The sequence below is a fragment of the Rhipicephalus microplus genome, chromosome 6, assembly GCF_043290135.1.
Source record: "Rhipicephalus microplus isolate Deutch F79 chromosome 6, USDA_Rmic, whole genome shotgun sequence".
Classification (NCBI taxonomy): Eukaryota; Metazoa; Arthropoda; class Arachnida; order Ixodida; family Ixodidae; genus Rhipicephalus; species Rhipicephalus microplus.
This window is the reverse complement of record NC_134705.1, coordinates 198,005,069-198,514,486: the sequence shown is the minus strand read 5'-3', so window position 1 is coordinate 198,514,486 and position 509,418 is coordinate 198,005,069. Positions and strand designations below refer to the sequence as shown.

The window sequence follows — 509,418 nt, the reverse complement described above, 5'->3', positions numbered from 1 at the left end:
GACTCTATAAAGAATAGCTCTACCTGCTGGAGTTTGCGCCAATCAAGCCCTCTGCGCTACGAATTGGGCGTCAGCCAGCTCCTCAAAAGTGTTGTGGAGGCCGAGGGATAAAAGCTTCTCATCAAGAGTGTTGCACGGCAACCTCAATGCTGTATTATATGACATCCTTATAATTTGCTCAGCCTTGTCTTGTTCCTCCCTATTCAGGGCATGGTAATGAAGTGAGTACATCACTCTGCTGATTACCAGGCTTTTCACGAGCCTGAAGGTGTCGTTCCCCCCCCCCCCCCCATCCCTCTCTGGGCCACGCGGGCTATCATCCGATTAATTTGTTGCATTTTCTTATTGCATTTAAAGTGTGGAGACACCTGTTGTTCGATTGTAGCCACATTCCCAGCACTCTGAGTGTTGACTGCTCCGGAATAACCGTACCCTAAAGCCGGATCTCGAGTATGAGTCTCGGATCTGCTCTTAGTTTCTTGTCTTTTGTGAGGCAAATCAGTTCCGACTTCTCCGGCGAGCACTGTAATCCTTTCTTTTGTATATGCTTCTATTATATTGGCTGCCGATTGGAGATTTTCCTCCTTTTCACCCAAGTTGCCTTCTGTTATCCATATTGTTATATCATCCGCATATTGCCGCGACAGGTTGGCCACGTTCAAGTAGCCCGCCGCAATCATTGTGGCACAAGCACCAGCAAGACCCGGCTGGCATGCGCCACGCGTTCGTGCGCTTGGGCTACGAGGAAGAGGAAGATAGTTGGATCTGTGCCACTCGGCTACTCGGACTCGACGACCATAGTCATTAGACTCGTGGGCACAAGGTAGCCCTAATAAAGACGCTTGTTTTTTAGCCTGTCTGCCTCAGCATCGCTACATTTCTGGTGGAGGTGCTGGGTATCGATCCCAGTACCTCCGCGATCCCAGTATGCCGCGACAATATAGAGAATGTCGAATGTCGGGAATTTCTTGGAGTTTTTTTTTTTTTTTAGCCAGTCCAATCATAGCTATGTTGAAGAGTGTAGGTGAAATGACTGCTCCTTGTGGTGTGCCTCTGTTAGGAGGATGGATGGCGTTGAATTCAACATCTCCTACTTTGATGACAGCTGTTCTTTCGTTCAGGAAGCTTTGAATGTAGTGATACGTCCTAATACTACAGCTGGTCTCGGCTATAGCCGTCCAGTATCCTTTTGGGGCTTACGTTTTCAAAGACTTCTTTTATGTCAATGGTCATGACATTGTGTTCTGCCTTTGGGACGTTGGTTAAGACTTCCTCTTTTAAAAGCAGGAGAATATCCTGTGTTGAAAGATGTGGCCTGAAGCCAAACATGGTGTCAGGCATGAGGTTGTTTTCTTCAAGATGACATTGTAGGTGAGTGTTTACTAATCTTTCGAACACCTTTCCTAGACATGATGTAAGAGATATAGAGCGAAAAATTTTCAAAGACAATTTCTTCCCTGGTTTCAGGATCATGATATTAACAGCGTGTTTCTATTGATGTGATATCGTTCTTTTAACCCAATGGTCATTTATGAAGATCATAGGGGCCGTGATAAATTCATCGTTCATGTTTCTGATCATGGCATTTGATATTTGATCTGCCCCTGCCGCTGTGTTCCGCTTTGCACTGGAGATTGCTTCTCGCACTTCTGCTTCCGTGAAGAGCTCATCCATTCCTGGGTGTGGGTGGCCTTTGTAGTCAACTTGGTACAGAGGTATCGAGACTTTGTCACCGAAGCATTTGGTATGGACTGCCTGGAGGAGTTGGCCTTTATTCCCTGGTTACGAGTGCAACAGCCTCTACAAGTTCTTCTGGTTGTTGCGTCTTGTTTTGAGTGGGTAAATAATTGATCTAAGGATGCTCCACGTTTCCGCTGTTCCTAGTGTTTCCTGTAATCAACCACAGAAGCATTCCCAGTTGGCTATTGCAAATTGATTAGTGTATTCTTCAGTCTCTTGTGTTACGTTTTTGATTTTCATTTAAGCTTGCGGTTGCGTTTTTGCCGCTTCCATCGCTTGGTCAAGCTTCTTCGTGCATCCCACAAATGTAGTAGGTGAGGGTCGACTTCAGGTGTTTTCTCCGTCCTGGTGATACTTTTGGTCTGTTTATGTTTGAGGTCTCGGATGACTTAGCACCACTTATCTAAGTCGGTTATGTCAGTAGTTTCTTTTTTAAGCAATTCTCTATACGCTCGCCAGTATATTATTTTGGCTGTACCAATCTGTTTGCGAACTATGCCTGCGCAGATTGCGGTACTTATAATGTAATGGTCACTTTCTAGAATTTCAAGGGTGTCGCACCACTCCGCTGTTGGGCAGTTTTTGGTTATGGTCAGATCGGGGGCTTGTGTCTGGTGAGATACTACTTCTTGTTCTTGTTGGAATCACAGGGTCTGTTAATAGTGTCATGCCCAGTGCTTCTATTTGTCCTGCAATATTCTTGCCGTTAGTGCCTTGGGTTGGGTATCTCTAGTTCGAGCGCCTCGCGTTAAAATCTCCAACAATCACTAGAGGGCTCCCTTTCGCAACTTTTGATGTCTCTTGAAACACTTTGTTAAATGATGCAGTCTTCTGACTAGGTGAACTGTAAATATTAATTATAAGGACGCTCTTTTTCCTGGTGCCTTTACATATGATTTCAGTTGTTATGTGCAAAATGTCCGTTCCCTCTATAGTTATGCAACTTACCGTTGCAACTGACTTGTCCACCAATGTTGCGACCTGCCATTTTTTATTTTCGGTACTGAAGGTCTCATACCCTTGTAATTTTGGGTTAGTTCCAGCTTCTTGTAGTACTGTGATGGCTGGCGACTTTTGTTGTGCCATCACCAGTTGTGAAATTTGCCCCAATTTATGCCGGAACCTGCGGCAGTTCCACTGCCATATTTCGCAGTCTTCTTTTTGTTTATGACATACCCTTTTGTTTATTGTGCATTGTAAATTTTAAGTCTCCTGGGTCAAGGCCGACAGTCGTAGCCTATTGTAAACTTTCTCAGCTTTTTCTCTTATGCTGCTGCCTGTGGCATGTTTTCGCAGAGCTTTCGTGAATTCTATTTGCTGTGCCTGGATTTTATTCTCCAAAACTTCAACTTTTTGATGTACCTCTGTCATCACCCGCTCTATTATATTGGGTATAACTTCCTGTATGCTAGCTTTCAATAGTGAAAGTGTAATTAAGCTGTCCTCTTCTATAGTCCGCCGCTTTTGTCTTTTCTGTCCCGTCTGAGCTGGTGTGAGTTCTTGCATTCGCGGCGTTGGTTACTTTCTCTATTCCCTATTTTCTCTTTTAAGGTCCCCTATTCGAACTCGCATTAGCTCTAGCTCGTGTTCTAGGTGCTTGAGTTGTGTTGTGTGATTGGAGAAGAAGGAGGCTTTTGCTGCCCAGCTCACCTTGTTTTTGGCCTTCTTGTTCTCTGACGTTTTGGCGGGATGCTGCTGCCATTTCGTTGCCTGGTCCTGCTCTTGGTCACTATTCCCAGTTGTGGAGCAGTCTCAGGAGCGAGACCTGGATTGGAACCTCGAAGGAGTTCCGTCTCGTGATGTACCGTCCTCGCGGTCCGTGCTGAACCAGCGTTTCTTTAATATGCCGTTAGTTCGCGGTCTGCTTCGCCATTGCAACGGGAGTGGCCTGCCCCTTTGCGGGACCCGTTTGAGTTTTCTTGTGCACTGCGATGCCACTGTGGGATGAGCCCCTCTGCAAAGGGCACACACTGGTTCACATGTGTGGTCTTCTGGAGGGTCCCTTGGACGGCAGTTGCTGCATGCTTTTGCTGTCGGTGTTGGGCAAACGTCTGTTTGATGTCCCTGGGATTTGCACAGTTTGCAATATTGTCGGGTGGGTTGATAAAGAACACACCGCATCTCGCCGCCGTAATAGTACACGTAGCGTGACACTATCGGGTCCGTTGAACGTTATCACTGCGGTTTCAGACTTGCCGAGAATCCTTGCTTGGACGATTGTCACACTTTTCGTGCGCACTCGAAGATGGCTTAAGAGTTCAGCTTCTGAAGTTTTGCGCTCGAGCACATGTATCACACCTTAAAGGTATCCTTCAGGGGTTGACATGTAGGTGTTCATTTGGTGTTAGGTACCATTAAGCTCTAGTGTTTTAATCTTCAAGATCTTTTCCGCCACTTCATCGTAGGGCGTACTTGCAATGATTATGCTTGACCCGTTGCGAAGGCGGAGCACAAATTTATCGCTCTTGCACGTCTCTAGGTCACCGCTTGCACGTTCTATTGCTCGCGCAACAGCGTAGGTTAGAAGTTCTTTCACAACTAGCCCTGGCTTGGACCGCATGATGATCATGTTGTTTCTGGGGAGCAGGGCCGCTCGCGTTTTCCGCCGACCTCGTTCAGATGGTACCCAACGTATGGCTTGCTCTCCTGCAGGCGTTGTGGCGTTGCTGCTGTGGCCTTCGCCAATGCCAGTGTTTCAAGCTCCGCTGTCATCGAAAGCTGCTCGTTTTTGTTTTCTTAAGCGTTTTTGCTCTCGCAGTGATAATGCAAGTTGCCACTGACCGTTGGTAGCGTCTTCCCTTGCTGAGTCCTTCTCGTCGTCGACATCGCTGGTTGGCGCCCCATGTGTCTTCTCGTCAGGTGAGAGGATGTTGTCTTTGTCATAGGCCGTAGATGTTCCTTGAGTTTCAATGTCTTGGTCAGCCGTGTCGATGGCATCCTGGGCCTGTGGTGGGTCGTTGTCCGTTGGCATGTTGGTAATCGAGGTGCCGCGCTTGGGCAGGGAGCTGGCTGCCGAGGTTCCGCGCTCCGCTCCGCCAGTAGGCTTAGCGTGGCAGGCCAGCATGCTCCGGCGTTCCCCTTATGCTTGTCCAGAAGAATGGTGTCAGCGTGGTCCTGGAGTCCACCCCGAAATCCGGCAAAAGTGATGTGATCATGGTGTGCCAACTAAACAAAAACGCAGTCGACAGATCGCGCGGAGTGTGGCTGCTTAGACCTCACTGTTTAATGTTGGGCAATCATTATTTTCTTGGCATACAAAGACCATGCTATAGCACGCTACATAGGTCTTCGAGAATCATTCAAAATATTTGAAACGCATTGCATGAATGCCTCTTCTCGCATTTATCAGCACTGCTTTTGCCATATTTGCTACAATTATTTCCCCATTCGTGGACACCTCGTTTTACCCCTTGAAAATGAAAATTTTGTCCCCCCGTTTTTTTTTTCTTTTCTTTGCGCTCGTGGACCCCGCGTGAAATTATTTTTCCCAAAACGCATCACTTTTTCTTACCATCTTTGTTTGGTAGTGAAGAATATAAGGGACACTACACCGAAACAATAAGATTGATAAAATATGCTCTTAGAACTCTAGTTGATAATTTCACCATCAGGTGTTTATGAGTAGAAAACACAGATAAATGTTTTATTTTCAAATTTCACGGCAATATTCAGCATGTGGCATCACACATTTGAAAGTGTATTTTTGTAATTTGGCGACACTGGCACATTGAACTTTCCTGAAACTTGGTACGTTATCCCTATGGCCCCCCTCTGAGGACGATGTACTTATGCAGATTAGAAACTCCGTACATAGACCTTAATAGACGCTATCAAAATATGTGACGTCACGACGTTTGGTGCGGAAATCTGGTGGTGGCGTCACCCCCCTCATTTGTCTTTTTTCTTCTTTCGGCCGTTTTTTCGCTGGTAAAGCGCCTTCTCAAGGCAAGCTCGGTGAAACTGGATTTGGGAGAGCAACTTCCCGAAGGAACAAGAATTAACGAATCATATTAACGTGAAAGTTCTGGCTACTCGGTTCTCCATTGAGCAAGCAAGAGAAAAAAATCTAATGAAAAAAAGTAATGAATGAAGGAAGATAATTTTTGAGGGCTCATTTCTTTGTTTGACACAACCTTGTTAATGAAAACCAGCATATAATGAAGCCATGACAGATATAGGGAACATTGTGTTCTAATTGTGATGGATACAGATACGTGTCCATAACGAACATGCGATATGCTCGAGTTCGCAAGTTCGGTCGCCGCCAGCGGAAAGTTGTCTTTTCGTCCACTTATCTTTCTTAAAATCTATGTCACAAAGATAAACGTGCACATGGGGAGGAGGGGACGCTGCGATGAACTTTCATCCTCCACGAAGGGGAACCCTGAGCATGCTAATGACCACAATTACAACACACTTAAAACAGTACAATTAATATTACATGGCATCATTATGTCCTTGTGTACGAGTCTGAGTGCATTTTTTTTTTAGAACGAGTTTGCTCAGTGGCGTCAATACATATTACACTAAATTGTGTAGCTCATCCACGATGTCCAGGAATGACAGACATACGAATCTTCGCAGAAAACGACAATCGCGACACAGTAGAGACGGCCATTATCACGGATAAAATACAGATGAAGAAAATAGTCAAGTTCCATAGGAGCGAGGTTAACGGGAGGCAAGCTTATCTGTCCTCGTTACGGATATATCAAAGATCATGACACTCTTTTGTATTGTTATAGCTGCAACAGCGTAGCTGCTTGGCCTAAAAACCCTGTTTTGTGCACGAAACGTTTCATCACAACTTTTTTCCTGAAACATGTACGTGCTTCCAAAATGAATATTAGTATAAAATCAGAACTTGTGTGTGTTCTACTCACATTTTATTTCGTGTATTTCATGACCATACGCTTATTATTAGACGATAAAATCAATATCAAAAGTTTTACTTTTAAATTTCCCACCAAACTTCCCAATGATGACGTCACGGATTTCAGAGTTTTCGTATTTTGGCCCTATTTCCTCAAAGAAATCTCCTGAAGCTTAATATGTTAGGTATGTGGCTCTTCCAGAAGACAATGCACTTAATGTTTTTGCCAACTAGGAACAACCCAGGCCCGAGTAGACACCATCAAAATCTACAATGTCACGTCGATTGGGGCGGGAGCATCTAAGTGGTGTCGCCATCCCATTTTCTCCTTGAGCGTTTTCTCGCTTCAAGCGTATTTACCAAGGTAGCGTTGTGTTTCAAGGTCTTGCAAAAGAGTCCCTCAGTACGACGAAAAAAAAATCTATTTTCTCTTTAGTGCCCATTTATCATCTTGAGTAAGAAAGTACCGCTCGCTGAACATTCCACAACCACGAAAAATTCGGCGGATCCCACGTACCCTGAAAATCAATGTTATGCAAAGCATGCGCATGGAAGGTGACTATTGTAATTTTTTTTTGAGTGAGCGAAATGTCACAAAGTGGCGATAAAGATACGTACAAGTTCACGATCAAAAATATGTTAAACAGCGGCATATGTATTTGCCGATGCGTAACGATGCCACCAGCAAGATGAATATTAGCAACATCAGAAGCGCTAAGCTTAGGATATGAAGCACTGGTGATTGCGAGGATGGTAGCCCTGGACACTGCTACATAAATTATCTTTAGCGCATGGCACCCAATTACAATTGACTTTAATCAGACGTGACGACTGTTTCATAGGAGTACATATGTAATGTCTATAAATTTGGATAGCCATGTCACTAACATTAGGGTCTATTTAAAAAGTAGTTCCGAGACATGGCATGCAGTTCGATTCCTTCTGGGACCTTGACATTTACTCTTTGCATTCATCAGGTCAACGCTGTCGACGTGAGCTTTTTGTACACTATCCATGTCATGACCAGCGAGTCATATTCGTCAAACCATTTTACCCTCTCATACTAATTTTGGTTCACCTCAAGTTGAGAGGGTGATCACGAGAGCACCCAAATGTAGGCGGCTAGACAGACGGACAGACAGACAGACAGACAGATAGATAGATAGATAGATAGAGATGTTCAAAGTGCCTGCAGTACGAAAAGAAATGCTTCGTATTTAATAAGGTGGAGGCTCCGTGAAACTGTGTAAAGATGCTAGTCACGATAAGCACATACTAAAACGAAAATCGGGAAAATATGAGGAATATATGAACAGGCCTTTCCAGAGCACGCCCTGCTGCGATAGCATATCGAATGCAAAAACATGCACGAGTTGGTCCATTAGCTCAGGATTGGAATTTGCTTTTGTGAAAATTTTGCGTTAGGTATAATTTGTGATTTCCTGACAAGAAAAAAGGCCCAAACTTTACATGTGCATAGAATAACCATCTCACAGCGCACAATGTTGTCTGTTCAGTACCTCTTGGCAAGATCAGATTGATCAGCATTTGTTTCAATTGCCATAAACAGCATAAGTCAACACTGCAAAAAATCAATACTAGGTCAATTAAAACTAGAAATGGCTTTAAATCTTCACTTTCAGTTATAACTTCTCCCTTCTCAATCTCGCACTATCGACACTTCTATCTGTGTAACTTGATCTTTACTAGCGCTTTCTAAGAAAAATCTCTCGATTTGATTGATTGATATGTGGGGTTTAACGTCCCAAAACCACCATATGATTATGAGAGACGCCGTAGTAGAGTGCTCCGAAAATTTCGACCACCTGGGGTTCTTTAACGTGCACCCAAATCTGAGCACACGGGCCTACAACCTTTCCGCCTCCACCGGAAATGCAGCCGCCGCAGCCGGGATTTGATCCCGCGACCTGCGGGTCAGCAGCCGAGTACCTTAACCACTAGACCACCGTGGCGGGGAAAGTAAAAGCTCTTGAAACATGGGCAGGTGAAATCTCAATTCTGAGGCACCACTCTTTTTTTTTTTTTCTTCAAGCACCCAGGACATAATAGAGAGCTGTGTACATTGTCCAATTCCACGATCATGGTGGTGGTCATGGTGCCAGACTTCTTCTCATTATGACCATTTTGCTCCTGATGAAGCATTATTTACGCAAATTCCTCTTTTACATTTAAAAAGGGAAAAAAAAGGTATTCTGATGCTGCCAGCATTTGACATAACAAAGCGCTTCATTTGGTTACATTGTTGTAAGATGAGCAGCCTGAATCTTCTTTCGGGGAGGGTTCAGTCACCCTTTACGTATGTTCGTGGGAGCAGTTTTATGTAAGCGTATTTGTGAGCAACACTTTTTCAAGTAGCCATGGAATAAATTTACTAAGGAGCTTATAACCTCACAAATTCGTCGCCGCAAAAATTTTAGAATCCGCTTAGTACGATCGGAGTCACAAAGATTTGTCACACGCTTTTTTTGTCCCGATGAAAGCACTGGAAGCTAAGCAGGGAGGGATAGCACGGAGGGGGGGCGGGGAACGTCACACGGGCCTCGTGACCTTGAGCACTTTCTCTCTCTCTTATTTTTCTAATATACGACTTTTTAGTGCAATCGAACGCGCACGCGTGGACAAGTCGCGGCCTCCCGCGGCCGCTCCTTTAGGATTTGTGGGGTTTAACGTCCCAAAACCACCATATGATTATGAGAGACGCCGTAGTGGAGGGCTCCGAAAATTTTGACCACCTGGGGTTCTTTAACGTGCACCCAAATCTGAGTACACGGGCCTACAACATTTCCGCCTCCATCGGAAATGCAGCCGCCGCAGCCGGGATTTGAACCCGCGACCTGCGGGTCAGCAGCCGAGTACCTTAGCCACTAGACCACCGCGGTGGGGCCTTAACAACTGAGCACGCCATTCTCAAATCGGCCAATGGCTGATCTGACAAGTGATTTTTGAGCTTGTTTCGTCATCTGTCGAGAAAAGAGAGAGCAATTTTCAGTTGACTTTGAGAATTTACTGTGAATTACAGGCCACGTGCTTGGCTATAATAGGCTCGCATGTTCTCGGGAGCCTCGACTAACGATCGGCAGCATTTTTTGACCATGCTCAAAAAGTGTTGCAGGGTCGCTTGAAATTTTATCACATGTCAGGGGCCGACACAGTAGCCTTCAATCACATTACGTATTTCTCACACACCCCTGGGGGGGGGGGCTTTCGGGCTTTTTTTAACAGTCGATGCGGTGACGCGAACTGGCCGCCGGTTCCAGTCGGAAAGGTCAGGTACTTTTCGGATGCAGCTTTTCAGGACGACATGCTTTCACCAAACATTCTCGCATTAATGAACCTAAGGGAGTCTGTAGCTGGTTTGGATGCAGAAATATCTTTATTCCATACCACTGCACGTGCCGCCCAAGAGACACACACGCGAGCTTGCGGTAGCAATGCACTTGCTTCGATCATCCTCACAAAGCAGACATGCATGTGGGGTATGAGTTGCACTATACATGAACACCGCCAATTGTCCCGGGAACTGCAGCATCTCACAAATGCATGACACATGCACACACACACACACACACACACACACACACACACACACACACGCACGCACCCACACAGTTTGCATAAGTGCTAAGTGGCATTTGAACATGCCCCCTCTATGTATATAGAATGAAGATTCAACTACGAATTGCGGGGAGTACCGGGAGTTGCTACCAAGTTTTTTTTGTCGGTGCCAAAAAAACACATACAGCACACATCACTTGGTCGTCACAGCAGGCCACTACTGCCGGTACATTAGCTACAGGTGAGTGTCCAACATCGGGAGAACCGGAAAGAAAAGCAATGACAAACAGCTCAAGTGCCACAGAAAGCACCCCTCATAATCGATAAACAATAGAAAATGAGGGAGGTGACACATTACTTTGCAGAAAGAACTACAGAGTCACTTAAACTGGGCATTCAAGCAAACACTCCATTTAAACAAGTCCACAGATAACGGTTGTGTCAAGCCAGGGGTTGTGCACCTCCAAGAACTGCACATGGCAGTATGTGCACTTCGCACCAACACATTACACATGAAAACAGCAAATCCAAGCTCGAAAGATTCCTACAGTCAAGCAGGTTTTAATGTCACTTTCCACTGCTTGCGAAAATGTTCTTGTGACAAGGAATCTGTGCCGTGGCACTGCCATGGATTCAAGGGGAACAAAAGCGCTGAATGCTAATCAGGTGTTTCCTTTCACACTGCTCCTGACGTAGCCCATCAAGAAACCAGGGCTATTGAAGTTTATACAGCAGGTATTCTAATACCCTCACCAGGCTTCAATAGTGACCATGATGTGCGAAGCTGTTACAATGAACAGTGTCGTACCCCCAAAACATGCTATGAATGTGTTTCATGATGGCCGTCAGACGAGTTCGATACGAACCACAAGCTAAAGTATTTCAAGAATTGTATTCCTGTTACAAGCAACATGTTCCAATCATTCGATGAAGTTGCCCATGTTTTCTTTCTTCATTGTCACATCCTCATCAACCCCTCTACACTTAAACATAACCCAGGGTTCAATGAAACATCTACAACAGCACTGCTGCGCTGCATCCTTATAAACAATCTGCATTGTCTTTGATGCCAGAAAGTACAGGCACATAGATGACAGCAAGAAATTTAAAAATTGCAGAGAAAGATATGTGGTCTTTAAAAAATACCTAAACACTTCATTGCATGCTACCATATCAATAGAGTAAATGATGCATAGCAAAAATGACAATGGAAGCATGCTGGACCACAATCAAGAGGAATTAGTTTGCAGTGATAGCCACTAACATTGCATTAGCATGCAAGAAGCAAGACAGGTATGCATATTTTGAATTCGTTATTCACAAAGTGCAATGCACGCACCACATTTTTTAACTGCAAACCAATCCATAAAAAAAAGTCAGGGAGTCGCCAGGAAGAAAAATAAAGGCATTATACTAACGTCACATCACATTTTTATTGTCAAGCGTCTTTTGTTAACACGTGAAGTAATCCACGTCTGGCAAAACACTAGTTAGAGACTACCTAGAAGGTTGCAAGTCAGTGGTCTCTGTTAATGAGTACATGTTCGATTTCATAGCTCTGTGACAACACAGGAGCTGAAAATGTAGCATACTTACAGCCCACACCAGTAGGCTGATTTTGAATACGCTACACGCTTGGCAAGTAGCAGTATTGAAATCTTTTAGCACTGATTAATGTTACGTGCCTATGTGTAGTCATCCTGCAAGACTTTGTCGACTGCATAGACTTTGTCTTCTTTGTTTGTGTGCCAACAGGCGTACATAAATACACTCTTTTCAGTTATTGTAGTCGCATTCAATATTCCAAGACACTCTTTGTATTGAATTGAAATCTACCACCTCTGACAGAATTGCACAGGGACAGCAGTCCATATTTGCTCGTTACTTCACATAGTACATATATATATATGTACACACACACGAGAGAAAAAAAAAATGAAGTACGTGGTCCGTAAAACATTCCTTCATTATAAATTTCATAAACACGAAACATGCTACAAAGAGATAAAGAGTGCCATAGTCCCTAAGATTTCCAAGAGTAATTACTAGAGGCAACTTTGGCACTGACCATTCAGCTACCATGGGAACGATGGGTAATACACCGATTTGTCTAGCCTTTGTGCGCATGGCTTCAAATGTCCTGGTGGTTTTATTTATTATCACTGTTTTCCAGCATCAGCTGAAAGATAAAGCATTGCCCTACATCTCTTGACATGGTTTGCAATGCTAATGCATTATGGCATTTGACTGTCTCGAGTATAGTTTTTGGCATTACTTGCAATGTTGTTCGGCCTAACAATGCATTTTCATTCATGTTTCTCAACACTGAAGAGTAAGCACATGCTGCCTTTTCTTCTTACAGGAGAGGCGGGAAAAACTGAGAGGCCACTTTCACGACTAATATTCGTTCCATGTAATAAGGTTATTGGCGCTAAAAACTAAAGCTATTGCTGCGTTTCTCTTGTGTTATCTGACCGATTCGACACCAAGACGGAAGAATCAGTGTGGATAAAAAGCCAATGCAGCCGCACTATGTTTTAAAAACTGACTTCAGACGCAGTTCCCACCGAAGTGCAAGACAGCTTTAGTGTGCATTTTAACGTCCTATTATAAAATGGGACTACTACCAAATGCCAAGAGACACTTCCTTTCTTCTATTACTGCAGTACATCAAGCCATAGCTTCATAAAAATACTGTGGCACACTTGTCCTGAGCTAATGGAAGAGAGTGATTGCAATTAAATGTTTAGAAGGCATATCTACTCTTTTACGCACTTGAAAACACTAAAACATCCCATGCTAGTAAAAAAAAAAAAAAAGCTTCATACCGAAACACAACATCTGGCACTTACATCATTATAGATGCTACTAAATCTAGGCACCAGTAATGGAGGCAACAATGGCGATCAGATTTTTCTAACCGTACCAAGACGATATGCACCTGTGCACACACATATTCATTGCCAATTGTTGCATTGACAATGCAATACTTCATTGTTAATTGGAGGTTTTCAAAGTAAAAGTGTCGTACAAAGCAAGGAGAATAAATCTGAAGGGGTCGTAGCATCAAAAAACACGAACAAGAAGGAGAAACAACACAAGTGCTAACATTCAACTCAGTCACCACTCTTGCAGGAGTAATTAAGTGCAGAGTCCTTAAAATGTTTCAAACCAACTGGCCAGAAAAACCACACTGAAAGTACTAAATATAGTTAAATCTGTGTGCTGCCCATCGTTCACATTCTGGTCTGAAGCACATTATTCAAAGATCCTGCTCACATTAGCACTAGATGTCTCTAGTAGTTACTGTAGGAAACACTGTGCTTCCCAACTAGATAGATGAGAATGACACAGAGGTGGTACGCCAGTGCAAACTGTCAGGTCGTTCGAGCTCCCCGCAAGTAAACGAGGCGGCATGAAAAAGGGGTAAATCTGATGACCAATGTCGGCTCCTAGCAATGCATTCACTCTAAACCAAGAGCAGGTACTTTCAATTTGAAGACAAACAGAACGTTGGGGAAATATTACAGATTTGCAATGACATGATCAATGCTGATATGACTTTTTAAAGCCTTGGACAATCTGCCTTTTACCCCGAAGGGTCACATGTTATGGATTACGTTGTCCAAAGCTGTGCTGGGTAATAACAACAATCGGCCCCAATTAACCGATAATTTGTTTCTCCATTTTCAGAATGCCCCCACTTTTTTATGTACACGAGACATTTACAGACACTTCAAGATAGCAGTGGTAAAAGGGTAGTGCAGTCGAGGTCTTGGCAGTTGCTCAAAATTTTTCTCATAGTTACACACACTCATTTCTTTTAAAAACATTTCCACATCACCTCCTCACCCCTACAAAAAAAAAAATCTATATCATGGGGAAAGAAACTGCAGGTCAGCCCAAGGAGCAAAAAGAATGAGCCTCCGAAACTTTAAAAGAATAAATAAAAATATTTCAATATGCCTTCTTCATGAACAAGCTTATGCATTACCACATGACTTATTTACATCACTCGCACTGACGAAGAGTGTTAAAAGGTTATTCCTTCCACGGTGTGGACAGCGTGACCTTTTCGGGAGTTGCACTACTGTGTAGAATGCTCACTTCTGGCACTAATACATGCTTCAGTACAAGGTACCTAAGTACAAGTCTGTCACTACAACGTGCGCATTAGACTGTATTTTTTTTTTTTTTTTGTCACCAAGTTGGTGCTTGAATGAGTGCAACATGACAGACAGCTGTGACAGTCAGTCAAGAATGAAACCCAAATGAATCGACACGTCAGACAGGGCAGTTCTACAAAATTCCAATACTTGTCAAATTCGATAGCCTATGAAGATCCATTGATTATGAAATTACACTGTGAACGCATAACCTGGACATGCAGCAAGGCTTACCAGAGGGTCTTTAAGACAGAATGGTGCACATACGAAAGCTGTCGCTTTAAAATGTGAACGTTAGGCGCAGCGGGAGCGACAGTCTGCGAAAAACAGTTTGTCAAACCATGGTGTCACGCTGGCACCATAGTGACGCTGTGTGCAAACCACATCCACTCACTGTCACAGGATGCAAACCAGCGTCAACCACTGTTGCACCATAGTGACAGTAGGTGGAAACCTCGCTGTCACATCATAGATTTGCAATGTCACACCACAGCAACAGTGTGCAAAAAACAATGTCACATTGCTGCACTGTACTGACAGTGTGCAGACCAGTATTACGGTGCACCATAATGACAGTGGGTACAAACGTCACTGCCACATCATAGTATCACAATGTCACACCGCAGTTACAATGTGCGAAAACCACTGTCACACAATGTCACACTGCTGCACCATGCTGACAGTGTGCAGACCAGTACTAAGTGGGGCACCTGTCTTGCAAGACTGCTTGGCAGGGTTTTAAAGATATGACACTTAGTAGGCAGAATTCATCTTCACGATAATGTATAAGCCACCAGAAATTATTACACGGCTACGGGGTGTACTCGGCACCCACACAGTTTTCCTGAGCATGGTGCTACATAATGCCATCACCCACACTGCTGTTTGCGACTTCGTCCTGGCACAGACACAAAATTATGACATGTAATCGGCATATTGGCCGATGAGCTTTGCCTAGAGCAACATTTAGACATGTCGTGCAACGCACACCATCCTTGGTTGTGAAAGTTTATGGTCCATTCCTCAACTGTGAAGTTTTATTTAAAAAGACCAATTAGGCCTCCTTGTCGAGTTATTTTTGACTGCATGCATGGAGATGTTTGTATTCCACTGGCTTAATATAAAACTAAGGCTTGCTCAGAGAAGAGCACGCCAGTGTTACCGTCATTATCTACAACCACCCTGGCAGACAGCGACACAGTGGTTCCATTCTTAGCTGACTATGAGCAATCCTTGAACAGTCGTGACAGCTTTCTCAATTTTATTAAGCTTTTATTTATTTGCACTTATAAATGCATTATAGTGAAAGCATTATAGTGAAAAAAAAAACTAGTCACATATTAACTTAAAGCATTTAAAAAAGAAAAGGATAAGAAATGGTGAGCTATGATACAGGCAAGAACGTGAAAATGATAAATGAAAACAAAAAAATTACCGCTTGAAATGCTTGCATCATTTCTTCTTTCCTTTCGAAGCATGTGTTCATCAACCACTTTGGCGTCACTTCCTTGGTCCGAACATTACGAAGAATGTACTTCGATGAGTTCCAGTGCACCAGACCAGGTAGGCAGGCAGGTAGATGGGCGGGCAGGCAGACATTGGGAGCACGTAATGCCACCACTGAAGAAGCACGACTATCGCAGGACTCGAAGTGGGCCGTTAAAAAAGAAAAAGCCACTGCAAGAGAACACCGTGTAGCAACACACAAGGGCACACCACACACACAACAGCGTATCTGCGATGCCCTCAGTCCTCGTCATCAGACATGGCATTGGCCTTGCGCTCGGCAGCACGTTTCCGCTTGGCAGGCGTTGCCTTCTTTTGTTCGCTGCTGCTGTCTTCTTCGTTGCTTTTTTTGGCCTTGTCGTCGTCCTCTTCATCGTCCTTCCATTCGTACTCGTCCCCTGACCTTGCCTCCGCTTCGTCTTCGGAGGAGCCCTTGGCTTTCCCTCGGGCCTTAGCTGCTAAAGGCAAAGCGTTCGCGCTCTGGCATTAAACGGTGCGGCTCAAGAATCACGCTGGCAACGCCAACAGCTCTGTTCTCTCAGCAAATAAAGCGTGTTCAGGGCAGCTTCGCTTTCGGACATCAATGTTTAGGTCAGCACGCCACGCCTTCATGTCGCTCCTCGCGGTTAGAAATTCTACTTTTTGAAAAATAATTAAGTTATCACCAGTCTCTTGTCACTCCTCACTGAAAAAAGACTAACTGTAATCTAGTGACCAGTGTTGAAGATTGGACAAGCTCATATTGGAATTTCGAACTTGATATAATGAAGGCATACGAGGAAAAAACCGCCGAGGAATTAAAAAAGGAGACGGAAAGAGCGTTGACTTGTTTTCTTGGCCCCTTAATTGTTTCTCCCTATTCTAAGCCATGCTGCATCTAACTTGCAAATTACCACACAGAAGCCGTGAAACCATGAATGTCACGGCACACTGGCACAGGAGCTACATCTTCTTCGGCTTAAGTGGTTTTTTATTGTAATAAAGTAATTTAGTGATAGGCTCAGATTGTTTTTTTTTCTTTAACGGCTTTACAAGGCTCAAAAAGAAGGTAGTACTGTACTATCAATAGCAAAAGTAGGTGGGATCTGCAGCGCGTAGCACAGGAGCGCAAAACTGCATGGCTGCGCCGCTTACCGTGACGCGGCATGGTGTTGAGGCTACCATCAGCGGCCTCTGCAATCAGCAACTGCGCGTTCAGACAATGAGCTGTTGCTGGACCTATTCTCTGAAACCGTGGCTGATAACCTTAACACGATGCCACGTCACGGTAGGCTACGTGGCAATGCAGTTTTCTACCGCTCCACCACGCGCTGCTGCAGATCCCGCAAATGTTTGTGAGGCCATGATGTACATGATTATGGACAATCTCAGCACCCAGGTTTCAGAACACTCACCTTTCTTGCTGGTCCGTTTTGCAGGTTCTTTCTTTTTACTGGCTGCTGGGGGGTGCTTGAAGTTCTTCAAGTGCTGGGCATTTTTCCTGTGAATCGAGGGCAACACGATAAGTAGCCACCTCCCCACAGTCCCCAATTCTATACATTACGCAGGACATAGTGCCATAAAATAGGCCTGGCCATATGACTAAGGCACACGATCGACATGTTAGGTCAGACAAGACGGCATAGTTATGCAGTAAAGCTTGTTATGCTTGCGGCAGTGCACCTTACGTGAACGGAATTCAACATTCACATTAAAGCACTTAGCTGCTTGTTTCAACTGATGAGCGAAGTAGCGATGTGAAAATTGGTATGAATCTTCGTTTTGGTGCAAAATGATATATAATCCATCATACAGCAGCTGAAATTGCCATTACATGTTTCAGAATCTCTTATTTTTGCTTTTCTTTTCTATCCAGCGACACAAAACTGTGCAGTACAAATTACCCAAGCAATCACACTCTGGTACCTACAAGTGAAAAAATTCACGTGTTGCTGTCAGCAGATCTGAGCACTATACACCAAGGTAATTCGACACAGCAATTCGCACCCCTTATGGTGCACCTTTTAAATGGGAAGCTAGACCTATGCAAAGCAGCTTTGTTGAAGAGGGCACTAGGATAGCATTGAAGAAATGAGGCAATGTGCACAGGTGGTCGTCAACAAAGGCCGATGGGATCAACCCCTGCCTCAGAGCCGACGTTCTTTGACTATGTCAATCTATTTTGAAAGTACAAAATTCCTAAAGCCTACTATATTACTCCCGAGCTACTCAAGACATTCTATTGCCTGTGAAGATCTGCAGACTCCACTAAGTCTATCATGCGATTTGAGAGTCAACAAAGCTTATCATTTACACAAGTCTTGGGTTTCAAGGATTATCGATAAAGTGCTCATGCACTAGGTTGTAACAGTCACGTTTACAATACCTATGCTAGTAATTCAACTGGGTCTGCTGTAATGTTTCTTGCGACAGCTGATCTAACCTGAAGCACTCTTTTCCGTATCGGCACATGGGTCTGTCATCCTCGTCCCCGCTCCCGTCCTCCTCTTCATGCTCACTCTCTTCAACTCGAGGCTTGGCACGTTTTTTGCTTGCGGCAGAGGCCAACGGTCGCTTGGTTTGTTTCTTGCCACGGTCGCTACTGCTCTCGGCGTCACTTCCGTCGGCGTTGTCCTTGGTCTCTTCCTCCTCCTCATCTTCGTCTCCTGAGGAACCTTCGTAGTCGGAATCCTTAGGGTGACTGAACTGCTTCATGTGCTGGGAACTTTTTCTGCAACGAAAAATGAACAGGTAGAGGCTTCTGTGAGAAAATGTTAGTGACTAACATGCTTCAGAGGAACAAAAAAAAATTAATTTATCGATCACTCCTTGCATCAATGTGCGATAACGAAACAGATGCCAGTTATGTCAACTTATGAAGAAGATAACAGAAAAACCGGAATGATGAAGTGAGGCATGTAAAAAACCTCACCTTTCACTTCCAAGCTAACAGGTACCTTATACTTTTTTTTTCTATGCTTGTACACTCAAACCTCAATTTAATAAAGTAACAAAATACCTCGTTATATCCAAAAATTCATTATAAACATACATTCTTAACACACTATGACAAAGCTACTTTTGCTCACTTCGCTATAACCGATAATTCGTTATATCCAGGTTCGAGTGTACCATGTTTTGAATTCATGCTACAGAAACCGTGCCACAAAGTGAGCGAATGCACACTAAAAAAGGGAACACAAAACACAGGTGCCGGCTCTCAACTGAACTTTTATTCACATGCGCAGAGCATATATATATATATATATACCCACGCGTGGTTTCACACAGATCACAAACCCGTGCATAAACATATGGCAACTGGTGTGAGCAATTAATAAAAATACATAAAAACAACAATATTTCTACCCATTCATGAGTAAGATTTTTGTGTTGTGCAAGGCTGCAGACGAGAAGCTGATGCATGAATCTTTTTCTTTTTATATTTATGTAAAATAATGTAAAGCACATGGGAATAAGAGTTCAGTTGAGAGTCTTTGGTGTGCATTTGTCTTACCTTGTGCGCCGTTTAAGTAGTGTGAATTCATACTTACTTGCCCAGTTGTCAGTCCTTCCATGTTTCAAAGCTGAAGAAAATACGATTCTAATCTAACATAAAAGGCAATTCAGAAGTCCTGTTGTTCAAAGTGATGATGACAGAGCCTCGAAAAATGTGCCCACCTGAAGCACTTTTTGCCGTACTTGCAGCTGGGCCGCTTAGTGGGCTGTCGCCTCTGGCCTCTCCTGACGGGAGCCTTTTCACTCGCCTCAGAGCTGCCGCTCTCCGACGATGATCTCTTCCGCCTGTTTCGCGTTCTCGTGGCAGGCTGGGAAAGAAAGCGGGGACAACACATTGTTATGCAGCTGTGACGGTGAATGAAGAAAACGCGGCTGCTAAAGATCAGACAATTTGCTGGCTGAACTTGTGCCCACTAGAAGACGAACCTTAAATACAAGCAATACTCAAGGCTCGTTACTCAAAGCGGGGAAAACCTCCTCTCCAGGCGGCGAAATGGAGGAAAACGAGGCGGCAAGGTCGATCACTATCGGGGAAATTTTTCACCACCTGCTGAGGCTCACCGCTTTGCCGCGCCCAATCGGAACGCCACGCAGCAGAGGTGCGCTGGTGGCCCGTGTGTACCTCTGGGAGATGCATTGCCACGTCATGGCGACACGTGCACCAAAGCGCGAGATGCCCGCCCTTTCTGCCACGCGGCAATCCAAAGGAGGCATGTGGTCTGAACAGGTGCATGAATTCATCGCTTCTAAAAACCCACTTGCCCACTTTGCCGCGCTGCCTTCAGTGTGAATGAGCCTTCACTCTACGATGACGACGGCAAGTCTGGATGTTGATCGTCAATAATATCACATTTGATAGAACAAAACTTTAGTCACGAGTGATAGAAAATTTCAACATTACTGCTGGTGCTCGCATTTGCTATAGAATAAACATGACTACTCGTCATGCTTTCTGAAACATTCTCTGCGGACTAAGAAAGTATATTTCTTTCAAAAATGACTACTCGTGTCATGGGCACAATATAATCAGAACAGTATAAAACAATCGATAAGCTTCCCGAACGCTGTGGTACGGCCTGCGTCAAACGATTGTGGCAGTATTTTTTTTTTTTGTTGGTGAAATAAGATCACACTAAATAAAAAGCTAAAGACATGTGGCAATATGCAATATGACTTTTATTCTATGCTGTAATAGCAAAGCTGTTCCAAGCAGGGACACAGAAGCTATTGTACAGACACAGAAGAATACAACAAAATTCTTCAGGCAGAACCACTTTAGATTGATTTGATTGATATGTAGGGTTTAACGTCCTAAAACCACCATATGATTATGAGAGACGCCGTAGTGGAGGACTCTGGAAATTTCGACCACCTGGGGTTCTTTAATGTGCGCCCTTAATCTGAGCAGGTGGGCCTACAGCATTTTCGTCTCCATCGAAAATGCAGCCGGGATTCGATCCCGCAACCTGCGGGTCAGTAGCAAAGTACCTTAGCCACTAGGCCATCGCAGCGTGGCGAACCAGTTTAGATTGTTCTCTACATTAAGAAGGAGGAGCATCAAGAGGTTGGGGCTGAATGAAAACACTGTCAATGCTATAGCAACTTTCTCCACTTCTACGCTACAGTATTCCCCTACCTTAGCCGACATTAGCTGTTTTTAGTCAACACTAACTGCCATTCACCCAACATATGAAAACTGTAGTTAACAGTTTCATTTGGTAAGCTGATATTAGTCATTATTTGGCAACCACTAGCCTGCAATAAACAATGTTAGAGCATATCAAGTGAGCGCTCGCCACCTAGCGGCCACACCTATAAACGGCGCTAACAGGGTCAACCTTTAAAGAAGATATGTTACAATGTTGCGTGCGTTGAGAAGCGGCGGCACAGTTTCTTTGTTTTCTCCATGCCGCACGCATGAGCCCCCCCCCAAAGACGAAAGTGATGTCCAAAGACCATTGCAGTGTGCCGCAATGCCTGGCATCGCAGTGTAAAAATGAAAACTAACGTATTGTTTGATCACTTCCTGAAGGATGCAGACGATGCGCGACGGAGAACGGCGCGAATCAGAAACTTACGTATTAGAAAGAAAGTGACGGACACTATGGTAGTTTGTTGCGATCAATTTGCTTGCGACAACTTAATTCTCTTCGGTGAGTACACCATTATTTAGCATGTGTGCATTGTTATCAAAATTTGGGCATCTTTAAGCACGGAGTATAGTTTCGTTTATATAAGCAAGCGCTTTAGGAAATTTGACATGTTATGAGTGTGACTTTTTCGCATATGCTTGTTTTCTGCACTGGTTGTAGTGCTACCCATTCTCGTATCAAGCAGCTCTGATCCCTGCTCCCAAACATTTTCGATTTCAAATGTGTGTAATACACACACACATGCATGCGCGAAGGTCCCCCTTGCGTAGCTTGCGTGTATGTATGTTCATGCGTATATATCATGTCCGTGCATTAGTAGCGTGTGCAGTGTATGTGCATATATCTGCTTTGAATACCATCTACTGTCAACACGAAAAAGTGAGTGTTCGGAAGCACCCGACTTTATTTATTAGAAACCTAATAACATGGATCGGTGAACGGAAAGAAAGCAGCACTCCTATTACAATCGAAACTACGATTTGCCTTATCCCAAAATACACTGGACCAAGCATATCTCCGTTCTGTAATGAAGTGAACGGCATGCGTATTCAGCTTTTTACGAGACAGACAACAGAACTCAATGGGATGCACGCAATCGTCAGCACAAGTCGCAGCGTAGTTACCATGAAAACTACTAAGGACTTGCTTGCAGCAGTGTAGTAATGCAAGGAAAAAGTGCCAGGACCTTTCAGAGAGGCCCGCTACTCATGAGCAGTTGCCTTCTTCAACCTTGGGCTCGCTAGACAGATTCTTGAACTTTAAAACCATGTGTGTTACTAAGCACTACATTGTCCCGTTTCAATCCACAAGTACCGTATATTTAAACTGTCTAGTTGCGGGCATACCTTCTTCCGGCGGCTTGCACGCTCCCAATCACTGGCGGAGTCACTGTCTGAGGCCGCGTAGCGCGTCACCTTCTTGGTCCGGCGGTTCTCTTCCTCCCAGTCGCTGCCAGAATCGTCCACCTGTTTTCGTCGCTTCTTTGGCTTCCACTCATCCGAGCTGTTGTCCCACTCGTCGTCGTCACTCGCGATGAAATCGTCTGCAAGCCAAGAGCGCCAATGACGGCAAGTCCAGAGATGACGCAATTTTCAAAAGTCGAAGAACTCACTCACTTTCATTTTACAATCATGAGTGTGCATATGAGTGAAGTAATAGGATTTGCCAGCCCATCTTTAGTTCCGCACACACTTGACATTAATTACGTCAGTATCTGTTGCCCTCATTCAAATTATTAGGACACGATGATCCCAGCCAAGAAATGCGCTTATATTTAATTCCCCTTGATACTGCTGCACTTCTCGCATCTACTGTGTAACGTGCGTCTTCCCTAACTTCTGTTGTCTCAGTTGCTATAGTGCAATATTTCAATCGTGTATAAACAACATGCCCAATACCTCACTTTGCTAATTTTATTTCCCTGCCCCATGTTGGGTGGGGGGGGGGGGCAGAGAAACGTTTTGTATCCTTATTTGAAAACAGAGGAGCAGCCCTCTCAAACAGATTTCCTGAATTAGCAGCAGGCCAAACTAATGCATTTACTCTCACATTACAACAGAGCCCATCTTTATAGCATTGTTACCTTTACTTTACATCCTTAAAATAAGCTTCTTAAAACTTACCTGGTTTCACGAGCTATGAAAACAATCGTGTACCAAGCGGCGTACCATTGCAAGGGAGTCGAAAATATTTTGACTATTTGAAGATTTTTAACCCGAATCAAACATGAATACACATGCTTTCTTTTTTTTCGGAATTTTGCTCTCGTCAAAACCACGGCCAGCAACTGAGCCAGCAACCTGGTGCTATGTCATGTCTGCTAAGCCACCACGGCACATGTTTGAATGTGCTGCTTTGTGTTGTGGGATCTGGAAACGGAGAGCGCGCCACACTCTTGGAGTGAACGGACACATTCGACACGGTCGGAACAAACCAAACAACACACATTTATTTAACTACTTTTATAACAACGATATCGTCAGCCAAATTATTATAACATCAATTGGTATCAACACGCTAAAACACCCTTACACAAAATTACACCCACTCAGCAATATAAACACAATAACACACATAAGGCAGCTTCACCAACGCTTGACTCGCCACGTGGGCTCGTCGAAGACGGCCCGCAGTGCCGTCCACGACAGACCCATCACTAAAGACAACCGTTCGCGGCAACCGCCACCCAGGCTTGCCGCCAGGTGTCACCGCCGGCGCTGTCAATCTAGCAACCATGATGATGATGATAGTGGTGGTGATAACAAACGCTCGCGAGCAAAACGCCACCTACTGTTCGGTTGTTGTTGACCCAAAATATATTTTATGTGCGAAACACATGCGCCACGAGGCGCAAACAGCTTTACAGGGGTGTCAGCACCCCAGACAGTGTGAAAAATGTGCATAATTTTGTTAACTTTAATTGCCAGAATACTAGTGGAAACAGATAAACTTTGGCTCATCTATAACAATATTCCAGTATCGTGCCGATGCACTTCACTGGAGGGGCATACGAGAGGCTGGTGCAAAAATTTTTGAAAAAAATAAAAATAATAATAAGGCTGTATGCATATGCAGATCCTCCACAAACATTTTACTCTACTTTTGTATATGCAAACCTGAACTCATCCTGACCCTGTAGCAGGTATCAATGTTCACTCACCAAGCGAGATTTTCTGCAGGAGTCCACGGTTTTGCCTCGAAGAGCGTCCGCCCTTCCTGTTGCTGCAGGAACCCGCGACGGGGCGTCGCTCCGCCTGCTCCGGCTTCTTCCTCTTGGGCTTGTACTCTTCTTCAGACACTTCTTCCTCCTCTTCGTCCTCATCATCAGACTTCTGGTCGAGTTCATCCTCACTCTCGGATTCCTTCGCTTGCCTTCCACGAGCTTTCATGGCCGGCTCCTTCTCCGTTGCCCGCCCAGCCTTTCTCGGAGTTGCCGACTCTGCATATGATAAGTGGGAGAGACAAACACCGCAATAAACGCGTTGCCTCTGACAGAAACGCACCCGAACACAACCACCTCTGCTGACTTCCTAAGTCAAATCATAGCCATATACAACAGTTTATGGAAGCTGTATATTCATTAATTTCACGCGGGAGACAAGTCAGGAATTTAAATTCATCTTTATGCAAAGTAATCAATGAATTCAAATGCCTGATTAGTCTTAAATAAACCCCAACGTGTGCCGGATTAATAGGTGGCGCTCCATAGCTTTCCGTACCTTTCTGTCACAGTGCACCTTTCCAGTTGATAGTTGGCATTTGTGTTGTCCTGATCTTTTCTTGTATGTCCTTGTTTGCATGTCTACTTTTTTTTGTCGAAAATTCGCACCAACTAGCTTGACTCTCCATCACTCTAAGCAGGTGCATTCCTGTGCTAAAATAGAAGGCACCGATTGCAGGAGTTATGGTACGCCAAGTGCCGCCGCCTTGCCCTAAGCTCACGTAACTCGGTAATCCGCATGCTTAGCTTACAGAGAGATTAAGGGGAGACGCTCCTCGAAAGCACTTTTTTTTTGTTATTCAACTTAGAGCTTCAGAAATTGGACCACTGATGCAGTTTTTCCTCCTGATTCCAAATCTGTAATCAGTTTTTACATAAGTGCAATAGTTTGGGAGTTGTGTTTCAAGTAATGGTGAAACTTGATAAGTTTTCCGGGAACTTTCGCGCATACTAAATGTTCATGCAGAGAGTTGTTCAATGGCTCCTTTTGCTCCCTATTAGCCATAGAGTGCCGATATCTAGCTAGAAATTGTGCTCCAACTTTGAAACTATGAAAAAAACATCTGTGTAGCAAACTACCCTTTTTTTTCCACTCGACCACCATTAAATTTATTAATAGATATTTACAGCTGATAGGTTGTGCTGATTCAAGTAGATATCGGCACCCTACGCACTCTCCTCAATGTGTGTGCCAAATTTCGTCGTCGTATGACCATTCTAAGTGCCCGAAACACTTCCCGCAAAAAATGCAAATTGGCCAAAATTGCGAAATGAGAAAAACGCGTTTGAAAGTTTGAAAGTCTGTATTTACAAAAATGAAAAACGCAGTAGCACGAAACTTGTGCTGAACACATACACACATGTCCAGAGGGAATATCAGTTGTCTAAAACTCTCCAGCACCGTAGGTTTTCCCTTCCCGGCTGGTGCGGCAGGACTCTTCCACCCGGGCCCTCTTGGCTGCACTGCGACGGTGTGCCCTCGCCTCAGCGGTCTGACGCACATTCATCTTGTGCATGCGCATGCTGTCTCGGCGGTCGCTGAGGGTAACCAGGGCCTCCGAAGGAAGCACCCCAAGCTCTTCCAGCACCTTTTCAAAGCTCGCGTGGCCCCGGTTGAACCACAGGACTGCAATGGCTGTGGCTGTTTCCACAGCAGTCCGGGAAGCAAACCGGGTCTTTGGACACAGCAGCCATATTTTGCTGTTCAGGGACTCGGCCGCGTTCTGTGTCTTGCCGTGGAGGCACCGGGCAAGCAGCTTCGCATCTGTGAGACGCTTGTAGATTGGGAGGACTGCCAAACCCTGGGCCTTGGTCAGGAGGGGGGTGTGGCACGGTGCAGGCTGGCCCTGCGCCTCAGCACGTCGGTGCTTGCACCACGAGTCTGGGCCTGCAGGACAGAACTTGTGACTTCCAGCACCGTCTGTTGAGCACGAGTGCAAACATGAGGCCCATATGGCAGTGTACATCTTGTGGACATTTCCCCGATTGTTCACAATGGCCACCTGAAAGTAAGTTTGAAGCTTCTGGATGGTGGTCTCCTTCAGCTTCTCCCCTCGTGGAAGTGGCGTTGGCAGCTTCCGCAGGCCGGTGCCCAGACGTTTCGCCACGTGGTTGGTGCACTCCTCTTTTTCAATTGGAGTGTCAGGGTACACGTTGGCATCACAGACCCCGTTGTAGGCCTTGCTGTCTCCATCGCTTAGGAAGATGGTGAACCGCAGGGGTGTCTCATAGTCCACAGTCCTCTGCCAAATGCGCACTGCAGCTTCGGCCTCCATGGCATGCGAAGAACAGTCGCAATTCTTCTCACAAACGGGATGATGAAACGCCTGCCATGTTTCTTCATCGCCTCCCATGTCGTTATGCAAACTGCACGCCAGGCAGAAGTTGGAAAGCACTTCATAGTCCAGGCACAAACCAGTGTCCAAGGACACTACAGTTCCCACACCATTGTGGCTTTTGTGGCCTCTTTTTTGCCATGTGCCGTCAAACATGACTGGCACGTCACTGTTACCAGCCACCTCTTTGGTGACGCTGCGTGCCCTTTGCATGTTTTCACAGACAGCCTTCACTGCCGCACTGTGAATCTTTTTGCCGATAGCATGGAAGGTCTTATGGTGCATAGGGTTTGGCAATCCAACTACTGCACAAAATCGTGAAAGTTGCTCATGCCCGATACCGACGGCACGCGCTGCAAGCACCACTTTCAGGTTCACGGCAAAGGCGTCACGCGAACTCCCGCTGTCGTAGCTTCTGCTTGCACCGCGGCCGCCATCTGACGCGACCCGCTTCGACGAGTACGCGGACGAAAGGATGCTCTCCGAGCACTCCGCATTCTCGCAGTGTAGCTCCAGAAACGCCGAAAGGCCTTTCCGCTTTTTATTCGGTGCCCGAACTGCGAGTTTACTCTCGTGACAAACGGGGCATGCCGCGCCTGCGACGACGGCCGTCAATGCACCCAACTCGCACAGCACTACGCTTTCGGCACGATCGGCATTCGGCCTGACGTCGTTTTCGAATAACGCGATCTTTTTCTGCGATGCACTCACAAAATTCACTGCAGCGTTGATCTCGTCGTCGCAGTTGCCATGGTCGACGTTGCCGTGGTCGATGTTAGGCCTACCGGCCGCTGGCCCGTCGCGGACATTTTCGTTGGCGGTGGCTTTCTTGTACGTCCTCCGCCGCTTCCCTCTGAACTTGTTCTTACTTCTGTATTTCCGATGGTCGGCAACGGCCTTTTTCGGGCTTGCCATCGCACGAAAACAGCGAAAAATAACTCCGGAAAACAGTGAAGCGAACTACGGCAAGAAAACACGGGTGCTGTCAGCCAATGGCGGCCCTGCGTTAGTGGCGCGCGGTTTGAAACGGCGGGAAAAGACTGTTTTTGTTGCTTTTTTTTTAGATTTTTCGTGAACGTACGAGACTTCAAGAACCGGGATCGTGGAGAGTAAGGACAACTCTACACGAGCCAGCGGCCGCAATATGGCGGACAGCTCTCTTCGCGGCCCCGCGAGCACGCGAACAGCAGCCCGTTTTGTGTAAATTTCGTGATGCCGCGCGTCACTGCCGCTCACTCAGACGCGTTTTTCACTGACTTCTGATGCTTATTTCGCTGTGATATTTTCAGATGTCAAAATATAATGTATAAAGATGATAAAGCAACAAAAAACAGAAAAGGTGAAATTTGGAAAAAAAAACGCGACTTTTCGACCCGCGTCTCCCCTTAAATCTCTGTTCACTAGCAGACCTGCCCAGACACTGTTAGTATCTATTATATCAGGGCAATGCTGTATGGAAACTTCAGTGTAACTGATTGCAAAATGCATAAATCGAAAAATAAGACACCACACAATAAGAGACGCATAAGAATGCACACTTAATCAGTGTGTTTGCACTGGTATGATGTATCATTCATTAACGCGAACCAACAAGCACATCAAGACAAAAGTGGATTTACTTTGTGCCATTCGATTCAAGCATCTTTCTTGGTTTGTAATTAAGAGTGGCTTCTCTTGTGTTTTAGATTGTAAACAAGGCTTCCGTGTGGGAGTAGAAATGTCTCTTCTTTTTAAAAGAATATATCTTCATATTGGCCGGCGCTGTGCTTTTTTGATCAAAATTATAATCTACTGGTGCAGCTGAACATTTTCGTTTCTTTTGAAGTGTACCTTCGACAGCTACAGCCCTAAATGGGAAAAGATGACGCTACAAAAAAAAAAAAAACTGTTACCAATCACCGCAGACTCACCAGCCGTGGTCTTCTTGTCCTTCTGTGCACTAGAGGCCTTGGCTTTCGCATTCTCCGCGGTTGTAGCCGATTTCGCCGCACTGTCTAGCAGCCAACGTGGTAGTGTCCGCGTGCCGCCCGTCGACGACTTGCTCTCACTGACATCACCACCCTTGTTTGCAGGTGCACCAGCAGCCTTCCTCGCTGCCGGGGTCACCTTGGAGACCGCCTCAGGACTGGCCTCTTTCGAGCTTCCCCGCTCCCCGTTTTCCGCCTTTGCGACGACCGTCGTCGCCTCTGAGCAGTGAATCTCTTCGGCGCTGCCATTTTTCCGTGCTTCCTCAGAAGGGATGACTGCTGTGGCAGGCTTCTCGGCTGCAAGATGTCAATGAACTCACAGGCTTGCACTCGCACATAACGCGAAGACCTGCGCACGAAACGGACTAATACTACAATGCCCAAGCTGTGCAGGTAATCAACCTGCCAGCACAGTGATGAAAGCAGCCTCACTGATTTCCCACAAAATTTAGCTCAAGAAAACTTGGAGGGCATACCAAGGACAATGCCATTCCAATCTGTTAAGTGACATTCAGGGCTAACTAGGGATTTAATTAAATCCGCTGAATGCAGCTCCTGTTGTTTATCAACTTTTCACTTTATTCTCAGCTCCCTCAGTTGTGTTTATGACAGTGCGAACCTTTCACCATATCTTACACAGACCTTTGGCCTGCTTACGACTAGAGTGAAGGGGGGAGTGGGTCCACATGGCGCTCCGTGCTGCGGCATTTATTTCTGAAAATCCAGGTGGCGCCCCCGTCACCTGAAGGTTAACATGGTTACCGGTAATGTTACCATGGTTGAGGCCACGCACGGTGGCTTTTGGCGGCAGCCTTGTCGTTGCCAGCTGTCACACATTAGTCGCGACTGAAACGTACCGTTGCAGCAGCGTTCGTACAAAGCCGTGGATGGCGTCGCACCACGTCTCGAGAATAATTCAACTAATGGGAGGCACCTCGTTAATTTAGTTAAACACCCGGCTCGTGCCTAATAGCAGCAGGGCTAGCTTGACTGCATTTGATTCTTTTTTTTTTCTCACGCTAACAAGGTTGAACGTAGCTAGCGAACAAATTCCAAAAACAACAGGCGAGCGGCCGTGCACCAAGCAGACAACACCACGCCGAGCCAACGTCACCTGAAGAAAGAATGTCTCTTCAGGTGGCGTTAGCGGAGTAGACAACTGCTCGGCGCTCTCTCAGTAACCACAGGCGCTGCCAACCACTGCTCCACCGACTTGACAGCCCAGAGCTTCAGGTGAAGGCGACTGCAGCGTCACCGCAAGTTTTCAGCGCTTTTTGCATCACATGCGCCGCCCGCTCCAGTGGACCCCACTCTGCCATTCTAAACTGACAATACCGAATCTTGGAAAATAAAAGTTGCAAAGCTAAACTGGCAAAGTATTTTATAGTAATAGGGAGTCATCGGTAAAAAAGCGGAAAAAAAAAGTGATGTAGTGGGATGTATTGCAATCACGACTTCAGGGAACATACATATGCCAATTTATTCAGCGAAGATCATGCTTTGCTATTACGGTGAAAGGATAAGCAGTTTTCATTGAAGAAGACAGCTGAGCTTATTGTAAGTGATAGAATTGATAGTTACTATACCAACTGCAATAGTGTGGCAACTCATTGCAGATTGCCGCCCTCATAGCTTAACTTTTTTTGTGTCCCAGAGCACCGGGGTATTGTCCAATACTAAATGTACAGCCTCATCTTTCTGAATTTTATCTTTCAACCAATTATAATAAACCTCCAATAGCCGCTTCTGCAAAAAAAAAAAAATGTATTAGCTTTAGCGGATGGAGAACCGCTTTGTCCCAATAAATAACGCAGATCTCAACAGTACGTGCATAAGCCAGGTATGTGGCCATTTCAAGCACCAAAATGGGCCAATTTAAAAGCTCCACTGTCTCTCTGAGAATATACGTGTAGATGCCAACAAATCCTTCTGCCTCACCAATGCTGTCCTTGTTGTCGCCATCGTCTGCAGGCCTGGATTCTTTTAGGTCTGCCGATCTGCAAACGTAGATCCACGTGTGAGAAAGGTGACCGACCTCAAGCAAGTAATCACACAACAATAAACTGAGGTATTGCAATTCCATGCCACTAATCTTGGTGACCACTGAAAACAAAGAAGATACTTGAAGAAAGGTCTCAATGTACATAAGCTGTGAAAATGGAATGATTGTAATGAAAGGGTATACTTATGCCAAATAGTCTAATTTATTAATTAATGCAGTTTTAACATGACAAGCTTAAGCATAAACTAGCAATTTTTGGTCACCACAAATGTCAGTTAGGAGCCATAAATCGTGAAACCAAATTGGAACTGAAAGCTGGAAGACATGAAATAATAACATGCATGAGTAAACTCTTTTCATCTGTGAAGAATCATTCAGGTACCATACCAAATGCTAACCACTTCCATTTCACACAACCAAATTCTACAACTGCTGAAGTAACCGTGCATTTCATTTAAGCAATGGCCAACAACTGTAGTGAGCTTAGAAACATGCCTAAAGAAAAGCACCCCTACATACATTGACGAGGTTGATGATGAGCTGATGATTTCCACGATGTATTTATAGCTGTTTGGCAGAAGCGCTATGGAATCGCCAGACTGCAGCAACTGCTGCTTGTCTTTCTTCATCACTTTCGACGGCCCCTTGCCTTGCGCTTGGTAGAAACAGGGGTTGACATGGGTCTGAAAGCAAAGCACCGTCAAGTTTCCCATCAGAGAAACAAAAAAGCCCTTGAGATGAAAGAAAAGAGGTATTCACTCGAAACGTGTTTGAAACCAATTTCTGTACCACAAACGCCAAAAGAAATGCAAGAAAAAATAGCATCCTTCCATACTGAAATGTGCTGTCAACCCAGTCATCAAAAAAACTTTCTAATAAATGCTTTTGAACTGGGCTACACACTAGTGTAGCCCATAACCAACAAAGGATGCTGCATACACATGTTGACGTTTATAGCTCCTAAAACAGGTGGCCACGCATTATATACGAAACCTCCTCAATATGTGCACGAGAACTTACAGGCGTGAGAAAGACTTCGCCATCTTCGGTGACTTCCAGGACTGCATGGTTCCTGGACACCTTCTTGTCACTGCACTATATGGGCAAAAAACAAGCATACAATACAGGCCATTACGCTTCAGAAAGCTTCATAATCTACATCAGCGCTCCGTTCCGTTACTCAGTACAATAGCCCAGAGTGATTTCGGAATGTTCGGCTCAATGAAATACGGCAGCTGCTGTGCGCGCGATAAATATAGTACTTTCAATGTCGCATCGCAACACCTGCTAGCCACACGAGTCCACCTTGCCCTACACGCGTTCTTCTCTCTTCCGTTCGCTCGGGCGCTACAAAACGCTCCTTCGACCGCCCAGTTTTTAACCGAGTGTGCACCGTAGCAGTTGGCGCTCGTTTCCCCCATTTTCGCGCAGTTTGTGTACAGGCTACCTGCATCGGTGTGTACGTTCTACATGCTCCGGAAGTTTGAGTCGTACCACTTTTTCCGAAACTTGAAGGGAATCGAAATATCCTAAGCTAAACGAGAACAAACGCGCGCGCCAAATTCGCGGAGCCCGTTTCAGAACGCCGGTATTTTGCCGGTAAGCGGCTAACAGGCGACGGAGCACCTTGGGAATTCCACGCGCGTTTCGCCGGATCTTATCCGAACGTTCGAAGCCCTCGGCGATAGCGTCTTCAGTTGACGGGCGGGCCAACGAAAAGTTCAGTTAACGGCACCGTACCGCGTCGTGAAATGCACCGCACGAATCGCTTAATCTCGAAGATGCATTATTTCAGCCCCTGTCTGTCCGGTCAATCACCCGCCGCACTGTTGCCGTGAAGGAAAGAACGTAGAAAAAAATAAATAAGTGCAAATTCGGGGACGCCGCCGTAATGGATTTCGGCTGCTTCGTAGGCGACGCTAAACGAAACACTCCGGTGCGCTGCGTCGCATGCAGCAGTGGCAGATTAGCTCGCTGCAAATCGAGACGATCGAACAACGGCACAAGCATGCACATCGAGGTGCACTGCAATACACAAACAAGCGCAGCGGGGCGAACTTACTTCTAGAAGAGGGCCCCGGCCGATGATGGTTTTGCCGATTTTAAGCTCCACCGACTTTTGCCCGCCTTCGACGGGCTTCAGGAGGATCTTCCTCATGTTTGCGTCAGGGCGAGCGCATCGCGTCACGACAGAAGGCGTCCGGCGGTACGAGAAAAACACCGCATTACGAGCAACGCCGTCGCCAACGCGGTGATCAGCGCACACCAGCGGCGGCCATTTTGTGTTGCTCCGCGCGGCAGCGGCTCGCAAATAGTTTCGCCATAAATCATTTCTGCTGCACTTTAGTGAGAAAAAAACGCGGCGACGCGCTTTTGTGTCGTTCGGCCTGCGAGTTGCGCCAGCACTTATGTGGCGAACGCGCAACGCCTCGCAAGAGGTGCGACGTTCATCAAATTAATCGCCGCGAACGCCGTAAACACACCGACGCGCGTACGTCGACGGACGCAATGTTCGCTCTCATTCGCGACAGGTAGCGGTACGTGCTGGACTTCGTTTGTCAGCGGGAACTATGAAGTTGTGATTTGCGTAACCAAATAGCTAACGATGTTGCAAGCAAAGCCCAAATTACAAGCGAACAGTATGCCATACAAACATAACCTCATCAATTCAATAATCGTCCTGAAAGAGAGTGGGAGCGTAAACAAGGTGACTGTGTTGCGTTCTCTTCTCTGTATGCGTGTTTGCATAAGCGTGCGCGAGGTTCCCCTTCTGGAGGGTGAAGATTCACTGTAGCGCCTCCCTCTCGTATTATATCAATACATGGGGCAGACTTTCGCCCCTAGTTTAAATTAACTAGGTTGAGAGCCCCCGCCTTGTGCACGCATACATTTTAGTTGATGGGGGAACACTCACCAGTGAGCTACGCTTTCCATCCTCCTTCACCTATTACATCCGAAGCCAGCTCATGTAAATGCATAGAAATGGATATCATCTCAAAGTTGCTCGTCTGTCTAGGCACATTGGATCGAACAGAACAAAATCGACGCGGTAACGATAATCATGGCTCCAATGTTTGTGTAACCCCTGTTTTTTTTTTTTTTTTTTTTGCTGGAGGGGTGTGTAAATCACCCTTTATGCGTGTCCCTGAGTGTTTTTACGTGTGCGTATTTTTACAAATGCAAAATTTAAATGTTCCCTGGCGGGGCAGGGCTTTAAACCCCTTCAACGCCCGTAAATCGACCACACAAGACGACCCCCAACGCCCACCATGACTCCAACATAGCAATAAACACCATCTCTCTTGCAACGCATATCATTTCTCTATAACCATGCACTCGCTACTTTGCTGTGCCACGTCATGCTGATTTCCGCATGTCGTTCGCCACCGGAGAGTACCGGGCGCGTGGCCGTGACAGCGAGGAATGCAAGCGAGATAGATGATTACCGTTGTGTGACTGAAAAAACGTCCCAAACACATTTGCAAGGTGTTTCAGCGCGCGAACAAAGAAAAAAAGGACAGGGTAGAAAGTCCCCTGTCTACCCTGTCCTTTTTTCCTTTGTTCGCGCGCTGAAACACCTTGCAAGTATGACTACGCACCAACTAGCCCAAGCTTCCACTCTTGTGAGTCCCAAACACACCTTTTTCAGCACTTTTTTCTTGTCAGACGCCATACAGAGGGCGTATTTTGGTCATTTTTCTGATACTCTACGGTAACCATTTATCTCTCGCGCTTTTCTTGTGACATCGCCATGCGCCCGGTACTCGCCGGGGGCAAACGGCATGCGGAAATCGTGTAAGCTAGTGCTCCTAAATGAGTTAAATACCTATCGGCCTACGAGTGGCCATGAATGAGCATGAATCTATGTATGTGCGTTGTGAATGCGTCAAAATGTGCGAAAAGAAGAATGAAAAAGCAAACGGCGAAATTTAATAATGTACAGTCCATGTCAAAAGTTCTTAGGAGGCCACACTTCCATGGAAATACATTCGATAGTGGCCTAAAAACTTCTGGAACAACCCCCCCCCCCCCCTGTATTTTTGAAACAACTGTAAAAGAGTAATCATGCCGCGAACTTCCGGTGACTGAAATGCAAGATCCTGTTTTATTGGGGTAACGCTTATATGACGGGCCGTAGTTCCCTCTTCTGAACGATTCATCATCATAATCACCATGCATGGCGCGCGATCAGCGTGACACAATTAACATATTTTGATAGAGAATTTTAGACGGTGATAATGAAATCTTTGTGACACAAGACTCGCCAGAAAGTATAACTGTTTTATGCTCTAAAGCCGATGTAGGTGGCCCGCAGGTTCGTATTACGCGGTCCCTGGCAAGACGTCAGAAACCACCCAGCACTAGCCAATGCGATGAACAAAGCGATAAACACAGGCCCGTTGCCAAAAGGGGTGCGTGAAGGCCTCTACCCCCCCCCCCCCCCCCATAAATCCGGATAGTGGTGTTGTTTTGACGAGAATAAATAACGAAGATATGTTTTTTCAAAACCAACAAGTGCTCGCACCCGAAAAAAATTCCTGTGTATACGGGTTTGGATGAACACCACTACGACATTCTGAGTGTTTCGGGGAGTTATCGCCGTGCACAGGGTTCCCCTTCAGAAGGGGGGGGGGAGTGGACGAAGAATTGTCGCAGCGCCTCTCCCTATTATATAATGTGACTTACTATTTAATGTATGATGCGCTGCTCTCTTCCTTCCCTCTTTCCAACGGCTGCGCGTTACTCTCTCCACTTCTACTACATGCTTGGTGGTAGTGGTTAGAAGATGAGAAAGGGCACCTAATTTCTGCAACCCGGTCGAGAGCACGGCGCAGTGCCTGCGGGAAAGGGAAAAGGGAGAAAAGTGGAAAGAAGAGGAAAGATTAATTGAGCAGTGGAACGGTTGTCATCAGCAGAAGCAGCAGTCCAGAAGCAAGGGTAGGGGTGGCAAGGGCTTCATCCTCAGCGGTAGGCCACGATTCCCGTCTCGTCCAGGAACTCCACCAGGCTCCGGAGCGCTAGTAGATGGGGACGGGATGAGAACAGTAGGTGCTCTAGGGTGGTGGCAGGAAGGCCACGTCACCGGTAGGCTGCGGTGGCCCTCGAGCGTTCCTGGGCCAAGGCAGGGCAGGCACAGAGGAGGTGCTCGAGGGTCTCGGGGTCGCCGCAGCGGCTGCAGGATGGGGAGGCGCAGCATCCCTTGAGGTAGCGGCGGGCCGCGGTCCACACGCATCCGGCCCGCAGCCGCAGCAGGTTGGCTCGTTTTCTCCTGGTGATGCCTGCCTCAGGAAGACGCCTGGGTCCCCGCCCATTGGCCACCCTCTGGTCCGGGTGGACTGAGGCGAGGAGCTTCTTGATACGGGCCTGCGAGTAATCTCTCACCGCCACGGCTTGGGTGATGGGGGTTCCCAGCTGGTGTGTTGCCTTGGCCAGCGTGTCCGCCTCCTCGTTCCCAGCTATGCCCACGTGAGAGGGCAGCCAGTGGAAGGAGACGGACGTCCTGGCTACTGCTAGGGCCCGGTACTTGGTTGCCAGGAGACTCCCCGTGAGCCCGGCACGGTGATGGTTGGGCAGTGTTTGCAGGGCTGCCTTGCTGTCACACAGGACTGCGACAGGTTGAGCCGGAACGTCCTTGGCCAGCAGGTCCGCCACCAGGTGTAGCCTGTGGTGTACACGTATCCCGAAGGAGTACGGCCACCAGCGTGGGTCCGGTCTTAGCGAGCCGCAGGGCACGCGTTAACCGTCGCCGTGGCGGGAAACACGATACTGCTCAAGTCGCAACACTTTATTGTGGCAACACCAAACGCAGTACGGCCCGTTGCAAAAAGGCGCGGCGGGAAAGCAAATAGGCTTATCCACGCCACGGGCACAAAGTACTACACAGGGTGCCACGAGCACGTCTACGCGGTAAAGGTGATCCACGGAGACACCGGGACAAAGGGCCCGGTTGCTCGAGCGAGGGCAAAGGCGCTCGCGTTGGCTTCGGAGGGAGACGGGTCAGCGTAGCTAGGCCACGCACTAGGACACCGTACTGCCCTTCGGCCGTGAGTACGCAGCGGGGCAACAAAAGGTGAGCGTTCGCCTCGGGCGCGAGGCGCCGTCGGCGAAGTCCGACGAGCCCCGAGCGACGGGACTCGACGGACGGAAAAGAATGCGTGGCTCACCGTTTGAAGTCCCGGAGAATACTCCCCGCTCACGACGCAGCGCGCGAAAACCTCTTGCGAGTCCCCGCGCGCGGCGCCACAGTCAACATCCGCTACCGGGTGAGGGAGTTAAACGTCACTCCGCCCTTCCCAGCGCGGCAGACAGCAAAGGAGGGCAGCCATGTCGGGACATGAGAATGGCAGAAAAGGCGGGAAAGCCCGCGCAAAGGCAGCGGGCCAGCCTCAATTCCCACATCCCCCTCTCCTAAACTTGTCCTTTACCGGTCTGCAAAAGGCAGCCGGACGTCACCCATGCAGTTAAAATGACACTGCTATGAGCGGTAGCTAACCTCAGTCCAGCCCTGCTACTGCTGCTTAAAAAAAAATATGATTACAAAGGAGAAACAAAAACATAAATAACAAAATAAACACACGACACTATAAAGATAACTGCGGAAGGGAGCACAGAAAAGTGGGACTAGTGTTCGTGTTGGTGCTGAAGTGGGATAGCGTCCACTGCGCGGAGGGGCGGAAAAAGGGCGTGAGTGTCCGCTGGGTGCGATGCCCGAGTGCGAGGTCAGAGGTACGGGAGGGGGCTCACTGATGGCTCGTTGCTGCTCTTGATCAGCCGCGAGTCCGACGAAAGCCGCTTCGGTTGTTCGGAGGCCCCGCATTTCTGGCTCGATGACGGAGCTGGACGTTGCGGGAAGCCGGGCCTCTCCGGTGGTCAGGGAGGCAGAACCAAAAATGGCTGCGAGGCGCCCTGGCGTTGGCCGGCAGCATATAGCTGCTTTCAGCTGGCCTCGTGCAGGAGCCATGGTGGGAAAGGCAGCGTGGCTTCTTCGGCGACGGCCGAGAGCAGAGCACAGCCAGACGGTCTGACGTCAGTGTGTCAATGACCCCCCAGCACCTCCAGCGTCCGCATCGATGGGGGGGAAGCCATGACGCACTCTTCGCGGGCTCGCACTGAAGCGTCACGCACTTACACACGCACAGAAGCACGCACGCACACACACCGCCGACAGCTGCGCGAGCGTAGGCGCAAAGCCTCCTTCGTCTCTCTCTCCCGGCAAGCACCGACACTCAAGGTCACACACAGCTCCCTTCGCGGTAGACGAAACGAACACGGAAAAAAAGTAAAAACAGAGCAAAACGACACTCAACATCTGGCGAAAACATAAAACACAAATAACACTTAATATTAGACAAAAGAAACATAAAATACACATGAACACTTCAAAAAAAAAGAAACACTGGCAGCAGACAGGGCGGGGTCAACTTCTTTACGAGAAAAGGCCGTAAAGAAGCTAACCTATACTGAGGCTAGACAGTAAACTGAGGGCCTTCGGTTGCGGAGAAGTCCGCCGTCCGGCGCGAAATCACAAAGGTGACCGCTTCCTCAGATTATACCGGTGCGGGGTCCGAATGCGGTCCGCCGCTCCGGGTGTGCCCGTTGCTTGCGCGAAGTGCCGTAGGGCACTGGCGCGAGCTCGTCAGACCGTGACAAAGGGCTTCAGGTCTGCGATGTGGGCACGGCTGAGTTTTCCCAAAGGGGATCTTTCAGCTAGTACGCGCCACGGACGCTCACTGACAATCGGTTCATAAAACCGGGCGGCTTTCCAACCCTTGGCTCAACCGTTTGTCAGACGTGGCAGGCACGGAATAGCGATAAAAGCCACGCTTCGTGCCGGGCCAGGTCACAACATTGCTCAGTTTGCAAAAACTTTCGAGCTACTCAGGTGACCGGCCATGGATTCGTCGTGAGAGGATCGCAACAGTGCGGCTCTCAGACTTTTGGGCATAACCACCTTAAACGGGTCGCTGGACTCGTCGTCAGTGGCTATATAGTTCAGCAGGAGCCCGTCATGGTCCAGCAAATTGAATCCGCCGGGGACTCAGCGACACACGCTGTTTCAGCCCCCTAATAGCGCCCGCCGCAGAACAAGCAGCGTAACGGCGCGCCTCTCAAGACGGTTTAACGGCGCCCGCCGCAAAGCAAGCAGCGTATACGGCGCTCCGTCCCTCCGAGACTCGAAACGGATCACTCTGCTGAGCCTTCAGTAGCTCTTCGCTGCCGAAAGCAATTCCCATTCTCCCAAATGGGGGAGTCTGGTATCGCGCCCACTCAGGGCCGCAGCAACCGCCGCGTGAGTCGGCGTTACGGGTTCGCTCTCGGCCTCGTGGCCTTCGGAAAGCTCCCCCGCTCGGCCGCTTCGCGGTGCGCCGCTTACCTGGTTAGCAGCCAAGGTTTGTCCGCATGGGGACTCACCCTTCTCGCCGAATGGCGGCGAAGCTGCTGTTTCGCCCCCGACGCTTGCATGTGCTAAGGCACCGCGAGCGGCCGTCGCACCGAAATCCAGGTTCTCGGCAGACAACAGGGGGCACGAGATAGCGCGTCAGCTACCACGTAGGAGTGTATTCACCACAAAAAGGGGTGACGACACAGGCGAGCGCCGAAGGGCGCCCGTCGATAGAGGCGGTGGCCTCTTGGTGCAACGCGGCATGCCACGAAGCAGACATGTTGCGACGAGCCCGAATCGCGCAGGCGAACTGACTCGCTAAGAGCAGTCAAAAGCTAGAGCCTTTGACACCGCGTTGGGCGCCAGTGTGGTGTACACGTATCCCGAAGGAGTACGGCCACCAGCGTGGGTCCGGTCTTAGCGAGCCGCAGGGCACGCGTTAACCGTCGCCGTGGCGGGAAACACGATACTGCTCAAGTCGCAACACTTTATTGTGGCAACACCAAACGCAGTACGGCCCGTTGCAAAAAGGCGCGGCGGGAAAGCAAATAGGCTTATCCACGCCACGGGCACAAAGTACTACACAGGGTGCCACGAGCACGTCTACGCGGTAAAGGTGATCCACGGAGACACCGGGACAAAGGGCCCGGTTGCTCGAGCGAGGGCAAAGGCGCTCGCGTTGGCTTCGGAGGGAGACGGGTCAGCGTAGCTAGGCCACGCACTAGGACACCGTACTGCCCTTCGGCCGTGAGTACGCAGCGGGGCAACAAAAGGTGAGCGTTCGCCTCGGGCGCGAGGCGCCGTCGGCGAAGTCCGACGAGCCCCGAGCGACGGGACTCGACGGACGGAAAAGAATGCGTGGCTCACCGTTTGAAGTCCCGGAGAATACTCCCCGCTCACGACGCAGCGCGCGAAAACCTCTTGCGAGTCCCCGCGCGCGGCGCCACAGTCAACATCCGCTACCGGGTGAGGGAGTTAAACGTCACTCCGCCCTTCCCAGCGCGGCAGACAGCAAAGGAGGGCAGCCATGTCGGGACATGAGAATGGCAGAAAAGGCGGGAAAGCCCGCGCAAAGGCAGCGGGCCAGCCTCAATTCCCACAAGCCCTGCCAGCTCCGCAGCCGTCGAGCTCGCCGGGAAGGGTAGTCGGCACTGCCTGCTGATGGCCCGGGATGGGATGACGCAGGCGACCGCCGCTGAACCGTCTGGCATGACGGATCCGTCAGTGAAGACCTGGAGCCGCCCTGCCAGTTGCTGCTGGAGCTTGGAGACGGCGGCCTGTTGCAGTGCTGCAGCAGGTGTTCGGCGCTTGGTTACCCCGTCCAGGTACAGGTGGACCTCAGGCGGCTGGTGGTGGGGTGGTGGAGGGGCCACCGGGACTGGCGGGTCAGGGACCATCTGGTGGTAGAGTACACAGAGACCACCCATCCGTGACCTCGGCTGGCTGCTAAGTCGCTCCAGGAGGGTTCTGCCGTCGGCAGCACGGTGTAGGCGATCTACGTGCCCCAGAGCACGCTGGAGCATGTGCAGTGACAGGGGCCACTCTCCAGACATGCTTGCGCTCGCTCCCCTTTGCGCATGAGCATCCCCCTCTCTCCTCTCCTATGCTTTCTCTCTCCTACCTCGCAATGCCGGGAGGCATCCCCCCCCCCCCCCCACGGCGTCTCGCAAAGCCACCGCAGGCAGCGTCTGCTGGCGAGTTTCTTGGTTGAAAAAACCGACTGCTCGCGCTGCACAACCGCGATGCTCCGCATCCCTATTTGTTTGTTGTTATTCTATTCTATGTTGATAAATAGGAATCTTGTGGTATGCGTGCTGAAAATAAACGTGATTTCTATTCGAGTTTTCTATACTATCATTGTCTATTCACCGAATATTTCTCCTTGCCTTTACATCCCCCCCCCACCCTATTGACTGTTAGGCCCCCAGAGTGTAGGCTTCACGCAACTCGGCCCACTGCCTCAAAAGTTTGTCGACCACACTCTGAAAAAATACCGAGTAAAAAGGGTGTTTTTTTGTCCCTCAACAATAATCGTCACCAGACTTGCGGGCGCTTCCTTTCTTGAAAACTCGGCGCTGGCCACTTTCCTATCGAGAATGCAATGTAACCCTGATAATGGGCATGTCGATCGTGACCGGAATGTACCGGGCGCGGGGCGATAGCGCAAGGATGGAACGCAATATTGATGACGATTATTGTTGTGGGACAAAAAGACACCCTTTTTACTCGCTCTTTTTTAGAGTGCAGTGCTGCAAGACAAACGAGAGTATTTGGGGTGTGTTTTTGCCACACATCAATAATCGTAGCCTGTCTTTCTTGCGTTTCCTTTCTCGAAAATTGTGCCCTTGCAACTGCGCTATCGAGAGTACTACGTCACGCCGATGGCCGCATACCGTTCTTTACCGGCAGGAACATCAAGCACGTGGCAGTAACGCAAGGAAAGCGCGCAATCGAAATAGGTGATACCGGTGTGTGGCAGGAGCCCGAAAAACACCTTTTTCATAACACGCGACAGAAAAGGCGTAATAAGGTGCTGACAAAAATAGGTGCTGTTCGGGGCGTTTTTCTGCCACATTATACACTCTGAAAATGAAGTATTTGCGGAGTAGTTCTGCCACGCAACAAAAATCGCCATTTGACTTGCTCGCGTTTCTTTTCTTGAAAACCCGGTGCTCGCCACTTTCCTATCAAGAATGCTATGTCACACTGATATCGCGCGCGCCGTCCGTGACTGCGATCTACTGGACCCGTGGTGATAACGCGTGGAAAGCACCCCAAGTAGATGAAGATTATTGTTGCGTGGCAGAAATACACCCCAAATACTCTTTTTTTTCTTAGAGTGTAAGGAAAAAAGGAGTACGTGTGACTCCTTTTCGCTAGTACGGAGTTGCCAAGTGCGTGACTATCTCTAAAGAGGCACGCTAACATTCTTTGGGACAACGGAGGGACAACGTTACACAGACTACTCAAACAGCTGCTTCGAATATAAAAAAAAAAAAATCGGGAATGAAGGGGGAGGGGGGGTCGGTGTTTCAACCCCTGGCTACGCCAATGATTTACATATACAAACGCACACAATAGCATATATGTATGGTAGAACCTCCCCCTCCTCCCGAAAGAAAACGTTTGGCTAAGCCCCTGACAGAAGGCGATTATAAAACTGTTGTGCAGCAAAACCAGTGCACCAATCGTTTTCCTTCACAACAGTTATTCAGTGATTTCTTCAGCCACTAATGCAGTGCTCGCGCACATTGACAGCACGTTTGGACATCTGCTGCGAGATGTGAATAACCACACCTGGCTGGACATCGCTAAACTCCAACTTTTTTCCAAGGTATGAAGTTTGTTAATTTGTTTTGTTACTTCTAATCTAAAATAACATTTTATCGCAGGCTGTGCATTCCAAAGGGGCGCCGTTGCATAACTGTTGGGGCTTCATCGGCGGGACAGGGCGAGCCATTTGCCGTCCATCGAAAGACCAGAAGCGGTTCTTTTCAGGGCATAAGCGCTTTCACGCCCTTAAATGTCAGTCCATCATGTCTCCTAATGGAATCATTTGCCAACTGAACGGTCCATACGTCGGCATGACGCAGGCAAGTTATTTTTGTTATACTGAGCCCCGTCCAATTTGTCCAACTTAAAAAAAAAAAAAGCATCATCGCGCCTATCTGAGGGAGTTCTCTGTGCTACTTCAGCAAACAAGCTATCACTTCGTACTAATGTTGTGAAGTACACTCGGTCTGCAGACAACTAATTGTGGTTACAGCAGAAAGCAGCATATTATTCAAATTTAATGGTGTTGCAAAGAGAACCTGAAAAAATTGTGAACTGTTTATTTCGAGAATAAGGTGCAAGCTAAAATGATAAATGCATGCCCCAGTTACCATTACAATGCTGTGGCCAAGTTTTCTTTGTTACTCTGCAACAAGTCTTCAGTCATAACTCATCACAGGTAATGCCATGCAGGTTCTATTTATACATGCAGTATAAATGTGTTTTACTGCATAGCACTGTGAAGAAACCTTCCTACTTGGATAGGCATCAAAGCTTTTTCTTTTTTTTTATTTGGAGAGAGTGCATCTAAAAAGTGCACACTACAAAGTCCACTTAGCATTTGTGTAAATTTATTGGGAAGTGGCAAGAATTTTATGAAGCATTCAGTGTCGCATATCATGTGACAATATGTTTTCATGTGCTCTTGTATTTCCAGGTATCCTTCGAAAGAGCAACACCTATCGCAAGCTAGAGAAGCTTGCCAAAGGCCACAGCTTTTGTTTGCATGGTGACCCTGCCTATCCACTGCGACCTCTGCTGCTGAAACCTTATGGCGGGAACGTGACTGTGCAGCAGCGGGCTTTCAATAAGAGAATGAGTTCCGTTAGACAAGCAGTCGAATGGGGTTTCGGAAAGATTGCAGGCTTGTTTGCTTTTCTGGATTTTCGTAATAATCAGAGACTCAAACGGCAGAACGTGTCACGCATGTACAAAGTTGGCTCAATACTTGCTAATTGCCACACTTGTATGTATAGCTCACAGGTATCTCAATACTTTCAAGTTGAACCTCCTCAGCTGGAAGAATATTTGAGACCAAAGAACTGAGCGGATTCCGTCGACACAGTTTCTTTATTTGTGTAGGCTAGTAATTTTTTTTTTCAAGCTTGTTGCTCATTTCCTGGAGAATTTCAGTAGAATTCTGGCGCTGAGCCTCCATTTTCAAGCGCTCCTCCTCCAATGTTAGTTTTCTTTCTGCTAGTGTCATACGACGTTCCTCGAGGTCCAGCCGTCGGTGTTCTAGCTCCATTTCCTTCTGCCAGAGAAGGAACTCATTCTCTTCCCTTTTCAGAAGCAGCTGCAGTCCAAGGGCTTGGAGGCCTCAGATTCCTATAAAATGAAGTAGAACACAAATGACGTACTCCTAAAGTGTTACAGCTCATAACTAATTTACTCTGGGATCAGCGCCATCTTATCACATTCGGGTATGATGAATGCCAAGCCTCGAATTGGCATTGAAAAAACAAGCAACGAATCACATGTAGCGCATGAATGTTGTTGCAATGCAATGAGAGCTATGCATCATCTGGTGCAACTTGAAAAATCATAAGTTTGATTTGCAATACCTGTCGGAACAGCAGACTGTCTGTAACGCCGCCGTTCCGGCGCAAGAAGGGGCCCTTGAGCATCATGGGCAGCGTTGCCCCCTTGAGAGTCCTGGTCAGCGTCGCTGTCTTCTATTGTCTCTGTTTCCAAGGTATCCTGTGCTACAAGGGCATGAATGATCATCAGAAGTTAGGCACTGAGCATATTAGCTAAGGCATTGTGTATATCACTTTTTAATTTATGTTTGGTAGTATTTTGCACAATGATTACATGGTGCAACTTGCGTTGCAGCATCGTGCATAAACACTTTCATGTCCGAATTTCCGCTAGTAGTAGTATTAAAGAATATACATTTGCATAGTAGTAAGGGTGCACTTGCTTCTCATGTGTTTTTTGCCTACGAACATTTGTTTAATGTGCCTTGTTGTACACGTTGTGAATAAGTAAATAAAAATATATTTAGCTTCTAATGTACTTTGCACATACCTGGTGCAGCAGCCGGCACGCCTGGTGCAGCAGCCGGCACCTCTCCAGCTGGGCTGGTTGTGGTTCTGTCGCCTGCTGTCCCGTCACCTCTATGTGGTGGATGACTGAGCTCATCCTCATAGATTTCCAACAGCATATTTGTTGCTGTTGCCTCATCTGCACATAGAAAACGAGGCACATGAATGAGAATGTCATTAGTAATACTATAGGACCCCTGAAGAAATAATTCACACAGAATAAAAACTACCTTTCTTCCCTATATCTGTCAAAATAGATATTTGTTTTCCCAGTTAATGAGCTTAATTCACAAATATGTTCACTGAAGTTATGAGAAACATTCAGCAAGCTGAAACAAAGCATTAGATTATTTTTAAATTCAGTCATTTCTCACTGAGTGCCGATTAAGTACATCACACATCCACAACGTGGGACTGTAGTATATTGACTGCCTGAGGATCAATTCCATATAATGAACAGGCACAGTGGCCAGCATATTACTGAATAATGTAATATTTATAGTGAAAACTTTCCAGCTAAGTAATCTGTCTGACTACTGTGTCACAACAATTCATTCTGTGAACACTGCCATTGAAATACATGCCGTCACTCCCGATACAGACATCGCCAAGATGAACACTTCACAGTTTTCATAGTACAAGTTTAGGGGTGGGTTGCTGTTACCCTTCACTCCAAATTACTTGCCATTTTTCTGTCCGTCGTCTGAGGCCCGGACAGTGGGTAAAGATGCCATTGCAGCATCCCTAATTAGCAGAGCCTGGGCTCTGCGCGCCTTGGCCGATGCTAATTGTTGAGCGGGCTGTCGTGGCCCCACGCCGTTTGCCTTCCGCGGCACGGTTCTGGGGGCATAATCGACCTCCCTGATGAGGTCCGATACGTCCTGAAGCAGCTGCTCCCGCTCTCCATATTGTTTTTCGGTGCCGGACCTACGGATCAATCAAGCACGTTACGATGCGACTGTTTCATCTACAGCACTTGAACAGCGTTTACTAATAAAGTAAGGAAGCACTCACTTCCTCAGGTTCACTGTGTCCTGCTGTCGAAAATATCCGATGAGGAGGTCCACTCGTTCTTTGATGCCGCGAATTGTCAGCTCGCGATTTATCGCTCTCATGACGTTTCGAAGCACGTCCTCCCACGCGGCGGGATTGCTGAAGGGTCAGTACACACCACTTCTTTCAAGAGGCACAAATCTTCATCGATGCGAAAGCGTTTTCGCGGCTTGCGTTGGGCAGGTGACAGCCAAGCTGCAGCACTCGCGGAAAGCGTGCCGTCTCCGGAGCAAGCCATCTTGAAATGAGCAAAGTTGCTGCACGCACGAGAGAGGGCGCGCGCGTTGTCCCCCTTCCGCTTGCAAAAACGGCAGTGACGCACCGCGCTCCGCTTAGGCTGCTCGTAAGCGGACCGTGTTCCCCGCTCCGGTAACCCGCTTAAGGCCTTAGCGGAGGGCGCATGCGCACTCGCGCTCCCGCTCCGCTTAGCTGCAAAGCGGAGCGTAAAAACGTCGAACTAAAAACCTCTATTCTCTATTTTTCTAATGAAGATATGTTAATTGCGTCCGGCTGATAGTGCGCCGCACGCTATTTGATTGATGCTGAAGATGATGACGTCATCCCTCTAATGCAACTCACCCACAAAGGGGGATAGGCGAAGAACCGGATGGCAGCTATCTCGTTGTTCAAGGTAAATATTTGCTAAAGGTGACTGGAAATTTAAGAAAAAAAAATAGAACACCGAATGAATGAAAATGCTGAATGCGTAGGCGGTCAGACTTTATCACATGGATTCTGTAAGACAAACGATTTTTCATGAATTAGAAAGGTACACTTTCACATGGGCATGCCCAGGATTCCCCATAGGGAAGTGGGGGGGGGGGGGGGGCGAAGATTTGTCGCAGCGCCCCTTCCTGCCATATTCATATTCTGCGACACGGGAGAGAGGGTGTCGTCTGGCAACCCCCCTCTTTCACAATACCAATGGCAGCACGTTTGCTGCGAGAAGAGGCTGGGTGAGTGAGAAAACTCGCAATATCAAAATGCAGGTGGCGACCTCCCATTGAATTGCTGTCATCAATTATCGTGACGTCACAGATTTTGACGGCGTCTACTAGAACGACTGCTAGTTGGGCATGCTGACATTGCGCTTGTTTCATGATGACTCCACTAGGAGCTCCTAATCGGTAAGGATCGGGTCTATTGTCCTCTGATGGGGGCCATAGACTTAAGATATCAAGCTTAATTTAGTTTTATTGCGCCTATGTTGCCAAAATACGAGAAATTCGATTTGAAATTCGTGACGTCACGCACAGAGAATTTAGGCGAGAAATTTAAGATTGAAACGTTTACTGTGGGTTCCTTAATTCTCTATCAATATGCGCATGAGAATGACATTAACTAACTTGGCATTTTCAGAGTACGACTTCTCAATCTAAACCAATCCACTCTTTACTAGTGCCTCTTGAACGCCCCGCGCGCGGTACTTTTAGCCTTCAGGTCATGAACGGCGCGCTATCAGCGCGTCACATGCGTAGCCAGAATTTTTTTTTCTCGGAAAGGCAGAGGGAGGGGGGGCGTAGCTACGGGGAGGACTCCTGTTTCGGGCCTGGCGTGGCATATATCCTTCCTGTTCAGAAAGTACCGAAAGCTGCGAGATCGAAGTTTAGCAATTACAAATGGCGGAAACACGGTGATGTAATTGGCAGTGAAAGACTCACAAAATATATGTTGCAAATCGTGATTGGAAGTTCCCCGCGTGGGCACTAGTGGGTACTGCTCATTGCCGCCGTGGTTTCAGAAGAAAAAGAGCGCTCGCACCGTCCTACACGACGTTCCTCCCGGAATTCGCCAGAATGGCCGTGCGACGGGTTTCCATAGGGGGCTACGTCGCAGACGACACCGACACACAGGGGCAACGTTCTACAGGTGGGCACTTCTTCATTCAGATATTACAATGCGCTCTCAATAAACGGTGCCAGAGACATTGTTCTATCTCAAGCGTGCTGCAGACTGTAATAGAAGTATTCGTAATTATACAGAGTAATTAAATGTTTTTGCAAAATATCAACAACCTAGCATTTTTTAATGTTGCATCATCTTTATTGATAACCCAGACACGTACAAAATATTCCTTAGATGCAGAAATAAGAAAAAAAAAAGACAAGTACTACTTTAACCTCACTGATGGAACTCCCCGAAGGCGTCATTCCCTAGACCTGATTTCGCAATGTTTCCCTTATTCGTGCACCTTAGACCAAGCGACGATGTCATGTGATAACATCATCGATCAGGTTACGTATGAATGGCGACAAACTTTTTTTGCGGTCACGTGGTTGACGTCTTGTTGGTGTCGCGTGGTGACAACACCATGTGGCGATTTCTCGCATCACTCGCGTTGACATCCACGGTGCAACACTTCTTGAGCATGGTCAGAAAACGCGGCCACTCGGGAGTCGATCGAGGCTCCCGAGAACACGCGTGCCAAATATTATAGCGCAGCACGCGGCCTGGAGTTTACAATAAATTCTCAAAGCCAACTAAACATCGCTCTCTCTCCTCTAAACAAAAGACGCTGTAGGCGCAAAAATCACTCGTCACAGCCATTGGCTGAATTGAGCATGACGCGCTCGGTAGTTACTGGGGCCGCCGCGGGAGGCACTTGTCCATGCGCTAGTGTGTAACCGCACTGATAATTCGCGCATTCAAAAAGATAAAAAAAGTGTTCAAGGTCACGAGGCACGCGTGACGTACTTTTTTCCTCGTGCCATATCCCTCTCTGCTTAGCTTCTATAGCGCTTTCCTAAGGACGAGATAAGAGAAAATGCGATTACAGCTTGCGAGAAATTTCTGTAGCTCCGCTCGTACTGCACGCATTCTGATTTTTTGTTTGTTTGCGGTGGTGAATTTGTGTTACAAGCTCATTCAGTGAATTCATTGCATGGCTACTTGGAGAAGTATTGCAGGGTCGCTTTAATGAAGTCAATTGGAGAAAAATTGGGCAAGAAATCATCCGCAGTTCAGCGTGTAGTGACACGCATCCCGAAGGAGTGCGGCCACTAGCGTGGGTCCGGTCTTAGTGAGCCACAGGGCACGCGTTAACCGTCGCCGTGGCGAGAACACGGTACTGCTCAAGGTCGCAGCACTTTATTGTTTGTGGCAACACCAAAATGCAGTACAGCCCGTTGCAAAGGCGCGACGGGAAAGCAAATGGGCTTATCCACGCCACGGGCGCAAAGTACCACACAGGGTGCCACGAGCACGTCTCCGTGGTAACCGTGGTAAAAGTGATTCACGGAGACACTGGGACCAAGGCTCAGTTGCTCGAGCGAGGGCAAAGGCGCTCGCGTTGGCTTCGGAGGGATACGGGTCGGCGTAGCCTGGCCACAGAACGCCCACTTACCAAAACACCTACTAGTGCGTGGCCTGGCCACGCCAATCTGGTAGGTGTTCTGTGGCCACTTACTAGGAACTTGCCCCCGCACATGGAGGAAGGAAAAACTATATTTTTTCCTTCCTCCATGCCCCCACACCCACTCTTCAGCCTAGCGTTCGGAAGGGGGGGGGGGGGGCGACATAAGGTAAGCGTTCGCCGCGGGCGCAAGGCGCTGTTGGCGAAGTCCGAACGAGCCCCACAGGGAGCTGAAGGACGGAAAGGAAAAGCGTGCTTACCCACATGTCATCCCCGGAGAGGTCTCTTTCTACTCCCGACGCGCGCGCGAAAAACCTCTCGGGAGACTATGCGCGCGGCGCCACAGTCGACATCCGCTACCGGGTGAGAGGGGTTAAACGTCACTTCGCTCTCCCAGCGCGGCAGACAGCGGAGGAGGGGAGTCATGTCGGGACATGAGAGCGGAGAAAGAGGCGGTAAAGCCCGCGCAAAGGCAGCGGGCTAGCCTCAATTCCCACAAGCGTCTATGCTTTCATTCTTGCAGCAACTTCAGAACAGAATTGACAATAATAATTTGCATCACCAAATGCAGACTGCAAATAAGCCATAACGCTGGCACACCTTTCCGGACATCAGAACAGACATCAAACAACAGACCGCACCCATTGTTTCTTCTGTATGTCCCTGCACTTATAGCGCTGTCTTTCCAAAGGTTCGACCATGAACCAACTTGTAGAGTTTTCCGCAATATGAAACTCTATGAACCAACTCGAGCAAACCTTTAGACAATAAGCATTGCTGCCCTCCTTTGCAGGCATAAAAAGAAGAACAATGCAAGTATAATTAATCCATTATGCTTGCTGCAGCAACTACAACTTGAGTTTTTCAACTGGTGCCGCTTTTTTCTTGCAGAACGTTTGATGAAATAAGACACACAGCCCTATCAACAGCACCAGAGCCTTTTACGTCACCCCTTTCAAGTGCTTGGCTCGTCGTGGTGCTCATCAGCCTACTCGCCATAGTGACCGTCATTCTGAGTCTCTGCTATATTTTCAAGAAAAGTACGTGAAGGTGCGCAATGTAGTACTGTGATGGTGTTATGCAGACACTCTAGGCGTCTTAGGGTAGCTAAAGTGCCTGTACAATGACAGGCACTGTAGGTGAAGTAAGGTGTGGTGGGGATTTTTACAGGGTATTGGAGGAAGGGGGGCTCCTTTTCACTGTACATTTTATTGCCATGGTACTGATGTCATTCCTTGCATTTCATTTTCTTTTTTTCTTATATGCACTCGGTATTGTGCTGTTTAGGTTGCCATTAATTTTCTACCATAAGTATGGTACTGATGAAGTACATCTGCATGGCAAGATATTTGACACTATGCAATGCTGATGGCAGTGCTCCCTAGCGAACGAAATAGTATTCACGTTAAACGTCCATTCCTGTATTTTGGCAACACTGTCTGGTACCCCTTCAAAGCGAGACAGACATTGCCTTAAGAAACCTTTTCTTTGCGCACCGCTTCCCTGGAGCCTGTCTCCGACACCTGATTAGTAAGGGTCGAGAGAGAGAGAGAGAGAAAAAAACCCTTCCATTGCACGCAAGCCCTTACCTTAGATAGGCGCCGTTTAAAATAAAGGGACTGCCACCCAACTACACTGCACTTAATACTTCTAATACACACTGACAACGCTACTCACACAGCACAGTAAACCCTGGAACGTTCTCGAATTTTTTTCCTCCCACTTTTTCATTTCTTGTTTTTTTCTGTCTTAGCTGTTGTTACCATTCTTGTAACACTTCCGTTGTTACCATATACACGGAGGATCTACTTGACACACACATGTACGCACACACACATATGTTACACACACATACACTCCATGCTTATCCTATTCTAATTAAGAAGATGTCTCGTTCTTTTATATATATTCCATGTCTATATTTATCTTTTGTGCTTTTTTTTTCTCTTCATATATTGCTTGTCTTGTATTTGAATGTCTATGATGAACACTATTGCCAATTACATTTGCATATGGCCCTAATACTACTGTTTGGCTAAGGGGCCATACGGCGTTTGCAATCCATTTGTATTTATTAGGGGCGAAGCTCCTTAACACCTCACGATGTCCGCCGTTTCCCGTCTGTCCGTAACACCATGTAACCTTCAACTTTAAGCAACAGAGGGTGTTGGTGGTAACTGTTTTGCATGTAACCTTCAACTTATAAGCAACAGAGGGCACTGTGATTAAATGTAGATGTGATGGCGCTGCTGTCAATGCTATATATATATATATATATAACCACGTTCCATACCACACATTTTCTTCTCTCATATGGACGAAGACGAACGCAGGAAAGCGCGACGTGCTGAGTATCAGCGTGGCCGTCGACAGGAAGCTACCGCGGAGACAAAAGAGAAGGAAGCGGATGCAAAGCGGCGACGGCGACAACAAAGTTCTACACCACAGACTAGGGCTAAGGAAGCAAAGGCTTAGCGGGAAAAACGCCAAGCTGACGCGCAGTTGAGACAACTTGAAGCAGATGCAAGGCGGCAATACCGACAAGAAAATTCTACACCAGAGACGAGCTACACCAGAGCTAATGAAGCTGTGATTATGAAGTCAAAATGTAACCCGGAACTCGGAACCTCATATCAGCTATAAAGAAGAATCACCGCTATATCACAATCGGTCTCAGCACTATCTCTTTGAATAAAAAAAATATACAAGTATCACAACCACAATCAGTCTCAGTACTATCTCAACTTTAATCACAATAATCACCTAAAAGCTTCGCCCCATAATTATCTTCGAGCAGCTTGAAATGCAATGATTTTTTCATGCCAATAAACTTCAAACAATAACTGCAAAATGTGGGCTCAGTTTTGATGAGATCAAGTCAACAATGCTGCATTGACATGAAATAATCACACGCACTTTCACATTTCCTTGTCCCTAGGTCCACCGTCCCTGCCATCAAGCCCTCCTGTCATACGTAAGTGATCTTGAACAAGCTCCTTACTAGTCTTTTGGTCACTCGCTGTTATTGCTTTCAGTGATCCCCGATCAAATCTGAGCAAATACATCCTCTCTTTTAGTGGTCACACCTAAGAAATGTGCAAACGGCACAGGTATGTCGTCCGTATAGTTCTCCACACCCGCTGCGGTGTGCAGACGTGCGGGTCGACGGTACATCCAACAACCAAGTGCGGTTGTTGGTTTAAGCAGGCTTATGTTGTCTCTCGTTTCAGATGTGACGGTGCCTAGCCAGGGAGACAGTAGCCACTCTAACGCGGTGGTAAGCACCGTCTACATGTAAACCATTAAGAATGAACATTGTTCGTGCAATCAAGCAGTTGCACCTCCACATTTATCTCTGTCTCAAGCTCAGAATGTAAATGATGATGCATTTTTAAAACAATTGTCTTTGGAAAACTCTGGCATCAGTAAAAAGCCACATGTCCACATTTAGCTCAGTCTTTGACTAATTGTCTCAGAGATCACACTGCACACACATCTTGGAGGCCCTAGTTTCTCAAGTGTGTGGAACATGGTGGCAACCATGCAGCAAGAATATGGAAGCGAGAGCTGCTTTCTTCGCCACACCTTCGTTGCTGGCCCTGCTCTGGTAGTAGTTGTAGTGAATCATGCAAGATGCTTTTGCTTCTTTTACCCTAAAATACACCTCAAAGAATACATGACAGCCCCCCAAACTTTACTTGATGGGCTCTTCAAGTTCTCGCACTATAAAAATGACAAATGCACATGTAATGTCATAGAGTATAGTAGTATGAATACTGGGCCATATCACAATGTGATCCAGCACTTTCTTCAGCTGTCACAAACTTAAGAAAAATGGTTTGTATGTACAGGATGCTTAATGAAAGATGTATCTCCCACGTTACTTTAGTCGTAAAATATTTTTGCATCAAATATCAAAAGCTCCATTTCACGTCAAACTGTACCTTTGACACTCTAATCTTGCACAATTGGACAGTTTCACTCATTGACAGACTGATGAGTGATTAATCTTTACAAAAAAGAAAAGAGATATGATAGAACTTTATCTATACAGCTGCTGCCATGATGATAGTGCATTATCAATCATTTTTTCAATTTCAACAATTAACACTACATTTATTTCTTTCTTCTAGGCTAATGTCAGTGCAACGAGCCACGACCAAGATGATGGAAAGTCATCACTTACAACATAATTATACCCAGTTAATAAACTTATTTTACAATGTTTCCACAATTACTTGCTTCACAAGGCACACAACGGGAGAATCGATGGTAGAAAACAGTCAATTTATTGCACCACATATGAAAAAAATACTTATGTACATCCCTGTAGTTCAACAGCAGGGCTTGGAATGATTGTATTAAATTATGAAAAAAATGTTCCAGGCACGCAATATTATAACTTCGGTTGACTAGGTACAACTTGTGCGGTTGTGAAGTCCAGAAAATATACGCTTATGCATAGGCGCCCTTAAATGCGTTATTATCTAATAAAACTGAATAGAATGCTATCAACGGTAGGCGTCGAGAGGAACTGGGCTCATGTTCCTTGTACTGTTCAACAATAACAAAACCTAGTAGGCGTACAATTGCAAACACACTGTACACACTGCCTTCTTTCCTTTCTACTAGAGGCCTGTCCCGTTAAATGAGATTATACCTTTTCTTAATTGTAAAGGCGTTGGGTTCTGGCTATGTGTGCAGAAAGTTGTGAAAGCCTTTGCCCAATGATGCCCTCTGAACTTGGTGGAAGAGAGCTAGAAACAGAGGCCTCATAGCTGGCTGCACGAGACGCAGCTGGTAGGCAACACTGGGTGCACTTTGCAGAGTGTTGCAGTCGCCACAGTCTTGTGCCGATGGTGGCAGGGGGTACGATGACGCGTGTGTCACATACTCTGCAACTCGCACTCTGGCCCGGCTTGCCATCTGCGATGGAACGAGGATGAGTCGTAAGGTTGCTCTTTTCAATCACTTCCTGTTGGAATTTCTACAACCTACAGTAGACTCACAGTAAATGAAAATCTGTTAAACGGAACTACTGCTAAAACAGAACTATTGCCTCTGCAATGCTTGGTTTCTGGCTTGTATTCCACACATATGTTCACCTCTCAGCAAACGAAACTCCTGTTAAAAGGAACATATTTTCCTGGTCCCTTCAGGTTTTCATTTACTGAGAGTCTACTGTATCCCAAAAGAAATTTTTTTGGGGCGAATCGGTTCACGGATTGCTTGCATATGCTTGACTGTGGTAAAAAGAACATTTCTTGAGCAGGGGGAAGCAACACATTAACTATAACATTGTATTATTCAGAAATGTTCGTTCTTGATAACACGTCTGACCCGCAGGGCGCAGGTTCAAATCCCGGCTGCGGCGGCTGCATTTCTGATGGAGGCGGAAATGTTGTAGGCCCGTGTGCTCAGATTTGGGTGCACGTTAAAGAACCCCAGGTGGTCTAAATTTCCGGAGCCCTCCACTACGGCGTCTCTCATAATCATATAGTGGTTTTGGGACGTTAAACCCAACATATCAATCAATAACACGTCGACTATGTCTTCATACCTTGGCTCTTTATATGCGGGGGGATGGCGTTCTTTTTGATCCTGCAAGTTTCTAGCAGTGTCATAAAATAGCTGGTTTGGCTATTCACTTTCTACTACAGATGAAACTTTTTATAACGAAATCGAAGGCACCGCAATAAGTGGTCATTATATCAATGTTTGTTGCATATAGACTCGCGCATGAAAATGTGCACTTAGGGACCAAACAGTTTTTTTTTTCTGTGTACATTTATTGAAAAGTGCCAACAACCACTCCGCTGACAATTTGGGCCTCTTTGCGTGTGTTTACTGTGTGCTCACGAGTGAATTAAACTATGTTCGCAATAAACTAACGCCATTCCACTGGAGCGTGTTACTGCCACGTCGAACTAATCATCCCTGGCTAGTTGTGTGCAGAACGTCGCCTACTTGGCTCACGCTGTCGCATGCCGGATTGTTTGTACTCCAGTGCATGCGTGCGTTTGTGTGTTCTTCATGCATGCCTCACTCGGGATTGTGCTCAGGTGCAGTGAGTAGCCTGTTTGTCTAACACAACGAATATGAATTTTGTAAGAAACGCATGCAAGCAGCCCCCCACGATGTGGCAGTGGCGAACGGCGGCATGACGCGCCTGTACCGCTGTCACTCCACTGAGCAGATATCTGCAGATGACTGTGATAAGGTTGCTGGCGATGAATCAAAATGGCCCGCTCATCACCACTGACCACCTCACTATCGCTCTTTCCTGATGCTTATACGTTAAAGGCATTGCCGCCACCACGCGAAAGCCCTTATCACTAATCGACCAGTCTCGCATGTTACCGAAAGGCAGAAAACATTTTGCGGCACATTGTGGTGTTGGCAACCTGAGCGTCACAGTGCACTTTTATGTGATAAAAAGTTATCTTCTCAAACTAATGGCTTCCTGCGTTCGAAGGCGTTGTTGGTTAATCGTCGGCACTCGTAGATGCAGAGGACGGTGTCACAAAAGTTGGCTGTGTGAAAGCTGACTGCAAGTCTTCATGCTGCTTCCCATTTTTTTTTTATTTCTTCATCACTTCCATTCTGCCAATAAAGAAACGCCTAGAAAGTGAGCGGCTTAGCTCGCAGTATCCGAAATCTGCATGCGGTGCTTGTCCCAGTCTACAATAACTTCCTCGCAAGTAAACTGCAGCAGGGCACGTGCGAGCGCGCGCCTATCACATGCTTTAGAGCATCGGATTTAACATTTTTTTTCGCTTTCTATGCACCATACTTTTACCGCGACCATGTCAGAAATGTTCATTGTAAAAGTACGTGGTTTTGGAAAATGTTCGCTGTATGTGGACTCAGTTTCAAAGCGTAGCATAGGAAAATCGTAACTGCACCAAAATATGGTCGTTATAAGAGATAGATTGTTATACCTGGGATTGTTATAAGTGTATTTGACTGTATTTTACCGTGTTTATTCGAATCTAGACCGAACCCGATTTTCAGCCGACCCCCTAACGTCCAAAGCCCGCAAAAAAAAAAAGACTTGTCTCTAATGTAGGCCAAACGAAACAGCATTTACTAAGAGAAAACATTTATTAAACATAAGGATGAAATAAAGCAGTTGGTTCCTGGTGCAAATAACTCGAGAAACATACAGCCTCTAGTCCTAATTGACTGATATGTAAGGTATGATGTCCCACCACCATATGATTATGAGAGACGCCGTAGTGGAGGACTCCAGAAGTTTCGACCACCTGGGGTTCTTTAACGTGCACCCAAATCTGAGTGCACGGGCCTACAACATTTTCGCCTCCATCAAAAATGCAGCAGCCGCAGCCGGGATTTGATCCCATGACCTGCGGTTCAGCAGCCGAGCACCTTAGCCACTAGAACGCCGCGGCGGGGCTACAGCCTCTAGTCCTGTTGTGTGTGTTTCTTTGATGTAATTTTTTTCTGGCTGCTTCTAGTCCGATGCCGCGCTCATTCCGAGTCGTCTTTGCTGCTTCTCTCGTCGCTCACTTTTTGTCGCTGTCTTCAAACAGTGTGCAATTCTCGGTGCCACCAGGTGCATTGGATATGCCACACTTCTTAAAAGAGCGCACAATCAAAATTTGCACCCCTCCAGTGGTGCACATTTTTTTCATCCTCCCCACAGTCTCACCCAGCTCAAATGTTGGACGACAGCTCCACGGCTAGAAAACTTTTTATTTTGTCTTGAATAACATTATCTTGAATCTTTTATTTTGTCTTGAAACATTATCTTGAATCTTTTATTTTGTCTTGAAACATTATCTTGAATCCAGTCATTACACAGCAGCCAACATTAGAGAAATTTATGAAACTAATTGAAGGTACTGATCTATTCTAACCTAGTTAGCATGTACAGTGATTACCTGTTTTTCTTCACGCAGTCTTTTCTGCTTCCAATCGTCATACCAAAGCACTTGTCTGCATATATTTATTGTTTAATACGGTTCCTTGATAATAATACCCAATCTGTGTTTTCTTCTTTCTATGCTTCATTTCTTCTCGACTCCTGTTTCTTTGTCGGTGTACCATTGGTGTACTTTGTACTTGGTAATAGTTCAAATAACTATTTATGATTGTTCTACACCGTAATGCTGTGTTCAGTGATTAGATGTTCTTTATTATTCTGATTTTTCTTGTTTGAAACGTCAAAAGTTGACAGTGATGCTCACCCCTGTAATAATCTCCATGGGGGATTGACAGTATTTTGTAAATAAATAAATAAATAAAATAAATAAGTTGCACCACCTGTGTGGCCCTACTGAGCTGCGCCACACACAGACCACTCGAAGTGAGACTCGAAATGACAAACGGCTTGCCTCAACTACAGTGTTCTAGGTTTTGTAGTGGCAAGAGTGAAGAGGGTGCCCGTGGAGCCAGCGGTGATCAAAAAAGCTGACGGCTGCGGGTGGCACTACAGTGGCTAGCCCGAGGAGAAAACAGGTTGCAACACGTGCAAAGGAGTGAGTGCTTGGAGCAGCTCAATCGGCGAGTAACCACTGAGCTTGCTTTGTATTGATCCACTTTTTGTGTGTGTCGTGTGATATCTTTTGTGCGATGAAGCTTCCTATACTCTGATGGATAAGAAGAGAAAGACAGACATGCATTGCTTTTCTCGGGGATGCCGGACAGGCTACCCCGGCCATCGAGCTTGAAAACGAATGAAAGATTTTGTTGTTTTAGGTGCCAGACAAGGAAGGCCGCCAGAAGGTTTGGGAGCGGAACCTCAAACAGGAGGACAAACCTCTGGCTGAGACATCTGCGATGTGGGAAAAACGTTTTGCTGACCATCTTGTTATTCGCGACTACATACACGTTATCGGAAATAACAAAGTGCGAATCCCCCAGGAAGGCCAGATCTCACTGCAGGTGCGGTGCCAACGCGGTTACCGAACCTACCTGCGTACATTTCTAAAGAATACTTGTAAAGCCAACACCACAGAGAAAGCACTGCGGTATTCCTTCGTCCGAATCAGCGAAAAAAGTACGATTGTCTCACCATGATGAGCAAGAAGCGAGCTTGGTCGAAAGCCGAAATTCTAACCGAACGCGAGGCCCGTCGGAAATTATGAAGCAAATTCTTTTGTATCAGGCGACCTGCAGGGCCTAGCCGACTGCTTTAGCGTTTGTTTCTTCCATGTCTTTATATAAATTCTGAATTTGCATATTTCCACCTGTTGTCATGACATTGTGCGAGAATTCAGTGGTTATGTAAAATTTATCTTAAAATATATGTGTTTTACATTGTCTTTCAAATGTTCATGGATTCTAAAATTCACTCTGTGGGAAGTAAACAGCATTTCAATGTACTGTGCTATTAATAATCACTTGACTTTCCTAGAAAGCCATCTCTACTTCACATACTCTTTGGTTTGTTCACATCCATACGAGAAAAAAACTCTGATATTTAGTTCGGCAAACTCAATGAAATTATTGAAGTGTCGTTAAAAATAAAGTGGGGTACCCTTGAGCTTAACCTTTAAGAGCTCAATGCGGTAGCGGCACGCACGCGCACACACACACACACACACACACACACACACACACACACACACACACACACACACACACACACACACACACACACACTATCATCTTGCCTATCACTAGCTAGCCTTCGCTTCTCAGTGGTTATCTAAGTTGTGCCACAAGGAAAAAGCCTAAGTACAAATGCCCTTCGGCTCTTTAGTTTCATCTATCTCAAACTTCCACTGACGCCGGAATTTCTGCAAAATGAGCTATTCAACGCTGTAATTATTTTATTTGTCATATCATCACACACTTTTCGAGCGTTTGCAATAGCATGTTCTTTCGTATATTTTTCATTAAAATAATGTACACGATTTGTACAAGCATATTTATGCGCAAGTTATGGCAAAAAAATACATGTGAAAGCTTAGCCTTCTAGTTTAAAGTGAACTGCAGCAGTCCAGTGAATTACTCATGTGGTTCACTTTGCTGAAACTAACAAAATAAAGAGCCTTCAGCAGTTATGAAACCATCACCGGACAGCTATAGGGTTTTCATGCACGGCACATCAGTAGAAAAAAATAAAAGAAACATTTGCAGCATTGTACCCTGCTGTACCAGTTTCCCCGCACCAGCACCTTGGGGTAGCTACTGCAGCGCCACTGGCGACGTCAGCTTTTTTAGCCTCACGAGAAGGGCCCCACTCTTGCGACTACAATACCTTTTAGAACACTGTACCTCAACACTTGCCACAAAAGTCAAAATGGCAGCCAGGTTTTGACTTAGCTACTAATGGCTATAATACTGTCTAGGTGGCAATAGTTGTGCACCACTTTTCTCCATGAAAAATGGCGCATTTTTCGAAATCCTCGAATCTAAGCCGACCCTGAAGTTTGATACAAAGAAATTTGAAAAGAACTATCGACCTAGATTTGAATAAATGCGGTATATCCCCTTTTCACAAAATGTATCTTTTGCCACAGTCAAGCATACCTAAGCATTCAAGCTGCCTAGCGCCAGCTTTGCTCATTTCATGCTAACATGGCAGGACTAAGAATAAGTCCAGAAGCTCAAGTCTCAAGATTAACTTGAGTATGCAACATCTGACATGTAAACACCCTTGTTACATACAATATTCATAATACTAATACATGGTATGTTGATTACACATTTAGCTTAGGCTTGCCTGTCCTGATATTCCGTACAGCAGTTGCAGCAAAGCACTATAAGATGCTCTTCAGTACAGATTCCTGTGAGCTGTTTCCTTCCTGCCACGGCTAATAAGTGCAGCGGTCAAGCCTGGACATACCCACATGTATTATGCTTACATACACAAATGCGCGTGCAGGTATGTAAACTGTTTGGCACATGCACACATGGGCTCATGTGCATGCACTAAAGTTTCCACTGTGGTTTTTCACTGTTCAGAAATGCGAAAAGGTGAAAGGGAACATACCGTCAGAGATTTTAAGCAGACTGGGAATACAGCCAACACCTGACACAGACGAGGTACCTTTCGTGCTAGTGCACAGGCAGCTACAATTCGTCTGGACATGTTACACGAGAGAACAAAGACACTAGCCTTTGAAGCATGTCAACAAGTCATGGTAGGCAAAAAAGCACCACTCCATCTCTTACCTCTTCCAGTAGCATCCCGGACTGCGGTGGTCCGAGATCAACGACCACGCATGCGGGATCGTTGGGCGGACCGGTGCACAAGAGCTCGGCCAGGGAGAAGCACCGTTCGAGTGTGCCGTCTGTCTTGCTCAATAAGCACAGACACTGCAGGAAAAAACAGAAGCACATTCACATGTAGAAAACAGAATATACAAGAGTCTTTCTAGTCACCCTAACTTTCTGCTTTTATGTAGATCAAATTCTGAAGAGCAATACTGCTCTGACAGTGATACACTCAAACCTACTCAATATAATTAACGCAGATATAACAAAATATCGGTTATAAGGAAGTAAATACAAAATAGTGTCACAACAGATATAGTGTGAGGAATTAAGCCTTTATAACGAATTTTCGGATGTAACGAACTTGTTTTGATGTAAGATGGAACCTTGTTATAATGATATTGGCATGAAACCTGGAAAAGATTCCTTACCTTTTTAGGATCATTCAATCAATGAATGCAAATATAGAGCAACCGTGGCTCTTTGACCCACCTGCCGAGTAAGCACAAGAATCAAGGGTTGGTTGGTGCTCTCCTCAGACGTCAGATGGACGTGCAACACAAGCAGCAGCTCTTGACCGGGAAGAATGCTTCGAACCCTCGCTTCCGAACAGGGCGCACTGTCAAAGGACACCGTTCGAGGTTCGTGCCTGCGCTGCGTGAAATCTCCCCACCCTGCACCCTGAAGAATCCCTGCAAAGACAAGTGTGAGTCTCTGGTGCATTAACGAAGTCGCAATCTGATTCCATATTTTCACAATTGCAATGCCCTTCTAAATCCAACATGCAGCCATTTTTTAGTGGTTAAAAAAAGGTGATATTCTCTCTAACTTAACACATAAATGTTGTTCCCCGAAATTCCTGGGATACCAAAGGCACAAGGCCTCTGAATTCCATCTTATGAGCCATAAATTTGTGGTTTTCTTTCTTGCGGTTAAGCAAATGCAGAGAAGCAACAAAAGTGAAGCAATGAAGAGTATATATATAGTTGAGAAGAAAGCGCACCTTTGCCCGTCTGAGCCACAAGTTCAGCAGCACCACTGATTGGCTTTGCTACGGCACCCATGAGGCCCCGACCAACGCCCTTGACGAACCCTGTAGGCCCCCTGCTTTCCTCGTGAATGAGGGCTTGCATTGGGTGGTCCACGATGCCTGCCACAGCTCCTGCGTTTTGTCACAAAAACCATTCCTCTGTCAGCTAAAGTTTGCAGTTGAAAACATTTGTAACGACTGTCAAAACACAGCATTGACTGCTGTTTATTTTCATACGCCGGAATTCTGTTCGATGAAATTTAGCATCAACTGCCTGAAGAACAAGGTAAGGAAAATAGCATTTAACATCCACGAAGAGAGTGGCGTTATAATGTTTGGCTCACGCACTGACAAAAGAGTAATTGAGTTAGAATCAGTTTTCATTAGACCAGCTCTGGGATTGGCCCAAGCTACTTGGCGACGAAGCCAATCATAGAGCAATCATGCCAAGTTGAAAAGTTAACGGCAAAGAAGGCGTAGTTTAAGAAGTTATGTGAGATGTGTGCTATGAACTGCAGCAAGAATATTTAGGCACCTCTTATTGTATCCTTAGGAAATTCCCCAGATAATGCAGCCAGTCAATGGCACGTGTGCAAGGATGGTACAGATTTCTACCGAAAATGATTTGTTACATGCATGCCACATTCCATATCTTAGCATTCGTGGTAGTGGGCTAACCACCTACCCACTGATCACTACTAATAAGTAAATGATTAAATGTTAAGATTATATCTATCACACAAACAATTTTTAATCCCTTGTGGTATTACTACCGTAATGGAAGCTATAAAGGCTTCAAAGCTTTAGGGTTACCAAAAATCGGCATCGTTCGAAGATATGTCTGACACCGCAGATTCAGTATAGGAGCTAGAGAAGGCTAGCTAATGGCGATAACTTGGTGAAAATGAACATAAACAAGAAATCAAGTAACAAAGTGGGGGCCATACCTAGCAGGCTGATCCCAAGTGTTGACAGTCCCTGGCCAATGCCCGCCGAAGGGCCAGTGCGAAGTGACTCCTTCCAAGCAAGATGTTCTGGATCCAACGAGAGCCTGTCCAGATTCCTGGATACACTGGTGGCAAGCTGCGTCACTGAACTCAGAGCACCTGCATTGAAAAGTAGTTTGATCAGCATAGACAGGGCTTGAAAGCTACGTTACATACACTTCTTTTGGCCTGCAGCGTACAGACATGCCCTGCTTAGAACTTAAAAAAATGTTATGGTCATAGCCTAAAGTAGTAAAATTTCATTAAAAACACTAAATATTCACAGCTAGATTAAACTGCACCACAAGGGGACTATAAGGTATATTCATGCACTATTCGTGAAATAGCAGCTGGAAATTTCGTTTCCTTTGTAAACTGGTTCTACATGTTGGCAGTGCTGCACCAGAAGCATCTTCACATGATGAATAGGCCTGGAAACTTTTTACCATAAGTATTCATTTAGTGATCTAGTACTCAGAAAAGCAACTGACACTCAAGCCTCAATTACAGCGCTGAGTACGGTTGCCGATAGCTCAATCTGAACTTGTGAGTGAGGTGTCTCAGATATGCATCGCAAAGCGTTCTTGAGTGATTGCTCAGTGAATGTATACAAAACATGAGCAACTACTCTGGCAACTTCTGTGCTTCACACATGAAAATAGCAACACATCAGAGTTTCACAAAAAGGTTTTACCACAAATCACTGACAAAACTAAGAAAATACTGAATAAGGTAAGCACGTCATGCTCACAATGATAAAAAACTGCATAACAGTGATCATGTGGACAAATATATTCCCCAAGCGGAATTCACCAGCTATCATTGCTGTGCAGCACTAACATGCTGCACAGCAGTGATAGCTTTTTATTGCATAGATCTGACTAACCTCGTTCTTTTACATTGTCCTTTTACGTAGCTACCGGGCCATGAGCAGCTGAGGAGGGCATAAACTGACACAATGGCAAAATTGCAGCTTTAATGACACATGCTAATACAGCTCAACCTTAACATAAAAACATAGATACAATACATTATTGGGCATAATCAATAAAATATGAAACAATTCTAGCCAATATCAAGATGCGATCAGCACATGAATACTGCAAATGTTAGGACATGACAAAGTTATTTTGGTATTGGAACAGGCTTTTTTTAACAAGGCCTGATTTTTAAACGGCACAAAAGTGGAAATGAGGAGAAACCCTTCTGGTCAGACCTAGCTTGTCCAATTTCAATTGGCTGATTGACTTCGACTCAAGGTGTGGCAGTGGGCTAGTTGGTATTCCATGTCTTAAACAGATGAAGCGCAAAAAAGGGTAACAACAGACTAAAAGAACAACAAGGACACGCGCTTGTCCTCGTTGTTCTCTGTCTGTTGTTACCCTTTTTTGCGCTTCAGCTGTTTGTGACTTCGACTCACCAGAGGATATGTGACGCAACATGGCCGACGCCCCGTGTGAGATGCCCAGGAAGAAAGCCCAGGGTCGACCCTGTGCTAAGCCCCTGTAGGGAAGCACTACCATCGCAGACACCCCCGAACCTAAGGCACGCACCAGACCCGTTGGGTTGCCGAGAAGGTCGAGAGAGCCAACAACCCAACCTGGAATGAGACAAGAAAAAATGGTTAGCCACCACGGTTACTCAGTAGCCATGGTTAAAAACAGTAATCTGGGTTAGTTGGTGGGTTGGCAACATTGAAATAAAAGTGCAGAGCAAATAACGCTCGAACATTGGTTTGTGTGTGAATTCTTGCGAGTGCCATAAAGTGCTTATCTGTGAGTACAGTACCTAAATCTGAACTAACGTGTACTGTTTGCTTAATGCTGTTATATCAAATAGGCTATGGTGTTTTGCTACTTAAGAAAACAATGTCATGAGTTCGATTTCTGGCTGTTGCGGCTGAATTGAGATTGAAGTGTAAGAATACTTCGTTATGTATATAATTTAGGTGCATGTCAGCTGTACACACACACAAAAAAAGATTGGAGTTATATGCGAATGCACAGGTCAATTTTCTCAGATTGTTGTTAAAGGGACTGTCTACCGCTCGAGAAAAATTTTTCTGATTGTGGCGCCAATAAAAAGATCGTTCATCACATTGGCGGTAACAAGCATGCTTTCGTGCCAGAAAAAAGGAATCATAATTTTAACTTGATGTTGAAAGTCTTGAGTTGAAAGTGACCACTAGCGTCACCCAACAGCGAATGTGGTCAATCTTGACAATCTATTGGTAGGACAAGAAATCGTCGCAGGTAGAATTGTTTTGCTTAAAAACAAACACGTTTAACTTGAATTTGTATTTTATGCACTTGAAGCAGTCTTGTATTGCGCCAGAGGCCTTTTTTTTTTCTCACACGTTGAAATAGGTGCCCGGTGGTGGTGCCGGCGGTGTGTTCGCTTGCCTGCATGCCTGCAAGCGGCGCAGAAACGCAATCACGGCGTCCGCTGCCGCTCATGAGAAGAACAAAGATTTGTGTGCGCGCCTAAAATGGCCACTGAGGTAATTGTTTTATCAGTAACCACACTTGATGAAGCCGGCAAAAACCGCACACTGTTTCAGTTTTCGATTTTTTCCGATGGAAGGAGACATAACGCGGAGAGAAAAATAATGTTCAGAAAATTTCTACGCACTTTCCAGAGAAACCGCTGCAAGGTTAGACACTTCACATGTTACGTTTTTTATTGCGACACAAAACAGAAGATCAATGAAGGACGGTAGACAGTCCCTTTAATGCCTTAAAAGTCCACACTTAGTGGCAGAATGTCTGCAGCCGGTAACACGGCAGTGTACACCAATATATAAATAATCTAAGAATATTGAACAACATAACAGAAAATGAGTAATGCGTACTTTTTCTTGAATATAATTACCCGTGTGAACCACTATAAGTTTACACAAAGGTAGAACTACGATGTTTTTTTTTTCTTAAAACATTTCATTTTATTCACAGTCACAGAAAAGCCTGCTATTGCAGTAAACAAAGTCAACAAAAAAATCGCCTAAAGGATGCATACTATTGATTTTAACCAATTATTTTCTCCGAAAGTTCAAGTAAAGTAACTACCTAATTGAACAGCACAAACATCTCTCATTTTTGAGAAGCATTCTCTAACTATTCTTGTACTCAAAGACATACTAGCAGTTGGTGTTCGGTTGCTCACCAAGCTTTGTTATATGATATTGCTGTGTAATAGGCGTAAAGACATTGTCTTGATCACTTATGTTACTTCGCGTTTTTTCTGATATATTTTCCTTTGCACGAATGACAATTGTTCACTAGTGACAATTGCCACCAGCCCCACCCCCTCCTTATATGGTATTGCACTACAACCCTCAAGAGTAAATATATGATGATATCAATATAATTTGGAGCTATGAAGATAGGGGCAATGTTCGAGAAACTATTCATTACCGTAGCAGTCACTCTGTTCACTCAGAAAGATGAGAATGATGAACAAGCCTCTTGACCCTTTGAGGCATTTGGTACACAATTGTGTACACAACTTGTTTTCGCTAATTTTGTCAACTAAAGGCTAAATAAAAGAAAGATAGATTGAGGTTTGGATAAACCGAACCTCCCAAATACTAGACGTGCTGCCATTTTAACTTCACTTTGCAGTGTACTCTCGCACGCAATCACATTGCTAAAGGCACTAGCATGTTCGAAGGGTCATTTGACATGTGGCTTTTCGAGAACCACGTCACAAGTATGATTTTTCTTTCTGCGAAGTTAACCCAAACCAGCGAAATTTTACTATAGTTTTAGTCTGAGGTTCGGCTCTATTTATGCAGACACTGCACATAAATTACGTCAAAACAACGGATGTGCAATTACAGTTTTATACAGAGCATATAAGTCAACACATTATGAGATGGTTCTTGTTGCAATAGAATATTGAGCGCTTTGAAATAATAGTGTGTGAATTTGACGTATTTGCAGGCAGTTCTTCATAGGTCGTGCATGAAAGCGCCAAGCTCTATCAGCCATCTCACCTGCCCTGAGCAGTGCTCCAGTGACATAGTGCCGCGTCAACAGGTGACCGAGCTGGTAGCAGCCCGTCACAAGGTTCCTCCGGCTGAACCGGGCAAAGCTGAGTGGCGTCCCGTTCAGGGACAAGTACAGTTTCAGCGAGGCGTGCACGCTGAGCTGCACTGCCAGGGGCTCCAGCACGATCTCCCGCACCGGCACTGTTCGTAGCAGAGCCTGTGACGCCTCTGCCACCTCCTGGGGAAGGCGGGACTCGCCACCGACTGGGAGAGGAGCGCAGTGCCAGGCCGGGCGCACGAAGCTGGACATGCGGGCCAATCTGCAAAGCATGTCCACGTCGACAGCAGTAAGCACCACTATTCTCACAACATCAAACATAAAAAATTTAAGAATCGACTATTATGCTGTTTTATTATTGCTCTTTTCTAGATTTTCTAATGCTTACTAGCACTACAACATCGGCACATCTTATACCCCTGTCACATATGGCAATTCAAGTGCCCTTTGAGCGAGTACACTTCGCCGCAAGTGTCATTTGCGTGCTGTCACATGAGAAAGTGCAGCGTCACTGGCTGCAAAGTACACTTGCCGGCAAATGTGTTTCCTAACTTCACGATAAAAATGGCAATGCTTTAGCACAGCTCAGTTTGAGCGTGAATAAAGAATGCTATACGATCTAGGAGGAGAAAAAAATTGACGACAGTGTGACCTCACTTACACTTCGCTTTCTCGTGTAGCAATGAACTGCCAAAATGACACTTTGTGAGCGTAAGTACACTCGCTCTTAAAGTGCACCCAAGTCGCCACATGTGACAAGGGTATTATTCCAAGAAGGGCAGTTGCTGATCTAGTCCAGTAATGCTTAGAAATCGTACAGAGCATTTCAGAGGTAACATCTTCCTTAGTATTATCTACCAACATTCTGTAACATGGTGTGATGTCTCAAAGAAGGAAGAAACAGTGCAAACGCAGGATGAAGAAAAGAAAACATGAGGATGAGGGCGCTCCTTTTCTTACTTTTTTTTTGCCCCGTGTTTACGCTGTTCATTTTTGAGATATGCACCAACTAGCCAGCCTTTTGCCACTTGTTCAAAAGTGTGACGATTTCTGATGAAAAATGTAGGTGTCTTGAAGGCAGTGCAGTTTTGTCTGACTGTCTCCCACTAGTTGTATAACTTTAAATATAGTATTTTTTATATACCACTAGTGCTCGAAAGCAATGAATAACATTTGCTAAATAATTCATAATGTTTGCTACTAGTAGATGCTATAACATCAAGACTGTATAGTGAACTGTAACCCCTGCAAACTATGACAAAAAGATCATTTGCCCACCCAACTCACTATGCTGGTTACATGATTCCATGTAATCATTTGTGTGTGGCATGACTTAGTATACACCCCGTTCATAGTACTTAGAATCATGTAATACTAAAGAACTAATCTGCTAGGCAGGAAGAGCACTGTGTTACCACAGTGAGTCACAGTCTATAGAATTTGGGAAAATGTAAGCAATCACTAACCTGTAAAGCAGTGTGTCTTCCAGAAACAGAGAAAGTGGAGAGAACTTGATTGTCAATGAGTCTGCAGTCAGGCGGCCGTCACGGAGAATTTCGATAGAAAGTGTTAGCGATGCAACAGCATTTTGGCACGAAGACGCGCCTTCCGTTGACGGTGTATCGTCTCGGGGCACCAAGACGACGGGGAAGTCGTAGACTTCGTTGGACAATTCGTCTTGCGAGAGCTGGTTGTCAACCTGTGGAAGATGAAGCAAAGGAGAAAATTGAATATCTGTGCTGAACAACAAATGCAAACAGATCAGGGCACTTTTGAATGCCAGGAAATTTACAGAAAATGCGTCATTATGGTAAAGCTATTGTAGTCAGAGAGCAACTCACAATTTAAATGCCCAATACATAAAATGGCTCACAGAGGTGGTGCCATCAAATTTCGAGGCGATAACAAGCTCCTTGTGGGTTTCCTCTGTATGCAAGGACACTGCACACGAATGGTCGGATGCAGAAAACGCTTTCTATAGGAAGGGCAGCAAAAGTTGTAGTGACGCCAAACCAGATCTGTAGCGAGGTGAGTGACCTCCAAACCTCCACCACATATACACCGGCAAAGCATTACGGCTATTACAGCTAGGGGCACATTTGTTTTGCAAATGCTTGTGTGGCACGTGTGCAGGAAAGCAGACGATACTCGGCACACAACACGCGTCAAAGCTTTGTGTGGTCACGTGACTCACGTCAAGCATTGTAATATATATATACATACAGGTGTTCTGCCACTCACGCAGCTACGTCACTGCCCAACTTGGCGCCCAGAAAACGAAACCGAAAATTGTCCACATAAGCTGGACGTTATTGAATTATTTGGCTAGAACAAATCAATTTTGGTGCATATATCGCGCTTCTTGAAGTTATACAAAATGCCTGTAGCAAAGAATGCGCAAGCCACAAATATGGTGGCACCACCTTTTAAACAAGTGACATGACTTTTATACAATGAAATTTCTGACTTTTCAGTCATCAATACACAATATTGAGTGCCATCTACATTGAAATTAACTAAAAACCTTCTTATGGAAAAATAAACTGGTACAATATATGTGTTTAAAATTGTGAGCTAAACACACGCTTCGCCAGCTCGTTCAGGGTTCTTGGTGGTGATCTCACCTTAAAAGTGAGAAGACAACTGAGGTACTACGGAATTCCAATCATGTGATATCTCCGGGAACCACTGTATGTTCAATATTGCACATTGTACATTTCATTACAGCAGGCTTGAGTGAATACGACTTTTTAAGTTTGAAGCAATGTCAAAGCAAGTTTGAATAGTAGTAAGATATTAATTGTAATAGGTGGCCAGTTATAAGCAGTAAAGTATTTTTTTTAAAAGTTTGCCATGAGCTCATAACACACCTATAAACTTAAAAATTTGCAGTTCAGGTAAAATGTACACCCCACTAGTGTAGCAGAAGAGATGGGGGGTAGAAAGCTTTCAGTTCTGCACGTGCATATATACATGTACACTTACAAATGCACACACGAAGATACAAAACGGGTGTCGGAACCTTTCCCCTGTAATATATATATACATACAGTAGACTCTCATTAAACGGAACCTGAAGGGACCGGGAAAATATGTTCCGTTTACTCAGTGATGAACAAGGGCGCAGCATACAAGAACAATACCAATCTTACCAGAAGCACCTGTTCTGTTTAAGCAGCAATTCCATGTAAAGGGCCCCCAAACCCGCTCGGATATTTTCCTAAACATTCCAAGTAAACAAGCGAATCGCATGCAGGATGCCGTCGCGGTCAACGATGCCACACGCCGCAGCGCTACATAGCGGGCGCGCCACAATTTTGAAAAAAGAATAGTTTCTCCTTTCCGGTCCCCGCTATTTCCGCCACTGACATGTGTGACATCACCAGTGAAACTCGATGACGTTACCACTTTCGATGCTTGCGATTAGCCGAACGACAACCGACGACTTCCGGTCACTCTGAAAACAGCTGTTCACGCGCACCTTGCTGTTCTTGGTCGTGTTGCCGCTTGCGAATCGACATCTGCGGCCCGTAACGCAGCACAGGGTCCATACTGGCACGGTTCGAAGGGGCACGGGCTGGCATGACAGCAACAGCGGTAGTCAACGATCAGTGCACCCAGATGACACACACAACACAGTTGACGGCAAGCTGCGTCGTCGGAGTGGTGGATCGCGGCAACCGGAAGCAGACGCTGTCTTGAACATCGCATCAGTGGTGATGTATGCCACGCGAGATGAGGAGGGGCACTCAGCTGACTCAGCGAGGAGGAGCCGAGCGGTTTTGGAAGAGGGTAGCATAGGAAAGAGGGAAAGAAGCGATCATCGCATTTCGATCGTCAAATGCGTTAATTCCGCTATTACGGCACCGTTTCGAAAAATTCTCACAGCTACGTGCTCGTTGTAAACTCGAGCACAACATCCTCACCTCAACTAAATTTCAACCACTGGGTGGTTTAGGGGCCCTTTAACAGATTTCCATTTACACAGAGTAGATATAGGAGGACTATGTCCTTTCTGTACCCGACATCGTATGGGTGCTTTTGCAGCAGTGCAAATATCACCTCCTGAGTAGGTGGTTCCACCTCATAGTGGCCCTACACCGCAATTAAGCAGTCTTTCCAAGCGGATTACACGTCATTATTTCGTTTGTTTTGAGTACTTCGAAATTTCAGAAGCATTAGGTTTGAGTCAACACCAATTAGAATACTGCAACATTTGTTCGATTATTCCAATTGTCCGAGTATTCCCGCATGTCCGTGCTCACCTGTAGGCCACCAATGAATGTAAAGATGTCGTAGACAATGGCAGGCGAGGCGTCCGGTTGGTTGTTACCCATCGACATCGCAGGAGGAGCGGCCCTAGGTCGGCAGGCGCATGACACGGAGTCCAAGCTGAGGCGAACCACTTCCTGCAGACACTTCTTGTGGTCAGCCACATCGCTGTTGTCAGTGAGCACGAAGCAGAGCTCGTCTATGTTGACTGATACAAAGCGCAGAGAGCGGTACAGGGGGGAGAGTGGTGGGCAGTCTTCGCAAGGTACGACTGGAACGTGGCTTTCGTCCGACTGAAAAAAATATGACAAGAAAACATAGTGATAAGCGGGTGAGAGATTTCAAACAGAAGCGCAGTATGCTGTTAGGACTCCCTTTATAGTATTGGTCTGCTCTATCGCCGTAAGGCATTTAGATGCTGTCATGTAATGACATTTTAGAGTGTACTCAACAGGCAGACATATCTGTGAATGCACAAGCTACAATTACAACCGGGACCCTTTCCGAAACCCGAATTCTTTATTTAGTTGAAAGTTCCTCTGCGTGCATTCTTCCCGAAACACTCTGACCCTTTATTTTTGAACCGCCCCACCATGTTTTCCTGAAGCAAGGCATATTTTAGTGCTTTTAGTCTCATTTCTCGCTAGCCATGCAAACCATATAACTATATAGGCAAACTGTAAGTATCATATAGAGCTATAATCGACACAAAATGTGAAACAATAATTAAATATGAAAGAAGTGTATGCAGTTTTTGTGAAGCCCTGCAGATTCATTTTCATGATACTAACTACGCCCTGCCACGGTGGTTGCTAAGGTACTCGGCTACTGATCCGCAGGCCGCGGGATCAAATCCCAGCTGCATTTCCGATGGAGGGGAAAATGCTGTAGGCTCGTGTGCTCAGATTTGGGTGCACGTTAAATATCACAGGTGGTAGAAATTTCCGGAGCCCTCCACTGCGGTGTCTCTCAAAATCATGTGGCCACTTTGGGATGTTGAACCCCACATATCAATTATCAATCATCACGATACTACCGTATTTACTTGCATAATCGGTGCACTTGCATAATAAATGCACCCCTAGTTTGGTCACGGAAAATTCGATTTTTTAAATTTCGTGCATAATAGGTGTATCCCGAACTTGGCCGTGATCAGAAACGATTCTGCCTTCCGGCGGTACAGTAGGAACGCGATCCCCATACCCTGAAGAAAAAAAGAAGGCAAATCGACGACCAAATTAAAAAAATTCCAAGTGCAACAACCTAACCAACCTGTTTGTCGAAATAAAACTTAAAAAAAAAGGGTCCATGAGCGGGAAAAAAAAGGCTGTTCCATCAATTACTGATAACTGCCAAATCGCCGCGCTCCTTTGAGGTCACGTGTACAATGCTGGGGGCTTGATCGCTATCACCACCATCAAAGAAAGAGAAAGAAACAACATTTTGCAAGTGGTGTGCGTATGTTGTGGTCGTGTATTCAACTTTAGTTCCACCATGGGGAAGTACGCAAGTTACATGGCTGGGTTTAAACTGAAGGCAGTGCAGTACGCGCTGGAGCACGGCAACCGGGCTGCAAGCAGGCATTTCGATGTTAGAGAAACCAGTATTCGGTACTGGACGGATCAAGAAGAAAAACTTAAGGCGATGAAGAAGACACGACGGGCTTTCCACGGTGCCAAGACCGGCTGGTATCCGAACGTCGAAGAGCAACTGGTCCGGCATATATGGGAGCTACAAAAAGACGACTGTGCTGTGTCGTTGGATATTGTGCAGACTGAGGCGTGCAGAATAGCCCGAGCGCAGCGCATCGAAGCAAAAGAGTTCAAAGCCAGCTCCGGATCGACAACTCATTTCATGCGGTGCCATGGCCTTGCACTGCGAAGGCGGACCACCTTGTGCCAGTGCTTACCCGCAGCATATAGGGACAAAGTGGTTATAAAGCTCCGACAGCAGAAAGACTTCATTTTGTCTCAGATCGGCAACGCGGATCAGACCCTCCTTTGCTTTGATATGCCGCGGAACACGACAGTGGAGGATAAAGGTGCACGGAGCGTCATCGTCAGAATGTCTGGCGCTGATAAACGACAATGCACCGTAACGCTGGCGGTGACAGTGAATGGGCGCAAGCTACTGCCTTACATTATTTTTAAACATAACACGCTCCCAAAGGCAAATTTCCCTCAAGGCATCTGCGTCAAAGTCCATAAAAAAGGCTGGATGATCGCGGAACTCATGGTAGATTGGGTGAAAACAATATGGGGTCGATAGCCGGGTGGTCTGTTGTTCACGTCCATGCTTGTCCTGGACAGTTTTCGTGGGCACCTAGTAGACCGCGTACAAAATGAGCCAAAGGAGCTGCGCACATATCTGGCAGTGATTTCGGGCGGCCTCACATCGATACTGCAGCCTTTGGATGTGTCCTCGAATAAGCCTTTTAAGGACAATGTTCGAAGGCTGTACACCACCTGGATGGCTGGAGGACAACATCAGCTGACTCCAGGTGGTAAGATTAAGAGGCCGCCTGTGGAAATGCTGCGCGCTTGGATCGTGGAAGCGTGGCAGGCGATCTCCGACAAAGTCGTCAGGAAAAGCTTCAAAAAGACGGGTATCTCGAACGCACTGGATCTGAGTGAGGATGACATATTGTGGGGTGCGGACGATTCGGACACCGAAAACGAATCCCCGCTCGGCGAGGATGAATGTGTGCTCTCTGACTCAGACTCCGAGTAGGGAAAAGGAGGAACACCTACGACTTTTGTGTAAATAAATTTTACGCGCGTGTGTGCAGTTGGCGGCTCTCGCTTGTTCATTAAAAGGTATGTAGGTACGCTTGTTTTATGTTGAATTATTTTATGCTGAACTAAGTCGAAAAAATTTTTGAAAATTTTACCCCACACAACTGGTGCCCCCCTAACTTCGAGCCGGATTTCCTGGAAAAAAGTGCGCCTATTATGAGAGTAAATAGAGTAACTAGCTAATATTTGCTAGTGTGAGCTATCCACAATAGACCCTTTTCATAACTGTAAAGCTAGCTTTTCTGCTATGCGGTTTGCCCTACTAATGGCAGCTAGTCACTTTCTGCAAACAGAGTGTTCAAGCTCAGTTTACTTGCACTAGGACATGGAAAATGTAGGCTTAGCTATCTCGACATTAATGTGCGTAAAAGATGAGCCCCAGCGTGTTTAATAACTAGGACCTGGTCTCCATTTGAAGCAGGACAGGTGCCGCCATTAGTAGGGCAAACATGCAGTGCCGTGAAGCGCACTTGCGAATTATGAGAAGGGTCAATTATATGGGTGTTACAAAGATTGCTTCACCAACGTCTAAAGTAGTAATTCTAGCAAAAAATCTTAACAGAAAAGCTTTAATGCTTGTTAAGCAACTCAGATGATTTGATTAATGATCACGTAACTGCCCTGTTTAATTTTTTCTAGCTTTTCTTAAGAGCGCAAAAAAAAATACTTGACACAGGTATAACAATGTACAACAATAAGACAATACATCTAAGCCAATATACTTCCATTTTACTCTATTCACAGTTTTGCCCGTTGGAATTTTTTCGTGTAAAAATTTGCTTAAGTTACAATTTTTTCGTGGTCATTACAGCTCACCATGGCCAAGATACTGTCGGCAGACATTCCATCAGGCGTTCCGCGGACCTCAACGTCAGTGGCAGGCTGAACTTCTCCGATGCGACTGCGGATCTCTTTTGCCGACACCTCTGCCCTACTCACAACTTGGACGAGCAAGTGGGTAGTGTGGCCAGCCTGTAGAAAAATAATTCAAAAGAAAGAAAGATCAGTACATTTAGTATAAAATGAGATTGCTAAACGAAAAAAGGAACAAAAATAAAGAAAAAAAATGCTGTATGCAAATCTATCGAGTGACGTGAGCTTTCAGAAAATACCAGGAGTGTATAAGTACCTAAAAAAATGTTTGAATTATAAATTTACAACTAGACGCATCTCCAACAAAGGTTCCTACAAAGAAACCGGTTGTGTCACGTCGCACTCCTGATGTCCCAGCTGCATTGTTGGTATCATAGAAGTAAACACTCATCAATCTGTGCATTGAAGTGTTTTGCAGGCCTTGAGTGCATTCCTAAAGGTGTTATTAAATATAATATTAGAATGTAACTTGGCTGAAGCCTGTGCAAAGCTTGATCCAGATTAATCTGTACCATGCAGCAGCGATCATAGTTGATCATGATCAAGAAATCAGATCTAGACCAGCTTTGATCGCAGTCAAAAGTACTATATAACTTTGTGCACTACATTGAAGTAAAATGAAGACATACTGAGTACACGGGCAATACAATTTACCTGTGTGTTGAAGTATTTTCGCCACCCCTGCACACAATTAGGCAAGACTTGTTCATTCACTACACGTCTACTCTGCTCCTGACGGTGTTGGCTGAAGGGCACTTACCCTTTGAGCTGACACTCGCACATCGCCAAGTCCCGGAATGTGAACGAACTGGTTGGCCACATCCAAGCACGCCACTGGACTGCTCCAATAAACCGGGTGTGGCTCAACTTCCCTCGCACAGCCAAGAAGCAAGAAAGGGTTTCCTGGTTCGGCTGCACCGGCGACGCCATTACAATAGGCGAGAAGGCTCGGAGGCGTGAAGTGCACGGAGCAACCAGGCCCCACCGAGGGCAGAAGCCACTGGTCTGAAAAACGCCGAAGTGATCATAACACATGGTGTGTTATAGTTCCAGGGTCAGTCATGGCCAAAGAGTGCAAAAGGCAGGCCAGGTATCACAGCTGGTTCAACAAACAGCTGGGTTGCATGGATAAGAGCACCAGCACTGGTGTAGCCAAAGGGGAAAGAAAAAGGCTTCAAACACGAAATTTTTCGATACTGCATGTGTGTACAAACAAATACATGCACAACCATACATTAGGTTGGTTAACTCACTCCCCCCCCCCCCCCCATCCCACAAAAAAACTTTTCTGGATATGCATTTGAGCATTATGTACTACATTAATCACTCCATCTAAACTGCTCAATATCACTCAAACCTCAATATAACGAACATGAATATAACAAAATATTCGTTATAATGAAGTAAATGAAAAATAGTCTTGCAATAGATAGAGAGTTAGAAATAATCTTTATAACAAATTTTTAGATATAACGAACTTATTTTCTTGAAAGATGCAAACTTGTTATAGTGAGGTTAGAGTTAATTAGTTTGGATTCCGACTAAACCACTCATACCTGCTTACACTGCAATACAAGAAGGTGCCAGAACACATGCTTTTGCATTTTGTTTCAGCATTCATATGGCAGCATATTAGATCGATGAGGGTTAATCGTCCCGGTTTGTCCTGACACAATGAATGCAAAGTCGAGCCAGTGCACTTCTGGTGTGGACGTTCTAATATTTGAGCTGATCAGGCCACTAGAAGAACGTAGGATGAAGCTGCATTGATCAGTAAAGTGAAATGCGCTGTCACACACTGAAAGCAGCAAAAAAGTTCTGTAGAAGCCTACAAAGTGAAAGAAGTTTTATGAAGGATAAAAACTGCCGTTAATTTGGACTGTAGCCTGCAAACACACACATAGAAAATCTTAACTAGACAGAAGTTCAGAGGATGGATGAACGTTAAAGAGATGAAATATTCTTGAACACGGGGTGTCCCTGAAGCCAAACTTCCAACAAGCACACCTGTCTCCTTCATGGCCGAAGCTGCCCAAAGTAAGCAATCAAGGTGCACAATAAGGTATGCTGTTGCAACCTTGAAGAAAAGTCTGCTTGCCAAGACGTTGGCTCCAGCAACACTTCGTGTCCACAAATTTTTCACCTCCACACGTGGAAAGCCCTACAAAAACATCATAGCATGAGAAAGCAGCGCACCTTTTGTCGGGCTGTTCTCGGCAAGCACAAGCGTGGCACGTGTGGCATTAGAGATGCGCAGCAGAGGGTTGGCGTCTCGAGCAATGACGAGATACATGCTTCCGCCCCTCGAATGACAGGTCACCACGAGGGGCAGTGTCACGTAGGATGACCCGACGGCCTTGAAAACCGATGTCGAGCACCGTATATTCTTGTTCTCAACCTCCAGGTTCAAGGGGAAGCTCCACAGCCTCCTTTCGCCCTCGGCGGACACACGGTTTAGAGCTAGGCTGACCAGCAGACGGCCGTACACAGCTTCGTCCAGTTCAGTGTCATCAACGCCATTACTTCCATTCCAGAACAGCAGAGGAACGGTGCCTAGGCTTTGATGGCGGTCAGGTGGTAGGCAGCACTCGGCTGTCACTTCCATGACACCAGTCCAGGCTTGTGTCTGTTGGAAAAGAGGATCAATCACTTCATCAATGTTTTCAGTGGACAGAAAATACAACTTGAACGGACTCTCAAGTGAAACAGGGAATAGGTTTACATTCATAATTTTTCTTTGAAAACTCTAATGTCATTAATTTAACTATCATAGCTTTAATACTAGAGAAAATACTGGAATACGCCTGTCCTGTGTGGGATCCATTTCACAAAGTACACATTCATGCACTAGAGTGCATTACGTTGATAGCAGCAAGATTTGTTCTGGGAAAATATGACCGAACTGAAAGCTCCCAATGTATGAAAGGAGAAATTAATTGGCAATACTTACAAGATCGAAGACGTAATCTAAGACTGAAACTATTTTATTCAATTTATAACAAGAAAACAGGCATTAACCCTACAGAATATTTAAAACTAGCGCATTATCACTCCTCTCGTCATGACCACAAATTTAAAGTACGGCCATACAAACCCGGAACGGATCTGTTTAAGCATACTTTTTTTCTGCAAGCCATTGTCGAATGGAATATGTTACCAGCTGATTTAGTTGGCCGCAAGACTGGAGATTCATTCTATGAGGCACTGTGCCCGCCGCAATAATGTCTAAAATGGTGCTACGGGTAATGTTCCAAATAAAAAAAATATGAAGGTCAAAGTCTTATTTTGAAATGTCGTGTACAAATCTCCGTGTGTGACGTCATGGATGTCAAAGTGAATTTTTTGTATGTTGGCGGCGTTTACTGAACAAAACTTCCTGAAACTTAGCATACGTCAAGCCTCTGGCCTTCTCAGAGGACTATGTATACTTTACTTCTACTGATGGGAAACATGGGCATCAGCAGGGGGGTGAAAGAGGGGTACTTGCCCCCCTCAAGCCTCACTAGCACTTGTCCTCACCCAATTCTACATCAGCACTTTTCCCCTCCTCCAGCCGCCATGCAACACTGGTTTGAACCCCCAAGAAAAAATCTTGCTGACAACCACGACACGGAGCTACATAGGCCTCAGTCATAAAGTTTCACACAATAAAAGCTAGGGAGAAATCTCGATGGGAATTACAGGATTCGGATTAAATTGCGTTAGCTAGCAAGCTGTCCACGAATTTTTTTCTGCAGCCTCAGTTCGTTCTTCGCACAAAGTGGATAGTGGGGTGCGGTGCAAAGTACTGAAGCAACTCCTTTCTTGTTCAAAGAGGCTGAAGACAGCTAGGTCTCTTGATTTGCTGTAACATGGGAGCTTTACAGGTTATACTTGACAGTTTAAAAAGCGAAGCGTCGTTCAGTCACCGCTGTGCATAGATGTAGCGTCCCATGGCAGTGCAGAATAATGCATTGAATTACTGTTTTTTCATCATCGCTTCTTGCCAAAATTAGACTGCAAAATGACAGTGAAGCGGAGAAGACGTACCGTCACATTCCTCTGACTCGACTTCACAACGAAACGAGAGGTGCGCGTTGGGGGCAGATGATTTGACGCACATTGGCATCACAGCAGACGAAACGATCAGTGTTTCTCACTAAATACTGTACTGTTATTTACATAAATAGATATTGCGTACTTTTGAGAGCAAAACAAAAATGTTTGTTTTCAAGTGTTTTAAAAAATAATTCATGATATTTTGGTGCCAAATCTCGAATGCAAAGGCATATCAATGCACACCCTGGTGGTTGAATTTGATCAAGTTTTACTTCTACGTCGTGGTCACGGAAATGTTTTGCAAAAAGGTTTACGTACACAAAAATGAAGCAAGTTTAAATTATATATAACATCATATCTCTTTGTTTTACACTTGGCAAACAAGCGTCGCGAATCTCAGAAAAGTAATCTATCTGAAGCAGATCCAAAGCCTGTACTTCTCATGGAGGTACAAGCATCGCAGAAGGAGCCCACACAGACACTAGCGCCAGATTCCCCTCTAGGTATTATTGCAGGACAGTCTATGGCCTTAGTAGATGACACTCAAATCTATGATGTCATAGTGATGGCTACGAGAACTTCAAGGTGACATTGACACCCATATTTCCCTTTCGCGTCTTTTTTTGCTAATGAACCGTCGTCTCTAGATAAGCGTAGTGACCTTGGTTTTGTGAAGGAGGGATTTACTAATAAAAGAGAGCTTGCTTCACGATTTAGCATCCCTAAAGCCCGAGAGGCCATGCCCAGATGACCTAAGCACGGCAGCCAATTGTCCCTGCAACTAAAGAAATGGTCTTGCTTATGAACTCAGTGATGTTCTCCTATGGCGAGCCAACTAACCGTCCAACTCAGGATACACGTTCATTGATGCAGGCTTGTATGCATTCACATTTGAAAAGAAAATGCCACTGAATTCTCAAAATGTACCTGCCCACAGTTGGTGTTGAATTATGTGATGTGTAGCCAAAATTAGGCATGCAAGATGGAGGAGATGAAGATGTGATGCTTCTAGAAAGTTGGTCGCTTTTCGAGTGCATGACATACCGGGTTGTCCAGAGCCTTCCTGGTTGTGAAGCCGGCAGCAGCCAGTGGCAAATCCGTCTGATTGCTGAGATAGACGGCTGACCTCAGCGTCACCACGAGGCATCCCTCGAAGTCGTGTGCCAGAGCAATCAGCCGACAGACCTGTACAGAACAATGCTGAATCGTGCCAGAAAGCATGTACAAAGTTAAGCAAAGAAAAAGAACAATGGGATAGAACAATGCACAGTAAGTGGAAATCAGGGGCAACTGTAATCTGTCGTAACTGTTGTGGATGCCTGTGGCAAGACCAGCCTGAAGGAAAAAGACCAGCACACGTAGCCAAAAGGGGAGATTAGTTTGAAACCAACTGTAAATTTTGAGTTCAAATACACATAAGATGAACAGAGTGTCACAACAAGTGCAGTATAAGTATAGCATAAATAAGCCTACTGCAAAAATAGACCAGTCACACTCGAAACCAATTGAGAGCAGACCCTGAGTTTCTTAATGTCTTTCGCGTTCACATGGCACAGTGCCTTGCCTAGCAATCTTCAGCGCACATTCTCATTTGAAACTACTTACATATGCTTCAGGATTCTGGACCCATCATCGTTGACACTATCACAATGTCATGACAAAATAAATTTGCTGATGTCATGTAACAACAAGGCTAGCCACAAGGACATCACTTATATTAAAAAATAAAGAAGACAGGTTCAAGCGTTTTTACTAGCTGCACACATTTAAGCAGAAATGGTGATCACTGAAACAGAGTGAAGACACATCTACTTTTTAGGTACCAAAACTCGTCAACGGAAACAACTGGTACAGGAATTTGTCACAGGAGCTTTGATGCTTGTCAGTATAATTTTGGATAGCCTATAGGATTTGCAAATTCATATATACTACACACTTAGAAATACAGGTACACATCAAAACTCCTTAGAAGATTACTCCCAACTTTTGGAACGGGTCACTCACGGTGAACGATGCAGAGTTGGGGTTGCCATAGTAGATGGACACAGGCGTGGGCACCGACAGATGCAGCAGGTCAGCTTCCAGGTCGTCGGGTGGGGCGCTTCCTTTCCTCTTCTGAAGAAGGTAGGAAGGGTCCACTAGCAGGGGCCGCAGGGAGCAGTGAAGCGCGCCGTTCTCCTCAACAGCCAGAAAAAAGGGGTCCTGCACGCCCAACAAGACATCAGTGCACTGCCCTAAAGGCACAATCATTACCTCTAGAAGCCATAAAGCACGACAGCAACGGACAGTGAAGCAATGAAACTTCATTTACTCCAGAGCACAAGTAGATGTTCAGTTCTCAATACTACAATGTAGTAAGTCAATGTATTCCATGCTACGCAAGCTGCTGAAATGTGCTGTCGTTGATAACATGGCAGTGAAATGAATGCTCAATGTAAACTGCCTAGAATTATGATTCAGTATGCAAGTGCATGCGCATGTTGGTACATCTGGTGTGTTTTATCTAAAACCATACTATTTTTATCATCATCATCATCAGCCTGACTACTGCAGGACGTCCACTGCAGGACAAAGGCCTCTCCCATGCTCCGCCAGTTAACTCGGTCTTGTGCTTTCTGCTGCCAATTTATACCCGCAAACTTCTCAATCTGCCCACCTAACCTTCTGTCTCCCCCTAACCCACTTGCCTTCTCTGGGAATCCAGTTAGTTACCACAATTATGACAGGTAGATTACGACTATCCCTCAAGAGGAAGGTGTATAACACCTGTATTTTGCTGGTACTTAGCTACGGAGCAGAAACCTGGAGACTTACAAAGAGGGCTCAGCTGAAATTGAGGACGACACAGTGAGCAATAGAAAGAAAAACGGTAGGTGTAACCTTAAGAGACAAGAAGAGAGCAGAGTAGATTAGGGAACAAATGGGGGTTAAGGATATCATAGTTGAAATCAAGAAGAGGAAATGAACATGGGCCGGGCGTGCTATTTTACGAGAACCCAAACTGCGCTTGCGACGAGATACCACTAGGGAAATGGGCAGAACACCATGCTTTGCTTGAGCACAACTGTTCCTTTATTTGCCACAATCCCATCTGAGCTCTGCTGTATGCGAGTATCGCCAGTCATGTACATGGAACATTTTAAGTAACATGAATACTGAGTTCAATGAGAAATAGAGTACATTTTATTTTTTTGCATCACTGTACCAGAACTTGCCAACAGAGTAATAATAGCCTCGTTGATGCAACCGACAATGAGCTTCTTGGTGTACCAGTGCTACATAATGTCACTTCGAGGAATGTGCACATTATGACTAAGCTGTATTCTGAAAAGCTTTAACGGCAGAGCTATTCCTGATGCTAGATAGGTGCCTACGTCACATGCCAAGCTTCGGCTCCCAGATATACCCATAGGTGGCATAACTACCCATGTGGCATGGGCTGCCACATGTCATTTTCGGTGCATCTCTACTCCCCCAATAATTCAATCACTCACACCCACAGAAAATCACAGAACATCACACAAACTCACACCATCACAAAAGGTCATCACACAACTCGCATCACAAAAGAAACAGAGAACTGCAGCTCCGCTGTTTTTTTTTTTTTCAGATTTCATACTGGGTACAACTGGGATAGGCTCTTTAAGGGGGGACGTGGCGATTAAAATAATAAATTTGGTCAAAATGTTCAGTTTTCCAATTAATTTTTTTCTGCAATCCTGAGGCCATGTGAAATGGTGAAATTTTAGATCAAAATAAGATGTACAAGTTGAGAAAAAAAGCATTTTACTGGTGGGCTGTCATCAAAAGCTGTGTGAAAATCGGGCTTTAGAAAAGGTAAATCTGCTGCTTTCTTTTGGCACAGTATCCCCATGCTAGCATCATTGTAAAGAGGACAGAACGGAGCTCAAGATTGCCACAAAGCTGCACTTTTCCAATGAAAAATAAAGTCAGCTCCCTTCAGAGTTTCGTTTTCTTGGCTTCTAGCTCCACTCTCTTGAGGCTCTATTTTCTCAGCTTTCTTTTTTTCAGCAGGTGCTGTCAGTCATCCCTGTGCCATTTCGCAACAAATGAAGATAAGCCATTCCACTTTCTGCACTTAGGCCCTGAGACATTACTGAATGTTGTAAAGCTGGTCATATCTGTGTGCACATTACACACATTTTTATAATTGGATTTTTGTAAAAGTTGTTAGTGAGCCCAGGTAATTTCAAAAATTATTTTTGTGTATTTACTTACTTGTTGAAAAGTAAACAAATAGCATTACGGCATAGAATGAACTCTTGTGGATAATTGTGTGCAAAAATTTTGACGAATTTATGTCTAATTAATCGAATAATTATGGGATGACCATGAGAGTCTGTCTAGAACTGCAGCTCAAGAACTACATTAAATAGCTCAAAACTGATACCTGTTATCATATCAGCACAACAAACAACATCTGCATGCCAAATTGTATCACTTTATTTTCAGTAATAAAGATAGTTTTTATTGCCACATCCCCCCTTAAACATTTTTCATTTTTTTTTTTGGGGGGGGGGGGGGGTGGTGGCTAGTGGCAACTTCCTATTTTGCACTGAAATTCCGATATTTGATACCCCTGAAGACTCACATAAAGTGGTGGTGGTGCCATTGTCTGATCCTGGGCTAGAGTCCAAATGCTGTGGTCACCCGTGAGCAGCCTGAGCTCCAGCCCCGTGCAATTGACGATAAATGCCCACGGCTTGATGTCCACCAGGACGGTGCCCGGATATGGAAGGTTGGGGTCGTAATACTGTTTCACGTGCAGCTCCGTCTCGGGCATCTCGGGAAGGCACTTGGGGCTGCAGGGTGTGAAAAATGTGGGAAAAAAATAAAGCACACTGAGGAATCGTTATGTTCATGAGATAAATCCATATGGCTGCGAACATTCCATGAACAGAAGTCGGCAGCATTTTTTCTCAGGCTAGATGCCTAATACACGAACAAATCCAAAGTGTCTTGGTGCCTCATGCACCTGCCCTAAGGCAACTCAAGAGCACAAGCCATCTCTTTCTTTCTTCTTAGTATATCGTATAGAGACCTTCTCCCGAAGGCTTTCTGGACCCAATGTAGTTTTACACTGCCTCCGAGATCAAAGGCATTGAAACCTTTCTGCGCCTTATTGGGCTTTGCTGTGCCTCTGATATTTCGTCCACCTTTTACAAAGTCACAGTGACATGTGGTGATGCCATCATGTGACATCAGGTTTTGTGACTCCATTATGATGTCATAGGGTGACGTCATCCTGTGATGATTGCTTGCGTCACTCAGGTCGACGTCGACGCCAATGCTCACATTTCACGCCTGATGAAGCATCTAAGGCTTACAGCTGAATAACAACTGTGTTATTATGGCGGCATGACAGGTGACAGGACAGGTAGCATTTGTCTCGATGCCTTTCTTACAACTGGATATCATAGTTCAGAACATTGGATCGTTGCCACTTCACAGAAATGCGGGATCGAATCCCGGCCACGGCGACCACATTTTTGATGGAGGCGAAAATGCTTGAGGGCCGTGTGCTTAGATTTTGGGGCGCGTTAAAGAACCTCCGGTGGTCGAAATTTCCAGAGCCCTCTACTACAGCGTCTCTCATAACCAAATGGTGGTTTTGGGACGTTAAAGCCCAACAATTATTATACACTTCACCGAAATATGTTCAGTGAATGAGTGGGATGAATCAATGAATGAATCAATTAATAAGTCAGCAGAAAGTGAAGAAACACACTGACCTTGCATTGGTAGAGGGGAAGAGCTGAGTGAGAACTCCCCTCTCCCACATGTGGTCCACTTTGGCTATGCGCTCAACATCGTCGTATGGCCACTTGGCTGCATGAGGGGAGCCAAAGTTCCACTCCGGACTGCGGAGCCTCCACAGGTCTTCCAGAGGTGTGGTGGAGATTTCGTGGTCCAAGGACGGAGGCCTCAGTTCAAGCGCAGGAGAGGAAACACGCTTGCCTGCGGGTGCGAGTGGCATAATGAGACACAGAAGTCATTAGCTCAATTGCAGAATTCAATGTACTGAACAGTTGGTCAGAAGAGACTCAGCAGTGGGGAGCTCTCGGTTTACTTCGGCCGTTAGTGGTTTCACACCCAAACTGTGGCACACAGAGGCATTTTTGCATTCTGCCTGAGTCAGAATTTCATCATTATACCAAAGCTATCGAGCCACCCCACTAGATGAAAGCCACTGGTGAACCTCACAAAAATTTTAATAGTAATCGCAACTCCAAAAAATGCCCCGTGTGCTGGCAACACTGGTCGAAAAAACAAAGATGGCTGCGCTTAATAGGGTCAACGTGGCACTTTCGCTTCAAGCTGTGCTGAAGTTTTTTTATTGTAGCGTCGGATCGCGTCGCTTCGTCAAAGGCGAAGACCGAACCGCCTCACTCTCATCGGCATAAAGAATTTTCGCTGCGAAACAGCGGACATAGATGAGCTGGGCGCACAAACATCGAGTATCTTCGATGAACCGCATCATATTTACATAAAGTTGAAGAACCTGTCTAGCTAGATCGAGGCTCAAGAAGGGAACTGCTCATGCGTAGCGACCCTTTCTAAAAGGTGCTAGCACTTTCACACTGCGTTGCTACACTGCGTTGCTACACTGCTACTGAGAAGGCCTCATCAGTTTTTTAGGTAACTATGCTGCGACTCGTGCTGCCAATTGCATGTATCCCATTGAGTTTTGTTGCACCGTCAAAAGCTGAATACGCATGCCGTTTGCTTGATTACAAAACAGTAGGCTTGTGCGAATATTCAAAAGCTTCGAATAATCGAACAAATAGTAGGGTATTTGAATTCGTGTAAGCTGATTTCCGTTTCGTGCCAAAATTCTGCATTTGTCAAACAGAGGAAAACAACCACACTTCTTAGAGTGCACCGCTAAAAAACCCCCTGCCACACGTGAAATCATAGAAGCTGGGGAGATAGAGAGGATGGGTGACAAGTGTATTAGCATGCCCTCTATAGCGCTGACAAGAAAAAGAATTTGCTTTTCTTGGTGTCCGTCTTGATGCCTAGTAATAATCCTGTTCTACCGTGCAACAGATGTGCGCATATTTATTGTCTTCTTGGCCCTAAAGTAGCCTTGGTATCGCAAAATAAGAACTGTTGAAATTTGCGCTATGTGTGTGTGTGTGTGTGTGCGTCTTTGTGTCCTTGTTTTTAATGCGCTATTACCATTAGGCATTAGGCAGACTACATTAGGCAGACTACACAACTTTACCACACCGATGATAATGTTACACTAACGTACAGTAGAGTATTGGTAAACAGAAATCACCTAGATGAAATTGCTGCCTAAAATGGTAATGCTTTTAATTAGATAGATCATATTTTTGACTGTTGCAACCTCATACATAATTTCCAGCGAATGAAATGCCCATTAGGTAAAACATATATTCCTGGTTCTTTTAAGCTCAACTTAAAGGCATTATACTGCAGTACTAACCGCCATTAAAGCATGGGCCTCTGCAGGATTTTTTTGTTAGGGGTGAAAATCAACGGTGCAACAGAACTGGGAAGAGGGGAGCACTCATGTTGCTTGGGTGGGGGGGTTATTCCTTAGAAAAAGATACAGAAGGACAGATAATGGGGTGTGGAGTGCACAACAATTGTCTCTCATGTGAGGACACCTCAACCGATACACTCGCGAAGGAACGTGGAATGAACGGACAGTGAAAGTGAAGAAAAGAAAGTAAGCTAAAAGAGAAAATATGTCTACGCGTTACAGAGTATACAATGACAGCAGCCACAACACACCTCTAGTCACTCGTCACACGAAGCCTATTAAATGCTTGATTCCTCCTTTGCCGTGGCCACACAAAGCAAAACTGTTTCACAAGCAAGTTAAGGAAGGATTCCAGGCAACAAATTCTTACTCAGTTGCTTGGAAACATCTGTCAACAGCAATATAAAATACCATGTAATTTAAATGCACGTGTGAGACGCCGAAAGCAGCTGCAACACTTCGGCTACTTTGGCTGCTCTATTTCAAGCACTGACCTGGCCCGAGTTGAAAGGTGAGACTGGACGGCGGTGGATCCACAAGCAGAGGCCAGTCTTGGCCTCGGCCTGGAACCAAGAGCGAGTGGTAGTGGTCACCCGCTGCTTCGAAGCCGGTCCTTCCGTGAAGGTGGACCAGGAGGCTGCAGGGCAAGTGGCTGCGCAGCACGTGAAGGGGTGCGAATGCCAGCACCTGCCAGGGGCCACGAGAGAACAGGAAAATGTGAAAAAATTTATTATTAGCCATGCTCTGGATTAACGTAAACTACCTAGCGTTCTTTAAAAAGCCAGAAAACAACCCCGAGGCGAAAAAGTTTTTACAAAGAGAAATATCAGTACTTTTGATTTGTGAGCATGCTGCCACAAGAATTTCCCAGATACGTGCTATTGGAAGTTACAGAGAATAGAACATCGGTATATCAGCTGGTTTTAACTTTTCGCACGGCCTCGCTACTCTTCTCCCTCACAAGAAGAGGAAACAGTAGCCCGTCATTGTGACTGATTTACGACGAGCTGCATGCTATGTCAGGTCGCCAATCGGCGACTTTGCCTCACTGCCCGTGAAAGGAGGATCGGTCAGACGTAGGAAAGGAGCACGGGAACTGTTTTTTCGAAAGGGAGGCTCCACACGGCACTGTAATATTCTGAAAGCGTGATGGCCGCGGTCTACTCTACGATTTGACGAGCCTCTTTGGAGGGGGGGGGGGTGTAAAAAAAAAAGTCGGAACCTGTTGACTGGCCCTCCAGGGTGCACATAAATCTAGAAAAGTCAATGTTCTTTGGGTTTCGCCCCCACTGAAATGTGGCCGCCGTGGGTGGAAACGGAAGATGCGCCCTTGAGCTTAACGGCGCGACAACTTACGTGCTAATCTATCACAACTGGCTACATCACACCCTCATATGATAAAGATGATTTTGTGCAGTGACTTTATACAAGACCATTTTAAAAGAGCAGACTGTCTGAACTAATTGTGGGAAATATGATTTCTCTACACGGTGCAACTTTAAACAAAAGCCCCATCTTGAGTTTTCAATGACCCTAAGCTGATGCACTGTATTGATGCAAAACACTGCTTATAAATGTGAACCTATCAGGGATGACACCAGATCAGCAAGATCACATGGTTTAGTTACAAAAGAGCAGGTGCTAAAGAATTTTCGGTCTGTCATTCATTCCTGTACTTTCATTTGTATGCTTTATCGGTGCCATCTTCATAGTGAGTTTTACAGTGCACGGCTATCAGAAAGATAAAAGCAGCAGCTTTTAGATGAGCGCTACCAACCAGGAGATTTTCAGATGATCCAAAACAGCCAGCGAAACAATAGCACCACAGCTGGAGCTTTGCAGCTTCATCAGCGTCTTGTGGTACCTGCAAATAAAGCACTGCCAACTCAGCTCTCGGCAGTAGCACTTGTTTTTTCATATACCATATTTCCGAGCATAAAATCTGGGCAATGTGTGCAGACTGAAAGTCAGGTTGCAAAATGTACGCGAATTTTCATACACGAGGCGGCTTCATGACAATACGTGAGAATTTTCACCAAAAAATGTTTTCCTACTAGGTAGTTGGGCGTGAAGGTTATATGCAGAAACTGTTTATATATACTAGAAAATGCGTAGCTAGTCCGTACTTCCCCAATATACCTAGCCAACAAATAGAACATCCAACCCTAATTGCAATTATCATAAGAATATTGCACATGTATTCCACACAAACAAGAAACAATATTATTTAATGCAGCTCGCACTTATAATGGCACAAAGTAAAACTAACAATAACCTCATTTGTAAACAGATTACGGTCACATTCGCTGCAGTGTTCTTTGAAAGCATCGTGCAGATTCGTAACAAGGAACCATTTTCCTTTTAGTTTATCTTCCTATCAATACACGACAAGTCGCAGTGAAGCTGCATCTAGACCAAACTTTGCGGGGACTCGCTCGCTGAATTTCGTGCCGACCGGTCGCGCCCCCGCGATCTCCGATGACAGCGCAGCTCTGGCCAACTGTCTCGTCGTACGCCATCTCCTGCCGCCGACAAGAGCTCTCGCTGAGTGGTGCCCCGTCCTCGGACTACTGCAACTGTGTCCATCTTTCCTATCTTCTCCTTACTTCCGTATGTGGCTGTCCCTGCCCCTCTCTCTATCTCTGTACCTTTAATTCCTCTCTATCCTTTTAATCCCTCCTTACCCCCATCCCTCGTGAGCTACTATTGAGGTGTCGCACTCTGATGCAGACAGTTATGGGGCTCACTTTTATCTTCTTTTCATTAAAGAATCACTCCCTCCCCCCCCCCCAAACTTTGCATACAAATCATTTGTGCTAATCTTCTGGTGCGCATTGCATGGGCAACAAAGCAAGTTCAATATAGCCTTGATACAGATAAACCTGGATATAACGAAACTGATAAATTTTAAGAAAAATTCGTTATAAAAAGAATTTTATTATAATAGATCATTTTATTTTATTATATTAAATAAATACACAAATTAAACAAAAGGGGGACTAAAAGCAGAGCTAACCAAAAACACTTATTTAGCAATAAAAAACTGCATTATTACATATAGACACTCTCGGCGGGTTTTCGCTGTTGCCCCCATTTTCCGTAACTAGTCTAAATTGATAACATGTCCCCGTGGATCGTAGCTTTCACAAGCGGCTAAAAGCGCGCGAGCGCTGCTGAAGCACAGATTGAATGAGTTGAGCTACCTAGAGCTATCACCTGGAAGGCACACAAGATCACATCCTCCGCATGTGAGAGCTGCCGTCGAATGCTCAAACAGAAATGAAACCATCCGTCTGCAAGGCTGAATTTCATCAGAGGCCACACTATGTCTGCACAGTGAAACCATGCACAGGAGCACGATGTCGAAAGCAAAGAGCGGATGACACGGATACAGCAGAAAACTATTTGGTAAAGTGCCCTCCATATATATGCAGTGCGGCTCCACATATGTGACACGCGGCCCCACATATGGGGCACATCTGTACATGCACCCGCGGCGGCAAGAACGGTGGTAATGCTAGCTCGTGCGGTGCAGGCCCGCCTCGCGCACATTAACGAGCGCTCCCCGTCGCCTAGCTGTCGCTGAGGTCACGAGTGCGCTGTATGTGCTGCCCCCGCTTCATGTTTTGTCAGCAGTGGGGCACCTGCAGAAGATGCATGCTTGTACCGAGATGACAAAAATTCGAGGCCAAATTCCTAGGTCGTCTGTGGGGAAAATTCGTTATATCAAGGTTGTCTTCTGCAGTTACATTGTTATGTAGAGGTTGCAAATACATGTGCTTATATGGAGCAACGGCGGAAAATAGCAACACTTCAATATATCGAGAAATTCGTTACACGGAGGTTCATTATAATGTGGCTTAACTGTATAACAAATAGGGATATACAATGAAATATTGGCTATAACAAAGCAAATAAAAAATAAATGTGCATCAACCCAATGTTTCAGATGAACATTTGTGATGAATTCTCAGATACATCGAAGTATGTTAGATGCCACCTTGTTAAAACAAGGTTTTGCTGTAATAACATATAAAAAATGTTACAGACCTCAACAACCTTGGCCCAATCCTTCGAGCTCATCGCGTTGAAATTTACTTCGCTGGACCAAGGCACAGCATTCACCCTTGCCTGTCCGCCCGGTGTGGAAGCCTGTCTCCTGAGTGAAAAAGAGTGTAGCCTGCGAGGGTTGATGATGAGGCTCCTACAGGCCTTGTCACCAATGTCAACCACCAGGGTGCGAGTCTTTGATGGCTGTGCAGATGGTGACTTGTTGTGTTCCTTTGCACTGTCGACCAGCATCCTGAGCTGGATCTGAAGGTCGGTCACTAAGTGACTCCGGAGGGTGACTTGGCCAGAGATGATCACCTGTGGTGAAGTTGTGACAAAGTGAGTTATGGTTCCTATTATTTGTTCTTTGCAATACTTTTTGAAGCAAACTGCTAATTGGCCTAGTTGGAACGAATTGATGGAAGTACTTTTGTGAAACACACGAGAATTAAGAAAGGAGACACGTGCTTGGCCATGTGTTTACTTTCTACGTCACTGTGTGTTGCGCGCAAAGTACTTCCATGAACTTTTGAAATGTACTGTGGAGCTTCAGATTACCTTAACCTTTTGAGTATCAAAGAGAACTCAAAACATAACGGTATTTTGAGAACACTCAAAACATAACAACAAACACAAGGTAACACAAAGGCGTCGCCGCCGATGTTCTACTCACCACTAGGAACCCACAAAAGACAGCCCGCGGTCGCTGCGTCTCGCGGGACCCCGTCAACAAGCAACAATGCACGCCAGCCACCCCGCGCCCAAGAGACTCCCCAATCATTACTGTACGACCACCGAGCCTCGCCGCCAGGCGCACTGCTGGTGCTACCACGCTAACCACAATGATGATGATGGCGAAAATCTCGTGCGAGCAATGCACCATCTACCGCTCAGCCGCTGTTAACCTTAAGTACAGATTATCTGCGAGACACATGTGCTTCACGAGGTGCAAGCGACTTTACAGGAGGTGATAGCCCGCCTACAAGGTACATTGAGGTGTAATTGAACTGAACATCCTGCACAATTATTTAGCTTTTATTTAGCTTGATTTTGAAGTGTACCGTTTCATATGGTCATCTCACTGAAGGCACTACCATGTTCACTGAGTCATTCGATGTACTCCCTATGAGTCGCTGTCCTGGTCTAATAAGTGCGCTTCCCAATTCTTGTGATTTTGCGACTTTATAGGACGTGAAAAGCAGGGATTATATAACATGCATTTATTTTTTTTTTCTGCTGGGCACTTGCCTGCATCTCAACTCCTTGCCCTCCTTGCATTCTGACCAGGACTGTAGACACTGCCGAAGAACCAATGGGTATTTCCACAGCAATTTCCTTGTCGAGGACCAGCGCGAAAGGACTGCTCCACTTCCACTGCTGGTTTTCTATTCCGAGGTGCAGCATCTACGAAGAGGAAATAATAAAACAGTTCTACTAATGTATGACACTACTCTATCACCAATAAATAATTACCACTGATTTGAATTGTGATCGAATCCAGGGCTTAGAATCCTGCAACAACTGTTCCATGTTGCGATCAAAATTGTGCAACTGAACCTCATTGTAACGAAGTTGCAACCAACATGAAAATTTTTCCTTTATATTCAATTTTCGATATCAACATTTAGTATTCATTTGCCAACTGGTACTGGTGACATTCTGGCAGAAAGAACATCACTGTACTGACACTAATGAAGACTAGTGTCACATATTTCTGTCTTCTTGTAATACAGTAAAACCCCTTTATATAAGGCATGCTCTGGGCAGCAATTATTGTTTCTTACATGAGATGTCTCTTATAAGAGGTTGTATGCACTTTCTTATCTATCCGTATTTTACTGTGGACACACCGGTGTCTCTTATACCCATTTGTCTCTTATATCAGTGTCTCCTATAAAGGGGTTCAACTGTATTGGCCTGTATAATACTTATAGTGAACCCACAGTATGACCGATAGAATATAGAACATCTAGCAAGCAATACAGAGAAAGACAAACATGTAGGGGACAAATATCCATATTGCTAAAAAAAAGCAGAAATACTAAATAACAGTGCGAACATACATTTGTATTAGCAGAAAGAGCTTACCAATGGTGCCTTTGTGCTCTTCCACGTGTAGGCATGCATGTGCCCTGGTTGGAGTGATATCTTCTCCACGGTTCCAGCCTGTGATTACAACCATATGAATAAGTACCAACAGGTACTACGTCAGTGATAGCCTTTTGCCTTTCAGTTGAAAGTGGTATCTTCCCGTGCTATGGCAAAAAAGATTGTCTTGCCAAGTTTGCTTTAAAATATTAGTGTGCATGAGCACAAGTGCATTCCCACACAGACACACATGCGCTTCATTAAAAAAATTATATGAGCAGTGCATAACGGAATAGAACAAAGCAAGACACGCAGAGGGTCATCACTTAAGTCCTCTTTGTTTCTTATCGTGTCTCATTCTATTACAGTGTAGACCACTTATAACGTAACCGCTTATATTGCAGAGTTGATTATAATGCGGTCTTTTTTGACTCCCGTTCCCCCGCCTATAGAACCCCATGTATACACATACCACTTATTGTGCAGTTCTCCAATAGAAAAGACCGGTTATAATACGGTTGCCGGAAAATCTTTGTGACAATTGTGGTAGCAAATGCGCGACTAAAAGGAGGCGCGCTTGGTACGCCGCTGGGGAGCGAGTGACGAGGTAGTTATGGAGGAAGGGGGTACGTGGAGTGAGTGGACGAAGGGCCGAGAGAAGAAAAAAAAGAAAGAAAAAAGACCGCAGCACTCTGGGCGGGCTCGCCGAGGGCGGTAGCCTAGGTGCGGATTAGAGTCACTATCGTGACTCTCGCTTGCCGCAGCTCAACATGGCACGTGCGATTCCTTCCGTATCAACTGCACTTAACAGTTTCCTGCTGGGAAAAGCATCGTCGATATTGTGCTTGCTACAGATATTGCGTTTGCCACCTCATCCGTAAATTTGAAACATTTTATGGCTTCATGATGTGTGCTTTCATTTTTGCCGCCGGTGCGTTGTCTTATGTAAGCTCACACTGTTCTTGGTTCACTCACACTGTTCTTGGTTCAGTGCTTGAGTGCGGTCTTTTCAACATCAGATTTTCCCGCCTTGGAAAAACTTCCCACGACAACGTACCAAATAGCAGGCTAGGCCTAATCAGCGTTAGTAGAGTTTCGGTAGCGGTCGCGTGCTAAGTTGCGGTTTGGCACAAAATCAACGAAGCTCTTTGCGGTGCCTGCTCTTGAAGGGAAGGGATATGTGTGTTAATGAAAACGAGAGTGACACGTGTAGCGCTCGAATGGTGGTTCACGATTCAATTGCGACGTCTTGAAATCATGATTGAAGGTTAAAAATCTTGGAGGCACTGCGCCGACCAAAGTAAAAGTTTAATAAAAAGAAAAAGCAAAAAAGAAAGACGTTTCGGCTCCCACACGGAAGCCTTGTTCACAGTGAAAAAGAGTGACCACCCATGAAACCGAATCATTGGCGTTTTCTTCAAAAGATTGTAAGCACCATGTACTGCATGCTCCGATGCTCGGACACATCATCATCAGCATCATCATCATCATCATCATCAGCCTGACTACGTCCACTGCAGAACAAAGGCCTCTCCCATGTTCCGCCAGTTAACCCAGTCCTGTGCTTGCTGCTGCCAATTTATACCCGCAAACTTCTTAATCTCATCTGCCCACCTAACCTTCTGTCTCCCCCTAAGCCACTTCCCTTCTCTGGGAATCCAATTAGTTACCCTTAATGACCAGCGGTTATCCTGTCTACGCGCTACATGCCCGGCCCATGTCCATTTCCTCTTCTTTTTTTTTCAACTATGATATCCTTAACCCCCGTTTGTCCCCTAATCCACTCTGCTCTCTTCTTGTCTCTTAAGGTTACACCTACCATTTTTCTTTCCATTGCTCGCTGCGTCGTCCTCAATTTAAGCTGACCCCTCTTTGTAAGTCTCCAGGTTTCTGCTCCGTAGCTAAGTACCGGCAAGATACAGCTGTTATATACCTTTCTCTTGAGGGATAGTGGCAATCTACCTGTCATAATTTGAGAGTGCTTGCCGAATGTGCTCCTCCCCATTCTTATTCTTCTAGTTACTTCAATCTCGTGGTTAGGCTCTGCGGTTATTACCTGCCCTAAGTAGACATAGTCTTTTACAACTTCAAGTGCACTATTACCTATCTCGAAGCGCTGCTCCTTTCCGAGGTTGTTGTACATTACTTTCGTTTTCTGCAGATTAATTTTAAGACCCACCTTTCTGCTCTCCTTGTCTAACTCCGTAATGATGAGTTGCAATTCATCCCCTGAGTTACTCAGCAATGCAATGTCATCGCCGAAGCGCAGGTTACTAAGGTATTCTCCATTAACTCTTATCCCTAACTGTTCCCATTCTAGGCTTTTGAAAACCTCCTGTAAGCACGCGGTAAATAGCATTGGGGAGATTGTGCCCCCTGCCTTACACCCTAATGGATTGGTATTCTGTTGCTTTCTTTATGAAGCACTATGGTAGCAGTTGATCCCCTGTAGATTTCTTCCAGGATGTTTATATATACTTCATCGACGCCCTGATTCCGCAGTGTCTGCATGACGGCTCATATTTATACTGAATCAAACGCCTTCTCGTAATCTATGAAGGCTAGGTATAGTGGTTGGTTGTACTCTGAGCATTTCTCTATTACCTGATTGATAGTATGAATGTGGTCAATTGTTGAGTAGCCTGTTCGAAATCCTGCTTGTTCCTTTGGTTGATTGAATTCTAATGTTTTCTTTACTCTGTTAGCAATTACCTTTGTAAATAGCTTGTATACTACAGAGAGCAAGCTGATCGGCCTGTAATTCTTCAAGTCCTTGTTATCTCCTTTCTTATGTATTAAGATGATGTTAGCGTTCTTCCAAGACTCTGGTACCCTTCCCGTCAGGAGACACCTCGTAAACAGGGTGGCTAGTTTTTCTAACACAATCTCTCCTCCATCTTTCAGCAGATCTGATGTTACCTGATCCTCACCAGCAGTTTTGCCTCTTTGCATGCTCTCCAAAGCTTTTCTGACTTCTTCTATCATTACTGGTGGGATGTCATCTGGGTTACTGCTAGTTCTTATAGTATTAAGGTCGTGGTTGTCTCGGCTACTGTACAGATCTCTGTAAAACTCCTCCGCTATTTTAACTATCGTATCCATATTGGTAGTTATTTTGCCTTCTTTGTCCCTTAGTGCATACATCCGACTTTTGCCTATCCCAAGTTTCCTCTTCAGTGCTTTGACGCTTCCTCCATTTTGCAGAGCGTTATGCAGGACACACATGGCTGCTCGCAATCGCGGCCCTTGAAAAAGGTTGTTTTGTTTACAGTGCAGTACCACTTATAGCGTGGACATTCGTGACTCCCGCAACTTACGTCATAAGCGGTCTATACTGTAGTATTCACACCACGAACCACGTTCCATAATGCGAAAAAACCAACCAATATGTCTTAGTATTTTGATTACACGAGCTGGTACAGCCCCAAGAAAGGAAACTGTGATACACTGCTAATGGTGTATTAGTTTTCTCTTTATTTCATCACTCATTAGACCGAATTTCACAAAGAAAAACAGTGGAGCTAGATATTTATTTCATGTTAATAATTTCTGGTGTACAAGAGTGCTATAGCAAGGATTATGGGAAAGAATATACACATAAAAATAGCAATAAATTTTTTTGTTATCTGGATTTCTTCCACCCTTTTTTTTTTTTTGCAGTAAGGTACAGGTTAGGAATATGTAAATATGATTTCCTCAAATGAAGTGTCACTCTGCTTTGTCATATGGGGCACACCTTCAAAAGTGCTTGCATAGAGAGGCAACACTGCCAAGTACAAAGTCAATTTAGAGCGAAAAGTTGAGGGAAACACACCTGACCAAAGCACACAGTGTCCGTTGTGTTGTTGCAAATGGCCACGTAGCTGGGGAGAACACCAGTGTGTGCATCCTGCAACAAGCAGACAGACAAGCAACATCACCTTATTGCAAAATTGGGCTTCACAGACACAAAAACTCCTCGCATGGTACACGTAAGTAATGAGTAGAGCAGAGCATAACTGGAAAGTTACACAACTGTCAAGCAAGTTTTTAGTAAGTACGCACAGTCATAAAAACAGCTGGAAAATGAAGATAAAAGCTTGGGATGAAAAATATGTAAACTGTAAATCTGTGAGGCGACGTTACAACAAGTGGACTTGTATTCTTCGTGGTTGGAAAGACACATACACGTTCTCTCATATAACACTTGTTCTCTTTCATTGGCTATGTTGTCTGTGAGGTTTAATTAATGTTGTCCTGTCATGCAACTTATAAGTTAACATGGGTTGTGTAAGGCCATCTCATAAAAGGGTCCCAGCTTAACTAGATCAATCATTTTGCATCACTTTCCTTTGAGTACCTTAGAGCACAATATTTTAGTGCATACAAATAAATCGGTCTGATTTTCTCGTAACTCAATTCATATATAACATGCAGTTCACTGCATATCCCATAAAAAAAAATAACTAAAGAATAAAAAAAAACCTGTTCCTTTAGCATATAACAGCTGCATAAGTAAGAAATCGCTTGGTTTTTCTTGGTTCTCTACCATTTGCTGCCGTGCTACGATGCAACACCAACACATAACAAACCCTAATAATTAGCCACTCTCATATGTGAGAACAGCAGTCATGCCCCTCCAAATAATATTAAAAGTATTGTACAGTAAAAGCTCGTTAATTCGGGAAATTGAACAATTTAGATGTATTATTTGGTATTGCATGTTCAGTCCTATTTGGCCACAACTTGGTTAGTTTGGACCTCAAGCACAATCATGTTGTTGGCAACCAAGGCTTGTATGATGGCAACCAAGCCATTGTGGGTACTGTGTATGATAACACTGATAGTGACTGGGATGAAGCTGTGAGAAGCGGCGGTTTCGTTTTCACCGCTTGCCTTCAGAACTGTCTAGTCACATTCCTTGATTGTGCATTGCAAGCCATGTTTCTTTAGCAGCAGTTGCAGTACTCAGCAGTTTTGTTTAGACTCGAAGCGTAAGTCGCGTGCATGCCTTCAGAAATGCGTAGATGCTATGATCAAGCTACTTGTGACCACATTTTTGTCTATAGTGGATGGAGTGCTCAGTAAATTTGAACTTCAGGCTATCTTCAGGCTATCACAAAACTCAAAGATATTGGCAAGCGAATTTTGTGGTGGTATACAATAAGAGACAGGTTGAGAATATGTTTTGGCTTAAGACACGGGGTGTCGAGCCACAGGCTTAGATTGGGAACAAAGTCCCACATGGCAAGAATTGCGGCATTTACACAGAATTTTTGCATTCAACAAAAATCGAAAAAGAATTGATGTGACACCAACTTCATTATGTTTTCTTTGTACCCACAATAATTTACTATTTGGTTATTCAGCCAATTTTTCCAGTTTCATGAAATCTTGAATTACCGAGCTTTTACTGTACTCAACAGAAACTCAGTTTGAACTAGCAAAGCACCTCACAAACTACACCGACTAAAGAAAGAGCGATGCAGACTTCAAATATTGTATTGTTTTTTGCTAACTCAATATGAAGCATTATTAACTTGTCCAAGTTGAAGTTTCACTAAAATTCGAGACAGCACATCCGCACTCTGTACAAAAGGAGCATTGTGGTGGCTAACCGGGCTCCAGTAGGAAGCTGCCGTGGAGAGCGTGTGAACAACAGGCTGACAGATCCTGATAAAGCACGGGTCCAAGGATGCCTCGATTTCAACGCCAGGCTCCTAATATTTGAAAAAACAAAGATACATCAGTTTGCTATTTAGGCTTTTTTGTTAATCACAGGTACACAAATGTGGCAGGTGACACAATTTGAAGTGACAGAATCCACAGCAGAAGTTGGTTATGCTTAATCGTAGTCTAGACTATAAGGTGACAGAAAATGCCCCCGGTTCAAAAGATAACTTGTCACAGGTGGGAAACCATCCCAAAATCACTGCACTGTTAATGTTGTGGTTTAAAAGGCTAAAAGGGCATCAGCTCTCTGCCTACTTGAATATATCTGTGTGAAAGAGTACCGTAATTACTCGAATCTAACGCGCACCTTTTTTTCGGTTAAGCGAGTTCATAAATCGCATGCGCGTTAGAATCGAGTACGAACAAAAAAATTACGGTCAATCTATTGCCATCGGCAAATCCAAAATGGCCGCCCCCTACGTGCGTCGGCACTTTTCCTTGCTCCGTGTGCGTCGGCATGGCGCGTTGGCCATTTCTGCCTATGTGTTTCCCATGTGCGGCACTTCGTACGTGTGCTGAGGAGTTCTTCATCTAGTAGTGCATTAGCATCGACGGCATGGAAGGGCCTACTCCAAAAACTCGAGTGCACCACGATGCTGCTTTTAAAAGAAAAGTCATCGCCTGTGCAGAAACGGACGGAAATCGGGCCGCATCGCGGTCGTTCGGAGTTCCCGAAACGTGCGTGCGGGACCGGCGGAAACAAAAGCAGAAGATTGTCGACAGCAAAGCTTCACGCAAAGGCTTCAGTGGACCACAGCAGGGTCGGTTTCCGCAAATTAAAAAGCTGCTCGGCGAGTATGTGCTTGAGCAGCGAGTGGCACAGCGGCCCGTGACGACAGAACTGCTCCAAGTGCGGGCTATGCAATTAGTCTTAGAAAAAGGTCTAATGCAAAGTCAGTTTAAAGCGAGCAGGTGCTGGCTAACTAACTTTATGAAGAGGAAAGGCTTTTCTCTCCGAAGAGGAACATGCATATGCGAAAAGTTTTGCGGAAGAGTACGATGAAAAGCTTCACAGTTTTCAGAGGTTCGTCCTAAACTTGCGGCGCAACAACGGCTACCTGCTTGGGCAAATTGGGAATGCCGATCAGACGCCTCTTTACTTCGACATGCCTGGCACCACAACCGTCGAGAAGAAGGGGGCGAAGCAAGTTCGCGTGCTGGCATCGGTGCACGGTAAAACTACAGTGACGGCAATGCTCCGTTGCACGTCAGATGGGCACAAGGTTCGCCCGTACCTCATATTTAAATGGAAGACGCTCCCGAAAGGAGTCGTTTTTTCGAGTGGTGTGATCGTGCGGGCCAGTGAGAAAAATGGGTGCGCGTTGCAATCGATGCCTTACGTTTTTTTTTTTTTTTCACGGTGGAAATCGGGTGCGCGTTAGAATCGAGTAAATACGGTAGCTTTGGGAATGTTAGTCAGCGCTTTTCGGTAGCAAGGCAGCGTAAGAAGAAAAAGTCCCTTTGCACTGCCGATCTCATGTGGCATGTTATATTAGGAGCAAGTGTCTGATAGTGATAATCATGTTAATACGAATCTCAATGAATAGTACATTCAAACCTCATTATAACAAAGTTGCATCTTACACAACAATAAGTTTGTTATATCCAAAAATTTATTATAAAGGTACATGCATAACAATATATCGATTGCTAGACTTCTTTGTTTACTTTGTTATAACCAATATTTCGCTATACATATCTGGGTTAGTTGTGGCAGTGCTGACATTAGGGTCACCTCGTGACTCATAGGAAGTTTCTATACCAAGATCTTACAGTCAGACATGTGAAATCACCTTGTTGAATGGCTGGCAGATGACGGCCGATGCTTTGATACCTACAGAGTCGAGGATGCCAAGGCGGGTGAGGTGAAGCAGCTCTGTGACGTCGCATGATATGTACCCATTCACCTAGCAAAGTAAAGACGCATAACAAGATAAATTATAAAGGCATATTCCTAACACAATATCTGTTGTGAGATTATATTTTATTTACTTCATTACAACCAATATTTTGTTATATTTTGTTTCGTTATATCGAGGTTAGGGTGTATTTTCAGTTTAGTTTCAGTTTCAGTTTTATTGAGCATTTTCTTCACAGAGTTGCGAAAAAGAAAACGCAAGGATAGGAGCAAAAAGCTGCTATATTAGCAGCTTGACGAGGCTCCTACCCCTTTTCACTTGGCATTACAAAATCAGCAGAGCACAAAACATGAAAAAACAATTTGACGTCGATTTTCAAAAACTTCAATAAATAAAAAGAAAATGCATCAAAATTACATCAGTTTCAGGTTTACATAAAATAAGCAAACCACATAGAGAGAAAAACAACAAAAAACAAAAGAAAACAGCGTGCGGCCAATCATGAAACAATGCACACGTTGCTAAACGGCTACCAAAGTATTACAAAATGATTATACAACGTTTACAACACTGGGTATGCGAAAAGCACGAGTTTTAATGCACATGGGAAACACTGACGAGTGAAATGTTGTATGTTTTACTCGTAAAAAAAAAGCAACGAAAAAAAATGTCAAAGAAAGCAAACATTATACGATGCCATGTTACATAAGCACTATTATAGGGTGTTTCTTTTACATATAGTACTGTAGCCGGACAACTAGAAGATGCTAAACTACACGGCGCCATTTTGGATAAGAAGGTTCTTAAGTTGTTTTTTATGTATATTAAAGATGTCGATGTTTTTATTTTCAAACAAGTTAAAACAAGCTGGAATACAGTGTTCAAGTCTTCTCAAACCGTGATTAGTTCGCGAATAAGGAACAAACCAGGAAGGCCTTTTCCGAATGTCATAATAGGATTGTGTATTTTTCCTGAGGTTACACAGTTTAAGAAAACAAGCATTGTTTGATAGCAAGCTTTGTTTGTATTTCATAATAAGGTTGAAACTGTGTATGTGATCGATCGGTAAAATCTTATATTCTCTGAATAAATGACTTGTATGTGCGTCGTATGGTACGTTTGCAATATGACGAATCGCTTTTTTCTGCAGTAAAAATATTTTGTTCCGATTTGCTTTAGATGTATCTGCCCACACTAGACTACAATAGTTTATGTGAGATGAAAACAACGTATTATAGAGTAAAAGTTTAATGTTTGCTGGAAGTATCTGTCGAAGTTTAGAGAGAGCACCACACGTCCTAGCTATATTTCTAGTTACTTTATTAACGTGTTCATCCCAATTAAGATTTTCATTAAAAATTACTCCTAAGGATGAAACTTCTTTGACAACCTCAATTTTTTCGGGCCCGAGATATATATCCAAACCACGACAGACAGCCTTCTGAACCGGTGCGAATACCACAGCTTTGGATTTTTTTGTGTTTATCGTTAAATAATTTGCAGTACTCCAAATGAAGATGTCGTTAAGAATGTTGTTGGCTGAGTCTGCAAGCTTACCTAAATCATTACCATGAAAAAATATACTAGTGTCATCTGCATAAATTATAAAGTCCACATATTTGCTGACACTTGTTATGTCATTTATATAAATATTAAACAGTAGGGGCCCTAATATGCTGCCCTGAGGTACACCTGACGTTATGGTTAGTAGGGAGGTTAGTAGGGATTTCTAAAGGAGTATTGATTCAATGCAGTATACAAAATGCATAAATTATCCCTTCCCTTCACACAGGCAAGGGCGGGGATGGGCTTAAAAGAAAAAAAAATGCAGAGCATTCTTGTCTACCCATTGTGAGAGTGAATGTAAAGATGGTGTGGGCAGTACCTGTACAGGAACACGGCTCAGATCGTCTATATTTAAAATAGTTTTCTTCTATTCAAGCACCACATTATTTGAACAAATTTGTTGTCTTTGTGGAACTCGGCACTGATGAGGTTCCAAACTAGTAGTTTACAATTTAGGCACCCAACAAACTGAAGAAACTAGAACCATCTTGTGGCAAATGCCTCTCACATTTTATATTATGAACCGGACAAGGAAGCCTTAATGTACTAATAGTATACTATACACTCACTTTCATTGGTGAAATAAATAACTCATGCAGTCAAAAATTTTCATTTGACTATATTATGATACACGATGTTTTGTGACATGATTGCCCACACGGGGCCAGTAAATAAGAAACACGCGGCACTGTAAGAACTTCCGAGCATCAGTTTAAGTATGCACAAGGTTCAGACAACTGCTACTTTGTAGTTAGTACAAAAATCACATGGAATTCAGGCCAGTCTTGTTTACCCCAAGATTAATGCGATGCTCCCAGCCGGTGTAGGAAAGGCACAAGTGGTCCATGGATATCACGGCAAAGTCGAGGTTGGTGGGGCTTGCCACTGAGTGATCCAACTTGAATGGCCACAGCGCTGCTGAAGGAACTGTAACCGGCACACAAATATGATTAAGGAAGGTGACCTTGATTAAAGACAAGATATGCACCAACATCACGATAATTCCAAGCACTAGTACAGATTAGAGTGGACTAGAGCTGAACACCAACTGATACAACATATGCACTTATTAGGAACAGATGGAAAAGCAATCTTTCTGTCGATGATATGCTTTTTCGTTCGTTTCAATTCCTTCAAATTCAGGTCATAATTACTATGCTACTGTTAAAATCATGTTCCATATGCTTTCCTTTGACTAATTGTCTCTCTGATCCATTGGTTGTGTCTCATAAATGCACAAGCATCTAAAAAAATTCTTTTATAATACACTATTTAGAAAAAGTTCCGAGAATCTATACAAAAAGCTACGAAAGGAGACCTTCATGCTGCATCAACAGTGAAAACCGTTTCTCCATTTTAGTTGCAACAGAGCAAGCAACAAGCAAAAAGGTATCACTGTAAAATCCACATGAGGGAACCACTACCTTAAATAACGGTGTCACTAAGGTAAACCTTTATAGACTCACCCCCATGATTTCCAAAAGAATTTAGTTAGTCATGATGCTTTCCAGTATGCCGTGAATACGGTGCGTGAAGGCTCACCTTTCTGGTCAGTGGGTACATTCAAGGTGACGAGACAGGAATCGACGGCCACACTCGCTCTCAGGTGGGGCACCAGTGCTGGATCAAAGTGGGAGTCGACACGCATGCAGGCGGCTAATGCCAATGGAGACATGGCCGTTCCCGAAGTGGGCTCCTCGCTGTCCCTGCTGACATTTCAACATAAGAGGGAAGAAAAATAAGCTACCTCAATCTACCCTCTGCAAAATCTGCAGAAACAATGGAGCTGCAGTTTTCCCGTGTTTTTCTCGTAATTTTCTGCGATATTGTTAGTATGTCTGCGATAGGTTACTTTCAGAGTGTAGAGATGCATGGGAAAGGACGTGCGACAGTGCCTGCCACACCCCGCCCTGCTGCATTGACTTTACGCCTCACAATTTCAGCTCGAGCTGCCTTTCCCCATTTTACTCGGTGGCTACCGCTTCGTCCACGGTCGAAGCAGTTACGCCAGTAAGGGGGTATCTGGGAACCAGAGCGTGACATGCGACACGGACAATTATCCGTCATCGGGACCAATACTAGAACGGCTACACCGCTAAAAAATTTAACAGAAAAGAAAAGTTTTACAGCTTTAGGGTAATAATGTTTCAGCGAATTTCTTGTTACAGTGAAGTGCAGGGAAGCTACATGCAGTAAACTTCCTTTTACACAAAATAAGAACGGCCTCAGCAGTTCCTTTTTTTAATTGTAAAAAATTCTAGGTGGCCCAAGACAAAGCTTATTGCGTCAATGAAAACTAAATAAAGGTATGTGAACAGTTGTACATTTATGACTCAATTGAGTGTAACAGAGCTTGTTTTACAAAGAAAATCATTAGGCCCCATTAGAAACTAGGTTACACAGCAAAACATGCAATAACCCTATCACACTGAAAGTGTTTATGCCATTAGCTTCAAATGTTATTCGGAGCAACAAATCCCATTCAATCAATGGTGGTGCTACACAGGCAAAAGCAACGTCATTCGATCATGATATCAAGGCAATAATTCAGAAAAAAGTTGCCAGAGAAGTTGAGCGAGGTACACGTAGAGTGATAGAAAAGTGAAGTTGTTCATTTTAAAACACATGTGGGAAGTCACTTTGCTACATAAATACACATAGAAAATGTATATCCCAGAATATAAGGCTACTGTAAGCTAAGACGATCCACTTAGGCAGTAGCCACAGCCAATAGAACGGACACAAGCTAAAAAAAACGTATGTGTCTATGCAGGTTTTCTAGAACGCGAAACAACAAATGCATACATGGTATTGTTTGCGGTGCGGCCACACACTTAAAATCCAGAGCATTCCGAATTTGTTTGCTTTGAAATGTGGTTTCGCATGCGTCTATGCGTCCAAAGAGCTTGCAACGAAATTGACGTAGCCGTATGAGAGCAAACATCATCACGGCTGACAGCACCGGTGCCCAGATGCCATTGAGATGGAGAGTACAGACATTTTACGACAGCCTTTCGTAGTCCTGTTTCCATGAAAGTGATAGATTTCTTAGAAAAAAACAGAATTAATGGCATGTTTCCATGAATGCAGGTCAAATTGAGAATGCCTAATGCCACTCTTTAAGTAGTCTCTGTAGTAGAGAGTATGCGTATGGTTCGACTGAAATGACGAATGTGTTTCTCGAACTCATTCAATTTTAAGTCATTCGATTCTAATGACATTATACATCGCTACGTGGCAGCCACAAGTGTCATTATATGCGAATGCCATGCCATTCGAATGACATTAAAATGTCCAGTGTGACAAGGAAATAAAATACTACATAGGAAGTCCTTCGGAATGGGTAAATTTTCAATTGGTTCTTTGTTAAAGGACATAGGGGAAATTAAAGTGCCATGTTACCACACAGCCATGTTACCAGGCTAGCCAGCCATTCTTCTCCCTTTGCCTCAATTAGCATCCACACACAACATTCCTTCTCTGCCTTCTCGGCCACGACATTAACCAGTTTCATTTTCATGGAGTAGCAAAATTGAAATATTGTTTTATGCACTTTGCGTAGGATGATATACCAAAGTCCCGCATCGCAATTGGTAATACTGCAGCCAGTGCGCCATACACAGTGGTATTTATGAGTGTGACTTAAATCTATTCAGTAAGAAGTTTGGCTTAAAAAAAAAGGGGGGGGGGGGGAGGTGAGCTGTTGTCCACGTTTCAGTTATTTGGTTCGACATTCAGCTAACATAGTTGCATGTTCGCACCATGCCCAAATCAGGTGATGCTCTTTTTTGCAAGGCCCAAGTTGGGCAAGTGGTCTCCAAGGTTATTGCGGCCTAATGTGATACAATTGATTTGTTTCCATCCTGCTTAAGCTCAGAACCTTGCCATGTTGTTGTTGAAAAGAGACTGAAACAGAATAAGGAGATGAGGTGTGTTCCCTGCTGTGGACATTGTTACCGTACTGCTCAGGTCTTGCAGAGCTCACCCATTTCACATTGGAATAGAAGCCATGTAAGCAATGAACTTCTAGGCTTTCCTCCTAAAGACTGCTTAAGCTCAGCTCCGTTGATTTGACAAGTGAGCGCAACAACATGCAACACTAGACCTTGCAGCTGGTTGCTCAGGAGGAAGTATGATGACCCTCCAAGTGTCCGCAACTGCCACAGGCGGGGGCTGATCCCCAAAGAATGCCAGTGCTGGCAGCTCCAGGAAACACGGCTCGCTCTCCGACAACTCAAACTGCTGGCATGTCACAAACACCTCTTGGCAGGGATCCCAGTACTGGAGGTTGCATTGCAATGCCTGCACGAAGGTCCCGTAAAAGCGGTCAAAACAACAAGTGCCATAAGGCAACGTAATAATCGGACATGCATTTTATTTTTCATACAGTCGGAAAGCTGCATACCTGGTGAACTGTGAACATAAAATTCATGGAAAATTCACAGACTGCATTAAGAAGATAGCGTGCAGAGATAGCGTTTTTTTAGTAGTTTGAAACAAAATAGCAGAAATAAAGGAAGTTGCAGAGGATTCCCTAAGCATATTCTTATGAGATAGCAGCATAATAGTGTTTCTTTTGGCAAGGCTGATGAAGCACTGGTGGGATGGTGTTTCATGGTTGTCTTATCAAGAATGAGGCAGTGCAGAAGCCAAATTGTACCTATGTACGTGATTTGGTGCAACCAAAGTGATGCCGACAACTCTTTACACATGAAAGGCAACGTTGCCATTTCCTCAGCCTCTCCTTATCTTTCAACTTCTGTGGAAGCTCAACTGATGTGACCAACAAGGGAACAATGCCTTCAAGTCCGGAGTTCGAAATCTGCCTCTAGACGTTAATTCATGAGAACACCTGAAATTTTGGGTGCTAAAAATCTCTGGCATCCGTTTTTTCGAACCTCTCACCCAAATTTCAGGTCCAAAACAGCATTAATTGAACCTCCATCACTGCCAAATCTATCATCTCTATGTTGGAATCAGCGTTTTCACGAGTCAATACAAACAGCTTTGCCACGACACGAAAATGTAATAGGGTGAAGCATATTAAAACCCTGAAGGGGCCACTGTTAATTTGACATTGACTGTATTTGTCTTGTGGGGCCTTGACGCGGAGAGAGAGCACCATGCTCTTGAAGCGAACGGACACAGCAGACATGGTCAGAACAAACCAAACAACACCCATTCATTTGATTACGTTTTGATCGACGATATCGTCAGCTGGATTATTATAACACCAATTGTGATCAGCACACCAAGACAACTTTACACAATATTACACAACACTCAACAACATGACAAACACAAGAACAAACGCAAGGGGACTTCGCCAACGCCTGACTCACTACAAGGGTCCCCTTCCCGGCAGACGGCCCGCGGTGCTGTGCACCGGGGTCCCACTGCGAGAGACAGTCGCTCGCGTCAACTGCCACGCGCCAAACAGGACCGCTCATATCTCGGGCGCTGCCACCCAAGCCTGTCGCCAGGCGTTACTTCCAGCGCTATGACCTAACCATGACGATGATAGTGGAGACAAACGCTCGCGAGCACAACGCCACTTACCGCTCAATGATTGTCACCCCTGAATGCGGCTTAGCACGAGACATGTGCGTCATGAGGCGCAAACAACTTTACAGAGCGTGTCAGCAACTTCCCAGTTTTTAAGAAGTTCGAATAGTTCAAATAGTGAAACTCTGGTGTAAATCAAATCAAATAGCAAACACCAATAGAAAAATACTTGAAATTTCGAACATTCGACCACTCGTAGTTAGTGCAGATGCCCAGTATCTTTATAGTATAAAGTCATCAGTTGTCCTCCTAACAGGCTTTTTATGGGCAGCAGTTTCTGTTGTACTCACAGGAGGAGGGGAAGTGCCCATTGTCACTGTTGATGAGAAAGGCACGGGATACACGTCAACCCGAGTCAAAACACGTGGCTCGGGGTAGCGCCAAGTCATCACGCCAGCATCCCCATTCTTCAATGGTCTCCGAAAGACAATCTCGTTCGGATTGGGTGTGCCTAGAATGCAACAGCCAGTAAGCAAATAGAACGTGAAGCATTGCTAGATTTAAGCAAGGCCCTGGACTGAGCTGGATAGAATTTTATAGTAAGCAGAGTTAAAGCTCCAAAAGACAAAAAAGAAAACTTATAAAGATAGTGTAAACAAATTCAAGCATTCAATTTAAAGAAAAACAGCACTGTTATATACACAGTGATCCAAAGTGTAATCCTTGTTGAGAAAGTTTTACTGTTTTACTCAATGAAATTCAGTTGGTAATACTAGTCAGTGTTTCTTGATATCTGTTTCTCTCTCTTTTTTTTAAGTTCTTACAGGCCTCGTAAAAGACATTGGGTAATGGGGGCATTACAATAACAAATAATCACATGCAGTCAATGAGTAAATGAAAACCAGCAAATAATAAGGCCATGGAAAGTACATGGGATGCTAAGTGTACCGCTCTAAGTGTGTTGTAGTGACTGTGATATAGATGTGAAGGAAGTTGAGTGGGTGAAAAGACCTCTTGCCAACAGCATGGACGGCAACTGCAACCTTCACATTACACACCAGATGCTCTTACCAATTGAGCTAGGGCAGCGGTCGTCCCCTCGTCCACTTTGTGGGGGTATCTATAGGAATGTCGACTATCATACAGTAGAATATAATGTAAACAGAATTCTGTTAATTGGAACTGCTGCTTAAATGGAACAAGTGCTTCTGGCAAGATTGGGTTCGTCCTTGTATTCCGCTTCCTTTTTCATCCCTTAGTAAACGCAACTACTGATGAAACATATTTTCCTGGTACATTCAGGTTCCTTTTAATGAGAGTCTGTTGTACACTTATACTTCGATATAATAAACCCTGATCTAACAAAAAATTGGTCATAATAAAGTCAGTAAACAATAAACAGTCTTGCAATAGATATAGTGTTAGGAATATGCCTTTATAACAACATTTGAGATATAATGATCTTGTTTTCAAGAAAGATGCAACTTCGTTATAACGAGGTTTGAGTGTAGTGGGAGTGCTAGCGCCACTCAAAGCCATGATGATGAGTGTGGAGCATTCTTTCTTTTTGCTAGCTGGCATCACGTAGTGCATGAAATGTTTTTAAAAAAAGACTCTTAAAAAAGAAATATCACAAAACACACATCCAGCAAAAAAAATGTGACCCCCCCACCCCCCCATTTTCCTACCATGGTTCGAACCCACCCATTGTTAAAATTAAGACTTGCCATCATCTTGGATGTACTGGAAGCTGCCATTGCGGAGGTCGTCGCACCACGATTTTCCTTGGGGACCTTTGGCAGTGGTTGCAGCTGCTTTGCGAGAAGTTTTCACTTTGCCGTGGGGCGTTATTTTCTCAAGGCGTTCTGTGACAGACTGAGAACAAGATAAATATATTATGCAATGTTACAGCTCTTACACAAAGCACAAAGATTGATTGAATTAAACCTATTGATGTGAAGCAACGCTGACCTTGTTGCAGCATAAGTATAGGCTAGATGAGTGCAAGACAGTGTACTCATTTCAAATGCTGGCAAATACTTCTGGACAGTTTTCTATCTGTTTTACAACTATTTTTCACCTGAAGCTAAATGTGCCCAGGGTTAGCCAGCCTTATAAAACAGCAATATCAAGATTTATTTCCTAGCAATATAGTTACAACTATGTGTGCAAAAACGTCTCGTGATATCCCAATACAGCACAACAATGTTCTGCAATATTACTTAAACCATTCAGAAAGTTTCAACTGCACTGAAATGTAACTGTACAGCATACAATTGCAACCACAGACACAAGAATACCATAAAACCAAAATAATATAGGTCGAATTAAAAAAAAAATGCAATGAAAAGTCCCACCTTCGTCTTACATACTGGTCATCGGCAGAAAAAAAATGTTAAAGCCTCTCAAAAATAGGCAGCTGAAGTCGAAAGCCTCCATTGCCATCGTGAGCATCATCGGGGGTGCTGTGGGGCAAGGTTAGGCAAGGCCCACAGTGTTCTATCAATGCCATTTTGCCTCGGTTATTTGTGATCAGCCGGCTGGCTTTTTTTTTTATTTCCTTCAGAAATGAGTGGTAGTGGGCAGCAGTTTACGATAGGCTTTAAGAAAAAAGTTACCGAGTATGCTAAAGTGCACGGCAACCTGGCGGCACAACGGGAATTCGGTGCATTGAAGAAAAGCAACCAATACTGGAGGAGCCAAAAGCAGCGCACCACACCCAGCAGCAATATCAACAACAACAACAACGAAAAAACATTGTTTCGTGGATGAACTGCAGTGCACCCCGAACTGGTAACGCTACTCGCCTAATTCATCTGGGAGCTGCGTGCCGGATCGCTACTTGTAAACAGCAGAGTGCATCCGCATGAAAGCTCTCGAGATAGCGCGCAACTCTGGGCTCACAAAGGTGCAATTCAAGAGATCGCCATCGTGGGAGCGCCGATTTGTGAAGCGGAAGAGCTTTGCGCTGAGGCGGCGTACTTCCATCTTTCCGCAAATGCTCCATCAATAACGCACTTAATGAAACGAAGAATGTTGCACTCTGAGACATTACTAGTGAAAAACAGATGTCGTCGGACTCAAGTTCGGACGTGTTTGAGTGACAGCACTTTGTAACCTTCTGGCGTTAAACTACATAGGAATAGTGTCTAAATAAAGACAAATGTCACGACAGTGCAGCTGGTTGTGTCGCGTATTTACCTAGATAAGGGTGTGCCGTGATACTTTGTGATTTAAAAAATTTTGTTTCCTTTTGTTTCCCGATCCTTGGAAGAGCATGACAAGCTCAAATCATTTTTAAAAAATTAAATTATTATTTTTTATCAATGCGTCTTCGGGGTAAGCCTCACACCAACGTTGAACTGACTAGAATTGGAAATACTACATCTTTGTACACAATATGAGATGTATTTTCTTTATTCTTTAACCTGTTCTTATGTGCTAAAACTTTAGCCACATTATTGAAAGGAGAGAAAGGAAGCAAAATAATTGGGGCCTAAAACCTGCACAAGATCGCATACAACTGCAGACAGTTCACACCCCCACTTAGTTCTTGGAATAATTAATAGCTTAGCACAAGTAGAAGTTGCATGTACTCATGGAAATGTGCAAACACACACATACAAACAAAACAATTTCAGAAGCCCTTGCCCTACCGTATAAACGGGGGCAACTTGGTTTGTGCCTGCCTGACATATTATTTCTTTCTTGCGGTCACATAGCCCAGTGCTCCCTTAACTGTTTCTTTCCTCCATGCCAGGAATTGGACTGTCATGCACGTGCTTGCAGTGTAACAGTTCAGTTGGTAGATGCAACAATGACAGTAATGTGATCATAATCAAGCAAAAACGCGGCAACATGAAATGACAAGTCGCTTTAAGGAAAGATTAGATTTCTGAATCAAAGCGGCTGGTCACCTACAAGCTCACGATTGAGAGATCATCAAACATTGATAAACGGTGCCTACAAATAAGCCTCTGACTCATGAGCTTTCGAGAGCCTTATTTGAGGACCTCTGCACATCTGTACTTTAATGGCTATCGTGTTTTTTTTTTTTTTAAGTCACACCTACTGTGCCGATTTGTGAGGCATAAAAACTTAATTTCAAAACATACGAAATGTTTTGTGCTGCATCAAAAGACTTACAGCAACTAGGTGCGTCATGTGCTGAGCTGCCGTCACACAATGCAGCAACTGCGCGGGCCCGACATTCAGTGGGAGCGTGTCGCAATGGACCCTTAGGACACTGTGTGCCGTTGGGAGACCGGACAGCTGCTCCCAGAAGCTGTCGGTCCACACAAAAAAGGTTGATGGTCCTGCCAAAGCCATGCACTGCTGACCCACGAGGGTGTACAGCTGGAGTGATGATAGAGTAGTTCTGCTTTCAATGGTCGATGGAACACCTGCAAGATGGCAAAGCCACGTGCGACATTCGGAGTTAGTAAACAAAACATAGCCAACCACACAATCCTGCAATACTTAGGGCAAACAAATTATTGCCCATTATGGTGCTCCTCAACATAGAATTTCGGAGCGAGTTTCATGCAAGTGTTTTCATTTCACTGGTCTGTTAGCGTTATAAGCTTTGGCCTTGACAGCACAAAGCCTTGGTGCAGAGATTGCAAATACATTCAAACCTTGATATAACAAATTAAGATATAACAAATTATCGCTCATAACAAAGCAAGTGACCAATCGCTTTGTCATAGGTACTGTGTTACAAATGTTTGCTTATACACTCAAATCTCATTATAACGAAGTTGAAGGGGAGCCACAATTATTTCGTTATATTAATTATTTTGTTATATTGATTATAACAGTTTGTGGCAATGTATGCTCAGATGGGCGCACACCTATAAACATGCAAAGAAGGAAACCGCCTCGCGGCCCGATGTACCACGACGCGACCACGCATGCTACGGAAAATAAACTCAGTAGGATCTCATTAATTCGAACTTACGAGTATTTCTAACTAGTGCTGAGGTCCCATCAAACATATGTGTATACCAATGAGCGAAAATGCCCTGTAATTTGAACGCGCAAGCACTTGCGACGGTTAATTCGAACATACCGCGCTCCGAAAATGCTCTCAGCACTATGCCCGATCCCCCAGCGGCACCTCTCAACGCTGCGAGTGAAGAAGTAAAAAAAGAAAAGGAAAGAAAAGACTGTGGCGGATTGTTTGCTCTCTCTAAAATGCCAATCTGCGACGCGCCTGTGCCATGCTTTTCCATTTTCCGTCTCTGCTAGGCTTGTGTGAATATTAAAATGCTGCAAATATTCGAACGAATAGTACAGTATTCAAATTCGGTTCGATTCGAACTTAAAATATTGAAAATTTCGAAGTATCTGCTATGAACGAATAAGTGCGTACTATACCACATGTAACTGCCTGTAAAGATGGGTTCACTGCAGTGTACGGGTACTAACCAGTGAAAACATTTACCCAAGAAAAATCCGTTTTGCCGTGAAGCCCCATTACAAATATAAAGGGGCCTTGCTACACTTCTTGAGCCTGGTCAGAAAATGCTGCCAATCAGTAGTCGAGGCTACCGTGAGCCAAATGTTATAGCGTGAGCAAAATATTATAGCGCAGCACACGGCCTGGAATCGACAGTATATTCTCAGTCAGCTAAAAATTGCCTTCTTTTTTCTTAACAAATGACGGATGAAGCTAAAAAATTACTTGTCACAACCATTGTATCAGCCATTGGCTGACTTGACGCTCGGTTGCACGCTTGGTTGTTACTGGGACCGGTGTGGAAGGCCATGAATTGTCCACGCATACGTGCGCGATCACACTAAAAATCCGCGTATTCGAAGAGAAAAGTAAGAGAGAGAGAAAAAAAAGTGCTCAAGGTCATGACTCATGAGACACGCGTGACTTACTTTCTTTCGCCATGCCATTCCTCCCTGCTTACCTTCCAGTGCTCCCGTTGGGATAAGACAAGAAAAAAATGCAATTGAAGCGTGCCCCAATCTTTGCAACTCTGCTCGTACTGGACGTATTCTAAATATTTTTGCGGCGGTAGATTCATGGGGCAATGAGCTTTTTTGGTGAATCAATTCCGTGGCAACTTTAAAAAGTGTTGCAGGGCCCGGTGAAGGATCATATAACCCTCAAATCGATTCATCATTTTTTAAAGTCTAAAAGCTTGCTATGCCAGCTTATATTCTAAATATAATTAATTTTAAAATGTTACGTGTTTTACAGGTTACAACTTGAATCCTACCAAAAGTCAAATCCTCCTACTACTCAAAGTTGTTACGACTTCCTTTGAACAAAAAAAAAAGGGCATTTGCATAGACTCCTTATTTTAATTTGTAAGAAATATTCTGCAGGTTAGTTAGGTCATTATAAATATGCCCACTTTCTTTTATATGTTATACATAGTATTCGAATTCGATTTGAAATTATTCGATGAAGATCACTATTCGCTTCAAATTCGCTTTGAACCTAAATTTAACTATTCGCACAAGCCTAGTCTCTGCCCATAGAAACCCTTATCCTTTCAAGGCCGCAAGCGGATAGAGAGAGAGAAAAAAGAAAGCTGTCGCGGAGAGTTGGCTCTCTCTCTAATGCCGATCTGCTTCTCTCCGCGTGGAGACGCTCCTCGTTTTTCGGTGCAGAGGGTAGCAGCGGAGACGCAGTCATTGCCGTCGTCTTTAGAAAGCGTTTGCAAAACTGATTGACTCGCTGCAAGGCAAATGTGTGCAGACGCGCACCACCGATTACTTCGATTAATGACGAATATCCTCTAAATTGTGAATAAATGTAAGTCTTCTGAAGCTTCCCTATCGTTGTTCTTAAGTGAGAGGGAAATTGCTCTGCACCGTGGCGCCATTTTTCAGTCATGTGACCTGCTGAGCGCTTCCTCAAACTTCTCCGCTGGCTGTGTGAGGAGGACGGCTCTCTCGGCCGCGCGTGGCATGGCTGTAATGCAAAGTTCAATAAAAAAAAATGCTGCAGTCTGTTACCTGTTTTTTAACCTTACTTATGCGTGCAAGCTTTTCATATGCAGAATGTGTTTTTAGGTGCATCAACTTGTTTTCATTCGTCTTCATAACTTACAAGAGTAACTGGGATATCAAAAAAAATTATTTTGCATGCATTTGTAACCAAGATTATAGCGAACTAGAATATGATCTAGTGGCGCGACCGGCAGGCAGCAGCTGCTGTCTCGGCGGTCAAAAATGACACGGACTGGCGCTAGAATTTTTCGCACCGTCGCTGCGCCTTTTCATGTCATGTGCGCGAGGCGAACGCGCGCTGGCGCAGTCTTTTCTAGATAGCGCGGGAATCAATCAGTGCGTGAGTATGTGTGTGAGTTTGGCACGTTGAGCCACCGCCACCTGAACAAACGTCGTCAAGGCCTGCAAGCTCTACTGCATACGTCAACAGGCTGATGACGCTGGTTGCGTTGTGCACTATGGTGGCACACGTCGGCATTCGTCAGTGCGTTTGCATCGGCGTTGCAGTCCCTGCAGCACTACTGTGCTTTGAGGAGAAACTTCTTTCTTTTGTGGTTAAATAGTAACGGCTTACACTAAAAAAAGAAGACCTTTGCCACAACTCTTACAAGGGTTCAATCGTCCAGCCTGTATAAGCATAATCTGTCATCATAAACAATAAAAATGATTGGTCGATTGATGCACTAAATGCAACTCTGACATTTCAGAAGTGCCAATCAACAATGGCACATTCTCAGTGATAGACATTCCTAGTGAGCGAAGAGAAGGTCACACCTTTGGACGAGCACAGAATTTCCAAGTTGGAGCTGTGGCCTTCCAAGGCTAGAACCATCTTAAAATTGTGATGGCGTTGTGCAGGGACATCCAGGGACAAGACAAGCTGATCCATCTCCAGTTTTGTTGACAGCCTGCGCAATATATTCTTCACAATTACTCTGAGCCGAGAAAACGAAAAGCAATACATGTTTGCACTCTTTAAAAGAGCGAATGACAAATTTAAGCATGGAAAGCTTTGGTCAAATGAATTGCAGGGTTTGGTGAACAAACCAGCTATGAAAGACAGTGTAGTAGTTGGAAAGATTTGGAATATTTCAACTATGCCAGCATCAAACTGTGTTTAAATATAAAATGCAGAAGCGTTTTTGCATTCAGCCTTTCATTAGAATGCTGCTGCAGTGTCAACAGGAGTCAAACCTGCGACCTCACACTGATCAACAGAAACTACCAGGTGACATGACAGGTAGAAGCAAAGTGGAAAAACAACCCATTTTATAGATCACGGAACAAAATTCAGCAAGCTATGCATGTTTCTCCCACACAGGTTTAGGATATGTGATCAATTTAAACTGTTATTTTTTAGAACTTCACAGAGAGCAATTTCAATGCACTAGCATCAAACAGCTCATTTCGTAGAAATTCCGATGTCAACATCATTGAGAGTGAGTGAAAAATAAAGAATGATGCAAATAAAATAAGCAGTAAAAAGCTCTGGTTCAAGTAAGAATCGAACCCAGGAGCAGGTGTTTCACCACAGAGCCATGCTATTGCCAGAAACTCCTTTGGAAGAAAAAAGAACACTATGTGAATGCCATGTCGATCCGCAATGTCTCCTTAAGGAGTCTTCTTAACGCATGTAAAATTGCATGGCAGAAGCGTGCAGGCGCCAGGCATCAAGACGAATGAATTGAGCAACGAGTGGGTGTTCCAAAGAACCATTCATTACAAGGCGCTCAGACATATTTAATCATCATCAGCTGCAAAAGCATCAACAAAGTGGGCAGCTGTACAGGTCTGTATGTTGCCTCACCACGAGCTGACCGTCAAGAGAGACGTGGACACTCCACTTTGTATTTCTTGGTAAATAAAAGAGTCATACCCCTAGACTCCTGATAGGCCCTTCATGAATTTGCAAAAGAAATAATTAAGGTGTGGTGGGCGCTAACTGTTTAGGCAGTATACATTCTAAAACAGTTTGAAATGGCTAATGTTATGAGCACAGTTGTTCATTTTCTTACAGCAAGGTTGAGGCATGCATTGAGAACCTTAACAGGCTAGCCATTGAGAAGGCTAGCCTTTTGTTCACGGGGCTTGATTAATTATGCTATCCCATTCTATTCTTGAAAGTGACGCTCGAGTGTCCTCCTAGTTTAATTTATTCTTATTTGATTTTACTATACTGCAGGATGTCTTCAGGCAGTGCAGGAGTGGACAAATCACAGAATACAGATCAGAGAAAAAAAAAGGAAAAAGTATATGCCAAATACACATACAGTAAAAAATCCTGCTTAATTCGAAATATTGCTGTAGCACCGTATTTTGCAATGCAAGTCTGAGCAGATAATTTGAAGCAATGGTCAGCACCAGTCTGGCTAATTTGAAAACTTTGGGTGCCTTGTGCCAATTCCCGATCTATATTTTGCCACAAATATGCAGAAAACGATGGCCCTTAAGAGCCACAAGGCAATTAAACATAGCAATACTGATTAGTGGCAGCTGAAGCACACCCCATCCTCATTACTTTTAGCAAAAAAAGAGGAGGGGGGGTCATTAACCAAAATACGCGCTTGCGGAAAACAAGACACGTTCCGCTGCAACACAGCTGTGATGCGCGGGAAGCATATTGCATGTTTCTCGCAACGTCAGCGCGTTGTGATTTCCCATTCTCCCTGGAATTGTAAGGACATTAATAAAGCATAGTTTGATGAAATTCACGATGTATGCGAACTTCGGACTGCCGGTTACTCCAGCAATTTGTGCACTTGCAGTGCTGGCGGAGTTCTTTCCTGCAATGCTTACTTCGAAAACTCAGTTCGAAAGCTTTCATTGTCATGTTTTCTAGCCTGAACATATCCGCGAATTTCGTCGCACTGACCGTTACTAAATTCTCAATTTTACCAAGAAGAATGAGTGAATGGTCGCATCATGACGTGCTGATGCAGCGAGGTGCAGTCGACATGCTGCTGCCCCCGTGTCACTACTGTGTCGCAGTGAAGATGTCTTGTTTTCCGCAGGTGCACATTTCGATTAAGACAGTGTTTTTCTTTTTTTTAAATTTTTGCTGACTGCAGCGGTGCTCGCCGTTTTCCTATGTTCGCGGTAAAATTGGGCTCTGGTATTGCAAAAAAAACACCGGCACAGCAAACAACTGATCCTGATTACTTAAAATAATTCTCAGTTCCCTACATCCTGCTTTTAGTATGTTCTTTAGTTCGAAAACCCACTTAATCAGAAGATTTGTCATGACCCCAGCGACATCGAATTGACTAGGTTTTACTGTACATACTTGTATAAATAAATACGTACATGAATTAAACATAATATGCTTTTAAATTACATGCAGCTTCAAATGACACAATTAAATAATATACAATACAATACCATTGGCAGTCTTTTATACCACTGAAATTCCATTGTGAATACCATTATTGAATGCACTGACAGAACAACGGCTTGAAATGCTGGCAGATAACATACTCCTACAAGAAATGTTTCATCAGACAATACATCAATGAAACGATAATGGTGAACCTTTCGTCCATCTACACAAAAAAGAGCTTGAATTTTTAGGAAAGATAGAGGGCTTTGAATATAGTGTGTGATACTGTTGTGAGTTCTTGTGCACATGTGTGTTGTCAGACACTAAAGTTTGATGTTTTTAATAAACTCAGTTGTTCTTCTGTACCCATCCTGTCAATCACTTTTACTTGTGTTTCATCACCGACGCAGTATTATTTCAGTTTCAAAGACACTCAAACCTCATAACATCAAAGTTGCATCTTTCATCAAAATAAGTTTGTTACATCTGAAATTTCATTACAATGATGTAATACTAACACCATATTTACTGTAAGACTATTTTTACATTACTTTGTTATAACCGATATTTCATTATATGTGGGTACGTTATATCGAGGTTTGAGTGTACACCGCTTCATAGGCTGGTCCATGGCTCTACAGGCGGCTTCTGTTTGAACAGCATGAAGTATAACATCAGCGCTACTAACCTCCATTCATTGGAGGACACAGCAGGCGCTTCCGCCACATCAGTCCGTGTGCATTTGGTGTCCGTGGTCTCGTACTTGTCCTGATGGAGCGCGCCGGAGCAGCCCTGAATGTGAGACCACTGATGCGAGGCAAGCTCTGCGAACTGCAGGGCTTGGTCCAGCTTGGAGGCACTCAGGTTCACCCTCACAGGTCGGCCAACCTTGACACATAATGTCACTGCCGGAAGCAGGAGAGAAGTGTCTTACAACACATGCTAATCTATACTTGCAGGTCACAGTAATTCAATGGCTCTCAGTGTCTGTCTCAAATGATGATGGCAGCATGCTGTACACATGATTGAAACTTAACTGCGCTGCAACAAGAGGGCAAAAAGATGACAAGAAACAGATCAGTGCTGGTGCCTGCATACAATTTCTTTACACTAGGCATTGGTTTTATGGTGAGTACACAAGCTGGAAATATGAGCCACAGCACTACTCATGTATGAGTTGGTGCATTGCAAACTAGTTAGGAAGAGAATAGCTAGGTTACGCCCGTCAAACACATTATGCAAGTACCCTTTCGAACGACGGTGTAAAAAAAATATGATTTAGGTGTTGACACTGCCTTACAGCATGCCCAGATCATGCTACAATACTACAAGTGCTAAGGAGACTCCTTCCAATACATGACATTCATATTGTGTTTTTTTTCTCCAAGTTTCAAGCAATGACGTAGCTCTGCAGAATAACACCTGGTTGCAATAATAGCGAAAGTTGGGCTAGTTGGTGGTTCATGCTTGGGATGTAGAAACAGCACAAAAAATCTTCCTCTGTCCTTGTCTATATTTTTTGCGCTGTTTTTACATCCCAAGCATAACACCTGGTTGCCACACAGACAGCCTGGGTTTGCTTCTCACTTCAAACCGCTAATTCAAACTGTAAAAACAAAACACAAGTTTTTGAAGCAGGGCCTCCTCTTACCCTGGGGCATCAGGAAACCATGCAGCGAGAGTGTAAAGAGGGATGGTGGAATCCCAGTCTTGGGGTGGGGCTCTCCAGGTCTTGTCTCGAGCCAGGGCTCCACAAACGTGCCTGGACTGGCCAGCTCTGACAGGCAGCGACCTGCATTTACAATAACGTGGTTTCACATGCCGAAGTGATTCCGTCGTAGTGAGTGACGTCATGATGAAAGGTCCGTGATTCCCTTACTTCTCTAGAGTTCTTCCAACAAGTGCCTAAACCTAAACTTCATAAGCAGGCACTGCCCCAAATAATGATAATAATAATAATAATAATAATAATAATAATAATAATAATAATAATAATAATAATAATAATAATAATAATAATTCATGCACAAACGAGTGCTCATTCTAGCTGTAGCCGGGGCTTTGAGCGCGCCATGCACGATGTTACCACTTCGTGCTCGTTCATCGGTGGGGCAAGGCGCCTTGCCCAAGCCCATCTCGGAGGACTATGTATGGATAGCTTGCACATGACTTCATGGTTGCAGCTTTGTAACATACTGATTTACCAACATGGCAGCCTTGATGACATAAAGGCAGCATAACTACATCTTGTTTGGCCTGCTTCAATATTGACGCAAAGTGAACGCAGTATTCAAACTACGCGCGCTAGTTCATGCGCCCCCCCAAGAGATCAGCGGCTTTATGATCAAACAAGAAAAGGCCGTGACGGCGCGCGCTTCCTCAGCACGGGATTTTGATGAAGAAGAAGGGGACCACCACTCGAGCGTTTTTCTCTCTCGGAGATTGATCCCTTTTTGCTGATCGCCTGTTACAGACGCCGCTACTTTTCGGGCACAAGTTCGCCCCAATAAACAGTTATTCGTACACCATTTGGATTGTACGTAACAATTCTGGTGGAGGTGCGGGGTAATGATCCCAAACCCAGTTGGACTTCGAGGAAGCAGCCTGGAACCACGAGCAGTCCAACCAACTGAGCTCACGCCAGTTCACCAGCGCTCCAGCCGTCGTCTACGTGGTGAGCCGCCGGAATTTCCCCTGCCACTAGAACCCAGAGTGTCTCCAGCTGCCTCCGGTGAGAGTACCGAAATGTCGTCTCCAACCGCTGCCGCACACGCCGTTTCGTCTCCAGTCGCTGCCACGCACGTCGTTGTCGATGAGCCACGGACGCCGGACCCTTTTCATGGCGATCCTCATGAAGACGCCGAGGATTGGCTGGAGGGTTTTGAGCGCGTCGCCAACTGCAACGGATGGCCCGAAGAACGGAAGCTCCGCCGAGTTTATTTCGCATTGCAGGACAGCGCACGAACGTGGTTTGAAAACCATGAAGGTACCATTCGATCGTGGGATGATTTCCGACGGGAGCTACTAGCCACATACCCGAGTACAGACCACAAGGAAAGAGCTGAAACTGCCTTGCAGGCAAGAAACCAGCGCAACAATGAAAGCGTCGCAATGTATGTGGAAGACATGTGCCGGTTATTCCGCCGGTCTGATCAAAATATGAGCGAGGACAAGAAACTTCGGCACCTGATGCGTGGGGTGAAGCAGGAGATTTTTGCCGGTTTGCTCCGATGTCCCCCACGGAACGTCGCTGAATTTCGCACCGAGGCGACAGCAGTTGAAAAGACTCTGCAACAGCGAGCGAGGCACTACAATCGTGATGTTAACGTCGCATCCGTAGACGCAGTGTCGGCAGTCTTCGGGAATGGCATCGACGTATTACGAGAGCTCATTCGATCGGTGGTTCGAGAAGAGCTCCAGAAGCTAAACGGCAACCCCTCAATGGTCTCGTCTTTAGGGGAAGTTGTTCGGGAGGAGGTGAGACAGGCAGTCCGTGAGCAGCAGCCACAAGCCCAGCCTGTTCAAGCGTCAGTTCCGATGCAGCCCGCAGTCTCGTACGCCGAGGTACTGAGAAACAGCCCTGTACCTCATTTCGTCGCCCCTGGACCTCCTTTCGCCGCCCCTGGACCTTATTTCGCCGCAGCAAGCACGCATCTGCCGAAACCTCGATTTACGCCGTCCCCAGCCGAGACTAGGATCCGAAAAGCTGATATATGGCGCACTCCTGATCGAATTCCGCTTTGTTATCACTGCGGCGAAGCTGGCCATCTTTACTGGATGTGTGCATATCGCCGAGCTGGAGTTCGGGGTTTTCCCGTAAACGCTGCCTGTCCACGGAATGGGGAGCGACCTTTTGAAATCGAGGAGTACTTGTCAACGCGTCAAGGGGCTCACTCCTCGCAGCAGCATCAGTCTCGGTCGACAGCGCCACTGAGGTATCGGTCACCAAGTCCGCGCCCATCTTCAAACTCTCCGAGGCGACTTCCCCAAAGCCCGCTTCGGGAAAACTAGAATCGGCGACCTGGGGAGGTAAGGCCGCTGCCGACGCAAGAAAACAACCTCCAGTGCCGATTTCAAAATGTGATGACGGACACGAGACTACGTGCGGAAATGGTAACGTCGCTTCTGATTTGTCGGTAATTATAGACGGCTACGAAACGAATGCTTTAGTAGACACAGGCGCAGACTATTCCGTCATGAGCAGGGGACTTGCCAGAACGCTGAAAAAAGTGCTGACCCCTTGGATAGGACCACAAGTGCGAACCGCCGGGGGACACCTTATCGATCCGGCAGGCATGTGTACCTCTAGAGTTGGGATACGCGGCTTCACCTACGTCGCCAGCTTCATTGTCCTGTCGGAGTGTTCAAGAGATGTAATTATCGGAATGGACTTTTTGCAGGCCAATGGCGCAGTGATAAACTTGCAGGAAACGTGCGTCTCGTTCTCGACGAAACACGCCATCGCGACTTTCGAGAGTGAAAAACGATTCGATGCGCTCCAGATTGCAGGTGATGATGTAACAGTACCTGCAAGATACATCATCGTTGTCACCGTAAAAAGCAATGTGTACAACGACTATGAAGGAATGGCAGAAAGCAATACTGGGCTATTACTCGAGAAAGGAATCTGTGCAGCAAGAGGTATTGTACGACTGCGTGATGGGTGTACGAGTGTCTTCCTGACAAATTTCCGAAATGAGGTGCAGCACCTTGCGAAGGGAACTGTGGTTGGTCACTTGCATGATTACGTTCCGATTACGGATTTGAATTCTTCCGAGACTGCACCACTGCACCCTGACGGTATAGATTCCATACTCGCATCTATCCACATCGAAGCAGCCCTATCACCGAACCAGAAACAAAAAATCGAGAGCCTTATACGGGAGTACGCCTCATGTTTTTCCACGTCATCGAAAGTGCAAAGAACATCCATCATCAAACACCGCATCATAGTCGATCAATCTGTTAGACCTATTTGCCAGCACCCGTACCGAGTGTCACCAAAAGAGAGAGAAGTCATCAGAGGCCAAGTTGAAGAAATGCTCAGGGACGACGTAATTCAACCGTCGGCCAGCCCATGGGCCTCACCTGTAGTACTGGTAAAGAAAAAGGACCAGACCTTGCGCTTCTGCGTTGACTACCGAAAATTGAACGTCGTCACAAAGCGGGATGTCTATCCCCTTCCAAGGATCGATGACACGCTTGACAGACTACGAGACGCAAAATTCTTTTCCTCTCTAGACCTCAAGAGCGGATACTGGCAGATAGAGGTGGACGAACGAGATCGCGAGAAAACTGCTTTCGTGACCCCAGATGGGTTATACGAGTTCAAGGTACTCCCATTTGGCCTGTGTTCCGCACCCGCCACATTTCAGCGGATGATGGATACTGTGCTGTCCGGGTTAAAATGGCAGTCCTGCCTTGTTTATCTCGATGACGTCGTGATCTTTTCGGCCACCTTCGATCAGCATGTGGAACGACTACGTACTGTGCTCGAAGCGATTAGTTCAGCAGGGCTGACGATAAAACCCCAAAAGTGCCATTTTGGTTTTCATGAACTGCTTTTCCTCGGTCATGTGGTTAGCTCTGAAGGCATTCGACCTGACCCCGAAAAGACAGCAGCTGTAGAAAAGTTTCCTAGACCGACAGATAAAAGGGCTGTGAGACGATTCTTAGGACTTTGTGCCTATTACAGAAGATTCGTTAAAGATTTTTCGAAGATTGCGGAGCCACTAACCCGACTGACGAAAGAAGACATGCCTTTCACCTGGACAAGCGAGCAAGAAGAGGCGTTCAATGAGCTACGACAGCGACTCCTACACCACCCTGTCCTGGCACATTTCCACGAAGAAGCCGAAACAGAGATTCACACGGACGCAAGCAATTTGGGACTAGGCGCCGTCCTTGTGCAGCTGCAAAACGGAGAGGAAAGAGTGGTCGCATATGCTAGTCGCACTCTTTCGAGAGCTGAAATAAATTATTCGGCGACGGAAAAAGAATGTCTGGCGGTAATATGGGCCATACAGAAATTCCGACCGTACTTATATCGTAGACCATTTCGAGCAGTGAGCGACCATCACTCGTTGTGCTGGCTCGCAGGCCTAAAGGACCCTTCTGGGCGACTTGCTAGATGGAGCCTCAGGTTGCAAGAATACGACATAACAGTCGTATACAAGTCGGGTCGCAAGCACAGCGATGCTGATTGCCTATCACGCGCACCAATGGAATCTGCACCTGGGGAAGATGGAGACGACTTTCCGTTTCTTGGGGCCGTGAGCACCGCAGACATGACTGAATATCAGCGATCTGACGCGGAGTTGCTTAAACTGATCAAGCATCTGGAAGGGCAACCCGTGCGTGTTCCTCGAGTTTTCGTCCGGGGATTGTCCTCGTACCTCATGAGAAACAACGTTTTATACAAAAGAAACTTCGAGCACAGCAAGGAGAAATTCCTACTCGTCGTTCCTTCGGCCTTGCGACCCGAAATCCTGGAAGCCTGCCACGATGACCCAGCAGCAGGACACCTCGGAGTGAGTAGAACATTGGCTCGCATCCGCACAAAATACTACTGGCCAAAGTTACTGGATGCTGTACAGCATTATGTAAGGACATGTAGAGATTGCCAGAGACGCAAAACGCCTCCATTGAAACCTGCAGGATTTCTCCAGCCAATTGAACCACCTGAGTCTCCGTTCGAACAAGTAGGAATGGATCTACTTGGTCCATTTCCCACGTCATCAATGGGCAACCGATGGATAGTAGTGGCGACAGACTACTTAACCCGGTATGCCGAGACAGCCTCTCTCACCAGGGGCACGGCTATAGAAGTAGCTGAATTTTTCGTCACTAACATTGTACTACGGCATGGTGCCCCAAAGGTGGTTATCACGGATCGAGGAACTGCATTCACAGCCAATCTTACGCAGTCCATTATGAAACTTACCCACACAAGTCATAGGAAAACAACGGCTTACCACCCCCAAACTAATGGGCTAACCGAGCGACTCAACAGAACTCTAACCGATATGTTGTCCATTTACGTTGACTTGGAGCACCGTGCATGGGACAAGATACTGCCGTACGCCACTTTCGCTTACAATACTGCTGTGCAGGAGACTACTAAAGTGACGCCATTCCAGCTAGTCTATGGTCGAGTAGTTACCACACCATTAGATGCAATGCTGCCTGTAGGCGACAATACAGAGCACAAGCCTGACACCAGCGAATTCATTGAGCGAGCCGAAGAAGCACGGCAGTTGGCGCGACATCGCATAAGACAACAACAACGCGTGGATGCAAACCGTTACAACCTTCGTCGGAGAGGAGTCGACTACGCACCAGGCGACCTAGTTTGGATTTGGACTCCTGTGCGGACGCCTGGCCTTTCCGAAAAGCTCATGCGCCGCTATTTCGGCCCTTACCGAGTCCTTCGTCGCGTCAGCTCCTTGAACTACGAGGTGTCACCGGAAGGACAAGTGAGCTCATCAAGATGCCGAAGGAGCACAGAAATCGTGCATGTAGTCAGAATGAAGCCATACTATGACAGGCAATGAACATCGAATTATACACACCCGATTATGAGGAATACCTATTTCTCCATTGGAAATCACGCATTCAGACCATCTCAGCAACACTGCTTTTACGCATCGGGACGATGCGTTTTCGGAGGAGGGATAATGACGCAAAGTGAACGCAGTATTCAAACTACGCGCGCTAGTTCACGCGCCCCCCCAAGAGATCAGCGGCTTTATGATCAAACAAGAAAAGGCCGTGACGGCGCGCGCTTCCTCAGCACGGGATTTTGATGAAGAAGAAGGGGACCACCACTCGAGCGTTTTTCTCTCTCGGAGATTGATCCCTTTTTGCTGATCGCCTGTTACAGACGCCGCTACTTTTCGGGCACAAGTTCGCCCCAATAAACAGTTATTCGTACACCATTTGGATTGTACGTAACAATATGATAACAATGTGGCCAGAACTTTATTGGCCTGGGTCCGTCAATAACGAAAGAACTTGCAAGTGATATAACAACAACATTAGCACATGACGCAACAAACGTTGCATCCTGTAACGCGGTGCCCTAACATTGCCGTTTCAGTGACATCAGTGAAAGCCACCTACACGATGACGGAGCAGCGTTGTATTGATGTCCTACGAACGTTCACTATTGCCATCCCTTCACGAACAAGCAATAAAGCAAAATAAAACAGTTTTCTACTGCTAAATAACTGTTTTGGGCAAGCTCTGCTTTCATTTCCTCTACTGTTTAATTTGTGCATTTTTCTGAATTTTCCAGCTAGAACTGCATACTATGATAAAAACCTCTTTGTAATAAAATCCAAGCCCATCTCGGAGGACTATGTATGGATAGCTTGCACATGACTTCATGGTTGCAGCTTTGTAACATACTGATTTACCAACATGGCAGCCTTGATGACATAAAGGCAGCATAACTACATCTTGTTTGGCCTGCTTCAATATGATAACAATGTGGCCAGAACTTTATTGGCCTGGGTCCGTCAATAACGAAAGAACTTGCAAGTGATATAACAACAACATTAGCACATGACGCAACAAACGTTGCATCCTGTAACGCGGTGCCCTAACATTGCCGTTTCAGTGACATCAGTGAAAGCCACCTACACGATGACGGAGCAGCGTTGTATTGATGTCCTACGAACGTTCACTATTGCCATCCCTTCACGAACAAGCAATAAAGCAAAATAAAACAGTTTTCTACTGCTAAATAACTGTTTTGGGCAAGCTCTGCTTTCATTTCCTCTACTGTTTAATTTGTGCATTTTTCTGAATTTTCCAGCTAGAACTGCATACTATGATAAAAACCTCTTTGTAATAAAATTTCTTGGTGATTTGTCAATTTTGTTATATTCAGGTCTAACTGTGCTCCCATTCTGCTTTGAAATTTCAGTTAGAATCAAAGTGAACTCGAATACTGTAATATTCACTCAATTATTCGAAATCCTTGAGTATTCGCACAAGCCTACAAACAATACACGATTTCATGCAACATCAGCTCTACCAGCTGTACTTCAAAAAAGTTAATCAAAGTGGTTCAATACAAGATGTTAACTCAAAGCCAGTTAGTTCACTACGAAATACACTTGACCGACACAGTCCTGAGCTGTACAATTCGAGCAGTTTTATCAGACCTACCAGGCACAAGTGTTTTCCAAATTTTTAGTAGGTTTGATAAATTCATACTACAATTTTTAAACGAGAAAGACCAGTGCACTTTTGTTTATCAAAAAGCAACTCCTGTGATTTTCTATATTGACCGATTTCAATGAAACTTTTAACATGTGTTCTCGTCGGTATGAGCCAAAATATACAACCATATGTCATTTAGTTTTTTAGAAAATTAATTTTAAAAATTGGCAGTCCATTACAAAATCACACTTGTAAATGTGGGCCACCCTGTGTATGTGACTTAAGTGCCTACTCTTTCTCAGAACCCGGCTTTGCCCAGCAGACGGATTCAGCGTGCATTTTTTTTCTACAAGGTGATGCGAGCACAGTTGAGTTTTGTCAGCTGCATACAGAGCATTAGTCGTCGTTGACTTCGAGTCTTACACACACAATATTGAGAAACGAAAAGACTGATTTGGGGCACGATTCGAATATGAATTTCGTGATGTCATCCGATAACCGCTTTGGAGGATGAAACAGCTCCTGTTTCAATTCAATTTTGACTCAATGTTCGTTGCTTATTTAAAATTACTGATGAGTGTCTGAGCAAAATGAACCACCCAAGCTGTTGTAAGGCTATCAATACTATTTGAAAATGGCATTATCTCAGTATGGTCGAAAATGCACCGGAGTTCCCCTTCAAACACATATCTATGCTGCAGGACAAACTGCACTTAGAAAAAAATTTTTTTTAAAAAGCAAGATGTAGAAGCTTCTGCAGTGAGATTTATGAAACTACCTGCTGCCCGAAATCCAGTTGGCACACCGCCGACCTGAATGTCAAAGCACGACATTTCAGCTTTTTGTTCCGCAGAAGAGCACGTCAGAAAAGCATGGGGCTGCAGCACGACCAGGCGGGCCAGTGGGACCACCTTGCCATTGCCTCGGCTGGTCTGGTGGGAACTCGTACCGACCTCGTCACCAGTACGACTGTCCGAGTCCTCGGAAGCATCATATCTGCATTAAAACGTGCAAGTGTTCTGGCACAGAGGTTGTGAGAATTGAGGCTAGCCCACCACCATCGTGTGGGCTTTTTTGCCTATTTCTGCCGTTCTCATGCGGACCCAGACCTCCTCAGTGAAGCGTGGGAGGCTGCGATCTCCCAGCCGGACCTGGTCGACCAGTGTCAACTCTTCACTCAAGGTCAGAGGGTTCCTGAAATAAGTGACCCTCCCACCTTCACTCAAGCTTTACTCAATAAATGTTTTCTCTTTCTCTCTGTCATGTCTTAACATGACTCTCCCCTTCTCCGCGGTCTGTCGGCACTGGAGAAGCAAAAGTGATGTTGACCCCTCTCACCTAGTACCAATGTACCAAATCATACTGGATCTGTCGACGGTGGCACCGTGTTAACATCTGCCAGTTGTCAACGGCGCATCTATCAACTGTGCCACCATTGACAGATCCACTACAATCCGGTACCGGGTGAGAGGGGCCAACATCACTCCTGCTCCCTCAGCGCCGACGGACCGCGGAGGACGGGAGGTTCATGTTAGGACATGAGAACGGCAGAAATGAGTCGAAAAGCTTGCGCAATGGCAGCGGGCTAGCCTCAATTCTCACAAGGTTAAGTATCTCCATAACGCACTCGTGCGGGTTGGTTAGACTCAGAAGCATATAAATCCTACAATTTCAGCAAGGATTTGTTTTTACTAACAACATATGTCTCTTTGCAGATGATTGTGTGCTGTATGCCAAAATTACTTGTAACCAAGACCAACTTACGTTGCAGTCCGATTTAACTACTACTGAAAACTGGTGTAAACGTTGGCAAATGTCATTAAATGTTTCCAAGAGCAAATTAATGTCTTTTTCACGATGCGCGAGTCCGCTATCCTTTAATTACACTCTATCAGGGTCGTCTTCACAATCCGCTAAGTCTTATAAGTACTTAGATGTTCATATCGCAAATGATCTCTCCTGGATCGTCCACACATAAACAAATTAATTGCCTGCGCTACTAGATCTCTTGAGTATCTTCAGCACACGATGAAATTTGCTCCTTTTCACTTAAAACTACTGGCCTATAAAACCCCAATCCGGCCAAAATTAGGGTATGCAGCCGCCATATGGGATCCGCATCAGAAGTACCTAATTGATAGCATTGAAGCAATTTAAAACCACTCGGTTAGATTCACATTTGCAGACTACTTATCATTTACTAGTGTCATAAACCTGAAATCATGCCTAGCACTTCCTCCCCTCAGCCACCGCCGGAAGCTTTCAAGACTGGCATTATTCCACCGGTTTTATCATTCTTTATCACCCAACACTTACATCATGCTGAAACCACATGTATCGAGCCGCAGCAAAAATGAATTACAAGTAACATACCCTCGCCCCCGTACTAACACATTTGCGCAGTAATTTTTTATACGCACTATAAAGGAATGGAACCATCTTTCAGATCACGTGGTCCAATTAAGAAACCTTGACCAGTTCAAGTCGTCGCTTACTGCGCCAGGGATTGTGTGATATGTTGGTGCCGTTTCTTTGTTTGATGCCCCTCGCATTTATGACTTCTATTTTCTAGTTCATACATTGCGTATTGATACTATTTCCCTGTGTCCATTGAATTTTACATTTATGTACAAGTTCTTGACCCGACGTTTGTGCATTTCTTTTGTATCATGGAGATCATGTCACTTTTGTATGCTCATACCAAAAGTTTCTTTTGTACCACTCCTCATGTAATGCCTCCACTACGGGGAGGCCCTCGAGGTATTAAAAAAAAAATTAATATTGTGTCTAACAAAGAAAATGAGCCCTTATAATTTACATTTTCTTCAGAACAGAGAAAAGGCTATGAGAGATGAGATGGAGTAAGGAGTGCGCGTATGTTGGGCGCAGTTCTCAGAAGCCATGTATGGTTGACGGTGGAGGAACAAGATCGTGCAAGTGTCAAGTGAACAAAAGGGGGCACGTGTGTGCGTGCAGGAATACGGCAGGAGAGAGATGGCGGTATGCAGAGAGAAGTCGGACATGTTGAATATGTGGTGCGGAGAATAAAGGATGTGCAGAGCGTGTAGTGAATGTGTGGGTCGTGTTCACTACAACTTCACGAACGTCAGCTTCACAGAATGTGCACACGAAATAGATGACACTACCTGCGGCCACATAGAGAAAGAAAGACTAAAAAAGTGACAGCTTCGCCGCAAAAGCGGAGCATTGAACGCGATAGCAATGAATTGGAAGGTCCCACGCAGAATGGCCAGCAGATCAAAACGTGCCCCGCGTTTTCCATGCACAAATGACGCATGAAACGTACTCACAGGTACAGATGAATGCGAATAAGCGTCTCAGTTGTTACTTCGCCCTGTCTGAAAAGCGTGCCCTTTTCGCAAACGGAGGATGTGCAATGATTGCAGTGACCTTTGTGCGCCCGGTAACTACAACAGAAATTGTATGAGACGTACGAACCTCCCCACTGCAAGATAAGGGCCCACAATCGAGCATACACCCCCTTATTCTCTACGTGGGCGAAAGTATGCATGAGAGATGAGAGCTGCTGTGTGCTTACTGGACCATCTTATTGATAATGCTGAAAACACCATAGTTCCCCCCGAGATGCCTCCCAACAGCGGTAAGTGGTAAATATAAATAGCTTGCCATTTGAACATCCAAGGAGCTACCCCATGGTGGCTCAATCCCACGTTCGATTCTGCATGCCGAAGTCCTTTTTCTGGATTTTTTTTCTTTCTTGCATTGTCATATATCTATATATAGATACGTATACATATATGGTGCATGACAGCGATGCCAACGCCGACGTTGACGCCGGCGGCGTAATCCAGCCGAGAGTGTCCATATAATTGCTATCGTAATAAAAACCACTAAATATACTCAAAACAACAATAATGAATCAAATACATGGCTCACCCAATGTCTTCATCGTCACTGCAACTCGGAGGGGAGTGTGACTGCTTTCTCCTGTCCGCTTCCACTTGTCCAAGTGTCAGAGAGATCGTCGATGCAGTCAGCAAGAGGTCAAAGGGAACAAAGCTCAGTCCAGTGGCTGGCGCTTCGGAGGTCTGTACCGACTCGAGGGCCTCGGACAGCTCGCTTCCGAGGCCACTGTCGCGACACTCCGACGCGTGGCGCAGGGCGGGGAAGATGTGTTTCCCTGTGGGCGTCGTGGCCGTGGCCAGTTTGCCAACTATGCCCATGTACTGGGAGAAGATCCTGTGTACCAGGGCCACTTGGTCCAGGCTCAAGTGGCAATGCAGGTCGCGTGGTATGCTTGCTTCTACGGAGTGCCCGCAGACTAGGACCTCCTGTGCAGTTTAGCAAGAACATGAAATGCTGTTCACCCTGGATTTTAGAATGGTGCTCATTTTGGCTCTGGCGTGATTACATGCAAGGTCAGAGATAAAAGGAAGACGCCAACCAAAAAGAACTTTAAAATAACGGACATTTGAGCTCTTGTTCAGTCATCAAACTCTTGATTACATGCACTTCACACAACACACTGAATCTTCAGAGTATCTGAGTTCACACATGGGCTGTGCCCCATGTGTGAACTTTTAGGTCATGTACTATGCAACTGCTTCAAACTCCTGTGAGCCCGGTTGATACTTCTCATCTTGACAGCCAACTACTGTCGCAGAACACTATGTTGAACCTAGCTGGGAGGAAAGGGTGCTAATGTGTCTGGCACATCCTAAATATCATAAAAAGGACAACTAATTTGGTTGTACATCTTCAGTGGACAGCATAAATAACTTTTCCCGCTGCTTCTATTTCAAACTTCGAGCACACTTTGTATTAAAAAATCCACTTCATGCGAACAAACAGCTCATGAACAGCAACACAAAGCAGCTAAATGAAACCATTAGCTACTCCACATGCAGAACTTTCAAGTGTAAACATGCACTCGGAAAATGAGTATTTCGGGAGTATTCCTGCGACACAAGCTATAATTGTCATCTGGCTTGAGCGCGCTTCTTTTCTTGAAAACCCGGCACTCGCCACTCTCCTACCAAGAATGTTACGTCCCAATGATAATATGCATGCCGTTCGTGACCGCTTAGTGTCAGGACTGCTGTGACAACACAACGAAAGTACATAAGGTAAATGACGCTTACAGTTATCTGGCAGAAATATTCCCCAAATACTAGATTTTTTTCTTAGAGTACAACAATTATCTTCACTAAAATGACTGCAACGCACAGCCCAATTTCTTGTTACACAGATCGGGGCCATAAAAATGGGGCGATTCTCTCACAATTATGGCTGGAACTAGTTTACTCATTTTTGGGTATCCTATAAACAGATGAAGCATGAAGGAAGAAGACGGGACAAGCACTAGTATAACAAATGAAATCTTTCAGCTGTCAGGCTAGGACATGTCCCGTGTTCTTCCTTCGCGTTTTGTTCGTTCATGTGCTACCAAAAAATGGATAGGTTCCGACCCATTTGCCTTGAAACTATACAACAAACTTGTTTAATCTACATAAATCACACATGACAGCCACTCAGTGAAATGGCTTTTGACAATGTGGGCAGATTAAATCTAGTATCACGCGCACAATATTTGCATGCTACTGTCCTGAATCCAAAGCCACATAACGATTATCGACCAGTTTCAAGCAAATATCATGTATACCACCCACATGCTGAAACCCATCTCTACATAAAACCCCAACACTCAAAAACTATTTGTGGAAAAATTTTAAATGATTCCCGTGTATTGCCATAATGCCACCTTTTTTGCATAGCCGAATAGCACTGCCATGAAACCACTTTACACACCCAAATTCGCATCAACTCTGACGCCAACTTTAGCTCCATATGTTTCATATTTCTTGTACCAGTCATGAGCTAGAAAATACGGTAATTTGGTTCCTCCACAGCCGCTGCCATACTGCTTGACGTAATAAATGTCAAAAACTTCACCTGAGAAGTTCTGTCGGCCATGTTCTCCAAAAAGATCATGGCGGGAGCCAGGGTGACGTGTAGGTCACAGCAAGAAGTGACAAAGTGCAAGGGAACAGGCGCCTTGGACGCCCTGCCAAGCACGTGGGCCCCCGGGGGCTGGCGGTTCCACTCAAAGGCCGGGTTCTCACCCATCAGTGTGGTCACTGGCTGGCTACCACCAGGTCCAAGGGCAGTGCCCTCGCCTCTGCCATCCTGGCTGGCCAGGTCACTCCAGTTCACTGATTGTGAAAGAAAAAGCGAATAACTGAAAAGAGTATTTCCTTATTTCCTTTCATGTGTTGCTAGTGCAATCATACACGTTAAGGTTCAAGACTCAGAATCGTGAATACAGTTACTACAGGTATACTACAGGTATTTGGATATGTTAAGCAAGTCTAAAATGTTTATAATGCACAATACACTATGATGCCTGCAGCCTGATAATTTATAGAAAAAAAATAAAAATAAAAGCACCACTGTGTCATGCTGCATTATGTTATAAAGGTTCTACTGTGACAAAATTGTCATATTTAATGGGTCATAATGGGTCATGTAATGGTTCATAGACACCCTGGATTTATGTGCCCAAAGTGTGTTATCACAGCAGCACAGGCGCCAGCAAATTATCATGGGCAGGTTTTCGAGTTATGTTGTTTCTGACAATAACAATTTGGAGAAAAAAAATTTCAAACAGATTCTTTTTTAAGTGTACTGAACAAGGAGTAGCACATTTTGCTTCTGCACTATACTTCACAGCTTTGATATGAAGTTCATGCATGTTCATGAAATGAAACTCACGAAATATATATTCAGAATTTTTATTCTGTACTTCAGCTCTATGTTGTGGATTGATATTAAAGGAAATATATATGCAAAAACATGACTCTTTATATGAAGGATGAATTGGTGCTGAAAATGATTGTTTATTACAAGGCAAAGCTTTGGAAACCTCACTCAAGGCTCAAACAAAAATCAAGGTTAATTAAAATGCTAATAGAAAGACCTATGACAAGGAATGATAAACACACAGCTGTAGTCGTCCTGCATTTTTCTAATTGCACCATAAGTTTTATAGTAATCTGCAATAACATGCCGCCCACCTAGCCATCCACACACTTGTTCATGCACCATCAAACTGTTAAATGTTGATATTGTACCTAGCTAGGGTGACGGGTCAAGACACAATAGTCTTGAACCATTTGTCCGCACCAGAAAGAATGTCGCGTAATAAAGACCCGAGCCCCAGACCAAGCACTCCATCTTTTATCCGACTGCCCGTGTCTCACTTTCTCTTACTTTTCTTCTATGTTCTTACATGTTGCAGCTCGTACTCAATCATCGACAACAACATTAACATTCACTTGCACATATAAGCATTTGTGTTCTCAAATATTAACAAGACAATCAGTAATTAGTACTTATTTCACCACATGCAAACAGGGAGACACTTCCCTAGTGCACATGACGAAACACGTTCAATGACTGCCTTCAAGAGGTATTGTGCTCACATGTGCATAGGAAAAAGGACGACAGACGCATGTGGTACTGGCGGTCTTCCAAGTCCGAGCCAACGGCGTTCAGCATGCCCTGTTCCTGCGCCCAACAGTACAGGTCCTCTCGCAAGGGTCGGCGGCATAGGGGGTTGTCCACTTGGGGGCTCAGAGACGCTGCTCCAATCTGCATGAGGCAGACGTCCCCGCTACTCGATGGCCTGCGCAGAAGGAGGCAACAACATGCACACATCAATTGCGACAACATTTCCGCTCCACGTAAACTTGACCGAAACAGCGTGCCGCCGAACTTCCACATTGATGTAGGAACGTTCCAGAGATGAACTTACTAGCTGCTGAGTGATTGATTTTATTTGAGCTCTTTAACGTGCACCAGTAGCTTACCAGTGCGATTGAGTGTAGTGACATTTCACTCACATTGGCCACTGAGGCCAGGAATCAAACCCACATTCTCATTCTATGCATCACAATAACACATCCATGAATATTTATGTAGCCAGTAGTCATTTTTTAAGTTAGGATAGCCAGTCACGACAAAGATAGGACAGCAGATAACACGGTGACCCTATTATGCCTGGGAGATAATTAAAAACTGTTAAAAATACATCCTTAAAGGGCCACTCACCAGGTTTGACAATTTTGAGCTGACAAGCGCAATGCGTAGACGAGGCGTTCATGATCACGTCTGCCGAAATTCGCGACGCTACGCGCCGCAGAAATGGGTCAAATTTCAAGATGAACGCTGGTCCCCCTCCCTTCTGCCAGCACGTGCTCTAAGAATGAGGGCATGACGTGCACGTACGAATGGCCCTACGTACACGGCAATGCAGTGACGTTGGTCCTCTATGTAGATGACTCTGACATTGCAAACAGTGACACACGACATGGCGAAAATTATGTAACACGGCATGCGTAGTTTATCAATTTGTTGCTTGAAGAGATTAATAAAGCTCTAGACAAATAATGACACGCAATAAGGGAATGTGAGCGTCTTTTTTTTAATTTTCTCCCGTGAATTGCAATGAGATGCGAGGCTGATGTGTCGGCGTTTCGCATGCGTTCGTGTACCTGCGGTCAGCGCATCGAGCAGACGACCGCCGCGGAACGCTCCTACGCGTTCGCACACTCATTGTGCTCATCTATTCTACCGCGTCTAAGCCAGCGTTTCCAAACCATCCCACAGAAACAGGCAGAAGACCACATTATCGCTGGTCAACAAAGCAACGCCGCTCGTGTGCTCGGGGGTCGGACTTGTTTGGGCACGTCATGCGCACGTGACCTCTTGCTCAGATGCCTTAGAGGGTGGGGAAGAGATTTGGCTTGCGAAGGCTACGCGGAGGAGTGGCAAGGGTTTCGAGCTCGCCTCCTCTCATCCTCGTTTCGCGCCGCTTCAAAAAACCTGTTTTCTCCGCTCGTGATGAACTGATTCAAAAAATTTTTGTGGCGAAATGTTCCTCTTTGGACACCCAACAACTTCCACTGTCTAACTAAAATTTGGTATGAGGCCTGGTGAGTGGCCCTTTAAGCACCAGAAAATTTTTTACGCCGTTGTAACCCCAAACTTCTCAATCTCATCTGCCAGACTAATTTTCACTCTTTCCCCCTTGTGCATTTGCTTTCTCCTTGTACAGCCAGCCACAAGAATTTATTGGACGTGCGATTAGTGAAAGGTTTAACTTCTACAAAGCTATGTATGAAAGCAAGTTTCAATGAGCAGGGAAGTTTATAAAAACTGTGTTTTTGTATCTTTCTGCCGCAAATTGCACAGGATTGTGCATTTGATTTCTTTTCTTTTTTGTTTGTGTCTTCTCGACTAATACTTCGCAGCAATACGTCATGACCAACACGTCACAGCTACAGCCGCATACGTGTGCTCTTGCCCATCTCATGCCATCCCCATTATTGCGGTGAATGTGGCATGCTTGCAGTGGTTGTACAAGACGCCACATGTAGTGCACCAGGGGCACCTCAGGGCAACTGACTTTCATTGCAGCTGTCCTCTTGACTTGCAGTGTTGAAAATATATGGTTGGAAACTAATTTTTAATAAACTTCTTTTCAAAATAAAAGGTTATTCGTATACATGTAACACCCTTTTTTAATTTGTCCTGTAACTGATATCTGACGGGACGAGACAGGAACGAACACACACACAAGCACTAACTTTCAACAATATTTCACAACTCTTTCACGTAAGTTGTAAAATGGTTAGAAGTTTGCACTTGTATGTGTGTTCCCTCCTGCTAAACAATGAATATGTCACACCATGACCAGAAATCTACCCTGAGGGCAACATTCTGAATTAAAGAACTGTCAGGCCTGCACGAAACACGCAGTACAGTCACAGCGAAAGCTGAAAGAATGACCTTTCAGATTCTTTTTTTATAATTTTTGGGTAACTGCTACAAGCAAATTTGCTGGATACCCACTACATCATAAGTCATCATAATTTTTGTGTAGTAGGGAGGCATTCACAATGCCATCCTTAGTCCTTCTTTGGAGAAGCACATTACTTGCTACACACTTGCAAAGAATTTTGTGTAATTTTTTGATGCTGTGGGTGAGGACGAAGAATTATGCATAGTGCTATTGTAATAGGTTGTACCATTCGACAGCCCACTCATTACACAATTCACATTATGAGACGCCTTGCTGTTCCTTTGCTGTTCTAAAGTCCTTTATTACGCATATTAATGCGATTTCTTTCTCGACATAAAGCCTGCCTAGGATCAGTTCGCAAAAAAAGTTCCAAGCACTGGTGTAACTCATCGGCAGAAAACGTTGCTGGCACGCTGGAGACCCGAGTTCGAATCTCATTGTGTCCTTGGTGTTTTTTTATTTACCTAGTTTCTTTCTTATTTCGTGTGATAGTGGTTACGGACGGCGGCGGCGGACAACTACGGCACACGCGATCCTTGTTGCGATCTCATAACAGCTTTCACTGTAAAACTCAAGAAGGACTCACTTCTGCGATCCACCATAGTCGTCCACAGGGAGGAAAATGCGGATGGTGCCCGAAGAGACGTAGACCAGCGGCAATGCTCTACTGTTCAGGTCCCAACCTGCAGGCTTGGAGGACTGGCCCTTTGGAGGAACACTGACGGCCGGTGTCCACAGCTCCAGAAGGCTCTGGACTGGCACAGCCATGTCAGCCACCACGCCAGCAACACACGTGTGCAGCACCACGTCCAGGGGAGCCAGTTTAAGATCAACCTCGCTGAGAAAATGAGGCTTCAGGGCCTGCTTCTCGGCTTCCGTCAGGGGAGTGAACTCTTTCCCTGGGAAGAGAACATGGCAAACAAAAATACAGACACACGTGAGCGAATGGTCATGCTTTTTGCTCAAGTGTTTCTCACTGGGACGAGCAGGATGTACACTCAGGCCTCAATATAACGAACATGAATATAGCAGAATATTGTTTATAACGATGTAAATGAAAAATAGTCTTGTAATAGATGCAGTGTTAGGAATACACCTTTATAACTAATTTTAGGATGCAACGAACTCATTTTCGTGTAAGATGCAGCTTTGTTATAAAGAGGCTTGAGTGCAATTACTTTTGGCAACAGCACATAAAAGGCCAGAAACCGTCTGTTTATTTAAGAAATGACCATCTTGGGTCAGTTACTCGCTGTGTTTAAAATTGAGCTTGGCGTGGACTGAAAATACATAAAAAAAGATAGTGGAACAGAGTATTGACTAGTTTAGACTATTCTACGGCAAGCCATGTTAGGACAGTATCACGCTGTGCACCAAAAAAGCTGCACAGAGATTTTTCGCATTGTCATAACCGGCAATACAAGGAACCGGCATGCAAGGGACGCTCATCGGCGTACCTGCCATACGCTGTCCGCGTTCCTGTGGAACGCGGGAAATCTCTTGGCGCGTTGCAAGGAACGCGCATCGGCAGGCCTGCTGTACGCAGTCGGCGTCTAGCGCGTGCACGGACGGCTATAAAAGGAGCGTGTCGGGAGTGCGCTGGGCTCTCTCTCTCTGGACTTCGCTGGCCCACTCGTCTCGAGTGCGCTCTGGGCACTTGTGATGGAAAGGCGCGTCTGTACGCTCTCGTTGCAATGTACTTCTCTTGCAAATATGTAAATTAAACGCATCTTCTACTTGTTCGTGAGACGCGTCGCAAGAGTCGTCCTTCGCCGGATCCTGGGTGGCAGCCTCAACCCCTCCCCGGGCATATCAGCATGCTGCTCAATTTCTCAGCATCACAAAGTTGTTAGAATCACAATGCGGGTCAGTGTGGCAACAGGCAAATCATGCTTGTGAACAAAGACATCAGTTGCCATTACCAACAACAGTTTGTATGTGTATGTATACGAACTGCTGGGCAAAGTAAAGCTGATGATATACCCCCACACACATGCAAACATGCCCATACGTATAGCAGAGGGAGCCGAAACCGTGCCCTAGAAATGAAATTCTGCCCGATTCATGATCTGTGACATTATTACTAAACACCTACTAATCCAACTTTCTTCCTTAATTGCTATGCATCATTTGTTGACTGCCACTGCTCGTTGTAGTAACTCGTACGACCGTTAATAATGAGTAGTATGAATGGGTCTTAATTAAGTTGTGTTCATAGTGAGCAGTTTTAAGCATTGTAGCAGTCCTTCCTTGTCGTAACACAGCCATTCAGCATGAATGCATGTCTCTGGAAAACTCGCCCAGTTTGACTCACTCGACTTGTGGATGTTTCTGCGAACGTGTGCGCACAGAGCGGACGTCCAAGTCAGGTTCAAGAAGTCAGCCTGCTTATGCTGGCTCAAGGGAGACGAGGCAGCCATCATTTTGCTCGTGCCGGTCTGACGGTTGAGCTTCTCAGTGCAGCTGAAGACAACGCCTTCGTATGGCCCAGCCTCCCAGGTTGATGTGGGTGAAGTTGAGCTGAAGACAAACCCACAAGTGAGAACATGCTTAGACTTCAGTGAGAAGCTCTGTGAAAAATATTCAACATTTTCAGGATAGTAATAGATCAAGTATAGTCAAGCAGAGACAGACATTTAGAAGTCAAAAGAGAGAAAAAAAAAATTATGGACCATCTTTCCGAAGGGAACCCTGACAGAATGCGAAGCAGCATCGGCGTGCATAGTGTTGACCCGGTTGAAACGGGTGTAGGAAGAACAATTTGAGGCGGAACAAGGTGTAGCGTTTACTCGAGCGAACATTAATTTTGAAACACAAAGACATGAAAGGCAGGTTGAATTTCTTGTAAGTTTCATCGCAGAAAAACTGTTCGCTCAACATGCGCTCAAGAATTGCGAGTGGTGGAGAGGGTGAAGCGAGCGAGATGACAAGCGGCGAGCAGCGACAGGCTAGGAAGAGAGTGACGTCAAAGCGCACGCATTGCGAAAAACGGCATGACCTACTTGACACCGCCCCACCACCTGCAGCCAGGGGAGTGCAGTGCAGATGGAGGGACAGTGTTACACAGGCTAGTGAAAGAGCTGCTTCGCATCTAGAAATACATCACGATCATTACATGACCTACATAATAAGATTCTACATTAATGCATGCAGAAAGTACAGCTAAAGTGAAAAATTGAATTGCTGCACAAACTTGAAGGAAAACAAGGGAGACAGGAAAGAGCGCAGACTACCAGCTGTTTATTATCGTTTCTTGAAGCCAATATATATGCATGCTATGCTGCGCTTCCACGATGCGCACAAAACCAAAGATGCCGCAAACAAAGCCGACCCAAAACAAATCAAATAAAAATTGACTGCCACCACAATGACAAAAGTGATAAAATGGCAAAATACAAAAGTGATGCCCACCACAATCTAAACTGCGCATTCCAAAGGTGTGCACTCATCTTTTTTAAAATTTATCTTTTATTATTTATTGCACCAAGCATCAACAAAGGCATGAAAAAATGAAAACGTACTCTAGAAACTTTTGTTTAAAAAACACTAAAAATAGCGCTTAGCACTGAATAAAACAATAAAATAACAATTTTATATTCACTCCAAACAGCCCCAATTGAGCAACCCGAAGAAGCAGTGCGCCGAGAGAGTCAAAAACTATAATAACATAAAACTTTACAAAACATTACGTAGCGTCACATGGGAAATAAAACAAGAACACTAATGAACAAAACAAAAGAAGAGAAATGGAAGAGAACACAATGCAAGGTGTTAGCCACAACATTACACATGACCATGTAGGAAGACCATTTCCCTGTCCGAAAGTGAAATTGAAGGCATGCTTATGCACTTGTCATTATATTGCCTGATAAAGTACGCTTCGATAATCTCCCTTTCGGTCTTTTCACGTGCCTTAGCCATGACTGACGCATTCTCAAACCGGGGGGTGTAACCGCATGTCCTACAATGGAAATCTAAATGACCACCATTTTTTCCTTTTACGGCCAGACTGTGCTCACGCAAGCGTTCGTTGAGGCAACGCCCCGTCTGCCCTATGTACACCCTCCAACACGACAAAGGGATCAGATATACAACAGCAAATACACACCTAATGAACACGTTCGCAGGCTTTTGTGTGTATTTTGCCTTCTTCTGTTTACTCATTAATGAACAGATCTGACCTAACTTTGTAGGCGCTGAAAACAGTACATCAACACCGTACCTATTAGCCACCTTTTTTACATTGTGGGAAACACTATGTAAGTAAGGCATAACATATACCCACCACAATCTAAACTGCGCTTGGGAATTCGCAGTTTAGATTGTGGTGGGTATCACTTTTGTATTTTGCCATTTTATCACTTTTGTAATTGTGGTGGCAGTCAATTTTAATTTGATTTGTTTTGGGTCGGTTTTGTTTGCGGCATCTTTGGTTTTGTGCGCAACGTGGAAGCGCAGTGTAGCATGCGTATATATTGGCTTCAAGAAACGACAATAAACAGTTGGTAGTCTGCGCTCTTTCCTGTCTCCCTTGTTTTCCTTCAAGTTTGTGCAGCAATTCAATTTTTCAAGTATGAACCAGTCTGCAAAAAAGTATTGCTTCAGCTAAAGTGCTAGATAAACGTAAAGGAAGCAATAAAAACAATGTGTAAAGAGGCACGAAACATGACTGCACAGAACTGAAAACACAGGATAACACTATTCTGCATAGCCAGTTTTTTGTACCTTTTGACATCAAGAGGCAGACCAAACTCGCCTAACTCTGCATCGTGCTGCAAGCAAATATTTTTACACAATGTTTGTCAGCTATAGAACTTGTATGCTATTTCTGATCTCAGTATAGCTCTTCCTTACCAAGTGTAATGATGCAACATCAGGATATCCCCTTCCGCAGCGGCTTGTGCAATTGTACACATTAACTACGGAGGTGCATCACGCACCCCAGGTGTCTTTAAATAGCTCGAAAATGCAGTGTGCACATTCGGGCAGGCTTTCTGAGTAGGCAACTAAATGTCATTAAATTTCATTGCACTGCACATTACTGCTGAAGATCACTTTAATGGGGACACTATTACATTTAACGTGCCAAGTTACAGGACCCACACCAGGATTTTTTTTTCTTAGCTCAAAATGAATGCAACCAAAAAGCAAGCTGTGCATGTATTTCTGACCTAATATCTGATTTTGTTTATGCAAAGACTGAAGCCAAATAATTGCAATATAATCACATATTTAATTATATGTTAATTATTATTAATTACCAAATCTTACACAACACAAAACATTCATTCATTTTCTTTTTTTAATGTAGTACTGTGTGCCCTAGAATCACGCCATGCAAATTTGACGCAATTGCAGACAGTGTATCATAATGCATGCCTGAACGGAGTATGTTGTATATGTATTTATGTCCCATGAAATCAATTTGCATGCTTTTGCATTACTATAGAATTTTATTTCTACAACAGCTCAGAAGCTCCAGCTCTTGACAGTAGAGCCACAGCTACAAAAAATACACAAACAGCTAAAGCATAATTTAATGAAACGATGACCATACCAGAATTATTTCGTTAATTTGGGAAGTCTGTAAAACTGTGAGAGGAATTTTTCAGTCCTTAGAGATCTATAACTGTAACAAAGTGACAAGCAAAAGCTACCGCAGAATTGTGCTTGCTTCTCCAGACTGGAAATCACTAAAGGAGAGAACAGTATCACACGATTTTTACATAATACTGTGAGGGTGCTGACACTCTCTGTAAAGTTGTTTGCACCGCGTGGCGCACGTGTCTCGCCCAAAATCCGCATTTCGGGTTACAACTACCGAGTGATAGGTGGCGTTGTGTTCGCTAGCGGTGATCACCACCATCATCATCATGGTTGTTAGAGTGGTAGTGCCGGCGATGACCCCTGGCGAAAGGCAAGCCTTGGTGGTGGGCGAGAGTTTATTTATTTATTTATTAGAATACCCTCAGGGCCCGTAGGGCATTACAGAGGGAGTTGAGCGAGTTTCTTCTGCACGTGGCGGTTGCTGCGAGCGGTTGTCTCTAGCGTGGGTTCCCGGTACGTGGTACCGCGGGCTGCGTTATTGTGTTTGTCATGTTATTGTGTTTTGTCATGGAGAATACGGTAATATTGTGCAAGGATGTCCTAGCGTGTTGACGATTGATGTATAGATTCGGCGAACGATATCGTCGTTCTAAATTAGTTAAATAAATGTGTGCTGTTCTTTGGTTTATACCAACTGCGTCTGCTCTGTCCGTTCTCTCCAAGAGCGTGGTGGCAATTACAACCCCAGACCCGACACTCCATGATGATGGTGGTGATCACCGCTAGCGAACACAACACCACCTATCGCTCGATAATTGTAACACAAAATGCGGCTTTTGGGCGAGACACGTGCATCACGCGGTGCAAACAACTTCACAAAGGGTATCAGCACACCCCCAGTACAAATCCATTCTTTTGTTGGTTAAGTTACTGTTAGTCTTTGGTTACTTTACCGACCTAGAGAAAGAAAAGTTTGAGAGGAAAATTGATTGAAAAATCCCCATAGAAAACGTACAGTGTAAGGAGGCACACAAAAGAATCTGGGTACCTACCTTTTTTTGAAGCAACTGATGTTGAAGGAAGACATCTTCAGCTTTACTTTCGAGTATACTTCCTGGACGTCCAGAGACGCGGTAACGTCCTCGGCTTCGAATTGAAGCCAGACATCTAGAAGAGGCATCACGAAAAATATGTCACTTAGAAACTGGAGGTAAATGTCAGCATTCACTGCGAATGTAAAATAACAGAACCTGTGACATGAAAATATCTTTGTAGCAAGAAACAACTCCCTCAAAATGCTTTTGCTCACAGGCGCGTGTGAATGACGTATACTATTTTAAATAGCATGCACAATGAAGAATTCCCAGGGTAATGAAACGGCTACATCGATGGTATAATCGTGCACGTCATACTAATAGTGTACAGGCCAGTTTACAGAGAGCTACACTAACACACGCAGACACCCTTTAATTTATAATTACTCTTCCTTTCCACCCTTTCTTTTACTTTGAAGGGGTACCGTAGAGAAACATTCATCTTTATTTCAGCTTTACATCTACGGAAACTGTTCATATTTTATTGTGAAACTTCGCGTGCTAAATAAGAATGCTTGTGGCTTTCACTTTGTGCAACTTCGACCTGGTAGGTTTTGTTACTTATTTGTATTTGAGTACTAAATTTTATGTTGGGGGTGTAAAATTAAATGTAACTTTTCTCAGAAACAAAAAACAGTATGACAGTAGTGGCATTAACACATAGCTCTAAAAACGAGTTCCTACGTTTATCTTGGAACACACATTCCTCGGATTCATACTGTATTCCTCGGATTCATGTCATTCTGTCTAACAAAAGAACTCTCCCACCTATTATTGTTATGTTCCCCTTCTTTTGTTCAATATAGTACACTCATGCTTCCATTATGACAACTAGGCAGTGCAAAGAAACAGGACAAAGTAAGAAAGCACGCAAAGTTGTCACAATGAATCTATCCAACTAGCCAGCTCATAAACTCTCCTGCAACTCACATTTTGCCAATGGCCCCTCTCCGCTCTTGCCAAAGAGGTTGACCCCAACCTTGGGAAGTGTCCACTGGAACCAGAACGTCAGGGCAGGCACCTCGAGGGCGGTCTTGGTCGCCGGACTGGCGGCAGCCACTACGGGGGTCACAACATTCTTCTCTCCCGACTCGCTTAGGCTCAGGCTCCTGCCGAAGCCCTTCGGTGAAGAGGTCTGCCGGTGAATGGGCCTAAGGCCCATTGGCTCGGGGATGCCAACACACGACTGGTGGAACCAAGCCATTGTGTTTAAAGCGTTTGTGTGTATTGCCGCCAGGAACAGCAAAACTTGCCTGATTTCGTTAAGCTGAAAAACAAGAATGACGACCATTAATTAGAAGGGTAAAAAAGGTCAAGGTTATAAGATGAGGACTAAGGGTTATCATTAATGGCAGATTGGATGGGGAGTAAGGTTGTGTGAATGTATCGCTTCCTGAACGCTTGTTTGCCTTCACATGGCTTACCGATGAAAAGTGCTTCGCCGGGCAAGTAATGACAGAGCACAAAACACACGGAAAATTGTCCTTTACTTCTACCACAACCGCAACTATGAGACGCCTTGTTGGAATTGCAGCCAGTGAAAGCCTGACTAAGCCAAATGTTCAGCTGCTCTGGTAGCAATGAAAGAAGCCGCATCACAGAAATTCTGTTGAATATTTTCCATGATTCCACTTCAAAGGCAAGTGCGCTTTTAGATGCTTCAAGATGAAATGCGATGCTCTGAACGAGTGAGGCAAATTTGTCTCAAGCACCTCATTTCGACAACTGAAATGCAAACATGCCATTGTTGAAAGCAGTCTACTGCACTGCACGCATCGTCTTGGCAGCGAGCAGTTTTCCTACTAATGAAGGCAAGTTTGCAGTGTTTTCTTCTATAAAATTTAGGCTAAGTATCTGAGCAAATGTTACATTAAATGATAAAGACCACAAAACGTGATATTTCTGTGAAATTCGAGCAAGAGCAAAGCAGAAAAAAGTGCAAAGCTTTTTGGTGAATATATGCACATGCATGTGCAGTACAGCACCATTTAACCCTTTCACTACGAACCCATAGGCCATCGGACACGGAGTTCCGATGATTTCAAATCTCCCGCAAAAATTGAAAACTCGCGTTTCACGGACATGTAGCGCCATCTAGCCTGAGCCTGGGCAACTCACTTTTCATTTTCACCTTTCTTGGTTTACATTTCGCCCGCTGAGCCGTGCCCTCGTGTGCAGTTTGAATAGAATCCAGTTCCGTTTTACGTGAGAATGGCCGCCACTCCCTGTCGCCCGCTGCGACAGCCGATTGCTGTTGCAAGCACTTGAGCCGCTCCTACCGACGATTTTTTCGATCCGAGTAGTGCAGACGACTCGAGTGACGATTTTGAAGTTTCAGAGTCGAGTTCCGACGATGACACTCCAGACCAGACGCCTCAGACTTCCACAAGTACTACCAAGTAAGTATAGTTTTTTGACTTCGCACTGCTTATGAAGGAAAAACGCACTTGATATTTGACTATAATGGTATTCTTTCCTTGCTTAGGGTCTCAACAACGTACGGCAATGATGTTTTGCCAAATCCAGCACGCCGTGTGAAGTTTTCACCCGTAAGACAGCCTGGTGCCCATCTTCCAGCAGCGCTACGGAGTGACGTGCGTCGCTTCTCAAGGGCGCTTGATTTTTTCCTTTTGTTTTTCACAACGGAAGTGCTCCAGATGTTATGTGACAACACTAACAAGTACGCCTGGATGCGTATTTTGGACCGGCAAACCTACGCTCGCCGGGACGGCTCCTGGGAAGAGGTAATGCCACTGGAGATGCTGAGGTTTATCGGACTTATCATCTACATGGGGGTTGTTGATGTACCACGGCTCCACATGTACTGGCGGACGACGGGGATATTTTCAAGACTTCTCCCACCAAATATTATGAGACGGGACCGATTCTTGCACATTTAGCTTTCCTGAGTGTAGGGGACCCGGAAGATCTTGCCGCTGCAGCATCTGATGGGAAAACTTGGAGGGTGTCATGGCTCCTGCGACACATAAATCTGCAGTCACAAAATTTGTTTCAACCACAGCGCAACCTTGCCGTGGATGAACGCATGGTAAAATCAAAAGCGAGGTCAGGAATCAGGCAGTACATTCGGGACAAAGTGACGAAATTTGTATATAAGCTGTGGGTGCTGGCGGATTCGAATACCGGCTATACAATAAATTTTTTGTGTACACTGGAAAACGCGAGGTACCTGGACCCCATGGATTAGCGTTTGACGTTGTGACTCGGCTTTGCACAGAGTATCTTCATCAGGGATATAAAATTTTTATGGATAACTTTTATACGTCGGCAAAATTATTCGAACACCTCCTTGAGCACAAGACGCTTGCCTGTGGGACCACTCGCAAAGATCGTCGGGGCTTCCCAAAAGAATTGAAGGATGCTACGTGGGAAAGAAGGGCGCAGCGTGGGGACGTTCGCTGGTTTCGGGAAGGCAACATCCTTTTCATAGAATGGAAGGATCGACGTTCTGTGTGTCTGATGAGCACGATGCACACAGCAAATAAACATGTTGCTGCTAAAAGGAGAGAGAAAAGGGGGGGGCCAGTGGGTTGTGAATACCATAAAGAAGCCCCTCCTTGTTCATAAGTATAACACCGGAATGCTCGGCGTGGACAAGTCTGACCAAATAATTGCCGCGTACAACGTACTCAGAAAGTGTGTACGTTGGTGGAAAACATTGTTTTTTCATGCTGTGGACATTGCGTGCGTAAATAGTTTTATTTTATTTCAGGAGCACCAAAAAGAGAATCCAAATGTCGAAGAACTATTCAGAAACAGGAACTTTGACCAATTGGCGTTCAGAGAAGAAATAATTCAACAGATATTTCAATACGATGAAGTTTCTCAAGGACACGCCCCTTTCTCACCCCCCTTCTCCCCTCTAGATCCTGTACGGCACCAGTCGAAAAGAATGGAAAAGAGGAGAAACTGCAAGCTTTGCTACGAAAAAACGAAAACACAAAACAGAACAAACGTATTCTGCTCGACCTGTAATATTTACCTTTGCTTCCTGCCTTCACAAGACTGTTTTGCCGAGTGGCACAGTCGTCGGGGCCAGTAGATTGATGGGCCGAAAAAAATTGTTGATATGCTGCACTGAATTTGTGTTTATCTAGAATGATAGCTAAGAGAACTAGTAATAATTTGTATATTTCAGATTTTTCAAAATAATTTTTTTGCTCTCTACATTCACTAACTTGTGAAGTGCTTGTATAACTTTTTGTATGTTTTTTGTTATTTAACAATTGATTTTCCAATTCTATAAGTTTCATACCAAAGTGTTTTATATGTATAAAAGGCCGAATCAATAAGCTACCATCTCATATATTACAATGCTACATGTTCCTTTTTTGTCAAGAGTAATAAATTTTTTTGTGAAAGCACAAAATAAGTGCCGTTTTTCTGCCGTAGCGAAAGAGTTAAGAGGAACTAATGGTTGGTAATAAAGGCAATGTCATATGAAGACTTTAAAAAATGAATAACAGATCACATTAGTCTTGTTAATTAGGCTAGTTTGTATGATAATAAATATGAATGACTCTTGATCGTGTACTGCATTGTATGCACCTTCCGATGAAAACTAATGAAATATATATAATTAAAACAAGACATCCTGTTCTGATGCCACTTCTGCACAAATGTACTGCACCTGCTTCTTGGAAATGCTGAGATGGAAAGGCTCGACGTCAACATGAATGCAGAGACCCAGCTGAGGCAGCCTTGGCTGCGGTTCGGGGTTGTGGCTGGAGGAGGTCAGTGCCACCGTGCACGACAGGGAGGACGGCTTAAGCATGTGGCGCACGTGCTGGCTGCAAGCTTCAAAGGCCGCCCACGAACTCAGTTTCACACACCACGGAAACCTCTCCCCTAAAGATAGAAACAAAAAGCAGGAAAGCTTGAGTATGCAAACAATAGCACCATCATGAAATCCTGCTAAGTTTCATAGGATTCTTGGCGAATGCCCAGAAAACGTTATACAGCAGCGTCTTGTAAAGTATACTGTATACACTCGCCTAAAGGCTGCTCCCCCAACTTGGCAGTCCAAGTTTAGAAAAAAATAAACATAAAAAATCTTGCAAGAAAACAGCAGTGTCGTTGCGACTAAGCAGGGCTGGTCTGCTCTTGAATCTTAAATGCGTAGCATGCGGTGTGCATGGACATTATTGTAAAGAGTTTTAAGATCACTGGGATTTCGAATGCCATGGAAAGCACTGAGGACGATTAGATACATAAGCGTGTGGATGATCCAAGCAACGGTGATGAGCCGAGCTTGAGCAGCAATATTTAGCAAGGATATCCACAGCTAGACGCCAGATATCCCATTGTACATATAATACATATGGCACAATCAAATAGGTATTTCTATACATGGATCAAAAACTGAACAAAATTTCACTTCCATGAATGGGCCAAGCCGCATCAAAAATGCGAAAAAAAAAGTGCAGCTCTTACACGAGTGTATATGAAGATAAATTTCACAAGATAAACCCTGTAATTCTTGCAAACATGATTCAGACCATAAAGTTTCCTACAGACATTGCTAAAAGATCCATTGGTGCAAGTGACTTACGAAATGACGTCTTCAACAAATAGCTCATGAAAGGAAAATTTTGTTATTTATTCAAATATAGCATGAAGCTACAAAGTCAACACAATTTTTCACAAAAAAGCGTCCCTGTAAACAAACGATTTGAAAATTTTCTATTTTAACCCCAAACACTGCACCGAATTCCATCCCAAAACACAATGTCGAATCCCAGACAAGGCTTTTGCCAAAATAATTCGGCATTAAAAACAGTTAGGGACTGGAAATAGTTTCTTCTGTGAGTTTCTTCAGTGAAGTTTTTTTTTTATTATACAGTTGTTTTGATGTTATGTTTTGGTGTAGTAGACATTGACGAAGTGGCCCAGAAAGCGAACTCCTCTATTTTTTCTAACAGAACTGTTTGTTACTAAACATCTGAAGAATTAGGAGAAATGTAAGTCTTAAAATTTTTATTATTTGGGAGTGGACACGGCAGCACCGCCGTGACGATGTCGCCTTACGTGCCTCTACTTGTGCAGGTTTTGGCGAGGTTCTTCGCGGACGCAGCAGCGGCCCATGTTATCGCTGGACAACACTACCAATGGACCCCGATGAAGAATGCGCACCAGCCCTCGAAGGAACTCAACCACTGCGCAACCAGATCATCGCCAGTGGCGTCAGCGATGCTGTGCCACGTGGACTGTGTCGACTGCGCACACCCGTGGAGCACAATGACGTCCTCCGCCTCCCCGATAGCAAGCTGCCCGGAGCATATAAAAGCAAGGGCCATGGTCTCGACCTTCTGTGGACACGGCAGCCCCGCCGTGACGATGTCGCCTTACGTGCCTCTACTTGTGCAGGTTGGTGATCGAAAGTATGGTTTTCGTAGTAACTGTACCTGTCTGATTGTGCTGCCGTGTCCACACACTGTTCTTGGTTGCTTAAATGACTGTGTTTCAGTTGTAAGCCTGTTACTGAAGTTGTCCGGTGACGTAGAGGAAAATCCTGGGCCCGAGGTTGAAAAAATGCTGGAGGAAATATTAAGTAACCAGAGTAAACTACTAGCAAAAGTTAATAAAATTCAGGCCAAGCAGACATCTACAGATGCCAGCATTTCCGACATGCATGTTAGGCTCCAGACTATTGAAAAACAACTTGAAGGGTTGGGTGAAACACAGAACCGGCTTACAATGATAGAATCAAGTGTTGGTCGCCATGACAGTGAATTGACGGCTCTTGCCAGGCAGCTCGATGGCTTAGATAATCGTTCTAGACGCAACAACCTTGTTGTACGCGGAGTGGAAGAAGAAGAATCTGAGGATGAGGCAGTACTCTTAAGTAAGGTGAATGACGATATCTTTGACAAATTACTTGGCTCAAAGTGTAGCTCCATTGAGAGAATTCACCGTCTAGGAAAGAAAATACCTGAAAGAAGCCGTCCGGTCATCTTGAAAGTAGGAGACTTCAGGGACAAAACCAAAATACTGAAAAACTGCCGCAACCTCAAGGGGACCCAATTCAGTATCAGCGAAGATTACTCTAAACGAGTAGTTGAAATCAGAAAACAACTATGGATTTCATCAGCGGATGAAAGAGCAAAGGGAGCAAAGGTTAAACTAATCATCGATAAACTGAAAGTAAACAACGTTCTCTATGGCTGGAATGAGGCTACCAACGAGCGATTCAGGTATGCTAGCCCAGGTCTCACCAGCTCTGACTGACGCAAATCGAGACCAACAGCATCTGTTAAGGTTATTAATGTAAACGCCAGAAGTTTGCTGAATAAAGCTGATGCAGTTGAAGCCGCAATCCTGGAGCATGAACCAGATATAATGGTCGTAACAGAGACTTGGTTACATAAGGATGTAGCAGATTTCGAAGTAACACCTACAGGTTACATAATTGTTAGAAAAGACCGGCAAGGAAGAGGTGGTGGTGTTGCGTTTCTTATTAAAGACAACATTAGGTTTTCAGTGTTGGATGATAACTGTGACATAGAAATGTCGTGGATTAGGTGTGGGTTCAGCGAGCGAACTGTGTATATTGGAGGGATTTATAGAGTGCCGAATTCCTCTCTGGATATAATCGCAAAGCTAAGAAATTTTATGGATTCTAATTTTAGCCTCCAAGATAACGTATTATTATTAGGGGACTTCAATCTTCCGGATATTAATTGGCTATCCCAGTCTCCTGGATCGGAACAGGTTGCAAGTGCTGAGCAACTACTGGAGCTGGCATTCTGCTACGGGCTAACGCAAAGTGTCACTGAATTTACTCGGATAGGGACTACAAGGTCATTTATCCTTGATTTGGTTTTTGTGTCCCCAAAGCTATTGCCGTTACTCAGCCGTTGTGAAGTTGTAGAAGGCCTGTCCGACCACAGAATGGTAGTTACGCACCTAGCATTGTCCCCAGACACCTTGGGTAAACCCACACTTAGCACTGTATTGAATTTTATGGCGGCTGATGATGTGTCTATTTTGGACTATCTTGAAAAGTCCTTTGATGAATTTCAGGTCCTTTACAGCACTAACTGCAGCACTGATAGGCTATGGCATTTCTTTTCAATTGTTGTAGGGAAGTGCATAGACAGCTATGTACCCAGGATTAGAAAACGCATTGGTAAAACCAATCCCTGGATTACCAGAGAAATCATTCACACAAAAAGAAAACTAAAATGGAAACAAAAATCTTGTGCAAAAAATTGTACCCCTGAAGGAACAGCTTGCATTTCTTCAATGAGACAAGAACTGAAACGTCTGATCAAGCAATGCAGGGATCGGTTTTTCAATGTGACATTGACGAAATACTTGAAGGAAGCCCCCTCAAGGTTTTGGCGCTTTATAACTACCCCAGCAAGCTCCCCGAGGCCACCTGAAATTACTCAACAACGTGTTGATGATTTCAATTCTTTTTTTGCTTCTGTGTTTACTCATGATAATGGCATTTTGCCCGAGTTTTCTACGTCATCATTGCAGCGGCCGATCGATGATGTGGTAATTAGCGAAGAGGGTGTCCTAAATCTTTTACTTAATATAAATACAAGAAAAATCCCCGGCCCTGATGGTATACCAAACGAATTTCTGTACATATACGCTGAATGGGCGGCTCGCTTCCTTACAAAAATATTTCAGTCGTCCCTGCGCAGTGGCTCTTTCCCACTAGCGTGGAAGCGGGCTAAAATTACCCCTGTTCACAAAAGTGGCTCCTCACGGGACGAGCGCAACTACCGTCCTATTTCGCTTATTAGTACATGTTCAAAGATACTCGAGCACATTATTAACAAACACCTGATGTCCTATCTTGATACGCACAATCTATTGTTTTCGAAGCAGCATGGCTTCCGCCGAGGCATATCTACAACTACACAGTTAATCGAATTTGTTCATGATCTTTCAAAAACAATCAATTTGCGTGGTCAAACTGATGTGGTATATTTGAATTTCGCAAAGGCATTTGATAAAGTGTCGCACTCAAAGCTCCTGTTTAAAATTGACAAAACGTTTCAAAATAATCACTTGACAAAATGGTTTTCATCCTATCTCAGCTGCCGTCAGCAGTTTGTTCAAATAAAAAATAAACAGTCTAGAGCAGTTGCAGTTAATTCCGGAGTTCCCCAGGGGAGCGTGCTGGGTACCCTTTTATTCTTGTTATATATAAATGACCTACCAAACCGGGTTACGGTCCCGATAAGGTTGTTTGCCGACGACTGTGTTGTTTATAGCAGAATCGAGACTGAACATGACCAAGTTAATCTAAACAACAATCTTCAAAGAATAAAGGATTGGTGCGAAGAATGGCAAATGAGTTTGAACACAGAAAAAACAGTCTTTATGACTATAACTAGAAAGAAAGCACCTCTAGATTACAACTACCAGATTGGCAATGCTTTCCTCAAGCGTGTACAAAACTATAAATATCTTGGGTTATGGTTCACGCCCGACCTCCGGTGGAACACTCATATTGATAATGTATGCTCTAGGCTACCAAGGCACTGTATAGCCTTAGACGTAACCTTTATACCGCCCCATCTGATATAAAGTGTCTTGCTTACAAAACCCTTGTCAGACCTATTATCGAATATTCTAAAATTGTCTGGGACCCTTACACAAAGACAAACTGCAATAAAATAGCAAAAATACAGCGACTTGGTGCGAGATTTATTTTTAATAAATATCGCCGACATCATTCACCTACTGAACTTTGTAAAAAAGCTGGACTGGATAGTCTTGAACTTAGGACGAGGATTGAGCGTCTGAAATACCTCTTCCAGTTAATTCATAATCATTTTAAACTAAACTATTCAGATTGCTTTCAGGTCAACACACAAGAACACTCCAGACATCGCCATAATATGTACATACCACCCCTAGTCCCACGTAACGATTGCTTTGAGTTCAGTTACTTTCCACGTGCTATTGAAGATTGGAATATGCTGCCAGAGTCTATAATTGGTTGTTCCTCGCTTACATCATTTGAACAGAATCTAAAACGTTTATTTCCCGAATAACAGTGACGTGCGTGTGTACTTTTTGTTGGTTGCATGAGACTGCAGTAGTTGTCTTTCAAATCTTCAGCGCGGTGCAAAAGTGCCACCTCAAATGTGTCATGTGCTGTTCTGCGCGTATGTTTTGCATCGCATGTGTGTTCCATTTCTTGTTATGTATAACTTCGAGTTGCTGCTCACAATAAAACCGAGAAATTATCTCGAGACCTGTACGGTACTTTTTTTGCGCAAATAATTGTTTGTACTTCCACCCTGTAATGGCCCACTTCTGGGCTAACAGTATAAATAAATGAAATGAAATGAATGCTGAATGAAACTTGATACATATTTCATCAGTTTTTTCTGCATTTCAGATCTTCCAAGTAGATTTTTAATAACTGCATTAAACAAAAAATATGCAGTTTCTAAAATATGTGTTTAGCCTATTTTTTCTGGGTTCTTAAGGGAGCTTCAATTTTTCAAACAAAAAAGCAAATTTTGTGGCAAGATTGCCAGAAAAATGGCCTAGCCAGTGATGATAATTTGATTGTTGACAACGAACTCTAAATGCAAAACATGCAGATGCAAATATGAGTAAAAGAAGTTTTGCTGCAGTAACCATAATTATTTGAAAACTATAGTTGATGAATATAAAAAATAAAAAGTATCCCCGCCTAGATTAGCTTTCTAGCAATCTTTCCACATTCTTTGTTTTTGTGTTCAACAAAGCTAAGTTGCTGAAAAGCCCCGTAAGGCATATGCTAAATTGTTTATAAATCACACATCTTTTGTTCTAATGCAGTTACCACAAATCTACTTAGGCATTTGGAATCTGCAGAAAAAATTGAATCAGTGATTAGAGTCAAACCTTATTAAAACAGTTGCACCTAACAAGAAAATAAGTTTGTTATATCTGAAAATTAGTTATAAAGGTTATTCTTAACACTGTATCTATTGCAAGACTATTTTTCATTCCACTTCATTATAACTGATATTTCATTATATCCATGTTAATTATATTGAGATTTGAGTGTATTACAATATTTAATTTAGTTCAGCCAACTACTGAAAAAAAAACACATTTCAAGAACCCCGTATGGGGTTGAGCAAACTCACCAGATGGACCGTCGTGTTGCTCAGCTGCCGGGCCAGCGGCCGACTGCTTGGGCCGGGAGTCGGCGGAGACCACGTTCACGGCCGGCAACAGAGTGCAAACTACAGTGCCTTCAGAGCCTCCTTTCAGCACTCGGCGCCACTGCAACAGCACGCTGGGTACGGGCTCCACCGAGCCCGGCTGTCGATGCTGTCTTGGAAAGGCAAGCAGCATGGGCACCCGAGGAAACAGCACGCAGATGTTGGCAATGTCTGCCTAAAATGAGCGCAGAGACGAGACAGGAAGGTCGACCTTTGAGAGATTAAACCCAAGCGCCGTCCAACTGCAGCACGCACCACAAGATGGCAACGAGGAGCTAGGGACAGAGGAGTGCCGTGATGAATGGAGACTTCAAAGCCCTCCTCTTTCAGTGTGTTCACTGTGCGTTCATTTACATCACTGTTAAGTAACTTGCTCTAATCAGCAATGTTGTTTTCTTGCATTTCCATGGCACAGAGCCTTTGCGATGGTATATATGCGGGCATGTCAATGGTGATATCTGGATGACGTCCACTATACCATCGCGAAGGCTTGCCACTGTTCGGGTTTAATTTGACGCTCATAGTGCATTTGAAACACGTATGCTAAACGAACCTTGCTCTTCTGCATTTCAGGAAACGCAAAGGTGTTGCAAGGGGCAATGTATTAGTGATTCAGTATCTGTTCTGGTAAGCCAAAAGAGAAAGCACTACGCAGGGGTGCAACAGCCGAAATAAAACTCGGAGTGATTTTTGGAGCAGTGAAATGCTACTTTGGACCACTAAAATCTAAATTTGGAACAGGTTACGGGAAAAAAACATTCATTTTTTATCACGAAAGACAAAACCTGAAGAAGTATGATAAAGAAAGCTTGCATTTAAAAAAATATGTACAAACCATTAAATATTCCCTAAACCATGTATAGTGAATGTGAGCACTACTATTACAACAAGAATAGTATTTTGAACCGTCCCCCTCAGCAAACAATGATAAAGTCTAGATTAGCATTGGCCACACCTGTCAAATCCCTTGACGACCTCTGTTGACTCAAATGTGGATCTGCCAAGCTAGAAATCTTGAGATTCTGGAGAATCATAAGACTGAGAAGTAGGAGTGGCAAAAAAAAGAAAGTAAAAAAACCAGTGCTCAGTTTTGTGTGATTTTTGGGGGGGGGGGGGCGGGGGGGGCTGCAGATATGCCATACTGTGCTCTAAATATTTGCCAGTAATTTATTTACACGTCAGTGATCATATTAGTACTTACAATTAGGCAGCATGCACACGCATGGGTAACTGAAAGAACTGTGCCGTGTTCTGTGAATAATGCTAACAGCCTCTTTCGATTATTATGACACTTTTCCGCAGACCGTTACTGTACTGCAGCGAAGGTGGCTTAAGCAGTGTTCTGTAGTGGTTCAGGAGAAGAAATTTTCGAACAGCTACACCCCCTCCCCCCCCCCCCTTTTTTTTCACGGTCGGTTAAGCATTAGGCACGACTTCTCGGCTCACTTGCAAGACGAGTTTGACTAAAGTAACAACGGTACGCGCCCATTAGCCCGACGACGGCAAAGGATTTCTATCGCATGTTCCATTGCTATGGCAACTAGCGTGGTCGCCGGCAATGCCGTCGTTCACAGCACGTCGAGTTTGTTCGCACCCAGCAGTAGCGCCATATGCTTCAACCTTTAGCGCATTTGCCGGCTAGCAAATTCATATTTCCTGCGAATTGCTGCTGGCTACGACAACGCATAGAGATTTGCTACGGTCAGCGGACTAACGGGCACATGGCATAGCTACTCAATCTGGTCAATCACATTTCGCCGGTATGGTTTACGCACCTAGATTCCTGGATTGATTCACGACTCAAACTACACGTGGCCAACGTGGCCTACATTTCTTACTGAAACTTGTGCAACTGAGAAAATTTTGAGGCTGGTCGGGCATTGTGGTGCAGCGTGGTGCCATTTTGGCGAATTTCATGGTTTTTGTGCAGCTTGGCGCACAAATGGGAAATCGTATCAAATTGGGGCAATCGGCGCAGCTGTCGCACCCCCGACTATGCCGAACCAGCTGGCCAATAACACACATGCAAGACTGTGACACACATCCATTCACTGCAGCACATACACTCAGACCTCGATATAACGAACCCGGATATAACAAATACAAGCTTTAATAAACTAAATGAAGAATAGTATTACGATAGATATAGTGTTAGAAATATACCTTTATAACAAATTTTCTAATATAACGAACATATTTCTGAGTAAAATGTAACTTTGTTACAATGAGGTTTGAGTGCAGTCCGTGATTGCGGATAGTGCACCAGTGTGCTAGCGGCTGTTTACGCTACCTGAACAGAGAAGTTCTTCAGGTGCAGGTAGGTGCTGTACAGCCAGCTGTGAAACCCCTTGGGCTGCTCCAGTGTCTTGCCAGAGTTTAGCACCTCGCTCTTTGTCCGAAGCAGCCTTCGTGGGCCGGCCAGATCCGGAGGGGACACCAGACTGGTGGTGGTACTCTTCTGACTGCCACTGGCTGATCCTCTGCCCTCTGCGCCATGAAAAAGCAATCCCTTTCTTTCATTCATTCATTCATTCATTCATTCATTCATTCATTCATTCATTCATTCATTCAATTACACCAAGGTCCCACAAGCGGGCATTACGTTACGGAGGAATAATCACAGAGAATGTGTTAAAGGAGCACTGACATGAAATTCGGAAGGCAAGACAACTTGTGAAGCCGATTCGCGGGGACACACTCGAGCAATCTACAAGATATGAACGGCTGATGTAGCCTAGAACAGCTCTTGTCAAACAGAACACCCTGCGAGATCAACGTCAACGTGACTTGAATGTAAACAACCACTTACATATAGAGTTTGAGTCATTTGCCATTGTATTTCAATGCTCTCGCTCGCACGATTCTTACTCACTGATGCGCGTGTGCATAAGTGAACCAAAGCTGCCAATGGGAACAGTAAAAACATCTACAAATACCGTATTTACACGATTGTAAGACGACTCGAATGTAAGACGACCCCCCCCAAAATCGCATCTCTAAAAAAAAAAAAGAACGCGCGCATTTTACACAAGGGAAATTTATTCACGTGGTTGCGGAGGATTATTCATCGTCGCTGGAGTCGTCCTCGCTGGTGCTGCTGCCGTCATTGCTGCTGCAGTCCCACAGCACGTCGTCGTCAAGTGTGAGTCCACACTTCGCGAACGACCGCACCACGGCATCGCGTGGGACGGCCGCCCATGCGGAGAGGACCCACCCGCACACAGTAGCCAGGGAGGCTCTCCTCACACGCCCGCTTGGCGTAAGTTCGCAGCTTCCTGACGAAATCCACTCGTTGTATTCGCGGCGCAGGAGGTCTTTAAAAGGCTTGTTGACCCCCACGTCGAGAGGCTGAAGCTGCCCCGACAAAGAGGAGCTCTTCCGTCAACTACCAATACCCCCCTACGGCGGCTCTTCCATCGATTACCGGTGCTCCCTCAAGAGTTGTGCGCTCGTCATAAAGGCACTCGTTATGCGCGCAGTAGATGCTAAAAAAAGAAAAGCTTTTGTATAAGCACGCGGAAAACTATGCGCTTTGGGTTGAGCGGGAAACTATTCGAGATGACAATACATGGTTCGATTTCGATGCTAAGGTACATGGTTCGATTTCGATTCTCAGACGACCCCCCAACATTGGATTGTCAAATTTGAAAAAAAGGGTCGTCTTACAATCGTGTAAATACGGTAATTACCCATCGCTTGCTTGAGCAAACAAGGTTTCCAGCGATGATAAGTCTATTTTAAAACTTGTTGCCACAGAAGAAACAAGGTGTAATATTATTGTGCCAGCACTTTAAAACCACAAGAATCTCGCAAAAATGTAGATAATAAGCATAAAATACAGCATTAATATGCCTGCAAACAAACCCTCGTAACTCTGCTAGTAAACTAGTGAAATGTTTCATCTGATATTGTGCTTCAATATAAATCACTGTGTCAAATAAAGGGCCTATAAACCACTGCTAACATTGGGTACATATTTTCATATGACATAAGTACATATTCTCATATGAAATGTCATGTCATATTTTCTAAGTATGGCAGCTCCAAGTGCCTCATTAAAGTCCACAAATTTTTCAAAACATTCCTAGCTTCCTAAGCCTTTTTTTTTTTAAACACATGAGTCCAACAAAACCACGCGTGTGACGTCATCAGGGTAAAAGTGGTCAGATGATTTATCTACATAAGTCATCAGGCCTGTTCGTCTGGTAGCATGCGGTTGCCAAGCAAGTGCTACCCATCCGTTCTCATTAGACTGTTTACCTATTATGCCCCATCACCTGATTTCGTCTCGTGCAATGTGTTTGGTGTTGCACTTTCAGTGGCAACAGAGTTTCAAAATGTTAATAATGAAGGACAACTTGATGTTCGCTACTGCCACAGCATGCACATACACAGCACAAAAGTGCAATGCAAACAGGCAAAAGAGACTATAAAGGAGAAAGTGTAGCAGCTGCATGGTCGTTAATAACGGGATGGTAGCACTGACCCTGCGGCACGTCTCGTGATTTCTCGTCCGAAAATGTTGGCATGCCATCATCGCTGGCCGTTGGCGAAAACGGCATGGCCCCGGGACCTGCCACGTGGATGTCGCCACCCATCGGGAAAATCAAAGGCAATGGGGCCAGCCAGGTCACCAGGGCGGGATCCATGACGACAGCAACACCCTTGACTTTGAGCACCACGTAGCCAGTGGCTTCAGCTGCCCCAGAGTAAGCAATACGTGTACAGAATGAGAAACAGCACAAATTAATCAGAACAAGTTAATTTGAAATTTGTAAAGTCAGTAAAGGGTCTTTTGGTCCTTCGATATTTCAAATTGTAATGCGGGGGGAGGGGGGACACCCGAACGCTAATATGGCATTGTTTTTGCTACCAACCCACACCTACGGATGTGAAAAACGCATGAGGGCAGTCTGAGGGTAGCCCGGACACGGAGCCTCCCGAGTCGCCCCACGGGGGGCTTTACGCCCAAGCGGCATAGGCCAGGTAGTTGGTCACGTGAAGCTATGACAGGCTACCGATATGCGAAGATGTCGCTAACAAATGTAGTGACTACGGAGTCCGTTGTTCTGTGCATGGGCGTGACATGCAGCCTTGTCAAAATTAAGCTAGAGACATGAATAGGGTGCCTAGTTGTTTTAAACATGATAACGTTAGAGCAGATGCTAAATAGTCATACAGTACGCGCTTTTTTTACGAGATGGTAGCCGATTTGTCGCATACTACCCGTAGGCACGTGATGCCAGCAGGCAGAAAAAAAGGGGCATTTCACACTCGCCATCATGACTATAGTGGTGCTGACTAACACTCCCTGGTTTATAAATGCACAGATATATCTGATAAAATTTATGAGAGGATGACTGCCACAGTAGCTCAGCTGGTAGAGCATCAGATGTGTTTTTCAAAGGTTGTAGGCTTGGTCCCCGCTGACGGCAAGTTATCTTTTTGTTCACTTTAACTTCTTCACACCAAGATCGCAATCAATACACATAACATCCTCCACACTTTCCTTGGCTTTCCTTTCCTCCACACTTTCCTTGGCTCTGTTAGTTCACATTAATTAACATTGTGTCTAACAAAGAAGGATGAGCCCTTAAATGCCCCTTCTTTCTCTCAACCAAGCAAGTCTTATACAAATCCTATAAAATTTGCTAGATTAGTTACATAGTTGTGAAGAAAAAGGCAACAGAAAAGAAAATTAGGTTTGTTGGTTGATCGAATGATCAAGTGAGTGACTAGATTTAACATACCAAAGCGACATAGGTACTATGTGAGAGCCTTCCAGATCAATTTTGCACCCTTGCAATTTTTTGAAATGTGCCCAAGGTGTGGTACATAAATCTTGCATTGAATTCTCACCAGACTGCAAGTGTAGTGATAGGGAGTCAAACCTTCGTCCTTTGAGCAACACAGTGCCATAGCTATACTAAGCCACTGTAACTAGACAAAAATAAATTTAACGGTATCAGCACGCCCTACCCGCATTTAAACTCCAGTTCAGTGGCACTCTGGCCGTAGCACGAATCCAGGACTCTTCGACCCGACTCGGCTCTCGCTCCACGTCCCCTTCGTGCCTCGTGAACTGAGGCACCTGTGTCGTGTTTTCTGGTGCACGAACTATACCGATGCTCTTGTCTGAAACGAGGCACAATAAAGCAATAATTTAAAGAAAAGAAAGCCATTTGATAAATAAAAGGCTAAGTCATTCAATACTGCTCATCCTATCAATAACAAAAACTGTATGCCTCTGAATGCATGATCCGCTGAGCTGAACACCTTGACACTGCCTTGTTATTGCAAAGATTACTTAAACAAGAAAGCCTAATATAAATAGCTTTTGTCGACTAATCAAAGGGTTGAAACGGTCGGTCGGTCGCCATGAGTCACCACCACGAATTACAACAACGGATACAAATTGTAATTTCCCCAGCAGAAAGCACCTAAGATTGCCAATTAAACACTTTCTATTCTGCCTCCTCCATGAAAAAGATTTACACCTTTTCAAACCATCACCATTGATAAACATTAACAGCAGAGCCAATTCCACAGAGCAAAGAAAGATACAAGAAAGGAGTGTTAGCTCATGCAGCCAGACTTCACAAGCCAACTCTTAGTGAATCTCTTACCATCACTATTTAAGCCTTAGGCATAGAAAAGGCTTTGGGGCAGTGCTCTGAAGTCTAGATGATGCTCATTTGACCCTGCCAAGTAAAGTCTACGCCCAGTAGGTTCCCAGTAAGTTGAATTTTAATCTATGCCTCTCATACAAGAGCTATGCCAATCGCTGCACACAATTTTCTCAAATCCCCTTGTGCGACTTCAATGCTTTTTTTATAATGCATGCAATGTACCAGGACTCTTCCATGCAATGCTTCTTACAGCGCAACGAGCGAGTGAAGCGGAAACACAATGCTACCACACCTACAATTTTCATGTTCGACAGCACCTCGAGCATGATGGAGAGAAATGTCAGAATGTACCCAAATGAGAATGTCTCGCTTAAAGTCAGTACGGTTTCCTCCACAGCCAATGACAGCTTAGTGTTGGAGATGTGCTCTTACTCTTGCTCTGGGCTACATGGCCACCTACTGCCATGTCCACTATCACTAACTCACAGAATGCAAAGCACAAAGTGAAAGAATACAATGCCTTTGCGACATCTACCTTTGTCATTCAGAACAAGGGAGAGTGACACCATGCTGGCTGAATGTGTGCACGCTTGGGTGTCTTCTGAAAAGCTCCAGGAGAGGCCGCCAATGTCTAACTCGAGCGTTGAACTTCCTGCAAGGAGACAGAAACACACGACGTCTCAGCCACGCAACACGACATCGAGTGAATAAGAAGGAAGCAGATACACATGCAGATGCTACAGTCAGTTGCTTAATTCTAGGGATTTGTCAGTTACACACACAAAAAATGGGTGTTTGCAAGTTTCAAGGGCCGCCATAGTCGCACACGATTTCTTACAGCTGTTAGTAAAAACAAGAGCACAAGTGCTTTTGCTTGCTTTCCTAAACTCTCAGAGCACCAATTTTTAAAAAATTTTCGACACAGTAATGTGTCATAAACATGCACACACTTCGATGCACATCACTTTGATGTCAAAGGCTTGCAGTATAAACATGCTGCTAGATAACTAATTCTCTCTTGTTGTATTACTCAGGATTTCTTGTAGCACTCATGAAATCGACCTGACACAGTTACTAGGAACAATGCATAATTAAATACAACTATCATTCACCATGGCACTAGCAGTCTACAAATGAGAAGGATGCAATGCAATAGGGACACTGTAAATGTGCGCACTTCTTGAGAAGTGTGCACATTTACAGTGTCACCATTGCAATGCACCCTTTTTGTAAAGTACTTAAGGCCTTCATTTCTTTTTTTTTTTTAATGTCCAATAGGACCAAACAGAACGTGAAGCTTTGGCAGAATGTGATGCCTCGGAAGCATTTACGATTCCAGTCTACTGCGTACATACTGAGAAGTGGTTAACGTGTGTTGGCGGAGTAGTTGGTTGACACTAATACTTTTGAACAGCGCGATTGAAAGTGGACAGAGCACACACACATATACCGTGTGTTTGTGCACGTTCTTCTATCCAAATTCAGTCACGCTCTTCAAAATTATCATGACACACTGATAAAAAAATAATCAACAGAGTACAAAATAAGGTGCCCCTATTTGATTAAATTACTTCTGTTCACAGCTTTTTCATGTCACAGAGTACCTAATTCCACCAAAAGAACTGCACACAAAATATGTATATTTGCATTATAATTTTTTTTTCAGTTGATCGGACAACAAACGGATGTGATCAGCGATGATTATTGGAATTTTACACCCTGAGACCACGATACAGTTATGAAAGATGACATAGCGCAGGGCTCCAGAAATTTAAGTTTCTAGTATTCCACGTCGATTTAAGTGTGGCCACCATGGTCGGGATTTAATCTTGCGACTTTCAGCTCAGCAGTTGGATGTCATCAGCCAAGAAAGATAAAAAGAAAAGTAGCCTTGCGACCAGGTCCTAACCGTGCAGAACTCACTAATGACAGTGTGCCTCGTGCTTGATATAACATAAAGAATGAACAAAAGATCAAATACATCAAATAAACTTTCCTTTCCAGACGTTGTTCAACAATACAAAAAGACACGATTTATGTTCGCCCCCCCCCCCCCCCCACACCCCCAACCATGCTCCCTTGCTCCTCGACTCTGTCTCAACTGTATGTTTCAGCTCACCTTCATGAACAAGGTTGCCAAGGAGTGAAGAGGCTCCCAGCGTAGTGGTGACCGCAGGTCCCGAATGCCAGGACAGCAGCACCCCCAAGGCAGCCATGGCTCGCTGCTTACTTGCCAAAACATGCAACGGGCCCACTTCCACCGTGCTCCATGAGCGTGCCAGGCTGCTCGGTCCGTGAGCCAGGACTACGGGACATACGACAGAGTGCATGGTCATCGTAGCCCAGGCTGGATCCAAAAGCACTGCCCGAGCCGGTGGACGAGCCGATGCTTTGTTTGACGCGGCTGCTAGATCCACTGTCAGGCCCCAAAGCTGAAGAAGAAAATAAAATGACTTTTTTTTTTTCAGGAGCTTCTATCAAGAACTATCGTAGTGTGCAAAGTAAATAATGTAGTAATTAATGTAGCTCTCAATGTTAAAGGTATAGTACTCATGCATCATCTTATTACACTATCACAAGAGCACATGGACAAAATTAGTCGGTGCTGGTTTGCAAGGTAAACACAATAGGCTTCACACAAGCTGCATTTTTCTTTATTAATTATTGACCCACTGTATATTTTATAATGATTACAGTTACATATGACAGTTTTCATACTCAGCATTACAGCACTACAGATGTTTTCATAGTTGTGGCTCATATTTTTTAAAGACCTTCAATGAAAAAAATTTTGGATTGTCTGTCTATCTGTACATTTGTCTGTTTGTCCGCCCTAACGATACCTCAAACGGCACCAAACGGCCAACCCCATCCGCAGCGCCCACCAATATTGCTCAAGGTTTAGCGTTCATAGTTGTGCGATTGTCAATTAAAAAGCAATTACAGCACATATCTGAGGCGCCACAACAATGCTTCGATGTTTTCTATGTCTGCCCATCTCTCGCGGACCTCCCCGGAACTGGCGGCTCACCTACCCGGCTGACGAAACCTCGAGCATTCAGGTGAGGTGTCCTTTCATGACATAACGAATCATTATAAACTAGAGCGGAGGTTTTATCCGCCCCCGCACAAGCGGTTGACTAAGGCGCAGGAATGCGTCTGGAGAAAACTGCAGACGCGATCTTTTCCCAACCCTTACGTGTTGAACAAAATGTACCCGGAGGAGATTAAGCCGCAATGCAAATGGTGTCAGGCTGTGGCAACATATGATCACATACTTTGGGAATGTAGCATAGTGCCGCCGCCGGTGGATATTATGCGTGATCCCTCTCTTGAGCACTGGGAGGCCGTGTTGACCAGCTCGGACCCAGTCGTCCAGTTAAGGGTCGTGGAGTGGGCCACACAGGTCGCCGCCAACCATGGGTTGATGGCCATCTAACACGGAATCATCCTCAGTTGCTTTCTGACGAAATAAAGTTTTTCCATCCATCCATCTATGTCTGCCTTTATACTAGAAGAGGCACACACAAGTAACTCTAAGGAATGTAGCGTTTAATCGCACTGCGCTGACAGTGCAACGCGATGCTCAAAAAGGCGTTTCCAACCCTTTGCTACGACGGCCTGGTGGTGGCACCTGCCTGTCGCTTTGCGTTCTACACCTTATTACCTCCCAGACTGGCGCGCATCTTTCTCCGCGGGCTGCACGCCTTTGTTTTCGAAGATAACTGCCAGATGGCACTTGTGTCTAACGTGCCTAGATGCGCTCGTTCGCCTACGCCACACACAGCGCCTGCAGAATACCATTCACCGATTTTCTTGCGCAGAACATCAAATAAACGTTTTGTTCACTCTCTCTAGGCGCAATACTATCGTCTTTCGACGACATTTACAATGTAATGTAGATTTGGGCCAATTTTTTTTTCTTTTGCGGTTTATCAAATCCCAGTTTAGTTTCAATAGAACGCTTCACATCGAAAATGCGTCTTGTGTTCCTCTGGACTGTAATGATGACCCCTGGTAGTCACTCATGCCGTTTGCCAGCAAAAATGAGAACCAGCTTAATCATGTGATTAGGGCAGTTCAGTTACTAAGCTATGACGCACTGGAAAACTCTCATGAGCGATCCTCAGAACAACCTGTACCAATTCACCTGATAGGGTTCAGTCACTGTTATTTTCGAGAGTAACACTGGCTTATGTGCTTGTGCTGCAACTACCACTACTGCTAATGTACTACTACAACAACACTACCACTATTACTACTGCTACAACTAACTACTACTGATTAGAAGCATTTGTGACGCCATAATCATCATCATCTCCAGGTGACATTCATTTTATTTTATTGTTCTGTCAGCCTCATTTGTGCTATAACAGGGAATGGAAAAATAAACAATGTACATACACAAGAATAAGCATTCTCTATACAAATATCTATAGTTAACATATAACAATGATTGACAAAGGATAGCCATGGCACTTTACTCTGGGGCACAGAAAATAAGTATAAAATAAACTATACAGCTTAAAACATTGTCATTTTGGTTTTTTACGAAAAACCCGCCAACGCTGAGACCTCAAAGTTCGGGATATTAATTAAGGACCAACTGATCGCTAGTAAGTTCGCAAACATATGTAATAATATCTGCACTTGAGATTATCCGGCATGTGTGCTAGCGTGCACAAACAAGGGACAATGTCTACTGTGAGCTGCGTCGGTTATAAACCCCGGCCAATCTTAATGCGCTTTTCCACATGACATCAGCGTACTGCAGTGGCTAAACACCCTGCAAGCAATTAGCAAATTTTAGAACCGATGTCTTTATTATTGCTTTCTTCTCGCGTTGGAACTAATGCTGTTTATCTGGGGATTTATGACAGTGCCCATGTAAGTGAGAGGACGGCTCAAAGTTTCGCGAGTCGAGCAAATCGGGAGAGTTGGCAGGTGTCAAGCCAGACAACTCCACCCTCTGGGGAATAAAAAAGCTGGATTCACGTTTTCTTGCATCACTTCTTGTGAAATCCGGGTTACCTTTGCCTGGGTGTGAGCGAAGCACTGCTGCCGAACAGTGTCTGGAAGTGCACCTTCGTCCACTGCCAGCAGGGCAGTCATCTTCCGAGGGTACATGGGCTTTGACAGTGAAATGTCGAGGCACTCGAGCTGTAGTTCCAGCAGGGGCAGGCAGGAGCTGATCAGCGCAGTTGGCGGGCCAGGATCGTCTCGCGAGTACTTCTGCTCATGAAAAAAAAAATCAAAGAAGAACAAGAGAATGTAACATTGAAACGTCGCAAGAGCTGACACGGTAAATCCTAGTGCACACCCCTAAAGAAAACAGTACACTGGCGTAAGATCTGCAGTTGGGAAACATTAATCAATCCAAAAAATGCTCAAAAATATCTATTTGAAAGTGACATTACACATATGCCATCTGCCCAGCAGATTTGCACACTGCAAGTCCTTCAGCTTGCACAACAAAAGGATCTTATATTAGTCACAGGCAAGCACACAGCAGAGAGAGTTGATTGTGAGGGCAGTGTTTGAAAACTGGCAGTACTTCCACAGCACCACGCAAAACAATACACAGATAGCCAGGGTTACGGATGCTATGAGTAGCTCGGTTAAAAGTACAATGGGAAAACCCCTTACCCGACGAAGCACGGACTTCTGCCGTGGGCTGTCTCCCGTTGAGTGTGTGGCAGGGCAGAGTCTAATCCGGGGCTTCAGTACAGCCAAACGATATGTGCGGCTTGGAACAAACTGGCATAGCCTTTCCAGCTGCTCTTCGTTTGGCATGGCCAATGGGAACAGTAAGGGCGCTGAAAAACCAGGCTGTACAAGTCAGCTACCCATCTCGTGAGAGTTCTGAATTTGACACATGATACTAATTCTAACTTCGATGGTTCAGTATTTCAGTTCACTAAAATATGTCTCAACAATCCAATCACCTTCATATATTTCTGGCGAATGTTGATGTTGCTTCAACCATGAAACTCTTTAGCTTCCCACAAAAGAATGGCAAAAAACAATTGGTGCCAAAAACAGCTGGTCAGCAAGATGGTGGATGATTAGAAAGTGTCTTCTGTAAGTTTTTTATTAGGTACTTAAAACTAGGCAGAATTTCGCATTATAATCTAGCTCAGTTCATACTGAGCACCACTGCTGTGAACCAATTCCACAACCACCTCCTGTGCAGCAGAAGACAACAGCTGCTGACACAAAACGAGATTTTTGTTCAAAAGACCTAATATTATTCCGTGTTCTTAACAAATTCCCCCGACGAAGCATCTTTTTAGCTCTCAATTAGAATTTCTGACTAGCCACATCTGCAAAAAGTAAAAAAGAAAAGGGAGGCTTCACCTGCCCGCATTGTAAGCAGATACCAATACTACCAACCCTCTTGGTTCTACAAACATTCTTAAGAGAAGCACAGTAAGAACTACCCGCTCTGTTTCATCGAATTAAGAAATGACCAACACATTGTTGCACAAAAACACAGGCATACCGATCTCCTCTTGTCCATAGGTTGGCCTCGGAGGGCCATTCGTGATACAGTCCAACATCCATTCAAGGCGATGTACTGTTCCACTCGTGATGTCAATGACGAGAGGACCAATCACAGAGCGACAGAGGGACCGCTCTACCCAATTAGAGCTCTCCAGAAATGCCACTGTACAGGGCTCCTCAGCTTCATTTGAATCTGAAGAAATGGAGAGAATAGACAATATTAAGACAACTATGCCCGTTCACAAGATCATGTCTTGGCTTGACAAACGATAAGGAACTCTTGCCCGCTTTACTGCACTTAAGATATTGACACGGTCGCTGAAACGCCTCTCCGAGTTTCTACCTCGACTTGGTTAGGCCGTGTCATTTCTTCATACTCGTGTTTACTAACCAGATTAATTTTAATTGCATTCTTGACCAAATACAGACATCAATTTAAGCACACACAAGGTAGCGAACAGCATTTTCACCATTTATTAAAGAGAAACTAGGACAACTACTGCCTGCACAATGTGAGCAAACAGTAGTACAATAACATTTTTATCTACAAAAAAGTAATTGATTCAACAGGTTAAGCCCTTCCTCTCTGGAGGTATGGTCACATTACACTCACATGTGAACTATGTGATGTGAAGGCAAGGTGCTGCATACAACAGTGGATAATAACAGAAAGACACTGATGAAAGAAGGATTCTGGCCCCAGTGTGTGACACTAATACAGCAGTTAAAACCTAATTCTTGTGGTAATGTGAAACAAAAGGACTGTGAGAGGCCTTACCGTCCCAGTCCTCAGGAATTTGCAGCTCATACAGGTAGTCCATGCACAGCGCAGGGAAACGCTCGGCCATGGCCAGCTCGGTGAGCCGTTCTACGTGCACATCCAGACCAGGCTCGGGCTCCCGAACTTGGCCAGAGTTCTCGGGTGCGAGAGGGTCAAAGAGCGAGCCTGTGAGGTGGTTGTAGGTGTGGCCACCTGTGGTGACTCCCGCCCTCAGGTACATGGCCGCTCCCTGAAAGAATTGCAGAGCTAATGGGAAAGATGACAATTGCTACCCCAGTTAATGTGCAAGTATTGCGACCGATGAGAAGTATATTTGTCATTCATAGCAGCTAATCAACCTTGCTGGAGTTATTACACATGTGGCATGCTTACATCCTCTTATACCACACAATTTTTTGAAGACAAATGCTAAATGCCTCATATAAATGTGCTTGGTGCTGACTTCACTACAGATCCTGAGCTACTCGTCATCAACAGAACGACAGACACCAGTGCCTTATCTGTCCTTCTATCACTGTCCCATGTCTAGCGCTGTTTGTTCCAATCTCAACAGTGTACTAACCAGCCTAGTCAGATGCACTCTAACATCATCTCATTCACATGACGCTTAAAAGCCTATAAGGACACATCAAAAAATAAAAGGGGCTTTTGGCATGATGCCCCATTCCGCAAAGCGTGCACAACATTGGTTTGTTAGCTTACCTGAATCGACTAAATTTCTGAACAACACTCACACACGTATATCTTCTGCAGACCACATATTGCCCAAGACTGATATTGACAAAGATGCACCTTTGACCTGCCGTTGCGTCGCATCGCCTCGTCAAATCCACAGGCGCAGCGTTCGGACCCGGAGATTGCTGCCCCGGTGACACCCACTTGGAGGTGCACCCAGGTGAGCCCCTGCAGCGCCATTTCGCATGTGGCGCCATGCAACTCCAACTGCAGCAGTGGTCGACCGGTCATGTTTTGTCGCCGTGATGAAGAGATGCGACCTGCGAAACCATCTTCTTTCGTTGTCTGCAAAAATGAAATAAATAAAAGACACAGTGGGCCTTTGTCCATCATCTGAGATCACATTTCTCAGTTCTCGAGGGGGCCACGTCCACTACACTGGCAAAATTTATGTCACTTTGAGCAACTGCACTTACGCCTGCAGGATGTCACTTTGGTGGAACGCTACTACACATGGAAAATCAGTGCACTTTGGAAATGATGGTGATGGCAATGGGTAATTAAGTATTGCGACAAATGCACTCAAACCTCATAATAACAAAGTTGCATCTTACATGAAAATAAGTTGGTTATATCTGAAATTCATTATAAAGGTATGCTTCTAACCTTATATTAATTGCAAGGCCATTTTTTGTTTACTTTTTGTTATATTTCTGTGGCTTGTGCAGAAAATGCACACACATTTGTTCAAGATTCAGAGGCATTGATTTATTTCCATATCAATTGTTTTACGCTCTCACTCCCAATTTCACAGTCATCAACACTGCGGCCTCTTCTACTGTGGACACACTCCGAAAGGTGTTCATTCTGAGCAGGAACAATGGTGTTATATAGTATTACAGAAGCTTTAAAACATTTTGTGCCAGTATCAACTGATAATTAATTGTATTACTTAGAACCAAAACTTTGGATAAGCTTTTTTTTTTTTCTCTAGAAAAATTTAACCTTGAATGCAGGGAGTATGAATATTGCATGAGGGTTGGTCTCAAATGAATACACTCAGCAAGTTCAATTTCACAGCCAAGACTCACACTGAAATTGATAGAGATGCTAAACGCCTCATGAGGAGTGGGCTGTAAGAAAACTAACAGAGGGCATGACAGCTTATGCCCCTGTCACATGAACACAACCAATTTCTGTTAATCTCTGATAAAATATGTTAAACTCTGTTAAACAGCTACTGAGCTGCCACAGCAGGCCCCACATTAAGCACCTTATCATTCAAGGGAAGACACTCCCCTTAAAATATATATATTTTTCAAATTACTGATTAATTTTGATGAAGCTTGCTAATATTATGTTTATCTGTGTATTTATCTCAAATATGCAATTATTTTTCTATTTGAATGAGTAGTTTTCAAAATATCCTACATTTCATGTGCTTTTTGGAAGCTCGATTTCTTTGTAAACTAAGAAAACGGCAAAGTAAATCAGCATATTACAATTATTTGGAATGAAAGCTGCATGCAAAAAAATGAGAATAGATGATTTATGCTTATTTGAACAAAAGTTATGGCATGTCAGACATTCATGATTGAAATTCTAGCTTGAAATCAACTCACTTGTGAATGTCTAAGTTATAGCTTTTGATAAAATGTGTCTACAACATCCACTATAATCTAATGCACACAGTTATACTTCCAAATTAGTTTGATATGCTAATTTACTAAGCAACTTTCTCTGCTCAGGAGAATGTCTTGCTCCTTAAATACACATGAAATGTTTGATACCCTATAAGCTACATTGTGCACTTGAAATATAATTGCATATTTGAGATCAGCACACAAATATACACAATCTCAACAAGTTTCATCAAAATTGATAATTTATTTTTTATTTTTAAAGAACTCTATTTTTCGTCTTGAGAGGCGAATTCAGGATTTTACGTTTGACAGGACCTACCTTGAAGACACAGGTTGCTTTTGCCACGTAGCAGCCCACGTGGTACAAGGTGGGCCAGCCAGTGTCCATCAATGTTGTTGGGTCACCAACACCATCGTCCATCCCTGCGGCCTCTTCTTCCCACGTGGGCAGAATCTGCGGCACCATGGACCAAGCCCAAGCTCCCCAGCCTTGATCACTGCCAGGGTCACCTTCTGTTGGACAGAGGGAAAATAAAAAGAGCTATACCTGGAGGGTAAGATACAAAGAAGCTTGAAAAAAAAGTTACACCATCTTCCACTAAAAGGAACCATGAGTAGCATGCGAAGCAGCGTGTGGGTCAACTTCCGTTCATCACGGGCACCTTGCCCGATGCTATCGCGTCTTTGCAAGTGGAGCACACCATGGATTCACTGTAGTTTCTGTTGCTGTTACTCATCCCGAACTCTTGTTGAAGCACGCCCCACTATGCGGGAGCACATGCGCTCATTTCGCGTCTGCCGGGTCTCGTTCCTTGATGTCATTATGTGATTGCTGAGAGAATGTAAGTGAGAGAGGCCACAGCCTCTTACACAGCCGCTCACGCAAGTCCAAACGCACTTGTGCATACCAGCGCGTTCTGACTAAGATACACAGCGTTAGTTTATCGCGCATTTGCAGAATCGCATTCCCCGATGCCATCACATGATGGCTGAGAGAGTGTAAGGGGGAGAGGCCACAGCGTCTTCTTACCCAGCACCCTTACACAGACTGGAATGTGCTAACACATGAGCGCGTTCTGACAGTGCTTGGGCCAGATTTCACGCATGCGCAGTAAGGGTGGTGGTCACGCCGTACACCACAGGATCAAACTTCATCGTAAACTGCTTCGCATATAAAAGTATAACTCTAGTGGTTCTAGCACTACGCATGCACCGAGATAAGTTGTAAGCAGACAAAACACCCACAGAAAGACTTTGGGCAAGAAGAAACAAAGGAAACATTGAATACAATACAATGTTAATTACAATCGTATGAAACCACGTTAAATGCAGTATATTTGTTATTAACATATAAAAAAAGACAAAACAAAAGTGGAAAATAAAGCAGCAGCTGGCTTTTGACAGCACCCAAACCTGCATTTTAGACTTCGAAAGTCATCAAAAGTCATCAAGAGTAATCACATTGAGCATAAGCTTCATGATGCTATGCACCTTGGACACAACACCATGCCAGCAGCTACAGAGATGCTGTGCGTTGTGCCAGTACTTTGACTGTGTCGCACTGCAATGGGCAGCCACAATGCAGTCGAGTGACATTGAACAGGAGAAACAAGGGCTGCTGCACAGTGCGTTATGAACCAGTGCCCAACGTGCAGTGAGACACCTGTTAATAAAGCAATTGTAGACAGTGATATGAATGTCACGCAGGCACTTTTGATCACTATCAGGACCACCATGGATTAGGCTCAATCCAAATCAAGTGCTGCTTGTGAAAGACAACAGCAATGTGCCTGTCATAGTCTGGTCTCCATATCGTGATTTGACTGACGTATGCACCAATCTTAATCTCGATGAGTGTAGACCGAGTAGCAGCGATCACTGTTGGTCACCATCAATGAACCTTATCTGGATCCACCCTAATTGTGATCAAAAGTGACCTCTAGGCTTTGGGTGCTGTAGCACAAACTATAAGGGCACCAGAACTAACACCAAACTCACCGGCGGGAGTGGCGCCAGAGGACACCCATGACGTCGCTGACTGCGGCTGGTCGGGCGACGGCACGTCGCGAGATTCCTCGACAGGACTGCAAGCGAGGCGGCCATAGTACAACGCCAGGCATAGCTCCAGGAGGCGCACAAACAGTGGAAGCTGCTGATCGGTCAGCGACAAATCGAGCCGCTCGCACGAGACGTGGAACCGAAGTGCGCTCGGACGTCCACTCCCGTCGTAACGCATGTGCAGCCGACCCAGCACGAAGCACCGATACAGCAGGGGTTCCTGGTAAGCCTCAATCTTGCCACTGGCATCACGCTGCATTAGAAAACAAAAAGCTTGGCTTTCAATCTGGATAAGCTGCTCCAGGATCAACGAATTAAATTGCATTTATTGACATAAAACAATGTATCGATAAGCAGTTTTTGTCCCTTATATGAGGTTATAAGCAGGGCATCACAGTGTCATTTTCTGATCAATGTTTGTTTCGGTGTAGGCACAGTTGTGCCTAATACCCGATGGTCTTTTACATCAGTGGCTCTCATAAAGGAATTCTAATGTAAGTGTAGAAATACATCTGAATCTCAACCCATGACTAGTTGGGATTCATTGATATGTAATTATGAAAAAGAGTGTGCCGCATAAAAAAAGTAAACAAACTAAAATACTTTACCGTCATTATAACACCTTAAATACTATAACATATTATGTATGCACAGAGCATAGCATTTATGATAGATAAGGACAAAAAGAAAGAACAAAAATATGTAAGATAGCATGTGACAAGTGCACATCATGTATCACAAATATCAAAGGCATAATTATACATACAAAAATATTTTACTGATACCGCAACAGCTTGAAAACTAATTAATGTATGTAGAGAGTATAACAATAACATAGGACACAAAAAAAGAAAAAAATTAACTAAGATAATGTATACATAGACATAACAATGTGTGACAGCTGTATACATGGTAGTGAATTCAATGTATGCTATGTTCTGCCTGACATTGCTCGGTGACCAGCAAAATATTGACTTGTGAAATTATTTTAACTACTGATACGATTACTTAATGTAGCCATTACAAACAACAACATCATATAACACTGAAGCACATGAGTACTTTCAATTACTAGGTGTCTTCTCTATTTCCTGGTATAGTTGTTCCTTACAAGTTTATTTCCGCATTCGCTGTAACCCCCCTCACTCAATGCCTTGGGGCCTGTAAGGTATTTTTCAATAAATAAATAAATAAATAAATAAATAAATAAATATAATGCACTATCCACTGCAGGATTGCAGGAGGAGAGTGCTAGGCAAAAAAATCACTTTCATTATTGCTCTCTACGGGTTATATTTTGTTATGTTTTTGCACGCTTGTGCCTACTTCCCTTGCAGTTAACTTGCAGTACACGATAAATAAATGAGTTTGAAGTAAATCAACATTTTTAAACTTTCTTTCTAATCTGAAATAATTGTGCTTTTACTACTTTTCTTACTTGGCTCAAATTCAGCAGTACGTTTTCTTCCTTGCTCTGATCTGCTTTTTATATACCAACTGATTTAAAACTGAAATAACTGTAGTGTTTTACACATATAAAACACAATATGATTGTGAGGAATGTACAGAATGCAGCTAGCTTAGACTTAGGTGACCGTAATGGCAATAAAATTTGCAAACAGAGTGTAAGCTAGAGCCCCCATTTCAACAAGTGGACTTTTCTTTCATGCACCAAGAATATTTTGACATTTAGGATAATTACTGTGGAATATTCATAAATAGGGTTTGTGTACTGGAGCCGACAAGCAAAAGACACCCTGTGTGTCTTTTTCTGTCGTCACTTCATCCAGCTCCTGGCAGCACAAACAAGCTGTTGATTCATACCAACTGACCCCTGTAGAAGCTGCACTCTAGCACAAACACCCCTGTTTACGAATTTTTCATATATAAACACGACGTGGCTAGCAGACGACAAATGGAGCAATCCACACTTGCACACTTCAGCAAGCTGCCACCAGGCGCCGACTCTGCTTGATCTCGCAGCCAATAATGACACCGCCTCTGACACCGCCAATAATGACACCACCACACACAGACCACTCGAAGCACAACTCAAAATGACAAATGACTCGCTTCAACAATCGCCCCAAAGTCAAAATGGTGGCTTCACATGTCTATTTAAGCCATTTGTTTGCTTGGCTACTAACGACTATAATACCGTATAAGTGACGCTAGTTATGCACCACTTATCTCAATTAAAAATTGAGCATTTTTCAAAATCCTTGAATCTAACCCGACCCTGGAGTTGGATGCAAAGAAATTTGAAAAAAGCTATTGGCATAAATTTAAATAAATATGGTAATAGGGTATGGTTGGGTAAATGAGTGGTCTCGGTGTCAGCTTTACCTCCCAAACACTTTTTTGTATTTTGTAGTGATACTTTCCATGTTAAATAAGAATACTTTTGGTCTTCATTTAATCTAAATTTTTTTTCCCTGCAGCCTTTTTTGTTTTTCTGTATTACGGGGATACCTTCAATGTTGGTATGCAATTTTAGAATATTGGTATGCAGAAAGAAAAAAATAGTATGACTGTGAAATTTTTCACAATTCCACGTGGTAGTGGCTCTAGTCCCTAGCTATAAGAATGAATTCCTTCATTTATCAAACAAAAAATATATTGTTCTCACTCGTTATGTAGCCTAAAGAAGACTTTCCAATTGCTCTTTTTTTTTCTGAATTATTACTGACAATTTTTCTGAATTTAAGTTCAGACTATTTGGAAGGAATGCAAGTAGTTCTGAGAAAATTCGGCACACCTTGTCCAGACAAACAGTGACGTCTTCCATGGAGACGAGCTTTCGCAGCACGGGGTTTTCCGTGGCCAGCTGTGCAAACGCCGGTTGCCACGACGCATCGGCGGAGGCCACTTCGACGGCTTTGACATTGAGCGAAAGAACGAGGTCCTCCTCCGCATACTTGAGGATGACATTGTTGAGGACAATTGTTATGTTGTGTAGGACACGCTGCAGCAGGCCACCCAAATAACCACCAGGAGGCTGTGCGAGGGTTTGTGAAGAGCTGCTGCCGTCAGGGCTGGTGGCACGAGCAGAACTACAAGAAGATCATCACCATAATCAGTATAACCACACCCACTGCAAGGCAAAGGCCTCTCCCCATGTCCTGCCAATCAACTCGGTCTTGTCCTTAATACGTCCATTTCATTCCTGTAAACAACTTAATCGTATCTACCCACCTAACTTTAATATCTCTCCCTCGCACTAGTGCCTCATCTTGAAATCCAGTTTGTAAATCTTAACGATATGTGGTTATCTTGCCTTCAAACTACATACCTTGCCCAAACACATTTCTTGATTTCGACTAAGAACAGCTGTTCGTTCCCTCACCCACCTTGCTCTCTTCTTGTCCGTTAAGGTTATATTTATCATTTTCCTTTACACTGTTCGCTGCCATGTAAAATGTCATACTGCGAAGGCCAGTCCACCGTTCGTTATAATTTGATATCACAGGTATCGTAAAATTTTAAGGACCTTCAGGAGACATGCACACAAAGAGAATCTTTGGAGAAATAAAATTGGTACATTATTGGTAACCAAAAAATAGGGATGATATAGCCGCAGGTTGTGTGAGGGAACAAGCATAAAAGAAATTACACAGCAAGCTTCTTGAAAGTATATCATTAGGTTTAGCACGCACAAAGAAAAAGAAGAGGACACAAAAGAAGACACAAGGATGCAGCGCTACTAACAAATGAAGCTTTATTGTGCATGGCCACAGCATATATACAATGTACAGTAAGGGTGTCGAAAACACCATATACTGCATGAAAGCATTAACGGCGCCATTACCGTGACAAAAGAATCATCTCTTTTTTCAGAGATCAAAACAGATGGGCAGCTCACTAAACCTTTGCTTCTGTCCATTTTGAACACCTAACAATTTCTTTAGTCACGGATCTAGAGGAGTTGATCTAAAATCACCTGATCTAGAACTGCTATAGCTCACATTTCCGGCTTTTAGGTGCAATGTACCCTAGGGTCTGGGCTTGTCAGTGTCTAAAGTAGTCACAGTCCATCACAAATGGGCATGCACCACGAAATATACTGAATTCCATTACACGCCATTGGTCCACTAAAAATGAATTAGGGAACTTAAACTGGGCATGTAGGAAAGAAGAAGAGGGAACTTGGAAGAAGGCAACAATTAGCCTCACAAATAGCCATCGACATTAGCAGAGCTCAAACAGCCTTCCCTACATGCATTAGGGAACTGATACCGGGCAAGTAGGGAACTCTGAATAAGCTGCATTCCGACAACGTTAGTGGAGCAGAAACAGCTTTCCCTACATGCTTCACCCCTCTCCAATTTATTTTAAGTTACGGAGTCCCTTTGCCACTTGAAGAGTAGCTTTGGAAGTTAGAACTTACCTTACTCGCCTAAACCGAGTCACTGAAGGTGTTGATGACACAGAGGATGAAGAGGAGCTGGCTGAAGATTCACCAAGCCGTAGCACACACTCGATGGTGTTGACAGTGATGACAACTGGCTCGGAGGTAAGCTTGGTCCACGGCACATGAATGCGCAGCTCGTGAATGTGGCCATTGACAAGGCGGAACGGAAGTCGCAGCTCTTGCTCGAGTGCTTCAAGCCGTAGGTCCAAGTTGCTAAAGACAGCATCGCCGCCCCACAGTGATAGCTATGGAGCAAGTGAATCAAAGAATAATGGCAGACACAGAGGCCTCTCGGACTATCACTCCAAGCTTTTTGACAAAGCATGTCAACAGTCTATATATGTAATCGCAAGCTGTAACGTCCCATTCCATTTCTTATACAGCCAAAGTAACCAGATGAATTGATCTAACAAGACCTTAGAAATTTCTGAAAGGGGAAGCTGGCATCAATTTTAATTGGTAGCTGCCAAATTTTTCTTAATTGAGGCTTTCTTCATCTCACATAGCTCATTTCATTTATTCCATGGTTTCACGCAGACCCTTTTAGACGAAAATGGTTATTAAATCTAAACTGTATTTTTGGCATCTTGAATATAATTGCACAAATAGAAAATGCAATATCATGTCACATATGACACCAATAATTGAATACCTTTAAATAGTGCAGTACATAGACCTGATGTTTGGTCACAGAACATGCACTAGGACTCAAAGAGCCACAGCCGGACAAACTGAAGTTTGCCGCCTATGCAATTTTTGACAGAAGCTTGTGACCTCTACAATTCTAAAGGCCAATTAGGTTAACAGCTACATATAGATAAGAAAGTCGACAGCTGTTTGAAAAAATTCAAGTTTTAAGTTTGGAAGAATGGCAAACACAGCTATTTAATAAAGAAGTTTTTTTTTTTTTTTCGACAGGCTTGCTTATGTTAGACACTACCAAATGAACTGAACCAATAGTTAAGAAAAGATCTGATCCCACAATCTTCCAACCTGTTGTGCATTCAAATCACATCGAAGGAATGATGATTTTCCATCCACTTCAATTCATTTCAACTTACTTCACAGTGCAGTTAATGGCAACAATTAATGTTATCTTTACCATTCCTAGCCTAATTGTTTCTATTATTCAGGCAGCTATCTAATGCACTTTTCGCAAATATGCCAGCAGCAACCATGTGCTACCTCTGAAGAGAGAACTGTCACATAATTATATCTGAAAGGTTGGTGTTCTGATATGACAACTGCTTGTATTCTGATTGGCAAGACAGAATGAATCGAGAAGTACTTTGGTTTGGGGCTAGTTGGTTCATAGTGCTCACATAGAAAGGGCAGCGCAAAAACTCGGGAAAAAAGAAAGACAGTAGAGACAGAGCGCTGTGTCTCTACTGTCCTTCTTTTTTCCCGAGTTTTTGCGCTGCCCTTTCTATGTGAGCACAGAATGAATGCTGGCACAACCGCTACCGCTGCTGCCACAACACTGCGATGGGTGTACAGTTAACAATCTGTGATCAAATAATACAAGAAACACTGTTATTACTATGCGGCTGGCATTTCTACACACACTGACCTTAGAATCACCTGTTGCTATATATTTGTGAAGGTGCGTGGCTGATAACGAAACAAACTGCAGGGCAAATAGGCAAGATGGCCTCTTTATGAAAGAAATTTCAACTCTTTCTACCGCGATCGAGCACCGGTTGGGATCGATTTTCTCAATCGTGATTGGCGACACCCCACCCCTGTCCTTGCGCAAATTTATGCTAATCCCGATCACTAAACTCGATTGCCATCGGGCTCAACCGCAACACTGTTCCGTGCGACAACCACCATGCAAAGGAGGAGGAACGAATGATAATCGCGGAGTTAGAGCTACACAGACATTGAGGGGCACGCATGCATTATTACGTAAGGCGAACCAGTTTTTAACATTACGTAAAGCTAGCCTGGTCATTGTTTCTTTGGCGAAATGCATAAGCACACAAAAAACACACCACAAACTGTATAGCAATGGAGTACGATTAAACACAGGTAACCGAAACTCTTCGCGAATAACGTTAATTTAATCACTCGCTCAGTGATTATCCCGATTGAACCCGACATAATCCTAATTCATTTTCTTGCCATTTGCATGGACATAGAAAGTACAGGAAAGCGGGGTTGTTACCTGCGAGTCTTCTGGACGAATATTTTTGACGTACTTGCTCACGTAACTGAGGATCAACGGAGTCACGTACGATTCTATTTTGAACATGACTCCTCAGGAGACCACTTGGCTCTGGAAGGGAACGACATATCGCTCATAAGACACCGACCGCTCAGGGCACCGCTATCATACTTCCGCGGTTCATGTTTAGACGCCGCGCTCCGACCATCAGATACGACCGCCAGCTTGCGACGGACCCAAACAAGGCAGCGCGACTGTGGTTAATTTAACACGTAGTAGTACCACAGAACACCTACCAGTTTACCTGCTCCTAGCGTCTCGCTTGATCCTCCATGTTTACACGGCCCAGCGGCTGGCGATGGCTATTCCCGCAAGGACGCATGCGATCGTGCGACTCTGGTGCGATTCTGCTCGTGAACAAGGCAGCTGTCACAGTCGCTGAAAGGGCGGGGGAAGGTACCTGCGCGCACCAGCGCAGCTGACCGACGCTGCGGCTCCCCTCTAAAAGTTTACCGTGGGCGCCGCCATGTTACTTCAGGGTTGCCGCGATTATGCTAAAATCCCGCCGTATTTCGATCATTGGATGAAACCCTATGCTGTAACTCAACTGAAGATCTCTGCGCCTTGCCAGCTTTGTACGACACGACTGACATTGCGTGTTCTTGCGGCTAGGAAAATGAAATAGAAGGAAAATGGGGAGTATTGTGGCAGCAACGGTCTCCAGTTAGCTACCCTGAGATGTCCACACTTCATTTCATATGCTGGAGAATACAATCACTCACGAATGCAATTGAATGAGCTGTTGCAGTCCTGATGGGGCAGTCTGTAGCAGCCTCAGCCAGCTTGGAAAGCTTCTGCCGGACAGTCCGCACATTGAGAATAAAAGCTCAACAGGAGATGCTTGGATACAGAGCGACAGCCTACTTGAGCATGCTCGAATCACACAAGACCATATTCAGCAAAATAAGCATAAATTAAAAACTACAGCATAAGCTACAAAATATTTGTGTTAAAGAGTGAACATGTGCAATCGTGTGAAAGAGTGAACATATGTCTGTCTCTGCACATACTTATGTGGTAGGGCCCATAATGCAGTACATATTTTTGTATAAAAAAATCTGTTTCCACTTTTTTCAATGTATTCTTGTGTATTGTCACTTGAATGAAATTTTACTTTGCTTACTTTTGAGCTTTTCAGTATGTATAAGGGCAAGTACAATTTATGGGTTTGTATAATGCATATTATAAGTTGTGCCCCCAGCTTATAATTTATGTCTCAGTGTTTAACTACTGTTCTCATTTGTAGTTTGTTTCTGCCTGGAAAATTGGGGTCATGAACCTCATCAAGCCTTGCTGGCTTTTTGTTCATGGTCCTCAACATTGTATAAATGTTGAAGTAAAGTTTGATTCGATTTGATTTGAAGATGAAATTTTCTCAACTTTGAAAGCTAGCCTGGTGTCTGCCAGCCCTTCATGACGAATCAGACGGTACAGCATCAGAACAGCACCACATGCCGCAGGTACAGTAACAGGAAAGTGGAATTATGATTGCACGCGACAGCCGCTCTAATGTTTCAGTTCTCAAGTTTTTCAAGAAACTACCCAAAGGATCCAAAACATCTCCCACAACACATATTTCCAATAAATGTTCCATTACATGTCAAATCTTGGCATCCAGCAAAACACGCAATGGGCCTAAAATTTTATTTCTTGGGGGTAAATAAGTGACAACAAACACTTGTTGAACAGTCATGATGGTAGAATGAGAATCTTTTATTATGTAGAAATTGTGACAGTGTGATAGTAAGTAGACAGTGTGATAGTAAGTGCATGTGATGTGAAAACGACGGTATATTTAATATTGCACAACATAGCAACATAAGTATCTGACGTCGATAATGTGGACACTGCGAAGTAAAAGTAAATTACACTGTGTACAAAGTCGTCCACCCATCATGCACTAAATACACGGCTTCATCTCTATATAATATCTAACAAAAGAAACAGTGAGCACAAGTGACGACGATTAGACACAATATCACTGCAGCCGTTGGCTGCCACCACAGTTTGCAAGCACACTTGATTCAGGAGTCCAGCTCGGCTCAACTTTTCCTTCAGTCCACAACGTTACGAAAATGTCACGTAAGGTCACACAAGCACACACTTCCTTTCTTTGGGGTGGCGTTGATTGAAGGACACTCAGGACAGCATTTTGCCGAACTGCCGTAGATGGTAGATACTATTTGATAACCTAGAAAGGAAAACAAAAAGAGGTGTGTTTACAAAAATGTTCATGGCTCACTTTATCACTGCTTTTTTGCACTTATCTTACTTGCATAATATAACATGTGAATTCACAAACATATTTATGCTGTCAACTCCTGTTAATTCCATCCCCATTCACTCATCATATCTAATTGTATGAATGTGTAGTAATATACTGCCAGGAAATGCACACACTGCTATGAAAGAAAAACTTATTCAGTTGGAATACAAAAACCATGCTGCTTCAATTAATTCAACATCCCCAACCAGTGCTCTGTTATGAAATTTTGTCACAAACTAATGTTTCATTTTTATCTTTCAATGGTCACCTCTGTACAGCCAGATTTGCACCTGGCTTGTCTGTGTGGTGAATGACTCCATAATCACCAAGTGACAGTTATATAGCAAAAGAAAGTCCTCAGTATATCTTTCTTTATCTTAAAAAAAGTCACTACATTTATTACAGTTCCTAATTTTTTAATAATCTTTAGTTAACATTATCTTCATTTTGAGATGAAAGCCTCTCCAAAGATAACAAACAGACACCGTACAGTGTGAGTTGATTACACTTTGTCATTTACACATTTTCAATATTTTAACCAAATCTTGCAATCCTGCGAGTTGACCGAAATCATCAACTCAAAATTAAACAATTACTTTATTTACATTGCTGTAAAACTATTTGCATTTGTTGATCGCTAGAAAACATGCCCGAAATATTTTCTTCGTACTATAGAAAGCTTGAAAAGCATGCAGTGCCCCCTTTAAAAATGGTACGGTCTTCTGTCCACTTATAAAAGAACACAAAAAGCAACTATTAAGTAGACGTTCACTGTTGAAATAGTGGTCCAGAAACCTCTTAATGTTACTTTTGTGCCAATGAAAGGCTTATTTTGAAATACAATCACGTTTTAATGGGCCGCATTGGGTTAGGGCACTGCAAATTACCCGCCTGAAGCGCAACGCCTCGTGTCACTGCTGCCATGCACAACCTTGCCCAGCTTTACTGCACGGTTGTCGACACTAATAGGCGCAGAACGAAAAGAGCGGGAGTCACAACAGCAACAACGGCCATTAACTATTTCCTGCCTTAGCCTCCGAGATGGCAGATGTGCTTGGTTCAATTGAGCCACACTAGATGGCATGACCTGTCTAGTTTAACCAGACAAAAATTGAACTTTTGAACCACTCGCGCCATTTTCCATAGTAACATTCGGCGGTTCTTCTATCCATGAATCAAACAGGATCGAACGAGAAGCATTTTATTACGTCTCTTGATGCACGAAAGGTTCTTTATTTAGTGCAGCTAGTTCAAATACTAGTGATTATTCGTAGCTTGTACCTCTCACGTCATCGGGATCATTTTGCAAATGTCCTACGCTTAGAGCATGTGTTGTCATGCATTTTCTCGGTAAGTAGGACACTGCTGTTAATAATATTGTCATTTTAAACATTGTCATACATTGTCATACATTTCACTCTTGACGTAAATTGTTATTCGATTATAGTGTTCCTTTAATGTTCTATACAAGGTGTGGACTTGTCATAACTGCACTTTGTGTTGATTTCCACTCAAGTGCATTATACAGAATGTTAAATTAACACACTTGAATTTCAATTACTGTAAGTTCATGACGACCTCAAATTGTTACTTGGATTACGTTCGTTTAACACTTATCATAGGGGTGATGAGGCTGTTCACAGCTGGTAAGTACTACGTTTATAATGGGTAAAAAATGCCAATTAGTTCTGTGTGTTACCGCATTTCCTCGATTCTACCGAGCCCTCGATTGTAACGCACACCCGATTTCCACGACGAAAAAAAAAAAAAAAACGTAAGACATAGAGTGCAACACGCACCCATTTTTCTCGCTGGCCCGCACGATCACACCACTAGAAAAAACAACTCCTTTCGGGAGCGTCTTCCATTTAAATATGAGGTACGGGCGAAGCTTGTGCCCATCTGACGTGCAATGGAGCATTGCCGTCACTCTTGTTTTACCATGGCCCGATGTCAGCACGCGAACTTGCTTCGCCCCCTTCTCCTCGACGGTTGTGGTGCCAGGCATGTCGAAGTAAAGAGGCGTCTGATCGGCATTCCCGATTTGCCCAAGCAGGTAGCCGTTTTTATCCGCAAGTTTAGGACGAACCTCTGACACTGTGAAGCTTTTCATCGCACTCCTCCGCAAAACTTTTCGCATATGCCCGTTCCCCTTCGGAAGGAAAAGCCTTTCCTCTTCATAAAGTTAGTTAGCCAGCACCTGCTCACTTTCAGCTGGCTCCGCATTAGACCTTTTTCTAAGGCTAATTGCATAGCCCGCACTTGGAGCAGTTCTGTCGTCACGGGCCGCTGTACCGCTCGCTGCTCAAGCACATACTCGCCGAGCAGCTTTTTAATTTGCGGAAACCGACCCAGCTGTCGTCCACTGAAGCCTTTGCGTGAAGCTTTGCTGTAGACAATCTTCTGCTTCTGTTTCTGCCAGTCCAGCACGCACGTTTCAAGAACTCCAAACGACCGCGATGCGGCTCGATTTCCGTCCGTTTCTGCACATGCGATGACTTCCCTTTTAAAAGCGGCATCGTGGTGCACTCGAGTTTTTGGAATCGGCCATTCCATGCTGTCGATGCTAATGGACTACAAGATAACGAACTCCTGAGCACACGTACGAACTGCCACACATGGGAAACACATAGGCAGAAATGGCCGACGCGCCATGCCGACGCACGTAGGGGGCGGCCATTTTGGAAATGCCGATGGCAATAGAATGACCACTTTCATTCTTTTATCGTACTCGATTCTAACGCGCATGCGATTTATGAACTCGCTTAACCGGAAAAAAGGTGCGCGTTAGATTCGAGTAATTACGGTACCTCTAGCTCAACTTTTTTTCCTAATGTCCACGAGTGGCTTGGCCTAACAAAGAAATTGGACCTTCGACTTCCGATCTGCTTTTTTATTCAGTTCTGGCTTGTACCTACATGAAACATTAATTTCAGCATGCTTTAAAAAGCCAACTTTTGATGAGCAAGACCTTCATGTGAAGTTGATTATATGAAAACATTGCAAAAGAAAGGCCGACAGATCATCAGAGACGACAAATAACGTACCTGCCAAAGGCATTGAAGAGTGATACAATCTCCGACCGTGTCAAGTGGAACCTTGGGTTCTCGGGAGGAAGGCGCGACTTGTCGGTGAAAAGTATCTTCATGGCTGTCCCGAGACCCTGAACCTGAAGAAAAAGAAATGTCAGTCAATAAACAACATTTAAGGATAACGTGTTGTGTCGCAATAATCGTGCAGAATACAAAAAGTCAAAACTGAGGGAATTAACAGCCCGAAAACCTGTACAGTTGGTTATGAGATACCTGCAAATCAATTTAAACAATCAACCTTTTTTGTTTCCTTTTGTTTTTTTTTCTTCTTTTTTTTTACTTGCAGTTGGTGGGGGTGCTGTAAAGTCATTTGCACCTCATGGATTTGCACCTCCTGTAAAGTCATTTGCACCTCATGGATTTGTCGCAGTCAGGTTTAACAGCAGGCTTAACAGGTTTAACTGCCGTTTAATAGTGGTGCTGCGCTTGCACGGCACGGGTTAGAGTTAGTGCAGTGACACTAGCAGCGCGGAGGTTAAATGAGCGCAACGGAAACAATAGGGTGTCTCTTTAGGCTTTGGCAGCGGGCGTAGACGGACGTCTCCTGCGGTGGGTCCATGAGGAATGGCAGTGTGGGTTGTTATTGGTGAATACCTTGTGATAAGCTGGCGACGTTGCATTCACAGTACCTTGTGTTTGCTATGATGTTTATATTATTGTATTGACATTTGATTATAAGGTTATTTGGCGTGTCACTAGCGATGTGTTCGATTTGGCTTGTGGACCCGTCGTGTGACCTAAAGCAGGTTAATGAACGTACCCGTGTGAGTTAGCAAGAGCGCGAGACTGTCTCCGTGTGTTTCGAGAGCGGTGCTCTTTCGAGACCTCACAAGTTAAAAAAGGATGCATGTGTCTCCCATTAAAATGCAGTTGCCATGACCAGGAATAAAGCCTAACACTTTAGCACTTAATACATCATCACGATTAGATAGTGAAGAGTTAAGCAAGCAAATAACTCAAGTTTCTATGGAGTGTGCCCTAGCGCTCAGAGAAGCAAGAAAGACTACAACTGCAATGAGAAAGGTGAGCATAGTTCTCAAAGCTAAATTCTAAGCTCAAGTAAGTCTGCTGTTATCCTTTCTCACTGTACACTCATATGTCTATATAATGAACACAGATATAACAAATTATCGGTTATAACAAAGTACATAAAAAACAGTCTTGCAATAGATAGTGTGTTAGAAATGTTCCTTTATAACAAATTTCTGGATATAACAAACTTTTTTTTTGTAAGATGCAATTTTGTTATGAGGTATGAGTGTACATGTCGCAGTAAGCACTATTGCTGACATGTAGTTTTATTTATTTTTTCTAGACTTATGGCTGACAACACTCAGTGAATTCTGGGTATGGTAGTCTTGAGTTGTGTCTAATGATAATTAATGCTAATTAAAGTGTTGAAAAAATATCTCCTGTGAAAAAAAATTACGTCAGCTTCACACTAGTGGTGCTATGTCAAAAGAAAGTGCGGATTCAGAGCAGCCTTCTTCGTTTTTCTTTTCTCTCCCTACCTCCCTCTGCTTCCTTTTCTATCTTTCTTTGTTTTTAATCCATCCATCTAGTTCCTGCTTCCTGTTTCTATATTCTTCTCTTGCTCTCTATTTCTTTGATCTTCATTATTTTTTTTCATTTCTTTCTATTTCTCTTTCTATGCAATGCCTTGCTGTACCCTCTCACCTTTTCTCTCTCCTCCTCAGCCCCATGTCTCCTCCTCAGCCTGTCTCATCTCCTCACCCTAACTTCCCTTTACCATCGCCTAGTTATGCTACACCATACAAGGCTACACTCTGCTCTGCTAGCGTGCCTAGACAGCCGAGTGGTCAGGACACTCACTTTCAGATCGTGGGTCGCGGATTCAAATACCGCTCTACCAAGAAATTATTTTCACGAAGAATTTCTTTCTATCTCTTGTGCTCGTCTCACGCATTATAGTTAGTGCATGCCATGTCAGACAAACTGGAGCCTGTGTTCTGGAAGCGAACAAGATGAGAGCGCATGCCCGTTCATGATGATGATTTCTTTTCTCAGATTACAGACTGACGCTAGGCTTAAAGGGCCACTCACCAGGTTTGACAATTTTGAGCTGACAAGCGCAATGCGTAGACGAGGCATTCATGATCACGTCTGCTAAAATTTTGCAATGCTACGCGCCGCGGAAATGGGTCAAATTTCAAGATCAAAGCTGCTCCCCCTCCCCTCTGCCGGCGCACGCATAGAGAATGAGGGCATGACGTGGGCGTAGGAACGGCACTACGTACACGGCAGTATACCATGTGACATGGGAAAAATTATTTAACACAACAGGCGCAGTTTTTGTATTTGTTGCTTTAAAGGTTAATAAAACTTGAAATAAATAATGAGACGCAATATAAAATTGCGCGCGTTTTTTTTTTTTCCATTATTTCCCATGAAATGCTACGAGATGCAGCGCTGATGTGCCAGCGTTTCGCATGCGTTCATGTCCCCATGGTCAGCGCATTGAGCAGACGACTGCCGTGGAACGCTCCTACGCGTTTGCGCACCCATTGTGCTCATCTACTCTACCACGTCTAAGCCAGCTTTTCCAAAACATCCCGCAGAAACAGGCAGAAGACCACAAAATAACGCTGGTCAACAAAGCAACGATGCTCGTGTGCTCGAGGGTTGGACTTGTTTGGGCACGTTATGCGCATGTCACCTCTTGGTCGGATGCCTGAGAGGGTGGGGAAGAGCTTTGGCTTGCGAAGGCTATGCGGAGGAGCGGCAAGGGTTTCGAGCTCGCCTCCTGTCATCCTCGTTTTGCGCCGCTTCAAAAAGTCTGTTTTCTCCACTCGTGATGGACTGATTCGAAAAATTTTTGTGGCAAAATGCTCCTCATCGGACACCCAACAACTTCCACCGTCTAACTAAAATTCGGTATGGGGCCTGGTGAGTGGCCCTTTAAGGGGACACTACAGAGAAACAATGACTTGGTTTAGATTGACAAATTGCGCTCTGATAACTCTAATGCCACATGTTTCTCTATCATAGGTTCTTTATTAGAGGAGAAAATCAGGGTTGAAGTCTTATGCTTAAAATTTGCGCCAAAATGTCCGTGCGTGACGTAGAAAATTTCAAAATGTATGTTCAGTATTTTCATAACATTGGCTGGATGAAATTTTTTTGAAGCTTCATATGCTATGGCATAGTCTATGGCACCCACTGAATACAATGTACTTCATTTTAACCAACTGGAAGCTATGTAGGAGCCCGTAGACGCCTTTAAAATTTTTTACATCATGGTCTTTGGTGTGGGAATCTCAAGGTGGCATTGCCACCCGCATTTTCTTTTCGTGCGCTTTCTCGCTTACTAGTCGTTGCGTCGCGGTAAGAGTGGTGCTTGCGGGATTGTGAAATTGTAGTTTACTCGTATGCGAAAAGTGGTTTTGCTCTTTAACACCTCTTTAAGCAACTCTGCTGCTAAAACGAGAACAAAGTGTGCGCAACAACACTATAAATTTCCTAATCAACCTTTATGGCACCCTGACCTGAAGTTTGCCCCAGAGTCGGCACTTGTCGCATCCGACACAGTCCATGATCCTCGAGATGTTCCTGAAGTGCGCCTTGAACTCTTCCTGAGGTGAAAAAAATAATAGCGGCAGCTTAGTTGCAAGCTGATACCTTTCCAAAAATTTGCCGCGCTATCTAGGTTTCTTATACTGAGGTTTCATTTCAACGTGCTGTTACCTTTAGCTTGAGTGCATCCTTCTGGCCATTGAACATAGCGCTGTCATTGAAATGGTGCGGGAATTGCCTACGAAGAAGAAGAATACATTATGTGAAAAAGTTGCATAAGATGATGGCAACCCTATTAATAAATATTTAATGTCAAAAGAAATTACTGGTTAGCACTACATGATGAAAGGGTGCCTCGAATATGACATAGTGCTCGGTCAACCCGTCAAGCATGACATGTTGGCGGCTGTTAAACCAGGTTAATATGCCACCAGGTGAGGCCAACACAGGAGCATCGGTGCTACCTCTGGTCCTAGAGTGCAACTACACCAGCCTCAGCCCGACAAGTGCCGTCGAAGAGAGGAGAGACTGGCTTACACGATATAACTTCACATTTGTGATGTCAAGACTCCGTTATGGCCTCTTCCAGTTTGTTGCTTGTTTTTGCACTGCCTGTTACGGTCGCAAACAACCAAATATCTCGAATGACCACTTTTGTGAAGAACAACCTAAGAAAAAAAAAATGTTCGCTCTACCCACAGAATCACAGTAACCTTGCTCTTCATCTGTAAAAAGAAGTTATGCAAGCTGATTTTCGGTGAAACCGCAAGCACTTTTCCTCGACTAATTTAAATTTATTTATTTATTTATTTATTTTCATACCTCAAGGGTCTCCTAGAAGGAGGCATTACATGAGGGGTGGCACAAGTGACAGACTAGAACAAAAAACGAGGGTAGGGGTGAGGGGGAGGTGTGCTACCAACATAACTATATACAAGACCGTTACAACAATAAATGAGTGAAGAAGCATAAAAGAAACTACATGGCCGGACACGCTACATGTTTTACATTGGGACCAATCAGAGTTTAAACAGCTTGGATAACCGCGCTTCACAGCAGTACAATGGTGCAAACATACAAGTCAGAATGCAAACAACGGCAATGAGCTAGGTAGCTATAAATTTGGTAAAAACAGAAAACAATATGATGTCAGAAGGCAACGCTCCATTACTTCGCTTGCACTGACAACAATGAAAGTCAGAAAAACGGGAACCATAAAAACGACATGAGGATATTACACAATTCCGGGCACAGTAAGCAGCGATTTAAACTGGTCAAGGTCTTTGGTCTGTACCACGTGAGCGGGAAGATTGTTCCAGTCTTTGGCTGACCGAACAAAAAAGGATTGCGCGAAAGTGTTAGTTCGTGGGCGGGGGTATGAAACTTGATGTTCGTTTTTGGTGCGAGTGTATACATACATGCGATTTTGGCGTGATGTAGGAGTTTGGTGATAATGAGTAATGAAACCTATGGAATAATGCCAGCCTTGCTAGTTTCCGACGGTTGTTGAGGGGAGGGAGGGACGCACGCGACTTGACATTTGTGACGCTAGTGTATGAAGAAAAATCAGAGAAAGCAAATACTACGTATACCAACTGTTAAGGGCTTGTTGTTACTATCTAAAGCATTATGCTTGGACGAGCAGCAATGTTAGACGTTCAAGTTTCTGACCCAAAACTAGTGATACAAGTGTCTCTGTATGGGAAAGTTAATTATCTGCTTGACATCATGAAAATTATTAATTGCCATGGGACAAAGCACTTATGCGAATCTTCTCTGGGAAGGACAACAATGGCTATGGGAGAAGCTGTCCTTATTTTTTTTTCTTGCGTCAAACCGAGTATAGTTCGTACTCCATACTTCACTACCATTAAGAGTAAAATGCTTGGACAAAAGGACATAGACTGTGTCCTTTCATCCTTTCGCACCAACGTGCTGCGCTTAATGGTGGACAGGTTTACAAGAGAAAGGAGAACCGCATGGAGAAAACCATAGTATAAATACACTAGAGGGAACTCTGGCGCTAGTGTCTAAGGGAGCTGCAGCACACAGCACTTCAGCAAGCATGGAACTGACGAGCAGCAGATGGTTTTTGCTAATCTTCGTACTTCTGGCTCTGTTTAGCTCCATGTGGCTTGGAGCTGTTTTGTTGCAAAACAAGGATTCGCAAATGTTCAGCAGTTTCACTTCACCACTTTAACCTTTTAGGCTAATCAATTCAAATTGGGTCCCGAAGTTCAAGACTGTTTGTTCTTTCATTTGAAACAAAACCAAAACACAGCAGTAAACAAAGCCTCAAGTGCAATCTGCGGCCCGCAAGTATAAAGACTAGGCAAATCTGTGTACTACCTATCATTCCCATGATTGTTGAGCGATCGCAGCGCCAGAGTCCCCTCTAGTTAATTTTGGGAAACTTTATGGGGAAAACAACATTGGGAAACACAAGAGAGTTACAAGTCTTTACAAAGCAAAGAAAAAAAATAGACAAAACTTCACGTTGGTACTGTGTTAAGAAAGCGCACGCACCTAGCGGAATCCAGGAGCGCCCGCACCGCAGTGGGAACCGTTTCATCCTCAGCACTCGTGTAGAATGTCTGGTGCAGCAGGTAGGGCGCCGCCTTGGCCAGGGCGCCGAGCTCGATGAGGTAGACGAAGTAGAGGTTGCGCAGCCACTGGGGTCCCTCGCCATTGGTCAACGCGGGACTGAAACGGCGCTCAAACTCCTCCGCATTGGGTCCCCACACAGCCTGGCCCAGGGGGCCGTCCCGGGTCAGGTAATTGGCGCAGAGGTGCACGTTGATACTGGCGTGTAGTCCCGAGATGGCGCGATAGAAGGCCCGCTTCTCCAAGCACATTGCTGTTACACGAGGACGGGACTATCAGAACTGCGCAAACCCTTGAATGCGCCAGATTTTCCAACACGTGGCTAAGTTCATCACAGTGAATTGGGCATATTGGTAATTGATTTCGGAGAGAGCTACATGCACCCAGAAACCACTTATGTAAAAAAAAAGAATGCGCACACCCATGCACACAGACACCACTTCCAGCAAATTTATGGTTGCGATACAATCACTACGTATAGTGCTGCAATGTAATCACATGAATGCACATAAGTTTCAAGCCATTTTCAAGATGGTGCTGTCACGCCCAGACGATGTCGCAACAATATGTTGCAATTTTTTGTTGCAAGTTCTGCCTGTGTCATATATATCTGCCCCTTTTCATCATTGTTTTCTGTGCAATTTTAGCTCTTGCCAATGGCTTAGCAAACCACAGCACCCTGATGGCCTATGAAATAAGATTGCCAAGAAATCGTATGTGTGAGTCTGTTTTTAATTAAAATCTTAGATAACATCAGCTTGCAGCTTTTTTTACTGCCTGTCCTACCAAGTGTGATACGCACTTATGCCACCTATGCAGGAATTCTAATGAGTTTATAATTTGCATGCACCACTCTGATTCAAGCAGTGGAAGGCCGTATGCTGTCCTAGTTCTGCCAAATGAACATTCAGCACTAGAGGTGCATCTGCTACGACTTGTCAGTTTCGCAGTCAAGTACACTTCGTGCGTGTTGGAAAAAGCGCTTAACCTCCTGTATTAACACCACACATATGCCATCAGCAAACAGCTCAACAATGTCAGAGACAACATCTACATAACAGGGAACATGCCTTGAGCATCTACAGAACTGCTACTGCAGTAAAAAAGATGTTCCAACAATCTCACCATTGAGGTTCTTGGATGTCGTGTATGGGCCATAACCAACATTAGGTCTGCAAACAAGAAGAGCGATATATTGGCGACAGGAACTAGCAGTCAGCAAAGCACGTATATGTTTCGTAGGTTTCGTGATGGTACCTGCATTTGCGTGAATCGTGATTCAGCCAAAAGCTTACCAGCAGACTTTTGCTAGGTAAAGCAATCAGAAGGAAAAAAAGATGAGCATGAATTCGTCAGTGGAAACTGCACACGTAAATGGGAATGCTTACGGTTCTATACTTATCTCGCTGGTAAAGCAAAAGAACAGGCACAAAAAAACGTGACAAAAGAAAATTCATTGCTAAGAAAGTGCATGAATCAATGTGAAAAAAAAAATGTTCATTGAAAACCAAAAATATTAAGGTGACAACTGCATTAAAAGTATTTCTGCAATATACTTAGCATGCCATTACAGTGTTGGTGGGTCCACTTCTCATTGCAAGATAAACATGACATGAAGGTTTTCAAGAAATGTGTGGTAAAACATGGATGTACTGAATGAACAAGTCTACAGAATAGTTCTGACATGTCTCTGGGAATCCCTTGGAAAGGTATAGAACTGTACTATGCGTGTATTAAAAACATCTACCATAACTATCAATGTATTGAATGTTTCACTGTATTGAAGCCCCACCAGCACACGTGTCCAGCATTATTCAATACAATCACACTGAGAAAATGTACAATGCAGCAGATTCCAACAAACGAGCCATTGAATACAAGAAAGGAAATTGCATACTGTAGAAAAAAAAAAAGAAAAATATTGCACATTGAATTTTTTTTATTAGGCTTCACTGCAGTCAACTCTTGTAATGTGATAAAACATACATATAATAGAAAAATTCATCATTCAATGTGCAACACTAGAAAATGAAAAGACACCAAAACACAATCACTTTCACTTGCGTTGTTTCAGCATCCTTGTCCAGTGTTGCGCAATGAACGATGAATCAGAATGAACTTGCCCAAGTGTCATTTTTTTTTTTTTCAATAAAAAAATTTTTTCAAGTGAAGGATACTACTATGGTTCCAAAATCTTAGCACAGAATTGCCAATATATTGAACTAGTTTGCGATTATATTAGAATTCAATATATACGATTTTGACAATAGTGTTATCCAATGCTAGGGTTGCTCTCAAAACTGGTCTTCGAGTGCTAGACGTTAATGTCACGCCAGGACACGGGTAACGCTTGATGAAAACGGGTGTTCTGTTCCTACATGGTAGCAGCAAGAACGCAGGAACAGAACACTGCAATCATGATGACACTACCCATTGAATTAATCCGTAAAAACAGGTATTACAGTAAGTTATTTAGCCACGCCTTGATGGTGGAGTTGTGACATTAGTTACCAAAAAAAAAAAAAAGACAAGATGTGGCATGTGAAAGGTGCACTTTTTATCATGGTTAAAGCTGTCCAGGATTAGGTTAGATCCAGATCAATTGTGTCTACATAATCACTTTAAATAACAGTCTACATAATCACTTTAAATAACAATCATAATCAATTGGAATCAGGACTATCACAATCTGCCCATCGTGGCGTGGCTTTCAGATTGCGATTTGCTTGACATCTGCGCCAAATTTAATCCATATTAGTTTGGATCATAGCAGCAACCATTGTTGACTGTGATAAATAAATCCAATCCTGATCAGCCATGATCGTGGTTACACGCACCAGTGCGACTCCGGTATAATTTAAGCTACAAATTGGAGCACCACTATCATCATGCAGCACATAGTGGATACACCTATGCTTGGGCAACGAGATTTTGCCAATATCGAAAAATTCGGTTAAGGCTACTTTTAATCAGAAATATTGACTTACTTGAAGCAGTTCTCTTCGTAAATGCTCTTCCAAATTCTATGCGCCGAACTGCCAGCATAGCCTGTGTAGCGTTCCGGATTCAGGCTCAGGTCGACGTACTCCATGCCTGCTGACAACTCATCTGCAATGCAAAGTGATGGATAATTTTTGACACATTATGCTCCGTCCATGAGAACTTCAAATAAACGCCAGCTAAAAATATCTGTTTTAACACAATGTTGTGCCCACTAGTCCACCACACTCTTGGTGAAATAGTTGAGCATGCGCCCCTGCTGTGGGAGGCCTAGAATTTCCACTGCCAGGCATCTACTGGCTAAATAGATAAGTGCACTTCTGGCCCGGTGCTCGGCAGAACGAAGTTCATAGTCTCTTGGGAGGGGAGGAAATGGGTGGCATGGGAGCGCTATACCTAAAATTAAGGTCATCCTCAATCCTTTTTTTTTTCCTGCAAGTATGTCACATGCACAAGCCTTCATGAAAAGAAGCTGTACCGTCCAAAAGGCTTCTTCATATTTGGCTATCATGCACCTTGCACACACCAACAACTTGCTCAGCAGGCCACAGGCCTTTCTGTTGTAATGCTAGCAATGTGAAAAGAACAGGAATGCAGCTGGCAAGCAGATAACAGTTTTCATTTGCAACCATCTAATATACACTCTATGCAACTTCTAAACACAGGCATTGTTAAAATGCCAGAGCAAAATGCACAATTTCATCTACAATGGCAAATATCCCCAGGTACTTTTCTACAGATAGGTGCAGCATGGGGCCAATAGTCATCTGCAATTCTAATATAACCTTTCAGAAGAGACTTTACCGAGAAATCGCAGAACATGAAAGACATGCAAGGGATAAATTGTTGTCCACGACTTTGTAGTCACGAGACTAAATGCACACCTAGGAGAATTTTATTGTGTTCTAATGTAGTACTAAAATAAAATTTTTGTCAACTACAAGGCTTTCTGTCTCAAAAATCTGCACGGATTTTTTTATTGCATAACAAATGAGCGAATGAAAAGGTCTTCTTTTTATTATCCTTGCTCAACTAAATGAAAGATAAATATCTTCACTGCCATCAACTATAAATTGACCTGTATGAAAATGTATATTAACTATGAAACTGAAGGCTCCATGAACTACACATACAAATGAAAAGAGTTCATTAAAAAGAAAGAATGCCCCGCCTCTTCGACAGATTAAAAAGCATTAAAGTAGACTTTATATGGAAAAAAACTTAATGATTATTATTTAAATTTCTGTCATCTTGTTCATCCCATCAACATTTTTCATAGGCGACTGCTTAACTCCTTACCATCCATCTCACAGAAGTTGTCTTGAGAATCGTCGTGCTTTTGCCATCGTTCAAATTCCTTGTAGCTTTCGTCACTGCATGTGAAAAGAAAAGAGGACGTTACATAAAACACATCAAGTGGTCATTGCCCTAAAGTGACAATGACCTCACACTAGTGTACACAACTAAGCTCAGAGCAGCAAGTGCACCCCTATTTTGCTTGTGCTGCTTACTCATGCTACAATCAACTAGTGAACTGCATAGTAATGTAATCTGACAGCTGTGAATAACAAGCCAGAAGACTCAATACACACAGTATGATACTACAAGCAAATGTGTTGCATTCGAACCATGCCAGATCAAAATAACAACCAACATGTAAACACATTAATTGTATGTGATGGTCGCCATAAATATATTGTAAGCACAATATTCACAACGTCTGACCTTCATCTTCTTCATCTGTATATAATCATCATCACGAAAAAACGTCATCTTCGTGCGAAGGGTGGATCAGGCGATTCGGCCTAATAAACGCCGTTGAGACTCCAACGCTGCTACTGTCTTACAGAGTGGTGGGGGTGCTTTGATCCCCAAGTCCTCTCCGACGTCACAATCCCCTGGAGCTTTGTTCGGGTCGCCGCTTGCTTCCCCCGTCTGCTGTCATGGCTCAAGAACCGCTGCCCGGAACATCCAGCATCCCTGTCCAACAAACCATTCCTGCGTGGATTGTCAACGCCCGGCAGCGCGACCCACCCATCTTCTGTGGTCTTCCACGCGACGACGTCGAGGTATGGCTTAAAGAATACGACATGACCAGTGTTTATAACCAATGGGATGAGCCTCAAAAACTTCGTCACATCGCCTTCTATCTGTCCGATGTCGCGAAAACGTGGTTTTTTAACCACGAGAGCAGCTTCCCGGATTGGCCTACTTTTGCTCAACAAGTCCGTAGGATTTTTGGAAAACCGAACATCCATTTCGAAGCGTCGAAACGAAAGCTTGATGGGCGTGCCCAACTTTCCGGGGAGACGTACACTTCGTACATTGAAGACGTCCTTGCCCTTTGCCACCGCGTGAACTCCGCGATGACAGAAGCTGATCGCGTTCGCCACATCATCAAAGGGATAGGCCATGTCGCGTTTAACGCTCTGGCTGTTAAAAACCCCACCACCGTTGAGGACGTCATCACGAGATGTCAGCATCTTGATGAACTCCAAGCCATTCGATTGCATTCAAACTTCCTAGACGCCAGTGGCAGCCGGCCCTCCTCGGATGCGGATTTGCGCCCGCTGATTCGCACTCTGATTCGCGAGGAACTTCAAGCGCAAGGGTTGTCATGTGCACCCGCCCCTCGGCCTCACTCTCAATCTGCTGGTCTGCGCGACATCATCAAACAGGAGCTCTCATCCATGGCTGGCGCTCCCTCTCGAACACTACGGCGCCACCAACACCACCCATGACGTATGCGCAAGTCGCTGTCATGCCACCTGCCTTGGTTCAGCACGTGCATCCTGTTCCTGCGCAGTCTAACGTAGCAGCATTTGCACCACACTCGCCGGTCCCAGCGCCAGTACCAGCACCTGTGACAGCTCCAGCACACTACGCCTTCTAGCGCTCGCCTCGCCCAATATGTTACTATTGTGGCATTCGGGGCCATATTTCACGATTTCGCCGCAAGCGCCAACAGGACGAACGCCGTGGCTACAATGTTTACGAAAGGGATTCGGAGCCATCCCCTAACCAGTACCAGCGACGTCCTACGACACGTTCCTTCTCTCCGACTTCTCCACTTGCCGCACCTCGCCCCTGCTATCCCGGACGCCGCCGGTCCCCTTCACCTCTACGACGCTCAACATCTCCTCTGAGACCGGCTGTACCTACTTCTGACTACCACTCGGAAAACTAGCTGGTGCAGTTTTTGGAGGGAAAGCTGCATCGCTCGAACAAACACCAAGACTTCCAGAGGGCCCAGCCAACTTGTTATTAGTGTATGCGGAAGGGGTACCAGTTCAGGCATTGGTGGACAAGGGGGCTGCTATTTCTGTTATTCATGCGGATTTGTGTGTCGTCTTATGAATCGTATTACATGCGTGGAGGACTTGTTCGAGTAGTTTCAAGAGAAACGCCTTGTCGCGATCGCTCAATAAGATGCGTGGTGCACCATGTCTTAGAAAGATTGCCTCCAGAAAAAATGTGGCAATGTCCTCTGCTGATCCTGAAGGAAGTGCAGCTGTTTCGGCGTACCTTGTTAAGTGGTCAACTGCTGTGACAATCCAGCGCTTGCCGCTAGCTGATATTGTTAGCGGTCCGTAGAGGTCAATGCCAATGACATCGAAGGGAGCGTCAGGACACGGAAGAGGTTGTAGAAGACCGGCCGGGGAGAAAGTGGGTCGCTTGCGACGTTGGCATAGCAAGCATGACGGAACATATCGCGCTACGCAGTTGGAAAGGCCAGGCCAGGCAAAACGACTGCGGATGCGTTCATAGGTTTTTTGAAAACCGAGATGACTAGCCTTGGGGTCATCGTGAAACGCCTCCAAAATCTGCCCCCTTAGGGAACGAGGAGCAACAGGAACCCAGCGCTGTCCTTCGGGGTGGAAGACAAAGCAGTAAAGGATTGAGTTTTCAGTCTTGAAGTTCCGCAGCTGTCGATGGGCGCGAGCGTTGGGAGGACGAGAGGAGCCTTGAAGGCGCTGCATTATAGAGCGACAGTAAGTGTCGCTGCGTTGGTGGGATGCAAACGTGTCGTTGTTGAAGGTAGAAAGAAAATCGACAGCGGCGAGTGAATGAACTGACGGAGACACTTTATGGGTTCACTCACAGTTGGCAACAGGCCAGGAGTGCCTGATGAGGATTGTAAAGGACAGCGGCTAAGGGCATCGGCATCGTTGTGTTTCTTGCCGGATTTGTAGATAACGTCAAACTCGTATTCTTGGAGACGAAGTATCCAGCGACCGAGACATCCAGACAAATTCTTCAACGTCGACAGCCAGCACAAAGCGTGGTGATCAGTGACGACGGTAAAGTGGCGGCCGTGAAGATATGGTCGAAACTTCTGGATGGCCCAGACAACGGCGAGACACTCCTGCTCGGTGATGGTGTAGTTTTTCTCTGCTGCTGTGAGGGTGCGACTTGCGTATGTGATCACACGTTCGTCATAACGCTCTGTTCATTGCAGAAGTACAGCGCCAAGTCCGTGTCCGCTGGCATCAGTATGGAGGAGAGTGGGTGCGGCGTTATCAAAATGACAAAGCACTAGCTCAGACGTCAGGGCACGTTTCAAGGTGTCAAAAGCCATTTGGCATTCGTCCGACCATACGTATGACGCTCCCGAAGAAAGGAGTTGGTGAAGTGGCGCAGCAATGGTGGCGAAGTCTCGTATAAAGCGCCGAAAGTACGACGCAAGGCCAAGAAAGGTTTGGAGCTCTTTGACGCGTTGAGGCACCAGGAAGTGAAAAACCGCGGTAATCTTGTCGGGATCAGGCCAGATTCCATCTTTGCTGATGAGATGTCCGAGTACTTTAATACTTTTGCTAGCAAAGTGGCACTTCTTGGTGTTAAGCTGAAGGCCAGCAGCTGCGAGACACGTCAGAACTTCATCCAGGCGCTGCAAGTGCTGTTTGAATGTTGAAAAAAATATGACGATGTCGTCAAGGTAACATAAGCATGTTTTCCACTTAAGGCCCCGCAATACAGTGTCTATCAGTCGTTCAAACGTTGCTGGCGCATTGCAGAGGCCGAAAGGCATGACGTTAAATTCGTAAATCCCATCGGGTGTGGCAAAGGCAGTTTTTTCCTTGTCATCCTCATGCATTGGAATTTGCCAATAACCCGAGCGCAGGTCAAGGCTCGAAAAATATTCCGCTCCTTGTAAGGAATCTAAGGCATCATCAATGCGAGGCAAGGGATATACGTCTTTTCTGGTTACTTTGTTTAATGTGCGGTAGTCAACGCAGAATCGCACCGAACCGTCTTTTTTCTTACGAGAACGACAGGTGACGACCAAGGGCTCGAGGAGGGGTGGATAATGTTTTGCTTGAGCATATCAGAAACGTGCTTGTCGATGATCTCGCGTTCGCTGGAAGAAACACGATACGGTCGACGACGGACAATAGAAGTTCCGTCGGTGTGTATGCGATGAGCCACCGCAGAAGTCTGGCTTAGAGCAGTGGAATGTACGTCGAAAGAAAATTTATGCTTAGACAAACACGCCAGTAGTTCGTCTGCTTGCGGGGGAGTGAGATCCGTGGTGATGGTATTGACAAGGGCCGTAGTGGGTGGAGCATTTGTTGGTATTGAACGTGATTCCACCAGACTGGTATCCGAAGCCACTACAGAGATAGGTTGTGTGTCCACGCTGGAAACTACAACAGTGCCCTTGGTCAGCAGAATCGGCTCATTGGTGATATTCAGTACTGCGAGAAATGCGGTGCCGTTGGAGAAGTGGACAAGACTCAATGAAAGTGCAATTCCTCTGGATAGACAACGAGCTGATGGACTGACTAGGACGTCACCGTGGTCAATAAAGTCAGACATAACCGTGATAACGTGCTTGTGGTTAGGTGGCACAAGGAAGTCATTGGCTGTTCGTAGCCGGTCACGTGATAATTTCGGGGAAATATCATCCGTCTCTCGCATATGTATGAGTCGTTGTCAACAAGAGATGGAAGCAGCAGCATCAGAAAGAAAGTCCCATCCTAAAATAAGCATAAAAGCACAAGAATCCAGCACGGCAAACTGAATATGATGCCCGATCCCATCAATGAAAACTCTAACGGTGCACTGTGCTGATGGCCGTATCTGCGAGTCATTTGCGCTACGTAAGAATATATGCTGATTAAGTGCAGGAATCAACAAAAACGCAACAGATTCAGTCATTTGCTTTATTTCGTAATGCGTATTACCTGTACACTCACACTTCATTATAACAAAATTGCATCTCACACCAAAATAACTTTGTTATAAGCAAAACTTTGTTATAAAGTTGTATTTCTGACACTATAAGTATTGCAAGACTATTCTTAATTTACTTTATCATAACCAATAATTCGTTACATCTGGGTTCGTTCTATCGTCGTCTGTGTGTATTAATTTTATTGCAGTGACAGACAACTAGACAATGTAAACATTCAGAGATGGGAATGCTGATTTCATGACAGTAAATGCAATGTTTTTTAAGTGCTAACTTATTTAAAAGCACTAACGAGTGTTCTTACCTGACGCTCTAGTATGCAAACAATGTCAATCTGTCTTAATTACCAAAGGTTGATTTTTTCGGTTACGATGAACAAGGCACACCGACTCTCATTGCAGGAACAGGTGCTTTGAAAATCGTACACTGCTTACCTTATGGTACTGTCCACTTCACCCAGGCCGGCGTGATTCTCATCACACGAATCCTGTTCGTTGGCCTCCTTCGAATACTGCAACATAAGATGTACATATTTAAGTCTGAACACATATTTGAGATTTCACAAGAAAGCAACGTGAAACATTATCAAACATTCAAAAGGAGGAGCACTGGTTCCACTAATCACTGCAATAAATCTGACACACTCTAAAAACATTTTGTGCAATGCAAAATAATGCAAGCTGAAATTATCAGATAGAGCTCCTGATATAAACCAAGAAAGGCAAACTTGGCAGCTTCAGAACATGAAATTTACCCCAGTCAAAACAGAAAAAATAAAACTTCAATTGAATATTTTTTGTTACTCCACATTTTATATGACAGACATTTCGATTTGCAAGACACTCATGTAAAACAGACATATTTCAACTGCCATTATACATAAGCTCTTCACAATAAAACTGCACTTGTTAGCAGCTATGAAATGATTTAAGGGGCTTTCATGAAGAATAACTGAAAACATGTGGTTGATGTGACTCAAAAGAAGCTGAGCACAAATAAACAGTATCAAAAAGCATAAATTAAACAGTGTTGATTCATTTTATGGCATTCATTTTATCATTTTTTAAAGTACACATTTTTTTACAGCTGTAAATAGGAGTCATTCTTTGTAGAATCACTATTCTGTTAAAGAAAAGCACATTTAAACACATAACTTACTTTAGACACACTGTCATTTGGAATGTTTATTTTCTCATGGCCCCTGATGCTCTTAGGAAGGCTGTCCTGGAAGCGAAAGGTTTTGTTATATAAATAATTAAGTGACAAAGTAGTGATGAGTGTACTTGGAAGTACTGACATATTATCATTGTATATAATAATTATGAATGCTTTTGATTTTGCTAGAGCTCGTACTTTTTTTTTCACATATTTGAAAGTACTACATTTTCTTCGCATCAGCTTTATGTTACTTAATGTGCAAAGTAACATGAATGAGCTATCTCTTCTAAATCTGGAATTCCGAAAATAGTGTACACATATAAACTGACACTGGCCGATGTTTCCACATGTGCACTAACTTTAGCAAGATATATACTCATTTACAGCTAATATGTATCAAGCTACTGATTACACAGCCATTTTTTTATACTAGAGTTCTCCGAGCTAGAATTAGGGCGAACAAGTTGTACAAATCACTACGTTAAGACTGCAAATGATACAAGATAAAAAGAGGTGTTTAGAATGTTTTAATCAGGTTTAACAACATAAAAAGAAACAGTAAGTTACACCACACAACAGGCTTTGTAATATAGAAAGACTACACCTTTTAGGTTATTGGTCAACAGTGTCAGTGTTTTCATTCGAAGATGTTATGGCAGTCGATTTGACGATTTTTTATACCTTGTCCATCTAAGCTATACCTGATAATCATTAGATCAGAGTCCATTATATTTAGGTGTCACAATATCATCAGCTTTAACTAATGGTTGCAGCAAATGAGAAGTCTGCATATGCATGCATAAACATAGCATTGCATCAGTACATGCAATATTGTCATAAAAGCATATAAAACTATAAGTTACTTCATCAATTAGAATCATTAAAGTGACACCAGTTAGGAGCAAGAAAACAGAGCAATACCTAATTAAATGTGTGCATTTGGTGACATATGTAGTCATTATAACTTAACTATGACATTGACTTGCTTAAGAGACAAGTCGTCAAACACTCACAGTGCCTGCCTTGATTGCCAAAAGACAAAGAAGAAAAACATTTCATCAAGAACACAAATATCCACAGTTAATAGAAACTTATAAGAACAGCTTGTATAATGCATAAAGTCCCCTACAGCAGCTAGTCTCAATTGTATCTCTAGGGCTCTAGTCTGTTACAACCTAAGGGAAGAATGTAAGCTCGACATGAGAAAATAAGCTCGTAAAGAAAAAAAAAGAGCAGTCAACGTCAAAAGTATGAAGTATATGGAAATGCATGTACATTATTGCAAATTCTTAATTTACAGAGTTTCAGAGCAGCTTAAAGCCAGAAGGACAATTTTCACTCATATCCACATAGTTTAATGGCATCACTTACACTCATGCCGACTGCTAGTCTAAAAGTGCTAAGGAAACTTTTGTGTATTTCGAAGGTGAATGAGCAGGGACATTAATGTTACCCCCAACATCAAAACAACTCAAATATATATATCATACAACATTAAGATTATTTTGGCAAATTAATATGAGATAGGAAGCTCACAGAATAAGCACCAATTTTCGTTTTAAAAAACAGTGTGAAGTTTTCTGCATTAAAACAGATGCTTTTTAAGAGGGCACTATGCATTCTTAATAGACTAACTTGTTGAACAAGCCCCCATCACAATAGTAACAAATGATTACATTAGGTAATATTTTTTTTGATAACTTGTGATTAAATTACAAGGTTCTAATCATCAAGCTGGTAAGTCACTAAATGATCCTTTCCCACAGCAAACAACACACAGCACTAGCTCGGTGTGATATAATGAAGCATGCAATATAGGAGAAGCAAATAATACCTCGCTACAAGTAGTGACCGAGCAGTCTCGAAGGGCGCAGCGGCTATCATCAGGCCAAAACGGGCATGGGCGCTTTAGATTAACCTAAGAATAAACCCAAGAAGACAGTAAGCAGTGTCGTGAATCTGTGTGCTTCAGCATCAACACCACACATTTTTCTTAGAGGTACAGGTGACATGTGTCATGAGGCATAATGCATAAGGTAAAATGTGCATTGCAATGTCCTTATAAGAAATGCAGAGTCCACAAACAATGCCGGTACATTCAATGATTGACAAGCAGTCCAAAAAAACTTTTTTCGTATTGTGGCAGGGAGGTCAACCAGCATTGTAGAATCCTGTTAGTTACCCAAGACTAAGGGGAGGGGGAAAGGGAAGAAAGATGAGAAGGAAAGCATAGAGAAAAGTAGACGTGCAACACGATCTTTCTTCGCACGATCTTTCTTCGCAACTATGAATGCAGCATAAATAAAATAGCATATCTAAACAAGATATTCATAATTACACCTAAGTGCTCTAAACCTTCAGCACATTCTACATGATAGGATGATATCAAAGCTATACTCATGAAAATATTTATAAAGGTATTTTTAATGAATAAGTTGGAATATCAATTTAACATTACACGACAGTCTACATGGGCAATGGAGTATTGAAAGCAAAAAAGACGTAATGTGAATGGGATTATTACAGATGCGAGAACATTAGGGCAACTTTTTTTCAATTTTCACTTGATACGTCCTCAATGACAGGCCTGTACAACCATGGACACCGGACAAATAGGTGTAATGCACACACTTTGGAGCTCAGCTATTCTCACGTCTAAAATAGAAAAAAAAAATCCAACAAAGGCATGTACCTTGAAGAAGCGGAAGTAGTCCTTCTGCAACAAGCTCTTGAGGATGGGGTAGACTTTGAAGTTGTTGAAGTGATCGATGGTGTCGATATTGCAAGCACAGTCATCCACCTTGCCTTGCAACTGCAGATCACAAGAAAAATAATTGCTTTTTACTTGCAGCAAGAGATCTAGTCTCATACACCGTTTGGTGTACAATTGCTGCCAGCGGCACAGATGCATCTGTCTAGCATCTAACTGGATAATTAGTCAGTAAGGCATGCACATATGTATTGAAAATGTTTCCATATTCAAAGTGGCTGTTACACGGGTCTATGATAAAGGTCAACGAGTGTTTGATAAATGTCAGACTGGGTTGAACGCGTGCATGTCCCACATATGCAAAGTGGCCGTCATTCGTATCTGAAATAAAGGTCACCGAGTTTGAAATAAATGTCAGCCCGGGTTGAACGTGCATGCACATGAATTGAGTTGGGCACAACTGATCCAATTAGACTAGCACGTATGCATCGCGCGCAAGTGCGTTACAGCGCATGTCCAGCGAGCAGGAACCATATGTGACGGTCTGCTTACGTGATCGAATATGTCCGGGGACGCCGTTCGATCGCACAGGCGGCGTGCGTGCTGAAGACAACACACTCGGCCGGTCAGCGTCACGAGCAGCAAGACGGCAACGACGAAGGCAGCGGCGTTAGTAGTGCGTCGGCCGCGACACAGGCACTCGCACGAATATTCGAAAAATGACGACGTCGCGCACGATATCATGGCAGACGGGCGCGCGCGAGCAGACGACGTAGCGCTGAGAGGAGCAGGAGATGGCGCATCCACTCGCGACGTACGCCTTTCAGCTTTCGGGGCACTTCTTTTTTTCTTTTCTCTCGTATTCCCCGATAAGGAGGCGGAGAGAAAGAAAGACGAGGTGCGAAGAGCACACGCTCGCGTGACCAGCACGCAGCCGGGTTTCGTCGTCGCAAGGCACAGAAACAACACGGCAGTTTCGATTGCAGCCTATAGCGCGCACGCCGAAAGCGCGTAGTCTGCTACGACGAGCGACCCGCACATGTGCGGGCTCGCCGCCGGGGTCGCTTCGATCGGCGGGAGAAAATGTGCTGCCCATTAATTAAATGACGCGACAGTCAACAGCTGGTATTGTTGCAAAGCCATCGCAGGCTTTTTGCCAACTGTACGCGGAAAAGTCAGACTAATTGAGCACTGGGGTTAATTTATTACTTGTCAACGATCAAGACAAGTCGGTATAATTTCACGCTTGCAAGTACTTCTAGTACACTGTGCGCTCAACCTACAACTGCTAAAGCTGAGCGAAGAAACCTTCATTAAAGGCGCTCTGACAAGATATTTCACGTCGAGAAGTCCTAAATCTAAAATCGGAATTCGCATTCTTTTTTGTTCGCTTTTTTTTTTCTTGAGTGGCAAACGCGTGAGGCGCATTCATTTAAGTTGGAAAAATTACCCTCTTAGCGGAGTGTCACGAAATCGAAGCCCCTATTTGTAAAGAAATGAAAAATCAGGCGAGTAGGCTAATCACAGCAGTGCGGTTATGGCGGCCATTCTAGCCATTCTAGTGCGGTCGTACATCAGCGAATGTTTGTAGGTGCGTCCTAACAGCAACAATAATTCAACGAAGACTTTCCCCAGACAACACTCGACGACCTGAGGTCGTCCTCATATGGTACAAACGTCCTCGGCAGTTTCAGGACGTCCTCATTTGGTCCTCTAGTCGACACTTGCAGGATTATCCCCAAAATGCCCCTTTGAGACCTTTTTAAGGACGAAGAATTGTCCTGATATCGTCTGCTCGAGGACGTTTTGAGGATATGCATGTTTCGTAGGTGCATGCAGCTTTCGCAATTCGTGTTTGGTTAATTTTCTGGCTGTTAACGAATAAGTCCACGGGATTTCGTATGCCTACTTTCGAGTCATAATAGTAAAGTACTTCTCGATCATTAAAATGAGATAGTTACACGAGGAAGCACTTCAAGCCAACACGAGAAAGACGTGTTCTTTTATTTATTATTTATTTATTTACTTTGTAAGTGATCGTAGGCCAAACTTTCTGCCTGCACGTTTTCGTTGGTCGTGATCTACCGCCGACGTGCATACGGAATTATATCGCACTGACTGTGGTCTGACCCGTTTCCCCAATGAACGCACGTGCGGCAGACCAAGTTTGGTGCGAGTATAAACGGTGTCGGCTCCAAAATGAATGCAGGCGTGAAAACTGTGAATAGCGAGCACGTTATTCTCGAGTGTCCAGTGTTGCAATGCCGCACGGTCCCATCGAGCAGACGACAACTGACCATGCTGACGACTGGGCTGGCCTAGGTTATCGTGAATAGAGCAGCATTGGAACTAGAACGCTGTGGGAAAACGAATGGGCGACTGAAGTTGTGGTGGTGCTAACAAAAAAAAAGCAGTACCTTAATGCGGTCACCATGCGCAGTCAAGGTGCTTTTAAATCTGGATGTCTACGACACTGTTTACCCATTTTAAAGTGACGCAACTATCATCATCATCATTATGGGCCTGCAGTAAGTCAAGTCGAGTCATTGGTCGAGTCAACATTCCAATACAACACTTCTCGCCATAGAGGAAGCTTCTCGCAGAAGCCCTCAAAGAATCGTAAGCATGCCAGGTGAGTGTCTTCTGTTAAATTTTCATATTGAAGTTGTAAGCCGCAAAGGTAAATAAATAAAAAAAGAGAGGACAGTTGATTTTCAGCCTCGCGCTGTATATCTTTACTGCTTATTCATGTATGTATGTACAAACCAACTGACTAGCCTAACAACGTGTTCTGGTGGTGGGTGTTCTTTGGTCTAGCCACCATTCTATGGTCTCTTCGTTTTGGCTGCACCGGCTGAACCAGTTCAAAGGGTGCAGCACCTTCGTCCTCGTTTTGCCGGAGCAGCGCGCGCCCTCTGTCGCACCCTCTGCACTGGCTCCCTCGTTTTGTCTAGGTGTAAGCCTAGTTCCTGACGAGTTCTGTACCGGCGTGCACGCACTCCAAAGCAGGTGCAGAGTAGTGCAGCATGGCGGGCGTCCCCCCAAGGCCAGAGCAGACGACGTTGCAAATAGTTGTTCAGGGCGTTCAAAAGGAAGTTAAGGCACTTCACAATCCCGACGGGTCATTTATGACGGACGCCAACGGTTACGTCTATGAGGCATCAGGTAAGTCAGGCTGCATGCATTGCCAAAAAACGTGGTTAGCGGCCAGGAGTCGTAGTCGGTCAGCAAACAGCCTCGTAGCATTGCTTATGCTATGTCGGTATTTTTAATCTTGGTTTTCGCCCTTGCAGACGGCAAGCGCGTTACGTTGCGGTTCATGGCAGGGAATCGTGAAAATGACCCCCCTCCGGCACAACCGCCGACGCCTTCTCCTGCCTGCGACGGCGACGTTGACAGCGATGGGGCTTTAGCCGCATTTCCAGCAGCAGCCGCGTCGGCTGAAGATGTGGAAGAGCTTTGGAGCGCCCGAAAAACAAGGTTCTTCATCGCCAAATACTCGGAAATGAAGGACTTGGTGGGAAAAACCAGGGCACTTCGGTATGTCATCCTATGTCCAAAATTATTTGCAGCTTTTTATTATTCCGTTTCACTCTAGGCAAGCACCAACAAGATAAGGGCGCATGAAGTTCACAATGGCGATGGTTATTGTTGCCTACATTTTACTGCCAGCAATTTACATTTTACTGCCCCCCCCCACTGAAAAAAAATTTTGGCTATGCGCCTGACTGTGACATATACGTTTACATATACACACAAACAGTATGTATAGTCACGCACATATATACACAACGAAGGCATTCGTAATGTTTCATTAAGTCAAGTGATCTTCAAAAACAGCGACGGTGCTTTTGTGTTGGGCATTGCACAACCGCTGTCTTGCCGAAAAGGTGCAGCACCTCCAAGCTCAAGCCATGTTGCAAGTGTAGTGCTGCCTTGAGAATTTGCACTAGAGGGAATTGCATGTTGTTATTCTGAGGCACATCTCTAGCAAGTCTCGCCCTGCAGTCCTTGTGTCTTCACTGTCTGTCCGCATTTCTCTCGCACTGCCACTTTTCAAGATGGTGCAGCTCATTGTTAAAAGAGATATGCTTCTTGACACGTGCTACCCTATCTTTGAACCTAGACTGCGCCGTCGTGTCAGCAAACAAGGTTGCGCAGCTGCATGTTTTACAATGCAAAGACAGGTTAGAATATGGCTGTCTCCTTAGTGAAGCTTTATGATCCAAAAGAGTGATTTACACAATGTTCAACTTCTCCAACATAATGCTTCCCGCACAAAAAGAACGTTCGCAGTTATCAGAAGTGTGTGAATAGTGAATTTCGGAACCTAATCAAGTAAGAGTCAAATAGTAATGGCACCAAATAGAATACAAATAGTAATTGAATACTGTTTGAATAGTAAGTAGACCATTTTCAAAACAGCCTTAGAACAGAACATTTTATTTGAAACAAATAGTCACAAACTTTCGACAAAGGCCATTACAGTCAGTTTGAATCTACTCAAAATACCACAATTACGAAAACTAAGGTAATCTCGTATGCAGCAGGAACTAGAATATTCGTAACATTTTGTAATTGTAGGTTCAACTACGGCATTGACTAGCGTTATCAACGTGAGACTTTGTCACCTCACTTTAAATAAAATTGGGACACAAAAACAAAACAATTTACAACCAAGCATTGCAGATACAACTAAATATGTAACGGAGCAGATCAACCCGTCATCACAACATGGCCTGCGCACTAAAAGCGGATAACAATGGGCGTTGAAATTTACATCTGCAAGAACAATTTACGCAAACGCAAAACTTGTATCTGTTGCTAGTCGTGAAGCTGCAAGCACTCGTAGTTCCCACCTTTGGTTATTACAAGACGAAGACAGGAGCTGATAAATGCGATACAGCTAAAGTGCAGTAAAAATTGAGCAAGAATGGAGCTTTCAGAAGCGCATTCATTCGACAATCAATATAGTGTAGGTAGTCTTGCAAAAGCTTGGGCTGCGTACAGGTCACATTAGGGATTGAAAGAATGACTTGTAGCTGTTTCGTTGTTTTGGGGTTCTCCCGCCAGTGCCGATTATTAAAAGAATATTTGTTACTTAGAATATGTGCAATTCGATTCGACTTAGGAACCGAATACAGTGCTGTTTGATTCATTATCCAAAATTTTCGAATAATCGAACATCCCTAGCAATTATCCCTGAAAGCTACACATATGAAGTACTAAGGAAAGGTTCATGTGCTACTGCAAGACTTGGGTCACGTTACGTCGCTTCCTTCTTTCCTACTAACTGTGCTTTGCTTTTTTGTTTAGCACAAGAAGGCTTCTGTGGAAGAAGTTGGCTGAGGCCATCAATACGGAGTTCTTGTGCAACGTGACTGCCACACAAGTGGAAAACAAATGGAAGTCGCTGGACAGAGCATATAAAAAGTCAAAAAAAGACAACAATTCTTCAGGTCACCACCGTGTGAACTGTGAATATGAAGAGTAAGTTACGATTGTGTCTTCATATCTTCAGTGATTCTCATAGTGTCTATTACAGAGAGCTGGCAGAAGTCTTGGAAAAAGAACATAGTGTAAATCCAAGGCTGCTCTTGGAGCCTGGAAAAACAATCCTGCCTAGTGCAAGTCCAGAGTAAGTAAAAATTACTTAATTTGTGCTGTAGCCTGGAAATGACATGGCACCTGTACAATTACTTTCAACAGCACCAGCATCACTGAAGCACCTCAAGATGCAGCAGTCCCAGTCGAGTGCAACACAGCATCCAAAGTTCGGAGCAGCACAACGCCAAAAAGGAAGCGCCAGAGTAGGTCCCAAGTCACGCCGCTCTTGGAGGCATTAGAAAAAATGCAAGCTTCGAGAGCTAAGCAAGAGGAGGCAGCAGTGAAACAACTGGAGGAAAGAAAAAAATGGGAAGAGGCAAAGGCAAAGCGGCATGATGAGCGCATGCAGCGATTCGATCGGTTGATCGACGTACTCTCAAATAAGGACGGGTTATAATATGGGCAATAAACTTTTATAACACTAGCAGTGTCTACTCCATCTAATTTGTTAAAAAAAAACATTGCTTCTAGACGCGGCACCCCACTTCGCAAAACATTTGCACACTGAATAAATCGCGAAGCAAAGATGAACTTCTAGCACTGTTCCTTTGCAATGAACTCTCGCAGAGACTGACTGTAGCCTGGCAGACTGCAATCAAAATCTCCTTCACTTTCATCATTGCCCACATCTTCTTCTTGGGGAAGCGTTGCAAGTTCCTCAAGGAAGTCCCTTTCATCGTTGCACATGTTGTGTAGCACACACGCAGCCATAACTATATAGCAGCACTGTTGCACACTTTTTGCATCAACAAGGTAGAGCCTCCTAAAACGCTGTTTAAGCAGGCCGAAGGTGTTCTCAATAAGCACTCGTTGTTGACTGTGTCGTTTATTGAAGCTCTTTTTCCACGTAGGAAAAGAACTTCCATTGTCCTTGAATGGGGTCATGAGCCATGGCATCAGTGGATATGCACTGTCACCCAGTATATAATTGTCTTCACATTCCTGAATTGCGCGTGCAAAGAAGGGGCTCTCCCTCAGGACACGGGCGTCGTGAACCGAACCTGGAAACCCAATAAACACGTTCAGCAACTTGTTCCTGTCGTCGCAGATTCCTTGCAGGATTATCGAAGGCCACTTTTTCCGGTTGAAGTAAGACTGCGTAGATTCGCTTGGAGTGAGTATCCCGATGTGTGATCCATCGATACAGCCGATGGTGTTTCTTGGGCCCTTGCCTTTACTTTTGGCGAGGAAGCCGTTCTTTATGCGGGTCACTTCCGCGCTACTAGGCCAGCAAATTATCTCATCGCTAATAGCGTGTAAGAAGTGAACGACCCGTGTCACACAAACATGAACAGACGACTCGGTAACATCGAATTTGTCGCCTATGGCGTACATAGATATTTGTGAGCCTAGGTACACAAGCGCTATGAGGCATGTTTTTTCGGCACTGATTTGTTGGCGGCCTTGCACTGCCCTTGGGTAGAAGGCTGAAGTCTTGAACTTGGCCCTGAAACTATCAAAAGTCTCCCTGGACAGCCTGAAGAGGCGCTTGAATTCATACTCATGGTACCTGCCGATAATGCTTTCGTACCCGGGTACACGGTTGGCATCGTCGCGCACCAACGCGCACGCGACCAAGATGCACGCATCGTCGTACTCATCGTCGCAGTCACTGCAAACGGCACCGCTGACGGAATCGTCGTCGCTGCTCGAGTCCAGCAATTCCATCGCAGTCACAAGAAGTGCCATCACGGCCGTGTATTGATCGGACAAGGCGGCGGAGGCGGCTATTTTAGGCTTACACTACAAGGTGTTCTCCGGCCTGCACTCACGTCAACTCACGCCTTCGTTTTGGCTGTAGCCGTCGCGCGCTAGTGTCGGCTAGTGCCGAGGCGTGGTTGAGGCTGCACCTGCACTTGCTCGACCGGCGCTGCACGCTCACTGCACCGCTTGGCACCGCTTTTTCTGCACCTGCACTTTTCTGAACTAGTGCAAGCCAAATCGAAGATTCCTCTACTGTGCTCTGTGCTGTTCAAGATGGCTGAGAGCGCGGATCGCAAATTTCGGCGTGAAATTAATCGGCGCGTCAATGCTAGTTTTCAGCTTATTGACAGTGAGGCCGATGTCATAAATGACACGCGGTACGTTGACCGAGATTCCCGCAACGCCGAAAGAGAGAGCGACTTGCCCTCCGAGGCTTGTGCGGTCGACCTCGAAGACGGCCATCGTCGCCTTTGTGTTCATGACAGAGAACGGCCTTCGGCACACTCCTCGATCGTTCCAGAAACGGATGTGCCCCAAGGACACGTTTTGATTTCTGGCGACGCGTGCTACCCCAGCGGCTGCAGTGTTTCTGTGCCTCACGATCACACAGACTTCGAACGGCGTGCCTTCCATGACAGCAGCGCTGCGGCTTCGACTTCGGCGACCTCGCAGGTGAGGCAGAGGGATTCTTTCGAATTGGCACCGACTGGGAGTAACGAAGAGCAAGTTTGTGAACGCGGCAGTGTGGACAGCTTGCTGGCCTTTCGTGAGAGACTGCAAGCGTGGGCCTTACAATCTCGCGCATCGCACACTTCAGTTACATCGCTCTTGAGAGTACTACAGTCCCACGAATGCTTCAGCGCGCTCCCTTCAACTGCAAGGGCATTGTTACAGACGCCCAAGAAGTGCCTGGAAGTGTTGCAGCTGGCCGGCGGGAAATACCATCATTTCGGCCTCAGTGCAGGCCTACAGCGAGTGCTGCAAGATTGTGCAGAACTACCAAGAATTTTGAAGCTTAGCTTCAACATTGACGGTCTGCCGGTTTCAAAAAGTTCACGGGGCCAATTTTGGTGCATACTGGGACGCATAAGTAATTTGGAGGACAAAGCACCATTTATAGTGGGTGTTTTTTTCGGAAGCAGCAAGCCCAACAACGCGAATGATTTTTTGCGACCATTTGTTTGTGACATAAATGCTGCTATCACAACAGGGATTACCATTGGAGAAACTGCAATTCCTGTTAGCTTGTATGCCCTCATATGTGATGCACCAGCAAAGGCATTTGTATTATATGTCAGAAGCCACACAGGCTATTACAGCTGCACCAAATGTGACGTAAAAGGTGTCTACTGTGAGGGCAGGGTGTGCTTCCCAAACGTCAATGCTCGCAAGCGAACAGATGACAGCTTTCGCTTAAAAGTCCAGGAGGAGCATCACACAGGCGAAAGTATTCTTGAGGAACTTCCTTTTGACCTAGTGAAAGATATACCATTAGATTACATGCACCTTGTGTGCTTGGGTGTCATGAACAAGCTCTTGACACTGTGGGTACGTGGCCCAAAAGTGACCAGACTTGGAAGCAAAGTGCGTCTTGAGATGTCGGAAAAAAATTCTCAAATTGCACGGTGTGTTCCATGTGATTTTAGCCGAAAGCCGAGGAGCATTGCTGAACTTGATCGGTGGAAAGCGACTGAGTTTCGCTTTTTTCTTTTATATGGAGGACCCGTTGTTTTGTCATCACTGATTCCTGCACACATGTACAAGAACTTCTTAGCTTTACATGTGGGGATCTCTGTTCTTTCCACACCAGCTGCACCTGCAAGTGAGATAGAGTATGCCGGAAACATGCTCAAGTTTTTTATCCGGACATTCATAAGCATTTATGGCAAAGAGCATGTTTCACACAATGTGCATGGCCTGTGTCATTTGGCAGATGATGTTACACACCTTGGCCCCTTGGACTCATGGAGTGCCTTCCCATTTGAAAACCATATGTCCTCGTTAAAGAGAATGCTGAGAAAGCCAGACCTTCCCTTGGAGCAACTTTGCAACAGGCTTGCTGAGCAGGCACACCGTCCTCTGAGGCATAAGAAAACTGAAAGCCATGTCGTATTTGCTGCAGAGCATGCTGACGGGCCACTTGTTGCTCCATGCCGAGGCCCCGAGTTTAAAAAAGTAACATTGCCTGGCAATGTCATTCTTAGAGCTGAAAAGAGAAATGGGTGCTGTAGGCTAAGTGATGGGTCAATCGTCGTTATTGACAATTTTGCTCATCTCCCGTGCGGTGAGCCATGCATAATTGGAAGGAAGTTCCTCAAGTGTGAAGATTTTTATTCTCTGCCATGCCCTTCCTCCATACTGGGAATTTACTCAGTGTCTCAGCCTTCTAGTCTGCGGTATTGGCCTCTGAAGAACATCTCACAGAAATGCCTGAAAGTGTATTTGAAAAGGAAAAGCATTGTTTTCCCTCTTTTGCATGCTACAGTGCACATGTAATAAACTTTCACAACTGTGTCAGAATGTATACAGAATTTGAATTTGGCTTCTCTTTCTTTTGCAAGGTCAATACGTTGTCGTTCTCTTCCCAGAAGAGGATGATACATCTGGGATCATCCTCAAAAGTTGGCTGAAAGGCGACGGCTGCCTGTGGCCTCGACAAACTAAATATGTACATAGTTTGTTGAAGGCGAAAGCGACTCCAGGGGCTGACTGGATAGAAGTGCCTTGCACTGTTGTCCGAGAATTTGGTAAATTATTCCTTATTTATGCTGTTTTACTGCACGTTTTTCAGCGATTTGGTCAGCAATGAAGTAAAAGGTATGTAATAAACTGCAATTTCAGCATTGTAACTCTAATTGCCACTTTAGATCAAAGTAACTTCTTAAAAGTTTAGATGGGTTCGAGAATATCAGGAAAAGATATCAGAAGATGGCTTCGAAGAATATCAGAAGATAGCTTCGAGAATATCAGGAAAAAAAGAACAATTATGCGAAATCAAGTATCTCATATTTTGTGAATACTTGCATGTCAGCTGTCATTGCAGCAAAATTTAAATGATCCATTTTAATATCATGGGTGACTCTTAGTACCTGCTTGGTAATGACTTATGCAAAGGAATTGGAGTTCTACTTGTTATGTGTGACAGATCTGAGAAATGATCATGCTTATCATTTAATTAGTAGTTGTTGCCCTTCTTTCTGCAGATACATATGCCGAAGCACGGGCAAATCTGCCAAGGGTAGAAAATGGATCCAACTTGGACGGCGAGGCAGAACTTGGGAAAGGCAGAAGAAAAAAAAATAAGAGATCCTATGAGTCTGAAGATGATGAAGGGGCACCATCACCTCCAGCTTCAATGATAAGACGTATAACACCATTTTTGAACTTTACGTAAAGTGAACTGCTTGTACTTATGTTTTTTAATAGTATTGAATCTTTTTACATCCTGCAATGCCTATTTTACAATGATAGCCCCACGGAATTGCTCACACTGTTTTCTGTTATCTACCGCCAAAAGTAACACTGGGTTATCTGGCTTTAGGGCTGTGAAATGCTGATTCTGGCTTGCTTTCTTAGGGAGAAAACACAAGCGACCAAGAAATTTAGAGAATCGGCCACTGCCCACCCAGCCACGGTCATTGGAACATGAAGGTGATATGCTTCTGGGATAAAATCCTGTTTTTTTTTCTTGCTATTTTATTTATCTCTCCTCTTTACAACCCCTTTTTCTACACCCCTATGCAGGGTGGCAAACTGGTTAATAACTCCATGTTAACCTCTATTTACTTTTCATTTTCCTTTCCAAAATGTCATGTCAAATAGCATATGACATGCTTCTGACCTGCGATAACTGAGAATGTCAGCACGCATTTAAGTACTCGCTTCCAACCAAGAGTTTTTGCCAAAGGGGATATTGTACGTAAACCATGCACATCAGTTTTAGAGCAGCTCTTGAACACCCGTTCTTGCATTGAGTGGGGTCGCCATGGCCATCAGTGGCCTGATGGACATGAAAAAGTAACTGATAGACACAAAAAATTAAAACTGAGAAGAGAAATACCCAGGGTCGTATCGAATTTGGACACTTGCCCTTTGCTTGGTGTTGAGTATTCCACGACAGAGTGATGCTAGCGCTTGAAATTCATTTTTTATATCATTCTCACTGCACAGATTTGTAACTTTGATTATGTTGTAGACGGAGCTGATTTCATGCAAGGTTTGCAGGTTTTCAGGAGCCATGAAGAAACAATGGAAAATTTGTCTAATCTTCACATGACTATTCTACTGTCCCATTACCCGCTGATTTTTTCTTGCCTCTGTTTTCTAACAGGGTATGCAGACAAGGCAGGGCGGCAACCACTGCAGCAGCATCGCACCACAGGCCAGGAAGGGGCTTTATGTAAGACTATGTTTGATGAACAGCTCAAAGTGCATGTGTAGAATTACATTTCAAAGCTTCACTTATGTTTCTGCAGTGACTAGATCCAATATCAGTGAAGTGCCTGCGTTCGACTCCAGTTCACCAGCAGGCATTAGGCCATCACAAAGAGCCCCTTCACCGAGAATGGCATCACCTGAGGGTCAAAATGTTTACAGAGGTTCATACAGCAACAACTGCAGACCTCTGGGTAAGTGATACAAAAGCTGCCTTCCATGGGTGTCACTTTACGTGTGAAGTCTACCTTCATATTTATTGTGTGTTATGTATGCAAGTTGTTATTTTACTTTAGGCACCAAGTTTTCCATATGCTAAGCAATATGTTTAGTCTAAAGCTATGGTAGAGCTAAATGGCATGGATGCTTCTTTTCAGTTTTGGAGCAACTTACTAACTGTAGTTGGTGTGTCAAGTGTAAATGTAGTTCCAGCCTTCTAAACTCTGGAACAACTAAAGCTTTGCATCACTTTGCAACTAAAGCTTTGCAGCAAGTGTTGATGGAAAGATGGTGGGAGCTTCGCGTAACTGGCCAAAATAACTGTCCCATCACTCTGATTCTTGTCCCTTTTCTTTTTTATGCAGACAATCTTGAAGGGCCACCATTTCAGCAGCATTACAGCAGTCAGCAAGGGGCTTCATGTAAGACGGTATTTTTGATAAAATGCTCAGGGGCTGTTTTTAGAATTGTGCAGCTTAAAAGGCTCATCTATGCTTCTGCAGGGACTGCACCCAATAATTGCCACGAGCCTGGCTTAGGCTTTCCCTCAACATCATCTATGCCTGCTCAGAGAGCAGGATATAATGAGGGGCAAAATGTCATCAGGAATTCTCCTACCAGTAGACACACACCTTCCAATTCCCCTAGCACTAGAAGCATACCTTTTGGTAAGTAACATTAGAGCTTCCTTAGATCGGCACCTATTGTGATGCAGACTACCTTTATATTCATTGTTTGGGGAATACAAAGTGTTTTTGCCTGTACGTTATAAAGGTTTGCAAGTGCTAAGCAACACGTTTCGTCTGATAGCTGCACCAGTGGTAAACAACATAGGGTGCTTATTTGCAATTTCGGAACAATGTACCAAATGTAGTTGCTTTATCAAGTGTAAATGCCTGTTGTCTCAGAAAAATTGAAGCTAAGGTGCCAGTAATTAAAGCTTTAATACATAAACAACTGTTATCACCTTTTTGGTGTACAGAACATGCCTCTTGATCGCAGTGGAAATGAGAAAACTGCGTGTCACTTCGATGGCAATGAGCACGCTTTTACCCCATAATCAAAAAAAAAATATTTTTTTTTCAGTAGACAGAAATGACAGTGGCATCACTTTGTAGCAAAAACAATGGCAACTGTCACTTGTAGGAACTGTCACTTACAGAGCATGCAGACAACCTTGAAAGGCAAGTGTTGCAGCAACATAACAGTAGTCAGCAAGGCCCTTCATGTAAGAATACTTTCGATGAAATGTTCAGAGCTAGTTTTTAGAAGTGCATCTTAAAACCTTCATCTATGCTTCTGTAGGGACTGCACACAATAATACCCATGGGTCTTCATTAGGCTTCCCCTCTAGCAATAGAAGCTCACCTCCTGGTAAGTAACATTAAAGCTTTCTTACCCGGGTGCCACTTCAGAGGTGAAGACAATCTTTGTATTTATTGTCTAGGGAATACAGTTTTTTTTCTCTTTAGATTAAAATCTTTGCAAGTGCTAAGCAAAACGTTTTGTCTTATAGCTGTGCCAGTCGTAAGCAGCATAATTGCTTATTTGCAATTTCGGAACAATGTACTAACTGTAGTTGCTTTATCAAGTGTAAATACCTGATGTCTCAGAAAAATTGAAGCGAAGGTGCCACAATTAATACTTTTAATTCATAAACAACTGTTGTCGCCTATTTAGTGTAGAGAACATGCCTCTTGATCACAGTGGAAATGAGGACTGTGTGTCACTTTGATGGCGATGAGCACGCTTTTACCCCATAAATGAAGAGTTATATTTTAAACATTTTTTTTTTGCTTTCGTTGGGAAAGTGATAGTGGCATCACTTTGCTGCAAAAACTATGGCAACTGTTATATGTATGGTCTGGTCACACATTGTTTCAGTGCTTAAAACATTAAAGTATCTGTTTCTGCTTATTCTATTTTTCACAAATTCACTTAATAACCTAACTTTCAACAATTTTTCTGAACTTATTCCAAGTTTTTGTTGAAAACTAGGTTGTAAATATATGGGTACACTGAATCACAGCACGCAATGAAGGTGCTTCATCTCAGTGTCAACTCTGCATGCGTATTCAGGTCCTAAAAAGGCATCACTGAGCATGCTAACAAAATAACTGAAGCCATGTAGGCACAAATTTCTAAAACCGACAATAATGTGCAGAGAAGCCATAAACAACTGTGTGCTTGTTTTGCTGTGTTTAGTAGCACTTCTCATTTTCAATGTTATCTCAGCTTTTGCCATTTTATATGTTGCAATTCAGCGCTATTACTTCATGAACACGTCTTTACAGAATACGTGCGTCAACTCATGCGAATTTCGCAAACTATCCTGATGAGGCTAGAGCAGCTGGGACGACAGGTTGATGCCATGCAGCAGCACCTTTTCAACACAACAGTGAGGCTTCAAGATGAGACAAATGATGATGTGGTTTTGACACCGGTCAAGGATATTGACCAATTTCTAAGTCTTGAGGGGAGACTTGCTGCTGATGGCAACATTAAGCTAAAGCTTGTACGTCATTCATTATATTTTTCTATAATTTTTTTTTCTAGTCACTGCATTAAGCTACTCTTCTAAAAAAAATAATGACCTCAAAACTGTACAGATACAGCAGCTTGCTGGCCTTGGTGGCTCAACTTTTGGGGCAGCAGCCAGGAGGATGCTGGAGCTTCTGCTAAGCCTTGAGGTTGCTGTGCAGTTCAGCTGGGCAGGCCAAAAAGGCAAAAGGAAGTTTGTGGATCTAGGTGTCACAGATGTCATTTGCAGTGAGTAATTTGTTTCACAACACCATGTGCTGCAAGAGCCGTGTTTGAGTACAGACATTTCTAAGTCTGTTATCCACATTATCTTTCATTTGAAGTCAATAGCAAAAGAACAATCTTTTCATGAAAGCATTAAATTTTTTAGGATGCTTGCTAATTAAAATTATGTGCTTAAACGTGGAAAATTTTTAGCATGAAATATCTGTTGTCAGTAAGAAACCCTGCAGCTTCTTCAAGCACACTAGTATACTTGCATGGCACACATACGCAAGCATTCACTACTTGCAGAAGTTATTATCAGGTAGCACTACTAGGCATTCTTAACTGTAGTGGAAATCTTATGTACAGATGAAAACTAACAGATGGAAGCTCATAGTGATCACTGAGGATCTCTAAACAGGAATAAGTACCTAAGACAAGCTGGTCAACATTTTCATACATGGACGTATTTTCGTCAAAGGCGCCTCATCATTCTTTGCATGCTAGGTTTCAAAAAAGTTACAATGATGTCTTCTTCGTGGTGTTCTTCTTGTAATGCAACACATAGTGTCAATGTCAGTACTCTTGAAATTAACATGGGGAAGGATGGCAAGGACCTTTAATGATGATGTGCCCACCTATCAAAATGTCGATCATGCTGACTAGAGGTACTTCTTCAAACAACCTATGTAGCATTATATTAATGTATTATGTTTGTGTAATTCCTGTTTTATGAACTTTGTACTTTTTCAGAGGCCGTGAGGCGAAATTTTCCGGAAACAAAAAAAAATGACATCGAGTGTGTGATTAAAGTGTGGCTTCGGCATGCTGGGGAAAAGCTCCAGAAGCAGCGCTTAAGAACTTCTCGCACTCACCATGAGGGTGAGTTTTATTATCTGTGCTGTTGAAGCTATCATAACATATGATACTTTTGCTGTTATAGTTTAAATAATTTTCTTGCCTTACTCGAATTTTGATGTGTATGCAAGCATGAACTATATAAATCATTTTCACCATTATATAATGGCTAGTTCGTACCTGCACATTATGGTAATATAATTTTCATTTTATGCTTTCAAATCTGGCATGCTGTTATTGTCTTAATATTCTTATTGATACTCTAAATTCACTTGTGCTTCAAGATATGCTGCTTTCTATTACTACAGAATGTCTTCAAAGTGTCGCGTTGTCAAGCCCATCGGATGAAGACCTCTGAAGGCACAGGGCAAGAAGTCTCATCTAGTGAAAACTGCCAAGTTTCATTCCTGAAAATAAACATGTTTTCTGTGCATTGCTGTTTTTATTGCTATACTTGAAGAAATTGTTACTGAAACCTCACAGGCAGTGCTTTAAAGAGTGTGCATGTTCAGGCACTTTTGATTGATCAGTTGTCATTTCAGCGCTCCAAAAGAAGAATTAGAGCAACTTTTCGTAAGGTCTGATGAGTGCCTAGGTCTTGTATGCTTCGTCCTCAAAAAGTACTAGACTCATCATAATGTGCTCTTTTCTGGATGCCCTGAGGACGATCTGAGGCCGGACAAACGGACTGGTTTAGGACCACTTGAGGTTCATTTGAGGGCTTCCTCAGGTCATACTTTCGTACGGTGTAGGTCATCCTCAGGACAACCTCAGGTTGTCGGAGCGTTGTCTGGGTCATTGTGATATTAGGACTAATTTCCTTTTATGAATGTTTTATTGTATTAGATTTTGTTCTTATTTAAAAATTTTCTCACCTTATATCTGTTTGTTTGTATTTTTTTGTAGATTTTTAGTAATAGGTTGGCAATCATTAGTGCAACAACAAGTTTTCTTGGCCAATCCCCTAGAGTTGGTATGTGCCAGGGTCGACAGGACACAGACAAATAATAAGCACAAAAAATAATTTTCTATTCATTTATTAAGTAGCGTTGTCCTATAGGAAGTCGTTTTCCACAGAACAGGTGGCAAAGGACGATCCATCAACCAGCATATTTATAAACGCCCTAAAAACATAACGAACTACTGGGCCGCACCTGCAAAAAGACACGTCGCTCACAGAAATCACGCACGCGATCTCGGGAACAAATATCACGAAGAGGCCATTTGCCTAGGGGCCCGTCTTTTGAAACGATTCGCCAAAAAAAAAAAAAAAGAGATACTAATAATAAAGCGCCTCCGAGCTCTTCCCCGCAGCTGGCGCACACGCGCGGCTTTTGATGAGCGGCCCGCATCGCTCAGTAATCCGACAGAAAACTTGCCAAAACGCAGCTGCACGGCGGAGTAAAAATAACGCGGGAACGACGTTCGCAATAAGGCGCAATACAAAAGAACGCGCGCGCCGCAGGCGCGAATGATGCACGACATTCAATTCCACCGATTTGCGAGTTTCGTTACAGCACATACGTGCTACGAGGCAATGCCCCCCTTCATTAGAAAAAAATAAAATATGCGGGGACGTACTACAACCGCCCTACAGAAGCGGAAGTCACACATACGATAACACGTAAACGTAGTAGCGTCACGCGTAAATCACGGTGCTATCCGTGAAAAAAAAAAATGGCAAGAGTTACGTCATAACATTTGAAGGTGACGTCATGTCGGTGACAGTTCGACGTGTCCCAGCTACGGAAGAGCGCCGCATTAAAAAAAAAAAAAAAAAAAAGGTAAGAGCGTGCTACCGATCACGTCCGCATGCAAATGCGCGCGCGCAACGACAAAAGCACACCAGCGTGATTCCTCATTTCTCATATGCGACTCGCTCGATCGGTGTATCGCGTCTGTCGCGCGCTCCTGCGCGGATTTCCGGCTTCAAGCAGTTCGAACATAATTTAATTCACGCCGACACTGATTTGAGGTGAGGCGCAAATGTACGATAGAAACAACAGGACGTTGTGCAGGGAGCAAAGATTGCTACTGGAACAAAATGATTAAAAAAAAAAGCACCGCACATGTATTGCAACACTACAATTCGATTGGGTGTGCATCCTGCGATACATGTGTTGCATGTGAAACGAAACTGCCGGATGTGCACGAACGTTTTGATTAAAAAAAAAATGATTCGGACGAAACAAGCAGTCGAAGATTGTCTGCACGACATCTGCTTTTTCTTGTCAGTAAGACGCAAGAATCCGCTTTGAAAATAAACTTGAACGAAAGCAAGATTAAACCCACAAAAGCCGAATCTATACAGGTGCAGTATGGATCGGAAACCCAAAACATACTGTTTTTGCATCTGTATTTTCACGGCGCTTTGCGAAACTAGATCAAACTTCTAAAGCCATCGGCGTCGGAGAAGCTATAGGTGTCTGCTACACTGACGTGATACGTGGCCTTAGAGATGATAAATTACGCTTGCGCTGTCTGCACGAGTCGATCGTGTGACAGCTACAGCCATGGGTACACCCGCATGGAGATGTCGCGGTTGTAACGTGCACATATGTTTACTTGAATCGTACAGAAAACGTGGTATCACTTTATAACAGAAGAGGTGAATGAATTGCGACGTGCAGCACAATCAATGTCGTTACCGCATGGGGCACTTTCGATCCCGATTGAGTCCAATCCGGATCAAACATATCTCCATCGCGATTGGCTCCTCAGTGAAACCTGTGGATTGGAGTCAATCACGATCCAGAAATTTGATTCACATTTGATTTGAATTTGATCCACAACGCAGTAGCAACTCATTTAACCCAACATGTATAAGAGCGTTACTGCGAACAGCTTCTGGTAATCATCTTTCTTGCAAGTTAACGGACAGAAGGGCGCGCAGATTGGATCGCATCAGCGCAAATGTGAAACTACGATAGAGCGGCTAAGGAAAAACGCGAAACTATAGTGCGATCGGCGGCAACCTGAAATACATGGTCAACTGACAACAGGAAAAGTGCGCCCACACGTCTAACTTGTTAAGTTGACGCGCACGATAACAGGCCGTTGCGCTGAAAAAACCTTCGAGAGATGAAATCCGACAAAAGTTGCCATTCTACGGAAGAGCCACGAATAAGCGATATTTCGCAACTTACCAAGCAGAAACAAGAATCTTCCGAAGCGCCATCCTTCTTCCGACTAGAGGAGGACCCGACGGCCACCATCAGTAAAAGAAATGCCACACTATGCCTCACCATGGTAAAAAAGTCTCGACGTCAAGTAACACTCGATGAAAGTCGCTACCCGCGAATGCCACCACACGAATGCTCCCGACCGACACGATGATCATCGCACATTACCGCAGCACTTCCTTGTGTGACAGCTTCGCCTCACCACCCTCCATCGTATCAGTGCTGGAGTGAAGCCTCGTTTATGCAAGACACACTTTCGCAAATATGCAAAGTAACAGTATCAAGCAGAGTAAAAAATATCCATTGCGTAAATGCTTATTTAAATATAATAAAAAGTTACAATGCATAATAATAAATGCATTATTTGGTTTATGTAGTTTAAAGTATGTTTGATAGAGAGGTTGCGGCTGATTCAGCCTGAGAACAAGGGCGCAGCGCCGCAACAGCTGATGAGCGTACTTTAAAGGGACTAGGACGCTGATAAAAGGAAAAACGCGAAACTATAGTGCGATCGGCGGCAACCTGAAATACATGGTCAACTGACAACAGGAAAAGTGCGCCCACACGTCTAACTTGTTAAGTTGACGCGCACGATAACAGGCCGTTGCGCTGAAAAAACCTTCGAGAGATGAAATCCGACAAAAGTTGCCATTCTACGGAAGAGCCACGAATAAGCGATATTTCGCAACTTACCAAGCAGAAACAAGAATCTTCCGAAGCGCCATCCTTCTTCCGACTAGAGGAGGACCCGACGGCCACCATCAGTAAAAGAAATGCCACACTATGCCTCACCATGGTAAAAAAGTCTCGACGTCAAGTAACACTCGATGAAAGTCGCTACCCGCGAATGCCACCACACGAATGCTCCCGACCGACACGATGATCATCGCACATTACCGCAGCACTTCCTTGTGTGACAGCTTCGCCTCACCACCCTCCATCGTATCAGTGCTGGAGTGAAGCCTCGTTTATGCAAGACACACTTTCGCAAATATGCAAAGTAACAGTATCAAGCAGAGTAAAAAATATCCATTGCGTAAATGCTTATTTAAATATAATAAAAAGTTACAATGCATAATAATAAATGCATTATTTGGTTTATGTAGTTTAAAGTATGTTTGATAGAGAGGTTGCGGCTGATTCAGCCTGAGAACAAGGGCGCAGCGCCGCAACAGCTGATGAGCGTACTTTAAAGGGACTAGGACGCTGATAAAAGTCAACATCCCTTGACCAGTTAATGATCAGCAAAAGTTAGGTTCATACAGGTGCGCGCCTTGACAGCGACAAGATGAATTCGGCAGTCGCGCGCGCGGTCCCCAAGCTCCTGCGAGCGCCGAATGCGGCGGGAGTTGTTGTCCGCAAACTTCACGGCAAGACGCCGACGACGGCCTCGGGTATGAAATTTTACGCAAAACAAATCGCGCGTCTGCTGCGACTTCCCTGTGCTACGTCTGCCCGCCAGTCGTTGCGAAAGGGTCCTTTTACATAGACGCGTGTGCAGCGTGCATGCGAGCGCGGACCGGCGCTGTCGGCGCGTAGAGGTTAACATGGCGATGGCACGTTTGTTTTTTTCTGCGGTTTCAACAGATGTAGCCAAGCAGCTGAGCAAGCGTTCCATCGTGATCGAAGCTCAGGCGAAGTCTGCCGAGACCAAGCTTCTGCAGCAGCTCAGAACTCGAATACTGGCGACGGGACCGATCACCGTCGCCGAATACATGAAGGAAGTGTTGACCAATCCCATGTCCGTACGTGATTCGGCAAGCAAGTTTCGTTTTGTGCCTTAAAACAGAGTCCTACAAAACTCACTCACTTCGTTTCTTTCCTTTTTTTGAATTCAGGGTTACTACATGCATAGGGATGTTTTTGGCAGTTCGGGAGACTTCACGACGTCACCGGAGATCTCACAAATGTTCGGAGAGGTGAGACAGTGTTTTTAGCTGATTAGCTATGGCGCCAAACTTGATTTGTTGTTTATTTTGCAGCTAGTGGCCGTGTGGTTCCTTAACGAATGGGTCAAAGCGGGAAAGCCGAAGCCTCTTTACATTGTGGAGTTGGGTCCCGGACGTGGAACTCTTTCCGACGACATGTTGCGGGTTAGTTTCTTTGAAATATGTTTGACCGTCTTTTCGGCGTTGTGCACTAGTTTATTACGCAGTCGCCGCGTCCTTCAGCAAGGTAAACTGCATACTGGAGCCAGCGTTTCAATAAGAAGGCATGGTTTTTATCAGGCCCAGATGAAAAGCCCCCCAGTTGAAATGGTGACATCAATTTATGAATCGCTGTTGATCACTCCTATAAACTGCCAGTCTTAACTGAAGCAAAGTGCAGCAAGTAAACATAGCAGGTAATTGTTCCAGCCAACATCACTGTAAAACTACCATGTGTCAATGAAGCATGCCTTGACCAGTACATTCTAGCATGTCCTTGCAAATGGGATTGTTTTTTTATTTAACTAATTCTAAATGCAACTTAACAAGCATGACCTCCTCCTGTTTTTCAGCATCTGACAAATCTATAGCATTCTACAATTTTATGCAGCATGTCTTTCCTATACATAAACTTTATCTCGCTAACATCGGGGGTGTGTTCAGTGGTTTTCTCGCGATTTTTCCCTCTTGAAAATCTGGTGCAGGTGTTCTCCAAGTACAGCGATGCCATGGAAGTGGTGTCCTTGCACCTGGTCGAAATCAGCCCGCACCTAAGCCAAGTGCAGGAGCTGAAGCTCTGCGGAACCGTCAGCGTCGTGAAGGACGTGTTTGAACACAACCCAGTCACTCTGCGTCTTCCAGTAAAGACAGACACCGAAGAGGCAAGTTTGTTTTTCGGTGTAGCTTCATCGCATTGAGATGAAAGCTTTTATGCAAGGACCACTCTTGATCACAGATTAATACCAACTAACCTCAACAGCAGCTGTTAGTCAAATGGAGACTATGGGCGTACCTCAATCATTTCGTGGTTTTGGCATGTCGGATTACAGAAAGAAATTTTGATGGAAAAAGCGTCGTATGCCTAATCAGAAAAAAATTCTGGTGTGATCAGGAAATAGCACAAAAAACATGGTGTGACCGTTCTAGCGTTGATCAAGGTGCACGAGCTGCACATTCACTTGGTTTTTGCGGCGTTTGTGTGAATAAAAAGATGAAAGTATCACTCACGTGACTGTCTACTGAAGGCTATGGAGTTATGAGGAAAAGGTGTGTGATGAAATATGCTCAGTAAAGGCATAGTGGATTTTGCAGTAGGCAGGTCTAAAAGGAATGCATTTCTAGAGAAGGCTCGACAAGAACGAAAATGCATTCTATGGGACAAAATGGCTTGTCAGATTCTGACAGGGTGTCTCGGTCTTTGATTCATTGAAACCAAGGCTTTCGCCTCCGAGTTGTGTTAGCAATAGGCCCCTGAAACATTGTAATGCGTTTTTATGACTGAAAGTTGATACAGAGACAGCAGCCCGCTCAATACTAGTGGTTATTGGTTTCATTGATGGTGCATAAGTAAGAAAGTAATCACTGGACAGTTTCCATGACCTGTAAAGCATGTGCACTGTTGTGTGCCAGGTGTAGCCATCACCTACAGAGTGTCTCAGAAGTTTCTCGCTTTGTGATGTGCAGGCAACTTACAAACACAGCATCACCAAGCACGGCGTTCCTGTTGGCTGGTACCGCCACTTACACGATGTGCCGCGTGGGTTCTCGTGCTTCATCGCCCACGAGTTCCTGGATGCCCTTCCTGTGCACAAGTTCCAGCGCACCCCTGAAGGGTGGCGGGAGGTTTTCATAGACCTGGACGACGGGCCGGGTCCACACCATCTGCGCTACGTGCTTTCCCGGGGACCCACTCCAGCGAGCTTCTTTGCCAATGTGAGTAGTTGGCAATTTCTGGCACTCCATTTACTAAAGAAGTACTACCATCTGTGACTTATTGCTTTACCATACTTTATATTGTAGTCACTGAAAGTTTCATCAGCAAGATATGTTTACTACATAGGATGCAGGAAGACCAAGTCTCTCGCTGTAGACTTGACTCGGGTTTGTTGGTACAGACTCGAAAGAATGGAGCACGATGTAGACTAACACAAAAGATGCAGACGGACAGCACTTGTGTCTGCAAACTTGTCTCTTGTATTCGACTATGTCGCACTTTGAGTTTGAGTCTACAAGTTCGGTGAACACCACTCCCTTTATTTTTTATACATATTTTTGAAGCCAACCTAAAACACCACATGTTTGTTATGCTTCTTTATAAATGTCTATTAGATTCAAACAATCTAAAAGCACCCTGGAACACGAGGTGTTGTTGAAGCCAGCAACACCCCGCATTCAAAGGATTTTAATTTCTTTGAAGTTTCATATTCCCCCGAACTCCTACATTATCAGACTCCGTGTTATTTTTTCATAGATTTTTATTAAATTATAGTGAACTTAGCTGCTGCCTAACTTTGATGGCAGTAAATTCAAAACCAGATATTAACTTAGTTGCTCCAGCCTAAATTTCATGGCAGTGCATGCATACGCATGCATACGGAGAGGCAGTGAGCAAGGTGAAGGACGTGAATTCAAAACCAGTCACTATACGTTGCCACTGCTGTCAAGCCATATATAGTGGAGTGACATTTGACCGGAAGATACCCTTGTGGTATCTTCTTGTCATAAGCATATGGGCATTTGTTGCATGTTAGCATTGGTGAGGAAGCTTTATAGTATTGGATTTGACATAGCAGTACTTGTTATATCAAGGTTCCACTTTATATAACAAGTACTGCTATATCAAGTGGATCCTATATCAAGGTTCCACTTGATATAGGTTCCACATCACTGGTTCTCACATCACTGTGCCACAGTAAGAAAGTTGGCAAAATAGAGGGACATGCAACGTTATAACATATTGCCGCCAGCACGCCTGGTCGATTTCCTGAGGGTCGCACCCAGGGAATTTTTACGGTGTGTTTACATGTAGATAAGCAAACTTTGGTTACTTGTGGTCGATATGAAGGCATGTAATTACTTTAGTATCTCCCAAAAAGTCAAAGCGTGGAAAAATTTCGGTAGGCATCGAAACTAACTCAACTCCCCCCAAGTTACAGCAAGCACTGCATCTCCTTACCCTAGGTGACTGGTGAAAAGAGGGACCACGTCGAAGTCTGTCCTGAGGCTGGCGTCATTGTCCAAGAGCTTGCACACCGCATGGATGAACATGGAGGCTGTGGGCTTGTTGTTGACTACGGGCACGATGGCGATAAGACAGACACTTTCCGGGTAAGTCTACACTTCTTGCAAGCCATCGCAGTTGCCCATTTACTAAGGCACTATCTATATTACTGCAAATGTGCTAGTCCACCGTGACTGGTACATGTGGATGGGCTACTAAAGTGAAATCTCGTTCAACACTTTTGCTTTCTAATATAAAACAAGAACAAATACAGCAGGCAAGCACCTAAATGTTCTACTATCTCGAGGTATTACTATTATGTGGACACTACATTATTGTGTTACACTTGGTTAAAATCAAGCGAGTTGTGTTCTATCAATTGCTGTTGCTTCCAGGAATGACTAATCTGCTGTCTCGTGCTTTCCGCTTGAGGGGTTCGAAGAGTTAACGGCAGTGTGTGGTGAACTGGTGAACATGGACATCAAAAGTGCACGAGTGGTGATGTATCCACTAACATAACGCCTAAATGCAACAAGAATACGGTCTCGTTGCCTAGGTTGGCATGAATGAATTTGGTTGCTTTTATCAAACAAGTTATATTAAAAGCCATAGCTATCCTTTGTGCATCTTTGCTAAACCCAAACCTGTATAGATAAAGGGGAAAAAAAATTTCCGTAGGTTAGAGTTTGACAAATTTAGGCTAACTGTATTTATTCTACAAGGCAGGAAGCTGATTGGTTACTGCACTTTCAGGCATTCAAGAACCACGCCCTTCACCCCGTATTGTCCGAGCCAGGCACAGCAGATTTGACTGTAGATGTCGACTTTTCTTATCTGAGACGGATTCTCAAGGACAGAGGTGGGAAATGTTCCGAGTGCATTACTCACATGTTTCTTGCTAACGTGGGCCCCAACATGTGTTTTACCAACTCTGTATCCGCCATTCCAGCACTGACATTTGGGCCCATACCCCAGGGAGAATTCCTCAGAAACATGGGCATCAGCATACGTCTGGAGGTAGGCTGGACGGATCAATCAATCAGCATGATCTTGAGACATTTATATTCAGAAAGTAGTCTTTGCATGCTTAAAATTGATTAGCGTGAGAGTCACTATTCTGTTTATAACTAAATTACAGAATGAAGTGCATTTCCAACACTTAATGTTGACACCAGCATGTAATAGGTATCTAACACCTGTCTTTGTTGTTGAATATCTTGCTGTCTTTGTGTTGTGTCCTGTGCCAAAATTACTGGTGTACCAGTATGCACAAACATGGCTAGAGTATATAACGAAGGTATTTTTTACGGAATGTGACCTTGCTGTGCTGTAGTTGAACTGCACCCTAAGCAATGCGAGTTCAAGTTCTGTCAGTACGTGCACAGTAAACTCTTACATCGTTAAAATAACGAACATAAAAAATCGTCACTTCCAGAAACTATTGGCCAACTGTCCCCCCGAGGCACGTCAAGACTTGCTGACCGGCTACGAGATGCTCACGCATCCGGAGAAGATGGGAGAGCGATTCAAGTTCTTCGGCATCTTTCCAAAAGACATGCAGGATACCCTAAGCACCAATCCTCCGGCCGGATTCTTTGCTCCTTCGTAAGAGCTGCAGTGGACACCTTTAGGGGCTTTACTACTTTAGCGGCATGGTACGTCTGCGCATGCTGACCCCTCTCAGGAACTGCATACTTCGTCTCCAAATGTCGACATCAGCCGCGGTTGGCGGGACGTCGCACTACATTTTGCCATTATCGAAACCTCGTGAAATGGTCCAGCGAATACCATTATTCCTTTGTTGAACAAAATGAATTGCAGTCCCCATCTTGAGAGTTCTTCCCAAGCTCAATTCTTTGACCATCTAATAACAGTCAATCAGTGCGGCACTTGCATTCCGATAGCATATTCCAAGCTTGAACAGATAGTGTGAGAGGGAGCAGTTCAAAAGCATGCCTTATATTACATACTTTTTTCACACAATGCTACATCTTTTTATAGCCGAGTCATGCATTATATATCTTCTTAGTCATTACATCTAGTGCCAATGTTGTCCGTGTGTTCATTTTCCCTAACAGTATAGGGTTGGGAAGGCTCGTATTGCCGTTGCGTATTCGCTAGTTTTGGTGGGCATTTACTCTCAACTACTACAAAGGCATGTCCAATAACAGTGTTTCACTTGGCAGCAGTTTGTGGTGAAATCGAGACAGTGTGATGTGATGGTCAGACAGTTTGTACGTGGCAAGAGGCAGTTGACTGTAAGAAAAAATAGTGATGTTTAATATTTCCAGAAGTTTCGCACTTGGTTCAATCTCCGCATGCAGAGTATGTATTCCCATTCACCAAGCTAGCAAAACAGCAGCTGGAAGTTTTATATGACTGTGCAAAATTAAAACAAAATGCCTTGCACCTTGATCCCTGTGTTTATATTGCACATCCAACACTGCTGTGTTCAAAGCGTGTGTAGACAGCAACACAAATGTATAAAACTAAGATTATGGCTCACTCCAAGTGTACGACTGCGCATCGCGATTCTCGGAAAAACCTCCGCAATCAACACATCTGTACAACAACAAACACACACATAAAAAGGCGTGCAGAGTGCGCAGTTGCGTACATTACATTAGGAACTACAGTTTGACAGGTTCGAATCACTTTACAAGTAGTACTATCTAGATAGGCTGCACTCGGTGCAAGCAAGTCCAAGCTTTGGTATGACCTAGCTATAACACTTGCATACTGCTGTCATCAGGCTGAATTCCAAGACATAAGCATGTCCACTCAAACCGCAATGCAACAAATTATCAATTATAACGATGTAAGCGACCAATAGCTTTACCATAAATACAGTAACAAACAATCATTTATAACGAATTTCCAGATATAACGAAGGATTTTCGTGACATATGTGCTTTCGTTATAATGAGGTTTGAGTGTAGCTTGTGTACCGGCCAGCACTGTGTAGCACCGACTCCTGGCAATCGATCACTTTAGCAGCCAATGCAGGTCTATTTATTCATGGTACCCTATAGGCCCCGAAGAGCATTGAGTAGGGAGGGTGGAGGGGCTAGAGAAAAATCACAATAAATAAAGCATAAAAAGAACCTACATCGAGGACAGGCTTCGGATTTAGTGAATAATGCTTCTCAGCACTAGCAGTTATGCGAGCCTAGCATTTGCATATTTGGGCTCGGCCCGATGGCAACAGTAAACAGAGCCTGTGAAACAACGGCAACAGGCTTAGCGCAATGTGCAAGTTGCCTAATGCATCACACTGCACGTTAAGACACAGTTGCCGGCTTCTGGAAACTATTCTGTGCCTGGTACGATGCAAGTGTTACAACGATTTGACAACATTGACACGAGCATTACTGCAGATGTGCCCTAAAAGTGATGGCCTGACGTGTATGCCTGCTCAACGTGTTTTTCATTGAAGTAAGGCGTTTGAAAACGTTTTCACCACCAGGCCTGTGCTGCTTGTCGAGCCAGCTGCGCCTCGCGTGGTGTGAACCGCAGACCTACGGCGATTGCGTTGAGCATGTGCTTGCGTGCTGGGGCTTCGTTGCAGAGCAAATATTGCAGCACCACGTTCTTGAGATACTGCAGGTTCACCTTGCCACTGTCGCTGGGTCCAGGCATGTGCTCTAACTGGGACAGACGTAGCCTGGAAGAGTAGGTTGACATTAAGCTTACATCTATGCTCATTCAAATCAAGTAAAAGCTCGTTAGTTTTGGTTTCCCGGGAACAAAAAAATGTTTAAGTTAACCAAACTCTAAATCATCGAGGGTGCCAATATAACCACAAACAAGTGTCTATTGCACCAATACACTTTGATTTTCTCAATGAATACATAAATCCAATGCTTATATTGCTTTGAATAACATCAATGTAAAAGCACAGTTCTCACCACTCACGACTTTGCTCACAGAGTTATCGTGACTCAAGTCCTCCTCGTCTTAGCTAAACAGAAATGTTCTAACCCGAAACATCGTTGCCATCATTAGCATATTTTTGCACGAATGACAATGGGAGTGGAGACTGCCTCACCTTGATTTGGTTGTTCGCAAACGCTGTTTCTGCTTCATTGCACCGCAGACTTGCGATCACCGTGCTCTGAGAATTGTCCAAATTAACCTGATTTTGGCTGCAACCTGGTTAATTTAAATGCAATGTCCTAATTCATGAGAGTTTTATTAATTAATTGATTGAAATAGCTTTAATGAGGCCCTGCGGGACGCGCTCTAGTGTGCAGTGGGCAACTTCCATGTCAGAATCACCAGGCCAAGCCTGTCGGCTGCCTTGCAGGCCTGCTGGACAACAAAGAGTTGGATGCCATTGAACAATAAACGTGCTCGCTGGGATCAGACAGAATGTCAGAATAATACAGCTTTCCGATTCGCAATAGACTCTCAGTAAATGGAAATCTGTTAATAAATGGCATTGCTGCTTAAATGGAACAACTGTCTCTGATATGATTTGCTTATTGGTAGAACTACTATTACTATTCCGCACCCCTGTTCATTTCTCACTACATGAAACTCCTGTTAAATCGAACACATTTTCCTGGTCTCTTCAGGTTCTGTTTAATGAGAGCCTACTATAGTTGTTGTCAAATTATTAAGCTTTTACTGTATCACTTTATTAATAAGCTTTTACTGTACCACTTTAGGAGGTTTGAAGTGGTGTCACAGTAAATTGTAATTAGAATTGAATAACTTCAAAGCGAATTTCAAAGCTGGAGCCTTAAAATACAGTCGAACTCCTTTATAAGAGGCACTGATATAAGAGACAAATGGGTATAAGAGACACCAGTGCGCCTACAGTAAAGTATGGGTTGATAAAAAAATGCATACGAGGTGCCCTGCTTATAAGAGACATTTCGTATAAAAGACAAGAATTGCTGCACGGAGCATGCCTCTTATAAAAGGATATAACTGTAGCAGTAGAGTACAACTTACAAGTGGCACTGACTAACACTCCCGGGGGTTAAGTGCACATAAATATCCGACAAAGACCTTTGTCTTGGCTCGACTGATAGACCACATTATGCACAATTCGAAAATTGTGGGTTCAGATGGAAAGGACAATTTTTGTCCACTACTTGAATTCTTTTCAACTGCGATCATAAACATTACGCTATAGTTGAGTGATAAATAATGTCCTATATGTTTTCTTTTGTCTGTTGGTTTAATTTTTTGTGTTTACCAAAGAAACAAGCTCCTCGAGCAATTTTTAGTCTTTAATAACAGTACTAGTAAATGTCAGGAAGGTCATGTGACCAAGAGAAGTGAATGAAAAAATTATGATGATGATGATGCTCATTCAAATACTCGCACGCTTAAAAGCTTTGTTGTTTGACAGCTGTCACAACATAGAACTGGCTGCAATTTTTGATGAGCAATGCGTTTGAAGCTGAAGGTGAAATGTCTGCCGTCTGCAAAAAAAAAAAAAAAAACTTTGCACCGTTGCCTAGCAATAAGCAAGCCACAGCTGCGCAAAACCTGGATTTAACCTCGCCTAGCCCCATATGAGCCAAGCAGCAGCCTCGGCCAAGTCACAGCTAGAGACGGAGGCGTCCACAAAGCCGGCACACCGAGTTTGCCTGGTGTGATGGGAGCCCGCTACGAGCAACAAAAGGCCCGCACTTCAACTACTGCCAGGTGCTGTAGTTTGGACATTCTCACATGGTCTGTGACAGGCTGTGGCTCAATTCTGCTCTTTCTACGCCAAGAAAAGACCCAGTATCAGCCAAGGCCATGTTAAGCCCCTAAGATTAACCAGCTTTGCTGTTTTCTACATAGCTAGTGTAATTTTTTTTTGTAGAAGTCACATTTAACCTAGATTACCAACGTTGCCTCGGAAGAGAACAGCGCTTTGAGATACGTAGCAGTGCACGTGAAGTTATAAAAGAGTATGTCTATTTAGTAGGAGTACTAACCGTGGAGCTGAACCACGAGATTGAACTAGCTAGAAGAATAAGAATGGGATGGTGCACATTTGGCAAGCATTCTCAAATGATGACTGGTAGGTTGCCACTATCCCTCAAGAGGAAGGTATATAACAGCTGCATCTTGTTGCTAATTACCTATGCAGCAGAAGCGTGGAGGCTTACAAAGCGCGGTCAGCCTAAATTGGGTACGATGCAGCGAGCCATGCAAAGGAAAATGATAGGCGTAACCTTAAGGGACAAGAAGAGAGCACAGTGGGTCAGGGATTGAACCGGGGTTAAGGATATTATAGTTGAAATCAAGAAGAAGAAATGGACAAGGGCCGGGCACGTAGCGTGTAGGCAAGATAACCGCTGGTTATTAAGGATAACTGACTGGATTCTCAGAGAAGGCAAGTGGGTTAGGGGGAGACAGAAAGTTAGGTGGGCAAATGAGATTAGGAAGTTTGCGGGTATAAAATGGCAGCAGCAAGCACAGAACCGAGTTGAATGGCGGAACATAAGAGAGGCCTTTGTCCTGCAGTGGGCGTAGTCAGGCTGATGATGATGATAATGACCAAACTAGCCCAACTTTTTTCAGATGACCTCTCACCTCAGTGCTTCCCTCTCCTGGGCGTCCTTCTGCTCCTTGAGCAGCAAAGATCTCTGGAGGTCCCGGAGCGCCGACTCGACGTCTCTCTTCTCTCTCAGGGTACGCAGAAGCTCGGCGTCCTTGCGAGCCAGCTCTTGGGCATAGTGCAGCAGCTGACACTCGGTCTGAGGCACAGAACGAACGTATCGACACTTGGTACAATGAAGACGGTTGTCAGTTGACAACAGGAGTGACTCCCATGCCTCGAGTGAGGAAGCTGGCGGCAGGGTTTTTGGCGGTGGGTTCGCCTCAAATTCCCAGAGGATGCGATTTGGGTAGCATTCATACAGAAGTGATTAACTGGAGCGAAATGGTCATGGCAAGCTTTTGGCCACCACCCTTCAAACCACCATCAAGATGAATTCAACAACCTCACTGTACCGTCAATAAAGTTGTTTCTCTCTCTCTCTTGGTCAATGAAATGTCATTATGTTCACCGTAGCGGCATGTTGTCGGTAAAGGGTAGTGTTCCAGCATGATGTCTCCCTAACAGTTTGTGGACCTTGCGTTATGAGGTTTACCTTGTTGTATGCACATTTATTAGAGTGAATTTTGACAGGCATCCAATCACTGTCCACTGCACCTTCTTAAAATCGTAGCCACGTAATTGGACATGCACAGTTTCTCTAAGACGGCTACATGCCACTTCCTAATAAGATCTGCATTTTTTAAACACACATATGAGAGGAAAACAGAGATCTGTCGACCTATAGAATGATATTAGTAATAGAATTACTAAGTAAGTGCATAGATACTGGAAATAGTACTGACATTGTCATCTATCAGTCGCATCCAGTAATAACTCTAGTTCCTTGATTTGATGTTGATGAGAAATAATAGAATCAAATTACATAAGAGGCAAAAAATAAAGAAATTTAAATACACTTCCGTGTCATTTGGCGCACTACTCAAGCACAAAACTGGCTCCTATCGAGGCTACCATATCTTCTCACGTATAACTTGTACCCTCAACAATGATTCACGGAACTTTTTTTTTACAAATTATTATTACGCACTGCCGCAAAACTAGCTTCCTTACAGAGCTGTGGAGCACTGCTTTCAAGACAAATTTAGAAACTGAAAATAAAATTTTCAGTTTCAGAAACTGAAAATTTCAGTTTCGACATCGGCTTTGAATTTCTAATTTTCTTTTTTATGCCGGGTTTATGTGCAATATATGCAATAAAATAATTCACATGGGCCACTGATAGACAGTAATTGGGAAGCTGGCACCTACCTTGCTTTTGCCATCTTTGGAAGCAAAGCCCACATTCTTCGAGAGCAACTCGGAGAGAAGGGGATCCAAGCCCTGTGCATCAGAGCTTCCCTCCCGGTCACCGGAGATGTCCTGAAATGCCGGATGATGTGGGGCTCCAACATTCATGTCTTCCATTATGAAAACCTAAACCCTAAGCTATTTCTACCGTTTTTTATTCTGTCATGTCAATCCCACCCACTGTAGTAAGCCCTGTACTCAAAAACATATGTTCAAATAATTTAAAGCTGCGTTTTGAATGGAACGTCTGACGCTACTGTAATGCCCGTTGTTGAATGTGTCAAAAGTAAACACAATGAGCACCTTTAAATTGATTTAGGCTTGATCAAGTCAAGTCGGGACAAAAAATTTGACTTGGAGACATGACCCGACCAAGTCAGCTCGTGTGCCTCAAATTTGCCGCACATTTCCAAGTACAGTGGTAGCCATCATTCCTCACACTGTATAACACTTGTGGGAAGTTTATGCTACGACATCTGCCTGAACTACTGAAGGGAAGCTGGCTCCCTTGTCGGGTATTGACAGATCTTTCACCCAATTTCCTCAATATGCAGTGTTCGCAGTAAACCAGTATGATTTTTTTTTAATTTGATTCAGATTGATCATAGATTCAATTTAAAGCTGTGTCTGTGTCATACAACTTCATACAAGGGGTTAGCCTTTGTAAAAGTTCATGGTGGTAATATTGTATATTCTGCACTTACAACTACCGTTTATTCCTTGCCTCTTGCCGAGAGTCATTAGCGTATCATGGTGTAAATAAAAGAGAGAGTATATTTTTCGAAGACTACGTGTAATCTTGAAGTTGTGGGTTGGAATACTTTAATTTACTTCAATTTATGCAATAATTACTACACTACAGTTAAAGACTGAAATTTATTTCGCCTACGCTTTCCTCGGTCAAACTGTCCACTGGATTCATTTTGTATTTTGGTACTGGCACATAAATTACACCACTCACCACTGCCAAGCCGCCGCTGCTGCTGACGACCTCGTGCTGTGCCTGCCAGTCGTAGCGCTGGCTCTCCGATTCGAGGCTGGCGAGTGTGGCGCGCAGTGCCTGCAGCTCACGATCCTTCTCCTCGACCAGAGCCAGCGAGCGGTCCCTCTGCGCCTGCATCAGGGACTCCAGCTCCGACAGCTTGCTGCTCCAGCGCTGTTCCAGACGCTGGCACTCCTGCTCATGCCGCAGGTCCGCATCTGACAAAGCGCGCTGCATTGGAACGAAAAAGACCATAAGGGCTGTTGTGCTGCAAAGGTGTAGCAGCCGGGCCAGCGTTCTTGAGAGCGACCATTGCCCCCTGCTTGACATATCAAAAAAGGCAATGGCTGACATGCCGGGAAAAGTGCAGCATTTCTTTTGGCGGTTACTGAAATATTATTACACCTTGACTTTCGTTCCTAGTAAACAAATGGTTGTGGCAGGCAGGCTTTCCCGGGCACCTGCTTCTGAAGATGGCGCTGTCCCTCCCACAAGTGACGTCGAAGTTCATGGAGTCACAGTAGTATCAGCACTCGTGAATTGAAAAACCGTTTCAAGGCTTGCCAGTGAAACCAAACGCGACGTATACCTTCAGCATGTACTGCACAAGCATGCGAATGGGTGTGCCGTGGAAGGTCCGTTGAAGGCGGTTGCTCACGAACTTTCAATGGTCAAAGGATTCCAGTTGTGTGTACATGGCTGTAAATCTCCTGAGAAACATCTCCCACAACATTACAATAAAAAAAATTACAGCAAAAAACATAGGTTGTAGAATATTTCGGCCTTCATCTACTGTGTGTAAAGTGCTCCTTGAGTCACTTTCGCTGCAATACTTTTGTGTTATGCAAAAAAAAAATCAAGATTTTGAAGGGGCTACAAGGTGCCAAAGTCACAACACACCTGGTTCCTTAATTCAAGAGTGCAAGTATGATCGTTGACATCTCAACACTGACACTGACAATTATATTCAGATCTGTTTGTGTCATTGCAGTGGCACTGAGAAACATGAATTAAAACATACGCCAGCTTATCTTTTTTTTATTTAATTCTTCATCTTTTCTGGTGATACGAATTTCGAATGATACGAGTATTTCTGATGACCCTGCCAGATTCGTATCACCGAGGTTTCACTGTATTACCTAGAATCAAAACTCCACCAGTAATGCAACATATTTTTGTCAAGCAGCTTCCCCTGCAGTATATAGGTTCATCTAAATAAAAGCGTAGGCATCCTCCTCATGAGTAGAAATTACAGTAACAACTTGGCAAGCTTGCTATTCATTCTGATCATCTTAGTTCATTAGCCAATGCCCCTATCAGTGCCTTATCCATTTCTAGCTTGGCTCCTTTCCTAAATTCTTTGGCAGAGTTATGATGGGTAGTGGATGTCTGCTGTACATGCTAAGGTAGCTTTGGAAAATTGCTGTACAAAGTATGCATCTAAGTACTTAGTCACTGGGACACATCAAGACACTTGCACCGTCAAGAAGAGATTTCTAAGCTAAACTAGATAGAGTGGGCACCTGCCCGATGAAGTATGAGGCAAGATTTCCAACACAGATCTAAGAGAATGCACTTCTGTCCACTTACTTGCTCACTCACAATCATAGGCAACCACTACTTATACATAAATGCGTCAGCGAAAGCAACCATTGAGAACATGCCAGACCTGAAGCTTTGCGGTGGTCTCCCTGTTGCTCTGCTCTTGTGCCTCGAACTGGGCCCGCTGCGTCCTCAGCTGCCCTTGCAGGTCCTTCACTTGCTGCCTGAGTCGATCCAACTCTGCCGAGGACTCCTGACCCTGTGTCGTGCAAAGACAGAAAGAGGCTGATGCAAAAGTGCAATGTCCATCCCTTAAATGTGGCTTTATTTTATTTATAGTTACTAAAGTTTTTTCTAAACGTCAAAACTAAATACCGCCCAAGTGATTGCCTTGTGACCAATTAATTTAAGAATAATAAAACAAGTAAAGTTTAGTGCAGGTTTTTCAGACCCCCCAAGACTATGAAATCACCTGAAAAAAATAGGACGCGTGTCTTTTACTGTTCTCTAAGGCTCTTAATCTTTACACCTTTGCCAGAAATAGCTCGGATGGCATGTCGGCACATTTGTTTTGCATCTTGGTGTCCGTACTAGACAGGAGATAGCAAGTTTTTAAAAAGAACAGGTACTACGTCCTGGGACAGTGGCACCTCAGCAGTTTAAGATATACTTCACTAAGATGCATTGCTCATGTTTCACTGCACACTACCTCTGCATTGTGCCGAAGCTGACTTTGGCAAGCGCCACGCCTACAAATCGATTGCTGATCTGAGGCTGCAAAATAAACAGTGGGAGTATACTTAACCATTTAAGTGCACGATCAATGAAGAACTGCCAGTAAATGCATCAAATGTATGCATACTTCAAGCTACTCGAGATTATATTACAATAAGAACAATGCCATATGTTCATTTGCATGTTTCATAGTAATTAATCATAATTAAATATCTGTTTATCTTTTAGTTATTCATATTCTGTTTTTACATAAATAAAATCAAATCCCAGGTTGGAAATATATTGCAATTTTGTTCTTTGTTATATCCATTATGTGAAAATAAAATTTACGGCTTTGACGCGGCTCGTGGTAATTGGCACATCGAACAAGTTGTCGAACAGATAGTGCTTTCAGCAAAGCGATCATATGCAATAGCACACTGCAAAATGAAGTTCAATGAAAACAACTTCATTCATCCAAACCTGAATGAAGCTTTATTTTTTTTGTTAACTACCATTCGACACAACAAACAGAGACAAGTGGCATACGCACATGTGTAGTGATTGCTTCATAGAGCTAGTGCCATTTTGAAACTGCAACCATGGCAGAATGTCTGAAAGATCAGATGGTGAAGAGTATAAGCATTCTAAATTTCAAGCATTCTTCCACATCGCTCGTTCTACGGGATGCGTGGCAATGCCAAGATGGTACCTGAATTACTGGGCACGTCCAAAATTTTGATCATCGCTTGTATGACACAATGTCAGAAGAAACCTTGGTTATGCATTGCGACAGCTGCCAAAGGTGCAACGATGCGAGAAAGGAGCCGACCTTTGCATAACTTTCTTGGCTGCCTGCGCCCTGGAGCACAGAGTGGGCGTGAGCCTTGTACTGTTCAAACTCGTCCTTCAGCTGGCGAAGCTCCTCCTTGCATTTTGCATGCAGGCCGAGGACTTCCTCTTCTGCCAGCTCTCGGAAGTAAGCTGTGTGAAACATCAAAACACTACACTCAGTAGTTACCAAATCAAAGGTACACGTCAAGTTGCAACTGCTGTTTCCTGAGGCAAGACTATAAAACTGGGGAAAGCACAAAGGAAATGAAATGTCCTTTTAACGAATTATTTAGGCAGCATATAGAGGGCAAATTCAACGTCCAGAGGGCTGGTTGGCATTGCAGAAAAACAACTGACACAACGCAAGTTGTCATCTAAAACTGCGTGAAGCAAGGAACGAGCATTATTTTACATGATTGTGATCATGAAATGTGCAGCAAATCTGGGAAATAAAAAAAGACATTTATCTGCGTGAACTTGTACCCAGCAAATGGAAAAACAATGTAAAGTCATCAGCCACCAAGCAACCCAATCTGATGATCGACAGTTTTATGAGTGAGATCGAAGATATTAGCCTTAATTTGAGTTAGTTTAAAAATAAACTCAACTGTTTGCGATAGCACACTGAAGCCTATCAAAATTACAAAATAATATGGAAGATTCTCAGACGTTAGGAAGCGGCTTGCACAAGGCAATAGCTATGCGTCAAATGGAGCAGTTACATAAAAACTACAAAAAAAGCATGCGTGATAATTTATACAGGAGGCATGCAAGCACTGTATGTGCCTACTGTATTTGTTCATGCATTGATCACATGCTGTTTTAATTGAACAGTCAACTAGACTGAACCACCAACCTTGGCGGGATAAGTGAATAAACAGCATAGCAAGTTAATCAAAGTGCCTCGGTCACGCGATTCCTGCCATGTATTGTAAGTTGAAACAACGAAAGAACTTGGAAGTTTAGACATACCACTAAGCGAAATGTAAACTAAAGTGCACGAAAAAACAACTTGCTGCAGGTGAAAGCTGGACTTCCCGTGTTTTCTAGCTCTTGAACGAATGAACAGATTTTATTTCTGGTGAGATTCAGAAAAATGAAGCGAAGCTAAAGGCCATTCGGCGTGACGTGGCTTCGCTACGAGAAATGATAAAATTTCAGCAAACAGTGCTACATTGAATAGTAATTATAACAATACAAGGAGCAGCATAATAACAGAACACAGAAATAGCATAAAAGCAAAAATAGGTGACATATAAATACAAAAAAATAGGTTGCATAGACACACAGAATCAGACATCGAGGCTCTTTTCATTACATATCCAAAAAGACACATATTTACATACTGATATATTCATATAATACACTCATATCTTCATAACATACATCATAACCTGCACCTTAAATAACTTGCATTAAAGATATTTTTTTTAATGTGCATTGCTCACACATTTTAGCAGCGTAAACTGGTTTTACACCTTGATAGAAATCACTCCACCAACTATGGTTGAAGGTTACAAAAATTTTAGGTATTTTCTCTCAATTTCTGTCGCCAATGTTCTTGTCCTGTCCTCACCTACTACAAGTTTTGGCCATCACTATCACAACCATGTTCCTTGCCGGGTCGTGACAGCGATAGCCAAACTTGCAGTAGGTGAGGATAGTGGAGTAACATCGGTGAGAGAACGTTGCTTGCAAAATGTTCACAGTGACAGAATGTTCCTTGCAGTGACCTAAAGCCAGTTTCTATGCAATGACATGAAGCATCACAATCTTGTACACCGAAATTTTTGTATAACCCACAGGTCTGGTTCATATTTCCTGCATTTTCATACAGGTTATACAAGAGAAAACACGATAAATTTTTTCGTATTGCATGTGCTCTACCACACAAATACTGCAGTGGCTACTGGTAAGCTTGGTAGTAGAATATGACACATGCGACATGGGATGCGTGGGTTTGGCACCAACACTGTGCCATGTTGTCTTTTAAGCTTTGTTCATGCACCGTGCATTTACTCCGCACTAAAGGAAAAGCCTTCTTTCAGAATCCAGTTAGTGACCTTTAATGACCAGCGGTTATCCCGCCTATGCGTTTCATGCCCTGCCCGTGTCCATTTCTTCTTGATTTCAACTATAACGTTCTTCAGCGCCGTTTGTTCCCTAACCCACTCTGCTGTCTTCCTGTCTTGTAAGGTTACATCTATCATTTTCCTTTCCTTCACTCGCTGCGTCGTCCTCACTTTAATTTGGATGACAAGATTGCTGGATTACAAAGGCAAAATCACAAGGGGGGGACAAAAAAATTAGATGGGCAGATGAGAATAGAAATTTTGATGGTATAATATGGCAGCAGCAAGCACAGAAAGGGGATGATTGGTGGATCACAGGAGAGGTTTTCGCCCTGCTGTGGATATAGTCAGGCTGACGATGATGATGAAATGAAAAGCCTCACCAATCAGGTCAACGGGCTTCTCGGCACGCTGATTCGACTCCTTCAGCAGCAGGCGCATCTTGCCAAACCGGTCCAACAGGGTCTTCATGTCCAGGTTGCTGTCCTGGTTCATAATGTGGAGGCAAGGACACAAAACAAGGTGAAACGGTGCTTGCAAGGCAAGAATAGACTGCCACTGCTGGAAACTACAATGTAAGCAAGACACCACACCTTTAAAAAATAAATCTACAGTTTTATGTGCCAAAATTATGATATTACAACAAGACAAACAGTTGTGGGCATCTCCAGATTAATTTCAGCCACCTGAGATTCCCTGACGTACACCTGAATCTAAGTGCATGGATGATTTTTTTTTTTTCATTTTGAACTCAGGGAAATGTGCTACGATTCGAACTGTGGTGAAAGGGTTCGAGCCGAGGTGGCCAAGTAGGCAGGCTGAAGCCCAAGGGCTACAAAATAAAGATGCATGCTCCAAGTGCCCAGCAGACGTGTCCCCGTTTATTAAGAATGCCCTTTTTATCTTAGATTCTTTGTGGTTCCCAATAAGCGACTCTGCTAGAGTTACATAAGCACTTGGCACACACGTGCCCTCTAAATAACCCACACATCTGGGTTCCGCATCACAGTAACTTAAGCCACTAAGCTAGCATGATGGCTCACATTTACCATAATAAAGCAGCAAGCAATACAATACTGCCACAAAGCAGGAGTTGGTGTGGCTAGCAAGTCAGACCGGTTTGCTGTCAGCAGTCAAATATGAGCTTGCTTTTAGGTAAATACAGGGATGCGTTGGGCTATTTCATCAATTGTTACTTCAGTTATATCACAGCAGGTCCTTGGGCTATCATAGGCAGCAAAGACATGCTCAGTTGTTGATATAAAAAAGGCAAGTCACTATAAACCCTACGCTTATGGGACACTACAGAGGGAAGAAATTTTTTTTATATATTAATCAACTACTCTTTCGTGATATCAAAAACACCCCGCTTGCTGCAAAAGGGTGCTTGGTAAGCGAGGAAATACGCAAAAAGAAAACGCAGGTGGTGACACCACATTAAGGTTCCTGCACGACTCACGTTAACGTCATACACTGTGATGTCGTAGACTAGTGCATATGCATTTCCTAACCAGTTAGAAAATGACGAATGTTGCCACATGAGGGAGCCAGAGAACTGACACAGCAAGTTTTACCAATCCGAGATTTCAACAGCAAATTTAAAAGTGAAACTTTTGACGATTTCCTCTGAATCAGAATCGCAAGTTGGGCAAGTTGTCATGCGCTAACCCTAAATCGCGCACAACACCCCACCACGTCTTGCCACTCTCCCCAACCAGGCGGAACTCCCCTCTTCCCCACACACGCAACCCCCACAACTGCCAGTCCCAATGATGATGATGGTGCCATCATGTAGTGCCCTCTCTCGGCCAAGTCCCGATCACGATGATGACGCCGTCGCGTAATGCTCTCTCTCGGCCACCCTCATAAAGTCGTGCAAGCGCTGTGTCCCTTCTTTGTCCGTCTCTAAACCGTTATGCTGTAAAATATTCGATTGATTTCCTCATGTGTCAATAAATCTATAGCCATTACATTAATGACACTAAGAGTTTTCAGAGGATAATTCGTCAGTCTACACTAATTTGTGGTTTGACTTTAGTCCATTTAATGTGCACCTACCTGGGAAGGCAGTTCCGCAGCCTTGGCACCAATGCCTGCCGCATTCGCTAAAGCCGCATTTTCTTGGGCGAGCTGTGAGAGACGTTCTCGCAGACGCTGGATGGCCGCACGGTCTTGCATGCGTAGCCGGTCGTACGTGCCCACTGCCTGGGACAGCTCCTATTAATGAATGACCAGGGGTGATGCGGCAATAAACAAATCAGGCAAAGAACTGAGAAAAGATGGAAAGCTATAACTAATGAGAAATCATTAGAACAACAAATGATGATGAAGTCAATGTTTTGATAAGAAGACAGGCCCTTAATATTTCTTTGACGAAGATGAGTTTCCTTCAGCATCAAAGTCTACAAATGAAGAAGAGTTTACAAATTCACCCTTAATATTTCTTTGACGAAGATGAGTTTCCTTCAGCATCAAAGTCTACAAATGAAGAAGAGTTTACAAATTCAGTCAAAATTGCTAAGGCCACGCTGCCATATGAATACTGTATTTACTCGCGTAATGAACGCACTCGCATAATAAATGCAACCCCAACTTCAGTCATCAAAAAATTGTTTCTTTTTTTTCTCCGATGCAATAAATGCACCCCCCCCCCCCCCCTACATTCGTCCGCTGCAGTCTCGCTTACCGGCACCTGGCGCCTCCTTACTCGTTGGATCTGTTCCGTTTTTTTATTATTATGCCTACCCCTGAAGGAAAAACCTCTCTGTAGCCTTTATTAGTGCTCAGAATAGTCCCGTCCACATTTCCTACAATTGAACCGTCCAAGCCCAAACAAGCCTCTGCCCCACTACTCTTCTTCGTCTCTGTCCATCACATCACAAACAGATGTGATGCGTCATAAAAGAAATTTTGTCACAATACTTTCAGTAAATGAAATGTTCTAAATTAGAACTTTTGGCTTCAAGCATCGATGAGGGCATTTTATGAATCAGGTTCAACAGCTTACAACTTTGCTAGGAAATGGCCTAAGGCAATGATTTATGCCTTAACAACACACTACGAACATATTCACGCATTCTGCATGTTTTAAATTGTTGTGCATGTTGCAGATGATTAGCTAATTACATTTTAAACAAAGAGGTAGCAGTTTGTGATATTTTGGAAACTACGCATCACAGGGAAAAAACAATTGAGCATTTGAAATCAGCCCGCAAACATATACAGCAAGTTTCACCAAAACAAATTAACATTGAAAGAAAAAAAGTTTTAAGTCTCGCATCTCCCCAGTTTTCAATTCAATTTAAGCCACTTAATTTTATGTGCCTCATAGCACAAATTCGGTTAATTCAAACTTTTTGCTTGTTGATGCCTGCCAAAGGTGTCAGCTGCTTTTATTGCCTCAAGCTGAGCATTTATGTTTTTACAGTCACAAGTAAAGCCAATTGCCCGTTCAACTAGCCACACTGCGAGTACCAATAGTTCTATGCTGATTGAGGAAGAAAATAAATAAATAAAAAGAAAGCGAGATGGTCTGGTCTTAAGCTGTCGCGAGCCGAACGCTTCTTAAAGTCAGTTTCGTCGCAGTGCACTGGTGTCATGCGAAAAAGAGAATGAAAAGGTGCTACAAGCTATCATGGGACACAACACATTTTGTCCCTTTACACACCGTGAGCGAGTTGTGTAATTTCCAGTACCAGTATAGTTGTTGACATCTGAACACTTTTCGGGCAATCGTGAATCATGCAGAGCAGTCTTTGATGCCACTGCAGCACTGTGAAAAAAAAAAATTACAATTTGGCAAGTAGCCCCCAAGTCATACTTATGAGAACTTCTGATAAGTCAAGCTTCTAAGGTTTGAGCAATCGAGTCTACCGTGTGTGATTTGGCGATGAGACACACCTGCAGACGGCTCTCCAGGCTGGCCACACGTGCCTCGCTTCCCGTTGTCTGCTGATGCAGACGTGCCTGGGCATGCCCCGCCTGTTTCTTTTCCTGCTCCAGCGCGGCCTGGTGTTGGGCCTGTTGGAGGAGTAGCGAGATGTTCTCTCTAATAAATGAATGAATCGGCATGAATCGCAGTTCTGCATGCCATATCAGCTACTGCTTCTCATGGCTGTGGTCTCATTGTGAGCTGTGGTCTCATTGCCCCTCTCAATGAGACGGGCACACACTGACACCACAGATGCTAGCACCAATGACATGGCATGATCGACACCTTCTATATTAAGAGTGACCCATTGTGGTGTCAGAGCATTTATTATTTTTTGACCAACTTCATTTCCCCATGTAACGAACTTCTCAAATTTAGCAGCCCCAGCTAGCATTTCAACAAGCGTACCTCAGTGTTCAGAGATGCACCTAACTTGAAGCCACAACTTGACTTGGTTAGGAAAGGGAAACTGACGATCACATGTTTGTAGCACAAATCCACCAGAAAATCTAGGAAATTTCATATAGATTTCACAGGAAGAATGCTTCTTAGTTGCCAAAAGAACTTGTCCCAGTCCGGGTAATGAGCCCGGAACCAACATGTGTTTGGGCTGGTCGCTCTACCAATTGAGCATTAGGAAGCTAGCAATTGGCTGTGTAAGGGCAAACTGACCGATTGAAGCACGTGGACACGGAATATTACGAATAATTCCTGCGTAACTTTACATGGTGGCAAAAAGGGTTATAATAGGAAAATTGACAACCACTTGTTTGTTGCACGGAGCCACAAGTAAATACAAGAAGTGGATTGCCTTGGGGCTTCACGCCACGAACCAGCTTTTGTCAATATTTTTTGTAGACCCTTCAGCCACTTTGCCAGATTACGGAGAACTGATTTCCAATAACTCAACTTGGTTAAGCCCACATGAGGTAACACCAGACGTAAACATGGCCAAGACGCTCATTGCATTCCCTTGTGCGATTGCACAAAATATTTTTGGTGATATCAGCTGTTCAAGTGATGTCGTAGATTCTAGTTAAGCCGCATCTGTGAATATAGGGCTTAGAGTCTCCTAAGCAGACATTTCAGACACTCAGTGGGGCATACTGCCAATGCAGACAAGGCATGAAAAATTGCACGTGACGTGTCACTGGAGCCAATGTTTCGACACGCGTACTTGTCTTCTTCAAAGCACCAAGTTTACCTCAGCACATGAATGTTTATGCTTCGTAGCCTCTTTCCTAATCTGACAGTTGGGAGAGAGAGGGTATGAGGCATACACATAGAAACGCTAAGTTCTGACCTTGAAGAAGATGTGTACACTTGTCCAAACATTAGTTCCAGCGACACCTCGTGTGCACAAATTTTTCATTGGTTCAAGTTCCTATCTTGCAGTGAACTTCAACCTACAGCAGACAAGTTTATTTTCTGTTGTTTCTAAAACAAGCAAACAATCAGTTTACCTTGACCTCCACCAACTCCTGCTGTAGCTTGAGCAGCAGAGGGGAAGGCTGTCGCAGCTTCTCCTCGGATGCAAGCAGCCGCTTGCGCACTTCCTCCAGCTCCTGCGTCAGCTTCTCCACTTTGGCCTCGTACTCCTTTGCCAAGTCCGCCTGCAAAGTTTTACATCAATGTTTAGTCACTGAACACGGACACGGCTATGCTGTTTATTGCGGATGGCCATTTCCAGTTATGTTGACATGTCCAAAATGCTCCGGGAGTAGCGAACACACACCACAAGAGAAGACGACAGGACTGGGTACTCCGTCCCGTCATCTCCTCTTGTAGTGTGGGTGTTTTTTTTGTTAGGATCGTGCAAAGGAATAGTAAATTTTGGCTTTGAAGCGAATTAGAATGGTATATATCACATATTATAAAAAAAAAAGAGTATATTAGTCATGACTTAACTAACCTGCACAATACTTTCTTAATATTGAAACAAGGCACGATCAAATGTCATTCTTTTTGGTTCAAAGGCAATCTTAAATAGTAGCAGGACTTAACCTTCTGTAGAAGGCAAATGATAACCTGCAAAATACTCTATATTCCAAAATTTACCATACCGAGAGGGCGAAAGCGAGTATAGCAAGCTCTGAAACTTAAGAGAAGTGGGGCTTCGCGGCAGTGCGTATTTTCCCTGAATATCTTTAGCACCCCTACACTGCGTAAAAACCAGCTTTACAAAAAAAAAATTACATGCAGACTTGTATACACCCTTTCGTTCGTTTCGAATACTTCAAAATTTCCAACAATTTAAATTTGAATCAAAGCGAATTCGAATAGTGTAATAGTTGTTTAATATTTGCACAAACTTATTTTTCGTGCCTTAAACAGTTTTAACATGAACGTACACCAATTCGCCCAGCGAGAAGTCGTCTTATGCTGACATGTCGAGGCCAAACCTGTGCTGTTGTGAAGAAGCAGTGATGTGATTTTTTGGCTTTGGCATTTTGCATTGAATGAAGGTCCTCAAGCTTGAAACCATAAGATACTTACAGGCAACATAATAAAAAGTTCAACAAAAGTGACTTAACATTACAGCATCAATAAGGCAGTAGGACATCCACTCCCAATGCGGAAGATACCAAGTTCAGTTTCCAGTGCGTACTGGATAAGACAGGGGTTTATTCAAATGGGCAAAGGAGTACATTGACCTGCTGCTCAGTTTCGTACGGGCACTGATCTCTAAAGGTGGCCCCATAAAAGCCTGTGAAGGTCTCTGCGAACACCTTCTGCCCTTAAAGCCCTGACAATATAGCCAAACATCCATTGTTGATCTTGGAGACGGAGTCTGGTCTCCACCCAGAAGGACAGGTGCCTACCTGAGCCGCTTTCCTCATCGCTTCCTCCAGCTTGTCCTCCAAGTTCTCGCGAAGAGTCCGTTCTTCTGAAAGCAGGCGCTGCAGTTCCCTCAGCATGGCTGCATGGTCACTTTGCTCCTGCTCACGAGCCATCTGCTCCTCGCGCAACTTCGTTCGCAGCTGCAACAGCACAAGGGCAGCATATTGTGGGTGTTTAGATGCAACGTTATGAACAAATTGTCAATTTATTTGGTGGTCTTTTTGCTCGATCACAACACAAGTTGTGATCAAGCTAACTGCAAGTAATACGGCAATACGTAATACCATAACTGCAAATAATACAAAAAAATTGGCCCCGTATCTGCATGTTAATCTGCAGATATCTTCGAAAGACGATAGTCTTGCATGTGGAGAGAGTGAACAAAACATTTATTTGATGTACTGCACAAGAAAATGTGAATAGTATTCCGGAGGCGCTGCGTTAAAGTGCCCCGAGCGTGCAGCGGAGGCGAACGAGCGCATCAAGCACGTCACACGTGAGACATGAACGCCACCTGGCAGTTCTTTCGGAAAACGAAGCACGTGGTTCTGAGACGGGTGTGCGCACCTGTCTCAGAGGCGATAAGGTGTAGAATGCAAGACGACGTATAGGTGCCACCATCGTCTCGTCTTAGCAAAGTGTTGGAAACACTCGCCTTTTCGTGCAAGCGTTGCATGTCGCTCTCTTTTCAATTGGGAGCCTTCTGCCAGCACGAAATCTCAGAGGCCATGCCTCCTGCCTTGTGTTGCGACCGGCCGCCGCGTGAGACCACTCGCCTCCGTACCGCTCAGTCACGTGACATAACCGTAGCGCTCTGTCACTTGACATCCCGGCTGCTCGGAGGCAACTGTGAGAGCATTGCTGCGTTTGCAAGGGGCGGCCGTTGGAGACGCTCGCCTTTGTACCAAAGAAGGAGGGTAAAATCAGAAGGTAGGGCAGCGCGTTCGAGGCTCACGTTCCAGGCATTTTTTTTAGGAGGCGTTGCTCATGCAGACTCACAACTCAATCTGAGTTTAAGTGAGTCTGAGTGAGTAGATTCACGAGTCTGTCAGCCCAGAATCATCTTTGTCGACCATGATGTCAAAGCTCTTTCACACCAATATTTCATGCCATCGGTGCTCTTCTTAACGCCTTTTGTTGTAGTACCTTCGAATGCCAGTTATGTGTGGTTGCAAACCAGCAAGGTAGTTTTTCTTGAAATAGATGACAACATAAGATGTATTCAAGAACTTTCTTGTGAAGAGTAGGCGGTGGGTATCAAGGCCCTCTCCAGCGTAATTCGCGTCTCTGATCAATAAATATTGAAATGGTGTAAAAAAAAAAACTGCTTTGGAATACACGTGAGTGAAAATGATTATAAACATGAACCCATGTAAGGCTGATTGTAATGCTAAAGATTAGTAGATACGACCACAGGTCGACAACAAAGGAGTGAAACTCACTCAGGCTCACTCAAGAAGTATACCTCGCGCTTTGGATTCTATCGGACTCAGACTCGCCAAAATTTTCCTGAGCTGAACTGACTCGGATACACACTCGCGAAAAGTTTCTTCAACCGGACTCCCTTAAACTCGAGCTCACTAATATATTACTTATCCGAACTCAGACTCACGGCTTGATCTGAGTCTGAGCGAGTCGGCTCATTAGTAAATTCGCCGAACTATGAGTAAGAGCAATAGAAAGGTTAACAAGAGATGGGCAATGAAGTCGAAGAAAACAGAGAGACAGATGGAGTAACAAAATTAAGTTTGCAGAGATACAATAAAATCATCTGACATAGGAGAGACCTTTGTTCTGAAGTGAACCTAGATAAGCTAATAATGATGACAATTGAATGGGGACTTCACTTAAATCAAGCAAAAAACAAGCACTGCAGTGTTTACAAAAAGCTATTTTAACATTACACACTACCTCAATGTTTGCCTCTAGTGCACCTCTCATATTTATGAGAAAACTTTCCAATAGTCCTCCTTGTCTCACCTCGGTTGCCTTGGCTTCCAGCGAAGTGGCCTGCTCCCCGGCATTTCTCTGAACTTCCTCGACTTGACGCAGTGCGGCCTCCTTCTCCTGGATGAGTCGCTTACGGTCGGCCTGGAAGGCAGCTTCCATGCGAGCCTTCTCTTCCGTAAGGGTAGACAGTGCTTGAGAGAGTGCAGCCACGTGGTCCTCGGGGGCGCCACTCGGCGCAGGATCACCAGGGCTGTTCGCATCATTTTGACCATCATCCTGCAAGGATAACAGTGAGATGTGCTGAAATTTATCTCCCTTAGTGTTAGCCTGTCTATCACAAAACTAGCAAAGTGCCCACTAGACATTTTCAACCAGATATAAATCCAGAAATGGCAAGAAGAACTGATTTTTCAGCAACTAAGCAGAATTACACAAATGGAGAAAAGGCTTGATAAAGACAAGGAGGTTAACCATGAAGCCTAGCTTGTGTGGCTGCTCTGTCAGCACTAGTTCCCATTACTCAGTTCTTTCAGGGTATGCAGCCAGAGTGCAGCAGCAAACGTGATACGATTACTGAATGTTCACAAGAAATCCCACATTCAGTCTCATTACCTTATAATAATGAACAAATCTTAGCATATTCACGGAGTGAATGATGATGAGTGGGACGAAGCGTATGTCAGCCCGTCCATGCTTCCGTTCGTTCGTTCTTGCTCCCGTCCGTTCGTGTGACCATCCGTGCGTCCATCCGTGAGTCTGTCCATCCATATGTCCGTCTGCTAGTCTGTCTGTAGGTCCGTCCGTGGTCCATCTAGCGAACCCTCCAAGTACCGCCATCTCCCATCTCGCATCCCCTGTGGCACATACCCGCTCTAGAGCTAGAGCGGGTATGTGCCCCACCGGTGGCTACATACTACTACATACATACAAGGGATGAACAGACCCACGCCTTAAGAAGCTTTGCCTCTAAAAGAAAATTCTTTTTCACCTATCTCAAGCTTAAAGCTACAAATGAACACGTACTGTTTTTTGAAAGAAAGCTTCATGGATGAAAAAAATACATCCTAGTTCATAGATTGACAGTTAACATGGTACATAAAGAATGAACTAGAGCAGCAGTTGGCAACCCTTAGAGGTTGAGGGCCAAGTCGCATGAAGACAAGACAGCGGAGGGCTGCACGGGCGAGTTGAGGAGGGGTCTTTCCAGGCAAAGCATAAAAATTTGGCAAATTGGCAATAATTTATAAAGCTGGATTAGAAATCTTCTTTATTAATCAGCATGCATACCACAATGTTGAAATCATGCATAAGTTATAAGTGAAAATCTCGTTTTCTGTCACGACATCCCTGTCGACCTCGTGTAGCAAGTGGCAAGAAAAAGGGGGCAGGGGTTTTTAAGGTTTTTACTGTATGCTGGAGGCCGCATAAAACTGTCACGCGAGCTGCGAGTGGCTCGCAGGTTACAGATTGCCGACCCCTGGACTAGCGAATTAATTTACACATAGTTCATTTCCTACTAGCGTGACGTAATAGAAGTGCTAATAAATACTTGGATAAGAAATGTATATTGCTTACAAGAACATCAGCAATTAACTCAATGTGCTCATTTACAATAGTGCAAAAGCTGCCTTCGAGGCAACATCTATTAATACGTATTGTCACGAGAAAACCAACTAACTGCTTACGGTGATGGCTCTGATAACTCACTGTTGAAGATTGGGTTGGTTCCGATGGTTTCTCACTTTTCTTTTCAGCCAGGGACTCATTCGACGAACTTGCGCGAGCTTTTTCGCTGGCTTTTGACGATGTCAGGGCTTTCAGGCTTACTTCGAGGGCATCTTTTTCCTTCTGCAGACTTTTGTATGCACGCACAAGGTCTGAAACAAAGGTGGACCTGCATTATTAGAGCTACTTTGCACTGAAGCTTTCAACATAGTTCACAGCTGTGCAAGAACCAAAACCCCAGTGCAGAATTCACTACCTATTGAGTGGAAGAAGCGGAATGACAAGGGCACAATGAATATTTGTGATCACATTCATGATTGCTGATGCAGGTGACAAAATTTAAAAATTCTCACATGGTGCAGGTAATCAATGGCGTAAAATGAACATAGACAAACAGCACATACAAGATGAGCACAAATTTCCAAGATCTTAGCCAACTTATAAATATTAAATTTTGATGTGGGTGAGATGATGAAGAACGCAAATGCAGCCAGTAAACATGAAGCACTTCATTGGGCAAACTTGTGACCAGGACACGTAAAGTCAAAGTACAAGCAATGCACTGCCGCGAATTGTGCAAATTGTCCATGCATGCAGGTGAATTGTTGCTATGAATAAATCCAGTCTGTGTCCACCATGCACTCTTTGTTTGTTTGTCAATATTGTGCTGCTGATATTCAAACGAATCAGTGCACTAACAAGCTTCAGCCAAGGTCGTATGCTTCATAGGACTCTGAATGCCAGCAATCAAGATCCTAACCATGAATGCTGCCAGGCATCAGCTCGTCAATGCTGGCACTAAGGCAGACAATGAAGTGTTGGTCCTCCTCTCTTATTCTTCTTATTTTCTCTGAATCCCCACTGGGTGGTGTCGGCGATGCAGAGTTAATAAGCAAGGCAATTGCAGTGACCCTCAGCAAGTACCAAAGGTTTATTGTCGTCAATTCCTCCTAAGTTTGTCTTGCTTTGAGTAGAAAAACTGTTTTCTTTCTCTGTTTGAATGTACTTGGTGTCATTATGAATTTATTGAGAAGAGAACTATTCCAATTTAAATATTATAGGCGAGACATTTAGTCTTCCTTAACTGCAAATTTGTCTCGTAGCCTTCATTTGTTTACAGTGCTTACAAGAAAGCAGGAAGAAATTTAAAAGAAGCTAATAGACAACAGAACAGGAAGGGCTCCAATTATTAACTGATTTTACTCCCATAAAGGACATATCTGTGTCATGTGGAGGCAGGCAAAATAGTGTCTCAGTGCACATGTGAAGCTACATAAGCAAAACTGTGTTACCCCAGAATTTCACATACATAGTCATAATCTTTCATTGTCAACAAGGTAGAGGCCACACCAATAAATTCTTTTGTGAAGCTGTAGGCCTCAAGAATAAACTTATATATATATATTTTCTTTTTTTCTTTCCCACAACATGCGCGCAGTTAAATACGGGGCCATTGAGTGATGTCGCTTACAGCGGTCTACTAAGTGGCACAATGAAACATTGGGACACTTAAACAAGCATACATAACATCTGCTACACAATAAGAGGATGCTGTAAACAACCTTGATACTGCAAGCAATGAAAGGTTTTTTTTCAGCAGACAAATGACTTGCTTTCTGCTATTTGTGACTCAGCACATTTGAACTACTACTTCGTCTGCTGTAGACAACAGCCCTGAAATACCTCATCTTGTGACCGTACTTTTGAGGCAATGGGCCAGGTTGCACTTTTACTGCACTACCAAACGGCCATTTGTCTGCACAAGCTCTGAGGTGTTCTTACTCTGTCTTACTAGAACCGAAGCAAACGATCCGCTTGGAAAGGCAGTTCCAATCAACCATTGCTCTCACTCTTGAAAGCTTGTTGCCAGCTTACACGAACAATTAAGCGACGAACACCGGCAGGTGGCATCCTTGCCATGGTCAACCACTTAAGAATATGCCAGCAGTTCCTTGACATCAGGTGAAAAATTTTCTACAGGTTTGAAACGGTCCCAGGTGAATTTTAACTGGTTAAAAGAACAGTTGACTTTCATTTGAGAAGAGTTGACTACACTAGCTTCAAACAGTACATCCAACTTGTTTTGCAGAACCTGAGCACTGTGTGTATCTACTGCGCTCAAAAAAACGAGATTTTGAATTGCAGTGATCTACGACTCCCCGTCGGCAAACAGACATGGAGTTGACACAGTTTCAAAACCCCGCATCTTGTAAGGAAATATTTACTACACAGTAGCAATAAACACCCCGTAAGCCATTGTTAAAAGCAGCGCATGAGACATATGCCCGTAGTTTGCAGAAGAAGGGCTCTAGCCCCCCCCCCTCCCCCCCCTTAACTTCCCATGGAGAAGGGGTGTTTTACCAAGGAAAAATAATGAAAATAGGTGCTTTACAATTTCTTTAACAAGTGCTCCCCTCCCCTCCGTGAAAAAAAAAATTCCTGGATACGCGTGCCTGACATGACTTTTTAAAAGAACGTCTTGCTGGCCGAGTTGGTGAATAATGACATATCTTAGCCACGAAATACCACATACACAGAGCACATTAAGAAACACACAATGACAATACGGGCGACGTTTTCGTGCGTTTCTTCGCTCTGCGTACGTGTTACTTGGCGGATAAGATATGTCATTAAGCAAGTACCAACTAGGCCAAGAAACAGTTTTGCTAAAACAGTTTGTGCATGTGTAATTGTAGGTAATATGTGCGCGCAGATCAGACAAAACACAGGGGAAACGCCTGCCTGAATACACAGGACAAATTTCTGTCTACTTCGTTTTTCATGCGTTCGTTCGATCTTCGCGCACATATCCTACAGTTAGACATGAGAGACAGTTATACCTTTAAGCCGGCCCTCGTAACGCTGGAGTTTTTCTTTTTGCGTGCAGATGATCTCGCACAGCTCCTTGCGATTCGCCTTCTCCGGCACGGCGGCCATTTCCTGACAAAGAAGAGCAAAAGAATACGAAAGAAAGTCATGTGCAGCATCAAAACACTACTATTAATGGTTCAAGCAGAGTCATTGACAGCACTTATCTCGCCGCGATCAACGGAAGAGTATTAATATACTACGCGCGGCACAGCTGTCAAGAGCCTTATTAAGTGCGGCTTGCCTTCCGTATCCTTATCTACGAATTGTTAATCACATTAGACGAAGACATAATGAATTTCGTAGCTATTTCGACCACATCGCGCAACGAGAACACTCCTTTCGCTTCATCGACTGTTGTCGTTCAGAACAGCGACACGAAAACAGAACGGTGTCACGGACGTAATCGCTTACCTGGCGAGCCTCGGGCTGAACACCTGAACACTGTGCTCGCGCTCGAAAGCGGATTAATCAGCCATACGGTCGTCGGCTGACAGCTGTTACGCCTCACATGCTGTCACGTCGCTAGTAGATCAAGCAGAACGAAAACACGGCGAACCCGAACAATATTTGTGTGCCAAAAGCGGTCACCAAAAGCGAAAGCACAAAACCGCAATAAACACAACTTGGATTGGATTGGCTATTTTTGACGCGCAAACGTTTTTAATTCTCTGATCAAAAGGTAGCTATATCAAAGAGTTTTAGAAAATCACAAACACAAAACTAAATAAAAAACTTCCACATATAAGAAGGGGCGTCATAAATTTCTTTTCTACTTATTATTATACATATAACTTTTTAAAGTTTCAGTTTCATTTTTGTTTATGCGAATGTAGCATACGGTTTCTGGAATCTCTAAATGAATGACAACAATAATGGTTTCCTTTGTTTGGTCAAGGTTAGCGCATTATGAATAAAAACTGGGTATCGACGCGCTCGATTGCCTCGTAATGTTGAATGTACTGCAACCGGGCTCCTCGTCCACGTACATACATCACGTGCTTGTAATGGCCGCGACGCGGGTTCTGATTTTTACCAGTACCAAAGGAATATAAAGTACACTTTAAACGTGGCACACCCACGGTCGCAGTGTCAATTAAATTGCCATACAGACAATGAAACAGCAGCACCTACATAACCATCTCATGGACCCAGTGACAAAAGATGGTTTTGAAACAAGTGCATTGAATATTTACTGGCACAGAAACGCAGCACCACTGCAGAAAAACTGTTAAAAGTAATTTGAAAGAATATGAGGCTGGGCATGCTGGTACTCCATATGAACGAACAAGGGGCTACAGAATCGAAAGTTGGGCTAGTTGGATATGCATGGTATAACTGTCAGTTCAAGCGCACGAATAAACAGAAAGGAAGAGAGGACAAGGGGCTGTTAGGTGTTTTTGTCGTACTGCTGTATAGTGCCCAAATCTTTTGTGCACTAGGTGTTATAATTTTAGAAGTACATGCACATTACACACAGAAGATCCATGCGAGTCTCTGCATTCAAAATACTTACAACATGTCACCGTCCACGAGTACAAACCAAATGGCCTTTTCTTCACTAATGAACACTTGCACTCTTGAATGCTGAAATGCACGTGCCAACCTCGTTTCGTTCACCCAGTACTGATCCGAATTGAGAAAGAAACTCAGCTTTCATACGATACTTTTTATTATGCTCTTTTACTCTATATCACGTATGGCATGGAATACTGATGCAGATAATGTAATGACAGCATGTTGGGCCCAAGCTTCGGCAAGATATGCCAAAAATTTTGCATAAAGACGTCCATATAAGAAAGATTTTGATCACTACGTTGCTTCTAGTGGTTAGGCTCTGCTTGGCTTAAATGACGAGTCAAAAATGAGTCACCATAGTATAACGCCAATATAATGCTTATGACTGCAGCAAAAAATGTCACAACATTAATTTAAGGGCGTTTAAGAAGAAAGCAACCGCCTGAAAGAGGCCAGAATGTGGTGGATTTCTTAAGCTTACCTCTTCAACCCGATCACATGCATTCCTAATGAATGCATCAGGTCAAAATTCCATATAACACGTGCAACTTATAAAGATGTAGATCCTAGTGAGCTCACTTATGTACAATTGAAAGTCCTTTCTACTGCTTCGACTTGACCTCTAAGAACCACGTGATTCCGAAAAGAAGAGCAGCGGGCCGCATGATGCTCTCGTCAAACAACATTTTCTTGGCTTCGGCTTTGGTTAGCTCGACCACGTCAATCATCTCGCCTTGTTCTTCGACACCGCCACCAGAGCTGATCTTCATGTCATCGGTCACTTCGACGTAAAACAGCTCCTGCTTGGCACCAAGGATTCCCACACCAGCTCTGGACAAACAAGTAAAAGGCCACGAATAAAGCTGAAGCCCCAAAAGGCAGTCACGCACGTTTATAAACATTAGCATGTCAGCTGCTTCAGTTAACCAAGCTCTGAAAGAGGATACGATACATTTAAAATTGTTCACACAATCGAACTACTGTTGACATTCATGTCAAGTTAGAGTAAGTATGTGCATATTCCTTGATAGTATAAATTATTTCAAGTAATTATCAAACTTCAGTTATACATCCCAGACAACACTTGATGTCCTGAGGTCGTCCTCATATGGTACAATCGTCCTCACACAATTCTTCTTGACCTTAGTACATACTGAGGACGACACAAGCTGGTTTGCCCCAGAAACGTCTTTTCGAGTGCTTTCTGAGGACAACAATTGGTCCGGAAAAGGTCCTGTTAAGGATCTTTTGGTGATGACAAAAGCATTGCACTGAGCACTTAGATATAATTCCTGAAGACTTTTGCGCACCAAGTAGATGCATTTCATACGTAAAAACTTTCTCCACACGTTTGTTTCTTACAGTCATAAAGTTATTGTATATTTCCGTCTCGTTTTTTTTTTTTTTTGCAGAAAATTTCCAAATTATGCAACGTGCTTAATGAGACACATGCGTAATCAATTGACTTAGGTATCGAACCTGGTATTGCGAAATGTCCATTTGAAACAGTGTGTTCTTAAATGTCACAGCCCTAAATTTGTCATTATACGTCGCTGTAGCGCGTAGTAACAAACTAGCAGCTGGCAACCATTGACTATGCGGCACCATTCTAGATAGTCAAGTAGCCAAGCCAACGGACTGTCAAAATAGCAGTGGTGGTCTTGTCAGAGAAAGTCACGGAGTGGGGAAAGTGCAGTGAACTAGTGAAGGTTTGTGTCCTTTGTTGTTTGTGTGCATGGTTAGAAGTGAGATATGTGTGAGAGTGTAAGTCGTAGGTGATGACGGTAGATAAATTGCCGTGCTGATGGGTGCACTGGCCTGCTCAACGTTCCGACTGATCATGGATGCATTGTCACCAGCCGACCACAGCGAGGTGTGGTTCGAAGCAGCCTGGAACAACAGCCAATCGCGATCAATTGGGCTTCGAAGCAGTCTAGTCCCAACGTGAAAGGATCGACTTCTGCATCTGACACATGGCCCGACCTCGGGCAAGTCAAGTCAACGCCCGTGTTGAGTGTACTGATAGGCTGTCATGCGGAGCCTTTAGCACTAGTGAGTGCATTGGGCGCGATACACGTGGTGATGAGGACACTGTGTCAAACTTTCGAAGAAGATTGCAAACTTAGTTGATTGAGCTGTGTTGACTGCCTTGATACTGCTTTTCTTTTTTCAGAATATACGCGGACCCAAATGCCTGACAAAGCTGTCTATTGTGATTAATTACTGTTAAATAAATAAATTTCAGTCTATAAGCTTTGTTTGTTTTACTCTAAAAGTCCAGCACTGTCACCTCTCTGTTGATTGATACAGTATATATACTCGAGACCTCGCCGGTGTTTTTCTTTTGATGTATTAAAACGTCATGAAAAGAAGTAAATTCTAAGTAGTATCAGTGCCCACAGTACGGAACCGGCCACGCTATCGTTATTCTGAAAAGATACTGAAAAAGTCCTGAATTGTTGTTTTGAGGATGTGCTGAGATTGTTATGTGTACGGACAAGGGGACGGGATTAGTGCCTTTCTAGTACCATAAGAGGACATTCTGAGGGCATCGGATTGTCCTCACGGGGGCATACTGAGGATGTCCGGAGGTTGTGTTTGTGTTGTCTGCGATGTAGTCATTGATTATTTGATAATGCATTTGAAAGCACTGCGCAAGTGAGCACTGATAATTTTTCTTAGATTACAAACTTTCTTAGAAACCTAGAGAAAACCTAGAAGAAAGGAACAAAATATTTCTCGAAATACAAATGGCTCCATCCTCAGTTTCAGAAAAGGACCCAATGTTTCGAGACCGGTTCAGTCCCTTCCCCAGGAAGGATTGGTCATGAAAGCAGTGCAGCTTCCTATTTATTTTCTCACCTCAGCTCCCTCTTTTTCATCAAGCCCCAAAAAGCAGTGCCAGAAGTAGCAGAGTTGATTACAAAATGATTCAAGAAACATGCACTAACGTCCTGGCATTAACGCCTTAAGAGTATTTCTTAGATCTGAAGTGCTGCATGAACGTCACAAGGAGCCCTGCAGAATCGTTTCAAGTAATTATCAAGAGACCTCATAATCGGGGTCTATTGTTTTTTGAATCCATGAAGTATGAGCACCAGTGCTCATTCAGGGATTACAACAATGAGCTTCATCATTATCATCATCACCATCATCATCAGCCTGACTACGCTGCTGCAGGGCAAAGGCCTCTCCCACGATCTGCCAATCAACCTGGTGAGCTTGCTGGAAGCTGAACAGTTGATGGGGGGGGGGGGGGGGGGAGGCAATAACTAGACAGGTGGTGAGGATAACATAGTTCCATGATGCCTGTTACCCGGACATCAAAGCTGTGGCGCTTACTTTGTGCGTACAATTGATTACAGAGGATTTGCAGGGGCCCCTTGACACTTTTGCAAGTAATTGTCGGATGGCCTCACTACTTGGGGTTAAAATTGGTGTTACAGTTAAATCAAAATTGGGGTTAAAGTTTCATTTCTGAATTTTTTCACCAAAACCTATGTGCGTGACGTAAGAAATTTCGACAAATAGTTTTTGTATTTTCACGACATTGGCTCGGTAAAATTTTCTGAAACTTCGCATGTTAGCTTTATGGCACCCACAGATAAGAATGTACTACAATTTTATTGATTAGAAGCTACATACAACCCAGCAGACTTGTTCAAAAATTATGACGTCATGATGCGGGAATCCGGAGGTGGCGTCTCCACTCGCATTTTCTTTTCACTCGTTTTCTCACTTACCAAGCACCGTGTCGTGGTAAGAGTGGTTTTTTCGAGATTGTGAAATTGTACTTTACTAATTTTTCAGAAAATCCTTTTGCTGTTTTGCGTCCCTTTAGGATTCACACTGGTACCCGCCGATTTGGTTGAACAGTACTAGGAGTGGCAGGAGCAATGGTTACCTGAATGAGGTGACCCGTTGTACGCTGCTCAAGGGCACATCGTATCCGCACTCCTCCTTGATCTCTTCGCGCATTGTCTCGGCGGAGGACAGTTTGTCATTGTCGATTATGCCCGCACACAGTTCGAGCGTCACGCCCAACTTTCCTGGATACTTGTTCGTGTCGATGGGCTTGCCCGAAGAGAATTCGTGTGGTGGGATCTGACCGTAGTAGACAGCTGAAAGAAGTACAAGAATTACTCATTCGCGAGAGCAATTCACTGTGAAATGCATGCTATGTAACCACATGGCAGAACCCTAACCGAATGATCTGCTACAGTTTGCCATTTGCTTAACAGATTACGCATTGTTATTTTTGCTCTTTTCGTCGAAATGAACTATGAAGGTGCGTTTTGAGGCTACACGTATGTAGTTATGCACTCATGCTGTCACTTGACAATGCCAACATTACTTTTCAGTGCCTACTGGCCCCATCAAGCCTATTTCATGCTGACAACCGAACCTTTATGAATGCTGCCAAATAAATTATACTTCATAAAGTGTTACAAAAGGCACCCAGGCTACGGCTATGAACAAACAAACAAAAAACGAAGTAAAAAGTGATCGTGCTTTGTAATAATTTACTCAATTAGGCACTATCAAGAACTATAAGCAAGATAAAGCTAGCATATTTCATTTAATAAGTTTGCCCAAAATACCTGTTATGCTACAGTTTATTCCCAGTTGAAACCTATTACTTTTATACTGTTATTTTTTTATCACTTTGAGTGATATTTCCTCGCATAGACGCTGCATGTTTTAAAATATACGCACAACCGATCCCACTTGTACATTCTCGATCAGTAGCAGACGACATTACAATGGTTACCATAGTTTTCCGAGTCGCCAGAAATAATCTAAATAGCACCAGTTTTGCCTTCCCCAAGCTTTCGTCACGCAATAAACGCTAGTGCGAGCAGCTAGCACCTCAAACTTCCTACAAGGAAAATGGGCGACCGATTCCGGAAAATAAACATGTCGTAACACGCAGTTTACGATCACGACACTCACCTGGTCGGAACTGCCTGACGAATAAAAGGACATCCCTGCTTTTGTTGTATATAACGGCCGAGACACTGCGAAGCAAAACAATTACGTTCTGGTTCAGAACACGCGCGGTAGTCAAGTATAAACCACGCCACTAGACGCACACACTGAGAATCACGCTATTTAACACGTGATGGGCACCAATGAAACAGACATTGGCACAAACCTGTCGTGGGTCTTCATGAGGTCCCATATCCTTTGCTTTCCGTTCTGCGGAATCAAGGAACACCGAAGGATAACAAGTCAATCAGCAGGAAAGGATCGCGGAGGTGGTCACATGCTTCGCCAGATCAGCTGGCGATTCAAGATCGGCTCACCTGCTTGAAAAGCAGCCGCGTAGGTTTGATGTACGCGGAATTCTTGAGCTCCGCGACCCGTACGTCGTCGATCTTCTCCATAACTACGTTGGACGTGGACAGAGAGCGTCTAACCGAGGAACAAACACTGGCGGCGGGACCGCCCGAAACTATCAATTTGGTGGACCGCGGCCAAGCTACAGCGCGCCAACATCGAACTCCGCCGATCATCGCTCACAGCACCACGACTAGCTTAGTAAGGTAAAATTTTATTGGTCGCTTTTCGTAAAAAACGGTTCACGAGCGCGGCCCGAGACGTAGATAAGCGCCTTCATTTTTTCCGAGGAAGACGTATTTTACGCAACAATCTTTTATATCAGATAAGATGCGCGATGCAACTATCGAGCCGCCCCGCGTAGGGAAACGTAGAACTAAAATGTCGTCCGCTGCCACGTTTCTTTTGCGCCGTTCCGGTTCGAGTGCTTGATCTTGTGCTGTGTTTCGCTCGGCAATCAAAGTGTAAAGAAAGAGAAAGCGGCTACAGAGGCACCTTCTCAAAGGCCATTGGACGACGCCATGCGTAACAGTGTCGCGACCCTGTAAACACTTGCGCAGCGACAGCAGGCGCGCGCGTTTAGCGTCGTTTAAGAGCTCCTGTGCACCGTATTAAATATTCAATTAGGCGACACATTCAAACCTGAACCCAAATATTTAGCTGTGGGCTACAGATGATGCTGTTGTGCCAATCTCAAGAAAGAGCGCAGCCTGTGATCAGACCCGGAACACTGCCCGGAGAGTGTTTTAATACGATGAAACTGGTTGTAGATTCGAACTTATCAGTATACAAATACATTACAGATGATTAAAGGCTCACATTTAAGATGGTTCTTACAAAATCCGTTCACTTTTTATAGAAATGGCTCAGACACTGCGCGCTAACAAGTTGTGTTGTCACAATTATCGTGGTTTAGATTTTAATTTATCAATATGAATAGAAAGATTGATGTTGGCATTGACTGTTTTTGCAATAACCTTCGTTTTTAGGCCTTGAGTGGTTTACAGTGTGTTAATAAAACACACACTTGCATGTGCAGAGTGGAAATTAGTCAATTAAGACACCGTGCATGTTGTTACGGGGACAACATTTTATTGCATCAGAAATCAAGATGGGAACACATCACAGATATCCTGAGTTACCTTATTCCGTTTTATTTCAATTACCGCTATTGCCAACATGGTGACATCAGTCTCACTGACTGCACGATAACATTTTGAGCGTATAATTGGTTTATTTACAAAGTATAAAAACAGTAACACTTAAAGAAAATAAAATTGTGCTTTTTCCTGGGTGCTGTACAGCATGAATAATTGATACATAGGCTTCTGGCACATAAGGCCTTGCTACATTCTACAAACCTTCAACAATACTACTGGCTTCCTTCGTAAAACAGTGTCACTCATCTGTTGTATCACATTTTGCATGATTAGAAACTGTTCCAAGCGTAATGCTGGTCAAAAAGTCACATCAGTCACTTACGAAACTAAACGTGCGAGCCGCATTCGGGCTTCTGCGAGTCCTGAAGCACATCACATTGAATTTCAACTTCCAGAATGCTCTCCCAACTAAGAAAATTGAAAGAAGTGAAGTGGGATGTTATATAAAGCAGTCTTAATTTACAAGATGTCATTTTGAAGGCGACACACACCCACACACACACACATGCATATTAAAGCAGTACAAAAAATCTTTATGGTACAGTATATGGCAGACAAAACGTCCTGGGCTCCCCAATCAAACGATAGCGGAGGCTTTACAAAAGTCAAGAATGTCTTTGGCACGGCTTTCGGATATTTTGATCCGCTCTTGAAGCTCCTCCACTGAACTAAAAAAGATATAAAAAGAAAAGGAGACAGATTTGATATAAGAGACACAGCAACAATCAGTGTAAGAAGCACATTCAACGCTGCCTAGGTCTGAACATTCAGTCAACAAGTGGACAAAAAAATACTGAAACCGATTTTGTTAGTTTATGTCATTTAACCATGAACTTACATTGTTTGGTTACATTATTGCAGAAGAGCCCAACAGTGACACTAATAACTGCATTTTCTCACAGAGAACAACAAAGTGTTTCGTTTTGCTTTTTCTCATCTTTTGAGTAATTGAGTTGGTATGCATTCAAGAAGAAAATACGCTGTCATGTGAGAGGATGAAGTAAAATTAAAATACTTTTCATATAACTAGCATACTTGCTACACAAAACTTGCTCATAGGCAACAGCAAAGTGGCTAACATAAACAAGATTTGCTGCATGAGCACAAGAAGAAGGCCTTAGGTTGTTGCAGCAAATGCATTCTGAATATGAAAAACCACACAGCTGTTATTAGGCACACCTTACTAAACAGTCTCTTCTTTTATTGCAATATTTATACCAACAATAATAAACTGAACGAGGTGTAAATACACTCCTGAATGAGCATGAAATGGCATTTAATACTTCACAACTTTTTGCACCAATCTACATCTTTTTTTGAAACTGTGGGTGTCAGCCTTTGTTTAAAAGAAGATGCGAGTCAAAAAATGCAAGTTATTTCCAAAATTACATATTTTTTTATTATTAATGTCATTTGCTTTCACAAGTTTGGTTTCCCTACTTTCACAACAACAATAAAAAAAGACTGAAGATTTTAAGTAAACTCGAAGTAGATTAAAATCGCCTTTAAAGAGCACAAGGTGGTTACCAAGAACCAAAAAGAGCTCATTGTTCAGAGCCTTCCGGAAATCGTCACCTCTCATTGCTTGCCATTGAATTTCGCATGAGGAGTTCACTAAAAGCCACATGCTCAGAATAACAATAATTGTCAAGCTCTCATGATGGAATAAATCATATTAAAAAACATATCTTTGCCATATAGATGAGCTTTGACTTATACCTTTAAAATACATCTTTCTCAAGATACGTTTTCTGGCAACTTCTTGAGTTTAGACGTGTTTTTGGTACTCCTGATAGCCAGATCAAGACGAAAATTTTGCCTAGATATTCCTTATCATGTGCAGGGTGCAAGTATCTTATTTAAAATTTGATATTGCCTGCATAATTATTACGAACCTAAAGCAAGCAATTAGTATGGGCTGAAAACTCTAAGAATTCTCACATAATTTTTGTTGTCTATTAAAATGTCTCATACGCACCTTCTTGATAGTTATTTGCATTCTACAGTTAATGTGGGGCAATGTAAGCCAATAATGGCTCAAAACTATAAAGGCTTAGTGGCACAAAAAGTTTATCAAAAACAAACTATACCTTACACATTGTCATGGCTCAAAACAAAACTGCACAACTTACCATAAAACTAATTAAATAATTTAAATCGGCATAAAAGTTTATATATACAGCAAAAATATTCATTGTTCATTGCCCTAGGCTACATGTTATCAAAACTTTATTGAATCACATCTCTCCTTAAAGAGATACTCAACAAAATTATTGCTGGCAATATTTTCAGTCAAACTGAAAGATTAGGTGAGACACAACTTTCATTTCACACAAAAACTAGCAGAATATAACGAAGTTCATGAATATTTCACCAATAGCCACATCTAGCGGATGAACCGTGAACTATAAATACATAAAATAAATAGACAAGATGATGTTTGGCGACGTTTTAGATGCGGAGCATCTTATACTCGCGCCTTGTAGTGCGCCGTCCGCGCCGTCCGCACCGCTTCTCGAACATTCGACAGCTGACGCGCGCGCATGCGCCGTCGCGCCGTCGCCCACTCTTCCACCATCTGTGCATCCCTTCCTCCTCTACACACCGCGCGCGCTTCACTCCTCCACCATCTGTGCACCCTTCCTCCTCTACACACCGCGTTCGACATCTACAATTCTCCTGATTCTCCAGTGGACGCGCATGTGGCATCGCGCTTCGAGAACATTCAACAGCTGACAGTGCATGCGCCGTCGCGCTGTATTGATACTCAAGGTCGGCGCTCGCTCGCTCAGTTGCCGCTTGTCGGTTGGTTTGTACGGCGCGTCGACGTCCAAGGTCGCGGTGAAATGAATTCCAACGTATCCACAAACACAATGATCGACATCCCTTCGACCAGCGCCGCCCTTTCGCATACGTGTGTACGTGTTCACTCATTTAACACCCCCTCCTACAACCACGTTAACCAATTTAGCCATCGACCCAAGTAAGTCGCAATTTAACACCCCATTTCACAACCACGTTAACCAATTTAGCCATCGACCCAAGTAAGTCGCACTTTAACACCCCGTTAACCAATTATATGGTCCGCATCCTCCTCAGTGTTCCCCCGAGGGAAGCTGCGGGCAATTTTTGTGCATCCAAAACGAACATGCCAAAATTCCAGTTGTCGCCCACGCCTATCAACACACCCAGCCCCGCTACGGTTTCTAGAACCACTACAACAGCACCGGCAGCGAGCAATGCTCCTGGGTGCGATGAAGAATGGCACGTTTCAGTGCCTTTGTGGAAAGACCAGAGTAGAATGCAAAGGAGGGGTGGAGAAAGGAAAGAAGCCGAACAGAAATGCGTGCACCCTCCACATGACGTCAAGGCTCGTGCCGGAGCGTAACAGATGCGCGCCAGAAATCCTTCAAAAATACAACCAACGGTTTAAAAATATGTGAAACAAGCTCTGCTTATCGGAACAGCCGTGTCTTCAGTGTGGATTTAGAAGTGTGGCAGCTTGGGCTAGTTGGTATGGCATGACGATAGTTATAGCGCGAAAAAAAATGACGACACAGAGACAAGAAGGACACGAAAAACATGAGCGCTAACTTCCAACTGAGTTTATTGCGCAGAGCACGAAAATATATAGAGGAGACAGTAACCATGTGATAAAAACCATATGGCACAAAGAGCAGAACATGAGTAAGAGAAAAACAAAGACAAAAAACAAGAGCACAGAAAAACGGCAAAGAAGAATTTATAAGAAAACGAAACAGAAAAGTAAAGATAATATGACTACTTGCACGCATCGAAACCTTCAAAGTAGTTATATTATCTTTACTTTTATGTTTCGTTTTCTTATAAATTTTTCTTTGCCGTTTTTCTGTGCTCTTGTTTTTTGTCTTTGTTTTTCTCTTACTCATGTTCTGCTCATTGTTGCATGCTTTTTTTGCATGGCATTTGTAGCATGCTTTAAGTGCTTTCTCTCTCCCTCTTTTACCAGTGAACACACCGAAAGCCTGCTACCTTGGGGGGGGGGGGGATGAAGGGGGACAAGAAGACACATTTGATTGTCAGCATACGTCATAACCTTGAACAATTTTTCTTTTTTCCTTTGAACTTGTGGCTTACTTTGAGTGCGATTGCAAGCGCGTGTCCGGGTATGGGACGACATATCGCAGCGGCCACGGTAAGTATGCAGCACGCAGTGTTCAAATTAGCCAACAAACTCGCTCATCTTTCGACTTGCTCATCTCCACCTATGGTTCCCAGAACTGGTATGAACAACACTGTCAGCGAACAATGCTCCCGGTTGAGGCAAAGCACCGGCAATTTTGTGGAAGGGGGAGAGTGGGACGAAAGGAGATGTCAAGAAAGGGAAGAGGAGGACAGGAACACGTGCATCTTGCGTACGCTCAGCGACTGTGACGACACAGATTGCACTCGTGTGCAGCCACCACACGCCAACAATCCATCAAAAATATCGCCAACTGTTTCAAAATAAGGAACAAAAACTCTGTTTATTAGAACAGTGAGGTCTTCAGAGTCGAATTTCGAAGTTTCGTCGGCTGTACCGATTTCTGTTCAGTATCCCTTTGAAACAAAGACTTTCATCAAAACCAGCATCATCTTTAGTGACAAGATTCTTAGCAGCCTGGTGCAGCTATCAAGAGAAACTGCGAATATCAGTAGCCATACTAATAGTTTTGAAGCAAGACCGATAGTTGGGCTAGTTGGTAATGTGCATTTTATGCAACTTCCAGTGCTCAGACATACGAGACATAGTAAAAGAAATGCAACACAGTGCCTCTATAAATTGCATCATAAAAGTTCTGATGTCATGTCTCAATCTTTGGGCACTGCAACGATTTTGTATCGTAGCCACAGGCAGGCACAACTTGAACATGTTCGCATGAATACCAAACCGGGCAAGCTGGTGCTCACCAATAGTCAACAAAAGCATTTCTTTCTGCCGCTGTTTATTTTGCTGTTAACTATCACTTTAAAACTAAAGGTTCATTGCAGTTTCTTACCTTTTCACGAGACTCCGCACAGAGGGATATGCGGTGGTTAAGCTGATTGCTGTAGCCAAGCTGACCTTCGGAAATGCGAGGTAGAATTGCACGACCTGGAACACAATGGCGGACATGTAAAAACCTGCTCACATTGGGAAAACAAAATACCGTATTTACTCGCGAAATTAATGTATACTTTTTTTTCCCGAAAAATAGAAGCGAAGTTGGGGGTGCGTTTATTATGTGGGTAAAATTTTATGAATACTTTTTCGGGATGAGCGAGAAAATGCGGTATTGCAAAAGAAAAGTTAGGTCGCTTAGCTTTTCTCAATTGACATACGCGTACACTGTTTGGAAACAACTTCTTTACTGCACTTCACTCATCTTTGGTGGTTGACGGCGAAAAAAAATAAATCCAAATTTTGACGACTGAAGTTGGAGGTGCGTTTATTGTGTGAATGTGTTCATTACGCAAGCAAATATGGCAGGCAGTGCACGCGGTACTCACGGGATTCTTGCCCTGAAGGCATTTGGGTGATGCAAGCGCCATGCCCTTCTGGGACTCTTTCTTGGCGAGGGCGACAACTACTTTGGCCGTGTTTGCTGAAAGCCACAGAACAGAAATGACCACTATGTGAGGGTGAGCAAGGGGCAAGCCTCTGCGTTACATAACCAACTCATAAAATTTAAAAGCTAACTAATGTGATAGGGCTAATGCCTCAAATGTACGTAACACGTAACTTACATTTGGCTGCATACCACACTTACACGATTTTAGGTCGATACATTTTGTCTAAATTAAAAATCTGAAATCGGGGGGTCGACTTGCAATGGAAACCAAAACTAGAGCTCCACCCACCCCCCGGTTCTATATTCGAGTCGACTTACAATCGTGCCAATATGTTATTTCATGTTTGAACGTACATGTTATAGTTTTTCATGTCACTGCAATGTGAACCCTCAATTCTGTCGCAGCAATTGAATAAACCACAAACAGCGACTGTACAGAAACAATGGCTACACATTAATCTAAGTCAAGCTTTCAATCTGCTTTGCTGCTACATAAGTGGTAATGACAAAATACATATGAATATTCCAAGTTCCATCTTGAGCACCCACCTTGAGAATCCGAAAAGAACACCTTGGCATGCGTAGAGTTCAGGAACATCAACATGTTGTCAAAGTACTTCGTCCTCTTGCTAAAGCCACATGTAAGAGAAAAGCGAAATAAATAACGGAACCATTAAACAAGGGGCCAGGACATCAAAAACGAAGCAGTCTGAAATGGTCTAGATCTTGCATGGCAGTATTTGAAAAAAAAAAAATGAAGACAATTTGCTGTCTTTGTTGTGGCACCAAGCTTGATCAAATGAGATTTGTCAATTTGCTCCAGTTTTCAACATATACTTAGAAATATGACACATTTGAAAAATACAGGTTCTGAAGAGAAACGGGTTATCAGCTTCAGTTTCGCATAGCCGACATCAGCAAGAGAAAATGCCGTTCAGATTCACTGGTTTTGAACAGCCAAAGGTAAAGTGTCATAATTCAAATTAAAGGAAAAGTTCACAAAAAAAAGAGACGGCTCTTTGTCTGAAAATAAGAAGTTACGAAATTACACTAAAACAAGTTTATGAGAATTTAAAGTGTAGCAACGACTTCTTTTATCCTGACTAAAGCAAGACACCTCTAAACCGAAGTGCATACTATGAGACAGAGCTGAATCAGCAGTGATATTCATAAAAAAACATTGAAGTGTTCAGTCCTACGTCTGTGTTAGTTGTTCTATTTCATGCATTTTAACAACAAAGTACCAACAAGGTGAAGCAGTTGATTTTAGAAGTACTTTTTTTCATCAATCAAGCAATGCTCACAAAGTTAGGCACAAGATTTGTTAAATCTAAAACACATGTCACCACTATTAGCCCATTTTCAATGCATTCCTTTAAGTGGTCATCTTGGGTTGCCATGACAGCTCAAAGAACAAGTTTCAGCCAATGAGCATTTGCGTACACAGCACTTCAAGCTCTCCCCAGCAGTCTGGAATGACGAGACCCTATTATTCAATCATGCTGGTATCAGTGGAGTTTTTCAACCATACGAGTTGGAAAACTCACCTTAGGTACTATGTATTTAATGTCTGGACATGCCACTCGTCAAAATTGTGGGGGGTCAACTGATTGTAGAGCCACCTGAAGGTCCAAATATAAAACTAATTCTTGACTTCTTTACATTTTGCATCACAGAAGAAGGCATGCCTAATGAAGTGATCAGTGGGCTCACATTTGAGATTTACTTTTCAAAGATTATACTGTGGTCATTAATCTCTTCGTTTCTTTTTCAAGGTACTTTACTTAATGTTTCTCATGGCAACACACTGTGACGGTGAAGACTACAGAGGTGCGGTGTGGTCTATGTTGTCGCTCCCAGGTTACACAAAAGAGGAGAAAGAATCAACGGCTTGTTTTTCTTTGTTGAATACAATCTTATAGAAAACCAAAAAAGATTATGTAAAAAAAAATATAGGGGACATTATCTGTAAACTGACAGTAGTTTCGTGATTGTGATGTGAACTTAAATTAAAGAGGACAACAAAACAACTTTGCCCCCGGTAGGGACATGATCTACAACCATCGGATAATGAGTCCAGCGCTCTACCAAGTGACCTACAGCGGCGACCGTCCTTCTGTACATTTTATTGGATCTTTTTACGAGCTGGCTGCTGACCACTAAACCCTAAAATACTACCTGAAGGCCTCAAGTCTGTCGAAACGAGACTCTCGCTCGTGAGTTTGCTTTCCTCCATAAGTATTTCCTGGTTTCGGGATGCAGTATTGAAACCGATATGATTGAACAATTCTGGGTTGCAATACTAGACGTGGCAAGCTCACAATGGTCGTTCGCCAGGCTTGACCCTCTGTGGCCGCTCAAGGATGAGGCACGGTCGATCGTACAGCTCGAACAGGTGCCTCATTTCGGCCACGAGGCGGGAGTTGTTCTGGGGATTGCCAAAGTCGGCCAGGGCCTTTCGCAGTATGCAGCACCTCCTTCCCACTACAAGGCTTCCAGCCGCGAGGGAGAAGACCTCCACTTGTATGCCTTTGAAGGCACGCAACGCAGACACGAGGGCCTGTGGTAGCAAGTAGGGCGGGCGATTAGTAAACTTGAGGTTCAAAGCAAATTCAAGTGAATGGTGACTTGGTCGAACGATTTTAAACGGAATTGTTCGAATAGGGGAGATGATTTAGACTCCAAGCAAAAGTTTTGAAGAAACCCGACGTTTCGAAGCCGACTTAGATCCTTCCTCAGGAGTGACTGCGCAGACTACGTAGCAGCGGCGTCTTCAAAGCAATCGCGGGGTGGATAATGACCCCCCCCCCTCTCTCTCGTTTTGCCGTGGAGGGCAGTCCGTGTGTATACACTGGGGGAAGGGTTCCGAGAGAGCGGTTGATGTTATGGGCTGTCCTCTGTATGTCACCCCTGAGGAAGGAACCAAGTCGGTTTCGAAACGTCGGGTTTCTTGAAAACTTTTGGTTGGAGTCTAAATCATCTCCCAGTTTCATACCCAACCAGAGAGGCTTCTGTCGAATGTTTACATTCAATTGTTTGAATAGTAGTATGTATCACATATTATAAGAAAAACTGAGCATTTTCGTCACGACCCAACTTGCTTGCTCAATATTTTTGAGAATTACAACTAGGCTTGTGCGAATGTTACTTTTTTTTAATTTTCTGCTAAGTGAAAGCAGCTGAGAATAGTAGCAAGATTTGAATAGTTACAGGGTGCAAGCTGTAAAAGGTACAAGATGGTTCATTTTAAAATTTGCTATAATTAGTGTATACAAGCCAGTATAACACGCTTTCAAAATTTTTGAAAATGTTAATTAAGGTGCAAACAATATGTACGTTTAACCTTAAAATATGGCCTCACGGCAGAGCAGCTGCATGCTGCAGTGAAGCGACCCTTTCAGGAGGTTACAGCAATAAAATGTTTGAATCGCAGATCAAAATTTTATTAATTTCAAATTCATGACAAAGCAGTGCAAAATGAATCTTGATAACTTACTCTAGCAACAGGTAATCATTCAATTATGTCAATTATTATGCTACCAGCGCACATGATAATGAAACATGACAATGATGACAACAGATGAGCAGCCAGCAAATTTTTGTGACGAGTGAATACAGTGTGCGAAAAGAACACAGCATACCTAGTGCCATGACAGAGACCCTATATAAGTATGTGTTTGCCATGTGTTTGCAATGTGTTACAATGTATGTGTTTGCAAGTCTATCTAAACATTGACAGGAACAGAATCAATGCAATGCTTACCGTTCCTGATGCTATCTCTCTGGTGTCCACTATAATTGTGATAGTCTCGTCGATTTGAACCTGAGGAAGACGTCAAGCACATTTGTTTTAAAATGCAACTCTGTATATAAATGGCGAGATTTATTTGTACTAGTGCACTGTACTCGTGTGTCAAATCAAAAAGGGCCTCTCAGTTTTCATTTAAATACCATCAGATCCCAAATTCAAGTCACCCACACTATGCTTTCACAAATGTTGAAACTGGGGCAGAAAGACAAAAACTGGCAAGTGCTTAGCAGACTCTATTTAAAGGGGCCCAGAACACTCTTTTAGCATGGTCTGAAAGTGTTGCCGATCGGTAGCCCAAGATCCTGAGAACACGTAAGCCAAACATTATGGCACAGCACGCGGTCTGCAATTGAAAATAGTCGGCTAGAAGTCATTCCCTCTTTTCTCAACTAAATGATGCCATGAACCCAAAGGACCACCCATAAACCCAAAGTCCACAACCATTGGCTGATATGAGCATTGCAAGTTCACTCATACTTGATGGACTCTACACATTTTTATGGCAGTCAGGAGGCAATAAGCTTTTTTATTGATGCTAGTCAATAATTTATTCATTCGTTTAACTATTATTACTTTAAAAAGTGTTGCAGGACTTTTTTAAGTCAAATAAGCAGATTATTATGATTCAGTTTATAAGGATCTGTTTTCTACACAATTTAGGTAAACTGGAGGCCCACATTCAGATGAATTTCTGCTCTCAAGCATTGTAAAATTTTGTTTTATTTTTCGATTGCGAAACAAATGTATTTTTACTTAGATGAGTTATGTTCAACAACCGTTTTTATGCTGTTCCCAAATACTTGAAGTTGGTATTTTAAAAAATACTGCAATACAATGAAGAGAAGTGCTAGGAAAAAATGGAAACAATTTTTAAATGTCTGGCTCGAGAATATGCCTGTTATACATATCTCATAAACAATAATTTAAATACTGAAGTGCAGCACACTAGAAACAGTAAACTCAAAACCGTAGATACCGACAAGCAACAAGTTCTTCCTGAATCACATGACTTCTTTAGCAATATTGCTCTTACTGATTTCATTGTATCAAGAAACTTAACTGAATAAACTTGATTTATGCAAGATTACTCTCCGATTTCAATGGTGTCTTGAAATGCAACTAGAGAACAGCCAGTGTAGGCACTACCCCAATTTCTTCTTGCCTGCATTTGTTGGGACATTTTGCCCAACCCTATGTGTCAAGAGCTGTAAAGCTTTTTGGCAAATAGAACTTGCATTCGTGAACTTTTAAACACAAGAAAAAAAACAAAAAAAAACAGGAGGGTTGGAAGACACAGTTTACGACAACGACACATATCACTCATGTCACTCTTACGCAGTTGCCGTACAAATGTGGAAGCGTAGCATACCTGGGCTTCTATAGGCGACTGACAGACGTCTGTCGAAAGGCTTCTTTTGTTGTGAAGACTGGCCATATGCGTCCTGCGAAATTCTTCCTGCCTGATTTTTTGAAGCCGAAGCCGCTCTTCTCTCGACAACACTCGGGAGGTTTCCGATCCTGGCGTCAACGCGGACGTTAGGTTTCCTGGAAGACTGGCTAACGCGCAGCCTGAAACCTCGGTTGCGGCAGCGACGCACCTGAAAACTTCCGAAGCTGGCTTGGCAAGTTCCTCGCCTCGGTGTTTTCTGCTGACCGGACTGTCATCGACCTCGATTTTCTGGCTTTTTGAGATGTATTTAGTGCGGCATGATTCCTCTTCACTGGTAGACGATATTTGAATTCTCCTTTTGCGCTGCCTCGTCTTTGCACGGCTGCGCACAGGTGATTCTTCTTCTTCGAGCTGCACGCAAAGAAATGTGACAAAAATGAGCCATGAACATCTGTGCATAACGTACAGCTGTGCGTAACGTCACCTGATATGCACCACTACAACAAGAAAAAAATTAGCATTTTAGCTACAGTTTGATGCAAGGTATAGGCCTATGCCAACTTGGTTTTTCTATGTACTACTGGTCTCTGCAATTGTTCCGAGTTGTATGCATGAAAAAAAAAAAACATAGTAAACAATAACAAGCAAGTATTCTTATTAAAATAATGTTGTTCTTCTTGCATGGGAAGCTTTTGCATAATATAGTGCGGCCAATATACGGCAGCATGCATAAACCAAAGTATCTGCTGAACAGCCATTATATGGCTAGCACATCTCAGGCAACTGTGACTTGATGGCACACAACAACGATAACAAGAATGATAGTGACAACAGCAGCAGCAGCAGCGACAACAACAGTGGCAACACTTACGATGACGGCAACAGCAGCAACAACAACAAGAAAAACTGCTCTTCTGCAGTCATATGAAAATAATTACCATCAAAAGGATCATCTGATTAAACCAAATCAGCAATTACAACCAACAGATCTGGATCACACAATTCACAACTCATTCATTGTCGTCAGCATCATCACCACCAGCTGCATCCTGACTAAGCCTCTCCCTGACAAAGGCCTCTCCCACGTTCCACCAATCAACCCGGTCCTGTGCTTTCTGCTGCCACATTATACCACTAAACTTGGTAATCTCATCTGCCAAACTAATTTTCTGTTTACCCCTAACACACTTGCCTTCTGAAATCAAGTCAGTTACCCTTAATGACCGGCGTTTATCCTGCCTACGTGCTCGGTCCATGTCCATTCTTTTTCTTAATTTATATTTCAATTATGATGTCTTTCACATCCATTTGTGCCCTGACCCACGCTGCTATTTTCCTGTCTCTTAAGGTTACACTTATCATTTCCCTTTCCATTCATAGAACTCATTCATGGGAGACCAAAAACTCCGTTCCCCACACACAATGCGGGCCACAGTATAGCACATTGGCTGAGAAAAGAATAACCTACCAAATGTTATGGCAATGTAAAGGGAACCACGTTTTCATGGTAGGGGAACAGAGCAGAAATATGACACGAACTATGTTCACAAGCACGGATGAACGACAAGGAAGCGCAACTCAATACACTAGAACAATGTTTGCAACAATATATATACAGTGCTCACAAACCGAAATGTGAGATGAAAAATTTTATTATAAGACTGGTATATGCAATTGCTGTATCATGTCATGCTAAATGTCATGTTGGCTCCTGTTTAGGGGTCACAGTCAAAATTATGGCACCATTGCAAGAAAAATGAAGATGGTGAAAACATAAGACTGTGCATTACTTTGATGTAAATAAACGCATTTAAATTCATGAGTACCGCACAACATCGCGAATGTTCATGCCTGAGACACTCACTATTAACTGCTACTAATAAGCTGAGCTAAGCAAACAGGATAAACAGAGACCTAACGCTACCTGGTCAGATGCTGAGGAACTCAGTCGATGCAAGGCCGAGGAGTCATCACTACCCACGCAAAAGCTGTCTCGCTCGTAGTCGGCTTCATCTTGGGACACGGCTTGCGAAAACACCTCAGAGTATCGAACATGATTTGAGTGGCCTATTTTGAACTTGGCAGGATTGACTGGGCTGCGAACTGTCTGGAGGTAGAGGGTCTTGTTTGGCACTGAAATTCAAGAACCAGATATGCAGACCCACAATGGCTTGGTCAAGATATCCTGGGACATAATTCTTGAGTGTGTGTATGTGCGTTTTTGCTGTGCCACTCACATTTTTGTTCTGGTTCAACGAGATGAAATTCCAGCTGTACTGTGATCTGCTTTAAGGGGAAAAGTGTTCCACTCAACTAACTAACACATAGGCGAAACAAGCTACGTCTGCTTCTGAATGGATCTCGTATCAGGTCAAAACTCAATACTACAAACCATGAATCCAATGAAATAGATCTAGAAAATTTCGCACTGACATCAGCATGAAAAAAGTAACATGCTTATTAAGAATACTGAATAAAATTAAGGTACTTTTGCATCGATGGTGACTTCACTACCGCAAAGAGAAGTTACAACAGATTACGGCAGTGAACACACTGGACAACTTCCTGTTTCAAAGCCAAATTCATGTGGCATTATCAAAGTGGCTCACACATCTGGAACTCAACCCATTATGGGAGAAAAGTCGCAATTCACTTAGAACACTGAACTACTCTGTTACCCTTGATCTAATTAATCTTAGCACACTTGTTCCTAGAAAGCAGTTGTTCCTGTGAGATGAGCAATGGCTTACCTTAATTTCTGTAGTAACCCAGAAGCTGACTGGGTACCCAGCTTTAGGCCTTTCAATATTACTCTGGAATCGATTATGTAAAATAATCACCCTCGAGGTTTTGTTTGATGCATGTGGATACAAATGCAAGCTACTTAAACTTGTCATTTTCGTCAGCAATCACGAAAATTGCCATTCGTTTGGTCTACGCTATTGTGTCATCACAGATAATTAAAAGGGCCCGCAAGAGGGTCTTTGGAGTACAACAAATTGAAACAAAAGTATAAAATGCAGATTAAACTTGTGTGTGTATAAAGTGATTTTACAGCTTGAACTCCTTGTATGGGCCAATCGAAATGATTTTTAGAATGAGCAATCTGAAGAGATGGCTACCATCTCCACGTACATGGAGGTCCCGTCTGTAGCATCTAAATGCAATATTTAAATAAGAAATGTTTTTCATGCTTGTAATGTGACATTTCGTAATGGCAACTGAAACGGACAGATGTTATCTCAGTAGATGGACATTGAGATTTAGAAGGCCAAAAGAGTTACGCTGCAAGATCTTGAAAAGCTCATGCTATTAACGTCATGCTGTTAATGTCAGATCTGGCGATTCGAGACCAACTTTAACATCAAATGAAAACTGATTACAAACCCTTCCATACTGATCATCATCAGCTTGACTATGTCCACTGCAGGACTAAGGCCTCTCTCATGTTTCTCCAATTAAACAGGTCCTGTGCTTGCTGCCGCTAGATGACACCTTCAAACTTCTCAATCTCATCTGCCCACCCAAATTTCTGCCTCACCCATGCACGCTCGCCTTCTCTTGGAATCCAGTCTGTCGCTCCAGATGACTAGCAATTATCTTGCTTTTGCCCTAAATTTTTTGTTCATAACCACTGGATTTCAATAATGACATCTTAGCTAGTCCTTGACCCATACTGCTCTCTTTGGTTCCACCTATCATTTTAGGTGCAAAGCATCTCAGGAGCTAGGCTTGCCGGCAACTCCTGCCATCGCACTGTGTCGGGTATTCACCGACCATCATAAAAGCTGGTTAAATCCCACAACTTGCTACTGGTCCACTAAAGACGATGAAGGCAACAGTCAGCCCAAGAAATAGCTGATGACGTTAGTGGAGAAGAAACACCTTTCCCTACATGCCGTAAGAAACTGAAACAGGGATGAAGAAGTGCCTTAGGGTAAGCTCCATTCCAACTGTTTTACAATGACATTAGTGGAGCGAAAACAACCTTCCTTACCTGCCCGGTTTCAGGCTTGGCACTACCAGTGCTTCATTAAAGTAGCCTCCCTTAAAACACCACAAGCTTCACCCCTCCTCATGTCTCACGTCAGTGGAGCTAAAACCCCCTTCCCTAGATGCCTCGCTCCGCTCCGGTTTGTTTTGCTTTATTTCTCTTTTTCATGCTTTCTCTCTCGTTCTCTCTCACATATTTTTTACCACAACACCGTGTTGCCCTTCCCAATCAACGCTGAACCTTTGTCATAAGCTTCCCTCACACATATTGCATGCTATCATCTTATGAGTGAGAGGCATGTGGGAGAGATTTTACAACATTGAGAATGGGTTCTAGATTAACCTGAGGAGGACGGCCTGTCCCTATATGCAACCGGACTTATGACAGGAAAAACGAAACGAAGCCGTACTTCAGAACAAACCTTGAGTCTGGTCATCGATGAAGCTTTCATCCAAATGATCAAGGCTGCTGTTCTCCGACTCGTCGGACGAATTGACTATGTCTGCCGAGACATCTGCTTCGTGTTCAATGAAGTTGCTCTTCTTCCTCTAAAACACAATGCAAAAACAAATAATCACGAAAAATTCGATAAATCATCATCAAAGCAAGCTGCAAAAGCAGTCCTAAACAATACTCAACAGAGCTCTGCTGCGGCTTCTTCCGTGTAGCAGCACCATTTACTGGAACTGAAACAACGTAAAGCATTAACGTCCACTATGATGCTCAGAAATATACATTTCCTGCGTCGCCTTTCTGTGCACCAATATGTTGAGATAGTACTATGAAAGGACACACTCACCCTTTTTATTGATAACTTCCTGCAGCCTCCTTTTCTGCGTTTGCGGCTGCTTCCTGCAGGTGAGTGCTTGAAAGTCGTCGTCACTGTCGTCCAAGCACCTGGCCGAAGGTCTCTGATGAGATCGGTCATAAACAAGGCGAAATAGTTTTTGTTACAGTCAAGGAATGGCAGTCAACAACAGCTCAATAAGAATTTTCAATTCATTACAACAGTGTGTTAGTAGACGAGGGACAAGAACAGGAGCGCACAAGACATGTGCTGAACTCGCAACTAAATTTTACTTGTAGAACATGGATAATACACTCAAGCCTCATTATATTAAAGTTGCATCTTACACGAAGTTTGTTATACACAAAAATTCGTTATAAAGATATATTCCTAACACCATATATATTGCAAAACTATTTTTTTATTTACTTTGTAATAAATAATATTTCATTATATCTGGGTTCCTTATATCGATGTTTGAGTGTATCAAAGTAACACGTGGTAGGTGACGCAGATTAAAGGGGCCCTTATACACTTTTATTAACCATGGTATGGATGGATTCACTAAAAGAGCTTATTGGCTCATGAATTCAATTCCGCAAAAATTTGAAGTATCCATCCAGTACGAGCTAAGTTACCAACATTTGTCGCATGCTGCAATCGCATTCTCTCTTCTCTCGTTCCGACGAAAGCAGGGAGGAATGGCACGGGCAAAGAAAATACGTCACGCGTGCCTCGTGACCTTGGACACTTTTTTTCTTTATTTATTCGAATATGCGACTTTTTCGGTGTGATGGCACATGCACGCATGGAGAACCCATGGCCTCCCGTGGCGATACCAGTAACGACCGAGTGCGCTATGTTCAAATGAGCCAATGGCTGGTAGAAGGCTTCCTACGAGGGATTTTCGAGCTTCCTCTGCAATTTGTCAAGAGAAGAGAGAGCAATATTTTTTTAGCTGACTTTGATCATTTAATGTGAATTGCAGGCAGCGTGGGACCGCATGTTCTCGGGCGCCTCTAATACCGATCAGCAGCATTTTATGCCCATGCTCAAAAAGTGTTGCAGGGCCCTATTAAAAGAGATGAGTATACATTGGCAGCACTAACCAACTAAGTGAAGCTTAGATAAGCCATTTATCGCGCAGTGTTAGGAAGGGTTGCCTAACACAATCTCTATCTCCCCTTGTGATACGAAATATTCCAGCTGCCTCACGTCTTGTCGGATTGTTGTGTGTGAATAAAACTTCGGTGTCGGCAAAGCTTTTGCAGCAACCACATTCACAGCAATGCTTTGTCAAGTACGAGTGTCCATTAGTTCCCATATTGCTCCGGTGCTCACAAAGTTGTTTCACACACCACCCAGTTTGTTTTGCAAGAATTGATTACTACACGTAAAAGAAATATGATACATAACTCCTGTGCAGAATAGGACATATTCAACAGTGTGTCTAATCTCCCATTGCGGTCCCTGATGCCTACATCCCACCTCCACCATTTTCTCTACGGCAAAGGTTATGTTGTTTGTTGCCATTTCAATAAAATGAACACTGACCAAGTCGCCCCACTTACCATTCTGATTCAGGAATTTTCAAGTATTTCCTAGATAGCATAAGCGAAAATTTTAGAAATAAGAGTAATAATACATAAGTACGGGAATGTGTAGCCAACATTCTGCAAGGATGGTTCATAAACAGTCCCCTTGGAGGACCACATAATTGCAGCTTGATTTCCAGCAAAGCTGTTCCTTCTGTGCAATTGTGTTAAAAGCTTGGATTACTTGCAATCAAGACAGATCATAAAACTGTAAATGAGCTTCATTTCTTGCAAGTTTAAAATTGCCAGCACATTGCATTCTTCCATGACAAAAAAAGAAGAAAGTTTGATGAATATTGTTTGCAAATTCTTTTTGTCATGATGATAGTTTCACTATAAGTACATAAATCAAAATCATGGTCTGTAGCAATGGTCACCTCAGAGATATTACAGTGCAAAAAACAAATTTTTACAGGCAAACATACCCGCATAGCAATTGGCGATGATTCAGACTCAGTTGACGACTGGGACAAAATTCGCTTTTGACACGGCCGTCTTCTCACTTGAACTGGGCTGTCATCACCTGAAATGCACCAACGCTCTGCAAATGTGCCAGGCTTTTCGCAATGACTACTATTTAGATATCCTGGCTCAAAAAAAAAGGCAATTTCATCTTATGGAAACCCCCTAAATTGAGCTCAATGGCACTACTAGGAACTCATAATGACATAATCGTAAACTCTAGACAAAGGACAAGTGAGGGGGCAAACTTCTAATATTTTGTCTAGTGCTCGCACTGAATATCATTGTGAATGACCTGTTCCAGCCCGCCCAACTAGCAACAATGTTGACTTCAAGGTATCTTAAAAATAAAAGGTGCTGATGGAAGTGTAAAATGAAAAATCCTCACTTGACAATGACACACCATGTGTAAACACATAAAGAAAGTCAGTTCGTAAACTTTCCTTAAAGCCAGTACTTACACTGCATAATGTCCCCTGCATAATCAGTGACCATTTTTGCCTTACAACCCAGTTCATCCTTTTATTTATTTATTTATTTATTTATTTACACACACTGCAGTGCTGATTGCGCTATGGCAGGAGTGGGTATACAAGGATACACAGAAATATAACTAAAACAATCAGAATAACGAAAACAGGTAACGTAATAGTCAGGCCTCATCACAAAGGCCTTCAGGTTTCTTTACTAAGTAAACTAGTACTACAGTAAAAATCCAAAAAACAATAGAAAGGGAAAGATAGAAGGAAAAAGTATGAAGCGTAGACACGCTAGCGCTAACAAAATCAGTTCTGTTCTAGCCTTGAGGAATAAAAGTCCGCTTGTTGAAATGTCAGCTCGACACAACTCCTGTTTACAATAGTACTTGTATTATCGTTCTCAGAATGCGTGTTATCAGTGCATCACTGCATGTACTCACCAGAGCTGATAACATTTGCAGCCTTGGTTGCTGTGTTGCACATAATGGGCTTGACCATGGCCACGGGAACATTTCGAGACTGTGTCATACCACCGGCACCAAAGGTCGACGAGAGAGACGCTCTGCCCTTCTGCAACTGCGTTGAGGTCTTGGCCGTTACCACAAGTTCGTCAGAGCCACTGCCGGAATCGAAATCGCTCCAGTCGACGGTGATCTCAAAGGAAGGACGTTTTGAAGCGGACGATTGGTTTTGATCGGGATCCTGCTGGATGGCTGACAAGCTCTTGGCGGCAGTACTCTGGTCTCGAACAGAACTCGTGTGCAATGAAGGTGGATCCTTGGCTACTTTTGCAATGCTCTTGCTTTCAACTTCCATCGATCGTGAAGAACTCTCCTTGAATGACTTCTCCGCTTTCAAGTCCCTTCTGCAAGAATTCGAGAGCTGTTTGATCGACAGGCTCTTTCCACCACTGCTCTGCTTGCTCCCAATAGTGGACCGATCGTTCAAGTTTACAGAGGAAGACGCCGTTTCCTGAGAGCCATTGCAAGAAACGACAGGCTTTATCGTTTCCACATTTTCAGTTGGAGAACCGGAAACCTTCTGCGCAAGCAGGCTGCGACGAGAAACAGGATCATCTCGTGCCTCTTCCACAACGGAGTTCTCCTCGATAAAGTTGCAGAGCTCAGTGATTCCCATGTCGTCGCACCCTTCCTCCCCACCGGAGTTGATACTTTGATCAGAAACGTGACCATCGGAAGCGTTCTCGAAGAGCTCCATGTCACTATCACTGTGAAGGTTCCAGTCACTATTCTCCGCGCACTCCGGTACTGCACGTCTAATGGGGGACGGCACACAAATGCCACCAGGACCGTTATCCAGATCCCTCGGAGACACTGCTGCGTTGACAAAGCATCTTGTTGGAACTGTTCGGGAGGGTGTGGAGTGGGTGGGTGGTGCAAGCCTTTGTGACGAAATTATGATTGGACTAGAGGCCCTGGCTCCTTTATCACCGGGCTGTAAAGCATGCCAAAGATAATTTAATTTAATGTTCAAAAAACTTTTATACAAAAGAGTCAAGGGCTAGTTCAAGTGGTCCAAGAGAGCTTGAAACTATTTGTGAAATGTGAAATCACTCATTTCAATTCAAATAAGGAGATGGCATAGTCAAGTTAATGAAGTTACAACTTAAGTCAATCAAGTTGATACACCCGTTATTTTTCCCTGGCAAAGAAAAGAGGGAGGGGAGTATGAAATCAAAAGGAAAAAGAAATTACCAAGAGCTGTAAACTTGTTACATGACCAGATCTGTGATGTTAGCATGCCGCCAATGAAAGCCCGCTTAATTGCACTCTTCATTAATTAGCAACAGATGTGCTTCCCTTTCATGTCATTAATTTAATAATGTCATAAAATTTTAATAACACTGCAATATGCATACGTTAATCTATGCCACTACAAGACAGCAAAGTGACACCACTTGCCACTTCAGCCTCCAAGATAGCAATACACGTTCATCAGAACCACATAACACATTTCTTGCTATTACTCTTGAATTAGTATACTTAGTCAAAAACTAATGACCATATTGCATTTAAACATGCAACCTGTTTGGTGAGGCATTTCAAGATGTGCACAATTTGTCAAACTTGTCAGTAATAAAGTCAGAATAATCACCTTCAATGCATCAGTGTTGTCTGCTGTCTGGTCCCACTTTGTGTCAAACAAATCTTCAGAATGTATGCCCAACTCTGAAAGCAAGGTTGGATCCCGAGTCGATATCACAGGCGGTTTAGGGACTGGCTTCTTCTTGTCATCCACCTAAGATGGAAAACAGCAGGAGACAAAAATACATACAAGATGACTTTTTACATCAAGCGTACTAGAAGGGACGGAAGTAACTTTGTACACACATTGTCCCCAAGCATATCTGCGTCGGAGTTAAACAGCTCATTGCAGAAGCTGTCCATGTTGACATCTCCAATGAGGTCCCAAGCTTCCACAGCAGCTTGGCTTGACGCTTCTGTCTGCTTCTCACCAACCTACAGTAATAATCGTGTTCTGTCATGTAAGTTGGCATAAAGTCTTTGGACTTTATGCCAAAGAACAATGCTAAGGTGTGATACTATATGGATCTTATGCACAGCAGTTATACAAGTCTTGCCAATACTGTTCTCTTTACATACATTGAATAACAATGAAACAACCTGACATGAATAATCTAACAAATTGTGACTACTGCAGGTTTAAAAGATGCCAGCATTTCACTTCACTTTACAGCGACTAAAACTCAAACATGCAAGATCTCACAAGCAAGCTGCATGACACATTTACGGTGAGCAATTATTACTCATGCCTTGCAGATAAGTTTATGAGATGAGGAAAACAAGAATCAAAATGCTTCTAAAGTGTCTAAAAAGAACTTAACACACCTTTGAGTGCACCTTGTCAACTTCTAATAATGCCTTTTCAGTAGTACTTGAAGGCTGCTCATGAATGCTGTGGTCATCGCCACTAAGGCTCTTTTCGTCTTTGAAGCATTCGTCGTCAAGAAAATCTTCAAGGTCGCTATCAACTTCCAGTTTCGAAAACTTCATTTCACAACTCCTTGTTCTGGTCCTTGACTTTTGACATTCCATGTCAGGTGCGCCGCCACCGCAACTTCTGCTATCCATGTTATCATGTGTCACATCAATAACAAGCTTATTTGCAGTTTTGTCGTCAGTCACCTGGCCGTGTCCAAACACCACTTTCGCTACATCAACAGGCGACAGTGCATGACCCGGACTGGGAAACAAGTCAACGTCCAGCCTCGGTGGCGTCCGAATTTCAACTTCAACTGGATCTGGCTCCAACTCTTCTTCTTTCGAGTTGGCTACGTCAGCATTTCCCCTATCCTCCATGTCAACGTCATGCGCTCCCGAAGAAACGAGCACTACGCACTCTTCGTCTGCTTCCACATCTTTTTGACAATCCATCTCTTCAACCCTCTCGCAGAGGTCAGTCTCGAACGAAATGCACGACGACGAATCGTGTGACTGCGACTTGTCCTGGAAGAAGTCGGTGATGACTCGTCTCTTCTTCTTCTTCTTCTTCACAACCTTGTCCGCATCTTCAAGTCCCTCTTGTTTCACCACAGATAAAGCCACGTTGTCGGGACCCTTGCAATTTTTCTCGTCCGTCTCTTCCTTGCTCTTTACGTCGTCTGCAACAACCCGTCTGTCAGCCTTCTTGGTAAGCTTCTTTCTTGGACCTTTTTTGCCCGTGCTGCTGTCTTTGCTGCCTGCACCAACTAAATCGGGATCGGGCGAAATGCTTTCGTCCGATGAAAGAACGTACTCCATCTGGAGAAAGGGCTTCAGTTCGAGGCTGTACGCGTCGAGTTCTTCGTCAGCGAAACGTGTGTTCTCGATGAAGCGCATCACCTCGACGTACAACTTCGTCTTGCAAGAGTGAGCCACATACTGAGTTCGCTGCTCTTCGCACTGCCACGGAGTCCAGCTTGACAAGGACAGTCTTGGCCTATTACAGTCGTTAACTGTCTCGGTCTTTTCCTGGAAGGTCAAGAATAAACGGGGCATAACAATTAAACAGTTAAGGCCAGAATTAAATGACTGAATACGACACTTGCCACTACTGTCATAGAGTATTTGAAGCGTTGCCATTTTTCCTGCAACACAGCTACTTTGGCCTACGGTAGATAGAATCAGTTCATGCCTAAGTACAGAAAAACAGAAGGACGAAGAAAAGATACACACAAGAAAGCACTTGTCCTGTGTGTATGTCTTCATTTCTGTATTTTTTTGCACTGCAGCATGAACACTTTTTCTGGGCTCAAGTTCACTCTAGAAATAGGTCAAATCTTTACTTCTTATTTGTCACAAGAAGATAGTGTCATATATAAAAAAACTTAAACATCAGCCTCTCCTGAATAATATGCATTCTGCCTGGAACAACACAGTTTTTTGCAATAGTGAGGAAGTGGCTGAAAATTTAGGGAGATCTTTGAGGGGTCACGTGTGATACGGTGAAGAAAAGCAATCACGGATTGAAGGTAAAGACGGCTGTGTTATTGAACCATGCGATGAAGCACCTTCGTTATATATATATATATTGCATGAAAACGTGCTCATGTGTTAATGGTGATACATGATATATGCCATATTTAATGTTGCACAACCCTCACCAATAGCATTCTAAAATGCTTCTGGTTTATTTATGAGATTACTTTGCCATGCAAGCTGGTTACAGTAGTTATTAAACAAGTTTGGTTGTTCTTGCTTCCAATCCAAGCTACAAGTCGAGCTTCTCGGCTACGAGTCAAGATTAACGTTGTGGTTTGGGCCTCAAGCAAACATTTCACGACATAATCAATCAGCCTTATGAACGTATAATACAAAATATACTATCAACGTATTCGATCATTAAGTCCAAGAGGCCTACAATCTGCAAATCAGCCTTTTTCTTTTCTACAGAAAAGCTTTACACGTCTAGCAGGTGGAAAAATGTGGCAGTCCGTGAGTGTGCAGAAACTGTAACGAAGATGCAATGCCAGCATGTGCTACCTTGAAGGGTCTCCGCGCTTCATTTTCTCTTTAGGTTGTGTTGCAGGGATGACATCCACTGCAGCACGGTGACCATACAATCCCTTGGGTGTTTTGAACATTTCTTTATCTTAAGTCCCCAACTAGAAAGTTCAAAGAATGTGCCTTGCAAATGTGGTGACCGAGAAATCAAAAACTACAACACGAGAAGCTTTGATAGATCCTAGCTTGTTATAAACATAAGTACTGCCCGTTCAAGCTTCAATGATTAAAAATCTGTGCTTGGGAGTAAATCCTTTTTTTTTTTAATAATAAAAGCTGTTCAATTGATAGGATCGTTACCTACATGTTTTGCCTGAAACTTCTGCAGGCTCAGAAAACGCGCGGGAGCCGGTGGCAGCCGTGGGACAGTCGATGGAGCCACCTCGTAGTGAGCCTCGTAGTAGAGTTCTTCTAGTTTGTTTAGTGCTGCACTTGACTTCTTTTGTTGCTTGCCTGCAAAGAAAAAGAAGCTCTAGCTGCGTAAAAGCATGTTTAAAACATAAAATGAAATGCAAATAATCAGCCGATCTTTAAATCATGCACCTGACATGTCAAAAGCAAAAGAAAGAAGGGAGGTGGGGAGATGGACATATGCACAGATACGTATCACAAAGCTCTATAAAAGTGTGTGCACACAATGATACTTATTTTGAAATGCATCACAGCACCGTGTCATACATGCTCCACAAAACTTTCTTAGCAGCTTGTTTTGACTATTAAAGAAAAAAATAAATAAGTAAGAGCCTTTATTCAATCATCCAATAAATAGAACCTCTGTGGCAAGAAATGCTTAACCATTTGCAATGCACATCATGATTGACTGTCTCTGAATGTGTGAAACTTGCATAATTTATAGTGCCAAAATTTTTAAAACCAAATTTAGGGCAAGTGGAAGCTTGAAAATAAATGGCAGTGCATGTTACAGCAATCGTAATTGCAACACAAATATTTGTCTAATTATTCTACAGTTAGTCATGCTATTAGTATTTACAAGCCAAATTCAACTGCCCATTTAAATTACATGCGACAATTATCTGCTGGCAGCGAGTATTCCCCAAAAGGTAACGAAAAAAAAATATTTTGAAGTTCCTACCAAAACGGCCCCTGTCCGACGTCTTGCTAAGACAATGCTGCCATCATCAAGGCCACTGTGCGCAGCAAAATATTTCAACCAAGCGCGACGTAAAGAAACTTCAGGCAAGAATAAATTTTCTACTAGCTCGGTGTTTACAGTCTCTTCCTCGCCAATATTGCACAGAAATACCAAAAGTAAATAACTCCTCCAAATGAGAATGCAGTGTCACAGACCGTTAAACAACCTAAGTTTCCTTTTTCTTCAAATAGCCAGAAATTTAACAAGTGCTGCCACTCTTAGGTTAATGTGAATCCCTGCGTAAGTACAGTCATCGCTCTTTTTTTTTACTTTTTGTACACAGCAAAAAAAAAGACGCAGAAAAAATAAAAAAATAAACGAACCAGTAACGAAGTTCAGAATGGAGCGCGCTCCTCTGCCAGAGGTTGCTGCATTCTTGGCACTCCTGTATTCAGGCACGGTCATGTGCATTCGATGGCAGACGGGATTGATGCCGCGCGGAACCATCCTGGGGCTGGCTTCATACAGGTTGCCCAACTGCCTTCCGCTGGTGATGGCACGGTGGATGTTCTGTTTCTTGTAGTTGCTTTCTTTGTAGGCCTGTGAGGACAGCATCATAAATTTTCTCATACTTTGGCTGAAGAGATTAGTACTTCATTATGCTCACTTAAAACCTATCAAGTAACCCAGAAGCACAGTTCACCCGTCTTTCACCTGTGAAAGAGTCTTGCTAGTTAGTTGCCACTAGAACTGTAAGTACTTTTTCTTGGCTAATGTGAACACTTAAAATATTAAAGGGGCACTAAAGACCACAACTATTTTTGCATATTAGTGAAGTACAATTCTTCAATCTCTAAAACTCCACTCGTTGTGGGTGCTTGGTAAGCGAGAAAACATGCGAAAAAAAAATGCGGGTGGAGACGTCATTTTCAGATTCCCGCATCGAACACCGTGACTTAATTAATAGACTTTGAAGTCATCTACTAGGTTCTACGTAGCTTCTAATAAAAAAAAATGAAGTAGATTGTCATCTGTGGGTGTCATAGACTTAGCATATGATGTTTCGAAAATTTCATCAAGCGAATGTCGCAAAAATACAACAAATACATTGCAATATTTTTGACGTCACACACAAAGATTACGGTGCGAATTTGAAAATGACACTAAATCCCTGATTTTATCCACTAGTAACTTAAGGTAATAAGACAAATGGCATTAGAGTTCCCAGATAGCCGTTTGTCATTCTAAACCAAGTCAATGTTGCTCTTCAGTGTCCCTTAAAGGGGCCATGACACCCAATTTTCGGTTACAATCTGTGTTATTTGAAGTAATCCTTGAGCTAGCAACAGTTTAGCGCATTTGACTGAGCAATAAATTTATAATAAAATATTTCTATCAACACGCGAGCAGCCTGAGAGTCGGGCAAAACTGGCGCAATCGCAAGCCACGACTTGACAAGCAGCTATAACTGTGCGCATGTCTACGTTCCGGCAAATCATGTCCTTCTGTGGTCCGCTGTGTGCGAAACTGAGATAATTTAGCTTTCGTCAGCTTGGCACTAAAATTGAATTGATTTGTAGCGGCTTAAACTTTGGTAGAAGACGACGGCTGCACTCCTCACAGCACGCGATGTCCGTGCCATGGCAAAATGGCGATTGCTGTCGGTAGGCGGGGTTTACAGCTGGCCACTTCTGGGGGCTTGTTTTCCAGTGCAACATTTTTTTGCAGTCCACTTTACTAATCTGTATAGGCCTAACAGACCCTCTACTTCTAGTTTTTGTTGAAAGCCACAAATTGCTGGGTGACCATGTCATGGCAATAGGGTGGAAAGGTGGGCTAGTTGGCAATTCATGATGGTTCAGCGAACTGGGAGCGCGGGGGAAACACAGACATGTGATATGCTTCGGAAATTTCCAAAGCATATCACATTTCTAGAAATAAGAATCATTGTATTAGCCATCCGTCATTATCACTACTTGACTGAGTTTAACTATATTGATAATTCGTAGACAAGTGCTTCGTAGACAAGTGCACGCTTGCTGCTCACACTATCATCTTATTTATGTTGACATGCGCACCCTTGTGTACTTATATGTCCTTCAAACGTGAGAATAAACCAGTTGTTAGTTGAGCGCTTGTGCTGTGTGCCTCTTTGCTTTGTGTCTGTGTTTACCCCCGCGCTCCCAGTTCGCTGGACCATGTCATGGCCCCTTTAAAGGTTCATTGCTTCTAGCTAAAGTGTTACATTTGGATAAGCAGCGATGTCAGAATCCCGCACAAGATTTACTGGGACATTTACCTTTTTACCTAAAGCCAGCAACACAAACATGGGTCTTAACGAGAAATCCAGCGATTTCAAGTGCTCGTGTAGCCCTGTACATCATGATAGTAAAGGGGAACTCCGGCATTTTTTTTTTTTATACTCACCTATTTCAATAAAACTTTGAACATGTGTCCGCATTGGTACTGTGGTGATATGTGCCAAATAATGCAAACATAGGTCATTCAGTTTTTCAGAAAACAAATTTTAAAATTTGTAGCCGATTTTGTAATCACACTTGTGAACGCGGGCCACCCTGTGTATATGATGTCAGGGCCTACTCTTTCTTCAAAAACCCCGCCTATCCCAGCAGACAGATGCAGCGCACGCTTTCTTCAACGAGGTGATGACAACGCGAGCACAGTTAAATTTTATCAGCTCCCTCGCCAACTTGCTTTTCGCGCATCAGAAGATCAGGGCACCTGAGCTATGTTTACACCCTAGCCAGCCGTGGCGGGGTGTAGCAGATCTCGTGACGTCATCGGTGACGGTATCTTGTGACGTCATTGGATACCCACCATGAACGACAGAGCCGCTACCTGTTTCGGTTTCTGTTCTGAGTCATCGTTTTTTGATTAATTAAAATTATTGACGAGTGCCTGGGAAAATGAACCACCTTAGCTTTTTCAGGACTGTCAATACTATTAGAAAACAGCATTATCTCAGTATGGATGAAAATGCACCGGAGTTCCCCTATAAGTAAGTGATGTCATATGGAGACTTATGCTAATTTTTTGTACGAGGTACAACGATGGCTGTAGGCAGAGCTAACATTTATTTATTTTTTAACGCCAAACATAGTGCCAGACGAAACGTTCCTTGGCACATTTGTGCAGCTGTTTTACATAGACTGATGTGCAACCTTTAAACATTTGAGGCTTTCACCATATTACTCCCACATAAAACAATCGATGCATCATAATCATCCTCATCAGCCTATTTCTGTAAACTGCAAAGCAAATTCTTCTCTCGGAAGAATTTGCTTCCGAGAGAAGCAAATTCTTCCGAGAGAAGCATCCCCTAATTCAGCACAACCCATGATTACAAACTTTAAGTAAGATATCAAATAGTATAAATAAAAAAACACAGCTCTCATAATGACACCACTAACCCTGAGCAAGAATAGATATGCCTAAGAATGGCCCGGAATATATTCTATCCATTATTTAGCAAATTACAAAAAAAAAAAAACAAATCACAATCTTCTGCTACCATATCATTTCAATTTACAATTACCAAATTACTGAGAATCAGTACCACCGTAATGCTTTTCTCAGACATCGGACTACTTAATGATGTGTAAATTACTGCACCTCAATTAATACTGTCAAACCAACCACACCATTCAACTTGACACATGGCGATAACGATAACATAAAATTGGGTGCTGATTCACGATTCGCATAAAACTGAATTTGGAACTAAGCAGTGAGAAGACATGCTAGAGGAGTGGCAGAGAACATGAATGGGCACAAAAAGTTGCGCAAGGGTTTCTGAATTCTTCAGATCAGATGCACGCTCTCCCATGGCATACTACAGACTTTTAATCATAAAAAGTGAAATACTTCGTTACATTGAAAATTCTGTTATGCTATTTTTTATACCAAAGTTCAACTCTATTTGGAATGTTTTCTATCCAGGCACACACTGCTCAATATCCTCGACATGACTGCGTTTACCACTAAGCATATTAAGGCTGACTGATACGAAAAAGTGTGGTTCACTCCAAGTGCACGATACCTGTTCTTCCTTGCCCTCGGTTAGCAACACAACGATGCGCCCTTCGCGTTTCCTTCCTGTACGACCCATGCGCTGCACCAGCCGAATGGGGCTCTTGGGCGCATCAAAGCAGACAATCAGATCGATCTCGCCGATGTCCAGACCTTCCTCCCCAACGCACGTCGACACCAGGACGTTGTAACCGCCCTCACGGAACTTTTTCACGACCTAAAGAAGTGGGATGAACATTATATTTTTACACGAATGCACCAATTTGGTCCGAGCTGTTTCAACACACTGAAGCGATGCAAAGAAAGAGAAAGGGGCAGTGTAACAAAAAATGTCATTAACTTCTGGGTGTTTAAGTGCAAAAAGCACGACACTATCATGTGGAAAACAATATTGGAGAACCCAATATCTGTGGCTTTTTAACAAATATTATGCTCATGGACTGATTCACAACAATTTTGGGCTATGCGCATACTTTCCACTGTCTTAAGCTCATGTCTTATTGTCATAATTCGGCTCAGGCACTTATATTAGAGACAATATTAGCTTTAGCAGTCAGATTCGTAGCAACACGAAACATTTCGCTCAAGCTACCGCACATACCACTTATTGTGCTAATGGCTTCGATATCGCGTTTCAATCCGTGAGTACTGTACCTAAGTCCAACTTAAAAGAAGGTAGGACATGCAAGCATGGGCACAAGAGAACAACAGAACACATTTGTTGTAATTGTGTTTGCACACCTTATCTTCTTTAGGAATCTTAACCAACTAGCTCAGCTTTTTCCTATACCAAAATCAAGCTATGCAGGTGTTACTACATTTAATCCTATTGAAATATAGCTACTGAGGCTGGAAATGAAACCAGTGCCCTCAAAGCAGCATAACACCACGATGGGTGGAGCAGCCCAGCAATGACACTATTCCACTTCCAAGATTCATTCTGGAAAGTATCACGAACCATTCATTAGGCTTGGTGAGAAGATATACACCACAAAAAGCAGACACTGCAACGAACATCTCAGCCATATTTAGCAGTCGTGTGCAAGAAGCATCTTAGAAGTAGAGTACGAAGTCGCCATTTTCTCAGGTGCCCTTTTTTAATGCAGAGGCCTGAGAGCACTCTCTTTGCACCTGCTATACTCGGGGACACTTTTTGTGGCAATGAAGGGAAAGCTACAGGGGCGGAGCTACTGCGCTTGTACTCTTCCGCGAAGTAGTCTGGAATTCGGCTTGCGTTTCGAATGCCGGTCGTGTTTGAATAATACTGATGCACAGAATTTGCTACGTCTGCTTACACAGCTATTTGTGAGTGAAATTCAACACAAGCTCTTTCGGCGAGTCGTCGGAATAACTGGAGGGCGACGAGAACTCACCTAAAGATGAAGATGCCATTTTTACTGTGAGGTGCACCTAAAACGTGCAACGTTTTCGAACGTGCAAAAACATAAAATGACACTTTGTAAAGCAAAACAAATATTAACATCTCCTTGGTTTGTGCAGCGATTCTTTATAAACAGCATCCCGTAGAAAATAAAGTAATGTTTAAGGTTAACAGGATTAAATAAATAAAGCGTGTGGCTTTTGTTTCAGACCGAGAACCACAGAAGCTTTTTTCTCGTACCAGGAGCTGCTCCTTCTGGCTGAAACCCTTGGCTGTGCCGGCTCGCTGGCCGACAAAGTTCATGGCCTTGACCAACGGCTGGTGCCGGTTCAGCTGCGCCGTGATCTCTTTCACACTGTCCCGGTACTGGGAGAAGACCATCACACGGGTGCCTCCCTCTGGCAAAGACATTGGAGCGAACGATGTTTCATAGGTGTTTCGTCCTGTTCTGAAAGGCTATTTATACGGGAATCGCACATTTCTTGTACTGTTCACATTTACGTGCCTAAGTTCCTGTTCCCTGTAATGTCAAGATGGCATGACCAGTACTTATTAAGATCAAAAACTCGGCCCGCACCACATCATTAAAACAGCTGTACATCAAAGTTGTAAGTGTGCGAGTGTACGTGAAACTAAATCAGCAGTCTCATTTCGAGCATTATTGTCAGTATCGTTTAGCAGCATCATCATGATTACAATTTTCAGCACCGTTTATTTCTATATTTCCTCTTCCTTATGGTCATGCAGACTTGACTTATAACAGCTACGCTATTAAATAGTTAACACGTGAACAAATAAAAAAGCAAAGGCAACTTGTGATATTTAAGGACAGTATAGCACGTATTAGAGATGAAAATGATTGGCATAAGTAATAAAGCTGAGCAGTAATATTGAAAACGTTCCATTGCGCAGGACACATTGAAACACACCATTGCCCGCAAAGTTCCTGAAATGCTCCAGGATGATTTCCTCGAGCTTTGCCAGCTTGGGGTGACCCACGATATGTGCTGCCCGGCTTGCAGCGTCAGAAAGGGTGTTCTGTAAGAAAGCATTAGAAATAGGCCAGAAGCCGTTAGATTGAGAGTTGGGATAAGACGGAAGGCTGGAATGTTTACAGCAAAGAAGTTCAATTTGCCACCCCTTGTTAAGGGAGGGCAAAATAGAGACACATGCACAATGTGTTTTCATTTTTATGACAGCTAATTTTTTATCAACATGTTGTAACATAGGCACTTCAGACCTTCCCACATGAACTCTTCATTGAGACAAACATAAAATTGCCACAGCAAAACTTATACTGAAAAGACTAATTAGCAAGAACTCATAAATAAACTTCTTGACTGATTTGATCGATATGTGGGGTTTACCGTTCCAAAACCACCATATAATTATGAGATGCCGTTAACGGAGGGTTTCGATAATTTCGACCACCTGGGGCCTTAACATGCACCCAAATCTGAGCAAACCTCTGGGCTCAACAAACTTTTTAATTACAAACTTTAGGGCAGGCGATTAGACGGAAAAGTTGTTGGCCATCACAATCTGTGGCATACCCTTCATCTAGAAATTGCAGGTGGGTTAGCAGGCATAGTTGTTTAGGCAAGGACAGGGATTGTGATCATATAATTGTTAAACTGTTTACAAGCTCATGACAACCACAAGGCAACAAATATCATCACCTCGTACAACGAGGATGCAGCGGCGGCGGCGGTCGGGTGGAGGGTGTCATTGGCCGAAGCCTCAGAGACCCCCAGGCGCTGTTCCAGGTGCTTGTAGAGGTCTTCGAAATCGCCGTTGTGCATCAGCTCGTAGCGGACACGCGGCTGACTCTTCTCACCATCCACGATGCCTGCATTTTATGCATGAGCACTTTTGCAATGTTATGGCGAAAACTCCATGATCTAGAACACTGCTGTAGAATAACTTCTACAGGGAGAGCTTTCCGGCCATCAATGCAATGAAACTCTAGACACTCAAAATCACACACACTGATCTATCATACCTTAACTGAACAACAACCAAAGTTGAAAACTTTTTGTCAGTCTCATTTCAACATAGACTCAATAGACTTAATCAATGATCCAGGGACAATTAGTAACAGCCAATCATTAAGTGTGTAACATTTGACAATCGCCTGCTTTATGTGAGGGTGAGCTGCTTAATGAGATCCGGCCCATAGAGCCCTGCTAACCCTCATGAACAAAAACAACTTCGCCTGCTGTGTTACTACTTAATTTTACTTACCTTTAATTTTTCACCTTACTTGTGCATTTGTGCAGAATTTATTTGCAAGCACTACATATCCAACGCTGCTGTCGGTTCACCATCACTTATAAGGATGGAGGAATAATAAATTTGAGGTTCGAAGTGGACAGCGACTCAGTCGAAAAATTTCTAATCAAATAGTTCGAATAGTATACAGCATACATTATTAAAAATATCAGCACTTTTGTCCTGGCTAAACTAGCTCACACGAAATTCTTGAGAATTGAAACTAGGCAGGTAAAACGAGACAGGTGAAGTGGAAGCAACTTTGAATAGCAATAGCTGGATCCTAATAGCAGTAGGGTGCAAGTTATCAGCTGTAAATTCATTACGTTGAAAAATTTAGTGCACATAAGCCCGTATAATAAGCTCTTGAACTTAATAAAATAGTTAATAAATGCGAAGGTGAAACGTGCATTTAATTTTAAAGTGTAATGACAGTGCAAACTTTCCTTGGATAGTTGGCTTCTCGGCAGAGCACTCTGAAGCTGCAGTGAAACCAGCTACACAGTGGTGTTACATGCTATTAAATATTTATTCGTTAATTTCGAACACTTCTAAATTGAAATAAGTTGTGTTAGTGTCGCAGCAAATTTGAATACTGTAACATTCGTTCATTGAAAGCACTCGAATATTCACCCATACCAGAATTTAGGTGAAACTGGGCCGTTTCATATCAATAGACCCCTTTCATATTTTGCAAGTGCCCTTCTCTGCACTGAATATTGGCCCACGTAATGGCGGCATGTTTCTTGCTTCAAACGGAGACACGATCCCAGTTGAATATGCTGGGGCTTGCCAATTATAAGTGTTTATATCAAAAGAGCCGCCTCCACATTTTCTACCTATTTGTGTAAGCAAACTGCACTTTAACAGGCTATTTGCAGCAAGTGGCTTGCCACCACTTCTGCATAGCAGGAAAGCTAACTTTACAATTTTGAAAAGGGTCTGTTGTAACTGTTGACGCAGAAACAGTCAAAAGCGTGCTCACCCTTGAGGAAGTAGAAGAACGGCTGCATGCCGTGAGCCAGCAGCAGCTCGTACGCGTGGTACAGGCTGATGAGCAGGGAGAAGTACCCCTGCAGCTGGCCCACCTCGCGGGAGCTCAGACGACTGGGCGGGTTCTGCTGGAAGCCCTCCTTGAGCAGCAGCATGCGGTACTTCCCCAGAGACTCGGGGTTCACCCGAGGTATGGCCCCGGCCCTGTCCAGTCGGTCGAGGTACATGCGGATCACCTGCGGTAATTGCCAGCTGTGGTAACCCTGTTTGCCACAGTACCGTCTACTGACCCTACACACTCAATACTGTCCGTCCCTATACACTATATACTGTCCAACCCTACACGCTCAATACTGTCGACTGACCCAGACACTCAATACTGTCTACTGACTATACACAATGAACGCTGTCTAACCCTACACACTCAATAATGTCTACTGACCCTACACACTCGATGCTGTCTAACCTTACATGCTCAATACTGTCGACTGACCCTACAACACACTGAATACTAACGCTACACACTATATACTGTCAACTGACCCTACACAGTGAATACTAACCCTACACACACACTACAGTCTATTGCCCATACACATCCAATACCGTCTAACCCTACACACTCAATACTGTCTACTGACATGCTCAATGGTGCCTACTGAACCTACACACTCAATACAGTCAACTAACCTGTAAGCATACCCTTTTTGCAATTTACAACAGCACTTCACAGCCGTGCATGTACACCCAACTAATACTGGCAACTGTCCCGATTCAAACTAAGACAAACTTCAATGAACTTCTAGCTGCTAATTTCGAGATACGCACATCTTTTTGAATATTTGTGTTAGGAGAGCCGCATCTACATTTTCCACATCATGGTACAAACAAACTGTGGTTGTACATGCCATTTACAGAAATATCTATGCTGCCATTAATCGCAAGAGTCAATCACAACGCTAGTGTTACGATTAAGAAAAGGACATATCGTGCCTTAGTCTATATGTAGTAGGCAACGCTGCAAAATTCACAGGAATTCCCTCAGTGCTTGTATTAGCAGCAAATATAAGTACAGTATGCCACATATAAAAAAAAGACATACTAGATACCCATCATAGAATTCGATGCAACATTAACTCTCATACTTCTATGTTAGCACACAAGCATTGAGTCTAATACACTTGCATAAATGTTAATTCAGGGGACAACAAATTGGTGCTGTGTCAGACTGTCTAGTTGGGCTTGTAAATGTGAACACAAAAGAAAGGAAACAGAAAACATGTCACCGTGTTTTCCTTTTCTAGTGCCCATGTCTGTCCACCTAACTTCTTGTACATTAAATCCCTTAATCACCAAGAAATTATTGGATCTCTCAACATCAAAAGCTCAACCTTATGATGTTGTTGCCCTTCTGTGCTATAATGTCAACGTTAACTAATGTGGTATGGAATTGCCTCGTGAATGCTAGCTGCAAGGATTCTACATTTTGTGATTGTCGTTTAAATGCTTCCCAATTTTTCTGTGCTGTGCAGATTAAACACAATACCTTCACATGTGGTAACGACTTCCTCCTAATTTCGAACGCACTAAGGTTATGCCTTGGAGATGCGACGTAACAAAATCAACCAGCATTAATTACACCAGCAAGCCGTTGCAGGCAACCGTACTCACACCAGGGCTCACCAATAGATGAGTGACCAGACGATAAAGTGGCAGCTCTCACTCACCCCGAGGAACTTGTTCTTCAGTTCGCCGATTTCTTCCCCAAGAGGCACCACTACTTTCTCGATTGTCCTCTTCTGCGTAAATGCCTGGATGTCGAGGGAGTCCTCCGTCCTCAGCTCTACGTGGGAGATCATAAGGTTTGCCAGGACATTGCGGACAGCCTGTGCAAGATTAAGTACATTCAGCGACTCTTAAACAAAATAATAAAAAAAAGCTTTGAAGAAAGAACGAAACAGGCTCTAAAGATCATATAAATCAATTGAATTGCCGTATTTTCTCGCTTATAAGTCACCCCTTCAATAACTTAAGTTCCAACAACAAACCATGAAAAAAAAAATTTTTAAGAAAAGAAGATTCTCGCGTGATGTTGAGAAGATTTCTTTTTTTGCATCACTGTGAAGTGCAGTGAACCTAACCAGTGCACCATAATTCGCATACAGCTTGTATCGAGCTTTTCTGTTCTTCAGTTTTCAGATTTTCTTTATATCTTGTACGGGTTACTTAGTAATTTATTCACAAAATTCTAGTAATGTCATAATAGCATTATTGCAGGGGGGGGGGGGGGGTGCACATAAAACATCAACATAGCTTAACTACATTTCTTTGACAGAATACAAGATCAGAATGCAGAATATAACCATAATAACATATCAGAATAATTGCATGGTATCACAAATTCAGCACAACATGCCAACAGATCAAACACATCACAAGCCACAGCTATGAGGAAATCACACTCATGAAATAAGTGTACTGTATCTTCAGGTATATGTGAGAAAATACGGTAATAGACAAGTAATAGACTTTTCAGGCGCAGTTCAGCGCAACTACGTGTTTGTACTGTGCCTTTATCACAATATGCTGTATAAACCATCAGTTTTATTTCCCGTTCTGGCATTGCATGATCATATATTAAAGAACGCAACTTCAAAGAGGTATAAATTCAATTAATATCACATGGTTCACATAGTACAATATCATAAGACATCATACCCCTGCAGTTAGAAGACATAATTCATTAAAACAGGAGCTTTTGACAGCTCAGTACAGTAACATAAATCCAAGTATAGCTATCTTTCATATGTTTCTGGAAAATTCATCAGTGGTTCCATTAGGTTAAAAAGGATGAACTAACATTCATGCTAAGCTTGCTTAAACATAATTCAATTTTCGTGGTCAGTTCACTTTTACAGCAGAATGGTCTAATTCACGCTTGAAAACTGTAGTCTCACAAAAAAAGAAAACCAGTGTACAAAGCAACCATTCCAAAGTGAAATCCCATTTTCAGCCTCACACTTCAATTTATTTTTCGTTCATCGCAAATTGTACCGACGTGCAGTGTATGCAAGCAAGCTACTTGTAGAGTGTGAACTCACCTTTACGTCTGTTCCTGGTGTAGCACTCAAAGCAAGAATCCTAAACTGGTTGTTGTCCTTAATAATTTCTTTCACAACCTGCAAGAACATGTAGTGCAAATGCTAGCTCTGCTGCAACAGCGCAGGCACCTCGCTTTTGATTACCTGGAAACCAACAGCTACAAGACAACAAAACAACTGCCACAGTAATGTGGTGCTTCGCAAGATGTTACGATACTGTGTGATCAAAACACAGCCGAGCAACTGTTGCATCATCCCTGAAGATTCTGCATACTTCAAAACAAACTAGGGTTGCAGAAACAAAAACGATTGTGCACCATTGTTAGCACTACTATGTTTACTTATTTGAAAGATGTACAAATCAGCTCAAGCCTGCAAATTATTCTTTTGTGCCCTTCTGATAGTATCAATAGAATCACACTTGTCTAGAGTAGCGTTATTTTTGGTATGAAATTCACTATTGATGCTTAGAAATACACCAACCAGCTGAACCGCGAGTACTACTAGGGTAGGCACTACATGAAAATTTTTACAATGACGGAGAACTGAGTTGACCTACTGCTAGTTGGTGAGGGTTACGTTAAAAATACAGCGTTTGTGGTGTCTTTACGACTTCTTTCTTGTGTCAGTTTTGGCAATCCCTGCCTCTTTAACATGCATAATTTGTTGTGTAACTAATGGCAGAGCCCATTTGTAAAGTAACTATTACTTGCAGTGTGACAGCAGAGAAAAAACTGATAGGCCTTCTGTTTCTCATCAACTTTCTTGCAAGCAATGTCGATAGGAAAAACCAAAATCCACTAAGGCCATGGCTTCATAAATGGTCAGGCGGTTCACAAATATCAAAGCTCGAAAGCAGGGTGATTATGAAGGTTTCATAACTGTGTACTCGGATTGACGTTGCAGCGACTTCACGAACTTGCAACGCCAACACAAAACTGTGAAATCTTAAATGCACCAAGAGACCTGGGGAGCTATTCTCGCGATGTCCAATTCAACCTCCCCTGATTGGCTGGAGCGCGCCGCCTGGTTCCGGTCTTTTTTCCGCAATGTCGCTTTCATACCATGCAGCTTTCACAACTCTCGTCACAAATTAGAATGACGGAATGCATTTTGCCAGAACGAATGCTGCCCTCAGAAATTCGCTTTTGGACGCACATCTCGGAGGCATTGCATGGACTCTTATTCCGTTATCCCTTGAACTAAGTTTAATGAGGCCGTCCGCCTGACGCCCCTGAAAGGTTTGTACACATTTCCTGCATCGCTCTTCAAACATCTCAACACATTCATAAGCACGGTCAGACTTGTCAGGTTTGTTTAAGAACCCTGTTACTTTACATTTCAACCACTTAGTTTACTTTTACGCTGAGAACATGCTGGCGGGTTCGAAGCACCGATGTGGTCTTGCGCGCCATGACATCACAAATCACCTTTTTTTTTGCATAACTGAAAGTGCTCTAATGAATCGAACATGTTCAAGAATTGGACACCACGAGAAAAGCTCCCCTGGGTGTCAGACATGCTGAACAATGAGGATGTACCGGGTAGTCTGTTATAAAAAGGGACGTGTAAGCACTAGCTCTGTCATGGCTGCTCAGCGAGCTATCACGAAGCAGCAATCGTGTCCGTTTTTGTTGTCATGTCTATTGGCAGCGAAAACAACCATACTGATAGAAAAGGTGTTCATGAGATCCCAGCCTAGCTGTCTCGTTATTCTACCCACCTGTAGATTGCACAAAAAGTGGATCAACTGCTTCCTTTTGCCACTGCAGAGTACAGGCCATGCAATTGTGTGTTTGTTTTCATAACAGATCACACTGCACTAAACCACTTCCAGTTCACTAAAAAAGTGTTTTGCAAAGCAACATGCTTTTGTTGCATTCTACAGATGAACCGCGTCAGGCTGTTGTTACCTGACAGTAGGAGTAGCTGCCCAGTGCTTTGTGGGCTTCGTCGATCACCAAACACCTCACGTCGTGCGGTCTTAGGGCGTTGCGCAGCAGGTCGTTCATCATCACTTGCGGGGTTAGGAAGAACACCCGCCTTTGCCGCCACCCCTCAGCTCTCTGACCAGCGGGCACCGTTCCTGAAAGGCGACGCAAGACGATATCAGCTATAATATAGACACACTGATATCGCAGCACTCACGGCACTCTCTCAGAATAAAGGACATATTATGAAGCCCACAATATTGACGCAAGGTTACGAAAGTAAACGCCCTATTGTGTACCTGCGTATCTGTGACAATATTGAATGGTTCATATTAATGTGATTGACGGATAGCGCGTGCGGGGAACAAGACAACGCACGCGTCAACATTCAAACCACGTATGATACACACCGTCTTCTTTAAACTTCGTGCCCTTAGCGAAAGCTCCAGTGGCGCTTACATGAACGAAACGCCAACTTCCAATCGGCCATACCTAGAGCGCACTAGAACCAAAGCTCATGATAGCGTCTCAAAAGAAATGTAACGAGACGCGCTCACAGCGAACGGGCAACAGTTACTTTCTTGAAGCAAATAAACTGAGAACGCAGGCGCGACAACCAACCTGTCATTTCCATGGTGTCTTCCAACGGTATGCCCATTATGTTGTAACACGCCTCGATTTGTTGAGCAACCAGCGGCCTGGTAGGCGCCATGAAAACAATCTTGCCTGTGGGGTACCAGCGGTAGAAGTTGTACATGACCACGGCCGCTATGAAAGTTTTTCCCAAACCAGTGGGGAGGATGACCATTGTGTTCTTGAATAAGGCCGACTGCACGATGTTGAACTGATAACTTCGCACGGGATAGTTGGTCGGGTAGACCCAAGTCTGGCCGGCAACGACGTCGAACCCTTCGAGCTGTTCGAGCGGCTTCTGCATCGAGCAGGAGCCGTCCCGAAAAGCGGACGTCGAGTTACCGGCGAGAGTTTCGTCCATCGCTTGCACCAAGAACTCGTCATCCTCGTCGCTCAGCTCGACCATGTCGTCCGGCGGTTTGTCCTTCGGTTTCGGAACCCCGGACGCAGCGGAACCTTTCGGATGCCAAGCTTTGAGAAGCGTCGCCTGCTTCATGTGGGTCCGTCGCGGGTTGATTAGCGCGGCTGACAAAGTTCGCGAAAGTAAAAACTTTGTCGTCGCGTCTGACGGCGAACTTGTTTCGACCTGCTGTTGATTACGCGCCACAACTTGCGCTGTAGGCTATGGCGGCGGATTGGATCCGGCCCTGGCTTGGCCGCAATTGAAAAAAAAAAGTGGTATTGCAGTGCGCAATAATATTTTCGCATCGCGCTAGCTTATAGCACAGTTAATAAAGGCACGAAGTTCTGACGAGCTTTTATGAATTTTAAATTTTGTACTGTTATGTGTTGTAACGGGTGGGTAACTGCGGCCTACATGTGACCGTGCTGTCGAATTGTTTACACACGTTTTCCACGGCGTCACGGAAAGAAAGGTGCACGGCGTCTCGCATGGCGATTGAAGTTAAATACCCGTAACGTAGGCGCAGTATTTTGTAGGTACCCAATACGAGTTAACGCGGGCATTTGCTGAATTACGTTAAGCGTCTTTAGTGGTCAAACTGCACGAACCCGCTTTAAGACTACGCTTGACTGCGGTTATTACTTCGTAGGCGACAAACCGCCATTACCGGTCCGCATCCACGGCTCGCATCGCAAGCGGGACATTTTCTCCGAGGAAAAGACACCGACGCACAGGACGCGAGCCCCGTGTGTCAAATGAAAACAAGGTTTCCAAGGTGACGATGGCCATTTTTATTCACTCATGAACACAAAAGAAATACCGGTGATAGCACTGACAGGCTTAACGAAATACCGGTGATAGCACTGACAGGCTTAACGGCTATCACTTTCCTTCCACCTTTTGTTTTGAAGTCGGCCATATTGAAAAAAAAATCCGGCACGACGCTGTGGATGACGCGAACGTGGTTAAAAACGGGAGAGTTCACACAAAAGGTACACTGCGAGACTATACACAAAAGATAATAAAGTCCAGACAGAAAATGCTGCCATCCGAGGCATGCGAGTCCTTCAGCCGCCGAAACCGTACAGGGTCCGGCCCTGTCGCTTGAGCGCGTAGACAACGTCCATGGCAGTCACCGTTTTTCTCTTGGCGTGCTCCGTGTAAGTGACCGCATCACGAATGACGTTCTCCAGGAACACCTTCAGCACACCTCTGGTTTCTTCGTAGATGAGACCGGAGATTCGCTTCACGCCGCCACGGCGGGCAAGACGGCGGATGGCTGGCTTCGTGATCCCCTGGATGTTGTCGCGAAGAACCTTACGATGACGCTTGGCACCTCCTTTTCCGAGTCCTTTTCCGCCCTTTCCTCGTCCAGACATGGCGACAGCACAGAGAATTCAAAACGCACTCGGGTAGAAATCAATAAAGTGCTCGCTCGCAGCTAAACACCGAACGTGGCTTCGTTCTTGGCGTCAAAATGCGTCTGCTTACAAAAACAACTAGCTTCCCTTTATATAATAGTGACGCGGACTCGTGGGAAGCGCGCCCTGTGATTGGTTGAATAATAAAAGATTAAGGAGGGGGGGGGGATTAAGCAGCGTTTTGGGAAGGGGGGGAAGAAGGCTGCAGAAAGCAGCGACTGTTCAAGTGATGCGATAAAGTCAGCAAAGTTTCGTTTGATTTACAATACACGTGACTGTTGTAATCGCCATCAGATAATGGGCTGTGCTTTCAGTTTTCATGTAGGGAAGGTAAACGTTATTTGACTGAACACCCGGACACGAAACGCAGGACGCTGTCGTTCGCGCTTTCAATCGATTACTGCGTTGCATCGCATGCTGTTTTATTAATGAACTATCACTGACAAGCCACTGTCGTTACTGACACAGCCGAAAAACTAAAACAGTTGACACGGTTGCAAAGAATGAATGACTAAAGATAAACGAAAGAAACGCCACTTTGTTTCGGAAGCGTCTGGTATTGGTTTCGTTTACGATCGAGCGTCCTGGTCGCCGCTGTAGTAACGACAGTTGCAAAACATTTATTAAAACTGGATGCACTTGGAACATTAGTATCCCTCTCACATGGTCACTCGAAAGTCTTTAGAATACCGACATGTCGAGATTAGTTTCGCTTTAGCTTATAACCGAAACACAGTCACTTTTGTTTTCTCTCTTCCTTCCTTACCTATAATCGTTTAATTCCACAACCAATCCCCGTGCCGACCTGTTCAGGTGTCCTCGTAAGGATAGACAGTCACGGGCGGCACTTTTCTCTTCCTTTCACTTAATTAACAATCACTAAGAGAGATAACCGAAACGTCGGCATCCTTGCCGTTCGGCCATCACCGACTTCACGTTTCTTCCCATTTCGTTAATTTTATAGGACGCCTAAGCAGCGAGTGCCTGGGAAAACCGAAATGCATATTCATCTCCGACGTAGCATGGAACATCTAGAATGGTTAGCAGAGCATTGGTTTCGCTTTATTACTCGGCCGTACATTCTACGAACGGCTAAATAAGCGAAAAAAAATCAATAACCGTGATTAATTTGCTTGCAGGTGTTCTCTACATTTGTGTTGAAAATATGAGTAGCCTCTTCCTGCTTTAAGGAAGCTACGGTTGGGAACAGCTGGTTTCACTTCACGGGTTTGTAGCTTTTTGAAAAGCATCGAAAGCTTACCGAGTTCCCCGAGGTATGAACTCGCCATTCCTGCTCTAAACATTCTAGATCTTGCACTGCGGTTTTCATGTTGCATTTTTCGGCAACAGCCTGAAACTAAGTTTGCACTGCTCCGCATAAACGACGGCGCAGTGCACGTCAGAAAAAACATACGAAGTAGGTAAACAAGATGGGAACTTTATTCACATGAAATACTGCCACCAGCTGATCATACAGCTCAGCACGAAGATGTTTACACACACAGATTTATACACAAAGACGACAACACACAAATTACACTTTCAGCTATGTACAGGGCAGAAAAAAAAATGACAGCAGAATTTTGAACAGCGTCGCGAATGAGGATGAGAACACTTGTCAGAATTCATTCCAGCCGAGATACAATCTGCAGGCATGGAACCCTACAAGCCAGTGTGCTTAGGACTTCTTCTCGGTCTTCTTGGGGAGCAGGACGGCTTGGATGTTTGGCAGCACACCACCTTGAGCAATGGTGACGCCAGAGAGAAGCTTGTTCAGCTCCTCGTCGTTTCTGATGGCGAGTTGCAGGTGCCGGGGAATGATGCGAGTCTTCTTGTTGTCACGGGCCGCGTTTCCAGCCAACTCGAGCACTTCGGCGGCCAAGTACTCCAGGACGGCAGCCAAGTAGACCGGAGCGCCGGCACCGACGCGCTCGGCGTAGTTTCCCTTCCGCAGCAGGCGATGAATACGACCCACAGGGAACTGCAACCCGGCACGGCTGGAGCGGGTCTTGCTCTTTCCCTTGACTTTGCCACCCTTGCCGCGACCAGACATGGCGAACTTCAGAAATAAAGTGCTTGTCAGAAAACGAAACGCTGCTTAGCTCTCGCAGGCGAATGAGCTGTGGCTCCGACCAGAGACGCGTAACAATGCAGGTTGCGTCAACGCGTCCGCCGCTGCTGACTATAAACAAGATGGCGGCAAAAGGCGTGGCTCAACAAACAACTGAAATGAGAATTCTAAATACCCATTGGCTCCTAATCAATCCAATAGTACACAGTCAACTTTCTTGCAGAAATTCGATTCGTTGGCAACGCTCCAATTAAAACCATGAATTCTGACAACAAAGCATGCGTGTACAATGGTAGCAGCGTAATATTTTTGCCAGCGCCTCTAGCGGTTGATAGAAAAAGCTTCAAACATTTCGCACAAAGATTGTTTAAATAAAAATATAGATAATTTAAATAATTAAAATATCATTTTTTCTTTTTAAATTGATTACAATAAAGGGTGAAATAAAGTAATTTATTGTTTTATAAAACAAATTGTTCTTTTTTTGCACTTTGCTAATAGAGGGCAGCACCAATTTGCCCAGAGCTTTTCAACTGCGCTACCGTTGAATAATACGCAGCCCGTGGATGCCGCCGATTCCTTTATAAGGCGGACATTGCATTTTCGTCGGCACAGAAGCGCCTTTTCGAACCGTCTTGTGTGCCCGTGAAAGTCGAGATGCCACCCCAGCCAAGCGGTAAAGCGATCAAGAAGGCCGGCAAAGCTCAGAAGGCCGTGCGCGCTACCGACAAGAAGAAAAAGAAGCGCAGGAGGAAGGAGAGCTTCAGCATCTACATCTACAAGGTTCTCAAGCAGGTGCACCCGGACACCGGCGTTTCGAGCAAGGCTATGTCGATCATGAACAGCTTTGTCAACGACATCTTCGAACGCATCGCCGCCGAGGCGTCCCGGCTGGCCCACTACAACAAGCGGTCCACCATCACCAGCCGCGAGGTGCAGACCGCCGTTCGCCTGTTGCTACCTGGGGAGCTCGCCAAGCACGCGGTCTCCGAAGGCACGAAGGCAGTCACCAAGTACACTTCCTCCAAGTGAAAGATGTGGACTATTTATTTTCTTCTTCCTCATCTTTACCCTGAGTGTCGGACAACTCGGTTCATCACCAAAGCCCGCGGAGTGCTGTGTTTAATGTTCCACACATTGTGAACTTTTTTTTTTTTTCGTGCATTCCGCCTGCGCCGCAAGCCTCCGGGTGTTCCGAACATTCTGTCATCCCATCATTTTTTTAGCCTTCTGAGTGTTGTGCTTCGTGAATAAACAAAATTTACTGGCCGGTCCATGCTTTCTCGTATGTGCCGCATTCTGTGGCCTACAGTCTTTCGTGGCTGCTGGCTCTTAACCTGCAATTTTTCTTCCAGTGTCGGGTCTGCCGCCACTTCGTACGTCATTGCTGTGGTCCCTCAAAATCCCAGGGCGCGGGTTTGTTTGCATAGTGCGTTCGAACCTAATGCACCGTAGATATTGCATTTATAGTTGACTTCCCCTGTTGGTAGTGAGCATCTAGGTTCGCGGTCGTCACTTTAATGTTTCAAACAGCGGGAAAACCGCGTATTATAAACCAGGAAGCCTCTTCGTCGCCCGAGAGAAACTGGCTAACCCCTGTAAGGGGTTTGGTCGGACTATCGTACAGTAAAGCTGTAGCAGCCGACAAATGAGGCCTGTACGCATCATCCGTTCTATCCCGATAATTTTAATTACTTAAATCCAAGGCCCATTAACAATCGAATAAGCAGTCGCGCATAGAACGTGTTCCTTTATTAAGTGGACGTCAAGTTAATCGCGATTACCGACTACGGAAATGTCAACATTTAATGCGTCCGAGAATCGCCAAGGAAGCTGAACTGCGCACTTGACACATTTCAGAACTTTATAAGGAACGATAGTAATAGCGCGAGAACAGAACGAGGACATGGCGTTCGTGTCCTGGTCTCTGTGTCGTCGTTCGGTTTTGTGCTATAACCACAGAACACCTACCAGCTTCATGTCATACCAAGCTGCCACACTTTTAGAGGAACCATAACGTTAAGACCCGAATGCGCAAACAATAAATACGTTAACTTCGCGGGTGACGTTCCGCCAATATAATAGCTTCCGTGTAATCATGTACGCTCTCATGTGGCCTCGTGAACCAGAAAGCAATGCCAGAACAGGTGGTGCGACGCAATTACATGGTTTGCACGCCACGTACATTATTCATTGTTTTGGTTGTGTTTACTTTTCTGCACGCACGTTTTCTTTCTTTCACCCTCTGTCTGGAGATCGACGACCTCGCGAAAATTGCGGTGAACGAAGTAAAACTACAGTTCTTAATGTAGTTTCTTCTTTTTACTGTTCTTACGCACGTTGCGTTTACTGTTCGTTTCTTAATTTTATTTTTGAATAATAATAAAAAAATACACTCGTTAGGCAAAATTTTGATTAGTACATACTGCGCTCGCCAGGTGAACGCTTGGCCAACATGGCGGCACCCAGGTACCATGTGTTTGTTGGAGCTGAAACTGGACTTTTAAAAGGTAAAGTGAGCCGATACGGCGACGTTTTCGTCCCTTCTGGTGCTAGAATATTTAAAATCGAGGCTCAGTATTCGAGATAACGCGAGGATAATAAAAACGGTGGTGCCTAAATGTCTGCTAAATGTTCGCTCGTCGTGACGTCTTCCAGGCGTCAACACCGAGAAGCGCACCTTTGCGAACCTGAACAGCCTGCAAGAGGTCAGCAAAAGCAACGAAATCAGTTGTCTTCGCTGGAAAGACGACTCCGAATCTGAGGCAAGTTCATCTGGTTGCTGTCTGTCAGGGTCGATCGTTGCTTGTAAAGCCCGTTACGCCGTATCCACCACTGCGGCTTCGTCGTCAGCTGCGCGAATGTCCAACGCGTTTAAGTCGCAGACATTTAATCAGCCAGCTGATTAATTTAACTGCAATACTTATCTACTCTGTGCTGCAACAATGTGCTTGATGCCGACACAGTTTCACGTTGAATTGTCGCATAACTACTGCGCTGCTGGTACTGGTGCGTACTATGAGCTTACACTAGCTCTGTTCTCGGCGCACCTCTTTTAAAACGTTTATCTAGGCCATCACACTGTATTTAAACAATGCGGGAATCTCATTTGCAGTTCGTTGTTTCAGATTTACGCCGGCATAAGATCTCAAACTGTGAAAACGTTTTGCCCAAACAGCGGCATTTGCAAGGACGTATTCGAAGTCAAAGGGGGCGAAGGCCCCATCAAAGGACTCGGGGTGGTCAACTCGTAAGTGACCGTTATTTTCACAAAGGCCCGTTCCGTTGCATTGGCTCACTTCAGAATGCGTTGCTGTTTTTCATTCTCACCTACCGCAGCTCTAGAAACCTTGTCACCTGCGTGAGTTCGGGACTTCTGAGGGTGTGGGCGAAGGATGGAAGTACTGAGGTATGTTTCAACAGCTGGCGAGGCTTGATCGTTTGTGTTAGTCTCACGTCATCTATTAAGTTGCGTACTGCTAATACTTGCATGAAATCTGCAAGTTTCTGATTTCTGCAAAGCTTTCGACTGCATCACCCATGATAAACTTATGGTTAAATTACAGCTTATTGGACTTCCAAATTTTCTATTAGCCTGGATTTGTAACTACCTGTCTGATCGCTCCCAGTTTGTGTGCATTAATAATCAGAACTCAATTCTTCTGCCGGTTACTTCAGGTGTCCCACAGGGCAGTGTACTCGGTCCCCTACTATTTTTGATATACTGTAACGATGTAGTAGATTGTGTAAACCCACCTGTTAACGTTCGACTTTTTGCAGATGATTGAATTCTGTTTAACTCGATAACTAGTTCTAATGACCAAGCAGCTCTCCAGTCCACTCTAAACAATATATGTCTATGGTGCAATCAATGGGGGATGAAACTAAACTTGGATAAATCAGTTCTGCTCCGTGTCACTAACAAGAAAAAGCCAGTACTAACTGACTACACGCTCTCTAACCAACCTCTCAAAGAAGTTAAAAAATACAAGTATCTTGGTGTCACTCTAACGAATAATTTAAGTTGGAATTCCCACATTAAACAAGTTTCTTCCGCAGCTTTCCGCAAATTATGCATGCTAAGGCACAAACTTAAGGATGCTCCTACGAAAGTGAAATTTTTAGCTTACCAATCCTTGATTCTCCCTAAATTAGAATATGCATGCGTTGCCTGGGATCCTTATACTAAAACTAACATTGATGCATTAGAAAAAATTCAGCGGAGGGCAGTTCGTTTCATTTATTCTCTTTACAAGCCTGGTAGTTCTGTAACTAGTGTAATGCTTTCAAATGGTATCACATCTTTGCAGTCGAGACGCAGATTCTTATGTCTCAAATTTTTGTACCAACTTTCTAACCACAAATTTGCTCTGAACCCTGACCCCTACCTCACACCACTAAGAACACGCCAGACTCGGCATTCACACGCACTTTCTTTAACACCATATTTTGCTCGTACTAACTTGTTCAAATTTTCCTTCTTTCCTCGTACCATTGAAGAGTGGAACGATTTGCCTGCAAGCAGTTTACACTCTCCCGATCTTATTTACGCTGAAATTTGAAGTTGTTTTTCTAACTATTACAACTATTTCCTCTTTTCCTTCCCCACTCTTTCCTTTTGTTGCTTTTGTATAAATGTCACCCTTTCCACTTTTTACTCTCTTTATTGTTGATGTTGTTTCGAAATGTGTATGACAACTGTATTATCTTGCCCTTCCTGCTTTGGCCTCTTGCCAGCAGTATTTGTAAATAAATAAAAAAAAAATCTGGCACTGTTGTATGTGGCGTGCGTTCGCATTAGTATTGCATACGCTGTTTGGTAGGGGAGTCTGTACACCAGCTCTGTATGCAAAGCAGGTTTGGGCCACTCAAATACCCAGAAGAGTGATTTGCCTATAGATATTCGTCGGAGAATTCTCTGGGCACCTTGTGCCGCCGCAGTTCACGGCGGTGTACCAGGGTTCCCACCGAGCGCTTCCCACTTGGCTTACAGGCGGAGACGGAAGTTGGTGCCGACGTATTTCGCATGCGTCAGCACCCACGGAAAGAGGGAATTGTTGCCACTGGAGGCAAGGAAAACGAGCTCAAGTTGTGGGACCTGGAAAACTTGCAGAAGCCCGTCTTCATGGCGAAAAATGTGAGTACTCTCGGCTCGGCTCGAGATGACCAAGACGTAGCGTAACATTTTGGATTCGGTTAGCTACGTTAATCTTCAGTCATCTCTGTTTTTTTTTAATCTTCACTTTTTTTTCCCAATAGGTCAGGAATGATTTCCTTGATCTTAGAGTGCCAGTCTGGGTTACAGACATGGACTTTTTGAAGGATTCCGAGAAGATTATTGCCATTACGGGGCACCATCAGGTATGCCCTCTACGGAGCCTTCGTAACATTATTCCGTAGTACTTGAGTGAAAATAATGTATGTGTTCCGAGTTGTATTCCGCAAGACTTGTTGCATTGCCACTACCGCTGCAGCTCTTTCTGTCTAAATAAGTTGTGCGGCTCTTCTTGGCTGTAGCTGCACAAATTATTCTATGGCAGTGATCTTAAGTTATATTTACTTGTGTCGGATAACATCTGGCTAACTCTGCCTGAATACTGGCCACCTAAGTTTCTTAAAATGTGCACCAAGATCCAAATACTACACCAGTAGGTTTTGATATTGCCTCCGTTGAAATAGAGCCGCCAAGACCGCAAAATTAACCCTAAAGCTAAGAAGTGAAGTAACTCAGCTGCCATAGTAGTTTACGGCCATGTTAAACTTATGCATACACTGAGCACGCTTATGATCCTTTTTTCTCAGGCTAATTTTATTTATTACCGTTCTGTCTCTTCAAGGTTCGTGTTTATGATCCAAACTCTCGGCAGCGGCGGCCTGTCGTTGACTTTGAGTTTGACGAGTATCCCTTGACGTGCTTGTCACTGACGCCACGGCCAGAGTGAGTGGCTTTTTCCATTATAATATCAAACAGTGTCTGCTTCGAATACTCGTCGTTGCCGTAATAGCAATTCTGTACAAACGCATTCGCTTCGCAGCTGAACTGCTTGGTCTCGCTCCCGAGAAGCTAGAAGCAGTGTATCTCGTTGCGGGTTTTTGAGACACAAGTCTCAAAAGTGGTGCTAGTTTCGTGATCTCAGTTAATCAAACGTAATTGCACTACTGCTGGGCTCGATCCGGCTCTCGCAGCGAGTGCTCGAAGGTGAATGGCTAAGCAGAAGTTCTCACGTAGGGAAGAAGCAGTGTTGCCATCTGTTCGTTCCCTACTTATACAATCTAAAAGCTTTCTTTGTCACTCTTAAATATTTAAATACCCATGTTTACCGTTTCCCACATTGAATGTGGGAGAGAGTAAGCAAGATACACATAAAAACACTGCTGTGGGAAAAACTAATTGACTTGCCAAAAACAAGTCCACCTGACATTGACATGGCCTAACAATATCATGCCTCATCTAAATGCTTACAAAAAAGGATTGAGTGGTCCTACCAGGATAATTGAGATAAGAGAGGCTTTGCATCCGTGTGCATGACACACGACTTTTCATTCTTTCTGTAATATTGCACAGTGCCCCCTCCTAACTGTCTCCTTCCTCCACGCCGAGAATTGGACCTTCATTTACATGCTTCACAGCACAACACTTCCATTTGCTACAGGCAGCAATGAGAGCCGTGTGTTCATATCTGGGCAGCACAACATGAAATGATGAGCGACCTCAGTGAAGGATCAGATCACTCTATGCAAGACGACTGATCGCCAACAAGCTCATTACTTAAAGAGCACCAATTATTGGAAAACGGTGCACCTTCGTGGCTGTGCGCTAGCAGTTTTTATCATGCAACACTGCTGCCATCGCCTAAATCAGCAGTGCGACAGTGTGCATCGCTCTTGTTTTCACCGTGCAGGCAAGTGGTGGTCGGAAACAGTCACGGCCGCGTCGGTCTGCTGGACATCCGCCGCAAGGGCATGGTGCACGTGTACAAGGGTGTGGCGGGCAGCATCCGCGCCGTCTGCTGCCACCCGACTCTGCCCATCGTGGCGAGCTGCGGTCTCGACCGCTTCGTCCGAGTTCACGACCTCCACTCCCGCCTGCTCATCACCAAGGTGGGCGCGCCCTGCGGCACATCCCACTGTGCGGGTTACAACCCAAGGAAAAAAACAAAGCCAGCTGTGCTCTCAATTGTCGCCCACGCACAGAAATTGCATAAGTAGTCCATTCGATAGCGCCGACTCTGCGGATCACCAGCAGAACCAGGTTGCGAAAAGATCGCAGAAATGTTAAAAGTATTTTGCGCCAGCACGTGACCAGAAAGAAGCTTGTACAGTGTTTTGACGTTGACGTGCTGTACGAACCGTAACTAGCTTCTACAAACATGCTGGAATTAATTTTTCAGGATGTGCTCGCACTTAGCGCTACATTTTCTAAGCTCTTGGGCGCTTGGTTCTTTCATTAGATGCAAAAAGAAAAAAATTTCCGTGTATGTCTTCAAGAAAACCGCATCGACTTGCCAAACAATAAGTTTTTTCGAGGCACGAGAGCAGCTAGCACGCTTTGGTTGCACCATTTTTTAAACTCTTCATTACATCATAGAATAGAATGAGTGCTAGAAATGTCTCCCATCTAAACCTCGTTCAATCAAAGTCACTTTTTTCTCGACCTCTGCACGTGTCAGTGTGCCTGTCATGCATGTTGGCAATGCTTAATGAAAACTTACCGAGTAACAGATAATTTCTAAAACCTTTGTGCCTGATATTTGTCCTAGTGAGTGAGAACTTCTGGAGTATTGTGCATTTTCTTCAATTTGGTTAGAGATAGCGTGTGAAACGTTACACCTGATATTTCTTCTAGTAAGAAATAACTTCTGAAGCATTGCAAGTGTATTTGTCATACTAAGAGGTAACTTCTGAAATGTTGTCTTTGCTATTTTTACTTATTTAGCTCTACCTCAAGTCGAGGCTCAACTGTCTGCTGATGCGAACAGATTTCACCATCGAAGACGAGGAAGAGAACAAAGACAGAAAAGAGGCCACAGTCGATGACGAACTCTGGGAAGAGATGGAGGAAGTGGACGAAGCAACCGACGTTTCGGTGAAAAAGGCCTCCACAAAAAGAAGCTGCAGAGCTACTATGGCAAAAAGCAAAAAGAGGAGAAAATCCATTAAACAGGATGGCTAGTATGCAAGACAAACATGCTAATGTGTCATCAATTTCTTGCAGGTTTTGAGTTTGAAGTATGCAGTGCACACTACTAACTACATTTTCGGATAAAGCAAGTAAACTAAAAGATCGTATATATTGACAAAAAAATAAAAATAAATGTTTGTTTCCACACAAAGGTTGAAAATTAAAAGATTAACTGCTACCTTAAGTTCAACTTTTAGAATGTTGTGGTGAAACCTTATTCTATGAAGTTCAGCAACGCTGAAAGTTGGACAAGTTGGGGATAGTTCATGTTCACCTATGAACTCTGCACGCTACTTCATAAGTAAACATGACTTATGCTATGACCTTTGTGTAACATGAATTTCGTCAATTTCTTTTAGGGGGGGGGGGGGGGGCACTGTATTGTGGTATGACTTCTTGAATCTTGCAAAGCTCTACATACAGCTCTTATAGTACACAATACAGGACATATTTACTGATGAAAATACTAGGCCCATGCAGGTGCTTACAAAATTCATGTCACTGCGAGCTATTGTGGGGCATAAAGTTGCCATGCACGATTTGTCTTCCATTTTATTTCTGGCCCATCACCCTCACATCAATTCATCATTTTTGACATTTTTAAAAGCTTGTTATACCGGCTTATATGCTTAATTTAGTAAATAATAAAATGTAACATATTTTACAGGTTATCATTTGCATTCTACCAGAAGTCAAATCTTGCTACTATTCAATGTTGAACAAAAAAAGGGGGCGTTTGCACAGGCCTTGTTTCAATTAAGAAAAAAACAAATATATGTGTAATATGAGCCATGATGAACACCAAGTCGACAAAGATGACGATTGAAAAAAAGCCTGTGTTGTTGCCGCTCTGGCATCTTGGCTGAAGGACTTTGTGTACCCCATGTACGATCTATAAATATATTTTTCAACCTTTTGTCTACTCTCACCCAGTGACAATATATATATACATATTGCGAGGGTAAGTCATGACAAATATGCCCATTTTTCTTTATAACATGGGATATATACTATTCGAATTTGATTAGAAATTATTCGACCAAGACCACTATTTAGTTCGAATTTGCCTGGAAGCTAAAATTCACAATTTGCACAAGCCTACACAAAAGAATTTCCCCGTCTTGTTCCACCACAGCTCCGGGTTTCCCTCTCCTTCGGTTTTTGGAAGCCATGCACTTATACTAAGGGCATTGTTCGTAGGGTCCGGTTCACATTAGCGGGCGTGTTTTGAATGTGCCAGAAGTCGAGCAAAAGCCTCCTTCCTAGATTCATTTCTGTTTCTAGAACAGAAGCGTCGTCAAAGTCGATCTTATGGCCGTGCTTCTCACAGTGCTCTGCAAGAGCATTGTGTTGCACTTCCGTCTTCCTGACGTTCTCACTGGTTAACTCGAATATGGTGAATCTGTGACGTCAGCATCACACGTGACAAATATTTATGTCACAAATTCGCCAAACACCTTTGAATCATTCGAGCCACTTCTCATCAGCATCCCGAGCACACATGGACTCCAACCTTCCATCGCCGTCCCATGAATGTATTCCACTTCTTGAATTCCTCATGGTCGGTAACAGCTGTGGTGCTTGTCATACAATTAAATTAGCTATAGCTATTCATATGGCTTCGTACTCCCTATCTTCCTTTGCAGACAGTCAGCCAACACCACCTAGCAGGTGGTGTTGGCTGGGGCCAATGGCTTTCTTTGTTCCCACAAAAGTTCCAAGCTTGTATATTCTTTAGGCAAATGCTTTACATGACTCATCAAAAACGAAGTTAGACCGTCGGGGCCGAGTGATGTGAAGAGTCATCAATGTGGGACGACGTTGCCATATGACATCACAGATCGCGAAAAATTTGGAACGCCATTATGATGTCATCATGACCTTGGAGGGACGTCGCATTTCGCCTCGCAGCTTGGTAAAAAGTGGTCCGGTCATGGAAGCAATGCAAAATCGGGCTAAAGGGGCTTTCGGCCCTGAATTCAGTGCAAAACTGCATTAAGTGCAAGAAGCATTCAAAGGTTGGAAGACACCCCCTTTCCCGCCCCCCCTCAAATATTTAAATTTTGCTTACGTACGCACACACATACAAACACACATGCATGAACATACATAAAGTGTAGATGAACCCCCACTCCTTCCGAAAAAGAATTGGGGTGGGGGACCCATAAGCTTCGCATTTAAAGCAGCCCTGAACCACTTTTCAAGTACTCTAACTAAGAAGTGGACTCACTAGAAAAGCTTATTGTCTCACAAATTCAACGCCACAAACATTTTAAGAATTAGCCCAGTACGAGTGGAGCTAAAAAGATTTCTTACACGCTGTAATTGGATTCTCTCGCCTAGATGAAAACCCCACGCCAGCCTCGTGACTTTGAACATTTTTTTTTATTTGGATACGTGCCTTTTCCAGCGCGATTGCGGGCGCACGTGTGGATAAGTCGCGGCCTCCTGCGGCGATCCCTGTAACGACTGAGCACGCCATGTTCAAACCAGCCATTATGATGGACGGCCTTCTACGAGTGATTTTTGAGCTCCGTCATTTGTCGAAAGAAGAGAAAGCAATTTTTTTTCTGACTGATAATTTCACTGTGAATTGCAGGCCGCATGCCGCGCTATAATATTTGGCTCGCTTGTTCTCAGAAGCCTAAACTACTGATCGCCAGCGTTTTTTGACTATGCTCAAAAAGTGTTGCAGGGCCCCTTTAAGAGTTGAACGTGATAGCCATATCCTCTCCCTAGTGCGTACTTTGACCACTCAGTGCACACTTTGTTTTGATGATGTTGCATGAGAAGTTTAAATTGTGGACTACTACAATGTAATCGATAAAGCAGCTGTTATACCACACAGCCACGCATCTGCTTGAAAATGCAGTGAAAATATCTTTCAAGCTTTACAAACACAGGCGTCCCGTGTACAAACTTCACAATACGTGTAGTACTGCAGTAACAGCCTGGGTTCGATCCTCACTCGGACCCAGAAAGTTTTGTGATTTTATTTGCATCTTTCTCAACTTTTTGGTCGCGCACTAGATAACTTTTCGCTCACAACTGTAGTGGTGGAAGCGGAGTTACGTTCAGCTCAATAAAGAATGGCTCAGTGTGACTGTTGTATGGCGTGCTCATGATGGCACGAATTGGTTACTTCTGGATTACGTGAAGATTCTTAATGTTTGTCAGCACCGTCGCACCCCAAGCTAAGCAGCAGTACTTAATGAAGTCCACGAGTGTTGAAGATTGGGCGAGTTGGTTTGTTGTACATGAACTGGTACAGCGCATTACGGAGAAGAAGAAACGGCCGAGTAGACCGACACAAGAGGACATAGCGCTCTGTCCTTTTGTGTCGGTCTGCTCGGCCGTTTCTTCTTCCCCGTAATGCGCTATACCAGTTCAAGCAGTACTTAAGCTGTTAGCTAGTAAGCTGTTATAAATAACAAGCTTAATATGTTTTGGAAAATAGTATTTGCATTTGTGGAGTCTACCGCACACCCAAAAAGTTACCAGCGATTAGTTCAGTGTGCTAATTCCAAGACATGTGTTCCTCAAAGAAAACGTCGAGACTGTTTACAGAAGGCACTGTTTCTATAGGTAAGAAGTGTACATTTTAAAAGCTTTATTTCTTTGTTAGACACAATATTAATGAGACCCAACAGACAATCATGCCAAAGAAAGTATCATCATCAGCCTGACTACATTCACTGCAGGACAAAGGCCTCTCCCATGTTCCGCCAGAAAGTATAGGGGATGTTATTAGAAGTAATCGTAGTGTAAATGTGAAGGAAGAGATGTCGACAAAAAGATAACTTGCCGTGGGCAGAGACCGAGCCTGTGACCTTCGATCAACACGTCCAATGCTCTATCAACTGAGCTACCACAGCGGCTATCCCTCAGTCACATTATGGGCATATATGCCCACAATAAACATTTTCATTGCCACATCTCCTCTTAACACTCAGCTCCATTTCTTCGGAACTAACTTGACCGCATCATTAAGGGTTGCATAACAGATGGCAGCAAAGCATTATGTCATAGAAGTTTTCAACACAAACAATTGTCTTTGATTATTATTAAGATAAGCTTTAATCTATCGTAATTTATAACAAGCTTTTTTTAAAGCTTCAAGCTGCAATAATTTGTCATCATGAGAACAAGTGGAGCTGGATGTGAAATGCCAAGTCCTGTGGGTCCTTCTAATGTACACAATACATGTAAATATGTGTTGGAATTAGAAGTTTGTTATCGGCCAGCGTATACTGTGTACTTTCACTCTTGTACAATTTTCCATCATGTGGACAGTCCTTTACCTATCTAAGCTTTAATCTCACTACGGTATTTAGCAGAATAGATTGATTTCTGGGTAAGCCCAAGCAGACAGGCAAAACTTATTGCTTACGAGTGCTTTCTGAACCTCAACTCATAAAGACACAATTGAACTCGTAAAACACGAACAACGAGAAGAACTTCGGTAAATGGGAAATTTACTTCCACATTGAAATTCAGAAGTTGCCTAATATTTACAATGCTGCAGTTTATCTATGTGCTTCTCTCGGCACTTTTTCTCTGCGAGTTCTCCAAAACACCTTCTATTTTCTCTGGTGGCGAAAACTGCTCCTTCTACTGTCTAAGCGGCCTTGCGTGGGCTTCGCTAGATGAGGTCTCCCGATTCTGCTCAGACGGTGCATCATAGTCGAAGTAGCTGATGCCAAGCACTCTGCAGCCCGGTATGGCTTCCTCCAACATCAAGCCAACAAGCTTGATGTGCTTAATGTGAGACAGGTGGGCTAGCGTTATGGTCTTCAACTTCCTGCAAGGAAGGGAAGAATGTCGCAAGAGAACCTCCAAGTTTACGCGCAGTGTTGATTAACATTAGGCGACACAGAAAAAGCCACTACCAATGGCTAACATCGGCATGCATTTCACTGAAACAAGATGACAAAGCAAACTTTAAAACGAGGTCTGTAATGCTGGCATAAGCAGGATAATTTTTCGGTCTCTTCTAACGAATTCTTTTGAAACATCAATATGGAAAACTGCTTGGACAAGTAGTCTTGATAATTTTAATGCAGGAAGAATCATTGATGTGGCAGTTTGGGCATGTTGGTAATCCATTTCAAGGAGGACTAAAGCCACATGAAAAAAACATGGACAAAAGAAGATACATTACTCACAGATTGAAATGGGACAATTTAGGGCTAAGTAATGTACACACTTTCATGTGCACCATTTTCAGTTTGGTCATATCGGCATGACTTGGACTCAAACATGTAGATCAGAGCCAACAGTATCTTTAGAGACCATATTTGTTGCGACAGGATGTGGTTATCTCGAGCAATCGCGCATACCTATCGTTACACTGAAAAACCACCAGGCCTGGATGGAACGCGCAGCACAGTCACAGCGAAAGCTGGAAGACTAGCATTTGTAATGTACCTACTACGCCATAAATCATAATTTCTCTGAAGTTGAGAAGCACTCCCTACACCATTAACAATCATTCCACGAAGAAGCGATGTACCCGCTGGACAGTTGCAAGGCATTATGTGCGCTTAGTTGATGTGGTGGCTGCTGAAGATGAACTGTGGCAGAGCCCTTTGTAATTGGCTGGAAGTGTTTGAACACTCAGTCGTTACACGATTTCCGTGTGCCTTTGGTTCTCTTCAAAGAGTAGCAAGAATCTACCAGAACGGAGATTTTAAAAATTGACCGACACTTTTCAAACAGAATGTGAGAAATAATTTCGAATCACTAGAAACTTGCAAGTTTATCGCCAGTAAGAAGATGGCAGCAAGTGCATCGAAGTTGAGAAGCCGATACCGAAGCCTATCAAAAAATACTTGACACAGCATCACATAACACTTTCACGACATCATTACATGTGGCAGCTTGCTTACATTGCAGCAAAGAGCACTGTAGCACTGGCAGGAACAAAGAAAGGCATATAATGTCATGATACATCCTGGTTACTGAAACTGGTCGCATGCATTGGAGCAACATAAGGGCAAGAACAAGAGAGAGGGTACGAAAGAAGAAGGGACAAAGGGTAGATTCATGTCTACCCTCCTCTTTGTGTACTAGTAGAGCGTCGAACGCGTAATTCAAAAGCTCTCGGTTTAGGTCCCACCAATGGGTGATTTTTCATTTAGTTTATTTCCTTTCAATTAAGGTAATATTAATATGAATGGTTTAACATCCCAAAACCACGATACAATTATGAGAGACAGTGTAGTAGAGGTCTCTCAAAATTTTGATCATCTGGTGTTCTTCAACGTGCACCGACATCGCACAACACACGGACCTCTACCATTTGGCTTCCATCGAAAATGAGACCGCCACAGCTGGGATCGCACCAGCGACCTTCGGGTCAGCAGCCGTGCCACTGATCCACCGAGGCAGACTTTTGAATTCAGGTAAAAACACTACACCTAAAAAGGAGCAAATAATGTCCTCTACGACCTCCCAGGCTGTCTTGGTTTCATTAGTTGAGTCAAACAAAGAAACAAGCACCCCAAACCATTGCCTTTCTTTTGTATATACACAGGGGTAACCTTATGAGTGTCTGGTCTGTCGCAAGCTCTGGGCAGTCCAGCAGGCCCGTGAAGTGGCCGAGATGCAAGGTCTTGATGTCTAGACAAGGGAGACCTGAGCCCGGGGGCCATTAATATGCCGGACAATTTTCAAGTTTTTTCATCCACCATTTAAAACTCACTGCGATTGCAAAACAGCTGCCTTGGGCACGAAGCACTAATAGGCCTGTATCCGAGTTGCAACTATGTGTACGTGTTTCATGATCTGCACGAAGCATAAACAAGAAGAGTCAACAGCTTTTCCATCACAGCATCTGCTTGCTTTGCAACAACACTACAGTACACACTATGAGAATTGTGAAGGCTGTGATGAAGTGCTGTAGATTTCAGAAAACCAATCACCCATCCCATATCCCAGACGTAGCGCCCAGCGACTGCTACCTCTCATCAAAGCCGAAAAGAATCTGTTGAGACGAAAAAAAAATTGCTGAAGATGAAGCAAAAAATGCAGTCCACGTTCACATTGAAGACAAAAGTTGAGAGTATTTCTTGAAGGGCATACAAATGTTCGTTCAGAGGTGTGAAAAATGCTTCGAAGGGAGACCGCAGTGAATATGGTGTAGTGGAGCATACGCACTAACGCGTATGCGCCTTCCAAAGAGAACGAAAAACCCCGTGCTCTGATTGTACGAGAACCTGGCCCGCCTTTGCCAGACCTGTCGTACGGCCATTTTTCGTTGCGACATTGTTGCACTTCTCCGGTTCAATAAACGTCATCACATTTGGTGGAGGCTGCTGAGATCCCCAAGCTAACCTGGAGCTTTGCTCTCGCAAGTTGCCCGAGAGACCACCACGAAACATAACTGACGCAGTCACCAACCAGCCCATCCCAACCCAGCCAGCACCACCGGCTGTCCCGTCTACCTGCCCCGGCGCTACTCGCCAACGGGACCCACCAATCTTCAGCGGCAGTGGTGAGCAAGACGTTGTAGACTGGCTCTCCTTGTACGAACGCGTAAGCGCCAGCAACATGTGGGACGACTCTAAGCTCGCCTACGTTATCTTTTACTTGGCAGACGTAGCTAAGCTTTGGTTTACCAACCGCGAAACCGCCATCGCCAAATGGTCCTCCTTTAAGACACTTGTGACTGAAGCATTCGGCCGACCAGAGGTCCGCAAGCTTCGCGCTGACCAGCGCCTGCGCCACCGAGCCCAGCAGCCTGGCGAGACGTTTACTAGTTACATAGAGGACGTGCTCGACCTCTGCAGGCGTGTGAATCCATCTATGCCTGAAGAAGAGAAAATTCGGCAGATTCTCAAGGGCATCGAGGATGGCGCATTCCAAAAGTTGCTAGTGAAAAGCCCTACCACGGTGGCAATCCTCGTGAGCCTCTGCCAGAGCTTTGATGAATTGCGCCGTCAGCGTTCCATCACCCGACAGAGTGTTCCACCGCCGGATTCGATCTCGGCCGTCGCACTCACAAATGCCAACATTCGCCAAGAAAGTCTGTACAACCAGATCAAAGACTTCATCAGGGAGGAAGTCGCTCGACAGCTCTCCCTACTGCCGCATAGTGATGCGCCCACCGCAAGCCTGCTTTCGACACTGCAGCAGGCCATACGCACTGAAATTTGCGATGTCCTTCCTACAGTGCAGGCCCCTTACCCATGCACTTCAGTAGCACCCAATCTCTCAGCTGTCGGCTACGCACCACCTGCACCACCTTCACCTCTCAGCTACGCAGCTATGGTCGCGCGGCCCCCACCACATCCAGTCGCCTTATCGGCTCCACCTCCTCCGGCCTCGCCTCCAGTTTACAGGCCCCCACCTCGCTTTTTCCGTCGATCTAATGAGTGGCGCACCCAAAACAATCGTCCTATCTGCTTCGCCTGTGGCATCGCTGGCCACATTGCACGCTTCTGCCGCCGTCGCCCCACGCCTGCAAACGCATACTTCAAAACTCCTACCTACACGCCGCAGCAGGCCACCGCGTCTGCATATGAACAGAGGCACTCAGACTCGGATCGCCGCCCATCGACTGCTCGTTTCCCATCCCCTCGTCGCCGATCGCCATCGCCTATGCGTCGTCGACCACCTTCTGAGGAGGGAAACTAATCAGTGCAGTTCCGGAGGCAAGAACTGCAACTTGTGCGCAATTTCCAAGGCCTCCGTTTTCGCCGCAAAATGTTGTTGATGTCGATGTTGAGGGAGTCGCCACATTAGCGTTAATTGATACCGGAGCCGCCGTTTCTGTGATAAACGCCAAATTTTGTTGGAAACTGAAGAAAGTGACCACATCTCTCTGTGGCATGGTGCTGTCCACGGCTAGCGCACAACGCATTCATCCCTCGGCTGTGTGTACGGCGCGCGTCGTCGTTTTGTACGTCTTACAGTTTTTTGTTCTGCCATCTTGCTCTCATGACCTTATCTTCGATTGGGATTTCTTATCACGTCATGAAGCTATCATCGGTTGTTCCCGTGCCGAAGTGTCCCTTGTGCCAACATGTGAATTTCCACCACCCGACCGGTCTCCTCGGCTCTGCAAACTCATCGCTGACGACGACATCACCTTGCCTCCGGAAGCTTCGGTCCCTGTAAGCCTTTCATGTGTGGCGCAACCTGACGGCACGGTGGTGTTTACGCCATCTTCGTTTTTTACTGAACGCAAGGGCATCGTTCTCCCATTTGCCGTTCTTACAATTGCGTCTGGTTTAACCGTAATGCTGGTTACCAACCACTGCAACTACCCCATTGGCTTACTTCGTGGTGAAACGTTGGGATATGTGCAACCTGTCGACCATATCGATGATATTATTCTTCCCGACGAAACGCCATGTCACATTGCCGCAATCACTCATGCGCCTGAGCCATCAAGTTTGTCAGCCTTCGACAATGCTATTGACGCAGACCTTCCCCTCTCGCATCGCCGCCAACTTGTTGCTCTCCTTAACAAGTTTCACTCTTCTTTCGACCTTCAAGAACCTGCTCTGGGCCGCACGACGACTGTCGCTCATACTATTGACACCGGCTCACATTCGCCTCTGCGACAGCGTCCTTACCGCGTTTCCGTCGAAGAGCACCGCGTCATTACGGAGCAAGTAGATGACATGCTTAAACGTGGAGTCATACAGCCTTCTCAAAGCGCTTGGTCATCACCTGTAGTTCCGGTAAAGAAAAAAGGTGGCACCGTTCGATTTTGCGTGAACTATCGCCGCTTAAACAAGATTACGAAAAAAGATGTCTACCCGCTACCACGAATAGAAGATGCTCTTGACTGTTTACAAGGCGCCGAGTACTTTACATCCTTGGATCTGCGTTCTGGGTATTGGCAGGTGCCAATGGCTGAATGTGATCGCCCTAAAACAGCTTTTGTAACGCCACATGGCCTATATGAGTTCAAAGTCATGCTATTTGGGCTTTGCAACGCACCTGTCACATTTGAGTGCATGATCGATACCATCTTGCGTGCCCATAAGTGGAAAACTTGCTTGTGTTACCTGGACGACATCGTAGTCTTTTCATCTGATTTCCCGACACATCTTGTTCGCCTCCACGAGATTTTGATGTGTCTAACTTCTGCAGGCCTACAACTTAACTCCGAGAAGCGCCATTTCGCAGCACGAAAACTAACCATCTTGGGACATGTCATCACAAGAGACGGTGTTCTTCTGGATCCCGTTAAGCTTCGAGCTGTCGCTGACTTCCCATTGCCCACATCACTGAAAGCCCTGAGAAGTTTCGTCGGTCTCTGCTCTTACTTTCGTCGCTTCGTGTGCAACTTCGCGTCCATCATCGCACCTCTCACGAGTCTGCTTTCCAACAGCAAAGGTATATCGGCATGGTCACCTGCATGTGACGACGCATTTCGCCAGCTGCGCCGCCTGCTGACCTCACCACCTATTCTTCGTCACTACGACCCCGCTGCTGCCACAGAAATTCACACCAATGCAAGTGGCATCGGTCTTGGTGCAGTTTTCGCACAACGGAAAGGCACCTAAGCCGAATACATAGTCGCCTATGCAAGTCGCGCTCTCAAGAAGGCTGAATTGAATTACTCCGTGACAAAGAAGGAGTGTTTGGCCATAATCTGGGCCTTGACGAAGTTTCGCCCGTACCTTTACGGCCGTCCTTTCGACGTGGTCACAGACCACCACGCTCTATGTTGGCTGTCCACATTGAAAGACCCGTCCGGACGCCTGGGACGTTGGGCACTTCGATTGCAAGAATATGACATCCGTGTAGTATATCGTTCCCGTCGCAAGCATGCGGATGCCGATGCACTTTCGCGATCGCCATTAACACCAGATGTGGCTTCTCTGTCACCCCTTTTTACCACCTTGTCAGCAATAGACACCACTGACATGCTTTCGGAGCAGCGTAAAGATCCATACCTTGCATTGTTACTCGACTACCCTACTGATCCGTCTGCTGTTCCTTCCACGAGAGCGCTACGCCGACAAGCAGCCCACTTTTCCGTGCGAGACAGCATTCTGTACCGCCGCAACTACATGCCTGGTGGTCGGAAGTGGCTCCTTGCTGTCCCAACTCATATGCGCTCTGACATCTGCATGAATTTCCATGCAGACCCCAAAAGTGCTCACGCAGGTGTCCTGAAAACCTACGAAAGGCTGCGCCAACGATATTACTGGCCAGGAATGTATCGCTTTGTGCAGAAATACGTTCAGTCTTGCACCACTTGCCAACAGAACAAGACACCTCCGCGGCACCTTACTGGCATGTTACAGCCGCTCCCATGCCCGGCTCGCCCATTCGACCGCGTGGGTATTGATCTATATGGCCCCCTCCCATATAGTCGCTCTGGAAACCGATGGATTATTGTCGGCGTCGATCATCTGACACGCTACGCTGAGACTGCAGCTCTACCAGCAGCGACCGCCCACGAAGTTGCACTTTTCATTCTGCGCAGCTTCATTCTCTGCCACGGGGCTCCACGGGAATCACTCAGTGATAGGGGTCGAGTGTTCCTGTCGGAGGTCATCCAAGCTATTCTCGCTGAATGCAACATCATTCACCGGAAATCAACCGCATACCATCCACAGACGAATGGTCTCACGGAACGGTTCAACCGCACACTTGGCGACATGCTGAGGATGTACACCTCCTCCGACCACACTAACAGGGACGCTGTATTACCTTTTGTTACCTTCGCTTACAACACTGCGACACAAGCGACTACCGGTTTTTCCCCGTTCTTTCTGTTGTACGGCCGCGAACCATCCCACCCACTCGACACCATACTCCCGTACCGCCCTGATGCTTCGGAGTGCTCCCCGCTTTCGGAAGTCGCCAGATGCGCTGAAGACTGCCGTCAGTTGGCTCGGTCTATGACAAGTGAGGCTCAAGGTCCACAAAAAACTGGACATGACGACGCTCATCACATAGCGCCTGCGTTTCGTACTGGCTCCCTCGTGTGGCTTTGGGTGCCCCCGCACGTTCCTGGCCTGTCTTCTAAACTTCTGGCCCGGTACCATGGTCCATACCGTGTCATTGACGCAACCTCGCCGGTGAATTACATGATCGAGCCCCTAACACAATCGCCAGATTTGCGCCGTCGAGGACCCGAGACCGTACACGTCGACCCTCTCAAGCCCTACTACGACACCATCATTGTGCCTGCTCTCTGAGTCGCCAGGATGGCTACTCTTCAACCCGGGGGTATTGTAGTGGAGCATACGCACTAACGCGTATGCGCCTTTCAAACAGAACGAAAAACCCCGTGCTCTGATTGTACGAGAATCTGGGCCGCCTTTGCCAGACTTTTCGTACGGCCATTTTTTGTTGCGACATCGTTGCGACTTCTCCGGTTCAATAAACGTCATCACAATGGTCACAGAATTGATGAAATCACCCTCATATGAACGAACTAGGTCTTCAACAGTCCTTTATTAGCAGGTCTTTTGTGCTACTCTAATGATTATTGGTATGTGATTCAGGTTTTAAAGGGCTCACAAAACAACAAATAGAAACAATAAGTTAAAAATTTTGAACTAGAACTCTTTAAAGCACAACTTAATGACATGACAAATTTTACAGCTCAACATTCATTCATAGTGCCATTTTACGAAGTCAACTTCAACGAAAAGTGACAGGGCGGCGGCACCTCACCTCAGCCTGTAGAGGGCAGCCAAGCCATGCTCTGTGATTTGAGGACATCCAGAGACGTCCAGGTGCTCCAAGGTTTCCCTAAACTGGCTTAGCCTGTCCATGAACCAGTCGTCCACGTTTGGATTACCAGCCAGCCGTAGAGCCTTAAGGCCGTCGAGACATGCTGGAGACGCCCCCCAGAAAAAAGAAAAAAAAAAGACCACTTTCAAAACAAGTCTAATGTGCACCCCCCTATTTATTATTCATATTATGATCTCCCTGATGTCATCTGCTCTGCACATTGTGTTTTCAGGGTTCATAGCACCTAAGTGAAACAAAACTCAAGGGTTTTTAAGGACCTAACAAATACTTTTCAAGGACTTAAAGTAACATTTGAAACTGCAGAAAATGACACCATTATTTACAGCATAAAACTTTGTACTTTATTTTATTTGTATGGTTAGCACCATGATTGCACCCCAGCTACCATGGACAGTGGTCACTTTTGTGTTCTCAATGTATTTCGTATTCTTTATGTGACTTTCAAGAGCAGACTCCCCCATTGACGACACATCAAAGCTCTTCCTACATGGGAAGACTTTGCCTGATGCGAGTTCTGGTGCAATCCACTCCCTATAAGCAGCAATGCATGACCACGACTGCTGGAATTTGCACTTGCCCGGCATATTTTTACTATAAGCGATAAGACCGCCGATATCCACACACAGTTGCACAGTCTCCACAAAAAAGCCAGGCTTAGCTCCGTTGCTGTTGTAACCATGCAAGCACTACCACAACTACAGTGTACTAGAAGAGTACACTGTACTACAACACTGCACTATGGCTACAGAGACGGGTTGGATTGGATGGTTTGAGAGCACATAGTAGCCAGGCACACAAAAAAAAAATCCACTAAATTATGGCTTAAGAAACTTCGATTGATGAAATTCAAGGGCTTTGAAGGACCTCAAATAAATTTAAGTGTTTTCAAGACCTTGAAAATTCTTTCGAAATTCAAGGGTTTTCAAGGGTTTCAAGGACCGCTACGAACCTTGGTTTTGTATGCTGATGACACCACAGTATCATGTAAGGCCAAAAACAGCTCCATTTTTAATATCAAAACTGAACTCTGCACTCAGCGATGTAGTTTTATGGTGTAACAACAACATAACTTTAATTAAACCCCTCTAAAACTCAGTTCATGGTTTTCAGGGCTTTTCGAACACATCTGCTAACTTCTGCTGTTATAACTATGGGTCCTAATACTATCTATGCTTGTGATACTGTTTCACATTATGACATTTAGACAATTCATTTTTGTGAATTCAACATGCCCAAGATAACAGCAACACCCCATTAATATGGACACCGTTGTTCCCGAGGAAAACATTCCGTAAAGTTAGTCATTCACAATGGTAAGCGATAAAAAGTTACAATAAAAAAATGGTGGAGAGAAAATATCTTTCTGCACAGTGTGCTGTTGTCTGCATTGACTATTTTCGTCACTCTCATGTGCTGAAGCATCACGGCCTATCACGAAAAATAGCCGATCTGTTTCGCTCCAATACAAAAACAGCGCAGTTTCTCCGTTGATTTAAATGATAAAATAACAGTTTTGTTTTTTGGCATTGCCACTTGCACAGCGATATCGGTGCATTCCACAGTTCGAGTAGAAGGTATCCGAAGTGCCCGCTTAATTGTGTCACAGGGCTTAAAGGACGTCTGACGTTTCCTTCGTGCCCCTGCTGGAACCAGACTCTTTTCGATCACTTGGAAGATCTTATGGCAGATTGCACGACCAAGCTCATTTGCACGTAACCTCAGCCCATGCAACAGTTCACAGTGTACCAGGTGGAAATAATGTAGGAATGATGGGTGAAAATGGCAATCTAATACACACACACGTGTAGATTATTTGCTGGGTTTGAATGCCAGAAACGTATCCAGGAAAACAAGTAAGAAGCATATGAACAGGGTTCACTGCTACATTACGAAATAACGAAAAAAAAAAATGGAGAGATATTCAGATGCTCCTTCTTACCAGGAAAATGGGGGCAACCGAAGCTTAGTGGGTGTAAGCCTGACCTTGCATGTATCTTTATTGCTTTGCGCAACGCTCCCTCCAAACCGTTTTTTCCCATCGTGCCAGGAAGTGAACCTCCATTCATGTAATTAGCAGCGCAACCCTTCATTTGGCGCAGCAAGAACAACGGTCATCCCTTCGCACCCACACGAGAAATTATGTACACGAAATGACAAGTCACCTAGGTAAGAGATCAGATTGCCATACAATGAATGTTGTCAACAAGCCTACAATTGAGAGAGCAACAATGCTTGGAAAATAGTGCATACTAACACGGATGTGACTAGCCGGAAAACCTTCGAGGGCCGCCTTTCTGTATTCCTGCAAGCTTGGGGATTTTCGTGTACGCCACTGAAATCTGAGAATTATAAATGCTTCACACAAAAAGCTATCGTAGTGAAGTTTTAGGTGCCCTATAGTTGATGTGGCTGAAGGGAAATTTGACAACAAAAATACAAGGTTAAATGTGCTGTTCTCTGTTTCACAAAAACATTTCACTAGAAGAGTGTGGAAAGCTGGGTTTGTTGGTTATATATGATTAAAAGAACAGCATGAAAGAACCTCAACACACACAGAAAGAGAACGCACAAAGTGTTGTGTTGCGTTGCCTTTCCGTGTGTCCCGTGGTTTTTCATGCTGTTCCTTGAAACGTCTTTACACTCACTGAGATTGTCCAAACCCTCATAGTAGAGCTCGGCATTGGAAGCGTCGATGGCTTCGACGACCCATCCTGGTTCCTGCCTCAGTGGAAGGCCAGTCTCATCGTCTTCAGTCTTCTTGTACCACTCGTCCTTGTCGTGGAACTTGACGAGCGCCCCTCGAAAGATGAGGAACGATGCAGCAGCCAGATCGGGACCCAGGATACCGTGGCGTTCTGGAAAGAATCTAGATAGGCCGTAAAAGATTATGTACAAGAACAACTACTCAACAAACATGGGGCAGGGTTCTCTCCATCATAGAGTTTCCTAAGATTAACTAGAGGGGACTCTGGAGCCACAATCTTTTAGTGACCATGGGAGTGATGGGTAGTACATGGATTTGCCTAGTCTTCATGCTTGCGGGCTTCGAAGGCATCATTTATTGCTGTGTTTCAATTTTGTTTTAAATAAAAAAAACTGTGTTGAACTTTGCGACCCGATTTGAATTGGTGAGCATAAAAGGTTAACGTGGTGAAGCGCAAGTGCTAAACATTTGCTAATTTTAGTTTCGTGACAAAGCAGGTTCAGGCCATGCGAAGCCAACCGGTGCCAAAAGTACGAAGATTAGGCAAATCCATGTACTACCGATCATTCCCATGCACGCTGAAGCCTCGTGAAAGCACCTCCCATAAACACTAGCGCCAGAGTTCCCATGGCAGGTGACAGCAGAAATTACACACCCTGCAACACTTCACGGCCAAATGCTTCGGTTCAGCTCCCACCACCTTCGATGGACTACCTGCGGCTCTGATTGACTACTCTGCAATAACATGGAAAGGCGAGCAATGGTTTGTTCGGCTGCATAGAGGAAAATCCGCAACCTGACCACCGGGCAGTGGATTCTAAAAGAAATGTAGTTTACAAGATTCTGTCCAAGTGTGGCCACTGCAATGTAGATCAAACCGGCTGATGCATAAATGTAATGTTAAAAAACACATGGCCAATCTGAAGGGAAAGTCTGACACTTATACGGCTTTACGTTGAGCACATGAAGATTCAAATTGTTTGGACTATGGTGTAAAACTATTAATCTACCACTCGCTAGTTGCAACACACATCAATTACGCTCACCTCGTATGGGGTACTACTACTGAATCAAACCTTAGAAAAATACACGTACTACAGAAAAATAATATGTATAATAGCAAACGTAACATACAAACATCACACTGAGGACCTCTTTAGGCAGTACAACTTCTTTACTATCTTTTCCTTCTACAACAGTTTCCTACTTTGTGTATAGTACTACAATATAAATTCAGAAAATAGCGTATGTAACAAAATAGACTGTCTACAGAAAAACACAGCTGCCCATACCACCCGTCACAGTGAAGTATGGTCTATAATCCACTCCTGCACAAATTATGGCAAGCAAATATTAAAAAAATAATTACCCAGATTTCTTAATTCACTTGAAAAGGCTGGTTTTATTACATCTGTGAGGAGATTTATTCGCCGTTAAAGGCAGCGACGAGGCAGCGACGAGACAGCGTGAAGAAGCGTCCAGCGATCGGCACAGCAACGGACCGAAGCACGAGCCGAGAGAGCCGGGCGTTGGCGATGCTGCTCGCTGCAGGCACATCTTCTTCTTCACAATCGCCCCCGCTGAAAAAGGAGCCATCATGGCGACTTAAGAAGTTTCAGGCAAAGGCTCATGGTATGGTTTCAGTCGGGAAACATGGACGATGTCACGTGCACGCCGGCGCATGTCGTCCGATCGCGAAACTGGTTCAATGAGGAAATTAACCGGAGAGGTTTTCTTCAAAACGGTGTAAGGCCCCTCGAACCGGGGGACAAGTTTCGAGGAGAGTCCCGGTGTTTGGTATGGGATGGCAAGCCACACAAGAGACCCTGGGGCATAGCTGGGATCCGGAAGAGAGGTGCTACGGGTTTCTTTCTGGCGTTGTTGCTCTTCCGAGGTGAACGCACGGGCAAGCTGGTGGCACTCTTCGGCTTGTCTAGCAGCATCGGAGATGGGTGGACACTCGGAAGCATCAGGACGGTAAGGAAGTAGGGTATCAATTGTATGGGAAGGCTCACGTCCGTAAAGAAGGAAGAAAGGTGAGAATCCCGTGGTGGTTTGTATTGCGGTGTTATATGCGAACGTGACATATGGGAGAACACGGTCCCAGTTGCTATGATCAGATGCCACGTACATTGAGAGCATATCACCTAGCGTGCGGTTGAACCGTTCCGTTAGTCCGTTAGTCTGCGGGTGGTATGCTGTCGTTTTCCGATGAATAACGTGGCATTCCGAAAGCAGAGTTTCGACGACCTCAGAAAGAAAAGCGCGGCCTCTGTCACTAAGTAGCTCTCGAGGTGCACCATGTCGAAGGATAAAGCGTTGCAAAATGAAAGAGGCAACATCCTGAGCAGTAGCGCTCGGCAAAGCGGCTGTTTCGGCGTAGCGTGTCAGGTGGTCAACCGCCACTATAATCCACCGATTACCATCTGGTGTCAATGGAAGGGGACCGTAGAGGTCAACGCCGACGCGATCAAATGGCTTGGCAGGGCATGGAAGTGGCTGCAATGCGCCAGTTGCACGTGGCAGTGTTGATTTACGTCGCTGGCAGTCAGGACAGCACTGCACGAATTTACGTACAAAATTGTACATGACGCGCCAGTAATAGCGATGGCGAAGGCGTTCATATGTTTTGAACACTCCGGCGTGGCCACATTGCGGATCGTCGTGAAGGGAAGCGCATACTTGCGATCGTAAAGTGCGTGGAATAACCAGCAACCACCGGCGGCCATCGGGAGCGTAGTTGCGTCGATAAAGAAGTTGATCGCGGATGGCGAAATGGAAAGCTTGACGTCGGAGGGATCGAGATACTGGAAGGTGGGGCGTGCCAGATAAATATTCGATAAGAGAGGCGATCCACGTGTCACGACGTTGTTCGGTGGCGATTGAGTCAAGATTTAGCGATGACAAGGTCTGGAGGCAAGTGTTTCCGCACGTCCGATCTGGTGGTAAAGGTGAGCGGGACAGGGCATCAGCGTCAGAGTGTTTGCGTCCGCAGCGGTATACGACGCGAATGTCGTACTCCTGGATGCGGAGTGCCCATCGCGCAAGGCGGCCAGAAGGGTCTTTTAACGTGGAGAGCCAGCAAAGCGCGTGGTGATCAGTTACTAGATCGAACGGGCGGCCGTATAAGTACGGCCGGAACTTTCCAAGCGCCCACACCAGAGCCAAACACTCTTTTTCTGTTACGCTGTAATTAGTTTCGGCTTTCGTCAGAGTGCGGCTAGCGTAGGCTACAACGTATTCTGAATAGCCGGGCTTTCGTTGAGCGAGGACCGCGCCTAGCCCGACGCCGCTGGCGTCGGTGTGCACTTCGGTAGGAGCCGTCGGGTCGAAGTGGCGAAGAATAGGTGGGGAAGTGAGCAGACGGCGCAGAGTAGTGAAGGCAACGTCACACGCAGGGGACCAGGAGGTGAGGTTCACGTCACCGCGAAGAAGCTGGGTTAACGGTGACATGATAGATGCAAAATTGCGAACAAAGCGCCGGAAATAGGAGCATAGGCCTACAAAACTGCGAAGTTCTTTCATGGTCGTCGGCTTGGGAAATTCTGCGACTGCTCGAAGTTTTGCTGGGTCTGGTAATACGCCGTGCTTGGACACGATGTGGCCTAAAATGACGAGCTCGCGTGCAGCGAAGCGGCATTTTTTCAGGTTAAGCTGCAGACCAGCGTTGGTCAGACAACTCAAAACGTGCCTGAGGCGAAGGAGGTGCGTAGGAAAGTCATGGGAGAAAACCACGACATCGTCGAGGTAACAGAGGCACATATTCCATTTGAGGCCACGTAGCGTATTATCCATAAGACGTTCAAACGTGGCAGGCGCGTTACAAAGCCCAAAGGGCATGACGTTAAATTCATATAGTCCGTCTGGTGTAATAAATGCCGTTTTTTGGCGATCGGCTTCTGCCATTGGGACCTGCCAGTAGCCAGACCGCAAATCTAGCGACGAGAAAAATTCCGCTCCGTGAAGGGTGTCAATGGCGTCATCAATGCGCGGCAAAGGATAGACGTCCTTGCGGGTTATCTTATTCAAACGACGATAGTCCACGCAAAATCGGATAGATCCGTCTTTCTTACGTACCAGGACGACGGGAGACGCCCAGGGACTGTGAGATGGTCGAATGACGTCTCTACGAAGCATATCTTCAACTTGATCGTTGATGACGCGGCGCTCTTTCGCGGAGACACGGTATGGTCTTTGACGCAGTGGCTGGTGTAGTCCGGTGTCAACATGATGTTTGACTTGTGATGTGCGGCCCAGTTGAGGTTGCGACACATCGAACGAACTTCTGAACTCATGCAGAAGATCCAGCAGGTCGGCATGTTCGGTGGGAGTGAGAGTGTCGGCGATGGCGCTGGAAAACGTATCATTGGACGACTCCCCGAGTGCCGACAGTGCTTTTGGGTGGTCGCAGTAGTCGTCCGGAACATCAAACAAAAACGAAGGGTCGAGATCCTGCACGCGGCCGAGACATTCCCCCGCAAGCAATGTGACAGGTGTGGAAAGCGGATTGCTTACGAACATGTTGCTTCTTCCGGCGGCAAGGTCAATTGTTGCGAAAGGCAGCGGCAAAGCTCGACGACATTTGAAGATATCGGAAGGCATAAAAAGAACTGTAGCGTCAGTGTAGGCGTTGCATGAAACCGGAACAAGGGCGAAATTTCCAGGCGGAATATCGGTATCTTCATGAATGAGCAACTTCGGCGGCTGATGAGGAGCGTCCAGTAATGGGACATCACACAAGGGTGAAAACTCAACTTCGGCGCGTGCGCAGTCTATGACGGCATTATGGCGGGATAGGAAGTCCCACCCGAGGATGACGTCATGCGAACAGACAGGAAGAACAATAAACTCCACGATGTAAAGAATGCCTTCAATGGAGACTCTTGCAGTGCAGGCTGCGAGAGGCGTTACTTGCTGTGCGCTTGCGGTGTGAAGCGACAGTCCCGAAAGCGGCGTCGTTACTTTGCGTAATAAACGGCAGAGATTAGCGGCAATAACAGAAACAGCGGCGCCAGTGTCCACAAGGGCGAAAGTACAATAACCTTCAACAGTTACTGCGACCACGTTAGCAGGAGAGGAGCGAGGGCTTAGACAGTTCGAAAACGGCGCAGTTCTTGCCTCTTGAACTGCGTTGCTTAGTTTTCCTGGTCGGAGGGTCCGGGCCGGCGACGCATGGGGGAGGGTGATCGCCGACGAGGAGAGGGTGCGCGTTGCGGCTGGAAGTCAAGGTGGTCAGTAGGCGCATAGCGAGGTGGCGAGACCGGCCCGTATTGGACGAAGGGTTGGCTGCCGGGATGCGCCGACCGGGCATAGTTGCCGAAAGTCTGAGGTCGACGGCGGCAGTAGCGAGCAACGTGTCCGGGGGTGAAGCAAGCGTAGCAAATAGGTCGGTTATCGGGCGTCCTCCAGGGATTGGCGACTGGTGCTGCCGCCCAAAGTGCAGTATAAGCAGCCGGGTGTCCGGGCTGTGAGCGCGTGGTGTAGGGTGCTTGCGGGAGTTTACGTACAGCGTCTGCATATGTGAGCGGCGCGGCTACGGGCTGCATCTCTTGCGAAAAGGCGACAGGAGGAGCCACAGGCTGCGTTGCATAGGTTAGGGGCGCGGCCACAGACTGAACGGCTGGCGGATAGGTGACAGGAGCGCCTACCGGCTGTGCGACACCCGGGCAGTGACCACAGCTAGATAGAGGTGGCTTGTAGTGCGCGAGAGGAACAGCTTGTGCAACCTCTTCCGATATAGCAGTGCGAAGCGGGGCAGGTAGACGGGTGGTGGTCTCGTGAGTAAAGGGCACTAGGGAAAGTTGGCGGGCGACTTCCTCACGGACGAAGGCTCGGACTTGCTGAAGCAATGGTGAATTGTCGGGCATGGAGTCGAAACTGGACAGCGACTCAACACCAGGCTGAGGCTGCCTAGTCAGAGTGCGTTGCTTTTTCAACTCGTCGTAGCTCTGACACAAGCTGACGACTTCAGAAACTGTGCTTGGATTCCTTGCCAAGAGCATTTGAAATGCGCCGTCGTCGATGCCCTTCAGGATGTTTTTGACCTTGTCAGATTCGGGCATGGTGTCATTCACACGTCGACAAAGGTCGACGACGTCTTCAATATAGCTGGTAAAGGTCTCACCAGTCTGCTGAGAGCGGACGCGCAAGCGCTGTTCTGCCCTCTGCTTGCGGACAGCCGGCCGACCGAACACTTCAGCACACGACGTCTTGAAGACGCTCCATGTGGGGATGTTGTGTTTGTGGTTATTAAACCACAATTCGGCGACGCCAGTGAGATAAAATATCACGTGGCCCAGCTTGTCGGCTTCATCCCACTTATTGTTGGCGCTCACCAGTTCGTAGTGCTCGAGCCAGTCTTCGACGTCGGTCCCATGCGCACCGCTGAAGACCTTCGGCTCCCGTAGCGTAGGATGGCCAGGGCAGTTGAACTGGAGCGAAGGTGTCGATGTAGTGGCGTTGGCAGTCATGACAGGTGGTAGCGTGCGGCTTCGAAGCTCCAGGGTGTAGCAACGGGGATTAACAGCACCTTCCACCAAATGTGAGGAGGTTTATTCGCCGTTAAAGGCAGCGACGAGACAGCGTGAAGAAGCGTCCAGCGATCGGCACAGCAACGGACCGAAGCACGAGCCGAGAGAGCCGGGCGTTGGCGATGCTGCTCGCTGCAGGCACATCTTCTTCTTCACACATCAAACATAACGCGGTTTCAACTAGCTTCACTTATTCAGTCACTCTCTTAGTGTTTTTTTTCCTTCTTTTTTTATAAAACATCACTGCCTCTGCGAAGAATGTGCTTGAGCATGTATATAGTTGCGTTGTACAAAAGATACTGTTTCCTAACGCACACCTATATTTATGTTCTGCACATTACATTATATTTGTAGTTTTTTATTCATTTTTGCTTGTTTCGTCTAATTGTTAATCATTGTTGATGCCATTCTGAATGTTGTTGGCATTCATAATGTGACCCCGTCTTTTGCCACCTCTGCCAACTGCTGCCACCATAGAGAAAGGGGGCAAAGAGCTCCTCAAGCTGCCCAGAGCCGCTTTTTCCTTGGCCTCTGCCATTGTATAAGAATTTCTACAATAGAAATAAATGAATGAATGAATGATAAAATAGCTGCTTTGTATGTTCACCATAATCTAACAAGAGAGATTGTAGAAGCTTGGTATATCCCCAGACATCAAGGCATGTGAGTAAGTCATCTGCCCATCGTATAGAATGAAAACTAAATACACTATTTCAACAGTATGATTTTGTATCCCTTCTGTTATTGGGGTTATCATTTTTCTGTAAATGGAAACGCACTGCCATTCCACCCATGCGCAGTGACTACGAGGACGCAGGGGACCAAAAAAATTGCGATTTGAATCTACAATGCGCTCAACACTTTGACACATTCCTGTAAAGCGTTATATTTCTTTGATTCCATTGCATCGCGTGAGCTAGCTTTCTGAAGTGCCACACGTGATGCAGCACAACCTGTTGGCCTTGGTGACGGACAGAAGTACAGCAAATGTCGAACTCGGTCCTTTGTACTAGATATCTTGGCACTGAATTCAACAACTTTGACCTCAATGTCATGCACCAATTTGAGGTAGAGTGAGGTCATAATTGCTCGAGTTTGACCTGTCAGGACCGTCACATTATTGTGAGAAACGCCATGATGGGAGGGCTGTCGACAATCTTAAACCCCGTAGGATTCCTTAACATGTGCCTGGATTTCAGTATATAGGTGTCTTTGCATTGTGTGCCCATCGAAATTCAGTCAATGTGGCGGGAGATTCAGCCCGTATTCCCAAGATAGCAGTGTGACACTTCATGTGCCAGATGACCAAGGCCGGGGTTTGAGCAAGCTTGAATACTTGGTGAAGTCTAGTTTTGAAATCTCCACAACTGCTTAACTGGATATTTGCTCTCATCGAACAAATGATCTGGCAGCATTATGTGGATATCTTTCCTTTAAAATTATTCGTGTACTTGTAAGAAAAAATGATAAAGATTTTGAAAAAAAAAAAATATAGGCAATCAGCTGCACGACAACTCCGAGGTTCCTGTATTTAAAGCATCGGAACGTCTTTTCATAAGGAACACAAGTAAGGTGGGTTCAATATTGAATACCCAACTTCAAGATCACCAAATGAAGTTGTGCTTTGGGATGTGACCTCAAGAGGTCAAGCCATACATTTGTCACACTTTGTTGCACATTAACAGGTTTCATCAAGTTAAATATGCTAAGTCAGTAAAGTATACACTGAGATCACTTACACTAGAAGCTTCGCTCCTAACAAGCCCAGAGGAAAAGGTCGGTGAACTCACTCAGACTGAGCCGAGAGTCTGAGTGCGTCCGAGTAAGGAATATTTTGGCGAGTCTTAGTCCTAGTGAGCCCGGTTCAAGAAGATTATTGTGAGTGCAAGTCCGAGCGAGTTCGGCCAAGAAAAATTTTGGCGAGTCTGAGTGAGTACAAATCAAAAGATAGATTTTTTGAGCGAGTCTAAGTGAGTTCCACTATTAGCGATCCATGGTGCTAGCTACACACTCTTCAGCATTACCATCAGCCTTACCTGGTCTCACATCTACTCGCACGTATTCCAAAGTAGTGTCGTTCATACACAATTTAAATATTTATTGATCAGAGGCGCAAATTAGGTGGGCAGCCTTGAATTCCCCTTCGACAACTTTTCCAGGAAAGTTCTTGATAACTATATCTCATATTGTCATTCCTTCCAAGAAAAATTACCTTACAGGTTTGCGAGCAAACATAACTCCGAATTGGAAGGTCCAATGCCATTCGGTGCCAAGAAGAGCACCAATTGTGTGAGATATTGGTGCTGAAGAGCATTGACACCGTGTTTGAAAAGGCTAATTCAAGGCTAATGGATTCATGAGTCGGCTCAGTCGGTTTCGCTCCGACTCAGATCGAGACACGAGTATGGGTCTAAGCGAGTCTGGTAAGTATTGTTTTGGCGAATCTCAGGGAGTCTAGTTGCAAAAAAATTTTGGTGAGTCTGAGTTTTACCGACCTATTCCCAGAGGCAGTGACCATGCGTGCCTAAAGCCATTAGAAATATTCCCACGTCATGAGAGGTGGCATTCGTTAATGTGGTTGGACGAGGTTTGTATATTTATTGCACTTGATTCCGCTATTCATGCTTATCTCCAGGACTTTGAAGAAAACTCCTCTAAAAACCTCTTTAAAGAAGCGGGAAGACTAAACTTTGGCTAAAAGTTGATCTAGCCGGTAGGGCTTCATTGCAGAAAGAGTAGGCGTACAGATGGACTAGTTTGTTTGCGACTTCTGAAGAAAAAATTGTAGCGCAAAGCGACCCAAGGCGAGGCAGGTAATAGCGCTAGCCCCGCGTACCATATTGTCCTTGTGTCGCCTCTCGCGCTACGGTTTTTTTCTTCAAAAGCACAGACAGACTAGAAGGGCTGCACCTCTACAAACGTATCTGCACGTCTATCCCTTCGGTGCCAAGTTACGTACTTTTGACTCGACAAACGTCGCATCTTTTCACGACGCAGCTTCCGCTCGAAGACGGCTCTCTCTGTGAAGTAGGCCGGTATGTTATGCAGGGTGGCCGCGAAGTCAACCCCGATTCCCTTGAACATCGAGCCCACCGACTCGAGTGGGCCGGGCTTCGAGTCGGTGCCCACGTAGTCGTCGCTCGTGTTGACGGGTATCTGCCTCTTCTTGCGCTTCCAGTCGGCGTCATGGCTGAAGCAGCGGCGACAGCTTCCCAGTAGCGACGTGTTCGCGCGGTTGGCCTCGGCAGCGGACGCAACCAGAACGCGGGGAAGGCGTTGCAGCAGCATCGTCAGACCCGCCGACCAGCAAGATGTGACCCACCGAGTTCCTAAACGGCTACACTGCCCCCCAAGGTAACGTGGCGGTCCAGTTTCTCTAAACAAACCGGTCGAACGGTTGCAGCGCAGAACGACGTTAGGTAGAACGGTTAGCCCCGGCGCAGGACTTTCACCAGTGACAGCACTCGAGCGAATGACACAGCTGACTCTTTTCTACAACAAAGCGAGGCCTTAAAACATTCCACGGGGGCAAAATATTATTACCGGTGAAGAGACCGCACAAACACACTCATGCCATACCACCACCACATGGCTATACGCTGTGTAGAAATGAAAAACCGAGCGGACGTCGAAATAGAGGTATTTACCATACCAGCCTAATCAGCCGTCAAGTCAAGCCGGTCATGTATTAAAAATAAATTTATATATTTTGGGTCATAAATGTGGCAAGACAGCCCACTTATAGCGCAAATTTTTACAAAGTTATAAAGAATGAGTAATACAATTCATATTACAGCTTCCGAAGCCATCCAGCTAGTGGGCTGCTAGTAGTTTTCATCTGCGTTCTTGAACTACAGTCATTACAGTCTTCTAGAACGTTTTCTAATTCCCTCCTCCCTCGATAAATGATGTCGTAAGCGAACTGATTTGAGCATCGTGAGCTGCATTACTTCTGTGGCTGCCGCAGGGCGCCGTAACGTGATGACGCTACTGCGTTTGAAGAAAAGAGAAAGGGCTCAAGGTCATAAAGCGCCGACGCTAGCATTTGTCGCCGTGGCACGCTTTGAAAAATTTGTCATGTCAGATCAGTTTGAAAAATCTCGCTTGGAAACATCGGATTTTTCCTATCTTAAGTACCCTTGGAAAAATCGATCGTGCTCCTCTAGAACGGCGGAGATATCAATTACGAGCACGTGATTACGAGACTGAGGTGCCGAGTCCCCCCCCACCTTCCCCTGAACTTTTATCTACACAGGTCTGGTCTGGCACAGTCTCCCATATGCCTCTAATGCAACGAGAGTGAATCCCTTCACCCCATTTCCTCTTAACATGCAGGTTATACACAAACCAAAGGAAGGGACTGTTAGAAGAACCTCTCCGTAGGTTGGCTCTAAATTTATCCCTTCCGGTGATCCTCTCCTTTGGAGCAACTGAAAAGAGATTTAGCCACAGGAATGTTTGCGAGGCCGTATGCGATTTTCTAAAGGCAACAAAACGATTAGAATGTTAAGCTGAGGCATAAATTCACTTTATTTCAAATCACATTAGCCTGTCCGTTCTATGTATTACCTCTATTTTATTTTTAATCTATCGTTTACCAATTGGCTCTTTGTTTAAACACCGTTATCTAAATAATCCGGCTGATTAAACAACTCCACCTCACAAATGAGGCACCGTCCGTTTCATGGCCCATCCCCTTGGTGGGTTGCGCCAGGACTCTGAGGAGCAACCAACCAACCAATCATGGAGCGCGTTAACGCGTTTATTTGGGGGCTTTATCTTGCACATTACCTCCTGCTCTTTCAGAAAGCTCGATGGTACTAAAGGAGGGAGTGTGCAACAAATCCCCGTGACATGACAGATTTTTATGGAGTCGTTTGATCATTACATAAAGAAAGTGTTACTGGGCCACCCTTACAGTATGCATACTTTGATTCCCCCTGTACAAAAACGTAGGAGAATTTAATTACACTGAATAGAATAAACAAATCAATTGTTGAAACATATATCTGGTTGAAGGAAATTGGAATTGGGGTGCTCGTGCTCTAGGAAACATGCTCGAAGGAATAACTGGCAAGGTACGAGCTGGCACCAATACACCTACTGAAATAGGCGTGCGTACAGAGGGGCATGGTGAAAAGGGGGAGGGGGCAACCTGATAACATAAGAGGGGGGGGGGGGGGTGCTAAGTTAGCTCCATACATTTACATAATGGGGAGGGGAAGGCACTACAAGGAACCTGTGCTCCTCCCCCCCTTCCCCTGAAGGAGAACCCCGCTCATGCCTATGCCTACCGACACTTACATCTACATCACAAAATATTTCTCGAAAAACAGGTGACGGCTAGGTGTCCCCGGCTAGACTCCATCCTGACATGCTCAAACACACACAACATACCAGCGCACGCAGACACTCTCTCACTGTTCCTAAATTGGTCGTGGGCGGCATGACTCACAACTAGACCTGGGTAGCCTAGGGAACCCTGAACCAGGCCCTGCAAGCAGCAAAAACCAGTTGGCCCATGGACGAGCAAGTCTCACCCATTGTAACCTTGTGCTTATTGTAATTTTCTCTCTCTCTCTTCATTTAAAGTTGCGCAGGTCGAGTTGTTACGATTTGGGTCAGTCTGATACTTGAAGGCCTGCTCTCATAACTGTCCACTCATGCTTGTGTTTCGAAGTCTTCTCGCAAGGCTTGTTACCTTTCCCATTCCGTACAGTGTTGAGCTAACTGTTGCTTTCTTTTTAGCCTGATAGATTGCACAAATTACTTGGAGCTTCCTGAACCAGTTTCACTGTTAAAAAAGCCTCCACACAGTCACAATGCTGCAAGTTGTGGCATCTTTTTTTTTTTTTTGTGGCCTCCTTGCCTAAGCAATGACCCAATCCAAATACTTATTACCGATGCCGACAGTGGCACCTGCGTATGCGCCAGCTTTCGGGGGTGCAACTGTGAAATAGAAGAGCGAGCGGGACTTATCCTGCTAATTGATGGCGTGTGTCGAGGCTGCACTTGGTACAGTAAGGATATGAAAAATTATTTATTTCAGCCCTTCTTTAGTCAATTCTTCAAAGGAAAAATTGCGCTACTAAAGAAAAAGACACCCTAAAGAAGAAACACTTAAACAGGTCGAGCAATCTGTTTAAGTGTTCCTGTTTTGTGGTGTCTTTTTCTTTAGTTGCGCAATTTTTCCTTTGAAGTAATAAGCTAACTAGCCCCTCAAGACGTCCTGATCTTTAGTCAATCATTTGCTCTTAAGCTCTACATAGAGTTTAAGCAACTCTTGTACCTCAAAAAGTTTAAAAAAAAATGAAGTATGGCATTTCCATGTCAAATATAAAATGCACTTTGTAAATGCCAATTTTGTTAAGTTTGGATTCAATGTAACAAAGTGTATTCAGTTGCTCAACCCCTATATTAGCTATCCATCCTCCGCTTAAGTGAACCATGCGAGCTACCAAGTAAGTTCCACATTTAGCGTAAAAACTACAGGAATGCAAAAAAAAAATATGACTGGGCATAATATACTCATACACTTTCAATATCTCGCACTAAAGGGGCCAGCAGACTACCTTAAATACGCAGAGCAGCTACTTTTTTTTTTCAATGGTTTATTTGACCCAGGTCAAAGAACTACACCAAAGCTTCCAGGGACCACACTTAGGGTCCTGGAGGATCGCACATCTAGGAGGCCTGGGAAGAAGTCGCACCGGACTCCAAAGAAGTCGCAACCAACTGGGAACAGGCTGCTCCAGACAGGGATGCCCCATTGGCTGGCGAAGTTGCCCCTGAGGTGTTCTCTGAAGATGGGGGGGCCCGAATACCGGTGGCGGAAGACCCATCCAGAACAGGCTTCAGTCGTGCAAGGATTTTCTGTCCAATGGCCAGCATGCAGTCAACGACCAGGAGGTCCACGAAATGCCTTTTGGTTCGCTCGTCTTGGAAGTATTGCAGGGTCATGGTCGCTAAGAAAAAGAAATGACAAAACTGAATTCACAATGGTGATGACCAGGGGCGGATCCAGCCATTTGATGGGGGGGGGGGGGGGGTGCCTGACATAACACAAGGGAGGAGGGTGCGGTCATGACCTTTCGTTTTTACGAGCAGAAAAACCCTTTCACCTCAGAAACACTATTAACGTGTGCTCAAGGTGGTTTCACTCATTTGTCCTAATTGGTGATAGGAGGAGGCCAATAAGCACTGAAGTGAGGGAGGGGGAGGGCAATTGCCCCTATCTCCCCCTTTTTTGGATCCACCACTGGTTATGACTAGGAGAACCAAAGATATAAGAACAAAAATAGTTTTCTATGTCACTTTATCATGAGCAGCAATCAATGGCTCTCAACGGATCAACACATGTGGTCTCCAACATTGTAAATGACTGCCGTGGGGAATCTGCACCTATTCTTCAGTTTTTTGCTGTTTGCTCGTTAATTAAAATTTGACTTCCTGCTTCTCTTCAGAGTCCCTTTAAAGGGTCAAGCTACATTTCTGTAGCAGATGCAATTAGTTTATCACAGTGAAACATCTTACCGGCATCTGCCTGGGTCTTGTCCGTGTTTAGGATCAGCGTCTGAAGTGGCGTAGTACCCTCAAGATGCTGTGAGAGCCTTGCCGTGTCAGCCCCTGACATGCTGTATACCTTACTGCTGACTGTGGTGCCGGTGGCCTGCAGAGAAGGCTTTTCCTTTAGTATTTGTTCCTTCATCACAATGTTGCATACACTAATGCACATGTAGATGATGTACATATTGAAGAGGCTCCGTGATGCCTCTGAAGCTTTTCTTTCAATGGGCAACGTAGAAAATCAATGCAAAACTAACTCCTCTATTTTATAATTTATTAGTGACACATTATTTATATCATTGTTAAATCTGCATGTAAAAAAGTCTGTTGGAGCATGCAAGATACCAAATGCCTTCTTAAAACAACATGCAGGGTGGTGTACAGGATATTTGTGTGTATAATGGACTAGGTCACTGAAGGAAGATATGTTGCCCAAGGATTGAAAGATTGCTCAAATTGAACTCCTTTACAAACCAGGTGAAAAAATCCAAATAAAAACCAAGTCTGTTAACCTCAATGCATGCAATATCTTAGAGCACATAATTCATAAACACATTGCTACGATTTTTGAGGAACACGAAAGTACTAACATGACCAGATGCCATTTTTATCGTTAAAAAAACTTCGATAAAGTTTCATAAAAAAATAAAGCTTTCTAAGTTGAAATAGAATCTAAAACCGATATATATATATATGTGAGCATACCTTCATAACAGACAATTCATTTCACTCACTGACACCTACTCTGGTAAACTTGCTGTTTATTCTGGAGTTTCTCTTTCATGAATGACATTGTCACCGACCTCTCTGTAAAACTTTATACATGACAGTATCATTAGTTAAAAGCAAAAGTATCACTGAGAGCAAAGAATAAGACTAAAAAATTCTTTGCTTTCTGTGCTGCACTAATAACGTGTTTTTTATTATGTGATTCTTAAAGAGAAAAGAAGAGAAAAGTGAGCCTCGTAATTGTCTGCATCAGCGTGCGACACCTCAACAGTAGCTCATGAGGGATGGCGGTGAGGAGCGATTAAAAGGATAGAATTAAAAGGGAAATTGATAGGGAGAGGAAGGAGTGAGCGAGGAGCAGGAACAGCAAACGACAGAAAATGACGGAAGTAAAAAGGAGATAGGAAAGATGGACACGGTTGCAGGAGTCTGAGGACGGAGCACCACTCGACGAGAGCTTTTGTCGGCGTCAGGAGACTACGTAGGGGGAGCCCAGTCGGCCAGAGCTGCGCAGTTGTCGGAGATCGCGGGGGCACAACCGGTCGGCATGAAATTCAGCAAGCGAGTGATAATGTCGCTGCCACAAAAGTTGCAGAATACACACAACTTGGATTATAGATAACTGATCATCTAACCCAGAATAAAAACAATGACATAATAAATGGGCAACTTTCTTCGTAAACTTTATTCTAAATAATTCTTAAACTATTCTACACAGTCTGTACGTATGCCTGCATATAAAAAAATTAATCATCCAGTGTTAGAACATGCTGTGATAATGTGGGATGCACTCATGAAATGCACTGCTAATCAACTAAAAAAACCCACTTCTTTGTTTCAATTAATACATGGCCATTTAAACACGTATTCTTCAGTACACTTGTGGTAACCCCACTCGCAAGCATTAGTGTAAAATGGTGTCTCTAATTTCACAGATTAATAGCAGGTAATAATTTGTCCACAAAAATATTATCGATTGGATAATCTTGCAAATGATGTCGTATTACATACCTCACCCACATAGTTCGAAAGCTGCCTCATTTAAACCCTCATTCGGTATTGTATTGTATACTTCACTTTATTGTAATTATTATGCAATTAGGTTGTAGAAGTTTAATGTAACAACCCTTTTAAATTATACTGTTGCATACCACATTGCAGTTAACATATTAATGCATTACACTTTGATTGTATTCATGCATGTATTGTTATCAACCTTTCCTCACCCATGGCGATCTTTCGAAATTGCAGTAATTATAAATAAATAAAATTCTTGGAGATTCCATTATTTAGTATTTTAATAACATGCACACACAAATTGCCACATAACATACGAGAAGTATCTGGCAGATGGTGGGTGGGAAAGTGCTTATCTGCGATTATTTAGAGTGAAAGCTGTGCAAAATGACCATAGTGCTGCAAGATCTACTTCTATAGCTGGTTACAGCCTAAAAATAAATGTAAACTCCACTGTAGCAGTCACCGACCCACCCAGACAGAATTCGCATAAATGCCTTCCTGAATTGCAGTCCTCTATTTATGTGGCGTCGGGTAGTATTCACGGATTTTGAGTGTATCACTTGGCCATACAGGCCAGTGTTTATTTTGCTAGTTTTCCATCGAAAAATTTCACTTGGAAAATTTCATAAAAAATTTCGACATCACTGCTATGCGAGACATAACGTTTTACAAAGAAACATCAAACTTTTAATTTATAATCTGCGTAGTATTCGCATTAACAGCAAAAATGTGCTTATGGTTGGAACGAAAATTGCCACTCGTTGCACAGATGACAGTTGTGCCGCAGTACTGGGGGCAGAGCGTGTATTTCATTCTTATGTAGTAACCGACTACAGAAATGCAGTAGACACTACTAACCAAGAAAATAAGTTCAGTTTAAGAGAAGTTCTATTTACCGAGAGATGAACAGGCGGGTGGAACTCAAGCACGAAATCAATCACACTAGAAGTATGCAGTTCTATTTAAGCAGCAGCTCCGTTTGACATATTTTGTTTAACTGTGAGTCTACCGTAATTTTTTTTACTCTGGTTTGGGCACTGCTGTAAGTACTGTGCAATGGCAATATATTGCTAGGGAACTAACTGGCTGAGTGATTCAGCGTGTAGCCTCTGAGCACAAAGAAATGGGGAGTTTGTGATTAACTGTTTTTTTTTGTACTACGTGCTACACATCTGCATGTATAACAAGTCAGTTTCTCAAAGTGACGCACATCTTTTCATTTTACTTGTGATGGTAATGATAATTACTATGCTACTATAATTATGGAGTTACCACTGCTCTAGAAGGAACAGGCAACCCTGTATTACCATCTCTTGTTGCTCAGGTGCGTGGAGCTCCGGCACAGAGAGTACTGTGCAACTTAATGCCCAAGTGAAATTAAGTCGCAACCTCGTGAAACTCGGTCGTGAGCAGCTTATTTTGTATTGCGATTGTTATACGCCGAGCTTCACAGATTGCGTGCCTCGACTTGATGCAGCACTTGCTGTATTTAACTGCACATTCTTAATTCTATGCAATATGCAAATAAAAAGGTAGGAGCATGCAAAGTGTAAGTGAGCCCTTTGATCAAGGTTCCACTGTTTTCATCACATCTGACATATACAGTACTTACCTTGCATCCAACAGCTGACACAATTTGGTCGGTCCACAATCCATCAAAGGATAGCTCTTTTGTGATTTCGATCCGCAAACTGTAGAGAGACTTCTGTAAGTAACGCAAACACATCAAACAGCAGCACAACCATACCCAAAATTACCCACCCCTTTAAGAGCTAATTTTTTTTTAATGCTCACACCAGCTGCCACACTTGCTCTGGCATAATCTGGCATGTTTGTGATGTAACTGAAAAATATGAGAATACATTTTCAATGGCACTGGGAACTTCTCGCATTTTATTTCTAAGCCTGATAATGAAACATAATAAATTTCTGTTTTTTATCACAATTTCAATTCTACTATTTTTTTTTTTTCAGAACCAACTACTTCCCAAGTACGCAAAGCTAGTCCAATTGTTCGACAGAGTAGGAAAAAAAAATGTTTATGTAAGCTGCTGTTCCTGCCTAGAGTTGTATCGCCGTGCTAGACGTAGCTTGGAAAAGCACTTAGCTCCAGAATTCAATTATATTTACCGGATAATCTTATTATTGCTTCTTTCAAACAGGCTCTTCAGAGTGCAGTAATTGAGCTCTGCATGCGTGTACTGAAAGGTGCAGCAGTGCAAGACAAATTGTTAATTTCCTCACCAGGTCGAAGTATAATTAATGGTCCGTACAGAAAACAATTTAATAAAGTTATGGATGAAGTTAAAGGGGATAGATTGTTACTGTGCTTGCTTGGCAACCATTACATATGCACTCAATATCAAGCAGACATAGAAGACTATTGCGAGTAACATAATATCTTAGAAGACGATATGCTTGTTTACGCCCCCGGAAAATCTATGCCCCTCTCTAGATGATGAAGTTTTGCAATATTCACAGGTCTTTTTAGCCCCATGAGACAATAGTTAAGAATTGTGTCGAAGCCGCAGAACTCTACAGCCATTGCTTATCGTTCATTAGCCCTTTCTCATGAAACATGCATGTTGGACTGGGGAATGCTTCGCGCCGTTAAAGCAACGAATCGATACTTTTTCTATGAACTGCTACAGCTAGTCTGCTTCACAGCATGACACTTTTTTTTCTTTGCATTACACTTCGCAGTGATGTTGGTTACGAAAACGAATTCCTTATTTTTGAGCTAAAGGAATACATGTTGCTTGCTTGTTCCATATTATGACCACAATGTCTATTTTTTTATAGAGGAGGTCATGATTCTGACATGCGACTGGCTTTTTTGCTCGATCATTACAAGCTCACCATCAACTAGTCAATAGACTAACTCAGCTCAATATCGCAGTTTGTATGTCTACACCTTAGAACTCTTATAAGGGAAATGCGTTCGACCTACTAGAGATTGCAATTGAAATCGGTCGACCAGATAAAGTAACAACATTGAGCACCGTTCGGTATGGTGCCGGCAGTGCACACCTGTTGGTGAAACAATGCAACTTCAATTGCCGGTTGCCAGGGCGCTGCTCTAACAACCAGTGTTACGTGGCATGGCCTTGGAGATGGCACGCGTGCGGCGTGTTTCTTTTTGTCCGTCCCAATCGCATGGAGAGAGCGTGTTTACAGAAGTTGGCGTGGCCCGCTCTTTTCTCCACACTACGGCCATTCGACAGAGAATCGAAAAGGCTGCCACGCAGTTGGACCAGCTTGCATGTGGTGAGAAAAAAGATGGTCACACATTTTATATAACCTCACGCTCATTCGGAAATTCTGGGACGTATATATTCTCAGATGGGCTTTTTTTTTTTTGCTGTAGATTTGCCCCACCATTATAAGGAAACTTATGATTGTGATTGCAAGAGATCTAAATGCGCTGGAAACTTACCATATTTCGAAGTTTGCGGGCTGTATAGTTTTTTCGTGGTTTTCGAATGTTGTTGTTAATCCTGAATCCTTGCGATTCCAGCCGATGTAGAACCACGACACAATGCTTAAGTGGTGTAAGAGAATGAGTTTGTGCGGCAGATTCTACTGAAACTGCAGCTTGATGCGTGGCATCTGAATCACCAGTACTTGGCTGTGTCGGGGTTGTTAGACGACTTGCCAAATTGTCTGTAGGAACAACTGACGTGCAAATGTCTTCGCGGCAGAAATCTTGACTGGCTTCTACCTCATGTCCTTCCTTTGGCATCATTGTTGGTGTCAAAATTTGATGAACAGAGATTGAACAGTGTCGCTCTGATTTACACCTTTTCTTAGGCTGCGGGCATATGCTAAAAACACTGGGTACAGCATCTGGTTTGAGTCGTCGCCGCTTAAGTGTGGAACATGAGAAATCAGAATCAAGAAAGTGCAGACCGCAGACTACACTGCTGTTAGAATTTTCATTCGGAACGAATTCCTTCCTTGGTATGGCCTTCAACCATGCTTGCCGGTACGTCTCATTTGCAGGAAATTCATGGAAACTGATCCCAAGCTTCTTTTTCCTATCTGACGTGCACAAGGGTACGCAGCAGTAGGACATACTTCTGAAATTAAAGAGAAGAAACAACACCTCAAGTCACTTTCTCTAACAAAAAAAACAACAACACAAAAACCTGCATTAACACAGCTTCAGTTGTACAGCCTTAACTAGTCCGCAAGTTAGTTAATTAAATCACTACTACTGGATCAAAAATTCATTTCCAATTCCTTCCACGCAGGAAATTCCCTATCCGTTTACGCAGAACGCCAGCGACACATGCAGGCAAGGTAACCAATCACACCAGCATGAGCGTGTTACAAAGAGATAAGGTGACCCCTTATCTCTTTGTAACACGCTCATCGCACGCACGCACAAGAGGAATGCTTGCGTAGCCGGCGAAACTCGGCACTCCGCATCAGCAATCGTCATGCTCTCTCCTATCGATGTCACCGGCGCCGACAAGTCTGGCGCGAAAGCTGCTCTTCGCACTCGCCCGCGAGGCTTCCCCAGCATAGTTTCCCTTTCCTCCTACCTCCCGTCGAGCCGCAGAAGCAGGAGACAGGAAGGATGGTTCAGGCGATCGCCAATAAATGTGCAGACCACGACCTCCTCTATAAACTTCATAGACGAGGTTGTGGTATAGGCATCTAGGCTGCGGTGTAAGATTGACTTGACTGAACGCCGCCTGTTATGCGACGACCACGGGTTGGTTACAGGCGCGTTTTGGTCACCTATGGTCGCCCATTCCCACTGTAAATTTTACGGTGTTCAGTGGATGCGTTGGGCAATCTAGGAACGACCGTCGAAATATTTTGCTTGGCCAAGAAGAACGCACAACGAGTTCAAGAGTTTGCTGTACCTGGTATGAAACACTGCGCGCGGCATAGCAGTGACAATTCGCGCACTTTTTCTTCAGTAGTCTACCCCGAAGAATACTTAGTTTTCTTCAGAAAGACGCCGTTCTGCTGAATGTGCGACCCTTTGACTTGAATGTAGTCGAGGGTACAGTAAATTAACACTATACTGTCATTGTAATTGTGCTACTAAAACATTATAAAAATATGACGAAAAAGGATACGATGACAACTCGGGCACCTGCGAAAGACGCGGAACTAAGTGTAGGTTGGCTAGTCTAGGCCTTCTATGCTCGGCATGGTTACAATATTCCGGCAAAATTACTTATCACCTTATTTCAGTGACATTACCAGGGCACTCGGTTATCTAAAGCGTAACGGTGCTTCGGATGACCACCTCATATAAATATCCGTACGCGATAAAATAGTAAAACAATGTGCCACGATAGAAGAACAATATGATTCAGTAACTTTCACCCTTACAGGTCTCCAGAAAGGAGGAATGCTAAAACGCCTCTATATATCTCAAATCGAAGTATCTAGCACTGAAACAGAACGAACCATAATGGGGGAAAAAAAAGTAATGCCACAGACGAACAGACACATCCAGTTGCCATGCTTTCCTTCGTAAATGAGACCAAAACATATGCAGTAGCATATAAAAAAAAAACTTGCCTTCAGTGCAGACAGAGGGTTCTGGCAATGGTTCTTGCTCGTACGCGGTGGGAAAAAAAAAAAAAAAAAAAAGCGCGCACGTTCGAGTCCCGCGCGCTCCGCCGTTGCGACAGAGGCGGACGTCGAAATAGCAGTTACGATAGCCAGAGTAAGCAAACGTCTAGTCAAGTCAAGCCGTTTTTTTTTTTTCATTCCTATAAAAATAAACATTTTTGATCTCAAATGTGGCAAGACAGTTTGCTAAACGCGCAGAAAATTTAACACGTCATCCAATGCGGATTATGCGATTAAGACGATACATTTTTGCTGAACACGTGTAGCTAGCGGTTTCAGTCGGCGATAGCACGATAGCCAGCTCCGGGCAAAATTATAAAAGCCTATTTCTTGCCGATAAGGTGAAACTTCTTACCGAAAAAATTAAAAAAGAGGCCAAATAGGACCTTAACGCGTTCACCGCACGCTTTATTTCCTGGGCGTCAGCGTCAACAGGCCGCGATTCGCCAGCCAACATCTCATGCGTCGTTGCGCGATAAGCTGAAAGGAAATTGCCTAAATTCCGATCGATTACGCGTACTCGTCTCAGCGTAAAAAGTGCGTTGCTGACAGCGCAGAGACCCGTTAAAAAAAAGGACGTCCAATCCCCAAGAGACACGAGTTTTAACATCCAGCCGTCGCCTCGGAGCCTCATTTTTCCCGGCCATCTAGCGTAGCCAAGCGAAAGCTGCCAGCAGACGTAAAAATCATGTAATTTTGGAGGTCTCCCGCAAGCATCTCATCCCCGAACGGTCAAAATGCGGTCATTCCTATTAACTCTGGGTAGTGTAGTTCTAACTACCGCAGTCATCGGCAATGCGTACTACCAGAAGAAACAGTTCTACCCTTCCGTGGTCTATTTAACCAAGTCAAACCCCAGCATGGCGGTGAGTGTTGAACCCACGTAAGCCTTTGCACGATTTTGTTTTCGCTTCTGTGGTCTGCCAAAAAGTCAACAGGTTGGCACGCGACCTAGGAAAAAGAAAAAAAAAAATCTCGCGTCTGTCTTGCTTGTTGGGTCACTCGGAAGTAGAGCCCTGAGGACTGCGCGCGAGCGCATCCAGTGTTATTTACGCCAGCTGTTTCTGTGCACGGTCGACGACTTGTTTATAGATGTGTCTCCGACGCCGCATACGTCCTCACTGGACGTGGGACCGCTTAGAAAAGTCCAGAAAACGTCTCAGATGCTTGACTACGCGATGTAACGTTCAACGACTTTTCCCGATCGTTTCTTAAGGGTCCAGCGGCCGTCAAGTAGGAGACAAATAGGTCAGCTGTTGACCGGTGCGGCGTGGTCCGCGTCGGTTGCTTCTTAGTTTTGCTGGTGTCTAATAAAGAAAAAGTTCTGCACGGAAAAACCTGTTGCTGCTACGGCAAATGAACCAGCCCGGGCGAGCAGTTTCGTCCCGTGGCACAACTAATCTTTACCGCAATCGGTTGTTTAGATTCGTGCACTAGTGGACATTTTCGGTTTCGAGATATGCGTTCGGACCCTGTTGTTTTGAAGAGAGAGCGTCGTACGAACAGCAAAGCGGGCCCCGATTCTTTTGAGCGCAGCTCCCACAAAACTTTCAATAGGAACTTTCGGGCACGCCTATCCATTTGTGTGAAATATGTCGTTTCAAGGTTAATAGTCAGTCCCACAGCAGCACTGTATTTCCATACAAGTACGTTAATTGCCAATGCAGTACTTTAATTTAAGACTTTTTTTCTTTTGGATGCTGTAAGATGCATGTGACATACAGAGTAGTTGTGATGCAGTGACAATCTTCAAGCGTGACGTCAGATCAAAGCTGTCACATCGTCCATTCTAAAGCTAGGCATTGCCATTTTATTTATGCGCAGGCTTTAAATTTCTCTTCGAAGGCACTGTTATATTGGCGTTTTGCTTACATTGTGGTTTTATGTGCGACAACCCACACACTTCTTTACAACCTTGGCAGTATTAGCAGCCGTGTACTAGACATCAAGAGTAACTTTACATATCTCAGCTATACTACAAAGGCTTGGTGTTGCAGTTACTATAGTTAACCAGTTCAAATGCAACACACCTTAAACAGTGTTCGGGTAATCTGGAACTACGGTCACTGGCTGTCTGTCATTCCTTGGACAGATGGCTGTGACACCGTGTGTGTCTGGGTGCTTTGGTGTTTTTACGTAGAGGGCTGGCCTCGCTTGTAAAGCAGAACGGTGAACTACTGGAGAGGGAGTGCACCCTTCACGGTGGTCTGGTGATAACCGTGCCCGACCGCTGACCCTGAAGGTCACGGTATCGAATCTCAACCGCGCTTTGATGGAAGTTAAATGCTAGAGGCTTCTGCATACTAGATTTCAAAGCACGTCTTGAAGAACAACAGATGATGGAAGTTTCCAGAACCCTTCACAACAGCAGCCCACGTAATCATATTGTGGTTTTAGGACATAGAACCCCGACAATTAACACAGAACACACAAGCACACACATACCCTTTGATCAAGTTAACTATAGAGTTCGAACACCCGAAGTAAGACTCAAGCAGTGAGCAGTGCTGTAGCGTGAGGTACTGTGATTAGCTCTCACCACCTGGCGTTCTTTTCACATTGGCCTAAATTAAAGTACGTGATTGTTTCTTGCACTCCTCTCCTGCTGGATTGCAGTATCTTTGAATTGAATATGTGTCCTTCCTCTTAGCTGCAGAACTTGATACACTATTTGCTCTATGTGAACCTTCACAGCCATCAGCGTGATGGTAATCTTTTTGTTCAGGGACACGCAGCCATTTGGGCAGTAGCAGCATGCTTTTTTTTTTCTCATAACCTGGGCTGTATTAAGAAAGGCATTCCTTCCAAGATGCCTCAGTCCCAACTTCTGTAGCAGAACTGTAGTTTGAGTGAACTGGTCGAAGTGTCATGCAAAAAAGGATAATGTTGATTGTAAAAATGAACTTTAACAGATGCTCATATTTTGTTCTTCATAGTTTCTGTGACATCCACATGTTTTTACTTCATTAATTTTATTCTATGCTACTTACTCAATCTGTGAAACTAATAAAGTTTTCGTTTCAGTGTTTTATACCAGAGCGAAAACTATTTAAAGTACCTCTAATCCCACTGGCATTGTATGTTTATACAAAAAATAGTGTTGCATGTCAGCATAAGTAATTAAATCAGTCAACTTGCTTTTGCAACAATTTGTAGGTCAATGTAAATGTCATGTACAGTATGCAGTTTCCTTGCTTGACTTGACAAGCTATCCAGCACACAAAACTGCTCGCCGCTTTCTTTGAAAGCCATACCAAATTACATGGGTTCACATTTTTTTGGGTGGGGGGGGCATTATAATTCAATTTTTTAAGATTGTTTACCTAGAAAACTGTTTTTTTTTCTTCAAAAATTAGACTTCATCATTTTATTCAATATTCAATGATAATCTTAACATTACATGATTCATTCTTGTACATGATTAGTGACGGTTATTGGCTCTCGTTCAGGCGTGTCATCGCTAATATCTGCAATATTGTTTTAGACATGCAAAGACATTTCGAAGTAAAAGTAGTTTATGAATGTATACCATGAAATCCTGAGCCAGCCCCTTCTTCCTGCACACACACACTGTGAAGGATAATCCGACAAGATTTGGAGAGGGGTGGGGGCTGGCTCGGTTACAAATCAAAATTCAAAATGGCAGCAGAAGAGCCGCTAAAAGTAAAGAATGCACACCCGTTCTTCTAATTCAATGCTTTGTTAAATAGATTGATTTGTGGGGTTTAACGTCCCAAAACGACGCTATGATTATGAGAGACACCGTAGTGGAGGGCTCCGGAAATTTCGACCACCTGGGGTTCTTTAACGTGCACCCAAATCTGAGCACACGGGCCTACGACATTTCCGCCTCCATCGGAAATGCAGCCGCCGCAGCCGGGATTTGAACCCGCGACCTGCAGGTCAGCAGCCGAGTACCTTAGCCACTAGACCACCGCGGCGGGGCGCTTTGTTAAATACTCGTGTATTTGTTGTTTTCATTCACCCTCGTCAAGCAAATAAAAACGGCGAATGAAACAGTGAAAATGGTGGGACTAGAGAAGGGGGTGGTAGTCCGAAGCATTAGTCCGAAGGTAGTCATAAGATACAACATAGCAAGGCATAAGAGACCCTCCCAAGATGGCTGAATTCTTGCAGCATATTGCCTCCATTACCAAACGACTTAGTCCCACTTTTTACTTGGCGATGTTCTTTGACAGTGGGGTCATTATGCGTGCATCTGATGATGATAGTCTAGATGTGCCCTCATTGATACAGGCTTGCATGCATCCTGCCTTTGAGATGAAAATGCTGTTGCCTTAAAAAATTGTGCCCAACTAAAGGTTGTTGCTTCTTCATAGTGCTGATCCCGTCTTGCTTTCTTTGCAGATAATTTACCTCCAAGCATTCGTGTTCGTAATTCTCATGGGAAAGTTAATGCGAAAAGTATTCTTCGGGCAGCTGCGAGCGGCCGAAATGGAGGTGAGTGCTTTGACCCCTTTTTCCAGAGTTTTCGCACGAGCAAAGCTCTTTGGTGAGAATGTCACCTGAATTACCATGTGTCCCATTGCAGCACCTCATTGAAAGGTCGTGGTACGCCGTCACGGAGACGTGCCTGGCGTTCACCGTCTTTAGAGATGACTTTAGCCCCAAATTTGTGGCACTATTCACGCTCTTGCTCTTCCTAAAGTGTTTCCATTGGCTGGCTGAGGACAGAGTCGACTACGTAAGTCAGCCTTTTAATGTTCCTAAAACTCTCGTTGTTGACTACTTTCATTAAGAGGTATCTGCATCTAAGCCCGACTGGTGCTCCCTCCTTCCAGATGGAGAGAAGTCCTGTCATATCCTATCTCTTCCATGTAAGAGTTATTGGTAAGTAGGAGGCCAAACGATGTTTTCGTTGAAGCTTCTAGCTCTTGATCAGTTTGTGGTTATTCTTAATTAAGCATTGTTCAAGTAGGTGCGCTGCTGTCTTCAAAGACAAAGGTTGTGCTAGCATGTGCCGTCAGCATTCTGCATCTTTCTTCCGCAACAGCCTTGCTCTTACTCCTGGGTTTCCTGGACTATGCATTTGTCGCCCACGCATACCACACCACTCTCACCAAAGGGGCATCTGTGCAGGTCGTCTTTGGCTTCGAGGTAAGCTGCTGAGTTACGTGTGAGAAGCTTTTGCCAGCACTGTTTGACATTTGAGCAACCTTTGAGGAGCATTGTTGTCGGCTGATGGCCAATGCAGCTGTTATAGATTGCTGTACATAGTAATGCAATAAGTAGTAGAATCAAAATTTGCTTTCGTGGGTTTGCTGGTAAAATGCAGAAAAGTGAAAGCAATGGATGTGATAAAAGTTTAATGTATCTATAGGTTTTTTACATACTTGATGTGTCCATCTATATGGACACATAATGATGGACACTTGATGTGTCCATCTGCGTGCATTGCTAAAACAATATTATCTTGTTGCCACAGCAAAACAAAGTCTCACTAAAACTAAAGTAGTACTTGGCCCTAAAGGAGATAACCAATGCTTTGATTGTTGTGGCTATTTGACACTGTGTTAGTATTAAGTTCATTGGAACTTTCTGTTGTCATATTTGCTACCAAGCCAAACAGCTTTGATTTGCGCAGAAGTGCTGTTACTTGTTGCAAAGAACACAGAGTGCCTTAATGTAACGTTGTAGTGATTCGACACACTTACAGACAGTTCTTCGTATGTGGCATTTGAAATGGTTAACCTGTCTGAAATTTCGTTTCAGTACGCCATCCTCCTGAGCATAGTGGCCAATATCTACGTCAAGTACTTCCTGCACACGATGGACCTGCACAGCGAGAACCCTTGGGAGAACAAGGCTGTTTACTTGCTGTACACGGAGCTCATCATCAGTAAGTGCTTGCACGGGCAAACTGCCTTCTTACAGCTATGAACCAACTCGCCTAAATCAGTCTCTCTTTGTTATTAGGTTTGACCGTTTTTCCATACACTCAAACGAAAATAACTTTGTTATAACCAAAAATTTATTAGAAAAGTTTATTTCTAGCACTACATTTATTGTAGGACTATTCCTAATTTTCTTTGTTGTAACCGATATTTCATTATATATAAGTTTTTTTATATTGTTTCGAGTGTATAGCTGAACAGCATACTATTTATTAAGTTTGACCATTCTTTAGTGTAGTTAGACAACATAAGTAATTTGTGCTTGATGAGATGCGCACTTGGATTTCAAGAATTTTAGAGTCAATGTTGGAGAGTTTAGCCGTTTCTCCTGGAAGGAAAGCTAGCGATATGGTACCAAGCACTTGTTTCGAGTAAAAGCTGATCGGGTACCTTTCATTTGCACCAAATTTTCTGTTGCAACTAAAGACGGATGATTGTTATTCTCAAAGTGTGAATTACATTCGTTACACTGACCTGCGTAGTAGTTTTTTAATTAAAGTATGTGGTTAACGTAGGTGTCTTGATGTACTGCTTTTTGTTCAGCCATTTACTGGCAGCAGTACTGGATGAAAATACCCAAATGATTGCATGCGAATTACCGGTGGTGGTTGTGACCTTCGGATCCATGTTGTTCACTGCTACAACATGTTTCATAGGTTTAACGATAATGTCGCTAGCGGCATGCGCTGGGGATTTACAGTGCCCAGAGTAGAAGTGTTGGAACGTGGCAAAGATTGAGCTTGTGTTTCATGTTCTCGCAGGCTTCATCAAGGTGGTGCTCTACTTGACCTTCATGGCAATCATGATTAAGATTCACACATTCCCGCTCTTTGCGATCCGTCCCATGTACCTGAGCATGAGGTAAGATGCTCGTGTGACTATTATACTGAAGCTGTAAAACGCCAAGTAGTTTAAAAATAGCTGTCAACTATTGCAGCTTATGCTGGGTTCGCATTATGATTGCAGTACCTGCATCATCCTATAAAGTTTTATTGCAAGTATAGAACTGCTTTGGCAATAGCTTTTTAAATTTATTTTTCTGAATGCACTGTCATAAAGAGTTAAGTATCCCCATTATTTTTCTAAATGCTTAGCCATCAATCTTCTATATCAGTGTGTTCCTCTTAATTCCATACTTAGACAATCATGTTCTTAGGTTACTTGTTGACTAGCATAATAATTGAGCAAGATTCCATGTCATAATGCCAGTATGCTCATATTACTGCTTCCTGTACAACATGCTGTAGATATCGTAATAAGGAATGAAAGCATTGAATTTGCATTACTAAGCAATTCTGTGTGTGTTTGTACACCTAGGGCTTTCAAGAAGGCCTTCAATGACGTCATTATGTCACGACGAGCAATCCGAAACATGAACACTCTGTAAGTAGTCTCGCACTCCTACGCTTCTTTTTGGACATTCGCAGAATTCTTCCTGTGCGTGCAGTGGTAATTGTAATTATGTAAGTTTATTTCACGGTTCTTTTGCTAATTAAAATGACTTAATAGTTAACAAAGATAACTAACTGAACATTATTCTGTAAGGGTTATTGTCTAGATTGAATTTGTACCTTGTAGTTAAAAAGATGATAGAAGCCATGGCTGCAACGATTGTGCTTTGTCTCCCTTCCGCTTTCCTTGCAGCAAATTTACACTTGCTATTTCGTTACGAGCTTTACATGTGGCCTGGTTGTACAAATTCCAACTAAACCGTTAGACAAACATTGTCATCTTAATAGGCGTCAATATTCTCCCCCCCCCCCCCCGCCCCCCGCCCAGCAATTTCACTAGAGTGGGATAAGCAGTGAGATGAAGTAGTCAATGTTAATACAACAGAATCGTTTGTTGAGCTTTTGATTAAGCTTTCTTTAATATGTAATATTATAGTATGCTATAACATAGTCAGTTACTTCTTGCGTGCATTTTTGAGTTACATATTATATTATGTAATGTGCCCCAGGTATTGCACAAGTTTTATTGCTGTTATGGCTTTTTTGTGATCTTAATTGCAAAGTAAACATATTTGCCTATTGATCATAATGCATTTTACCATATATATGTTAACAATTGTGGCTGGTATTGTCTAACAATTGTGGCTGGTATAAGGTTGGAGCAAGCACCCCCCATTGAACAACACAAAATTACCGGCAAAGAGGAGGGAGGAGGGTCCGTTATTTTTCTGGGACAGCTCCAAAATTCAATGTGGTGGTGCCAACATATTCCCGCTAGAATAAAAATAGAAACCAAGAAAATTAAACGAACAACAGCTACCAGAAATCCCATAGACTTTCTTGGAAGACTCGTTACGATGATAAAAAAAATGTCGGAAATGCAAAGGCAACATGACGAGCCATCCATAACCACGCCATCAAAGCACCTTAGATGATGAGCCCACATTTATGCAACAGCTGTGGGTGTAGATCTCGGAGGCCTTATCTTTTATAACTAATGTGGCTCGGACACCGCCATTGAATCGCAAATAGAGGTCTTGAATGCCTTGTTTTTGCTCACGAGAACCAGAAAATCGTAGAGGGTGTTGTGTGCCCTGTTCTAGGTGCAAATATCGTGTGGGATACAAAAAAAAAAAAAAAACAACGGCAAACGAATTTTAATGATGAATTTCAGGCGCACGTGCTTCAAAAATGAGCCATGATGCAGTGTGTGATCATGGTGCTGCAAATGGGAGTGGGAAAATGGCAAAGGGGTCACTTTTCTTTAATTAATTTTATTAATTTTAAAAATTTTAAAAATTTTTAATTAATTTTAAAAAATTTAAAATTAGCAGTGAAATTAGAAGAGGTGTTTCTTTGGGTGGATGTGCTTGCTTAGAAATTCATGATGTGTATAGTGGTGTTCGGACTCCGATAGTGCCTGCAGTATTTGTAATTAAGTAAATAAAATCGGAAATTGTTTGTCGTCCTGGCATGCAGTTATCCAGATGCAACGCCTGAGGAGCTGGCCTCGGCCGACAACGTGTGCATCATCTGTCGCGAGGAGATGGTGGGTGGCGGCAACAAGCGGCTACCCTGCAGCCACATCTTCCACACGGCCTGCCTGCGCTCCTGGTTCCAGCGCCAGCAGACATGCCCCACGTGCCGCATGGACGTGCTCAGGCAGCCGACCGCCGCGGCCGCGGCAGCAGCTGCTAACAACGCGGCGGCCCCACCCCCAGCTGCCGGCCAGGCAGCGCCCCAGGCCCCACCAAATGTGCCTGGGCAGGCCTTTCCACAGTGTGAGTTATGTTTGCTGCCACGGTTTAAAAAGCCCCTAAACCAACTTGGATATTTTTTTTCCTCATTTCGCGTAAGTGCGTGTCGAGTTTGGAATGCTGCCGCAACAAACAATTGCCAAACATGCCCCTCTTCGGGCATTTCGTTTTCCCCATTGTCGCTCGCGATATTGGTACCCGCATCTAATCATATCGGCGTCTGCCAGAACTTGTTTGCAGCAGTATTAGTGTCTTAAATTGGGCTAGTTGGTGCATACTGAAATTCGAACAATGAAACAGAGTGACAACTAGATAATAACAAGACTTCACAAACACAGCACCGTGTTTATGTCCGCTTATCTTCTTGTTATGTCTGCTTATCGTCTTGTTTCGTTGTTCAAATTCCAGTTTGCACCAGATAAGTGCGAGCTGCTTGCTCTTCCTCCTTGCACATTGAGGAGGTGCACTCTGCGAGGAGGAGAGACCAGCAGATGAATGAAGCATAACAAAGGAAAGAGTGAAACAAGAAGGCCGTGTTTAGGTCTTTTACCACATGTAACTTGTCAGATCACTCTCCTGTTCTCCTAGTGAAAGTGCCTCTTAAAGGTGAATTGAGTTGTAACGAAAGATGCTAAGCTGCATTCACACATTCTAAAGATCGTAGCTTGCAGTGTCTCAACAGCATGCTGTGGTGGCTTGGAGGCTGTGATGTGGGACTGCTAAGCACAAGGGTGCCAGTTGAATCCTTTGCCTCATTAGCCACATTTTCATGCGAGTGAAATGTGAGCAGTGTTGCAAAAGGTCCACGTATATATTGTATACCTGTATATGCGGATTTAGGTGCACATTAAGAAACCCCAGTTGGTCATAATCAATATGGAGTCTCCTGCTCCGGCACTCTTTGTAATTGTTTTGCGATTCTGGCATGTAAAACCCCATACTTCTTTTTTTTTTCTCATGCATCCCAATTTGAAATGATGGCTTGCACTTCTATCTGGTGCCTTCAGTTAAATTGCTTAAAAACAAATACACTAAAAGCTAATTGATTTGAACTTGAAGGGGACTATAAAATTGTGCGAATTTAGTGAGTATAGTTCTAATTGCCGCATTGGTGGCCGCTAAAAGGAACGGTCATAGCACCGCACTGCTCGGACATACCCGAAGGAAGCCATCTCTGGGCTCATTATCGCAACCTTGGTCCTACTACACGTTTGTGGCATGTGATTTCGCAAGTTAGGATCGTAGAGCTCTAACAGCAAACAGAATTAATTTATCAGTCAGTGAGACCCCCAAAAACTAGCACCAACATGCATTCATGTGAGTAGAGAGTGTGTGAATTATGTGCTGCCGTTTATGCTCCAAAACACGTTTATTTACATGCCGAAGTTAATGCAATCGAAAATAAAAGTAAACGGTGACTTGCTTTTCCTGGTGTTTCTTTTGTCGTGACTCCGTGAGGATCGTTTGCAGCTTGCCTCGGAGTTGTGTGCAATATCCGAACTGTCATCTGCTGGGAAATGCTGCTGTTTCCTTGTTTTGCATCTCTAGTAAATTTGATTTGATTTATTTGGTTCCGAAACGAATTGTGATCACTTTTGGTTGACTTCTGCAAGTAACAATGAAAACAAGGGGCTCCCAGTTCGATCGAACCGCTGTGGATACCGATGCATTTGAAGTATTGGTTGTTTGCCCCCAGTTAAATACATATAGCTGTGCTGGAACCAGCACAGGAGTTACTATCAGCCTTTCAAATCGGAAAGTTGGGTGATCAGTGTATAAGTGGCATGCCCATACAACTGCCATCTTCTGAGATAAGGTTGTTTCAGAGGTGGGCAGGTTAGGTAGTGCCCATGTATGGGTCTCTTGCATCTATCGCTCGGTTTCATGCATGTAATGAATCGGTTGGAAGCGCCGCCCATGTCGTCGTGTTCGTGTCTCTCTTGTTCGTGTGGTTCTTACTAGCAGCAGAATGTCCTCTAGCAAACAATACCAACTGTGCCAGGAACAAATTCTTCTCAGGACGAGGGCTTTAGTTTTAATTAACTGTAACTTCAAATTAACCTAGTTCAAATTGACAGGATTTTGCATTCTAGTGTGCATTTAAAAGGTAATAACCACTTTTGGTACATAATCTGCAATTCCTATGGCATTCTTCCAGCTTTCAGAAATCCAGTTTTCCACCTAGTAGTACGGTGCGTAGATACCATTGTTGTAATGGAGGAGGCAGGACCATTCATCTCTTAATCGTGGTGTTGCATGGCTGCCCCCCCCCCCCCCCTTTCATGCAGGGCCTCCTGGTATGGCGGGTTTCCCACTTTTCCCACCAATTCAGCAGTTGCAGCAGCACTTTATACAGCATCAACAGCAGCACCATCAGCAGCTGCAACAACAACAACAGCAGCAGCAACAGAGGGGCACACAAAATGCTGGTAAGTGTTTTCTCTGTCACCTTGTACCAGGCAGTACCCAGGAATGTTTTTTGGGGAGTACTTATGTGTAGAACAGACAACTTTGGGAACTAGTAGTTGATGTGAAGGCGCGTAAATAATTCGATATCACCCAAAAAGTTGAAGCATGGGAAAATTTGGGGGCTGTCACAACCCTCCTAGCTCCCCCCTAGTGACAGCCCTGCCTTGCATTATCACACACTTCTAAAGTTCACAGCTTGGCGCAATTCACATTGAGGCAAAAATGATATGCCTGAATCGCAGTTCAACGAATCTGAATGGACCGCCAAGAACCATTCGTCTAATTGAAAAAATCTTTGTAGTAAAAAATTTGAAAATTCATGCTCAAAATCGTAAATAAAACCGAAGTTGCCCCGTGGCTATGCTGGTTACACATCAACAATCGCATCATTCTCTAATAACCGCCAAAATAATTGCACACATCTCCCCATAAACGAAACCTTGAGTAGTATGCAAAGCAGCCGTGGCTTAACTTAATGTTCTGTAAAGAGGTGCTCTTCAATCATCACTGCAGACGTTCATGGTTGCAGCCGCTCTGCTACCTCTCGCCTCTACCGTACCCATGTTCACGTTTTCATTTATACTACTATGCTGCGTGTGTGAGAGAGAGGAGTACGCCTTTTTATTATACAGAGCAGCACAGCACCGCTAGCGGTCTTAACTAGTACCAGAGCACATGTTGTAGTGGAGCGAGCGCTTTACCGCAGGGCCATCTAGTGGACCTTTAGAGTATTAGAGCAGCCATAAGCTGCTTCGCACCTAAAAAAAAAGAAAACCACCAACACTTACCCACACCTTGCGTCGGATGTCACCACGTGTTGGGAGACTCCAAGCGGCCATTCCGCGCACCACACTTTAAAGGGCTCCTCACCAGGTCTGATAATTTTGATGAATAGTGAGGCAAACTGCCTGCACAGAAAACATGGTAAAAATAGGGTGTTATAATTAATTTTTTGAATGACGATAGCACCGACGTCAAGCCGTAATTCTAGAGCACAATGCACTAGAGGCATTCGCTCTATGAAGCATTAAGGCTGTAGCATAAGCCTCTTAGAAGAGCTCATGCCATGATTATTTTTTGGATAGCATGCATGTCTACATTGTTTAGATAAGATAAAACCGATTTCATATGAAAGGGACGTACATTGGACAGAAACAATACCAGATGGAAGGGATACTTGTTGTGTATACGTCAACGGTAAATGTTTTTTTTTTTTGTAGCTGCATTTTTGCGCATTGCAATAAAACATGGAGGGAAGTCAATGGCTGTCCACAATTAGTACAGGCAAGGGGGGTTCATCATTGGTCAATAGGAAAGAATTTTGGCCGCTTCCACAGCCTATCCTAAGTCGACAAATATCGCTTCAGTTCATCGTACTGCTATGGTTGGCAACTAATTCCCCAATTATGGTTTTGCTAAGTGAACCGTATTTGATACTACAGCATCCCACATTGACTGCCAATAGCTCTTAGTCTTTTGCGCCAAAACACTTTCATGGTCTGCCAAGCTTGGAGTTGACTCTAAAGGTGATCGTAGGTGTCGTGGAAAGTTGTGCCTCGTAAAATCCATTCCACATCTGTGTGCTTTCTGTGCAGCAGGTGCACCCAGACCATCAGCCAGTGCTTCTGGTCCCCAGCAGCAGCAGCAGCAGCAGTCACAACAGCAGCAGCCGAACGCAACGGAAGCTGGTGGTGCAGCGGGGGTGGCAGCCGGAGCCGCTTTCGTCCTGCCTCCCTTCTTCCCATTGCGTACGTATTCAATACTGGCTAGTGTTGGGGCTCAAGTAGGCATCGCTGTGAAATGAGCGCGCTGTACTCGCGTTCGTGCGCGCGCAATTGCCTAGGGGGGCCCTGCAACACCTTTACAACATGGTCGGACAACTCCGTTGATCTGTAGTCGAGGCTCCCGAGAACATGCAAGCCAAACATTACGTTGCATCATGTGGACTGGAATTTTACAGCCAATTCTCAAAGTCTGCTACAAATTGTTCCCTCTTCTCTGAACAAAGGATGCCGTAAACCCAAATGACCGTGCCATAATTCCGAGGTTCATGACCGCTGTCTGACTCTAACATCATGAGCTGCATAGTTGCTGTGGCCACCGCGAGATGCCGTCATGTGCCTTTGTGCGCATATTGCGATCGTGCTGAGTAAAGCCGTGCGTTTCAAGAAAAAGAAGAAAGAAAAGAAGGTGCTAAAGGTTATGATGCGCTGATCGATGCATCTTCGTAGTCCCTTTTCATGCCACTCGATGCGTAGTAGTTTTAAATGCCCACTAGTATAAGAGAGATGAAGCACTTCAAACGTGCTGCAGTCCTTACAACCCTGCTTGTACGTGACATATTCTGTTTTTGCAGCAGTTGATTCTCAAGGCGATAAGCTCTTTTAATGAAGCCATTCGACGATTGCCTGAGAAATCTGTTGCGGGGCCCATTTAAAAGATAGGGCATCACCTTTTGAAGTGATGCTTTTTCTTTTGTTTCCAATCAAATCTCCTAGTTCATTATACAGCCTTAATGTACAACTACGGTGTTGCCAAGCCATTTTCATTTTGTGTTGTGGGATCGGTGGTTATGACTGTTAGTGGGGTAGGCTTATTTAGTAATTAATTTTTTTTATGTAGCTCATAGAAAGGTTTTCTAAAACTGCCCTTTTCAAGGTAGACACTGCAGTAATATCTAAAAGCATTTCTAAAAAGGTGGGGACAATACCCCAAATGAGAGCGGAAGTACTTTGGAGTGGGTATTCATAGTTTGATCCCTGCTGAAACACAGAAGTGGTGCTTTACCGTAATTACTCGAATCTAACGCGCATCTTTTTTCCGGTTAAGCGAGTTCATAAATCGCATGCGCGTTAGAATCGAGTACGAACAAAAAAATTGCGGTCAATCTATTGCCATCGGCAAATCCAAAATGGCCGCCCCCCTACGTGCGTTGGCATGGCACGTCGGCCATTTCTGCCTATGTGTTCCCCATGTGCGGCACTTCATACGTGTGCTGAGGAGTTCGTCGTCTAGTAGTGCATTAGCATTGACGGCGTGGAAGGGCCAACTACAAAAACTCGAGTGCACCACGATGCCGCTTTTAAAAGAAAAGTCATCGCATGTGCAGAAACGGACGGAAATCGGGCCGCATCGCGATCATTCGGAGTTCCCGAAACGTGCATGCGGGACCGGCGAAAACAAAAGAAGAAGATTGTCAACAGCAAAGCTTCACGCAAAGGCTTCAGTGGACTACAGCAGGGTCGGTTTCCGCAAATTGAAGAGCTGCTCGGCGAGTATGTGCTTGAGCAGCGAGCAGCACAGCGGCCCGTGACGACAGAACTGCTCCAAGTGCGGGCTATGCTATTAGTCTTAGAAAAAGGTCTAATGTGGAGCCAGTTTAAAGCGAGCAGGTGCTGGCTAACTACCTTTATGGAGAGGAAAGGCTTTTCCCTCCGAAGGGGAACATGCATATGCGAAAAGTTTTGCGGAGGAGTACGATGAAAAGCTTCACAGTTTTCAGAGGTTCGTCTTAAACTTGCGGCGCAACAACGGCTACCTTCTAGGGCAAATCGGGAATGCCGATCAGACGCCTCTTTACTTCGACATGCCTGGCATCACAACCGTCGAGAAAAAGGGGGCGAAGCAAGTTCGCGTGCTGACATCGGTCCACGGTAAAACTACAGTGACGGCAATGCTCTGTTACACGTCAGATGGGCACAAGCTTCGCCCGTACCTCATATTTAAATGGAAGACGCTCCCGAAAGGAGCCGTTTTTTCGAGTGGTGTGATTGTGCGGGCCAGCGAGAAAATTGGGTGCGCGTTGCAATCGATGTCTTACGTTTTTTTTTTTTTTTTTCGTGGTGGAAATCGGGTGCGCGTTACAATCGAGGGCGCGGTAGAATCGAGTAAATACGGTAGTTTTCAAGAGCGAATGCGAGTAGAATTTTTGGGCAAAAAACAGCTTCTGCAACTGCACGCCTATTTAAGATGCTGAGTGAATGTGATGTATTCGGCACGGCACGTAATCTGCAACAACACCACTGTTGAAGCGTGATCTTTGAGATTTGCTGCGGCAGCGGTGCAGATGGAGCTACTTACTGAAGCCACAGTTGAAGATACGAGGCGCTTGTTCACATCGCGCTTGGCTGTTTGTCACTATGGCAGATATTGTAATTTAGCTGCAGAACTTTTTTCTGTACGTTTTTCTGTACTTACTTCTGTACTTTCTGAACGTTTTTCTGTACTTGCTTCACGCTCAGGCGCATAAATGGGGCTCTCGCAGTCCATTTGGATCAATTAAAAACGGGAAACTTTCCACCAAATTTTGCGTGATGGCACGTTGCAGCATAGCTATTTTGATGCTTTTCATAAACGGGGATCTTTGATGTTGGGGAAGAAAAACACAGCTGAGGATCGCACACCACTATTAGGTTAGTCAAGTCACAGCTCACTATAATGAAAATTTTTACAAAGTAATAAATTTTTGAATTGTTACTATGCTGCAACAAATGTAAGGTAAATGGAACATATTTTTGTGTCTGATGCAATTTTCTTCACCGATGCTTGATAGTAAGTGTAGACTCAAACCTTGATTTAATGAACCGGTATATAACGAAATAATAGTTTTAATGAAGTAAATAAAGAATAGTCTTGCAATAAATATAGTGTTGGGAATACACCTTTATAACAAATTTTCGGATGTAACAAACTTATTTTTGTGTAAGATGCAACTTTGTTATAACTTAGTTTGCTTGTAAAGAAATTTGTTCTGCACTGAACTTTCAGAGGCTGTGTGGCGATGTTTCTTGCCATGTTAATGTTTCTTCATTTACGACAATTTCTCGTGTTCTTGTCTGTTGGGTGCAGTGATGCCGCCACCACCTCCGATTCCCCCGGAAGGCCTGGAGGCCTTGTCTGCTGAGGAGCTGAGCTCCATGGAAGGGCAGGAGCGTGAGCAAATAGCGGCCCGCATCCGCGTCTTGCGCAACATCCAGACGCTGCTTGATGCGGCTGTGTTGCAGCTGCAGCAGTACAGCGCTGTTGTGGCCAGGTGAGTGAAGTGTGCGTGTGACTCCCAGCTTTGTCACTTGAGATGTTTTACTTCAATCTGTGAAATCTGTGCAGCGAAAATTTTCAGTCATATCGGCTAACCTGAAAAAAAAAAAAAAAAAACTTCAAGTACAGTAGAGAGAACTTTTAAGTATAAAAGAGACATTAAGTAGAGCCCTTTTATTCGCCCCCTGATGGCACTTTACGTCTGATGCCACCCAAACGAGCTTCGAGAAAATGTTAAGGCAAAAGCCTTTAATGTCTCATACTTGGTGAAAATGTGTTATCACTGTGGAAACCTTGACAGTGCATTTGTGAAGTCTGAAATATCCATCAAATCCAAACTTTAGAAGTTCGAAAAATCCATTGGCAATGGCATATTAAATTGTGGCTTGACTGGAATTGAACTACAATGTTTTGATTTGTGCTACGATTTCTTGTTTCTTGTCTTCACATGCTGTGGTATTAGTTGAATCTTGCTGTAACGAATACCGCTACAACGAAGTTTCTATCACAATGAATAATTTTCAATTCCCTGTCAGCCGCCCATATAAAAACAATGCCCAAAATGTCTTGTCACAACAAATACTTTTGAGCATTTCTGCTTTAACGAAGTTCTTACGAGAGCTGCCATTTGAGGAAAAAAAGCTTGCCTAGGATTGCTGCGAAGGTTCACTAACAAGCAACTCGACAATATCTTGTTGCAAGGGCCATCTGGTTGCATTGCAACACCTGTGTTATCATTGGAGATGTGCTTTCTGCCACCACACGCACTTCCAACTGAATTTTTTGCCGCCGAGATGATCGGCACTAGCTCGTCCATCCACCGTGATGCTGCCAGTGTGTATGATACACGTGCAGGTTGCAGCTGTATCGTTCGTTGAACACTCTTACCATGTTTTTGACGTAGCGCTCAAAACACAACGGTTGCTCGTCGTCACTAGCCCGGCAATCGTGAATGTCGGTAAAGATTTTATGAAGGTGCTTGTGCAGCCAGTGCACACAGTCCAAGCGTAACTATATTCTGTACAATGAGTCGTTGCGAACGCAAGAGCGGTGTGAAGGGATCATGTGCGACCATGAAAGTATGCGCACATCCAAAGTATGCGCACTGACTCAAAGCAGTGCTGTGAACAAAATCGCGGGAGATGCAATCACAGATACCAACTGCGCTGTTCTGAGAGCATGCGTGTGGCCAGCACCAAAAACGAAACTACCATTTGCCATAACCCATGGAGCAAATACTTTTTTTTCTCTGTGCAGGAAATCGCGGTTTTTATTGGTGCAACCATAAATAGTGAATTAGCTCCAAAACACGCAGTTAACACACTGGAAGATTATATGCAACAAAGTTGTAAAATAGCATGAAGTGTTTTGTCTTTCCTGTTTCTCGCTTACAACTGTAGAAGAGCAGAGCTTCGGCACCTAGTTTTCAGTTGGCCTCTAGCGAAGGTTTGGCGCCCTCATTCCTGCTATTGTGCGCTTGGCATGGTAACTGTGGGAGATTGAAAGTGTGTACTCCCGTATCGTAAAGGAAGGAATACTGTGTTCCGTATTGACGCAAAGCCTCCTTCCTTGTGTGTGAATGCGTGCCACCAAACCAACTTGCACACTGAAACTTGGGTGTAACCCACTATGAGTTTAGCTCTCTCTATATATCGTGTGTGGAATACGCGAAAACTCTTTCACTTGGTGTGTGGCCATGTACCTCCGAGTTAGGGATAGTCTAATGCAAAAGATAATGGCTTGCTGCTGGGATCCAATAGACAAGTCGTCATCATCAGATCTTCCGAACATTAATGGTTTATAAATGAAATTTTGTCACTATGAAGTTCTCCGACAACCAAATTTTTCACACGTCCCGTCAATTTCGTTGTAGCAATATCTGACTGTATATTGCTCGCTGCAGTGTTATACCGGAGCAGCAGCACTCCTTCGATGAGTCCTTGACATGTTTGGTGCGAAATGGGGCCAATGCTTCAGCTCATCTCGCTACTTTTAACCGCAGGGAAACTGCATCTGGGCAGCAGTCAACTCAGCAGCAGCGACCGTCGTCAAACACCACTGCTGGTGCATCTTCTGCGGCTTCCTTGGCACCAAGCTCTGTAGATCTGTCTGCATCAGGTATTGCTTGCTTTTGCTCTCTCTAAAAAAATGTATAAAGGGGCCTTGCAACCACTTTGCTTACTATTGGACTCTGTTGCCTCACAAATATTTAGGTATTCGTCATGCTTCAGTGAAGTTAATGCATGACTTACAGCTTGGGATAGATAAATAGTGAGCTTTTGGTCCGAAGCGAGTTTGAGGTGAATAGTAACTTGATCGAATAATATTTAACCTAATAGTTCGAATGATACATATCACATGAGCACATTTGTCATGACCTAACTTGCATAATATATATTTAAGAATTGGAACTAGGCATGTATTTTTCGCACTTTTTTGTTCCAAGTGAAGTGGAAGAAACGCATGAATGCTGGATGCAACTTGCAAGCAGTGAAATGCATTTTGTATAAACTATTTTCTGTTCTTGTAGCATATATGCCCTTGTAAGATGCTATAAACTGGGGAGGGGTGAAGCATGTAGAAAAGGGTGTTTCAGTAGTGCACCTAACATGCACACTTAACAACATTAACACGTTTCTTCGTGGATGTACGCATATCTCTTTGATGAGTCGTTTTATGGCATACCAGTCCAGTCCATACCAGTGAAGTCAGTTTTCCAGGAGGATTAGTTGCCTATTCGTACGAAATGTCGACTAATTTAAGTTCACCTCAACATCAATTCAAATACCCTACTGTTTGTTTTTCCATTGGAAGCACCCGAACTTGCCCACGCCTACTTAAAAAGGGGAATGGGGAAGCCTAATAATTGGGAAGCCTAGAGAGTTGATTTTCTTTTTTTCATGCATTACCGCAGGCTCCAAAGAGGGCACGGCATCTGCAGCAGCGATGCTTAGGCAATCCGATGACGATCCCAATGCAGAGGTGCGACGGCGCCGACTCCAGCGGTTCTCCCAGGGTGCCACGCCCAACGGAGTTTCTAGTCCAGACGCAGCGACCGAGTCGAACGGCACCGGTGACGACAGCAGGCATCCTCACTAAAGGCGTGTCGCCACCAATTAAAACACTTAGGACAGCAAGATCAGGGACACGCAGCAGCAAGCTCCTTTTTCTCACCGACACACAAGTCGTGGTCGTTTGTCATTTTAATTTTTTTCGTTTTCCCCTTTCTTTTTCCCGATCGTCTCGTCCCCATCCAGCACCAGGACAACGGGAAAGACGGCTGCACCGGTACAATGCCGCGCGTTGTCGTGGCAACGCTCCTTCGCCGTTATCTTATCGCCTCAGCACCGACTACGAGTTCCAGTTCTAAATTAGAAGACAATGTCCTGCTTTTTTTTTGTTTTGTTTTCTTTTTCGTGATGCCATTAGAGGAGGGAAGAGTGTTCATGGACGTGCCTCGCCTGTATATGTTGCCAGTTTCTTTCGGGGCAATCGTGAAAATGAAGGATTGTTCCATTCCTCGTTTTGTTACTCGTTTGCACATTTATCTTTCTTCCTGAAGTGACTCTCGTGCCAGCAGTGGTTTATTGATTTGACTGGACTACCACGGGCACCTACCTTCACCCCCACCCTTTCCCTCCCTCGTCCCAACGGCTGCGGTGCCTGGCAGGTGTGCTGGCAGTGGTGGTGTTCTTATTTATTGTACAGATTGTGTATAAAAAGCTTCACCAAGTAAAAAGGAATTCAGCCCAGGACTGTTAGACATTTCTTTTTTTAATGAAGAACCCGGCCAATAAAGGCACTCCTTTTCTGCAATGCTTTGCAGAAATGCTTGTCTTTGGGCTGATGCACTTATGGAGATAATATTAAAGGAGTTACAAACCACCACTCAAGCTTGGCGAGAAAAAAACATCCTGCGAGTAGCAAACACTTCTGCGAATATCTCTGCCATATTTTGTATTAGTGTGCATCAAGGAAAGCTTGCGAGCGGAGTGTGATGTTGCCATTTTCTCAGGTGCCCTCTTTTGCTAACAAACCCATATATTCCTGCTTGTTTTCGATGGACTAGAGAAATTTTTGTGGCAAGTAATCCAAGAGACAAAAGCTTGGAAACTGCTTGAGCTCTGCCTTCAACAGCAGAACGAGATGGCTTAATGGGACCCCATGAACATCACCTTCTCAGTGATAAGCCTAGCTTAACTTTAGGGGGGAGTCTTCAACCATGCCCCAGTAAAAATAAATGGCTGTGCGTGTAGTGTTGGTCATGTTGAACTATCCGGGAAGCCTACTGCATGCACAGGTGCAAAGTACCTATCAAGCCTTAATTCTTTTTTTTTTGCTAATTAGTGAAGGGCCCGTTACGTCCATCAGGCAACAAACCTATGCAGCTGCTCAATTTGTTGATGCTGTTGCTGATGGTGATTTTTATCAAGGGGGTGGTGAATTCAAATTTCAAAACTATAACAAGCCTGTTGTGGGTTTTCTCTGTATGCAAGGGCACTCCAGTGTCTACGCAAAGGGCCGGACATAGCACAGCAAACGTTTATATAATCTTCTTTTTATTCACTTCCAAAGTGTACCTAAATGCTTATTCTGTTGAACGAGACCCATTGCTAGCGCATCCAGCACGATAGATTGACGGCCCACCAGATCTTCAGTGATGTAAATGACCTTCGGACCACCGCAAAGGTACGTACTAGCAAGGCATCGGTTGCTATGTAGCCCGTGGCTGCTGCTGCTTAGCACGGCAACCGTCCGCAGGTTTGGTGCTAGCGTGGTGTGTGGGCATGAAGCGACACCTCTTACTCTTATCGAAGTACTCGTGCATTTTGATTACAAAACTGACATGCCGTGTAAACCAAAACGTTGGTGAACTCCCTAATGCCATGGTTGATGAAAAAAAACTCGAAATAATATTCACTCAAAAAAGTGCACATGTGTTTCTATTGAGACAGAAGTCTCGCTGATCGTGATGGTAACGGTGTCTTCATGACGTGGTAGGAGCAAGCAAGTTAGGGCAATGTACAAGTAAGAAAAATGTGTCCTTGTGTATTTACACGCGTGTGCCAAGCAGCTCAGCTTCCCGTTCAAGGAACTAACGTCTGATATATATATGTGACATATGAAGCCATGGTAGTAGAGGTGAATGAGGAAGAAGTCTGAACAGAATAAACATGGGGTATAAGCCAGGCCAGTCTCCCAGTCATCGTAGCATCGCACAAGTTGACAGGATGAAGACCTGGCAGCCACTTCATCAACCGGCCATCATCATCGAACAGCTCGGCAAGACGCAGTGACCGAACGTGGACCGCACAAGTGCGTCTCAACTCTACACCATGACCAGCATCATGACAGCACCATCAGCTGACCTTGACATCCCCAAGTACACCTGAACAGCGAACGATGGACCCGTACAGGAGTGATTCAACCTATTCGAGCTCCACGCCACCGCTGCATCTTGGTCGGAACGGAAGATGGTTACGAACTTCAGCGACTACGTCACCGGTGAGGCATTTAAATTTTACCTTGCCCACATATTCGAGAACGACGAGTCATGGCTTAAGGTCAAAGAGGAGATGATTACTCGTTTTAACTATAACAAAGACCTACTTATTGCCAACCATCTGGAGACAACCGCACACTATCATCGATTCCCTAAGCAGCCCTCAAGCATTCGAAAGCCCTATGTGAATCGAAAACTGCCACAAGATGGAGTGGAACACAAGTTCACTCGCAGAAGACCATGCGCATTTTGGGAAAAACCCAACCATCAAGCGTGCCACCCTTCTGCATGCAAGATGGCACTTCCAAAGTTGTCGCACCAACATATGACACGAGACGTTGCTCACCCTACTGATGCCCTTCATGCTTAGTCTCGCATACATGGTCCACCACCTAATTTTCTACGACACAGCTCTTCAAAGGCTCCTAACGGTCACTATTCGTGTCATAAAGACCCCTTGTTCATGGTAGACCAGCTGACACATGGGGAAAACACTGAACAACTCCATGACGACTCGAAGAATGAAAATCCTGGTTTTCCATCGCTTGGCTCTTTTGTCGCTCACAGCGTTCACCTCGCGCTTCACACGCCCACTACAGTCAGTATAGAGCTGCAGAACAAGTAGGATACTCGGCCATGCCCTGCGGCTTTTATCCAGATCCATTCGTCAGAACAGCTCAACTCGTTAGTTGCACAAAAAGACGGGCATTCAGAACTGATCTGACCAAACCACGTCTGTTGCGGTATCACCGTCCAGTGCGCAGCCACGTGAAAATCCAAACACAGAAGGCTCAGAAGCACCAACTCTCACAAGGTACCGGATGCCCGAAGCCTCCGTAATGTCACAGGTGCCAGTGATATTGCTCCACTCCAGTCAAGTCTGTTCTGGTAACTTCACTGCATGAAAACCATTGCAACAGCTACCAAGTGAGCACTATGTCAAGTTGCCAAGAAAAATATTGCCTTTTTCCGGAAGGGCTGCCACCTCAACATTTTTCGCAACGCCAGAAAGACCAGCACAAGAAAATCAACCAGGTTAAGCGACATGCTATCCGACACAGACAACCACAGTCTTTGAAAGACCACTTGCAGCTCAAGGAAAGCCATTTGCAAGAGACTCAAGTGAAGCGTGGACAAATTTAAGATGTCTCCCTCGACAGCAAGAACACATCAGATTCAAGCCATTTTCCCGAAAAGAAACATCACACAAGTTTTCTCCAGCAGAGATCAAGACGGAGCCAGATATCCAAACATCGCCCACGATTCGATCAACGGATCCAATGCCACAGAAAACTACGAAAGAGACTGGACGATATCATTTGTACAACGCACGAACATAGACATAGTTCGTTGAACTTCAGTTCTTGTACACGCAGGCTGGAAGCATTCATTCTGTCTCAGCCGCGACACAGAATACAGCGCGTACAATGGAGAATTTGGCGCCTACGACATCCGACCTTCGAATGCCACAAGGACTTCTAACCTTGTTGGTTCCTCGCAGCTGCTCAAGTCGTGTCATGGTCAGTGCAGTTTTGCAAGACGCAGTTACCTTCTCCAGAATGCCACAGCCAGCCTCACCCACCAGAACTCCCCCATTCAATGGACAGCTGCACTCTTTTCTGAAGTTTTGCGAGTTTACGGAACACCACTGGGACATGAAACCAATTGTGCATTTTGACATATGTGACTTCTCAACCTCTCTTTGTTTACTTTTTCTTATTCGTAACTCATGCTTCTTTCGGGGGGGAGGGGAATCATGTGACGTATGAAGCCATAGTAGTAGAGGTGAATGAAGAAGAATAAATCAGAATGGAATAAACATGGGGTATGAGCCAGGCTATGTCTCTCAGTCATCATAGCGTCACATATATATATTTATTTATTTAATAATTCTGCCAATCTTGTCGGAGACTATAAAAGGGAGGGTATATGAATACATATTTATTTACACAAAACCATAATCATTAAAATCGTAAAGAATGCAATTGCAAAATGACATGCAGTAAAGAGCCATAATAAAAACAAACAATTTTAGTAACAATGCAAACAAACTAGATTACAGCTAAAATTATATATATATATAGCTTCAGAAGAATGTTCTTGGCTAACTGATTTAAATATATAAAAGTAGGGTATATACAACGTAGGGTATATAAAAGTAGGGTATATACAAGTAGGGTATATACTACAGTATATACAAGTAGGGTATATATACAACGTGCGGGTTCCACTATATCGTGATCCCTATCTGTTTAATTCGATTCAGGTCTTTTGCGTGAAACCACTATGCCATTATGAGGCACGAGGTAGTGGGGCACTAAAGGCTAATTCTGACCATCTAGGGCTCTTTAGCGAGCACATACATCTGAGCACACAGATGTTCTTGCGTTTGCTCCCATCAAAATGCATCCACCGTCACCAGAAATCGAACACTCGTTTACGAGGTTAGAAGTGCCTACTTTTTTTTTAACGTGAAAGCGTTTTATGCCGGGGTTCACCAAGGCTACGCTGACGTATTTCCGTCACGGATATGACGTAGTAAAATATATACTAACAGATTAAAAAAACGAGAAGGGAAGATACTGCCGCACGGCGCAGAACCAGCAACCTCCCGATTCGCAGCGTGCGGCGCAAACCACTACGGCTTAAAAAATACGTTGTCGAGAATGCTAACGGCAAACCCAAGGAGTGGTAAGTCATTTATATACACCATTATCTCTTTGTCACTCAGGTAGATGGAAGGAGCATTGATGCCGGTCTCCTCTCGTTTACCGATGCGGGTGCCTCAACTATTTCTCTCTACGTTTTCTTCTTACAAGTATCAGTATCGACAAACTGGCCCAGCAAGGAGTACTTATACAAAGCATACCGACGTTCCAATCCTCTTATCTATAGTGGTTTTGTCATCATCATCAGCCTGACTGCGCTAACTGCAAGACAAAGGCCACTCCCATGTTCCACCAATCAGCCCGATCCCGTGGTCACGTTATCTCCTCAAACTTCTTAATCTTGTCCACCCACCCAACATTTTGCCTCTCCCTCTAGAACTTGCGATCTTTTGGAATATACTTTCTGCATGACCAACGGTCTTGTTGCCCGTACCGTGCTCATTTCTTGATGTCGCCCAAGATGCACTTAACACGCATTCATTACTTGACCTACTCTGCTGTCTTCCAGCAAGGCGAAAGGCTTAGATGCCACATCAAACAGGAAATTTGGCCACCGGCAAAGACCACCCTGGCGCTGTGTCGGGAACAAGCGACGCAAAAGATCATTGTCACGTGATGGTGTCATCACGATGCCAGAAATACTAGCACAACGTCGTGTGACATAATGCTACGTGACGCTGTTGTAGTGCCCTCTTTTGAGTGGTGAACAAAATCGGGAAGCATGTGACCTCAATAGAAGAAAATAAAGAATGTGTTCGGCAGTGGCACGTGAAGCCACGAATCATGTTCCCTGCTCCCTTATACATCGACTGATAAGTAAAATAAGACAACTTTCACGTTATAGTCATTCTATATAAGAGAAGGTGAAAAAGAAGAAGGTGAATGTGCAAGTGACCCAGTGAATTTTCCCTTGACGTCACGCCTGCCAAGTGCAATAAACTGTTCGCATCCACATGATCTGCAGTGGGCCGAAAGGTCGAGATAAACTATTTTTCAGTTACACTGCCATTATGCTGAAGCGTAAAGATAAAATAAGGCATGAACTTGTTGAGGCATTCTTTATCAGAAACGAGGGTATTGAATGTATATCTGAACCGTCTTACGAATACGTCTTAGATTACGAGGTACGCAAGCTCAGCCATTTTTTTGACATCACCTTTTTTTTTTGCGCACACATGTGTTGCTTTTCGTTGTGTTCATTTTTGTTTCATTAAACTTCAGTTGTTAGACTGCACTCGCACTGTGCTTTTCATTCTTGTGTGCCGTCCTATTTGCACTGATTTTCTACAGGATGCATCAAATGCAACTCTCCCACCTCCCTACCTTGGGTCCTTGAAAGACAGTTCACCTATGCTTCTGTCACTTCTAAATTTGAAATTTAGACGTCTACAGAAAAAAAATCGCACAGATGTCTCCCTCAGTAAAATCTTCAGTATACTAAGTACAAAGTAACTTTCTTTGTTTCGTCAATGCTGACAGAGAAAAAGAGAGAGAAAAAAAACAAGAAATTTCAACATCCAGCAATGCGCTACAAGTGTACCACAGTGCATTGTCTGAATGACAATCAATCATGCCGTGAACAATGCTGTCCACATTAGCCATTGGAAATATTCTGAGTGGTCAGCTGTGAAAGCGTATGAGCTGAGGCACATATTTTCATAGCTGACCACCCAGAATAGCCTCATAATATCGGTGTTCTTTCAAGCAGGTTGCCAGTGAATGAAAAAAATGGCTAGGAAACATGTCAACGCGGCACACGTGCTGGCCATCTTGGTCGCCATCATTGCAGCTGTGCTTGACCGTGCACGTTCCGGCGAAAGAAAGCAAATGAGTTGAGTTGTTCTTATTTTGGTGTATGGACATTAAGCATAAGTAATAACAGAGACCTTTTGTTGTGCGTCTACTTCAGCGTCCTGTCAATAACCATAGTCTGTAATTTATTTTCCTGCTTTACTTCAGAAAGGATTCTGTCTGGTCACTTTGTTGCTCATATGAAAACTTGCTAATCCCATTTTGAAGAAAAATACTTAATGTCGTAGTTTGACTATATAGAAGTGAAAGAGTATATTGTAAACCCATGTGATAATTACATGCACAGCCTGAACTGCATACTTCGTTTATGTATTGGTACCCTCGATAATCATACCGGCTCATTACGATACGAACAGCTTGAAATGTGGACCCTGTCCTCTGGGGGTGACTCCTGTTGGTTCAGGATCAAGATAAGTACTTTTTGGGGTACGTCACACAAGAAGATAATCGATTGATATTTCCCTCCTGACTGCAATACATACCCTCTTATGGCATACTGTGAAAGAGATGACAGAGTTGTACTCTATATTTTTACTGTCCTTAATAATTATACGTGACTTTGTGTGTGTTCCCCTACCCGGAGCAATCGGTGGAGAAAACTGGTGAAAAAACTTAGGCGGCGATGGAAAACACCCACACAGGACAAGCGTTGGGCTTACAAATGAGTGTTTATGTCCCTCAGTTTTCCCCCAGTTTTTCTTACAGAGGTAGAATTCGCTTTCCTATAGCTGGTCCACGTTGCGTTGAAGTTGCGTGCGTTATGGCGAGGTGCTATTTGTACCACATTGACACGTTTCACATTTTGTACTGTAAGGTGTGCAACTGTGACAGGGCTTAGAGGGCCTATTTACGCATGTGCTTCAAGTTCATGCGTGTGGGTTGTGGGATTTATTCTGTAAGCATTCAGTTGTGAGTCCAGCGCTCATCCTGTCTGGGGGTTTTCTTTCGCTGCCTTCGTGTCTTTCGACTGATTTGTTCTACATTTTACAACCTTTTTATTTATTCGTAAGTAAGTAATCAACTATCACGATTGCAGCAGCTTAACAAGCTCCAGTAGGCACAAATTTATCACTGAATATCACTTTCAACTTGGTGAATGTCGTTTGATTACAGTTCTGCAATGTATTGCTTCTTTTTTGAAGGCTACGATATAGCCGGCACGGCTGCTTATGGCTATAGCCGCATGTGGCCGCACTGGCAGCAAGGGATCGCTGGCAAGTGGTGGCGACCTTGGCCGATTCCGGATGAGATGCATGCGAAGCTCGCTTGTTCGGGCATCGAATTCGTGCCCCGCCACGTTTGGGACGCCCGTCCACCCAAGGGTTGGGAGAGGCTCAAGGTGCAACCAGTGCCGCGATTCTTTGTGCACCACACAACGGAAGCTGAGTGCTTCGACTTCTGGAGCTGTTCGCAGAGAATGCGCTACTGGCAGAACTTCCACATGGATACCAGAGGTAGACATACTGCGTCATACTCGCAAGAAACGGTGACTATCAGCAGTGGCGAAGCTGCAGGATGTTATTTCTAGGAGGGCTGGTGGTGCGACCACTATACGTGTATAGCTACGCAAGTTTGTTTGCATGCATGCAAGTACAAGGTGACCAATTTCACCTGGGGAACGTGGTTAGAGGCGCTTAACTTATAAGTAAAGCATTATTATACACATCAAGATTAGGCTTTCTTCATCGGACAGTGCGCATGTGGTACATGAAATGTCAATAAGTCTTGTTTGCACGTATGAGCAAGAAATGTGTATATGTGGCGAACTTCAGGTGCAGAGATTTTTTTCAGGTACATAAAATTCCTTCTGCCTCTGTTCCTTTTTCTTGTATTCCAAGAAATGAAATCTATTTTACTACTATATAATACTAACACAGATACTATACACATAATAAAAACTAAAGGTTCGTTGTTAATACCTATAACATTTCGTTTGGCTGAACAGCGATGTCAGAATCCCAGATGAATTTTACTAGGACGTTCAAGTTTCTGACAAAACGAATGACATAAACGTGCGCGAGTATGAAAAATTCAACCACCTGAAACACCCGTGAAGTGCCCCGCCGCGGTGATCTAGTGGCTAAGGTACTCGGCTGCTGACCCGCAGGCCGCGGGTTCGAATCCCGGCTGCGGCAGCTGCACTTCCGATGGAGGCGGAACTGTTGTAGGCCCGTGTGCTCAGACTTGGGTGCACGTTAAAGAACCCCAGGTGGTCGAAATTTCCGGAGCCCTCTGTTACGGCGTCTCTCATAATCAGATGGTGGTTTTGGGACGTTACACCCCACATATAAATCAATCATTCAATCAATCAATCGATCAATCAACACCCGTGAAGTGTTTGACGTCACAAAAATGAGTGAGTGCTATTGGATCGAGCACTTATTAAAGTTCCCTGTGGGAGGGACAGGATGAACTTGACATTTTTTCTTAATATGTAACCTATTGTATATTTACTTATCGAAAAAGAAGTCGCTTTTATGCATGATCGCGTCGCCTGCGCAGGCTAGCTTAACCAGTGAAAATTATGTCGTGCGTTCGCAGACTGGTTCGACCTCGGCTACAGCTTCCTCATCGGTGGCGACGGGAGAGTGTACGTGGCCCGCGGCTGGGACGCAGAAGGCGCTCACACGAAGGGACACAACAAAGACGCGCTTGCCGCCTCCTTCATCGGCGACTTCTCGCGACACCTGCCAACACCGAGGGCCATATGGGCGCTGCACAGGCTGCTGCAATGCGGTGTTGCCCTGGTGACGTATATATGACACTACCGTAGAGTTCCAGAATAGCACACTAGAGGGAACTCTGGCGCTAGCGTCTATGGTAGCTGCAAAGCAAGGTGCCCAAGCCAGCTTGGGAATGACCGGAAGTACATGGTTATGCCTTAGCTTTATTAGATTGGCTCCGCGTGGCTTGCAGCCACTTTGTCGCAAGACAGAGTTTAGTATAAATTAAATAACCACACATCAACCCTTGGACCCTTTTAGGCTCACCAACTCATGTTAGCTCCCAAGGTTTACAACGAGCTATTATTTTATCCGAAACAAACACCAAAATGCCACAATAAACCAAGATAGAAGCGCATTTAAAGAAGCAAGGACGAAAAACAGGCAAATCCGCGTACTACCCATTATTCCCATGGTAGCGCAATGATTGCAGTCACAGAGTGCCCTCTAGTAAAAAATGTAAGAAATTCTATGGACACTACGGAATGCGACTATAAGTGCCAGCTGTTCACCAGTTCTGTAACCTAGTTCTTATACTTGTGTACTCGAATAATAAGAATCGTGGTTGACACTAAATTTGACAAAAGCCATAATAAATAACACTGTTGTCAAAACAGAGAGAGATTGATATAAAGATGAAAAATTTAGGTGATTAAGAGCAATATAGAAAAGATTTCCACTGAGTTTGTTGAGGTTGCAGCCCGGACAAACAGTCTCGGCTGGCCATTCATCGATCGAAACCAAGGGGGTAAGCGAAGAATGTAAGAGCTGGATATTGGAAACTACTCCCCCCCCCCCCCCTGCTCGAGAATGTTCAGCTTTGCATGCGTATATACTATACCTGTACACATACAAAAGCACGCATAAACGTACATATAAAGAACGGCGACCCTCCTCCCCACTCCCCCTTCCCAAATTTCTTACTGCGCACCTAATTGAAACGTCCTCTTATAGCAGGAGTCTCAAACTCGATTCGGGCAGCGTTGTGCACCGTTGTCGCAAAACACCGTCAGCAGCTAACACAAGAGGTTATTGAGGCCAATCAAATTCAAATGCTGGGTGATCTATGTATCACCATGCCTTCGTTTGCACTCATTAAATAAAAAGAAATCAAGTATTTTGCTTTGACACAATATATTGTGAGTTTGCGCTGAGGTGTGGTGTTGCAGCCGCTTAACGAGATTTTGATTGTCTGGCTGTGACGCAATAGGTTGAGCGGTTGTGCTGTGATGTGCTGCTTTTTATAATGGGCACATATATTTCCAGCATTTTCGCTAATAAAATTTCAGTGGAAGTCGGTGCTTTTTTCTGTCTTTGTCTCTTCTTCCATCGTTACGCTGTAACTACTTGTAGTCTTGTGCTGTGCAAATATGTTGATTCAGGCAGTGGGCCACAGCCACAGAATTTATTTCCATGAGGACCGGGTCAGGAAAGAAGGTCAAAGTGGGGAGGGGGAGGTGGTTAGTTTGTACACATTGTCAGTTAACGTTACCATTGAAAAGGAAACCTTTCCCATTTCTCACATGCGACCTGTATTAAAAAAAAACGGTAGGAAGGGGCAGATGGAAGCTTGCGATAAAAAATCCGTAAACAGGGGTTGTGTTGAGCCAACATTTCGACAAGCCGACATGTCTTCCTCGAGGCTCGAACAGAAGTGATTTCTTTAGCGCCAGCGTGTCTACGCTTCGTACCCTCTCCTCCATCCTAACAATAGAAGGGAAGGGGCACCATTGGACACGCGGGTGTGAGAGAACAGGGGAGGGGGGAGCCGCGGTGACGGATTGTATGAGATATCAGTTCTGTTCTAGTCTTGAGGAAGACAAAAATGTCGGCTCGACACAACTTCTATTTATGAGTTTTTCATACGACTTGTATATGAGATAAGGGAAAGGTTTACTTTTCTGGAGAAGACTCGCGGCGCCAGGATGTCATCTAACAACATGTCAATATACCAATCTTACAAAATAAGTGATATCTGGACGCCGAATATAAAATACTGTGTTTGCTTCACTGCTATGCTTCAACATATGGTGCTCACATAGGGTGCCTGACGACGACAATACTTTAAACCAGTCATGCCTGCGTAGCTGACGCGCATACTTATGAAAATTAGAAGAAAATATGGGTCGAGCACAGCAATATGTGGGCCACGTGTTTGAGATGCCTGGCTTAAATAGCCCCTAAACAGCCTTTGAAGATATATAAAAAACGAGCGTGATATCCTCTCCCGGCATCCCCCGTCTTTTCGACACAATTCATGACGCCAGCTGTTCATTCACGTGATGTCGGGATGAAATAGGCTCTCTATTGGTCGATATACGAGAGGTATCTGTTGTATACTGTCGCCTACTCTGTTTCCTCATGCAGTCGGATGACTGTTGTATTTTGTCTCGCACCAACTGTTGGGCGAGATCAACTGATTTCACTTTGTTTTCAGCATTTGTGACTGCGTGAGCGGAAATAACAGCATGTGTTAGAAGAGTGCAAAATCTTAACCAGCACTACACTTAGTACTGACATTCCACGTGTTTTCTGAAGAAAAAATTCACAGTTTTGCCAAAAGTGCGAACAAATAAATGTGACAGCAACATATTGGAATGTTTTACGAAGCAAGGCTAGCATTTTTAGGAGCAATATTAATTGTAGTCCACTTGCTAAGTAATCAGTTTCCTGCAGCGCGGCCACAGTAGTAACTCTACAAAATGCTGGTGTAAGAAAACACAGCTGCTCCAGGTATGCCTTCGGCACCATTTTTTCATGTTGAGAACACAACCCATAGAAGCTCCCACCTGCTGTGGAGGCACAAGCCACGCACTGACCGTTACGGAAACCATACGCACCCACCCTCCCCTGTTCCCTCACAAGATTAGCGCACACGCAGATAACTCCAACCGAAAAGATGATGTTCACTCGGCAGAAAAAGGAGTCTAGAGGATTATTCCTTGTATATATGTACATACGTATACATATATGTGAATGACGGCGGCTCAAGTGGTGGCGACGCTGGTTGAGACTGTCGATATAATTGCTATTCCAATAATAAATGGCAAGGAACAAAGAGCGCTTGTAGGAAGGGTAGCAAAAGCAAGAAAGAAACTGCTCTCTTGTCTTTGAAGTCGGGGTAGTTTAGGGGCCCTTATATGACGTCCCTTGCTTTATCGATAATACCTTACAGTGACAGGAAACTCAGAAATAATGGAGAATTATAATGAGTGCCACAACTTAAGCTACTTATTATATTATTTCTTTTTTTCCCCTGATTTGTCAATTATTTGTACTTATTTCTTTACCTGGAAGGTCCCGCTTCGAAAATGATTCCACGTTTCGCCTCATTCTTCTCGGTAGAAAGCCATTCATGCAGTCATGTAGCTGTAACCATCAATCACGACACTTTTTTTTTTCCAGGGAAAGATCTCTGCCGATTACACTATTCACGGACACCGAGACGCCGGCTGCACGAGTTGCCCCGGTGATGCCCTGTACGGTTACATCAGTCGGTGGGCTAACTTTGGTGGGAGACTCCAAAAGTACGTCTGCAGCCCACCAGGAGGCAACAACCGCAGTGTGCCACATTAAAAGAGCAGTAAAAATAAACTCATCGGGTGCCTTATGATTCACCTAAGATGACTGGAAGGCGAAAATAATTTTTTAACATGCAAGTGTTTCATGCTGGGGTCGACCATGGAAACGCTGACGTATTTCCATCACGAATATGGCGTAAAGAAATGTACCAATAAATTGCAAAGAAGAAAAAAAATAAGAAGGAAAAGCTGTTATTTTGCATTAGAGGCATCAATATTGCCCCTCCACCCTCCAAGAATACTGAAATTATTTCAGCAAGGCTAACAAGAAAATTATGAGTAAACTTAAGTATACTATTTCTTTGGTGTGGTAGCAGGCACGTTTCAGTTGAGAAAAGCTTAATGTGCTCGTTGGCTGAGCATAATCAACGTTTCTTGCCCAAACTTTACAAAAAGGAAAGTGGAGACAGCGATGAAAGACGTATGGAAACACATTAGCAGAAATTAACAACAGTATTGCAGTAAAATTGATAGCTGGGAGAATTGGCATGCATTAATATTTTGACTTTAAAATATTTTTTTAGCACGTACAAAACACAGAGACAAGACAGAGACAGTACGTCTCTCAGTGTGCACTAAAAAAAAAGTAAAATATGGTAACAACTGTATATACGTCATACTCATCTATGTATTAAACAATTGCTAGTTTGTGCTGATGTGTTTTGCAGGTCTTTTGTCACTGGCTACAGTTTCTGTTTCGTAAAGTTTATGCAAGAAATGTTAATTGCGTTTCACTTCTGCAGCTTACACAATATTTCGAAGAAGAGTTGTCGCCTCGTATTCTAAATGTAAAGCAAACAAAGCTGAGAATACTCGTGTTCACCTTGTTAGTTCTGTTATGTTGAAAAATTAATTTTTATTACCACCGTTTCATTTTGTTCCAATATAAATAAAAGAATAATCCAAGTATATGGAAGCAACCAAAAAAAGTGAGTAAACCTGTCAATTGTACGTCCAGTCCGCACTCTAATGTTGGAGTGTTGATTAAACTTTCAGTTGTTAGACTGCGCTTGTGTTGTGCACTTTCTTGAGTTTTTTTTTTTTTTTTGTCCTTTCTTGTGCACTGACCATGATGAGAACATTCCAATGATTTTTCATAAGAATCTCGTATGTGAAAGTACTACAGCAAGCTTGTGTAGTTCGATAGGAAGCGTAAAAAAAAAGTTGCTAGATGCATACGACCAATATTGTAGCGACCAATATTGTAACTCGAGTTTTGTTAAAGCGTCGTCAACAAGTTCTTTGTGTAAAAAGTGAATGAAGGTGAAATTGTTAGTATATGAAACTTTCATTTTTTTTGCAAGAATTTGATAAACTATATTTAATAAAATATTACTTTAATTTGCATACACAAGTTCCTGACTTCAACAATGGGACATCCACAGTAAACATGAAGACACAAAGGACACACTGAAATTGTCGTTGGAAACAGTGAAAAAAAAATGGGAGGGGAGTCTTTTCAATGTCGTTAGTATTATAATCGTTCGGGGGTGGCATTTGTTTGCAGCGTGATCCATCATGCAATGACCATTGTTGCCTCTATTTTCACCCTCTGCGAACTTGAGAACAATAGGTATAGCGAGAGCCGAGGCACAGATTTAAATGTTCGTTTGAAGAATTCTAGAAAAAAAGTGTTATTCGAAAAGAAGCTATTTGGACAACATGGCTCATGGATTGGTCACTACCTTCGTCTTCGTAGTAGCTGTGCTAAAGGAAGCCTCCTCTGGTGACCGGAAGCAGACAAGCTGAGTGAATCTTTGGGTTATTCTGTGTGCGTATGGACATAAGCGAACTCAGGATTCTCCAAAAAGGCAAAGCAATGTTTCACGACAGCATCCCACATTCCCTCCGACCTTATTGTTCTATGGGTCGAGGGCCAAGAACAAGCTCTGGGATAGATGAAAAACTGTTATTGAGGCAACGTTGTTGCTCTAAGAGCGTCCAATAAGGTGAACTTGTTGGCTGGCTGGTTGAACATCATGTACCAGAAAATAGGGCGGCAAAAACGCCGACCAAGCATGGAACAAAGAACACACCACATGGAATGCTGACAGAGCAATGTCGTCAACCAATTCACATGGACCCAAGAACGATACTTTCACGAAGTCTTTTGAACAAGCAAAGTCTAATAAGTTGAACTTCTTGGCTCTCTAGTTGAACATATTGCGTCAGAAAACTGCGTGGTAAAAACGAAGGTGAAACATACGGAAAAGCTCTATGAAGGTATTGCCCTTGGATTTGTGTGCTTTTGACACCCAGATTGCTGTATCAGCACTTCGTGTGGTGTGTTCGTTCTATATGCTTCACCTTTGCTTTTACTGTACTGCTTAATGATACCAGATCTCAGTATGGCCTGCATCTAGGGACTGGCTTTTCCAGAGTAAAAATGAGAAGTAAACCGCTCTTGGAATGAAACATCTGTGCTGCTCTGCCGCCATTATTACCAAAATCCCGCATGGTCATAACCCTCCTCACTAAACAGTGATGGTACAGAGCCTCCTGAGCAAATGTACAAGGTGTTCCTCTTATATCGTTGGGGGGCTGTGTGCCCCCCCTCTCCCTACTCCAGCCCCCCACACGACACGCATACTCATGTGGATGGACAATGGGCTGCTAAGGTAGATGGATAGAGTAGCGTGGAGTAACGCCATTGGGGACTGCATTGAGTCCGGACATATCAAAATTCACAATGGCCACATCTTGAGCCAGAGACACCGTGCAATAGGACTATATCTCTTCTACAAACAGAATTGTTGAGAAGTTGTTTAACAAGAATATCGCTGGAGGCAAAGTTCCAATAAGGGGACAACGCCGACTTTGAAGCATAATTTAATTGGTAGCTTATCTTTCAGTGAGAATCATTTTGGGAAGGGGGGGAAGAGGTGCACCTCCTTAACCTTCAGATGAAGGGTGCAAATGAAGTCGAGTGTCACTTTGTGCTTTGTTTGCAATTGCACAAACACACATGCACGCACACATATATATATAGGGAGAAGAGGGGGCACGGGCCCGACATGCCACCCCCTGGCAACGCCACTGCTTAATGTCTCCATCTTCCCCCGAACTTCTTTCATGTTTGAATCACTAAAAGAAACAGGAAATAACCATACCTCCATCGGGCCACTTCTGGTGCTCTTGCTTCCATGCCTTTCTGATTTTGTAGTTTCTGATTGATTGGACGCCCCTTTTAATTGCATGCTTTAGTTGAACGTCTACAGTTTCATTCCTTACATCTACAGCCCATTTCACGTTCTTGCGCCAGCACATGTGGATGGCAACAAAGTATTCATATATCCGCCCGTGGGTTAGTCAGAGCTGCCTAGACGTGAAAATATTATTATTTTGCAGGCTTGGTTTATACATTGAACGAGTGACGTGCTGCTCAAGCAACCTAACCTAACCCAACCCAACCTAACCTAACCTACCCCAACCTAACCTAACCTACCCCAACCTAACCTTACCTGACACAACCCAACCTAACCTAATCAAACCTTCTATGCACGCAGTATAGCTTACTTTTCTTTGTTCTCTTCTTTTGAAGGAAGCCCGAGTTTTGGCCGTCGTTTACTGAAGAGGAGTTTTATTAAATATTTTATAAATTGGTGGCCGGAAAATTTATAAAATTTCCGAGCAATTTATATATATATGGGGCATTGGCATAGCCAGGGTGAAAAGTGTTCACCCCCCCCCCCCCCCCCCACACACACAACTTTTCAATTTTTCATGTGCACAGATATATGTACAAGTACAGATACAAATGCACACGCAAACAAACACAAAGCCTAATTAAATCCGGCCACACCCCGAAAAATATTATTGGCTATGATACTGCTAAAGAGTACCAAGAAGCATTGATAGAATGTTATACAAGCATTCCTTAGCCACCCACACGACTTTTGCATTAGCTCCCACATGAGTTGCGATTTTTCCCGGCCATTTATTTTTCTAATGGCTGTAATTATGCACATGTAACGTTATATGGATCCTATTTTGGGAAAACATTCGTAATGAAAACCCAGGAGCTATATATATTGTTGGCAGCACATGTATGCTATTTTTGATAAGGGTTTCATTATTTGCTTTAGAGAAAGTACTTTGTTGGCAACGTGCAGTCAGCGGGAGTTGGAAGGATAGAGGGTGGATGTGGTTAATCGTAGCCCCTTTGGCATATCGCTAGAGCATTGTTACGCAGAAATTTTGATGATGCTAGCTGATGACTGTCGCTGTCATTTTACGTGAAGGCTCCCTCGAGGCTGGCGCAACTTCGCATGGCTATCCTGACTGGAACCGAGGAAACGAGGGCACAGCTTGGTGGCTACCCCAGCTGCTGCGGCACAAGTACCTCGTGATGCTGGCCTGCTCCGGCATCGAGTTTGTACCCCGCCAAGCCTGGGGTGCCCGGCCACCCAAAGAGTGGGAAAGGCTCAAGGTTCAGCCTGTACCCCGTGTCTTCGTGCACCACACCGCTGGAGGGGAATGCTTCGACACGTGGACTTGTTCAGAGAAGATGCGGTACATTCAACACTACCACCAAGTCACTAAAGGTATAATCTGCTTAACAATCATAATAAGATTTATAGCAACAATAATTGTTGAAGTTTGACGTCCCAATTGATTGATTGATATGTGGGGTTTAACGTCCCAAAACCACTATATGATTATGACAGACGCCGTAGTGGAGGGCTCTGGAAATTTAGACCACCTGGGGTTTTTAAACGTGCACCCAAATATGAGCACATGGGCCTACAACATTTCTGCCTCCATCGGAAATGCAGGTGCCGCAGCCGGGATTCGAACCCGCGCCCTGCGGGTCAGCAGCCGAGTACCTTAGCCACTAGACCACCGCGGCGGGGCTTGACGTCCCAAAGCCACCATAAGATTATGAGTCGCCGTAGTGGCGGGCTTCGGAAATTTGACCACCTGGTGTTCCCTAACATGCACCTAAATCGAAGCACACAGGCATCAAGCATTTCCGCTTCCATCAAAAATGCGACCGCCACAGCTGGGATTCGATGCTGCGACCTGCGGGGCGATAAGATTCAGGAATGGTAAGCTTGATGCACTGCTCCGTGTAACGGCATAGCAATACTATTGTCCAGACATTACGCTCCTCGTTTTTATTAAGGTTAAAGATGCCGCCTCACCAAACATGAGGAGTGACCCTTGGCATCAACACGAGTGCTGAAACACATCATCATCACTTGGCGACACCGCCCTGTGATGTCATCATGACGTAACATGTTGTCAAAATGTGTGAAATCATCATGGCATCAATATGACTTGGCACAATGTGACGTCACATGATGTCATCGTATGGGCGAAGGTAGGCCGACCCCGGAGGCACTAAATAAAACACGCCGGGGACAAAAAGCTCCCAATGCATTAGATTCTGGAGGCGGTACAAAACCACACTGGGTGCAGAAAAGTTTAAAGTGGGAGAGGCTAATCAATAAAACGTATTATGAAAATTGAAAAAAAAAAGGATGGCATGTGCTGTCAGTCATCTTACAACTGCATAAAGACCCTTGTGACTTTTTTAGGTGTCCTCGAACTTCCCCTATAGTACACTCGGCTGAGGTAGCCGGATCGAATATCGGCCGCGATGGCTGCGTTTGGATGGGGTGAAAAAATTCAGGTGCACATTCAAGAACACCAGATGAACCAAATTTCTCAAGTATTGCATCCCACATAATCTCCAACAATCATATTATTATGCACCCAAATGTGACCGCCGTAGCCAGAGTGGAGCCTGCGTCTTTCGTGTCAGCAGCTGAGCATCATGCATGAACCACCAAGCAGCTGTGGCGTCTGCCATGACAGGGGCAAAGCCAGAAACTTTTTTCGAGGTGTTCAACCTTCTGTTATGTTCATTTGGGCATTTCTATGTGTGTACTTATAGTATATACACATGAAAAGCTTAAAAACTCTTGGGGACATACAACTGCCTCTTCCTGATGATCATGGTGGCGATGAGGTATGAGGTCTTGCCCTTTGAAACGGGTGATCTAGAGACATTGCCTGGATCTGACCTATCTACAGGCTCCGCCAGTGTGGCATGACATACACGAAATAGCAAGTGTATTTGCAGGTTGGGAGGACATTGCCTACAGCTTCCTCATCGGAGGCGACGGGCGAGTGTACGTTGCACGGGGTTGGGACGCCGTCGGCGCCCACACCAAGGGTCACAACAAGGACGCCCTTTCCATGGCCTTCTTTGGTGACTTCTCGCGCCACCTGCCGACACCCTGGGCGATGAAGACCCTCGACAGGCTGCTTCAGTGTGGTGTAGCCCTGGTGAGACCATACTACACAGTTTTAATGATTGGATTATAGAACAATAGGAACGTCACCGAAGTGAACATTTTGAAAAGGGAAACTACATTCAACGATACTTGAAAAAAATGAAGAGACAACGGGTGAGATAAAGGGAGGTTATCCAATTCTTGTAGAACGTGCGAGCAAAAAGTCTAGGACAAGCGATAGAAGGATGCTGCACCCGTCGTTCATTTCGTGTTTGCGTTAACTACCGCAGTGATTGACTTGTCCCAACCAACCCAAATCGCCACTTTCTTGAGCTAGAATACAAAAGAGACGGATGCCTAGGGAACTTCATATTAGTTGCAGCCACACAATAAAGAGCAGTTGAAATAATTATTGGGGTTGTGCGTCCCAGAACCTCGACATGATTATGATAGAAGCCGTCATGAATGACTTCGGAAATTTCGACCACCTCGGGCTCTTTAATGCGCACCTCAATCTAGAAAAACTGGCGTCTAGCATGCTGCCTCCATCGAAATACAACCACCGTGGTCGAAATTCGATCCCGCTACTTTCGAGTCAGCAGTCGAGCACCTTAACCAGTAAACCAAGGCGGTGGGTGCAGTAACAAGTACTTAGTTTTGAAAATACCTCATTTTTAAAGGTATGTGCTTGTTTCATTTGCCGTACGGTATTTCGTACGTCATCAGGTTATGCATTAAGCTTCCATGTTCCCGCAGGGCAGCATTATTCATAGCAGTGCGCATGGAGGGGAGAGGGGGGCAGGCGGAAGCCACCCCCTCTCCCCTTGTAATTTAAAGAGTGGCGTGCAGTCAGCCTCACACATTGATATAAGGAAAGAGGTGCTGCAACGAGCCTTTGCCCTCTCCCCTGCTCTGAAAGGGATTCTCTGGGCACGCCTATGGCAATACCGTTCAGGAAAGTAATAAGGAAAACGCTCACTAACACTACCTTGCGAAAGTGTTATAAACGAGCTTATGTGCCTGGCTACGTGGACGACAGGGCTGTAGCTGTTCATTTTGTATTTACTATAATATGGCCATACCAGCATGCTTACTTATAAATACAAATTTCTATGCCATGTCTTAATTGTGTGGTTTGTGTGTTCACCAGACAGTCAATCAAACAATCAATCAATCAATTTTTCGCCAGGGCAAGATTAGTACCGACTACACCCTGCACGGCCACCGAGACGCCACCTGCACACTGAGTCCTGGAGACACCCTGTACGCCTTCATCAGCCGGTGGGGGCGCTTCCGTGGGAGACTGCAGACGTACACCTGTTGAAGAAGCGCTGTGTGCTAAAACCGTCTTGGAGCACGTGGAAATGATTAAGGTGGCGACCCTCGTTCACGCCCCCTTCACAATGCCTGCTCGTCTTTCACACAGCTTTCGTAACGTTGTTGCTGTTGGCTTAAACAACCATGACAAGGGACTGAGCTGGGTGTGCTAACCTGTCACATTCCGCACAGGACTGATTAAAGTTACGTGCTATTCAATTCAACTCACATCGTGTGCGACTTGCTGCATGGTGACAAGTCGTGTGGTTAAAAATGCAAAAGAAATATAACTTAGCTATTACATATGGAAAAAAAATTATGGCAGTATCGGGGTAGCACTGGACAGCCTGAAAAAAAAGAGTAGAGCTAATGATAATGATGATGGTGATAGCTCCAACATGGCTCGTACCCACCAACGGGGATTGCTCAAGAATTGATTATGTGAGCTTATGAGAAATTTTCAGTATTTAATATTGATGCCTAAAAGAAGTGGGGCTGATGATTATGAATCCTTAAACATGGCTCATACCCACCCAGGGAATCAGCTAAGAATTCATTATATAATTTAGTGAGACTTTTTCTGTACTCAATATCTATACAAGCTACGTTGAATTGTTCATTTTCTTCATTATCTCTTTCTTTCTTTCTTTGTTGTTTGTACTCTTCTTTTAGAAGATGTTTTTCATTCATTTCTGTCTCTATCTGTTTCTTCCTTTTTTTCTCTCAATCTCTTTCTTTCTGTTTCTTTCCCCTCTCTCTTTTTTCTCTTCACTTCTCCTTATGTCTTGCTCTCTGCCTGCCTTTTCGATGTTTGAATTCTATCTTAGGGCGCGAAATTTCAGGTCCCTATACAGCCAGGTAACAGCATCATATTTTAGATCCTGTACATGCCCCCTTAAAAGAGCCCTAAAACACTTTTTGAGTATGGTCAGAAGCTGCCGATCGGTAGCAGATGCTCCCGAGAACACAATGAGCCAAATATCATAGCACAGCACATGGCCTGAAATTCAGAATAAATGATGAAAGTTAGCTAAAAATCGCTTTCTCTTCTCTCAGAAAATGACGGAAGACACTCAAAAATCACTTGTAGAAAGGCCATCCATCAGCCATAGGCTGATTTGAACATGGCGTGCTCGGTCGTTACAGGAATCTCCCCGGGAGGCCACGACTTGTTCACGTGTGTGCATGCGATCACACTGAAAAAAAAAAAAGCCCATACTCAAAAAAAAAAAAGAAGAAAGAAAAAAAGTGACCAAGCTCACGAGGCACACATGACGTATTTTCTTTGCCTATGCTATTTCTCCCTGCTTAGCTTCCAGTGCTTTCATCAGAACAAGAGAAGAGAGAATACGATTGCATAGTGCGATAAATCTTCGCAACTCCGCTTATACTAAATGGTTTTTTAAAATTTTTGCAGGGTTGAATTTGTGAGACAATGAGCTCTTTTAGTGAATCCACTGCATGGTTACTTGAAAAAGTGTTTCAGGGCCCCTTTAAAGGGACACTAAAATCAAATATTAAGTCGATGTTAATTGCCGAAATAGTGGTCCAGAAAACTCATTGTGCTACCTTTGTGCCAAGGAAGTGCTTATTTTAAAATAAAATCACATTTTAGAGGTCCCCATAGCTCATTCAGCACACGAGCTCTCCTCTTGTGCCCACACTTCGTCCTCTTCTTTCTTTGCATAAATATTTAACACACTTTGTGGCCCAAGGTGAAGAGTACGAAGGTATACAATTTTTGAACTAGTCCTACAATTTCGAATCACAACCCCCCCCCCCCCCCCCCGCCAACATGACCCGTTAAAAATTCACTGCTTATAGCAGTTTTTTAAAACCATCCCACTAGGAAGCTTTTCGGCTCTGAACATTTGTGTTATCTTAATTATCATGCTATCATTCATGGCCTCGTCGTTTCTTAGTGATTAGTGCATGTAATCTAACGCTCTTTAAGCCCTATCTATAAGCTATGGCATTATTTGCACAAATAAAGTAAATCATTACTATATGATCTCTCTGCCCCACAATAGTCTTGTACAACCCTGCAAAATCTACATATTGATGCGAAGAAATGTTGTCTTCCTTCTCGACCCGCGCTTCCCTTGTTTTTCCTGGTAGTGACACTTTGTATCAATATGTCATTGCCAAACTTCAATAATTACGGCACGATCATCCGGACACGACTAGTGGACTTGCCGCCTTTGTTCAAAACTGAGCACACGCCAGGTAGTTCTTACTTGAACGTTTCACATACTCACCCCTTCATCTCACCATCGTCATTCATTAATCTTTACTTTCCCCTTTCTCCTCCCCCAGTGTAGAGTAGCAGGCTAAAGCCAGCTATCGCTCAGGCCGACCTCTCTGCCTTTCTGTAAATAATCCTATCTCTCTCTCTCTTTCACAGCTCGGCTGACTCTCACCACACACAACCTAGCACTAATCTCTGCTAATGTTACACCAACACCATCAATCACTGTTTGGTGAGCTCGCATAGCTGTGAGGTCAGTGACCAAACGATTGTTCAGAAGTAGCACCGAGGCTTTTTCGCAGCCCGTGGGTTCTCGGTATGCGTCCGTATCGTTTCGAGTACGCTTCTCATCGATTCATGTGCTTTCTTGCTCCAATGTCACCAGTCCCGTTAATTAGGGAGGCAATTGCCGGGCTAATTCCAAGGGCTGAAGTATTGGCCTCCGAACTGCACCACGAAAGCAAGGGCAATTTTGATTTCGTCCTATTTGGCGCACCAGCGAACGCAGGCTGTGGTCTAAAGAACCAGTCAAAGCCGAGAGTAGATAACAAAACAAAAATATATTCTTAAACATGGCAGATCAAACAACGCACAAACATACACAGTCAGCAACAATCCAATACAAAACGTCTCCAATCACAAGGCACTCTAAACAACAGGTACACAACATAGCAAGATATAGTCAGAACAGTAAGACGGTAAGTTGGGCCAGTTGGTTAGGATCCATCATGAACTTACTTACAGCGCAACACCAGAAAAAATACAGGACAGGGAAGGAGTAAAACAGAAAGAAAAGACGGCGCTGACTCACAACTGTTGTTTATTGGAAAAAAACGGGGTAAAAAGTATATATATAGGTACTGGCAGCCTACATCACAACATGCGCAGAATACGAGGTGCACTGAGGTAGCGTTATCACACTCATGGCAATAAACAAGCTTGGCCTAAATAACTTAATTCTTTTTCATGCAGTGTGACGGATGGTTCACTAACGCCGTGAGTCAAGCTAAAGAGTTTTGCAACGACGCTTCAGTTCGCCACGTTAAAAGGGCGCAAAGCTCTTCTCTGCCTCCAGAATGAAGAAATGAATGTACATGTTACGCTGAGTGCAAAGCCAAACCAACGGTGTATCCTGTACAAGGCACCGCAAACTTTTGAGCTTGTTATCGCTGTGGGGCGGCTGACTACCTTGAAAATAATCCTGCATTGAAGAGTCACCGGCGCAGATGTCGTCTCAGCAAGAAGATTGGGCACTTAGACGTTATGTGCAGGTCGTCTGGATACTCCGCTAAAGTTCGACAAGTTGATGACGATGACGACAATAGCTCTCAGTGTAGCGGCAAAACAGTTTGTGTTGTCAAGGGACACAAGCATGGTATTTACGCATCCATCGCAGTGGAAGGTCACACTATCTTGTTTCTAGTTGATACGAAATCTTCTGTCACTATTTTGGCTGAAGAACTCTATCGTCAGTTCTTTGCGAGCACTTGCCCTTTGAAGTCGACCCCAGTGCAACTTTTCGACTACTCCAAGTCAAAGATAACAGTTCGAGGATGTTTTGTGGCTTCAGCTGCATTTCAAGACAGAACTGCTTACATTCTTATGTATTTTGTATCTGAAGGCACCACTGTATTGGCCAAGACGCCACTGCGGCACTACAGATGAACATTGAAGGTAAATCACTTCAGTGCCTTGCATTGTCCTCCAGCACTCCTACATTGCCAACTGAATTACGTTCCAAGTATGAACATCTCTTTGACCAACCAGCTCGGACTTGCCAAAGGATTCTAATAGAAAGTTAAGGTTCGTGAGTCCATTCTACCCGTTGCCAACAAATTACGACAGATGCCGTTTACCCTACGTGAGGTGTCGGCTGAGCTGCAGAAACTTGAAGCTCAAGACAATCGAGCGCGTTGATGCCTCTCAGTGGGTTTCGCCTATAGTGGTTGTTCAGAAAAAGGATGGCTCAATACGAATTTGTGTTGATCTGCGAGAGCCTAATAAACCTATAATTGTTGATAGCTTCCCACTACCACAGACAGATGAGCTGTTGCACAGCTTAGCTGGCACCAAGCGATTCTCAAAGCTGGATTTGATGTCTGCTTACCATCAACTTGAACTGGATCCTGAAAGTCATGACCTGACTACTTTCATTACGCGCGGCGGGCTTTTTCGCTTCAAAAGAGTATGCTTCGGCTTGGCTTCAGCGCCATCGGCGTTTCAGAAAATGATGCATCCTATACCGAACGGGTGCAAAGGTGTACTTTTTTACATAGAGGACATTATTGTCTATGACCGTTCTCGAGAAAACTATCTTGCAAACCTTCGCAACGTTTTGCAGCGACTTTTTAAAGCAGGCCTAGAACTTAATCAAAAGTTCGTTTTCTACGTCACGAAACTCGCGTTCCTGAGACATGTTGTGAATAGCAAAGGACTCTTTCGGCTAGCGTCATCTATCCAAGTTATGAAAGAAGCTCCGGCACCTTCAAACATAAATAAACTTCGTTCCCTGCTTGGCCTGGCAGGATTTTACGCCAAGTTCGTTCCCCATTTTTTTGGATGTTGTGGAACCTCTAAGGGCATCGCTTCGAGGGTACAAACCATTTGCTTGGATGTCAGCTGCCGAAGAGAGTTTCATCCGTTTGAAATCGCTGCTGACAACTTGAAAGGTCCTACATTTTTTTTATCCGAACCTTCCCGTCATCATCACGACCGATGTCTCTGGATATGGGCTAGGCGCTGTGCTACAAGAGAGCAAAAGAATTCTACTGACGGTTGCCTTTGCCACCCGGATCTTGAGCCTACAAGAACGGAAATATTTTGCAGGTGAACATGAAGCCTTAGCATATGCTTGGGCTTGTGAACACTGGCACGTGTACCTTTGGGGTCGCCCTTTCGTTCTGGGAACTGACCATAGTGCCCTTGTTACCTTATAGTCTACTAAGGGTGTTGGACATCGGCCATTGCGCACGTTGATCAGCACGACTGCTGTGCTATAACTACACTGTGGAGTATTGTAAGGGAAGTGATAATGTGGTGGCTGATGCACTCTCTCGACTGCCTTTACACGGAGAAACCAGTCAGGTCACTGACGCTGAATTTGTTTGCCTGCTTTCTCCAATGTTAACCCTGGCAGAATTACAAGCAGCGAGTGCATCTGACAAGATAATCACAAAAGTCATGGACTTCGTTTCGTCATCTTGGCATGAAAAAAAATCTCTGGAAACAGTTCTAATGTCATATTTCCATGTGCGTGCTGAACTATCTATTGTGCACAACTTGCTTTACCATGGTGAAAGGATCGTAGTTCCTAGTAGCCTTACTCGTCTTTTGATGGAAGTCGCACATGAATCGCATCCGGGGATCAGTCGTACGAAAAGTAGACTGCGAGAGATGTATTGGTGGCCTCGGATGGATGACCATGTAGAAGAACTGATTAAAACATGTCTTGTTTGCCAGTCATGTGACAAATTTGCACGGCCTACTGCAGCCGCTATGCAGCCAGTAACTTTCCCTGACAAGCCTTGGATGAAAATTGCCATTGATATTATTGGCCCCTTTGAGCAAGCTCCTATCAATTGCCATTATGCAGTGACGCTTATTGATTATCACAGCAAATGGCCAGAGGTTTTTTTCGAGACAAGTTTCTACGGCGACGGTCAAGAACTTCTTGTTACAAGTTTTTGCTCGTTATGGCTACCCGAATGAAATAGTTTCGGATCAGGACCACAATTCAGCTCAGCTGAATTTAAGGAGTTCATTCGAGAACGCGGCATACGCCATTCCTTTTCTTATGTCTACCACCCGCAAGCAAACGGTCTTGTAGAAAGGTTCAACAGAGTCCTCAAGTCTGTTGTCCTGATGGAAATATATGAGCAGCATGATATCCGTGTCACTGTGACGGACTATTCGAGCGTCTGCAGCTGCACACCTCATGCCACAACGGGAGTGGCACCCACCGTTCTCCTGCACGGACGACTGCCACGAACTCGCTTAAGCATTGTTAGATTACCGAATTCTTCATTTCACGAAAATCCAGCAGAGTCGATGAAACGGCTGCGTAAGTGTGTCCTACAAAAACCAGCTTTTTCCAAACTTTACACTGACTGCCGTCGTGGAGCTCGACCAGAAACTTTGCCGTCGGCAACTACGTCTGTGTGAGAAAGCCATCTGTTCACTGGAAAATATCCTCGCACTTTTTGGAACCGAAGAAAGTCATTAAGCAACGAGGGCCAGCCTCATTTCTTTCGGAAGGCGGTCACGTATGGAACTCTTCCAAATTTAAAGCAGTACACCCAGAAGCCGCGGGGAAGCTGATAAGCAGTCTGCTTCTAAATTGGAATCTGCCCTCATCGGACGAACCTTTTCAAGCTAGCACACCTGTGAGTGAACAACACGACGACTGTCCACCTATGCCAGGGCAAGGGACAGCAACCGAAACCGACTTCACTGCAGTCAGAGCCATCTTCACTGCAGAACAAAATGTCCGGCCAGCCATCACGAGAGAGTCGACGAGTGAGAAAAACTCCATCGAAGCTCAGGGACTATGTGCAACGCAAGCAATAGTTTTTTTTTTTTTTTTTTATCAGCCGGGAAAATGATGTATATAGGAAAGAAGATGAGGATGAGCACGTGGGATCGGAGAATAAAGAGAATGATGTCGAGGCATCGGATGCATCGTTTCTATATGTTCTAAATACAACACTCATCTGCTTGGTCACTGTAGAACCAGCACTTCGCCTGATGGCGGCAAACACTCTTCTTCTCCTGCTCTATGCACGCTGGCCCAAAACTTTTTTTATCTTCTACTCACCACCCTCCGCTGCTCGCTTATATAAATTCGCTTTGGGTTCTGGAAGGTTCGTTAACACGCTGTACAGCCAAAGCTGAGGAAAAAGGAGACTTTTCTCGAACTATCCGAGATACGTGAAGCAACTAGGGAGCGACGGACGCTTTCCTTCTTGACGATTCTGGAGGTCGCACGGCGATGAATGCGAGGACATTGGTAAGCGTAGCGTGGTGCCTTCGAGAAGAAGGCGACACGCCCGAGGGGTCATTTGATGCTTGTTTTCTTCTTTTCGCCGGTTTCTGTCGCATCATTCTGGCGCCTAGATTTCGCGCAGCGCTTAGAATTAGGAGGCGCCCGCTTTTTTGAGCGCTCGTTTGTGACATCCAGATAAAATTTTCGAGCGTGTCCGTCAGCTTGGTACTCTCTTATCGCGTTGTTGAATCGTTCCTCCAGCACTGGCTTTGCAGGAAAGTGTCATCCTGAACAGTGAGGTTGTCGTACAGCAACAGCTCGCATCTTTGCTCCAGTGGAGCTCGGTGACTTTGAAGAAACTGTGGCTTCGAATTGTCGCTTCTTTTGCTGTATTTTCTCGTTGAGTGGCCGCACTGTCTCGTTCTCATTGCCGTCAATGATAAGCAGAACGTAGATACCCATGATATCGACATGCGAGAGTTGTTGCAGGGAGCGAGGGATGTCTGTGTCAACCCAGCTCGTGTGAAGTACACAGATTTGCATAAAAGCACTGTAGAATTCCGCTCTTTCCATGTTTTTATGTTATCGGACCTTGAATTGTCCACCCAAGATTTGTGTTAAACGCAGCTAAGCTTCGGTTCTGCTCATGCAGACGATCTTCAATGAGCATAAATTTGCACAACTAGTCCACTCCCAGAAGCAAGCTTATTCCAGTCTCTGCTTTTAATCCAGAAATTGCGGTCATGTCCGCAATGAACTTCCTTTCATGTAGCAGCTCTTACGCAAACTGGTTCTTACGTGAAAGTTCCATCTGCTGCTCACAGATAAATGGTACTTCTATAGCTTCTATTTTATGTCTAGAATGATCGAATCAACTAATTAGCATCACTTTGACAATGTTTAGTTATCTTTACAGTGCTCTGCTCACTCCTCAAGATGCTGTTACATTCATTTCGATGGTGGGCAGTGTGGGCAGGGTTCAATATCTGAGATATATCTTCTCTAATAAAGGTTCTTTGGCTGCCATTATCAAGTACACCTCGGATAAAGCATGAGTCACTTTCGGTTATCAACGATGCACGAAATGTCCGTTGTAGGACCACATTTTCTTTATATGGGGATGATGACTTATCAGTTTTCACATTTAAAATAGCGTCCCTTGCTTCATTTGAGTGCTTCTTTTGAGTGTATTCAGGGTTGTAAACAACTGTTGAGTGCCTTTCGTTGCACTTAGAAAAAGTTACAAGATAATGGCGATCTTTAGACCGATGTCCTTTGATGGTGCACTTGAAGCACCTACTAGATAGGCAGCTCTTTTCATGCAAGCTAATGTCGGTTATGCATGACTCTGTAGTGTGTGCTGTAGAAAGGCGAAAGAGGCATGTATCTTTTTCAATTCTAGCATGGCTGCTCAACGCAGCCGTAGGTTGAGCCTCATGAAGCATACCATGTCGGCGATTTTGGGCACCATGACCACAGGTGTCCACGATGGCAGTTCTCTCACGAGCCTCCACCTCCATGCGCACATAACCGAGTAGCTGCTGAAGTTGTGTCCGACGTTGCAAGTACTTCGACGTTCGTTTGGAGGATCTGTTGTTTGAGGTATTCTACCAAAGTATCTCCGGGAATCACTTCGATGAGGACCTCAATGAGCATGGCGGCATACGAGACTTCCGGGCATCCAAACGCCTTAAATCCTCAGATAATGATGTAGACGGTGTCCAATAGGCTGCACAACGAAGCCACTTTGCTGGATGACTTTATCGGCTTGAGTGTACGCAAGTTCGCCAGGTGCATGCAAATGAGTTCTGCGGAAACCCGCAAGGCGGCGGAAGGATTACAAAAGGGAAAAAAGACAACCACCCATTCGTAGCACGAAGCCACAAAAAAATCCGTACGGATTTCTCAGAAAGAAAACACACTTATTTGCCATTAAAGTTGTCCTCCACTACGGCATCTCTAGTAACCATACGGTGGTTTTGGGACGTTAAACCCCACATATCAATCAATCAACCGTCCCCGCATTGTGCGGCTGACAACATTCACACCACTTGGAGTGCTTTTGGTGCATCGTCTCTTAAAGCAGTTCCAGCGGTGCGATGCTGTGTATTGTGGTAAGGATATATGATCCATGCCAGCCCCAGCAAACATGCGCACGTAGAGGGATCCATCTCCCCGAAACAGGCAGTACAATACAGAGAATGTTGAAACGACACAACACCGCTTGTGTGCCTGACGTGGCACGGGCATTTCATGCCAATGTAATCTTGTTGATGCATCTGCGTCGTGTGACCTTAAGGCTCCAAGTTTCTTCGATACTGGACAGCGCTGGGAAGGAATTTGTCTTGCGAAATCTACACCAAGCGAGTGGCAAAGGTTTCATGCTCACCTCCTCGCATCATGTTTTTGCGATTTGTAATGAACCAATAAAGAAATTCTAGTGGCACGAAACAACTTGCTATGACTAAGTAAAATTTCTCATCTGACCTTACATCCCTTACAACATAAGAATAAAAATCAAAATACAAAAAGGGTACAAGCGCCTCCTCCAAAACTGTGGCTCAGCAGCCATCATTCATCTCTGCGAGAGAGCTGTGCTACGTGGTTTCGTTGCAACCACAAGTACACATTACAGCTAACACTAATACTACGTGCAATAGTAAATTAAGCTTCGACATCCTTACTTGAAGCATTACGTTTGACAGAAAGTGATGTCAAAATCTCTGCGAAAATTCCGCAGGAAGTCAACGCTTCTTGACCAAAAACCAGCAGCACCAACATGTGTCTTCATAATGAAACCACTGATCCAAGATGCGCCAGTAGTACTTGGCATTACACAAATGAACAAATGTGATTCGATGCAAATTTAGTAGAGGTGGGATAGGTACGGTTGTGGGTGGAGCTTTAGTTTCTGTGTTCCTTTCTGTTTGTGTGTGTGGCCTTTCTGTGTTCCTGTCTACATCTTTCACGTGCAACAGTTTATGAGTATGGCAAACCAACAAGCCCAAGTTGACACCCTTCTAGTATGTTGTAATGGCTTGCTTTACATTTCCAATGCTACTTCAGAGAATAAAAACGTCTAAACTTGGTCTTGCAAGACTTCTTTTAGATGACAAATAGCCGGACGCGAAAAAAAACGAGACCGCCTAGAAATTGTCTAAACTTTGTCTTGCCAGACTTTCTTTAGATGTCAAGTAGTGGGACATTAGCACAGTTATCATACAGTCAGACAGACGTCTACGGCTATAAAATGTCTTGACAGATGTCTATCAGTCCCTTTGGCTAGCCGTTCAAGATGTTTATTAGACGTGAAATAGCTTCTTTTGTTTTTCATGGGAACCTACTCGCGGACAAGATTTAAGAATTTGGGCAGCTGGGGACGAGATCCATACCAGTTGAAAATTTTGGCAGGCAGTGCTTAAACACTGACTCTTCCTTTTCCGGCCTGTGCCAGTACTGAGAGGAGGTAGCTGAAACCTACCTCATGGTATGGGCATGCCAGCTCTATTATTCTTTACCCCTTAACCCAAATCCAAAGCGAGTACTGGGAGGCGGTCCTGTTCAGTTTCCAGGACCTTTCGGCCCAACAAGCCATGATTCAGCGTGCCAGGACAGCGGCCACGACCAATGGGGTCCCTGACTAGGGACTCCACCTAGTACTGTTGGGAAGCTTATACACTAGAGGCTGGTTTCCCCGGCAACCTCTGTTTTGTTTCTTTTAATAAACATTTATCACCATTACCCCCAAATGCGTCGTCACCATACATGATCGTACGTGTCAATTACCACCACCGCGGTTTTGTTCTAAATTCGTTTACAATAAAATGTGATGGGTTTGCAAGAAAGCCTAAATCGGATTGGGCTGCATTTTTGTCACTGCGGCCAGATCACTCAAAGAAATTTTGATTTCCGGGATATTTTCCTGGCAACCGGACAAACGAAGGAACTGGTCGAAATACGGGAGTCTCACGAAAAATAGATTTGGCAGGTATGCTTGAAGTAACACCGGAAGAAAAAAAAAAGGGGGGGGGGGGGGGGTCCGACTTCTGTTTTTAGTAGCACAAATACACACTACTAGCATAAATATTGTTAATGTGTGCTCGCAGTTGTCCCACTCATTTGCTCTAAATAGGAGGTGGACGACAAGCACTGAGGAAAAGGGGTGGGATGCTGACACAGGCTGGGGGGGGGGGGGGGTCGATTGCTCCTACTGCCCCCCCCCCCTCTGAATCCACCACTGAAGCTAAGCAGTTAATTATCTTACCGTTGCGGTGGAGGTTCGCCACCCACAAGCACTCAAAGAAAAGTCGCTGCTGCGTGGCTACTGCAGGATGGAGGCTGACGGAGGAGTGTGTACGCACTCTGCACGGGCACAGTAGACCTCGGCGAGGCGTGCAGTTCACACGTTGTAGCAGTGCATCCCGCAAACTCGGCCGATTCCACGCCGATTCGTCCAGGTCTTCGTAATGAATTCTACGCCTTGACGACGGCTCCGTCGTCTTCGCACACTGTCCTAGTTCCACTTTCGGCACGGAATAAAAGACGACCCGCTGAAACTTCTGGTCATTGAGCTTGCTTATTGTGCGGTCGGAGCAACCGCAAACTACGTAGAACTAGAGTCTAGCAGAACGCAACCCGACGCGAAAAACGTGCAGCTCTGTGGGCACTTTTGCAAGTCCATGCATCACGCAGTAGTGGAGCAAACTTCCAACCACGCAGTATTGAAAAAGCAACGCACGAGAACACGGAGGGTCAGCCTAGGGAACACCACACGGCAAACACATTGGCCATGTTGAACTAGCCATGTGCTGCGTCGTGACAATCTCGAAAATGGCGCCCAGTGGTGATTGCGATGAGGATGACACTAATAATGGCGTTAGAATGTACTGAAAACAACCTAAAAAAATAAAAATAAACCAATAAATAAAGTAGAAAACGGGGCAGACGGGAACGTAGTACAAGACCTTACGGATCAGCGCAGAGCTCTGCTGCGGCTGTTGCTTTAGCCGCTGCGGTTGAGTTTAGGTTGTCTGTGACGTCGTGGGTTTGCTCTACATGGCGCGAAACTGAAAATTTTCCTAGTTGCTGACCTTTTACGTGCCGTTATAGGTACGCGATTTTATAGGCCCTTATGACTCGCTAATTGCGTGCGCGAGAGAAAATGAAGACCAACAGGAAAGACTGAGGAAGCAGGGTTGTTTTATTAGCCAGAGTACTCGCAACATACACAGAAGACTTTGCAGATGAATAAATTGTGACATCAGGAGCACAATAGCTCGAAAACTCACGTTGCCCAATCACGGAAAACCACTGCAGCGAGACAGCAGCCTTGAGAATATCGCTTTGGCAGCCGTAGATTACAGCGTCTCGTTGCTTAGCGTGCCGCATTCACCGTCACCAAAGGCCGTGCACCAGCGAAGGCTGTCAGTGAGAGCTAGTTCAGCTCTGAAATGTCGCGCTAGTGAACAGCACACAAGCAAATAAACTACGGAAGGTACGCACGAAACGACCACGCAAAAGTGAGCGATGCCTCGCTGACCCGGCAATGCGCCGAACTATAAACACAAGATCCGATAGCAGTTTGCCTGGATTACGCCCCCCCCCCCCCCCCACTCCCCCTCCCATTTCAGGCCCTCGCCCCAGAAAATGAGGCAATCAGCCATATATCCAAGTGTCAGATAAACCGTAAAGTAAATGTGTAGTTAACGTTGACATATATAAAATTACGAATACTTGAATAAAAAAATTTTGTCGAGCTTTTTGTTTTGGTTGTCCCTTCCTCACGTATAGTTACAACCTAGTCGCGCATCAATCGTCGGCGCCTGCCTGGTGTTTTTCGCCAGGCCTGTGCGGAAGGCGTTGCACAGTCACAACTAAAGCTAAAAGAGCGGCCTTTGAGAGCCTTTTCTAAACACTCTTTGGGTAACTGCTACAAGCACACTGCTGGGTACCCACTACACTCCGAATAATCATAATTTTTGTGCAGTAGGCCACCATTCACAATGCTATATTCTACATCACTCTTTGGAGAAGCGTAGAATCCGCTACACACTTGTTAGGAATTTTGTGCAATTTTTTTAATGCAGTGGCTGACAACAATCAATAATTATGCCTGAAGAGGGTATGCGCAACAGTTAAAAGATGATCAAGAACAAGTTTTCTAATGGGTTGGAGCATTGGACGGCCCACTCGTTATGTGATTGACATTGTGTCACTCATGGTTATTCTAAAACTCTTTATTACTCATATTAATGCAATTTTTTTCACGACATCAAGCCTGCCTAAGGTTAGTTTAGAAATGAATTTCAAAAACAGGTGTGACCGAATATTGAGCTGGCACGCGGCGGACCCATATTCGAATCCCATTGTGTCATTGGTGTTTCTTACTTACTGAGCTTTTTTTCTTTCGATAATGGGTACTGACAACGGCGGCGGACAACAGGACGCTGGGCGTGACACATGTTCCGATCTCATAACAGCTCTCGCTGTAAAGATATTTGTGAATGCACCGTGTTATTGTTCTTAGAAACAGGTAGGAATGCTAAGCTCCGGCACAATTACTTAGCTATCCATCTTTAAATTCTGATCAGCACACAACTTTTCCATAAAAAAACTACAACTAAGCTTCCATTTACTACAGAAACACAACCCATCACACTTCTTTAGTGTACATGTGCACTGAACCCTTTACAAGTATAACATGAAACTTCACATGTACGAAGACTTTGCAGGTAAACATTTTATTTCAGAAATGTTAGCAGAGTAAACAAAATGTCTCAGTGAGAGAACATTAGAAATTTACCATGACTGAGCATACTGATATATGCCCTCAAAAATAATGGTTGTGGTCTCAAGTGCACTGAAAGCACAAAGGAATGTTGTTTGATATGTGGGGTTTAACGTCCCAAAACCACTTCATGATTATGAGAGACGCCACAAAGGAATGTCACTTAGATACTAATTCTTGTAGCTGTCTTCGTGAAAAAAAATCATGTAGTATTCAAAACAGGTGCCCTCACCTACATTCAAATATGACAGCAAAATTTGTTTGACTGCACTGGAACAGTCTATGAAGCTACTCAGGTGTCGCTGTTCAAACAGAAGGGCAAAGCGTTCACGGGTACAAACGAACCCAACTACATCAAACCCACGTAAACTGAGTTGTCCTTCATATTGAATACTTTAGAACATAACAAAGCTTTATTGTCAATGCATAAAAAATATGTAGATACATAAAGAAAAAGAAATGCATTGAACACTTCGTACACTGAATATCAGAAAGCACGAAACACACCATGAAGTTGGCTTTCTCATCTGAAGAATTGGCTTCTGAGTACAAGGGGTTTTCATGCATACATCTGAAAGAATGAATACAGCTTTTATTGATACATTATTTTCTCAAGCATAACTCGCCCCAGCATGTAAGCTGCACCTCTAACAATAAATAGTGCGAAAATAAAAACTAGAAAAAAAATTCCTGCATATTCCTGCCTTCCTTTATTATGAAGCAGCGCCATGATACCAACTTACGCACTTGGAGGTCATGTGGAAGATACAGTTTTTCTTTGAAGTTTTATATAGAATGACGCATTATTTCAACTTATTTTTATTTGTTTTTTGCGAGTTTGATATATGCAGATGTGAACATACCAAAATTCGTCAAGCCGCGTACAATGTGTTAAAGGTTTACCAGTACTACATACAGCAGCAAACATTTCCTGACTAGTCAAATTAATGAGCTTGGCTGACGCTTTTAAAAGAAAAAAAATTCGGCAGATCCTATGTACCTGGGAATCGACGTATGCAAAGCATGTGGAGGAAAGATGACAGTGTTGCAATTTTTTCATTGAGTGACACGTTATGGAATGACGCTAAATATATGTACAAATATTGCACACACAGGCATAAGTTGAAGAGTTGCAGATGTTTATATAACCAGTTTGTACTTGCGCAACGATGACAACTGGACAATGCGTATTAGCAACACCAGAAGCTGATATGAAGCGCTGATGCTCGTGAGGATGCTGGCCTTGGACACTGCCACATAAACCAACTCAGTGCATGGCAACTAGCCACAATTGACGTTAACCCGACGTGACGGCTGTATCAAGGAAGTACATATGTAATGTTTATGAAATTGGGTAGGCAGCATTGCAACCACTATTGACGTTGCTTGAAGATTAGCATCTATATTTGAAAAGTAGTTCCGAGACCTGGCAGAGCTCTGTGGTAAGCTGGAATTGGGAGTGATTTTACAGTTCTCTGAAACAGATCAAATGTGCCTTCACAAAAACTCGGCCTGTACAGTAGACATTACATTGAAATAGTCACTGCCGTTTGTGCTGACCCATGTGTCGCCTCAGATTTGACTGAAACTTAAACCTCTTGAAGCATGAAGGGCATTGATAAGGTAGCTCTCCTGTGTGGCTGCTCAGGTGATTCTTCAAAGTCATCCGATTTCTAAAGCTCTGAAGGCACAGGTGGCATTTATATCGTTGCTCTCCTGTGTGAGTACATAAGTGATCGTTCAATACTCTTTTTTGTGAGAAGCTTTGGGGACACAGGTGACACTTATACGGTCGCTCTCCTGTGTGGGTGCGCAGGTGATCCTTCAAGTGGGTCTTTTCAGAGTAGCCTCGGGGACACAGGTGGCACTGAAACGGCCACTTGCCCGTATGGACCCTCATGTGCCGTATCAGGTTAGACGGCTTGGTAGTCTCGTAGTCGCACACTTTACAGTAGTGACGGCACCCCAAAACTGACCTGCCTGCATCCGTGGTGGAAGGAGGAATGAAAGACCCCACAGCTGCACAAGGGAAACGAGGCAGGTTACTCACGCAATGGTGTTCCAATGAAAAGAAGATAAAGCTTTGAGGTATTTTACACCGCAGCTCTACGACTCTGTGTAATGTCGCATGCACATGTACAAAAGAGTTGCGATATTTGAACCCTATTGCAATGCTACCACTGTAGCCATAGCTATCAAAAGTCAATGAGATGCCATCATAAGAATCATGAATGATTTGGACTGACACAAAAACTGCGATGAAAAAAATCTTTGAAGACAGTCAGAGAGAGATATATATATATTTCACACACAAGGAACGTTCTAGCACCATTTATTCTGACATTTCGGCCATTAGGCCGGCCTTTCAAGACGAAGGTGGGTGCTTCTATATATAAGCATGTCATACTCTCGTTGTTAAAAAAGTTGCAGTTTGAAAAAAAAAAAAAAGTTGTGTGAATCTGTAGCCTAGGGCAACGAAATTTTTGCTGTATATAAAAACTTTCATGCTGATTTCAAATATGCGATTAGTTTTATAGTACATTGCCCACACACACATACACATATATACATAGAAACAACATGTCATACATTTATTAACAGAGCAGCCAGAAAGCATCCTGCTAAAGAACATAAATTAGAAAACCTGGAAAAGAACAACATATCTTCACAGCTCTCGAGTTGAAAGCAGAGGGGGATGCCTACATCTTAACAAATACCAGAGCAAGTAAAACTGTAAAGAAACAATTTTAAAAACATCTAGCTGACCCTCAAATCGTTTTCAGATATTATTATTGATCAATATACACCAATAAAATCACATTTTAAGACAATACCAAATAAGTGAGCACATTTATATCACTTATCTTCCAATGCAACACTAGAGTATAATACAATAACGATCTCGTACAACTTTAGTGAGAGCACTGCAATACCACAAATGTGAAGTATTTGCAAACACAGTAGCATAGTTGGCCCTAAGAAACTTACTTACAGAAGTAATCAGGTCATCAGTTGTTAAATGGTTAATTGGAGGAAAGTGCTTCTGTGCAACAGCACATTTAAAAAAGCTATACCATAACAAGAAAGAAAATAGTAAGCTCCAAGAAAGCTCGCATGCACAGAACAAAGAGGCAACAAAAGCACGACCACAAAAAAAGAAAAATATACATCTTATCATTTGGCAAGACAAAATACAGGAGGCAACAGTCACAAATTTAGTGAAAACAAAGACTGTCAGAAAAGAAAAAAAAAAGAGGCTCCATTCCACAAATTAATGCATTAATAGTTTAAATTTATACTAGGAGAGCGAGACATAGAATAAACATTATGTGAACCTGAAGTTATATGACAGTACTACAATGTATTCATTAATAAAATGGAAAATTTTAATTATAATATCATAGGGCAGGACTAGTGGCATCTATTCTACTTACAAATTCAAATGAAAGAGCCAAAGAAGAAGAAAAAAACTTCTTTAGCATAAGAAAATCAGAGATCTTATTTGAGTATGCACACTGTTAATGTTATTGAAAACGGCAATGGGGAATTTCAAGGCGGCACCTGTCGTATGACCAAATGGAAGACAGGCACCAATGGGAAAGTTCAAGAATTACTTTCTTCCTTAAAACAAAAAATGTAATGATAAAACTTGCCATATGAAAGGAACTGCGTATTTGCTTTTGATTTAGGTATAAAGGTGATTTTTAACTGGACCACTTCATAGTGTAAATTGGGTCTCAATATGAACAAAAACGATGATTTTGCAAAACTTGTGATTTTTCTAATAAAGTTCAACAGCTTGAGAGGTCTAAAAATATTTTTTTTCGCAGAATATACCTTCTGTGAATTAAATTAAGTATCTACTACTCAGATATTCATACAAAGTGCTGTATTGCAATAGAAAAAATTCTAACTTAACACATTTTGCCTAAATTCTTGGAGGCATATGTGCCAGTAAAATTGCACTAATATTACTGAGCTTCAAATACCTTACACAAGCACCTTCAGTTAACATGTAGACCGAATTTTGTATAGAAAGAAAAAGCAGTACTTTTAAAATAAAATTTTCCAGAAACAACACCCAAATGACATTCCAGGAAGTTCAGAAGGCAGCCACGTGACCGAAAATTTATTTCTTTCCGAAATATTCCAGCTGTTCACCGTTTTCAATGAAGTAAATCACGATTTTCTTCAAATACATTTGAGATGGTCACCAAAATGGCTGGGACATGTGGCGTGGAATGACCCTATATCAATGTGGTGGGAGAAAGTAGAGATGTTTATAGCATAGTATAGCGAGGGGTTGGAAAGAGAATTGGGAAAATAATGTTTTCCCCAGTGGTACTTTAACATAGAAGATAATTAAATGGTTAGTGGAGAACACTAACCTAAAAAATTATGAAATATTTTTCCTGTGTTCTTACCGCATACCCACATAGTATTGCAAACGAGTTCTGTAGAAAGGGAAGAAAACAACCAATTATAGCTGCAAGTCACAAGGAAATCGGATGGATTTTATTGTGGCTTCGTGCTACAAACGGGCGGTTGTCTTTTTTCCCTTTCTGAGATAGACAGTATACTCTCACTAAACAGAACTGAGAGGGACCAGAAAAGTATGTTTTGTTTAAGCAGGTCTGTTTACCGAGAAACAAACAGAATTCAGGCATGAAACTGTCATGTATCAGAGGTAGCTGTTCTGCTTAAGCAGCAGTTATACTAGACATATTTCTGCCTACTACGAATCCACTGCAGATGCTACAGTGACTTAATGTTTCAAGGGGGCACTGGTGAAATTTCAAGTTTGAGATGTGTCCACCATCCTATTTCTCAGTATGCACAAGTGTTTTTCGCCAAGGTTGAACAGCATCTAGTAAGCTGGAAGTCATTTTATTTCGAAGACAAAGAGTGTGTGAAAGCGCACCAGGGCGTTGAGAAGCCTGCACCATCTACCTTTCTCGGTGTCGCCCACGGTATCCCGAGTGAAGATACGCACTTGGAACACTCTGTGTGTTGGGGTGCACAGAAATATCATTGCCAACAAATAATACACAGGTAAACTTTCTTGTGTTAGTGTCAAATCAGATTACCGCAGCTGTAAATGTGAGAAACTGGATCGGTGGGGCAATCTGGTGGCACACACAAAAAACAAGCCCGGCAACCACGAAATCGTTATTGTAGAAACATAGCATATACATAGTTGCAACGAAATGGTCACCGACGCTCATGCACACTCAGGTGTGCTTTGAGATGCGCCCCCTGCCTAAATTTCTGGGTGCACAAAGGGCATTGATATGGCCGTTCACCAGTGTGGACGAGCAGATGCTTATTGAGGGTGGACTTTCGTGAGAAGTTTTGGGGGCACAGGTGGCATTGATGTGGTCGCTCGCCCGTGTGGGTAAGCAGATGACCCACCAATGTGGCCTTTACTGAGAAGCCTTGGGGACACAGGTGGCACTGGAACGGCCGCTCGCCCGTATGAACCCTCCGGTGTCGTATCATGCGAAAACGCCTATCGGTCTCGTAGTCACAGAAGTCGCAGCGGTGACGGCATCCTTGAAGCATCACATCATCATCATCTATAGTTGCAGGAAGAGAGGAAGACCCAGAAGCTGCACAATGAAAAGCAAATAGCTTACTCAAGTAAAGCTTTTGATTTGCATTAAAAAGTGAGTTTAAATTCTCGTTTTTCACACAGCAGTCCCACTCAACAATTATGAGTGCCAATGTAGTACAGTCGAATCTCATTATAGTGAACCTCAGTATAACGATTTTTTCATATTAACCACTTTTTCAAAAATCTCTCTCTAAATATTCATTGGCTTATTGTAAAAATATTTTACTACTACAAATTTCAGAATACCGAATGGTTCAGAATAACGTATCGAATTTCATCCCCCTTACATTTTCACAAAACTTCAAAATAACAAATAACGATTTTAAACAGTTACGCGTGGCTGTAAAAATAATGCCCAGCTCCATAGTTGCTACTATCATCGTAATCAGAACGCTAGCATATTTTTATATCTTGCCTGCCCTTCTTAAATGTGCGATAGCCCTATCATCACAGGCATCGCCTGGAACTTCTCTTTCGCATCGGGCTTCGCCCCGTCACCCTGGTTTTCATCGAGCAGCTTGACCTGCAAGCTGCTTTCTAGTCTTTTTGTTGGTGGCTGAACGCTCAAGATCAGATCCGGAATCAGCACAAAAGGAATGCGACGACAGTGAAAAATGCTATGTGGGTGAGCTGAAGTTGCCGATAGTTGATACACCCGTGCATGCTGCATTAATGCTCGAACACTATGCACCACGCCTCGACGAAGCATGCACTTAGGCTTTGCTGATGACCAATAAGATCCATACCATTTATCGTGATGAGAAAATGATGACCAGAGTGAAGGGGACGGTGAAACAGTGTGCGTGAACCAAGTTGAAGGATTGGCATTGACTGCTGATGCTTTGCAGTGCATAAAAAGAATGCGCACGCTGAAGATTCGTCTTTCAGCAGCCGAGCTGCCTCTTTCTCAAATAAACATGCATTGGTTTTGTGATATTCCGTATTTGTTTTCTCGCGCTTATTCAAGCATAACACACAGGTAGGCGACTCGCATGTTTGCCTTTACGATTTTTGTGCATATTTTTAATACTTTCACTACAATGACTTTTCAAAATAACAAATTATTTTTAGCAGTCCGTTGAAATTCGTTGTATCGAGCCATAGTTATGAAATTACAGAGATATTAAATGTGTAATATTGACAAATTCTTGAACGAAAAGGCTTTAGGAAGACTTCAGAAACAGGAAATTAAGAGAAAGCACTATGCGACAAGAAAAAAAAGGCGTTTTAGCTTCGTTAATGAGAAACACTGGGACAAGAAAAGCATGCTGATTTGTGCCCTGGCATTTCTCACGGCAAAACGTTTACTCTTTACAGCTTTGCTTGCCGCCGGTCCACTAAAGCACCATAACTTGGTAAATACGTTCCAAGGAAGGGTGTTTCAAATAGATGACTTTACCAAGCGCGTTTGTGTCTCTGGTTTTAGACAAACTTCAGAACCTTGGTAGGTTTTGTCTGATTAGGACACCACTGCCAAGCCTTACGTGATGTGTTTGAGAGTAACGACGATCCTGCAACTCATAATATACATACCTAATGTGGACCAGTTGTGAGTTTACCCAATTACCCAATTGGGTGTGAGTTTACCCAATTTACCCAATTTTCGGGGTGAATACCCGTTTATGATGCATTGTGACTATGTACGCCGACAAGTCAAGATTATAACGACAACATGATACACCGACAAGCTAACGCCACAAGGTGCTGCGCCCCCAAAAGCACATTTATTCTACCCTTTAGATTTGTTTCAGACAGACGTGCGCTTTCATAACGAGGAAGTTAATGAAACACACTTGTACTACTTAAAATAACATGAAATTACTAGATCACAGATTTACAATACCAAAACCATCGCTCCTACTGCAGGAAGACACTTGGTAAGACAGAAAGCATGCAAAACAAAGGTGGAGGTGGTGACGGTTAAATTCTCGTGCACCAATTCACTGTGACAAATTAGATTTCGATGGTGTCAGTTGGGGCCCACAACTCAAACAAAAAGATTGAAATTCATGAAATCACACTGACATTCACATGCTGAAGTTATGGTAACATTAAGTTTCACTTCCTTTATTAATAATTATCCTACAATGATGAAATTAAATACCAAGGATGTATAATATTGACAAGACACAGTAATTCATTATGAAGACATATAGCAATGATTATGCTGCAAATAGTACGTGCAAAAACCTTGCATTAAGCAGAAAACAATCAAGAGGATACAAAAGTTAATAACAGTCATTAAAAAATAAAGAGCTACTAAAAGGCTCTTTTATGATCAAGAGCTCCTAAAAGGCTCTTAAAATAAAGAGCTCCTAAAAGGATCTCTTACCAAACAGTTCAATAGCACTTAGAGAATGAGACATGAAACAAACATTAGGTGAGCTTGAAGTGATAAGACAGTGTTAGTGTGTTCAGAGGATATACATTAACGACAAAATCCTGAAGTAGGATTGGTGACATTTATTTCAATTACAAAGTTAAATGAGATGACCAAGGCTGATTAAAAAAATTGAATGATATGATGACAAATTTCCCGGGGCAAATTAATAATGATCTGATACACGTATAATGAGGTTTCATTTGCAGCGTCTGAACTAATGACACACTTGTAGCTTCCAAGTCTGTGGAATATTGAAAAAGCATGAGGCACACACAAACAGATTCCTAATTAAAGTACAATCACATATTAAATGATGCCCACCTACACAGCTGATAGATCTTTTGGTAGCATAATGGTGCTGCATTTTCGGACTATTCAAGCAAGTCACTCACAAAGGATTTGAAGTTGACAACACAGTGGAATGTCTAACTCGCAAGTTAAAATACACACGTTTTTATTCAGCATCAACGCATTAAGTACTCGTCTGGTCAGCTAAGAACACTGTAACAAGTCATTAATGAACAATGAAATATTCTTGCCATCCTTCACTGCATGCAGGCAGATGGGCAAGGAAAAGTAACGAAGCTATGCTAACACTGAGAGAACGAAACCCTTATTAAAGACATTTCGCATTATTTCAAACTGGAATAAACAGCTTCGGAATAAACTGTCAAGCAAGCTTTTACACAGAAATTTTGTACAGCAGAACTTGCACTGAAATGGTCACTGGCAATGATGCTGACGCAGATGTTTTTTTAGGGTTCCGCTACGTCGATATGTCTTTGGGCATGAAGGGCATTGATATGGCCATTCGCCTTTGTGGGCGCACACATGATACATCAGTGTGGAAGAATGAGAGAAGCTCTGAGGGCACAGGTGGCACTTATGTGGCTTCTTGCCAGTGTGAGTGCAAAGATGATTCTTCAGTGTTGACATGAGAGAGAAGCTTTGAGGGCAAAAGTGGCACTTAAATGGCCGCTTGCCCGTGTGGATGTGCAGGTGTCGGACCAATGTGGCCTTTACTGAGAAGTCTTGGGGACACAGATGGCATTTGAACGGCCGCTCGCCTGTATGGGTCCTCCTGTGTTGTATCATGCGACTAGGCCGGTCGGTCTCGTAGTCACACGAGTCGCACTGGAGACGGCGTCCCTGATGTGGCTTGCCATGATCCGCAGCTGCAGGATGGGAGGTAGACTCCGGTGCTGCACATTTAAAAGAAAATAGCTTACTCAAGTAATGTTTTTCATTGGTAATAAAAGCGAGTTTAGATTCTCTCGAGTTTTACAAGGCAGTCTTACTTGACTATTTTGAATCTCGGTGTAGTGATAAAATCTCGGTGTAGTGATAAAATCTCGGTTTATTTCAAGTCACCCAGGTTTCTCTAATGTCTACATCAGGAGAAGTATACAGGTGGTCTTGAATTTTACTCCTGTTACACTGTGACTAATGCAGCCATAGGTATGGAGGTAGGAAGACGTTAAATGGGTAATGTTCACTGAGCAACTTTAGAAGCAGAAAATTAGGAGAAAGCACTTATCAATAACAACAAAAAAGGGTGTTGTGGCTTCATTGAGAAACATGAAGACATGCAGTGTCCACTGGCATTTCTCACGGAAAAATATTTACTTTTCACAGCTTTACTCACAACCGGTCTACTAATTCACCATCGCTTAGCAGATATGTTTCAAAGGAAATGTTCCAAATACATTACTTTACCGTAGAGATGCATGTTTGTGTCTCTGATTTTAAATAAAACTTGAGCCCCTTGGCAAACTTGGTCGGGAACTCCGACACCGCTGCTAAACCAAACATAAATGTTTTAGACAGTAACCACAAATTTTCAACTCACTATATGCAAAGTATGGGCCAGTGGTGCATAGAGGGATATACCAGATTCTCGCGGCGCATACCGGTTTATGATGCACCGTGGCAATGACATATCACACCGACAAGTCAAGACCACATTGACGACATGACACACCGATAAGCCAAGACCATTATGTGCTTCGGCCCCAAAAGCACACCTAGTCTACCTTCTAAATTTTTTTTTTCATACAGACACATGCAGTTTCATAAAAAGTAAGTTAGTGAAACACACTTGTACTCCTACTAAAAATATGTACTCAACTCAGTCCCCGACACCCTTATCTCGAGGTGCAATATCTTAAGTACCTCGACAACCTTTTACATGTAGAAGCGGATCTCAAAAAGACAGTGCACTAATGGGCACTGCTCAAAAGTACAAATGACTAAATCACAGATTCACAATACTAAAATCATCGCTCTTATTACAGGAAGACACTTGGTAAGACAAAAAAACGTGCAGAAGAAAAGTTGAGGTGGCCACACCACCATGAAGTTCCCATGCACCAGTTCACTATGACATTATAGACCTTGATGCTGTTTGTTGGGGACCTACAGCACAAGCAAAAATATTGAAATCTGTGAAGTTGTACTGACATTCACATGCTGAAGGTTCGGTAACTGTTATCGTCATTTTTTCTTTCAATAATTGTCCTACAATGATGAAATTAAATACTAATTATGTATAATATTCACTAGACACTGTAATTTATTTATTATGGAAACATACAGCAGTGATTATGTTGGCATCGATAGTTACAGAATGCTCGCATGCAAAAGGAAACAATGAAAAAGATTTGTTTAAAATTAATAAGTCAATATGAAATAAAAAAAAAACTCTTGAAAGGCTTACTACAACAGAATATGAAGGCAACAAAGATATCAATAAGAAAAGATAAGTCTTATTATTAACAAGAGAATGTTTCACAGATGAAGGAAAGTCATAGACCCTACAGAAACTTACGTTTTAAGAATAAATGGGTAAACTTTTACCAAACAGTGAAGAGCACTTAAAAAATGAGATATAAGATGTGTTCCTGAAAATTTGCTGCTACCAAAGCAGCTGTTCAGATGAGGAGATGAATAAATATGCTTTAGATAAAGTGCAAGCATATAACCAATTGAAATATTTACTTAGTGCATGTTCAACATAGCACTAAAAGTGAGAAACTGCTGTCGAATGCAGTAAGTGATATATAATGTTATGCCAAAATTATGCTCATGATGAGAAGTGGTCCCTGCTGTTAAAACATCCATGATAGTAATTGAAAAAAAAAAACAAAAAAAAAAAACAGAGGATTTACACGTACAACTTATGCTTCTGTAGACCTTTGAATATAGTAATATGGGGGTGCTTGGATTATTAATTATCTGCTCCCATTCACTCACTTTGCACTGCATTATTAGGAATACCAACAGACTGGACCACCATCATAAACAGCGAAAAAAAAAAAAGAAAGAAAAAACCTTTACAATTAATGAAAAATGTACACAATTAGTGCCCTTGATGCTTCATAGATAACACATGACATTGCACCATAGTAATGCTTTTACCTTGAAACAGTTTACGGCAAAATGAATGGGGCAACAGAGATTAAGATGTTGTCTATGATGAACAGTTCAAAACGATGTTTCTAATACCCTGGCACAAGCATACTGACTAAGGCACAGTTATTCGTGGATGTTTTAGAAAGCTCGATGTATCACAGAACTTCTACAACAACTACTACCAATAAAAAATTCATCAGCACAAGTGCTTCTATTACCAATAATAACAAATAAGCAAATCAAACCTATCAATTCACTTCCAGTACATCATCAGCTGTACCTAAATGCTTATGATTTTGATACGTTTGGTGTAAGCTATGAAACATCATCGGCACACAATATTTACAGAACACAGGAATTTGTTTAGTGAGAAAGTGTACTTGCAGAAGTGATCATGTTGTTAAATGTGGTGAAATGCTTAATGCAACTACTAAGTGCTTATATACAACACTACAATGGAAGAGCTAATTCATAACAATAGACAATAAAGATAGAGCTCCAAAAAACTTAAGTGTACAGAACATAGAGGCTGGTCATGATACATAAAAACTGAGTGCTAGTCATGATAATATCTTATCGCAATTGAACATGACATGATCGAGCACACCAGTTTCAAGATGCAATTTGCAGTTCCCCTTAGTTACCTTAGTGAAAATAAACCGCAGAAAAAAAAAGTATGTTGTATAAGCCAAGAGACGGTAAAAAAAATCTTTGAGCCATTTTGCTCACCGTCAACAATCATTCAATCATAGTTGATATTTAAAATGCAACTGTCCTCTCTCACTATCTAGATTGCCACAAAGCACGCATATGCACTGCTACATAATTCAGCACTACAAAATTGATGGCCTACTTGGAAGTATAATGACACTATGTTATGTCGGTTCCCGTCAGTGAATCGAATAAAGAATGTGGAGTTGATGAAACTGAGCTATACAGTAGCTCTGAAGCACAAATGCACGAGTTTTCATTGACATTATAATGCACAAATTTCACTGGTCAGTGAACAGTGCAAAGGAGCACTAAATACCAAGAGAAGAGTGTTAATAGATATTTCTGCATTCATAACGATGCTCTTGTAACAATAATGAAGCCATGCTATCACCACTAATTGCAAGGCCTTATTGTTCTAGGCAACTCAGCACTGCAACAGAGCTCTGGAACAACGCATGTAAAATATGTGTCTACCAAATATAACTCAAATGGTTCGACTTGCCGTAACTGGAGTCATGAACAGCCCCTGAGGCTTGGCGAGCAAGCACATCTTGTGGACAGCAGACACAGCTATGAGCATCTCAGCCAAACATCATCACGCACGGTAAAAAGGGTTTACAGGTGGAGCGCAAAGTTGCCAATTTCTCAGGCGCCCTCTTCTCATACAGAGGCCTAGGCTATCTTCAAGCTGCCAGTATTCCCTGCTTGACACCAGACATCAGAAAACATGCAAGTGGGTCATAGCCGGCCTAAAGAGAGGGCAGCGTTTGGGTCACATGCACTTCTTGGGTGCTGCACTTCATAGCCTGATAACATTACATTGTGGGCCACACTTGTGCACAGGATTCAGAAGAGAAAGAAATCGCATTTCATTGCATACGCTTAAGTTCATGACAAGCACTCCCGCAGCTTCGTTCCGCCATCCCATTTTTCTCTGTGCAGTTGCTCATCGTGACTAAGGGAGAGAGAAAGCGCTTAGAGCGCGTGACAAAGCTCTAGGACTATGCTCGCTTTTCACTGATCCGAAAAATTTAATGGCAAGCAATTCAAGATGCAATTAACTACAGTACTATAGTCATTTGATGATTGCTTAGAAAAGTGATTCATTGCCCCTTTCGAATGTTCGCTGCTGTTTGTGCTGACGACGCACATGCCTTACAACATGCTGTTTCTGCCTAAACGGTAAATGGAACGAAGGACATTTAAACGGTCACTCGCATGTATGAAAGAGCAGGTGATCTTTCAATGTCGATTTTCTGGGTGTCCAGGTGGAACTTATAATGGTCTTTCACCCGAGTGGGTGCGCAGGTGAACAGCCAGTGCGTAACTTTTTTTTGAAGCTGTCGTGGCATATATGGCACTTGTATAACGTCTCATACGTGTGCGAGCGCAGGTGGGCGTCCAACGTGACCTTCTGCTTGAAGCCCTGTGTGCAACAGTGGCATTAAAACGGCTGCTCGCCTGTGTGAATTCTGACGTGTCGTGTCAAGTGAGATAATCTATTCGTCTCGCAGTCACAGTAGTCACAGCGGTGGTGCAGTCCCCGATGAGACTTCTCAGCATCCACAGTCGCTGGATGAATGAAAGGTCCCGAAGCTGCGCAAAATAAAAGTCAATTCCAATGCTAGGGTTGTAGTTCCACTAAACAATCATGAGTCCCGGCGTAGTAATAATATCTTGGTCAATTTCAAACAACCTCAGGTTTTTCTGAAGTCTAAATGAAGACACAGGTTCAACACAATCCCTTGTACCCTATTGTCTTAGTGCAATATCTAAGTCACTCTTAACATAATCCGAAGTAGAAAAGTGCATCTTAAAAGACAGCACACTAATGTGTGTTAATCAAAAGAACATGAAGTTACTAAATCAGAAATATAAATACTGAAAGCATCGCTCTTACTGCGAAAGATGCATGGTAAGACAGAAATTGTGCCAAAGAAAAATCGAGTAAGAGCCGACATTACAGAAAAACCGATTGAGATTCGTGATGTCACACATTAACACGCAAAAGTTTTAGCGCAAAATAAAAAAATAATCAATTTCCTTCATCTCCTCCTTCATTAATTATCCTGTGATGATGCATTTAAATACCAAGGATGTATAATAGTATCCACAAGACACAGCAATTTATATTGTGAAAACAGACAGCAGTGATTAAATTATTAACGGTGAGGTACAAAGCACTTGCACGCAAAAAGAACACAATGAACAAGATGCAAACATTAAAAGACAGATTTAGTATCACGTCCACAGCAGCCGTACAGACGCTGCCAGTCATTGAAAATGGCTATCCAGCTGCATCCGTACAGCTAATGCAAGCGCGCAACTAAATCTATCAATAGAACATATAAAATAAACAGCGCTTTAAAGGCTTACAAGAGTGGAACAAACAAGCAACACCATCTGAAATGGAAACAAAAATTAACTTATCATTCACTGGAATTTATTTCAAACGAAGTTCCACCATCTATCCATTCATTCACCGAGGAACACAACACACGGATGAAGATTTGGCAACATGAGCCATGAGAAAGAAGGAGGGGATCACAGAGCATTGCTGGCCAAATCAAAGGCCATACGTTAATGACAAAATCCTGAAACAGGACTGGTGGTTTCTATTTCAATTACAAAGTTAAATGGCCAAGGCTGATTGAAAAGATTCCAACATTTATGAGAACCATCAAGGAACTTTAAAAGCTCGCCCATGTATCTGTTCCTCTAAATCTAAAGTTGAAACATACTCGTACATATTGTAGTACTGCTTAATCTCTAGTTCAACAACGTCATAGAAGAATTGATTTAATTGAAGTGCAAAAAAAAAACACTTCGAAAAGAAAAGACTAAAGGCATTGACGCCTGACGAGGTCCTCCCACCTGAAACAACAGTTTCCTCACAACCAATGCTAACAGAAAAGAAACAGACTCAAAAACGCATAAAAGAAGTAGTAGTTCACATACAACTTTAAGTACATACAGAAAGGTAAAATAACATTTTACAGGTGAATATATACCTATCATTGTTGAGATCGAAAGCATTGAACACAAATAGCAAAGAAGCACCATTAAACTGCCTAGGCTGCATTCATGAAGCATATTTCTCTTGTTAGCTAAGTGTCTAAATTCAAAAAAAAAAAAAAAAAATTCTCCATCTTTAAGTCTTGACTTGAAAATTTGGTAAGAACACTAGCAGGAAATATACATTTTGTTGCCACACACTGCCTGAGAGTTCTGCCATAAATGAGAATCTGAGGTCCGCTTTCTCCGCTGCACCTGAAAGCTCAAAATCTACAGCAACAACAGAGTTGCTAGGATTTCTCTCTGCTAGCTCAAGACGATTTCCAGGTATTCAAAATTAAGAAAGGCAGGGAGGTGTCCAAAACCTATGTGCTCAGATCTGTGGTGTTGCAAAACACCCAAATGACTGCGAACTGGCAAGGAAAATTAGTATAAGCGAATTGTACACAAGAACAGTATTAGCAAGCATTTAAGTATGGCACTGACTTCATTTGTGTGGCAGAAGCTTTATATATGCGATTCGATTTCTGCAGACCTTCTAAAGTCATAGTACGATGGTGCTTAAATTTAATATCTGTTCTTTCGTCTCCCTGTACTGTATTATTATGAATACCATGGCTAAACCAGCATCATGAATGAAAAAATAAAAACGTAAAAATTTACAATTATTAAAAATATTGGAAATTAGTGGTTTTAATGCTTCAGAGACAATGCAGAACCACAACCCATTTGCACGTTTTCATCCCAATAACTACGTCTCAATGGAATTTACTCCCAGGATCAGCTACCACAATCACAGACATATCATGTTGGGAGGTTTTTTTACAAAACATGTTTGGCGCTACTTGATTTCTGCTTCCTGTTATATTTATATAGATATATGTGCCATGTCCTTTTTTGTTTTTATTTAGGATTGTTTGCTGTTCATTGCTTGGCTCTTGAACATGTACTACCTGCCTTATCGCTACTGCTATGTTGTTTTTGTTGACGTAGTTGATATATAACATATTTCTGTGCTATTCTGCCAATTTTTGAAGTTTCCTTCTAGCACATATTTATCAAGTGCTGTTGCCCATTTTTAACAAGTAACATGCCCCTCCCCTCTGTAATGTGAAAACCCTGAGGGTAAAACAAATAAATTGCACCCTAGTAATGAATTAACCTTTAAACAATTTATGGCAAAACAAATTGTGCAACGGAGATGAAACTGTCTATGATGCTAGAGTGTTCACGCACCTATGTGCTTCAAAACAGTGCCTCATGTACTGGCACAGTCACATCGACTAAAGCACAGTTTATTATGGAGGTTATGGTGACCCCGCTACTCACCGTAGCGAATGATCACCGCGGGTTCACGCTTAGGTGACGGAGCCACAGGGCCGCGGCTCCGTCACCTACTCGCGTGTAGCGCACCGCTCCGCGCGCGCTCAACTAATAAGGCGTTTAGCGCGGCGCGGAAAAACAGACAGTGTTCCAATACAAAACACACAACACTTTATTGCCTTTGGCGGCACCCCGAGCAACAGTACAACGTCCGCTCCCTGGACGCAGAGAGCAAAGGCTCCCGCACGCGGACGTGGAAACCGCGAGCACTTCGCAGCTAGCTGGCAATGGCGAGCTTTGACACGCCGGTGTCCCTCGCGGCTATGCTGCGCACTCTCACGATGACCACTGGGCCTGGTCGCGAGTGTCAAGGCAAACCTCGTACGCGTAGGCCTACGGCAAGTGCGGCTCGGTGTGGTACGACCACTTCGAGCACTAGGCACCGCTGTGGGCTTAGCGTACGGTACCGAAGCTAGCACCCAAGTAAACACGCCTGCCGAGGTGCCAAAGGACACCCCAGGCAGGCTACAGTCCGGCGATTCCCAAAGGGGACGCGGACGAAGGAAACACGTGCTTACCCGGCGCCGACCACGGCGGAGAGAGAGCTCCCTCACGCGCACATAACAAGTGCTGTTTCCGCATGTGGCGCCATCTATCGCCACGCGCCGTTACCAGAGCAGAAAAAGCAAAAGGGTGTGGCCGTGCGGCGGAATGCCCGCGAAATGGTCGCGGGCGCGCCTCAGATCCTTACAAGGTTTTCGAAATTTACATTGCTAAATGCATTTCTACAACAATTATTACTGACAAAAAAGTCACCAGGGCAAGCGCATTCAATGACTAAATGAGCAAATCAGAGTCATTCACAAGTCATCACTCGACTTCCACCACAACATAAATAATATTGAAATGCTCGTTTCATGTATATTTACAGAGAGCAGTGAAATACCGAAGAAGCATATAATACTGACCAAACAAACTTATTTAGTGTGAGAAAATGTATTTACAGAAGTGTAATCAAATGATTAATTCGCGTAACAAAAGTGTATGCAACATCGCAATAAAAAAGCTCAATCAATAATGATAGGCAACCTATAAATATAGAGCTCCAAAAGAGCTCACATTTACAGAATATATAAATGTAACAAATGTCTGAGCCCAAAATGAAAAAAAAAAAAAAAATGCCAGGCCTGCACAAGGGAAAGCTAGAAAAGTGGCCTTTCAGAGCTTTTTCTAAACACCCATTGGGTAACTGCTGTAAGCAAACTTGCTTAATACCCACAACGGCATTAATAATAATAATTTCTGGGCAGTAGACCAGCATTCGCTATGCTATTTTTTGTCATTCTTCTGAGAAGTGTTGTGTCTGCTAAACGCTTGCAAGAAATTTTGTGCCAATTGTTCATGCAGTGGCTGACGAGGAAGAGGAATTATGCCAGAAGTGGGTATGCACCACAGTTAACAGGTGATGAAAAACAAGCTTTTGTAATGGGTTGGATCATTGGACGACCCCCTTGTCACACTATTCGCATTGTGTGATGTCTCATTGTTCTTTTACTAGTCTAAAATGCTTTATTAATCATATTAACATGATTCCTTTCCCAAGATCAAGCATGCCTAAGGCAAGCTTGCGAACAAGTCCCAAGCACCAGCGTGGCTGAGTGGTAGAATACTAGGCTGTCACGCAGCGGACCCGGGTCCGAGCCACAATGCGCCCTTGGTACTAGGTTTTTTTTTGTACTCAATCATGGTTATGGACATGAAGGGGGGTGGGGGGGGGACAATTATGGCACGTGACCCTGAGTTTTGATTTCATAACAGCTTTCGCTGTAAAACATTGTTATTAACAGAAAACACAGCCAGTAAAAGCACAGGTTTGAAGCGTGAGTCTTAACAAGAATATTTATTCAAGAAGCACAGGTTTGAAGTGTGAGTCTTAACAAGAATATTTATTCAAGAAGCACAGGTTTGAAGTGCGAGTCTTAACAAGAATATTTATTCAAGAAGTGATATAACAACATTCCAATGAGTTCTTTAAGAGAAAAGGACATTTCTTAATGCCTAAATTATTGAACAGGATTAAATGTACAATGAAACATGTATTTTATCTGCGCACACTGTCAATGTTCCTAAAAAAATTGGAAAGTGTGTTTAGCTTCCACGTTATTCACAAGGCGTCCACAATGTTGCTCATTACAACCATACAACATTTCTGCAAGTAACTACTTTGAATATTTAGAACCACAAGCCATCGCACATTCCTTTTTCTTTACATGTAAACGTATCATCTCAAGGAATGTTAAATATCAACAAAACATGTTAGTTAGTTATCCAGGAATAGGTATTTAAAGTAATTTGAATGCACACAATAGTACTTAAGAGGGACAGTTAATAAGTAATCAATATTATTTGAAACACCATCACAAGGTAGTATCACATAATCATCGACTCTATGGTCTGCCACAAGCTCACTAAAAGGAACATCCTAGAGGCATTCATTTGATAGTGGTCGCTGTCTTACTATAATAGAACATCTTGTCCTGTGGTGCTGCATCATTTTTCTGAAGCCACATTAAAGTTCAACAAATAAGAACAGATGAGAAGTCACCGCTCAGCCCAAAAAGGCGAAGCACCGATGGTAGGAGCAACACATCAGAGTTACGCATAAAGTAAGGCTGGCCGTTTCATAGGCACTATGCTTGCATGAGCAAACACAAACGCTCGATGACCGCAAATACTGGCTTTCAGAATGTCGACATGACAAACAACATTAACAGAGGTGAGGAAACGTTGTCACTCACTGCTTTGAGATGAGGGACACTAAAGACAACAACAGTTTTCCTTGTATTAGTAAATTACCAAAACCCTAAAAGTAAAATACCAAAAACCCCGTGCTTGCCGTGAGAAGCATCTTGGTAAGAAAGAAAATGCATGATAATAAAATGCAGGTGGTGACACCACTTCGAAGTTTTTGCATCAGTCACCATGCTTTCATCGATTTCAATGACATCTACAAAGGCCTATGCAGTTCCTAAATGGCAAATATTAAGTGCATCATCTTCTGAGGCCAGAAACATGACAAATTTTAGAAAAATTTGTTGAGCCAATGTGGACAAATAACACAAGAGGAGAAAAAAAAGCCCTTTGAAATTTGTGTCATCACCATCAGCCACAAGAAACTTATATATAAGTTCTGACGCTAATCTTCTCATTCAATAATAAATGAATGGTGGTGAAATTAATTATAATGTTTTTAGAGCACAATTCATCACTCTAAACTAACTTATTTTTTCACTTTACGGTTCCTTTATGATACAACAGAGGTCCAGGTGAGTTGGCTGAGCGAGCACACACTACATGAGTAGCAATCTTGGCTAGCTTAGTCTTTGCAAATGACGTATTACGGTACATATGACTGGTTGTTTTTTAACACTCCAGAGCGCTTCGGCGACACACATCACGTGTGGCTGATCAATATTGAGCACTCCGACTATGTGAAGGTGGTTCTTTCAGAGCACCTTACTCCAGCTCAGAGCGATCTGAAACACTGACCTTGAAGCACGACCTAGATCTGATCACATGACTCCCGCGCCTAGCCTGTTTGCAACAGAAGAAGCCGGGACGTGTTTCCTCTTCTGGCCTCTGATTGCTCTGGAAAGTGGCCGCACGTTCGGTCTGACACGCACTGCCTGGCTCGGATCAAGAGAGAGCATCGCATTGTTGTAATACGAGTGAGAGCTTGGTGGCGCCCAGTCAAATTACCGTTTTGCCCTCTTTTAGTGAAAATTACTTAGTAAATGAAATGCAGTAAATTCATGCTTCCTCTGCAACCTTCTTCTATGTCGTGTGCCTACACTCTCCTCCTCTAAGCAGGACAGACTGTTGGGCTGATTGGCTATCCACGAACACTGAAAGCCGAAGTGCTAAAACTGACTGGCACAAAAGAAAGAGCGGACACAACACAGGCGCTACCTCTGTGTCCGCTCTTCCTTTGGTGCTTAACAGTTTTAGCCCTTCTTTCAGTAGCCTCCTCTCAGTTTGGCATAGCTGCACTCATAGCCTTGATTCATTCCGACGACGCACTTCCATATATTCCCGTTCCCTCACTCCACCTTACCCCACTCAGATGCATGATGGCAGCATGCTCTCTTGCATTGCTGCTAATTAAGATCCCACAGTGTAATGAGGGCTGTGCATGCTAACATCTTTCCCCATTGAACGATTCGAACCACCACACCAATGTCGAGATTTTTTTTTTTTTTTTTGCAGAGTGTTCATAGTTATTTTCTGGAAAAACTAAGTGCAAAACCAACACATGCATAAGCAGAGAGACACAGGAAAAGCTATGCACCATTTTGCTCAGCATCAAGCTTTATTAAACTATGGCTGGTATTTACTGCAGGCATGGACCACATGAATGCATAGTTTACTGATTTTACCAATTTAGCTCTTAATTTTCATATAATGAACAGCACCAGCTGGTGCCTTGATTGGTGGAATTATCGCACACTGTTTAAAGTCAGTTCATGTGAATGAACTCATCAAAAGATTTGGAGTCTACAATAGGGGTATGGTTGCACATAAGTACAAATGCATTTGTTTTACAGAGTTTATCACACATGAAATATTCTACAAGTCAATGAAGAACACTGTAAATAAGTACTAAAGAAAAGTAATAGAAATATGCCATTATGTATTACTGAATTCATAAGAATGCTCTTTTGACAATAACAGAGCTACGTTGTCACTACTAAACTCACCACTGCACAGTTATGTATTAAGTGTTCAAGAACTTTGTTGTCATTAATTCTATCAGCACAGGGTAATTCTTACAAGAGGAAGTTAAAGAGAAAGCATGATTTTTAATTTTGCGCCATACCTTCAGAATATGTGATTTCACGAACCTTGAAGTCTTTTAGCTTATTTTGGTCATAGTAGCCTAATGAAATCTTGATTGATTAATGTGTGGGGTTTAACGTCCCAAAACCACTATATGATTATGAGAAACGCCGTAGTGGAGGGCTCCGGAAATTTCAACCACCTGGGGTTCTTTAACGTGCACCCAAATCTGAGCACACGGGCCTACAACACTCCCGCCTCCAACGGAAATGCAGCCGCCGCAGCCGGGATATGAAGCCTAATGAAATTTTAATACAGTGTGAAAAATTCTTACCAATAAACGCTAATGCAGGCCCTAGCAGCTTTGTTCAAAATCCTTGACATCATGGTGAGCGGTTGCAACACATTCAAAGTGGTGTTGCCACTTGTATTTTCTTCCCACGTGTTTTATCACTTATCAAATGTCGTCTCACGGTGAAGCTTTCGGGTATTGTGAAACGGTAATTCACTTATACAAGAACAATTGGTTTTCTCTTCAGAGTCTCTTATATTACTCTACAAAACTCAGGGCAGTGTGGCCATGCCACACTGCCCTGAAGCAATCAGTCTAATGGACCTTCACCAAATAGCGAACACATCTGAATAGTCACTGTTCTTTATGCTGACAACGCATGTGGTTCAGGACATGCTGTTTTCGCCTGAATGCCTGCAAGCATAAAGGGCATTTATGTGGTCGCTCGCCCGTGTGGGTGAGCAGGTGATTATCCAACGTGGATTTTACCGAAAAGCCTTGGGCACACAGGTGGCATTTGTACGGTTTTTCCCCTGTGTGGGTGCGCAGGTGAACTCCCAGTGTGTAACTTTTTTTGAAGCCGTGGTGGCATATGCAGCACTTATACGGCCTCTCACCCGTGTGCGAGCGCAGGTGGGCGTCCAACGCGACTTTCTGTGTGAAGCCCTGCGGGCACAAATGGCATTTAAACGGTCGCTCGCTAGTGTGGACCCTCAGGTGCCTCGTCAGGTGAGAAATCTTATCTGTTTCGTAGCCGCAGGAGCAGCAGCGGTGGCGGCGTACTTGATGAGACTTCTCAGCTGCACAAAGAAAACACAGCGACCTAACTCAAGAATCGTTTTTCACTTTGATAAAAAATCATATTAAAGGGACATTAAAGAACAAAACACTTTTTCGCTTAATAGTAAAGCCCAATTTCACAATCCCGAAAACACCACTCTTACTGTGACACATTTGATAAGTGAGATAACGCACGAAAAGAACCTGCAGTTGGAGACAGCATCTCGAAATTCCTGCACCAAACACTGTGACGCCATCAATTTTTGAAGGCGTCTACTGGGTACTGTGTAGCTTCTAAGTGATAAAAATGAGGTACTTTGTAGTCTGTGGGTACCATAGACTTAACATACAAAGTCTCCGAAAACTTTATCGAGCCAATGTCGCTAAAGTACGAAAAGTACATTATGAAATTTTATACGCCCAACGAGGAGATTACAGTGTGAAATTTGAAAATAAAACTTAAGCCTTGATTTCCTTTGCTAATAATGAACTTATGACAGTGAAACTTGCTACATTAGAGTTCTCAGAGTGGAGTTTATAAATCTGAAACAACTCGCTGTTTTCCTTTAGTGCCCCTTTAAATTCTCCATGGCAATACCGCGTTAAGGTTATGAGTCGCACCGTAGTGGCAAGATTTGGGTTAATCTTGAACTACGTACACACTATGTTCTCAATAAACGGAACCTGAAGGGACTAGCAAAATGTTTAACAAGAGTTCCGTTTACTGAGAGATGAACAAGATGAAAATGAAAGTAATGTACAACAACAATCGGAAGAGAGCAGCACTTCTAGGTAATAGTGCACTTAGGTTATGTTTAGGATAGTAACGGCAAACCTGTAACTTTACAATGCCTAGTATTTACATTAGCTGAGAAATAGTACTCTGGGTTCTAGTGAATACCAGCTAACATGACTGTCCTTCACAAATAACGGGCAAAGGTGCCGTGGTTTTGTGGGTTAATTGCCATAACTTTACTAGGTTGTAACGAGGTATGGTGTTTTTTTAAAAATGTACATGGTCGTCCACGTATGAGGTGAGCGCTTAATTAGTATACAAGACCTCATAGAACGCAATGTTTAGTATGTAATTCCAAGAATTATTACTGTATTTATCGACACCCGGAGAAGATGTCACACACTTCATGAAGTAGAATGAACATTCCAGTTTCACCAGCTTAATTACTAATGAGGTGTTGACGTGGGCGACTCTGCAAATAAGCAAGACTGCACAGGTGGGTCTGTGTTTTACCTTTACAGGTCCAACGCAGCCCCTGTGCCTAAAGTTATAAAATGCCAAAGATATTAAGTGATACTACAGTTGACTGAACGTAATGGCAATTTCAGAAACAGGTTGTTATATTCGCTTGGTATACACATATGCGACTCAGAATCGAAAGGCAAGCTATTTGGCACTGGTTTGCACTTACCTATCAAAACCGTTATCACAACAGCGACAGCAAGGAACACAAACGAGTGCTTGGTCCTCTAGCAATCACACACATGTGGTTGCTCAAGGACGAACTTACCGAAACACACTGTTACTCAACAAATTGAAGGTACCGTATTGCCCTCCACAGCATTGCTACAATGTCTCAATATTTTTTTTAACATCCTTCAATACATATAAACATGCCTTGAGCAGCATATAATACATTAATGTACGGCACTCTGGACAACAATTTTAACAGCATTAAATGTGACCATGTCAAGAAAAGCATAAAATAGTATTTTTTTAGTTACAACAATTGGAAATAAAAGTTACGTCCGAGTAATTTTTTTCACTTATTCACTAGTATTAAATAATGCTTGCAATATATGAAACCTTCAAGAACGATCAAATTTATTTGGATGGTGAATCTAAACAACAGAGTAACTATAAAGAGGTTCCATAAAGTGAGCATTCTAAAACCTAGAGAGTACAAATACAAAAGAATACACACAAAAAGATGAAATATTCTGTATAAAGCAAAGCATGGAAGGCATCGTTTGCAAAGTGGCAAAGTCTTTTTGAAGTAAAACTGTTAACAAGAAGCAACATGAGATATTCATTGAAAAGCAGAATTTGGCTGTTCATGATATAATCTCATCCAACAATGTCTTCAGCGTCGTTCAGCATTGGTGAAATGAACCTAAAGAGAGAAGAGAAAAGATATTACCAACAACAAATAAAATCTAAATTATCCATCACGTAAATCTCTACCACACGGAAACCAGTAATATTGAGCTGGCTGTGCTACTTCAATCAACATTTAATCAGTTTATTGCATGTAAAATACATAGAATTGTTGGTTATTACTGTACAGGTAGGAACCCCAAAGCCCATTGAAGGGCAGTTGCAGGGGTCTGTTTTTAACAATAGCAGCTTGCTGAGGTACAGGGAAAATATTTAATAAATACAAGTATAAATGGAGTACAAGAAATACATACAATAGCAATTAATAAAAATACATATCAATACGACAAATCAGAATCATATTTATGAATTCAAGTATAACTGTTATAGTTTTGTAGATGATCGCGAACAGTTTATACAGATGAAATGATGTGGATGCTGTGATGGTATGAGGTAACGTGTTCCAGATTTGTGATGCAATATAACAAAATGAGTGTGGTCCGCAATTAGTCCTTATATGGGGTGTGCATAAGGGTGTAGTTAAGTTAGAGCGTAATAAATATGTGGTCGTTTGATATGTCAGTGCTACTGACGAGCACTGAACAACGTTATGCAGAAGTTGGTAGGCAAGTAATAATACACGATAGCTCACACAAACTGTGATGGGTTGTATGTTTAGTAGTCTATAAGCATATGAAGTTGAGTTTTGGTATGAAAAGAAGGGCACGTACTGCAATGTTCTGCGCTATGAGGGGTTTCAGTGTTGTTGGGTAGGTTAATCTACAAATTACGGCAGCATATGTGGTGTGAATGTATGAAAGAATGGTATAATGTCACCATTGTCTTTATTGGGAAAAGGTAGCATGCCTTGTATAATATTGGTATTTTTCTGTACATTTTAAGTGTCATCTCATGTGCATGAGTGTGCCACAAAAGCTTAATTAGTGTTTTATGGTGATTACTAGATTTACAAGTGTTTTCTCAATAAAAATCAGTAAAACATTGACCGGTGTATTACATTCACCCTAACATTGCATGTTTAACATATATTTTTCCTGTAACCAGATAATACAATTGACAATGTATTAATATCAATAATTATAGGGATTTAATGAAAGACACTGTAGTGAATAGCTCCACAAAATTTTGACCCCCTGGGGTTCTTTATCAAGCTGCTAAATTTAAGCGCATGGGCTTGAAAAGATTTTCGCCTCCATGAAAAATGCGGCGACCACCGCCGGGATTTGATGCTACGACCTGCAAGTCAGAAGCCGAGTGCCTTAGCCAACAGACCTCCATGGCAGGGTAATCGACAGTGTGAAACTACATGTTACGATGCTGGTGTGGCATTCCTCATGTACATTTGTTTAGTTGGAGTGACCTCACTTTCACGAATTTAGCTTTGTCATCGTTCATGCACAAGATCTCTTAACATTACAAAATGCATAGAGATATCATGTAAGATGAAAAAAAAAAATACATGGCTTAGTTTCATACTGCTGTCCCTGCATATGCTTTCAGAGAAAGCCGAGTACTGCCATGCACCATGCCGTACTAGAAAGCCAACATGTATGATTGCGATGCTGACTTGTTTGCTGTAGTGCTTTTAAAACAGCAGTCAGTTGTACTTTGATTATGCTGGAACCTAGAGTGACCCATGAAACGAGCTATTGCATTTTAGGCTATCCAGACTTTGACAACCTATGACTGTCTCTCCTCGTGGTACCACGCATGCGGGGCTACATGTTTTCACTGGGCACAAAGCAGTCCAATAGTCTTAGCTTTCCCACTGACAGTTTACACTGTCACAACATGTTAGTCTGTAATCATTATTTAATGGCAAAGTATGCCATTACATGATCAAGATAGCAAAATACAGCCAAGAAAACTTAATGGCTGTCTGTGTGCTGTACGATCCATCCTGCAGTTCTTGAATGCAATTGGTTAAAATGATTGCCAGTAGCAGCACTCACAGTCCGTGGGAATTGCATGCACTCATGCTTTTTCTCCCTTTTTTTTTACCCCATCAATATTATTCCTGATTGTGTGCATGGATGCTTGCCTTATTATTGATACAACATCAATTTCTAGTGTTGCTTAGTTATGGTTAACATTCACTTTGGTGCACATTCCTGCAACAGCCAAAGGTAACTTGGAAATAATGTTAAAGCTATATTTTTGCAGTGGTGCTTGGATGTCACTATAGTTCTTATAGCCTGTTTGAATGATGACATAAGTGCTTCATACCTCAGCAATTATTTGCAAAGCTAAATGAATGTTCCTACATCATCCACATTTCAAGCAAATTGTAAAATATGCCAGCATTCAGCCACATTCACATCTTGGCATTGGTGTGGTCTCCTATGTGTAAGCATGATGAGGCTAAGGGCTTTACAGTTTTTTAAAGCATTCTGGCCACTCAGCAATAGGCACTTCAACTCTGTCACATCTACAGATCACAGTGAGAGACAGCGAGACGTAGGCAATGGCAGAGGAGAAAATGAAATATTGGTTGGACTTTAACTTATTGAAATTTACACGACAAATAATGATGTTTTAAATGCTCGCAAGCCCATTAAAGCTACGACAAGGACTCAGCTTTTCCGAAATTTCCATAAAACCGGGATTACCTAAACGCTGTGCAGCGTGCAAGACAGCTTCTTCTGAGTGGATTCTCGCTACAGCATAAATTTTTATAAAAAATGCAAACAGTGCGCTCTTTATAAGCCCAACTTTTATCGCAGAGCAATAAGAAGAACCCCATCTTCATGTCTCGTACGCAATTAATCCACCTTAGTGCTTGCAATTTGCTGTTCACAAAATAACCTTGAAGAGCAGCTGCAGCTTAATTCACTATAGTTCTGATGACAGCTTCCTAATGGCATCTGAGGAAGTTAGGAGGTTTTTTTGGCATATAACAACACAACTATGAAGGAACAGCACACAAATACCATAAGAACTTTTCAAATGTACAAGGTTACAGAATCAAATCTTCACTTCTTGAAAAGAAAACATTTTGGCACAGTGTTCCAAAATAAGCACACATGCCCCGAACACAGAGAAAAAACAAAAAAACACATTCATAATTGCTTCAGAAACGAAATGTGTCAAATGTACATAACTGATTTATAAGACACCCTATATACAATTTAGGAAATAAAAATGAAGTAAAATGCTGTTCTACGCAAGGGTTAGTAACTGATCCTGATTAGACTTGACAAAGATATTTAGTTCTGCAGCCTGCAATGTTCTATTTCTATACAAAAATGCTGAACGAAAGTTGGAGGCCAGCACTGTCTCTTGGAAGAAAAGAGAAAAAGGGACCCGCCAATGGAAGTCAAATGGAATAGCAAATGGAAGTCCACCCGTTGGCAAGAACAAACACCATGTGTGTCGGGCATACACACCCGACACACAATTTCCTACTCACAAAGGCCCATCAACACATGAAAAAATTCCAAGAGGCGCTAACGCATCTCTGTGACTAGCTTCATTAACTCGAAAGCACTTGGCTATATTATATTCACTTCAAAGTTTTCTATGGGTATGATCCAAGCTACAATTGTGTTGAAAACCTCAGAAAAGCAGAAAACATAACAACAAGGTTACTAAAGAAGGGAAAGTCTTGTTCCCCTTTTTTCTGATCAACATATTAAAAAATGCACCACAACCTCATGCACAGTTTCATTGGTGACAAATTGATGTACAGTAGACTAGGTAAATGAAATTGCTTCTTAAATGGGAACAAGTGCCTCTGACAAAACTGGTTTCATTTCTGCACCTTTGTTCATGTTCAAGTAAATAAAACTTACGTTAAATAAGACATTTTCCTAGCCCCTTCAGTGTCATTTTAATGAGAGTCTACTGTATTGCCACACATGAGTACCGTCAAAATATGTCAACAATGAAAGATGCTGAAGAGTGGGGTCTCTAATTCTCACAACCTGAGCCCTAGCTTTATTGACTTGTTTTTATTGAGTTATTGCGATGAGGTAGTTGTGTTAAAAGGGTATTGACATAGAATTTTGCAGCCAAGATAGCCCATGAAACTGATTTCTGTGAATATGTGAAAATCATCTACAAAATATCAATAGCAAATATAGCTTGAAAGGTATTGCACAGCAATATTAAAGCTTGAATTTTGGAGGTATTGACACCATCAAAAGAGACACCACCTGTCAATAAAACGAGTTATGATGACGTCATAGCCTCAATTTTTTTTCTGTCACGTTTGTTCCGGCAGTAGATACTTCTCAGTATCTGCTCGCTAGAGCGGGGTGCACGCATTGCAAGTTTTGTTTGGCGACACTGCTGTCCTATTTTCTATTCAAGAGGACTTCTTGATGCAGACCATTCCAAAGGGCGGCACAGTTTTATGTGCCGACGCGGTCGAGAGCTACACACGTACGCTAGGTGGCGATAGTTGCACCCGACATCTTGACGTTTTTCCAGCTCTATCAAACCGACACTGAAATTGGTCGGTAATGAGAAGAGTGAAAGTAAACTACTACAAAAACTAGTACAAAGTTCAGTACTCCCGGCTTCAGCCCAATAATACTCTTGACATTAAGGCCTGCAGCCTACTTCACATGTCAAATCCAAGTGTGAGCGACTAGTTGGTGACGTTTTAAACACATGTTTTCAAGTAGTGAGGTAGTTTCCATACGTTTCTGCTGGGTCCCAAGCATAGGTTGACAAACTGACTTGACAGTCGACTTACTAGAACTCAAATCGCGTCACGAGTCTGAGTGAGTCGAAGTGAGCAATATTTTGGCGAGATTGAGTTCCAGCGAGTCCGGTTGAAAATTTTTGTGAGTGTGAGTCCGAACGAGTTAGTCTCAAGAATATTTCGGCGAGCCTGAGTGAGTCCAAAGTGCAAGGAATATTTCTGGAACTAGTTCTACTTTTCTTTTTTTGCCAACCTATAGCCGCAAGCCATGTTGGGCTACTTGGCAACGAAAAAGCAGATGCACGTAAAATCTATGTGTGGGCCATTAGTTGGCGACATTCTAAACCATGTTTTTAACTAGAAAGGTAGTTTCTGTCAGTTTCTTCAGAGTTCCAAGCCATGTTCGGATAGCTGGTAACTAAAATTAAGAATAATTAACCTCTTTAGCAGCACACAAAAACGCTTACACAAATGAAAATTTCCCTGAAAGACAGCCAGAGTGCAATTCGTCTAAGACTGTTTAGCAAAATGGCAAACGGAAATCCACCCGTTGGCAAGAACACCAACTCCACAATGGGCATACACACCCAACACACAACTTTCTACTCACAAATAAAGGCCCATCAACACATGAAAAAATCCCAAGAGGTGCTAACACTTATCCACAACGTTAATGTATGCCCAGATATTGCATCGAAGAGATAAAAACAGTTAAGAAAGATCATACAAACACCTTTACACGAGGCTTGTTAAATAAGCTTAAAAACTGCATCATTTCACTTTTCATAACCTAGCAAACAGGTCGTGAGTATCAGCATATCGTCGTGATATCAGCAGGCACACATTATCAAAAGGCAGATTTTTTTCGCTTCTGGGCGAAGACCTGAACTGTGCCGCAAGGAAAGCAGAAGCCAACGCTGCTTTTTTGCTCGCAAAGACGCCAGCGACACCGGAATTTCTGCGAAACGAGCTTTCGTTGCACTTGTGACGCCGTGTACCGCGAAGGCCACCGCAACGTCTAGCAAACTACTTTAGGGGTGACCACTCAACTAAGATTATGCTGTAGATTTACAAGAAGGTTTACCGCATCATTTCTAAGCCAATATGCGACACGGCCACAAACGTTTATAGATACTATAAACGTCGGTGAGAGCCCACAACATGCGCACATGTTTCAGCATCAGCGAGCAAAGGGAGAGACATGTCCATAAAGCCAATGGCACGGAGGAAGGAAAGGTAGGAACGGCCCTGACTAGAGTGTACTAAAATAAGTTTTAGTACACTCTAGCCCTGACGTCACTCGTTGTGAAGCCGCGGTAAAGCCGGAAGTCGGCCATATTTACTGGGCGAATTCTCCTCTTTTCTTTACATCCGAATGTAAAGCAGAAAGCACGACTCTCTTCGTCTCGGAAAGCACGTGAGCTGTGCAGCGCGCGTGTCGTGACGATCCCAAACTAATGGAACGGGACTCAACACTGGGCCAGCGCGACACCTTCGGCGAAATCATTTCGTCCAAGTATTAACAGCGAGTAACAGCTTACCGACAACGAAGCAAGTACAAGAGAACGCACGCTAGATGCACTGACAACGGCGAGTGTTTTCACGTCATTAATTCAGCAACTGCACAGACAACACGATCGGTCGTGCGCCTTCAACGGTTGCATTCCGCCACGCGGCCGATGCAGCGTCCGGTCACTGTGTCCGTGTTCCGCGTGAAACTCACCGGCGTCAGCATTCTGCGACCGTGGTGACTTTGAGCACGGTGCAAGTGACAGTCGAACGCGGTTGCTGTTACGTTGAGATTACATGCAATGCTGGGGGAGAGTATACGAAGCGGAAAAGAAAAGGTGTTTCAATAGGCACATGCAAGTTGTTACTGTACACACACAACACGAAACTAGTTTGTGCACCCGCCGCCATTGTGCCCAGTAAACATCATCAACGCCGCCATTGTGCCCAGTAAACATGCCACCATGATGTCATTTTCTCCACACTATTCACGAAGCGCCGGTTCCAGTACACTCTAGCGCCGGCTGGGCACGTTTTCCTCCCACGGAGGAAGGAAAGGTGCTTTCCTCCATTCTTCGTTTACCTTTCCTTCCTCCGTGGCCACACCACAGAACACATGTGACCTGCCACACCGTGTCCATGCAGCTCCTCCTAGTTTTAGGTGGCTTTAATCGGTGGTACACCACAGAACACCTACGCAACCGTTGGCCGTCGCCACGGGCCCACAGAACACCTACACGGGCCGTCGCGAACTTTGAAATGAGGATAATGATGGCAATAGGCTGCTGCTCACCTAGAGCCAGCTGGAGCAAAAACAATTATAAAAAACTGATAACGCAGCACTTGTTTGAGAAAACTATTTTCTAAAAAAACAAGTTGTTTTTTATGTGTAGCAGTACGCAAAGATGTAGTATTTGATCATTTTGAAATTGAAACTTGGCCCCGACGAGGGCCCCCCTATAAGTGCAATAGCGTGAGTGCCAAGAGAGGTTAGTAGATCCACTCTAGGTGTTTGAAGCAGAAACGCGCCGCGGTTGATTTTTTCGCTCCCTACAGGTGATTACTTGAACTTGAGAGTTTCCGGGTGCACAGTTACAGTAACCGTACACTGTAGTCTGTATCCGTGGCCAATGGAAATAAAAATCGGACGCGATAATGGCGCCGTCTGCATTCCGGTGAGAGTTGTACAAAGATTGAAAAACTACTATTATACTGACAACTGAAAAAGTTTTTATTATATTCTGCACCCAGCGAAGTAACAACTGAGACGCTGCCCTGCCGCGGTGGTCTAGTGGTTAAGGTACTCGGCTGCTGACCCGGGCCGCAGCTCGAGGGATCAGATCCCGGCTACAGTGTACTAGAAGGGGGCAGTGGAGTGAACGAGGCGGCCACGCCGCATCTTGGCTGATTCTCCGGCGGGTGACAGTAGCGGCGGCGCTGTTGTCCCATGGTACTGAAGATCTCAAACGTCTGCGTTGGGAGCGCGCGCGCCGTAGCCTGTGAAAGCGTGTAATTGCTCGTATTTAGCGCGTTTAATGCATTTGTGAGCCTTTGTAAGTGGAGTCGCCTGCTACGCGCCATGGTGCACAAGTGAATATGCAGGCGCGCTGAAATTGCGTCGATACATTCACTGTTTCAAGAACCTGCCGACGCAAAAAAAAAAAAAAAAAAAAGTCAATCGGGATTTGCACGGATCCGTCTAGCTTCTCACTCAAGCAGCGCTTTTAGCTGCGTTACACCATAAGTGGCTACTGGCAAACTACAAAGAGAGGAGAAATATCAAAACTGTGATTTAATCGTACGCTCGTTTGCTCGGCAGTCTCTACGATATGCGGAGCGCAGTGTTTCTCACATGAGCCTACATACACTCAATTCTTTCACGTGAAACCCGAGTATAAGTAACGTTGTTACAACATTTATATCGGTGATGACTCAGTTTTATCATGCCAGTTTTGCAGAAGATAATAATTATTGTTTTCTGAAAGGCCTATTACATATTGAACATACTAAAAACAACACACAGACATTAAAGTACCACTTGTATACATAGCCCGTATTTTAATCTGCGTAAATTCATTGTAACCAGTTCTGATTTTGTATCAATAGCTTCAATTGTGCTACTCTCCAAATTATATATTGTCATAACGCCATTGCAAGCCAGCAAATTTATGACGATGTTTTGTATTATAAGTGTAATTCTATTATTACGTGCCATTTCATTCACACGTCACCGCTCCGTTAACAATATCCATGCAATGCCCCTTAGCACAGCTACTATATTTAGGCGGTGCATTTCTCGTCCGACTATGTTAAACTTGAACTAGTTTCAGGACGTCATATTGTCGGAAAGGCGAAATGTACAGTGCGCATTTGTACAGAGACACGCTCTATTCAGCTTCGCCAACTGTAAACCTTCGGCGCAAAGCTAGCACCCAGAATGTGTGTGTGTGTGTGTTTTGAGGGGGCGGGGTGCAGCAGAACGACTAACTTTGTCAATTGGTGGTCGCTGTGAAGGCGTATAAATATTTTAGTAAACCCTAAAAAGTTAAATTACGAAAACACTTTGTGGTGTTGGGAGCAGATCCCTTCCTCTCTCCTCTTTACTAACGGCCTCCTGGTTCTACGTGCGCTTGAAATGCAGGTTTTTTTTTTAATCTCACAGCTTTGTGAGCACAGCTAACTTCCAATCATTCGGCTCAGTTATTCTGTATATTGTATACGCCCAACCAACGCAGAAAGAGTTAAGACAGAAGAAATCAGTATAAGACACGCCCTTTCTGAATTATTTTCGATCTCTCACAAAGGCTTTTATGAAAAGATTGTCGTGTCATACCTCAAAGGCTATGATATCATGTGCTAGACATGAATAATGGGCAGGTATGAAGAAATAGGCATCAAGAAAGCACGACGGAGGAGCCGTAGCGCATAGCAGTTCCTGCACGCGGCGTGCGGCTCTTATAGTAATATTCAACTGCAGCGCCGCCGCTACGGGCAATGCAGAAGGGATCAGGCGGCGAGGCGCGGTCACGCCACTGAACACTTCTCGTACACTCTATCCGGGCTGCGGCGGCTGCCTTTTCGATGGAGGCGAAAATGCTGTAGGCCCGTGTGCTCAGAGTTGGATGCACGTTAAATAAATTCAGTTGGTCGAAATTTCCGGAGCCCTCCACTACGGCGTCTATCATAACCATATGGTGGTTTTGGGACGTTAAAACCCACATATAATCAATCAATGACTGCAATCGTTGCACAGTCTACGTTAGCGAAAAGAGCGCGCTTTTTAGACACAGCGAAGTAACAACTGAGACGCTTATTCGCGTTCATCTGTACTTGCGAGTAGATTTCGTGCGTCATTTGTGCGTTAGAAACGCGGGGCACGTTTCGATCTGCTCGCCCTTCTGCGCGTGGATTTGCAATTTGTTGCTATCGCGTTCATTGCTCCGCCTTTGCGGCAAAGCTGTGATTTTTTTAATGCGAAGCATTTCTTGGCGAACTTCGACAACTTTAAGCCTATCTATCTATCTATCTATCTATCTATCTATCTATCTATCTATCTATCTATCTATCTATCTATCTATCTATCTATCTATCTATCTATCTATCTATCTATCTATCTATCTATCTATCTATCTATCATCTATCTATCATCTATCTATCATCTATCTATCATCTATCTATCTATCTATCTATCTATCTATCTATCTATCTATCTATCTATCATCTATCTATCATCTATCTATCAATCAATCAATCAATCAATCAATCAATCAATCAATCAATCAATCAATCAATCAATCAATCAATCAATCAATCAATCTATCTATCTATCTATCTATCTATCTATCTATCTATCTATCTATCTATCTATCTATCTATCTATCTATCTATCTATCTATCTATCTATCTATCTATCTATCTATCTATCTATCTAGCCGCCTGCTACTTTTAGCTCTCCTGGCCGTTTCAATAATGGTATCGATACCAAACTTGGTATGGCATAACATGACTGCATGAAGAACATATCTGACAAGTCATAACATTAAGATCATGACACGTACGTCATTAATGTGATGATTTACATTTCATGGTCCTGCAGCTCTTGCAGTGGCTTAGTTCACATGGCATGTTGCAAAACTGGTACGGTATGACATGATTGCATGGCCAACAAAAGCGACAAACCCTAACATGAAAATCATGACATGCGTGTCATGTAACTACATGACTACATGCCACGCTCATGATGCACTCGCAGCCGTTTCGATGGCGTCACATGTACCAAGTTCGGTTTTACGTGACGTCAATAGATGGAGGTATGTGACTGGTGCAAACATGATAATCATAAGATGAGTGTCATGTGAGAACATGACTACACGCCACAGTTCAGGCGCCAATACATTTAGACGTGACGCGGTTTGCGTGCTCGCCGGCGTTCATTTCGTCGCGTCACGCCAGCGTTGCCACGCCAGGCACCGATCCTGCCTTATATTCGCAGGTGCGTGCCGTGCTGCGATGCTTTGCCGCATGCTCGTTTCAGCACGTCTGGCGTCCCTCCGTCACGAAAAGAGGGAGAAGCAGTGTTGCCTGGGTAACGCATCGGCGCGAAATGCAGCATGTCGCATTTCGCGCCATTCGCCGTCGAGCCGCCGCGCCGACGGACGCTGGTCGCGCCTGGCGTCAGATTATAAAAGTGCTCGCGTTTTGCTAACGAAGCATCGCTGTACCCAGTGTGCGCGCGTGTCAACGCTCCATTACTCTCGCGGCCGTTTTGCTAGCTCCACACAAACCAACTTTGGTGTTACGTGGCGTCAATGAATGATGACTGGTGCAAACATGATAATCCTGACGCGCGTGTCATGCAAGAACATCACAACGTATACCACGCTCATAGCGTGCTCGCGGCCGTTTCGCCAGCTCCACATATACCAAATTTGGCATCTCGTGATGTGAATAGATGACGAAGGTAAACGACACATTCAAACATGATAGTCGTGACACGGAATTCATGTACGGCATCATTTACCTCCACGTCGTAACGTTGTGCTGATTTTAAAGCGTCACATCAACCTTTCTCATTCGTGTTTCGCATATCATCGATTCCCACTGTAGGTGGGATCCACCATTTTTTTTTTTTTTGGTGTCCTACATCAGCGTGCATAAAGAATGAATCCAGTCGCGCTACAGCAGTGCATAGTAGACGGAACACAAGCTCTACACTTGAAATAAAAATACAAGAAACGCGATACAGTGCGAAAGTGCAAACAGTCGCCAAGCGCGAACATCCCTTTTACTGGTAGATTGCGATTCCATAACAGGTAATATTAACGTTCGGCGAGCTTCGTGCATCCATAGAGTTTCATAATATACACTAGAGGGAACTCTGGCGCTAGTGTCTATGGGAGCTGCAACGCACGGCTCTTCAGAGAGCATGGGAATGATGGATAGTACACACATTTGTCTAATCTACGTACTTCTGGCCTGCTTTTGGCTCCGTGTGTGTTCGTGTGGCTCGGAGTTGTTTTCTCAAAAAAAAAAAAAAAAAAACAGCAAATGTTCAGCAGTTACGTTTCACCACCTTATTCTTTTAGATTTACCTTTCCAAATCAGGTCACGAAGTTCAAAATGGTTGACTCTTTCTTTCAAAACAAAACCGGAAGTTACAATTCGCCGCCTGCAAGTACGAAGACTAGGCAAACGTGTGTACTACTATACCCATATTCTAGTACACTATAGTACTACCCATCATTCCCATGGTCGCTGAATGATCGCAGCGACAGAGTCCCCTCTAGTTAATTTTAGGAAACTCTATGCGTGTATCCATTCAGCAATGGACGAGTAGGCAGCAGCCAACGCATCTTATTCACCGTCAGTAGGCTCACACCACTCAGGTTGCGTACGGCACTGGATGGATGGATGGATGAATATGGCTGTACCCTTTAGATTGGGCGGTAACTAGCGCCACCAAGCCGTAATACCTAATGAACCAAAAACTATATTTTTTCTCTTTAAAAAGTGAGTTTGAGGATTCGCACTTTGCAGTGAAGAGTTTAATTTTCACTCGTGCCTTGACTTTAGCCACCAATCAGATAACCTCCTTCTAGTTAAGTCTACCCGCTTAAAGTTTATTTTGCCCTCCTGGTCCCTAAACCCCAGTGCTTTGAAAAACTCTGCGCCATCATCCTGAACTATAGGGTGAAGCCCTTTACAGAACATTATTAAGTGTTCGGCAGTTTCTTCTTCCTCTCCACACGCACTGCATACATTGTCTACCCCTTCGTATTTGGCCCGATATGTCTTGGTTCGCAGTACTCCCGTCCTGGCCTCAAACAGTAGAGAACTACCCCGAGTATTATCATAGATCCTTTCCTTGGCAATTTCCTGCTTAAAGGTTCGATAGGTCTCTAGTGCGGACTTCTTAATCATGCCCATTCTCCACATGTCAGTCTCCGTTTCCTTCACTTTCTTCTTAACCGATAGTTCTTTTTCGTTTGGCCACCTGCTGTTTTCTAAGTATTTACCAGTCAACTTCCTGGTTCACTTCCTGCATTTTGTATCGACATTCTTCATGTACAAGTAGCTGAAAACCTTCCTAGCCCAACGCTCTTCCCCCATTTCTCTCAATCGTTTCTCAAATTTTATCTTGCTGCTAGTTTCCGTGCCCTCAAATGATGTCCATCCCATATCACCTTGTACTCCCTGATTTGGTGTATTCCCGTGAGCTCCTAAAGCAAGCCTACCTATTCCACGTTGCTTAATTTCTAATCTTGCTTGAACTTCTGATCTCATGCACAAGACTGCATTGGCGTACGTCAGCCCAGGAACCATGACCCCTTTCCATATTCCTCTCACAACATCATACCTATTGTAATTCCACAGTGCCCTATTTTTCATGACTGCTGCATTCCTGTTACCTTTAGTCGTCACGTATATTTCGTGTTCCCTCAGATACTCGGTCCCATTGCTTATCCATACGCCCAGATATTTGTATTTATCTGTTATCTCTAGCGTGACCTCCTGTATTCTAAACTCACTACCTTCGTTGTCATTGAAAATCATGACTGCTGATTTTTCCTTACTGAATCTAAAATCTAACCTATCTCCCTCATTACCGCAGATGTCCATCAATCTCTGCAAATCTTCCTTGTTGTTGGCCATTAGCACTATATTATCTGCGTACATTAATGCTGGTAGTGCCTGATCAATAAGTTTTCCTTGTTTGACTAAAGAGAGGTTGAAGCCCAGTTCACTTCCCTCTAATTTTGCCTCTAATCCTTGTAGGTACATCATGAATAATAAGGGTGACAAGGGGCACCCCTGCCTAAGCCCCCGTTTTACCTCTGCAGGCTTGGATACTTGTTTTTCCCACTTTATAACTACCTTGTTACCTTTATAGATACCATTTAGAAGATTAGTGACTACATGTTCCACGCCTAGTGTGTCCAGTATTCCCCACAATTCCTCTTGAACCACGCTATCGTACGCTCCCTTGATATCCAAAAATGCTAGCCACAGGGGCCTGTGTTCCTTTTCTGCTATTTCGATGCACTACGTCAGTGAGAACAGATTGTCTTCCAACCTCCTGTGTTTCCGAAACCCATTCTGCAGTTCCCCCAGCACCCCCTCATCCTCTATCCACGCCTGCAGTCTTTCCTTTATAATCTGCATCGCCAGCCTGTAGACCACTGATGTCACTGTTATAGGACGGTAGTTGTTTATGTCAGCTTTGTCCCCCTTTCCTTTATGGATCATGCTCATCCTGCTAAGTTTCCATCCATCGGGAACTTCACCATCGATTATTATTGTGCTCACTGCCTCTCTCAAAGCCTGCTTAGACTTCGGACCTAACCCACTGGCACACTAGCGCAGCGCATCGGTGGTATATAATGTAAACTAAACTATAGTGTACAAAAGTAGCACTAGATGGCTGCACTGTATCATTATGGCTATCCAGCAAGCGAGTCCAGTTGTAAAGTTAATGCACTCTGTATATTGGTTGCGACGATGGGGAAGAGTAATGACGCTTTCAACCGAAAGATTCGAAATCCTGGAGCGAGCACTTGGATTGCACCAAGCCAGATCTGTCAGTGAAACACGCGAATGCATTGCGGGAGGTCGTTCGGGAAGTTATTTACGTATGCGTCACTACACCAGTTCCAGAAATGATTCCTTTTCCCGCTCTGTACGTTTCCATGGCAACTTTGCCGCCACTGCAGAGCGCGCATTTCGACCAGGCTGTCGCGAGAGACAGGTGTACAATTTTATTGTGTTGGCACTGACATATACGGACGAGCAAATGGAAATCCCTCCGGCTGTGCGTCGTGCCACTACCCACCACGATCACTGCAGGGGTAGCGGCACAACACTTCAAATCCACTGATCAAGGTTTCCGCGGCTCTCATTGAGACCCTTAAGTCATAGAGAAATAAAGGTTAAGAGTGGACACTCCCGTAGACCCCAGCGGCCCAATCGACCCTAGCACACCTAGTGGTTGGTGAGAGCAAGTGGCGTGCGCTTCCTGTTTCGGTTTCACTGGCGCAAATTTTGAATTACTTTGCATAACCGACGTTTGGCTATGACGAAAGTTCATGATTTCAGACCACTATTCATCGCCCAAATGGATAGTTTTTGTAGGTCGTTTTGATTTAGCGATTCCCTGTTTTGTTTAGTGGTTCGTGCGAATCGGACGTGACGTAATTTTTATTTCGATTAAGTTATAATAAAAAGAGATGCAGGTAATGATAATTCACTACGGTTTTATTCATCGCGCTTGTGTTTTTCTTTTGGAACGAGTGATCAATGTATATATCAGTCAACGAGACAGAGTATCCGTAATGTTTTATTCAAAGGCGAGGTAGAGTCTGAGAATATAAAAAGCACAATATGACAAAGGTAGACAACAAATGCATCTCGCCTTACAAATAAATTGGAACAAATACAGAGAGAACACAGACAACGCACACATCGCTAGAGTTGCCAGAAGCCGAGAAGCTGGTGAAGTATGACACACCGGGCCAGTGGGTAAGTAAGGATCTATGGCAAAAACACAGCGCACAATGCTGATGAAGAAGGAAGAAGTGACATATACACAGCAATGAAGTCGCGAATCACGCCTGGGGTTAACCGAAATAATGCATATAAAAAAAGAGCACACAGAAACCACACGACACAATATAGCAGAAAGGCAAAGGCGCAGTGTGCTGGCTGTGCTTAAGAACAGCTAGTCCAAAATGAAAAAAGGAGACTTGATGCCTGCTTGTCCTCAGAAAGGTAGGGCTTTGCAGCTTGCTCACTACGTGAAAGACAAACTTTATGCTACAACACTGGCAGGTTTTGTGGCTTTTGTTATGCGTCGCCTTCATCAAAAACTTAAGATCCCAAGTGATTTGCGTGTGGGTGTTGCTGTGACGCTTGCAAGCTAAAATAAATTGTAGTCATCACTTATCCAGAATTGTGGACCTTAATTGGTGCTACGAGAGCGGTATTACAGGGCTAATAAATAGCAGAAGGAAACCACTTTGGCTCATTATTTTTCACAAAGGCTCTACATCGTACGTTATCACTCAAAAGCTATATAAAAATAAAATGGCAGCGTCCGCAGCCCCATCAAACGCTACAAGTTTGAGTATTCTTTTGAAAATTTTGATGGGCGAGATGAGGAGGTTGATGAGAAGCTAAAATACGAAAAGCGTGATAACGTGAACCGTGCCCACTTCATACTGTGTTCCTTACCCGCTCGAAGACATTTCAACAAGCGGTTTTGTTATCGATATATTACTTGAGCTGGAGAGATAAAGCATACACAGTGACCAAGCGAGCCACAGTAAAGTGTACAGTTCGCCCGCATTTGCTACAAAAATACAGACAGGATACCCAACATTCTTTTTAAGGTTATGCAAATCACTTCGAGCGAATACACAGTGTCCCTACTTCTCATAGCGGGTAACCTAAACAATGTATGCAACGAAGGAGTGGCTAGTCCAGTTGAGCTGAATATAAGCATATAAGACCATAATGAAGTCTGCTGTAATGAAGTAATAACATAACAAAGCTATTGCAGGATTCGGCTCAACTCGAATACTTTAGTGTAAACCCGCCGCTAATTGCTAACCTTTGAACTTGTCAAGCTGTATGCCTGAGATTGAAGACTGGAACCTAACCCTATCTAAGTTTCGGTTCACAAAACGCACATGCCAACATAAACGAACCCGGCAAAACATTTTCAGAAACTTCGCGCGACACCCAACAGAGCAGAAATGAAAATCGCCAACACTTGACAGATGGTGATACAAAATATCGCACACTTTCAGGTGATGTGCAGTGGCCTCAACTATGGCAAGAAAGTGAGATTCAAGTTGTTGTACGTATGCAAAAGCTGCTTCTGATGGCACAGTGAGATTCCCAAAAAGTTTGCTGGGGACGTGGTATGCTTTGAGCATTGTGAAATACTGGTGGGTACCCTTAAGCGTCTTACTGTCGTCAGTCAGTAACTGTGGGCAACTGCAACCGTCACATGCAATCCGAAGGAAGTGTTTGATGAGAAAACCAGCTACATAATATGCAGCGGAGTCATCGATAATATGGGAGTGAACGTTTGTCGCAAGTTCAGAGAGATCGTCTAGAGCGGGAAAGTCGTCAGGCTGTGGCTGTGCACACTCCTCATTATCCACAAGAGACGCACTGGTGAGGGAGAATGGCGAGAGCTGCTCCTGGAGGAGGTCACATTCATCATCCTCGACATTTCCGTATTCTGACAGCTTGAAGAGGTTTCTTATGCAGATGTGCTTCAGGCTACAAATAAATTGTGCTACATTGGGGTTGGTGTTGCAACCCTGTTTTTGCCTAATGTGGCCAAATATGTTCTCCAGAGGATCCTGTTGAAGCCTGCGTGTTAACAGGTATTCAAAATTGTAATTTTTGGAGAGGTCGTCCCATAGTTGACAAATTGCCTGAATTGTAATTTGCCAACCTACGATGGTTTGTGGTTGACGTCTGCCAACAAACTGCCATGATGCAATCCAGGAAAGCTGGCCTCGGAGGAAGTCAATCAGCTCTGAATCATTTTTCATGATTGCATGCCGCAGCTTTTGCGAAGTTATTTTTTTACTCGAGCTGTTCAAGGCATCGAAAATCCTGTCCATACGATCACAAAATTGAGCTGTAGTGATGGCCGAGGCAGGCAGCACCTTCGCATACACCAATGCCGTGATAGCAATCGAAACTGATGCACTGAGGACCTGAGTTGCTCTGCTGACCTTCATATTAGAAAAAGGTTTCTGATGAACGTGCCGTTCAGTCAACTTTGGAGCCAATCGCAACCGCAACTCATGTGAGGATTGGTAAAGGCTTACAATGTGCGACCAGTTAACGATGTCATCCCCAATGTATAACTTGTGTGCTTGGACATTATTGCGCGTTGTTTTAATTAAATGCGGAACATCAAAAATGTAAAATACCCGCTCACCATTAACTTCAAAAAAAGGCTTTGCTACAGTCACTCTTAGTTGGTTAGCGAGACTTACATTTGAACTGCCCTGGTCACAAATTACTGCTTTCACTGCAATATTAATGCTCCTAAGCTCCAAAATGAGTGACACCAGCAAGTTGCATAACAGATGATGGTGTTGATGTGTGCCCTATAGTAAAAACAACCGGTTGAACCCACTGTCTCGAAACGCCCACAAGAAGAAAAACCAGTGCTCGATCAGCGATGGTTGAAGTGCGATGAGTGCCATCATCTGTAAAACCCTGGACAACGTCTCTTGCAGCATCATAGTACAAATTCTTTTTGAGTGCTATTTCGTCGAAAACTAAAGCGCGCACTCGGTCCCGTTCATTCCAAGCTTGAGTATTCGTTGCAATGAAAGAAAGGATTCCTGGAATTATGCCTGGAGTCATCTTTACATTAGCTAGCCACCTCCTTAAGGAACGCCGGGAGGGCAAAGAAAAATATGGAGCCAGAAATCGGTATGCTCGCGGACCTCGGAAGTTTAAGTGAAGAGCAAATTTCTTGAACCACACGGAAAACCGCTTGCCCTTGCGTTCGGGCCTCAAGCGAACATGTGCAGAAAGAAGTTTAAAAACCTCCTCGGTGACGTGCGGTCGGATAACTTCAAGGGCCTTTGAAGTCGATGACGGTGCTTGGTGAGGCTGTCTCCGCAGTCTTTTGATAGTTTTCCGCTGTGCTGCTACTTTGGCTTGCAGATGTTTAATGGTTTGCTTGTACTTCATTGATGGAGACATTGTCGCTGGCACACAGGAACGCACTGCAATAAACAAAAAATGGATGTAAAAGCGAAGAACAACTAATCCCATACGAGCACTTTCCTCGCTCTTTCAGACCCAAGGTGCACAACTTTCTGTGGTGCAAAGTTTTCGATTCCACTACCTAAAAACAAACCATTCACAATGTTTACAATGCACAAAAAAATAAAAATCACTGAGAGCCCACCCTTACATTTTGTAAGTGCACACTTAGTGTCCTTTTGAGGATAGTTTCCTCAGAATGTCCTAAACATAAAATAGCACATTAAAAACAGCTGCAATAAAAGCATAGTCACCATTTTTTCTAGGGCACTCAGGCGTGGAGCTGTTGGCGGAGAAGTCTTCTGGAGCGTTTTGTGAAGCTTGTTCAGTGCCTCGGACAGTGCTGTCGGAACAATCTTGCGAGCGGCCTGCGGAAGTCTCTATATCAATCTACTCTGATGTTGAAGTGAACATACAACTTACCGGTCACACAAGTTCCTTTTGTGACAGCTGAATGACTGGTTAAGGTTTTCTCTGGCAAGACGAAGTCAGCGGAAATTCTTTCACCAGCTACAAGGGAGCTGCCACCTGCAGAGGTTTGGTCAACAGTCAATTTCGGTAAAAAAAAAAAGAAATCGCGACACTGAACGCACCCTGTTCATCGGGGCACCTCAATGTGTGGGAGCCGCTTTTTGAAGCCTCTACCGCAGGTCCTGAAGAAATGAAATTACGACAATGTATCAGTAAGAGGCTTAAAATAACACAAACTGAAGCTCATCCGCACCTTGCAGTGCAGCTTCTGCAGCCATGTCACAGTCACTACTTGAAGCGACGCTCAGAGAACCTGCATATAAGTGCAGTTGGTACAAGTTACAAAGCTTGTAGCATGGGGAAACTTAAACAGCTCTTTCAAATGCATAAATTGGTCGAACATGGAAGAAAAGAGAAGGCACCAACTATGAAACAAGTAATTTGTGATTTTTGGAATTATCAACAGTGGCAGCTTTCACTGATGAAAGGTATACGTACATGTGCACTCAGGCTTGAAGATAACGTGAAATAGCCCTTTAAAGTCTTTTAAAACAAGTTGCGCAGGTCAAGAGCATTAAAAAACGACAGAAATGTAAAGCTGCTGTTAGGAAGGTAATAGCCCACAATTCACAAAATTTAAGACTTTCCAAGTGTTACTTCTATAGTGAGGCTTCTCCATCGACTACAAAGATCTTCACGGTTAACTGTCGCCACTGATTCAATACAAGTGGCTGCTATTGCACATATTTGAGTTTCAGTCAATCACTTACATGGTGCAGCTGGTTGCACACTGGGAACAGCCATTCTTGTAAGCCTTGTGTGCCCAGGGTCCATGAAACTTTGAGCAGTAAAATGGTCGCTACAAACCCTGTACGTTGCGTACAATAGGCTGGCCGGCTTACTAAGGAGATCATCGCGTCCAGCATACTGCATCCATGCTTTCATCCTGCATTGGCAATGAACTATCAGCTGAAAGGGGAAGTGCTTGAATAGTGATTTTTTATTGTTACCCTCACTGAGCAAGTACGAACAGTAAGCCTAAAGACATGCAAACCATACAAAAGCTTCAACACACCTGCCGCCCCGTGGTATGCGGAAGAAACTCGTCCCAGGCTTTTTGTGGGTTCTGCCATTGTTGAAGCACCACGATACACAGCAGTAGCTGCCGTAGCTTGGACCGCCGGACGGCATGGCGTCAGCGCGGTCTGAAAATGTTAGTAAGTGGATGCTTCGCTGTCAAATTACGAAAAAGATATGTGCACGTCATAAGTGTACCAACAAACCCCTTTGAATGATTAGCTAATCGATGCACAATACGAAACCAGTGATACATCTCTGACCCATAAAACTCTGACTTGCAAAGATATACGTCAAGACCACGTACAAAGATCTTCAGAAGTTTCCAGGCCGCTATCCCTTGTAATGAAATGGTATCGCGGCCTGGGAACTTTAGAACACCTTCGTACGTACGCAGTATCAGCAGTACCTTGGGAAGAAAAATCGTAGTTGAAATTTATGCGGTAAAATTATATTGGAAACGTCAAAAAAATTTGTGAGCAGCTTGCACTAGTGGCACAAGGCTAGCGAAAAAACGAAGATGATGGCCACTTGGCTAGTCCAGATTTGCCTCCGGCACACCAAGAATTATTCGTGTTCCGAGCCTTCGGGAAACGCGTCGTGAAGCATGCGAGGCCCAGCGAATGCTTCTCAATATTTTGCACCGAGCCTATGACCTAGCTGCCCAGCTACGCTCAGCGCACAGACGCTCGCGTCCGTGGCAGACGCAGCACGCGTCGCCTCGGCTTGACGCCGTGCCGCCTTTGCTATACTGCATACGTTGCACAATGTTCCCGTCTAGCCGCCGCATAGAGCCACAAACTTTCTTTTTAGCGAACCTCCCAGTCCTTACAAGCTTCAGAAAAAGGTTACAACTGCGTGAATGAGACGCCACGTAAGAAACAAACTCGCACACTCGAAGCGCAACGTGTGTGTGTGCATCTTTCTATGTTCGTTGCATGGTGTCTTATTCGCGCAAGTGTAACCGTTTTCTGAAAAAATGACCCAACAAGACCAAGAACATGTCATTCAACAAGCTTCGCTTGAAAACGTGCCTCACCTGTTATCTCACGCACGAAAACGCCGACGTTGACGAAAGCTTCTCGCTGTCAGTCATGCATGGGCTTGTCGCTGGGTAGATGGTGTTTATGACAGTACGGCTGAAGAAGAATAATCGCGTAAGGTGTGTTTAATAAATTGTTTTTTATGTATAAATAACATACCAAATTTGGGCGTATAATTATTATTTTGTAAAAACAATTTTGTTGCATTGATTATAACTGTTTTTTTTGCGCTTGCGCCCTCTGACGTTTGGTGAGAGCACTAGTTCGTTACGTAGTCGTGACGCACTTCCTGAGGCCAGGTTTCGCGGAGTGTCCGCTCTTGTCTTCTTCTTTCTCTATGCTTAAGTCTCGACAGAACTTCATAGAAGCAAATAACAATAAAAAGATAAAATGAGATATCTGCGGAAGCAGTTCCTCCACAGCAGCGAACGCAGCAATTCTGCAAAGCTGAGCTTACGCACAATGACGGAAATGACGTGTGCTGCTCGTGGTATTTTTACCCGAATCCGCGACTTGGAGGAGCAGTGCAAGCAATCCACCTCGGAGCGAGTTGCTCTGAAACTGCCAGTGAAAAGCACGAACCCACTCCTATTCAAACAGAGAGAGAGAGAGAGAGAGAGAGAGAGAGAGAGAGAGAGAGAGAGAGAGATAAATAGAGAGGAAAGGCAGGGAGGTTAACCAAGCTTGGCTCGGTTGGCTACCCTACACTTGGGGTGGGGGAAAAGGAGAATAATAGAATGGAAAGAGATAGAAAAGAAGAGGAGTAAGAAAGAGAAGCATGAATACGCTCGAGACTACACAGCACGGTCTCGCACAGTTCTTTCACAAGCGGTCGTGAAGTCTGGTGGTCCTTAAAAAGTACAAAAGGGCTTTCGTGGCTTTGCGCGTATGGCAAGCCGTCGGCCAAGGTCCCAGAATATTCTCTTCTGTAAGCGGCCGTGAATCCAGCTGACAGAGCTTGGCTTCCATAATACGTCGTTTGGTCTGGTATGCTGGGCAATGACATAGAATGTGCTCAAGCGTTTCCTCGCAGGCGCAGATGTTGCATGCCGAAGTGCTCGCCATTCCAAGGAGACGAGAGTACGAATTCGTAAATGCCACGCCCAACCTCATGCGACACAGTAAAGTTTCAGCGCATCGCGGAGCCCGGATGGCAAACGATGTTGCAGGTTTGGGTCGATCGAATACAGGTGCGTGTTGGAGAAACCCTGCGTATTCCATTGTAGGAGAGATATACGGCGAGCAAGTGATTGTAGTAGCTTTGCAGCGTCCGTTCTCAAGAGTGGTATGGGCGTGCGCTGGTCTTGGTCATGAGCCGATCGAGTAGCTTCATCCGCGCGGTCATTGCCGACAATTCCGCAATGACTCGGCAACCACTGAAATACAATATCGTGACCTTCCTTGAGCGCTTCGTGGTAGTCGTGCCTTATCTGATATACTGATTGTTCGTGTAACCCGTGCTGCATAACAAACCGTAGTGACTGTAAGGCTGACCTGGAGTCGCAAAAGATGGCCCATTGGTTAGGTTACTGCCGATGCCGAAGAATGTATTTTACTGCACTTTGAAGTGCGGCGAGCTCTGCTGCTGTCGACGTCGTGGTGTGAGAAAACTTGTACTGAAGCAACACATTTTCAGATGGAACAACCACTGCTCCTGTAGAGCTGTTGGAATTAGTGGAGCCATCGGTGTAAAAATCTATGCGGTCGAAGTACCTTTCGTCCAACAGACGCAAAGTTAATTGCTTCAAGGCTAGCGTTGACATGCGTGCCTTCTTAACGATTCCAGGAACTGATAAGCGCACGTCAGGTTGACGAAGACTCCATAGCGCAGCTGCTGGATGGATCGCAAGTTTGAAACCAGGCGGTAGTATGTCCTGATGTTTTGTCACAATACCGCAGTACGAAGAATGGGGCCTCCGAGCTGTCAAACACGCTAAATGATGTGACGGTAGCCGTGATAAATGCCGAATGTGCGCTCTCAGTACATTCAGCATTTATCAGAGAAATTCAGATTAGTCGCCACGTAGAAAAAAAAAACTGCTACAAATCTACCAGTAAAAAAAGAATTACATCATATCCACGAAGTGAATTAGGATGAGTGGGGCGAAGCATCCATCCGTGCAGTTAACACTTCAATTACCACCATCTCGCATCTTTTCATCACATATTCATCATATACAAGTACCGCCATCCAGCGGACATTCTAAGGACTAAACGATAGGTGATCACTACGACGACGACACGGGACATACGACACACAGCGTAAGGAGCTTCGCCCCTAAAAACACCGTAACGCAGAGAAGACACGGTTGCTCCTGTACGAACCAGACTGTTTCGACAGGGTGCGTCGCTGCGCATGAGGCAACGGGGGACCTTTGGAAGAGCAAAGGCTCGTAGGGTAAACCAGTGCCCATGCGCGAATCCGCTGGTCCGAGCGTCGGGAGCACTGCACGAACTCAACCGAGAACCTTTGGCTATACTCGCGGAAAACATTTCTTGGCAATGCAGCGAAGGCTAGGGAGCCAAATTGCACGTATCTTACCGCTAATTATAGTAATCCGACAACTGTGTCTTTATTTTCTACGTGAGACATGAAAACTGCTGTCCTCATTTTTTGTTGTTGCATGTAGCTCTTTAACAGAGGCTGCAGCTCAGGCCAGAAATATATTTGTATTTGTTTTAATTTATTCGTTGTCATTTCGCTTTTTGAACGCGGGAGAAAGCCGCGCCTTTTACTAGTACCTCGGAACGCCAAGCGGCGTTTTCGTCGATATGAAACGCTGTTTGCGCACAGCCATCTTTTCACAGCGGTACGGAACGAATTACATTCGGAACTACTTCGCGTAGTAGTACATGTCTGGGAGCTCCGCGGCTGTATAGCTTTCAGTGCCAATTAAGAAAAGTTGTCTGGAAAGCTAATAACGAGAGTGAGGAACGAGGTCTACACACTGCCAACGCTCGGGTGAGCCTATAAAATGTTGCGCCGACTTCTATTTACGAAGTCATCTACCTTGCCGGCTAACTAGGGAACTACGTAGTTTGTTCGTGCTACTGCAAGCTTTACCCATTTTTTACAATATTTACTCCCACTTCTCAATTCGTAATGTTTCTTCCTCCATATGGGTAATCCTGGTTTGAATAGTTTCAACTGCTGATCCTGCCTGCTTCAACTTGGTCCTTGCTTTCTCTTTCACAACTTTCGGAAGCAATTGAATGTTTAATTGTGTCCCAGAATATGAGTCAGAATTAAGAGGGACCAGGTTTCAACTCTATGTCGCCTGCCTGGATTTAATAGCACTAACCTAATCACATGCAAACAGTCACACAACAGACCGAGCAAGCACTGAATTTCTCAACACCGTCAGTGTGACTGAATCATCTCGAATAGAAGAAATAAATTCCTTGTCACCAACCTGGACAAAAATAATAGAGGAGCACCTGTCTACAAACGCGGTTTCACCAAATCAACTGAAAAAAAAATGTTGCAAGCGCATCCCGTATTTTATGTCTGAATCGGCTGCTACCTGATGATGTCAGCGCGCACTGATACGCTGATACGCCTGATGCACGTGGGGCGTAGTTTGTTGAAGAATCAGTCCATGGCGGAGGCATGATGGCCAAGTCGGCCGACGCATGCTCGTCCAACGCCTCAGAGAGACAAGCTTGCGGCCAGAACAAAATCTTGGAGGCCATGCCTCCTACCGCGTGTTGCGACCATCCGCCGCGTGGGACCGCTCGCCTCCAGACTGCTTTGTCACGTGATATCACAGCTGCTCGGAGGCAACTGTGAGAGCATTGTTGTTTTCGCAGGGGGCGACCGCCAGAGGCGTTCGCCTCTGTACCAGAGGGGGGAGGGTAAATTCCAGGGGTATGGCGGCGCGTTCGCGGCTCACGTTCCAGGCATAATTTTTCTAGGAGGTATTGGCTCGTCTGAAGTCCGCTCGATTGTGGGGTGAATTGATGCGGTCACGCTCAGACAATTACAGACGCAGTCTTATTACTCACCGGCACAAGTAAAAGAATGTACGATATAAAAGATATGGATGTTGTTTGCAAGGCATGTAAGAAAGAAGTATGCACGCTTGATCATATGCTCTGGGAATATGGGTCGCTTGGCCGTGGCATTTCCCGGGAACGGTTTACAGGATTGATAAAGTCTCACGACCATATCCCCCAAGTCCTGGCTATCCAGTACGCCCATGACAGGGCTAGGAGGCTTGACCTCCCTGTCCCAACGTGGGATTAGCCAAGCAGGTGGCTACACCCTGTGCAGGACGTATAAATAATGTTATTTCCATCCATCCATCCATCCATCCATCCATCCATCCATCCATCCATCCATCCATCCATCCATCCATCCATCCAGTGAATTGATCGCTCGGTGAAATGAGCCCGCCAGACGATCTGGACAAAAAAAAAAAAAAAAAAAAAAAAGATCAGCGTCCGTCTGCCACCGGTGTCACCAATCCCACTATGTAAAATTTTCAATCGGTAAAAACGGAAGTACGCAGTTTTCAGAGAGTGGCAAACGCTTAACACTAAATGTTTTAGAAAAGTTCGTCCAATGTCGCCAAAATACGAAAAATACCATTTGAAGTTCATGACGTCACTCGGTGATGTGTTGGCGCGAAATTTAAAATGAAACTTCTGACTTCGTTTTGCTGCTTCATAATCAAATCTACAATGGTGAAATTAACTTAGTTTGAGTAATCACAGTAAACTTAATTAGTCTAAACAATTTGGGTGCACGTTAAAGAACCCCAGGTGGTCGAAATTTCCGGAGCCCTCCACTACGGCGTCTTTCATAATAGGTGATTTTAAGACGGTAAACCCCACATATCAATAGTAAATATAAACATACTGTTTCAGTTCAGTGTCCACCCTGCCGCGGTGGTCCAGTGGCTAAGGTACTCAGTTGCTGACCAACAGGTCGCGGGATCGAATCCCGGCTGCGGCGGCTGCATTTCCGATGGAGGCGGAAGCGCTGTAGGCCCGTGCGCTCAGACTTGGGTGCACGTTAAAGAACTCCAGGTGGTCGAAATTTCCGGAGCCCTCCCCTACGGCGTCTCTCATAATCATATGGTGGTTTTGGGACGTTAAACCTCTTATATCAATCAATCAATCGATCAATCAATCAATCAGTTTAGTGTCCTTCCAAAGGGCCACTCACCACTCCGCGTTCAAAGACGAGGGGGTGGTTTTCTGCTCTACTTCGCTACCCTTCGCACACGCGATAAATTCTCCTCGCCCCTTAGGTCTTATTAAGCACGTCGACAATGTCAGCACTAAGCGCTGGAGCCTATCGGGACATCGCGCTTCTCGGCTGCACGCTCTTATCACCGCTGGCGCAGTTGTAAACACACACAATGAAGTGAGGTCGGTTGATCGTGCACAATATTCATGCGAGAGAAGGAAGAACGGATGGGCGGCTGAATGACAATGCAGTGCAGGAGACAAATCACATTTGATATTTCGCGCACTTGAACCAATCGAGAGCCAGTACACTATATACGTCGTGGGAGCTACTGCATCCGTCACAGAAGTGCGCAAGAAGGACAAGTATATCAGAAGAAAATATTGAGCTGTTTTTATTTTTATTTTGAGAGCCTGGTGAGTGGCCCTTCAAGAAACAGCACGAGAACCCAAATATTCAACACAAAGCGCGGCCTTAGCAAATATCAAAATGAATCATCTAGCACCGCGAGTTTTCCCGTTTAAATTGAAGTATCGCTCCCTGTTATTCAGAATACGTCACTGAACGCCCTTGTGTGCATGCATCGCTGTCAGGGAGAATAGCTGAACGAAACTGCTAAGTATCTTGTTAGGACGGCTGCGTCTACGTTTTCACGTTACCGTGCTTCGTCGCGTGCCTGCCGACACGTGCATCGGCTAATTTGCATGCGTCGTTTGTAATCCATTGAACTACATGCCATCTTTATCGACCGTCTCTTTCTCGCATTGCCTTGCGTGTATACACTTGAACGACGCAGAAGTGTAACAAAACGCCATTGTGAACGCGAAACATTCGCATTGATTGACCTGCAAGAGAGAAGAATCTGCACTCTTGATCAGGTTCGGCTTAGCCAGCTAGATTTAACCAGTAAACCGGGATTTTTTTCGTGTGGTTTTCTAAATGTAGCTAGGATTTAGCCACGACCTGTGTAAGAGTGTACTTTAGGGAAGCAAGCCGCCGTATGTGCTTTTTTGTTTCTCGTATTTCGTAGCGTTCTCTCTGTTCAGCAACTCCTCACATTAAAAAAAAAAAGACACACCGAAAGCGTTTTCAACACACGTAGCACGAATGCTCCACTCGCAGGTTCATCAAAACAAAGACGATTTGTTCTACTGAAAAGCACCGATGATACGACACCCTTTCGCAGGCGGTGTACGTACTCAGTGCAAGCATTCCCCCGACGAGGTATGTGCGTGCCTCCAACGCGCTTATTTGATATACAGCGAATACCCCAGGGAAATTTGCGTCTAAAGCGAAGTGCGGGGTGACGTTTCATCAATTGCGAACTTAGCTGGCAGCTCGTTCGCTATACAGGCGCGACAAAAGGCGTTTTATGCAAATCGTTAATGATTGGCAGTTGTATACTGAAGTGCATATGCCCAGAAGACTCACTTGCGAGAGTAATTTCAGTGACTTCGAGAGATCAAAATTGATCAGGGCACAGGATATTTAGCTTCGAGTGACATTGCTTGACATGCTATCAACCCTTGCCTGGCATTAATCAAGAGTGTATCAATGTTTTTAGATGTAAAAATAAGCAAAAAAACACATATGTACAAACGTTACGACAAATATTTGAAGATTTGATGCACAAGCTCCGCCGTGGTGGTTAGTGGCTAAGGTACTCGGCTGCTCACCTGCAGGTCGGTGGATTGAATCTTTGCTGCGCCACCTACACTTTCGATGGAGGTGAAAATGCTATAGGCCCGTGTGCACGTTAGAGCGCCTTTCCTTCAATACTATTTTTCCTCTCTCTCTCTAGGTAACAGTAATTGACTTAGAGCTGTTTAAAACGAAGTACCAACAACATTTTCCGCTCGTTACCGCTTCCGTTAGGTATTCATCACCACATGTTTGCGAAACTTCAGCCATTCACTGTGGCACAAAAAATGAGCCACATAACTTCCGGATACCGAATGTGCAGTCCACTCTTCTAGATGAACAACGTAAAGGGTAAACAAAAGGTAGTACGATGAAGAAACAGCCGAGCCTCGGCTTCCCCCCAAAGGTTTGTGATTTGTAGCTTACACCGGCCATCACCCGACATCCAGAGTACTCTAATGTTGAGGTGCAGAAGGTGCCCACACACAGGTTATTTAACGAGTGCCCTCGAGGTCCTAGTTCCCGTGGCTGTGGTCAGCGAAGGTCCGAAACCAAGGGAAATTCACCACTGTTACTGCTTGTTTAGCTGTTGTACAACAATCGGCGCGGCTGTGAGTGTGGGTGCGAAAAATTGCAGTGTTGTGTGTCTGTTTGTCGACAAGAACGAACAAAGGCATTTGCAGAACACAGCAAGAAGCATGGATAAAAAAGAAAAAAAAAGAAGGAAAGGGCACAAACACAAAGGTCCGGACTGTATTTGTGTGTACTTGCACCTCCTTTGTGTGTACTTTCTGTGCCGATTTTCAAAATGTCAAAGTATGAACCAACTGACCTAAACAGTTTTACTAAATATAAGGGAAATGAATCAGGGGCTTGTTTTCTTATCCAACACGACAACAAAACCACCAGCCACTGAAGCCAAAGGACCTAGCCATATTCACCTTGATTTTCATTAATTCATTTACGCCCTGCCGCGGTGGTCTAGTGGCTAAGGTACTCGGCTGCTGACACGCAAGTCACGGGATCGAATCTCGGCTGGGGCGGCTGCATTTTCGATGGAGGCGAAAAGGCTGTAGAGGCCCGTGTGCTCAGATTTGGGTGCACATTTAGGAACCCCTGCTGTTAAAAGTTTGCGGAGCCATCCACTACTATATAGTAGTGTCATGGTAGTATAAACATCAGTAACGGAAGAGTGATCAATCTATGGTGGTTTTGGGACATTAAACCCAACATATCAATCAATCAATCAATCAATCAATCAATCAATCAATCAATCAATCAATCAATCAATCAATCAATCAATCAATCAATCAATCAATCAATCAATCAATCAATTTATACAGACGATTGTAAACATCATTATACAATGGTAGGGGTCAAGAAAAAAATCACAGCATATCCATGGAGTGAATGATAATGAATGGTGCGAAGCGTCCATCAGTCCGCGCACACTTCCGTCCGTCCGTCCATCTGTGCATCCGCAAGTGCGTTCAGTCATCGATCCGCGCGTTCATCCATCCGTACGTCTGATTGTCGGCCTGTCCATCCGTCCATTCGTCCGCCCATCTAGTGAATACTCCAAGTACCGCCATCTCGCATATTTTCATCGCGATCGTAGTCGCGCAATCGTCCCTCTCCTTCCCCTGTGGCACATAACCGTCTGTCCCCTGTGGCACATATCCGCTTTCTCGGGTATGTGCCACCGGCGGTTACGAACAACGACAACAGGGGACGCAGAAGCTACGCCATAAGAAGCTTCGACCCTAAAAAAAAAAAAAAAGCTTCCATAGGCAGGTTGAGGAGATCTCAGCCCCAGTTCTCTATAGCGGCAGCAGGTGGCGGAAGTGACAAAAGTAACGTGCTTGGGGGCTTTACTGACGATACCGCTTGTACTACAGAAAAAAATTAAGTTGATCCACTGACATTTACATCATGGTAGTATAAACACCCGTACACGGAAGAATGATAACAAGAACACACCTAAAAGAAGGTACGTGCCCCTTGCAACAGAGAAGGTGGAGTTAGGAATGAAAGCGACGAACGCGAATGGCTATGAGCACAAGTGGTGTCGTTCGTCTCCTCTTCACTGGGGATCGTCTGAGGCGTTCTGCAGTTTAGCTGGGCTTATTTGTCTTCGCTCACGGCTGCCTCACTAACGCAGTACACGCTTGCTTTCTAGACCGTCAGTACGTCGCATCGTCGCCGTAATAGCTCGGTGGTTCTTGGTGCGCTCAATTGAAAAAAAAAAAAAACAGCGATGCCTCTCCAGTAGAAAGCAGCGCTGAATAACGGGTCAACGGAACAATACCAACCATGGCGCCATGATTTGTGCCTTTTATTCGTCCAGTATTTAAGCGCTGTTTTCTACTGGAAATAATGGACTAATTAACCAGCCCAAATTAACCAGCCCTAATTAACCAGCCCTAATTAACCAGCCTTAATTAACCAGCCCTACGGCAAAGCTTTTTGGAAGGAGGCTTTCCCACATAAAGAAGCTAACTGTGGCAGAGCACGCTTGCGGGCACGCACTCTCTGTACTATGCACGGGGGTTGGGGGGGTTTGCAAAAAAGGTGCACAGGTTTCCTCAAAAGACACCAGCAATTGCACCCAACCTAAGCAGCACCAGCGTTCCACCAATTTTTCATCCACGATGCAACACGGCTTCTGATAACCCTTCAACACAAACTCGTTGCGATGCCCATGATACTATAGCTGCGGTTGGTAAAGGGGCACTAAAGGGAAGAACGATTTCCGCGCATTAGTTAACTTCAATTTTACAACACCGAAAACACAACTTTTACCGCGAGAAGACGCACGTGGGCGAGAAAACGTACGAAAAGAAAATGCATGTGTCGAAGCCACCATCAAGTTCCCGCACCAAACGCTACGATGTCACAGATTTTGACGGCGTCTACTTGGTCAGATTATGTTTTCACCGAAAAAAATGAAGCACACTCTCGTTTTAGGGGCCTAAGCCTCAACATACAATGTTTTAAAAATTTCATTGTGCCAGTGTTGTCTAAGTATGAAAAAAAGTGCCGCCTTATCCACGAATTGAATGATGATGAGTGGGCGAAGCTCCAGAGGTAAACCTGGTAAACCATGAATCCTCCGTACATTTTGCCCACTCGATTTTATTACAGCGCTTCCCCTAGTGTACGTCGCTGCACTAAATCGAACGATTGCCTTCCACCAATGACCCACGTCGTATGTGACATCATTCCTATTTTATAACATCTCGCATCTATCATCATCAACTACAAGTACCGCTGTCTAGTTTATAACATCTTGCATGTTTTCATCATCAGCTACAAGTACCGCCATTTAGTAAACACTACAAGAACTAAACGAGAGGTGGCTACATACAAGGGAAGCACAGCCCACGCTTTAAGGAGCTTCGCCCCTAAAATGCACCTTGAAATCTGTGACAGCACGTGCGGTGATTCTGGCACGAAATAAAAAAAATGATACTAGGACCTTGATTTTCTTCTCTATTAATAAACAGATTATAGTTAAATTAACAATATTAGAGCTTTCAGAGTAAAACTTAGAAGTCTAAGCCACTTATATACTCCAATTTAGTGTCCCTTCAAGCCTTAGATGCCTAATCAAATGTGAAAAATCATAAGCGTCCCGCGTCGGCGTCAGCAACACAAATAACGTGAATCATCACCATGACGTGGTGATATTATGAAGCGTGGAAACTTGGGAAAGTTGGTAGGACATAACTGAATATACCACCAGAGCAACTTAGAAGTAGTTACAGCGTAACTATGGAAGCGAAAAAAAAAACCAAGGATGGAAAAGAGATAGTTGACTTTCCTCAATTGAAAGTCAGCGCTCTTTTCTATCCTTGTTTTTTTTTCGCTTGTGTAGTTACGCTTTAACTACTTCCAATTTGCACTGTTCGTATATTCAGTATATTCATAATGTGATGAAGTCATCATATGACGTCACAGATCGCCAGAAATGAGTGGCATCATCGTTGCGTCACTGTGACTTCACATAACGTGATGCAATACAGTGACGTGATCACATGGCACCATTGCTTGGTCAATGGTATGCCGATCCCGTAAGGGAGGTGCGATGCCTCCGATCACGGAGGCCATGCAAGACCATGTTAGCTGCAGAAATTCTGGTAAAGGAACGCGGTTGTGTTAATTAAATTGCTTGGATTTGTTGGAAATTCAGGACGGTATACTAGCAGTGCGAGAACGCGCGGACAATACAGCTCAGTGTGTCGTCCTTTTTCTTGTCCGTGTGTCCTCGCACTGGTAGCATACTGTTAAAAAATCGACTTGGAAAAAGATAAGATGACTTTGGCCTTCTAGTTCACAAAATTGGGTGTAAGAAGAAGTATGACGTCACGCAGCCAGCCTCGGCAAGTCAACTTCTTCAAGTCAGCAGTGTCACCCAACGCGTTACTTTTCGCGTCAAGATCACGCAAGAAACGAGACTGTGCGAGACTTCGGGGCATGGTGCCCGGTAGCTTTAAATCGAAAAGTGCTTGTTCGGCACCGACCCGCACGCAGAAGGTTCAAAATGGAAAACCACAGATAGTGCTGAAACGTAGCGGCATGCTCCGACGTTTTTGATCACGTGTTGGGCCGACACGGTTGAATTCATTCGTGTGGCGTAATGTTCCCTTTCTTCTTTCGCCTTCCTCCATAGTTAGACGCACAAGGGACCTTTTGAGCTTTCCGAAATGACGTAAGGCGTTCTTGCTGTGCCGTGGAAGTCCTCCGCTTTCGTTTTAGTTTCTGCTCCATTCTCTCCCGCACGCTCATCTTGTCTGTACCTTGCAGCGATGCTCACTTTCTCTGTGCCTGTTTCGTTGCAGCCATCAAGTCGACATTTTCAGTCTTGCTTTTAGCTCGTCTCGTTTTCGACTGAGACGTCTTACATTTGTTCGTCTGTTCTACCACGTCTTGTTTTCCGTCTGCTTAATTGTTTGGCTGCTTGTTTTTGTCACTAGACGCATCTATAGTGTTTTTACTTGCCGTTGGAAGGCGACACCTCGAATCCGTAGCGAGGAGAAAGTGCAGTTGAACTTACGTTTGGAGAAAAGAGGTCCCTTCCTTCAGTTTTCCGAGCGTCGCGGTAGTGTGTGTTTGTCCCGCGTAGTTCAGACAAGCCTCATTCTATTCGACTTCCACGGAGTCATCAGCTGTTAAACTCCCTCGAAAGCCGTTTCCCAGACTCATCTACCAAGCACCACTCCCTCCTTTCTTTTGTCCCTGTTTACTGTCTTTTCGCCCCCGTATCACGTGAGGTTCTTTTGGGACTTGGGAGATCCCCCTCGTTTCACCGGGAAGATTTATACGGGACATCATCTTGAATGGGCGCCGTGCTGTACATCGCGCAACCCTTTATAGCAATCTGGGCACAAACCGTGCTAGCAGCGTTCGGAAAAAAACGCTCGCTCAGGAACCCTATTACTGGATCTTCCCGCGTCTTGTACACGGGAGACCGTTTGCTATGGTTGCGTCCCATGAATTTTTTTGTTTTTCTTTACGGCGTCGAGACAGAAGAGGAAAACTTCATAGGCCGAACGTTCCTGACTCGACCTTGGGACGTAATGCGAGTTTACTTACAGAGTCGATCTCGAAATCGTTGCAGTCCACCACGGCGGGACAGTGGCTGGGGCGCTCGGCTGCTGACCCGAAGGTCGCAGGTTCGACCCCAGTCGCGGTGGTTGCATTTCGATGGAGACGAAATGGCTCATGTACTGTACGATGCCAGTGCGCATTAAAGAACACCCGATGGCCAAAATTTCCCGAACCCTCCACTACGGTTTCTCTTATAACCATATGGTCGTTTTGGGACGTAAAACCCCAGATATTATTGTTATGAAATTGTTATGATGACGATAACATACAGCTGAGCTACTTGTTAAGTCTTCACGCGGGGGGGGGGGGGGGATTTCTTATACCTTCTATGGGACCTCACCTCGCATGGTGATTCGTTTCCGCCACTGGTTCAGGAACGATATGGGCGCGAAGCGATGAGAAACCGCGTTGAACAGCGAATTCCACTGGAGATTATGTTTCGGCTAGTGGACTTGTTGTTCGTCAAGGCATTGCCTTGAGGAAAAAAAAAAATGTCCACTTTTCAAAACATGGGCTCCAGCGACATTCTCTGACCAACTATTTCTCAAAGCACCAGTGAGTCCATCACACCCATTTCGTTGATAGTTGTACAAGCAAAATCACCAAAAGTTTCTAACTGACTATATGCATTTTCACGAACAGGAAGGAGGCTATAATTCTTTTCCTTTGTTTCAACAACACGCCAAAAGTAAAAAAAAGAACAAACTCTATAATAAAGACAACACGCATTAAAGCCTTTCATGAAACATTTTATGAGCAGCAGGTGGGTCGGCTTTTGTCAACGCAAATTAGTCTAGTGACACTGCGCTTATGTCAGTCCAGTCAGGTTTGCAGGGCTTCACTCATGCACTCATCCAAAATCAATAACTGCTCAAATAACGGAATCGAATACTTGCGCTCACCCGCGGTCACCACGAAACCTCAAAGACCTTCGCGAAATTGGAAATAACTGTGTTGTTAACACACTGCAGAACCGCGAAAAGCACATGGCGCCCCGATTTAGCCACATTCGTACGATTCGCCTGATGCATGGTTGACTTCACCAGGTCTACTGTGGCTTCCGTTCGCTTCACGCCACATGAAACGTCTCATCTTTCCAGTGTTCATACTTGACACGCTAACTGAGATAGATAGCCGAGCGTGGTACGACACGTATAATATCGCTGAGCAAGTGGAAAGTAGGAGCGGAGGCAAGCGCTAAATGGAAGTTTTCCCGCACTTCACTCGATTTGAAAATTTGATTGACTTGTTGGGTTTAACGTTCCAAAACCACCGTATATGATTATGAGAGACGCCGTAGTGGAAGGCTCCGGAAATTTCGAACACCTGGGGTTCTTTATGTGCACCCAAATCTGGCCACACGAAAAACAGCATTTTCACCTCGATCGAAAATGGAGCCGCCGCAGCCGGGATTCGATCCCGCGACCTGCGGGTCAGTTGAGTATACCTTAGCAACTAGACTACTGCGGTGGGACATCCCGGTTCAAAATTTATAAAATGAAAAATAACAAAGAGAAATAAACCAAAGATGAGTTCTCTACAACTCAATGAAATTTCTGTATTTGTGAAAACTGGTGAAAGGCAAGAAATGCGAACGCCCGCGTTAACTTGACTTTGTTCGGACAGATGTTAGGAGGCCTGGCAACCACTACGAGCGCACGTGTTCCGCGAAACCGAAGCTAGCGCCGAGTTTCTGGGGCCTGGTGCTCACTCTGAAAATACAGGCAGTGCAGACACGGGATCCTGGATGACGTCACGACACCGCAAACGCCTACTAACGACTGAAGAGACGCACGATGGCGTGGTGAAAGAAAGCACGAAAACCTATCACGCATGCGCATTCAATGTACGAACCAATCAGTCGAGCGCACGCGAGGTCCACGAGATTTGATTGATTGATATGTGGGGTTTAACGTCCCAAAACCACTATATGATTATGAGAGACGCCGTAGTGGAGGGCTCTGGAAATTTAGACCACCTGGGGTTCTTTAACGTGCACCCAAATCTGAGCACACGGGCCTACAACATTTCCGCCTCCATCGGAAATGCAGCCGCCGCAGCCGGGATTCGAACCCGCGCCCTGCGGGTCGGCAGCCGAGTACCTTAGCCACTAGACCACCGCGGCGGGGCGAGGTCCACGAGAAAGACAACTGCTAAAGCACCTGATTTCATATTTGTTTTCAACCTAATCAATCATTGACTCATGCATGCGTTAACGCTGTTGCCGATACGCCAACGGCGCGTATTTTACTGCTCCTCTTTAACTCCTGCATGCTACCTCTGTGCTTCGCGATTTGGCGAAATGGTGGTTCTTTCGTATACAATTGGTGTAACTTGACGGACTAAGCACAAGAATAAATGAGCCTAATGAAATATTTAATAATAATAATAATAATAATAATAATAATAATAATAATAATAATAATAATAATAATAATAATAATAATAATAATAATAATAATAATAATAATAATAATAATATCCGAGGTTTCATGTCTGAAAACCACAATACGATTATGAGAGACGCCGTAGTGGAGGGCTCTGGAAATTCAACCATCTTTAACACGCACTGATATCACACAGTAGTCGGGCCTTTACCATTCCGCCTCCATCTTAACGAATTCTCTTTCCCCCTCTTCTCCAGGGTCTGAGTAGGTGGGGGGAGGGGGGGGGAGAATTTTTTACAATAATGCGTGTTGTGTGTCGTAATCCCTGTGCGTTCACAAATAAGCTCGCGAAATTTCGGCGCCCTTGGTCGAGGTGGCCAGAGAGTCGGGAAAATATCGGCACACTCGTGAGCCGCGGCGTAACAAGCAGCTTGCTGTGAGAGCGCCTGCGTTTCGCTGAACGACATTGTTGCGTGGTCAGCTGTGCTTGAAGTCGGGATATTTTTATCTTTCATTATCTTGGCACTGAAATTGAACGATTTGCAGCGCCATGGTGGTTTGCAGCGATATGGTGGTTTTGGGATGTTAAACTCCACATATCAATCAATCAATGCAGCGCCTAAAACTTTGGTAGAAGACGACGGCTCAAAGTCCTTGCTGCGCATGAGGTCGGGCGCACCATGGCAAAACGGTGGTCGCCGGCTGTGTGGGCGGGTTTGCATGCACAGCCAAGAGAAAGCTCTTACCTTTTTGCGCGTGATTTTTAAAATAACGAAACTAATAAGCAATAAGGATAAATAATACTTGCGGTTTAACGTCTCGAAATCACGCTACAGTTATAAGGGACGCCGTAGTGAAGGGCTCCAGAAATTTCGACTGTCTGGTGTTCTGCAACACGCACTGAGATCGCACGCGACGCGGGCTTTCAGCATTTCGCCTGCATCAAAATGCGATTGCCGCGGCCGGGATTATACACGCGACCTTCGGATCGGGAGTTGAGCAGCGTCAATTGCTACACCACCACGTATGAGAGAGAGAGAGAGAGAGAGAGAGAGAGAGAGAGAGAAAATATTTATTTAAGCGGACTGAAAAGATAGTCCTCATTAGTTGGAGCCCTTAGTTCAGGCAGCACCTACTTTATTTGACCAATTCCAGCAAGATGCACCCTATCCTATATCCCTTTCCCTGCTCTCAACCATCGCCTAGCCTTCGCGTGTGCTTTGCGGTCATGGGGAAGAGAGCCCCTCATGCAGTGTCTCACGATGGGATTAAGATACAGTTTTTTGTTCGGTAGTGTACAAATCCGCGGGGCGGCATCTAGCATTCCTCGCGATCACAATGCTGGCGGTCACGACGGCTCTGTAAGTGACACGGTGTTTTTGAGATAGCGTGTCGCTTTTGGTAACGCTATGTGGGCAACGAATGGGGACTCGTCCCGGTGACGCTGCTGCGTAACTAGCACTGTGAGCTGGTGGTGGCATTGCTTCGAGCCCCAAAGAAAGAGCACGAAGGAACTAATCTGACAGACATATCATATTGGAGAGGGACAAAACCTCCATGTGGCGTCGCATCACCAATCTCTAAAGTAAGAAGGGCCGGCTCTTCCCGTTGAAGAGCGCGCGTTTGCACTGGCATTGGATGAAGTAAAGGAGGCGTTGGTTCAGGCAACGCCTCCTAGAAAAAAAAAAAGCATTGGTTCAGGGCTCCATTGGCTCGCGCCACATGCCACGTGCCCGCTATGAGCCATTCCACGCGCTTCCCGCACAGCCGCAACGCACGTCCCGGGACCCCTACTGCACGCAAGCGGGGGACAAATAAGTCAATTGGCGACGCTGTGAAGGGTGAAATAGTGTCGCCAATTGGCTTATTAGGGAGCTTTAGAATAGCGCAACGTGAGCCCTTGCGGTGCGGTCGCTGCCACTGCGCATGCGTCGTAACGCAAGCCGGCGTTCGCGTTCACGGTCCGCGCGCAGAAAATCCGAAATAGCGTACGGCGATCGCGGCCCGCATGTGGCCCACAAACACTGGATTTGAGGCTACAGTGTCGCTGCGATCGTGCGTTGCCGTTTGCAGCAGAGCAAACGCTATTCTAAAACTCATGTGGCGCCCGCAACGCCCGCAGCGCTTGCAAACGGTATTCTAAAGCTCCATATTTGTCCACCGCTTGGGTGCGGCAGGGGTCCCGGCACGTGCGTTGCGGCTGTGCAGGAAGCGCGTGAAACGGCCTCAAATCAGCCGACGCTGCTCTTGGGGCTACAAGTTGCGGCGGGTAGAACTAAGAAATCTCTGACGTTTTGTACTACACGACTGTAGTACATACTGGCAGGGGCACTTGAATTCGCGATCTTGGTTTGTATGTAGCTCTGCCTCAATTTTACGGCTCAAAATCACGATATCATTGCGAGGGACGTCGTAGGGGAGGGCTCTAGTAGTTTTTACCATCCGATGTTTTCTAAGTCTACGTTGAGGCTACGCTGTCACCGTTAAACGTTCCTATACGAAATGTATCTCTACTTCACCTAAAAAAAAACATACGAGCATCTTTGCTCGTTTTGTTATGACGTGCACGCATACTTTTCTGCTGCATTGCTACGTTTTTGATGAGGTGGATGGAAATCTACCGAGCCCTCCACTACGGCGTCCGTCATAGCCACATCATGGTGTCAGCCCGTAAAAACCTATATATTACAATACTATCTACCCGCACGCAGAATCGATAAATAGCAATAAACATCACAATAAAGAATGAAAGCCCGTGTGGCACTCACGATGTAGATCCACGAGGAGTTGGTCTGTCACCGCTTGCCACGCTTCACACACACCAGCCCCATGTATGCTCTTCGGGTCTCTGGAACTATGGACACTCGAATCGTTTGGCGTATGGTCGGAGCACCGCAGAAAGCAACATCCAGGCATTCCACGCCGAAAATAACCGCGGATTGTCAGCGCATCGTTTATCAGGGACGAATGCTTTTCCTTGCCGAGTGCCACCGTCGAAAACGCTGACGCACTCGGGGACCAATGCCTAGATTCGCGGCCGCTCTCTTAGTCACGGTTCGCGCGCACGGCGTCTTCGATTGAAGCACGGTTGATAGCGCTGTAATACGGCAGTGCACGAGCGCAGTCATGTATAGTTTTATTTCACATTTTGCGGGTGTCGGTGTCGCCGTATTCGGCTGTTGTCTGGCCGTTTTGTATTATCTCTTCGAGTAACTCTGCACACCGCTTGTTTTAAGTGCGAAACACGCCCTTGCCTACTGCAAGCCCTTTTGGCGACTATCTATCTATATATCTATCGAGCCGATTACGGTTGCGGGCTCTCGTCGTCACCCCCTTGGCATGAACCAAAATTAGCATGGGAGGGTAGGATGGTTTGACGAATGCGACGCGCTGGTCAAGACATGAGTAATGTCACAATCCCGTCACGTACGTCGTGAAACACTACTTCATCAGACAGTGGCACATACCAACGAGTGGGTATGTGCCACAGGGGATGGACACTTGGTATCTACCCAGGAACGACGAGAACACACATGGACAATTTTAACGCGCGAGCGTTAAGAAATAACCGACACCAGTAGTGTCGACCCGACGAATGCAAATAATAAATGTCAGGGTCCGAGCTGGAATCGAACCCAAGCATTCTGCGTGGCAATGAAGCATTTTACCACAGAGCTACGCAGGGTCTCGGAACTACTTTTCAAATTGACGCTAATCTTCGTGAAACGTCAATAGTGGTTGCAGTGCTGCCTACCCAATTTTAGAAACATTACATATGTACTCCTTTAATACAGCCGTCACGTCGAGTCAACGTCGATTATGGTTAGGTGCCATGCGCTGAAGTTGATTTATGTAGCAGTGTCCAGGGCCATAGAGCATCCTGATGTATCATGTATCCTGTCGGCTTACGACTCGGTGCTCTCGAGATAACCCCCTTGACTTGGCGTCAACCAAAGTTAGTATGTGAGGGTAAGATGGTTTGACGAATATTACCTGCTAGTCAAGACTTGAATAATGTCCCGATCCCGTCGCGTACGTCGTCAAACACCTTCCCGTTAAACAGCGGCACATACCTGCGGGCGGGTATGTGCCACAGGTGATTGAAACATAGTATCTACCCAAGAACTTATAGGTAACTTCAACGCGATGGTGCTAAGAAAAACCTGCGATTGGCGGCGTTGACCCAATGGACACATACAATAAATATCATGGTTTCAGCAGGAATCAAACCCAAGCATTTTGCGTGGCAATCAAGTATTCTACCACAGAGCCACACCAGGTCTCCAAACTACTTTTTAAATATACCGTAATGTTTGTGAAACGTCAATTGTGGTTGCAGTGCTCGTTATCCAATTTTATAACCATTACATATATACTCCTACCATACAGCTGTCCCGTCGGACTAACGTCAATTGTAGTTAGGTGACATTTGCTGAAGTTGATTTGTGTATCAGTGTCCAGGGCTACCATCTTCGCGAGCACCAGCACTATATACATATCAGCTTATCGCTTCTGGGGTTGCTAATAGCGTTGTTTCTGTTGGCTTCCTTGCGAAAGTGCAAACAACTGGTTATTTAGGATGACGATTGTTATAGCACGAGATTCGAACGACGACGAAGGGACAAGAAGAAGACGGGCACCCGTCTTCTTGTCATAACAATCGTCATGTTATACCAACTAGGCCAAACCGCCATGCTTCTAGGTTATTTAGGTTTCTGCAACTGTTCAACATATGTCTATGCGTGCAACATTTGCTCACATGTTTAGCGTCATTTGATGATGAGTCGTTCAATAAAAAATTACAACACGTTCAGCTTCTCTCCGCATGCTTCGCATAACGTCGATTCCCAAGGTACAGCCGTCAGCAGCCTTAACTCGAAAGCTCCGATGCGTGGCCTTGGCTCGCCCCGCCACGGTGGTCTAGTGGCTAAGGTACTCGGCTGCTGACCTGCAGGTCGCGGGATCGAATCCCGGCTGTGGCGGTTGCATTTCCAATGGAGGCGGAAATATTGTAGGCCCGTGTACTCAGATTTGGGTGCACGTTAAAGAACCCCAGGTGGTCGGAATTTCCGGAGCCCTCCACTACGGCGTCTCTCATAATCATATAGTGGTTTTGGGACGTTGAACCCCACAAATCAATCAATCATAAATCAGCGTGGCCTTGGCTCGCTTCAACCAACGTTTTAGACACTGGCTTGAACTGAGGTCAGCGCCACCAAGCGATGAACATGATATGCTTGCTGCAGTTAACAATAGATGTAGCACACGTCGGTTTCAATAGTAAATTACTGTTTCCAGTCTGCCTGACCGGCGGGTCGAATGCACTCACTTCGAATCCCGTTTTCGCCACATTTCGCTCGTGGCTACGTCATCGCGCGCATCCATCCATGGCGTTCGTTGTTGTACGCTTATCTCGACAATGCACCGTTACGTGTGACAGCTTACGCACCTTCCGAGTTTGAATTATAAGCAAGGCATCATATGCATATAAATAGCAGAGCAAACGCATGTACGTGGCGTTTGCAAAAGTTGCACAATAAATAAATCTCAAATGCAGTTCTGAATCAATAATTTTCAGACAGCGTCAATTGAACTGTTCTCGCAATTTAGAGTGTGCCTTTCTGATAGGTTCCCGCTGCACGGAAGATGTCGCATGGAGCGCAATTTTTGTACGTGTTCTCAGCGAGAAAGACGCATGGATACAACGCAAACAAAGCAATTTTCATGCGTAGTTATCGAATGAAAGCTTAAACTATCATCTTATAATAAAATCGTGTGTCTGGGACGCTAAACCTCAGATATTATTACCCGAACAAAGGCTGTGCTCTAAGAACACATCTTTCGCGCATCACGAACCAAGCAAGAAGGCACGCTCCAAATTGCGCGAGTGGTTCGATTCACGCTGTTTGAACATTACTGAATCAGAACATAGACAAAGCGACTGCATTTCAGATTTTTTGTGCAACTTTTACAAACGCCCTGAGCGTGTGTTTGCTCTGCTTTTTATACATATGATTCTGTTTGAGCAGCAGCTGCTGGTTGATTGATTGATATGTGAGGTTTAACGTCCCAAAACCATGATATGATTATGGGAGACGCCGTAGTGGAGGGCTCCGGAAATTTTGACCACCTGGGATTCTTTAAAGTGCACCCAAATATGAGCACACGGACCTCTACACCATTTCCACCACCATCGGAAATGCAGCCGCCGCAGCCGCGATTGGATCCCGCGACCTGTGGGTCAACAGCCGAGTACCTTCGCCACTGGACCACCGCGGGGGGCGAGCAGCAGCTACAAATTCAAACACGGAAGGTGCATAACCTGTCGCGCGCAATGGTTCATTGTCGAGATAAGTATAAGACAACGGACGGCATGGGTGAGCGCGATAACGTAGCCACGAGTGAAACGTGGCGTGAACGGGATGCGAAGTGCACGTGCATTCGACCCGCCGGTCAGGCAGACTGGAAACAGTAATTTACTATTAATTGAAACCGACGCGTGCTACATCTATCCTCAACTGCAGCAAGCATATCATTTTCAACGCTTGGTGGCACTCACCCCAGTTCAAGCGAGCGAGGCCATGCGTCGGAGCGTTCATGTTAAAGGTGTCGACAGATGTACGTGGGATCTGCCAAATCTTATTGAGATAGCAATTATATGTACAGTCTCGGCTGATCTTTCAACATCGCCGCCGCCACCACCGTCATTCCCCGTATACGCATCTATATACATAATCACCCAAGAAAGAAAAAAAGCTAGCCGCGCTCGGGCGGCAAACTACGTGTGAGAGATAAGCGCGCGCCGGGCGATGCGCCGACGCGCGCTTATCTCATGCGTACTTTTCCCTGTAAAGGAGGGGAGGGGAGATTAGAGGGCTTGTGTGCGCGCGCTTATCCTTTGCTGGGGAGCATCGTGCACCTTCGGCTTTCACCGGAACGATTGCATTAGTTTCCGGGCCCGCAAAGGTCACTTCGGTCTCTGCACAAGCCCCGTTTGCGAAAAGAGCGAGCTTTTCATACAGAGCGAGGCATAACAACTGAAACACTTGTTAGTTTGCATTAATCTGTACCTGTGATTACGTTTAATGCGTCGTTTTTTTTGTTTAAACAGCGCGTTACGTGTCGAGCGGTGAAAGTTGTTAGTTAAGGCCCAACCGCATGCACACGATTTTCTAGCGACCACGCCAAACAGCAGCGACGAGCGACAGGATTTGCTGTCGCGTAGGCCCATACGTCACCACCACTTGTCGCGTCACGCGTCAACGTTTGGCCAATGGCTGTCTAGAATGGTATTCGCAACTGCTTTCTGACAAAATGAGGCATTTTCCATGTACCCTTCGTGCTTGTCACTTCCTCCTTCAAATGAAAGGACAACCAGCTGCACCGACAATGAGTCTACAATAATCAGACATGAGATCATGGATAAATATAATACTTTTTAATGTAACACGTACAAATGAACAACAGAGCGGGGAGCCGCACGTACGGAAAAGAAAACTATAAAAGATCGCTCGTCACCCGAAAGCCAGCGTGGCGATTTCTGGCAACATGGCTGCGCCCCTGGTCCTCGCTTTGGTTGCAATTTGCTCTCGATGCTTTTGTCCGTGCGTTCTTCAAGAAATTCAAGGTACAAACACCTTTGTTACATTCGCATCAGACGCAGAGAGTGAGAGAGCGGCCATATTTGGTCGTAAATCTCGATATCGAATGTTTGTTTTGATGTTTCGACGCCAGCTTGTGAGAATTGTGGGATGCTATTCTGGACACTGTCGAATTCCGCCATATTGTCAAATATTGTATGGCGGACTTTTAAACCAATCAGAGAGATCGTAGCAGCTCATTCGGCCAATTAGCATCGATCAATGGCGGAATCTTACAACATGGTGGAATTCGACAATAGAATAGCCCCCACGGTTGCTTGCTGCAATGTGAAAACGTCATGTGAAGTGCGTCGTAGCCGTCGTAGCGTATGCTTCTGGGCAACCTGTCGCGATGAAACCAAAGATGGCGAAAAAAAAAGAAGGTCGTGAAACGCTTTTGCGGCTTCCTTATGCGACACAAGACAGTAATAAATGTGGCGTGTTGTCATCGACCAACTTTTAAACTTCCGTTCGCAATTTGTGGGTATGCACGCGATGACCGGGACGAGGAAAGTTTAAGCGGAAGGACAGGGAGGTTAGCCAGTTCTTAGACCGGCTGGCTACCCTGTGCTGGGGAAAGGGGTGAGGGGAATAAAAGATGATAAAAGGAATGTTGCGAAGAGAGAGAGAGAGATTAGAAAAAATTAGTGACAGAATAAAGGCAACATCAAATAGTTTAAGACACTAAAGTCTGTCTCTGCGGCCAGTTGTCCGCAAAAAGCGCAGCAAAGCTTTCAAAGCCTTCTGGGCTGAAGATGGGCTCGGCCAATGACCCAGAATCGTTCATGCACGCGATAGTTTTCATTAAAGCAACAATCACACTTTGTCGCCGGCATGCTGTTGCAGCGAAAGTTTGTCGCTGCCACTTGTCGCTGTCACTAGAAAATCGCGTGCATGCGGTTGGGCCTTTATAAACATGTCCTATTTGTAACTTAATTATGCGATGTGCTGTAGCATATGATAACTTACACGAAAGCACAACCATGTTCGAATACCCAGAAGACACACTTTCGGTCTTTTTGATTCGGCACTTTCAACGAAGCCTGGGCGCTGAAAACACAAGGACCAAGGAAGAAGACAAGACTTGCGCCTAGTGCTGTGCTCTTGCTTGGTCACCGGGTTTTAAGCTCTGTGGCTTCAGTGAATGTTCTTCGAGTCGTTCGACGTACCACTTTCTGCACGCGGGGCGTGTCAATGAATGAATGAACTTTTAAATTTAAGTGTTCCTTCAGGCGAGGCTAGGTGACGAGGGGCTTAACCTCAGTCCTATCCCACTCTCGTCAAAGAATAATTTTTATTTGCTCGCAATGAGCCCTCTCATGCATGAACGCGTTTACGGGGGTAAATTCGACATTTTATGACCTTTAGTTTACGTCGCGTCTTATACGAAATTTGTAAAATATTCGTTGAACGTCTCGGCGTAGATAGGCCAATGTGTATTATGGGAAGTCGTTTCAAGTGCCGCGAAACTTCAACACATACACGTTGCCACAAAAAAATTGGATCACTCGTTATGGAATGCTCTCTACAACGTATAACAAAACTCACATAGTGAATACTAAATGTTTCGCATAACCGATCTAACTTAACTGATTAAGCATAAAATAAAGAATATTGTAACGAGCACCACATGACGACATACTTTAAGTAGTTGGTTTCATTAAGCTGTGGTTTACCTTTTTTATTATACTTTTTCATTTTTGTTATGTGAGATATGGCCGCTATATGGATACTCCTTACACTCGTTATCCACGTTTTTGATGCTCTTGTAAGACCGGCTGCGCAGCATCTATAAGCCTATAGGTGCGGGGTCCTCCCTCCTTCCCCAATGGTTTCCCCGAATGTTCTCGTCTTTTCTTCCTCTGAGTCTGTCTTGTTTGTCTAGCCGCTTACTTCCGATTTTCCCTAATGACCATTAAGAAAAGGGGGAGGGGAAGGAAAAAATTGGAATGAAGCGATGACATGCTTCAGGCAATGACCTGCCTTTGGTACCCGACATTTCAGGAGTAAAGATGAGGAGTAAACTGTCATTGGAATGCAACTTATCAAAGGCCTTCGGCCTCCCCGATCGAAAAAAGAAGGGAAGAAAAATTGGGCGCTTGTCTGCGTGCTTCACTGCAAATGTCGAAAGACTATATAGTCTTCTGTCCGGAGGCGATGCGTGAGATATGGACGCCATCTGTCAGTAATGTGGGGAAACGAAAGCTTGTGTAGGACGCAGAGCCACTGGTAGGTGGCAGCACTATGTTTTCTACTGAAGCGAAGAAAACCGCTTTTTTTGTTCCTAGCGTCGCATTATCAGCGAAACGTAAGAAACACACTACCTAATACTTATGTATTGATGCTACGCCTCAGATATGCGTAATACTTGCTTTTTGATCGACCATGTTCACAAGTATGAACTCAGCCACCAGATCAAGATGGCTGGGCGTTGATAATTGGCTTGAACTTTTGCTGGGTGGCTGAATTGTGCGACCGACAGACGGAAACATGCGGGCACCCAGACCGAAATTTCTGCTTGGTACCACCTCCCAAGAAAGAAGATGATAGTCTTTCTTGGGAGGCGGTGTTACCCAGCTCAGACCCAGTCACAACGGCCCTGGAGCGGGCCGCCTAGGTCGCCGTCAACGTTGGGCCAATGGCTATCCAGCACGGTATCCGCAACTTCTTTCTGACAAAATGAAGCATTTTCCATCTATCCCTCCGTGCGTGTCACTTCCTCCTCCAGATGAGAGGACCTGCACCGACAATGAGTCTACAATGATCAGACGTGAGATCATGGATAAAAATAACACTTTTTAATGTAACACGTTACAAATGAACAACAGAGCGGGGAGCCGCACGTGCGGATCGTCGGGCACCCCGTTTGTGGTTGTTTTTGTTTTTTGATATTATTACGACCCTTCTCTCCACCAACATGGCGCTGAATTCACGCTTACACAATAGACAACGCGTGTCTAAAAACTTCGTCACATGGAGGACTCGAAAAGAGCGAGCGTGTACCAAAAAGAAAAGTGTTTGACCACCTTACTGGTTGTGGACGCTATGGAAACAACACACATGGTAGTGACGTGTTGCACGTTTGTTAACGGGGGGTAGGCGCCGTCGACATACTGAGGCGCTTGCACCGACGTCGGGGCACGTAGGCTCCTCCGAGGCTCACTACTGCCGTCTGTTGTCACGCAACAACTAGCACAGCAACTGCAAAGCTGCCTCCGAGATCGCGCGGGAGGCTCCCCGACGCGCTGTGCTCGGAGGAAGCGTTGCAGCCGCTGTGTTAGTTGTCACGTGATCATTGAGGGCGGTAGCGAGCTTTGGGCTGGGCGGAGCCTACGTGCCGGGACGTCGCTGCAGACGCCTCACTATGTAGACGGCGCCTACCCCGCTTTACAGACATGCAACAGGTCTATATGATATACAAAACAAGCGGGCCAGATAAACTGTATACAACACCAGTCACGTGCACACACTCTTCCGAGCACATACGAGTTCGCACGGAGCTTCGCTGACAGAGTTAGTTGTGTTCACTGTAGGCAGTCGAAGTGGCACGTTGTCTTGTCTTGGCTTGGTTTCGGCTTGGGTAGTTGTGGAGATCATGGTATGCCGAGGGTTTAGAAGTCTCTCTCGCTACTACGTTCCCGGAGATTGCAGGTTTTCCTGAAGACGACTTTCGGGTCACGCATTTCGTTTCGCATTTAGTGTAACTGAAAGTTAAAGGACCTGAAGCAAGGTCATTACGCGAAACAGCGTCTGGTCGTACTGCCTGTTGTACCAAGTTTCCATTACACATTATTAGGTTCCAAGTAATCAGACCCAGAAACAAATTGTAACGTTACAAGTTTTTGTTTGCCCACAGCACCTGATTTCTCCCATGCAAATGCATGGAAAACGAACAAAATGAAAGTTTTTCTTCGGAATCATGTTCATTGAGTTACGCTGAGTTATGGCTTCTGTTGGTAATGAACAGATGTAATACGATGTAGCTTGTAATGGAAACCCGCTGCTAGGCAGATAATGAAATGCGAGCAGTATTGTTATGTTATGAATATCTACAGGATGAAACTTGAGATGCAAGTGAAGATGATATGAAACACAGCTCTGTGCGCACAAATTACAAGAAACCATTTAGCACATGCAGGAGCGTCTTTGGTAGTAGGCAAGCAGTGTTGTTTGACTCATGTGTTAATTTCATTGAAAGATATTTCAGGATGGAGGAGGACGTTCGTACGCTATGCTGGTTGCATAAGTAATGTTAGTACCCGGTCCCAATTGACGGTGTTCTCAAAAAAAAAAAAGAACCACCACGATATAAGGAACATGCCTCTTGTTTAAAAAAAAAATAACGTTGAAATTAGTTGCAATGGCTCGGCTAGAACATACCTACTTTGCCGCCTTCACTTCATACATTTCGAGACTTGTCGCTACTGTATTACACACGCGTTCACAGTTAAACCGTTAGCCATTCATTTAATATCGGGTCGTGTGTGTTTAACCAAATGCGTTTTTGTAGAAGCGATAGCGCTGCTTACGACTCCTTATCTTAGAAGATCCATTTCTTGAAAACAATACTGCTGTACTGTACACATTGCTGCTAACAGGATCACGTGACCCAGAATGGAGGGTCACGTGGTTCTGCGTGGCCACTGGAGACGCTCTGGGGACACAGCTAGCTACTAAACAGTGCTTCTGTTAAAACACATTATTTTTCTTTACAATTTAATAAAAATTCATTACTGCTTTCAGGCGCTCAGTCTGCGAAAGTGTGTCGGCTGTGCTGGTAGTGCGACGCTAATTTTGGCTGTTGTAGGCCCGTTTGCTCAGATTTGGGTGTACGTTAAAGAACCCCAGGTGGTCGAAATTTCCCGAAGCCCTCCCCTACGGCGTCTCTCATAATCATATGGTGGTTTTGGGACGTGAAACCCCACATATCAATCAATCATTAGTTTTGGCTGAGACCTAGCAGCAATATTTCTAATAAGCTAGAAGCCGAACCACAATACTAGAAGAAAGAACACAGAGTGGTAGTTCGGTGTCTATTTTACTTAAATTATTACCAACTAGCCTAGCTACGAGTTCTGCTATGGAGCAATGTACAGCTTGATACTTGATCATGGAGAGAAAAAAAAAACAATGGTAGCAAACGTCACGTGACCATGCTGTTGACACGTCATAAAAAATTGAGGGAGAAATGAGCCTTACTTATGCGATAGGCCAGGGCTACTATTGGTCGCGTTGCATTGGTTGCGTCTGCTGAAGCCTGATGATGATATGCGGCGTTTAACGTCCCAAAACCACCATATGCTTAGGACAAACACCTTAGTGGAGGAATTTGGAAATTTTGACCACCTAGGGATCTTTAACGTGCACCGAAATCTGCATATGCTGAAGGCAAGCTTACGTCTTTTTTAGATATTACGCTGTATTTGAGTGTAGGACTATAGTTCGGCTTGAATACACGAAAAGAGGTTAGCTTGGAGAGGCTATAGCAAAATCATGTGACGCTTTCTCTGAATCTATTCTTCCTCTCTAAATGATGACAATGTGATATATCAGTGACCAGTTCCCCTATGAAAAATGTTTCACAGTCATGAATTGTGAAAACACAAAAGTACACGCGAGGAGCAACCCTTCTGGTGACACCTTATGGCACCCTGTCTTGTTTCAGGAAAGTCACAAAGTATTAAGCATTATTGCAACGACTCATCGTATGAATTTCCCTAGCGTGATGACGTATTGGTATCAGCAGCGGCAAAGAGATTTTGGCGAGGACATACTTGACTGTCCTTTTGTTCTTTTGATACAACGATGGAACGCACCTAAGGTTTCTAACGCCGTAATCGCCGAGACACGGTTACACACATGGATCGTCCCGGTCTCCGAGACTCTAATAACGCAACCGAAGTGATTGTGGCCTCCCCGATTAGCTTCGGAAGCTGCCAGAGCTGATCGCGGAGGCCTCAGACTGATCACAGTGCTACACGATGTCGCCACTAGTGGTGCTGCTCTCGTTAGAGGCGTTCGAGTACTTCGGTGCCCGAACTCGTCATCGTATGCTGCCCTTTTTTCGGTTACGCTATGAACTGTACGTTATGGTTATCGAAATTCACCAAGGAAGTCCCCACGCACCATAACGCTCGCCTACCGTTGTGAACACACAGTTTTTTTTTTTCAGGAAGAAACTAAAGAAAGAAATCAAAGCTCGTTTCAGTACAAGGTGGCTCGAGGTGTAAGAGTCTTTCCGCACACAACACCTCCGCACCATATGCACAGGCAGGTTCACTCTGTCCGCAACGAGGTGGCCCTGCTGTGTCGCCTAGTAGAAGTCCAGAAGCCTGCAGCACAAAAGGCCAGCACAGCCCACTTCGTCTTCGGGCTGTCCCCCGCGCAGATCGTGTCCGTGCTGCTGGTGCCAGCGCTGCACGTGCCTGCCGAGTCCCGGCATGTGCTGACGCCTTCGCACGGGTGGGCTCTCGGGAGGGCTTCGGCCCGGCGCCGATCGGCTCCTGCCGCCGGCTCCTCCGCCTGCACTGAGAAAACGGGAGTCCCTGGAGTGGACTCGAGACACCTCCGTAGCCACACTGACCTCGCCGGGAGCAGGAGGAGGTTTTCACTGCTGATAACCGAATGGTTGCTCGTGCATTATGTGACCCTTTCTTCATAGACAGTGACCCTATATAATGCCGCGTATAAGTTATGAGCGCATCCTTTTTCTAAAAAAAAGAATTGTCGAAATAATTCCGGGGTCTTGCTTACCAAATGATAGTAAACTTCAAAGAATAATTTCAGGGCACAGTGCTTGTAATGCTTATAGTACTTATAACTCCCTTAAAGCACCTGTACAAGGCACTATTCCAATGTAATGAGGTCATAATTATGCTGAGTGGTAGCTTAGCTGGCATTGTCTTTGCTGGTACGAGCACACTGCAAACAGCTCCGTCCATCCTTTCTCAGGCATGGCCATCCTCATCATCCTAATAAATTTCTGTTTAAGGTGCAGTCTGTTTTCACGCTTGGGAGAAATCTCGTAGCGCGTGGCCTCGCGATGCGGCCATGATGCGGCCGGCGCGGCAGTCACGCGCCGGCAGCAGATCGCGCGTGCGCCGACGCTTGAGAGGCATTTTCTTGAACCGCGTCGTCGGCTACGGAAGTGCGCGCTGGCCGAATCGTCCGGCAGCAGGCGAATTTCTTCGTTGCTACGGGAACTGGGCTCATATTTCTGATCGTGTCACAGTACGCACCACTGCCGTCCAAAATGAGCGCCGTCATCGCTGCCGCAGGGGACATGACGGGGTATTAAGTGAAGTTGGTCCCTTACCTGCTTTCCTTTACCCTTTACGTAACGAGGAGCTGTGGGACGATGCTCTACGCGATGGACCTCCCGAGGTTTCCCGAGCTCTGACACAGCGGGCCCGACTCGTCGGTGGTGGTGGTTGTGGTTGTAAGGGAGAGGAAAAAGGCACCTAATTTCTGTCTGCCTGAGCGGCGACACGGCGCAGTGCCTTATGGGAGTGGGGGGAAGGAGGAATAAAAAGAATAGCAGGAAATAGAAGAAGAAATAGAGAGGCAAGCGACGGAAAATAGAAAGAGGTAGGAAAGTGGGGATCCAGTCGAAGCAGTCCAAGGGCGGGGCACCACAATGCGAGAGCTGCACGGCGTCAGGAGACCGCGGAGGGCGAACCAGTCGGCGGGGGCTACGCTGGCGTCGGAGATCGTGAGGGCACGACCATCCAGCTTGAAATCCTCCGAGCGAATCCCTGGAGTTGTCCTAGGGACCCCGGACTAGTGGTTCGTCCCACACCCTCCTTCTCCATGCCTTTATGAATAAAGACGTCTCCCCCCCCCCTCTCTCTCCACGCGTGCATTTTCTCGCCGGCGAGTGAGTGACCTCAATTAATCAAATGCTGTCGAGAAGCAGCACGTTCAGATCATTATTATAGCCTACTGCATTCCTCAACTCGTTCTCATTTTTAAATACGTGTTGAACCCGCATAGCTGCAGGGCAGTCGCTGAAGAGTGCTTCGTTTTTTTCATATACGAAATAAATTCCACGCACTGTACGTGCCCATTATGGTATTCCCCGTCGAAACGTATTGCCGTTCACAAACAACGAAAAATAAAATACGTGAACGCACTCAGCACCACGGCGTTTCGAAATGCAAACAACGTATGCTGTCAAACTGTGTTTCTAGAACTCAATCATCGGCAATAATGACTGGGAGGTTGGCATCGCCCAACGTTTAGTAGAAAATATTGCCACAGTTCCCGCAGCAACGATAAAGTCAGCAAGCTACCCGACAATGTGGCCAGCGTGCACCACCATTGCAGACGATGCGGTTCAATAACATGCTTCTCAAGCGTATGCGCATGCGCGAGCTGCTGCCAGCGCGTGACTGCAGCGCTGGCCGCATGGCGATGCCATGCACTCCGAGATTTCCCTCGAGTGTTAAACAGACTGTACACCATTCTAGTACACTCAATTTAGGGTTCAAGACAGGTCACTCATGGCCTACGGGGAAGTCTTCATAGTTATCTTGATGGTTTCGTTGACTTTTTTTTTCATTTTCAAAATACTGTTTGTATAGACATGCAACCGAATAGCATGCGTGATTTTAGTAAGGAATATCAGACAGTCTTCCCTAAGAAGTTCGAGGCTAATACGAAAGAGACAGATCATTGTGCGTTACCTTGCGCCATCTTGCGGGAACCCTTGCGGCCTCGCGCCTCCTTGTTGCCTCGCTCGCTGCCCGAGTCCTGGCTGGAGGCCGGCGTGCTGTCACGCAGGATGATGCTCTCGTATCCGCTGCTCGTGCCCGAGCACTGCACCACCTGCACCGTCTTCATGACGCCCTTGAAGCTGCTCGAGTCACTGCTGCCATGTCCGCTGCTGGACTTGCGTATCGTGGGCCTCGCCTGCGTCACCGTAGCGTACGGTGACGGCAGCACGCCCGAGTCCACCGTCTCCGCCCTCTGGATCGCCGACTTCGAGTCTATCGCGCTGCACGGAGTCGTAGGCGTCGACACGCTCCGGCAGAGTGGGTTGTTCGTGGCACTCGTGGGGTCACCGCCATCAAGGGCAGTCATGGCTCCCACTGGCGACAGTTTGCTACCATGCGGCGGCTTCTTGGCTAGCCTTGCAGGGTCGCAATGCTTGCCGTTGCTGCACGGTGCCTTGGTGATGACGGCCGCCGGTGTCGCTGATGCCGTCGTAGTTCGCCCGTTCTTGGCGCTCGCTCGACTCCTAGTCGGGCTACAGCAACTAGTGAGCGTGCCACAAGCGCTGTTCGTCGGGCTGGCGGCCGCTCTCGATGGCGACATGTGAATCTTGTGCGCCAAGGTAACAGCCGCTCCCGGAATAGGAACACTTCCTGAGCTGAGTTTACGTTGTGGCTTCGAGCCCGACGCGATGACTCTCTTGGGTGACGAGTGTTGCTCCTGTTTTACGTGCTGTTGCGTCGAGGAACCCGTACGGGTGCCATTGGCGAGTACCCTGTTAGGTTTAGAGGTCGACTTCTCCACGTGATCGCCGTTCTGCGCCAACCTGGCGGCGACATCTTCGCTCGGCCCTCCGCTGCTTAGCCACCTTGGCTGCCTGGCGAAGGAGCAGGCAGCCGGCGAAACACAGTCCCCCGAAGCCTCTGGAGGGGAGGAATCTGGCGGTGGAGCTTCTGTGCCTTGAGGAGGAACTCTGTGATTAGCTGAAAGCCCGTCAGGCTCACTGCTCGCGTTCAGCAACGGAAATAGTCTGTGAGGTTGGACGTCTATTACCGGAGGATCATGCGCACCCGGAAACACACCGAAGTCCTTGGCCAGGAGATCGAGCTTCTCCGAGTACGACTGGAAAAGGGTGTCACCCTGAGGTGATAGCTTAGGCGGTGACAGGTCCTGGCTTTCGGCGAGGGAGGAGTTTGATTTTTGGATTCGGTTGTAGAAGGCCTCCAGCTTGAGGCCGTTCATGGGCTTAATGTTAAGCCTCTGGATGTCGTACCTGTCCGCAGCATCCAGGTCAGCTGGTTCGCTTTTGGTGCTCGTGACGTCCGCGCAGTCACTGTTGCTGCCATCGTCCGTTGAGCCATCGTGGTCGTCGCACAGGTCCTTGCGCTGCTTGCGGTTTGGCAGGCTGCCGTACCGGCCTCCCGTCGGGCTGGACGTACCGCTGCGCATTATGAGCAGGGATGGTATACGCTCATTGTTGTTGTCGAAATACGGTGACGTCAACTTTCTCAGCCGGGCGATGCGCTCCAGCTTCTCGGTGAGGACATCTCCCTTGACTCCGACACTCAAGTCGTCCCCGTAGAGCCTCTGGTGCCGCTCGCGACGACGTTGCAGAAGGGTGCCCTGAAGGAGCTTCCAGGTCAGGCCCCCGTAAACGTGTCCTAATATCTCGGCGTCGTCGCCGACGACGTGGTTCAGGTCCACGCTTACGGACCTCGAGTCTGTGAAGGAGGAAGGCAGGTTGAGGCCGTCGTCGCTCAGGACGCGGAGCGGGTGGCTTCCCTGACTTCCGCTGCCGGCTCCGTTCTTGCTGCTTCCCTGGTCCACCTCGGGCAGCGGGTTCTCGTCGTTCGTCGCAGGCCAGCCAGACGTCGCGGCGAGGATGTCTTCCTCAGTGACCTGCAAGCAGCAGTCCTGCATATGTACCGGTGATTCAGGCTGTTCCTCTTCGGCTGGCGTCATGTGGACGTCGTGGCACGGGGCGACTTCTTCGCGCGTCGCCGTCGTGGCCGAGGTGTTCTGGCCTTGGTCTCTCTTGGCGGGAGCGCACTTGACCGACTTTGGAGCATGCTGCTGCTGCTCCGAAGAGAAAGTGTCGTGTGCGGTTTTACGCTCATGATGTTGTTCCCTGGAGCATCCTCCATTGACGTGACACCTCTCCAGTGAGGTCCTCCTCTTCGAGTGGTGCTCGTGGTGCGTCCTCGTCTTTCTGTGCTCCGGAGTGGACTTAGGACTTGGCTCGGTCTCTGTAATGAATAGAATGAATGCTGTGAAGTATATAGTAAGCGAAGCAGGTTCTTGTGTATAGCGGCTGGCCTCCCCTTACAACGCGGCGTTTTAAGATATGCTAATTCTAAAGAAAACACTTTTTTCTATTTTCAAACAAACTGCACAGTAAAAGGCGTAAAACAACACTGTCGTAAAACAAAACGATTGGGTCGCATAGTAACGATTGATCGTAGACGCGGAATTCAACGATTGATATTGAATGCGTGTAGTGTGAGGTTATGAAAGACAATAGCAGCATGTAACGAAGATGACGATCAGCGTATAAAAATACGCGTAGCGATGAGACTTATAAGGAGCATTCGTATATGTGACCGAAGTTCTAACACGCTATGTCATCATCTCCAAAATCATCACCGACGCATCTGTGAACAGAGTATTATGGAAACCATTTTTAGCGGATGCGTCTTTTCTGCCACTGTTCATGTGAACGGAGGCCAATGTGCTTGACAAGCCCAGAGACGTGCGCTTTTACACGTACCGGTCCTGTTGGCCGATGCCGGCCGGTGCTTCTTGGCGCCCTTGTGTCCCTGAGCATAGCGTGAGTGTTCCTGCACCCAGCGTTCGACCATGTTCTTCTTGTGGTCGTCCATGTATCCGTACACGGCGGCCGCCACCGCGGGTCCGTCCACCCACTGCTCCTTCTGCAGCTGGTCCAGGGTGCGCGAGTCGAAGCGCGGCTTCGAGAAGCGAGGACCGTCGATCCAGAGCTCGTCGCTAGCGCGCCGAGAGCCACCGGCTGCGTCGTGGCTCGCTGTCGAAGCTGACGTCACAGGAGGGTCCTTGGTGGGGGCATTGGAGCCACCGGTGCCGCGGTGGCTCTTCTTTAGCGTATGATGTGCCTTGCCGTGGCTCTCAGCGGCGCTGGGGGACGAGCAGGCGTCGCGATTGGTTGCGCCGCTCTGGGAGAAAACGAGAAGTGAGAGACAGTGATAGAAATCGAGGTAGCAGCTGCATGTATGTTTTGACAAGTGGCGCGAAACTCGGCGACACACCGTTGTCGTCCCGCATCAACTTTTTGAATGGGGAAAATTCACATAGAGAGATGGTGAAGCCAGCCAAACTATGCCAAGGTATGAAAAACCAAGAAATGAGCATAGTTTAGTACAGCAAGGAGGTGGGAAAGAGAATGACGAGTGAGGAGGTGTGATGTGAAGGGAAGAGAGTGGAGGAAAGAAGTGGATGAAGCATAGCGTAGCCATGTATAGTACAGCGAGGGTTGCGAAAGGGAAGTAAGCACGAAGAGCGATGTGAGCAGAACGAAAAAAAAAAGGGGGGGGGGGGGGGTAGAGGGAATAAAAACGCCAGGCCTGCGCGGAAGGCGCAGCACAGTCACAGCGGCTAGAAGAGCGACCTTTCAGAGCCTTTTCCGAACACTCACTGTGTAACTGCTGCAAGCACACTTGCTTGATACCCTCTACGGTATTAAAGATAAAAAATTTTTGGCTAGTAGGCCGGCATTCGTTATGTTTTTTTTCGTCATTCTTCTGAGAAGCGTGGTATATCCGCAAATACTTGCAAGGAATTTCGTGCCGATTGTTCATGCAGTGGCTGACGACTATGAGGAATTAGGCCTGAAGTGGGTATGCGCCACAGTTAACAGGTGAACAAGAACCAGCTGTTGTAATGGGTCGGAGCATTGGACGACTCCCTCGTTACGCTATTCGCAATGTGCGACTGGTTGTTCTTTCGCTGTTTTAAAACGCTTTATAAGTCGTATTAACGCGATTGGTTTCCCGACATCAAGCCTGCATGAGACAGGGTTGCCAAGTCCCAAGCACCGGCGTGGCTCAGTGGTAGAATACTGAGCTGGCACTCAGTGGACCCGGGTTCGAGCCCCACTGTGTCATTGGTGCTAGTTTTCTTTTCTAATATCGAGCGGGGTAGTTACGGACACCAGCGGCGGCGGCGGACAACTACGGCACGCGTGACGCGAGTATTGATCTTATTACAGCTTTTGCTGTAATAGCACGGCCTTGTACCATACAGTTTAGCAAGGGGGTGTGAAAGCGAAGTGATGCTAGGTTGAGGAGGAGGCGACAAGCTAAAACATAACGTAGTCTTGTGCAGTATAGTACAGCAGCGAAAGATAAGTGAGTGTGTTAAGGGAAAGGAGGAGGGGAAGCATCAGCTTCACTGTTTCCACAGTCTTCGTTACGCTAGTGCGCAGCTGCTCCGATTGTTTTCTGATGGCCGCGGATTGTTTTCAAACGCGTGTTTAATATATCCTTTATAAAAGCACTGAAATTCGGACGAGTTTGTACTGCAAACATAGTGGTATTTACAGCACGTAAATAGACAAGAAGGGAAAGGCAGAGTGCTCAGCTACAAACCGATTCTTACGGACTAACATATCAGGTATAATGCCCCGTTCCATTTCCCAAGTTTTTGTTATCGTCCCAAAACACCACACGATTCTCAGCGCAAACCGCGCCTGCAGTTTTCGAGAAGGTTCCGGACTGTAGTAGATCATTTCGATAAGATCACGCCCACTGTGCGAACGGTACAGATTGTTCTGGAACCTACGCCACCGCCAGCGATAACGCTAGAACATTCAATGGCAAGAGTATAAATGCCGACGCACTTCGCCGCTTGCTAGTTGTTGTTGATCGAAGGCCGACGCTCCGTTCGCCGCTATCAGTCCGAGACTGTTATCTGTGCGAGACTGCTGCTGTAATTGGACTTTCCGTTTACCGGGCGCAGGTTTGCCCAAATAAACAGTTAAATCCCAACACGAAGTCTCCTGTCTTCGGCCACGTCACGACCCCCTGGGTTACTCTAGTCAGAGCCTAATAATATGCCGACACACTCTGTGAAAAGGACTAATTAACAAACTTTTTAGGCAACGGGGACCGACGCCAACCTTTGAAGGTGTGGGCGCATCCGTCCTGGTGATGGCCGCCGGTCCTAAGGCACTGCTGCTTCCGCCGTGTCGCGACGGGGACTCGGCAGGTTTTGACGTCACCGTCCTCGCCGGCGAGTTCTGAGGCGTGGGAGCCGAGAGGACCGCTTCGAGCGCCGGCGGTGGGCCTTCGTTGTCCGTGAAGTCCTGGTGCCGGCCCACGTAGATGACCGTGTCGCACGACTGCTCGCTGCTGGACGTGTACTCCGGGTCTGAGCTGCCGGACCGCGGGCCCGAGCCTTCCTCGTTCAGCGCCTGGGTCCGCATGAAAGGCCGGCAGACGCCTTCGACGCCGTCTGCCGCGGCGCTCGCCATGGTTGATCCGTACTGGGAAATTAAGCGAATCTCTTATGGTCGGTTACAACACAAGAGTAAATGCGAGCTCCACATCCCGCAGAAATACGGCAAGAGAGTCGGGCTGGCAGTTTTCCATTGCGATATTAAGCACCTTTTTCGGTGATAATGCAAATACGTGTATTAGTATTCAAAAGTTCGTTGTTTATACCTAAATCTTTCGACTTCTCTTTGTGACGCCACGATTCTTGCTAAATTTTGCAAAGAAGTTCAAGTTCCAAAAATAATAAACCAGCGATACAAACATTTGGCTGTGTGGTAAAACACCCACCTGAAATTCGCTATGTCGCTAGGTGTCACACCTCGCAGAAACTGATCATCGGAGACGGGCCACGGGTTGGCTTTTTGCTGTCCCATAGTAGAGCAACAAGCACTCTAAATTCTTAACTTTTTATAAACAAAACGACTGGGACAGCTTATGGCTCTCCCATGGTAGAGTGAGTACAGTGCTTCAACGTGTACACAATCTATTCTAAACATTAAGCGACGGCAGCAGGGCGAAGCTCACATTTATTCCTAGGTTGCAAGCGATTACAGGTGAACATTAAATTTCTTGCTCATAATTTTCAAACTTATCGGGTCATAATCAAATGAGGAGGTGAATCTGTCACGGTGGTACAATTATTACAGTGCTCGGCTGCTAACCCGAAAGTTCCGGGTTCGATCCTGGCAGCGGCAGTCGCATCTCAATAAAATGCTCAATGTTAGAGGCGCATGTATTTAAATTGAGGGGCACGTTGAAGGGGTCTTGCGACCGGTTCCCGAGTAGCCGTGGAACAGATTCACTAAAGTAGCTTATTGTTTCAAAAATTCACCCACCGCAAAAATTTTCAGAATCCGTCCAGTACGAGCGAAGGGATTTACAAAGATTTCTCGTACGCTGCAATTGCATTCTCTCCTCTCTCGTCTTGACAAAAGCACTGGAAGCTAAGCAGGGAGCGATGGCACGGGGAAAGAAAATACGTCACGCACGCACCGTGACCTTGAACACTTCTTTCTTCTGAAGCGCGAATTATTGATGTGATTGCGCGCGCACCCGTGGACAAGTCGTGGCCTCACGTGGTAGCCCCAGCAATGACCGAGCGTGCCTTGCTCAAATCTGCCAATCGCTGATACTAAGCTTTGGAAGCAGTGGTTTTGTGCCTGTAGCATCATTTGTTGACAGAAGAGATTGAGTTTTAACTGAGTTTGAGAAATAATTACTTAATTGAGGCCACGTTCTGCGCTATAATATTTCACACGCGTGTTCTTGGGAGCCTCGACCACCAATCGGCTACGTTTTCTCATCATGCTCAAAAAGTGGTCAGGGCCCCTTTAAGAAACTACAGGTGGTCGAAAGATCCGGAGCGCTCCGTTACGACGGACTTAAGATTCATATCATGGTGCTGGCTCGTGACGTATTATTATTATTATTATTATTATTATTATTATTATTATTATTATTATTATTATTATTATTATTATTATTATTATTATTATTTATGAAGGACAGGACCAACGCAGGGCAGGACAGGAATGCCCTCATGGTCCCACTGTATTTCTCTCTCCCTTTCTGAAACCACTTCATAGAGCTTTACAATGAGCTCAGACCATTAAAAACTATGAAAGCTTGCGACATATACAGTTCAGGATAACTTTACAGCACAGATTTCAGTTTATTGGTAGTGGTACAGTTCCACAGAAAGGAACAAAACCAGATATTTCGTGCCTTAGAGAGGGCGAATCACGAGACTACGTAGTAGATCGCGGTGGCTGGCACCTCGATTGAAAAAATGACCCCATATCTGCATGTTTCACTGCAAATGTCATCCATAGACATTAGTCTTGCGTCTGGAGAGAGTGAATAAAACGTTTATGTGATGTTCCGCGCTACAAAATCGGTGAATGGGATTCTGGAGATGCTGCTAAGACATGAGTGCCATCTGACAGTAATCTTCGAAACGAAAGGATGGCCTCCGATATAGCGAGCGTGTGTCATGCGTGCACAATCTCGGAGGCCATAATTTGTAGAATGCATGGCCATGGGTAGGCGGCAGCACCATATCATCTTATCAAGGCGTAGAAAGCACTCGCATTTTCGTGCATAGCGTAGCATTGACGGTGCGGCGTAATAAATGCTATGGTCTTCATAATTACTTACGTATGCCTTTTCTGGTAAAAAGAAACATTATAGAATATTAAAGTGTTGATATTGTGCCTCAGATATGCGCAATATTTGCTTTTTAATCGACACCGCACACAAGTATAAACGCAGAAACCAGATAAAGATTGGTAGGTGCCGAGGAAGTTGTTGAACTTTAGCAGTTTCGGTTGACAGACAGACCATTCTTTTGCGTTGAAATATCCTAATAAGTCTGTCGTATTTAAAGAAAGTTTTCAAACCTGATCTACAGTGAAGCCAACAGAATAACGAATAACAATCGTATAATAATTGCTGAAGTTCCTGTTATAATGCGAGTATTACGGTGCACAAATGCATCTGCATCGATGTGACCCTTGTGAACAAGTGTTAAGGGGATTCTGAAACAACCTCAGTAGAGTGCTGACACAAATCTTAAGCATTTACAAATTGTTGCTCTAAATAAAAGTACTGGGGCCAAGATTTCTAAAGAGAGTTCTGTGGTGCGTTTGAATGCATCAGATACATTTTAATTCCGCTACTTAAAAAACACTTTCTGTTTCGACATTAAGGGGCAGGTTTCTTCAGTGACGTGTCATTGCAGTGCGACATCATGGCTCGTGACTTACTAGTGCAGGTTTGCAATATGTTCGAAATGCACGCAAACGATGAGTGATTTGTCGACCAGTGACCCCGACAGTGAATTCCATTAGTTAAACCATATAGTTTCCTAAAATTAACTAGAGGGAACTCTGGCGGTGCGATCGTTCAGCGACGACGGGAATGATGGGTAGTACACATATTTGCCTAGTCTTCGTACTTGCGGGCGGTGAATCGCATTTGCGGCTTCGTTTGTTGCCGTTTTCGGTTTCGTTTTGAAAGAAAGAACGGATCCTTTTCAATTTCTTGACCCGATTTGAAATGATAAGCCTAAAAAAGAATAAGGTGACGAAGCGCAACCACTGAACACTTGCTGATTTTTGTTTCGTGAGAAAACAGCTCCAAGCTACACGAACACATATGGAGCCAGAAGCAGGCCAGAAGTACAAAGATTAGACAAATCTGTGTACTACCCTTCATTTTTATGCTCGCTGAAGCACCGTGCGTTGCAGTTCCCATAGACACTTGCGCCAGAGTTCCTTCTGGTGTACGTTGGAAAACGCTATGATTTAGGCCCCACGCAGGAGGCAGAGTTCGCAAACTCAGTGGAACCGTGTTGATTTGTTGGCTGGCTGGCAGATGCTAAGCGATAAAAACTTAAAAGAACAATGTGAAATACTTTGCGCCTATTTTACGACTTTGGTGTGTGGAGAGAGCTAACACTGCATACAAAAAGAAGAAGAAAAATGTCTGCTTAGCGATGTCTCGAAATCGTGTCAATACTCCGTTAATGAGGTGTTTCAGTGAACATGGCGTAGGTACACGTAGCACACTCTTGCAATACGACAGATGGGAGTGTCGTACCTTGAGCTTCTTGCGTCTCATGCGGTGCATCCTGGACGCGAGCTGTATCGTGGCCAGCGTCTCGGCGTAGTTAGCCGACAGTGGAGACACGTGGGCTATCATGGCGGCCCGACACGTGACACTTCCCAGGGCTTCTTTCAGCAGCTGCGTCACCTTGGACTCTCTGCATCGAAAGAGTTTAGGTAAAGACAATGTGGCTGTAACTTATATTAGCAGACAGCCATAGTTGAAATAGGCGGCCTAAACTTTGTAACCATGTACTGAAACAGCCGGTTGTAATGTAGTCGGCTTTATAAATAAGCGTGAGATGATTAAACAACGTAACTAACGACACTATATGTGCTTGTGTAACTCTATGACCTGCAAACAATGCTAAAAGCAGACGATACAAAGAACAGACGACACGAAAACGCGAAAGGCCAGCCACGCATATCGTATACGTCGTTTCGTATCCCCTTGTCGCTGAATTTTGAAAAAGTGCACGCGTATAGCCAGGCTATAAGGCAATCTTTCGAAACTACGGCTTGGTGCACACCTCGTCACGGTTACCCACAGATTAATATAAAAAAGAAAAACGGCGCGCTTAAGTACCATCGGCCACCATGTACGGTTCGGGAGCCAAGAGTGTTCGCGTCGGCGCTCAGTCGGCAGCTATTAGCGTCAAGTAGCCGGCGGAACGGAGCAGCCGGTGTGGAAATGAGAAAACAAGAATGGGCTCAGGGCTATATAGATGAAGATGAGGAAGAAGAAGGGAGAAAGCGAGGGCTGGGAGGTGCAATAATGACGAGATCGGACACGAGTTCAGTTCCTCTTGGTAAGCAGGCGGCAAAGAAAAGAAAAGGAATCGTCTGCAATGCCAGATCCAGGTCGGGGAGAGCAGACGACATTGATGGGAGCACAATCACGCGAAGGACCGCGTTGGTGCCACCGTCTGGCGGGGAATAAAAGCAAAAGAACAAAAAAAAACAGAAAAGCGAAGACATAAGAAAAACTAAGTGGCAGCATTATGCGCTCACGTCTTTGTGTTGATACGCGTAGAAAAACATTAGGAGAGAAGCGAAGAAGGGAAGGAACGACAATGAATACATGTTTGAAGTGTATGTGAAGTGGATTTCCAGAGAGTAAGAGAAAAGGACAGACAGACGGACAGACAGACGGACAGACAGACAGACAGAGAGACAGACAGACAGACAGACAGACAGACAGACAGACAGATAGATAGACAGATAGATAGATAGATAGATAGATAGACGGACAGACAGACAGACAGACAGACATACAGACAGACAGACAGACAGACAGACTGAGATAGATAGATAGATAGATAGATAGATAGATAGATAGATAGATAGATAGATAGATAGATAGATCATGCAACAAATTTTCAACTAGGCTCGTACTTGAAGTATTATAAAACAGTTGCATAAGTAAATTTTGTGGAGTAATAAACCCCGATAACGCGTTTGTTCAATAATTACTCGGAGAAACATTACAGAGACACTTTAACGTGTGAAAAAATGTTTTTCATTGCAGAAAGACTCGAAGATTACTGAACGTTTCATTCGGTATGTTTAACACACTGTTCAGCTTTTATTCAGTTTTGCTTAAAAATGCTGATTGTAAGTTAAATATATAAGTATTTGCCCACAATGCGATAAGATGAGAGAGAGAGAGAGAAAGAGAGAGAGATAGAGAGAGAAATAGAAGAGAGAGAGAGAGAGAGAGAGAGAGAGAGAGAGAGAGAGAGAGAGAGAGAGAGAGAGAGAGAGAGAGACAGTGACAGACTAAAGAGATTAGATAACAGAAAAAAAAAAAACATCCAGCGAGGCAGACTATGAAGGGTCTTCGGATTGCGATGTTGGTCGGGAAAGCCCACACATAAGGGGAGAGCCTGGGGTGATCGGCTCTGATGCGAACCGGCGGCTCGGAACTAAAGAGCCATGGCTGTTTTTCTCCCACGGTCACCCCCTATTTTTCTCGACGTCTGCGAAGCCTGTCAAGCCCTCTTATTATTCTTCGATTGCTGCGTGAGTGCGAAGGAACTGTTGTACCGACGAGAATCGTGATTTACCAGTCTCGTCAGCCGAATAGTAGTGTTACTGGTACACAGTTCACAGTTACGTAAATAATTTTATTATTATTTGCATTCATCACGATTTTTCGCTCACTACCTAAAACGCCGACAGCAACGCCAACAACAAAATTTCGGGGAAACAATCTCTTTAACGCTGTCGCGTTAATAACAGCACTGCACAGAACAAATGAATCCTACTGAAGGAAACATTGATGATGAAAATATTTAGGCAACGTGAGCCAGACAGTGTGTTAGCCTGACTTTGCGCATCAGAAGCACAAGGTGGGAGCATTAGGTTGCTGAGTGGAATGTTATCTGATGACGCTGTTATCACTGTTAGCGTTTCACCAGAGAGTATTTCGTTTTGCCCAGACATAACCACTCTCAAGAGTAACGACTCGTAATTTTTTCTTTCGTCCTCCTGTGGGGAAACTTAGTGTACTGAATTAACGTGACAAGTACGCGTGGAGGGCGAAGCGTGTGCCGTTGTGCACTATTGAATGCTTCAATAACCTGACCCTGACGTTAGTTTTCAAGTTTGATTGGCACCTAACTTTGTGGTGCTTTGCTGTGGCTTTTTCTAGTGGCATTGCGCTAAGCACAAAGCACGCTTTACAGTAACCAACGTCTACAATTTTTCAGAGTGAAAGTTTTGCTTCTTCTAACTGCGTTGTGTTATGCGCAAAGCACGCTTTACAAGAGATATTTTTTATTCGAATTGTTTATTCGTTCTAGATTGATTGATTGATCGATATGAGAAGTTTAACGTCCCAAAAACGCCATATGATTATGATAGACGCCGTAGTGGAGGGCTCTGGAAATTGCGACCACCTGGGGTTCTTTAACGTGCACCCAAATCTGAGCACAGGGGCCTACAACATTTCCGCCCCCATTAGAAATGCAGCCGCTGCAGTCGGGATTCGTTCCCGCGACCTGCGGCTCAGCAGCTGAGTACCTTACCGATTAGACCACCGCGGCGGGGCATTGTTGGTTTTAGGCGACGGGGATAAGATGTAGAGAGGATCATCCAGTAATATTTATACAACGAAGCTTGGCGGAGGAGACGAAATGGCTCAGGCTTACGGAGCTTGTGCAGAAGGCTATTTTGCCCGTCGATGTGGTTAGTTCTGTTCAATCGTAGGCTAGGATGCAGTACAACAGACCGAAGATGAAATATATGTAGGTAGCGCTCGCCCATGTTTTTTTTTCTTAAAGTGTCCTGGTACACCATTCGCTCGTACCAATTTACCTTTCATGGGAAGGATAAAAGCAGAAAGAATAATAAGCTGGCCTTTAATGAAGTGTGACGTCACGTTTTCCAGGTTAAAAGTATATGTGGGTTGACTGTTACAGTAACCGATGTAACACCGTATTCACCGTATTATTACGCTCATTTGTTTGAATCGCGTCTGATGTTTATGGCAACCATGTTGTTTCTGTTGTTTAAAACACGATAAAAACAGTATATTTTTGGCATTTCATATGCTAATATAATGATATCATCGTCAAAAGCGCCGATGTGGAGGCCACTCGTCTAATTTTAATAAGTTCACATTTTAAAGGCGAGAGCCTTAGATGGCTTTTAAAACAAAAAAATTGAACACCGGTGCCACCGGTGAATCAATATGAATCATGAAAAAATTCGTTATCACCCGATAACGCTGTCGCACGCCTCCATCTTGACGTCACAAATAACAAAATATATGAGACGGCATGACGACTCTAGCTTAGCAGCGCAGCTGCTCTCTTTGATGACGTAGCTCTTCAAAGTATGAAGCTTAGTTCTCCATAAGCCAACGCAAAAAGAAAAAAAGAGAAAAAGAAAATAAACAGGGAAAGCATGAAATTTTTTCCTTGAGCATTAATAAGTATTGGTGTTCAACGTCACAAAACTACCATATGGTTATGAGAGACGCTGTAGTGGAGGGCTTCGGAAATTTCGACCACCTGGGGTTCTTTAACGTGCACCCAGATCTGAGCACACGGGCCTGCAACATTTCCGCCTCCAACGGAAATGCAGCCACCGCGGCCACGATTCGTTCCCACAACCTGCGAGTCAGCAGCCGAGTGCATTAGCCACTATTACGTCCGGCTTTATTTGTAGAATTTTCACACGGTGGTTCTTATTCTAGTATGTTGAATGGTTGCAGCTAAATTTAAACGCATCAACAAAAGAAAGAATCACAAGCACAGTGCCGACATTACCAATTGACGCTTGTTGAAACCCTACAATAATTATATAAGCCCGGCAATCTGCATATAGAAGCACGTTGACAAAAATTACACACAATGCCGCACCTTATATGGATTCAGCGAAAGGTTTCAATACACGCCAGTTAGTGCCGGTACTGTCCTCGTGTTTCTTTCCTTCGTGTGTACATTTAAATTTAGCTGCAATCATAGGACAAGCAGTATCACCAACTAGACCAGATGGAAACGATTCTCACGTTCTAGTATTCTAGTATTTTGCCAATGAAAATAATGGACGCAATGCACCCCAACATCACACAAGAATAATTCGAGCAACAAGCTTTCTTGTGAAATTCTCAAGTCATATTCGCTTTCGTAACAGGATGTTCACATAAACACTGCGAGTACTAAGAGCGCGCCGAAGCTAACTTCTTCATCTAGAACTTGCGTACTTGCCCCGCCGCGGTGGTCTAGTGGCTAAGGTACTCGGCTGCTGACTCGCAGGTCACGGGATCGAATCCCGGCTGCGGCGACTGCATTTCCGACGGAGGCGGAAATGCTGTAGGGGCGTGTGCTCACGTTTGGGTGCACGTTAAATAACCCCAGGTGGTCGAAATTTCCAGAATCTTCCACCACGGCGCCTCTCAAAATCATATGGTGATTTTGGGACGTTAAACACCACATACCAATGTATCAAGAACTTGGATACTTGGATAAATGTTGAGTTAGAGCGCAGGTTTGTTGATGCAACATTATCGCTAATAGAATTAAACGAAGTAAATAAAATTTATAAACACCGGTGGCTACATACTATGCTCCCCCCACCCCCCCTCACCCTCCCGCCAAAAACAGAACCGTTTTATGTTACCTCAGTGATTACTGTTGCCAGCGCATTAGAGATATTGCGAATAGGACGACTTCATTAAGCTTATGGCTTCATCACGTCTTGCGCAAAGGTACCGGAGATTCATTTTTCTTTAGTTAGTCAGCTGAGTAAGCAAAAAAGATAAAATTAGTCAAGGCACACGGGTACACGTTTGCTGTCACAATGACGTCCTTGTTGCGACAACCACCCATGCTTAAGATTAGGTAATAATATAAGTATACTAAATCCCTAATAACTTTTCAATAATTAGATTGAATTTATTTCCCACGCCCGACACATCCTCTTACGACTAGCTTGAAAAAAGAAAAAGAAAAGATGGTACATTCGTTTTTAATTTCGCAGACAGATTCTTCAATATGGCTTAAACTGCTGCCTACCGACTTAATAGGGAAACTCCCTCTCCGCTCTCTATCTCTCCCCTCCTCCTCCCATGCGCAGGGTAGCAAACCGGCTGCCTATAGGCTGGTAAACCTCCCTGCCGTTTTTTTCCTCCTATTTTCCTTCCTTCGACTAGCGCTTCGAAAATGTTGCGTCACTGAGAGCATATTATACCATTGTCTCTAAAAACTGAAGATTGTTGGGTGTGTCAAGAAAAGCAGGCGCCCCTATCTTTAATTCGCACACACACTACATAATGTCTATTTTCCCTTAAGATTTCTTGCATTTTTCAATTTCATTCCTATTTCGGACGTGACATTGAAAATAAAAACAGAGAAACGGTAAATAATTCGAACGAAAAACATCCCCGCGTTGCAGATGTCAAAGCTGTAACAGAAAAACGTGCGTACGACGTCATTTTTAAAACTTTTTTAAAAGCAGCTGTGTCGGGGCTTCGAAACTAGACTGCCTGTGAATAACCTATCGTTTCCCTACTGTGCCCGTGTAAATAATCACGGATACAAAGAAAGCAAAACGGTGACGACAGCAATCTAGCACGCGAAGCGCTGAGACAGCCGATGTACGGAACTCGTAACAAAAGGTCTACGTAGGGACGAGTGTCAAACGTTTCCCCAAATGGAGAGAACCTATATTGAGCATCGTTTTCCCTAAACTGGAAAAAGGCACGTCAACTCACAGGTTATGAGTAAAGTATAGTTGAAAAAAGTGGGGATCAAGAGGTATGTAGTGTCAACTACGTGAGGTTCTGAAGCAGTACATAATCGAAGAAACGAATAAATAAATATAAAAGTATCGTTTTTCTCCTTTTTTTTTTCGCCCGAAACGGGGAAAATCACTTGAACATGCGTAAAGGGGAAGATGATATGAAAGCGAAATTGAAAGAAGGTGGGTGGGAAATAAATATAACGAGAAATTTGGACATCGCCGTTTCTAGGCAAATTTAAAAACTATGAACGAGGCTATAAAAAAGTTGAGCAAGTGAAGTGCACTAGAACTTGTTGTGAGTAGGCGAGTGGATGACTTTGGATACGTCAAATAGTAACAAAGAAATGGGGACAGAGTTGAAGGAGACACTGTAATACAAAAGAAAAAGAAAACGAGGGAAATATTTGAAAAAAAGAGAGCAGACGCGATTCGAGAGGCTTGCCTTATTGAGAACGAGGCGTGAGGGCATTGGGAAAACGCTTCGCTAGTGTGACTGTAGTAGAGAAAAAAAATCTACCTAAAGAGAGGGGGAGTGGAAAAGAGGAAGTGAGGAAGACTGTTCCGTCTCTTCATATCCGGCCGCCGTTCAAGTGTTCCTTCTCCCCTTTCCCAATGATCTCCCTCACCCCACCATTCGCCTACCACCTCTTACTCCCCTTCCGAATCCGAAAGTGTTTCCCGACTGAATCAATTGCTGCCAGATGTCGCGGCTGCTTCCGCGAGCGTCAGCCGACGCTGCCGCCGTAAAGAGAGAGAAAGGGAAAGAAAAGTAGGAGAGCAGGAGAGAGAAGAAAGAAAATGCAACCGAGCAGACGTTGCAAAGGGTACGGCAACGGTTCCGGAAAAATGCTCGACGCATGACGACCAGAGTTGCGGTTCGAAAAATAAAAACGACAGCAAAAAAAGGGCGCGTCAAAATTTGCAGTAGAGTGCACGCAAAAAAAAAAAAAAGAAAAGAATACGCGCGCGTGCCGTCGGAAGCCATGACAGATGCCACGATTCTGCTTTGCCTAAAAGAGTGCATGGTTATTGAAAATGGCGCCAGGTTACACCCGTTTCTTGAGTGTAATTTTCGCTTAACTACGATGCCGATGACGCACCTCCAGAGGAAGGAATCTCATTGCGTTTTGCGATATCTGTGATCGGTTTCGCCAGAGCCTATAGTACTCTTCCAGGAGCCTAATTTGTACGCAGTGATCAGTTTTCTTCGTCGCCATGGAATAAGTGTGCGAGAGCTTGTTGAACGGCCCTCGAAGACATAATGTTTTGATGATGTAAAGAAAAAAAAAGAAGGAATGTTTCGAGCGGGAGCTCAGACATTTGATTTTTTGACGAGGAAGCTTTGAATATTAACGCTTAAGCTATGGCACCCTAATACCAGAGATGTCGTGTAAAGGCCACCACGTGGAAGATGCATTTCTGTAAGAGGCCCGCAGTGCGACTAGTGGGCTAGCGGAACATGAGAAGCTTGTTGGTGTTCGGCTTTGTTTGAGTCACATAATATTAATAAAGCGCTTGAAGCCTATGCATGCGCACAATGGGGGGAGGGGGCAGACGGGTGACCACCCTTTTTAGTCACTTATGAAGGGGGCCACAAAGGCTACCCCATGCACTGACTTCACATAAAGAGGCGCGCTGTAAGAAACCGTCGCCCCCCCCCCCCCCCTCCCTTCTGAAGAGGGATGCTAGGATTGCTATGAGTTGAAGGACGGGGCATATGGATGTGTCGCGCGTGGGTGTCAGAAAGGTGTCATCGAAAAGTTCGTATCACAAGGAAATTAATGCTTTTTGAAAGGAGCAACTCGTGTGTCACGAAAAACGTAGCACGGCGTCGTTGTCACGCTCTTGGTGTTAACAAAGCGCTGACAGCAAAGATGTGGTACACACTCTCGTTTAGTCCTTGGATTGTCCGCTGGATGGCGGCACTTGCTTATGATGGATGTTGTTTATAATGAATGTTGAGCACGCTGACACACGGCAACGTGCTCAACTCAACACGGAGGCCAGTCAACAAGACCGCAAGCAACGCTATGACAGCTTTCGTCGTAGCGTCACCTTCTGTCCTGGAGATGAAGTATTACTTTGGACGCCTGTTCGTACACACGGATTGTGTGAAAAGTTTGAGTCACGCTTTCAAGGGCCTTACGTTGTTTGTGAACAAACATCTCCCGTCAATTACCTTGTCACTCCCGTTGAGGGTTCCTCGGACCATCGTTACCGTGCCTCCGAGATAATCCACGTTTCACGTCTCGAAACCTTTGTTCGCCGTACCTTTCCCGCCTAACTCTCGGCCGAGCCGGCCGCTCAAGTGCGCGGGGAAACTAAGTTTCAGCATTATTTATGCGTATCATCTTTTCATCTGTACATACTCATCATCACCACTCCGATTTGGGTTGTGGGGTACATACTCGAGACAATAAAGAAGAGTCTTGAGGGTTCTGGACACCGTCTTATAATATAATGAAAGGAAGCGAGATGGCGGTACTTAAAATGTTCAATAAATGGACGGACGGACGCGCGGACGGACAGACAGACACGCGGACAGACGGACTCATTGATGCACGCGCAGACGGGCGCACGGACGGGCGCACGGACGGGCGCACGAACGGATGGACGGACGCATGCACGAAAGCACGGGTGGATCAACGGACGCTTCGCCCCACTCATCATCATTCATTCCATGGATATGCTGTGATTTTTTTTGCTAGTATAGTACACTAAATGTGGCTAGGCCTGGCTGTTCATCGCTGGTTTTTGTCTACACGACGCACGTGTTACGCGGTTTCGGCGGGAGCATGTGGTGTGACGTTACCAGCTATTACGTAGTTTTGGCAGTAACTTGTGACGTGACTAACTGTTACACGATGTTGTCATTCCAATCCTGTGACTAGCTTCTACCTACGCTTTCAGATACTGTCGATGTAACGTGACTTTAGCCCCGTGACCAGTTTTATCTGTTACGCGATTTTAGCGGGAGATTTTTTAGCGGTGTTACTAGATGGTACGTGACAGTACACGAATGTTAATCATGTGACTTGTTGTTACATAATGTTTATACACGCGACTAGTTGTCACGTAATGTCATGTGGTAATACTTGACGTTACGTTATTTTAGTCACGTGACTAGTCTTTACATGTTCTTTAGTGGTTTTCAGTCACGGGACTTGATGTTACGTTAGGTTACCTAATTTTTGGTCACGTGTCTAATTATTAGGTGATTTTTTTTTCGATTCTTATATACAACATACTACAGGCCATGCGGCTCAAGCAGGGGTGGGAAGGTACAAAAATAAATAGACGTACAACGCACTAGTGAAAATCTTGAAATATGGCAAACAAACAACTCTAAATAGAAAATGATTAGGAAGCAGTGAAAATGTAGTTCTGCGTTGATTCAAGTGAATGCAGATGATAAAAACGTATAAGGTTCCACGATTTTGGTGCCGCGAGTAGTTGTTACGCGACAATGTGTGATTTTTAAGTGACGTAACAAACTCGCCCCATTAAAGTTATTGGATTACACGCCGGACAAATTGGGCCGCGTGTTGTGAGACCTAAACCAAAGAGGAAAAAAAAACAAGACGAAACGAGCGTATGTTGGTTGACGAAGACAACTTATGTTCGCACTAACCGGCGCAACGAAAAATTTAAAGGGACACTAAAGAACAAAACGATTTTTCTCGTATTAGTAAAGCACAATTTTCACAAACCTGCAGGAGTTATCTGCTTTGGGCATTTTTACCCCGACACGACGGTTGGTAAGCGGGAAAGCACGCGAAAAGAAAATGCGGGTGGCGACTCCACCGCGAGATTCCCGCACGAAACACTGTGACGTCATAAAGTTTGAAGGAGTTTGCTGGCTTGTATGTAGCTTCCCCTCGATAAAAATGAAGTACGCTGTCATCTGTGGGTGCCATATACCTATAGCATACGAAGTATCAATAAATTTCATCAAGCCAATGGCTCAAAATCATGAAAAATACATTTTGCAATTTGTTACGTCATGCACCGAGATTTCACCGCGAAATTGAAAAAAAAATGAAACTTGAACCTTCATTTTTTCCGCTAATAATAAATTTGTGACAGTGAAACATACGGTACTAAACCAAGTGATTGTTTCTTTTTAGTGTATCTTCAAACGGCTCTATTGTTAAAAGTCTCGGGTCCTTTATGCATTCACCTCAGGAGACTCGAAGGCGAACGCCACCTGCACCCAACGTGATTTTACATGGCCTCCGGTATCGGAGGCATTTACAGCTCTCTGAGCTCAAGTTTTTCTTGCAATGCCTCCGTGATCGAGCCCACCTTTGATCAAGCGACGATGTCATGTAACAGGACGTCACAATTATTGCGTACCTGTGACGTCGTCCCGTAATGTTTTTTTTTTACCACTCATGTTAAAGCGGAATCACGTAGTGTCACGTCGTCTGACGTGAGAAATATCGCTTTCCTGTGACGTCACCGCATGTTTTTTTTTTCTTTGCATCGCTCACATTGACAGCCCCGACGGTCACCTTTCGAGTTTCATGAGGCATCTGTGGATTTCGCGTTAGAAAGGAAGCCCAAATGAGGGCATCCCCGTTCATCGTTAACATCCTTTTTGCCTTTGTAACTGTGATGGCTCTGTTAGTTCAACACCAACTGTTCCTCTTTCATAGCTGTAGTTGAAACGCCTCTTTACACTGTAGTTCCCAATCCACTGCACGGATCTCGTATGGAAGCGAACACATGCCCTCTGGTATTAAAAATAGCATCGCGTTTCACGCGTATGCATATCGAGTGGGGCGAAAATAAGCAAATAATTATGTACACTGAAGCTGAACATCTGCTGTAGTTTGTATAGGAGATATAATCACACAGTCGGATATCTGTGATGAAAATAATTAAATAAATAAACAAACAAACAAATAAATAAAGTAAAGTAGCCGGATTCCCGCTTGAGAAACGGCATATGCGAAGGGTGATAGGGCTAGGAAAGAGAAATTGAAAGGGCTGTGAGTTGCACTGTGTGAGGAGAAATGATAAAATAAAGGTGATTTTTTTAATGTTGCGAACACAGGTGCAGAGTCACACGGTGAGTGTGTTTGTTTAAACACTTGACGTTTATGACAGGATGCTGGAGGGAGGCCCGAATCAGATTGTGAAGCGTTAAACTTCTTTCTTTCTTTCTTTCTTTCTTTCTTTCTTTCTTTCTTTCTTTCTTTCTTTCTTTCTTTCTTTCTTTCTTTCTTTCTTTCTTTCTTTCTTTCTTTCTTTCTTTCTTTCTTTCTTTCTTTCTTTCTTTCTTTCTTTCTTTCTTTCTTTCTTTCTTCGGTTTGGTTGGTTTTACAAATAGGTGTTAGCAGAATATGCAGAAGGCTTTTGCGCCAAGAGATTTCTGCTATACATTTTTTTTAAAGCTAGCTTCTGCAGCCGGCTTTCACGGCCATCTGCTGCGGCTAGCTTTGGCGTCAAGCTAACGCAGCTAGCTTTCGCACGGACGCATAGAAACGGGATTTCGCAGTTAGCTTTCGCGGCTGAGGAACATTCACATGGCTGATATTAAAGCTGATCAAGGTAGAACGTGAAGCGACGTGGAGAGAAAGACAGCGACGTGACCTGCACTAGAAAGAAAGAAAAAAGAAAGGAGAAGAACGAGAGAAAGATTACGGCAAAGTAAGAAAGAGAGGGCAAGGGTGAAGGGAGAGCGACGTCGTTTGGCCGAAACGTCTCCAACGAGGATAAGATGGGCTTCACCCGTCGGGTGCGCGCGTGTCGGGGCCCCAGATCCGAATGACAGCTGGCGCCGAGAACAGCGGCGTCAGCTTCGGTGATGGACGGCGCGTCCGATCCCCACGTTGCCGCTGCACCCGGATCGGTGGCGGAACGGAGTCCAGAGGATAACACGGCGCTCTTTTTTGCGCTGTTTTGCTCTCTCCCGGTGACCCTTCTCCTCTCCAACTTTCACCACCAATGCCCATACTTGGGCGGAAACAAAAAATCTTGGAGTGCGAGCTATGGTAGGTGGGTGGATATCGAAGGGTAAACTATATATAGCTTACGTTTCTTTACTGAACAGGACACTCAGGAAGTGTTTACCGTTTACGTGTCCTCTTTATGTGTCCTGAAACAACAGTTTAGGCCTCAACCAGTTATCTATTGACAAAACAAATAGCGGGAATTTAACGAAAACAGGCTGGGCCAACAACTTCGGGGCACCAGGAATAAGAGTCTTCGCGCGGGATTAGTGGGGGCAAAAAATCTAGGACTGCATTTGTTTTGTTTTAAATGCGGTGTTTACTCGGTGACATGATTACCACTGAGGACGGCCGATGAAGCTCAAAATGCTCTTTTATGAGCTGTGTGCCTTATAAACGCCGTATGACAGCATAGCTTGTTCGCGTGCTGATGTTTTTCTTAAAGTTTGTTTTCGTGAGTGCTGATCATCACAAGAGCATTATGACACGAAATAAAATTAGTACTTACTTCAAGAACAACCTTACGTGAAAAGAAAAACAACAACAAAAACTCACCAAGTGAACAGACAGGCAAAGACGAATAGCAAGAAACTACGGTTAGAGTGTGCTGTGCTAACAGCATCTTGATTCCGCTCGAAATTCACAGAAATGCAGTGCCAAAAGTTTAAACCAATCACTAAGTGACAAAAAAAGAAAAGAAAAACAATTACCATAGCTAGCACTGAAGGCGTTATGCTAAAGAGACAACACAGCCGATGGGCACCTATGTAGTCCTGGCTTTTTGCTGTCTGGCTACGCTTTGCGAATTATTTTTTTTCTTCCTCCTTGTTCTTGCTTTTATATTTCGTCTCTGTTTTATAATTTTTTTTGTTCGCGTTTTTTCTTATTTCTCTCTCCATTTCTTTCTAGCCTCTTGTTTGATCTCTTTCTCTTTTCAAGTAACTTCACATAACTGACAAGATTGAGCTCCGATGTTGAGTTAAGCATAATACGAAAATGTTGACCACCTCAGAGTGCCAACTTTGTCGAGTGCCACTGCTCGTCGAAACTCGGACACTTCCCCTCACTGAAGTATTTAAGCCACCTCTTTCACCTCTAGCGACGTAACCACACTTCCTCCACTTTTCTGCGAATAACTTTTCTGCGTGGGAACGCCGGGCGGCAGTACACGGGCACGACATTTCAAAGTTTATTTATTTTTCACTTCGGCGCGTAAGCGCGATCAAACGTTTGCTCGTGCATCGCACACAAGGAAGTACCCACCCCTCCCCTTCGCCCCTCACAGCCACTCTGACAAAAGAACATCACCAAGATGTCTGCAGGAGTTATCTGCTTTGGGCAAGCTAGCGTGACATCTGGAAAATAAACAGAACGATGACACAAAACACGCACAGACGGGATGTCACATCCTGTGTGCGCGCTCCCAGGATTGAAGATGCTCTCTTCGGTACTTCAGTGAAAGCTACGTCATGCACTCACTCGAAAGTACGCCGTCTGACCAAGAGACACAGAAGGCGCAGCGTGCACGCGAGGTTCCATTGTTACACGGCTACTCGAAATAAGCTCGCCCCCATTTCGCGGCGACGTTGCCTCCGAGAGCCTCGTACTGTCCTCACGTGGTGCCCTCAAGACTGAGCTCAACGAGAGAGGCGTCTGTTATCTCTCCAACAGCGAAGGGCGAGCTACAACTCTCGAGCAGTGCGCATAAGCGCGCGGAGTTGTTCATTTCCGTAGCACGTGCAGTTCGTAGACTCTGTTCTGAACTTTCAGGGCACTTCAGACCGCGACGCGAATGTTTGCAGGCACGCGGGCGAAGGAGAAGGCGCCCCGCGGTCAACGCGCGATGTAAATTGAATTTGCGAGCAATGCAGCACAGCTGCGTGCCGTGCGTTGGGTCGTCTCGCAGACAACGCGCCCGCGGCTATAACTGCGGCGTTGAAACCCCGAGTTGCAGAGAGTCGGTGACAGCGAGTCGGGAACACGTGTTCTTACGCATATCTCAGAGTCAGAAGAATAGGCGGACGGCTATAATGATGAAGCGGTGAAACAATTGTGCCTCGTTAATTGATATCTGAAATAGATATGCGGTGAACAGACGAAGCCTAACACTGATATAGGGTTGTGTTTAGTGGTCAGTACAAACATCTCATCGTAAATCGCGGTGGCAGATTTGTCACGGTGCACACATGGTGATGCAAAAGTCGTGGTTTCAATCTCAGCAAGAGCGCTCCCATTTAGATGGAAGTGAAATACAAGAGTTCCGCGTACTGTCCGATGTCAGTGCACAATAAAGAACACCAAAACATCGAAATTTTCGCAGACCTTCGCTAAGGCTTGTCTCCTGTTCAAATTGTGGTTTTGGGGCGTAAAAAGCTGTTGGGGAGTGTTTTCCAGCAATCCTGGTGGGGGATTTATTTTTGGCTTCATTACACGTTGACTTATTCGTATAATGGAATCATGCGTATGTGTAGTTATGAGCACGAAATAAAACAAAGAAAAAAATCAGACAACGTTTTACGAAACAAAAGTATGGTTTCATGGTGTAGGGAACGCGAAAACTGAAACGGCAGAATTTGGCAACGGCCCTACGATGCCGTGAAACTACACGTCATTGTACCGCCATCAATCTCCCAACAAATAAACAAAGCGAGGATGGTAAAACTATGTTTTTTCTGGCACCAGAAAGCATGACCTTCGTGAGACGGCCATCTGTAATGCAACCTAATCCTCGCAGTCATAGAACAACTGAACGTTTTTCTCATCCAGTACAAAATTCACCACGTGCTCGAAGCTACAAAAGAAAAGGCACCCGTATTAAAATGTTTGACATCAACGTTTGAAAAACCCGGAGGCCCACGTATAATTAATGACTACTCCGTTCCTCTTACCTTAATTCTACGGCTCTCGCCTCGCTGTTCAATTTCTCGCTCCCAGCTGTCACACGTCGCGCACCACGGTTTTCTGACAACTCGAGCGGCGGCAAACCACGTACACGCATTCAGAAAACAATTAGAACCAATAAGGGGCGAGGCTTGAAAAAAAAATAGAAGAAGAACTGTACTTAATCATGCCATTACGATGTTGGCATCTTTCGCGGAACGTCGTTCTACAGAAAAGAGGAGCGGGATAGGGGAGACCAAACCTTCTTTACATGTAAGCTACCAAGCCTATAGTTTTGTTTTCGCGGTTTTCTTCGGAGTGCGTTGTTTCCACGTGATGCGCGAGTGCGAAGTCTTCCATCGATGCACTTTATTATTTTTTTTTGCCACACTTTAGTTCTCTATTCGACCTCTTGCCCTTCCCCTCTCCCTTTTGTGCTTTCCACAACTTTATTTTTTCTTTAAATTTCAGGTCGCTTTCATTTGTCACTGCTCTCAGTGAAAAATAGTCGGCCGGGAATTGGGCAAACAGACCCTAGATCTTCAGGAGCGACGTGGGGGGGGGGGGGGGGGGTCGGAACAGCGTAAAGGAAAAGCCGTGAGAATGAACATAAAAAAAATAGAGAAAACGACGGGATCTAAAGAGCACGATTGTGAGAATGAGCGCGAGAACAAGAAAGAAAGAAAGAGCGAGAAGAAGACAACGAAGCGGAGCTACAATTTTCATAAAATCGGCAAACGATGTAGTACACAGTAGGGTACACAATTTAAGAAAAAAGAAGAAGAGAGAGACGGCGCCAGAGCGAGGCTGCTAGGAGAATAGTGAGTGGAAGAGAAAGAGAAAGAGAGACCAACGGAGAAGAAACAAAAGAAAGAAAACAAGAGAGGCGAAAAGTTCGCTTCGCGAAAATTCAAGAAGCGTGAGAGACAAGCAATTTGTCACCGACCGCAATATTCTTCGACGCGCTCGAAAGCCTCTTCCCAGGAGCAAAGAACCAACGCGAAGCTCGTTCCCCTCTCTTCGCTCTTCTCAAAGCTTCACTTTTTCGGCTCCCAACGCCTCCGACACTCTTCCTCCCTTCCATTAATTGCAGATTTCTCCACGTGGGCGGCGCAACGATCGCGTTAATTGCAGGCCCCACACGCGCTCGAGCCTCGGACACTGACTTCTGGAAGTACAGAAGGCTAGTACACAAACACGGGGCAAGTACGCGGTGGCGCTGCAATCGCGGTCTGCTTGGGCAGACGACAAGAATGGGGAGAGGAGTTTCGGGAGGAAGGGGTGTAGAGAAGGGGGGGCTGTTTCGAAATACCCGTTTTTAAACGACCCGCGATTAATTATTTAATTACCGCGAGCGCGCTCAACGAGGCGAGAGACGGCGAGCGAAGTCTGCGGTGACCGTCCTTGCTAGTAGCTAGGGACGCACTCGGGCGTCCAATAGGAGAGCGAGAAGCTCGTTACGATGACGACGACGTGGCAGCAATGACTTCCGGTCGACTAACTTCCGCTCTTCGCGTTTTACGGACCCCGCGCGAGCGTAGCACTGTCCGGTGAACCGTCCTTGCCTGGACGCTGACTGGACGTGTGGTCCGAGCTCCATAAAATCGGAACAGCCGGACGTACAAAACACCACGAATGGGCTGTTTAGAATAAACGGGGCACGGTTGGACTTCCGCCTGGACGCGGAAATCACACACCGCATATGGCTTGGCGCCGCCGATGAAAAAACGCCCGCGCGAGCGTTGTGCACTTCAGACAGGCCACGTGACTGTATTGCAATGTAGTGAAATGGATGTGGCAGCATACTTGTTTAGCGCACTCGGCAGTTCTCCGTGAGTGACACGACATCTTGCGATAGTAACAATTCATGCCGATGAAATTTGTACGGCGGCTGCAGACATAACTTTTCTCATGTTTCTCTATATCAATCGCGTGTTGTGTGTGCCACGGCCACATTATCTCCAAAGACTTCTCAATCTCATCTGTCCATCGAACTCACTGTCTACACCCCTAGCTTGCCTTCTCTTGGTCTGTTTGACCAGCAGTTATCTCGCTTTCTCGCTACGAGCCCTGCTTATGCCCTTCTCATTATTAATTAAACACGGACAAATACTCCTTTGTTAATGAACGAGCAAGACGCGTTAATGTACATAACTGCGGTGTGCTACTTGTAGGATCGCCACGGATTAGTGTTAGTGTAAGTTCGATCGTCCCAGAAAAATGTAAATCACAGTTCAAATTTGCAAAAAAACCAACAAATATTTCCGTAAACCTAGACGCTGGGTTTACTTGAAATACACACGGGTATCTAACCCACATTCATCATATTAAAAAGAGCGTGAGAATTTTTCTATTTCGTAGACGTCGCTTCCATCTGCAGGCTTGCCGACGGCTGATTCGACACCGCTATCGGTCAACACAGCAATATACTCACCGGAAGGGTAGCCTCTTCTGTGCGTTGAACAGTGCAAGGATGACGTTGCCCAAAGCGGAGAGGCTGAGTGGGCCGCCTGCCTTGGTTCCTCGCTCGCAGCTGCCCAGGTCGAAAAGGTGCAACCGGCTGCGTCCTCCAGCCACTAGAGAGAGAGAGAGAGAGAGAGAGAGAGAGAGAGAGAGAGAGAGAGAGAGAGAGAGAGAGAGAGAGAGAGAGAGAGAGAGAGAGAGAGAGAGAGAGAGAGAGAGAGAGAGAGAGAGAGAGAGAGAGAGAGAGAGAGAGAGAGAGAGAGACGAATACATAATTAGCGACAAAAGAGCGGAGAGAATGGCCTAAAGTAGTCTTTCGTGATCTTTTGTGCCAGTGACCAGCAATGTCAAAATAACTTCATATGCTTCTGGTGAGAGCATGGGCTTTCCCCGCTGATCTCCCTATAGTGTTAGATAAGAGGTGATTGTGGACATACATTAAGATCTTACTCCAATGAACCAGTTCCTACACCACCGTGTCCTAGCATTGTCTCGCATGATTCCACAGTACGCGAAGCAGGCAACAGCTAGGAGATCACGTTAACAGAAGCTGAGGTATATAAAAGGTTGACGCTGCATGGGCAGGTAAGTGGCCCTCACCTCCACCTCGGCCGCTCTTGTCCACCCGGTACTGGTAGACGTGCAGAGTGAACAGGAAGTGGCGGTTCCGGCTCTCTGACTCGGACCCTGAGAGGAATCAGTGACTCAGTGCTGTATATCAGAGTGCATCTCGTAGTAAGCTCCCACGCTTTACTAGCAAATCGATATACCCCCCCCCCCGTCAGATATCAAGAGTGTATCTCCAGATAACAACGAACGCGAGGTTCTTGTCTCCATTCCCGATTATCGTGAAACGTTTTCTAGACGCAGGTCTCGGACCAAGAACAACAATCCTGTGTAAGCATATGCCTTAGTGATTCAAGGATGAAACCAAGTTAGAAATTATCCTCCGATTGGAACTTTGATATAGTGAACTGACGCATCGAGTAAGTAACAACATTTTTAACGCATCCACAGTGATTTGATTTGGTCACGCTATCTATGGTGACAGCCACTGATCATAGAGCGTCGTTCTTTCAAAGTTATTGGTTTTCTTTTCACACTTCCTAAACGTGTGAGACAGAACTTTCAAAGCAGCAAAAGCTTGAATTACCCATTTTTTAAGAACTGAAGTGCGAGCGAGTTTGCAGAAATTTATATTAAACACGTACGTAAAAACATTACTTTACTACGTTTGCGTGAAAGGTGCACATAATAAAAAGAACAAATTAATGGACAGAATGTAAGGTCAGGTTAGGTAATAATAATTTTGTTTTTCCAAGGCAACGGAGAATGCAATATAGATTTAAATGAACTGAGGCTCACTCTGATTGGCTGCCGCCGCAGCGGCCACAGCAGCGTCCAAAAGGAAGGCCGCCTTCTCGGCCGTTGGAGCGCGTAGCTCACTGTAGTTCATCAGCTTGGTGCCCAGGATGGGGTCGTCCCTCAGGTAAAGACCGGGGGCAGTGCCGGAACCCTCGGTGCCTGCGTTGCGCGAAGTGGACCAGACGATGAACAAATCAATCAATCAATCAATCAATCAATCAATCAATCAATCAATCAATCAATCAATCAATCAATCAATCAATCAATCAATCAATCAATCATTCAATCAATCAATCAATCAAT

The 509,418-nt window shown here is 44.4% G+C and overlaps 21 protein-coding genes and 3 long non-coding RNA genes across 36 annotated transcripts in view; 10 read left to right on the top strand and 14 right to left on the bottom strand.

Moving 5' to 3' along the window:
- Positions 1–15,674: 15,674 nt before the first annotated feature.
- Positions 15,675–32,815, bottom strand: LOC119166871 (uncharacterized). 2 transcript variants are annotated; one of them, XM_037418251.2, is made up of 11 exons: positions 32,599–32,815; positions 31,557–31,631; positions 31,056–31,219; positions 30,473–30,531; positions 28,478–28,831; positions 24,172–24,450; positions 22,358–22,554; positions 19,522–19,667; positions 18,284–18,571; positions 17,256–17,341; positions 15,675–16,319 (listed from the first exon to the last, which is right to left on the bottom strand). In XM_037418251.2, the coding sequence occupies exons 1-11, from the start codon at positions 32,692–32,694 to the stop codon at positions 16,102–16,104; spliced, it is 1,962 nt and encodes a 653-aa protein (XP_037274148.2). In that variant the 5' UTR covers positions 32,695–32,815; the 3' UTR covers positions 15,675–16,101. The 2 variants fall into 2 exon arrangements, with proteins under 2 accessions (XP_037274148.2, XP_037274150.2); XM_037418253.2 differs by having other exon boundaries at positions 15,675–16,316.
- A 10,708-nt stretch (positions 32,816–43,523) lies between these two features.
- Positions 43,524–45,818, bottom strand: LOC142765794 (uncharacterized). Its single transcript, XM_075867491.1, has 5 exons — positions 45,534–45,818; positions 45,205–45,446; positions 44,503–44,658; positions 44,037–44,177; positions 43,524–43,800 (listed from the first exon to the last, which is right to left on the bottom strand). The coding sequence occupies exons 1-5, from the start codon at positions 45,632–45,634 to the stop codon at positions 43,793–43,795; spliced, it is 648 nt and encodes a 215-aa protein (XP_075723606.1). The 5' UTR covers positions 45,635–45,818; the 3' UTR covers positions 43,524–43,792.
- A 3,069-nt stretch (positions 45,819–48,887) lies between these two features.
- Positions 48,888–53,126, top strand: LOC142765793 (uncharacterized). The gene is made up of 4 exons (XR_012884401.1): positions 48,888–49,964; positions 51,863–51,898; positions 52,155–52,201; positions 53,058–53,126. It is a non-coding gene; the product is annotated as an uncharacterized LOC142765793 (long non-coding RNA).
- Positions 53,127–53,190: 64 nt separating this feature from the next.
- LOC142765790 (intermembrane lipid transfer protein VPS13B-like) lies at positions 53,191–106,997 on the bottom strand. 2 transcript variants are annotated; one of them, XM_075867484.1, is made up of 28 exons: positions 106,816–106,997; positions 105,066–105,262; positions 102,503–102,669; positions 101,754–101,887; positions 99,329–99,442; positions 97,421–97,522; positions 95,638–95,712; positions 91,824–91,901; positions 90,984–91,139; positions 89,736–90,053; positions 87,463–87,549; positions 86,180–86,372; positions 83,905–84,130; positions 82,764–82,974; positions 80,156–80,353; positions 79,196–79,336; positions 76,310–76,739; positions 74,874–75,118; positions 74,057–74,212; positions 70,439–70,738; positions 67,640–67,872; positions 66,122–66,435; positions 63,548–63,727; positions 62,089–62,247; positions 61,115–61,273; positions 60,604–60,803; positions 60,070–60,213; positions 53,191–53,850 (listed from the first exon to the last, which is right to left on the bottom strand). In XM_075867484.1, the coding sequence occupies exons 1-28, from the start codon at positions 106,912–106,914 to the stop codon at positions 53,617–53,619; spliced, it is 5,250 nt and encodes a 1,749-aa protein (XP_075723599.1). In that variant the 5' UTR covers positions 106,915–106,997; the 3' UTR covers positions 53,191–53,616. The 2 variants fall into 2 exon arrangements, with proteins under 2 accessions (XP_075723599.1, XP_075723600.1); XM_075867485.1 differs by having other exon boundaries at positions 102,503–102,666.
- Positions 106,998–108,166: 1,169 nt separating this feature from the next.
- Positions 108,167–179,014, bottom strand: LOC119166870 (intermembrane lipid transfer protein VPS13B-like). 2 transcript variants are annotated; one of them, XM_075867480.1, is made up of 31 exons: positions 178,778–179,014; positions 178,482–178,592; positions 176,291–176,559; positions 174,662–174,956; positions 171,844–172,156; positions 170,165–170,358; positions 168,320–168,547; positions 167,525–167,756; positions 166,745–166,939; positions 165,889–166,058; positions 165,274–165,474; positions 162,362–162,674; positions 160,778–160,894; positions 159,593–159,748; positions 158,100–158,312; positions 155,904–156,100; positions 153,536–153,788; positions 147,058–147,275; positions 143,337–143,673; positions 142,365–142,479; positions 138,080–138,285; positions 136,352–136,664; positions 133,385–133,587; positions 131,856–132,115; positions 129,840–130,234; positions 126,700–126,917; positions 118,405–118,545; positions 117,442–117,658; positions 114,212–114,345; positions 110,612–110,868; positions 108,167–108,340 (listed from the first exon to the last, which is right to left on the bottom strand). In XM_075867480.1, the coding sequence occupies exons 2-31, from the start codon at positions 178,566–178,568 to the stop codon at positions 108,182–108,184; spliced, it is 6,606 nt and encodes a 2,201-aa protein (XP_075723595.1). In that variant the 5' UTR covers positions 178,569–178,592; positions 178,778–179,014; the 3' UTR covers positions 108,167–108,181. The 2 variants fall into 2 exon arrangements, with proteins under 2 accessions (XP_075723595.1, XP_075723596.1); XM_075867481.1 differs by having other exon boundaries at positions 178,786–179,014.
- A 1,205-nt stretch (positions 179,015–180,219) lies between these two features.
- Positions 180,220–222,073, bottom strand: Ero1L (endoplasmic reticulum oxidoreductin-1-like protein). 2 transcript variants are annotated; one of them, XM_037418249.2, is made up of 13 exons: positions 221,812–222,073; positions 203,081–203,200; positions 202,223–202,306; positions 200,389–200,454; positions 199,665–199,741; positions 194,337–194,410; positions 193,025–193,145; positions 191,163–191,209; positions 189,960–190,290; positions 187,605–187,671; positions 187,406–187,492; positions 183,855–183,976; positions 180,220–180,732 (listed from the first exon to the last, which is right to left on the bottom strand). In XM_037418249.2, the coding sequence occupies exons 1-13, from the start codon at positions 221,911–221,913 to the stop codon at positions 180,681–180,683; spliced, it is 1,350 nt and encodes a 449-aa protein (XP_037274146.2). In that variant the 5' UTR covers positions 221,914–222,073; the 3' UTR covers positions 180,220–180,680. The 2 variants fall into 2 exon arrangements, with proteins under 2 accessions (XP_037274146.2, XP_037274145.2); XM_037418248.2 differs by lacking the exon at positions 221,812–222,073 and adding an exon at positions 203,651–203,926.
- LOC119166867 (uncharacterized) lies at positions 205,584–219,098 on the top strand. Of its 4 annotated transcripts, XM_037418244.2 has the most exons (14): positions 205,584–205,730; positions 212,971–213,156; positions 213,613–213,774; positions 213,986–214,060; positions 214,740–214,808; positions 214,885–215,037; positions 215,428–215,484; positions 215,566–215,730; positions 216,225–216,290; positions 216,368–216,436; positions 217,357–217,577; positions 217,672–217,831; positions 218,561–218,689; positions 218,974–219,098. In XM_037418244.2, the coding sequence occupies exons 1-14, from the start codon at positions 205,724–205,726 to the stop codon at positions 219,021–219,023; spliced, it is 1,569 nt and encodes a 522-aa protein (XP_037274141.1). In that variant the 5' UTR covers positions 205,584–205,723; the 3' UTR covers positions 219,024–219,098. The 4 variants fall into 4 exon arrangements, with proteins under 4 accessions (XP_037274141.1, XP_037274142.1, XP_037274143.1 ...); XM_037418245.2 differs by lacking the exon at positions 216,225–216,290; XM_037418246.2 differs by lacking the exons at positions 216,225–216,290; positions 216,368–216,436.
- Positions 205,942–209,129, top strand: LOC142765789 (uncharacterized). The gene is made up of 5 exons (XM_075867479.1): positions 205,942–206,263; positions 206,392–206,638; positions 208,415–208,588; positions 208,644–208,736; positions 208,808–209,129. The coding sequence occupies exons 1-5, from the start codon at positions 206,125–206,127 to the stop codon at positions 209,100–209,102; spliced, it is 948 nt and encodes a 315-aa protein (XP_075723594.1). The 5' UTR covers positions 205,942–206,124; the 3' UTR covers positions 209,103–209,129.
- Positions 222,074–222,991: 918 nt separating the features above from the next.
- On the top strand, positions 222,992–229,410 carry LOC119166866 (protein arginine methyltransferase NDUFAF7, mitochondrial). 2 transcript variants are annotated; one of them, XM_037418243.2, is made up of 10 exons: positions 222,995–223,241; positions 223,435–223,592; positions 223,686–223,766; positions 223,830–223,940; positions 224,480–224,656; positions 225,459–225,707; positions 226,956–227,102; positions 227,749–227,854; positions 227,945–228,012; positions 228,431–229,410. In XM_037418243.2, the coding sequence occupies exons 1-10, from the start codon at positions 223,136–223,138 to the stop codon at positions 228,602–228,604; spliced, it is 1,377 nt and encodes a 458-aa protein (XP_037274140.2). In that variant the 5' UTR covers positions 222,995–223,135; the 3' UTR covers positions 228,605–229,410. The 2 variants fall into 2 exon arrangements, with proteins under 2 accessions (XP_075723602.1, XP_037274140.2); XM_075867487.1 differs by having other exon boundaries at positions 222,992–223,241; positions 227,749–228,012.
- GCC88 (GRIP and coiled-coil domain containing 88 kDa) lies at positions 229,253–254,943 on the bottom strand. Its single transcript, XM_075867486.1, has 15 exons — positions 254,724–254,943; positions 254,282–254,381; positions 251,424–251,593; positions 249,747–249,992; positions 247,748–247,906; positions 246,389–246,538; positions 244,895–245,014; positions 243,053–243,211; positions 241,378–241,480; positions 238,921–239,072; positions 237,502–237,633; positions 235,812–236,063; positions 234,812–234,922; positions 233,536–233,699; positions 229,253–230,659 (listed from the first exon to the last, which is right to left on the bottom strand). The coding sequence occupies exons 2-15, from the start codon at positions 254,376–254,378 to the stop codon at positions 230,452–230,454; spliced, it is 2,223 nt and encodes a 740-aa protein (XP_075723601.1). The 5' UTR covers positions 254,379–254,381; positions 254,724–254,943; the 3' UTR covers positions 229,253–230,451.
- A 1,020-nt stretch (positions 254,944–255,963) lies between these two features.
- LOC119166865 (uridine diphosphate glucose pyrophosphatase NUDT14) lies at positions 255,964–261,561 on the bottom strand. Its single transcript, XM_037418242.2, has 5 exons — positions 261,134–261,561; positions 260,983–261,026; positions 260,781–260,845; positions 259,732–259,948; positions 255,964–256,658 (listed from the first exon to the last, which is right to left on the bottom strand). The coding sequence occupies exons 1-5, from the start codon at positions 261,341–261,343 to the stop codon at positions 256,430–256,432; spliced, it is 765 nt and encodes a 254-aa protein (XP_037274139.2). The 5' UTR covers positions 261,344–261,561; the 3' UTR covers positions 255,964–256,429.
- LOC142765792 (uncharacterized) lies at positions 261,248–292,860 on the top strand. The gene is made up of 2 exons (XR_012884400.1): positions 261,248–261,373; positions 292,173–292,860. It is a non-coding gene; the product is annotated as an uncharacterized LOC142765792 (long non-coding RNA).
- Fancm (FA complementation group M) lies at positions 262,238–301,926 on the bottom strand. 2 transcript variants are annotated; one of them, XM_075867482.1, is made up of 27 exons: positions 300,881–301,926; positions 300,242–300,414; positions 298,329–298,406; positions 296,955–297,113; positions 295,220–295,463; positions 293,643–293,812; positions 292,893–293,001; positions 292,204–292,361; positions 290,593–290,799; positions 286,916–287,132; positions 285,744–285,892; positions 283,286–284,407; positions 282,757–282,895; positions 282,531–282,676; positions 280,856–281,870; positions 279,900–279,997; positions 277,892–278,003; positions 277,732–277,778; positions 277,514–277,640; positions 275,023–275,231; positions 273,078–273,509; positions 271,661–271,720; positions 270,219–270,457; positions 268,447–268,526; positions 267,836–267,930; positions 267,346–267,440; positions 262,238–262,995 (listed from the first exon to the last, which is right to left on the bottom strand). In XM_075867482.1, exons 1-27 carry the CDS (start codon positions 301,386–301,388, stop codon positions 262,905–262,907), a joined length of 6,279 nt encoding a protein of 2,092 aa, XP_075723597.1. In that variant the 5' UTR covers positions 301,389–301,926; the 3' UTR covers positions 262,238–262,904. The 2 variants fall into 2 exon arrangements, with proteins under 2 accessions (XP_075723597.1, XP_075723598.1); XM_075867483.1 differs by having other exon boundaries at positions 282,531–282,674; positions 282,767–282,895.
- A 136-nt stretch (positions 301,927–302,062) lies between these two features.
- Positions 302,063–303,008, bottom strand: LOC119166863 (histone H4). The gene has a single exon (XM_037418239.2). It carries the CDS (start codon positions 302,672–302,674, stop codon positions 302,363–302,365), a length of 312 nt encoding a protein of 103 aa, XP_037274136.1. The 5' UTR covers positions 302,675–303,008; the 3' UTR covers positions 302,063–302,362.
- Positions 303,009–304,134: 1,126 nt separating this feature from the next.
- On the bottom strand, positions 304,135–304,907 carry LOC119166861 (histone H2A). The gene has a single exon (XM_037418238.2). It carries the CDS (start codon positions 304,767–304,769, stop codon positions 304,395–304,397), a length of 375 nt encoding a protein of 124 aa, XP_037274135.1. The 5' UTR covers positions 304,770–304,907; the 3' UTR covers positions 304,135–304,394.
- Positions 304,908–305,387: 480 nt separating this feature from the next.
- On the top strand, positions 305,388–306,063 carry LOC119166862 (histone H2B-like). Its single transcript, XM_075867490.1, has one exon. It carries the CDS (start codon positions 305,445–305,447, stop codon positions 305,817–305,819), a length of 375 nt encoding a protein of 124 aa, XP_075723605.1. The 5' UTR covers positions 305,388–305,444; the 3' UTR covers positions 305,820–306,063.
- A 1,095-nt stretch (positions 306,064–307,158) lies between these two features.
- l(2)k09848 (WD repeat domain 74 lethal (2) k09848) lies at positions 307,159–312,973 on the top strand. The gene is made up of 9 exons (XM_075867489.1): positions 307,159–307,297; positions 307,446–307,552; positions 307,916–308,037; positions 308,127–308,196; positions 309,781–309,924; positions 310,047–310,148; positions 310,625–310,725; positions 311,690–311,888; positions 312,724–312,973. The coding sequence occupies exons 1-9, from the start codon at positions 307,243–307,245 to the stop codon at positions 312,958–312,960; spliced, it is 1,137 nt and encodes a 378-aa protein (XP_075723604.1). The 5' UTR covers positions 307,159–307,242; the 3' UTR covers positions 312,961–312,973.
- LOC119166859 (distal membrane arm assembly component 2) lies at positions 311,591–338,856 on the bottom strand. Of its 2 annotated transcripts, none has more exons than XM_037418237.2 (4): positions 337,892–338,856; positions 328,344–328,564; positions 325,618–325,780; positions 311,591–311,899 (listed from the first exon to the last, which is right to left on the bottom strand). In XM_037418237.2, exons 1-4 carry the CDS (start codon positions 338,218–338,220, stop codon positions 311,881–311,883), a joined length of 732 nt encoding a protein of 243 aa, XP_037274134.2. In that variant the 5' UTR covers positions 338,221–338,856; the 3' UTR covers positions 311,591–311,880. The 2 variants fall into 2 exon arrangements, with proteins under 2 accessions (XP_037274134.2, XP_037274133.2); XM_037418236.2 differs by lacking the exon at positions 311,591–311,899 and adding an exon at positions 317,428–317,770 and having other exon boundaries at positions 337,892–338,843.
- A 2,659-nt stretch (positions 338,857–341,515) lies between these two features.
- LOC119166856 (uncharacterized) lies at positions 341,516–362,340 on the bottom strand. The gene is made up of 5 exons (XM_037418233.2): positions 362,226–362,340; positions 347,684–348,326; positions 345,860–345,952; positions 342,466–342,601; positions 341,516–341,897 (listed from the first exon to the last, which is right to left on the bottom strand). The coding sequence occupies exons 2-5, from the start codon at positions 348,320–348,322 to the stop codon at positions 341,617–341,619; spliced, it is 1,149 nt and encodes a 382-aa protein (XP_037274130.2). The 5' UTR covers positions 348,323–348,326; positions 362,226–362,340; the 3' UTR covers positions 341,516–341,616.
- LOC119166855 (E3 ubiquitin-protein ligase synoviolin B-like) lies at positions 350,167–370,229 on the top strand. Its single transcript, XM_037418231.2, has 14 exons — positions 350,167–350,711; positions 354,214–354,306; positions 354,398–354,550; positions 354,648–354,696; positions 354,860–354,963; positions 355,579–355,705; positions 356,522–356,621; positions 357,078–357,143; positions 358,691–358,992; positions 361,257–361,397; positions 363,033–363,185; positions 366,286–366,469; positions 368,477–368,592; positions 369,389–370,229. Exons 1-14 carry the CDS (start codon positions 350,583–350,585, stop codon positions 369,571–369,573), a joined length of 1,902 nt encoding a protein of 633 aa, XP_037274128.2. The 5' UTR covers positions 350,167–350,582; the 3' UTR covers positions 369,574–370,229.
- Positions 370,230–376,254: 6,025 nt separating this feature from the next.
- LOC119166857 (uncharacterized) lies at positions 376,255–390,545 on the top strand. The gene is made up of 7 exons (XM_037418234.2): positions 376,255–376,477; positions 377,601–377,912; positions 379,000–379,205; positions 382,587–382,708; positions 387,004–387,306; positions 388,851–389,056; positions 390,194–390,545. Exons 2-7 carry the CDS (start codon positions 377,628–377,630, stop codon positions 390,326–390,328), a joined length of 1,257 nt encoding a protein of 418 aa, XP_037274131.2. The 5' UTR covers positions 376,255–376,477; positions 377,601–377,627; the 3' UTR covers positions 390,329–390,545.
- A 19,778-nt stretch (positions 390,546–410,323) lies between these two features.
- On the top strand, positions 410,324–422,378 carry LOC142765787 (uncharacterized). The gene is made up of 4 exons (XR_012884399.1): positions 410,324–410,576; positions 414,629–414,809; positions 416,879–417,063; positions 422,205–422,378. It is a non-coding gene; the product is annotated as an uncharacterized LOC142765787 (long non-coding RNA).
- Positions 422,379–447,845: 25,467 nt separating this feature from the next.
- Positions 447,846–449,928, bottom strand: LOC142766121 (uncharacterized). Its single transcript, XM_075867971.1, has 5 exons — positions 449,884–449,928; positions 448,843–448,972; positions 448,538–448,713; positions 448,021–448,080; positions 447,846–447,949 (listed from the first exon to the last, which is right to left on the bottom strand). The coding sequence occupies exons 2-5, from the start codon at positions 448,956–448,958 to the stop codon at positions 447,846–447,848; spliced, it is 456 nt and encodes a 151-aa protein (XP_075724086.1). The 5' UTR covers positions 448,959–448,972; positions 449,884–449,928.
- Positions 449,929–475,142: 25,214 nt separating this feature from the next.
- The window catches only part of LOC119168211 (uncharacterized), a 500,388-nt gene continuing 466,112 nt past the window's right edge, over positions 475,143–509,418 (bottom strand). For 2 of the 3 annotated variants that reach the window (XM_075867475.1, XM_075867476.1), the window contains 8 exons: positions 509,116–509,274; positions 508,351–508,437; positions 507,722–507,863; positions 490,197–490,359; positions 486,221–486,586; positions 483,839–484,259; positions 481,044–483,317; positions 475,143–478,886 (listed from right to left, as the gene is read on the bottom strand). In XM_075867475.1, the coding sequence (XP_075723590.1) occupies positions 478,636–478,886; positions 481,044–483,317; positions 483,839–484,259; positions 486,221–486,586; positions 490,197–490,359; positions 507,722–507,863; positions 508,351–508,437; positions 509,116–509,274 (3,863 nt within the window). In that variant the 3' untranslated portion in view covers positions 475,143–478,635. The remainder of the gene's footprint in view (positions 478,887–481,043; positions 483,318–483,838; positions 484,260–486,220; positions 486,587–490,196; positions 490,360–507,721; positions 507,864–508,350; positions 508,438–509,115; positions 509,275–509,418) is intronic. The other variant, XM_075867474.1, reaches the window with a different exon arrangement.

Excerpts from the sequence above, each read along its gene's own strand:
- LOC119166857 (XM_037418234.2), top strand. The coding sequence starts at position 377,628 with ATGGCTATAGCCGCATGTGGCCGCACTGGCAGCAAGGGATCGCTGGCA. Across the intron at positions 379,206-382,586 it reads TGCAATGCGGTGTTGCCCTG|GGAAAGATCTCTGCCGATTA; the intron begins GTGACGTATATA and ends TTTTTTTTCCAG. Across the intron at positions 382,709-387,003 it reads TTTGGTGGGAGACTCCAAAA|GCTCCCTCGAGGCTGGCGCA; the intron begins GTACGTCTGCAG and ends TTTTACGTGAAG.
- LOC142766121 (XM_075867971.1), bottom strand. The coding sequence starts at position 448,958 with ATGCCGTCCGGCGGTCCAAGCTACGGCAGCTACTGCTGTGTATCGTGG. Across the intron at positions 448,081-448,537 it reads TGTGCAACCAGCTGCACCAT|GTTCTCTGAGCGTCGCTTCA; the intron begins GTAAGTGATTGA and ends ACTTATATGCAG. Across the intron at positions 447,950-448,020 it reads TGCAGAAGCTGCACTGCAAG|GACCTGCGGTAGAGGCTTCA; the intron begins GTGCGGATGAGC and ends TCATTTCTTCAG.
- Ero1L (XM_037418248.2), bottom strand. The coding sequence starts at position 203,842 with ATGATATCGTGCGCGACGTCGTCATTTTTCGAATATTCGTGCGAGTGC. Across the intron at positions 200,455-202,222 it reads CGGTCACTACTTGTAGCGAG|GACAGCCTTCCTAAGAGCAT; the intron begins GTATTATTTGCT and ends TTTCGCTTCCAG. Across the intron at positions 199,742-200,388 it reads CAAATGACAGTGTGTCTAAA|TATTCGAAGGAGGCCAACGA; the intron begins GTAAGTTATGTG and ends CTTATGTTGCAG.
- LOC119166856 (XM_037418233.2), bottom strand. The coding sequence starts at position 348,322 with ATGTCCTACTGCTGCGTACCCTTGTGCACGTCAGATAGGAAAAAGAAG. Across the intron at positions 345,953-347,683 it reads CCCGCAAACTTCGAAATATG|AAGTCTCTCTACAGTTTGCG; the intron begins GTAAGTTTCCAG and ends CGTTACTTACAG. Across the intron at positions 341,898-342,465 it reads CAAGACCCAGGCAGATGCCG|CGACCATGACCCTGCAATAC; the intron begins GTAAGATGTTTC and ends TCTTTTTCTTAG.
- LOC119166865 (XM_037418242.2), bottom strand. The coding sequence starts at position 261,343 with ATGATCGGCGGAGTTCGATGTTGGCGCGCTGTAGCTTGGCCGCGGTCC. Across the intron at positions 261,027-261,133 it reads CGCGGCTGCTTTTCAAGCAG|AACGGAAAGCAAAGGATATG; the intron begins GTGAGCCGATCT and ends TTGATTCCGCAG. Across the intron at positions 259,949-260,780 it reads CGTCAGGCAGTTCCGACCAG|CTGTCTACTACGGTCAGATC; the intron begins GTGAGTGTCGTG and ends TACTTCTTTCAG.
- LOC142765794 (XM_075867491.1), bottom strand. The coding sequence starts at position 45,634 with ATGAGAGCGATAAATCGCGAGCTGACAATTCGCGGCATCAAAGAACGA. Across the intron at positions 45,447-45,533 it reads GACACAGTGAACCTGAGGAA|GTCCGGCACCGAAAAACAAT; the intron begins GTGAGTGCTTCC and ends ATTGATCCGTAG. Across the intron at positions 44,178-44,502 it reads CGTGCCGGCTGCTGCACCAG|CACAGGATACCTTGGAAACA; the intron begins GTATGTGCAAAG and ends ATGCCCTTGTAG.
- LOC119166862 (XM_075867490.1), top strand. The coding sequence starts at position 305,445 with ATGCCACCCCAGCCAAGCGGTAAAGCGATCAAGAAGGCCGGCAAAGCT.
- LOC119166871 (XM_037418251.2), bottom strand. The coding sequence starts at position 32,694 with ATGAGGAAGATCCTCCTGAAGCCCGTCGAAGGCGGGCAAAAGTCGGTG. Across the intron at positions 22,555-24,171 it reads CCTGCAGAAAATCTCGCTTG|ACGATTTCATCGCGAGTGAC; the intron begins GTGAGTGAACAT and ends CTTGGCTTGCAG. Across the intron at positions 16,320-17,255 it reads AAAACGGACCAGCAAGAAAG|CAGCTAAGGCCCGAGGGAAA; the intron begins GTGAGTGTTCTG and ends CTTTGCCTTTAG.
- LOC142765790 (XM_075867484.1), bottom strand. The coding sequence starts at position 106,914 with ATGACTTGGCGCTACCCCGAGCCACGTGTTTTGACTCGGGTTGACGTG. Across the intron at positions 91,902-95,637 it reads ACACTGTGTGCTTTGGTCAG|GCTGGAACCGTGGAGAAGAT; the intron begins GTGTGTTTCCCT and ends TTGTAATCACAG. Across the intron at positions 60,214-60,603 it reads TTCTTGTGCTTACTCGGCAG|TGTCTGTGCTTATTGAGCAA; the intron begins GTGGGTCAAAGA and ends TTTTTCCTGCAG.
- LOC119166859 (XM_037418236.2), bottom strand. The coding sequence starts at position 338,220 with ATGCTGCTGCAACGCCTTCCCCGCGTTCTGGTTGCGTCCGCTGCCGAG. Across the intron at positions 325,781-328,343 it reads TGAGGGTTTGGACAATCTCA|CATGTCTCGACGGCCTTAAG; the intron begins GTGAGTGTAAAG and ends GGGCGTCTCCAG. Across the intron at positions 317,771-325,617 it reads GCTGCCCTCTACAGGCTGAG|GAAGTTGAAGACCATAACGC; the intron begins GTGAGGTGCCGC and ends CCTTCCTTGCAG.
- LOC142765789 (XM_075867479.1), top strand. The coding sequence starts at position 206,125 with ATGGCGGGCGTCCCCCCAAGGCCAGAGCAGACGACGTTGCAAATAGTT. Across the intron at positions 206,264-206,391 it reads TTACGTCTATGAGGCATCAG|ACGGCAAGCGCGTTACGTTG; the intron begins GTAAGTCAGGCT and ends TCGCCCTTGCAG. Across the intron at positions 206,639-208,414 it reads GGAAAAACCAGGGCACTTCG|CACAAGAAGGCTTCTGTGGA; the intron begins GTATGTCATCCT and ends TTTTTTGTTTAG.
- LOC119166867 (XM_037418244.2), top strand. Across the intron at positions 216,291-216,367 it reads TAGTCAGCAAGGCCCTTCAT|GGACTGCACACAATAATACC; the intron begins GTAAGAATACTT and ends ATGCTTCTGTAG. Across the intron at positions 217,832-218,560 it reads TGTCACAGATGTCATTTGCA|AGGCCGTGAGGCGAAATTTT; the intron begins GTGAGTAATTTG and ends GTACTTTTTCAG.
- LOC119166855 (XM_037418231.2), top strand. The coding sequence starts at position 350,583 with ATGCGGTCATTCCTATTAACTCTGGGTAGTGTAGTTCTAACTACCGCA. Across the intron at positions 354,551-354,647 it reads CTGAGGACAGAGTCGACTAC|ATGGAGAGAAGTCCTGTCAT; the intron begins GTAAGTCAGCCT and ends CCCTCCTTCCAG. Across the intron at positions 368,593-369,388 it reads TGTAGATCTGTCTGCATCAG|GCTCCAAAGAGGGCACGGCA; the intron begins GTATTGCTTGCT and ends GCATTACCGCAG.
- LOC119166870 (XM_075867480.1), bottom strand. The coding sequence starts at position 178,568 with ATGTTCAAAATAGAATCGTACGTGACTCCGTTGATCCTCAGTTACGTG. Across the intron at positions 174,957-176,290 it reads ACTCGGTTTAGGCGAGTAAG|TTCTGCTCGTGCCACCAGCC; the intron begins GTAAGTTCTAAC and ends ATCTTCTTGTAG. Across the intron at positions 167,757-168,319 it reads GACGCAACGGCAGGTCAAAG|GGAGCGGCCATGTACCTGAG; the intron begins GTGCATCTTTGT and ends CAATTCTTTCAG.
- LOC119166861 (XM_037418238.2), bottom strand. The coding sequence starts at position 304,769 with ATGTCTGGTCGCGGCAAGGGTGGCAAAGTCAAGGGAAAGAGCAAGACC.
- Fancm (XM_075867482.1), bottom strand. The coding sequence starts at position 301,388 with ATGAAGCAGGCGACGCTTCTCAAAGCTTGGCATCCGAAAGGTTCCGCT. Across the intron at positions 278,004-279,899 it reads CATCGCCAATTGCTATGCGG|AGACCTTCGGCCAGGTGCTT; the intron begins GTATGTTTGCCT and ends CGATCTCATCAG. Across the intron at positions 262,996-267,345 it reads GTGCGGAGTCTCGTGAAAAG|TTCAGTGGAGGAGCTTCAAG; the intron begins GTAAGAAACTGC and ends TATCTTTTTTAG.
- LOC119166863 (XM_037418239.2), bottom strand. The coding sequence starts at position 302,674 with ATGTCTGGACGAGGAAAGGGCGGAAAAGGACTCGGAAAAGGAGGTGCC.
- LOC119166866 (XM_075867487.1), top strand. The coding sequence starts at position 223,136 with ATGAATTCGGCAGTCGCGCGCGCGGTCCCCAAGCTCCTGCGAGCGCCG. Across the intron at positions 224,657-225,458 it reads TAAAGACAGACACCGAAGAG|GCAACTTACAAACACAGCAT; the intron begins GCAAGTTTGTTT and ends TGTGATGTGCAG. Across the intron at positions 225,708-226,955 it reads CAGCGAGCTTCTTTGCCAAT|GTGACTGGTGAAAAGAGGGA; the intron begins GTGAGTAGTTGG and ends TCCTTACCCTAG.
- GCC88 (XM_075867486.1), bottom strand. The coding sequence starts at position 254,378 with ATGGCCGCCGTGCCGGAGAAGGCGAATCGCAAGGAGCTGTGCGAGATC. Across the intron at positions 251,594-254,281 it reads TTACGAGGGCCGGCTTAAAG|ACCTTGTGCGTGCATACAAA; the intron begins GTATAACTGTCT and ends CCTTTGTTTCAG. Across the intron at positions 246,539-247,747 it reads CGATGAGGAAAGCGGCTCAG|GCGGACTTGGCAAAGGAGTA; the intron begins GTAGGCACCTGT and ends AAAACTTTGCAG.